This window comes from Narcine bancroftii, chromosome 8, assembly GCF_036971445.1.
Source record: "Narcine bancroftii isolate sNarBan1 chromosome 8, sNarBan1.hap1, whole genome shotgun sequence".
In the NCBI taxonomy this organism is placed as follows: Eukaryota; Metazoa; Chordata; class Chondrichthyes; order Torpediniformes; family Narcinidae; genus Narcine; species Narcine bancroftii.
The window spans coordinates 9,425,470-10,002,185 of record NC_091476.1 but is presented as its reverse complement, the minus strand read 5'-3'; the positions used below and the strand labels follow the sequence as shown (position 1 = coordinate 10,002,185).

Genomic DNA, 576,716 nt, shown 5'->3' with positions numbered 1-576,716 from the left:
TTCACTCCCCCTCAGTTGGTTGTGACTTGCATTGAAACAGAGGTAAAAGAAACAGGGATGCTCCCCCAAATGTGATGTTACAAATTAGAGCTTAGTGAAGTTTTCCCTGGACAATATTTTATTAATTATTTCTTCCATTGACTGAAACATTTACTTTAATGCATTTTCTGAAAGCTCTCATTCTTGTATCAAATATATCGACAGGAAAGTACATATTCTCTGTGAGTTAATGATCTCTGATAAAGTCCGCAGTTGAAAGAAATAAGAGAGCAGAGAATGTTGGAAGTACTCAGCTAGCAGAGTACCCTAGCCAACCAATTCCTGCATTCACTTTGCCAGCATCTGCAGCTTTTGTTTTCCCACCACAAAGTTTACATGTGAGTCATGAAGTCCTTAGAAAGGGCCAACAAGTAATATTTCAGGCAACAATGAGAATAAGACAATGTCGTTCATTTCAGAGCTGTCCAGTGAATCTTCAGATTCAACAAAAGTAATGCTGGGACTGAACATAGAATGTTACAGCACATTACAGGCCCTTCAGCCCACGATGTTATGCTGACCTATATAAACCTACTCTATGCCAATCAACCCCTCTCTCCTTCACAGCTCATAACCTTTCATTTTTCTTAAATCAATGTGTCTATCTAAGAGTGTTTAAAATGTCCCTACTGTCACCTCCACCACTACCCCTGGCAATGCACACTCGGCACTCAAAAAACCTCCTCTCATGATCCCTTAAACTTCCTTCCACTCAACTTAAACAGATATCCTTTGGTATTGGCCACTGGGAAACAGGTGCTGGCTGTTCACCCTATTATGCCTTCATAATCTTGTACATCTCTATTAAGTCATCTTTTATCCTCCATTGCTCCAAATGGAAAAGCCTTTTTCAGAAGACATGTTCTCCAATCCAGGCAGCATCCTGGTAAATTTCTGCACCCTCTCGAAAGCTTCCACATCTTGCTGCAATCATCACAGAGAGTGCAGAAAATGGTGACTGAATAAATGAGTAATTTCTTTATAGATCATACTTTTTTTTAAAAAAAGAAGAAAACACTGTATAACCTTTGCACATATCGAGCTTATTCAAAGAGTTGTCATAGGCTGCCTCTGGAAATCTCCATACAAATTGTAGTAGCCCAAAGGTTCTCAACCTTTTTCTTTCCACTCGCATAACACTTTAAGTATTCCCTCTGCCGTAGGTGCTCTGTGATTAGTAAGGGATTGCTTAAGGTGGTATGTGGGTGGAAAGAAAAAGTTTGAAAACCACCATTTTAATCGTACTTAATTGACTCGTTATGTGCATGGTTTCATAACTGAAGGAAATGGGCCAATGACAATTATTCTCAAGCAAAATATTTCAGTAACAACTGGGTCTCGAACAGTGATTCTCAACCTTCACTTCCTATTCATATATCACCTTAAGCAATCCCTTACTAATTACAGAGCACCGATAGCAGAGGGAATACTTAAAGTGGTATGTGAGTGGAAAGAAAAAGATTGAGAACCACTGTAGTAGCCAAAGGAGCAGTTAGTCCTGCAATGTAATTCTTAATTACATGTCAACCTTAAACTGACATTTGTTGATCATAACCAATAACACATTTACTACATTGCTTCTTTCCTGGTCCCTATTTGATAGTAACCTGATGCTTGTACCCTTGTTTTTAAAATCTCTAACTAAAAGCCCAATTGCCTTCTGTACCTGATTTCAACTTGAAGTGATCTTATATAAAATGATTCTAGTTTCCCCCAAGCACCACACCTGTCTCTCATTATTTTTTTAATTGATAGGAATCACTTCCTATTTTCTGTTCTGCATTACATTTCATCTGCCGAATCCTTGCCCATTCACTTCAACTCTATATCCCGTCGAAGCCCCTGCATCCTCTTCACAGGGTTGCAGCTTTGTATCATGAGGAAAAGCCTGGATACAAGTATTATTGGTGATAAACAATAATGCAAACACCATAATGTGGCTCTCTGCCCCTCCCCCTGCCCCTTTTATTTAGGTGCCTGTCTGCTTTTAGCTCATACCTTGATAAAGGCCTCAGATTATGTATCTTTTATCTTTGCTAGATAAAGAACCCTGTATGACTTGCTGAGTTTCTCCAGCATTTTTGTGTGAAATGTTTTTCCTACTCTTTTTATCTTCAGCATATTTGTTGGTATAACCTCTTATTTCCTTTGTGCTCAAATCTGTATCTCTGTCTTACGGCAATTAATCTTCTCAGACTGACCCAGTCACACAAGCTGCAGATGCAAGATATCCTTGATAGCTTTGTTACTTTGGATGGTGATGATTCCCTGTCATCTCATCCTCCTTAACCATGGGTTCTCATTTGAGTCTTCAACCACAAAATAAATCTATTTCAGAATATATCGATTACCAAGCATTGAGACAAGAGCTCAAACAAGGCATTCAAATTTTCTTCACATGTTAGTTTGGAACTTTCTACATATATCATTATAACCAAAAGACCATCTTAAAGGTATGACATCCTCAGATTGTTCACAACCATTATACCTTACACTCATCAGAAATCAAACAAAAAGAAAATGACAATCAGCAAATATTCTACTAAATAAACCATCAACTAAATCAATAATAACAATCTCATTTCACTTAGTACAATTTATCCACTGGTAAAAGGTATAAATACTAAGCTAGTACTGCTTCTTGCTACGACTGGTATTAGTATTTGCTAAAGTGTTAATAAGGTTTATTTAAAAAAAGAGCAACTGCATTCCTCAAGGTATCATAGCTCCTTGAAAATAACTGCATTTGAATGCATTAATTATTGAGTTAATATCAGAGTTTCACTGCAAATTAGTTTCAAAACATATCTGATATGTAGATAGATAGATATGTAGATAGATAGATATGTAGATAGATAGATATGTAGATAGATAGATAGATATGTAGATAGATAGATAGATATGTAGATAGATAGATAGATATGTAGATAGATAGATAGATATGTAGATAGATAGATAGATATGTAGATAGATAGATAGATATGTAGATAGATAGATAGATATGTAGATAGATAGATAGATATGTAGATAGATAGATAGATATGTAGATAGATAGATAGATATGTAGATAGATAGATAGATATGTAGATAGATAGATAGATATGTAGATAGATAGATAGATATGTAGATAGATAGATAGATATGTAGATAGATAGATAGATATGTAGATAGATAGATAGATAGATATGTAGATAGATAGATAGATAGATATGTAGATAGATAGATAGATAGATATGTAGATAGATAGATAGATAGATATGTAGATATGTAGATAGATAGATAGATATGTAGATAGATAGATAGATATGTAGATAGATAGATAGATATGTAGATAGATAGATAGATAGATAGATATGTAGATAGATAGATAGATAGATATGTAGATAGATAGATAGATATGTAGATAGATAGATAGATAGATATGTAGATAGATAGATAGATAGATATGTAGATAGATAGATAGATAGATATGTAGATAGATAGATAGATATGTAGATAGATAGATAGATATGTAGATAGATAGATAGATATGTAGATAGATAGATAGATAGATATGTAGATAGATAGATAGATAGATATGTAGATAGATAGATAGATAGATATGTAGATAGATAGATAGATAGATATGTAGATAGATAGATAGATAGATATGTAGATAGATAGATAGATAGATATGTAGATAGATAGATAGATAGATATGTAGATAGATAGATAGATAGATATGTAGATAGATAGATAGATAGATATGTAGATAGATAGATAGATAGATATGTAGATAGATATGTAGATAGATAGATATGTAGATAGATATGTAGATAGATAGATATGTAGATAGATATGTAGATAGATAGATATGTAGATAGATATGTAGATAGATAGATATGTAGATAGATAGATATGTAGATAGATAGATATGTAGATAGATAGATATGTAGATAGATAGATATGTAGATAGATAGATAGATAGATATGTAGATAGATAGATAGATAGATATGTAGATAGATAGATAGATAGATATGTAGATAGATAGATAGATAGATATGTAGATAGATAGATAGATAGATATGTAGATAGATAGATATGTAGATAGATAGATAGATATGTAGATAGATAGATAGATAGATAGATAGATATGTAGATATGTAGATAGATAGATAGATAGATATGTAGATATGCCACATTGACCATCGCCAGTGGGCTGATAACGCCTTAAACCGTGCATCTTGGCGCCTCACAGTTTGGCGGGCAGCAACCTCCTTTGAAGAAGACCGCAGAGCCCACCTCACTGACAAAAGGCAAAGGAGGAAAAACCCAACACCCAACCCCAACCAACCAATTTTCCCCTGCAACTGCTGCAACCGTGTCTGCCTGTCCCGCATCGGACTTGTCAGCCACAAACGAGCCTGCAGCTGACGTGGACTTTTTACCCCCTCCATAAATCTTCGTCCGCGAAGCCAAGCCAAAGAAGAAGATATGTATATATATATATATATATATATATATATATATATATATAGATATGTGTATATATAGATATGTGTATATATAGATATAGATCTATAGATATGTGTATATAGATATATTATCTACAGTTTGAAAAACAGAAGGCACTTCGATAAATATATTCTTTTTTGGTTTGCTTGGTTTCTTCCAAGGCTGTGCATTAATTTTTGATCTCATTGTCCATGGTTAAGGATGAACTTTACCTGCTTGCTGTTCAACTAAAAATAAACTTTTGCAGCTGATTTTCCAGCTTCATGTCTGACAAACGGAGGAAGAAAGAAGATTATCTGATATTTCAAACTTGAATCAAAAAGTGATTTTGTGACATAGTATATAGATATGTTGAGGAACCAACATGGTTATCTAACTGCACGAAAACCAACAAGGTCGGGTCAGATACAGCAATGAGCTCTCTGAACCCTTCTCCATTAACAATGGTGTGAAGCAAGGCTGCGTTCTCGCACCAACCCTCTTTTCAATCTTCTTCAGCATGATGCTGAAACAAGTCATGAAAGACCTCAACAATGAAGATGCTGTTTACATCCGGTACTGCACGGATGGCAGTCTCTTCAATCTGAGGCGCCTGCAAGTTCACACCAAGACACAAGAGCAACTTGTCCGTGAACTACTCTTTGCAGACGATGCCGCTTTAGTTGCCCATTCCAGAGCCAGCTCTTCAGCGCTTGACATCCTGTTTTGCGGAAACTGCCAAAATGTTTGGCCTGGAAGTCAGCCTGAAGAAAATTGAGGACCTCCATCAGCCAGCTCTCCACCATGACTACCAGCCCCCCCACATCTCCATCGGGCACACAAAACTCAAAACAGTCAACCAGTTTACCTATCTCGGCTGCATCATTTCATCGGATGCAAGGATCGACAACGAGATAGACAACAGACAAGCCAAGGCAAATAGCGCCTTTGGAAGACTACACAAAAGAGTCTGGAAAAACAACCAACTGAAAAACCTCACAAAGATTAGCGTATACAGAGCCGTTGTCATACCCACACTCCTGTTTGGCTCCGAATCATGGGTCCTCTACCGGCATCACCTACGGCTCCTAGAACGCTTCCACCAGCGTTGTCTCCGCTCCATCCTCAACATTCATTGGAGTGACTTCATCTCCAACATCGAAGTACTCGAGATGGCAGAGGCTGACAGCATCGAATCCATGCTGCTGAAGATCCAACTGCGCTGGGTAGGTCACGTCTCCAGAATGGAGGACCATCGCCTTCCCAAGATCGTGTTATATGGTGAGCTCTCCACTGGCCACCAAGACAGAGGTGCACCAAAGAAGAGATACAAGGACTGCCTAAAGAAATCTCTTGGTGCCTGCCACATTGACCACCGCCAGTGGGCTGATATCGCCTCAAACCGTGCATCTTGGAGCCTCACAGTTCGGCGGGCGGCAACCTCCTTTGAAGAAGACCGCAGAGCCCACCTCACTGACAAAAGACAAAGGAGGAAAAACCCAACACCCAACCCCAACCGACCAATTTTCCCTTGCAACTGCTGCAACCATGTCTGCCTGTCCCGCATCGGACTTGTCAGCCACAAACGAGCCTGCAGCTGACGTGGACATTACCCCTCCATAAATCTTCGTCCGCGAAGCCAAGCCAAAGCAAGCAATATAGATATGTTTTTGGGAGATAAATTGGAAAAGGTTTGTTAGAGTAGGTTACATACAAACACTTTAAAACAGATCTTATTTAAAATACTGGAGCTCTGCCACATGGTAGACATATCGGGGCCTCAGAGCTTTGCTTAAGAGACTCACTAATGGATTGTTGTTTACAAAAGGCAATAGACGAAAGAGCTTGTTGAAGCCACATATTGTCTGGAGGAGAGCTTGGTGTCGTAAGAGGGTCATGTAGTTTACAAGCAGAGAGAGTAAAACAGGCTTTCTCAGAGAGATCACTTGTACAGTGTTACAGTCAGCAGAAGTAGCTGGGACTGGAACAAGACAAGCTGGCAAGTTTGTGGAAGTCAGTCTGGGCAAAGCCCTTGTGATTCATGCAAGAGGAGAGGACTGGCTGTCTAATGTTTCACTTGGAATAAGAGAAACAGAAAGGAACTTTGTGGCTACCTGAAAGAAAGAGGTTATCATCTGGAGAACCCTGAAGGGGCAAGTTTCATTAGCAAGACACTGGAGTGGCTGATTAAAATGGATCAGTTTGTCTCCAGGAACAATAAATCTCTCTGAAAACTCTCAAGAACCATTTACCTTTCAAGCACCAAAGCCTGGTGAACTTCATAAATGTTAAATTCTGTGCACAGTATAAGATCTGATCTTTTGTCCCAATTCTCTCTTATTCCCAGAACACAATTTCTGTTTAGTTTAAAAACGTATCTCTCAACTGCTCAGCAGGTCTCTGACAAAGGGAATTCAACCATTAAAAGGAAGAAATTTCTCTTCATCTAAGACTTAATGCCCCTTCCCTCCTCTTTATCCTGAGAGTGTGATTCTACATTCTCCCATCAGAGAAAACACCCCCATAACATTTACCCTGTTATGGTGTGGATTGTGGAGGGGTCATATGGCCTCTCCATCTGGAACCTGATGGGAGAGTGGATTGTGGAGGGTCATATGGCCTCTCTCTCTGGAACCTGGTGGGATTGTGGGTGGTAATGGGTCACATAACCTCTCATCTGGAACCTAGTCAGAGGTTGCATCATCTGCCAAAGAAGGTTGTATTCCATTTGCTCAATGGCACACACCTGATTATTGGCCCCTTTAATCTCCTTGTGCAGTAGCTCTTGCTCTCTGCTGTTTGGTCCTGAGATGAACCCTGCTCCATTCCTGGCTGTGAACTATGGACAACGCTGGAGGAGTTGTTGGAAAGGTGTGCATTGCACAGGGATCGAGACTGTTAGATAGCAATGAAGCTGTGACCACGTTAAACAAGGAATAGCGGGTAGAGTATTGTAATCCTTGCTTGATATGTCTGTACACAGTTACTAGTATCAGTAGTGTTAAGTCTGATGTGACTTAACTTATACTGTTTTCTGTGTTTGAGAGTATGAGTGTGTGTTATCCTTGATGCAATCCCCCTTACATATATTTTAATAAAGATCCTTTCTATGTTCAATCTGTGTCCAGACTTGTTCTTTGAACCCACTGAAACATTCCCTTCCCACCCACCATACAGAATCTTCTATGCTTCTATAATGACACTGCTCACTCTTTTAATTTCCAGAGAGCAGGCAGAATCAACTCAATCTTTCCTCACACGTCATTGCTTTCTTCTCAAGAATAAACCACCAACCTTCTTTGCACTAATTCCAAACAAGTCTAACTAACTCTCAAGTTTTCACATAGATGGGAGGGCTTCCATGGTTAATGGAAAAATACACAGTGTAAAGGAAAATGAAAAACAAAATAAAATGAAATAATAAATGATATAGGACGTACTTTATTTTTATTGCTTATGAAATACAATTTGGGGAAATTTCTCGTGAAATTGTTTCAACAGTTAACCAATACAATAATTGAATGTGCCCTAGCCTGAAGAGTGTCAACTTACCACAGGGTACCAACTGGGATGTGTTGTCCCACCATAAGCTCCAGCCAGAAAAGGTTTTGCTTCATCCATTCATGAGATTGGTGGCCCACCACAGGTCTCCAATGGATAAACAGGTTGACAAGCAAATTGGAGTTGGACACAGAGCCCATGGAATGGATCAAATCAGCAAGTTTGGACGTACGTCCTTAAATATGGACGTGAAGCAAAGCTTGTAGAGTTGTCGAAAGACTTCCCTCATTTAATATTTCATCTCTCTTGCAATGAAGGCTGAAATTCCATTTGCTTTCATAATCACAAAGCAGCTGAAAGTCAACATTTTACCCTTCTTGTATAAGAGCAAATTCACAAATTCATCAGGCTCAAACCATTCAAATATTTTTGCACGTTCTATCAGAATGGATACTGTCATATTTCCAGACCCTCTGCTCGTCCTGTATTTTTCTGTTTGCTCATTCACAAAACCAGTTTAGACCCCACTGTATATATTTTGTGTTGTCACAACTTGTACCATATCTACATTTGTAATATTAGAAAACTTACGTATGATACACTCAGCACCTTCAACAAAGTAAATGAAATAAATAGTGACCAGCCAAGGCCTTCTAACTGATCATTCCAGCACCAGATTAGTTAGTTATGTTTGAAATAGAAGCAGAAGGCCATTCAATCTCTCCAGCATGCTCTGACATTCTAACATCATGACTCATCTTTTATTTTGATGTTACTTTTCAGCATTAACCCTACAAATATTGTTTTTCTCCATATTCTAAACTGTGTTTAAAAAAAAACCCCATAATTTAAAAGGTCATTTCTATCAGAGGCGTTCACTGTGCTGCAGAATTTACTGGTTGAGATGAATGAACTAATCAAATACAGTGAAACCCCTGATCTATGGGGATTGGTGTATGCCGGATAAGTGCATTTTCTGGTTGCTTGAGGTTGTGTATTGCACAATTGGCAAATTTTAAACCTGTATTTTTTACCTATTTATTTTTCATGATTTTTTTGCTGGTTTCTTGAATTCTGGATAACAGGGGTTTCACTGTAGTTTAATATAGTAGTCACTGAATTTTAAGACAGTAAAGGATGAAAAGGAGGAACTGTCTACACCAGCCATTGAGATTTACTAAACAATACACGCATGCACATGTGTGTATATTTCTTCTATGTGTATATTATTTGTTTAAATGTGGGTCATGTCTGGTTGTCTGCTTGCATGTTTTGAATTGAGGACCGGAGAACACTGTCGTTAGCTTGTAATTGCGCAATCTGATGATAATAAACTTGAACTTGGGTAATTAGAAGTTTTTATATCTTGTAACAGATTCACTTTCAGCTGCGTTAATGAAACTGCACCTCAATGACAGGAAAACAAATAATAATGTTATTTTTTCACTGGTTCTTGAAAATCATGCAATTTTCTGATTAAGAGGATGTTTTAATCACACTTCAACCTTCTTCACTTCTGAAAACAAGTGCAATTTCAAGCACAAACCTGATGCTAAAACATGTATCTGACATTAAGGAATAAACAGCACTAGCACAGAGAGAATTCACAGGCCTTAGTTTTTGAAAGCCATCTTGACAGATTAAAGGAGACACTAGACAGTGTGAGTCAGAAGTGTGTGGTCTAAGGACAATAGTGAGCTGGAAACCTTCCCCCACCACACGCCAAATGATTCAGCACACTGTCTTTTTCTTGGCTGGCCGTGGTGGCTGCTCTTGCCTGAAACCAGGTTCACAGGCATAGAGATTGATGGCAGAGTTCTCCCTGATGAATTACTTTGTACTTTGCTTTATCTTCAAATACTGGCAGGATGTCAGTAAAGTGGAATAATTATACTGATGCAAGATCGTGGACACACAACTTTTCCTCACTTGTGAGGAAGGTACAACAGAGTCTGCACTTCCTGAAGACTAAAGCAGGCAAGGCTACTGGCTACCATTATGTCAATCTTCTATAGGAGCTCTATCGAGGCTGCCCTGACCAGTGACATCATGGTTGTGGTACGGTTGCTGCAGAGAAATGGATTGGAGGTCAATCCACAGGACCATAAGAGTGGCAGAGTGGATCAAGGGAGTCTCCCTCCCCCATCAATGTAATCCACTGGGATTGACGTCTGAAGAGGGCACACAAAATCTTTGAGGACCCCTTCCACCCTGTACACAGCACGTTTCAGCTACTCTCATCAGGAAAGAGCTTCTTCCCATGGACAGTGAGAATGCTGAACGACCAAACCATCCAAGACTCTCATGTTCACGAAACTAAATTTATTTATTTATATACATGAATACTTGATTGCATACGCATTGTTATCTGCATGTGTGTTATGTCTGGTTGTGTGTCTGCATATTTTGCACCAAGGACTGAAGAACGTTGTTTCGTTGGGTTGTACTTGTGCAGTCAGATGATAATAAACTTGACTTAATAACAACAATACAACCTATTTCCATGATGGTGTTATTTTTAACAATCAACATTATCTTACATTTATATAGAAAATTACTCCCAGCTGTTGAACTGAAACATAAACAGAGAAAAATGGACACTGAGCCAAATGGGGCATTTGAGTTGACCATCTTAGAACCATAGATCCAAAGAACACTACAGCATAGAAAACAAGCCATTCTGCCCTTCTAGTCTGTTCTAAAACATTATTCCTCTAGTCCCATTGATCCTTCAGACCCCTCCCATCCATGTATCTACTCAAATTATTCTTAAAACTTAAGAATGAGCCAGCACTTACCACATCAGATGGCAGCTCGTTCCACTATCCCACCACTCTGACTGAAGAAGATCCCCCCTAAACCTTTTCCCTTTACCCTAAAACCATGTCCTCCTGTATTTATCTCTCCTAGTCTAAGTGGAAAGAGCCGACTTGCATTTACTCTGTGTATACCCCTCATAATTTTGTAAACCTCCATCAAATCTCCCATCATTCTTCTACGTTCCAAGGAAGTCCTAACGTTTTTAATCTTTCCCTGTAACTCAAGTACTTTCCTTTTCAATTTGTTTATTGAGTTATATCGGACATATATGCAAGAGGAGAGTTACATTACATTCATGTATTTACAAGTGTGTATGAGAAAGAGCATATTACTATTTAACAAATATATTAACCATAAATTTATTCTACTCTTGTAAAACCAAAAGAAAATAAAGAGATAAAAAATTTAATTTTTATTGCAAAATCCCCTCTAACTAATCTAAAAAAATAAAGAAATAATATAAAAAGGGACTGGGACATCCCTGAAAGTAAAGTAGGAAAACAAAGGGTTTCCTGGTTAAAACCAAATTTACTATAAGGAACTAGGGGAGAATCCAGTTTAAAATTATGATTCTTAAACTATATGGAAATATTGAATAAGCGGTCACTAAACCTCTTTAAATTTAAAAAAAAATATCAAATGTCTGACTCCTAATTTTCTCCAGCTTAAACATGACAGCAAAGAGCCATTGAAGTAAAGTTGGTGGGTTCGGATCCTTCCATTTAAGTAATATGGCTTTTGTAGCAATTATTCACTGTATGGAGGCAGGCAAATGTCCAGTCTCTGCTGGTATGATTCCAAAAATAGCTGTTAATAGATTTGGTTGTAATTCTAATCCAAGAACTTTTGTTAGGGTTTCAAAGACACCTTTCCAGAAATGATCTAGCTGTGAACATGACCAGAACATACGAGTTAAAGTGGCTATCTCAAATTTGCACCTATCACATGTAGGGTTTACACAGGGAAAAATACAGGCCAACTTATCTTTATAGTTGACATATGTGCTCAATGTACCACCTTGAACTGAATCAAGGAATGATGGGCACAAATTGATAAAGTATTTACTAGTCGCAAAATATGATCCCATTGATTGACCGGAAGTAATTCTTGGAATTCCAATTCCCAAACACCTTTAACTCAACTCCTGAAAACCTGGAAACATCCTAGTAAATCAACTCTGCATTCTTTCAATCTTACTGATATTCTTCCTGTAGTTAGGTGACCAGAACTGCGCACAGTACTCCAAATTTGGCCTCACCGATGTCTTATACAACCTCACCATAACACACCAACTCCTATACTCAGTACTTTAATTTATGAAGGCCAAAATGCCAAAAGCTTTCTTTACAACCTTGACTATCTGTGATGCGACTTTCAGGGAATTATGTATCTGTATTCCCAGATGCCTTTGTTCCTCTGCACTCCTCAGTGTCCTACCATTTACCGTGTATGTCCTACCTTGGTTCGTCCTTCCAAAATACAACACATCTCGCTTGTCTGCATTAAATTCCATCTGCCATTCAGTGGCCCATTTTTCCAGGTGGTCCAGATCTCTCTGCAAGCTTTGAAAGCCTTCCTTGCTGTCCACAACGCCCCCAATCTTAGTGTCATCAGCAAACTTGCTGATCCAATTTCCCATATTATCATCCAGATCATTGATATAGACAACAAGCAACAATGGTCCCAAAACTGATCCCTGAGGCACACCTCTAATTACAGGTCTCCAGTCTGAGAAGCAATTATCCACTACCACTCTCTGTCTTCTCCCAGTTAGTTGATTTTGAATCCAGTTTACAACCTGTCCATAGATACCTAGTGTCTGAACCTTCCAAACTAACTTCCAATGTGGGACCTTGTCAAAGGCCTTACTAAAGTCCATGTAGCCTTTCTTTCATCTACCTTCTTGGTAATTTCCTCAAAAAACTTTAAAATCTGTTAAACACCACCTATTACACGTAAAGCCATGCTGACTTTTCTTAATCAGCCCTTGGCTCTCCACATACTTGTATATTTGATCTCTCAGAACACCCTCCAATAATTTACCCACTACTGACATCAGGCTCTCCAGCCTGGTTTACTTTTTGAGCCTTTTTTAAACCACGAAACAACATGAGCTACTCTCCAATCCTTCGGCACCTCGCCTGTGGCTAAGGATGTTTTAAATATATCTGCCAGGGCCCCTGCAATTTCTACACTAGTCTGCCTCAAGGTCCAAGGGAATCTCATCTCAGGCCTGTGGGATTTATCTACCTTTATTCACTACGGTAGCAAGCACCTACTCCTCTTTAATCTCTATATGTTCCATGCCACTACTGCTAGTTTCCCTTCCTTCCTTATACATCATGCCAGTTTCCTGAGTAAATACTGATGCAAAAAAAAAGTTCAAGATCGTCCCCATCTCGTGAGGCTCCACACATAGTTGACCACTCTGATCTTCTAGGGGACCAATTTTGACTCTTGCTATCCTTTTACTCTTAATATCATTGTCGAAACCCTTCAGATTTACCTTCACATTATCTGCCAAAGCAACCTATGTCTTCTTTTTGCCTTCCTGATTTCCTTCTTAAGTATTTTCTTACATTTTCTATACTCTTCTAGTGCCTCATTTGCTCCTTATTGCCTATATCTGCTATACATCTCTCTTCTTCTTAACCAGATCACCAATATCCCTTGAAAACCAAGGTTCTCTATGCCTGTTAACTTGCCTTCAATCCTGACAGGAACATGTAAACTCTGCGCTCTCCAAATCTCGCCTTTGAGGGCCTTCCAGTTACCGAATACATCCTTGCCAGAAAACAACTTATCTCAATCCATTCTTCCTAGATCCTTTCTCATTTCCACAAAATTGGCCTTTCTCCAACTTAGAATCTCAACTCGGGGACCAGATCTATCCTTATCCATAATTAACTTGAAAAAACTAATTACATTAGTGTTACTGGACCCAGAAAATTTCTCCTACACATACTTCTGTCATCTAACCTGTCTGGTTCCCTAATAGGAATCAAGTATTGCATCCTCTCTCATTGGTACCTTTATATATTAATTTAAATAACTTTCCTGAACACATTTGACAAACTCCAAGCCATCCAGGTCTTTTACAGTATGGGAGTCCCAATCAATATGTGGAAAGTTAAAATCTCCTACTACCACAACTTTCTGTTTCTTACATTGGTCTGTTCTCTCTCTCTCTCTCTCTCTCTACAGATTTGCTTCTCCAATTCTCTGACTATTGGGCTGACACACCTTTCCGTTCCTCAGATCCACCCATATGGCCTCTGTAGACAAGTCCTCTGGGCTGTCTTGTCTAAGCACAGCTGTGATATTTTCCCTGACTAGCAATGCCACTCCTCCCCCTTTCATTCCTCCCCCCCCCCCCCCACCATATCACATCTGAAACATCGGAAATCTGGCGCATTGAGCTGCCAGTCCTGCTCTTCCTGCAACCAAGTCTCACTATTAGCAATAATGTCGTAATCCCATGTGCCAATCCACTCTTTAAGCTTGTCTGCCTTTCCAACAATACTCTTTGCATTGAAATAGATGCACCTGAGAACACTTCCACCACGTACAACCTGTTGACTTCTAACGGTGCCTGCAATTTTAACATCATCCTTTCCCTCCTCCACTCCTCTATCAGTTCTGGAACAGTGGTTCCCTTCCCCCTGCAAATCTAGTTTAAACCCACTGGAGTGGCAATGGCAAACCTGTCTGCAAGAATATTTGTCCCCCTCCATTTCAGATGCAAGCCATCCCATCGAAACAAGTCCCACCTTCCCTGGAAGACAGCCCAATGGATCTTAATGTAATAAGATCCAGATATGCTTCAGATCATACAATAGGTATTCCACACAAGGACAGTCTTCGTGTTGCATTTGGACCTGAATTATATATATTTTTTAATTAAAAAATAATTATATATATATTTGAGAAATCAAAAGAGATTCAAGTGATAACATTTGCCAGATACAAAAGTGGTATCATAAACACTGGGGCATTATTTCAGTACTGAGCTAGATTTTGTGATCAAGTTCTTGAGTTTTGTTTGTGAAGATAGAGTACTAGAGTGCAGAAACAGGCTCTCATCTACTGACTCCATGACTGCATTAAACAACATCCTCTATCCTCTCACCTCTACATCCCTCTCCAGTGTCATTCCCTCTAGTCTTGATCAGAAGTCCAGGCCCGAAACGTTGACTGACCATTTCTACCCTTGGATGCTTTCTGACCTGCTGAGGTCCTCTACAAATCCTATGTCTGCAACCGACCGAAAGAATGTGGTTTCACAGGAAATAGTTAGTGCTCTGAGCAACCTTTAACCGTGATGATATAACTCTGATCCTTTATCATTTTAATATTTATGATTCTTTGGCTTGGCTTCGCGGACGAAGATTTATGGAGGGGGTAAAAAGTCCACGTCAGCTGCAGGCTCGTTTGTGGCTGACCAGTCCGATGCGGGACAGGCAGACACGATTGCAGCGGTTGCAAGGGAAAATTGGTTGGTTGGGGTTGGGTGTTGGGTTTTTCCTCCTTTGCCTTTTGTCAGTGAGGTGGGTTCTGCGGTCTTCTTCAAAGGATATTTATGATTATTCATAAGCTAAATGAACATAAATGAAGATATATTTATTTATTTTATTACTTTTTTAATGCACCAAATATATAAAGATTGCATTTAATAATTTTAAAACACTTTTGAAATGGGATCCAAATACCGTCTGGAACAGTTGCTCTGTTACAATGGAGAGCATTATTGCTAAATTACAATTACATCCATTAATAGTTATTCAACAACACCAGGTGGTACCTTAGTGCCATAAATGGAATTGAAAACTGCCCTTTGAGGCACAGTAAAGCAGAGGAATCCTGATTATTTTATGGAGAGTGTACATTACTATATTAACCATTGACTTGCGTATCCTATTCACATTTATCAGGAACTTTATTATTCAAAAGGACAGTGAAGGAAGAGCTCAGTGCAATGCCATAAATTATTCTGATTTGACTTCCTCTCACTGTCCATTGTAATTCCAGTGAGTCAGAGTGACATTGCATTTATCATTGGTCCACAATACTATTAAAAGTTATTTTTCTTGTATAACTCTCTTGACAGCCATTAACCTTCATTGGCAATACAGGCACATTCAAAGAAGTTTACAGGATTGATTCAGAGAATGCTGGATATCATGTCTTATGGACTGGAAGGATGGATGAATTACACTTTATCAGTTTATGTGGCATATGTAACGCTGAGCATTACTGGCCCACATTAACACAGAAATGTTAATGAGGGACCTTTGTTTTTCCATAATAGCCACATCAGTGAGGCAGTGTTCAAATTGAGGATAATATGATTTAGAAACTCATAGCAAGGAAAATAGGTCAAACCCATGCCAACCAGTGCGTGCGCCCCCCCCCCCCCCACTCCTATTGACCTCACCTTTCAGCACTTGGCTCCTAACCTTCTGTGCCTAGGCAATTGAAGAGCTTAAATGCTGTCAGTGTTTCTGCTTCTCCCACTCTCTCTGCAAATCCATTCACCTCTCTTCGGGTGAAAATGCTCTCTCCTCAATTTGCAGGTCAGCCATAATCAGATTGGATGGTAGAGCAGGCTGAAAGGTCTACTCCTGCCTTTATTTCTGCATTTGTTTTTTGTGGCAAGGAGGTACAAGGTGACTGGAGACTACATTCTGCTACACGATTATTAACATACAATTGTAACTGGAAATGCGTGTAGACATCTGTCTGCAAAACTCATTTGCAAAGGTGGCTTCAGTCACTCTCTCCTGCTAGTTCATTTCTTAATTTTGAAGGGGATGTATATCAGAGAGCAGTCAAAGGAGGAATTGGAAACAAGACAAAATATTTTTTTTCCTCAGGGATTGAAGGCCATGATTTTATTTCTTCCTATATTTAGCTGGAGACAAATTTGCTCATCAACTACTGGCAGGCAGTCTGTCATGTTAGAGATAGTGGAGAAACCATGTAGAAGAGAAACAAAAGAGGGCCATTGATAGATCACTTGGGGAGGAGAAGCCATGGCAGAATAAAAATGGAGCCAAGTTCATTCAAACTTATTGTCATATGCTACAGTGAGAAAGCATGTTTAGCAAGCAATCCAGCTAGTCAACCCACACGTAATATACCAGTAAACACAAAACAGAGCGCAGTGAGACATAGAGAAGAAAATCACAGAATTCTGTAGACAATGGTTGAACTAAAAGCACAAATTGCTGGAGAAGCTCAGAAGGTCAAACAGTGTCCTTTATGTAGCAAAGTCAAAGATACATTACTGACATTTCGGGCTTGAGCCCTTCATCAAAGTACGAGAAAATGCTTGCAGGCATAAAGGACACTGACCTTCTGAGCTTCTCCAGCATTTTGTGTTTTTACTGAGACAGAGAGAGATTAGTTGGAACAGAGTAAAACCAACCAATATTTCCAAAAAAATATAGCAAAAATCTATCTGGCAGAATATTAATGTTGGAGAGGAAAGCATGCTGGGAACCAACAACTCAAATCTTTTGACTCTGTGGGAGGCATTGAGGTCTATTAAACGTGGTGAACTATGTAAATAGCCACAGACCATTATTTAGCTTTTGATCCTTGGAGAGCTTTGAAACAAACAGACCCTACACACTTCGGAGTTGCAAAACAGCGACAAAATTTATTGGTAAATGAAACCTGGGTACTTAGAGAATCAACCCCCAGCTTTACTCATCTGTTCATATTCTACCTCTAAATCTTACTCAAATAAGGAGTCTTCTTGGTAGTGAATAAACATATCAAGAAATGCCAATGGGTCATTGAAAATTCAATAAACTTACAATGTCCAAATGTAGAATGAACGAATGAAACAGCAGATAACCTTGGCAACTCAGCTCTTATACCCAATCCACAAAAGTACTGGAGGCAGGCACCTTTGATTTAAACTTATGATGTGTCAGATTTTTACTGTGTGATTGTCTGATTCAGCAGTAGGATGGAACTTGAAGCATTTCTAAAGTACCTGTTGTGATTTTTGCAGTTAGCTATGCCTTATATTTTACTGAAATACGTACTTCCATTCTCCTCATCTGCCTAAAGTACATCTTATTCCCATATGAGAAGGATGGTAGTAGTAGGCTACCTGTCCCTTTGTCTCTGTCTGTATTACTCCTGATTTAGTTGTTGGTAGTTTGAGAAGGCCACAAAAGGAGCATTATTTTGACTTCTCTTTCACCAAATGATAAACTGTCTAGCTTAACTGTCAGGCAGGACCTCATTAAAGTAAAACCAATTACTTATCTTTTGACTTTCACTCCTCTATATGATTCTGACCCACCAATCTCAATCCATGAGAACGGGGTCTCTAATTCCCATGGTGCCAAGTTTCAAGCATCCAAATCAGTTGTTAAACTGACTAGATTCTCCACCACCCTAGCCCAAATTAGGCCTTTGTCTTCCTGCCTCTTTCTCTATCCCTATCCCCTGGATCTGGCCCGAGTAATGAACAGTCTTTTTCTTTATGTGTTTCACAGCACATGAAAAAGAATAATACTTGTCCAACAAAGCTTGAGACTCTTCTCCCCAGGAACCAGGGAAGCTTTAAGAACCAAACACTCATCAGAACCTTTCACCCCATTCATAGTGTGACAACATTTAGTCAATACCACTTTAAAGACTTTACTCTGTGATCCGTAGCTCTCCGTATGTTTGTACTGGTGAAAGAGATTACACTCTCAAAGGGACCACATTATGAAGTTAAAACTGGGATATGAGGGTTTTCAAAGAAGGAAAACACCTCGTGTGGTCAAGACATTTAGATAGGAACGTGAACTGACCAGCTCAAGGGGATATGGGCCAAATGCAGACAAATGGGATTAGCTGAGGTAGACAACTTTGATGTGCTGGCCTGAAGGACAAATCAAAAACTATATTTATGGAAATATAATAGTTCTTTTTTTAAAATTTAGTGATATAACATGGCCCATGAGACCGCACTGGCCAGAAAGAATCAAAACCAGAATTTATTGTCACAATATTCATTGTTATACAGGAGCATCACAGTACAAATCTGCTATAAATTACATTTCAAAAATAAATAAATGGTTCATTGTGGCGGTACGCTATTAGGCAGGCTTGTCACGCACACGGCGGGGCAGCCAGCCAAAATGCTTCCGTCGGGGGTTTCCTCCCGACCTCGGCACCGAGCTCAGAAGCCCACGCTTGGCGACCCACATGACGCCCGGTGACGCCGGGGCCCGCCAATGCGGTTCTCAGCCAGGTAGCCTAAAATAAATCAGTTTTGCTCACTGAACTCAACCCGCCTGGTTGTGCGGGTTGTGCAGTTAGCAGTGTAGCCACCGATGCAGGTTCAAGAAAATAGCAGAAAGTAAGGCAGTGTCTGGGGTTCGTTGGCCATTCGGAAATCTGATGGCAGAGGGGGAAAAGCTGTACTTGAGTTCTCTGTGCTCATCTTCAGTCTCCAGAACCTTTTTCCTGATGGTAGCAGTGTGAAGAGGACATGACCTGGCTGGTGGGGGCCCTTGAGGATAGAGGTTGCTTTCTTAAGATACCACCTCTTGTAGACGTCCTTGATGGAATAAAGACTGGTGCTCATGATGTCACTGGTCAAGGAAACAACTCTGTGGTGTTTTTTCCTGTCCTGTGCATTGGCATCTCCATACCAGATAGTGATACAACCAGAAAGAATGCTCTCCACAGTACAACTGTAGACATTTTCCAGTCTTTGGTGACAAACCAAATCTCCTCTAAATATAGCCACTGGAGAGCTTTCTTTGTGATTGTGTCAACGTGGAGGTCCCAGGACAGATCCCCAGAAATGTTGACACCCAGGAATTTCTTGACCCTCTCCACTGCTGACGCTCATTGAGGACTGGTTCATGTTCTCCTTATTTCCTCTTTAGCCTGCTAATCCATGTGTCTTTGGGACATCTGGAAAAGACCCATGTGGTCATTGGGGAGAATGAACAAATCCCTCCATGGATACTGGTAGATTCAAACCCAGGTCGTTTGTGCTAACGACTACATTAACCATGTGCCACTAACTGAGCCAGCTTCAAGTAGACGGCTTTTAGAATGATATCTCATTATATGGCAGTGTGTTAGCTGCATGCAATGGCCATCCAAAGCATAAAGGATTCGCGGACAGGCTGTTTCTGTTCCTTAGAACTGGAGGGAAGTGAGTCATCCTCCATAATGAGGAATTCCAGGTGATTATTCTTTCGATCATTCCTCTTTTGAGTATTAAACCAAGTGCTGTTGTTTGAAACACAAATTTGAATGGAGGGCGAGGTTTCCACCTTTCTTACTAACCTTCGAGACTGGTGAAAGACAGCCAGGAGGACATCATCAGAAATTGGATCCATAGCAAGGAGTTTTGCCGCTGTATCCAACTGAAGAAGAGACCTGATTTTATTCTGGCTGATCATTCCGGCTTTTACTGTAGTATTCTCCTCACTTTCCAGAAATGCTTAAGATGAATGGATACCCAGTACCCCTTGCTGTCATAAGCAGGTTGTGTGTACCACTGTGTTTCCATAGAAACATGCAATTACATTGACACTGCATGTAGATGTCATGACGCCACACTGTTTGCTAATGTCTTCCTCCCTGCCTGCCAGTAAGAAAAACAAATACAACAGTAGTTTTAAATGTAATGAATGAGGCATAAAACTGGAGGCTCTTGGACAGAGTTTGGGTATAAATTGAACTTACTTCCAGAACAGTTTGCTGGTGAATATTTGAATCAATTGAGAGCCAGCAGGCCCAACTACTCCCACTGGTTATGTGGTCAATGCCACAAAAAGACATTGCAAAATAATGGCTTCCTTGTATCTTCATGTCATGAAGTAATTTTATTTTCCCAGCATCTGTTTTAACACAGGGCAAAGATCTTGAATCATTAGTGAAACGGTTTCTAAGTTGATAACTATTGTGTCTGTCTGGTCATTATCAAAGAGATCGTAAAGAAATCATGGAGGTCATTATAATTGTATCCAGACATCTGTCTCCATTGTTGCAACAACCCTTATTTAACATGGTTAATTTGAAAAATAAATGATGGATAACCAAGTGTAACAGGCAATGTGTCCACAATTTCATGTACTCTTCATACTTTATCACAAAATACTTCAAAAGTAATAGGTCGTAGATAATTGGAGACGTAGAAGTTTGTTATGTCTTTCTTTGAGTAAGCGGTACTTGCAAATACAGGTCACTCATACCTCACTTTTACCAGGAATATTTTGTCATTCATTTCTATCTATAATCCACACAGGAAGTGATTCTTTTCACACGTTGGAAGATTTTTGTGTTCCTCACAGTGTTGCAGAAAATTTTCATTTCTCTACAGTCAGAAAAAAAATCCAATTTTCTTTCATGGTGTGAAATTACTTGCTACAAAATTATCTCATTCTCCAACATTCTGACTGAATTGTATGCAATATAAATGTTAATTTTGAAGATTATATTATGTATGAATGCAATGAATGAAATATAAGGACAATGGTCTGAAAATAATCTGTAGATTTTTGCATATTTGGTTCCTCATTTGAGGTATTTTAATTAGGAATTGCTGGCTTAATGCCAAACTGTGCACGGTTTGGCAACAGGCGACGTTTCGACATATTTACGATGGTGATAAACATTCACTGAGAAAACATTCTGATCGTCACTCACGAGAGGCATTAAAACATTAAGTAACAGGTACAGTACAGTTTGAGTGAAACACAAAAGTCTACAGATGCTGTGATTGTTGTAAAAACACACCAAAATGCTGGAGGATCTCGGCCTTGTCAATGTTCATAAAAAGCAAAGATACGTGGCTGACATTTCGGTCCAGAGCCCTGCTTCAAGCAGAATGATGCAGAAGCAGGAAATCTCAGAATTCAGACGATGCCAGCTGGGGGAGGAATCCAGACCATCAAAAGGTTTGATATAAGGGGAGAGGTAAGAATTGATCATGTCTGCGTGAAAGAAGATGAAAAAGGGGGTAGACAGAGCTGGGGGAAGGCAACAGGGAAGAAGTCGAGGGGAGGGTGGTAAACGAAAGCCAGAGAGGTCGATATTAATGTCATCTTGTTGCAGGGTGGCCAGTCGGAAGATGAGGTGTTGTTCCGCCAATTTATGGGTGGTCTTAGTCTGGCAATGCATGGGACCATGGATAGACATGTCAGCAAGAGAATGGGATGGCCACTGGGAGATCCACACTATTGTGGTGGACACAGCTGATCTGCTCAGCAAAGCAATCTCCCAGTCTGCATCCAGTCTCTCTGATGTAGAGGAAACCACAAAGGGAGCACCGGATGAAGCAGATAACTCCTGCAGATTCACAAGTGAAATGTTGCTTCACTTGGAATGATTGTTTGGGGCCCCAAATGGTGCTGAGGGAGGAAGTGTTGGTGCAAGTGGAGCATCTCCTGCAGTCATAGAGGTACGTACCAAGGGGACGATTGGTGGAGAGCGAGGAGTGGACAAGGGAGTGATGGAGGGCGTAGTCCCAGCAGAAAGCAGAGAGGGGAGGCAAGAGGAATATATGTCTAGTGGTGGGATCACGTAGTAGGTGGCAGAAATAGTGGAGGAGGACATGCTGGATGCAGAGGCTGGTGGTGTGGTAGGAGAAGACAAGAGAAATCCTACTACCCCTCAACCAACAGACTCCTCAACAACAAATTCAATCAGAGACTCATTTAAGGACTTCATTGATTATATTTTTTCTCTCTGTGATGCACAGTTTGTTTACATGTGAATATTGAGTATAGCTTTTTTGCATCACCAGTAAGTGGTCATTCTGCCTGGCCACAGGAAAAAGAAACTCAGGGTTGTCATGTATGTTCTCTGGCAATAAATCTGAAATCTAAATTCTGGATATGTTGGGGTTGGATTTTTCCCTAAACTTACTGATATTAATAGCAATCATTTTGAGTACAGCTGTGCATTTGTCCGCTTTCACAGCCATTGAGTTCAGAGTAACTTCATCCGCCTGTTCCCTCATTGAGGACTTGGTTGGATTGTATAGCTTTATCATGAAATCCTGCTTAGTGAAGGCACTATTTATCACCTTCTCAACTTAAGTTGCTGCTTTCAGAGGATTATCCATCTGACTCCTTCGTCTGCCTCTTCTACAACGGTCTTCAGGGCCCTGCCATTTACTGAGCAAGTCCGGCCCCTAGTTTGATGTTACTTCCCAGCAGCTTAAAATTCACTTCACTAACGTTTAAAGTTTTATACCAAAGTCTCGGATGAATTTAATGACTGAATGCCTGGATTTGCATAGGAATGAATTTGATTTTTCTATTAATTATAATAATTTATTATCACTCAGGGTACAGCCATAATTTAGTTTCTATTGTTATTTAGCAGAGTAAGGCATGAACAGATCAATAAAATTATACAAATTAATAAACATAAATTGGATTGGTACTAAAAATATAGTATATTGTTTAATGTCAAATATTCTTTTTAAAAAAGTTTTTTGTGTTTAAAGTTTTAACTGTGGAACAGAATTCTTCACATTAAGGGAACTGATTCTATCCCTTGAGTTCTTCCTTGGCAAAGCAAGCATAAGATCTGGTGCTCTAGTTGCCACTCAAGTTCCAAAGATGTTAATTGGTCGCATGGGTGAGTGAATTGGACAGCGTCGGCTCCTAGGTTGAAATGGCCTGTTACTATGTTGTATCTCTGAACTATTACATTCAATTCTGGTCACAGCACAATGGAAAGGGGCCAAAGGGCAGCTGCAGTGAAGAAGGGGACTGGTAATCAAATGGGTTAGATTGAAGATGAAACTGTTCTCCTAAGAGAACGCTTCTCTTAAGAGAAACGTCAAGAAGAAGGGCAATGGGGGAAGGTCAAGAACTCGTGACACAGATTTAAAGAGAGCAACAAAGGAATCAGGGGCTGGTATGAACACTAACACCACCTCCTGCAGTGAGGCTATGAAGTCTAGATGTGAAAAAGCAGTAGAAACAGCATTACTTATTGAGTTTGAAAGGGATTTGAATGGACATCCAAGTGAGAAAAATTGGCAGGGTTACAGCAACAGAACTGAGGGAATTGGACTGATCAAATTGCTCTTGAACAGAGCCATGTCAGATTGATGGGTCAAAAGGCCCTCTGCATTTACAGTCGATTCTGATTCTGAATCTTGTGTTGACCTCGTAGTGCAACAAGTACACAATTGTATTAGTCATCACTTTGCCTGCCTTTTGTTTTCAGCAATTTTCTTCTACCTTTAATAGTTTTTGTTCTTCCCCTTCCTTATGGTTAGTTTTGATATTGGAGCTTGCATGATACGCATTCCTCTAAAGGTCATGAATTCTGTGGATAATTTTTGATGAGAAAGACTTCACAAGGACATGTCCATGAAGCTTTGTGCATGTATCTCTGTGCACGGACCCTCTCATGCACATGCATAGATTACTGTGGAGCTGACTTGGTTACTTCTGCGTCACAAGACAGGCTGCCACAGAGTTGTTCCATCTGCTGCACAACGAGTGGTCCTGACAGGATGTGGAGAAGATGTTTTTGCTTGAGGGAGAATATAAAGCTAGGGTTCATTGTTTAAAAGTAAATGATTTAAATACTGTTGTTCTATTAGACAGTCGTTAGACTTTAGAACCTTCTCTTCCAGAAGAGGTAGAAACTGAATGTTTTTAGGGCAATGAGTAGCAAATTCTTGACATACGAGGGGTTATTTTAATATTCATTTTAAGATCAGCAATCCTTGAGAAAGTGATGGGAAGTTGCTTTGTTGAGCTGCCACAATCAGTGCTCTCGACTTGGGAGATCCAGAATTTAGATCCATGAAGGACTGAATTTCAATTCAGAATGGTGGATGACCTGGATGGGATCCTGCAAGTGTCGACGTTCCTATCCGTCCGCTGCCTTTGTTTTTCTTGGCAACAGAGGGCATGGGTTTGTGAGGTGATGTGGGAATAGCTTGGGCAAGAAACAATACCGATTTTTGTAATGGGGGAATGGAACAGGAAGAGAAAAAAATGGGTCAAAGGTTTCAGGGAGTCAAGAGAACAGAGTTGAATCAGACGTGGTCTATTAAACGAGTCTTATTAAACTCAGAATCAGAATTTATTGTCATAATTATGTCATGAAATGTATAATTTTGCAGCCACATTACAGGTGCAAATATTGCTATAAATTACATTTTTTTAAAAATAAAAGTGTAAAAAGAAGAGAAAGTGAGGTAGTGTCTGTGGTTCATAGTCCATTCAGAAATCTGATGGCAGAGAAGAAGAATCTGATTTGTACCATTGGGTGTTCATCTTCAGGCTCCAGTGGTGCAGTCTGGAAGAACCAATAAATTTTTGGGTTTCTCACATCACCAGTAAACAATGGCTGGATCTGGGAGAATTTTTTTTTCTGGAGAATGGAAGTCCTCTATGGCATAAAGATTTCATGCCCCAAAATCTTTTCAGGAAGTATTTACCATATGAGGGAATATGCATCGAATAAATGGGCAATTATGCTTCCAAAATTATATTTCATTGTCTTTGAGGGAATTGAATCTCAGAAGATTTGAGCAGCCACAATGATGTTTGTGAATTAGTACAAATTACCAACCATGACTTCATTTGGTTTATACTCTGTTATCAACATATGACCAAAGAATACAATTGGTATTCCTTTTTGCAGGAAGCATCTCTACAGGATAGTCTCCATTATATATTCAAGGTCCACCTGTTAATATAGGCAACCTATATTGTTGTCATCTCATTGGTACACTTTCTATTAGCTAATGAGACAGTGTTGTTAATGACAACTCAGGACATAGAAAAGTACAGCACAGGCCCTTTGACCCACATGCCTGCAGCAAACATGACACCCAGGTTAAATGAGAACTCTCATTATTGCCAAATTCCTGAGTGAAGTTTGTTCAACTTCAACACAGTTCATTCCATCTGATCCAAATAATATTCTGGGAAATCATTATCTCTTTGTGGTCACCACAGAGGGAGAACATGGGGGAAGAGACGGAATGGGGAAAATGGAGAGAAGAGAAAATGTGGTTGAAAGAATGGTTGAGTGGAGAGGAAGGATATCAGGATAATGGAAGCATTCTACTCATTCTGTCAGCTATTTTCATACCAATATAGTGCCAACATACTTTGACTTTGAAGTGTTGGGTAATGCACTCATCACTTCACACCCAGAAATGGAGCAGCTGGATCGGTCCTTCTGTCATTATTCGACCCTGTGCACCACTGGACCAATCCTTAGCAATCAATGGGGCCACAGACTGCAGAACACAGTGCTCAGATACTATGGTCTGCAAAAGGCCAGTGTTTATAAATCAGTGAGAGGAAATCACTGCAAACAAGAATAATGTCTGAAGAGGGATCCTTTCATTTCTTAATTCGATCCAGACTTTGAGTTGAGACTCACAGCACTAAGTGGAGACTTTTTATTCTGTGGCTATTGGTAAAGCAGAATAATGTGATGCATTCAAAACCTGATGGAGAGATGATAGCTATTCTAGGATAGCTCAGGTCAGGAAGATTTTTAAAAGAATTTTTCAGATATGGCTGTTAGAGGGCAAATCGCATTTATTGCCCACTTGCTCATGAGAAGGGGCTGGTGAGCCATCTCCTGGAATGCCTCATAAAAGAAGGTCCACAGTACTGCTAGATAACAACTTCCAGAATTTAGACTCAGTGATGAAGGAATGATATATTTTCAACTCTGAAGGATTATACGAGTTGGAAGGGTGAGCCACCTGAAGCTCTTGTTCATCTTGGTGGTAGAGATTCCAGGTTTGCAGGAGGAGTTAAGTTGAATGATTGCAGTACATTTCATAAAGTGGTACACCCTGTGCATTCAGGGTGGAGCAATGAATGGCAGGGAACATCAAGTTTAATTTCCTGAGTACTTAACATCTAGGATCAGCGAGGAGAGATGGTATTGCTGTGGTCCTGAAAATTACAATGAAGATAATCAAATGTTGAGTGAAGAGTTGGAAGATGAGCCTAGGAATTAAATAGGAACTATGAATGAAGCAAACACTTGTTTTAAATTGGTTGGATCTGCTGCAAGTATAAACTGATAGCGGATGTCCTTGCATTTGTTTACCATTCATATTCATAGGCAATTTATTTTCTCCTAAATATCTTGTCTGGCCCAGCTGTATTTTGAACAACTGCAGCAAAATTCTCAGCTGCTTTTTCTCTAATGATGTCAGACCTGAACTCAGTTCAGATTCTGTGGGATAAATGTTAAATAGGTGACAGGAAATCTGCAGGCTGTCTTTATCAACCCCACAAGCACTGTTCCCTTTAAGTTGTGTGCGCGGGAATGCGCACAAACTGTCTGTGAGCGCATGTGCAAAGGACATCAATGAGCACATGGCTGTGCACGCACACACTATCTGCCTTGTGAGCATGTGTGCATACACAGACAGAACGTTTGTGCACATGTGCGCACGGCTTAGAGGGAACACTGCAGTTTTGCTTCCAATAACTTTAATTGAAATAATGCAATAAAATAGATAGTAAATAGGCTGTGCCGCCCTAACTGCCTGTTTTACACAATCACATAAAGCTTAAAAACTCCTGTGAGGTTTGTTCATAGTGCCAGATTTATTTGGAAAAAATAGCTTTCCAAATTCAATTACTATTTTCTTGAAGCTTTTTGATTTAAAAAGACCAAATAAGATTAGATTGTTATGGAGTTGTTTACATTGGTCTTCACAATATTGTGAGCTGAAGGGCTTCTACATTGCTGTAATGTCCTACCCTACCCACTGAAGGCAAGTGTGCCAAATGCTTTCTTCACCATCTTGTCCACCTGAGTTACCACTTCATTGGAACTATGCACCTGTACCCTAAGGTCTCTCGGTCCTTCAGATGAAGCTGAAACATCTTAATAATCGTGAGGTTAACCCAATCAATTTTTGCTTCTCCCACCTTTATCTTACAGTTCTCGCAGATTTTATCCTAATGTTCTTTATTTCTCTCTGCTCACCTATCTTCATTCATCTCTTTACTATTAACATTTCTCAAAATTCAGTAAAACCCCTGGTATCCAGCACCCATGGGGTTTAGAAAATGCCAAATAAGTGAATATGCCGGATGGCGGAGCAGCCTGCAGCAGCCTCTCGGACTGGATGCTACAGGACCTCCACAAGTCAACGCCATGCACAATCTCTGAGCAGACGAGGAGGGAGGTTCAAACACAGGGAGTCAGGTGTTGAAATATGGGAATCACCGAGCAAGAGCAGATCTCCGAGAAGAGGCTGCAAAGTTGTGCAGTCTCGATGGCTGAGGGGATCGAGGCCTCTGTCAGGGTGATCTGGCCTTCAGTCTTCAGTGCCAGCATTGTCTGCTACTGGTGGTTCAGGAGACGGCGTGGCATGGCATAGTCAGAAGAGGTGTTTCATGCGCCCATTTCGGGGGTCCTGAGGATGCATCATTTAGGATTGCGAAACCTCGTGGTGGACAGTGCCGAGGCTTTGGGCTTGAGAGACTGTGAACTATTAGGTGGTTTCCCTTTTAAGGTGACCAACATTTAACAGTTTGAGTCCAGGAGTTGCTGGTAAACCTGGCCTAAGATGGTGGCACATCAGTAGCCTCTCTGGACCAGGCGAATGGTTTCTTCATTTGAGCTACTGTACATTTTTAACATCTAAAGTCTAAGGACTTGCAACCTGTCTTTACTGTACCCATTGCCTGGCCAATGTATTGTAGCACTTTATAAATAAATTTTAAATAGTTCCATGTAATTCCATTTTTAGTAGAAGAGAAATTGTTTATTTATGCCTAGTTTTATTATCCTGTGGGGATACAGTGATGGCTAAGGCCCAAGATGGCAGTGTGGCAGTCACTCGCAGTGGCCTCTTCAGTCCTGGTGCTTCTGTTTTTACACTGTTTGTAATTTTGTGTTGCTTTTATGTAGCACCGTGGTCTTGGAGAACGTTGTCTCATTTTTTACTGTGGCACTGCTTTGCAGGATGGTTTTAAAGCAATGAAAGACTACTTGACTTACTTGAGACTGCATGCTAGGGGGTGCAAATATTAAACTTTCATATTTTTTAACATGTTACTTTACATGATTTTTTTGCCGCTTGCTCGAGGCTTCTGGTTGCCTGAATTCCAGATAATGGGGATTTTACTGTATTATCTACAACTAACAAACCTCAGCATTTTCTCTCAGCCAGCACCTTTGTCTCTTCAGTCATTCAGTTTCTCTTGCACACTATCTATCACAGACATTCCTGTCATTCTTCTCTCATTTCTGAAATTTAAAGTATGTTTAATTATGAGGTTTTCTCAGTTCTGGTGAATGATCATTGATCTGAAATCTTGACTCTGCTTTCCAGTTCCATCGATGTTGCTTGACAATCTGAATATTTCCAGCATTTTCTGTTTAGGGTTAGGGTTTGTTTAATTATGAGGTTTTCTCAGTTCTGGTGAATGATCATTGATCTGAAATCTTGACTCTGCTTTCCAGTTCCATCGATGTTGCTTGACAATCTGAATATTTCCAGCATTTTCTGTTTTTGTTTCAGAAGCGACACTTCATTTGCTTTTCTAAGCTATTAGTTCTAAACATGACAATTTCATACAATAGAGTGGGTCAGAATTCTATGTATCTGCTAAACTCAGAGTGAAACGGTTAAGATCTAACAGTAGATCTAAACAAGCAATATTTGATTAATCAGTCCCACAATACATCTGGTACAGATAGGTGATCTTGTGGACCCAATGGTAGGGTGATACACTAAGTGTTGAATCATGCAATTTCTGCTAATGAACTGTTGTTATATCCTTTATGCTATGAGTAATGAAATGGAATTCAGCAGTTATAAACAACGTCAAGTCGCAGATATTGTATATAATCTTTGGTTTCTGCAGGCTTCTGTAACCTGATAATTTTGGGTTTTTTTTAAAAACTCATGTCTGATGGACTCAGAGGCTATGGAGCAGTGGTTCTCAACCTTTATCTTTTCCCTCACATACCACTAAGTAATCCCTACACCGTCGGTGCTCTGTGATTAGCAAGGGATTGCTTATGTGAGTGGAAAGGGAAGGTTGAGAATCACTGCTCTAGACCCAATTGCTACTGAAATATTTTGCTTGAGAAAAATTGTCACTGGCCCATTTCCTTTGGAGTTAGAAAACCATGCACAGAACAAGTCAATTAGGTATGATTAAAACAGGCATTTTCAAACTTTTTCTTTCCACCCACATCCCACCTTAAACAATCCCCTACTAATCACAGAGTACCGATGGCATCAGGAATACTTAAAGTGGGATGTGAGTGGAAAGAAAAAGGTTGAGAACCACTGCTTTAGAGAACAGGTAAGTGGGAAACTAGTGCCAGAAGAAAAGGGGCTCAGAGCCCAAAGAAGATGAAAAAAATATGGACAAATGTGGGAATGGAATCAGATTTAAAGATGTCAACGTAATGTGTGAAAGTAATATCTAAAGCCGATACAAATAATGAGGTAATGGCAAAAGCAGTGGGAATATAAGAGGGCGAGAATGAGTGAAGGAATGTTATTAAAAAGGGCCTTTGGAAACTCTATTCTCTATTAATAATAATATATCGGTAGGTTATTAAGATTGGCATATTAGATTTAATAGCTAACTAGAGCCTCAAATTCTGACATTTTAGTACAAGATAGCACTGATCTTAACATTTTTTAGGAATCTTTACCAATGTTCAAAGTCAAATATATTGCCCGAAACATCAGTTTCCCTCTGCTACATAAAGGACACTGTTTGACCTGTTGAGCTTCTCCAACATTTTGTATTTTTACTAAAATCAAACCTATTGTCAGAGCATATACATGACATCACATACAACCCCTAGATTATTTTTCCCTTCAGGCAAGACAGAATTTCTAATGACCAGGACTGTAAACTGTTCTCATAAGAAGAACTGTATACAAAAGAATGGTAAAAGAACTGATTGTGCAACTACATCAAATAAATATTCAGCAATAAATAAATACTTGATGATTGCTGCCGCTCTCTCACAGCAGCGTTCCCTGTAGATGTTGTTGTGGAGAGGATAGTTTTGACTGTAATTTACTGGGCTGCGTCCACTACCTTTTGTAGAGCTTTCCACTCAGAGGTATTGGTGACCCTATACCAGGCAGTGATGCAGCCAGTCAGCATACTTTCTAAAATGCAACTGTAGAAATTTGCAAAGGTTTTTAATGGCATACTAAACCTTTGCAGGCAGCTGAGGACATAAAAGTGCTGTCGTGCTTTCTTCACGATGACATGAGGCTTTGATAGCTCAGTGGTTAGAGCTCTTAAGATAGACAAAGTTAAAGAATTTCACATATGTTACATTCTAAATGTAGTATTACGTGACACTAATGGAACCTTGACCTTTTACCTTAAATTTAGTATGATGGGTCCAGGAAAGGTATACCACATAATTCCTCCTAGGAATTTAAATTTGCTCATCTTCTCTAACTCTTTTTCCCAATGATTACTGGACTGTACACCTCTGGTTTTCCTTTCCTAAAGTCTGCAATCAGCTCCTTGGTCTTGGTGACATTAAGTGCAAAGTTGTTGTTAGTACTGTACATCATTCCCCCAGTTTTCCATCTTCCTCCTGTATGCTGACACATCACCCCAAGGGATCATCAGTAAATTTGTATATGGTGTTTGTAGGCATAGAGCAAGTATAGCAGGGGCTAAGTACATAAACCTGCAATGCTCAGGTGCTGATGGAGATTGTGGAGATGTTCTTGCTAATTCGCCCATCAGGGTTTGGAGGTGAGGAAATCCAGGATCAATTGCAGTGGGGTATTGAGGCCCAGGACTTGGAAGTTGAGGGGATGATGGTGTCAAATACCGAACTGTAGTCGATAAATGCCTGATGTAGGCCTCTTTACTGTCAAGGTGTTTCAGGGTTTTGTGTAGAGCCACTGAAATGGCATCGGTTGCTGCAATGGGCAAATTGAAATGGATCCATATTGCCCCTCAGACAGAAGCTGATATGCTTCAACATCAGCATCTCATAACACTTCATTACTGTGGATGTGAGTGCCACTGGTCATTTAGGCAGACTATTACACACTTCTTGGGCACTGGTACATGACAAACTGAAGTTTCCTGTAGAACCATAGAGCATTACATCACAGAAACAGGCCCTTTCGGCCCTTCTAGTCTGTGCCAAACCATTATTCTGCCTAGTCCCACTGACTTGCACCCAGTCCCATTCATGGACCTGTCCAAATTTTGTTAAATGTTAAAATTGTCCCCGAATTCACCACTTCAGCTGGCAGCTCGTTCTATACCCCTGCCGCTCTCTGTGTGAAGAAGTTCCCCTTTCACCCTTAACCCATGTCCTCTGGTTTGTATCTCACCTACCCTCAGTGGGAAAAAGCCTGTCTACATTTACTCTGTCTGTCCCCCTCGTGATTTTAAATACCTCTATCAAATCTCCCCTCATTCTTCTATGCTCCAGGGAATAAAGTCCTAGCCTGTCTATCCTTTCCCCGTAACCCGGTCGGTCACCAGAATCTCATAATACGGATTTAAACAGCACATCACAAAAAAACCCCATCACTGGTGATTCTACATTAAAGTAGTGTCTTGTCCAAAATTATTGAAAGTTATTAGAAAGTAAATAGCTAGTCTGGGAAGTTGCTGTTCCACTGTGGTCTCAACGTGTAGCCATGACCATCTGACAATATCTTGAAACAACAGAACAATATATAATCATGGTAAGAAGCACCGACTTCAGATCAGTCTTCACCTAATTTCGGACAATTTTGAGCAATTGACCTTAGTTTCTGTCAAAATATAATTTAAAGCTTGTTATCTTTTCTGACAACAGCAGAATAGGATACTTGTAACATCCATTGGATTCAACGTACACGAGTCATAATGATAAATTTTGTCATGCACTGTGAGAATTAAAGGAGGAACTCCAAGTCCCATTCATTGGAGTAACATTTGAATAACCCTGTTTCAAAACCAGTGGCTGGTTTTATTATTTTCAAACTAGCCCACTCTAGGAAATAAAAGCAGAGATTTTAATTGTGCTCAATATCTGGGGAGGGAAACAGGCCAACCTTTCAAATCAATGACCTCTCATCAGGACTATAATGACTCTGTAGCGGCGACTACTCTGCTCCTGTAATAACACACGCAACCAGACGGGTTGAGCTCAGTGAGCAGACTAGTTTATGGCAGGCTGCTGGGCTGCACTTATACTCCCAGCCCGGACCTGGCTGAGAACCGCGCTGGAGGATGCTGATGTCATCTGGGCATCACGTGGTCCCCAAGCGCGGGTTTCTGAGCCCCGAGCTGGAAGGAAGGGAAACCCCTGACGGCGCCGTTTTGGCCGGCTGCCCCGCCGTGTGGCTTACAAGTGGGGCCGGTTCACCCGCCTTGTGATGAGCCCCCACTGTTTCTGGACATTGGCACAACACTGACACAACAGTGAATTACAAGAGCAACTATCTGAATACAGCCACTCTCCAACCTTTTACATGAAATGCATATTTTTCTTTGCTAGTGTGGTGGTAAGCAGAATTAAGATTTTGCCTCAGGAAGACAATCTAGTCATATTTCAGCTAAAATTTGGCCTCTTGACATTGACGTAGTGTAGTTAATTAGATCATGAAAATCTATATAAACGACTCTTGGAGAATTATTTTAGGCTGTGGAATTGCAGATCTCCCTTTTAATTAGTTCTATATAATAAATGCTGTATGTTTGGATTAGCCTTCGATTGGTTTGTTTGAATACTAATGGCTTGAATCCTTGAGGGGCCCATTCCACGGAAAAACTGTTAAAAGAGAATCATCAATACTGAACATAGCAATCAAGGAAGCATTGTCCTGAATATAATCAGGAACAAACTGCTCCAAACATGTGGTAGCCAGGGGTCATTTATAGTGTAGTGACAATTGTTATGAATTTCCATGGCTTCATGTTTTTCTTTCAAGCACTATGGCAAAAGACAAAGGAGGAAAAACCCAACCCCAACCAACCAATTTTCCCCTGCAACCGTGTCTGCCTGTCCCGCATCGGACTTGTCAGCCACAATCGAGCCTGCAGCTTACGTGGACATTTACCCCCTCCATAAATCTTCGTCAGCGAAGCCAAGCCAAAGAGAAAGATGAAATAATAAATTGTCTCCTATTCAACAGTAGAAATCAGCTGACACTGTGAGGGTAGAGGACAGTGAAAGAGATATGTGGGGGGGGGGGGGGTAATTATTGCAGAGTGAAAGAAGAGGGGGGATTTTGAGAATTCTAGGGATAGAAGGAAAGGTTCATGGCTGTGGGAAGTTGATGGGGAGAGAAAGACTGTTGTAGTCAAGGATACGATATGGATAACCTGAGGATATTGGGTTTAGTGGGTGAAATATTCACTCTGAAAAACCCTTGGAAAGCATTTGAAGAAGTCACCAAGCAGAACATAAAAATATCAGATTGTGGTTCAGGCAAGGTTAGGTCCCCTTTAATGGTCTTCACATCTCCAATTTAATTTTGCTAAAGGAATTATCGAAACGGATGTTCCTGATATTCAGCCTACTGTACATGTCCAGTGGGTTCTGTATGTATGTTTCCCACTTACTTCAAGGACTTGGGACAAAATTGTGGGGGTTCACTCCCAGTACAAACCCAAAATTTTAAACCATACACAAAAATGCAATATAATGGAACCTCTCAGCCATGTGCCATTTCTGAAGATTAGAGTCATGGAATCAAAGAATTTTAAACCTGGAAACATACTCTTTGGCCCAACTTGTTCATGCCAGCCAAGTTGTCTGCTTGAACTAGTCCCATTTGCTTGCATTTAGCTCACATTCCTCTATAGGGCTATTGCAGCGCCAGCGACCCGGGTACAAATATGGCGCTGTCTATAAGGAGTTTGTACGATCTCCACCTGGCTGTATGGATTTTAGCCAGCTGCTGTAGTTCCCTCCCACCCTTCAAAAAAATGGGGATTGTAGGTTAATTATTGTAATTTGGGTGCGTGGGCTCCTGGGCCAGAAGGGCCTGTTACTATGCTGTATGTCTAAAAAATCTTTTGACATTTCCTATATGTTTAGGTGTTTAAAGCTCTTCAGCGCTTGACGTCCTGCTTTGCGGAAACTGCCAAAATGTTTGGCCTGGAAGTCAGCCTGAAGAAAACTGAGGTCCTCCATCAGCCAGCTCCCCACCATGACTACCAGCCCCCCCACATCTCCATCGGGCACACAAAACTCAAAACGGTCAACCAGTTTACCTATCTCGGCTGCACCATTTCATCAGATGCAAGGATCGACAATGAGATAGACAACAGACTCGCCAAGGCAAATAGCGCCTTTGGAAGACTACACAAAAGAGTCTGGAAAAACAACCAACTGAAAAACCTCACAAAGATAAGCGTATACAGAGCCGTTGTCATACCCACACTCCTGTTCGGCTCCGAATCATGGGTCCTCTACCGGCATCACCTACGGCTCCTAGAACGCTTCCACCAGCGTTGTCTCCGCTCCATCCTCAACATCCATTGGAGCGCTCACACCCCTAACGTCAAGGTACTCGAGATGGCAGAGGTCGACAGCATCGAGTCCACGCTGCTGAAGATCCAGCTGCGCTGGATGGGTCACGTCTCCAGAATGGAGGACCATCGCCTTCCCAAGATCGTATTATATGGCGAGCTCTCCACTGGCCACCGTGACAGAGGTGCACCAAAGAAAAGGTACAAGGACTGCCTAAAGAAATCTCTTGGTGCCTGCCACATTGACCACCGCCAGTGGGCTGATAACGCCTCAAACCGTGCATCTTGGCGCCTCACAGTTTGGCGGGCAGCAGCCTCCTTTGAAGAAGACCGCAGAGCCCACCTCACTGACAAAAGGCAAAGGAGGAAAAACCCAACACCCAACCCCAACCAACCAATTTTCCCTTGCAACCGCTGCAATCGTGTCTGCCTGTCCCGCATCGGACTGGTCAGCCACAAACGAGCCTGCAGCTGACGTGGACTTTTTACCCCCTCCATAAATCTTCGTCCGCGAAGCCAAGCCAAAGAAAAGAAAAGGTGTTTAAATGTCTTTAAAATATTGTGGTGACCCCACTTCTACCAGCTCCTTCGGCAAATAGATCAACATATACACCACCTTCTGTGTGAAACCATCCAGTCATTTAAAAAAGAATTTCGCTCTCACCTTGACTCTCTGCCCTCCACTTTTAGACTCCACCACCCCAATACCCTTCATGCTATTATGTACCTCAACAAGGTCATCCCCTACCATCCTACATTCCAGGAAGAAAAGTCCCAACCTATCCAGCCTCTCCTTACAATTTTAGCTCTCCTGACCAGAAAACAAATCCTCGTGAATCTTTTCCACAGTCTTTCCAGCTTAATGGCATCATTCTTGTAGCTGGATAACCAGAAATGCTCCAAGTGGGATCTCACCAATGTCTTGTACATTTCTTGTATGACATCCCAACTTTTGTACTTAATGCCCTGACTGTTGAAGGCAAGTGTGCCAAATGCCTTCTTTGGCCCCATCTACCAGTGTTGCTACTTTCAAGGAACTGTCTATATCCCTAGATTTATCTGCTCCACAATGCTCTCCAGGATCCTAACATTTAACTCCTGCCATGGTTTAACTTTCCAAAATTCAATACTTCACACTTCATTGGGTTTAAATTTTTTTAAATGTTGGACATACAGTACGGTAACAGGCCCTTTTGGACTATGAGTCCATGCTACCCAATTAACCCACAACCCCTTAAGTTTTGAATGGTGAGAGGAAATCAGAGCAGCCAGAGGAACCCCACTTAGATCAAACTCCTTACAGAGTTTGCTGGATTTGAACCCAGGTCATTAGCGCTGTAACAGTGTTTTGCTAACTGCTACACTAACTGCACCACCCATCGAATTCCATTTTAGACAACATTTTTCATTGTTTACCATCCCAACAATGTGGGTGTCATTCAGAAACCTACTGATATCCTTTAATCACTAAGTCATTATGAGAATAGACCCAGCATCAATCCCCGCAGGACACAACTGGCCACAGACTGCCAATCTGAATTGAACCCTCCACTAGAAATCTCACACTGTTACCTTCAAGTCAACATGCCACCTTTCCCTGAGTCTCATGCAATCTGGCCTTCCGGACAAGCCTGCCCTGAGGGAGAGACCTTGTCTAAGCCCTGCTGAAGTCTATGTAGTCAATGTCCACCACCCTGCATTCACCAATCCTCTTTATCATCTCTTCAAAAAAAACCCAGTCAAATGTAAAGAAACAACATTAAGGTGGGGTCTTTTCCTTAGCTGTAATTCATTTGGCTTTAACATGTTTTCTCTGGTTCCGATTTTATGTGAAGCCTGAAAATTGTTGTGTGATAATTATGCAGGAAGTAATGAGCTGAAACCCTCTTTAAAAACAAAATTGCTAATGCACTGGAGGCAACATTAATGCTATCAATTACTGATATAAAATTTGGGGCATTACGTGCTTTCTGAGTATTGTTTGATATAAAAGCTATTTTTACAATTCCTTTTCCATTTCTGCTATAAGAAATGCAAAGGTTTGAAGATTATACCATGAACAAGCCATTGAGAGATGGTAGTATGATTTTGGATCATTCAGCAATTTTCTTTTGTTTCTCTATCTATCTTCGAGCAAATATTTGCTAAATGTTTTGCCAGTGTACTAAAACATTTGAATACATCAGGTTTTCTAATACTCAACTCAATCTCCTTTCGCATTTATATCTTACAGTCTGTCATTAACAGACATGACAATTAAAAAAAATGTTAATTGGCCTTTACTTTACAAACTCACTCAGTTAGCTCAAGGATTGCAGGATTAGAAAAGAAAAATAATCTGTGGCAGCTGTTACTCTGAGACTGTATTTGATTTAAGTTCTGCAGACTGTATTTTACCATTTTAAAAACTGTATTGTTGAAAATTATTGCTCACATTGGCAACTTGAAGTGAGAAAAATTCTAGGCCTCATTCAATATGATGAACAAATTTAAAAAATGCTCTATTTTTAAACAATTTTTCAAATGCAAACTATTGTAAATGCTGTAAACTCAAAATCAAAACAGAACTTACCAAAATAATTATCAGATCTGGCAGCAAAAATGGAAAGAGAAACACTTTCCATGTTGCAAGTCAGACCCAAGGCAAGTTAAAAAATGTTATGTTTCTTCTAACTTTTTCCCCCGTTTTATTGAAAGAAATTAATTCTGAATAGTTGGAACTCGTTAAACAACAAAATATTGTTCAAAGCACAATATTTGAAACTGAAATTTTAACAGCATGCAACGTAATATGCTGCAATAAAATGTTATGATTCAATTAATATCATGTATTTGCAGATCCTTCTACTAACAAAATCTTACATTTAACTAATTTTCAATTTTGTACAAGATTGTAGTTCTAGATGATTAAAAAAAAGTGCAATTTAAGAAGAGGTCATCAGTAGATGTGACAAGTTTGGAGCTTACTTGTTATTTCCTAGTTCCTGAGTCCAAATTCAATTTTTTTTCTCTCTCTATTGGTCTGCTCACCACATATCAACAGCTTATCAGAAAGCACTGAATAACAGAAAGATCACATCATCAGCCACAATGAAGTTGGAATGGACCAGATTTAAATATGACAATTGAGTGTTTTGTTTGAACACTGGCCATGAATATTTGTATTACCTTTGTGTCAGAAGATTGGAAGTTTATCTCACACAGGAGAAAGAAGTACAAAAATCCAGGCCACTGGTCCATTTCTGTATAAAATGTTGTCTTTCAGATGAGATGTTAAACTAGAACTACATCTTTGCTCCCTCCACTGGACAGAAGAAATCCCATGACACCATTCAGATTATGAAAAGAGAGTTACCATTGGTATCCTGTTCAACATTTCTTTTTTTGAATATTTTATATAAATTTTATATGCCAAACATAGAATCAACAAAAACAGTAAAAATTGAATACAAAAATAATAATATTTGATACATGATGACTATAATCTCCATCTCCCCACCCTCCCAGAAATAGTGAATAAAGAAAATAAAAAAGGAAATGCAGAGATGAAGAGAAAAGTATAGAAAGGTAAGAAAGTGCAGAAAAAAAAACCAGTGAGTTGTAAATTTCCTTCCCATTGCTGCATGTTCTGTATGGGATTCCAATCAATAATACCATCTCCACAGACTTCTGAGTTAAAGTGAACTACTCCCACCCTGTATCACATGTTCCCTAGATCACTTGATCTCTATTGCCCATTCAGCTTTCTGCTGATCTGAGCTTTTCAAATCCAACTGCCTGAGTCAACTGACTCCAATTGCCAAGTGCAGCCTTTAGATAAAATCCCTGTTGAAGTCTGCTACAAAAGAAATAGGGTTTGTCATGAGTTCATCATCTACCCCACAATTACACATTTTCAAAATTTACTTAGATCTCAAGGGGGCATTAGTGTGGGTCTCGTAGGTGAGATGGGTCATAATTAAAGATTTGCACCCGTATTTTGCAAATATGGTTACATATTTGTAAGAACATGCCACACTTATTTCTTAGTTTATAGGTAATTTTCTCAAGGGGAACACAACTATCCATTTCTGCATTCCAACGGGCTATACCTAGATGTGTATCAGACTTCTAAGTAACTGCTCTACATTTTCTGGCCACTGCCAATGCAATCTTAACAAATATTGTTTGATGTTGGGATGGCATCAATATTCCCCAATAATTCTGAGTTCTGTGGAAAATGGATTCCTGAAATTTGTTCTAAAGTGTCCCCAAATCTATCCAAAAGGGTCTTAGCTTGGAACATGCCCAAGTTGAAGTAGAAGTTTCTATCTCCTCACCACACCTAAAGCATTGATCTGAAATGTCTGATTTTACTTTATTTAATTTTTGTGGTGTGAGACATAGCTGGTGCAAAAAATTATATTGCACCAATCTGTATCTTACATTTATTGTATTTGTCATACAGTCCTGGCATAAATTGGACCTGCTTTGATCACCAATACTTATATTTAAGTCTGAATCCCATTTTATTGTATTTGAATCAGTCTCTACATCTCCACTGTGCTTTGGTAGAATCATTTGTTGAGCCCAATTTATCCCTTAAATATGCTCTTAACTGAAAATAGCTGAATATTGTATTATTAGCAATATCAAACTTCTTTTTTTAATTGTTCAACTGACACAAGTATCCCCTGCTCAATAAATCTGATCCCTTTTTGGGACCAGATATCTAAAATCTTATTGACCATTATTCTGATTCAGGAGTGTTTTTGGAGATATTCCTCCCCCCTCCTTAATACCCATTTGATAATTTATTTTACCCCAAATATTGATTAAATATTTTAGCAAGTGAGCTTTTTTCTCACCAGATATTAATCTTGAATCCCATTTATATATAAAATCTTCTGTTATCTTCTCTCCTACTTAGTATAGCTCTATTTTTACCCATGAAGACTCATCTCCTCCCTCAAATAGGGAAGTAAGGAATCTAGTTTGGGTTGCCCAATAATAATTTTTAAAATTTGGGAGCGGTAAACCTCCAAATTCATATTTCCATGGAGACCCTGGCCATCTTACCCTATATAGACATTTTCTGACATGTTTATTTAGTTCCTGAAAAAACCTCTAAGGCACTGATGTAGGTAATGTCCGAAAGAAATATTGTACTCTTGGAAATATATTCATTTCTTATTTATTTTATCCCATTCGGCAGCCATTTAAATTGAGTAGTTCTTTGACATTGACTATAATGCCCACTTTTCACTTCTATCCCAATTTATTTTATAACCCAAAATATTTCCAAAATCTTCCAGTTTTGAGTACAATTTCTGTAATAAAGTTACTGGTTCTGCCAAGTATATCAACACATCATCTGCTAATAAATTAATCTTGTATACCTCCTGATTAACCCTGAATCCCTTAATGTCTGGATCTTGTTGGCTAACAGTTCTATAGCCAGTACAAAGAGAGAAAGAGATAATGGACATCCTTGTCTGCTAGATTTAGATAGGGGAAATGCTGAAGACATTTGTCCATTAGTTACAACTTTGGCTTTATATTCATGATATAATGCTCTAATCCAATTTATAAAAGTTTGCCCTAATCCAAATCCTTCCAACACTTTAAATAAAAAGTCCCATTCCAATCTATCAAATGTCTTTTCTGCATCTAGGGCCACAGCTAGGGCTCAAGCCACCTCTCTTTTGGGCCAATCTTCTTACATTATCTGCAGTATCTCTTTTGACAAAGCATATTTATTAATTTCAGTACATTTTTTGCCAGTCTATTTGCCAAAGCTTTGGCAACAATTTGATAATCTGAGTTCAGTGGGTCTCTATCTTTTTTAGGAATCACTGTAATTATTGCCATTGAAAATGATTCTGGCAGAGTATGAGTCTCAACCGCTTGATCCAATATCTCCATTAAAAGAGACATCAAAAGATCTTTAAATTCTTTATAGTGCTCAGGGGGGAAAACCCATCCTCCCCCAGAGACTTATTAATCTGCAATGACCTCAATGCTTCCCTATCTGGGTAAAGGGGAGATTGAGTCCCTCCTGCTCTTCCAAATTTAAATTTGGAAGCTCCATTGGTGAAAGAAACTCTTCAATTTTATTAATATCTCCTTGAGATTCTGATTGAAATAATTTGGAATAAAATTGTTTAAAAGCCTCATTAATTTTTTTGGCAGTTTGTAGGATATTCTATTGGTATCTATTTTGACCACATTGATTGTTCTTGAAACCAGTTCTGCTTCCAACTGCCAAGAGAGGACCTTATGAGCTCTTTCCCCTAACTCATAGTACTTTTGATTAATTTTTAATATTGCTTTCTCTGTCCTATACATTTGTAATGTATTATACATAAGTGTTTTATTAATAAGTAATCTGCATTTTTCTTCAGAACCCCTTTGCTGAAGCTCCTTTTCAAAATGGAGTATCTCTTTTTCTAATTCTTTCACCTCCCTTGTATATTCTTTCTTAATCCTTGAAGTATAACCGTCTGTTGTTTATCCAGAATTGAGATTGTTAATACCAGAGGTAAATGATCTGATAAAAGTCTTGCTTTGTATTCTACTTCCATGATCCTACCCTGCAATTAAGTTGATGCCAAAAACAAATCTAACCTCGAGTATGAGTTATGTCTATTAAAATAGAAAGAAAAATCCCTTTCCCTTGGATGAAATCTTCTCCATGCATCCATTAAATTCAATTCTCTCATTAATACCATTGCAGCTTTCACCATCTTTGTCCTAGAAACTAGCCTTGATGTATTGAGAACTGGATCCAGACAAAAATTGAAATCCCATCATTAATAGAATTCTCATCATCAGTGTTTGGAGCATACAAGTTAATCAGTGTCCAGGATTCTGAGTATATATGAGAGTGTACCATTACAAACCTACCTTTAGAATGTGTAACTACATCCTGCATTTTAACTGGAAGACTTTTCTGTATCAATATTGCTACTCCTTTGCTTTTGAATTAGAAGAGGAAGCTATGACCTGACTGACCCAATCTCTTTTTAACTTTTGATATCTTTTTCAATTAAGTGTGTTTTTTGGAAAAAGGTCAGGTGAGCCCCCATTCTTTTAATATGTGTCATTATCCTCTCTTTCTTTTCACCAGGCTGTTTAAACCATTAACATTAAAACATAAATTTCACTGCATTACTCATTCCCTCAGAGGTTTATCAAGTTAAATCTTTCATCCCATCCCTTCCACTCATCCCACACCTCCCATAGATCGATCAATTCTTATTCTGCAGGCAGAGCGCACATTCTCCAACAATTCAGATGGAAAAAAGAAATAAGAAATGAAATAGGAGTAAAGTACTTGACTCCAGCATCTGACGACTTTCTTGTTTAACCCTGTCTAACCCTGAGACATTTTATCTCACTCTCTTGTGGGGATTTGCTCACACTTTGACTGTCTAACCATTTTCCACATGTCAACCTTGATGGGCGTCAGTAAACTGTTGGAACCAAGAGTGAGCTGAGATTTGCACAAAGTCCACTTTGCCAAAGGAGTCACCAGGGATCTAATTAGAGAATATTGATCTGGTCTCTCTATGCTCCACTATTTTGTGGTATTAACGGTAGACTATGAATGATGCCAGCAAAAGTCAGATTAACACACACTAAAACGAGCAGGAAACTTTTCTCCCAATCAATTACATGTGGCTCAGCATCACACCATGAGTGGTGTTGACATATTTTACAGATGGAGGGTTTCATCTGAAAGATAATTTACTATTTACATTTTTTTAATAAATAGCACAACAAGGAAACCTTCCACACCCCATAAAAAAAGTATTCAAGAGTACCTAAATATTTAGTTAGAAAACAGAAAATTAGAATTTCAGCCCAATAATATAATAAAAAGCAACATGGTACATTTCAAAGGAGCCTGCAAGCATCTTTCCACCTGACAAAAGGAAAATAATTACTTACACTAGATGAGTGATTTCAACTAATTCTTTCTTTTGCCAAGTGGAGATGCAGGAACATAAAAGCAGGAGCCGATCACATCCCCCTGAAACTGACTCTTCCATTCAAGATTATGTGTGAACTGCAATAGCTCCTTTTACCCTTTTTGTGAGTCTTTTATTTTCTTACCATCCAAAATATCTATCAGTGTCAGTACCAAGTAGGGGGGAGGGAGAGGGGGGGGTGGGGGGGGGGGGGGAAAGGCCACCACTTTTGAAAAATGTAATTCCCCCTGCACTCCACCTAGCTACGCCACTGACCTCAGAGCATTCACAGCTGTGGGGTAGTAAACTTCATAATTTTCCTGTAGTCTCAGTCTTAGATGACCACTTGATACCTTGAGGAAGAGCTCAGGCCTGAACCGTAGGTAATACATCTTGGCCTCCATAACTTGAGGAAGGGCTCAGGCTCGAAACATTGTTAATACATCTTTACTCCCTATGGACACTGCAACACCTGCTGAGTTCCTCCAGCATTGCTGTGTCTTTTCTCAGGTGACTATTGACTTACTCTGGGATTATGACTCAACGTTCTAGATGCTCCATAACTTCTCGACAGGATAATTTTTTATGCTTCTGGAGCCCGTACAATTTATGTTCATTCGATTTAATTTCTCCTTGCAGAACAGCCTTCTCCTCTTAAGAAATAACCTTGAGAATCACCAAATTTCTTTTAAAAACAAGTCTATCCTTCCTTAAGTGAGGAGACCAAACCACACACTGTCAGGCATGGTTTTAGTGAAACAACATTAGATTGAAACATTCCAATGATTTTTGAATGAATCCTGATTTTTAAAAAATAATTAATTGTTTAAGAAGTGATGTGGGATGAAGGATGAAACTGCATTAACTGCATATCCCCAATTGACCTGAGAAGCTGGTAGTAAAATGCATCCTTGAATTGAATTATTATAATTTAAAATGAATTTGCTAATTTTTGCAATCTCATTTTAAATCATAATTGTTTCATGCTTAAGGGTGGATGAATTGCAGCACAGACCATGACATGGACGCCACTGATGCACTCAACATGGAAATTGCACGACAGATTCATCAAATTGTTGGTGCCTGGCAGGAGCACGGTCCAGAGAGTCTTCATGTTGCTCATTTACTTCTGAAATTACCCTAGAACAATTTGTTTTGATTCTGCATTCTATTCAACTTATTGAATATTTTAAAGGAAAGTTCTGCACAGAGCACAGGTTTGCCTCGAGGTTCCTGTTTCCCAAAGCTTTTAATGAAATGAAACTAATCTTTACATTCATTATTTATTTCTGATCTGTTACATTGCATTGGGAACACAGTCTTCACTGCCTATGTTGTTTCAACAGTTACAGTACGTAGCACTCACATGGAAGCCAAATGACCCAATAATAAACGTTTTTAAATGTATCCATTAACTCTTTACATCCCCTCCTTGACTTTTAACCGAGACACATTATTTCATTCCCTTTGCAAGCAAGTGTCGATCAGGTGTTGAGCTCTTTATTATGCTCTTGGCTTAGTGGGAGTATTTTAGCCTTGCAAGCAAAAGGGTTAGGATTAGGACCCTTTCTTAACCTCATCCAGACTTGGCTATACTGGCAGAGTTGCTGTGATGTGTATGAGAAATGAACTCAAAGCACCCAAGGGAGTAAACAATCTCATGGTATTGTGTTAAGATTAGTTTTTACACTGAAAAGCTGCGTTATTGCCATATAAATGACCCGTCACTGGAAGCAGGTTTGCTTGTTCACACAAAACAGAAGAAAAGCTAGGTCCTTTCACACAGCAAGCCGGCTTCCCAAAGCAAAAGAGGCGGGATGTATAGTCCAGCCCTGCTTCACCTCTGACAGACATAAGCTGGGCAAGTTCAGGACCCCCCCCCCCCCCCCCACCCAATCCACCTTCCATACGTTCACACAGGTAGGCGAAGCATTCGAAAGGCGGATAATACCTGGCTTCAATCTGCAGTGTAAAGGAGTTCAAGCAATGTTCTGACCAGCTGTTATTCAAGAATTAACACATGAAAATGTTATTTTATTGCTACCTGTGGAGCAAGTTCGGTTCCAGATTTTACACATTGACTAGAAGTTGATAGCAGTTTATTACCTGTGGGGTGTTTTTGAATGTATTGACATTTCTGAGAGTGCAAAGAAAACCCCACCCCTTTGGAACATACCATAGAGTCATATTCCCTGCCAATCACGTTGGTCTCATTTGTCTGCATTCGGTTCATATCTTTGTGTCTGGGAGGGATTCCTACCCTGAAGAAGGCAAGAGTCCCTTCTGTCTTTTGAGGGTGGGGGGGGGTGTGGGGGGGTGTAAGGGTGGTGTGTGTGGGGGGGGGTGTAGGGGGGGGGGTGTGTGTGGGGGGGGGGGTGTAGGGGGGGGGGTGTGGGGGGGGGGTGGTCCATCCAACCCTGAGGTCTGTGCCTTGCGCCATGCTCATTGAGAATGAGCCTGCAGCACGTGCGAGTGTTGTTGCCTGGAGCGCCCTGCGCTGTAAGGGACACCCACATTTCTATCCACCCAAGCGGCCTGAGCACTGTAACCCGCCGCACGGCCACCTCCCCCCACCCTCTCCAGAGCACTCGCGACGGGGGCAAGGATCGACCAGAGAGGAAGGGAGATTGGGAAGGCAAACAAGCAGCCACCGGGGGGGTGGGGGGGAAACAAATCCCTCGAGCCTCACCTGTCAACGCTCCCGTGTGTTCAGCCTGGGCTTCTCCTGCCCGCGCAAGGTGTTGGTTCGGTGCACCGGCTCCCCATTGACGAGTCTCGGGCTCCCCATTGACGAGTCTCGGGCTCCCCATTGACGAGTCTCGGGCTCCCCATTGACGAGTCTCGGGCTCCCCATTGACGAGTCTCGGGCGGCCCCTCCCGCCTCTGGACTTGTGGCCAATCTTTCTCCGGCGGAGCTTCGTTCGCGCCTCAATCCGGCTGGGAGGGGAAGAGGGAGGGGGAGAGGGGGGAGGAGCTCGCTTGGCGGGGCCAGGTTCCTGAGGAGCAGCTGAGAGGCAAGAAGGGCGACCCTTTTCCGGCCGGATGAGCTTGTCCCACCGCCCTTTTATTCCACACAGGTGGGTGGGTTTTAGTGACGAGCCCCGACGCTGGAAAAGTTCACTGAAAACGCTCATCTCTCAGATGCGGTCCCGGCCCCGTCGTTTCCAGACCGTGTGAGCGCGTCGCGGACTCTTGCAGGATGGAAACCTCAGTGCAGTCGCTGCGCTTGGAATCAAAAGAAAACGACACACCGTGGATGTGTCGGGGGGAGATGAGGAGGAGGAGGAGGAACTCGGCATACAGGTACGTGCAAAGATTTCATCTCGCCGCCCCTGGCATGTTCCTCTGCAGAACCTTGGAGCCTGATTTGATGGGATTGCGGCGCCGAGCAATCGCGGGGCGTTTTCCATGTTTTACTCTGGACCCCCATGATCTGGCTGTAAAATCTCATGTGGGTGACACCATGAGCCCCAGTGCCAGACGGGACCTGTTGTACTGAGGGGCAGAGATGCTTGGCCATGGTGGTGGGGATGGGGGATGGGGGGGGGGGGTCTTCCCCCACGCAGTGGCCAACAACTCTTTGACAGCTGGGTTCACGGCCCACTGAATATTTCCGCGGGTTAGTCGAGGGAGGGGGGGGCACGACCCCCCCCCCCCCCAACCCGGTGCTCCTCGTGGAGAGAATATTGCACTCTGTAGTGGGCGGTGCTCGGGGTGGAAGCGGCAGCCTGAATGAGTCGTGTGGCTGTCCGACGACCGAGGGGGTCTTCTGTGCCTGTGGAAGAATCCCCCCCCCCCCTATCATTACACAAAAAAACTACTTGGTGAAATGATTCCTTGTGTTTGATGGTCAGTGCTGGATACAGTGGAATCCCCCCCACCCCCCGAGGAACGTCAATTGTACCATCCAGTGATGTATTTACTTTTTAATGGGAGTAGCTGGGTCCAACAACCGGAATCGGGCCGTCTTTGTGAGCGCGGCGAACCCCGATCGAAAGGGCAGGGCGCCGCTTCTCGTCAACTTCGCGGGGGGGGGGGGGGGGCGCCAAGGGCTGCGGGGGGGAAGCCGGCTTGCTGTGTGAAAGGACTCACTGACCCAGCTTCTGTTTTGTGTGAACAAGCAAACCTGCTTCCAGTGACGGGTCATTTATATGGCAATAACGCAGCTTTTCAGTGTAAAAACTAATCTTAACACACGCCGCTTCACCTTTGGCGGAACACGCAAAGGGCTATTATTGTAACTGTTTACTCCCGGGCAATTACTCAAGCCCAGGGCTCGCTGACATGGAATGGGAACACTGGGCTTGCATTAGTTACCTGATCAAGATGTCATTTAAAAAAATAACCCGGGTAAGCCAATCAACATTCCTGACAATGAGGGGAAGTTTTTCTGTGCGATTGAAAGGTTTAAGCGAGAGCGCACGCCACGGGATGGATGATGAACGGTCCTTCAAGGGGGTTCAAAAGACCGAGGAGGTGGTGGTCTGTGAAACACCGCCGGCCTCGGTGAGTGGACCGCTCATTACTGGATCGATCCCAGAGAAACGCAGAAGACCTGCCGGGACCTTCAGCCGAGGAACAATTGCTGAAAGGTCAGACAGCATTCCTGGGTAGAAATGGTCAGGACTGCAGGGAAGGGGTGATATTAGGTTATATATAAAGGAGGACATTACCTGGGGTAGGGGCCAGAAAGGTGGAGAGGCAGGTTGAATGGGAAGGGGAGTCAGGGGGGTCGAGATATTAAGTTTTGGAGTAGGTAAAGAGGGGATGGAAACAATGGGAGCAAATGGACATAGGAGTGACCTCAAATGAGAAAAATAAATGTTGCTGCCATTAGGTTCAGGAGGAATATGGCGTTGTCCTTCAGGTTTATGTTTAGACTCACTCTGACAGTGGATGAGGCCAAGAACAGACATTTCCCTGGAGGAATGCTTAGGGAAATTAAAACGGTTGGCTTCGGGAAGCTCAAATTTGGCCCCACAAACAGTGTAGGTGTTCGGTGAAGCAGTCGCCCAGTCTGCATTTGGTCTGACCAATTGTGAGGAGGCTACACTGAACACAGTAGCTTACGTTGGTTGATGTTCTTGTCAAGGGCAAAATTTGTCCCTACGTCTCCTCCCTTACCTCATCAGTGGCCACAAATAGAACCTTCCAGATGAGGCATAGATTCGCATGCACGTCATCTAACCTAATCTACTGCATTCAGTGCTTTGGATGTGGCCTCCTCGACATGAGTGAGACCAAGTACAGATTGTGTGACCATTTCGCCAAGCACCTGTGGCTCTAAACTTGAGCCTCCTGTGGCCAACCATTCCTACAATGACATATTCTTGGGCTCATCAGAGTGAGGCCAAACGTCAACATAAGGAATAATGCATCATATTCCCCTGGACAGACTTAAACTCAATGGCATGAACATTCTTCTTTGGCTTGGCTTCGCGGACGAAGATTTATGGAGGGGGTAAAAGTCCACGTCAGCTGCAGGCTCGTTTGTGGCTGACAAGTCCGATGCGGGACAGGCAGACACGGTTGCAGCGGCTGCAGGGGAAAATTGGTGGGTTGGGGTTGGGTGTTGGGTTTTTCCTCCTTTGCCTTTTGTCAGTGAGGTGGGCATGAACATTACATTTTCAGTAACCCTCCACCACTCCTATCTGGTTCCACTGTTTTCATATTTTTTTTTTAACCCCCTCCCCACCACACACACACCTTCCTATTGGCCTCTCCGCCTCTCACACCTTCTGTCCTATCACCATTGGGCCTCTCCCCAAGCTGCATTTCCCCTTTGAGGCTCCGATAGCTCAGTGGAGCACTGGTTTTGTAAACCAGGGGTCATGAATTTGTTCCTCTCTGGAGCCTCATTTCTGTGAGGGGCACTGGACCAAAATGCCTAACCCTCTCTGTCTTCCTTATAGTAGACAAAGTTTAAAAACTTTCATGTCTGTTACATTCTAAATGTAGTATTACATGAACCTTTACATTTTTATATACATAATATTACCTCATTCCCTGTCGCCTTGATAAAGGTTGACTGATCATTTCTATTCATGACTGTTGTCTGACCTGCTGAGTTCCTCCAGCAATTCTTAAAGACAGTTCGCATTAAATGGTTTCCAAATTCCGCAGAATCACACTGAGCAGCATCAGTAATTATTCAAACAAACTAGCCATAATGGAAATAGGCTGCATGGTAAAGGATACTTCCCAAGGACAAACTTTAGAGGAAACAGATCTTATTAAATCAACTTAATATGTGAAAATCTAATGGGGGAAATCCATCAATCAAATTAGGGGATGAACTTCACTAATAGGGAAGGGCCATAGGAATCCCCCAAGCTTCTTCCCACGATGCCCGTATCAAACATATGAGAGAAAAATCCCAAAGAGAGTCACCCAGAAATTTTGAAAATTGTCTGTTGGTTTGTAAAAGAAGCCCTCCCTCATTCATTGCTCATCAAGCTCAATGGTTGTACTTTAGAAATTGTATAAATGGATTCAAGGAACAAAGCAATCATGTGGTGCTGGAATCTAATGTTGAAAGTAAAAGAGAATTTCCCATATCTTTGTTGGACCTTCAAGCCTCCCATGCAGACACATCACTGAAATCATGATTTTAATGCAGGTTAACTGATAGGCTTGGAGCAGGAAGGCAACAAATAACTATTAGCAAAGTTTGGCTTAATGGGATTCGTGTTTTATCTGATCAAGTGCAGTATAATATGAAGAACTGGTGCTATTTATTGTCAGCAAGAATGGAAAAAGTATGTGCATTGAAAAGGTAGGGTAAAACTTATGAGACTTGGGGGAGTTGGTCTACCACACACTATAGCTGAACAGTAAATTATGTCAGTAAACACTTTAGCTGTGTTATGCTGCCAAATTCATTTAATTTTAAATTTCCAAAAGTCTAAAAAGACCACATTGATGGTATGGAAATCTCCTTCACTCATAGGACCCAGAGACAATGAAGAGGTGAACATGTTCTGATCACAAATGCTAAGGAAAATTTAGAGATGAATGGTGTAATTTTCCAGCTTCAGACATTCATTTCAGAGATTTTACATAATATAAATATTATAACATAGGTATACTTTAGAAAGGAAAAGATAATGGAGAAACATTGTTTTCGGATAGAATAGGACTGAAAAACAAGAGGATTTACATTCTAGCACTGGTGAGGAAAACTTCAGGCCCAAATCAAGGCTCTACTGAAATCAGCGATTAATTTCCAGGGAAGATTTGTTGACTTCTGGCCACTGAATTCATTGAAGTAACTGGTGGTAGTGATGGAAAAGTTGGCAAGGTTGTGTCTGAAAGAACAAAATGAAAACAGCCAAGCGAATACATCTTGCGAAGTTAATAAACTGCCAGTTGAGAAGAAAAGGAATTTTCAGTGTGAAAAGGTTTTTCCTACTGTTTGATTCTGACTTGCAGAACCACTTTAAAAAAGATACAAAGTATCAAGCCTCAAAAGAGTGAGAGAGCATGAGATAATTTCATCCTTATCCACTCTGATATTACTTAAGTAATTCCACTGGGAATTGCTCACAGCTTTTTCACTAGAGGTATTGATAATTTGGATGCCATCAAAACTAAGCACAAACTAAGAGATGACAAAACAAGGGTAGTTCCTTCCTGAGCTGGAATCTTTCCCAATATGTTGGACGAGGTTTTTAAATTATTCCTGGAATTCTTAGGTACCAACAAGAGGAATTGGTGCAAACGATTGACTGACAATTGGGAGAGGAAGGAATAACAGTTCCTACATCAATGAATGACATGCATTAGTCTTTCAGCTCATATAATTTGTTTGAGTAAACCATGTTCATAATAAAAGCAATATACGATAGAAAATGGTGAAGGTCAGTAACTCTTCAATGAAATGCAAGAGGGAAATTAAAACCATAACAAAAAAAGAAACAGAGCTTCACCCTAGCTAATAAAGCATGGACACCTTGTAATGGAAACGCAGTACAGAACTAACAATTACTCTTTTATTGGAGCTTCATACTGTTTACCCTTAAAATAATTCAATACAAAGGGAGGAAATAGTAACCCATTGGCTTGCATTGTACTTTAACTGCAAGGATGGTCTGATTTATTCACAAGGAATCTGTGGGTGCTTTCTATTGGAGTTGGCGTTTGGCACAAAAACAGGAGAGTAAATGTTTCAGATCAGAGACGAAGGGTCCCCATTTGTATGCCTACTCTGTTTCAGGCTGCTGTTCCAGACACCAGGTAATTTTCTCAAAGGTGGAAGACCTTTGCTATTTTCTTCAAGTAGTTCAAATTTGGATGAGACGAGATTGCCACAATTAAGCCTTATTGCACAATCAACAATCCAGAACTTCATTACTGATGTAAATTTTGGGTGTGACGTTGATATCCTGTGACATGAATACCATGCTAAACTTAATGCACAAATCAAAGAATTTGTTCAACTTGATGTCTTGATCATCAGCTGACCAGATTCATTATTGCGAGCATCATCTATGAAAAGAATAGAGTCAAAGATCCCAAAGCAAGTGATTCCTAAGACACAGCTTAGCCAAGATCAACAGTGAACTCTGATAAATGTTTTATTCTGATGCTTGGTTGCTGTTCTTTCACTGGAGTCTATGATGAGAGGCACCACTTTTTTTGCAAAATGCTAGTTTTAAACAGGATTTTGGAGATGCCATCCTGGTAACAAAGTCAAAAGCCTTTTGTAAATCACTTGGAAGTTTTTCATAATTTATATTTTTGTAATGACCAAGGATATGCGAGGTTGCAAAACATTCAGATTTAATTCCACACAGACTCCTGCCATGAAGACAGCAATTTTCTGTCAGTCTCTTTCAAGTATTTGTTTGACCACATTTTTTTTTGGATTATAAGTTACATTTTTAAAAATTTTCTAACAATCTAAGAAGTTTGCAGCCATCAGCAGTTCCAATGCAATCTCTGGGCCAATTGGAAATTCTGGAATCACTGTCGAACTGTTGGTGTAGCGGACCTTGTAGGTGAAAAACATGCATACTTTTGATGGCACGTAGGATGGAATCTCACGAAAATTTACTTCATTTGTTTTATTTTCAGCAAACTGTCCAGGGCCACTCAGCATAGCTTTAATTGTGCCAGAGGTCAATGCATGTTCTCTTTTCGCAATAAATTCATGACCATCAGATGAGATCAGCTTTACATACATAGCATCTGGGCCTTCACAGCCTCTGTAAGTCCTCTCTTCGCCATCCATTTTCCTTAGAGATGAGCTCCCAATTTTTTTTTTCAATTAAAAGCCTTCTTTTAGGGTCCGAGACACTGACAAGACGCACGGACCTCTCATCCTCAGGATGCGGCCTCTTTTCCTTTGTACTTGTCACAGTTATCCTTGGCCAGACACTGGAATACAGCTGTCTTCTCAACAGCCGAAGATAAGTGTTTGATTGCTACATCTCTTTTTCCTCTAACCTTTTGTTTAGCTTTGATTTTTATTAGTTCTACTGTACTCATGGATAACACAACTATTCCATGTGTGCATCCAGCATGGACTCATTAATCAGAACACTTCACCAATAAAGGAAATATTTCTCAACTTTTGCCTGTGTATACACCAGGATGCAATGTCAATTCAGATCCTCAGTTTTACCTTTCTGGCTTCAAACCTTTTTGCATATTTGCAATTTCCATAAGATATATTCGAAGAGGACAAAAGCATTTCAGGCACATAAATTTGAATATTTATATTGGGGGGAAAAAATGATGGTTTCGAAATGGTAGAATCGGCTTTACTGGCTTAAAGATGAGAGCAATGCTTCAACATACACTTTTCCACTTGGGGTTAAAGCCAGATTGATTACCCTTGCATTTTTGTGAAAGTGTTTTTGTATAATATTCCAATAAAGTAGTAATAGATGTGAATCTGAGAAATGGAATTTTCTGTCATTTCTCTGCTGAGCCCATAAAACGCCCGGACGACGTGCCTTTACACAGAAAGTGTAGGATAGTAAAACACGAAAATCTGAAGACACCGTGGTTGAGATAAAAAAACACACACAATGCTGGAGAAGCTCAGCAGGTCAAGGAACCTAACATTGCGTCTATAAAAGGGCAACTCACTTGAAGGGAGCACGTTATTTAATAAATATTTTTCCTTCCACCCTCTTCCTGAATCTAAGTATTTTGATGTCATTTTAAATGATAATTCCTCTGCTTCAATCTTTTGTTCTGTTTTCTTTTCACTTTGGGAAACCAATCACATGATGACTGATGTACCAACCATCTGATATGTAGGTAGGTAGTACTTTGGTTGAGTTATGTCTGTGTAATCAACAAAAATCCAACAATAATTAAAATATTTATAAACGTTGATTAGACCAAGCAACTATGGTGCAAGAAAAGTGGTCATGAAACCTGTCCTTTCCTCTTCAGCATAAGCCACACCAACTGACCAAAAATTATATTCATGATTCATTTCCTATTGGAATCCAAAGGTAGTATTTCATGATGAAAATTTTACAATATGAAATGAAACAAATAACAAGATTAATTAGCAGAATAATTTGGACTGCTGAAGTCAATGTTTAACCTTGCACAGCAACCAAGTGCTTCCACAAGACTCAGGAACAACAAGGCTCTTCCTACAATCAGTTATCCATAACTTAACAGTAGATCTTTCAGAAACAGAAGAGGGTATCAGAATTTATGAGCAGACTTCAGATTTCAGAATTATTGTCAGAGTACATGCATGACATCACATACAACCCTGAGATTCTTTTTCCTGTGGGCAAGGCAGAATTATCACTTATTGGCAGTAGGGAAAAAAAAGTGACTCAACATACACATGTAAACAAATAAATAAATGTCAACAAACTGACTGCAATACAGAGAGAGAAAAATAAATAAATAAAGTGCAAACGTTAGAGTTCTTAAATAAGTTTGTTATTGAGGAGCCTGATGACAGAGGGGTAGCAGCTGTTCCTGAACCTGGTGGTGCAAGTCTGTGGCACCCCTTTTCTGATGGTGGCAGCAAGAACAGAGCATGTGGTGGGTGGTATGGATCCTAACGGCATTGTTCCCTTTAGATGTTCTTGATGGTGGGGAGAGTTTTACCTATTATGTCTTGGAATATGTCCACTATGTTTTTTCAGGGCATTATGCTCAGGGGTATTGGTGTCCCCATACTAGACCATAAGACCATAAAATATAAGGAGCAGATAGGCTATTCAGCCCATCAAGTCTGCACCACCATTCAATCACGAGCTGATCCATTTGCCAACTCAGCCCTACAGCCCGGCCTTCTCCCCATAGCTTTTGATGCCCTGGCTAATCAAGAACCTATTAATCTCTGTTTTAAATACACCCAATGACCTGGCCTCCACAGCCACCTATGTCAACAAATTCACTGGCTGAAGAAATTCCTATCAATCCTAAAGGGTGTTCACTTAGACTCTCCCACCGTGGGATCTTCTTCTTTGGCTTGGCTTCGCGGACGAGGATTTATGGAGGGGGTAAAAAGTCCACGTCAGCTGCAGGCTCGTTTGTGGCTGACCAGTCCGATGCGGGACAGGCAGACACGATTGCAGCGGTTGCAAGGGAAAATTGGTTGGTTGGGGTTGGGTGTTGGGTTTTTCCTCCTTTGCCTTTTGTCAGTGAGGTGGGCTCTGCGGTCTTCTTCAAAGGAGGTTGCTGCCCGCCAAACTGTGAGGCGCCAAGATGCACGGTTTGAGGCGTTATCAGCCCACTGGCGGTGGTCAATGTGGCAGGCACCAAGAGATTTCTTTAGGCAGTCCTTGTACCTTTTCTTTGGTGCACCTCTGTCACGGTGGCCAGTGGAGAGCTCGCCATATAACACGATCTTGGGAAGGCGATGGTCCTCCATTCTGGAGACGTGACCCATCCAGCGCAGCTGGATCTTCAGCAGCGTGGACTCGATGCTGTCGACCTCTGCCATCTCGAGTACTTCGACGTTAGGGGTGTAAGCGCTCCAATGGATGTTGAGGATGGAGCGGAGACAACGCTGGTGGAAGCGTTCTAGGAGCCGTAGGTGGTGCCGGTAGAGGACCCATGATTCGGAGCCGAACAGTGGGATACAACTTTTCAAATCTACATGCCTTTCAACATTTGAAATGTTTTTATGAGATTCCACCTCATTCTCCAAAATTCTAATGAGTACAGGCCAAGGACTTGTCAAACACTCCTCATATGATAACCCTTTCATTCCCAGAATCATTTCCTTCCATGTTAAGAAATAGATCAGCTGCAAACTCAACCAAACTGCATATAGATAAGATTCTGGTCATTATAAATATCTTCATGTCCTTTCTCATTGAATAACGATTTCACTCCAAAGTATTTCATAGGTAGCAGGTTCCTTGTCTTCCTCTGCCACTGTTCCTTGTTGCCCTTCTTGCATCATGTGACTGAGCCATTGCTACATCAGTTAAGTAAAAATGTAAATTACACACACCTTATCAGGTAACAGCATTCAATGGATGTGTGTATCTGAGAATGTAGGGTGCAAAGCAGTGTTGAAAGCTTGGATGTCAGTGGGATAAACTGCAAATAAACCAAAATATAGGAAGGGATAGTGTTTCGTGACAATGTAGCGTGTGGTTGTCCTTAAATGACTTTCAGTGAGTGCATGGATGAAAAAGAATAGAAGAAGCTATGTTAATCTAAATCTGCTGATAACACCAGAAAATACCGGGAACACTCATCAGATCAGGCAGCATCTGTGGAAAGAGAAGCAGAGTTGATACTCCAGGTCTCAGACCATTTGACAGAACCCATGGTGTGGCTATTGAATTGTGGCAAAGGGTCTTTGACTTAATGTATTTGCGCTGTTTCTCTTGACATAGAATACTGGTTGACCTGCTGTGTTTCCAGAATTTTCCATTTGTATTTGAGAAAATTGGCATTAGTTTTTAGAACAGAGGAAGTCTAGAAAATGTTATTGATTTTTGTTCTCTTAATTATGAGGAATTATCAGGGTTCAGTATTGGGACCGTTGCTGTTTGTCATCTATATCAATGATCTGGAGGATGGGGTGGTAAATTAGATTAGTAAATATGCAGATGATACTAAAATAGGGGGAATTGTGGATGATGAAGAGGGTTTTCAAAGATTGCAGAGGGTTTTAAACTGCTTAGAGGAGTGGCAGAAAGATGGCAGATGGAGTTTAATGCTGATAAGTGTGAGGTGCTTCATTCTGGAAAGAATAATCAAAGCAAGACATATGTGGTCAATGGGAGGGCATTGAAGAATGCAGTGGAGCAGAAAGATCTAGGAATAATGGTGCATTGGTCCCCAAAGGTAGGAGTGCATGTGGATAGGGTGGTGAAGAAGGCCTTTAGTATGCTTGCCTATATAAATCAGTGCCGAGAATATAGGAGTTGGGAAGTAATGATGAAACTGTACAAGGCATTGGTGAGGCCAAATTTAGAGTACTGTGTGCAGTTCTGGTCACCGATTTATAGGAAGGATAACAAGATAGAGAGAGTGCAGAGAAGATTTACAAAAATGTTGCCTGGGTTTCAGCATCTGGAATACAAGGAGAGATTGAGCAAATTAGGTCTTTATTCCTTGGAAGGTAGAAGGCTGAGAGGGGATTTGATAGAGGTGTTTAAGATAATGAGAGGGATAGATAGAGCTGATGTGGAAAGGCTTTTCCCAATGAGAGTAGGAGAGATGGATACAAGAGGTCATGGGTTGAGAGTTGACGGGCAAAGGTTTAGGAGTAACATGAGGGGGAACTTCTTTACTCAGAGAGTGGTTACTGTGTGGAATGGGCTTCCGGGAAAGGTGGTGGAGGCAGGGTCAATTTTGTCATTTAAGAAAGAGTTGGATAAGTATATGGATGGGAGGGGGATGGAGGGATATGGGCAGAGTGCTGGTAAGTGGGATTAGAGGAGGGTACTTGGATCAGTGTGGACTAGAAGGGCCAAATTGGCCTGTTTTCGTGCTGTAATTGTTATATGGTTATATATAAGGGCATTTCCTGTTTATTCCTGACAGCTTTCAATAGGGGCGGTATCGAGATGTTGGAAATGTCACCAGCAGAGACAGTGAATGCATCCATTCTTAATATGTGAATCTGAACTGTATCAAACAGGTAGACTTCATTGGAAGAATTTGTTGAATAAATTTATTGATCTTTGAAATGATTAATATGTTTAGAATACAAGGGTTAAACAGCCACCCCATGTCCAGAATTTTAAAAATCAAAAATAGACTTTACTCACAATAAATTATTTACAAAAGGAAAACCATTTAAGGTCTCTTCCCACCCTTCCTTTCGTATCCATACACTGTACATTAATTTTGATGAATTTCATTGCCACCATTATGGCACCCTGTTGTTAATCCCCACCCTCTGTTTTTTGAGGAACTTCTCTGTCTCAGCCTCTCAAGGCCCAGTAACTGATGGACTCAAGACTGTGGTCCTTTCTCACAGCACCCTTGCGTTGGCTGCATTATGAGAGGTAAATATCAGGGCATGGCAATATGAAAGCCATCAGCTTCTGACCTGCCTTCATTATTCAACACAATCACAGGCTTCACCTCCACTTTCCTCCCTGTTTCCTTACACCTTTATTCTTATATTCTGAAATTTGCCTGTTTCAGCTTGAATATACTTAAGAAATCAACATTAATAGCCAATTCCAAAAATGAATTCTTCTCAAGAAGGAAATTCTTGATTTTCTTCTTTCTCTTGATGCCACGAGCCCTTGGTAAATGAAACTAAGCACTGACATATATTTTTCAATGGATAGAAATGAAAAGTATGCAAATCAATCTCAACTTCTGTTGAACCACATCAGATGACACTTGGACTCCTGCTTCTTAGCAGACTCCAATATTATCAAAAGGAGATAGTCATGGAAAGAGCAAAGAGAGGATTTATAAGGATGAGACAAGAAATGGAAGGATATGTAAATCAGGAAAGAATGACAGGACAGGATCTCTTTTCTGTTGAGAAAAGACTTCAAGGTGACCAAACAGAAGCACTTATTTGATGAAAGCATTTGATAGAGCAGAAAATGAGAGAACCACTTGAAAGGAAGAAAATAAATAGAGGTCATTAAAAAAAAAGACGATCAGCAGGAAATCTATGGGGATTTCAGAAGAAACTTGCAAGCGTAGTGAAGATGCAGAACTCACTCCCTCAGTAAGTCGATTAAATGAACATTATAGATGCATTTAGAAGGAGGCTGGCCAAGCACAAGAAGGGAAAGGAAATAGGGTCTTCCACTGATGGATTTGGATGAGGAAAGACAGAGAGATAAACATTGGTATCAACATTTTAGGCCACAGAGCCGTAGTCTGAATGTAATCCTTGCAATCCAGGTTTCCCCTTTACATTCCACTGAAAGGCTAGAAATTGGAACTAGGTGTGAGCATAGTTCAGCTTAATGGCCTGCTTCTGTTCCTTTATCTTGTGACCCTCCTCTTGTCAATCCTCATTCAACGTACATGCCTCTCTTTCCTTCTCCTTCATAAGGCACAAGGACTCTTGAATAGCCTACTTCTGCTCCTGTATCTTATGGTCTCATGCTGGTCAAACTTCTTTCTAAATGCATCTAGAAGGAAAATACGATTTACACGACACTGATTTGTCACTATCAAGTACAAATAGTTTATCCATATGTGCAAGTTTCTTCTGTTGATGCAAATCTATTAAGAAAATGTGAAGCACATGGATCCTTTTCATTGCATTACGCACAAGGGGCTACAGACTGCAGTTTTCCTTTCCACTTTTCTGTAGATGCAATAGAATTACTGTTACATCCTAACACCTGTCAGGCTTTGCCTTACCAGTGCTTGGGTATAATGCTGCAAATAAATAGCTCACTTGAAGAATAACCTTGCATTTCAAATGTCAGATATGGCTGATTAAAGTTGATGCAGAAATCTATGATATTCCCCCCCACCCCCCACACAAAACTCTAAACTCCCAGTAGCAGGTGAATTACACAGAGCTCCTGCTGATACCTTTTAATTAAGGTTGAGCCTGTGAAATTAATTAGGATCAAATATTAGGCACACATCTCCTTCCCTGGGGCACCACAAACCAGAGACCCAAATCTTACCTATCTTTTACACTAAAGGAGTCAATTCAGAGATCTCGGAATAATTTTTTAAAATTTGAGTAATGTTTGAAAATAACATGACAAAGCTTAAACAAATGACTGCGTTTTAGAATAGTCAAGAATAAGAAATGCATACTTTTAATCAAAGCCAAGCTTTCCAAGACTCAACAAACATTTTTTCTGTGGTAACAAAACTAAGAGAAACAATTAATGTTAACACAGTATTAATTGCTTTGTAAATTGAATTAAAAAGAATGAGAGTCCAATTTCATATCAATCCCAGGTAGTCCAAGAAAACAGTCTTCTGATTACCTTCTACCTTCCTCCTTCAGCTAAAGACTCAGGACACCTGAGTTCCGTAACAAGGCTATATTGACTTTGAATGCCCATTACTGAGAGTTAGACAACCTCAAGAAGATTAGTTGTACTGAGGAGAATAACGCAAGGAATAAACCCTCTCCAATCTACCTCTTGAAAATGCATTAATTTATGGCTGCATTGTTCTGGTTGACCACAGTTCTTTTGTGGAAACAAAGTCTCATTTTTCACAATCAGATCAACCTTCATCATGTTCCATGGCAGGTATGAACCACTGCTGAAAGGGATTAATTTAGAATGGGGCTAACATTTCAAACCCAGGCACCTAATGATGGAACTATCACTCTATCAAGAGCCCCCTGCCTGCCTACATCATAGTGTGGTACGGTTGCTGCAGAGAAGTGGATTGGAGTTTAATCCATGGGTCCATAAGAGTGGCAGAAAGGATCACTGGAGTCTCCCTTCCTTCCCCTCTCCATTGATGTAATGTACTGGGATCGTTGTCTGAAAAGGCTGCACAAAATCATTGAGGACCCCTTCCGCCCTTCACACAGCATCTTTCAGCTGCTCCTGTTGGGGAAAAGATACAGGAGGATCAAAGCCAGCACTACCAGGCTGAGGAACTGCTTCTTCCCACAGGTAGTGAGAATGCTGAACGACCAAAGGAACTGCTCACACTAACTATCCGAGACTCTCATTTGATTTTTGGAAATCAATATTTCCAAAAATCAATATCTATTGATTTATTTGTAAAGATGAAATACTTGTCCTGCACATGTATCTGTTTATGCAAGGACCAGAGAATGCTGTTTCGTCGGGTTATACTTGTACAATCAGATAACAATAAACTTGACTTGACTGATGCAGTTGGCCTTGGGGACCAATGGAATTTCATTCCCACAAAATCCATATCCTCATGGGATGTCATATCCATCACTCCAACTTTATCATTCATTCAGGAGACTAACCTTTGTTCATTGATGAGTAAAAAAATCATGATTTGAGCCGTACCAGATCCAGAGTTCACATTTATTGTGAGAATACAGACATGAAATATTATACAGCACTGAGATTCTTTTTCCTGCAGGTGAGATAGAATTACTGCTTAGTGATAGTACAAAAAGCTGTACTCAAGAAGAAATCTATATATGTAAACAAATAAAGAAATGTAAACAAACTGACTGTGCAATACAGAGAGAAAAAAATCAATAAAGTGAAAAGGTAAGATCCTTAAACGAGTCTCTGATTGAGTTTGTTGTTGAGAAGTCTGATAGTGGAGGGGTCGCAGCTATTCCTGAACCTGGTGGGGCGAGTCTTGTGGCACCTCTACCTCTTTCCTGATGTTAGCAGTGTGATGGGTGGTGTGGATTCTCGTTGATTGCTGTTCCTCTCCAACGGCAGCATTCCCTTTAGATGTTCTTGATGGTGAGGAGGGTTTCACTTATAATGTCCTGGGCTGTGTCTATTAACTTTTATAGGGCTTTCTGATCAGGGGTAATATTGTCCCCATACCAGACTATGATGCAACTGGTTAGCACACTTTCCAATACATAGCTTACAAATTTGCCTGGGTTTCCGATGTCATACTAAGTTTCCACAAACTCCTGAGGAAGTGGAGTTGCTGATGTGCTTTCTTCACAATGCCATTGATGTGTGGGTCCAGCGGAGATCCTCCAAGATAGTGATTCCCAAGAATTTACATTTGCTCACCCACTCCACCTCTGATTCCCCCAAAGATCATACAACCTCTGGTTTTCCCAGCCTGGTCAATAATCAGCTCCTTGGTTTTGGTGAGGGTTGGAGTGTGAGGTTGTTGTTGGTGCACCATTCGGCCAAGTTTTCAATCTCCCTCCTGTATGCTGACTCATTGTACCCATTCAGAAAGTTATGAGGCATGGGATCCATGGAACTTTGACTGTGTGGATAAAAAAATTGGCTTTCAGGTAGAAAGCAGAGAGTAGTAGTGCAAGGGAAGTATTCTACCTGGTGGTCAGTGCAGGGGCCACTAGGATCTGTACTGGGATCCCTGTACTTTGTGATTTTTATAAATGACATGAATAAAGAGGCAGAAGGATGGGTCAGTAAGTTTTATCTGAATGCCTGCAGTATTAGAAATAAGGTTGGTGAACTTGAGGCGCAAATTGGTACCCATGCCTATGATTTGGTCGCCATCACGGAAACATGGCTACAAGGTGACCCTAAATGGGAATTAAACTTTCAAGGGTATCAGGTGGTGCAAAGAGATAGACAGGATGGAAAGGGAGGTGGAGTTGCACTCTTAATCAAAGATGAGCTCCAGGCAGTAATGAGGAATGATATAAGATTTAAAGAGCATAATGTTGAGTCCATTTGGGTAGAAATAAAGAATAACAAAGGGAAAAAATTATTAGTGGGTGTTATCTATAGCCCACCAAATAACAATAGTCTAGTGGCATAGGAAATAAATAGGGAGATAAGTGAGGCATGTAATAATGATACGGCAGTCGTCATGGGGGACTTCAACTTCCACATAGATTGGGAAAATCAAGTTGGTCGTGGGAGTCTGGAAGAGGACTTCATAGAATGCATCTGCGATAGCTTTCTTGAGCAGCATGTTAAGGAACCCACAAGAGAAAATGCTCTCCTGGATCTCGTGTTGTGCAATGAGATAGGTAGAGTAAATGATGTAATAGTCAGAGACCATCTGGGAAATAGCGATCACAGTATGATTGAATTTCTCATTCAGATGGAAGGGGAAATCGTTAGATCTTAAACTAATATATTATGCTTAAAAAGGGGTGAGGAATTGGGCGGAGTGGACTGGGAGCACAGGCTAATTAATGAAACAGTTGAGGAACAGTGGAAGATTTTCAAAGAAATATTTTGTAATGCTCAACAAAAATATATTCCGGTCAGGAAAAAGGGCAGCAAGGGAGGGAAAAATCAACCGTGGTTAACAGGAAATAAAGAAGAGTTTAAAATTGAAGGCGCAGGTGTACAAAGCTGCAAAGAGCAGTGGGAAACTGGAAGATTGGGATAACTTTAAGAGACAACAAGGGGTTACAAAGCGGGTAATAAGAAATGGGAAAAAGGATTATGAAAGTAAATTGGCACAAAGTATAAAAACAGAAAGCAAAAATTTTATAAATATATAAAACGGAAGAGGGTGGCCAGAGTTAACATAGGACCCTTGGAGGATGAGAAAGGAAAACTGGTAGCAAAAAATGAGGAAATGGCCAAGACATTGAACAAATATTTTGTGTCAGTCTTCACGGTGGAAGACACATTCAAGTGCGGAGTTAAGGATGCGAATGTTGGGGAGGGCCTTGATAAAATAGTTGTTACAAAGGAAGTAGTGATGGAGAAACTAATGGGACTAAAGCCAGACATATCACCTGGTCCTGATGATATGCATCCAAGGGTTCTGAAGGAAATGGCAGAAGTTATAGTTGATGCATTGGTGGTCATAGACCAAAATTCCTTGGATTCTGGGCAGGTCCCGGCAGACTGGAAGACAGCAAATGTCACGGCACTTTTTAAGAAGGGATGTAGGCAGAAGACTGGAAATTATCGGCCAATTAGCTTGACGTCTGTAATTGGAAAAATGCTTGAAGCCGTCATTAAAGATGAAATAGTGAAACTTTTGGAACGTAAGGGTTCAATCAGGCAGACGCAGCATGGTTTTAGAAAGGGAAGATCTTGTTTGACAAACTTGTTAGGATTCTTTGAGGATATAATGGGTGCGGTGGATAGAGGGGAACAGGTTAATGTTGTCTATTTGGATTTCCAGAAAGCGTTTGATAAGGTGCCGCACAAGAGCCTTCTCAGTAAGTTACAGGAAAGTGGAGTCCGGGGAAGTCTATTGGCCTGGATTGAAAATTGGTTGTCTGACAGGAGGCAGAGAGTCGGGGTAAATGGGAGTTTTTCAGGTTGGCAGAGAGTGGTAAGTGGAGTGTCGCAGGGGTCAGTGTTAGGCCCACAACTGTTCATCATTTACATTGATGACTTGGAGGAGGGGACAAAATGTGGTGTAGCCAAGTTTGCGGATGACACCAAATTGAGTGGAAGAGCAAATTGTAATGAGGATGTAGAGAGTCTGCAGAGGGATAGAGTTAAGCTGGATGAGTGGGCAAAGGTCTGGCAGATGGAGTACAATGTTAGTCAGTGTGAGGTTATCCACTTTGGCAAGAAAAATAAAAGAGCTGAATATTATTTAAAGGGTGAATAACTACAGCATGCTGTTGTGCCGAGGGACTTGGGAGTGCTGGTGCATGAATCGCAAAAAGTTAGGTTGCAGGTGCAGCAGGTTATTAAGAAGGCAAATGGAATGTTGGCCTTCATCGCTAGAGGAATTGAATTCAGGAGTAGGGAGGTAATGTTGCAATTGTATAAGGTACTGGTGAGACCACACCTGGAGTACTGTGTCCAGTTCTGGTCTCCATATTTGAGGAAGGATATACTGCCTTTGGAGACGGTCCAGAGGAGGTCTACTAGGTTGATCCCTGGGATGAAGGGGTTGACTTATGATGAAAGATTAAATCGTCTAGGATTGTATTCGCTCGAGTTCAGAAGAATGAGAGGAGATCTTATAGAAACATATAGGATTATGAAGGGTATGGATAAGAGAGATGTAGGAAGGTTTTTTTGAGCTGGCCGGGGAAACTAAAATGAGAGGACACAGTCTCAAGATTTGGGGGAGTAGATTTAGGACAGAAATTAGGAAAAATAGTTTTTCCCAGAGAGTAGTGAATGTTTGGAATTCTCTAACCAGGGAAGTGGTTGAGGCTGCTTCATTAAACATATTTAAATTCGGTTAGATAAATTTTTACATGATAGAGGAATTAGGGGATATGGGGAGAAGGCAGGTAGGTGGAGTTAGGCCATAAATTAGATCAGCCATGATCGTATTGAATGGCGGAGCAGGCTCGATAGGCCATTTGTGGCCTACTCCTGTTCCTACTTCCTATGTTTCTATGCTCCTATGATATGAAGGTTGGAGGAGTTGTGGATGGAGCTGAACCTCATTGAAGGTTACAAGAGGATATAGAGAGGATACAAAGTTTGGAGGAGAAGTGACAGATGGAGTTCAATCGGATGAGTGTGAGATGATGCATTTTGGAAGGACAAATGGGAAGGTTGAGTACTGGGTTAATGGTCAGTTACTTGTATGGATGAACAGAGGGACTTTGGGGTCCATTTTGTTACATCCCTCAAGATCACCACACAGGTTGATAGGATTGTTAAGAAGGCCTATGGGACACTGGGCTTCATTAATAGGGGTATCGAGTTTAAGAGCAGAGAGGTCATGTTGCAACTTCAAATCTCTGGTGAGGCCACACTTAGAGTATTGTGTTCAGTTCTGGTCACCTCATTATAGGAAGGATGTGGAAGCAATAGAGGGTGCAGAGGAGATTTACCAGGATGTTGCTTGGATTTGAAAATGAGTCTTATGAGGCAAGGCTAACAGAGCTGGGACTTCTTTTCTTTGAGAACAGAAGGATGAGAGGTGACTTAAAAAAGGTCTACAAGATTTTAAGGGGCATAGATAGGGTGGACAAGCCAGTGCCTGTTTCCCTGGGCAGGAATAGCAAACAGCAGAGGGCATATGTACAAAGTGAAGGGAGGGAAGTGTAGGGGAGACATTATGGGTAAGTTTCTTTCTTTCTTTCTTTCTATTTATTTACCTATTTATCTATCTATCTAATTATTTATCTATCTATTTATTTATTTAATAAACGCAGAGTTGTGAGTACCTGAAATGCCAATTCAAGTTCATGTAATATCAGCAAAAAGCTGAGTTCACTGAATGCTGCAAAGTGGGTACAGTTCTGACAACATCAGTCAGTGCTGTAGCACTAAAGAATTGTGCACCTGGAATAGATGTGACTCTAGTTAGATTGTTTCACCACCCACAACATGAGCATGTAGCTGAGAAATTGATATTGCCCAGGTAATTCCTGTTCACATTATGCAGGAGAAATCCAATCTAATAACTCAACTTTTAATCAATGGCAAAATGATAGAAGTAATTTTCGACATCACCATCAAACAACAATTACTTACTCTTAATCCCCTTGTTCAGGCTCTGTTTGGTTCTAGCAGGGCCAAGGGCTACTGTTCTCTTTGCAGAATGGGACAAACAAGCTGAATTCCAGAGCAGAGGCTCGATTAAACATTTTCTCCAATTAAAAATAACAATGCTTAATCAAGCACTAAATTAAGGAACTGACAAAATTGAAGTCAGTGAGCATTTTCTTCCTTGGAGGGAGTTAGGCCTAACACCAAGGAAGATGCTTGTGGTTATTAAAGGCCAATCTTCTTTGTCCCATAACATGAATTGGTTCATCAGTGATCTTCCTTCATCAGTAGGACTGAAGGGAATATTTGTTGATTGCCCCATCATGTTCACATTCCTCAGATGAAGGATCCATCCAGGGATCAAGACCTGATTAATATTCAGATGAGGGTTGATGTGCAGCAGTAACATTCAGAGACAAGAAACAAGTGCCAGCCGATTGAATCCCCATCAGTGATCAGAAGCTCAGCTGAGCGCTGGATAGAAGAGCAGATCAGATGATGAAAGATATTCAGCACCACCCTTGAGTATCCAAACCTTTCCCACAACCTTGAAGGCATGGCAGACAGAATACCTGCCGTTCGCCCCATCAAAACGCAAGATACTTGGCAAATGCAAGACGAAGAAGTCCATTTGATTGCCATCCAGTCCATTATCATAAACATTCACTCCCTTCCCAGCTGCAATCCCTGGCCACAAAGTTTACCAAACACAAAATGTGCTGCAGGATTCCTCAAGAGCATCTCCCAAACTTGTGGCTTCTACCGCAATTCAAAAAACATTGGCGCTGCTGTAATGGCAGAGCTGCCACTGGTGCAGACCCGCAGAGAGCAGAGTCACAGTACCCACACTCCCATCCAAACCCATGGGGTCCTACTGCCCAGTCCAAATGCTGATGGCTCTGTACACCCTTTAAACAGTCTGTCAAAGGAGGTGAGCGTGGTGTCTGGGCCCAAGATGGCAGTGCCTGTGTTCGGCAGTGGCCATGAGAGGTTGCAGACTCCATAGGAATAGCGGACTGCTTCAGGGCACCAGGAACCGGAAGAACACCCCCGATGAGAAGGAGACCCTAAGGATGGTGACCATGGTTGAGAACCAGCAAGGGGCTTTTCAACTGAAGGACACCCACAAGCCTTTGATGACTTGTGGAGAAACCCACACAGGCTGGGGGCTGCTGGCGACTGGAGGTCAAAGGACTCACTCCAGGCTGCATGCTACTGGAGACTGGTGCATGAGAACCAGGTGTCAGAACGGGGATTTGAGAGGATGCTAAGGGCAAGAAGGGCACCTGAAGGGCCCTGGTTGATGAAGGCTTATGCGTGATGGCCGGAGGTTTGGATCTTGGTTTCGATTGATGATAGTCTGAACTGAATTGGAGTCTTGTGCAGCTGCAGAGACTGCAGAAGCTCTCAGGGCGAATCTACAGACACCCGGTAAATCTTGGTGGGGGGTGGGGGGGACTCCCTTTTGCTTCTCTTTCTCTGACTGTAAGGGGCGCCAGGCAAATTTATGTCTCACAGAATTCTAAACTTGATTATGACATTTTATTGCCTCCTCTTTTCATCCAGGCTGATTATAGTTTATATCATCTCAATTAAGTCTCTCCTCACTTATGCCTTGTCTAATTAGGAATGCATGATGTTAGTAATTGTAACCCAAGTGGTACATCAAAGACCAGAGAGGAGGTGGAGAACCCTGACAAAGTAAAACTGTGCTTGCCGAGACTAACAATCTCAGGGAAGGCTCTCTCCGAGCAGCTGAGTAGAGGCAGAATCAAGGATGGACCCTTGGAGAACTTTTGTTACAACGGTATAAGAGCAGAAAATGATGCTATTGGACAATCATTTGCTTTCTAATTTTCTAATTGTAATAAATATGCTTCATTTACAACCCATCCCTTGGAAAATCACATATAAGAAAAGAATGAGAATTTTTGTTATTGTCGTCGTAAACAGTGCCAAGAAAATGACTGGTATGAGCCGATGAGACTCAAAAGGTATGGGCAGTCATCACCTTTCATGACCTCGGGCATCGTAAACGCGGCCTTTAAGTTAGGACCTTCTAATCTAAAATGTAGTTAACGTTATAGTGCAGGAAAAGCACTTTAACACCGAGCTAAGCTACATGCCAAGGTAATCTGTTGTAGTGACAAAGTTTGCATTACATTTTTTTCCTCGACAACAGCTAACAATTCTATTAAACTCCTCAGATTGAAGTCAAATGTGTTTATGGAGCAGAGACCAGTGGAAAATATGGAAAGGTGAAAAGGGAAAAGCTTGCAATGGACCAAATGCTCATTGAAAGAGGGGTAGGCTAGGAATGTGTCAACGGTGGCGAGCAACGAATAACCATGCATTAGACTCATGATATTCAATTAAAATTGATGGGAAGTATTTCTGATACAAGCCGGCTGAGAAAAAGAGCCACAAGGGAGGGATTCAGAGATGGAATTTGAAAATGCAGCTTTTAAGTAAATATCAAGAATACCAGGTATATGCGGGGGAAGTTATAGGTTTCACCCTATTTTTCTGTTTATTTTCTTCTTATTCCCTTCATAATTCCCTGGCCATAATGACAGAACTGTAGCTTATTTACCTCAACAAACAGAACAAGCACTCCTCCAAAGCAAATCAGCAAATACAGCTCTTCTAATAAAAGATGTTTTCCAGTGTGCAAAGAGCCACTTTTGAATCAATTCTGATCTAAACTAAGTTAAGCTTCCAGAATTTTCTCTCTCTCTCTCTCTCTTTCTCTCGTTTTAAAACAGGATCCATGTGGCACAATGAACAATGGCCCAGCTGTACTACAAAAAAGCCAACTATTCTCCATACATAGACCGGATTCCATTGCAGATAGTGCGTGCAGAGAATGAGTTATCGCTTGAGGAAAAGGCCTACCTGAATGCAGTGGAAAAGGGCGATTATGCCAGTGTGAAGCAAGCTCTGGAAGAAGCTGAAATTTACTTTAATATCAATATCAATTGCACAGATCCTCTGGGACGCAGCGCACTGCTCATCGCCATTGAGAATGAAAATTTAGAGATCATGGAGCTGCTCCTGAGTTTCAGTGTGTATGTGGGGGACGCTTTGCTTTATGCAATACGGAAGGAGGTTGTTGGAGCTGTCGAGCTTCTGCTGCATTACAGGAAGCCAAGTGGAGAAAAGCAGGTAATTGATTCACTTAATATTGGTGTCAGTACGTTTGAATGTTTGATCCCTGCTGAACGTCACTGATAGGTTTCAGATTGAACATCAGGGTCTTTACTTGTGACTGAGCTACAATTCATTCTCACAATGGGAGGATATTCCATTGTGTCTCTTGCCAATCATTTTGTCTCTTGTGGAACAGAGTAACTGGGGAGCACATGCCTTAAATAAATAAAGAAGAGACAAGTGAGTGAAGTAAAGTTGAACCTTCCATGAGGTGTACAGTGGGGGTCAAAGGGGTGCAGCGTCCCCATTTGGAAATTTTCTGAAAATTTACACACAAAATTACCAGTTTCATTGCATTTCAAAGTAAAAATGGACATTACAAAACGGACTATAAATAATGTATAGTAATAACAATTTTATTTTTATTGACTTTAAAAATGTTTATCCTCACAGTAATTTGTCAATTTATTCTTTTCCTTCTCCATGCCTTTTTGTTACCTTCATGGTGTGTTTGCTGCTTTATTCCACATTTTTCTTGACTTTTAAACAAATGCTGGCTAATGCCAATTGCAGACACCTCCCCACTGAGGCCCTGATCCTGCCAGGAGCCTGAGATTCCCACTCCTGCCCGGGAGCCCGAGGTCCGCTGCTGCTCCGGCCGGGAGCCCGAGGTTCATTGGTGCCCACCAGGACCCTGAGGTCCGCTGGTGCCGCCAGGAGCCCGAGGTCTGCTGCACTTCTGCTCAAAGGTAGCAGTGAGAAGATTGATGGGACCCAATCTGATCTCCTGAAGATGGAAATCATTCAAAAACATGGAAAATTCACGTGCCCAAAAGACAGAAAATTCTAAAAAATAAATCAGCAGGTCAGGCAGCATCTGGGAACAATCCTTCGCCAGAACTAGGAAGAGGAAAGATGCGCTAGATTTAAATAGGAGAGAAGGTGGAACAGGATGATTAAAACAAAGAATGTCAGCTATGGGACAAGTTGAAGCGGCTCAATGGAATTGTCACCAGAACATTTGGCCTCTTGGTCTGCGCATTTTGTTTCCAAATATGCAAATTAGGTGTGGTGGAGTCCAACTTAACTATCAAAGAATCCTAAAATTGTACAGTAGGACATTGAGCATTGGACCCAGAACAATAATTATGAACCGAAACTGATTAATAAGTAAGCTAAATGTGCAACAGAAACTAAAACCTTTTCTACTCGATCTCTGGGAAAAGATCTCACTAGCGCTATTACGAATTAATCGACAACTCCCCACCCCCTCACCCACCATTAGTACTAACATAGGAACAGCAATGGAAGATTTTCCAGACAGTGGTAAATTCAAAATAATAGTTTTTAATTAAACTATTAACCACATAACAATTCTCACTTCACTCTGAACTTAGTTAAATCCACTATGCACGAATGTGATTGTATAAATGTATGTGTGTATTAAAGACCAAACTATTTCAGTTTAAGTTTAGTTAGTTTTAAGGCTCAGTATTTTAAAGCCATATTGAACATGAAGGTCTATTAAATTGTAGATCAGAAGTGACTACAAAACATCAAGCTCTTCTAAATTTTTGCTTGAAGCAAAGTTTGGTCCGTAGACTGTTCAGACTCACAAATCTTGTAGAGCTATTTTTTCCAGGAGGAAACTTCTTAAACTCTCACAATGGTGATCTTCAACTCCCTCTTAGCTTCTTAAGAGTTCTGGTGTTTCTTTCACCAATGAGGCGGCACCCTTTTATTTCTTAAAGGAGCTGTTAGGTAAAATTCGAAAGGGAGACCACGTCTTATTTTGGTCGCCCTCTTTTGTTAGGAGTCACATAACAGCACCTATTCTGGTTACTGTAATTCAACCCTTGGCTTCACAAGGGTATAAAACCGGCGTTCCAGCTACTGCGATATAGTACAGACCAATATCTCCTTCTCTTTCTAGGGATTACTGTTTTACTCCTGTGTCTGCCACAGGGTCTTGACTCCTCAACTCCTGCCGTCTTCTGATTCAAAAATGTCTGAATTTGACAATATATTTCTCCAAATTATGTAACATTTACATAATCAGAGGTCAGTTCCAATTATTTGAAATCATGTGACCATTTACTGGAATCTTTACTTGCTGCTAGCAACAGTTTATTGGAAATCATGTGATCTTCATACCTCTGGCTTGTAGACGTCATGACTGAAAAATGACATCACTTCCGAATGTATTGTATGGGGGTATGTGTAACCTGTTCCAAACCCACTACGTTACTTCAGACATATTCATAAGAAATATAGCTTAACCTTAACTTAGTGTTAATATTAACACAGATCCATTATCAAGCAAACACAGAATTTTTAACCTTTAACTACCTTCTCATTTTAATGGTACCTGGGGATGGCCAGGCAGAAGAAGGGTCCAAAGAGCACCTGCAAAAATTAATCAGAGCCAAAAATAGTCCTTTGAGAATGCAATGGTATGAGGCTGGAAAGTGTAGAGACAAAAACATGTGCAGGGAAAAACAGACTTGAAATAAAAAGAGTTATAGGTGTTAGATACATTGAAAGAGCTTAATGTAAGAGAATGCTTCTTTGCAAAAATGATCCTGTGGGGGTGGGTGGGGGGTGGTGGTTATAGAGGATTCTTGTGTCAAGGCAAATACACCTCATTACGAGCAGGATCACTTAACATACAAGCTGCCAAAGGCTGAAACCAGAAGAAATAAATGATTGTGAGTCATTATTAATTAAAACATTTCTGCATTCTGCTCTGCAAGACAAAAAAAAAATGTTGGACTGTAACATTCATGGATGATTGGCTTCCCAGAAAACATTAAAACAGGATATATTATTGAGTGTGAAGTAATAATATTAAAACTCAAGGAAACCAAGACATACGTTTGAAATTTTTCTAATGGTCTGGCCTTATTTCTAAAATACCAAATTGGAAGAGAGAAGTTGATGAGGTTCTATGTTGTGGCATTTTCATTCAATGAGCCAAGAAGATGTTGATATAAGAATTTAACTTATTAGATGGCAATGGGCCATATGATTCCCAGTTAACACAGCACATAGAAGTTTGTCAACACATAATCCTATGGTTCTAGATATTTGGTGTGATCAACAAAATCATCTTTACCTAAGCTTATGGAGAAGCCTGCTGGTCTTTACATGATCCCTTGATGCTGCGATTCTCGGAGAGAAACTTGCCCTTAGAGGTTCAAATGGCACAAGGGAGGCACAGTAAGATTAAGGAACAGAATTGGCATGAGAACTCCAAAGCAGAACTGATACACAGAAATCACAGCTTCTTGATTTGTTTTACAACATGTATGGCATCTGTTCAGAGAACCAACAGAGTTTGCATTCTAAATGCTCAGATTTGCAAAGAAAATGCAAATTTCCTGCATAATTCCCCCTTCTGGGCATAAGACCAAGTTATGGAGTTAACTTTAATTTTTGGAATCAAGATGTCCAGAAGAGAATTGTCTCTAGCTAAAAGAGATAAATATTGGTAACGATTAATTAATGAATTTCAGTTCAGAAATAAAGTATTCGGCTGGCTAAAAGGATTAGGAAAGAAGCGGATGTTCCTATCCAGAGAAAGGTTGTAAGAAATCATTAGCTAACAACCTCTGATTTTTTTCTTACATTAATTCAAAATTCAAGGTCAGTGGACATATGAATCAGCATTGATATTTGCCAAATATTTTATAGTATTTTTCCAGTCCTTACTGACAGAATCTCACTGACAGAAAATTGATCTTTTTCCACCCCTGTTACAAATATTGATGGAAGCTGTTCACAGTATTAGCAAAATTCAGAGCTTTGGCTTCATCTTCATAATACCAGCAACATGTCGATCCCTGTTAAACATTGAGAGGCAGATTGCAGTTGGATTTATACCTCTCTGAACCGCTGCCAGTGGCTCTCAGGTTGGTCTCAGGCAGAGGGGGAGGAGAACAGTAATGGCAGCAAAAGCACAGTTAGATTCAAAGATAGTTAATAAAGAGATAGTAGGCCCCTTTTAAACAAACACAGGTTACTCAAATGGTAGTATGAGTAGCTGCCAGAAAAAAAAATATATATAGAGGCAGGAACATTGCTGCAAAATGACATTAAATCCTTCAAGTGAAAATGAACATATAAACATATCAACAAATCGATCAGAGGAACCTGCAGAACCAAAGAAAAATACATTGCATAGGCCAAAAATAATTCTTTGATCTTGCAATTGCATGAGGAATGAGTAGAATCGAAAACATGAAGAAATAACTTTTCTCTTGTTAAAAACAAATGAGGTGGATGTACCAGAGGAATTTAAAGCAAAAGAATGCTTTCCTGTAACATCTGTAATGAGGAGTTGAGTACCAGGGCAGATGCGAGCAGAATAACGTACATTCAAGCTGCCAAAGTTTGCAACAAGAAAGAGAAGACTTTAAATCTCTTCAATTTGCAGCTGTCATCTCGATCATAAAAATAATGTGAGAATGACAGGAGATGGGTGTCAGTGGAAACATAATATGCCATTGAGTGAGAAGTAGGATTTTAAAAACTCAAGGAAGTGGAAGACCACATGTGAGATTTTTCTGGATGTCTGCCCTTTTAAATTGTCAATAGAGGAAGTAATTTACATTTGATTCTGTGAACACTGAAGTCTTGAACACTTGCCCACCTTTTTAAAAAATAATCTGGTAAATAGCTATAGGATTTTTTTTTTGGATTAATAATCCTGATAAGATCTCACAGGATGGACACTAGTTTTGTCAATATAAAATCCTTCAGTAAGGTCAGCTCTGATTGAGTTTGCACGCTCAACCCCTTCATCTTCAGAATAATGTTGGCTGGATACTACTTCAACTTAACAAAGGCAGTGAGGTGATTTAATGAGATTGCTCAAGAATTCAAATGCCATGAGTCAGATTTCAAGGAAGGAATAGAATGAATCTCATGGTTTACTGTTATGCCAAAATAGTAAGGTTGGAGTTTTCTGCCCCTGTCATTTAAGACACGTTTTCTGATGAATAAACAAATTTTGCATTTTAAAGGCTTGGATTTGCAAAGAAAGTGCACGTTTCATGTCTGTCGGATTGTTCAAAATTGAGTCTTTGGTCTGAACTCTATGATACCAGCAAGCTGTTCAGTTTTCCGCTATCCTACGCCAATCTGAACAACTCATAACAGTCCCTGGAACCCAGGCAGAAGCAGTGGGGAACTATTGTGGTAATAAATGCATAGCTACAGTAGATTTACAGAAGGGTTTTAAACAATATTGGTTAACAACTATGTGATCCAATGGCTCTTTAAGAGCTATCAAGGACATTGGGAACATTGCCCAAGGCAGGATTACATTAAACCCTTGGAATCCAGAACATGCTGCAATTTGCAGTGAAACCATCACTGTTCTTTTAAAAGTAATCTTAGATCTGCTTCTCAAAAAAGTTTCAGAAGAAAGAACCAACAAAGGATATTCACTTGCTTGATTACATTTTCATTTATTTGCAGATTATTCATGTCATTGATCAAAGTCACTTTGTTTTATTTTCCTTGATTGCCATGAGGAGGTGTTAGTGGGCTGTCTTCATGAACTAGTGTCATTCTGTATCATGGCTTGATGCAATTGAATATTCTTTTACTGGCATTTTTGAAGACAGTTAAAATTCAATTATGTTGGAGTCAAATATATGTTTCTTGTACTTTGATGTCTTCTGTAATAATTGTTTTTAACCAGTTAATCTTTTCAATTTTTTAAATTGAATTCAAATTCTCAGACTGTATCAGTGAGATCCACACATCTGGACCTCAAATCGAGTAACTTGAATGAAAAGAAAATCAAAAGTAAAGGCATAACACACAATTACCAGTGAGAGTCCCATATTACTTTATTCATTATAATCTGAGCTATTACATGTGAATAAGGATTACAAGTCATTCTGTGGAGCAACATCATCCAATGCATCTCTGTTAGTTATTTACAATAAGACCTGACAGAATGTGTTTATAATTTTCCTGTAAAAAGGGAGGAACACTTTGTAAACATATATTTGGACGCAACAACTAGTCAGATTTCTACTGCTCTAAATTAGTGTAAGGAATTTAAATCTTCATCCACTAATTTCATTCCAATTATTTTTGGTTTCCTTCTAAACCCATGTGAGTTCTTTCACGGTGCAAATTTTTATCATATATCTATCCCTAATTCAAGTTTTTTTGTGAATCACCTGAACTCCTTGACCGCCAATAAGTTGTCTTCTGCAAAATGAATCATTTCAAGGCTATGATCCTATCTTGTTTGACTTAATGTCATCAAGAACTCTTCCCAAGCTACAACATTGACATGAGCTATTCATTTTGTTTCTATAATGTCCGACCTCCTAAGGTTAGGGAGTTCCACATCTATAATAAATTACAAAATTCTCAATTATTCCAAGGAAAAATGGCTCTAGCAGATTTTGAGTAAACAGAGGGGAGCCGTTTATTGACCTGCATATTCCAGACTTCATTACTCAACAAATCATCTTCAATATGTTTGCAAAGCAGTGAGCAGGACTACAGCAATGGCAACAAATGATGCATCACTAATGAGCAATACAAAGAATGTATTAAAGCTTTGCAGTTGATAACTACTCACAGTATTGAAGACCAAGTGTTGATGCAACATATTTTCTCATGACAGACGGCAGTACAATTCACAGTTCCCATTCTGAGGAGAAGGATCAATGAAATGAGCCTAATCTTCATGCAAATGTTCTACTCTTATTAATTAGCTATTAATTAACTTCTAGATAATGTTGATTAAGAAGGTGACAATAAATAATTCAATTTAGTTCTATTCAAACCTTTTGATTTACCAAATAAAGAGTTGTTAGCATAAATAATACAAATTAACATCAAACAAATTGTGCTCAGTAAGTACATGAACTAATTAAGCATAAGAAATTATGGAGAAAAGGACTTCTGGGTTATAGTCTTCATTCTTTCCACAGATGAAGCACAATCACATCTGTTAGAAACCTCCATCAAAAGATCTGTGTGCACTTACGAAACATCACAATTTTTCTCACCACAACTGTGAATACTGATTCATCTATCCTTTTGTGTTCTTTTCTCTTTTTCTGTTTTGAAATACCCTGACAATTTAATTTGTCAGGGTGTATCTGTGTGGCTGCAACAAGTAAGAATTTTGATGGATCTGTCCATTTTTGACAATGAGTTTATTGTTATACACATTGTCCAATGTACATAGGCCTGAAATCCTTACTTGCTGCAGCCAAACAAGTGCCTATAAAAACAAACCATAATAGTGAACATTGAATGAAATTAGAAGAGACAATCAATATGTAAGATAGATAACAAATATTCACAGTAATCCTCGTGCAAAATAGTGACTTGCTGTAATGCAGGCAGTCCATGATGAGTGCACCAAAACGAGGTTCAAGAATCTGATAATTATTGGAAAGAAATTGTTTGATCCTCGAGGGGCTGGTTTTTAGGCCTGAAGGTAGCAGAGAAGTGGTTGTGACCAGGAAGATGGGAGTCTTTCTTGAGGCAGCTCCTCATATAGATGTCTGCAATGGATCAGAGCCTGTGATTGACCTGGCTATATTTGTTACTTTCTTATGTACATGACAATGAATAATCAATTTATTAACTATCTGCTGAAAAATTCTATAACATTTACTCTATTCCCCGAGATAAAGACTATTTAGAAAACACCTTGGTACCCAATATTGGTCAGTTGATTTACACTAACAACATTTCCATTGTTCTGACCACACAGGTACCATGGTCCTTCAAACATTTAATAATCCAAGTTTGTACATAAACTCTCTTTGCAACCAGGCATTAATTTAACCCAGTTCTGCACATTCATCTCGAGTTTGCTAAATTCTATCCATAAGTTTGGTTATCCAAAATTCTGCTGTTCATTTCATAACTCACACCAAATTCTGTTCATTCATTAGACCTGCTGATCTAGATCACAGTTTTCAAATCTTCTGTTTTCAAGACCCTCTATGATTTTGTCTGACCATACAAATCTTTGAAGTATCTCCACTCCACTTATTTTGACTTTTCAGATATAACCAGCTGTACCTCTACATGCATTTCTCCAATTTCCTCTTTAAAATTTTTCTAAGCAATAACCTATTTGATTAACAACATGTTCATCTCCTGTAATATCTCCAAATGTAGTTTGCTGTGAAATATTGTGATTTTAGTACTTTAAAAGAGGGCATAGTAGAAGTTGTAGTTGAAGGAGTTAATTGGTACATCAGTTTGTCACGGACAAATCAAAATGCCACATTAAACCTATGGGGAAAATTCAGATTGTCCAAAATAGAAATACTCATGGTCTTGCTGAGGCTTATTCAAATAAACATAAAAACATAAAAAATATGAGCAGGAGTCGGCCATCTGACTGTCAAGCCTGCTCCGCCATTCAATAAGATCATGGCTGATCTGACGCTAGGCTCATCTCTACCCACCTGCCTTTTCCCCATATCCCTTGATTCCCTTACGACGTAGAAATCTATTCAACCTTGTCTTAAATATACTTACTGAGGTCACCTCCAGTGCTTCAATAGGCAGCAAATTCCATAGATTCACCACCCTCTCATTTCCATCCTAAATTTATTACCCTGAATTTTGAGGCTATGTTCCCTAGTTCTACCAATAGAAACAATTTACCTACTTCAATCTTATCTATGTCTTTTGTAACTTTATATGTTTCTATAAGGTCCCCTCTCATTTTTCTAAATTTAAGCAAGTACAGTCTCAGATGACTCAACTTCTCCTCATAAGTCAACCCCTCATCCCTGAAATCAACCTGGTGAACCTCCTCTGCACTGTCTCCAAACCTAGAACATCCTCAAGTAAAGAGACCAGAACTGCAAGCAGTACTCCAGATGGGGTCTCACCAGTACAGTTGCAACATAACCTCCCTGCTCTTAAATTTGATCCCTCTAACAATGAAGGTCAACATTCCATTTGCCTTCTTGATAGCCTGCTGTACCTGCAAACCAACCTTTTGCAATTCATGCACAAGCATTCCCAAGTCCTTCAGCATGGCAGCATGCTACATTTGCTTGCCATTTAAATAATTTTCTGATCCTTCATTCTTCCTTCCAAAGTGGGTAACCTCACATTTTCCAACATTGTACTCCATCTGCCACACTCTTGGCCACTCACTTAACCTATCTATATCTCTCTACGGACTCTCCGTATCCTCTGTACAATTTGCTTTTCAACTCAATTTAGTGTCACCACCAAACTTGGATACACAACATTCTGTCCCCTTTTCCCAGATCATTTACGTACACTGTGAACAATTGCTGGCCCAGCACCGACCCCTGCAGCATCCAACTCACCACCAATTGCCAGGCAGAAAAAGATCCCTGTGCTCCAACTCTCTGCTTTCTAATGGTTAACCAATTCATTATCCATGCTAATACATCACCTCCAATTCCATACATCCTTATCTTCTGTACAAAGTCTTTTGTGTGGCACCTTATTGAATGCCTTCTGAAAATCCAGGTAAAATATATCCGTCTACTCCCCTCTATCTACCGCACTCATTATATCCTCAAACTTCTCCAGTAAATTTGTCAAACAGGATCCGCCTTTGCTGAATCCATGCTGCATCTGCTTGATGGATCCATTGCCTCCCTAGTTCTTCTTTAATGATAGCTTCAAGCATTTTCCCAACTTTTTTCTTTTTTTGGCTTGGCTTCGCGGACGAAGATTTATGGAGGGGGTAAATGTCCACGTCAGCTGCAGGCTCGTTTGTGGCTGACAAGTCCGATGCGGGACAGGCAGACACGGTTGCAGGGGAAAATTGGTTGGTTGGGGTTGGGTGTTGGGTTTTTCCTCCTTTGTCTTTTGTCAGTGAGGTGGGCTCTGTGGTCTTCTTCAAAGGAGGTTGCTGCCCGCCGAACTGTGAGGCGCCAAGATGCACGGTTTGAGGCGATATCAGCCCTCTGGCGGTGGTCAATGTGGCAGGCACCAAGAGATTTCTTTAGGCAGTCCTTGTACCTCTTCTTTGGTGCACCTCTATCACGGTGGCCAGTGGAGAGCTCGCCATATAACACGATCTTGGGAAGGCAATGGTTCTCCATTCTGGAGACGTGACCCACCCAGCACAGCTGGATCTTCAGCAGCGTGGACTCGATGCTGTCGGCCTCTGCCATCTCGAGTACTTCGATGTTAGGGATGAAGGCGCTCCAATGAATGTTGAGGATGGAGCGGAGACAACGCTGGTGGAAGCATTCTAGGAGCCGTAGGTGATGCCGGTAGAGAACCCATGATTCGGAGCCGAACAGGAGTGTGGGTATGACAACGGCTCTGTATACGCTTATCTTTGTGAGGTTTTTCAGTTGGTTGTTTTTCCAGACTCTTCTGTGTAGTCTTACAAAGGCGCTATTTGCCTTGGCGAGTCTGTTGTTAAAATAACTGGCCTATAGTTCTCTGCCTTTTGTCTACATTTTTTTTCAATAGTGCCATGATATTTGGTGTCTTCCAATCCACCAGGACCTGCCCAGAGTCCAGAGAATTTTGGTAAATTATCACCAAAGCCTTGTCTATAACTTCTGCTACTTCTTTCAGAACCCTGGGATGCATTCCATCAAGGCTGGGAAATTATCTATTTTCTGATCATCAAGTTTTCTAAGTATGACCTCTTTAGTGATAGCAATTACATCCAGGTCCTCACCTTCCATCACATCCATAACATGCTCGACATGCCCTCCATCGTGAATACTGACACAAAATAGTCATTCAAAGCCTCGGCTATTTCTTCATTATCCAATATCAATTTTCCATTCTCATCTTCCAAGGGACTAATCTTCACTTTGTTTACCCTTTTGCACTTTATATAAATATAAAAACTTTTACTAACTGTTTTTATATTCTGTGCTAATATTTTTCTCCTAGTCTACTTTTACTTGCTTTTACTTCGTGGTCCTTTGTTGCTTCTTAAAGGTTCCCAATCTTCTTCTTTCCCACTGCTCTTGTCAACTTTGAACACACAAGCTTTTAGTTTGATGCTTTCCTCGATCTATTTAGTTATCCAAGGCTGGCTTCTCCCACCCTTGCTTTTAAATGGAATATACTTTTGTTGAGCACCATGAACAATCTCTGAAACTCCTCCACCGTTCCTTAAACATCCCTTCATATAGCCTGCATTCCCAGTCTACCCTAGCCAACTCCTTCCTCATCCCCTTGTAGTTTCCATCAATTAATAGTGAATTCTAACATCCCTTCATATAGCCTGCATTCCCAGTCTACCCTAGCCAACTCCTTCCTCATCCCCTTGTAGTTTCCATCAATTAATAATGAATTATAACATCCCTTCATATAGCCTGCATTCCCAGTCTACCCTAGCCAACTCCTTCCTCATCCCCTTGTAGTTTCCATCAATTAATAGTGAATTCTAACATCCCTTCATATAGCCTGCATTCCCAGTCTACCCTAGCCAACTCCTTCCTCATCCCCTTGTAGTTTCCATCAATTAATAATGAATTATAACATCCCTTCATATAGCCTGCATTCCCAGTCTACCCTAGCCAACTCCTTCCTCATCCCCTTGTAGTTTCCATCAACATAAAACTTTCAAGCATCCAGCTGGGTTAAACTTCTAGTTCACAGATGCAAAATGATCATCTGATAACCTTACCTTGTTGCCTTTTTTTTATGGTTTGTTAACAACAGGGAACAAATTGTAGCTACTTCATTTTTTTCCACTGAAAAAATTGATTTGGTTGTATCTCCCTAAACATATGCAAAGGGTGGCTTAGCCTGGCCATGAAGAGAATTAATTAGGAATATGACATATGGACGTTGCAACCTGCTGCTCAAATTTTCAAAATTAATTTTGAAAATGCAAGTATCTTCCCATTGTATCTTCCCATGCTAGCAAAAATGAAAACATTACAAATCTCGGGAATCGCTCTGGTGATAACTATTGCCAGCATTTCCACTTTCTCGTTGATTTATCTAGACTGCTTCCTTCATGCTCTTCTGTGAGCTTATCATCAATTTTTCCAATGATAGTATCTATCAAGACTTGGCAGGAGTTGATCTTTATCAGTAGGTGTCAAGAAAAGTTGATATGTCCCTCATACTCACAGATCAATGAAAAATATTTCCATCGTCAATAATGCAAATTGATAAGTATATCTATTATCAAATAAATCCTTTAAAGTTATCCATCCATCTGAGAAAGCCATGTTTGTATTTCTCATTTCATAATGTAACCACTCAATGAATATGATGACTTAAAGCAATTCAGATTTTTATTTGGATTTATGCATTTTCAATGTTTATATTTTGAGAGTTATATAAAATATTTAATGGTGTAAATGCTGCCATTATTCTGTTCAAATCTGAAAACTCAAATTTATAAAAATCAAAATAAATGCCTAAAAATAAACATTGATTCCATTATCTGAAATTTTTCAAAAGCATAACATTCTGCCAAGTATGACTTGTCATGTGAACTTTCTCATCAGAGATTCACAATTCAAGGACCCTGGTGGATGATTGCTCATGCTTTGTTACACAAGGACTGTAACAAACTACGATTGTATGCAGTCTTTTGGGTTTCATCACGTGATCTTCTGCTTTACACTTCCCCACACGCAGGCCACTGGATCTGTACATCAAGAAAATGATCTTCCCTCACTGGTTTGGAAGGAAAAGACTGTTAATTTATTGCGTCAACAACGACTGCTATAGGAAAAATACTTTGCCTCAGTATTTTTTACCCTATTAATATCCAATTTCATTTCATGCTCCTATTCTTAATTTTACTGCTTAACCTCTGGATAATCCTGGATGGATGTTAGGCTGTTAGGGAATGCTTTGAACTATTAAACTACTTTCTAGTGCCATGTTCGACCAGTACTCGACATGGCAGGATTTGAGCTCACAACACACTTACTCATTTCTGAGCATGTATTGTTACGAACCGCACATAACAAGCAGCAATAGGCAATGAACAGACAGTGTTTAATTTTAAAACACAAATTTTATTTCTAACTCTTAAACTATAGTCATAACTTTTCAAAAATCCTTAATACTAAATTCATCCCCAGCTATGTGCGTGTGTGTGTGTGCGTGTGTGTGTGTGTGTGTGAGATATACCCAAACCATTACAGAAAGTTACTTAAAAGTTCAGTTTTTCAAATTCAGTGTTGAAGAATAAACCTTTGAAGTTTGATACCCAGAGTTAATGTTGAACTGATGGGAAGACTGGAGTTGTGGCTGCTACAGGCTCACACATTCTCTTTGTGTTGCCTTTGAAGAAATGTCCATCCACATGAGCTGTGGTCATAACACTCCTGGTCCTTCTGTAAGCAAGACTTGAACTGGGCAGCCCCTGTGAAACTTCCAAGACCCTGGCACCGGTTCCTCCTAGCAATTTCAGTGCTAGTCACACTTAAAATGAAGCAGTCTCTCCAAGTGACCTTCACTGTTAGTCACATTCAAAGTGAAGCACTTTGCTTCCCAAAAGACCCTCCTTGCACAGGCCAATCCACCGAAAAGGTCATTCACAGAGCCTGCTTTGCTCTGAATTCCACCAAAATGGCTGGCCACAAGAGATGCTTCAAAAAGCTGTTTTCTCTGCAGCAGTTAAAATCACAGTGTCTTTGCAAATGCATGAAATTCTGGAACAGACTGTGTCAAGCCTTCCCTTAGTTTTCCAGTGTATTATCACTGGGCTGTGACTTGTGTTGTGCTTATGTTAAATGTTACCTGTGACCATTCAGTCCCTCCTGTCTACAGTGATAATCCCATTTTACTAAAACGGGAGCTCGTAATAGCATACCAACTCAGGAAGTCAGCTTCTCATATCACGAATAGTAGAAGCAGTTCATCACCTCCCAAGCTACTGCACCATTCATCCCTTCCAAGCATCTCTTGCCCACAGTGGAAGAGTTTGCAGACATCTCAGAACCCATAGAAGTAGAACAGAAGCACATCCTTCTCGATCCTGAGGGAGCTCATAAGTAAATTCTCTTCACCCATGTGATTGCTTCAAGCCTCCAGCTCTCCCTTAAGTTGCATCATGTGGCTGAGTTCCCAAATTGTCAGCTCTCTTTGCAGTTGTTTTGTTTATGACTTGCTTTTGTTGTGGACAGAAGGAGCTATGTACATTTAACACTTTCCTGAATAATTAAAAGAAAATACGATTGTATCTCCTCTGTGACGTTCTGTTTGAGAAATCTTCACTACTCAGTTATCTTTGGCTTGGCTTCGCGGACGAAGATTTATGGAGGGGGTAAAAAGTCCACGTCAGCTGCAGGCTCGTTTGTGGCTGACAAATCCGATGCGGGACAGGCAGACACGATTGCAGCGGTTGCAGGGGAAAATTGGTTGGTTGGGGTTGGGTGTTGGGTTTTTCCTCCTTTGCCTTTTGTCAGTGAGGTTATAACAAGTTGCAAGTTGCAAACCTCCTGCATATTCTCCAACACTTTTTTTTCCCCACAGAATGGCATCTAAACTTCACACTGTACTCCAAGCTTCTTTTTATTTTTCATTTTCTTTTGGAATATATCCACAAATGCCATTGAATGAGTGATAGTCTGCCACATTTTTAAAGCACTGCTGCTTAATCTGGTTTTTTTTAATTGACCTTCCTACTTTTTTATCCATTCCTCTGAAAAAGAACAATTTTTTTTTGTTAGGCAAACAAAGAGGAACAGGAGTCAGTCAGCAACCAGTCAGCGTTTTGGATTGGGACCCTTTCTCGAGAGGATGTACATTTTTAAGCAATCTTTGGAGCCATAATCAACTGTGTTTCAACATTTAGTAATTGATATATTTGGATTGCAGACTGAAAGAACACGGTTACTGCATCTATTGCACTGTTCCTGTTCATTTCCATTTTTATATTTAATAAGTTTGGTTAGAGACCATCTTTCTTTTCAGAAGCTAGATTGCCTTTCTTCAGATCTTCAGTGATCTATATTTGAAGCAATTGGCCTGTTTTTGTACTCCACCACCAATTTTTACTAATTTACATTAATTAAAACACGGTTGTCAGGCAAGGTAAAGAAAACAAGAAATTGTAAATTATAGAACCCAATTAAATAAAATAAAACTAAAAGATTTATTTTCAAGTTTATCAGAAAAGCACACAGGATAAAAGAATTAGATGCTATCTTGCCTCCAACCAATGAACAAGATAAATCCATTTGTGAACATATGAAACATTAAGATTATTTGGTGTTATTTAGTATCTGTCCTGATTGTGAAAGTCTTGCATTTAATGCACAAGCCATCAGGACATTTGTTCTTGCAACAAATTTTTCTTCTGAAATCTAACAGGACAGAATTACTGGATCAAAGCCAATGCTAAAAATTAGAACTTGAGATGGATGCATTCAGGAGAAAGTTTGTGCGACTTACAACCCAAAACACTGACTCTATGGACGCTGCCTGAGTTCCTCCAGTCTCTCATTGAAGACTCAAGCCCTTGCATTTCTCCATGTGTGGGGTAATCTTGTGAACTTTGGTTCCGGCAAAATCCTTTGGAAATAGAAAATAAAACCTAAAAGTAAAATGCATCATCCTTTTAGCAAATGGAAGTGAGAACAAAGTTTTAACCCCACCTAGATGAATGTAATGTTGTCAATGGGAGACATGTTTTAACTATTTTTAATCAGACTATTTTAATCAATTTTAAGTTTCGTTTTCTTCTACTGTCCCACCCGTATCCACCTATTGCCTCTCATCTGTTAGCCCGTGCCTCTTCCTCCCTCCTCTCCTCCTTCCCCCTCCACCCATCTTTTTATTCAGGTATATACCTGTTTTTCCAGATTACTGACTAAGGCTCAAAATGTCAATTGCCTTTTATTTCCACTGGATGGTGCGAGGCCTGCATCATTCAATTAGTATCGTGAGCCTTATGAGCCTTAGAAGCAATGTCTTCTAGATCCCCAGCTATAATCCTAGCCACTGTGGTCCTGGAACATCTATTTCCTAAATCACCAGGACCATTTCTCAACTAGCATTACAGATGGACCTGCATGCTCTGTGAACAACTGTCTGAAAACTCCAAATCAATTTCTCCCTGGTTGTCGCATTTCAAGTTGGGTGGGTTTTGCTTTAATATTTTAAGATAATTTCTGATTAATATACTTTTTTGTTCTTGGCAGGTTCCTCCTTTACTGATGGATGCTCAGTTCTCAGAATTCACTCCAGATATCACACCTATAATGCTTGCTGCACACACCAATAATTATGAAATAATAAAACTGTTGGTGCATGGGGGAGTCTCCATTCCTCGGCCCCACCAAGTGAGGTGCAACTGCGTAGAGTGCGTCTCCAGCTCAGAAGTTGACAGTCTCCGTCACTCAAGATCGCGGCTGAATATCTATCGTGCTCTTGCCAGTCCTTCATTGATAGCCTTGTCAAGCGAAGATCCAATCCTCACAGCCTTTCAGTTGGGTTGGGAGCTGAAGGAACTCAGCAAAGTTGAGAATGAGTTCAAAGCTGAATACGAAGAGTTGTCACAGCAGTGCAAGCTCTTTGCCAAGGACCTACTGGATCAGGCTCGAAGTTCCAGAGAGCTGGAGATTATCTTGAATCACAGAGATGACCAGAGTGATGAACTAGACCCACAGAAATCCCATGATCTAGCCAAGCTCAAGGTGGCTATCAAGTACCATCAGAAAGAGGTAGGAGTCAGACATGAAATGTCTCATTTCAAGTAAATCCCTGCTACCTAATCGTGCAAGAGGGCAAAACATACCCTATGGGCTCAGCATGTGTGTGACTGTGTATATGATTCAGTGACTGCAACTGTGGGAAGAACTTGAGTAGCACTTGTGGTCAAAGTAATGGATGATGTTTTGGAGTCAAAATCTTGCATCAAGGCTAAGTGTACAGGGAAGATAGGCAATATATAGAAGATGTAGAAGTGAGAGGAAGGGGATGAGACAGAAGCTGGTGATCCAAGGGTGGAATTAGATAGGGTTGTGAAACTTTGTATGATGAATGTCTGTCTTGGGTAAACTTATACCTCTCATTTTGTTCATTTTAGATTGGTCACAGTGTTTTAGCTACCGAAAGAAAATAGACACACACACCGAGAGCAGTTCAGTTTATACAAATGTTTATTACTAATTCAAAAGCTGATTTCACACTACAATATGCAAGCCCTTCCCAACTATACTTATCAACGCTTGGACTGGTCCCAACTGCCGAAGCGAGGCAACAACTGCACACTTGTAGTAGGTTGTCAGGGCGCTGGTAGCAGCTTCTCCACCTCCCCCGACCGGGACGTTGCTCGGACTCTGGCTGTTCTTCCTTCTTGACAAGGGGTGTTCCCACCCCTCAGAGAGTCTAAACTTCAGCAGCAGGACCACAGACTTTTATACCCCAAAAACAATTAATCATGCACCCACTCCCTCTAACATTTGTCAGTCAAAATCAAAGCTGAGCATACTATTCTACAATTTAGAAGATTAATTATTATGGAGCAGGATGCTATGATATCCTGGTTTATCTCGTAGATACAAGGACTCATTAAAACTTCTTGAGCAAGACAGGTTGTGACCAATACGTCAATTTCAGAGTGTCGTATTTGACAACTGCTTTCCCTGGGCCTCACGGTGGAATTCCATTTCAAAGTGTATCTTCAGATAAGTCCCCATGGCTGAGTTTAATTACATCTGCTAGTTCTGAAAGTAAGGTGACCTGTGTGTGGACCCAGTGTCGTCAGTTCCACATAAGCAAAAAGCATCTGAGTACATGGTTTTAATCCTCCATTACATTCCACCCCTTGGTCACAATCTGTCATTTGCGAGGCCTAACCAGTATTTGAGTACAGAGGGAGCGAAAAAAGAGAAATCAAAACAACAATTACAAAGATAAGCAATGACGCGAGCAACCAACGGAGGATAGTGTGGCCCACTCCCCCAAATGTAGCAGTTAGCCATGAGAAAGGATTCCAACCAAGGCTCAAATTATCCTTGTTGGCCACAATACCCAGATACTGGAGCTCACGAACAGATTTTGAAACATGCTGAACAATAACATATTTATATAAGCTGCACTTGAGGCTGGTGACCGAGGACTTCCTTGGTGTAATGCATCGGACCGTGTTTCCCACGGGGAACTCCCTTGGAACGTCCTCGACATTACAAATCCAATTGCTGGCATCAAAGCAGCTGTTAAGCCAGATCACCAGGAGTGTAAAATGGAGAACCTGGAACAAAGAAGCCTGACACATGTCACTCACGATACCATAAGCGTTCAGTGTTTAAACAGACTAAATCATCCTGTCCCTCAATAGCTACCCACCGAGTGTTACCCTGGGCAGGTGTCACTATTTCCCCTTTTACAGGAGGGCCACTACCTGGTGGTGCCACCCATACCTTTTGTCCAACATTCTCTAGTTCGGGGATGGGGGGCAATGACTGTTATTCCTCTGGAATAGGCTGTAATTCAGGAGCGTGAAGAAGTCGGTGGAAAGGTGTACCTCCTTTTAAAGGGCGATGATTCAAATTGTCGACTGCCTGCTGCAGCACATGGCACCATCCCTTCTGGGTCCCCAGTGATGTTAACAAATGAATTTGTTCCTTCAGTAAGCCGTTCATTTGTTCAACTAACCCGGCAGCCTGCGGGTAATAAGGAATATGGTGGACCCATAAAATACCGTTGTCATTTGTCCAATCACAGATTGCTTTCCCGGAGAAGTGCGAGCCATGTTAGTCGCCATATTGGTATGGGCATCAACGTGGTAAACGGTTATCTCACGATGGTGGGAAGCATCCCACAACAGCTGCCACAACTCTTTGCCCCATACTGGGCGGTCATGTATCATCCAGTTGTTCTTTTGCAAATCAGGCATCCATACCACAAGTCCATTAGCCAAAGCCCAGGAATCAGTAAACAGGCGAAGAGGGTGATCATGGGGATCTAGTGGTAAAGTGACTGCCTTCAACTCAGCATACTGACTGGAGCCACCATCCCCCTCCTCCGATAACTGAGTTCCTGACCTAGGATGGTAAGCCACCTGTTCGTGTATGCGGCCCACCCCTTCAGGCCCTCTGGTCGCACGACTCTGAATATACCACTTCCATTTAACAATAGAAGACTGCTGAGCCCGCCGGATCTTTAGATTAGCATCATTAGCCAGGACCCAATTCATTATAGGAAGTGCAGGTCGCAATTGAACATCTGCATCGCCTGTCATTCTTTCAGTCTCTAGCAGGGCCCAGTAACAGGCTAGTAACTGTTGTTCAAAAACAGAATAACGAGTGGCAGCCTCAGGCATGGTACGTGACCAGAATCCTAGTGGGACTCGGCGACCCTCTTGTTTCTGCCAGAGGCTCCAGGAGGCCACATCATCAATATAATGGTGAATTGAGAGGGAAGGCGATACTGGAAGGTGGGTGAAGGTATACTGGCGCCCCTTCCAGGTAAAGGCGAACTGATCCTGTGAGTCCTCAGCTATAAGAATACTGAAGAAGGCCTTAGCGAGATCAATGACAGCATACCATGTTCCTGAGTTCCCAGTAGCAATGTTTTCAATAAGAGTGACAATGTCCGGAACTGCTGAAGCAAGTGGTGGGGCATGTTTGTTCAAAAAACGATAATCAACTGTCATTCTCCAGGAGCCGTCCGGCTTCTGGACCGGCCAAACAGGGCTATTAAAGGGCGACGTTGCGGGCCTCACTACCCCTTCTTCTTGCAGAGCATCGATGGTGGCAGTAATCTCTTCCTGCCCCCCAGGGAGATGATATTGTGGAATGCACACTGGTTTCATGGGGGCTGGCACCATCACAGGATCCCACTTAGCCTGACCCACTACTAGTTTTTTTGTAATAGTTCGAATTCCAAATTCAAATCCCCCTTGGCTAGTATTAAGGGCCATACCGGCCAACATATTAATACCCAGGATACACTCGTCAGTAGCAGCCACCAGGGCATGTAACCAGACAGGGGAAGGGCTATCACCCACCATGGCACAGACTTTTATTTCCTTTGCCAGGGTGACCGCTCCTCCCAACCCCTCTATTCGAAAGGCCGGTCCAGTCCAGAGGTCTGGATTACCAGGAATCACCGAGTGCTCTGCACCGGTGTCGACCAAAGCCAAGTATTGGCGATCATTACCCCCACCCCAGTGGATTGTTAACGGTATGTAGGGCCGCGGATCCCCGTGTGTGCGCCGTGTCTCGATGGAGTAGACACGGGAATCCTGCCCACACCTTCAGGCTTCAGAAGGGTTCGGGGGCTTCCAGGACCACATGCTATTGTTATCTTTAAGAGCCTGTTTAACCCATTGTTTTACCACATCATGAGTAACTGGAGCAGGAGAAGCCAGCTCGATAGAAGCAGCAGTGGGAGCAGAAAGCACAGCTGGGCCAGGAGGACTCAGCAGCTGGGGATGATGTTCCCCTGCTTTTTGCCTAAATCGATCTCCAATGGCAGCCAGCTCTTTTACAGAGAAATCACGGATCATTGACTCCTTCCGACCCCTGTTCCCACTTTGGCTCACAGGGTCCTCCACCCAGTCTAGGGGAGGAGGTGGAGGCCATCCAACAGAGGGAGTAGGCCATAGAGCATAAGCAGGGGTTTGGGTATTTTCCCCTGGGTCCACATGGGAAACCGGGGTATCTATCCCTTCCATCTCTACCCTTACATCATCCCCCCTTCTGTCTGTTTGGGAAATCTGCTGCCTTATAGGGCGGGCATGAACAGCAGATGGAGAGGGTAGTATGTTAGACACATGCTGAGGAGTATCTGCATTATTACCATTGTCATTCCAGATATTCCCATCCCAATCCTCAATTACATCAGGATCGTCACCATTCCTTATCATGGCATGAATACGATATGGATCGGGTTCTACTCCATGCCTTTCCTTATCTGCACAGAGCTGCTGCCGGAGTTTAATATTACGGCAAATCATTTGGACATGCTTATCTTCCCATTCTTTGGCTCTGTCCTGACTGGTACGAACAATCTCGCTCATCATGGAACAGCATTGTCGCAGGACTTCTAGCTCCTCCTCTAATTGCTTTCTTTTGCACTGAGATTCTACTTCTCTTTGAATTAATTCTGCTTCACGCTGAACGGAGTGGCGTAATGCTGTGGCCAGCAACCAAAAACCATTCGTCAGCATTCCCTTTTTATCAGGAAATTTACTTTCTCGAAGGAGAGTGGCAACCCGCTCTCCCAGAGGTGCACTTGATGAGTCTAACTTCTCATCCCAACTAATGGGTGGTCCCAACAAAGACAGGGTATTGGCCAACATGCCAAACCCATCGTCTTTGGAAGTCCATCCAGGAATCAAGAACTGCTCAGGGCTCACCTCTTTCTTTCGGCGAAACATCTTGAGACCAACCCTGCTCGCAGCGCCAATTGTCTTGGGTAAACTTATACCTCTCATTTTGTTCATTTTAGATTGGTCACAGTGTTTTAGCTACCGAAAGAAAATAGACACACACACCGAGAGCAGTTCAGTTTATACAAATGTTTATTACTAATTCAAAAGCTGATTTCACACTACAATATGCAAGCCCTTCCCAACTATACTTATCAACGCTTGGACTGGTCCCAACTGCCGAAGCGAGGCAACAACTGCACACTTGTAGTAGGTTGTCAGGGCGCTGGTAGCAGCTTCTCCACCTCCCCCGACCGGGACGTTGCTCGGACTCTGGCTGTTCTTCCTTCTTGACAAGGGGTGTTCCCACCCCTCAGAGAGTCTAAACTTCAGCAGCAGGACCACAGACTTTTATACCCCAAAAACAATTAATCATGCACCCACTCCCTCTAACATTTGTCAGTCAAAATCAAAGCTGAGCATACTATTCTACAATTTAGAAGATTAATTATTATGGAGCAGGATGCTATGATATCCTGGTTTATCTCGTAGATACAAGGACTCATTAAAACTTCTTGAGCAAGACAGGTTGTGACCAATACGTCAATTTCAGAGTGTCGTATTTGACAACTGCTTTCCCTGGGCCTCACGGTGGAATTCCATTTCAAAGTGTATCTTCAGATAAGTCCCCATGGCTGAGTTTAATTACATCTGCTAGTTCTGAAAGTAAGGTGACCTGTGTGTGGACCCAGTGTCGTCAGTTCCACATAAGCAAAAAGCATCTGAGTACATGGTTTTAATCCTCCATTACAATGTCAGGTGAAATATTCATGTAGGAACCAGGCTAAATAATAATAAACCAAGAGAAGTGAAATGGAAAAACGAGCAAAGAGTGAGCATGAGAAGAGATTTGTAGCTAAAATAGAATCCAAAAGCCTTCAGCCAATGTGCACGAGGAATACCGACATGCGATAAAGGCAGTGGATAGTGGAAGGTGGTGTCACACAGTCACAGAGCGTGAAAACAGGCTCTTGGACCCACTGAATTTGCACCAACCATCAAGGATCCATTTACACGAAGCTCATTTCTTTTATTTTCTCCACATTTCCATCAATACTACCACCCACCCCCACCAAACTTAGGATCCATCAAAACACTAAGGGCAATTAATCTACCAACATGCACCTCATTGAAATGTGGGAAGAATCCAAAGCACCACAATCATAGTGTAATGGAGTATGGAAACAGGCCCTTAAGTCCAACTTGTCTATCTGAACCACCTCATCTCCTTAAGCTGGTCCTGGTTGCCTGTGCTTAATCTAAACCTCGAAACCTTTTCTATCCATGAGTCTGTCTAAACGTCTTTTAAATGTTGCAATTGTACCCGTCTCTATTACTTGCTCTGTCAGCTCACTCCTGCCCTCTGTGTGGAAAAAGCTATCCCTAAGATCCCTCTTAACTCTTCCCCCTTTTACCTTAAATTTATGACTTTAGCTCTGAACTCCTCTACAGAGGGCAGTGCGACACTTTTACAGTGCCAGGGATCTGGGTTCGAATCCAGCACTGTCTGTAAGGAGTTTGTATGCTCTCCCCATGACCTATGTGGGTTTCCTCCTACCCTCCAAACCACACATTTGGGTATCATTGGGCAGCACAGGTTTAAATGGCCTGAATTGGTTTCTACCAGGGTATAAATGAAATTTTAAAAATAGTCTGAATAGTCACCTTATCTCTGGCCCTCTTGATTTTATATACCTCGATAACATCACCCCTCAGTCTCCTATGTCCCAAGATCAAAACTCCCAGCCTATCCAGTCTTTCCTTAAAACCCAAGTCCACCATATGAATCTCAGTCACAGGGAGAAAGTACAAACCCCCCTCAGAAACTGCCATTCAGACTCGAGCCCAAGATGCTGGAACTGAGGCAGTTTATCACTCTGCCATCGTCACATTGGAGTACTGAACAAATACTTGCTTTTATCAATAAAGAGAATACTGCCAAAATCTGATAGACGGAAATGTTTTGGAATATTGGATCGGATGAATATTGATGAGAAGATACGAAAAAGATGAAAGTAAAAACAAATCACCAACTGAAGGTAGGATTGCATTCAAGAGGAGATCTAGTTTTCAGAAGAGCTTACATGAATTTTTCAATTCCCTCTAGATGCAGGAGAGGTGCCAGAAGGGTGGAAATGGCAAAGATAAAAGAGGCAATGAAGACTTGCCAAAGAGCTAGCAACCAGTCAGGTTAATCTTGGCTGAGGGGAAAAAAAATAATCACTGAAAGAAACTGAGTTGTTAAGAAGAGCCTGCAATTAAAGTAAGCATGAATGGGCCTGTAACCAAATAAGTAATCTTGGTGATATATCCACTCTTTAGGGAATTTAAGCAACACTCATCCCACAATTGACAATAGATAATAGGAGCTGGAGTAGGCCCGTCGAGCCAGCACCGCCATTTTACAGATCATGGCTGATCACTACCATCAGTACCCCTTTCCAGCCTTATCCCCATAACCCTTAACTCCTTTGATTGTTAAAGGTAAATCTTGTTTGATTAACCTAAGTTAATGAGATGAAGCGAGATTGGTGGAGGGAGTGCAGTTAATGAGATTTTTCAGAACATATTTGAAGCAATTCCAGTCGAAAGATATGTTGGCAAGATTGAGGTGTGTGAAATTAAAGAGCAAATTGTAGCATGGGCACGAAATTGGTTCAAGACAGAAAACGGAGTAGTGTTAAATGCTAGTTGTCATTATGGGAAGAGGTATAAAGTTGTGTTCCCCAGGGACCAGAGATGGGGCCATTGCTTTCTTATACCTATTAATCACTCAGAACTGAACATGCAGGGTAAAGTTTCCAAATATGCAGGTGACTTTAAGCTTGTATCTGTGTGAAGTATGAAGTAATAGACTAAAAGGCCATGATCAGATGACACTTAATACAGAGAAGCGTGCAGTGATTGTTTTGGCAGAAAGGATCAGGGCGGAGAGTGCAGACTTAAAGGCTGTGTTGGGACTCAAGGACCTGGATATTCTTGTCTATTATGTTGAGAATGGCAGGGTATGATGAGAGACAGAGAGTAAAAGAAATAGGATGCTAACCATCGAAAATAAAGGAATAGTCTTCAAATGCAGAGAATTTGTGTTAGAACTATATTTGAAAAGAAATGGTTGAGACGCAAGTAGAGTGCGACATCAAATTATTTTCAAAAACCCATGATGATCTTGTAGAGCAGTCAGAAAAGACTTGCCAGCATTTTTACGGAGAGGATGAGCTTCACCTGTCAGGTTAAGGCAAGGCTTGTTCTCCATCAGGCCAAAAACATGCATTTGGATGACAAAACCAGCACCTGAAGCTATAAAATCTCTCTGCCTGTTTAAAAGGATGGAATTCTCTATACTTTATTAGCAGAGCACATCCAAATGAATTCAGCCTTGAATTAGGAACACATATAATGCAACTCCAAGTCTCCCAGGAGTCGGCATTAATTATTGCATTCAACTATTCAGGATGTGTTCCTCTGTAATATCAATCTTAATAGCACAACATTTGGATCAGTTATTGGAACTGGGTATAGTTTGTTGGAGGAAAATATTCTAAAGGAATAATATTGAAGCTCATTGGAAAAGCAAACTGCAGTGTGCTGCAACCTTGTAAGTAATGACCAGCCAGTGGCTAAATTACTTAGCTATGCTGCATGAGGAACCAATGTGCATTAGGTACAATCACTCTTGTTTAGCCTTTGAGTCCAAATGCTCCAGATCAGCCATTCTCAATCTTTTGGCTATGGCCCCCTTAAGACACTGCTCAAATTTGTGAAGCAGTCAGGACTAGTTGGTTTCTTCCGTACTTCTCTCCTCTTTGGCTTGGCTTCGCAGACGAAGATTTATGGAGGGGTAAATGTCCACGTCAGCTGCAGGCTCGTTTGTGGCTGACAAGTCCGATGCGGGACAGGCAGACACGGTTGCAGGGGAAAATTGGTGGGTTGGGGTTGGGTGTTGGGTTTTTCCTCCTTTGTCTTTTGTCAGTGAGGTGGGCTCTGCGGTCTTCTTCCAAGGAGGTTGCTGCCCGCCGAACTGTGAGGCGTCAAGATGCACGGTTTGAGGCGATATCAGCCCACTGGCGGTGGTCAATGTGACAGGCACCAAGAGACTACATAAAAACATAACAAATATTTTATGATTTCACTCCATGGCGCCCCTGAAGTGTGCTGTGGCCCCATTGAGAATGGCTGCTCTAGAATACAAGAGAAGAAAAAGAGAAACCTACTTTGAACTCTGGGACCTTTCACCCTCAGTGGTGTTAATTAAATAGACTCTCATCATTTTTATTTTATTCACAGTTTGTAGCTCAGCCAAACTGCCAGCAGCTCCTGGCTACATTATGGTATGATGGGTTCCCTGGATGGCGCCGTCGACACTGGACAGTGAAGCTCCTCACTTGCATTACCATTGGGCTTCTGTTTCCGATACTATCCGTGATCTACCTGGTGGCACCAAAGAGCAGGCTGGGACTGTTCATTAAGAACCCTTTCATCAAGTTTATTTGTCACACTGGATCCTATCTGACATTCCTTTTCCTGCTTCTGCTGGCATCGCAGCACATTGTCAAGACGGACCTGCACATGCAAGGGCCTCCGCCAACTATTGTGGAGTGGATGATATTACCATGGGTTTTAGGTAAATCACTCTTACTTCCTCATTTAACATCTAGTTATTTTATACCACAGAACGAGATGCCTGGAAATTGAATTGCACCTTATTGTAGTGAACGCAAATCAGGTGAACAGAAATGCTCTGATTTAGTGTGTAAATGTTATAGGATAGTGACACCCAGAAGCAAATGTTAAACGAGCTGGTGTCTGGGTGCAGCACAGTTTCCATCTCTCTACTGTGCAGCAATTAGGGGAGAGTATTAGCCTTTAAAGCCACATCCCTAATGATAGCCAGCCAGTGCCAACATATGTCATGATTGACACAGAAGAGTCAGGGAGAAGGAGGAGGCTTCTGCAGTCACTCAAAGAGACATGAAAACATGGTCAATGAGACTGATTGAAAGATGGAGAGGGCTGTGGACCAGGAAGTCCATCAGACCCCATATAAAGAAGAGCCTGGTAGGAAGTGTCTAAGGTTTTCTCCTAGCCCTATTCAATGAATGAGTGAAAGAAAAGTAATTCCTCCACACATCTCAGGGTGATTTGGTTACATCTGCATGAGGAGGTCCTCACAGGAAAATATCTGATGCAGGGGTCTGAGCTCCTTGAGTAAGGTGGAATGCAGAGAAGTTGCAGCAAGATATTCATTTCTTTGCAGGATATAAATAGATGTACATGCTTTGGGAAAGCATGATATGAAGGGAAATCAGGCAGCTGACTCCATTCAATCAGAATCAGAATTTATTGTCATGAACAAGTCATAAAATTTAATGTTTCATTTTAAGCACCATTGGTTTGGTGCTCATAATGCTTTGGAGTGTGGAGAGGTCACTTGGCTTGCATGGGAATGATGTGTTTGCAGACTCCTTTTGGGAAGGATCGCTTCTAGACTGTCCATGCTGTGACACTTACCTCCTCAAGTCATTTGGGAGATAAGGGGGCAAATACTGAGCAGGGACCTGTCCCAGTAACCCTTCTGCTCCTACTGCTCAACACATTACTAAAATATACATGTTAAAGTCCAGTGTGAAAGCCTGAAAGGATTAAAAAAAAAGACTCTTCAAAACTACTGCATCAAAGTGGGACAATCGGAATTTTTTTTTCGTTAATTGCAACCCTTAATGCATTATTTCTCTGAATTAGGAGTGCTTAAGGAATAAATGTCTAACTTACGATGTATGCACTAGTATAATCAGTAATATACCAATGATACTGTCGGCAAAGGTGCCAAGGTAGTTAGGGAGTGGGGGTCTGGGTGTGTATCTGAGGGTGTAAGTGAATATCTTTGAGTATGTGTTGGTTTTTCTGTACAAAAAAGGGGAGGGGCACAATGTACATCTGTACAAAGTGAACAAGTTGTTTTGGATGCTCAGTACATGAAAAAAAAAGACTGCGTCGCAGAATAGTGTAGAGAAAGAAAAGCGGGAAGTATTTTTCAGTAAATACCAACCTTTCCACCACATTCACTGAATAAAAAAAACTAGCCCAGACAATAGACAATAGGAGCTGGAGTAGGCCCTTCGGCACATCGAGCAAGAACCACCATTTTACAGATCATGGCTGATCACTACCATCAGTACCCCTTTCCAGCCTTATCCCCATAACCCTTAACTCTTTTGCAAGATGGAATGAAGAATGTAAGAAACACAGAGAAATAAAACAAATATTACATTTTCCAGGTTTTATATGGGCTGAAATCAAGGAAATGTGGTATGGTGGTTTTTACGAATATGTGCACGACTGGTGGAACCTGATGGACTTTGCTATGAACTCCTTGTATTTGGCCACCATCTCACTGAAGATTGTTGCCCACGTTAAGGTTAGTTGTCAGCATATGTTTCAACCCAGAGATTCCAGTAAACTATAATGACAGTAGTAGGTATACATCTAGTCCTGGTGCAATGGAATCTAGTTAAGAATTCAATGTATCATCTCGAAAGTATTTAAGCAGCATTTGAACATTTTGGTTTAACTGCTAGTACTCTGAGCCAAAGTGGCAAAGTATACCATGTACATTCTCCTTCATTGAACATCTGTTAGAGGGGAAATGATTGTCCCTGTTTACAGCAGAAGTTTTGTCTAAAACTGGGTTGAGTTGTTTGGTTTCAGATGCTGTAACCGTAAGCAATTTGTAAAACAGGTTGAATTGTATTTTAACTCGGAAACAATACCTATTGCCACTCACGTTTTTCAGGAAACTGAAATAACTGGGGAAAATTCTGTTATGGTGCAGATTATATCAGATCAATTTGATGGAGAGAAATTCAGGTTAGAAAGGGGTTTTGCTTATTCACATATTGTTGGGCATTTAAATATAGCGGGTATTGTATTTAGTAACATCCCCCTTTTATGTCACTTCAGCTATGTCTGAATAAGGAAGCACAGATTAGAGGTGGAATTGGGGAAGACAGGGAATTTGTGTATACAGTAGTTATGTCAAGTAGATTTTCAAGTCATATTGCTCCTTTACCACTTTTATTGTCTTTCTTTCTACCCTTATAAGACCATTCCTTGCTAGACACTGAGCCTGGATAGAGATAGCAGATTTCTCTGTATCTTGAGCTATATGTTAAGAGGACCAGGTGGTCACCTACAAATGTTATTTTTCTCACTAATAGGTATGAACATTCCATATCATTTTTGCCAATTTGACATATTATTCAAATTTATTTTATTTTGGAGCTTTGCAACATCTTCAATGGAACATTCTTTGCATATTTTAATTCTATTTTTCCTTCTTATTCATTCTCCCATCTCTGAGTTGCTGTGGGAATTGCACCGTTTAAGATTTCTTAAGCTCTGTTATTGTTTGGGAGAATGTGCCTCCAGCTTTCAACTTGCTTCAACTAATATTAGTGTCAGGAAATTGCAAGAATCAAAGGTGGAAAAAAAAACACCAGATCCCCAATATGATACTCGATATTAAATCTAGATATTCATTTGAAAGCCTGGATAGTTACCCGGGGCTAACTAGAGCAGGCATTGTTCCGGTAGACTTTCGTTATTTTTGTGAAGGAGTAATGCAGGGGTTTGCTAAGATAGTCTTTTTTTTTTGGCCATGTTTATTTGGATTGGTCAAAAATTCAACATGAGATTAGGTGTCAAGAATCTGAGGTTTGCTGGTTTTGGAAGCATCAATAGCTTCAGGGGTAGAGTTTGGAACACATTGTTTAAAGCATGGCATTGATAAAAGTTTAGTTGTTATTTCAAGTGATTTATCAGCTCTCAAATGGCCTAATGATTTGTAGAAACATTGCTGATGTTGGGTGATATATTAATATTTATTTATAAATGCAATTTAGTAAGTGGTGAGTGTAGATTTAGATTGGTACATAGAACAATACAGCACAGTACAGGTTTTTTGGTCCTCAATGTTGTCCCAACCCATATAATCCCTTCCTAAACAAAATGTATCAGACAATTCTATCCTCTTAGTTGGGGACAAGAATTGGAGTATTGGTGAGATCAGGTTGAACACAAATACACAACACAAAATGGTGTCATGTTCCATGGGTGGAATTCTGATAAATAAATAGATAAATAAATAAATAAATAGATATAGATAGATAGATAGATGTACAGTTTCCATATGCATTATTAGTGAGGGAAACTACAGTCTATAAACATGGTGTAAGGCTTCCCAGCAACAACCCAAACTTTGCTACATCACCCCAATTGCCAAGTAAAAAATCTGTAAATTAACCAAACAAGTGATTACAATACAGTAAAAAAAAACTTTGCTTCTGGGTGGGAAGATGCCACATGGAGCTGGTCCCAAGTCTTCAGCATCGGCCATGGGCACTCCATTCTCAACATTGGGTGTGTTGCCGTCTGCAATGGAGAAGTTGCCTTGGGCTTCCAGGTAGGAGCAGGGACCTCAGGATCTCGGCAGGAGCGTGGACCTCGGGCTCCCAGGCAGGAGCGGGGACATCGGGCTCCTAACAGGAGCAGACACCTTGGGCTGTAAAATTCTTTCAACCCCAAAGCTTCAATCAACCCCCCAGTGTTTATCAGTCCCCTGGCATTGGATAGTCCCATTGACCCCCAGGGGTCGATATTGACCATTTTGGAGACCCCTAGTCTCCGCTCCATCCTCAACATCCATTGGAGCGCTCACACCCCTAACGTCGAGGTACTCGAGATGGCAGAGGTCGACAGCATCGAGTCCACGCTGCTGAAGATCCAGCTGCGCTGGATGGGTCACGTCTCCAGAATGGAGGACCATCGCCTTCCCAAGATCGTATTATATGGCGAGCTCTCCACTGGCCACCGTGACAGAGGTGCACCAAAGAAAAGGTACAAGGACTGCCTAAAGAAATCTCTTGGTGCCTGCCACATTGACCACCGCCAGTGGGCTGATAACGCCTCAAACCGTGCATCTTGGCGCCTCACAGTTTGGCGGGCAGCAGCCTCCTTTGAAGAAGACCGCAGAGCCCACCTCACTGACAAAAGGCAAAGGAGGAAAAACCCAACACCCAACCCCAACCCACCAATTTTCCCTTGCAACCGCTGCAATCGTGTCTGCCTGTCCCGCATCGGACTGGTCAGCCACAAACGAGCCTGCAGCTGACGTGGACTTTTTACCCCCTCCATAAATCTTCGTCCGCGAAGCCAAGCCAAAGAAAGAAAGAAAGTTTAGTTGATACGTGATATACAACTTAATTTCCTTTGTGAATAATGGTTAATAATTAACTTAAGTAGAATGGAAAGTGTTCAGGAAGGAATTCATCACTGGACACTTGTACTAAATATGTTAACAACTACCAGTGTAGCCAAAGTCCCCACATTCAGTTCTGCTGAAGTAAATAGAATTAAAAGATGAATTTCTCATCTACTCTCAGGTGGTGAGGTGGAGGAAAATTTGTGAACGGCTGCACTTCAGCCAGAGCTCCGAGGATTAGAATCAGCACCAACCTATTGCTTATTACATTACAATTTAGCCAGTTAATTAGATTTTCCAGATCTAACTTGTTGATTTGTTTTCAAGTACAATGGTTCACGCCCTCGAGAAGAGTGGGAGATGTGGCACCCAACACTAATTGCAGAAGCACTCTTTGCAATAGCGAATATCTTCAGCTCCCTTCGTTTAATCTCACTTTTCACCGCAAACTCTCACCTGGGACCACTGCAGATTTCGCTGGGTCGCATGCTCCTTGACATTCTAAAGTTCCTCTTCATTTACTGCCTGGTGCTGCTTGCTTTTGCAAATGGACTAAACCAGCTGTACTTTTACTACGAGACCAGTGCTTCAGAAGAACCTAATAATTGCAAGGGAATACGGTGTGAGAAGCAAAACAATGCATTTTCAACGTAAGTCCATTTATTAAATATTTATAGCCAGTAAAATGGCTTTAAGTGAATGTTACCAGTTTAAAGTTTACAAATTAGTGAAAGTTTCTACTGTATTTTTCTACTGCTCTTTTGAATATTTTGTTTGCTTGGTGTTAATTTTTTTTACAGCATTGGTCAGGGATAATTCTGGCCTTAAGTTTGTTTATCATGTCTGCAATAGTTTTACTCAACTTCAAATATAATAATGTTTTCCTTATTTCTGTACATTAACAAAATAACAGAAGCAATTTATTGCTAGATTGAGTTAAACTGTAAAGTCATCAGATGGTGTGATTGGAGTGCAATACACAAAAATGCTGGACAAAGCTAGATTGATACCTGGGTAAATAAAATTTACTATGCCATTGACATCAGAAGATATTACTATATTTGTAATATCGTTCACTGACCAGTTTCCCAAACTTGCCTGCATTATATTAAAATTGATCTTTCCTTCACTGATATTAAGTCTGAATGGATTGGCATTTGGCTCACGAGGTGCTGCTTCTCACACTCCCTTCAAATTGATAAGATTTAAAGCAAACTTCAGTACGTCATGCAGCATCCATGGAGGAAAGTGGACAGCAGATGTTTCAGGTGTTGGGGATTTAATAGGAATAATAAACATTTGTCCAGAAAATCCACCGGTCGGTCACTAAAGACCCAGGTGTACTAGATGAAGAGGGGAGAGATGGAGAGAAAGTATCCCAGACCTTCCCTTTAGTCCTGATATTGTTGAAACAATATAAAATGCATGCTTTTTTTCCCTCGTTATTTTCCACAGTGGATTTGCATCCAGGATTTTTTCTCTCACTGTGGACAAGATTTTATCTGGTGGTTAAACAAACAAAGAATTGGAACCAGTGAGCAACATGATTCCTTGAGATGCTCTGACACCCTTCAAATTCATGACTACATCCACTCTCTTGCCCTTGTAATCTTTGAGTTCTATGTGCCTATATCCATCTCAGGCTTAAATTATCCATCTTTTTGAAACTATTCAGCTTTTCCATGCTTCTTATCAAAGCTAGTGATTTCACACTCTTTGCTACCTCTCCGCTCAGCCACTTAACCCATTCATATCCCATTGTACCCTTTTATCATCCATTCAAAGCTTACTTTCTTGTCTTTCTATAGATCATAACTTTCTTGTCTTTCTATAGATCATAACAAAGTGCACCTGTTATAATTGTGTCTTAGATCCACGTAATTTAAATTACTTTCTTGTCTTTCTATAGATCATAACAAAGTGCACCTGCTATAATTGTGTCTTAGATCCACGTAATTTAAATTACTTTCTTGTCTTTCTATAGATCATAACAAAGTGCACCTGCTATAATTGTGTCTTAGATCCACGTAATTTAAATTACTTTCTTGTCTTTCTATAGATCATAACAAAGTGCACCTGTTATAATTGTGTCTTAGATCCACGTAATTTAAATTAGCTGGGGCCCAAACGTTGATTATTGCAGCATAATGTGTCTCCTAAAACAAAGATGGAGGTACTGTCACAGCTAGTTCTATTTAATCTGACTCGTGTCTACATTCACCAATATTTATTTGTTAAAGATGCCACAGTCTTTGTACATTTCTTGCTGATTTGTAAACTATTCCAATCCTGAGGCAAATCACAATTTGAGCAACATTTTAAATATATTCTTTAATCCTATATTATCTGCAGTTGGCCTTATATTCTTACTTTGCTGGATGAAATTTTCCATTTATTGTCAATTATTAATTAATTTCTAATATGCTCCTCATTGCTTGTCTATCGTCAAAACTTTTATTGCAAGTCCCATTCTACTGTAACCAGCCTGATTTTCAAATTCTAGCAGCTCTTCAGGCTAGAACTTTGGGTCTTTACCCGTCATTGTAAAATCCATCTAGCGTTATGTATGATGACATTAACTCACTGCCAGAGAATCCTTTCCAACATTCTGCATCGATTTGTTTGTACTTTATTTTCATGCTCTCAGCTAAAGCCTGTAAATATCGAAACTTATAAATATTATACGTCTTATTAAAATATTAGATTGTCATCTGCAAAAAATTCATTTGCAGAGATGTTCCCATTACTTGCATCAGACAGAAAGTATATGCTTTCTGCACAGGCCAGATCCCACCAGTCCAGCTTGGTTTCCCACTGTTTATATTTTGATAGTCATTTTTATTATCGAGCTAACTAGAGCAAAACTTGAACGAAACACCAAAATGATCTGCAGCCACTGTAAATGGCTGCATTCTTTCTTCCATTTATCCATTACCACTATTAAGGCTTCGTTTAAGGGCTGTAAACAGATCCACTGTCCCACTCTGGCGAGGTCCCAGAACAAGATTAATAAGATGTAAATACTTCTCCTAAATTAGCTGGGTTCTTGCACAGTAACGTTCGGCCAGACCCAAATCAGGTAATGGCTGTCTAACGCCACATCAGAGGCTACACTGAAAGATCTAGATCTTTACCACAGTCTGAAACATTAATACCATATTTTAGATTCCAAATTATTGTGAGGGCATAAATTGATTTCACAAATCTGACTTTCTTCTTTTTATGGAGACTGTGTCTCTCCAAAAATAATGTTGTTATGAGGTACATTTTGTCAGTTCCCATCCATCAATATGGAAAGATAAAAACTCCAGGTTAATTTCAGCAAAACATTTGTGATCTGAAGTGAATGAACCAGATGAGTAACTAATCCTGTTTTGTCAGTGTGTAACTAGAAAGGTAAGATTTACTTTTTCTGATATTGGATATATAGAAAGCTGAAAGAAATGTTATAATGATCCATCAACCCATGGCCAGATTTCACGGAGAGTACAGTATGCCCTGGTGTGTAATATAGTTTATGTTGTGTCTGTCAGGTTATTGTGTAATTACGTATTGGACACAGATTTGCAGCATTTTGTTGGAATTCACAGCTTTGGTTTTGATAAAGCAGCTGCCTGTGTAATGGGATTCAGTCATGCTGATTTTTGTGGTGCATTGCAATTGTTTCATTCTCTTAACTGTATTGTGCAGTGTTTAATAATTTATAGCCAAACCCAGCAAAGCTAAGTTGGTTGAATCAGAGCTGATGAATGAGATGCAAAATCAGGCAACTTTTCAAAATGTTCCTGCAGGATAATGATCTTGGGAGCACATTTCAGATTGTTTCACCTCGCTCCCAGATTGGATTTATCTCAACTGTCTAGAAAACAGGAAAATCTCAATGCTTTTCATATGACACACATTTAATTAGGTTTTGATGCTTTTAGTAGAGATTTCTCAGTGAGATTATTCCGTGAAAGATGGTCCACTCTTTTAATAATAAAATGGATGCTGGCTCAAAGCATCAAAACTGTACAAAATTCTATGTAAGCTTCCAACTGTTGACCTTGAGGCCATTGCCTCTGACAAAGATGCAATACCAACATGGTCAGCTAATACTTCTCTTCCAAGATGTTACTCTTCCTACTTTGCGGATGTTTTTGCCCTTTGAATCATCACTGCACAGCCGTTGTTGATCTTGTGTAATATCCATGGAGGACAATGCCGTAATCGAGAGTGAGAAAGATGATTGTCTCCTTCCCTATTGGAACCCCATGATACCTTGGCACCAATATTAACACCCATTGACATTTCTGTTGAAAATGTGTAATTTTCTTCAAGAAAGTTTCTCTCATGGCTCAGCTATTCAGCGAGTCACCGGGTGAGGTTCCTGACATTGAATTATCATGAAAATTAGCTTTATTATGTGGTAACTGTTATTCCTGTGGAACTTGTAATACCCCTTTATTTTTGCATATATAACCCACAGCACAACCCCTTGAATCTTTCCAGTTGGAGAGTTAATGGCCTGTAAGGTAAAAGAGCCACAATTCGCCACTGAAGTGATCGCATTAAATTGACTGAATTGCAACAAACAAGCAAAAAAGCTCAGAGAAAATAGGCATTTCCTCATCAAACTTTAACCTGCTGGTAGCAATAACCAAGATCATAAATATGTTACATGTTTTTCCTGTAATTGTGAGAGAAATATTCTAAATAGAATTGATGTGAACTATAATAATGACATGTACTACAAATATTGCATCATTTTAATTTATTTCCAAAAGAGAAGAAAAAAGCAGAAGTGAGTTTTTAAATTCTCCAAGCAAAAACAATCAGCTGTTCCCAATTTACTGGTTGCTCAGCTGGTTGTTTTTTCATGCATGACCTGATGAACTGTGGGAAGTAAATAAGGGTTGTTTGATTCATTTAGAAAAGGAGATTGTTATCCGTTTTCCCAAAGTCTGCATTGGAATTCATGAACGAGTCAAGGAATTTATTTCACTGTTTTAATTTAATGAGATCATGGCTGATCTGATAGTGGCTTATCTCCATCTACCTGCCTTTTCCCCATCTTCCTTAATTCCCCTACTATGTAAAAATCTACCTAACATTTGTATTGAATATATTCGCTGAGGTATGTCCGACGGATCAGAAACTCTCTTCAGGAGGCAGGTGTGGACGTGTCAATGACTAGTGTCCACAGAAGACTTCATGAACAGAAATACAGAGGCTATACTGCAAGATGCCAACCATGGCCAAGGTGTTATGCTTTGGATCTTGGGCCTCCACATTTTGCACTTGCCATCATTCTGATACAGGTTAATCTTGGTCTCAACTTTTCACAAAACGTTTTTCCAGAATTCTGCAGGCTCTTTAAAATTCTTCTTGGCAAACCTTAATCTGGCCATCCTGTTTCTGTGGCTAAGTAGTGTTTGCATCTAGCAGTGTAGCTTCTGTATTTCTTATCATGAACAGTAGTCATTGACTGAGCTCATCAGGATGCTCTTTCTTCGTAATTATGTTCCAAACTGTTGATTTTGGTCATCCTAAAGTTTTGGTGATGTATCTTCCCATTTCATTCTTGTTCTTCAGCTTCATAATAGCTTCTTTGACCAAACTCTGATCCTCATGTTGAAAAATGGCAACTACAGACTCCAAAGGTGATCAAAAGCTTAGAAGCGAGCCTAGCTCTCTTATACCTGTACCAATGAAGCAATTAAACATACCTGAATACTCACAATCTCCTGTGAAGCCAAACATATGGTGTCCTGAAATTTCTATATGGTCAGACTAAAATATATAGAAATAACCTTGAATAAAACCCAGAATGTGCACTTTAATTAGATTTGTATCATTTGATTACAAATGTAAAACTGCAGAGCACAGCAGTAAATAAAGGAAAAAAATGTCTTTGTCCCAAACATTACGTAGCCCAGACTTGGAGCATCCTTTAACCAACAATGCAACAATTGATACTGTCAAAGTTAAGACGATTTCTCAGATAATTTACAACCTGAGAGCCATAACATCAATACATCGATAATTTTAAATACACATTTAGTTTGGCTTTACTTTAAGTGTTTGTGCTTTGAAATTGTGGTTTTAAAAATAATATACTATTTATTTGCAGTGGATGATTTTGCCTTATTCTCAAAGGTGAACAATGATGTTCCTGTGATTAGATACACTATTTTTGTACCAAGAGTCAATATCAAGCACAGATCAGATACAAAATAAATTCTTACAACATAACCAAACACATATCTTAAATTTACACATTTCTGCAGGGTAAATAAAAAGTAAATGGTTTTGTGAACTCCATTGTTAGTTTGGATATGCAACAGTGAATTTCAAACCCAAGTCTTTCCAAACTATCTGTTAGATTTCTTACCTGCGATTGTCTGCTCCTGCTGCCATATGTCTGAATTCTGTTTTAATTGATGAATATTAAATATCTGTCCCTTTTGCAGATTGTTTGAGACGCTGCAGTCCCTCTTTTGGTCAGTGTTTGGGCTGTTGAGTTTATATGTCACCAATGTAAAAGCTCGACATGAGTTCACAGAGTTTGTGGGAGCCACCATGTTTGGAACCTACAATATCATCTCCTTGGTTGTCTTACTCAATATGCTAATTGCCATGATGAATAATTCTTACCAGCTTATTGCAGTAAGTTCATTCCAATACTTCTTTATATACATTAAATAGATTGGATATATAGTTGAATGGTAGCAGAAACAAGAGAAACAAATATTTTATAACACTTTTTGCATCCTTACCAACAATAAATTAATTTGTACCATTGAGGATTACCTGTCAATTTTTGTATCCTACAACATCAAAGAGGTTCATGAGCATTTGATCTGTTTGTGTGGTTTTGGTTAGAGATAAATACTAGTTTGGAGATTTTTTTGTGTTTTCTATGAGTAAGGGCTTGGTGTTTTTTGTGATTTCACAGTTTGCTGAGATGTTTGAAGGAAATATTTACAGTGGAGGCCATATCTGAAAATGATGAAAAAAATCACAGGATTCATCATGAAACTCACTGCAGAACAAAGTTCGATGTATATTAAAGGGCTGAACAAACATTTTTCTTGAGATGGGATGGAAAGTGTAAACCACAACTGATCTCTGAATTTTGTTGAATCGATTGACCTCAGCCATATATTTGTGTTGGGTTTGGTGGGTTCCTCTAGTAACAACTCGGGAAAATTAACCAGAGATCCCCCTCCCTTTGGTAACCCTGGACAGGATGTGTGGGTGTAGTTTCACTATGATTTCCTGGATAATCTGCTGACACTCTCAAGGTCCATAACTTTGTGAGATAGGGGAGGGGCCCAGTATCTGTGGAACTGTTCACAACTGAGAGAATCACAAACTTCAGGTGAATACGGGAGATTTTTAAATATTGTTTAAAGGATAGGACGAAAGGTCCCATAAATGGGACTATGTGGAACAATCTGTCAGGCAAGATGACAAGTTAAATTCTACTCCTGGATTCAAGTTCCACCTATAAAATGCTATAAACACTAAAATAGAAGAAAATACAAGGAAGTACAATGAAGTGAAACCAATATGATAAGTCCCAGTTTAACATCTTTAGTATCATGGTTGGAATCTTATATTGCACAGATAAATTGTTGGTACCTGAAAGTACTATAATCTCATTTCACGCATTTAAAATATAATTCACACTTGCTTTCTTCTAAAGAAAATTACCCTGTTCATATTTTACAATGGAATCCATTTATAATGTGTGACAAATTGCATACAACCACAGTAACTTTGAAACCTGCTGAGACTAACTGCATGCCTGCTGCTTTTTCATATTTACAATGGAATTCATCTAATCAGTGACGAGATAGAAACAGGGCTCTTGTGGGCACTCGAAAAAACATGGTAAGTATCCAGTGGGCATTTTTTTTTCAGAGCTTCAGCTTCGATTCAGCTCTTGCAGAGTTGTAGAGCGCACAACTTTTCCAGATTCCCAGTAATAATTTAAAGGAAAATGGGAAATTGGGCTTTTGGGCAAAGAGTGTGGTATCTTGCGTGTAAGAGTCACTAAAATTCCTTTTGGCAGTTGACAGTTTAGTGCTCTGTAGCTCTCACAATCTCGTTACACTGATGTTTAAATAAAGAATACCCTGGTCACTAAAATAATGGCCTTGGCATCTTAATTTTCTGCCAATCTAGAAATGTTGTTGTATATTAGAATGCAAAGTCCATAATCTGCATACTGAAGTATAATTCTGAGATACAAAATTTGAGAGAGAATATATATAATGTTGAACAACGCAATTCAGTTACCCAGAATCATTCATACTAGAGAGACTGGTATTTCTGGGAAATATCACACCGACAACACTCCTGGGAAGCGGATAAACTTACCGGGCATGCTGGACTTTCCTACCCACACCATGATTTACCTGGTTAATTGGCAACCAGAATTTTAAGGGGGATCCTGCCTCCAGCAGTGACAATGCAAAGGCAGGTTGTGTTTTCTCACCGCTAGAAGGCGATTAGTGAGTTAACTCAGCTAGGCTCTGACATCTGCCCCGGTTGAACTTAACTCGCCTTGCCAGGCTGGGATGTTTTACACCGCACAATTACGGGGGTACAAACTCGGTAAATTACCCGGTTCAATCGGCAATGTGAAAGGGGAGAGACAATAGAATGAACTGAAGCACAACAGAGAATCACAGGGGGATTATAATTACAAGGAATCACAAAGGAACATCTGTCACAGGAGTTCATAGATTGAGGGACAACAACCCGAGGGAATGTCAGATTAAGGACAACTTGTCATATGTAACACAGGCAAACAAGAGCCACAGGGAATTACAAACAGTTGGGACCACACTCACAAGAATCACAGACTATGGAGGCAGTCACACTGAATCAGAGCCTAATTCAATAGTTACCAGGATTCACAAATACTAACAGAGGGATGATCACCATGAATTACAGACAAAACTACTATGGTCACCACATGGCAGTGGAAAAAATGAGCTGCAATTACAAATGATGATTAGATGTGTTCTTCACAATCTGTTTCTTTGATCCATTTCCAGGACCATGCTGACATTGAATGGAAATTTGCCAGGACAAAGCTTTGGATGAGTTACTTCGATGAAGGTGCAACTCTTCCACCGCCTTTCAACATCGTTCCCAGCCCAAAATCTATTTGGTACCTCTGTAAATGGCTGAATAATCAGATGTGTTTAAGCAGAAATTCAAAGAATGAGCGAAAGCATGAGGATCTCAAAGAATTTACAGTACGAGTTTGCATCTTTTTTTCAAAATTTCTTGCTGAAATCTTATAATTCTTGCATTCTTTTTCAGACAGTGGAGGGTGCAGAAATATCCAGATACCCAGCAGCAGTCTGAGAACCATTACAATGGAAAACCTTACACGGAAGGTTTTCCCACCCAAGACTTTAAGAAAAATATCTCATGATTGTTGACTGGCTCAATTGCACTGCTGTTTTGATTGTAAAGAAAGTAGTTCCAAGTTCAATACCATCCATGTTGAGTCAACTAACCTCAGCCAGGATGGTGACGATGGATAACAGTTGGCCCCTGAGCGAGTCAATGAGACAATCTTACCACAGAAACTGTCCTGCTGTTTCCCAGCTCACGACAACTTACTTCAATGTCCATTTGTGTGGATATCAAGCAAGGATAAACTTCAGTTTTAATATGATTCCACCCCCACACTTTGACAGCTGATGTTGGCTCAGATAGCAAAACAAATATCAAAACAATCCACCAGCACATGATAGCCACATTGAGCAGACCTTCTTCATTCTGTCATATCTGGCCAGAGGTTGAGGTAGAATAGGTTTTACTCATACTAATTTTTTTTGCAGCCATAAACACATTGAACACAACAGAGTTCTAAATAGTGTGAAATTAAGTGTGTTTTTTAAAAATGTACATTTTTGAACCATTGATCTTATTGAACCATAACATATCTTAAACACCATCATTTTGTTTGTCAATTATCGTAGTAAATTCTGCTGAAATTATGTGGGTTTGGTGAGATTAAGAACAAAAAATAATTCCGATTGATTGGAAGTGTAGCTAATAAAGTTTTAGAAACAAATAAACTAAATATGACCAAAGGTTTATCCTTGTTTGTCTGATCAATGGTAATTTTATGCCTTTTCACCACAAGAGATAAAAACACTTGAAATAGGAGCAGGAGTTGACCATCTGTCTGTCGAGCCTTCATCAAGTTATTGTCCCATTCCATTCCTGGCAAACTTCACCCCATTACCTTCCACTGGGTAAGTTGGCGTTTCCCTTAAGCTATTTTTTAAAAATTAATTTACCGATGTGGGCATCCTTGACAAAGTTACTGTTCCTGCTCATCCCCATTTTCCATTGGAAAGGTGGCAATGAGCCACCTTCTGGAACCACTGGTGAAGGGTCTCTCAGAGTACTGTTTAATAATGAGTTCTTGGGCTTAGATCCAGCAATGATGAGGCCAGAAACCTTCATTAACCTATGAAAAAGTGTTCTTTAACTGATTTAGGATACTAATACAATTTAATTGTTCCATTAATATAATTAGCTTAACCTTGGGTTCTGGGAATTTGGCTGGAAAATACCTCTTTGCTGCATAGAAGGCAGGTTGAACATTATATTCCCAATCCACATCTTTGTGGAGTACATGCTCATAGCCAACTGCAGGTAGTAAGTAAAAGGAGCTATAAAAGAAAACAATAGAGGAGTTGCCCTTTCTCTGGAGAACGAGTCTATCTTGGGGCATTTCAAGTATAAGATAATAACAAGAATTTTATTATCATTACTGGAGCTTGTAAAATCCTATTAAATGCAGCTCTTAGAAAATATCAGTTGTACTGCAAATAACGCAAGTTGACATTCCCAGTTATTTTTTTTCTGTTGAATAACATACTGAAATTTATTTTCTTCTTTCAGGAACGTCATGCAGATGACTTGATCCAAAACCAACACTACCAGGTTTGCTGACCAGTCAGTATTACAGAGAAATCACATAACAATCAACTCACATAATTGCAATCCTCACTAAAAACTAAAATGTGTTGACAAAGTCATTCAATTCACAGTCTTCAGATTTAACCACTCCCCTCTGATCCTTCTCTCTGTTGGCCTTTATTCTGCTTGAGTTCTGTGCCAGACATCATTACAGTCAATGTATCTTCACTCTTTCCCTCCTTGCTTTTCCTACATGCTACCTGCTCACATTGTCAGAGTATTCTTAAGGCTCAGGACATCAACCCCTCGTATCACTCACTGAGCAATGTCAAACACCATATTCAGAAATTCAGTGATTACATTGGTTTCAGCTAAAATGTTATATTCTGCTTATGTGGAGTCCAGAATGAATTTCCATACTGTAATGAATGCATCTATATTGTTTTTCTTGATGAAGCTAATACATTCTTCCTAAGTTAGAAAAATATGATACTGCTATTATTATTGATTTGGTGCCTTTGAAATGATTGGCAGTGAGGCTTAATCTTTAAATATCATGTTATTTGAATAAAACATCTACCTGATTATCAGAAGGCCAATGTGTACCTGCAGTGTTTTTCAGCTTCTGTGAACTCTGGGATATTTATCGTAAATGATTATTATGAAAATAATAAAGGGCGCATTTTAGGTTGCAACTGCCAAAGCTTCCCTTATCCATTTAGAGAATGCATTCTTTCCATTTGTTCATTATTAATTTTAAATTTTGTAAAGATTCAACTACTACTTAAAATATTCTGAAACTTTGAATCCACTGGCTTAGCTATGTGGGTTAATGTGGCAATTTATAACCACCAGAATTTAGAATATATGCTAAGGACTGAAAAAGTGCTAGACTGTTTCACTAGATTATTACAAATTATTTCCAATGTATGTACAAAACTGAGGCTGTACTCTTTAGAGATGCAGCGGTTAACTTGAGATGTGATAGTGGAGTTTCATTTATGAATGAACATAGAACAGTACAGGCCTTAAACCCATGATGTTGTGCTTACCAATGTGAATCTACTCCACAACAATGTAATATTTCCCTCCTATTATAAGAATGGTTGGGATAAATGCAGAGGATTACCTCCATCAGCTGAAATGTTGGCAACTGGTTAATTTAAGCCAAAGAGCTGGAAGCAACAAGAGAGAAAAAGTTTTGTCTATTACTCCTAGTGGCTGTTTTAAACTTCTGTAGCTTTATAGAATTTGGAATAATACAAAAACTGGAAGAGGCTTTAGGCTATTCCAATGTTCAGTTGAATCCTTGATGGTCTGGACCCACCATGTCTCCATATTTCTGGCACTTCCATTATAAACACACTTGCAAGGTTTTCAATTAATGCAGCCTCAAATACCATCAAGGGAAAAGATATTAGATTTCCAGCAACTTGAAATGAAAAATTATATTGATACCTTTCTTTAATGGTCTACCACCAGATGGATTCTCTATTAATTTGCAGGCAGCTGCACGATATCTCCTGTTACTGGGTATTGATTTTTTTCAATTATCTTTATTTAAAGGGATGATACAATCAACTCCCAACTTTTCACATGGCAAGGAAATGGAAAAATGTTTAAACAAATAGTCATTTTTTTGAATGTTTGATATTAACTGGTGAATCCATTCTGCATCCTCTCCATGCCCAAAATATTTTTCTTAAAGTTTACTGCAAACGTTATTCTTTAACCTTCAGCTTTCAGGTCAAGAGTCAGTCTTGAAAAATGGCATGAGGACCTCTTCCCATTCTGGCTTGAAGGATCCTAAGTGAAATAAACACAGGCCATTAAGTATTCTCAGAAATGGATCCCACCCTAAAAACTTGTACAAACTGGTGCACAAAATTATCAAGCTTGTTCAGAAAAGCCACCAAGTTGGTTAAAGGTAGAAGTGTAATTGACACACTGGTGTAGGATGGGTTATTTCTTTTTGAAAAATGCAGAGAGATAATTGCATTGATTTTGAATGATGAAGTATTTACCCAAAAATCTTTTATTTTGAACTAGGCAATTAAGGCCTGGATAAGTGTCCTCCAAAGCATTTAAAAGCAAATCTAGTTTTATTGAGAAGCAGACTAAGTAGTAAAATGTAAAATTTATAAAAATATCATAGCTATGCCTAGGATTAGATGGGAATAGCCAGCAGGGTATTGTAGCCAGCAACCTCAGTCATTATAGTTAGAAGTTGGTGTCTCTGGATGGAGGTCACTGAGATATGGAACAGTATTTTGATATTTGGGCATATACTATATAGCTAAAGAAAGATATAGGACCCACAATGCAGATGGTCAACAACTAGTCAGCTAGTTTAACAGGTCTATGCTCCATTCATCTCCATACACTCTCTTACATCTCACCCACCTACATGCCCCCTTCTCTTTCTTTATCCTTGTGGTTTCCCCACAACATTACAATTGCTCGAGCAGTCCCCATTCTAGCCCACAATCTAGGTAAATAAATGTCTTAATTTCATGTTGGACATGTTAGTGAGTATTGTTTTGGGCTTCAAGCATTGTTTCCCTATTCTAATTAAGGCTATCAGGTCTCCCATCATGTTTCTTTTTCACTCTGCAATATTTACTCATATATCCAGTCTGGTACAATTTCACCACATCTTCTTTTCACCTATTTTTATCCACATAACTTCTCAGGATATTGGTCCCAAAATTATTAAGTGCCACCTTACCACATTCATTTAAAACAGTGGTTCTCAATCTTTTTCTTTCCACTCACATCTCACTTAAGTATTCCTAATGCCATTGGGGTTCTGTGATTAGTAAGGGATTGCTCAAGGTGGGATGTGGGTGGAAAGAAAAAGTTTGAAAACTACAGTTTTAATCATCCCTAATTGACTCGTTATGTGCACAGTTTCCTAACTCCAAAGGAAATGGGCCAATGACAATTTTTCTCAAGCAAAATATTTCAGTAACAATTGGGTCTAGAGCAGTGATTCTCAACCTTCCCTTCCCACTCACAAACCACCTTAAGCAATCCCTTACTAATCACAGAGCACCGATGGCATAGGGATTACTTAAAGTGGTATGTGAGTGGAAAAAGGTTGAGAACCACTGGTCTAAAAAGACTCCAATGAGTCCCACTGTTCTATTTAATTGTTTCTTAAATGAATTCATTTTTTTTGATTAAGAGTTGATCAGTAAATTGCCTCCACCTGATATGAATTTGAATGTATCCCTTCTTGTTCACTCTTAGAATAATATAGAGCAGTATTTTGGATTAACGCTTTCCTTATCACTTACGAGAACACCTCATTAGTGTTTCTTTCCCAGAGCGAAAATCCCAAATTTCTTCATTTTTTTCTCATAAAACATTGAAGCCCTCACACAAGATATCGTCTTCTAGCTTTGTACTGTCTCCCAACAATTGCATATTCACCCCGTTGCTCCAGCCTGAATTGCATGTTTGATCAACAGCATTGAACAGATTTACTCAAGTTATACTTTAATTTATAGAGATGTAGCCAATTTTAATGCAGTATGGACAATAGGGCCACTATCTACCCCTTGATATTCTTATTTTGTTTAATATGCAGACCATTTTTGTTAAACACACTGACACATTTGACATATGAAGCATGCTAAAACATTGATGATGTTTTCACCAAAATTTACCTTAAACATATTTTCTTTTTTGTTACTGAGGTCATTTGGCTAGAAGTGTATCCTTGGTTCATAACATTACACGTACATTGTGCTCTACTTTGAAATTCCATTCTATTGATTTCAAAACAAAAAAAATCTATATTTCAATATATTGAAAATGTCTCCATATATTTAAGCAAAAAGTAACACATTATATTAAACATAGAGAAAAGTAATGGGGATCATCTTTTTATACAAACCAAAAGCACAATGCAATTATTTTAATCCCAGTGAAGCAGTTACAAGTGATAAAAAATTGTTCATTTTATTAAGCTGCATTAAATATGAGATCAATAGTCTGCATAGAATTTCAGGTTCGTTTTGTGTTCCATTTAGCGCAGAATTTAGTTTTGGGTAATCGTGGTAACAATGGCAATGAATGGCTTGAGGCCAAACTGAAATAATTTATGAAAAAAAAACATTGTTCTTTTTCTTCTCACAGGAAGTTATCAAAAACTTAGTGAAAAGGTACATTGCAGCTATGATCAGAAGTGCAAAAACTGATGAAGGACTTACAGAGGAGAATTTTAAGGTGCCATAAACTTGCTTCATGGGTCTCGCGTTCTGGTATTAATATATGCTTCAAAATCAGAAAAAGCTGGAATTACTGAGGATAATCAGCATCGGTGAAGAGCGTGAATTGAAGCACGTTAATCCATTGATTTGCAAAACCTTGCCATAGAAACATTTTTATTAGCTTTGAACTCAATTGACATGTAATATATCCCTGTATATGGTGCAATAGATGCAAAATCCATTATGACCCCAATAAATTTTAGTTACATTTTCTTATGACTAAAAGAATCCAAAATATTACATGAAGCCATTTGGTTCATATAAAAGTTGATCTTTTCTCCTGTAACTTGAATCATTTATTTCTGTGCCAAAACCCCTGATCAACAAAACATGGCTCAAACAAAGCTGTTTGCAGACCCATGAAATGCTTTATTTCCATTTAGAATTGTCCACTCGTCATGTTTCCTAATAAATCCTCTGGAAGTGTGGCTATCAGCCCAAAAGCTGAACCTCAGTACCTCTTGGAAGATAGGGCCACTGCATTTCCTATTGCCATTTTCTACATGCTGCTTGTTTTTAGAGTTATTCCAGCTGTCAGATGGCCAGTTAGCAGAAATATTGACATACTTGCTCCGTAATTCCATCTGCAATGTAAGCGGGCAGATTCTGTGGTATTAAGGGGCCAGGATTTTATAGTACCCTTCTAGCTTGAAGCAGCAGTGATACAGATTTTGCGGTTCCAATAATATGGGTAAACGTCATCACTTGCCATTATTGTTGAGTAGCACTTCCAATAATTAATCCTAATAATTGATGTAGCTATTTGACTTATATTGAGTAAACATATCAAAGGAATTCAAGTCAATCTCTGATCAACCTCTACCTCTCTATTGTTCATTACAAAATGTTTCATAGTTTATTAATGCAGCCTAAGTGATCAGTTCATATGGTATTAAGGGAAATTTGTATTCTCTTGATATGTCTGTATCAAATACTGGAAAACATCCTTGTATAGACCCTTATAAACCTTTCATGCTCTTTTCAGTATGATTTGATTATTAACTCTTTAAAAACCTTCCTACCACGCTGCATTGAGAAACTGTGTCGTTTTGCAAAGTACTGATATTCAATAGTTTCTGCTTCAGCAAAGGTAAAGAAAGGAGAAATAACATCCCCTCTACAGTATCAAACTCTTGGGGAAAAATGTTGGCAGGGATAACTTCCTTGTTCTCAGATCTTCTCCAGGAAGCTTATTTCCCCAACCTGTAACTAACATTTAAGATGAACTGTGATTAATCACTCCCCCTTCATGTTTATTACACATTGTTCATCCAGTCCTGTATTTGATTATGCAGGGCATTATTTTTATTAAATAGTCATTTTGGGTGGAGCTTTAATGTCAGTTGGAACTCTGCAAAAGTGCCAAGAGAAGATCATGGTCCTCTTGATTGTGTGCCAGCAACTGTTATGAAAGTTATGAGTGAATAATAAAATTGAACAAGTCATTGAGTAGAATGGAATGGAAGAATTCATCTGCTCTCATTAATAGGTTTATGCTCCCCTCTAATGTACAGAGAGCTTTTTGTTCCATTACCTGTTCCATCCAAAATCCCTAAGGCACATGGAATGCTGTCAACAAAAGGAGAAATATAATGTCATATAAACAAACACTGTGGGGGGGGGGAGGGAATATTAGCCAAAAAACATGGCTATAAAACATGGAAGAGAATGTGAGGAATTGGCTAGAACGTCCATACTGACGCAATCTTGGGGTTTGACTGTTAGAGAAATTTACTTTGCACCAATAAGTTTAGAAACTTTTTACAACCATCAGTACCTGTTGCCTTCTGAATTACTACTTAAGCTAATAACATGATGCAGCGGAATATTTTCTTTTCACTAACATTCCATGGCAATCCAGCTAAAATCAAATCTTATTTCTTTCTGTCCTAAGTGGTGGGATTTGGTTGGGGTTGGGGGTAGTGGTGAGTCTGTCGTTTGGAGGACAACAGCTGTCTCAAATACGTTGCAAGATGAGATAGTTTAACTCTGAATTTAACTTGTCCAATGCAGATGAAATAATGTATTTTTTATTATCATTTCAGGAATTGAAACAAGACATCTCCAGTTTTCGCTATGAGGTTCTTGATCTGCTGGGAAATAGAAAATCATCTCGAAGAACATATTCAACCAGCAGTGATGGGATGCAAATTGGAGACTTGGACGAAGATAGTACAGAAGAAAAGATAAATAAAATAGTGTCATTCAATTTAGCAGGAGAAAGTAATGACAAGAAAAAGCTGAAAATGAACTCCTTCAGTGTCTCAGCTCTAATAAAATCAGTTTCTGGAATTGACCTTGAGGAGAATTCAAAAAATAATAGATTGAGCAAACAATCTTCATCAATTCAAAATGGCAATCGATTCCAGAGGTACCCAAACTCCAAGAAGGATTCTTTTAAAAGGCTTGGTCTCCTGTTCAGCAAGATGAATGGTCAACTTTCAGAGTCAACTCCAGAACCAGTCTCCAGCATTTCTGATGGACTGCTTCAAGCACACAATATATGGCAGGACTTCAAGTATTCCCATATTGCCAGCCCTAACAATAAAGCAAAGAGTGAGAGTAGTCTTAATGCTGTTGGTCTGAATGAAGTCAATAGAAGAAACAGAATCGATAGCGATTGTTCAACTAATGATAAGGACGCATTTCATTGTTCTTCCAATATCAGTGCCTCCAACAACAAACTCATTCACTCATCAACTGATGTCTATGACTCTTGGGGGGAAGCTTGCGACTTGCTCATGACCCGATGGAACAGCCAACAAGAAAATTATGTCACAACTCAGTTATAATGTACAAGACAACATCTAGATAGTACTTTAACACAAGTGGATTTTGCCTACATCTGTGAGAAATTATTTTTAAAACAATCATAGATCTGGAAGACAAAGTTGCAAAGGGTGTTTTCTGAAGAGGAACCTTGGTTTCTGTAGATTACCAGAAAATCGTGCGAATAATATTAAGCTTCACACCAATCACTCTTATTTATGCACAAATGCCACAGCAATTTTAAGCCCATATGGACACTGAAAAAAAATATTTTGAAGATGGGTTTTTCTCTGGTTAGCTTTGAAAAATAGCATCTCAGCTCAGAATTCCGATTCAAATATATCGAGTGGCATGAGGCTCCTGTACTTGAACAATGGGTACCAAGTAAACTTGCCACAGAAAGTTGTAATTTTAAGGCTTAATCCACTTTTTAATGATGTGTGAATTACAGCCAGTAAACCTCTTATATCAAAAGTTAATCATCACAATCTGGTGTTTGATTTCTTCAGGTTTAAAAAGTTGCTGGAGATAGAAAAATTAATTGTGCACTTGTTTGGGGCATTATATGAGAGAAAGATATCACTCTTTCCCTTCCTTCTTCTCTATCTGTGCCAAATTTAACACTGATTTATCTTGTTCTAATCTCCACAGCCTTTTCGTTCTTTCTCGCTAAACAAAATTTCTTCCTCCCTATTCACCTGATTTGCTCATCATTGCATGCTCTGTTCATTGAGATTCCTTAAGTCCACATTCAGCAATTTACAGCGCAAAATATTATCACCATTAAATAGCCAAGAGCAAATTAAATTGATGGTGGGTGTTATTTGTTGTTTTGGTACAGCAGCCTTTCCCTCAATTATAATGGGATCCTTACATTTTCACCAGCAGAAAGAATCGGTCAGGTCAGATTTTCCTGAACCTGTCAACCTTTTTACCCCCACTCACGTGCCACTTTAAGTAATCCTTTACTAATTACAGAGCACCTATGGCATAGGGATTACTTAAGGTGGTATGTGAATGAAAAGAAAAGGTTTGAAAACCATTGGTGTAAGGGCAGCTCAGTTAGCGTTGCAGCTCACGCAACACTGTTACAGCACCAGCGACCAGGACCGGGGTTCAAATCCCACGCTGTCTGTAAGGAGTTTGCATGTTCTCCCCATGTCTGGATGGGTTTCCTTTGGGTGCTCTGTTTCCCTCCTACCATTCAAAACATACTGGAGTTATAGGTTAACTGGGTGTAATTAGCAGCACGGGCACATTGGCCGTGTATGTCTAAATTAAAAATTTAAAAATCACAAAAAGTACTTGGTTAATGGAAAATTCAGATTCGTTAGCCACAATCTTTCAATTCTTAATAAAAACAGAACCTACTGGAACTATCCACAGATGCTGTTTGTCCTTTTTAACAAGAAACATTAGAGTATTTCCATTTTTTTAAATTTTAAGATACTGCATAATAACAGGCCCTACCAGTCCACGAGCCTATGATAACAGGCCCTACCAGTCCACGAGCCTATGATAACAGGCCCTACCAGTCCACGAGCCTATGATAACAGGCCCTACCAGTCCACGAGCCTATGATAACAGGCCCTACCAGTCCACGAGCCTATGATAACAGGCCCTACCAGTCCACGAGCCTATGATAACAGGCCCTACCAGTCCACGAGCCTATGATAACAGGCCCTACCAGTCCACGAGCCAATGCTGCCCAAGACACTAATTAACATACAAACTGAGTAAGTTTTTTTTTGGCGGATGGTGGAAAACCAGGGCACTTGGAGGAAACCCACATAGACATGGGGAAGACATGCATAATTCTTACAGACAGCACCAGATTTGAACCAGTCTCTGGCACTTTAATAGTGTTGTGCTAATCATGTCATTATAGCGGCCCACTAACTGGGACATGACCCAGTACACAAATGGCTGACGAATGAGGCAACCTTGCAGACTCTGCGGGTGCCAATGACCTTCGTCCCAGGTGAACACCCGCACGTGGCAGGAGCACCACTCAATCAGAGATTGGCACTGCCGTGACATCATTCCTGTCATCAGCAGTCGGGAGAAAAGCAGAGGTGCCAGTGCAATAAATCAGTCTTAGATGTAGACTCCTTGTGTTTGCGTCTTCTATCCACACTTCGTGGTAGTGCGCACGCTATGCCGTGATCTTTTATTGAGTATGATCTTCCAATACTTCATAGAAGATTGTAAAAGTTGCACTCTTACTGGAAAAAGGCCAAAAAAAGTTGTACTCGGTACTTACGGATGAATCAGTTTTATGTCAATAGTGGGGAAATTTGAAAAAAATCTGGACTAAATTTGTAGCCACATTGGTGCACAAAGCAGGATTGGAGAATTGCGCAGATTTGTTAACTTTGTTAACTTAGAATCATGTTTGACAAACTTGATTTTTTTTGATGATGCACCAGACAAATGAGTGACTTGTTGCAGTTAATGAGCTTCCTAAAGATGCTGGATAGTGTACCATATTCCATTTATATACCACTTTAAGTAATCCTGATGCCATCAGTGCTCTGTGATTAGTAAGGGATTGCTGAAGGTGGTATGTGGATGAAAAGAAAAGTTCGAAAACCACTGTTTTAATCATACCTAATTGACTCATTATGTGCACAGTTTCTTAACTCAAAAGGAAATGGGCCAATGACAATTTTTCTCAAGCAAAATATTTCAGTTATAATTGGATTCTAGAGCAGTGAGATTTAATGGTGGAGATTTAATGCAATGTTATTGAAGCAGCTTGCATTCATTAGCTATATTAAAGAACATATTACTTCCTTTGTACAGATAAATACTAATTCAGTACAGAGTAATTTTGTCTTATGGGATGCTTTGAAAGCATATTTATGAGGTCAAATTATTAGTTATTCAGCAAGCGTTAAGAAACAATTTTTGGTGGAGAGTTTGAATTTGGAGAAGGATATAGCATTTTTGAAAAAGATTTTCAAAAGAATACTAATGAAGGTTAAAAAAAATCAGCTTTGACTAAATTGAAACTTAATTATAATACACTACAAATGTATCAATATGAACGATTCTTTTCTTCTTTGGCTTGGCTTCGCGGACGAAGATTTATGGAGGGGGTAAAAAGTCCACGTCAGCTGCAGGCTCGTTTGTGGCTGACAAGTCCGATGCGGGACAGGCAGACACGATTGCAGCGGTTGCAGGGGAAAATTGGTTGGTTGGGGTTGGGTGTTGGGTTTTTCCTCCTTTGCCTTTTGTCAGTGAGGTGGGCTCTGTGGTCTTCTTCAAAGGAGGTTGCTGCCCGCCAAACTGTGAGGCGCCAAGATGCACGGTTTGAGGCGTTATCAGCCCACTGGCGGTGGTCAATGTGGCAGGCACCAAGAGATTTCTTTAGGCAGTCCTTGTACCTTTTCTTTGGTGCACCTCTGTCACGGTGGCCAGTGGAGAGCTCGGCATATAACACGATCTTGGGAAGGCGATGGTCCTCCATTCTGGAGACGTGACCCATCCAGCGCAGCTGGATCTTCAGCAGCGTGGACTCGATGCTGTCGACCTCTGCCATCTCGAGTACTTCGACGTTAGGGATGTAAGCGCTCCAATGGATGTTGAGGATGGAGCGGAGACAACGCTGGTGGAAGCATTCTAGGAGCCGTAGGTGGTGCCGGTAGAGGACCCATGATTCGGAGCCGAACAGGAGTGTGGGTATGACAACGGCTCTGTATACGCTTATCTTTGTGAGGTTTTTCAGTTGGTTGTTTTTCCAGACTCTTTTGTGTAGTCTTCCAAAGGCGCTATTTGCCTTGGTGAGTCTGTTGTCTATCTCATTGTCGATCCTTGCATCTGATGAAATGGTGCAGCCGAGATAGGTAAACTGGTTGACCGTTTTGAGTTTTGTGTGCCCGATGGAGATGTGGGGGGGCTGGTAATCATGGTGGGGAGCTGGCTGATGGAGGACCTCAGTTTTCTTCAGGCTGACTTCCAGGCCAAACATTTTGGCAGTTTCCGCAAAGCAGGACGTCAAGCGCTGAAGAGCTGGCTCTGAATGGGCAACTAAAGCGGCATCGTCTGCAAAGAGTAGTTCACGGACAAGTTTCTCTTGTGTCTTGGTGTGAGCTTGCAGGCGCCTCAGATTGAAGAGACTGCCATCCGTGCGGTACCGGATGTAAACAGCATCTTCATTGTTGGGGTCTTTCATGGCTTGGTTCAGCATCATGCTGAAGAAGATTGAAAAGAGGGTTGGTGCGAGAACACAGCCTTGCTTCACGCCATTGTTAATGGAGAAGGGTTCAGAGAGCTCTTTGCTGTATCTGACCCGACCTTGTTGGTTTTCGTGCAGTTGGATAATCATGTTGAGGAACTTTGGGGGACATCCGATGCGCTCTAGTATTTGCCAAAGCCCTTTCCTGCTCACGGTGTCGAAGGCTTTGGTGAGGTCAACAAAGGTGATGTAGAGTCCTTTGTTTTGTTCTCTGCACTTTTCTTGGAGCTGTCTGAGGGCAAAGACCATGTCAGTAGTTCCTCTGTTTGCGCGAAAGCCGCACTGTGATTCTGGGAGAATATTCTCGGCGACACTAGGTATTATTCTATTTAGTAGAATCCTAGCGAAGATTTTGCCTGCAATGGAGAGCAACGTGATTCCCCTGTAGTTTGAGCAGTCTGATTTCTCGCCTTTGTTTTTGTACAGGGTGATGATGGTGGCATCACGAAGATCCTGAGGCAGTTTACCTTGGTCCCAACAAAGCTTGAAAAAATGTATCAATATGAACGATTAATACAGAGATCTAAACAACATTATTATGAATTAGGGGACAGAGCCCATAAGGTGTTGGCTTTGCAGTTGAAGGCTGAACAGGCAGCAAGGACTATTAATGTTGATAAAAAGAATTCAACGGTTACTTATAAACCCCAGGAAATTAATGATCAGTTTTGTTTATTTGATCAAAAGTTATATACTTCTGAAGGGGTTCAAGAAAATGGTTCTAATGGCAATTTTTCTCAAGCAAAATATTTCAGTAACAATTGAGTCCAGAGCAGTGACTCTCAACCTTCCCTTCCCACTCACATACCACCTTAAGCAATCCCTTACTAATCACAGAGCACCAATGGCATAGGGATTGCTTAAAGTGGTACGTGAGTGGAAAGAAAAAGGTTGAAACCAATGTTGTAGAGGTCTGGTAACAGCAAATTTATAGGCAGATTTCCTTGGCATCACTTTCAACTCCAAGTCAAAGACCATGGCAAAATCTCTTTTTATACACGATTGAGCAAATTTCGGTCTCATGATAAGCTCTTCCTGTCACATGGCAAATCACAATGTAAAAAAAGTTTTAATTCAGCTGTTTAACACATTAACCACTGCCACAGTAGAGGTTTATAAACTTTGTTGCACAAACAAGATGTTGGTAGAATGTATAAACTGATCACTGGTCTGAACTGATTACAAAGTTCTTGCTGTATTCTGCGTCAGAGAGTTAAATTCAATGAATTAAATACAATATGGAATCTTATAAAAGCTAGTCTCAGTAATTATTTTCATGAAACCACTGAATATTTGTAAACATCTATCAGGTTCGCTAAAATCCTTCAGAGCATGAACCTTCTGGTTTGTATGTGGCTCCAGTCCCACCTGCAATGGTTGACTTTTATTGCCTCTTCAGTTCAGGAGAAATTGAGGAGGAATAACATTCAAACAAATGCCAGATAAAAATCAATGCTATAAATTGTGTAAGGTATTACATTTTGACAGGAAGTAACTTATGGGGTGATAGGAATGGAGAGACATGGTGATAGGGATGGAGTGAGATGGTTATGAAGATATTAGTTGATAAGTCATGCTAATCATCCAAATTTGTCTTCAGGTAAAGGATTGTATCCAATCCTGGGAAGGAAACAGAAGGAATTTACAAATATGGTTCCAAGAATAAAAAGAATATTTTTTTTGGATAAAAATGGAAACGAGCAGAGCAAAGAAACACAGAATAAAGAAAATTAAGAGGAAACTTGACATCATATATCAGTAATGTATGCCTTCATTGAGCTTCGACACAAATGTATGCTGTTAATCAACAAAAGATGAGTATTTAACCGCAAAGTAGGTAAACAGGTGCATATGTTTAACATAGTTGGCCCTAACCCTGGGCTGTCAACTGCTTAGAATTTGGCATTTTTTTTGGTTAAATACAGATTCAATGATTGTCATTAAGTGAATCAAGGTGATTATTTTTTCAGTAATTTGGGAAAAGCTTTGGGGTGTGTGACTCAATGGATTTCTCTTTGTGCATCCGAGAGAAAGTATGGCCTACCGTGTGTGCGCTGGGTCTTACAATGAGTGCACAAGTGCAGCAACAAAGGCAATTATGGGAAGGTGAAGGGAGAAATGCTGCTTTGACAGACTGGCTGTAGAGAAGCAGAAGCATGCCAACGTGTGCTAATCTGTCACATTTCATCAGAAATTGTCTGATTTATACATTACCAACTGCATCTGTCATTTTGAAGCTGTTATTTAAAAAAAAATCAAAATATAAACCAACACGTTTAATGCTTCAGAGTGACTGATCAAAGAAAGTTATGGTGTAATCATGAACGGTTACCTCAGTTCTCATTGTACTTTGTGCTCCTGGGATGGTTCGATTGGAGATGGTGGGTGGTGGCAGCACATTTCCAGTAATGTTGTTATAGCAGCAGGAGTTCTGCACAGAGGATTATTTGTTGGAAAAATTGTGGTTGAGATGAAATAATAATGAAAGAGATTATTTGAGCCAAATGTTTTATATTACCTGTGTTGTGCCTAATATTAGGGGACTTTGGCTACTAGCACTAAGTACCTCTGCACATTTACATTCACATTGTCAAGCTCCAAATTATCCAGGGGAATTGGCATCTGAGGCATCAGTGAACCCATAGGAGTAAAGAAAACAAGAGCTGAAGCACTGACACACGTAAGGTTACATCAAAGTGGTGTCATGATGCAGGAAGCAAATTAAATATTCTCTATTTCCACAACAATGCCACTAGTGCACCTAATGACAGCCATTGAGAATCCCAACCATAGGTAAACAGACATGCAAAGACATTTCAGCCCTGGATTTTCTGACAGGAGGCAGAGAGTCGGGATAAATGGGAGTTTTTCAGGTTGGCAGAGAGTGGTAAGTGGGGTGCCACAGGGGTCAGTGTTAAGCCCACAACTGTTCATCATTTACATTGATGACTTGGAAGAGGCAACAAAATGCAGTGTAGCCAAGTTTGTGGATTGAGTGGAAGAGCAAATTGTAATGAGGATGTGGAGAGTCTGCAGAGGGATAGAGTTAAGCTGGATGAGTGGGCAAAGGTCTGGCAGATGGAGTACAATGTTAGTCAGTGTGAGGTTATCCACTTTGGCAAGAAAAATAAGAGCTGAATATTATTTAAAGGTGAAAAACTACAGCATGCTGTTGTGCAGAGGGACTTGGGAGCGCTTGTGCATGAATCGCAAAAAGTTAGGTTGCAGGTGCAGCAGGTTATTAAGAAGGCAAATGGAATGTTGGCCTTCACCGCTAGAGGAATTGAATTCAGGAGTAGGGAGGTCATGTTGCAACTGTATAAGGTACTGGTGAGACCACACCTGGAGTACTGTGTCCAGTTCTGGTCTCCATATTTGAGGAAGGATATACTGGCTTTGGAGACGGTCCAGAGGAGGTCTACTAGGTTGATCCCTGGGATGAAGGGGTTGACTTATGATGAAAGATTAAATCGTCTAAGATTGTATTCGCTCGAGTTCAGAAGAATGAGAGGAGATCTTATAGAAACATATAGGATTATGAAGGGTATGGACAGGATAGATGTAGGAAGGTTTTTTGAACTGGCCGGGGAAACTAAAACCAGAGGACACAGTCTCAAGATTCAGGGGAGTAGATTTAGGACAGAGATGAGGAAAAATAGTTTTTCCAAGAGAGTAGTGAATGTTTGAAATTCTCCAACCAGGGAAGTGGTTGAGGCTGCTTCATTAAACATATTTAAAATTCGGTTAGATAAATTTTTACATGATAGAGGAATTAGGGGATATGGGGAGAAGGCAGGTAGGTGGAGTTAGGTCATAAATTAGATCAGCCATGATCTTATTGAATGGTGGAGCAGGCTCGATAGGCCATTTTTGGCCTACTCTTGTTCCTACTTCCTATGGTTATTTCTCGGCTCTTGCTAATACCCAAGAGATTCTCAATATTCACAGCCCAACAACTATACTTGCCAAGGATTATTTAATTCTCAATTATAACTTACTGCCATGGTTTCACCAAATGTAACATTGTTTTAGAAGCCTCCCCCTGTTATTTATTTAATTGTCCATCACCATTCATGATCATATATACTGGGTTGAGATTTGTTGGTTGTGAGATAATTTAGCTGCCTATTGCACGTACTTTAGGGGTTTAACATGGATGCTGCTGGATTTGGTTAGTTGCACATTATTTTTATATGCTTGATGCTGCTTTTACCATACCCTCTGCACTCCTCCTTGAACTTGCGTGGATAGTAATGGTGTAATGTAATGCAATGAGAGCATCTTTCCATCTCATCAATATTGAATGTCTAGCAATAAGGGAGGCAAAAGAGACCTCAGCGGATTGAGACAGTTAAATTGAAATCAGTGGTCGCAGTTGATCCAAGGGAATTATAGGATTAGGCACCAAATTTACTTTGAGAACAAAAGACATCTTCCCAAAAATGGAAAGGGAGGAATCAGACCAAAATATGTAACAAAGTCTCTTCTTCGTCTTACACCTGTCACATTTCAAGGAAATGTTACAGTAAAATCTAGCCAATTGAACTTTAGAAAGGTAACCTCAATGTAACCTCAACCTTAAATTGTAAAAATGAATGTTGGGCACACAAAGATGAATTTATCAATTTTAAGATAGAATCTCATGTAGTATCCAAAAATGAAAGTTGAAGATCTTGCTTCCATAATAATAATAAAACATAGGTTTTTTTTGATTTGGTTTAAAATTCTAGATCATCCTTATAATAGGTCTCAACTTGAGTTAAAAAAGAAACTCCTAATTTGTACTAAAATAGGTCATGTTTGGAAAAGATTGTATTCTTGGGAATATTCATCTTGATACAATTGACCCTCCCACTAAAGTTCCTCAATCTTTTTAAGTAATGGTAAATAATTCAATTCATACAAATTTTTCAAATTATTATCTAAAAAATGTTTGGGTAGTTTAAGAGATCATTATTCCAACAAGGTTAATTATCAATAAATAAGTCTTGAAAAGATTGGATACCCAACTTAAGCTATTTATGAATCTTGTACATTAATTTAGAGAATCAACTGATCAAATAATGATGTATTACTTTTATGAGCAATTTCTGATACGTATTCAAATTTTTACATGGTGTACACAAAATAATTCTGACAGTTTGCATTTTGACTGGTATAGACAGTGAGCAATTTGGTCCATGTGACGTTATTCTGGGGTGCAGATAGGTTACTAATGTGGATAAATCCCAATGTTTTCCTAAAGGTTCAATAGAAATGAAATTCAAATTAAAACAGAAAAATCAAAAATAGTCCTTGAGTAATATAGACATGCATAAAAAAATTGTTAAAATTGCACTTACGAAAGAATTGACGAATTATAGAGGGAAAGTATTTTTGTATCTCCATAACAATGAGAAAACTTTTTCATTTACTTTAATGGAAAATTATTCAACAATTCCAATATTAGTTTTCATATCAAAAACCTGATTACCAAGTGCCTCTCCCCTCCAACTTTCCTTTCTTCTTTTGAACCATCTAAGTCATATCACTGTAGTTGACATCACCATGCAGTCATGTGTCATCTGAAGCTTTTCCTTAAATTATTTCATCTTTGTTATGCACCCACACATCTTCAGAAAATGGTAGATGACTATTTATACGATGAAATGTTCAGTGTTATTTGATTAAGAGAACCAGACTGCCTGAGATGACTCATTTCTGGGAAATATGAGGCCCAGGGAGCAAAATGGCTAAACTGCACCAAAGAAAATTGAGTGGAGATAATTCAGTAACAATCCTGACTTTGGTTGCATATGGGGAAATCAAACACATCAAAAACCCCTGATCGAACCAGCACAATAGGTTTTCATGAACAATATTGATGAGCAAACTTGGACAACATTCATGGAAGGAAATCCATAGCTGATGTTTTGGGCCAAAATCCTGCTTTAGGGCAGAGGAAAGAAAAAGCAGCCAGTATTAACAGGGGCAGGTTCAGAAGGAGATAGGTAGTCACAGAGGGAGGTATGTTGGGCAGATGGATCAGAGTCAGGAGAGGACATGGCTTGAACTGCTGAATCCTCCAGCAATTTGTTTTTTTTTGCTGTTGATTCCAGCATCTAGTCTTTCACTGAAAGTGAAAGCTCAGTAGGTGGGGATGGTGGATAGATACTTTACCTGGAGATGTTTTACCCAGTATTTTTTTTCTTTTACAAACTCAATCCTAATGATATTTGAGTTTTAATGCAAGTGGATCTGATCTTTGTCATAAAAGTCCAAGTAGAAGTGTAATCACCCAACTTCTGATGTTAGGAGTTTGAGCAATTGGGTGTGACAGGATCCATATCATTAGTCCAATTTATGACAGTACTTAAGTCTTCAAGGAGAAATGTGCAAAGTGGCTTGTGTGGAATAGAACTGAGAGCACAATTGCAGTGTAGCAGGCAGTCTGCCCAAGATACATCCACAGCTCTCACAAACCTGCTGCCACTAGGATTAAGTACTAGCAAAATAAGCTCAGAGTACAATAAAACTGTCATCAGATCTCCTAGCCTGGTTATGGGAATGAATAGCAGAAGTTAAAAGACAAGTGCTCCTGCCCTCCACACGATGTCATTATCTGGACCTCATTCTTGCCCTTTGGTACCACCTCCCGAACAATCTTTGCCATATTTGGTGCAATTAGCCAATTCTTAAAATTAAAAAGAAACTGGGGAAAAATGGTGCCAGAGTGTAATGACATCTTGAGAGCCTGCTCCCAGAAGATCCTCCTTCACATTCTATAACTCTGCACTCTTATCCTCCACTCTCAACAACTTCAAGATCACAAACTCCATTCTCTTGAATTTTCTTTTAGGTCCGCCTTTGCTCAGTACTAACTGAGCTTCATTCTTCACACCTGCCCTGTTTTGCTTGCTGTACTATGTACAGGATGTGAACATCCAGCTAGACAAAACATTTTTAATCAATGCACCTTGGTACACAAGACCATAAACCTGAACTGCAGGTATTAGAATTCCAAAAACAAAGCTCCTCATCAGGTTAGGCATCCTTGTTAATTCTCGTACACATGACCTTCTCACCTTAAATACCACTCTGAAGACTGCCCTTTAGGAAGTCTCATTTCCCACTGGTCAGTGCATTTTCCAAGTTTACTGCACAATTCAGGATGAAAAATCATAGGACAATTTCCACACTGATTTTCAGCCAATACTTTTGCAATTTATTCAACTGGCCACCAGTGCTACATAATGACTTAGTTCAGCTAACAAAATCCTCCAGTTTCTAGGCATATCTTTTCCACTCACTTCTGGAAATCAGCAATTAAAATTGGAAATGCTCAGGAAATCACCCATTCTCCCTTTACAAAGGGTGTTGGTGACAAACTGCAACAATACTATAGCCCTTTGGTCTAATTGACTAGGTGCGGAAGCCTTTGCTGTAGAATATGGTTGAACTACATTTGGCCACCTATTTTTATGTATTTCAATGTTGTTTGTGGCAAGCTCTAATCTCACTGAAGCAGATTTGGGCTCTCTACAGCAGGAATGAAGGTTATGGCAAGCTGCAAAGATTGCACTGAAGTGGAATGCAATTATGTACTGCTGATGGCCCAGAAGTACCTCATGGTTGCCCAGTTTTGAACTGCGAGTTTTTCATACTCTCTCCAATTTGGCACTGTAGATGTGCTGCACAATGGAACAGACTTCAATGTGAAAATGGAACTCTCTCCATAAAGTTCAGTGAACATTCTCATGTCACGGTAAGGTGCATTTTCAACAACTAGATCAAGAACAAATAAAGGCTCCTTTGCGTTGAAGCTCTAGTTGTAGCAGCCCACACTCACAACCAATGAGACAAAAGAAAAATTAGCAAGTGTTTGGGGTACATCAATGTAGTAATTGACCTACTCAATTCTCAGCAAGAATTCTTGACCATTCAGCCACAGCCAAAAGTCAAATCTCATGCTAGGTGAAGAATGTGGGGTCCAACAATTAAATGAAACAGTAACTCGATTTCAATAATTGTAGTCATCAGATTGTGTAAAAGTAACACTGGTCATTAATGCCATTCAGGAAATGAAATCTGCCATCTTAGCTGATCAAAAAAACATAACATAACAATTACAGCACGGAAACAGGTCATTAGGCCCTTCTAGTCCGCACCGAACCAAACATCCCTTTCTAGTTCAGATCTTTTGCAACTCCAGACACATCAATACCATGAACTTAACTATATGTCAAGTAGTCAAATAAAATCTGTTCAGTGCCAAGAGGATTTTCATCAGTGAAGGAAAAACAACTGGGTTCATTATCAATGCTTAAATAGCTTTAATTACAAAGTAGCATCAAGTTTGAACAAGATGTTTACATTCAACCAGAGCATTACAGTATATCTAGATTACAACATCCTGTGATTGAAAGTGCAGTATGCCAAATAGGGATTTATTCTTCCATTGTAAATATGTATCAATTTTGACAGACTAAACTTTATTCTGATCAATTACTAGCACTTACAAAAGGATTTTCTGTACTATTTTCCTTCTCTAGTCAAATAAACAGATATTGACTTGTTCCTGAAGAAGCCAATGCTCCCCTCTGATAGACACTGCTTTACATTGTGAAGGGTTTAGAAAGGTTTCTAACCATAAAATGATTGAAAAACCAAAGGCTCCCTCATTGGTTGAAGGGCCAGAGGTGCAACAAGAGAGGAAAAAAGCAGAGTGGTTCAGATATGGAATGTATTGTCTGATTAGAGACGTAGAACATCAGCAGGTTTTAAAAAGGGAATTAGATTGAAAGACATGGGGTGGGTGGAGGGGGGGGGGGGGTAGAGGAGAGATTCAAAGAGAATCAATGACCTAATCAGCATGCTTCAGTTTTATACCCCTTTATGATTCCACAATAACCAAAGCTTCAAGTGATTTCCATCCCACAGCCCTATTTTGGTTTGTTTTGATTTAAACCTCTGGTCAACAAATTTTTACTAAGGTACATGCAAGACTAGCATATAGACACAGTGCAGTGCTTGGGTTTTATTACCTCAACACCAGTTCCTTTACAATTATATTCCAGAAACAGCAGGCTGACATCAACAATCTAAACAAAATCAGTTCCAAACTTTACATGGGCCCAACAAAGAAAAATCAACATGGTAAAGATGAACTAGACACCCAATTTAAAAATTCTTTCAGAAACTGAAGACAATGAAAACTTCAAACAGGAGGTAGATGAGATACAGACTAATTTAAACAGGAATATCTAATGAAAATTAAACTGTCAAGTAGGATCAATAATTTCTTTAAACAGTAATATGTTGTGCAAGAGTTCAACAGAATTCAGAATCAGCTTTCTTGTTCAAAAGGCAAATTGTACTTCTCTGACAGTGTATGGTGTAGTGACAAAACCACGTGAACAATTCTTCCATAAATAGCACCAGTGGGGAAACTCCGTTTTACATCTACTTACTAGCTACACATGCATATTTTTGGTCTCCAAGTCTAATTGGGAAATTAGAAAGAATTGAGGTGAAAAAAATCCCATTTCAGAATAGACCATTGATGCAAACATTTCTGACTGATTCAGACGATAGATTTTATCCCAAATGGAAGTGGAAAAAACTTCAGATGAGACAATCAAGGAATTGGAAACATGGAAGGGGGAAAAGAAGTCAACAAGGTACTCTTAGTTGGGTCTGTTGAATCCCAAGCCACTTTCTATACTTAGTGAGATACATAATGTGCTGGCTGATTGGTAGGTGCAACATAATTTAGTGGAATTGGAGGCCCTGGGCACGTTGTGCTCTGCAGCCTTGAACTGGGACAAATCTGTTTTGCTGGATACCAAGGACCAACACAGTGAAGTGCATTTGTCACAGGGACACAGGGATCATAAGTAGATATTTGCGGTGGAATATATTGATCTGTTAGCACTGGATAATACACTGTTGAATGAGGTGTTGGTTGAGACTCTCCAGTTGAATAACCTGCAAAGTAAAAGCAGCCTATTAATACAAAAACAGCTACACATTTCCGACATATATTAACATAGAAGCTTACAAGCAACCAGCCAATCTTAACATACCCGGTACTCAACTGGAAAATGAGAACTTAAACCCATCATGGGACAAGTATCTAATCAAGACTCAAATTTTTAAGAACCTTTTAAATTCATTTATTTCATTGAAAATTTCAGGAAGATTAAACTATAACCAGACAAAACCACAAAACTTTTGGAATACTTTGAACATTGATTCAGTTCCTGATCAAACATTAGTCATGTTTCATAAAATTATAATAGACACCAGGGCAAAACATTCAGCACTTTTTAAAACATCAGAATGGTTTGCATTCATTTTCATAACATGGGAAGATTTAATCACCAGTGGGCGACTTGCTAGACTCAGTGGTTCCCAATCTTTTTCTTCCAACTTGCACACACTTTAAGTATTATGTCATTGGTGCTCTGTGATTAGTAAGGGATTCCTTAAGGTGGTATGTGAGTGGGAAGGGAAGATTGAGAACCACGGCTCTAGACCCAATTGTTACCAAAATATTTTGCTTGAGAAAAATTGTCATGGCCCATTTCCTTTGGAGTTATGAAACCATGCACATAACGAGTCAATTAAGCACAATTTAAACAGTGGTTTTCAAATTTCTTTCTTTCCACCCACATCCCACCTTAAGCAATCCCTTACTAACCACAAGCACCTATGGCATAGGGAATACTTAAAGTGGGATGAGAGTTGGAAGAAAAAGGTTGGGAACCACTGTGCTAGAGGATTAATAAAACAGATTTGTAGACACCAAAATGATTCCTGTTAATGAATTATACTTAACTCTTCAAAATTCCTACAGATAACTTGTATTCTGCAGAATTTTCAAATCCAATCTGAAAATGTTCAGTTGAAAACCATAAATAAGTCACTTAACTAAAAGTTTGAAAATAATTTCACAAATTTAAAGCCTCTGGCATAATTCTGATACAATTGATTTTGAGACTTGACGAAATTACAGACTACTCTTGAAAGAAACCCAATCCTCTTTAGCCCCATGAACTTGTGCAATTGAGGAGTTCCAGAATATTGCAAATGAAAATTATTGCTTGCATCTTTAATCCTCTGGGAAAAGCAAACATTCAAAATGGAGTTTGTTCCTTTTGTGATTATATAAGCGATTGCTGAGAACAAAACTATTTTGTAAGTAGCTGGCATTTAGGTGATGAATGTTTGCTCAAGTTTTCCAAGATAAATGGATATTAGAAAGCACAATGCCCTGAATGCTACCATTTTAGAGGTTTTGAAGACAACCTGGAAAACGCACAACACCTCATCTCAATCCTTGAGATCAACCACTCCAACATGGTGTGAGTTGGTATGCATTGAGAAGACCAGAAAAGTGAAGTTCAAATAATTAATAGAATGAACACAAAAATTAAGATTTAGGCTGTTATGAAATGCTTGGGAGGAAATTGCTAGGGCTGTAATGAACATTTTTAGCATGTTTGTTAGCCATGAGTTAAGGATCAGATGGCAGTTGGATAGCAAATATTGTTCTTCTATTCGAGAGGGAAGCAAGAATAAGCCAGATAACTACAGGCCAGCAAGACTTGGATCAATAGGAGGGAAATCATTGCAGAAAATTCTTAGGTCGAGAATTTATCTTCCTTTGGAAAGGCCGAGATTAACGAGGATAGTCAGCAAGGCCTTGTGGCAAAATCTCAAATTTGGGTTACATTCTTTTAATATATAGGGTGACTGAGCAATTTAATGAGGGAAGTGCGGCAAGATGCTGTCCATGTGGACTTCGAGGCCTCTGACAAGGTCCCACACAGCAAGCCGATTTAAATTAGTGAAGCCTCACCCTGTCTGTACCAAACTCATTCCTGACAAAATCATCCTGCAATCAAGCTTGGAACAATTTCCCTACTTAACACTGAAATTTCAGAAAAATCCACTGAAAACAAAACTTGCCATTGGACATAGATTCTGATGAATTTGGATGGTCATCATTTCTTCCATCAGTGTACACCTGTGGCACAGTTGGCTGCTCAACAAAGTGGGCAGCTGTGGGAAATACTGGATAAATATCCACAGGCTGATGTGGTGGCACATAGACCATTGACTGACAATAGTTTTGGTGGTAACACTAGAAATAAAAGGAATCAGTGATCAGAAATACAGAATCTATAATCTTAGCTGCATTAATTGCATCAGCGAGTCCATGAAAAGAACTTTAAATAAATCCAAAATGAAAAGCAGTTCCATTATTTATGAGTTAAACAGGAGAGCACACAGATGCTGGAGTAAGACAGCAGGTCACAGTATCCATAGGAAGCCAAAGGGAGCAAAAGTTTCAGGCCCAAGACCTTGATCAAGATGTAGGAAAAAAATCCAATAGGTTAGTCAGGCAAGATCTTCCCTTCACGAAACCATGCTGGTTTTGGACCTATCATGCCATGCACCTAGAGATGTTCATAACCTCATCCTTGAGGATTAACTCCAATAACTTTCTAACTACTGACATCAAGCAAATAGGCCTCTAATATTTTTTTCTGCCTCCCTCTTTTCTTAAAGAGCGGAAATACCTTTGACTTTCCAATCCTCCGGAGCCGTGCCAGAGTCTACCAATTTCTGGAAAAATCAATTCCAATGCCTTCACAATCTCCAAAGCCACCTCCTTCAGGACCCGTGGGTGCACTTCATCTGGTTTGGGAGACTTCTCTACCTTCAGTCCATTCAGTGTACTAAGCACTCTCTCCCTAGTAATCCTAACTATTTAATTCTATTGCCCGAGACCTCCATTAGATATATTGTTATGATCTTTCTCTGATAGGCAAAGCAATGAATTCTGACACATGTAAAACCACAGCAGTGTTCCTTTAATTGAAACTCACCTGCAAGCCAAGGTTGAAGTAATACTGAACCACTTTTCTATCTATAAAGAAAGACAAATATTACTATACAACTTAATAATTTTGTGTCGCAAGTTCATCAACTGGGTCTCACCTCTAGGAAGATCATTGCCATTGGGGTCACAGGAGTATGGCGGTGTGGAAGAACTCATGGTTTCACCCACTTCATTAACAGGAAGGAGAGGTCCTAAATGAAACAATATAGGGAATTGTGTCCACTGAAAGTAGAGTGCATCACATTCTTACAAGTAGAAGCATTAGATTTTAAAAATCAGTTAGCAGTGGTTGAATGATATTCATTGGGCCAACAAAAAGCTACCTCTTAAATGCACCTTTGAAAGATCAACAACCTGAACAAAGGAGTAATACAACTTATACACACTTGAAAAGACAGGTGTGGAAAGAATAATCTACATTAAAAGTATAGAAGTATTGAAGATACTTTCCTGTGTCACTACAGCGAGTGTAGTGGGGATTTAAAAAAGTTAGAAAGACTCAGATAACTCAGCATCTGTGGAGTGTCAAAAACATACAAAGGGGTTCTGTCCCTGAAATGTTAACTTTCTTTCCACAGGCCTGCAGGGTTTGTGTTTCGGAATTTAAAAAAAAATAACAGCAAAGATCGTTGACCCAGAGTCAAATTATTTCAGGCAACTTTCCTTGTACAATTCCAACATTTATCAATTTAAGAAGCTTTGGACAAACAGCTTGAACTTGAAAATACTGAAATGTGTAATACAAGGTTGGTGACTAGGGAAGTGGTGACATTTCTCCTGGACTAAGGCCCCCACCTACTGGTGTTTTAAGGTAGTGCAAGAGCCATTGAATGGCCGGCTTTTCAAAATCCCAAAGCCATTGTTAGGATTACAATTTAAGAAACTGCTTCAAATGAATTCCTTTAAATATAAATTTACAACTTTGGCGTAACTCAAAAAATCTTGCACACGAGTAGCACTGTATCAATTAATAATTTATTAATTTTTGTAATAATCATACAGAAATTGGCTGCACACATGCACCAACTCCCATGTACAAGGGAAAGGAGGACAGATGTAGCTTTCAAAGCAGACTGATACACTGACTTCTTGGTTTGCAGTACAAGGCACGGTGTGGGGGGGGGGGGGCGGGCGAAAAAAAGCAAGTTGATGAGTTGTGGAGTAATTTTCTCCCAAATTGCAGAACTATTGGAAGGATACAAATGGCCTACTTTTTTTTTAAATATCCATCCTAACATTCTGCTCAAATACATTTTTATTTTGAATCCATACTTGCAGTTTGTATTACAGCAGTTATACTTGTGCAAAAAATCAATTTGATCATTTTATCCAGCTTGTGAAGTCTATTCAGGCTTGTTAATAGCCCCAAAACATACGATCACGGACCAAACTTTTTTAAAAAAAATCAAATTGCTGCAACAAGCGAGATTTCTGGATTTCTACAATTTAGAGTAGAAATTAACAACTTTGGAGATTGAATCAGTCAAGTGGGTGTAGAATGTATGGAATCAGTCACAGAACCTGCAAACTCTTAAAACAAAAGGGAGCAAGATAGATTTAAATGCTGGAATTTGAAGCAAAAAAAAGCTGCTGGAGGGAGGGAGGGAGCCCTGCTGCAAAGTCACAACTCAAAACTATCACCGCTTTCCCTTCACGCATGTCTGACTTAGTTCCTCAAGCATCTGTTTTAAATACTTAAAAGCCCTTCAGGGAACTCTTACTTATTGGATAGGATTATAGTTTTACTGAGGCAAGTTAAAGACTGGAGGAAGTGTAAATAGCAATGAATATTCAATGTACACTTCTCCAAATCGGATCTGCCGTCTTAATTTCATTAATTCCTTTCCCTACCAAACAAAAAACTTGGACCATCAGATGATTCTATCCTTATTCTAATTGCAAACACTTCCATCCAAACAAATGGAATTTCACTCTTATGAACCGTATGATTGCTGGATTTTGTCTAGTATTGTGCAAGTGTATAATTGGCATATACTCGGAAACAAAATGATAGCAAGTAAAATCAAAAATCAGAATAAACCACCTTGTTTATGTTCCATACCTGGCCTTCCAATGGGAGGAGAAGGCATAACAGGTGACATAACTGTCTGGTATGGTACAGTATAAGTCACTGTAGTTTGGCTTGTGTCTGCCGAATTTGAGAAACCTCCTGAGACTGCACTCACACAAGTGGTTGATATCACTGTTGAATTTCCCATCTCCTGGAAATAACAAGTTTGCACCATAGATACATTAAAAAATTTAATATTCTTAGTTTCTTAAATACAAAGATTAAGGCTAAAAGTTCTGATGGCAATTTATAGGAGAATCCCAGTACAATAATCATAATTTTAGTTAAATCCAAGAGGAAATACCTCATGAGAAACATCAAAACATTTTTTAAAAAGCAGAACATAATGCCTACTGGTTTAATACATGCAAACAGGCGGCATGTTTGGTGTAGAGGTTAGTGCAACACCTTTACAGAGCCAGGAATCGGGACCAGGGTTTGAATACCGCACTGTCGGTAATGAGTTTGTACATTTTATTCGTGTGCGTGTGGGTTTTCCCTGGGACTCCGGTTCCCCCCCACCGTTCGAAATGTACCGGGGGTGTGTTAATTGGGCAGCACAGACTCATAGGCTGAAATGGCCTGTTACTGTGCTGTATGTAAATTAAAAACCACAATATAGAACTCGCATACAAACCTATTTTTCCCCTCTAAAAACTGGAACAAGTAGTTCTATATTATTTTGGCTGTCCACCATTCCACAATCTTGTTATAGAATTGCATACCTGCTGTGAATAGCTGAAAGGTGTGCCAACTTGACCCTCCTGAGCAGAATCTGCAGCTGTGCAGCCCTCCTGAATAGACTACAAGACAAATCATTATGGACCTAGAATAAAAATCTTAAGCAAAAGGTTCCAGTGCACAGAAAAAAAATTACAATATGCCTCCTCATAGGTCTGCATCCTCTAGCAACAAACCAATACTCTAATTTACAACCATTATCATTACTTTTAATTATTGTATTTCTGCATTCTTCGATCCTTTCACTTCCCAATGCTCTAAAGTGTACCTCAAATTATTTAAACAAATTCATTTGACAATTATGTATCCATTTTCCGAGTGTAATGGGGTCCCAAAATGGTGAATAATTCTTAATGATTCTTCCTGAAGCCTCCCTATTGAATAGATTTTTATTGGTCTGTCCAAACAGTAACATTGCTTTAATGGCAATACCCTCAAAACAATTCAGCTGAAAGTACAAGCAGCAATATTTTTAATTTCCATGATTAGTGGGACAAGTTAATTGGTTGAAGAATTAGATGAATCGTGAAAATAACCATCAACAAGTGGAAGGGGTCTGGAACTCACTGACTGAAGAGTCAATCGTGAAAAGAGAAATTCAATCAAGTTTTTCAAAATACCTAGAAAGCACTTAAGCTCTGATCTGAAGGGCAAAGGACCAAGAGCTTGGAAGTGGGATTCACCGAATGTCTATTTCTGGTGAGCATGGACACTAATTGATTCCAATGTCAAAATATACAATTCTAGTTTTACACACACATCCATCATTATGAAAGTTATACAAAAGTTTTAAAGGTTTAGTGCTGAATTGGAACAAAGCTGGTTACTTGGTTTATTAGTCGAGGCCTAATTTTTTGGCTGCACATTCAGATATATAGAACAGATAATTAAATGTACAATTAAATGAAATTCACTTACTAAATGAGCTGTCGATTCTGCAGCATTATATATTGTTGGATCAGAGTACACAGAATCTGTAAAATAAAAATGCACATTTCTGGAAGCTAAAGGCACAAAATCAATTACTTCCATATAGTCACTGACATTTGATTGAAATACTGGATAGCAAATTAAAAATTACAGGACATTTGGATCCAAGTTATTGCCCAAGAAAATGCCATTCACATAAAAAACCCCAAATGTTTCAGTTTATACAAATCCAACGTGGAATGCAAAATCCTCTATGGCCAAAGACATTTTAATAACTATTCTTTCAAAAAGGGGAACTGATGACCAAGATTTGTTCTCCTTCCCCTTCCTAAATTTAGGATAAATCATGTTGAAAGATAAAAGGGTACATTCAGTGACAAAAAATGAAATGACAATTAGTTTTTCCAACAGTTGACTCAAAAATCAGAATTACCATATTCTCCAATCTTGCGGTAGGACTATAACATTGAAGACAATTTCTAGCATTTTAAAATGACTTAATTCAGTGCAGAGTAGGCCAAACAAAGAGTTTTAGGATCTAAAATGACTTCAAAATTTCCCCAAATTACAATTAAAACAGAAAATTTAGTTTTTTTTTAAATCTTCTTTAGCTTTAAATAGGCTCAATGACAGAGCAACAACAGCCATTGAGATACAGAATTTATAATCCACTGAGAATGGGAGACTTTAGCAAAACTATTGTCAAGTTATTGTGCTAGTATCTGAACACCTGTACTACTGATTTGGGTTAATACCAATCATCGCACCTTGAGAATTTAAATACAAGTGATTAAAACTTGTCAAGTTTTGCAGGTTTATTTCAGGTGATGCTCATAAATTACATGCACCTCCTTGTGCAAAGGTGTCTGTAGTGGGTGGGGGAGGAGGGGGCAGAAAATCAGATTCAAAACAGCACAGAACAAACCGGTGAGATTTGGAATTTGGGAGAAAAAAGTTGGGACATTATACAGATCCTTCATAACACTGCAGTTGTGCCAGAGAATTGCATCTATATTTCACTGAGAATTTCTATTTATTTATTTATTTTTAAAGCTTGATTCCAGGGATTTCAGTTACAAGATTGGATGAACAAAGCTTCAAGTCAGTGTAGACCTGGTGGGCCAAAAAAAATCCTGTTCCTATGCTATGCTTTATGTTCATCTCAATCAGCAAGGAGAATAGCTTTTTGTCAGTATCTAGCAACATTTTATGGTAATTATAGGAACACAGAAGGCAGAAAACATCTAGGAATGCGCAATGAGTGTCAAACCATTTTCTCCACATTTGGGAGAGAAAGAAACATTCCGTCGAACTTTATATTTTTCTTGTGTAACCAAATGTTAATTGAGAACTATAAAAATTGGAACATTTAATTGTAGGTTCCCAAATGCTTTCAATTTGCTATACCAACCTGATGCTCCATAATAAAAGTCTTCATGATATTCCCCTGAGAACAGAATATAGAGTTGGTTAAAAATATCCTGGAGAAGGAAATTTACACTTCAATAAATATCTATCATCAAATAATCTGCTGAATGTTTATTCACAACCAACTTTTTACTGTTAGAATTTGGTACAGACATCGGCAGTAATAAAGAGGAATTCTATTTACAAATAAATTCAAAGTTATACAATTACTGTTCCATTAAAATTAAATAAGAATTTGCTAACCAAATTCATAACCACAAACTTGATTTATCTATTGCTTTATGCTTACTGTAATCCTAAAACAAGGGGAACCACAAGTAGGGGCATACAAGATTGGTGAATGCAAAATTCAAGTGATTTAGGGTTTATGTACACGAGATGTGAAAGCATCACTTCAAGATGACTACAGAAAAGATCATTTTAGTTTAAAGCCATGATCCAAGAGTTAAAATTTGTCCTGTGGACTTCATGCTGTAGAATTCAGGTTCAGTCAATGGTGGGGAAGATAATCTCCAGGGATGTATTGGATACAATATTTCTTTGGCTTGGCTTCGCGGACGAAGATTTATGGAGGGGGTAAAAGTCCACGTCAGCTGCAGGCTCGTTTGTGGCTGACAAGTCTGATGCGGGACAGGCAGACACGGTTGCAGGGGAAAATTGGTGGGTTGGGGTTGGGTGTTGGGTTTTTCCTCCTTTGCCTTTTGTCAGTGAGGTATCTCTGCAGAGATACAATATTTAAAGCCATGAAAAAGATAGAATAGTTGTAAGCAGAACTAACAAAATTAAATTCCAATAACACATTGAAGCAGAAAGCTTGGATAACATTTGCAAATTTTATTACAGACAAAATACTTTGTATTGCAAAGGCTGTGGAATGCACAAATATAACTGGTGTTGAAGCAATTTTAAGAATAGGCTGAACAGGTGCACAAAAGGGAAATAGAGTGGCATATGGTATGAAGTCAACTGCTGAGGAGGATAAATTCTGGGCAGGCTGATTGGGAAAATGACCCTTTTCTGTTTCAATTATCTTTAGATTTTATAATTTAGCCAATTCCTAGAATCACCTTAGTACCATAAGAAGGATGTCTAGAAATATACCAGTCAAAAACTAAGGCTGGATTTCGATTAAATTTCAGATTGATTGTCAGAGTACAAACATGATATCACCTACAACTCAAAGATTCTTTTGCCTGCGGGCAAGGCAGAATTACCACTTATTTGTAGTGCAAAACAAACACCAAACATAAAAAGGTTTAAAAAATGTAAACAAACTGATTGCAATAGAGAAAAAAGTATGTAAAAGTTAGAGCCCTAAAAAGGCAACTAAGTGCTAGAGAAGCCAACTCGTTTTGAGTGCCTAGTTTCCAAATCAAGTCTCATCTATTTTTCATAACCCACCAACCTTCAGTGTATGAAACATACATCAAGAAAACAATCTTGTCACGTTTGCATGTTGAAAATTCCATTAAAACAAATCTCTATTTATCCACTAATTTTCACAATAACAACATAAACCAGACGAAGGAACTTGCATGCATTTGATAAATCAGGATTGTTGGAAACTTTTTATACATTCTAACTTACCCCCATCACTGGGTTCATCTGCATCTTCAGAGGAAGAATGGATCTGCTTGCTGGCAATCACTGGGCTTTCTCCAGTCACCCAGTACCCAGCTGGAGAGGCAGCAGAGTGGCTCTAAATAGAGAAAAGTATTAATTATGCAATTCTATTTTTGTGGATTTTAACTTTGACTTTTCAGAATTTGCCATGAACAGGTCATAAGATTTGTTGTTTTGTGACAGCAACAAAGTACAAACATTTTTCTTGCACTATTTTTGTTTAAAAGTCAAGGCAAGGCAGCATCTGTAGTTCATTGTTCATTCAGGACTCTGATGGCAGAGGGAAAGAAGCTGACCTTGTACTGCTGTGTGCTCATCTTCAGGCTTCAAGAGTTATGGAACTTTTAAGTTTGCCTGCAGTAAATCCACCTTTCATCATATTACAAAAATTATCTCTGCATAATGAACTGTTCTGGTGCAGTTCATTGTTGAAGGGAACATAGATTTGTTCCTTTCACCACGAGCACATGATAGATAAGAGTAGAACATCTGCAAAATGCTCGAGTTTCAATGACTATGCTAATAGCACCTTCCAAACCCACAAGCTCCATCACCAACAAGGGCAGTTAGTGCATGGACACCATTTGCAAGTTTCCATACAACTTGCATGCAGTCTGTCGTCCTTCACCGCCAAGTCCAAATCCTGGAATTTGTGGGAATGCTTTTTACCAGCAGGTATTCAGCAGTCCGGTGGCTTTCTACCACTTTCTCCAAACCCCATAGGGGTTGGTTTTGGCAATGACACTAATCCCAGATAATGGCATTTTGACATATGCAATAAGAGTTTTACTCAACTTAAATAGGGGTTTTTCACCAATCTTAAAAGTTTTTGTCAGGGTCAGGATTATGCCACTATTCACTCACATGCACAGAAGAAAAAGGCGGCTCATTTCCTTCCTCGACCTCATAGAAAGCAACTGTTTCTTCACTTGTTCTCGGCTCCTCATTCTCAGGTATGTAGCCAAACTGGCAATCTTTGTTGACATACTGAAGGGGTCTACGACTTCTGCTGCAAGAACTTGTTGAAAATGGTAAAATAAATTTACAAAAGCAGTTAAAGTAGGTAATTCAGCCCTCAGAACAAGACCTCTGACTAAACTCCAATATCCCAGAATTGGTTTACATCCCTCATCCCAAGAGATTTCAAAGATCTTGAATATATACATTGAATGACCTTCCAGGAAAGATGTCCTTTTCCATCACCATATCATTCTAATATTGTCATCCTTTGATGCCCCCCTCCCCCCCCCCCCCCCCCATTCTTCAAGCTCATTCTTAGGCAACATTTTAACTAGATTCCCTTGTTGTCCACCATTTTACAAAATATAACTAGGATAAACCACAATGAGCTAGACCATTTGGCACAGAGTCCACAAGGTAAACGTGCCTCACATCTTTAGATTAAACCCATCCAGGTCAGTGATATTAATTCAACTGTTTTTGTTACAATTGCTTTGTACAGATAATGCCTTTAGCTTTCTTTCATCTTCTTCCTTGATATTTCCATTTGCTCTTCTGAAAACTATAATCACTCAAATTTCTATTTCTTCCTGACTATTTTACTCAATAGTGAAAGATAACAAGTAGAACCACACCAAATTAAGATGGTCCCAAATATGCAAGACCAGCACCCCACCCTCCCCTTTACCATTCTCCCTTGCCCTTAACCTTCCATGTCGTTCTATAGACCAATGGTGTGCAATCAGTTTTTACTTTTACCAAAACTGGCATGAAACTAATTAGAAGCACCAAAACATTTTCTCAGATTTTGCATCAAGGATTCTGTACAATAACCCGTATCTACACAAAAAAACCTACAGGAAAAAGTCATCACTAGCTGAAATCACAAGCTGTGGTTAGATAATTGCCTTTGGCTCACTGTTGCTGGGTTTACCCAATTCCCTCCTGAAGACTAGAATAGAGTAACCCTGGCAACAATGAATTCCAGCTTCCAACCATGAAAAGATCTCACATTCCTCAATTTTTTCCTCCTTCATTTTATACTCATGACCTTTAGACCTTGATCCTCCAAAGGCAACAACCTGCCACTATATGGATCCTTCATTTTATTCATCTATCAGGTTTGTCCTCAGCAATCCCCCAAAACACTCCACCTCCTTTATCTTTAGGATCTCATTCCAGCAAGTTGATCACTGGTCTGTGCATCCATGGCTAGAACAGTTTTGTACTATCCAGCTTTAGAAATTTTGGTTAGCATCCAAATTCTAAGTCAAAGCAATCTTAATGCTGATCTTGAGGGAGCACCACATTATACCTCCCTTCAGTCCATAAAACCCAATCACCAGCACCATCTTGTCCACTACTCTGCCAACTTCACATCCTTGCTACTGTTAGGTAAAAACATCATGAGCTGGGAATGTAGAAGGAGTCACCCAGTGCTGGGCCGTAACAAGATGCAGTTGTGACCTTGTACTCTCAAGATAAGAGTGGGGATGACAAATTGATGTGCAGGAAACTAGCAGAGAAGGATAGCAACAGTTTATTCATTGGACAATGTCATGGTATGATAATTTACTAAGTACGTATCCTAAGGTATATAAAAAAACACCACTTGCTGATAACGGCAGAATGCACCTTCTCCAACTAACACTGTTAGTTGCAAGTGTTACAATCCGGCAATAAAGAACAAAGAACCTTGATTTCAACTCAGTCTGGTGTTTGACTCACTCATTCATGAACAAAGCAGACCTAACACTACCAACAACCATTTAATGTCATTCGCTAATAAGCATTACAAAATGCCATGTTAACCATATTAATAGCATATACCTCCAACTCCAACCATGACCTCAAATTGGTTAAATATAATTTGCTCTCATTTGTGGATCAATCTATTTCGCTCCAAACAACCATTAGCTGTCTCAGATTAATACATTTTCCCATCAGAGGTTAAGCAGAGTTGGCTGGTGTTCGTGCCCTACCACACTTTTTGTAAAGGACATAAATTAGTTCAAATGACCCAAGTATGTACTAATTGTTCTTTAGCCATGCTTCATGACATCTGTATTGTACATAGGAAAATGCTAAAACAAAAAAGTGCATTGGCAAGCTAGGATCTGAAGTTCACAAAACCTAACATTTATATTCGAAGCAGCTTAAAAAAAACATTACCGTGATCTATAGGTGAAATTATCATAATGTTGATAACATCTCTTTCCCTGGCCAGAAATGCTGTAGATATAATCAGGATCAAAGCCATGTTGAGTCATGTATCGATTAGCCTGATTCCTGGGGAAGATAGATCAGATTTAACTACATTTCTTTCCAACCCATGAGTATTTTCTCAAATTACCCAAGACTGGAATTACTTGGTTTTCAATAAACAAGCTTATCACAGAAATACAGTCACTCTCTCTTCCCCAAATGTAATTGCAATTAAAAAAAACATGGTATTTGGAAGAGTCTGATTTGAAAGATGAAGTTATTCTAAGGAAGAACCAATTACTTAATGTAACAAACTGTAATGGAGCTGGAATATTGCCTGAGAATATTAAAAAATTCTTAATGGTTATTAATCCAGAGATGATGCATTACAGTAAAACCCCTGGTATCTGGTACCTTTTTAAGGGGGGGGGAAAGAAAATAAAAAATTGGTAGATGCCAGATAAGTGAATATTCTGGTTGCTTGAGATTGGGTCTTGTGTGATTGGCAAACTAATGGTGAGACACACCAATTTTAAACTTATATATTTTTTACCCATTTATTTTCTGCGATATTTTTGTGGATTGCTTGAATTCAGGATACAGGGTTTTTTTTTTAAACTGTATCCAAACACAGTAGTTAACACATCACAACTGATGCAAAAAAAAAAATACTAGGTCAGTTTTACAGGCTCAATTGATATTTTCTTTAAAAATTTAAACATTCCAATGAAAAGTGCTCATTATTTACCAACCTGGATACAGCATAGTGGTTTCTTCCATTTCTTATATGTGGTGGAGGGACACGATACTGATCATAAGGAGAAAAGTTTCCATTTTGATGTGAAGGAAGGGGCACAGATCCTCTGGGAGAAAGGTTATGTTGCATTCGAGGTGGAAGCAGAGATTGGCCTCTGCCATATGCAAGTGCCATAAAAACCTGTTTCCCACGCATCTTCTTTATAAAGCGTCTGCGAGATTTTGGATCAAGATCTGGAATGAAAGGTTCGAGCCAAGAGTGAAAAAAAAAAAAATCACATTTTTACCATGAAGAGTTCACCTCAAAATTAACCTGGTACAATTCCCAAAAATAACTGGATGTATTTAATTGGATAAGAAGTTACACCCACTTGACAGAATAGGAATGCAAAAACATTTGAATTCAGGAAGACATACCAATGTGTATCAGATATTCAATGCAAAAAGAATCAGACTGTTGTGTATCAATTGGGGAATTGAAATTAGCAGCATCACAGAGAAAGCCCTTGTTTGGGCCTAAAAATCAAACATTCAGGAACCCTTTAAGTTTATTGGCACAGCTCACCCTTCAAGGCACTCAACTCATTACTAACCCAACTCTGAAACATAGCCACTGGGTATTTTCTGATAGTTTCCACCTTTTCTGTTTGAAACAATATTCCAGGCAGGAACTGGTAATACTTGAGTCACAGGCTTCAGATTTGTCAAAGGAATGGTGTGCCTGGGAATAATAAAATTACTTTAAAATTTTTTATACAAATTTTACATTAAAATTTTTTTTAATAACATCAAGATGCAATTGTCTAATAAGCTCTGCATGTGCTTTTCTTAAATGTTGAGCCATTTGAATTACATTATGGTATTTCTGAACTATCCTGCATCATTTCATTACTTCAAAAGCTTTATATTTTAAAAATATTTACATTGTCTAGACAACTATTCCCCATACACCTTTAATTATATTTTGGTTTTACATATTTTTTCCCACATTGTCATCAATACTAGGTTTGTTTGCTTTCCACAAGCTGTCAAGAACCAAGTTGGTACTGTGGGAGGACAAAGCGAGGATAATTGTAGGCTTGAAATCTGGTTGTATTTTATCATTCTTTCACTACCAAAAGCAGAAACCGGTTTCCATATGCATCAATCACTGCCTTGTCCAAAGACCCGATTTAAAAATCATGGGAAACATACTCTAGTTCAGTTTATTCTTTTATCCACCACCCCCCCCTCCCGGCTTTAAATTAAAACATCCAAAAAAGTTTTTTGAAACATGATATCCAATCAAAGAATGAATAACTGGCTATTCAAAAATAATCCCAAAAGTTACAAAGTTAATATCATCCAATTTATTTAATGCAATTTAATTTATGAAAATTGCAGTTGCAGCTATTTTTCATTTGACAACAGGAATGCAGAGCAATGACAACCACCATTTCACGGCAATGTACTCAAGATGTTGTGCAAAAGCAGTGACAAGCTTGGAGATCGTTTGGGAGCGAGATTCAAACTAAATGGTTTTTCAACTCAGTCAGAGAGACGACTGATTTTAATCTTTAAGACTGAGGTACAATTCATGGGAATACAGGAACTTATTCAGTGAGCTTCTGAAATTTTGAGCAATTTCTCTCATTAGCGTAAATAATGCATCCACTGAGAAAAGAACATCAAGAACTCAAACTCTACTGAATTTTATTGCAAATTTAGAGATTATCCACATTTTGCATAATCTATTTTGAAAAGTTATTGTCTCACATTCTGTCATATTGTTCATACATCTTGGCTTTAAACAGTCTCCTGACTAAACAAGCTAGCTTAATTCCTCTTCCCTTCAACACTTCACCCTGTTCTAGTTTGTTAATCTCCCCCAGTGTATAAATGCTAGATTTAAACTAATTTAATGACTAATCTGATCGATCCATTTTTAGTACAGAAAAAAGGTTAACTATGAATTCATTCTAATATTTTATATTTAATGCTCCAAGCATCACAAGATAGTGTTCACTAATCAACTGTTGAGCCTTTAAACATCTTTGTATTTCACCTTCTCCACGAAGAGCAGCCAGAATCTTCAACTCCAGTAAAAATTCTAAAACTTGGTGACTGCAACTGCCTCAATGTTTTATCTGCACTCCATATGCAATTGGTTTTGTAAAGAATAATGGTATGTAAAACTAACTTTTCAGCTAGTTCTTCTATGAAGACAGTCACCGAGTTGCCATCCTGTCCTGCTTCTTGTATATGAGCATTGTAGTACTTCCCTCCTTGTTCAAGTTTCACCTGTTGAGAAATTTTTGAATGAGTAGGTCCCAATTATAAACTTATAAATCATCAATTCAGTTTCATTAATTTTAGAATTAGTTTAAAAAAATGAGTGGATGTAGCTATTACTGAACTTTTAATTGGAATTAAAAGTGGAAACAGAATAAAATGAACCCATATTTTAAAAAAATACAAGCTTATTTAAGACAATAAAAATAAAATTGAGGTCTTAACTCAAATTTTGAAGTTTGATGATTATCACCATTCTCTGTTGATCTTTGAGAACAATTGAAGATCACACTATTCATTTAGATCACAAAGTTAAGTATTTTTCCTAGCTTCAGTGTACGCCCACTTTCAATCAAGGAAGTGGTGACCAGGGCAGTCGAACATCTTCCACCACAATTTGGGTTTTAAAATTCCTGAACTTCACAAAGTGTTCAAAACAGTCAACTCAGTAAATTTTCTACAATCTATCAACTTCAACCACATGAAAATAGTTGCTTTGTTTGGCTGCCAATAGTTCAAAGCACATTCATGTAGACTATTTTAAGAATGATGGAAGACATGGAGCTGTACAAATACTACTTTCATTTACAGCCATTTTTAAAACATTGACTGTAATTGTTCTTTGTGGCCTGGTAATCAGTCACCAAACTAATTGGCATGAATATAGCCTCCTCTGCTTTCACCCTCACCCAATCCCCCAAAACAGGCTTTATTTAGAAAGTAAAATTTTCATTGAATTAAAATGCATCAAATTAATGGAACTAAAGAGACTTTCCTTACTGCAACCCACCTGACATTTATCCCCCAAGCAGTACTGCCTTCCAGATACCACCATGTACTCCACTTTCTGCTGCTCTGTAATAATAAAATTTTTTTTAAAAAAAACCCACTTAGCATGAGATCTTATTTGTCATTAATAAATTAATTGACATGGCAGTTATAAGCTGCTGCTATTTGTTAAACAATGTATGTAGTAAAGTTTCAGGTCATAAGAATGAAGATAAATGGAAAACATCAACAAATAGCAGTTGAAAAGAATGACTCGAGCAGCAAATTTACCACCACAAATTCCAATCATTACCAATAGATTTCTGGTCCAACTTTATTACTGATTTGTGTACATCCTTATTTGGTCATAAAGTCTCTGTACAAAACCCATGTTACAAATAGGAAGCGAAATATTGAATCCTGCAGACACTGTCGTAAAAAATACAAAAATGCTGGAGGAATGCAGAGGGTCACGCAGAGTCTATAGGAGGCAATGATATACAAAGCCAACGTTTTGGGCCTGTACCCTTCTTCAACCTTGATGGGCACAGGCCCAAAACAGAAATTTACAGTGCAGTCAGCCCCTTCCCCCAGTGCTGTCCCAGCTTAACAACCTATTCTGCCTCGAATATCCCAACTGTATAATCCTCAATTTTTCTCAGTTCAATATACCCATCTCTTCAAAGATCCTATCGTACCTGCCTCCACCACCACTCCCAACAGCATATTCCATGCACCACCACTCTGTGTGAAGAGCCCATCTTTTCATTTCCCTCCCCAAACCCTGTACTTCCTCCCAAGCACCTTTATGCACTCTCATGTTAATCATTTCACCCCCCTGGGAAATAAACCTCTGGCCATCCACGAGATCAATGCCCCTCATTGTCTCTAAAATCTCTGAGGTCACCCACCCCTCATCGTTCCAAGAAGACCAAGTTCAGGTATTCACTCTCAATCTTATTTTAGTCAAATATCACCATTAACCTTGGGCTAGAAAGGATGAGTCTTGAATCCTAGAACAAAGGTGCACATCTTAAAATACCATTTCTATAAGCAGATCTGCAAAGGCCAGAGGTTTTATTCAGGATTGACTACCTGCAAGTGCAGTACAGGAGATGTCCATCACAGTACAGCTGTTTGGCCAGTTCCACCTGGTGATTATTCATCAACTTTCCATTAACAACAACTATGAGGGGCTTTCTGGCTTCAAGAATTTCAAGACAACTTCTGGCACCAGCATATGTTGCATAAGGAAGAATGTTGGCCCTTGAAGGGCTCAGACCCCAAAACGTTGGTTTTGTGCATTTTTACCTCCTATGGAGGCTGCGTAACCTGTTGCGTTCCTCCAGCGTTTGCGTTTTTATTGCAAATAGGAAGTGTTGGTTTAAATATCAAATGTGTTTTTTCCTGCCTGTCTGGCCATTTCCAGCATTATTCAAAATTAAGTCAACTAAAGTATTTACTTCTCTGCAAACTTAAATTAGTCATCCTACGAATCTATTCTGAACTTCGCCTTCAAAATGCTGTGCTGAATTACTTTGAAACCTTTAAATTCATCCTCTCCGAAAGTTGAAAAAGTGATCACCATCATTTGTACCTTTTCTGCTGTCAAGCCAAACATCAAATTCCACATTGCGATAAATTTCAGAATCTAGTGCCTTTAACACCTTAAAGGGAAATGGCATCTTTGATGGCCCATCCACAGTCTGAAACACAAAATTGACTGAAAAGTAGAAATTATGAAAATCTTAGACGATCACAATAGTTCATTTTCAATAGTGTGTGGTTACACTAACTTAAAACAAACTGGACGAGGCTGAAATTTCAGCATGGTAAAATGATTTATTTTAAACTAGAGCACTGGTGGCCTGACAGTACAAGACACCTTGTTCCTTTCCAAGAAACATTAAAAATATTTAAACCGGAGAACAAAAAAAGGTGTTAGGATAAACAAATGGAGGCAAACTAGTCAAACCAAGTGTTCCATTTTTGCATTGTACATATTTAAAATCACAAACATGTTTGCTCTGTTACAATTCAAATACATTGACTTCTGTTCCATTTTTAACTAAGGTTATCACTAAATCACCAAAAGGAATCCCTTACTCAATAGCAGGAACAACTTCAAGGGCAAAAAAGAATGACATGCCATCATGATGAAACATTAAAAGCCAACATTATCAACTTGTTCCTTTTACGGTCTCCAATGCCACTTTGAAACAATGGGAAAAGAAGGGAATAAAAAATTTATCTGATTGTTTTTCTGAGGGTTGTTTTTGTTCCTTTGACGAATTACAAATGAAATATGGTATTAGTGCAAATTCTATATTTGTATATTATCAATTAAGATCTTTTGTAAAACAGTTATGTGGTTGACATGATTTTATTGCCTGAATCTAGTTTTGAAGAATATGTACTTTCAATACCAAAAAAGGGATATATATCTGATTTGTATTGTATTTTACAAGAAATTGATAGTAAAAAAGACTGGGATAAAGATAAGTTGAAATGGGAAAAAGATTTAGGACATAAAATAGCTGAAGAAGCTTGGATGGAAATTTGTCAGAATAGTATTCGGAAATTAATTAATGCTAGACTAGCGATGATTAATTATAATTTTATTCATCAGCTGAAAACTGAGGTCCTCCATCAGCCAGCTCCCCACCATGATTACCAGCCCCCCCACATCTCCATCGGGCACACAAAACTCAAAACGGTCAACCAGTTTACCTATCTCGGCTGCACCATTTCATCAGATGCAAGGATCGACAATGAGATAGACAACAGACTCGCCAAGGCAAATAGCGCCTTTGGAAGACTACACAAAAGAGTCTGGAAAAACAACCAACTGAAAAACCTCACAAAGATAAGCGTATACAGAGCCGTTGTCATACCCACACTCCTGTTCGGCTCCGAATCATGGGTCCTCTACCGGCACCACCTACGGCTCCTAGAACGCTTCCACCAGCGTTGTCTCTGCTCCATCCTCAACATCCATTGGAGTGCTTACATCCCTAACGTCGAAGTACTCGAGATGGCAGAGGTCGACAGCATCGAGTCCACGCTGCTGAAGATCCAGCTGCGCTGGATGGGTCACGTCTCCAGAATGGAGGACCATCGCCTTCCCAAGATCGTGTTATATGGTGAGCTCTCCACTGGCCACCGTGACAGAGGTGCACCAAAGAAAAGGTACAAGGACTGCCTAAAGAAATCTCTTGGTGCCTGCCACATTGACCACCGCCAGTGGGCTGAAAACGCCTCAAACCGTGCATCTTGGCGCCTCACAGTTTGGCGGGCAGAAACCTCCTTTGAAGAAGACCGCAGAGCCCACCTCACTGACAAAAGGCAAAGGAGGAAAAACCCAACACCCAACCCCAACCAACCAATTTTCCCCTGCAACCGCTGCAATCGTGTCTGCCTGTCCCGCATCGGACTTGTCAGCCACAAACGAGCCTGCAGCTGACGTGGACTTTTTACCCCCTCCATAAATCTTCGTCCGCGAAGCCAAACCAAAGATATTTAACACCGGAGAAATTAAAAAAAATTTGGTTTTAGTAAGTTGGATTCTTGTTTTCGATGCGATCAGACGGCCAATACTTTTTTGCATACTGTTTGGCTTTGTGATCGATTGCAACAGTTTTGGAAAGGTATTCAATCTGTTTTTAACAGTTTATATAATATCCATCTTGTATTAGATCCCGATATATTTTTATTAGGGAACATGCAATCATTAATCGATTTAGGTTTAGAGGATTATCATATTCTATTTATTTATTTATTTATTTAGCTTTAATTGTGGCTAAGAAATGTATAGCACTTACTTGGAAAGATAGAAATATACTAACTTTAGATAAGTGGTATTTGGAAATGAAATTTTGTTTGACTATGAAAAGGATATCTTTTTCAATTCAGGATAAGATGTCTTTTTATAAGTTAAAGTGGACTCCGTTTGCTAATTATATGCATTTAAGTTTGATTTAAATATATGTTTAAGTGTGATATTTTAAAATTGACAATTTTTTTGTTGTTAGAATTTTTTTTAGGTTAAGTTTTATCTCTTTTTTTGTAAGTGGGTATTTTTTTTCATATATAATATTGTCAATTTTATTAACTCTTCACTCTATTTTGGGGGGAGGGTTGGACTCATTTTAAGTTAGACTATTAATATTGTGTTACAATTAACGGGGGGTATTTTGTGTAGTTTTCTGATGTAATATTGTAATCATACCTTTTTAAATTTTTTTTCTATTTTTCTTTAAATGTAATTCTTTATTGTATTCATGTTATAAAAATTTTAAATAAAGTCTTTAAAAAAAAAAGCCAACATTAAAAGAGCTGGCTCCGAGCCATGCCCAAATTACCCCATGAAGCATTTGGGATGCCTTTTAGGATATGGTTAGATCAATAAGCAAGATAAGAGAGGGTAATGAAGGAGCTGGCTTCCTGGTCGTGTCAGAGGTCTGATTTGGAGCTCAGGTCGCTGATGGTTTGGGCTGAAGGCTGTGTGGCTGCAAGAGTGCTGGAGGCCAATCTGTGGACACTGTCTCGGTTGGGGGATGCAGGGGGGGGGGGGGGGGGGGAAAGAAGAGGTGGGGGAGAGGAGTCCCTTTTGCTTCTGTATCTATTACTAAGGGACATCGGGCAATTTCTGCTGATAGCCAATTTTTATCTGCCTTATGGTAGACTAAAGGAAATTTCATGTCAGATCATATCTTTCATTTTATTATAGGATAATCAAATATTTTTGAATCTTTTGAAAGGTACCATAATAGCAGATTATGAAATTGGATTTTTAAATTTTTTTAAATATAAAGTGTAGCTCCTGCATATTATGCAGCAAGACAAACTATTTCAGACAATGCTAAAAACCAGCACAGAAGATCAATTTATAAAAACAGCTTCACAGTAATTATTGTTTGGAGAAAGTGTACAGAGCAGTTTTTAAAATCTCAACTCAAGAGCCCAATGAAAATGGAAGGTAAAGATACCAATGATAAAACATCTATGTAAAAGCTGCAGAATATTTTATAAATGGCCCTGTAACCCAATACTGAAGGTTGGAAAAAAAATTCACAATACAAAGCATCTCAAAATCAAAGTTATATTGACTGTTGATTTCATAAGCAGGGGGCACTCCCTCTTGAGGATTCAGGGTCTACCTCTCGTGATTCACCATGATTTTTGTAAAGAAATGAGAAAATGCCAAGTTTTGTTATCTGAAATCAGTTTCTTGCAACATTTCATACATGCCTATCTAGTTATGCATGCAACTATAACTATCTGAAACAAGGCTTAGCATTTTTCAAAAAGTGAAGTGGGTCTAAAAAGCTTACAGTAAAGATCATCCTGCATAACAGATTATACCCTATACATTACATGTGAACTGTATTTCTAATCAATTGTCAAGCATTATGAACTAACAGTTAAAACTTTATATCTTTGAATTTTGATTCTTTTAAAGCTTTAAAGTTCTATTCGTGGCAAATTTCACTGAAGCATTGATACCTTTGCTTCTTCTGTTACAGGCTTTACTGTTTTCTCTTCTGCTGAGCTCACTACATCATTATTTTCTTTGTCAATTTTCCTGAACAAAATATTAAAAAAAATCATTTGTGAGATCAATATTCAAAATAAAAGCCACCCTGGAAGGTCAAGAAATCAAAAATATCTGAAGTGATTCAATTTTATAGTCCTCAAAGTAATGCAGTAGTCCCATGTATAATATTCTCACCAAATATTCCCACTACTGTTCCAAATATCAAAATGATATTAATTTCAGAACAAAATTATGAAATGAATCAGATTTGACAAGGCAAACATTTTAATTCTTAAGAGTTTTCCATGTTTTAAAAAAAGCTTTAAAGTGACTGAAATGAGCAAATTGGTCAGGTTAGCTCCAGTCACAGCACTACCTTCTGTAACACAAATACACCATGTCCTCACAATGTACTTGCTACATTACACTATATTAGGGGTCAATTATCTGGACAAAGATTAGCTATGCAATCTAGCATTTCAGTTGGGATTTTTGGGAATTATCAAAGTGAAGAATAATCAGGGATTCATTGGATAGTTAATTGAGGACCAGAAGAGAGAATTGACAAAATGGCCTGTTTTCATGTTGCTTTACTGACTTTAGTAGCATTTTCTCATGTCAAGGATCAGGTACTGTGCTTTATTCTTAGAAATCCAATCAAAAACCTTCCAACATAAAAGTAATTACCGATTATCGAGAAATACCATGTCTTTAATATCTTAAAGACCCAGCTTCACATTCTGCACTTCCCAGTAACAGAAATGCTGCTCACCTCACTCACTCATTTCCCATACAAAATGCATTTCACCATTATCTCTTTCCAATTATTATTGGCTCAATGAACAAAAAAAAACTCAGCATTATTTTTTAAGAACACACAACATGAGTTGTGTAGGCTATTCAGCCCACCAAATCTGCCCTGCCATTTAATAAAGCTGATCCATTTTCCCCCACTCAGCCCCACTACCCGGCCTTCTCCCCACTACTTTTGATGCCCTGGCGAATCAAGAAACTATCAATCAGTCTTAAATACACCAAATGACCTGGCCTCCACAACTGCATGTGGCAACAAATTCCATAGATGTACCACCCTTTGCCTGAAGAAATTCCTATGCATTTCTATTCTAAGTGTACACCCTTCAATCCTGAAGTTGTGTCCTCTTGTCCTAGATTCTCCCACCATGGGAAACAATCTTTTTACAGTTACAACATCCTTGCCTTTCAACATTCAAAATGTTTCAATGAGATCCACCCTCATTCTCCCAAATTCCAATACAAGCCAAACACTCCTCACATGATAACTAATTCTTTGAACCCTCTCCAACTTCAGCTCATGTTTTCCTAAATTAGGAGCCCAAAACTGTTCACAATACACCAAGTGAGTTTCACCAGTGCCTTTTAAAGGTTTAACATCACATCCCTGCTCTTGTATTCTATTCCTCTCAAAATGAAGGCCAGCATTGCATTTGCCTTCTTCACCACTGTCTCAACATGCAAGTCTACCTTTAGGCTACCCTGCATGAGGACTCCCAAGTCCCTTTTCTCCCCATTTTAAAAATCTGCCTGTTAATTTTTTTCTTCTAAAGTGCATGACCTTAGACTTTCCAACACATTTCCCATTCTCCTAATCTGTCCAAGTTCTTCTGCAGCCTCTGTTTCCTCTACGCTACCTGTTCCTCCATCTACCTTCATCATCTGCAAACTTGGCCAAAGCCATTAATTCCATAATCCAAATCATTAATATACAAAGAAAGCAGCTCTACCTTTGTGGAACACTACCAGCAACCAATCAGAATACGATCCTGGTATTCCAACTCTGCTACCAGCAACCAATCAGAATACGATCCTGGTATTCCAACTCTGCTACCAGCAACCAATCAGAATATGATCCTGGTATTCCAACTCTGCTTCCTGCCAATTAGCCAATGCTCTACCTAATATCTTTCCTGTTATACCACAAGGATCTCTCTTGTTAAGTAGCCTCATCTGCAGCATCTTGTCCAATTCCTTCTGAAAATTCAAAAACAACATTCACTTCATCTCCCTTATCTATCCAGCTTGTCACTTACTCAGAAGTCCAATAAATTTGCCAAGCAAGATTTTCCTTTAAGGAAAACTTTGGCTTATCCTGTCATATGCCGCCAAGTACTCTATAACCTCATTCTTTACAACCAACTCCAATATCTTCTCAACCACTGCTGTCATGCTAACCAGCCTATTTCCTTTCTGCTGTCTCTCTCCCTTCTGAGTAATGGGAGGACATTTGAGATTTTCCAGTCCTTTCTGACCATGCCAGAACCTAATGATTCTTGAAAGATCATTACCAGTGCCTTCACAATCTCTACCACTCCCTCTTTCAGGAACTAAGGGCACAATCCATCTGGTCAGTCTTATCCACTGACTATTCAGCTTTTAGCATGGTCTAACTTGAAATGGCAACAACGACTAATGCAAAATACTTATTTAGTTCCTCTGCTCCCATTATTTATTTCCTTATGGTCCTATATCTACTCTTACCTCTTATTCTTTAAAGACTTGAAAAAGCTTTTTTAATCCTCTGATATTATTTCCTACTTCTTTCCTACTTCATCTTTTCCCTCCTTATGAGTTTAAGTTACCTTCTGCAAGTTTGTTAAAAACCTTCCCAATCCTCCATCTTCCCACTAATTCTTTGCTTCCTTCTATGCCCTCTTACTTTCACATTGGCTTTGACTTCCCTTGTCAGCCATTTGAATATTTCTTTTTTGGTGCATTTTCATCTTGCACCTTCCCCATTTCTTGCAGAAACTACTTCCAATGCTGTTCCGCTGACTTCCCTTCTAGAGCCCCTTTCAATCTACTTTGGCCAGTGCCTCACTCATGCCACTAATTTACTCCAATGAAACACCAACACATCTGACTCTCAAACTGAAATCATATTGTGATCACTGTCCCCTAATGGTTCCTTTATTTCAAGCTCTCTTATCACCTCAGGTGCATTAAACAACCAATCCAGTTCAGCCGATCCCCTCGTGTGCTCATCAACAAACTGCTCCAAAAAAAAGAAAAACCATCTCTTAGGCTTTCTGCAAAATCTTTTCTGAGATCCAGTCCCTTCCTGGTTTTCCAAATCTAATTGTACGTTAAAGTCCCCCATGACTACCATAACATTGTCCTTCTAACACACCTTTTCTAGCTGCTGTTGCAATTTGTCATCACATTGAGGCTACTGTTTGGAGGCCTGTATGCAAATTTAAATTTTAAATTTAGACATACAGCACAGTAGCAAAGTTATAGGCCATTTCAGTCCATGAGTCTGTGCTGTCAACTTTACCCAATTACCTACACTCCCTGTACATTTCAAATGATGGGAGAAAACCAGAGGCTCCAGGAAAAACCCAGACATAGGGAGAATGTACAAACTCCTTACAGACAGCATGGGATTTGAACCATGGTCCTGATCCCAGGCGCTGTAGAGGCATTGGATTAACCACTAGTCTAACCATGCTGCCCAGTGTCTTTTTACCCTTCCCATTTCTTACTCAACCCACAATGCTTCTGATCTTGTGTCACCTCTTTCTAATGACTTAATGCAATTCCTTACCAACAGAGACCTGCCACCCCTCTGTTTACCTGCCTATCCTTTCAATACACTGTATCCTTGGATAGTCAACTCCTAATGACACCCATCATTTAGCCATAACTCATTGATGGCCATTACATCATACCCATGTGTAGTTGTTCTACAAGGTCATCCAATTTCTTATGCTGTGCACATTTAATTACAAAACATTTCATCCTTTATTCATTGCATTAGAATGTCCCTGTTGCTTTGCATCCCATTGGTTGCAATTTTGCCCTACCTGTGTCATTCCACAGAAACCCTAATGGCTGTCCCTACTTGCACACCAACCAGCTTTTGCTCTTCAATTTGGTTCCCCACCCCCCCTCCCACCTCAAATCTACTTTAAACCAAACCCCCTCCAGCATTAGCAAAACTTTTTTGCCAGAATATTGTTCCCATCAATTTCAGCTGCAACCTGCCCCACTTTTACGTCACTCCTTCCCCAGAAAAGGTTCCAATGATCCAAGCACTTGAAACCCTGCCCCATTTCCTCAGCCACACATTTGTCTGACCTTCCTGTTTCGACCTTCCCTAGATTGAGGCATGAGAATAATCCAGAAATTACTATCTCAGAGGTCCTGCTCTTCAGCCTCTTTTTTAACTGTCTAAACTTTTTTTTTTTTTGCAGGACCTCTACCCCACTCCAGCCTATGTCAATGTAAAAATATAATACCACTACCTCCAAATGCTCACCATCCCCTTAATATTTTGCACTCATTCAGAGACATCCTGGACTTGAGCACCAGGAGACAACACTGTCCTGGAGTCCCTTTAGCAGCCACAAAATCTTCTGTTTCCCCATCAAGTCCCCCTATGACTATTCCTCTACCTGATTTGACCTGCCCCTTCTGAATCTCAGAGCCAAGCACTGTGCTATTGGTCTGGCTGCTGACTCCAGGCCCAGATAGGACATCCCCCTCTGCCAGTATCATCACCACCTTTTAATTCCTATGGATGCCACTTGACCTGTTGAGTTTCTCCAGCATGTATTGCACAAGACTCCAAAGCTAGCAGATTTGGTTTTTAACCTCCCTTTGGCTGCTTAAATTCTGCACACTATTTGGCTCCGTTCTAACTCTTATCAGGCTCCAAATAAAATGTTAATATACTTTGCCCATCAGGTCACTAATGTCTAAGGTATCTAGAGGCCCATCTGTAGCCTGGTTATTTTTAGATCTGCCATCCAACATTTATCTGCTGCAAATTCAATTTGGCAGATACTACTCCTCTACCATCAGAATCCTCAATGACAGTCAGACTCATTTAAGGATTCTTACTTGTGCACTTTGGTTTTTTGTTCTCTCTGTATTATGGTCAGTTTGTTTTCATTCATTATCTGTTTAGTTGTTTTGTTTACATGTTTTACATGGTGTGGTTTATTTTTTTTGCACTACCTATTAAGGGTAAAAGGAATCTCAGGGTTGTATGTGAGGACACGCATGTACTGACAATAAATCTCAGTATTTCCATGCACAAAAGATAAGCAGTTTTGAAATTTATTTAAAATGAATAAGCTTTGGATGTTTCAGATTTCACCTTGGTAAAGTGAACAGCAAATCCAGCCACAAACTCCTCCCTCTCAAATTCAACCCCCCCCCTGGACCCAACATTACATACCACACAGCAAACAACAAGAACCTGGAGGGACTCAGTAAGTCTGGCAGCATTCAGATAAATATCATCATTCAGCATTTTGGGTCAGTGCCATCAATCTCAATAAAGAGTCAAGACCCAAAATGGTAACCATCTACATCTATCCACCGACGCCACCTGACTGAGTGCCTCCAGCTTCTAAACATTTGCTCAAATCTCCAGAATCTGCAGTTCTTGTGCATTTCACATACCGGACAACCTTTTCAGAAAGATGCTCAGCATCATCATTTCCTTGAGACATACTTCCCCTCCTGTTTTTCTTGCCGTGAGTACGGAACAATTCCACTGCTGCTCGAAGCTCCTCTTCATCCACTCCAAAGACATCTCTGTACAGCATTTCATATACAACCGCTAGAATAAAATGCATCCATTATTGATTTGTTCTTTCGCAAAAACAGCCCAGAGACATCTTCTGCCAATACCAAGGGTTAAAACAGAATTTATTCCATTTGATTTCTGCTTCCAGTTTCTTCAAAATCATTTTAAGTTTAAAGATTGCATCATAGCTTTAATAAAGGCTAAAATTATAGTTTTATATCAATATGATGTACTATAATGTACAACATTCATCCAGTGAAGACCTCCATTACACTTTGAAAAGCAATACACATCTGAAAATTACTTTTAGTTACACTGAAGCTAGAAAATGCTTCTAAAATTAAAATCAAATTTTGGTATTGTTCCAGCAGTATTTCAAAAATGAAACTGTCCCATCCCTCGATAATGAAAACATTCCCAATGATGGTTTACTTTAATGAAGATATTGTAGCGTATTCAAAAACCTTCAGAACTGTCACTGCATTGTATAAATTTGCAGATAAAGAACACTTTCTAGTTTAGAAAGACAATGGGGTTTTTTTGAGAGAGAAAAAGAAATGAAAATTGAACAGACAGCATCACTTGTCCATTTAAATACTGTTGCTGAGTATGTCCACTGATTTATGTAATATTACTTGCCAATTATTTAGTGGTCCATGATCAGTTTTGCATCCTTGTCAAAAAGCATCCTGCCACTCGGAACAGACTGCACAATAATTTTATACGACTGACTTGACTAATATCAGTGTTAAGAAACCATATAACTGCCACCAGAATTGCACAAGAAACTTTTGCATTAATGTCTCACTTCTGGTCAAAAATATTCCAAATTAAAATAATTTTAAAAATAAACAAAACTGGACAATCAAGCATAGGAATTTTGTAATGCTTCTAACAGGAGAAGTTTACCTTGACATGCAGCTGTAAGGCCGTGAAACTGCTTTGTGAAGACGCTATCATAATGACCATTGTTGGAACAGCAAAGCAAGATCTATTTTTTTTTAAAAAAAGGATTATTTCACATTGAAAGATATTCAATCGAAAGATTAATCTGCTAACCAAACTTCAATATCTTATTTTAATTAAAAAAAATCTTTTGCTCGCCTTCAATCCCAGATAGCCTCCCAAATCCTTTCCTTCCACCCCAAAAAAAGTCAAAAATACTTGCAATTTCTTCACAACCTCAGCCATCTCAGCGTCTTACTGCCAATATTTCTTGATGGGAAAAAATGCAGCAGCCAATTTGTGAATGGCACACAGACAATGAAACAGGAAACTGTACTGTCAGGACTTGGGTGTTGAATCAACAGTTTTTCCAGGCATTAGGATACCACCCCTATTAACAGCTCAACTCGCCTTTACTCCTCCTTGGTTTAAAAAATGTCATATGGGTAGAATAATCAACAAAGCAATTAAGTTTAACAACTGAAAGAAACAGGGTGACCCAGATGCTAACCCGAATTTATGAACAATTGGATGATCAGATAGTTTTACTGCGAAAAGAGATCAACAGTGGAATGCCTACAGATTACACAGCTCTTTGCCCTCTGGGACTATATTTTGTTTCCACAAGTCCTCTTCACTATCTAGTCACTAGATTACTTTGCTTATATTAGTTTATTCCACTCTTATCAACATATTATCAGAGCAAGAATTTAAAGTCTTGAACTACATTGTACAAGGCAGTTTTTGTACCTTTTCCCATTTTTCGTGCTGCATTTATAGGCACCTTCTCCAAGCTTCACTTGTGGTTCTGCTGCTTTGAATCCTCTTCCTATTACTTTTGGTGTCTGCCTCTAGGCTGGCCTAGTCATTTCCTAAAATACACTTTTGCTACCACAATACATAGTTCCCAATGCATTTCATCCTCCAGTCCCAAGATCACAGAACTCATTCAACTGCAAGGACTTAAACAGGAAAGTCTGCAGACATTGGAATTGTCTGCTCATTTAAAGTAAAACTAGGGGACTTTCAGAAATTCAGCAGGTTATTCAATTACATTTTTTAAAAGCATTAATTTGTTCAAAGAACAAGTTTTAATCTCCATGTTTTAGTTTGTGGTTTTTTCGCCCTGGATTCTTTACTGTGTTTGACAGCCCACACAAAACAACTGATCTACTATTTCAGAAAATCTACAATGCTTCTCCATTCTAATAAATGTACATTCTTAAAAAAACCTAAAGTAATTCAAGACCTAACTATTAATAAACCCATCTTTGGATGGAGACAAGTGAGAATGATTTGAAGTGTCTGTTAAGCACCTTGAGACACCATTAAGTAATGACAGCCCATCTGAATTTGTCTTGAACATGACTTTCAAACACTTACAAAGGAATTCAAAAGTTATATCCTTGCCAGTACTGTATAATAGCATCAGTTGCTGTTAGAAAGGCAAGGCTTTCTACTTTTGAGTTATGTTCGACAAATTAAGGAAAACTTCACAAAATTTTAAGAGACCAGCGTGAGAGAAACATTTATTGTTATCTGATGCGAGGCCATTGCAATTTATAATACCACATTTGATTAAGTAAATTGGAGCACCCAGGACCTTTTCTCTGACTGAAGTTGAGGGGATCTTGCAAATGGGCAAACTGGTGATGGCAAATTATATAATGCAGGATGGTACATTGCCACTGCTTGATCAGGATTTTGCTAACTATATTTAGATAGATAATGGCCAAGAAAAAAATCCTACGGTCAATGTACAAATATATTTATCAATGCATTGCCCTGCACAGAATCGCTGAGGTACACAAGTTCATTGACAGTTTATAGGTCAACTCCAAATTCAAATTGTTGTATTAAATCTTATATAAGTGTTAATGGACAGATAAAAATGATTAAATTGTATTTATAGCAGAGTTGAAGCAGATTCTGGTCATTTAAACACATACCACCCGAAGATTCCATCTGAAAGAGCATTCAGCTTAATCCATTTCAGCATTTCCCACATTTGCAGTAATTTACCAGATAGTGTTTTATTTTCCCAACATTTAAACAAATTAATTTTGCAGTTTAACCAATTAGATAGGACTTGTTGCAAACTGAAGAAAAAGTCCCCTAGTTTTACTTTAAATGAGCAGACAAAAGTGTAAATGGCTTTTAATAACTACTCCATAGCACAGTAACACATTAGAGAATTAAAAATAAGATACGAGAAAAGAATTTGGAGGCCACTTTCAAACTATGGCTGCACAAACATGCAAAATATGCAAGTACCATTGAAAGAAAAAAGGTCTTCTGCTTCTTTTTGTGTTGGGAGCTTGGGGGTGGGGAAGAAAGAAAGGTACTGAATCTCAAGTATGCTGGTACTGAATTCTCCAAGTTGTCCATTTAATATAGGTTAGGGAAAATTTTAGAATGGCTCTGCATACCAGCAAGCATTAATACACAAAACTCCCCATATAGACAACTGCATTCAAAGTACAATACAAACTTCAGGAGGAGTAAAGTTAGACTGAAAATAGGGTCTGAAAAAGTTCAGTTTGTTTTGATCAAATTTTAAGAACTGTAAAAAAAACCAACTTCCATCAAACTATTCAGTTTCCTAGTTTACTCAAAATAAAGCAGAAAACCATTCTTTTCTAAAATTATTAAACATAAGATGATTTTATTACTAAAATCTGCCAAAGATATTACTTCAGCAAGTTTGAAACTGAATAGCGAGCCAGTGAGAAACCAGAACAAAGCTTGATCTGGGCAAGCAAATTAACAAGTAGGGTTTTTTTTAAACAAATGGGTTAATTACCTTTGTTAATTTATATTAATTTGATCACAAATTCAATTTCTATAAACCAAAATAACTCCATTGATTAGGACAACTGCAATGTGACTGTGGACGAGTGTCCTTTCATAATTTCTGACAGGCATTTATCCAAACATTCTCCTTTCCAACTGGTATTTTTTCTTTGCTTCATAAATTTTCCATCAGCTTCCTGGTTTAATGGCTGTCAGTTACCTTGATCAGTTTTTATAATCTAAGAGAAATAGGGGTTTCCTTGCCTTCTTCTCAAATCCATTACTTGTGCCTTGTGTGGGAGATTTTCCAGGATGCCGGTAAATGAGAAAATCACAACTTGATTTTGGGGAGGGGGGGGGGAAGAAAAGAAAAAAGTACGTTCATGAGGAATTCACCAAGAAACACAACATCTCGCATTTTGTTGCCACCATCTAGTCCAATGCTTTTGTTAAAATTGCGAAACTACCCCCGAAATGCTCTCCCCTTAATTAGTGAAACTTATACTGCCATTCATTGTCTCAAGGTCAAAGAATACCGCCAGAAGAATTTTTGACCATGTTGCATTATGAAAATCTCAAACTGATCCAGAAGTAACCAGTTATTGAATAAATGGCATAGAACAATTTAAAAAGGGAGATACACAGGAAATTTTTAAACACACAGCATTAACTGGAAATGGCATATACAGCATTAAATACTGACCAGTTGGCAAATTACCATCTTCTGTCTTGGAAAATGACATTAAACTGTTCAACTGTAACTTTAGCAAAATATCAAGAAAAATACTCCAATATCCAGTGCAACATGGCAAAAAAACCCACCAAGGCTACTTAATGATCAGCATCTTCTGACTATACAGAGAGCAATAAAATTTAGCCAGAAGGTTCCATCCTTCAGCATCCTGCATTTGTTCAAATCTGTGAGCATCAGTTTTTCCCCCCAATTTATACTAGACTTACTTGTACATCAGCGAGAGAGCATTCATCTCCAAAACACCTGCCCATTCCTGCAAAACAAAGCATAAAATTTGAATACAAGCTAAAAACAGCATAATGTCCAGTACGGATATTATTGCAATCACTTAACTGCTTGAAATTCAACATGTTTGAAGTTCATTTTGTGTAATTGTATGACAGGACAAAACTATATTTTTATGAACCCTGCAAAATTCAGTCTTGACTATTATCGTATTCTCACTGAGCAAGACATTTCAGAAGAAATGGTACAAACCTTGTGCACAACAGAATTGCTAAGATGACCTCCCATTGCCTACTGGGGCAATAATGTGGAGTGGATCGTAAAAGGCAGAATGGAACACAAGGAACAATTGGCTGGAATTGGACCCCCAAGGACACAAGTGGAAGTAGCATGGTTAGGAGGAACTAATGAACAAAAACATTCTCATCATTCTTTATCCTTATGCCACCTTCAAGAATGAAAACCTTAAACCTCCTGGTTCTGGGTCCTTTAGTTAAATGGATTTAATCTTTCAGTTAAGAGCAGATTCAGCATACATAAAAAATTGAGAATGTCAAAGAAGCATTGTACATCATTTGAAACCATAGCACTGACTCTGCAGTCCCCACAAGTCTCTAATAACTTGACCTGCAAATTTCACTCTACCCTGAAATTATCCTACATTCATAAATGTTTAAGCACCCTAACATCAGCAGTTCATTATAATTGGGTAAACATTTAGGACCGAGATGAGGAGGAATTTCTATACCTAGAGGTTGGTGAATCTGTGGAATTCATTGCCACAGAGGGCAGTAGAGGCAGGTTCATTAAATCTATTTAAGAGGGAATTAGATCTATTTCTTCAGTATAAGGGTATTAAAGGTTACGGAGAGAAGGCGGGGACGGGGTACTGAACTTTAAGAACAGCCATGATCTCATTGAATGACGGAGCAGGCTCGAAGGATCGAATGACCTACTCCTGCTCCTATCTTCTATGTTTCTATTACAGTTGGAATTCAACGTCCATGTGCCAAAAAGCATCATTGTGTTGCATCACCTCAAATCAAAAAGAATGAGAGCGTTCTTAGCCCACAGTAGTGAAACTAGAATTCACTGCCCTAGAAAGCTGTAGAGGCTCCTTTGTTAAGTATATTTAAGACCATTTGATTGTTGCATTGTAGGGGAATTTAAGGGTCATGGGAAATGGGCAGGCAAGTGGTGATGGGTCTACATCCAGATCAACCATGATCTTATTGAATGGCAGAGAAGGGTCAATGGGCTGGATCTCCAGGGCAACCAGGCAAGTACGCAGTGGGGAAATATCACAACAATCAAATTTAAATAAGATGAACAAAATTGCTGCTTGATCATTTCTATGGGATTAGTGTGATGTAGCAATTGCAATGTGAGAAAGAGAAAATGCTGGAAAATGGAAGTGAGTTTGTAATTTCCAAGTAAATGCCACGTTCAGATATTGCATGCAAGAATAAAAGTAGAAAAATATTAAATATAGAAATCAGTTCAGAAAATTGTACTTTTTTTAATAAACAAACAGGAATTGAAAAGCAAAATTGATCTAAAATAACAAAATATTGGAATATTCAACATGCCAGCCACCATCCAGAGTTCGACAGGCTCCTGGTCTCAACAAAAAAACACCCTCTGGCTCATTTGGGTTTTAATTTTATATCCAAGTACTGTATCCATCAAATGCTCAATTTCACCATTACAATTAGAGTGGAATTGTTCACCTACCACTCTCTCTCTATATATATTTTATATAGACAGAGAGAGAGAGAACGAACACATCAGGATTTATGGCTTCAAACAAGGCACATACCAAAAAATACAAGTCACAGGGCAAACAATATCAAGGCCAGCAGTTTTCAGCCAGTTACACTGCAAGAAAAAATGGGTGCCACCAAAAATTATTTTTACGATTTAAATTTTATTGAGTTCTTTAATAAAAAGTTTTCCCAAACCCTTGAATCAATCTTAAAGTTGTAATCATAAGTCACAAAACAAACCTATCCATGAAATAGAAACAAACATGGCAGCAAAAATATCAATATAACCATGTGTCTATTTAGATCTCCAATAACAGAAAAAAATGCCGTTCATTAATATGCTTCACCACAACATCCACCACCATTTTTCTCCCTCCCACCCCTCAGGAAACACATTTGGCCCATTTTTGTGTATAGATGTCCAATTTATCAAAGTGTTTGTAAGACATGCGTTCAAATGCTGCCTCTTTGGCCATTTCTGAGGTCCACTCCTCAGTATGGTCTCTCTCTTCCCCCCCCACCCCCAAATTCTTCCAACCTCCAAGTATAATTTGTCTTCCTATCATTATACTTGTCCGAATCCAGTTTTGAGAGCATTTACCCCCAAATGTCTCCCCCAAGATAAAGAATCTGGGGGGGGGGAAGGAGAAAGAACTTTGAATACCTGAAACTTCAACATACTTGTGCATCATAATCTAAAATTCTTGAATTCTGGGACAAGACCAAACCACGAACTAAATCCTCTATCCACCTCACAGTACCAGCATTCAGGGGAAAATTAATTTTCTATCAAAATAACTATATGACACTACTGAACAGTTTTAACTGTTGACATTATAGTAGTTTATTGATGTGCTCACATATTACAGTAGGCACTTCTGTATCTGCTGCTCTTAAATTTAATTTAAATGAATACAATAAAACTAGTTATTCAACATGGCAGCAGCACCTAGTGCCGAAACTAAGTGCAATTTATTGTTAGAGAGATCATGTTCTAACAGGCCACTTTAAAATTGGCACAGGTTGCAGTTGGCCCGGGGGTGTAGTTTGTCCACCCCAAGTCTACAGCATAGATGTCTAAAGGCAAAGCTCAACACCCTCTAGTTCAAATGGGCTGCTTGATTCCATTTCCAGAATATAGAGCAAGAACAGCAAGATCCCCACTTGGAGATGCACTACTTAATAGTTTTAATTTTATCCAGCCTGAAAACAAAATCCTCAAGAGCTTTAGAGATGTAATCAAACCAAATTGCTTTTGAATACAAGATTTGGAGGTGACCAAATGTTTGCCCTGGAGGGCAGTTAAAGTATCTTTAAAAAGAGGGGTTTGGAGGAACCACATTGATATTAAATCTGTTTAGGTTGTACACAATGATAGGGAGGGAGGAAACAATGCAAAATCATACACAAGAGGAACAAATGGGAGTAATAGAGGTGGAAAGAGGAATCAAGTCATGGAGAAAGCATGAAGTTACAAAATATGTGAACGCTAAGGTGGCAAAAGACTTGTATGAAGTGTTTATAGCAGATAGTTATAGAAAGTAGTAGTTTTAGAAGACTAGCCCAGCAGAGATGAAATTGTAACAGGTTTGTTTGACTAGGAATGTTTTAGGGACTCAACTCAAAAAGATGCAAATCATCTCTTCCCTCCCCCCAAACACATGCTGCCTGATACAGTTAAGTCTTCTGGTTCACATTTTGCTTCACACATTCCAGCATCTGCAGTCAAATTCCACGCTCCACTGAGAGTAGATCCTAGGTCCTGAGGTGCTTTTTGATGCAAGGCTGCACTCACAGCCTCTGGTGTATACATTTGAAAGGCTTCACAATACCAACCTGGAAGCAATACTTCCACAAAGACTGATTCAGTTTTGGGACAGGACCCTTTCGAGGAGGATGGGAAATACCAAGCACAAAAGGGGAGGGGGAAATGGATGGACCAAGAAAATAGAGGTAGAGAAACAGATTTGGGGGGGGTGGGGAAAGAAAATATCAATGGGGATGGACATCGATAGTCAATTTTTCACCCTAGATGCTGTCCAACCTAGAGTCTTTCCTGCATTTTTTCCTGTATTAATGCATGTGTCAGCTCTCACTCATCACAATGCAAGAGGGCAATTTTTTTGCTCTTCAAATAACACTGGACAACTGGAAAATTTTTCTTCCTGATCACATGAATTTTGGGCTGCTGATCACAAAAAAATTAACATTTTCCTATCATGTACTTTTTTTGTGATTTCAGTCACATTTTAAATCTACTTCAAGCATTCAAAACTACGAGGTACGTGTCTGTAAATTTTCAGGAAGCAAACCTTTTTAAAAAATTGTGGTGCAGTGTAATATATGGAATAAGCAATCATGTCTACAATAGCACAACTTTTCATTCAAAAAAGAGCTTTGGTTCATGCAACAATTGCACAGACTTTGGGAACAGGATTTAACTCTTGGCAGTGAGGTGGGGGGGGCGGGGGTTTCTTGTATCAATTGAGCCACAGCTGAAAATCATTCCAACACTGAGTGGACTATTAAATTCGTAATACTCCAAAACTATATAGTCACCAAATTTTCTAGTCACTGAAGTGCAACAGCTTTGCTAGAAATGCAATTACAATGAAATTAAGGTTTTATCTCCAGTCAATAGCAAATTGAGATTTCAATACAACTTATAGCTAATTGGCCCACATCAGGGCTTTTACATTTGGTTCAGAATAAATTACTGGCAAGAAATTCCAAACTAGAGACAAGGGAAGTTTTGCTCCACAGCTGACTTGCAAGTGCATGGTGGCGGCATATCTGTTACCAGTATAGCTATTTCAACAAAACAAGTGCATGTGCAAAATTTCTACAAGTCTTGCTACTGTGACTTCATATTTAACAATCTGCAGCCAATATGGGGCTGCAATTTTCCCAACAGGAAAATAAATCATATGGAACACAACCATTAAAGCTGGTAGCTACAAAGCCAGAAGTACCTTTAACATGGTGGCACATTCATAGGATTTGGTCTTAATTTGATCTTTAATGTCCATCCCATTTGCCCTCAAAATTAAAGGAGGCGTCTTCTTAAATTGGTATTCTCTGTATGATGAATACATTTTCAAAGCCATTAAGTAATTTGAGCCAAAGGAACAAGATACATCACCAAATGTTGACTAGTTGCTCTCAGCATGAGTTTTGGAAATGGGTCATATTGCAGGAGTGAATGAAATAGCCAGAAAGGCAGAAGCTGCTTCGAGATGAGAAGGTTATGTTTCTCAAGCTCCACTTATCTCACAAATCTGATTTTTGCCTTGTTGATGGTGGAAAGACTTTGTGCTTTACTGCGATGATTGACGGCTCAATCTCCAACCTGTTCTCGTGCATAATGTACTCCAAATGTAGTAGCTTGGTCCATAAGGCGATGCTTTACTATTTCATATGTATGCAGTGGTAGGAAGTTTTAATTGCTCAAGGATTCTAATACTCTTTCAGCACAATTCTAACATATAATGAGGACAAGATCTGGACAAGAGATTGCAGATGGTGGTGAAATTCAGCTAATATCTTAAATCAATAGTATCCTACAATACATGCAAAGCACACTGGAGAAGAGCTTCAATGTAAAGAATGATTTCCATTGTCTAGGATTCTTCATACCCATTCAACTAAATGATGGATTTATCTGCAACAAATAAACTCAGGACAAGCTGATTTTGTCCTCACCACTTACTGAAAGCTCTGTCTGGCACCTACAGCCTTGATTCCACCAGTTGATCAGTTAGGTGGTCCCTAGCCTAAAGTATTTTGCAGTTAGTAGAAAGCTTCTTTGTAATGTATGAAGGACTTGGATGTGGGAACATGATCAAATCAGAGGATGGAAAAAAGCAGCAATTTTGGTGTTGGTAAAATGGGCCGCAAAATAGCAGCTAGAGTTTAATCCAGAGAAAATGTGATGCATTTTGGGTGCATTAACAAAGTTAGGAAATAGTAGGATCATGGTGTACCGAGGAACAAAGACATCTGGAGTACAAATCCATCAATATTGAAAGCTGGCAATGCAGATTATGAAGCATAGATGATTCTGACTTTCAGCGATTATGCTCCAACTTTATAAAACCTGTCAGACTTCAGATGAGTACTGCATACAGTTCTCGGAACCAAGGAAGGTGATAGAATGGAGAGGGTACACAAGAGATTCACCCAAGATGGACCAATTCAATTATGAGGAGAGCCAGGAGAAGCTACATCCATTTTCCCTGGAGTGGAGTTTAAGGGAGATATTGAGGTATATAAAATCCAGGGTTACAGATGGAGTAGATTACAGGAAACGTTCTCCTTATCAGAGGATGATAAAATTAAGTTTAGGTCAGAGGAAAGATTTATCGGGGTGACGGGGATTTTCTTCACCCCCAAGTGCCTGTTATGTTCTGCCTGAGAGAGAAACTAGAGCTGGGTTGGCAGATTTAAGTGACTAGATGAACACTGATTGTTTAGGCATAGAGCGCTCTGGAACAAGTGCTAGGTTTAACATTGTAGGGTGCTCAGAGGTTTTATTTGAAAAAGTTGGGCCAAATAGTTTCCAATTCTATGATTCTACAATCAATATATTACAAAGAATGGCTTTAGTAATTATCACCATTTAACTGCCATATTAGGTACAGGTGAGAACAGTAACAAAATCATCTTCACTGCCTCATTCTCACCAGTTGATCCAATCTATTCATGCATTTTACATGAATTGGTGCTACCTTAGGTAGTAACCATTGTGCAGAACCAATTAAGTTTTTAAAAAAATACAAATTCTCTACCATATTTGAGGTGCTACCTTAATGTAACAGAATAGATTTATAAATTTAGTCCAAAATCAGGCTATTACTGGCTCCCACAATTGACCCCACAATTTTATCATATGGCAGCAAATTAGCTCTAGTTCAAATTTCAACTAGGAATAACAGAATATGCTAGGATCAGTATTAGATATATTAGCACAGTCTTCAGACTTGAAGTTACAAATGAATAGTGCTAATTATAACTTGACAATTAATGGATTAGACAAAAATCTCTTGCACCCCTCCACAGTGTTCAATTGAGGCACAAAAATCTTAAGTGGTGGGGTGGGGAAGAGAAAGAATCCATAAGAATAGAAAAGATAGCACATCTCGTTGAAGATTTATGGGGAAAACTTGATAACTACACACTCAATTTCTTCCTATTTCAGTCTACTTCCCAATTTACTTGGAACATACATAGAATTCTAAAGAACAAAGAGTAACTGTCCTCAACATCAAGGCATTGGAAGAGTGGCACTGAGGTAACAGTTGAAGTACATACCTTGGGATCAGCCAAACGTTCCAAGTGCTTGTCAAAGGAACCTTCAATAAACTGAGAAAAGAAAGAAATTCTGCCATATTGGGAAAGTTAATTTCACAAACTATCAATTATCTGGGCACAAATATTTAGAGGTGACAAAACAACTTCCTGTAAACAACTTTAAAGCCAAATCATTGCTTATTATTTTGCTGTTGGGAAGTTGGGCTGAACTATAGCATTTTAATGATTTTGGCTAACCATTTTAGCAGCCCATAATTGTAAACGTACACAAATACATTTATATTTCAAACACTGGGCAGTTACAGAAACAAAAAAGTGATCCAGAAGGGTGAAAAATAGCCAACAGGCCAAACTTCAATCCCTAAATTTTCAGCCAAGACAACCAACACGCCAAAGGCATCATGAAGAAAGCCTCTACTTCCTCAGGAGTTTGCGGAGGAGCTAGTGGAGTTGTTCAAGTGAACCGGTACGGACTTGAAGGGCCAACATGGCCTGTTTCCATGCTGTAAACGGTTATATGGTTAAAAGCCCAAAGGATTTGCTGCCTGGTCCAACTGATAGGATGCAAATGCTTCTCTGCAAACCATTTCCCACAGCTGTCCACTGAAGTAGATTGATCAGCTGTGAAACTGGTCAATGCTTTTCAAAGCTTCCAATAGTAACTTCTGTCATATTACCTAAATGCCCCCTTGGGACTAACATAGGCTCAGGAACATTTAAAAACAAAAATTATTTGCTCAGAGTAGATATTTATAGATACAGGACTCAATTTGCTTACCCATCTGGAGACTGACGAGCATTTTCTCTGGTGTCTACAAAGAATATATCTAGCTAATACTTACTGTCTCAAATTTGCAGTGGTTCACCCTCATGTAGGTAACGCAGGTTTTTCTAATCTCCAAGTGATGTATCTGTGTCAGAAACAGCTACAAAACAAATGGAAATTCCCTCAATTTATTAATGAAAACACAGTTTATCTGGCACGCCACAAAACAAATAAATATTTTAAAACAACTATTGAGAGGATAATGACAAGTCAAAGGACATGTCCAAAAGCAGAAATGTGGAAACATCAGCGCGTTGTTTTCTGTTACGACTCTCCCTGAAGTTAAACCGAGGCAGAAGTTTTGGCTGCAGTTACCTGCTCGGAGACCGCCCTGAAGAGGCAGGAGCCATCCTTAGCGGTGAGCTTGCGGTAGAGTCCCTGGCTGCCCAGATACTCGTCCATTGTCACTTCACTCAGACACTTCTGGCCAAAATATTTCCTAACCCCCTTCTGCATTTCTCCGCCCCGCCATAAGACAAGACGAGTTTCCTTAAAAAGTTGTTTTAAAAAACTATGTTCAACTTGATCAAAGTTTCAGCCTTTAAGGAACACTGAGGGGGGGGGTAATTTTTGTTTCCCTCCCCAGCACTCTTTACATGCCACGCTGTCCCAAATCGGCCGGAGTGACGCCAGGTGAATCACATCCTCCTGATTAGGACTGCCCCCCACCCCCCTGATTAGGACTGCCCCCCTCCCACTGGGATCTCTTCCCTGATTGACCACCACGGCTGCAGAAACCTGGGCACCACACTCCGCTGACGGGCTGCTGGCTGCACTTTCCCTTTCTTTTCAGGTGGTTTCTTTTTAATGCTCCTATCAAATAGATTTTAATGATAAGTGACAGGAATGTTAATCTGGTAGTTCAGCAGTAAGTGAGTTAATTTGGGGGGGGAACCCCCCCCCCATCAGCGTTGAATGAGGAATATGATGGAAAAATACCTGTAGACTTTTCAGGCCAAATGCACCATTTTTCCTCCAAATGAAGATAATATCTTTGAAGTAAAAAATCTCAAAAATTTTTAAAAGATCATGTTCTGGTGCTAGTGATGCTATTAAGTTTATCTGGAATGTTTTCAAAATATGTACACACTCTTTAATTAAAGAGCACCATTTGCTTTTGATGGGGTATAGAAAGGGCAAACCAATCAAAATAAAACTTCCCTTTGGACATACCCTAAAGGCATTGTCTAATGTTGCAGGATTCATTACATTTTGATAAAGAGTGCCCAGTTTCAATTTCTAACTAATCTAATTGCAGGCAAGATGCTTTGATTAAACGTAGTCTTTTCCAAAGTCGATAGAATCAGTAATTGTTGCTGCAAACATGTGGATGTTGATGCAATTGAGCTTATCATTGCTGTTAACAATTAAATAACAAGTTATCATTCCTTATGCTGGAATAAATTGCTGATTGGGAAAAGCTTTGATGCCAGCAGGTAATCCAACAAAATTCTGGGGTGGGGTGGGGGAAAATAAGAAAAAAAAACATGATATAAATTGAATTGGAGGACAATTTATCCAGGAAAAGTTAGTTGATGACATCATTCCAACAGGTTCATTTGTGTATAAACTGCTGGTTTTTCTCCATCCTCATGAAATCTCAGTAGTGAAATTCTTATTTAAATTTAGCTTTTATTTTCATAAATGAAATTCTATTGTAAAGTACATCGTATTAGTGTTTTAATTTAGTGAAATATTGAGTCAAAATGTATATTTATCTCTGCAATGATGTGTATTTCAAGTTTAAAAATGCAAGGTAAATCTACACAAATCTCTTCAAATTCCCAAATGAATTGAGAAAATCACTGACTTTGTTGTTGCGGAAAATAAGAAATACTATTTTTACTACAAATATAAGTGATGGAACTGAGATCTTCAAATTTTATGTTTGTAAAAAAATGAGACTGCCTACAGAGAGTTTTAGGGGTAATAATTGAACTCCACATATTTCAACTCGCCCTCCGGTACAGTTCAATTAGACTTTAAAGAAATGTCTTCATTTTTTTTTTACCTCCTAGCAATTGATTAATGAGCAACAATTCTTATTGGTTGAGGAACAGGTCCATGGTCAAAAGTGCAAAAAAAAGTGCTTTAATAAACTCAGCAATAACAGAAAAAAATTGAAAAGGAAAATATGTGTGCTGATGTTACTAAAATTTCACATTACTGCATGCAAAACATGAAAGTCTGCAGACACCATGGTTGAAATAAAAACACAATGCTGGAGAAACTAGCTGGTCAAACGGTGTCCTTTATAACCACAATGAAGGGCTCAAGCCTGAAACATTGGTTAAGTATCTTTATCCTTGCTACATGAAGGTCACTGTTTGACCAGCTGAGTTTATTCAGCATTGTGTTTTGACATATTACTGTATGCTTTATAAAATCAGACACAGGCCACAAAGTGGTTAATTTAGTGAAAATGGATTGATTCTTGTGAGATATTGCTGTCTGTTGCAAGCCATATTTGAAAGGAATTAGCTTTTTTTCTCCTTTTGTTTTCATTTGATAAATATCTGATGCAATGAAAAACTTTTCAAATTAACTAACAGCCCTAAAAAAAATGCTAGTTTTTAAAAAAAAAATCATGAGAATTGCCAGACAAACTTTCCAAATACATATATATAAAAACTTGGCATCTCTTATTATCTAGGTCATTCCTATCAACACCATTAATTAAAAGTTTATTAAAAGTTTTATAATGAAACATTCATTTATTAAAGCTTCAAGATTCTATCAAGAGCATGAATATCAGATTTGATTCTTTGAATTAGACTTAATTATATCAATTATTTCCTATCAAAACCATAACAAGTTAAATTAAGGTCAAACATAAAATTACAAGATTTAATTGGATATGATTGCAGTGTCATTATTTTAAAGGAGAAAAAAAAGGGAAATAACTGCAGAAACAGATGTGAGTGGTGAAAACTTATTTTTTTTTTCTGGAATGTGCATTGAGCGTTAGAAATGATGGGCTGTTTGAGTTTGCAATTGTTTTGGAAGCATTAGTGTGAACAAGCTAAATCAATTGTTTACAATCTTAAATACAGAACTTATTTTACTAGGTAGTCTTTCAAAATTATAAAATAAATATACAAGAGGTATTAATGTTTTCCTACATTTGACTTAATCTCTTGTTTTTGATAATGATCAGAGAACTTAATTTAGACAAACAGCTTGGCAACAGGCCATTTTGGCCTACAAGTCTGTGGATTTGGCCTACAAGTCTGTGGATTTGGCCTACAAGTCTGTGGATTTGGCCTACAAGTCTGTGGATTTGGCCTACAAGTCTGTGGATTTGGCCTACAAGTCTGTGGATTTGGCCTACAAGTCTGTGGATTTGGCCTACAAGTCTGTGGATTTGGCCTACAAGTCTGTGGATTTGGCCTACAAGTCTGTGGATTTGGCCTACAAGTCTGTGGATTTGGCCTACAAGTCTGTGGATTTGGCCTACAAGTCTGTGGATTTGGCCTACAAGTCTGTGGATTTGGCCTACAAGTCTGTGGATTTGGCCTACAAGTCTGTGGATTTGGCCTACAAGTCTGTGGATTTGGCCTACAAGTCTGTGGATTTGGCCTACAAGTCTGTGGATTTGGCCTACAAGTCTGTGGATTTGGCCTACAAGTCTGTGGATTTGGCCTACAAGTCTGTGGATTTGGCCTACAAGTCTGTGGATTTGGCCTACAAGTCTGTGGATTTGGCCTACAAGTCTGTGGATTTGGCCTACAAGTCTGTGGATTTGGCCTACAAGTCTGTGGATTTGGCCTACAAGTCTGTGGATTTGGCCTACAAGTCTGTGGATTTGGCCTACAAGTCTGTGGATTTGGCCTACAAGTCTGTGGATTTGGCCTACAAGTCTGTGGATTTGGCCTACAAGTCTGTGGATTTGGCCTACAAGTCTGTGGATTTGGCCTACAAGTCTGTGGATTTGGCCTACAAGTCTGTGGATTTGGCCTACAAGTCTGTGGATTTGGCCTACAAGTCTGTGGATTTGGCCTACAAGTCTGTGGATTTGGCCTACAAGTCTGTGGATTTGGCCTACAAGTCTGTGGATTTGGCCTACAAGTCTGTGGATTTGGCCTACAAGTCTGTGGATTTGGCCTACAAGTCTGTGGATTTGGCCTACAAGTCTGTGGATTTGGCCTACAAGTCTGTGGATTTGGCCTACAAGTCTGTGGATTTGGCCTACAAGTCTGTGGATTTGGCCTACAAGTCTGTGGATTTGGCCTACAAGTCTGTGGATTTGGCCTACAAGTCTGTGGATTTGGCCTACAAGTCTGTGGATTTGGCCTACAAGTCTGTGGATTTGGCCTACAAGTCTGTGGATTTGGCCTACAAGTCTGTGGATTTGGCCTACAAGTCTGTGGATTTGGCCTACAAGTCTGTGGATTTGGCCTACAAGTCTGTGGATTTGGCCTACAAGTCTGTGGATTTGGCCTACAAGTCTGTGGATTTGGCCTACAAGTCTGTGGATTTGGCCTACAAGTCTGTGGATTTGGCCTACAAGTCTGTGGATTTGGCCTACAAGTCTGTGGATTTGGCCTACAAGTCTGTGGATTTGGCCTACAAGTCTGTGGATTTGGCCTACAAGTCTGTGGATTTGGCCTACAAGTCTGTGGATTTGGCCTACAAGTCTGTGGATTTGGCCTACAAGTCTGTGGATTTGGCCTACAAGTCTGTGGATTTGGCCTACAAGTCTGTGGATTTGGCCTACAAGTCTGTGGATTTGGCCTACAAGTCTGTGGATTTGGCCTACAAGTCTGTGGATTTGGCCTACACCCTTGGTACATTTTGAATGGTGGGAGGACACTTGAGTACACAGAGAAACCTGGGGATTCGAACCCTGGACTGGTCCTGATCGGGGTGCTGTAAAGACATTGTGCTAACTGCTACGTCAACTGTGCTGCCCGATTTTAATGTTGATATCACTAACAAAATTTGCATTTATATTTCACTTTTTAAATACATTAATAGTTTTAAAAATGATTCACTGCCAACAAACACAATTTGACACCAAGTCACTAGGAAACATTAATACAGTTGACAATATGTTTGGTTTTTGAGTCCACTTTACATTGTAACAAAAGCATTTTGAATTTGTACTGTGGTTACAAGCTTGGGTTAATTTTGTAATCAGTTGAAGTTGTGCACAACTCACTTAATTTGGGTCTATTTTTAATTAACTTGTTCAAATGATATAGGCAACTGACCATTTCTAATTGTACATATATAGCTTGTTAGGCTATTTCAGAGGTCAGTTAATGTAATAGCCAAGGTCAGTGTGATTTTTTTTTAACAATTCAATAACTTCATGGTCAACATGAATACCAGCTGTATATCATGAATTTACTCAATCAGATTAAAGCATGTGTGATTGAATCAGTCACCTTAGCTTCTGAATAATATTCTAGTATGTTGACCACTACACATCTGAGACCACGTATGTAACTGTAAAAATATCTGAACATTTTTATTATCTGTTCAACTGTAACCAGTAATAATGAGTGGTTTCAGAAGTGGAAAAAAATTGAAAATCCATTTAGTCTGTCAACTTTTAAATTGAAACCAAACTTTTACATTAGCAAAACTGCTTGCATAATTTTTAGTTTAAAAATTATTGAAATAAATATGAAATAAAAGAATGAAACACAAGTAGGAAAAAATAGGAAATATGAGAAAACCCTTTTATTGTCCAGACCAACTACAGATCAATAGTTCATAATTTCTACTTAATAGCAAAGTCTATCTGCGATTCAGTTCATAATTACATTATAATCCCTTGGTTAAAATCATATTTTAATAAAATGGATCAAATTTTCCAGTTTGTTACCACATTAAGGTTGGAACTTCGGAGATGCATAAGAGAGTCCACTGATCTTTCAAAACTCTTTAGATCATTGGAATCCAAAAACTTTATCCATAAATGCTGCAAATTTTTCTGGGTGCCCTGAAGGAAATGGTTTCAGGGATGTAAAGTTCAATTCCTGTAATGTTTTACAAAGAGTGCTGGAAAATAAGTAAAAACAAGGTTAATCATATGTCAAAAAATCTGAAGTAACAATTTCTACTTCCTAAAATGTCCTTGCAATGAACTGGGCCAAGACATCTCGGCACCTTTTAGCAGAGCTTAAGTAATGATTTGTTTACAAAGTAACATTTCTAGAGAACACATTTTCAAAATGAATAAACTAAATTTACTTTAAAGGCAAATACACATTGACATAATACATTCATAAAATAGTTAAAATTTGCTTGTAAATGTCCTTTAAAATGAACAAGATTTGCTAGGCATACATCACTATAATTTATTTCCGTTATTAATTTTCTCTGCTAAATAACCTCTCAGAAAGGTCAAAGTACTACAGTGACAAGGACAAGCACACCACCAGGGTCAGGAACAGCTGCTATCCCTCTACCATCAGACTCCTCAACAACAAACTTAATCAGGGACTCATTTAAGGACTCTTGTGTATTTCATTGATTTTCTTTGCTCTCCCTGTATTGCACAGTCAGTTTGTATGCAGTCATTATCTGTTTACAGTTTTTTGATTGTTTTCATGTTCATGCTCTGTGCAGTTACATTTTGCACTACCAATTAGTGGTAATTCTGCTGCGCCCACAGGAAAAAACAGGATCTCAGAGTTGTGTGTGTTGTCTTGTACGTACTCTGACAATAAATCTGATGAATTGACACATCAGAAGAAAAATGTGAGGGGATCTACCTTACGATAGACAAATGTTAAAAGAACTTCATGTATATTACATTCTAAATGTAGTATTACATGACAATAATTGAACCTTTACCTTAATATAATACTAGTAGTTGAAGGAACATGGTAGGTTATAGTAGGTTTCCCAGCCCTTGGGAAAAAGCCATTGGCTGTCCACACAATTAATGCCTCTCATTATCTCGAACACCTCTATGTGATTGCCCTCCTCATCCTTCGTCGTTCCAAGGAGAAAAGACCAAGTTCGTTTAACCTTTTCAGGTATTCACTCTCAAACTTATTTTAGTCAAATATCACCATTAACCTTGGGCTAGAAAGGATGAGTCTTGAATCCCAGAACAAAGGTGCACATCATAAAAGTATCGCATTTAACTGTGTACCAAAAATAGTAAAACTAGATCAAACTGGATTTATTAAGAAAAGACGAAGAATGGACAATATCTGTAAATTCATTAACTTAATCCATGCAGTACAAGGAAACAAGACACCAACAGTGGCGGTTGCCTTAGATGCAGAGAAAGCCTTTGACAGAGTAGAATGGAATTATTTATTCAAAGTACTACAGAGGTTCAACCTACCAGAGAAAAATATTAATTGGATTAAAGTATTATATAAATGGATATATATCAAACCAATTTAAATTAAGCAGGTCAACTAGATAGTGATGTCCACTATCTCCCTCACTGTTCATGTTACGTATAGAACCACTGGCGGAACTGATAAGAACAGAAAATAAAATAAGAGGGATTAAAATAAAAGAGAAGGAATATAAAATCAGTCTATTTGCAGATGACGTCATAGTATACTTAACAGAACCAGAAATATCAATAAAAGAATTACATTAAAAATTGAAGGAATATGGAGAAGTATCGGGGTACAAGATCAACGCAAACAAAAGTGAAGCGATGCCAATGAATAATGCGGATTTGACAAAATTTAAGAAAGAATCAGTATTTAAATGGCAAACACAAGCAATCCGATACCTAGGTATTCAACTAGATAATAATCTAGGCCATCTATAAAAATTAAATTATCAGCCATTAATGAAGAAATTACAAGACAACTTAGAACATTGGAAAGATTTACCACTAACACTGATAGGAAGGGTAAATTGCATTAAAATGAATATCTTCCCAAGGATACAATACCTATTCCAATCGTTACCAATTCACCTAACAGAAAAATTCTTCAAGGAGCTAAAGAAAATAATAAGGAAATTCTTATGGAAAAGGGAGAAACCGAGGATAGCGCTAGATAAGTTAACAGAATGGTACAAACAAGGGGGCTTACAACTACCAAACTTTAAGAATTATTATAGAGCAGCACAATTAAGATACCTATCAGATTTTTATCAAACAAGTGAAAGACCAGATTAGAGATAGTTAAAATAGGGGAGAAGGTACCTGAAAGTGGGATGAAAAGCTGGTGCAACATAGGAATTCACCAGTACTGCACCACCTGCTCAACATTTGGAAGAAGATTCACGTAGAAAGTAATAAAACAAATTATCAACTACCAAAATTAATATTGACGCAAAATCAATTAATCCCTTTCACAATAGATAACCTTTCCTTTAGAGAATGGGAGAGAAAAGGGATCAAAAGAATAGAAAATTGTTTTTCGGGAAATAAATTATTATCTTTTGAACAAATGAAGTGAAAATATGGTATAACTCACGGTACAATGTTTGCATAACTCCAACTGAAAACCTACTTGAAGGATAAATTGGGAAGCAGGCTGAGGTTACCAGAAGGAAGCAATTTTGAATATGTGATTACAGACACAATGATAATTAAAAGATTTATAACAAACATGGACAACAAACTACAAGAGAAAGAGAATGAGGAAACAAGCTGTAAACCCAAACAAAAATGGGAACAAAATCTAAACATAAAGATAAAGAATGAAACATGGTAAAAGCTATGCTCTGGAACTATGAAAAATACAATAAACATGAGGTTATGCATGATACAATATAATTGGTTACAAAGGCTATACACCACACCCCAAAAGTTAAATAAATGGGACCCATCAGTATCAGACAGATGTTTTCACTGTAAGAAGGAAACGGGAACAACAGTATAAGCAATTTGGGCATGTAAGAAAGTGGAAAAGTTTTGGGAAGATCTAGATCAGGTATTAAATAAAATCACAAAAACCAACATACCAAAAAATCCAGAGATCTTTCTTCTAAGTAATATAAGAAGTAAAGAATTAGGCCTCAAACTGGATGAAATGCAAAAAAGATTTATTATGATAGCCTTAGCAGTAGCAAAAAAATGTATTATGTCAACCTGGAAATCAGTAGATAGCCTGAGAATACAGCAATGATACATAGAAATGAATAAATGTATTCCATTGGAAAAAATAACATAATTTAAGAAATAACATCACAGTATTCGAACAAATTTGGGAACCGTACATGGAACACAACAGAGAAGTCCTACCGCGGACCTCCACCACCTAAAATGACAGAAGGAGAAGAAGATGAAATGAACTGACCCAGTATGTAAAAGTAGATGACACAAATTTCATTGTGTGATGACATTGTTTAATGGGTTTAATGCATCATATATGTTGAACGTTGAGTGGGTGGGGAGGGGGGGTTGAAGGAGGGAGGGAAGGGAGGGGGAAAAGGGGAGAAAATGACACTGTATATTCAAGAGGGAAATGTTTGTGTGTATTTTGGTCATTATGGTTCATAGTGCGAAAAATAAAAAAAAAGAAAAGTATCACATTTCTATAAGCAGATCTGCAAAGGTCAGAGGTTCTATTCAGGATCGACTACCTGCAAGTGCAGTACAGGAGATGTCCATCACAGTGCAGCTGTTTGGCCAGTTCCAACTGGTGATTATTCATCAATTTTTCATTAACGACAACTATGAGGGGCTTTCTTGCTTCAAGAATTTCAAGACAACTTCCGGCACCTGCATATGTTGCATAGGGAAAAATTATGACAATAAAAATAAGACCAAAAGAATCTGAAGAAATCTATTTCACAATCTCTTTTATTTTGAGGGCAGTAATGGAATATCTGCTGAAAGTACAATATTAAAACTTGCTGTATTGTCACCAATTTAGAGATTGGGATTTTTAAAGACGACTTTGCTTTACTTCACACACAGTCAGAATTTATTGCCATGAACGTGTCACAAAATTGACTGACCTCACTGCACCCTACAATAGTGCTTTCCGAGGGTCATTCAACTCTTTACAAGTTGATCTAAAATAATAGGTCTTTTCTTATCTAAAGATGTAAAAGAACAGGAGAAATAGCATGTATATGGATTAGCGCAGTCATAAAAGTGCTGGAGAAACTCAGCAGGTCATGTAGCATCCATGAAAAGCAAAAGGCAGTTGACATTGTGGGCCTGTGTCCTTCTTCAAGTTTGCCAAAAATCATCCAGATGCTTGGATAAGGTGGGAAAAGTTTGAGGGCTTATTGCAAAACTTGGAGCCCTTATTTGGATTATATGGGTTTAAAATTTTGAATTCTCCGGCCACATTGTGGTGGTGTTACTCTTATCCATGGTAATTAATTAATTATGTTATTAAGGTTTATATCTCCTTTTTCTTCCTTGGGGATTAGGCTAGTTGGGTATGGGGGAGGGATAGGGCAGGTGGGAAGGGTCATATGGGAGGAGGGTGGGTTGTAGGGGGGGAGTAGTTTGTTTTTTATATATATATATACATACCATTTTTCTTTGATTATATGTATTAATTGATTTTTTAATGTATGTATCATTGTTTATAATGAAATAAATAAAATATTCAAAAAAAAAAAGGAAAAGTTTGGGGAGAGGAGGGGAAAGGGGAGAAGCACAGGCTTGCAGGTGTTAAAGGGAAGAGAAAGGAGCTGAGAGGTGATGAGGGGAAGGGGAAGAGGACTGAGAAAGATGGCTCTCTCATAGAAGAAGTAAGAGAAGGGGCTGGAGGGTGGGGAGGGGGGGGGGCTAGAGGAAGGGAGGCAGAGGGAAGACAGAAAGCAAGAGACCAGGGGAGAGGGGTGAATGGAAATTGGGAAAGTGGATATTAATGCTGTCTGGTTGGAGCCTGCAGTTGTCAAAGTTGGAACATCACAATCGCTTCACAACAGACTCCGTATCACTGGCTCTCCACTCAGCTCTGGATCACCTAGAAAACAGCAACTCATACATGCAGCTGCTCTTCATCGACTACAGCTCAGTCTTCAACACCATTATTCCCTCAGTGCTGGTCAACAAGCTCCAAATTCTGGGCCTCTGCAACCGGATCCTTGACTTCCTAACCGGAAGACCACAGTCAGTAGGAATTGGAAACAACATCTCCTCTTCAATGACTATCAACACAGGCACACCTCAAGGATGAATACTTAGTCCACTGTTCTACTCACTCTACATCATGATTGTGTGGCCAAGCACAATTCCAATGCTATCTACAAATTTGCTGATGACACGACGGTTGTTGACAGAATCACAATTGGCAATAAGGAAGTGTACAGATAAATCAGTTCATTGAGTAATTCACACTAACAACCTTGCACTCAATGTTAGCAAAACCAAATGCTTTGGAGTGAGAGGGTCAAGAACTTCAAATTCCTGAGTGTCAACATTTCCGAGGATCTATCCAGGAGCCTCCATGTCGATGCAATCACAAGGAAGGTTCACCAGCAGCTAGACTTTGTGAGGTGTTTGAAGAGATTTGGTCTGTCACCGAAGACTCTCGTAAACTTGTACAGAGCATGCTGGCTGGTTGCATCACTGTCTGGTATGGAGGTGCTAAATCTCAGGACAAGAATAAACTCCAGAGTGTTGTTAACTTGGCCTGTAACATCACCGGCACCAGACTTCACTCCATTGAGGACATCTACAAAAGGTGATGTCTTAAGAAAAAAGCCTCTATCCTCAAGGACCCCCATCACCCAGGCCATGCCTTCTTCACTCTGCTACTATTGGGGAAAAAAGTACAAGAGTTTGAAGTCAAGCTTGTTCCTCGCTGCCATCAGATTCTTGAATGATCGATGAACCAAAGACACTGCCCTATTTTAAATTTTCGCGCATTACTTTTACTTACTTTTGTAAGAAGGTTTATATAAATGTTTGCACTGTGACATCGTTGAAAAATAATGCATTTCGTGACTTGTTCAGGACAATAAATTCTGATTCAATGTCAAAGGCCACTCTTCTCAGAGAACACCTCACGGGCAACATGTCAACTCACAGCCAGTAGAAGCTACAGCGTGTCTGCAACTTCTGAGCTGCTCTGAACTCCATCATGACTGGGAACCTGAAGAGACTTTTGGTTTTTTACCAGGAAGTGAACAACCAGGATATCAAAGAGCAAAGTAACAGCAAATGTAAGGCTTTTCTGGATTCAAAACTCTTCTCAAGGAAAAAATGAATATCCCTACTAGCACAGGAAGGCAGAAATCCAGCAGACAATTGACTGAAATAACAACTCGCAGATCTCCATGATATGCACAATTTCTTCAGCATTTCTTTATTGCTACATTCAGCTGAACACAAAAGCACACCCCCCACCCACCCTCTCCCCCCCCCCGAGAATGTAGGGAAACCATCCAACATGAAGATTGTCAAAACCTGTTGGAACAATTTGAAGACTTCCTCAACTCTGTTGAGCACCTTTGACTCCATGTTACAGTCGTCCATTAGGTCCAGTCTCACCACTACTCCTGATCAACATGAAGTCAAAAGGAAACATCTCAATCGAGGAATAACAAGGCTTTGTGAGTACAGGTACACAATCCTTTATCCGGACATCTAAAATCCAGAGAGCTCCAAAATCCAGCAAGTGGGGAGAGAGAAAGCAGCGCAAGTTGGGCGGGTGGAGGGGGGGGGTGACCGGCAGCACGAGTTAGTTGGGTGAGGGGGGGGGGGGAGAGAGACGGCAGCGAGACTGGAAGGGGGTGGGAGTGGATACGGCAGCACAATTCGGGTGGTCTTAAATTTGGCTTTCCAAAATCTGGAAAAATCTGAAATTTGGAACACACTGTCCCCCAAGGGTTCTGGATAAAGGGTTGTGTACCTGTAGTTGGTATCCTTGAAGTTCTACAAGTTGATGATAAAGATCTTCAGTCACCTTTCAGGTGAGGCAGATATACCAGCGGAAATGAATGACCATTATCAAGAAATTAGACAAATCCAACTGTGTCAAATGCAAGTCCCAGATTACATGTTGGTTGTCTTCATTCTGATACCTGCAGGTAATCCACGCAACCCAGTCAGTTTCAAAGCAATAATTTCACGTTATGATCTCCATTTGTCTCACTTACATAATTTTGTGGTGTAGGAGGAGGATTAATTTCCTTCCCCACTCACCTTGTATCGACAACAGAATCAGAACTTCAATAATCTGTCAGGAGTTGGGTGCAAATCTGTGATTAGTTTTAATTGCAAATACAAATGAACTACAGTTTGAGAAGAAAGCACGGATCCAATTTCTGCTTGTTGTTGATGATTAGCAGTAGATGGAACCTTGAATTGGAATGGATCAATTCCTCAGTTGATTGATCTTTGGAAGATCACAAAAGTCATGGATGTGAAGGTAAGAAAAATGCACGTTTCACAAACATTTCTACGACTGATTCCACCTGCATTGAATTCGCCCATCATTATTGAATGAAGATCTACCGGGACCAAGGCCTGAAGAGGGCTCACAAAATCAGTGAACCGGTGCGGACTTGAAAGGCCAACATGGCCTGTTTCCGCTTCATAAATGGTTCTATGGTTATATTAGCTATGATAACATAGAATTGCTTAACAGATTCTGATGCCCTACTCCTATCCCTTTGTTCTTATTACAGGATATACAATTCAAAATATAAATATTTAAATTTCGATGCTATTGTTCTTATGTAATTACCAAAAGAGTAAGTAGAAGTAAGAAAGAAATATCTTGATATTTTTAATCAATAGTTAGTGACAATTAAATTGCAATGGGTAACACTAAATATAAATAAGGGAAGTCTTGACTTTGCTCCCACAGTTCAAAATACTGCACAGACTTCAGTGTTAGTTATAGAAAGAACATTTTGCCAAGATTCCTTTGACAATCTCACTGAAAGTGCTTGTTGTACATGTTAGGTGAGGACAAGTGTGAACAAAGAAGACATAAACTGTTAAAGTGCAGTAACACTTACCAGCATGACTAATAGCAAGTGTAGCATTCCTAACATCATCTGCTATGGTGTCCTTGAACCTATATGCTTCAAGGGAAAAGTTTGTTCCAACTAAAGGCTTTGGTTCAACAGATCCACGGCCAATCTGAAGAATAAGCTTCCTGTATCCCAGTTCTTGAAGTGTCTAAGGATAAACAAGAAATGATAAAGGAAGGCTCTTAACAAATCTGAACAGGGTAGGAATTAGCAATTAACAAAAGTCAAAATTATAGAAGAGTGTCAGGTCAATACAGTAGAGAATACGTGGAAACTTAAGGAAAATAAATCCCACTGTTTGGAAAAAGGAGTAAAATGTTGGTGTCCAATATCCAGTGAATTCTGGAGAATTTGTGCTGAGAGTTGCAGCATTTTTTTTCCGTCAGTTCACTGAGGATTGTTGAATGATTCTTATCCAGCTCTTACAGCAACAGAGGAGCTTGAAATGGATGTGGTATACTTTAATTTTAGCAAGATTTTAAATAATCATGGAAATAGTGTTATAGAAAATGAAGAACATAGGAATAAGTGGAAATATTTTTACAGACATGAAATAGTTGATTGGTCCATAGATCACTGTATACAGCTCATTATCAATGGCCTGGCTGAGTATTAATGATAGATTCCTATCAGGGCCAGTTTTTCATTCACTAGTGGATGTGCTGTCTCATCAAGAATATAGATTGTGGACCAAGGTGCTCTTGTGACGAAAATGTACTAACATCCATTGCTGCTGTTTTTCCACACACAAGCTTTAAATTAGCTTGGAAAAACCAATTAACTAATAAATCGCAAAAACTCCAATAGTTTAAGATCCCAAAACCCCAATTTTCAATCCGAAAGGACGAGACCCCAAATGTTATGAGCCCAGAGGACCCCAAAACCCAGCAGCAATAGAAATTCACCAAATGGTTACTTAAACAAAAGTTGCTTTTAATTATCTTTAAACATGAAAACAGAATCAGACTTTAACTTATCATTATTGACTTAACTAATCTAACTTAACCCCCTTCTAATTCTAAACGCACGTGTATGTAATGTGTGTGTAAGTTCGGAAAAGTTCTTTGATTCACAGTTCAATCTCACTCCTCCAAGTTCACTGGTTGCAGGCAATTCTTATACTGTGCACAGAATTTAATATTTGAATTTCACCAAGTCCCTGCTGCTGAACTGTAGAACTGAATTCTCTCTCTCTCACTCAGAGAAAACCACGTGACCCTCTTAGAACAGCCAACTGCACTCAGGCAGACTGTGGCTCCGGACTTCATCTTCTGAGTTTGTTCATCTGTTGCTTTCCAAAACAATAATCCATTACTCCACAGCTTGTCCAATTAACACCTACTTGTGAAGTCCTTACAGGCATTCTTCAAAGTTTTTGAAGAGGCAACCGGAGCCTGGACTGTCTGGCTTGAGCAGAGCTCTGAGCATTTTAAATGAGATTTGTTTTGAAGTGTTTGTATGTGACCTGCACTAAAAAACCTGCCACAATTTATCTCCTTTAAAACAATATAAAATATATCACACTCTAAGAATGCTGCAACATTCATTGATAAATAATCAATGGAAGCAGTAAATGAGAGGTTCCCCCATTGTCAATGACCCCATTTCTGACTGTGAGGCACATTTACATGCTTGTCCAAGCTTTTGCAGTCCCTGGAAGTTTCCTCTCAAACTATGTTTCCTCTCTTTAATCAGTTTCTTGCATTGTTTTTGCTGAACTGTATGAACAGACATGCAAGTTGAACCAGAACATCTGCATGATGCTGGTGTTAAGTGAAACACACAATGTACTGGAGAAACTCAGCAGGTAACTTCTTGGACTCCTATTTGACTTCCTTTATAAGCCATGCTTAGATTTTGTTTTGTGTATGTGTGTGTGCTTTTGCTCCAGAAAGATCTTTCTCAGTTCCTTTAAATATCTGGCCTTTTAATGATACTCTTCCATCTGTCATTGCCAACCATTTCCTCGTTGTAGGTTGATCCCGCCCTCCCCTGGTCCTGATTGGTTTACTTATCAGACTCGGCGATCCAATCAGGAAACGCCATTCTACTGCATCAACTCCTGATTGGACAAGCAATTGTCAATCCGTTTCGTTCGTGCCCATGCAGGCCCACGGTCCAGTCTTGCCCGGCTGCCCCGCCTTTCCTTTTCATCCGTCGCAGTTTGGGTTCCATGCGCGGAGGCTGCTCACCCGTATGGCCTTGTCGGAGGAAATTTCCTCGACGAGGTCGTCGAAGCTTGTCGTTCCAACCGTCACGAACACGGTCTTCATTTCTCAGCCGTGAGGCTCACCCGCGGATGGCCGACCGACAGACTGCCGAGACCGAAACCGAACGAGGGTGCCGGGTGGCCGAGCAGCAGCGTGCGCTCTGCTGGGAGTTTGACAGGTAGCTGCAGAGTACCTCCCATCACAAGCATTGCGGCACCACCTTCCCAGGGCGATTAGCAACAAATATTAAATCATTTTGCTTATTTCCAATTAAAAGTCAATAATGCACATGTTACACAAAAGACTATTAAATCTTTTTATGTTTAGAACTCATCCACCCCAACAACATACAAGGTTTATGTCAGGATCAGAGTTTATTCTGGTGAACTAGTCAGTGTTTTGTAGCAACATCAAAGTGCAAACATTTATATTAGAACCATCTTACAACATTACTATATCTAAAATAGCAATGCATGCAAAGTAAGGCAGTAAACATTTATATTAGAACCATCTTACAACATTACTATATCTAAAATCTCTCTTCTTTGGCTTGGCTTCGCGGACGAAGATTTATGGAGGGGGTAAAAAGTCCACGTCAGCTGCAGGCTCGTTTGTGGCTGACCAGTCCGATGCGGGACAGGCAGACACGATTGCAGCGGTTGCAAGGGAAAATTGGTGGGTTGGGGTTGGGTGTTGGGTTTTTCCTCCTTTGCCTTTTGTCAGTGAGGTGGGCTCTGCGGTCTTCTTCAAAGGAGGTTGCTGCCCGCCAAACTGTGAGGCGCCAAGATGCACGGTTTGAGGCGTTTTCAGCCCACTGGCGGTGGTCAATGTGGCAGGCACCAAGAGATTTCTTTAGGCAGTCCTTGTACCTTTTCTTTGGTGCACCTCTGTCATGGTGGCCAGTGGAGAGCTCGCCATATAACACGATCTTGGGAAGGCGATGGTCCTCCATTCTGGAGACGTGACCCACCCAGCGCAGCTGGATCTTCAGCAGCGTGGACTCGATGCTGTCGGCCTCTGCCATCTCGAGTACTTCGACGTTAGGGATGAAAGCACTCCAATGGATGTTGAGGATGGAGCGGAGACAACGCTGGTGGAAGCGTTCTAGGAGCCGTAGGTGGTGCCGGTAGAGGACCCATGATTCGGAGCCGAACAGGAGTGTGGGTATGACAACGGCTCTGTATACGCTTATCTTTGTGAGGTTTTTCAGTTGGTTGTTTTTCCAGACTCTTTTGTGTAGTCTTCCAAAGGCGCTATTTGCCTTGGCGAGTCTGTTGTCTATCTCATTGTCGATCCTTGCATCTGATGAAATGGTGCAGCCGAGATAGGTAAACTGGTTGACCGTTTTGAGTTTTGTGTGCCCGATGGAGATGTGGGGGGGCTGGTAGTCATGGTGGGGAGCTGGCTGATGGAGGACCTCAGTTTTCTTCAGGCTGACTTCCAGGCCAAACATTTTGGCAGTTTCCGCAAAGCAGGACGTCAAGCGCTGAAGAGCTGGCTCTGAATGGGCAACTAAAGCGGCATCATCTGCAAAGAGTAGTTCACGGACAAGTTTCTCTTGTGTCTTGGTGTGAGCTTGCAGGCGCCTCAGATTGAAGAGACTGCCATCCATGCGGTACCGGATGTAAACATCTAAAATAGCAGTGCATGAAAAGTAAGGCAGTAAACATTTATATTAGAATACTCTTACAACATTACTATTTATAAAATAGTGCATGAAAAGTAAGGCAGTGTCTTTGGTTCATTGATTATTCAGGAATCTGATGACAACAGGGAAGAAGCTGTCCTTGTGCCATTGAGTGCCCGCCTTTAGGCTCCTGTACCTTTTTCCCCGATGGAACAGAGTGAAGAGGGTTTGGTCTGGGTGGTGGGTGTCTTTGAGAATAGAGGCTGCTTTCTTAAATCAAACCGTGCATCTTGGTGCCTCACAGTTTGGCGGGCAGCAACCTCCTATGAAGAAGACCGCAGAGCCCACCTCACTGACAAAAGGCAAAGGAGGAAAAACCCAACACCCAACCCCAACCCACCAATTTTCCCTGCAACCGCTGCAACCGTGTCTGCCTGTCCCGCATCGGACTTGTCAGCCACAAACGAGCCTGCAGCTGATGTGGACATTTACCCCCTCCATAAATCTTCGTCTGCGAAGCCAAGCCAAAGAAAAAGAAGAAGACCTCATGTAGATGTCCTCGATGGAGTGAAGTCTGATGCCTGTGATGTCTGGAGTTTTTCTTGTCGTGAGAGTTGGCGATGCCATACCAGGCAGTGATGCAACCAGCCTGAATAATTTCCACGGTACACCTGTAGAAGAGAGTTTTCGGTGATATACACCTCACACCTCACAAAGTATAGCTGCTGGCGAGCCTTCTTTGTTATTTCATTAATGTAGAGATTCCAGGACAGATTCTTGGAGATGTTGACACGCAGGAATTTGAAGTTCTTGACCCTCTCCACCACTGAGCCCTCGATGAAGTCTGGGTTGTTTCCCCCTCCCCCCCCCGATTTCCTTCTTAAGTACACAATCATCTTGGTTTTGCTAATGTTGAGTGCAAGTTTGTTGCTGTTACACCATTCAACGGTCTAATCATGCATATGTGGACAAGATGCAGGGTCTTGTATTCCCTTTGTTAGGTTTTTTGTTGAATATATGCTATCATGAATACTCAGCAGATCAGACAGTATACATTCAAGATCCAATTTATTGTATAAAAAGTGTCATATTATATGAAATTGCCTTTTGCTTGCTGTAAGGCAGACAGATTCACCGTCGCCGGAAATTGTCTGAAGTGCCTCTTAAAGTCCGAGAAAGTGGAGCATAAGAGAGTGTCCCCCCCCCCCCCCGAATGTCCGTGGATTCACCTCCAGCACTCACGTAGCCTCTGCAGCCACACAGAGTCCTGAGCTCCAGATCGAAAAATCTGATACGATTAGGAACCCTCGGTACCCTCTCAAGAATAGAGGCTGCTTTCTTAATAGATCAACTATTGCATTTGTCCTCAATGGAGTAGAAAATTAACAACTCTGGAGTTTTATCCTGTCCTGTGCATGGGTGCCTCCATACCAGACAGAATGTTCTCCACGGTACACCTGTAGAAATTTTTAGAGTGGAGACATACCAAATCTCCTCAAACTCCTCCCAAAGTATATCCACTGGTGAGCATTCTTCATGATTGCATTGACATGAAGGCCACAGGACCGATCTTCAAAGGTGTTGACACCCAGGAATTTGAAGTTCTTGACCCTCTCCATCGAATGAGGACAGGATCGTGATCTCCTGAAGTCCACAATCAGCTCCTTGGTTTTGCCAACATTGAGTGCAAGGTTGTTGGTGTGACACCACTCAACTAGCAATCTGTCTCCCTCCAGGATGCTTCCTCATTGCCGATGGTAAATTTGTAGATGGAATTTGAATTGTGTCCAGCCACACAGTCATGGGTGTAGAGTGAATGGAGCAGTTGTCTATGTCAATGACATAAAGAATCACATTCTCTTTAATTTCACACTTGATTACTTCCTTGTTGCCTGCTCAGTAGCAATATCCCAACATGTTCAGAAATCCTAATGGTTTGACATCTGTATTTTGTTTTACATGCTTCCTTTAAACTAACAAGGCCCTCTGTCCCATACTCCCTTTGAACACAGTAGAGCTATATTTAACTTATTCTCTTTAAACACAATGGAGTTCTGTTTCTCATGCACCTTTATACACACAAAGCCCTGTTGTTTATGCTCCCATAAAACTCTCCAAAGGGCCCTACTTCCCACATGAACTTGGTGGAGAAACTGGGCGCAGACTTGGAAATCGCTTTGTTGAGTACCCCCTAGTAGCGTTGATCTCCCAGTAGCCACCCATTTCAATTCTCTAACCCATTCCATGGCTGACATGACTATCCATGGTTTCATTCAGTACCAGACTAAGACCACCCACAAACTGGAGGAACAACACCTCATCTTCCGTCTTGGCACCCTTCAACCAGATGGCATTACATTGACTTCTCTGGTTTCCGTTAAACAAACCCCCCCCCCCTTCCCCTTGTTACCTTCCCCCAGCTCTCTTTCTCTCTCTCTCTCTCTCTCTCTCTCTCTCTCTCTCTCTCTCTCTCTCTCTCTCTCTCTCTCTCTCTCTCTCTCTCTCTTCCCTTATCCCTCTGTTTCTTTTCACAGAGCCAAAACGAATTCTCACCTTTCCTCATCCTCTCCAACCAACACCATTTGTTGGTCTGGACTCCTCCACCAGCCAGTCTTCAGCCTCTTTCTTCTTGCGCCTTCCTGTTCTTTGCTTATTTCTTGAAGAAGGACTTGGGCCCAAAATGTCAGTAATGTATCTATCTCCTATGGACACTGCGAGACCGGCTGAGTTCTTCCTACTGTGTTTTTATTAAACTCATTGGGGTTCTGTTTCCTGCAATCCTTGAAATTCACTGGAACGTGTATTACACCACTGTGTAACATCTCAACATAAATGAGTTAATAGTGTGTTGGGGTACTAATAGGAACAATATCACAATAAACTTCGATATATTACTGTACTAATCACTGCTGTTGAGTGCTGCTTGCCACAAGAGGATGTTTGGATAGAAGTTCTATCTTTGTTACTTGGAAGGCTATATGCCTTGCAAGTCATTGTAGATTTCTGGGATGAAGAAAAGGACATGAGTGACTATTTACAGCCTTTGTGGGTGGTGGGGGGGGGGGGGGGGGAGGGGAGATATATAATTTAATAAATAATATTTTGCTTTTTAGTTATTTTTCATCTCTATTTGAGAAACTATTTACAGTAGAATATTTTGTTGAAAATACAGCCATAAATGATTGTTTTTAGCTCAGAAAATTAATTAAAAAGATACCAAATATGACAGTTGATCATCAGACAACATATGGCACTGATTCCAAGGATCTTGCAGGGCTAGCAGTCTTGAGTTAGAGGGAAAGGTTGAATACATTTGATTCTGAGAAGCATTGGATAATGAGGAGAGATTTGACAGAGATGGACAAAATTATGCGGTGTATTGATAGGGTAAATGCAAACAGGCTTTTTCCACTGAAGTTGAGTGAGACAAGAAGTAGAGGACATGGGTCAAAGGTGAAATGTTGAAAGGGAACATTTTTTTTTACATGTGGGGGGAGGGATTCGGTAAGAGGATGGCATGAGGTGCCAGCAGAGGTGGAGAGGTGGTGGGTGCAGGTTTGATTTCGACTGTAGGGCTGTTTCTGTGCTGTAGTATTCTATGGTTTTAATGGATTTATGAATTTTGCAGAAAAACAATCTGAACTTAAAAATACATATTCATCAACAGTAGATTAAATCATGTATTTCTCACTAGGATATGGGAATACTATACTGAAAGGCAGTTCTAATAGTTGGCTCTCTTGATATTTAGCATCAATTCTAGTTTTAAACACTATACATATGTATTTTTGGAACACACACCATATAATTAGAACTAATTTTCATTGAGATTTTGTCACCAAATGACACAGCTAAAGAAAAACTGGCTTGAAATCTTGCTGTGCTTGACCTTATTGAAGAGGTTAGAAGCAGGGGTGGCCAACATTTTAATTTTTAATTCCGACATGAGCACAGTTAGAGGCCATTTCGGCCCACGGATAAGTACCAGAGGCGTAGGTTAATTGGGGGACACGGACTCGTGGGTTGAAATGGCCTGCTACCGTTGCAACATGTCTAAATTAAAATTTAAAAATGAAAAGGTTGGCCACGCCTGGGTTGGTGTTCATGCTTAGTAACATTTCTGGAGAAACTAAAAATCCTTCAAAGAAGAAGCAATAAGATTTTTTTTTAAAACATCAGCTGTTCACGTTTTCTGCCTTATGAAAAAGAATCCCTACAGGTTAGAATAATTCCATTTATTCTCATGTACAGAAAATACATGAAAATCTTTCCTTTCTTTGCCCTGCAAAGGCAAAGAGCTGCCAAGTAATTGGTAATGACTGAGCTAATGTCATGCAGCTATCTCAGCCGCAGAGATTAATATTGAATCATCAGGTACTAAAAAAGATGTGAAGAATTAGATTGTACATCTTAAGATTTTAGAACCTGAAGCCATTGGCTCCAAATGATGTCCTCTGGGCAATTTTATCTCAGATCATCTGCCAAGTGCATTATATTACGCAGTGGATTTCTGGTCTATTTGCAGAATTGTGCTATTAAAAAGACAAAGTTCCCATGAAGTTAAATGCCAGTGAAAAGCACCAAAAAAGTAGTAATTCTACTCTAGTATTTAACCATATAACCATTTACGGAGCGGAAACAGGCCATGTTGGCCTTTCGAGTCCGCACCGGTTCACTGATTTTGTGCGCCCTCTTCAGGCATTAGTCCCAGTAGATCTTCATTCAATAATGATGGGCGAAATTTGTATCAAATCAACTTGCAGTCATCGTAATAATCTAAAATACTTTGTTTTTAGCATTTTGTTTCCAAAGGTTTCCAGTGTTTATAGATCCAGTATTACAATAGATGAAAAGAGAAATATAGGATGAATGAAAGGGGACTCAGAAACATTGGGTAGGACAGTTAGCGCAAATCTATTACAGCGTCAGCAACCTGGATTTGAATCCGCACTGCCTCTAAGGAGTTTGCACGTTCTCCCCGTGTGTGTGTGTTTCCTCCGGGAACTCAGGTTTCCTCTCTCCTTTCAAAAATGGGGTATTTGAGTGGCATAGGCTTGTGGGTGGGAAGGGCTTGTAACCATGCTGTATGTCTAAATTAAAAATTTTACCATTGTGGTTCCAGTATGCTGTTATAAATTCTAAAGTTGGGTTGTTGATGATGAACAGAGACCTTCTTCACACGCAGGTCTCTGTTTTGGCCCTGGCGACTTACAGGATCGAGCCTCCCACATGAATTTTCACCTTGAACTCGACAATTGACAGAACTGAGCTTTAGATGTGGGTTTCCACCTTGGCCCTTGCGACCTACAGGATCGAGCCTCCGTTGTGAACTCCCACCCTGGCTCCAGCAATGCATGGGCCTCTCTACCCTCTGACATTCCCAACCCGCCCTGTCCTCCCTTGGACCCTTCCTACCCTCCACCTCCTGATCCACCCCATTCTGCTCCCCTCCCCGACACCCTCCTCCCCATTGAACTCCTCCTAACCCCTGCCTGGTCTTCATCATCCCCTCAGACCTTCCCCTTTCGCTGACTGAATGGTCTATCCTCCGTAGAGGCCTTACCTTCATCCCCATTCACCCCCACCTTAACAAATTCCATGCACACCATGATGTTGAATTCTTCTTCCATCGACCCTCTCTCCGTGCCTACTTTCACAACCAAGATTCTCCACCCCCACTACAGATCTTTTCTCCCACTTTTAAACATTCTCCTCCTCCTGGACACTTCATTCCAGTCTGCTACCTGGTGTGGACCTTTTTATTTCCAACTGCTGCCATATCATCAACCATCCTGACTTCACTACTCCCCTTATTCATTCCAATCTCACCCCCTCAGAATGTCTGCTCTCCCCTGTCTGGCGCACTGACCTCTATCTGGCCGAAGCTAGACAACAACTCTCAGACACCTCTTCATACTTACCCCTCCAACAGGGCCCCACCAAAACTCATCAAACCACTGTATCACACACCATCTTGGAACTCATCACTTCCTGTCACCTCCCTGGCACATCTTCTAACCTTGTTGTTTCCCAATCCCATTCTGCCTGTAGATCCCCAAACTTAATTGTCCCAGCAGATCTATTATGTTTGTCTGCTCCAGCCCCACCAAATTGGTCTCTGCTTTCCTTGACTCGGTTTTGTCCCCCCACCCCCTGGCCCAGTTCCTCCCCACCTCCATCTGGGACACCTCACATGCCCTCCATTATTTCAACAACTTCCAGTTCCCTGAACTTGATTGCCTCATATTTACCATGAATATCCAATTCCTACACACCTCCATACCGAAGGCCTCAAAGCCCTTCATTTCTTTCTGGACAATAAAACCAACCAATTCCCCCACTACTCCCTCCTCTGCTGGCAGAACCTGTCCTCACCCTTAATAATTTTTCCTTTGACTCATCGCACTTACCTACATGAGCTATGCCTGCCATTTTGTTGGCTAGGTGGAGCAATCCATGCTACAAGCCTAAACCCATAAGCACCCTCAACTCTTACTCCACTACATCGATGACTACTTTTCTGCTGCCTCATGTACCCACGATGAGCTTGTTGACTTCATCCACTTGGCTGCCAACTTCAACCCCGGCCTCATATTCACTTGGTCCATCTCTAGCAACACTCACCCTTTCCTTGATCTCTCTGTCTCCATCTCGGGAGACAAACTCTAAACAGACATCTTCTATGAACCCACCAACTCCCACAGCTACCTCAACTACACCTCTTCCTACTCTGTCCCCTGTTGTTGGTCTGGATTTCTCCCCCATTTTTTGAATTCTGAGACTTTATAATATCCTGCCTTTTCCTTATAGAAGGGCTCAGGCTCGAAATGTTGACAATATATCTTTGTCTCCAATGGAAACTGAATAGGCCAGCATTTCGGTGTTTTTACTACAATCACAATGTCTGCAGCCTATTGTATGATGTTGTCTTCTGTTATTGGTACAAAAGGAGCACATTGCATTTTTCATTTATTTTTGGAATTAAAGGTGAGAGGTAAATTAATAAACTGATGTGGCATTGAACACTATTTAACTTCATTCAGGACCATATATTTGCAATGAATTGACCATAAATGATAATTCTGCTTCTCTTCAATAATGAGTAAAATTACTCTTCCAAATTAAGATGATTAAATATGTCAAGAACTTGTGTTGTCCTAGAAATTATGTGTTTAACTGCTGGCTGGCCTGATGATTCATTCTGCAAATGAAAAAAAAATCGATACATGCAATCTTGCATTCAAAACAGTCAAAAGTAACCAAAACTCATTGCTATTGGCTTGTCTGTTTTCGTACCTGATGATTCAATATTAATCTCTGATGGCTGGGATAGCTGCATTACATTAGCTCAGTCATGCCAATCACTTGCTCAGAGGAATTGAATCCATCTGTGATTTTGGTAATAATTTAAAGTGATGCCAGTTTGGTTTTGTTTGCAGTTTTGCTAAGAAGCTTTAATTCTCCACTCCCAGTCTTGATGCATGTCAAATTGGCTGGTCAACATTGTCATGTGCCACAGTCTCCTACTTGTCAGGCAAAGCCCAAGCCAGTTGCACAGTAAAGGTCTCTCAAAATCACAAAATGGTAAAAGCAAACACCATTCAATTCATTCATTCCATGCTGGCTTTAAGTAATCATCCATCTGGTCTCACTCTCAGAGTGCTGCAACGTCTTTCTTTTCAAATCTATATCCCACTCTCCTTTGAATGCAACAATTAACTCTCTTAGCATTTCAGATCCTAACCACCCATTGGGTAATATTCTTGTCATTTTTGGGTCTTTTGAGACTTGCCCTTACTTTGCACAGCTTAGATTTTAACCCTTTTACCCATGGGAAGTTCTCTATATAATCTGAATTTGCTCTTCATTATTTTCAGTATCTACATAAGAACTAAACCTCTTTTGTTCCAAGGCGAACAACTCCATCACATCACAGACAAGCAAAAAAAAACCTCATTTTAAAACCTGTCCCCAAACTCTCAACAATAGCTCTGAAAGGTTCTGCACTCAGACCCATACAATTAGACGAATGTATTGTTTGAACCAAGGAACTGTGTATAAAATCTTGCCACCACATAAAACTTGTTAATTTTACTCCCATTTACCTGGCTGATTCAAAGTATGGCTTAGACAGATGCCATAGTTCTAAATGAAGGTTTGCTTTTAAAGATGTGGATGAATGAAGTTGGTGGTTGCTAGTGAGGCACAGAAACGTAAGAGTGCAACATTATATAGACCGTGTCTATTCTTACCCATTCACCCTTTAAAGGAAACTTATTTTCCTCCATTGATATAATCTGTACCTACGCCCTCCCTCCCCCCATATACTGAATACTGTCTCAGGAAAGGAGGAAAGGTGTCAACACATTAAAGGATCCATCCCATCCTGGCTACACTCCCTTCTCTCCACCCACCCTTCTATCAGGCTGAAGATACAAGAGGTTGAAAGCACAAGTCTCTGGAATCGAGGACAGTTTCATTTTCTGCTGGTATCAGATGCTTAAACAGATCCTCAATAGTAAAAGATGATGCCCTTGCCATTTTAACTGTACTCTTCTCTATATTCTGCCCTTTATTGTTTGTAATATTATGTCCTGCGTTCTTTGACGTAGTGTAATACTGCACCTTGCAGTTATGTTTTAGTGTTGCAATACCTGCTTTATTTTACTTTGACTCACCTGGACAGAATGTGAAACTAAGTTCACTGTATCTTGGTGCACATAACAAAAACCATTCAATAACATAACATAACAATTCAACCGTTTCCAGTCCCTAGCCACTAATGTCACTTGGTAGCAACTTTCTCTCCACAAGTTTCGTACACTAGATTGTTAATGATTATTTACGTCCTTAATTTAGTTATTTTCTCCTTTGTGGCCTTCTCCCAAAATTAAGTTTTGTAAGATAATAAACAGTATTGGAAATCAGGCAGTAAGATGTTCCCTTTTGATTCATTCCTGATTACTTTCTTCCATTCCAGGCTTTTCTCCAAACCAAATTTTGTATTTGAATGTTCTGGGCAGAACTGCACAACTCAGACTGAATATCACAGTTTGATATTTGAACAAGGAACTGAAGTTCCCAACAGTTTGATTCCATGAATACTGACCATCTTTATGGAGCAAGCCTATTTGCTGAATGAATCCCAAGAGAATAAATTTGAGAGTGAAACCCAGTGTTTTTGAAACATAAATATGTGTAATGTGCATATTTTAAGTTCCATTTGCACAGAAAATATTTATAGTTTTAATAATCTATTAGTATTACTCTTTGGGTAAAGAAAAAAAACAAGCAGTTGGATAAAAAGATTTGAATTTGAATTAATTTACATAATAATTTATAAATTATGCCAAACATTCTTTAATTAAGCACATAACTCAATGAAGTCCCAGTTTAATATTTTGCACGTCTATTAAAATTGTAGTGAAAAATGCATCCAAAAGCAGAGTTGCATACATACGTTGCCTACATAAATGTCAGCTAATTATTTTCATATTGAAATTCTTCACTTAGAAGTCATGCCCCCTCACCTAATGAGTATTCAAGCCTTCTGTGGAATTCATTACTATTAACAAAGCAACTGTAAAGAGCAAGCTGTATTCACTGTTGATGAGTTCCTGCAATATCCTCTAGTTACACAGGACTGGCTGGGATTTTGTGGTACCTCAATCATAACAATTAAATTACTTAGGAAACACCGTTATACTTTTAATAAATAAAGCAAAACTATTGAACAGGTATCATCTGAGTTGAGTGAATTAATGTTTCAAGTCAAATTACATTTCCTTGGAAGTGTTGATTATTGATTTTTTTTCTCTCCACAAGTTTCGTACACTAGATTGTTAATTATTATTTACGTCCTTAATTGAGTTATTTTCTCCTTTGTGGCCTTCTCCCTAATGAACCTGTGAAAAGGAGGGATATCTTTTATTTTCATAGAATTTCCCCATGATTCTGGCTTGTACCATTAGAAAGCCTAAAATTAGAGCAAGACCAGGATTGTATGGGCAGTGGTGAAATTGAAAGCACCTTCAGGAGTTTGCACGTGTTGTTTGCCTGCTTCTCTATAATGAAGAGAAAATCAGAAATTCGATGATGTCAGGTACTTATACACTGACCTGACTCCAAAAATAACCTGAAAATTCCGTGAGATTTTAATGAGTTAGTAACTATTTGGAAAGTAATCCTGCTGTTTAGCAAACCAAGATGTGTTTCACCCGAGGTGGTCCATTTGACCCATATATGTAGAACATTATTTTCTTAGATTTTTTTAAATTATGAATTTTGAAAGAATTAGTTTTCCCCAAAATATTAATATACAAGCTTCTTCAAAAACTGTATGTTTTATGTTCCAGTCTTTATTTTGCACCCTTTAATTTTCTGAAAATGGTGCTTTTTTCCTTCCTGATGTGCTATCTGTGAGAGTTCTTTCATGTAATTGACAGCCTAGCTTGATGATGTCATGATTTGTTGACACTAGATAGCAACTAAGGGGTGGAAAGAGGATGACCCTGCAACAAAGAAAGGAAATCTTTGTTGCAGGGGTTACTTTCTTTGTGAACCATTGGTTCCCTGATAACCATCAATTCTAGGCTAACATTCCTAGGATTTAAATCATCCACATTTTAGTTTGAAATGAACATTAACAGTAAAATAAAGAAAAAAAAGATCTTTTTTTCAAAATCTTGTTAGCATATGAAAACTGATTGATTCTTTCTGATCAGCCTCTGTGAAATATAGGATTGCAGAGTGCCAGAAAACAGTTACTGATGACTTCCTGCTGAGGAAATCTGTTATGTTTGAAGCACTTTTTAGAGATGCAACAGCTGCAAAAATAATTGAATCCACTCAGCTCTTTGTGCCCAAGACCACTATGTCTAACTGGGGCTCTAAACTTGGCAAGACAGTAGTCTGACTGACTATTAATTGAATTGTTAATTCTATTCCCTTTATGTATTTTTTAACCTTTTTTGTAAAATTTGGACATTCAGCACGGTAGCAGGCCCTTTCGGTCCACAAGCCCGTGCCACCCAAATACATCCAATTAGCCTACAACCACCAAACATGTTGAAGGGCGGGAGGAAACTAGAGCACCCGGAGGAAATCTACATAGACAAACTCCTTACAGACAGCGCCAGATTCAAACTCCAGTCCTGATACAGCATTGCGCTAACCGATAAGTTAACCATGCCACCCATGAGGAGGACAAAATCTGCAGCATGCCATTACCAAAGGCAGAACAATATCAGAGAAGTGGGTTGATAGAATGAGGATTTTTGTATTAATTATCATCAATTAATTATTTGCTGACTTGTTTCTGCTTATAGTTACTGAAACTGTATTTTCAGAATAGAATATTGATTTCACCAACCATGAGTGTTTAGTAAATCTCAGTTGAGATAAACATATCCGAGGCTACTTTAATCTGCGCAAGGTAAGATATTCTGAGAATTCCATATGTACCTGCGTGGCATCAGTCACAATGTAATGCTTGTCAATGGTTGATTGGCTTGGATGGAAAATAATGTATAAGATTGTCTTGAATTTGTAATAGAGACAGAATTATATTTGGAATCACCATATTTAGCTTGATTACAGCCTGAGCTAAATTTATCCTAGTTGAATAAAAAGGGACCAGTGAATAAGGTATAGTTCAATTATATTGACAAAAGAGATTACAACATATCACAACCTTTCTGAAATATGTGTCTCTATTTAAAGGATATTTACACATGAAAATAATCAGAAGTCATGTGCTTGACCAGCAACGGATGCAAAAGAGTGAATTAAGTTGGAACTCCTGACAGTTTTAATTTGCAAAATTCACCAGTATGAATTTATAGTCTGTCCAGATTGACAGCAGAATGGAGAGCGCTGTCGTGCCGAGCACCTCAGGGCTGTGTGCTCGGCCCGTTATTGTTCATGCTACTGACCCACGACTGAATTGCCAGACCCAGCTACAACAGAGTCATCCAGTTTGCAGATGACACAATCTCATTAGCAGTAATGATGAGTCGCACCACTATATGGTGCAAGAATAACAACCTGCGTCTCAATGTAGACAAGAGAAAGGAGATGATCGTGGGCTTTAGAAGGACCAGGGATGACCACTGTCCACTACACATTCATAGCTTGGTAGCGGAGAGAGTTCCTCAGAGTCCACTTAGTAAGTGACCTATCCTGGACAAGACAAAGGAGGTCTTCCACCCCATCGGCATGATCTACCAGGATCATCGTTTAAAGAGGGCACACAAAAAAGTTGAGAACTCCAATCATCCCGCACACTGAGTTTTTCAGCGACTCCCACTGGGAAAAAGATACAGGAGTATCAAAGCAGGCACTACCTGTATGAGGAACAGCTTCTTCCCTGAGTGAACTACTCATACAAATCCTCAGAGACTATTTATGAATCAGAATTTATTGTCGTGAACAAGTCATGAAGTTCAGTGTTTTGCGGCAGCGTCATAGTGCAAACATTCATATAATAACCATGTTACAACATGACTAAAAAAAAAGTAGTGCATGAAAAATAAGGCAGTCTTTGGTTCATTGATCATTCAGAAATCTGATGGCAGCGGGGAAGAAGCTGTCCCTGTGCCGTTGAGTGTTGTCTTTAGGCTTCTGTACCTTTTTCCCGATGGTAACAAAGTGAAGTGGGCATGGTCTGGGTGGTGGGGTCTTTGAGGATAGAGGATGCTTTTTTTTACAACACCACCACTTGTGCTGAGAGTTGTCGCTTCCGTACCGTGATGCAACCAGCTAGAATTCTCATCTACGTGGATGGATCTTCTTTACAGGGCCTGTAGGTCAGCTGCTGGTAATTGCTGCGGTGTTTAAATGGTCCATGCGATGTCCCTTTAAATCTCCCGCAATGTTTAAAGGGACTGACCGTCTGCTGTTCGTGACACCCGCGACATTTAAACGGCCCGATCACTGACTGTTTAAAACTCCCACAGTGTGGAACTTGCCTGATCGCCAGCTGTTTAAAGGTTCCACAGTCCAAGGGAGACCGCCGTTTCTTCCAATTCCGAGTCTGCCAGCGATCTTAGGATGTCCTTATATACAGGTAAGTTTGATTTTATGGTTCTGGTTCTGGGGTTGAATTTTAATAGTTCTGAATGGGAATATTTGATCACTCCCATCAGAGCTGCATGGAAAGATTCAACATCGTAAGGCATCATCTTAAATCAATATTTATTTATTTTTATATATCAATGTATGAACAGCATATGTATCACTTGTACGTGTGTTACGTCTGGATGTGTTTTTGCATGTTTTTTGCATCGAGGACCAGAGAACACTCTTTCGTTGGGTTGTACTTGTATAATCAGCTGATAATTGGGTGGCACAGTTGACATAGTGGTTAGCGCAATGCCTTTATAGTGCCAGTGATCAGGACCAGGGTTCAAATCGCTGCTGTCTTTAAGGAGTTTGTATGTTCTTCTCGTGCCTATGTGGGTTTCCTCCTCCCAGTGTTCGAAATGTACCGGGGATGTAGGTTAATTTGGTAGCACGGATTCATGGGCCAAAATAGCCTGTTATTATGCTGTATGTCTAAATTTAAATTAAAAATGTAATAAACGATAATTTGATGGACACTGAAAACAGGTTGCTTATCCAACTGGTACTTGATCTTTGATGTCTCTCTCTCTCTCTCTCTCTCTCTGAACAAAAGGTCTTGGAATGATCGATGACGAGAGGGAAATTAGCTATGTAGGCAATACTAAGTGAGGCTGGCATAAGAATGACTGTACTTAGTCTGTTTTATTGATTAGGTTGTATAACTAAATGGCCAATCCGATAACAGTAAAACATGGCTGTGTGGACAGTGTAGCGGTTAGCACGATGGTATTACAGCATCAGCCACCCAGCTTGAAATCCAACGCTGTCTGTAAAGAGTTTGAATGTTCACTCCTTGATCTGCGTGGGTTTTCTTCATGTGCTCTGGTTTCCTCCCACCCTCCAAGATACACAGGGAGGTCAATAACCAGTGGATGGAAATAAATTTCAGGCAATCTTTGGAATGATTAGTGGGGAGTTAAGGAAATATTTGTTCATCTAAAGAATGCAAACCCCGATATTTATAAAGTACCTGGAAGACTATTTGATTTGTCATAAACCTCAAGGCAGGTTATAACTAGGATCAGAATGAACAGTATTTGATGACCAAAAAGGAGCTTCCTGTTTTATACACGATCTATGATCCTATATCAGGAACCTTTCATCTTGTATTGTTGACATGTTTTGCTTGGAGAACTTGCTATAACATTCTAATGCTACTGCAATGTTTTAACGTGCAATATCCAGAGATTCAGCTCGACCCTTGCCCCAAAACCTCGAATGGGACAAGGATCATTAAAAATTGCACTAATAATTTTCAACAGAATAAAATGAACTGAGTCTTCTCCAAAGAATCAGTCTTCTGGCAAGTTTTCATTTTACCATTTTTAAGCCCAAACCACTATAGAGTTCCCTGATGAGGACAGATGTATACTCTATTCATGTTAAATCCAGAGTTTACTGGCATTCGATGCTTCTTTGTCATACGGTACTTTCAGAGGATCAGGGACTTGAGAAATGGTATCAGATGATGCCTTAATAGTGAGTGAAATATAAATTGGAAAGTGCTACTTAATTGGCTACAGATTATATGTTCAGGAGTCATAAACCAGTTTGTTGTACTCTGGAAGTCTATGCAATGTCTATTTATCACTCTCTTGTGTGAAATGGACAAATATATAAAATAATGAGACATCAGTGTACCATTAACATGCAGGATCCATTCATGCTCTCTGTATTAATTGACAGTTTCTTTGCAAAAAAAGTGGTAGTAGTTAAATACATAATTATTTAAAATATTTATTTGTGAAGGGTGGTGAGTGAAGAGTGGAGGTTTCTACGATCTATATCAGGGGTGGCCAATCCGATTTGCAAGCCACATGTGGCTCTTTGACATGTAATGTGCAGCTCACGGAAATATGTTGGCTGGAGGAGATACCAGTGCTCCTGAAGTGGCCTCGGAACATTGAAATCCTGCAGCCAGACCTGGGGATACTGGGATGATCACAGCCTGGCTGTATGACAAGGAGAGGAAAAAGAGAGTGGTCACTGGAGGAACGGCTCTGCCAAGGAGTGGAGCAGTCAGGGCACGCTGGAGTCAGGTTTTCGTCACTCTGATGGGGTATGGCCCATCAGAGTGTCTGTTCAGGCACTCTGCCTGGGTGGGGGGGGGGGGAGAAACCAAGATGATGGAGATGGGGAGGAGAGGCTGGAGAGGTCCCTAATGAGGACCTCATCCAGGCACCGCCAGGACAGAGCTGGAGCTGGCAGCAGCAGTGAAGGTCCTGGCAGTGGCCTCAGACAAGTCCTGGCCCTATCAGATGGAGAGTTAGCAACAAGCAGCACAAAGGCTAGACCACTCCATACTTCAGCCTCTGCTTCCCTCATCCTGCCGGCAATTGGGAAGTGGGAAGTGGAGGGTGGGATGGGAAGAAGCAGAGCTGTCTGTGGACTCCCTGGCCTCACCTACCACAGCAGGCAACTTTGCATCAAGTCACTTCCTGTAATGTACGCTCAGCTGTAATGGCGCAGGAATTTGCAGAGACCAGCGGTAGCAGCATTCCCCCCAAAAAATACATCAGAAACAGGAGCAGGAGTCATCCATCCAGCCTGTCGAGTCTGTTACCACATTCAGTGAGATCACAGCTGTATCTTAAATATATTTAATGAGGCATTTCTACTGTTTTCTTGAGCAGAGGCTTCTACAGAAAAACAGTCAGGATTTTGGAATGTATATGTGTACTTTTTCATTTTTGAAACTAATTAAACTTAGCAGTTTAAAAACTACACATATGAATAAATATTATGTACACGTATTTCTTAATATTTACAGTTTTTGTAACAAAATCTGCATTTAAGAATAAAAACGTGTATGTAATATTTTTTTCATGTTTTGCAGCTCTCAAACCTCTGAAGTTTATCATATGTTACTCAAGTTTGGGCACCCTTGATCTATATATTATCCAAAATACTTCCAACAAAACAATTCTCAAACTCACCTAAGGCAATTTAAAGGGGATATTCAACAAATGGAATAAATCCAGGGATCATTAGAAGTGTCCTGTAACTTGATGAAGAACATAGAATAAATCCTAGATCAACAAATGTAAATGGAACGAAAGAAGAAAATCTGCAGACACTGTAAATACACAAAAGTGTTGGAGAAACTCAGTAGGTCGCACAGCGTCCATAGGAGGCAAAGATATACAACCAAAGTTTTGGGCCTGAGCCCTTCGTCAAGGTATGAACAAAAAAGACTTGACTAAAAAGGTAGGAGGAGGAGGAGCATAGGGTAACAGGCAAGAGGACATGGATAGGGGCAGGAGAGAAAAGCTGAGAATTGATCAGGGGAGTGGGGGCGCCTCTCTGAATGCAGACAGAGGAGACAGGGAGAGGTTCTCAGCTTTTGTCTCGGGCCCTCCTATCCATTCTCACCTATAGCCTTTTGGCTGTTTGCCTATGCGTAAATCTTTTCTGCATCCTCTCCAAAGCATCTCCACCCTTCTTATAATGAGGTGACCAGAACTAAATGCAATTCTCTTTAATTGTGGTCTAACCAGTGTTGCTTCGAGCTGCAACAGTACCTCACAGCTCTTAAACAATCTTTTGATTAATGAAGGCCTTCTTAACCACCCTTTCAATGGTTTATTACTTGAGAGTGTGAATAGACCTTAGGGTCCAAATCCGTACATCTCTTGAGGTTGCCGCAGAGGTTGATATAGCTAACAAGGCCTATGGGATGTTGGGCTTCATTAAAAAGGGATTGAATTCAAGAGATCCCGTTGAAACTCTAAAAATCTCTGGCGAGGTATTGTGTTCAGTTCTGCTCACCTCATTATAGGAAGGATATGGAAGCTATGGAGAGGATGTAGAGGAGATTTACCAGGATGTTGCCTGGATTTGAAAACCAGTTATCAGAGCTAGGACTTTTCTCTTTGGAGTGAAGGATGAGAGGAGACTTATTAGAGGTCTACAAGATTCTGAGAGGCATAGATAGGGTGGACAGCTGACACCCTTTTCCCGGGACAAGAATAGCAAACACCAGAGGATGTATGTAAAAGTGAAGGGAGGAATGTTTAGGGGAGACATCAGGGGTAGGTTTTTTTTTACAGAGACTTGTGGGTGCCTGGAATGCATTGCCAGGGCTGGTAGTGGATGCAGAAACATTAGGGTAATTTAAGAGATTAAGACAGGCACATGGATGGAAGAAAAATAGAGGGTTATGGGCCAAGGAGGGTTTAGTACTTTTTTAAGGAATACATGGGTCAGCACAACATCAAGAGCTGAAGGGCCTGGACTGTGCTGCCGTATTCTATGCTCTATATTCTATAACTTGAATGGCAATCTTGTGGGATCTATGAACCTGAACCTCAAAATCTCTCCGTTCCTCCACACTTAAGAATCCTGCCTTTCAAGTTCAACCTTCCAAAATACATCACTTCACACTATCTGGGTTGAACTCCTGCCACTTTTTCTCTCAACTCCACATCTTGTGTGTATATGTGTACATATGGAGCACTCTAGAAATGTCAAAGGAGGTTCAGTAGGGATAATATTTGATGCTGAATACCATGACCACATTGAATTTAACCTTTAAGGTCATATGAAGTTCAAAACTTTTTTAAAAAATTGAACTTTCACCAGGGACTCCTCGATTAGTTATAGTGCTGTATATTTATTACAGAATTACTGTGAAATCTTTGGGTATTTTGGTGTGTGTGTGTGTGTCCTCTTATAAGAAGAGGAGGTGACTCTCTCCCCCCACTAATGGGACAAAGTCATGCAACCCCAACTGCAAAAATGACAATAAATTGCTGTAAATGGATTTAACAAATTTTCTTTCTGCAGTTCTTGTAAATGCAGCCAGACTTTTAGATAACTGTTTTATTTTTGTCAAATTTCACACCAATTTTGCAAGATGATTGAAATCAATAAGATAAAGATAGTGATTAACTGAAGTTATGTCAAAATCAATAAATATTCATTTCGTATGAATGAGGCATTAACTGAACTGTCATATGACTGAAAACTCTCACTTGTCTCTGTAGAGCTCGTCGAAAGAATCAAAGACTTGTTGATCCAAGCCAAGGCTTTTATTAGCAAAAGACAGGAGCTCTTCATAGGTAGCCGACCAGTCCGGAATGATCCGACCTGGCTAGAGACACAACCCTTTAAGGTCCAGACAGTAGGTGTGGCTTAGCTCTCAGCCAATCGCTGTAAGCACAGTCTAGATACAGTAACTATATACACTATGTACATTGGTGGTAGATCTGTCCTATCACAGTCTCCAAAACAAAATGCAAATCACAAGCCTCAACACTAATCCTGCATGACTTCTGGGCAAGATGGCAAGGGAAATATCATTTCTACTGACATCTCTCTTTTTAGTTTTATGGATGTTTTATGGATGTGCCCTGCTGACCTTCTGTCTTTGCAATATGAGAGCTACACAGTCTTCCTTCTATCTGTATTCTCACCGCACAGACATAATGATTCATCACTAACTCTTTCCCTCCTGATACCACAAATCCTTTACCTCTTTCACTTCTCAGTATCTCCCACAATCTGTAAGCTTTAAAAACTCAAGCTATTCCTGAATTAACCATTACTCTTATTAACTGTTCCATTTGCAATAGGATCATGACCTTTAATTATGATAATGACTTACGGTAAATGTTCCAGGTTCATTCTTAGCCTTTTGGAAAATTAGCTATTCTCAACTGTCATCAGTTTTATAATGGAGGAATATGTAATCCAAGGTTTTTAGGTTTTCACCAGGTATTTTTGTCTGCTTCGTAAACAGGAGCCATTGCTTTTAAGCGACATTCCATTCTCTATGTGAATGTTCAAACCTACGCAGCAATATAGGCCAAGAATCAAACAGAAACCTCTCTTGTGCTTTTAAACTCAGCAAACAGGATTTGCTGATGACATGGCCATCAGTAGCACAGCGTTTAAAACCAGACGTGATCACCAGACCAGAACTGGAGGTGTGAACGCAACAAAGCACACAAGAAAATAGGAGCAAGTGCAGGCCCTCCGGCCCTTCAACCCTGCTTCACTGTCAAGTGTTATCATAGCTGATCTATGCTGGGCTCAGCTGCCCTTCTGTGCATTTCTCATCTATTCCTCAATCTTTCGAACATGTATTAACCTCCGGATTAACCTGGGAGGTAGTTAATCCACCACTGCTTTTATTCTTCTGCTAATGGATCGTAAAGACTTTCCACTTTTCCGATCTACACTAGCACTTGTCAATTAGTGTACACTGCTTTTCAATTTAATGTCTTCCTTCATCTCCCTTGTTAACCATAGAAAGTATCTATGTCTCATACAATCTCATACAACTCATAAACAGTAGTCCCAACGTAGTTTTGGTGTAGCCCATCTCAACAGAACAACCCTTTCCTTCCTCCCTAAAGGTGCCAGTGATTGATGAATCAGATATCAAACTGTGTGCCATGCATTTACCTTTCTAATCTCCTGCTTACTCTTTGCCAATTTACACATGGTTTAAATTATAATCTTGAAGTTATTGCCCGTGTGCTTCTGCTTTTCAATTTTGCCCGAAGCTCTTCAATCCTCCAACAGGCCCCCCTTCCTTGTTCAAGCTTTATTATTCCTGACTACATGGATCTTCTCTCTCCCATTCCAGGTTCTTTTCCAGTTCAGGAGAGATGTTTTTAACTCTCACACCAGATGGGCAATGCAGCGTAGAACAGCACCTATTCCCCTATGACTACTACATTTTTTAAAATTCCCCAACTTGAATACCTCCTTATACCATGGTGCTATGAATGGTTGTCAGATCCTCCCTGGAGTTCCCACCCTTGCCTATGAAGGAAGCAGGAACATTGAACCTGTTGGACAAGGGTAAGGGCTGAGGCTCCTCTGAGACAATCCTCTTGATCTCTCTCCCTGCATCTTCTGCAGTAACACTCTGCATCACTTTAGAGATAGTTATCTTAAGGGATGTGACTGGCTCTTGGAGTACTTACTAAAATCTAGACACGTAAAAAAGGGTGGAGGTTTACTCATTCGTGATGTCCACCTCTCCAAAATCTGCCAGAAATGCTGAACAATGCCAAGGAATTTCAATGCACAATTGTGGAATTTAAAGTGTAACCTTTCTCGGCAACAAAGTACAATATAATGTTTTAAATGCTAATGTCCACATCTATTGAAATATAACCTGTTTGAAAGTTAGCTGGCGACTCCATTCTTGGTACATTAATGTGATATTAGCAACACCACAGTGGTAATTTCTCCTTTATTCATCGTGAAAGAATTAAAGGCAGCACAAAGCCTCCTTATTGAGAATTGGCTCACATTTCTCTCTGCCTAATCTATGAATTTGTCAGTTCTGTGAAGTCTGGACCACTTAGAATTTTTTTCTTATAACCTCCTCTTGACATCTATTCTTCCTTGAAATTCCAGCACAGCCTTTTCCTGAGCATTAGTATCAAATGTTCCAGAGATTATTCTCTCTTTCAGGCGGATGAACTTATTAATACTGTGCAAAGAGCAAAACCTTCTGATCACATGAATTCCTTTTTAAAACATCTTCCCCTCCCCCAGCCATGGTAATTTTCTTTCATCCTTTCCCAAACATATGGAATCACATAGGGTTTTGCTTCACATGGGTTAGGCCAATATGCAAATATTTTGTGGGTGGATTCCCCACTATTCAACTTTCAGCCTGAACTTATGCAACAAAATCAGCTTGCACCCCTCCTGTCCACAAAGGTCCTTTCTGTGCTGTGCTATTGTTGATCTAGTAAAGCGATTCTTGGCCACAGCTTGGGATGCAGAGGGAGAAATGAGGGCCAATGGTGGGGATAGGTGTTTAATTGTCAGGGAGGGCGGGATAGGTCAGACCAAGCAACAGCTTGAGCTGAGTTGGTCCCAAAGATCAGGAATCATGATCAGCCCATGATGGGGGACATCAGTGTTCCTAATTGTTAAATTCAAAATTTGATTTATGGGATAGTAGAAGCTGATTCCAGCCATTTAAACCCGTGCCGCTCAATTACGCCCAAATTAACCCACCAGTCTGTACATTTTGGATGGTGGGAGGAAACCAGAGCACCCGAAGGAGACCCACACAGACACAGGGAGAATGCACAATCTCCTTTCAAACAGAGTGGGATCTGAACTATTTGGAGTGGATTAGGGTGATTAGGCCATGGCCCTTTGAGGATGGATCTGAAGGAATCCTCTCAGGAGTAAGGATGGTGTTAGCAAAGGGAAAGGATGGCAAATCCAAGAAGAATTAAAATTTAGAAGGAGACACACCTGTAAGGGACTCCAGGTGTTGAACTGAATGGCAAAAGGCCAGTAAATGAGCACTCTTGATTATCTCATAAAAGATGTTGCATAAGTTTTGCTTCAGTTTGACTGATCAATGGTATTTGAGATTCACATGTGCATAAAGGAATTTTAAGCAAGTGACATCAAAACATGCAGAAAATGTCATTTGATACTCAACTACATCTGGGTTCTCCATTCATAAGCTGACCCGAAATATAGAGCATCCCGAAGCAATCTGGCATCCTCTGAATCTGCTAAAAGTACCTAATTGTAATTAGTGATGGTGTTTTGATTAAATTCCTTTTTCAATGCAGATAAATGTTGTGCTTTGCCAAATATGTCCTCGACCCATGTAATTCAATTGGCATTTATTGATAATGAGTGTTGGTGGGCTATTTGACTGTGGGAAGCATCACATTTGAGTATGGTTATGTTCTTAATGTCCATAAACCTTTCCAGCTATGGAATCAATAGAAAACTAAAAATAAAAGCTTTGGCTGATTCTTTACAAAATATATCTAAATCTAAAGGGGCAGCACGGTTATAGCAGATAGCGCAATACTTTTACAGCGCCAGTGATCGGGACCGAGGATCGAATCCTATGCTGTTTGTAAGGAGTTTGTACGTTCTCCCCTTGTCTGCGTGCGTTTTTCCCCAGGGGCTCCAGTTTCCTCTCACTGTTCAAAACATAATTTAATTTAAAAATTCTAGTAAATAAATTTCATTGCTCTTCAAAATTATACAAAAAGAATAAATTATTATCTCTTTTTGCTACACTATTAATAAATGTTCTCAGCTTCTATCCTAACAACAGATCTATACTAACAACTTTACATGTAACATAACATGAGGGGAGTGGCTAAGGGTGTCCTCGTGGCACCTTTGACTTGAAGAAGACTAGTTGCAAACCTAGTGTGGGAGGGGGGGGGGGGAAAGAAACTTGGTATAAACAGTTTTCAAAATATCTGCTAGGTGATGCCATTTGTGTATTAACATTACAGTTTGCTTTTAAAGAAAATATTTTCATTTCTAAAAGGTACAAATGAGATGAATATTGGTCAGTGATTTGGATTGGTCAATGGTTAGACAAAGTAAATTTACAGTGAATTATTTGCAATTGAATGTTTTTCATTGATGGTTTTAAAATCTTTAAATTTTTAGAGATAATTGCATATGAAAACATTGACAGATATAGTTGTTCTGGTAGGATGTGTCCCCTTCCATTATTAGATCATTCTCTGGTGTGGACCAGCCTTTTTGTTCATTCTGTAACTTTATATCATTAATGAAACATTTTGAAGAGATTTTTCAAAGACACCCATAAAAACCAAAAAATTTTTACATACCTCTAAAACTAAATAAAGTCCCACGCAGTTTATGTCCAAGCTTGTTTCATATTCTGTTGAGTCTTTATTTTTAATCTCAGGTTTCTGTTAAATTCTGATGAAGTTGGCTTAAAGAAATGTTGAATAGAATCAAAATGTATAATTTTTCATTTTCTTTTTAAATTTAGAAAATTTTGTGAAAGAATAATTTCATAAATGTACATCATCAAAACAGACATTAATATATTAATGCTCTGTTAATACAGTCACTGTTGAATATGCAGACTTGGTAATGTTATAGATTGAAGTTGATATTTGTGGCATTTCATCATTTCATTTGCTTAGCTGCTATCCATCTGTAATTGACAGTAATGATCAAACTTACATCAGAATGCTGAATGGCAGTACATTTTCAGAATTTGATCCTAAAAGAGCCCTCCATTCATTTTTTTGAAAGATGCACAGCAAAATTGTCATCTGAGCCAAAGTCTAAAAATCAATGACTTGCATGCTCGTGAAAACATCTGCCTTGCCGACACTATCCACCGGTGAAGAGACAGGAACGATGACATGCTTTAATCTATACAGAACAATGATCGTTATGACAAGTAAAAGCACCAGCAGACTGAAGAATATCGCCACATAGGTGTAAATATTTGACGGATTATCCATTGAGTCCTCCACAACTGTAGCTACAGTTGGCAGGTGGAACATACCAGTGGTGAAATTCCCAGGTTGTCTGAAGTAAAACTCAGTCATTGTTGAAGTTCAAGGAAATTAAATGAACTACAGGTTTTTACATGCTGAAGCAACCCGGAGACCTTGCTTCCTTGTGGTAAAGCTGAGGCTCTCCTGAGTATGAAGCTCTGCAGAAAGTCAATCACATTTTGTCCAAGTTTCTGTTAATTCCTTGTTGAAGCTTGAAATATATTGTCACAGTACGTAAAGGATAGGTAGCTTCACAATGCTGGAACAACACACCCTTACACTGAGCAGATAAACGCAGAATTGAAAATGCAAGAGAGCAACCGAGTATGATAGGACAACATTTCACGTTAGCCTCATTTATTTAAACAAATGCTTTCCACTGTTGATAATTACATTACCTATTTGACAGCCAGTTTACAATGCCTCTGGCAGATTTTATCAGGCAAATCACCAGTCCCATCTCTGAAGCCGACAAATTGTCTCATAGGCTAAAACCCTTTGAACTCATTTTTCATGTCACAGCTCCTTGCAAATAACAGCCTCTCTCTCTCTCTCTCTCTCTCTCTCTCTGTAGCCCTTTAGCAGTAAGAGAGCTTGTCAGTGAGTTAAATATTGTCTGCCTCATCAGCAGTGTCAGAATTTAAGATGAAAATAATGTCATATTCAAATAAAGAGATTAAGTTGTCTTTCACTTGATATCTTCACAGCCTGGATTGGAATCATTTTTATTTGTCATTATTTTTAAAAGAGTGTGAAGTGTCCACAGGATGGTTGTTAAAATTCCATGTACAGATCTCTATACAGAAAATTGATTGTAGTTTTTCAATTACCTTTATTTTTGAAGATTGTACCAGAGTTAAGAGATGGAAGAAGATAAAACAAAACAATACTCCTTCAATTATGGGCAGAGAAAATAAACTGCTGATTAATCAGTGCATTTTAATCTGGCTGTTAATTTCGATGACAATGCAGTACTCTGCATAAAGCAGGTTTTGCTTTCATCTTTCTTATGTAGTTTTATGTGTTCCTCACCTGAAAGAAGTGATGAGTCATTAAGATGCAGCTCTTGTGGCTAATTAATCCTCCTAAGTGAGTACATTTTGGCATAAAGCATTGCTAATGGCTGGTGGAAACTTCATAACCAAGAGGAGCATCTCAAACCAACCTGATTCTATCCTTGAAATCACACTCCCTACAAACTAATTTAGTTTTTGGTCTCAGTAAAAAAAATTCCATTCTCAACCTGTGAATAAATATTAAGTTGTAAAACACACACCTGCTATGTTATTTTCAGTTAACTTGTAATCCTCAGAAATAAAACAACTTCATCTCCATATGAATTGGATGGCCCCTTACTTTACATGATGTACCTTAGGTCTAAGTCAGTGGTTCTTAACCTTTTTCTCTCTGCTCACATACCACTTTAAGTAATCCCTATGCCATAGGTGCTCTGTGATTAGTAAAGGATTGCTTAAGGTGGGATGTGAGTGGAAAGAAAAAGTTTGAAAACCCCTGTTTTAATCGTCCCTAATTGACTCATTATGTCCACGGCTTCATAACTCCAAAGGAAATGGGCCAATGACAATTTTTCTCAAGCAAAATATTTCAGTAGCAATTGGGTCCAGAGCAGTGATTCTCAGCCTTCCCTTCCCATTACATCCCACCTTAAGCAATCCGTTACTAATCACAGAGCACCGATGGCATAGGGATTACTTAAAATGGTATGTGAGTGGAAAGAAAAAGGTTGAGAACCACTGGTCCTTTCACATCCTCTCCATACCTACCCTTTAAAGATCCCTCGAGAATCCAAAATGCTTCGATCATATCACCTCGCGCCCTCCTAAACTCCAGTGAAGACGAGCCAAGCCTCTTCATCCTTTCCTCATTACCCTTTCCAGGTATTAATTTAGTTTACCTTCTCTGAACTCCTTCCAATGGACTAACATTGTTAAAGAGAAGAATACTGTATGCAGTACTCCAGATTAGGTCTTAATAATGTTCTATAAAATCAGAAACGTAACATCCCTAATTTTGTACTCAGTTTCCCACCCCCCAAACGATCATGTGCTGTTTGGCTTGCTAATTCCATTCAATACCTGCAACCCATTATTCTCTATGTATACTAGAATGATATTAGGAATCTTGTTGTGCAAGTGTTTCAGTCTCAGATTGTTACCCAATCTGATTTAAGGAAAGTATTCTCCTGTCCAAGATCAAACAGCTGGATATAAATGTAAGGCTTATCTTGAATAACACTGTTATTTCTATTTGTTCATATAAATGGTTCTATCAGTGCAGCATTTACTGCCTGTCACAATTGCCTATCCCCTCCCTGAACAGAATGTTTTGCTGAACCATTTTCGGGGTTAGTTAAGGGTTAACCGCATTGAAAGGCTGAGAGTCACATGCAGCTCATTTCTGGCAGATTAGTGTAATGAACTATGCAGATTTTAATGACATTCCAGTGGACACCGTTGCTGATCTAAGCCATTCTTTTCCTATTTTATTTCATTATTTAAATTAAACTCCCCAGTTGCTGTGGTGGGAATCAGACTATTTTTTTTCAATCAGTGATTCGTGCCTTGGGATACTAAACCTATTAGTTAAACATTCTGCATTTGTAGTCTTAAACCAATTTTTACAGTTTACTACTTATATAAATTACTCTAATATGATAATGTCCCAGAATACTTCAGAAGACTAGTATCATACTAAAATCCCAGTGGTACTTGGATCCATGACCAAAGGTTTAGTAAATGAGATAGGCTCCATAAAATAATTATGGATAAAGCTCAACTCCGTTCATCCACGCAGAGGAACATGAGGATGCCCACTATGGTTTGTGAAGGAGTGTTTGTCGCAACGATTACATTGTCAATGAAACAGTATTTCCTCATATCAGCTTTGCTGTCCTTGTTTGTGTATACACCAATCTCTCTGTTCAGGTTTTTGAAAGCAAACGCCTAGCTTCCCTTTGCTAATTCATACACCACTTACATACTTCTGCTGTAGACTTTTCAGATCATTACTAGCAGCCCAATCGTTTTAAACCTGTGCCTACCTTTGGTGATCTAAAGGACTGGTACTAAGATCATCAGTCCCTTGCAAAATATAGTGTGAGATTAATGCAAATGGTAAAGCAAGTTCAGCAGATTCTCAATGGACTCTCACCCAGTTTAGCACTGCTCTCCATGCATAGTGTTCAGAGAAAGGCATATTCTCCATCGTGGCTATATAACAGCAACACATTATGGTTGCCAAAGAGGGGGTCCGAGTGGTTGGAGAAGCAATGGAAACAACTGCACTTCCTCAGGTATACATGCAAGACCTGATTGATGAGGTTCATTCCAGGAAGAAGAATTTGTGTGCAAGGGACAGGGGTATTGGCGGGCCATGAGACCTGCCAGGTTCACCATAAGGGGTTGACAGGAGATGTCTAGTGCCCGCAAGGATTGAGAGTTCCTGCACGATGTAGCGTTAGAGAGGGAAATTTCACATTCACACAAAACATGCTGGAAATATTCACACACCAGAAGTCTCAACAGGAGAGTGTATTTTATCCAAGGACCTGAGTTGTTTAACTGAGGTACATCAGGAACTATAAAGATGTTGTAGTGTATGATCTAGCACTTGGAGCAGGAATCCATTCATGTGTTATGTTCAGTTCAGGTGGATCAGCACAGCAGAATGTGAGGGATTTCAGGGCTCCCTGCCTGGTTACTGATGCACAATGTCGATGCTATGAGTTGGATAATGGTGGCAATCCCTTAGGTTTTCATATGGACTTTGCTTATACTGGCTCCTCAGGGAAGTGACTCTGTATCACAAAATCTAGTGCTGAAAAATGCTTCCCCACACTCATGAGTAATGAGGCAGTAGATGCTGAGTAGGGCATTACCCTGCTACTTGCCTTCTCTCTCCTGCTCCTTCTGCCTCTGGCTGTATTTTGACATATTGTGGTCACAAACCAATATTTTGACCATGTTGTGCCAATGCAGCATTTTGACGCAACTGAGAGTTTGATAGGTTTTCTCCCTTTGCTCAGACATTGAATTCTAAATCCGTTGAATATTCATCAATTCCATTAGCCCTTTGTAGCTTAACTCTTAATCCAGACTCTGAGATAATGAGTTTTGCTGAGCCAATTCTAAGTCTATGGTTATCAAGTTTCCATTCCAGTGGATAGAACTTACTGTAACATGGATTGTGAGGTCATTTATATTATTCGTCTTAGTACCTTGGCTGAAAGCAGCTCACTTAACACAGGCTTGTACTGGGCTTAGCCTTCTTCATCGGGTATGTTGTTGAGTGTCAAATTAGATGGTGCATTCACACACCAAACATGTTGGAAAATTTTGAATCCCATTTCCTGTACACATGTTTCCACTGTTGCTTCACCTGTGGCTAGTGGCCAATAAAAAAAACTCATCTCGTATTGAGGTGACCATATTCACTGTCAAAATGTCGTACAAATATATTTGAGATGAGAGGAAATTTGCACAAGGGGCTAAAAAAATGCAACAATAAAATATCCATAAATTATTACATTTATTTCTTCAAAAAAAGTCAGATGTTCTTTAATTCTCTTTCCATTTTTGTTTGAATTGGTTTTTTTTTTACAAATGCTCGGAAAGCATACTCATCAATTGTCTATATGATATAAAAAAAACTACTATATATTCTTATCCAGAAATGTTCATGTTCTTCATTTATTATTCAATTTGCTATTAAGATATTGTTATTTAAATGCTGATTGGGTGGATGTGAAGATAAATTGTCAGCCTGTAGAGAGTGGAAGAACGACGCACACTCGATGTGACTGTAGTCAAGACTGCTTTATTGCTTTCCCTGCTCTTGCTTATATAGTCCCAGTTTCCCACCGCTAGGCCCGGTTTTCCCGCTGTTACCAATGGAAGTGATGTCAATGGCATTCCAGCTGCTGATCGGTCGGCATTCTCGCCGAGCGGGCTTTGTGAGATTGCTTTGTTCATCAGGTTCCCTCCTGGGCAGCTAGCCGACACGCTCCCCCCCCTCCCCCACCCCTCCAGAACTGGTGATCTGGGTGCTGTCCTTTGATTTTGGCAGCCTTCCCTTGCTGATACAGGGGTGGTATTGTGACTGGTTGGCTAGTGTCTATATGTGTTGGTTTCCTCCTCACTGCCAATGTCCAGTACGCATGTGGATCCATTGTGTCTGGTCACTCAGTAGGGCCCCTCATACAGTCGCTGCAGAGATGTGCAGTGTGCTCCCTGTCGCACAAAGATGCATTTGTATGTCTTGAGATCTTTGGGGATGAATGTTTTGGGTTGGCCGTGTGGTGAAGGCTGTGTCAGGGCTAGAGTATCTAGTTGCTCCCTTAATCTTTCCAACATTGCCGCTGGTAGTTCTTCTGTGTCCTTGGCAGTGGCCAAAAACTCCCAAGGGATGACTAAGGGCGCACTGTATACCATTTTCACCACTGAGGCATTGAAGTCCTCTATTGGTGCTGAGCAGATCCCCAGAAGGACCCACGGTAGCTCATCTGTCCAATGTGGTCCCTTGAGCCAAGCCATCAGAGTGTCTGTGGAACCTCTCCAATAACCGGTTGGCCTGGAGGTGATATGCAGCGGAGTTGGGTTCCCAGAGAGTTAGCCAGTGCTGGCTAGAGCCACAAGGTGAATTGCACACCTTATCTGAAGTCATGTGCTCTGGAACTCTGAACCTTGCCACCCAGGTGTTGATCAAGGCTCTGGCGCAGGCCTCGGTTGTTTTTGCTAGTGGGACTGCTTCTGGCCAGCTCGTCAAAAGGTATCCTAGCCCCCCCCCCCCCCCGGAAGACCGGCAGCAGTCCTACAATGTCTACGTGGATGTGACTGAAGGCTCGAAGGTTTAGGGGGTTGCCTTGATGTGCGTCATGGATGTACCTTGGATGCCTGGCAGAGTATGCAGGTCTTGGCCCATTGACTGACCTGGTTTTGGAGGCCATGCCAGACAGACCTGCTGGCTACCATCTTGATGGTGGTCCTGATGCCGGTACGTGCACTGCGTCGAAAACCAGGCTGCCGGTACGATGGGGTGGGGTTTGCAGGAGAGTCTGGATACCTGGGTCAATGGTGATGTCCTCTTGCCTGAGCCCTGAAACTGCCATCCTGTACGTGGGACTCTCAGGGTCTGTTTGCTCTGCCTTGACCAGGGCCACATCATTATCTCCTGGGACTGGGTAGGAATGGATTGGTTTGCCAGCCAGGACAGTGCGTCGGCCACCACGTTGGCCTTCCTGATGATATGGTGAGCTCAAACACGTAGGACAGATGCCTCTGCTGTCTGGCTGACCATGGGTCCGACACTTTATTGAAAGCGAAGGCTAATGGCTTGTGGGGTGTGAAAACCTTAAATTGCCTCCTCTCCTGAAGTGTCGGACCGCAAAGTACATGGCCAAGAGTTCATGGTCAAAGGCGCTGTATTTAAGTTCAGGTGGCTGGAGGTATCTGCTAAAGAACGCCAGTGGTTGCGGCTGCTACTACCCCTCGATCAACTGTTTGAGTATACCCCGACCGCTGTGTTGGAGGCGTCTACTGTGAGGATGGTCAGGGCATCTGTCCTGGGGTGTATCAGAAGTGTAGCGTTGGCCAGTGCATCTTTTGTCTTCTGGAACGCCTTCGATGCTTCCCTGTCCCAGGTGACATTTTTTTTCTTCCCTGCCATTAGTGCATGATGCGGGCTGCTGCCGGTCTGAAGCGGTAGTAAAAATTGATCATACCAGCAAATTCCTGGAGGCCCTTCACTATGTAGGGTTTGGTGAAGCACCTAACGGCCTCTACCTTTTCGGGGAGGAATGTCGCCCTGTGTTGATTCTGTTGCCCAGGTAGTCTATTGTTTCTAGCCCTAACTGACATTTAGCTGGATTGATTGTTAGCCTAAGTTGCTCAGGTGGGTGCACAATTGTCTTAGATGGTCTGCGTGTTCCTTGCAATTGCAGCTGGCTATCAGGATGTCATCCAAGTAAATGAACACAAACCTGAGATCCCAGCCCACGGCGTCTATCAGTCTCTGGAAGGTCTAGCCTGCATTTTTGAGCCTGATAAACATTCTTAGGAACTCAAACAGCCCAAAGAGGTGATGATACAGGTTTTAGGGATGTCACTGAGGTGGACTGGGATCTTATGGTAGCTCCGGATGAGATCAACCTTCGAGAATATCTGCGCCCCCTGCAGGACCCCAGAGAAACCCTGCATATGTGGCACAAGATACCTGTCTGATGTGGTGGCTTCATTGAGGCGGGACTAGTCTCCACATGGCCTCCACCCTCCTGCTGCCTTTGGTACCATCTGCATGGGGGAGGCCCAGGGGCTGTTGGAATTACAAACGATCCCCAGCTCCTCCATCTTTTTAAACTCCTCTTTCACGAGGTTGAGTTTCTCGGAAGGGAGGCGGCATGCCCTGGTATGGAGCGGGGGGTCCTCTCTTAAGATGTGGTGCCATACCCCGTGCTTAGGTAAACTGTGGTGTTATGATGGAAGGGAACTCTGCCAGGATGGGTGTGAATTTGTTATTAGACACCATGACAGAGTCGAGGTGGGGGGTTGTTAACTTAGATTCACCCAGGGAGAAAGTCTGGAAAGTCCTGGCATGCCTCAAATGCCACCCTTTGAAGTCCACTAGCAGACAGTGGGCCCGGAGGAGGTCTGCATCCAAGTGCAGTTGTGTTACTGCCGCCGGTGTGAAGGTCCATGTGAAGCAGCTGTTGCCAAAGCAGAGTGGGATGGTGCAGGTGCCGAAGGTCCTTATATTGCTACTGTTTGCTGCCCTTGGGGCCAGACCCAGCTTTCCATTCCAGGTGTCGTATGTTGATATCGGCACCCGCACCAACCAGGAAACGGTGTCCTGAGAAAGAGTTCCAGACATGGAGGAGGCTGTCTCGTTGGCCAGCCACCATAGCTATTAGCGATGGTTGGTCATGATGTTTCCCTGAAATACACAGAGGGGGTGGCGTTGGTGGGCCTTCATTCCCCATCGTTGATTTAGAAACAGTACTGGTCAATGGGGGAGTCCACTTGCCTTTTTGTTGGTTGTTGCGGCTTTGGTGTTCGCTGTATGCGTGGCCTGGCGACCTATTCCACCACGGACCTACCGTCCCTTTTTGCTCCAGAGCACATCTGCCCAGACGATGAATCTCGTGGAATTGCTGAAGTCTTCGTTGGCGAGCAGCAGTCTGATATCTTCTGGCAGCTGTTCCAGAAAAACCTGCTCGAAAAGCAGGTAAGGCTGTGCCCCTCGGCCAAAGCCAGCATGTCACTCATGAGGACAGATGGGGCCCCATCCCCCAGGCTGTCCATTTATAACAGTTGGGTGGTGCACTCGCACTGTGAGAGCCCGAAAGTGCAGGTTAAAAGCTCTTTGAGGGCATCATATTTGCCTTGTTCTGGAGGCTGCCGCAGGAAATCAACGACCCCTGCTGTTGTGTCCTGGTCGAGCAAGCTTCCCATGTAGTAGTACTTTTAGCCATTGGCAGAGATCTGTCAGAGCTGGAATTGGGCTTCGGCCTGCTCGAACCACACCAGTGGCTGTGATGTCCAGAACATTGGCAGCTTCAATGAAACTGCGCGGAGCGATGACTGATCGGTCGACCGGGTCCAAATGCAACTTTTGTGCCCAACTCTGAATCCTGTCTATATCCTGTTGGAACCTATGACAACCTTCTCTATTTTCCACACCACCTCCAACATTCGTGTCATCTGAAAACTTACTGACCCATCCTCCACTTCTTCAACCAGGTCTTTGATAAAAATCACAAAGAGCAGGGTCGCAGAACAGATCACTACAGAACTCCACTCATCACTGACACCCAAGCAGAATAGTTTCTATTCACTACCACTTTCTGCTTTCTTCAGGCAAGCCGTTTCTGAACCCACACAGCCAAGATTCCATGGTCCCCGTGCCTCATGACTGCAGGTTCTTTTTGGCATTGCTCCTGCAAGACTATGTACAACAACTTGAATCTTGCAGTAATATAATTTGACCTGGAGATTGATGGGAATAAAGCCAAGAATGGAAATGCTGACACATTGAGTGAGCATTGGTAATGTAGGTAGCAGTAAGGGGACAAGTGGAGTCTGGGATCTTGAAGCCCAAGAAATGGATTCTCAAAAGCCAAAGACAAATAGACAAAGATTAAATAATAAGTTATAAGAAAATATGTGTATCTCTAAGATTAGTTGAACGGAGAATAGATTGGTGAATAGGTCAGGCCGGGTGTCTGCAATGATCAGAGAACATTCTATATCATTTTATAACCAGGCAAAGAAGATTAGATTGATTGTATTGGGCTACTTCCTTAAGCACTCTGGGATGCAGACCATCCGGCCCTGGGGATTTATCCTCCTTTAATCCCTTCAATTTACCTAACACAATCTCTCCACTTGCATTTATTTCCTTCAGTCCTTCCCTCACATTTGATCCTCAGTCACCTACCATTTCCTGAAGATTACTTATGTTTTCCTTAGTGAAGACAGAACTACAGTAATTATTGAATTGGTTTGCCATGCCCTTGTTCCCCATGATCAATTCACCTGCTTCTGACTGTAATGGACCCAAATTTACACAACGTCTGTAGACTTACGTGTTTCACAACGTAAGATTGAATTGGTCAGCCATCAAAAGAACAATTGTGCCATTGTAATTAAAGTACAGTAGGCGAGGCAGCAGCTGTGGACTGCGAAAAAGACGAAATATTATGACATTTGTTTATTACTGATTTGTAGCAATCTGCAGCATTTTACTTTTGAATCTTTTTGGTAGGTTGGCTTTCTGGGAGAATGAGTCAGATTGAACCATTTATTACAGCAGAAATTCTCTGGAAATATGATTGATTTGTAAATGCTTTCAGATTTTAAAAAGGGAATTTTAAAACAGGAGAAAAAGCAAATAAACTGAATAATTAAAAAAATAAGCCTACCTTATCTTATTAATAAGATTTACCTTAAAGGAGGTAGATGGTTGACTAACTCGATTGTTTAGTGTTGCAATGAAGAGATTGCTTTATGTTCACAGACACTTAGAAGATTTGTAAGCAATCTCGTTCCATTCCAAGCTTCTGAGCAGGATTGACAGGCTGGATTCTGCATGTTTCTCTCTGCTGAGGTGCCTGAAACTGACAGTCATTGTCTCTGCTTACTGTCAGGATTTTTAGAATAATTGAGAAAAATATTGTTGGAAATTTGAAACAAAAACATGAATTGTTGAAACACTGTAAATGCTGGAAATATTTGTCAGGTCAGGCACCAGCTGTGGTGGGAGAATCACAGGAAAATATTACATTACTAATCATGGTCATTGAACTGATACATTAAGTTAATCATGTGCACCACAAATGCTCTCTGACCTGCTGAGTATTTCTAACCGTTTCTAATTTTGCTTTAGATTTCCACCATCTGAAATATGATTTTATTCAACGCCGGTGTTTGCTCTTCTCTCTGCTACTACTGGGTGATTCTGCTGAATGCTTCCAACATTTTCCACGTTGTTGTTTTCTAAACCTTGCCGTATTGCTTCTTTCCAGTCACTGAGATCTATTTCATGACATGGCTTGCATGTTAACAACAGCTGTGACAATGAGCAATATGGTGATGGAGCAGGATTGGTTTCTTGTTTAATTTACTGGAAGCTGTGCTCTGAGAAATTGCATGGTGAGATGTAAATTATCTTTACTGATCCCGTACTTGGGGGAGGGGAGATAACAACCGTTACACAAAATGGCAAACCTATCATTTAATCATCATTTTTAAAGCATTACGCATCCAGACTGCGTGAGACGGTTAATAATAAAGAGCAAGTGTTACAGGGAGGAGTAGTTGCACAATTGGATCAGTGCAGCTAAAGGAACTCAGCAGGTTTTGCAGCATCCATAGAAAGGCGTATGGTTGCTGTATGACCTGCTGAGTTCTTCCAGCATTTTTTATATTGTTCCAGTCCTCCAACATCTGCAGACCTCTTATTAAACCCCTCATCAGTGTAGTTGCTTTTTTCCCCATTGCTGGAATAAAGTTTATAAATAATAATAATATTTGAATACTAATTGTTATTTAGTCAGGATAATGTGAACTATTTTGTTACACCCTTGTAACTGTAGTGCACCACTGTGGGGCATATGTATATGAATATGAGTGCGTGTGAATAGTCTCCTGAGATGGTGGAAGGCATCAGAAGTCTCTTCTGTCATTTGAATCTTGCATCTCTAAGTTATTTAAGAAGCCTTCCAAGTAACTCCAGAGATGTAACACTAACACTCTGTTTATAGCTAAATCTCAATGAATTATGAGATCTGAAAAAGTGCAGTGCAGACCAAATCCAACATACCAACCTGTCCAATGCTGATTGGTGGTTCCTCTCCTAAGGACAGAGGAAAAATAAATTAAAAGGCTTTAATTTATATAACTCCATCCCTTTCCCATTTCCCCATGCTTTCTCCACAACTAACTTTCCTATAGCAGCTCTTGAGACAAGTTAATGCCCTTTATCTGTGTGAAATTCATACAGTCGTGGAGTTGCACAGCATTGAAACAAGTCCTTTGGCCCACCTCATCTAGCTGGTCATCATGGCAATTTATATTAATCTCAATTTCCAGCTTTAATTCCATGCCCCTCGATGCCTTGCTCAGTCAAGTACCTATCCAGATGGTTCTTAAATATAATTAAGGTTTCTGCCTTTAGCACCACCCCTGGCAGCTTGTCCCAGATAGCAAATACTCTTTAAAAATTTGCTCGACAGATTCCCTTTAAAACTCCTCTCGCTCGCCTTAAACCGTACTCTCTAGTTTTAATCATCCTTACCCTGGGAAACAGACACTGGCTATCTGCTCTATCTCTGCCTTTTATAACATTATATGTCTCTACCCTGTCACTGCTCAGCTTTCTTCGCTGCAGACTGGCTGGCGGCATACCAGGTATCAGAACCATGATGCGAAAGGGTGCTGAAGGTTTCCTGATGTGTTGGAGGTTTGGATCCGGAGCTTGAGTTGCAATGGTTTGGACTGGACTCTGTGTGGCAGAGTTGGAGGAGAATTCACGGACACTCAGTGTCTCTGAGGGGGGACTCACTTTTGCTTCCCTTTCTCTGTTAGTAAGAGGGGCTTCAGGCAATTTCTGCCGTTGGCGAATCTGTCTGCCTTACAGCAGATGAAGGCAAATTCCATGTAATATTGCACAGACTTTATTACACAACAAAAAGAATCTTGAAGTGCAGCACAAATATTTTGAACTGTAACATTTTTGTTCTGTTGCATTTCACCATTTTCCCCACTTGCTGGTCTATAATTTCCTGTTTGTTGTTCCTCCTCCCATTTAGAAAATGAGATTCCATTTGCCACCCTCAAAGTTGAAAGAATTCCCATGGGCGGTGAATTATTTTGGAATTGGAACACATGGCTCTCCCATTTCTGGGTCACCCTTCACTTCTCTGGATAGGAGTATCAGGCCCTGTGGATCTCCTACTTCTCTCAACGTTCTCCTCTCTACCAGGGTTCTGTAAGAGTCTCTTTTACTGCTCCCCATCTGCACTTCCTGTTGCTCTCAAAGTCTGGATTCCTCTCCTTCCAATTTTTCCTACTTTCTTTCCCCAGCCTTTAATTCAGATGCATTTCTGTGTTTTGATTGCAATCACAACATCTGTAGACTTTTGTGTTTCACTGTGGATCTGTTATGTTTCTTTACTCATACTGGTTTCCTTCTGTTCCACCCTCTCTTTAGATCAGGGGTGTCAAACTCAAATTCACGGAGGGCCAAAATTAAAAACTTGGACTAAGTCGAGGGCCGAACTAAATATATATTGAAATTTTCAACAACATCTGCATGTTTTCTCTTCTTTCAACATATGTAATGTTAAACTTTAGGATGTAACTTTAGGAGGAAAATGTTACAGGTCAGGAGTAGGTAGCTCAAGTTCACCCTTTGCTTGACTTGAGGGAAACATATTTGGTCCCTGTGGAGATGTAGTCAGCATTCACAGGCTGTGTCCATTTTGGCCTGCATCAGGACTCAGCATTTCCTGCTCACTCCTCAGGCTCTAGGCCTCTATTCACCCTCGACCCACTATCCTCTACCTGACCAGTCCTTTACCCAACCTCTACTCACCCCTCACTCCACTCGCTCTGCCTCTACCCACCCCATCCTATACACGCCCCTCTACTGCCTCTCCTCTCAACCTGTTCTTCCCTCTACCCGTCTCTCACCCTCTAATCACCCCTCCCCTACTTGCCCTGCCCCTCCCCTTTTACCTCTTCCCTATCCACCCCTCCTTCCACTCATCCCTCCCTCTAACTGCCCCTCGCACCACCATAACTTCCCCTGCCCATTACTCCTCACCTACACCCTCTGCCCACCCCTGCTTACCCACCCACTCAAGCCCAGCGCACTGCCGATCAGCCTTTGCGGACAGCCACCATCTCTCTCTTCACGTGCAGGGCCGAACCAGCCGTCCCTGGGGTCCGCGCGGGTGCAAGCGCTGAAGGCCGTGGTGACCGGGAGAAGTGCGCTCGCGCTGTGGAAGGGCCGTCCGGTGCCAGTCGCGTGGGGCTTGCGCTGCCCTGGGGCCGTGCGCAGCCTGCCATGCCTGTCGCGCCGACAGGAAATCACAGGTGCTCGCCAATCCGCCGCACCGCTCGACAGGTGGGAGAAGTGACTGGTTGTGCGGGGAGCCTTCCAACCGGCTTGCTGGCTGATGACATCGACAGACTTCTCGTGTTACAATTTCTCGTGTTACAATGGGGAAGGATGTGCAATGAAGGGGGAGGATGGTGGGGGTGACATTACCAAAAAACAGCATCGGCTCTCGCTGCAGGGCGGGCCACCTCTAATACATTTCTGGGCCAGAGTTTGACATGTGCGCTTTAGATCCTTGCTTCCCCTCGTGTGAAAGAATGTAGAAATCTGAACCTTTCAATAAGAAAAAAAAGTCTTACTCTTGTAAGACTTATATAAATTAATGACTTTCACATTCCTTTGAGGATACCCTAAAGTGTATTTTTTTTCAAAACTAAACTTTATTCATGATAAATGATTTGCAAAAAAGAAAACTGTTTGAAGTCTTTTCACATCTTCATTTCATATCCATACATGGTTACATTCATTCCCTTTTTAGTACCACTGCCACTATTGAAGTCTAATGGCCATTGAAATATTGTTGGATTGTAAATTTAAATTTACTGCATGGTAACAGGCCCTTCTGGCCCATGAGCCCCTACCGCTCAATTACACCCAATTCACCGACAACTCCTGATATTTATGGAAGGTGGGAGGAAACTAGAACACTTGGAGGAATCCCATGTAGACTCGGGGGGAATGTATAAACTCCTCAATGACAGTGCGGGTAATAATATATAATATTAAAGCTATGTAGCTGGTTCGCATAGAGGAAGCTCCATAACCTATTATAGTAATGGGTGAGGGACAAGGTTAGACCGGGGATAGTTACCTTGATCTCTTCAGAAATAGTGTCAATGGGACTTTTTTTTTACAACTACTCAAGAAGTTAGATGAGTCTTTGCTTTAAGATCTCAATCAAAATACAACATTGCAGCACTCCGTCAGCACTGATACCCTAGATTCTTGTTCACAAGTCTGTGGACTTGGACAAACCATGCTTTCTGACAAGAGGGCTAACTGAATCTCTTGAACGTACAACATTATTTACCTCAGCTAATGTTGTTACCAAATAACTCAGAAGAAGTGGTTTCAACTTCCAAGCAGGAAGAAGACTCCATTAAGGCACAAAAGACCTCAATGGCTGGTTTAAAGGTTAGTGGAAGTGGAACAAATGAATGTACATTGAAAAGCCCCACTGGTGCTGTACCAAGCAAAATGCTGAAGATAGAGACTCAACCAGTGGTAGCTGAATGTTCAGATATGAATCCTGATGATAGTATTTCCAGGGTTATGAGTGTAGGAAGATCTTCAAAGACATCTCGAGCAAGTACAGCTTTGCATGCTTCAGGAATATTGGCTGTACATGCTAAGGCTTAAGCAGACCTGGCTACTATCTGTGCATAACGTGAGTTGTTTGTCAAGATATGAAAGCTGAAATGAAAAATCAGCAACATTTATATCATTGTTTTTATTTTCTATCTTATAATATTAACCAATAATTAAGTATTCTCAACTATGTTAGAAAAGCTTGATTAAGCAGCCCATCATGTCCTTGAATACAACTCCATTTATTAGCATGACAAATGATTTACCATCGGCTGGATCTTTTCAAACCTAGTTCATCAGTTAAGAAATTTTTCCTAAGTGCAGAACTGACAGAAAATTGATCTGTTACTTCAATTGAAAATGAAGCCTTATGCATATAATGTGCTCTAACATTTAGGATAACTGCATTTGCCTATTGACAGAGAAACCATTCAAAATCCTGTCTTTCCAATAACACTGCAGAGTGTAATCTCTTTCCCATGTGTCTTCTATGATTATATTTGCATTTATTGAGCATATCCAATTCATTAAAACCATCATCTACTCTGGAAACAGCTTCTAAACTGCGGCATACCCAGATGGAAAGCATGTGTCTCAGCTGGTGTTGAATTTTCCATGCTCTGGAATATTGCAACACCTTTTTAATGTTCCTATGCTAATCCTTTCTCCTCACCCAAAGCTACTGACTACCCTTTTCTGCAGTTCTGGAGAGATCTTTGACTGGTTGTTGTTGTGTCTTTCCTCGCACTCCCAACTCCTGGAGTAGGAGAGGTATTGAGTTTTTTCTTTTTGTTTTGTCTCTCCTTTTTTTTTATTTTTTATCTTTTCTCTTTTTTATTTCCTTTTTTTCCATTATTAGTTCCTTTAAAAATCATATTTGGACTCTGAATTATGGATATGTTTTAAAATTTACATTTGCTTTTGATATACTGATTGTTTTATTATGTGTAACTATCCATATCATTTTATTGATTAGTATTATAAGCTCTTTATTAAAATTAATAAAAATATTTTTTATTAAAAAAGACAATTAATCTTGGGTCATATCTGCATTTGTTCCAACTCAGTCTTTCCTTTTGATTGTTTGCCCTGCGAGCTGAAATTATTAATTTAACCTCATTTCTATAAAATTGCTCCAGTTCACTCCATATTTATAAAATCTTTCAACAAATAGCACCATAGTGGCTGTGGTGAAACCACCATTGTACATGTTGGTTATATGTAAATTACATGACCTTCCCTGGTTGACCCTGCTCTCACTGGCTGGCTTGTGACTCCTTCCCCATAAAGTCTGTCATGCCACAAGCCTGCCCCCAGTTCGAGTCTGGGTCAGTGTGAGCGAACAACACAGGGATGCTGTCCATCTCTTGATTACTTCAGTCTTTGTGCAATTGATGGGCATCAGTGGCACAACTTGTAGAGCAGCTGCCTTACAGCTCCAGAGACCCAGGACTCCAGCACAGGATGGGACATTGGTTACTATGAGCTGTTTCTCAATAGAGTAGATGTGCACTAGAACCTGGGAGGAATTGATAATAACATGGGGGGGAGGGGTAAAATGGGTTATTGTGTAAAATTGGGAAGATGATGGCCAGTGAAAACTTGGTGGACTGAAGCATCTGCTTTTGGCTGCGTATCCCTACAGATTGTAACTCTGTATGTTGCTTTAGTGAATCATGCAATGTTTTAAGTTGAATTATTTGAAATAATTTTTACATCTTTGATCTGCAGGATCAAAGAAACTGCTATAAAGCTTTATCAGTCATTTTCAATGATGCAGGAGGCTTTAAATCGTGCTGGGAAATGCTGAGTCCATTTTCTCTTCAGCATTAATCAATTAATAGAACCCTCCACTCTAAGCTGTGCACATGCATTCATTAAATGACCTGCATTTATAATGAGTAATGCCATTAGTCCTGAATTTTATCACTCTAGATTTTACAGTATTATGATGCTTTTTTTAAAAAAAGGAAGCTTATATTTAGTACAGGTTAGCATCTTTGTTAGATTCCTCAGTCTTTCTTGGGAAACTATTTACATGGGTGAACAATTTACCCTATTTAATATCTATATATATTCTATAACATTGCACTCAATGTTATAGAATATAACATTGAAAACCCGGACAGTTATAGAATATAACATTGAAAACCCGGACAGTTATAGAATATAACATTGAAAACCCGGACAGTTATAGAATATAACATTGAAAACCCGGACAGTTATAGAATATAACATTGAAAACCCGGACAGTTATAGAATATAACATTGAAAACCCGGACAGTTATAGAATATAACATTGAAAACCTGGACAGTTATAGAATATAACATTGAAAACCCGGACAGTTATAGAATATAACATTGAAAACCCGGACAGTTATAGAATATAACATTGAAAACCCGGACAGTTATAGAATATAACATTGAAAACCCGGACAGTTATAGAATATAACATTGAAAACCCGGACAGTTATAGAATATAACATTGAAAACCCGGACAGTTATAGAATATAACATTGAAAACCCGGACAGTTATAGAATATAACATTGAAAACCCGGACAGTTATAGAATATAACATTGAAAACCCGGACAGTTATAGAATATAACATTGAAAACCCGGACAGTTATAGAATATAACATTGAAAACCCGGACAGTTATAGAATATAACATTGAAAACCCGGACAGTTATAGAATATAACATTGAAAACCCGGACAGTTATAGAATATAACATTGAAAACCCGGACAGTTATAGAATATAACATTGAAAACCCGGACAGTTGCTTCATTGTGTGGTGGAACACGTTACTGTGGACATGTCCTCACTGGGCTGAGCTGGCTGGCCTGCCTTCTGTACCTGTAGCCTGTCCCCATAATGTCCCCTAATAAAGTTTGAGAGCCCTAGTCTCCTCCCTCATACCTGCCTTGGACGTGAGCCAGCAGCATGTAGAGGCATGTCTGGGTCTTCTGATTAATAAAGCCTTTGACTCTTGCTTCGTGTCTGTGAGTGGTCATTGATCGCCCCACACATTGGTCATCCAGCCCAACACGAAATGAAGGGTTTGGGAAGTTTGAAGGTTTCCAAAGTGTTGTGCATCTCCAGCTCCACAGGTAATTTTTCAATTCATTTGGTTTATCTCCAGTGGTCTTTCCGTGCCTCCTTGAGAGGAAGATGGTCACTTGCTGTGAGTTCTGTGGCAGACACCATCTTGTGAATTTGAGCTCCCATTGAGACAATGGGAACTTGTATCTTCTCACAGATGAAAATTGGATGTTATACTCTGAGTCACCATCTGTCTGATCTTGCAGCGTTATAAGAGAAGAAGACCGCAGAGCCCACCTCACTGACAAAAGACAAAGGAGGAAAAACCCAACACCCAACCCCAACCCACCAATTTTCCCTTGCAACCGCTGAAACCGTGCCTGCCTGTCCCGTGTCGGACTTGTCAGCCACCAACGAGCCTGCAGCAGACGTGGACATACCCCTCCATAAATCTTCGTCCGCGAAGCCAAGCCAAAGAAAAAAGAAAGAAGATAAGAGTAACCCTTCACTTTGAGGAGAATACAAGGAAGGGCGATAATATCTTGTGTAATGCATCTGAAATGCACAAAAATGCTGCCGCAAAACAACGAATTTCATGACACAAAAGTTCTAATTCAGAATGAAAATTAACTTGTGTTTGATTGATACTCAAGTAATGTGAAGCAGCTGTAACAAATGTAAAAATATGCCTAAAAATAGTACATGCCCGAGTGAAAATGTGAATGAAATTTTCCAAAACATAAATGTACCCAAATTAAAACCAGAAGAATTAGCCAGGAAAATATCTTATGTGAATGCTAAGCACAATTTGTGCAGTTCAAACGGTGTCATTAAACCAATGTTTTAAATTCTACAAACACCACACAAAGTGGTAGTCTCTGTGGTCAATAAAATCAGATCCTGCATTGCCAAAGCTTTCTGCCATGAGAAGATTAGTCAGTAACCTTATGGGTTTCTGAGCCAGTAAAAGTTAAAAAAAAATTACAGTAATTTGAACAGCTTGAGGGTTGAAATATCATTAATCAATTAGTCACATGTAAAATGCTCAATGTCTTTTAAAATGGCGGCAAAGTCTGAACTTCATTGCACTCAGCATCTTTAACTGGCCTCACCCTAGTTGACACTTCTTGCTCTCTGAAACACAATTCAGGAAAATGTTGGAATATTTTTCTTCACAAACTTTTCAGTTTGGAGGCTGCAGCTAAAACTGAGCCAAGTGCAGAAGAGGAAAAGAGTTGAAAATTGTTGCCATATCGTTAAGAGTACCAGAAAACCCCGTCCAATTTAAGGCTGATTCAATCTTCAGAGATTATTTGTCATTTTTGTTTTGGAATGAGGAGAAGGAAAGTGAGTGAAATGAATCTGTCACATCGAGAGGCTGGACAAAATGCACCTTCAGCCATTGATACATTTCAATCCATCATGTCAGGAGTGTCTATGACACATCTGTTATGAGAACATCCAGAACCATAGAAACAACTAACCAGCTGTCTAGATGACGCGAACCCAGGAAATCTCAACAACACGGAGGCTTAGCTTAATATTTCAAGATTTTTGTGAATACCATGCGTGTGTCTGAGAGCTTGCTGCCATTTTTGTAGACAGCAATCGCATTGCAGCCACCGTACTCGCAACAGTGCACTGCGCACGTGCGAGCACCACAAGGGCGCGTTAGTTGAATTGAGAACCAGCAGGGAGCAGATGCCATGCTGTGGACGCTCTCTCTCCCTACCCTGTTTATCATGTTTGGTTGTTTTCAGTAAAGTCTTTGGTTCAATTCACCTGCTGACTTGACTCATTATTAAGCGCGCAATAACAAACGTAGTGCCAGAAATGAGATTAAGAGCACCACAAGTCTAGAAGTCTTCCAATCACAAATCGGTCGCAGTAACTAACCACAACCACGTTTTGCACGGTCGCCATAATGGCGAACTGATTCAGGCAGCCCGATCCACTTGTGTTTGATGAAAACTGGCGTATCTTTGAACAGGAATACGACATATTCGTTGTGGCAGCACGTTGTGACAAGGCTGCCCGTACCAGGGCGTTCATTCTGTTAAATTTGGCGGGCATGGAGGTCGTTTGTGTACACAGGAAAAGTGCATGACAGGAACCTCGTTACTAGCCTGGCTGAGTCGAGAGTGGGCCCCAAATGTTTAAAGCATAAATTCAAAGAAATGTGCAACCCTTAGTTGAATGTTACAATGGAAAGGCACAAGTTCAATACAAGAGACTAAAAGCCTGGTGAGTTGATACACTCATATGTCAGCAATTTAAAAATCAGGGCGAAAAGCTACAATTTTGACATGCTTTGTGATGAACTAATGGTCATGTGGCTAACGGCTACATGATGACTTTGTCATCTAATGGCTACTAATGGCTTTGTGATGACAGAATGGTCTGGGCATTCACGATAATAATATGCAGAAGGTGTTCCTGCGAGACAGCGAACTGACACTGGCAAAGGCCATCGAAACTACCGAGATAAACAGTAAAAGGCTAGCCTCTCCACAACAGCAGGCCACAAGCATCAATGCGATACAGGCAGGAATTGTGAGCAGACATTGGTTGGAGGTTAGAAGAAAGAGCCAGGCCACCCCATACCCAGGACAGGATGCGACAATTGCGGAGGAGACCATATACTGAGAATGGAGATGTGCCCAGTGTTCGGCCAGCAGTGCAGGAACTGAGTCAAATAGAACCTCTTCAGCAGGTGCTGCAGGTCCACCGAATGGACCAGACCCAGGAGGACCATCAACCATTTGATACCGGAGCAGAGAGGGAGCGACCCCAATGGTAAGTACTACATCAACAGGCTCACCACGAAGATGGAAGGCAACAAGCAGAAACCTGGATCAGAGGTTACAATGAGGGCTTCATGTCCATGGAAGTCAATGGCAAGATGGCCAAGATGAAAGTCGACACTGGGGCCAAATGCAATGTCATGTCACTGGGGACATTCAATCAGTTGAGAAAGACAGAGCAAGTCAAACCATGAAGCAAGGCTATGAACCTGGTGACTTATGGAGGCAGCAGAATCCAGACCAGCGGCATGGCGCGGCTGTGTTGTTTCATACAAGGACAGCTCCATGTGCTAACCTTCTTCGTGGTCCGCGAGGACGTCATGGCTCTGCTAGGCCTCAATTTGTTCATGGACATGAGGCTTGTCTCATTCAGCACAGAGGTCCATCAGATAAGCCCATCTGAAGACGATTTCTCACAGAAGATCTTTTCTGAATGCGGTGAGCTTTTCAAAGATGAGCTGGGGAAGCTGTCGGTGACGTATTCCATGCAGCTTGACCCGGAGGTAAGACCCGTAGTCTGGCCGGCGCACCGCATTCCAGTAGCAATGAAGGATAAAGTCAAGGCCGAGCTGGATAGAATGCAGGACTTGGGCATCATCATTCCAGTCTCGGAACCAACTGAATGGGTGTCCTCCATGGTGGTCACCAAGAGAAAAGACAGACCGGAAATCCAAATTTGTATAAATCCACAAGATTTCAATGCAGCTCTAAAAAGATCACATCACCCCATAAAGGAGGTTGCCGCATAGATGGCTGGTGCAATGGTATTTTCAGTCCTGGATTCAAAGAACTCATTCTGGAAGTTCTCGCTTGACTACCGTTCATCACTACTGACCACATCCAGCACCACATTTGTTCGGTACAGGTTCCTGAGGGTGCCATTTGGCATCAATTTGGCCAGCGAGGTATTCCAAAGGTCTATGGAACAAATTTTCTCTGGGTACCCCTATGCCATCATAGTCGACGACATACTAGTAGGTGGCAGGACACTAGAAGATCACAATGCCAACCTAAAGAAGATTCTCGACCAGGAGCAGAAGGTAAACCTGCGGCTTACCCCCGCAAATGCAGATTCCATCTAAATCAAGTCAACTGCATGGGACACGTGCTCACCAGCACAGGCTTGCAGGAGGACCCATCCAAAATGAGGGCCATCAGCGAAATGCTGGTGCCAGCAGATATGGCTGCCCTGCAGTGGTTCCTGGGCATGGTGAACTAATTGGACAAGTTCATCCCCAAATCCAGTGAACTGTGATCCCACACAGACAGTTGACCCATAGAGACATCGAATGGACCTGGCATGAGCAACAACAAAATGCCTTTGATGTCCTAAAGAAACACTGGTCTTTTCCTCCAATCCTCTCCTACAAAGACCGGTGATGCTGGCCTATGATGCCTCATAGTACGGCTTAGGGGCAGCATGCCTGCAGGATGGAAGACCAGATCACTTATAGACACATAAACGATGTATAGTCAGATTGAAAAAGAGCTACTGGTGGTTGTTTTCTCCTGCTCGAAATTAAATGATTTGTCTATGACAGGCTGGTCAGCATAGAAACCGACCATTTACCTTTGGTGACCATAATAAACAGTGCCAGCAAGACTGCAACGTATGATGCTCAAGCTCCGGAAATACCACATATGCGGCAAGGAAATGTGTTTAACCAATGCCTTGTCATGGGCTCTCTCCCCGTACCCTGTTTATCATGTTTGGTTGTGTTCAGTAAAGCCTTTTATTTGGTTTACCTCACCCGCCAACTTGATTTGTTATTAAGCATGCAATAATGAACAATTTTCAATTAAAAAAGGTATTTTTTTCTTGAAGTCTAGGAATTAGCACTTATGATCAGCCTCAATGCATTGAAGTTAAAGATATCACGAGTTAAATTTGGAACAAGGTCTCTATGGAACGGCAACAAAAGGGATCACCCCATCTTTTCACAAAATTTATTGTACAGAACAGATGGATGTTTATGCTACACAATAGTGCTCAGCAGATCCTTCTACTCAATTCCCCTTCAGGTACTTACCTAACCTAAATCCTTCAGACCCAGCAGTCCACGGATTCTTAGGGGTCCACTGTGTTTGGGACACATGCCAGATTCCCTCCCATTTTCTAAGACTTCACACTACCTCATGCTACCATTTGGTGCCTTGAATTCTTTGTCCCTCTTCACCCCTCTTTCTGATTCAGGTAAAGGCAGCAATGTGAACCATCTCTTACCTGCCCTACCAATTTTTAAAAAAAGCAAGTTTAGATTTGCTAGCAATATAAAGGGTCTTTGAAAATATAACAGTGGGCAGAGATTTGAAGAGAGAGTGTGTATATGTGTGAAAGAGAGAGAAGGGGGTGATAGAAGCCTTGAATATGGAAGGTTGAAAACAATTGCCGTCTGCTACCCAATCACCCCATGTGGGATCATGATGCTTCTTTTAACCATATTATATGAATAATTTGAAACTCTTTGAAAGATATTGTCTTTCTTAAAGCAATTTGCTATAAACTGAAGCTGAGGTAACAGAGCTTTTGCAGTCATGTCCCAATTGGTCTCAACTCTGAAAGAAGATCAGCAATAGAGGAAAACATCTGTGGGAAACTAGAGAGGGAAACTAATCTTGAACTGATGAGCAGATTAAAAATGGCACATGCTTGATCTCTCTTTTATTTTTTGTGTTTTTCTTGATTGAATAAAACTGAAGAAAATTCATTTTATATTGAAATAACCCTTAAACATTTTTACACAAAAGGGCCTAGAGCAACTTGGAAGTTCCAGAATCTCCATGCAGACTTGTATAAAATATAATTTGGAAAGAAAATCATTTCTGCAACATGTAACTGAGGAAAGGGAAAGGCTCGTCCCTGATGAAATATCATCAATCTGTGGAAGCTGCCGTATTATTACTTCCAGCATTCTCTTCGTTTTATTTCAGATTTCCTCTTGTATTTTGCTTTGGTAAAATCATCCCCTTTTCTCATTTTTGTCATTGGGTATATGATTTTTAAAAATATTAATATTTTGACTGCTTTTGCTTGTAAAATTCTTTTGGACTACAGGAGGAGAGAATTGCAGGAACATGACTTGGGCTTGTTCAAAGTTGATTCAAATCATAACTCCACAATTTTAATATGAACTGACATCCAGTTGAAACACGAATGAAAAGCTTGTGTTTAAAATCAAACGTACAATTCAACATCCAGAGCTTATAACCATCATGGCTGAAATTAATTTTTAGAAAATAGTCTCAATGGTAATTTCAGTAGTTGCATGTGTAATCTTTAATTACAATTAAATCCTCACCATTATTATTTACTTCAGAAGTAATTCAATCAGTACCATATATAGATATTTAAATTAGCAGAGCTGACAAACAGATTCACATTTTCATATTACCATGAAATAGAAAAATTGATCCCCATGAAGTTGTGAAATTGTTGTCTAATTTTATGTGGTACAGTAATTCAAAATCATAATTGAAATTAATATTCTCAGTTTAAATCAGTGGAGAAAAAAAATCATGATTCTAACATCGAAACATAAAAGATAGGAGCAGGAGTAGGTCATTCGGCCCTTCGAGCCTGCTCCACCATTCAACGAGATCATGGCTGATCTTAAAGTTCAGTAACCCGTCCCCGCCTTCTCTCCGTAATCCCTAATTCCCTTATAGTGAAGAAATATATCTAATTCCCTCTTAAATATATTCAATGAACCTGCCTCTACTGCTCTCTGTGGCAATGAATTCCACAGATTCACCACCCTCTGGGTAAAGAAATTCCTCCTCATCTCAGTTCTAAATAGTTTGCCTTTTATCCTCGAACCATGGCCCCGAGTTCTGGACTCCCCCACCAATGGAAACATCCCTTCCGCATCCAGTCTGTCCAGTCCTGCCAGAACCTTGTATGAAAGTGAATTAGTGCCACTGTTCCACGGAATTCCACTGTCACCCCATCACAAGTGAGTAATACACCAAGAAATAAATTCTGAATGATTAATTGTTATTTGATCCTTCAGTATTTCTTAAACAATTTCCAGAATGGCAAATAAAGAACGGAAAAAACAAAAGACAAAGGAGAATTGTTAGATTTTATACCATATTAACAGGAGGGAGTCGTGTTATGGGGAACATATATGGATAGCTAAAGATGCAGAATACTAATGTATTCCAGCACAGCAGTACACCAGAAATGACAATTTTATGTTAAATGGCAGGTAGCTTAATTGAAACATTTAACGTACAAGTATGGGTAGATTACAGTTAAATACCTTTCAATAAATGTAGCGAGTTAGATTTAAATGAGGTGATTTTGTAACTAAGCTTTGTTGGTTGTGTAGCATTTAGCTTTGAACATCTTCTAGCTCCTCATTTTGTTTAGGTGGAGTACATCAGGTCCATAAAATGTTATAATGGTCTAGTGTCTACTGTTTTATTGGTTAAAAGCTAAATACAATAATTAATAAGCAATTATAACCAATGTATAGATTATTTGCACTACCATGCTCTTCATGTTAGAATTATACATTTAAAAGAAGTCCCATAAGGACTGCTGAGTGGCTGCCATGCTTCAGGACATATCTTGTGCTTGCTCAACGGAATGTGGCACAATGGAGCTAGCAACAATTTTTGAATTCCTTAAATCTTTCTTGTTTGATTAGATCTCCAAGATGCTGGTCCAAATGATCTTATTGCATATTTGTCCAATGCATGAAAGTTCACATGGAGTGGTCTTATTGCTGGTAAAAGTGCCTATTCCTTCTTTTAAACTTGATAAATGAGTTGCTTTGAGTCAAAAATAGCCTGGTGGATCTCTTGAAACTCAGTATAACTAAAAGAACTGCTGGAGGAACTCAGCAGGACTTGCAGTTTCCATAGTAGGTAGAAATATGTTACCGATGTTTCAGCCTGATCCCTTTCTCTAGGTACTTCAGGCACGAAACATCATTTAAATATCTATCTCCTATGGACACTGCAAGATCTGCTGAGTTCCTCCAGCATTTCTGTGTTTTTATTACAATCGCAGCATCTTTGGACTCTTGTGCTTTATTCCATGACTAAGATAAAGTAGAGCTCTCACAAAGAAATGGTTATCTATCAAATGCCACTGCCAAGGGACTTTAGGGGACAAATCCCCTACCTCATGCTAAGGTTTAAGGTGTCATCACTTCATTATTGATCTTAATTCTGAAATATACATACTGCTTCAGCTATAACTGTAACCTTAAAGCAGTGCAAGGACCACATTGCCTGTTTCCCTGCTGAATGATCGTCATTGTAATTTTAGGCATTTGGCTCATTCCAGGCTGAGTTGAAGATATACATTATTATACATAACAGTGTACTTTGTGCTGTTGCATTGGGAGAGGTCACCAAGTTCATCTCTAAACAGGCATAAATCTTATTTCTACTTGCTAGAGACAGAAAGGCAGAAGAATTGAAGACGTCCTCATGATGTCCAGTGTATTGACCGAGCATTGTCTTGGATGCATCTCTGCACACAGCCATTTTCATGAAACAGAAGTCAGCGTACTGCCGACAAGGTAACACAGGATGTGATTCATATGTGGGCACCAGTCATCTATCCACTAAGGCAGCCAAATGGTTAGACACTCAATCATGTGACATTGTGTCTTGCATCGCTACTCAATCAATCTTATCTCAAATGACATAAGATTACACCGTTTTTACCACTCTGGGAATTTAATTTAATTGTTCACTTTTTGATGTGTGTTGTGACTGTGTATCTGACTTGATTTCCAAATTATTCACACATTAAGTGAACTTATTGAATGAAATGTAAAACGTCTTTCAGTTCAGTCCAATTGTTAGCATTTCCAAATTGTCTTATCTGCTAAATCACTGGCTGAGTGTGGATGTGTCTTTTCCTTCATTTACATTCTCTTCTGATAAATATAGCCATCTAGATTTACAGCAAACATGTTATTACTGACTATTAGTTATTGTTTGAGTAATTATGGTTTTAGATATCTTTTTGCTCCTTTTAACAATCTGTTGAGGTTGAATACATCTGTCCCATAATGTCTTCTATGTCATTTACTTCACAACTAAATTTAAAAAAATCCTCTTTTCCAACCCTCAATTTCCTAGTCAGCTCTGCTCTACCTCACAGTTCACCGTGAAATTTGTTGGCTCAGACCTCTTGATCATCCTGATCACATCGAATGCCCATAGAACTGAAAGCCTGAGAGTCTAAGTTATATCCTCCTGTTTCTGTGTTCCACATTGCATAGTCTGGGCTCAAAGAAAACAAGATTGATTCCACAGTAGTGGCATTCTAAATGTTTTCTTGCATGTTCGTGTGAGACTACTGTTGATGGAACTCCTCCCTGTATGAAAACCATCACGAAGGCATCCACAGCAAATAGAGTTTAAAAAAAAAATGATTATACAAACCAACAGAAAAAGAAAAGATATAAAGCTGAGCATAAAAATAAGATTAAATGATTTTTGGTATTGTTGATGCAGATTGCTTTGCAAGTGTGTAGACTCACAGATACTGAGGCAGTGGAATGGCAAAGACAGAGAACATTTGCTTTAAATGCCTATTCCCCAATAACACTATCAAAGTCTGGCGTCAGGCAGATACTTTCTTCTGATTAGGTGCAGCATATCTCAAATTATTAGGTTTGGAAGGTTATGGTATCAATATTAAGGTTCCATCATTTTATGACTGTATTTTAATCAAATTTATGGAGAAATGTGTTCATTTTGTGACTGGCTCATTTCCCAAAAGCAGCCCTGTCTGAATATAGGCTTAACAGAGGAAAAATACCCCACAGTCGATTTGTACAAAGAGTTTTTGCGATAGACATTGCAATAATGGAATAATTTCTTAAATTTCTCTTTAACTCAATCTTGGTTTAATTTTCTGTAGATTGGAGACTATTTAAAGTTATTTAGAAACGTATCTACTCACTTCTGGGAAGATCTATGGGTTGATCTAGGCGACCACAGGCTGCTGTGGTGACTAGGCATAAAAGCCTCAGGATTGCAGAGGAGATTAAAGCGGTGCAGGCCAGGCAGAATTTTAGGATCCCTGATGCTTGTGTTGCTCTTCAACAGCAGTGTTCCATGTAGAGTTTGTTCTGTAATGTACTTGGTTGTGTCCACTACCTGTTTTCAATAGAGTTTGTAAAATGAGAGATCTCGTTTAAACATATAAAATTCTGTCAAAATTTGACAGACTGGATGCAAGGAGGATGGTTCCTCTAGCCAGGATATCTAGAACTGTTACTTTGTCTTAAGATTCAGGTGAGATACTATGGATTGAGGTGGGGTAGTGAGATTTGTTCACTCCAGCAAGTGATGAACCCATGGAATTTTCTACCACAGAAGGCTATGAAGGCCATATCTCTGAACATATTTAAAAATGAGATAGATAGATTTCTAGGCTTGAAAAGTATCAAGAGACATGGGGAGAGTGTGAAAACATGGTATTGAGATAGAAGGTCAGCCATGATCATTACGAATGGCAGAACACACTCAAAAAGGCAAAATGGTGTCCACTTGCTCCTTTTTTTCCTGTGTTTCAGTGGACTGAAACTGCTTCAATCAATAAAAATCTTACATTTCTGAAGGGAACATTGTTAAATGAAATGATCATTTTTCATAATTAAATAGGCAACCCAAGAGAAATGAATTTGAAGTGTAATGGAAGAATATTGATCTTTGATTGTGCATTTTACAGGAAAGATTATGATGGGACACTCTATTAAATGTAGGACTGCTCCTTCCAAACATCATCCCATCCAATCAGAGGAAAGACAATCCTCAGCGACTCAATCTAAAATGGCTATTTTAAATTCATCCTTGTCATCTTTAACAAACCAAAATAATTTCCATTCATGAGGTATCTTTGATGTCGAAAAATATCCCAAGGCACCTCAGAGAAATATCCAAACTGACGACCCTATTTACATAAACTTCACTTGTTAAGCAGGAACAAAAGGACAATAAAATTGTTGAGATTGTTGCAAGAAGAGACTTTTGTCTCATTAATCTCAGTAGAATTTCATCCAGTCTGTGATGCAAAATGTTTTAACTCATCAGTCTCCATACAGAGGTGATTAATGTACATTTTTGTTTTGGTGAATTTGGGAGCTAACCTTTTATACAAAGACTCTTCCATCAATTGGCTCTACCACTCTGCCCATTGTGTGCTACTGGACAATATGTGTAATTATAGACAGCCATAGACCAGAGAAGGCAGAATGTAGGAACTTGCCTCTCTCAAATCATAGACATCCCTCTGTAGAAAGGCTGGAAGGACTGGCCTCCTTGAATCTTGCAAGGATAGACCTTTCTTTTGATTTGAATTTCTCTGTTAAAGGACAATCCACACAGGATAACAGACCTAGTTACCTGAAGGATGGATCGTATAACATTGAAATGAACGCCACAATAACTGGAGACGACTGCAATATTCTCCTTAATGCATTGATAATTCTGTTGCAAAAAGAAAGAGCTTATTTGTCACTGAAGCGAAGCCTGAATCAGCTGAAGCATACTTTCTTAATCTGATGATGAAGTTTGATTCATAATGTCAACAATTCATTTCTTTCCCTCTTTGGTGGTGCTTGATCTGCTGAGTTCCTCCAAGAGTTTGTATATTTTACATGTTGAATTGGAACTCTTTAACCACAAGGGATGCTCAGTCACTCTATATTAAAATTTGTCATCTGTACTAAACCACGGGAGATATGGGTAAGGATCTGACATGAAAATGGATAACACAACATATTGTTCATGTTATTGAGTGCCAGAGTAGTATGGTTGCTAAGTTAGGGTATTTCATTTTTTAATATTCTGCAGGTGATGGAAACTCTTGTCATCTGATGTACCCATGAGACAAGCACATATCTTTGACATAATTGTTTTCAAAATATCATCGAATTCAGCACTCCAGCACCAGGGCATAGTGGGTCATGTGCAATAAAGTAGAGGGGGCTTTGGCTTAGAAACAAAGAAACCCACCTGGCAGAAAGCAAGTCCGTCTGAACATCGGCAGCTGGTGATGGAGGAAGTGTGTGACAAGAAGAAGCAACCAGGTTTGCCAAAACCATATCTCAACCAAAACAAGTGCAATGGACAAGATGCGAGGGTACCGAAAGAAGGAGACGCACCTGGAAGGACCTGAGGAATAAAGAGTCAAATAGAACAATCTTCATCGTCAGAACCATATATGATGTCCTGCTCTCTCCCACAAACCTCAATCTGTAGTTGGGAGAGGACCCAGCATGCCCCTTCTGCACAGTTCCTGCTACCCTCAAGTACATTTTGGTTGGGTCCATTGTCAGTCTCACCCAAGGCCGATATACCTGGCGACACAATCAAGTGCTAAGATGTCTAGCAGTCTAACTTGAAGGAAAAAAGACCTTTGAATGCCCTGCCGTCAAACACGCAGAACCCACACACCCTCCCATGCCTAATACATTTCATTCGGGAGGGAATAAGTCACAGGACCCACTGTGAGACATAGGCCAATTGAACACAGCCAGAGAATGGTAATTGCTTGTGGACCTCGGCCAGTGACTCATCTCTCCACCAGAAATTGCTTGTGGACCTCGGCCAGTGACTCATCTCTCCACCAGAAATTCCCAGCACCAACCTGAGACCAGATCTGATACTCTGGTCCAGCTCTCAGCAGATTGTCTTCATTATTAAGCTGACAATTCCTTGGGACGGTACAATTGATGAGGCACAAGAACGAAAGGCACGACGTTATACTAACCTTGCCGCAAAAACAGAAGAGCGAGGCTGGAAAGTGAATTTGAAGTAGGTTGTAGAGAATTTGTTGCCAAATCCATGAGCAAGCTTCTGAGGGAAGTAGGAATCATAGGGCAGATCCTCAGAAAGGCAATTAAATCCCTCTCCAACTCAGCTGAAATTAGCAGTTACTGCCTCTGGCTAAAAAGGAGGGATCCTATCTGGGCTCCAAATGACTTCTAAGAGAAATGGATATGGGACACATATCCAGGTCTGATCAGCCTGTGGTGGACTTGCCTTCGCAGAGGGTGGCCAAAACACCCAATGATACTAGGGAATACAACTGAAGATGTGTCCAATACCAGTGGTCATCCTCCGTTATTGGAATTGAGGCAAACGAGTACTAACTCGATGAGAGAGGATCAATCTAACCCAGTGGTTCTCAACCTTTTCCTTTTCCCTTACACACCACTTTAAGTAATCCCTATGCCACCGATGCTCTGTGATTAGTAAGGGATTGCTTAAGATGGTAATATGAATGGGAAGGGAAGGTTGAGAATCACTGCTCTAACCAATACTGAAACATGAGGGATTGTAACACCTAGTCCTATATTTTAACCTATAGGTAATATGCCTTCATGAATTGAGTGTTTTTATCCAACCACATGCAGAAGCAATGGTGACATGAAAAAGATTTTATTTTTCCTAACCGAGGAATTGTCCTGAGAGCATAATGTCTAGATTCCGTCGCACAATGTTAAAACATTACCAAGTTACAACAGCAGTAATAATTCACTAGCATCCAGGCAAAGCAAGCTATCATACTTTCAATGAAAATGAGCATGGCAACTTTCAGTTTGAAGGGAGGGAGAACTTGCTCAACGTATGATCCATTACACTAGACAACAATTTTTTTTCAAAAAGTTTGCTTTCTGAAAAAAAAATTAGGGTTTATGATGGATGACTTCAGGCTGAACAAAAAGATAATTTCAGATTTGTGGCATCATGTAGGAAGTTTGAGAAACATGAAATTACTTTTTATTGAATTTCGCTGTCCAGTGTTATGTATCATTTTCATAGGTAACATGAGAATTTTACATTTTCCTTTCTGTAAGAAAAAAAATCAGGAAGTCAAAAGAATCAAGAACCAGCTGGGACTTCATACATTTTCACAGAAGTGTGCTTGTTTCTGTCCCGGAAACCAAAATCATCCTTCACATAAAGGGAGCGGGATTCTGAGTTTTAAGTGTCGCAGCTCATGAATGAAGTCCTGGCATTGACACAATCTATAATTCTTTCTGTCTCAGTAGAGCTGCTAAAATATTAAAGGACTCAACCCTCCCCAGTCATACTCTCCTCCTTCCATCAGGCAAAAGATACATATGCTTGAGAACACAAACTTCCAGATTCAAGGACAGTATCTTTCCTAGTGTAGTCAGACTCCATGGATATCACACTGTCAAAAGATGCCCTTGTGCTGTCTTTTATAACCATACTTTTCACTGTTTTTATAATTTCCTCTTTACTCTGCATTATTTGACTGCTGTAACATTGCTCCCTGCATTGTCTTTTTTATTTGTCCTTTATTTATTATTGCTCGACCTGCTGTATGAGTTAAATTGCCTGGATTGCTGTTTTTTTATTGTATGTCAGTACATATAACAATAAAATTAATATTTCCAATTTTTAAAATTTGGTTATGGGATGTACATGTAGCTAATTAACCCAGAAATTATCAGTCCCTGAACTAAGAGGGTGTGATTACATGTATCAGACAGGTAAGAATTTTTTTTTTCCTCTGGTAGGTAGGTGAACCAGATGGGTTTTTAGAGCAACTTGACAGTTCCCTGGCCACTATAATTTACACCAGCATCTAATTCCAGACTTACTTCACTCTTTAAATTTAATTTCCCTGACTGTTGTTTAGGACTTGAATTCATATTTGCAGATCCATAGTCCAATAATTAAATCATTCCTGTTCTTCAAACCAGTGGTTTGTATAATTGGGGTGTGTATGCCTTTCAATAACATCCAGGCTCAGAGTAATTTCCCATTAACCTTCATCTGAATATGGCAGAAAATATATATGTATTACAGGTTAATTCCAATGTTAGAATATGATTTACATCAGCCATGTTGTGCCTATAGCAGTGGGAGATAAATGTGCTGGTGGGGAAGGACAGGGTCTACAGAGATGTGATTGCTTACAATCAGCTCAGCTTATTATAACATGGGAATTGCACAGAAAAGAAATGCTTTTAGATTTGTAACCATCCTGCTTGAGTTTAATTAAGAAATTAACTACTTTAATATTTACAATAAAAATGTTTTTTTTTCACATTATATGTCACTGGTACAATAGTGTCACCAACAGGTAGGTTGTGTCACTACAGATTAATTGCAACTGGAATAAGAACAATACTGATGGTATTGAGAGCACACTGAGACCCTATGGTTCGGACTGCCTCATAAACCTTTCCTGTCAGCCACCGGATGAAACAGTGTTCTTTGGTCCACGGTGCAAAACATGCAAACACACAACCAAATATAACACATATTCAGAAAAACAAAACATATGCAGGACGTGTATTCATATATAGAAATAAATAAATAAGTATAGTTCCATAAATATGAGAGTCTCGGTTGGTTAGTTCTTTTGGTCGCTCAGCGTTCTCACTACCTGTGGAAAGCAGCTGATCCTCAGCCTGGTGGTGCTGGCTCTGATACTCCTGAATCTCTTTCCCGAAAGGAGCAGCTGAAAGAAGCTGTGTGCTGGGTGGAAGGGGTCCTCAATTATTTTGCGTACTGTCTTCAACAATCCCAGTAGATCACGTCAGTGGTGGGGGGGCGAGGAGGGGGGGATACTCCAATGATCCTCTCTGCCACAATTACGATCCTGTGGATTGACCGCCGATCAATTTCTCTGCAGCAATTTTACCGTACTGTGATGCAGCGAGCCAGGATGCTTTCAGTAGAGCTCCTATTGAAGGTTGGCATAATGATAGCTGGTAGCCTTGCCCGCTTCAGACTTCTCAGGAAGTGCAGTTGCCATTGCACCTTCCTGAGAAGTGAGGAGATGCTGAGTGTCCACAATAGGTTACTAGTTAAATGAACTCCAAGGAACTTGGTGCTCTCCACTGCAGAGTTATTGACGTGTAGTGGAGGGTGGTTGTTCCTAGTCCTCCTGAAGTCCACGATCATCTCCTTTGTCTTGTCCATGTTGAAACTCAGGTTATTGCTATCTCACCATATCACGAGATTTTCCAACTCTTCTCTGTTGCTGATGTTGTTTCATTTGTAAATTTGATGACTGTTGGAGCTGAATCTGGTGATGTTAGTAGCGGGCTAAGCACACTGCTCTGAGGTACTCCAGTGCTCACCGTGATGCTGCTCAACATTCTGCTACCGACCCAGAAAGACTGTGATCTCTCCGGAATCCAGTTAAAGAGAGGGTTGTTGAGTCCCAGCGAGGACAACTTCTCCACCAGCATCTGGGGACTGATCATATTAAAGGCCAAGCTGGTTGATGAACAGCAGGCTGGTGTAAGAAATATCATTCTCTAAGTGGGTTAGGATGGAGTGAAGGGACAAGGCTGTAGCATCGTTTATGGAATGTTTTCTTCTATAACTGAATTGAAATGGATCCAGCATCTCTGGGAGGTGTGCTTTGAAGGAATCCATCACCAGACGCTTGAAGCATTTTATAAATGGTGGAGGTCAGTGCCACGGGGTGGTAGTCATTGAGGGCAGTTATTGTCACCCTCTTGGGTTCTGGGATGATGGTGACTGTCTTGAAGGCTGCTGGAATGATGGGCTGAGGCAGTGAGGTGTTGAAGAGAAGACCTCCGTCAATTGGTTTGCACAGTCCTTCAGTGCCCAACCAGGTATGTTGTCTGGTCCCACCACCTTGTGTGGGTTCACCTTGGATAGGATTCTCTTCACCTCGTCTGTGGTTCTGTGGGGGACATGGAGATTTTTTTGGCATCATTTTATTCTTCTCATCAAACCGTGCATAGAATGTGTTCAGTCTATATTGAAGGGAGGCATCATTGTCTTTAACTCCTAAGATTGACTTGTGATCCATTATATTCTTGACTCCTTGCCACGTGCACCTCATGTCACGCTGCTGTCTGTGGGTACCCACATTTTGCCTTCCAGATTGCATGGGAGAGTTCAGCTACAGCTGATTTTAATGCATCCTGTCCTATGTCCTGATCAAAGCTTAACAAGCTCTGAGAAATGCTGGGATTAGCCCTGGTTGTGAAGCATTTGATCTCAGTGACATCCTCAATACACTTGCTGATGTAGGCAGTGTTGTATATGGAGGAAACGTGACCTCCCTGCCTGTCTGGAATGTGTGTATTGTGGGTAGTTATGTGTCCTCCCTATCTGAAATTTATTGACATCACTCGTCAATCAAGGTTGGACTCTGTCCACCCATCAGTGCACACCTTGCCATTGGCTAATTTATATCACCTTGGGTCAAATTAGAACTGTATATAACACAAACTCACAGCACATTGTTCCTCTCTACCTCATGGTCCAAGCCCCGGACATTGCTCCATGCCAGGTCACTACTGGGGACATCACTGGAAGTGTTGTGGGTAAAGTGTGCACTACACTGAAGCTGAGCCGTTAGTTCTGTGATTGATCGGTACTCGCAGGAAGCCACAACCCCATTGGTCAGGAAACCGAATGTGTCTGTAAGACTCCCTGTTTTTAGTATGTGAGCAAGTTGAGTATAGGTTTACAGTTGTCGGAGTCCAATGTCTCTATCATTGCTTAAGTGAAACAGTGATCGAACGCTGTTTCAAGTTTCCCCCGTTTGTTTTCCTTGCATTAATAAAAGTTATGTGAGATTGTAACAATTGTGTCCAAACTCATCTCTGTGAACCCACCGAACCTGATACTCTTCTTAACACAACAGCTAGTCACATGATTAGCTACCACAGAACCCAGCAAACCAGAGTGGAAGAAAGTCATCCTCAATCTTAGGAGACATCTCGACAAAAAGATAATCAGCAAAGAAGGACAATCATTCAGCTTAGCAAAACTTAACCATCAGAAAGAAACATTTTCGGTCCAACTGAACACAAATCCCATTTGGGTTGCCTACGTTGCTGGAATCTTGCATGCAAAACAAATTAATCACAGAAATGAGAGAAATCTACATCGCAGGAGGCTACTTAACATATCTCCAAAAAAAGGCTCTTAGGTACTCCCACTTCCTCGCTCCTGGCCCATGACCCTCTGGATTCTGCCTCTTCATTGAAATTCATGACCTCCACAACATTTTTAGGCAGTTAATTCCAGATCTCCATCACATGTTAAATGGATTTTTTTTCCTCACTTCCTCTCTAATTCTACCAATAAACAAATCCATGCTTCCAAGTTAATGGCAGGTCTATTGAAGGAAGTAGGTCTTCCAAAATTACATACTTCATTCAAACCTCCCACAGTTCCATAGAAAATAATCTAGGTCTAGACTCTAGACCACACATGTCAAACTCTGGCCCAATCTAATTTGGCCCGCAAGATCATTTCAAAAATGTATTAGAGGTGGCCCGCCCTGCAGCGAGAGCCGATGCTGTTTTTTGGTAATGTCACCCCCACCATCCTCCCCCTTCATTGCAAATCCTTCCCCATTGTAACACGAGAAATTGTAACACGAGAAGTCTGTCAATGTCATCAGCCGGCAGGCCAGTTGGAAGGCACCCCGCACAACCAGTCACTTCTCCCACCTGTCGAGCGGTGCGGCGGATTGGGGAGCGCCTGTGATTTCCTGTTGGCGCGACGGGCATGGCAGGCTGCGTACGGCCCACGGGCAGCGCGAGCCCTGCGCGACTGGCACCGGATGGCCCTTCCACAGCGCGAGCGCACTTCTCCCGGTCGCCACGGCCTTCAGTGCTTGCACCCGCGCGGACCCCAGGGACGGCTGGTTCGGCCCTGCACGTGAAGAGAGAGATGGTGGCTGTCCGCAAAGGCTGATCGGCAGCGCGCTGGGACTGAGTGGGTGGGTAAGCAGGGGTGGGCAGAGGGTGTAGGTGAGGAGTAATGGGCAGGGGAAGTTATGGTGGTGCGAGGGGCAGTTAGAGGGAGGGATGAGTAGAAGGAGGGGTGGATAGGGAAGAGGTAAAAGGGGAGGGGCAGGGCGAGTAGGGGAGGGGTGATTAGAGGGTGAGAGACGGGTAGAGGGAAGAACAGGTTGAGGGGAGAGGCAGTAGAGGGGCGTGTATAGGATGGGGTGGGTAGAGGCAGAGCGAGTGGAGTGAGGGGTGAGTAGAGGTTGGGTAAAGGACTGGTCAGGTAGAGGGATGGTGGGTCGAGGGTGAATAGAGGCCTAGAGCCTGAGGAGTGAGCAGAAAATGCTGAGTCCTGATGCAGGCCAAAATGGACACAGCCTGTGAATGCTGACTACATCTCCACAGGGACCAAATAGGTTTCCCTCAGGTCAAGCAAAGGGTGAACTTGAGCTACCTACTCCTGACCTGTAACGTTATCCTCCTAAAGTTATATCCTAAAGTTTAACATTACATATGTTGAAAGAAGAGAAAACATGCAGATGTTGTTGAAAATTTTCAATAAATATTTAGTTCGGCCCTCAACTTAGTCCAAGTTTTTAATTTTTGCCCTTCGTGAATTTGAGTTTGACACCCCTGCTCTAGACAGTCTCGATTATTTCTGCTTCTCCAGCTTTGACAATATTCAATAGCTTATCTACATCCAAGTACTATCAGGCCCTTCTTGTAGTGTGAGAACTAAAAGTCTTCAACAATCTGGCTGCAGTCTAACTAATGTGTATACAGTACCTTGACTTTAAAAACAGGCACCCCATTCTTCTCAGACTTACCAATTTACAGACATTCACTCCAAGATCCCTCTATCTTCTACCCCTCTTGGGGCTCAGCCTTGTCTTTTCTTCCCAAATGCACCACCTAGAACCATAGAACACTATGGTTTGTCCTTCCAAAATGCAACGCCTCACACTTGTCTGCATTAAATTTCATCTGCCATTTTTCATCCCATTTTTCCAGCTGGTCCAGATCTCTCTGCAAGCTTTGAAAACCTTCGTTATCCACAATGCCTCCAATCTTAGTGTCATCTGAAAATTTGGCCTCACTTCACTGAAGTCTGAATTTTGGTAATTTTCCATCTAACTAGTCTTCGTATCTTCCTGTAGCAAAGAATTTCCCTCCAGTTTTGGTATCATCACCATACTTCTTCATTGTGGCTTCATATTTGAGTTCAAACTACTTATCTACTCAACAAAAAGTAAAAGGGACCAGGCCCCATCTAATGCCATACAGATTCCAGTCACTAAAATACCTGCTGGAGCTACTCAGTTCATTGAGCAGCAGCCCTTTATCAAGACTGGGGATGAGGAGAAGAGAAGCTAGTGTAAAGAGGACAGGGTGGGTTGGGTAAGTCAGAGGCCTGTAACAGTTAGCGCGATGCTATTACAGTGCCAGTTACCTAGGTTTAAATTGAATGCTGCCTGTAGGAGTTTGTACGCTCTCCCCATATCTGCATGAGTTTTCCTATAGGCATTCTGATTTCCTCCCAACCTTCAGATACACAGGGTTGTAGGTTAATTGGGTCTGATTGGGCAGCATGAGTTTAAGTGCCCGGAATCAGTTTCCACCCTGCTGTAAATAACATTAAAAAAAATTAAACCAGAGAGGGTTGAAGCCTGATGGAGAGAGGCAGTAGACTTGCAGAGAGGAGACAAAGGGATTGAGTTGAATTTTGTTGACCAATTTTTAGGATTAGATTTAGGGGGTCGACTATTACGTGCATACTACTTTTGACCGTGGTAAGTTCAAGGTGTCAGGAGCTTGGAAGGGTGGGCGGTCAGCCTGGACCAGGTGGTAAGTCCCCATTCGGGTATCAGAAGCTCAGATGGGCAGGAGGGTGGCCGGGACCGGGTGGCAAGTCCACATTCAGGCCATTGGGAACTCGGATGGGTGGGTAGCCAGGGCGTCGGGAGCTCTGATGGCTGGGTGGCCAGGGCCTAGGCAACAGACGATGGTGGGGCGTCAGGATTCGCAGACAGCTGGGGGAAAAAATAGGGTATCAACTTTTTTCTGCGATATATGGGGGGAAAAAAACAAATTTCAGGGCCAAAAATAGGGGTTTACCTATACATGGTATCAAGTATTACACATGTATATATGGTACTCATGAAGTGGTACATTTCACCTCAGTTGTGTCTCAACATGGGAACTAGGGACTAATGAATTGATCAAATCTTGGGTCATTGAGTGATATGAGGATTAGATGGAAATAAGTTCAGAAAGGATATCAATCAAGAATTTACCAAAAGGTGAAGTGTGCTCAAACAGGCACAGGGCCTGCACCTGATCCTACTTCTTCTGTTCTGGCCAATAGCAGCACAATAGGAAGTTGAACCATTAGCCAGGAGTTTTATAAATTATAATGAGCTGCTAAGTAAATCAACAACCAGAGGACTCCCAAGCCTGTCCCCATTAATAACACGAATTGTACTCTTCTGACACATTTTTCCATCACAGAAAGCATGATTCAAACTGAATGGAAGGGTTGTTTAAGAATAAGGCTCAACCCGAATTATTTACATATCTGCTGGGTCAGTGCAGTGTAACCTCTAGTCCCCTGACTTCAGCACTTGACCTGCAGTAACCCTTCGTGTCCTGGCTTTACTCTCTGATCTTCAATAACCAGCTGTTCCCTGGATTTAGTAAATATGCCTCTTGATTGATTGGAAAGACTACATTGATTGAAGACTTTGACTGAAGACATCAGGCCTTCTGCATCCATGCATTTGAATGAATTGACTGCATATCCCTCTGTGCCTTTTTTTTTAATACCATCATATATTGTAGTTCAGCTGACAGAAGGTGACCCCATGTAGTGAGATCAGATGGATTGTCACTTAATATTCGAGGACCGTCCACTGCAGTCAGCTGCCTACCCATGACTTATTAAAGCATGCCTAATAACCAATGGAAAATCACAATACTGACGGACTGAAGTGGACCAGCTGCTGTTGGGAATCACCCACATTAAATCAAACACGAAGCAAACATCTTAGTTATCATTTCACTGAATTATTGCTTGCAATGTCTCATTATTAAAGTGCAATAAATAGCCTCACTAAAGTTATGAATAAAAACTTTCATTCTTGGACTACATATGATTTAAAGTAGTTGGAAACATCACTAAAAGGCAAAATATTATTATTATAAATGACGTTATTCTTCCTGGCTGTGCCATAATTTCTCTTCCTCCTGAGTTGAAGACAACTTTTTGGATTAAATGTGAATGTATATGTTGAAATCTACGTAAAAGTTACATTTTGTAGGATCACAGTCATTTATAGGAAGAGCCTACATCAATGTGAGATTGAATAGACTATTTCTTCAAGAGATGTGTGCATGTCTGAATAAATCACTTCTGTGATACTGGAAGCCCTGTGGGACTTCACTGAAATGATCTTTTCCTGATTTGAGTTTGAGTATAGCAGCAGGCGATTTAACTGCATTAGAAGCCACAGCTGAGGCGTCTTTTACCCTCTGCAACATGATACAGGTCATGGATGTTTCGTGTAGAATAGTCACCAATAAAAATATTAACTTTCCTCTTTGTGTAATTTTAATTCTTTCAGTTTTATATTTGCGGTTAGTAAAAATATATCTCAATCATTTTTTTCTTCTCAATCCTACAGAATGTGTTAACTCTAATTGGAAATTCGTATTCACTTTCTCTTTTTGTCATCTTTATGACTTTAAATGACCATCTGTGGCCAACTTGTTGCTATCCATATGTCCACATAAGAACAGAATGAAGAAGCCTAAGGTAGTGTCAAACACATTTCACGTATGTCCATTATAACTCCATTGCTTCCTAGCAACATCCACCAACATTGGGCACAATGCTGGAGACACTCAGCAGGCCAAACAGCGTACTTTACTTAGCAAAGATAAAGATACATATCCAACGTTTTGGCCTTGAGCCTTTCATCAAGGTATGAGCAAAATATAGGCAGATACCTGAATAAAATGGTGGGCGGAGGGGGGGGGGGACCATAGGCCCCACAACGGAGGGAGGACACAACAGAAAATAGGTGGAAGGGGGAATAACTTCCCCAGATTGAATGATTGTTGATACTGCATCTAGAAATAGCTACTCATTATAGAGGGCATTGTTGCCAAGGTACAGAATACAGAGCGGTGCCTTTCAAAGAAGAAGCCTGTGGTGCTCAGTCTTGCAGCTCTGGAGTGAAAGATCTGTGGTGTTAATGGTGCTGAACCCAACTGTTCCTGGCAAGGGTAACATTGTTAGGTCAGGGCAGGGGGAACAGTAGCAGTGGGTAGTTGATGGTGCTTATGGGTCCTTGCTGGGCTTCCCTTTGGCAAGTAGGTGATGGACTAAAAATAGTTCTGGACGCTAACAATTGTGGAGGTTGTCTCATCACCAGGAAATGGTGGTGGTGAAGAGACAGAGCAGGGCAGGAAGGAGACCAAGGTGGGAAGAGGAAGGATGGAGGTACACAGGAGCTGGAGGGATCTGAGGTGGGGTGAGAATGAAAGCAGGGGCATTGGAGGGCAGCATTATGAGGAGGTGAGATAAAAATAGTCTGTGGGTAAAAGCATGAATGTCCTGTGTCCATTCCTGTATGTAATTCCACAGTAGATGTGCATGTTTTTGTAGAATTTGTATGAATGATCAAGGCCAACATTTGTTTGTACTAAGTCTAGTCAGTAAAGCCCAACAGTAGTGTTTTTCCTCCTTATCATGGTACCAAGATCTAACTGCCACCCCACATTAAAGTGGATCATATACAGGGATCTTCCACTCCTCCTCCACATCACTGGAGTTTAAACAAGGGTCTTCGAAATAAGGAGAATCATTACTCACAGCAGATCTTGGTTCTGACATACTCTGGGTTTGGATTTTAATCAAAACCATTGATCTATAAGAAAAAGGAAGATTTTAAGCGGATGATTTATATCCAATCTAAATGCGAGAAACACCCCCCTCCCCCCCAGTGGGCCACGTCATATTTAAGGGAGCGGAGGGCGTGGACTGAAGTCTTTAATTTGGGATCCTAAGCTGTTTAGGGGATGAGAGAGAAGTATGGAAGAAACCAACTAAACTTTATTGCTTCACAGGGAAGGGGCCCCATAAGCTTGAGCAGAGTCCCAAGGAGCCATAACCAAAAAAAAAGGTTGAGGATGGCTGATGTATAGGATTGGCAGGGAGAGGAGGTGGAGGGGGGGTGGGCAATGATTGAGGTGGGGCGAGGTCAGATATTGAAGTTATGCATTGTTGTCAGTCAGTTGCCTCCGATTGTTGTTGGTGGAGTGAAAGAGGAGGCTGAGGGAGGTTAATAACGAGGCAGTCTCGCATGCTGGCTGTGATGCCATTAAAAATTCTGCGGCACAGTTGGCTTAGCGGTTAGTGCAACATCTTTACAGTGCCTGCGATCAAGACTGGACTGGGGTTCAAATCCTGCACTCTCTGGAAGGAGAGTGTCTGTGTGGATTTTCCCTGGGGGTTCCGGTTTCCTCCCACCATTCAAAAACGTACCGAGGGTGTTGGTTAATGGGGTGTAAATTGGGTGCGACGGACTTGTGGGCCAAAATGGCCTGAAACCATGCAATGTATGTCTAAAATTAAAATTAAACATCAGCAGGTTAAGTAGTATCAGTGGAGAGAGAAACATAGCTAATTTCTCAGGCCCTTGGCCTTTAATCAGGACTTATTACTTTTATTTGGTTATTTGGCGTCTGCAGGAATGTATTTTTGTCAACACAAGGTCTATTGTTTGATGCCTACTTGCTTATTAAAAGTACATTCGGTGTTTTGGAATGTAATTGATCCATATCGATCCTGATACTGTGCACCCATGTAAAATACACAGCTGCACTCATTTAGCAGGAGCTAACCCCTACTTTACAATGTTTGTGACCCTGTTTCTAACTTAACTCTACTGCCAGAAGTGGTAGAAGTCTGTTAGGGTGGAGTGGCACACAGTGCAGCCTATGAAAGCTGTCGTCTGTGAGACAGTCTCCATTGTGATGGATGTGGGATTGGTGGAGATTTCTGGGATGTGGAAGTTCCGATTCATTAACTTTTTATTGCCTTGCCAATTTTATAGTAAAATTGCAATCTTCAAAACATGAATTCTCATCAAAGGTGAACAACAGGATTTGTCGGCTGGTTTGATGGATCAAATGTTGAGTCTCAGCAGAGCCTGGTCAAGTTATAAAATATGCAAGCAGAAAATCCCCGCTGGTCCAGAATCCCTCTGAGAGATTACAATGGTACAGTGCTTAAATTATTGGACCAGGAATCCTGCGACCCAGATTGGTTTAAACCCAGCTGGTACTTTTATATTCAGTTAATTACATAAATTACAAGATTAAAACCCCAGGATCTGTCATGGTGGCCATGAAACCAGGTAGAACCCAACCAATTCACGGAGAGAAGGAAATTTACTGCCTCTGCTGTTTTGGCCTGTAGCTTTAAACTGTCCTTAAACCACTCAGTTGAAGGCAAATCAAGAATGCAAACCCTCCCAATGACCCCCTTATCCAGTGAAAGGATGCATTTTAAATGTTTTATTGTGGGGTGGAGGTTAGGAAAAAAAAATCAATGGTGCAGTTTGTCAATGAGATTTTATTTGCATTGAATTTAGCATTCATGTTGTAATATAATATTTTACAGTGGGAGCGTTGGAACTGCCTTATCAGCTGCACCTCTGATTTGGTAGCATTCCCATGATTTTTTTCTCTCTCTTTCATAGAAAATATGACAAATGTTTGACCTAAATGTTTGCCATGTGTAATATATGAATGAATGAAAAGATGACAAAGCACGATCCCACGGATGGAGTAGTGAGATAATATTGATAAGTGGCCACAGTGGGGCAGAACTGTTTCACATTTAAAAAAACCCAGCAGCCTGCTTTCCACATCCCTGACTTAGCTCCATACTTCTTGATTCACTAGCAACAAATTAGAATGTCTGATTCGGGTTTTTTTTGTTGCAAACTAATAGGTAGAAACGTAATATCGACTCGTTTATATATCAAACATAAAACAGTGCAGGATAAATGATAAACAGTTTTTTCCACAATAAAACTGCACGATCCCGACACTACATCAAAGGAAGCATTTCTGTGATGTGAATATTAAGGAACTCTGCGAATGGATCAGTCACGAGCCCCCTTAAAAATAATCGACTCGAATTCCTGGTTGGAGCTGATCCGAATGTATGGTTTCAGCAAAGCCTGTGGGCAGAGGTAAGCCACTCACTCTGCTTCATGCCCCCTTTCAACGTTGACAAACCGATGACCTCATCCTTCAAGTCACCGGGATGTCTCGCTTTAAATGGCGCATTGGTGGCCACTGGTGTGGCAAGAGTGCGCTGACGTCACCTGCCAAGGTGTCCACTCAGCCCCGGGTGTAAGTGATGTCTCCCGCAAGTCTGCGCTGGTTGGAGAGGGAGGCCATTCAGTGGTTTTCAAACTGCCCCCCCCAAACTCACATTCCTCCTGAAGTATTACCGATGTCATCGGGGCTCTGTAATTAGTAAGGGATTGCTTAAGGTGGTGTGTCAGTGGAAAGCAAAAGCTTTGAAAACCACTGTTTTTATCATACTGTTCCTAATTGACTTGTTATGTGCACGGTTTTCTAACTCCAAAGGAAATGGGCCAATGACAATTTTTCTCAAGCAAAATATTTCAGTAACAATTGGGTCTAGAGCAGTGATTCTTAACTTTCCCTTTCCATTCACTCAAGCAATCCTTTACCAATCACAGAGCACTTATGACAGAGGAATTATTTAAAGTGGTATGTGAGTTTAGGGGACAGTTGAAATTAAACCCTCTGAAACTCTGCAGCCTTTCGAAGAATTAACACCATACAGTCCTTTACCATTGATGGGGGATAAGGGGAATGACAAGGTGTCTCTGAACATTTACTGTTCTCGCATCCCTCACGAGGCCACAATCATTTGTGCAACTGCCCATTGGAGGAAAACGAACAGGACTGCTTAATCACCACGTTGGATCAAACAATTCAACCCCAGAGAATCACGGCTGCAGGCCTGAGGTGAGGAACCGTTCACTTTGCCAAGGAGAATGACCTTTTGCAGACGGATGACTAAGTCCACGACTCATAGTGAATAATTATGATGTGCTTATACTCTTTTGTCTTTTACTGTCTCAAAACAAGTTAGAGTTTCCACCAAAGTGATCCCATCTGAAAAAATATCTCAAAATGACCCACTGGATACAAATAAAATTCCCTTGCGGTTTCTTCAAGCGGTACTCCAAACATTGCAAGCTTTCAAGATATTTGCATACTATTGGCTTCGTCCCAAAATAAGAAAACCATAAATTATTGAAAGATCATAAAACTATTTACAGAACATAGTTGTGCAATACAAAAAAGTGCTGGAGAAACTCAGCAGGTCCGAATGTATGGTTTCAGTGAAGCCCCACTAGCCAGGGGCTGCACTCACTCTGTTTCCCTTGGAAGTAAGGGTTCATCAACTTTTCAGACTTTTGTTAATGTATTCAAAGATTTATATTTAACTTTTTTTTTTGCAAGGTAAAGCATACTATATTGCAATGGATGTGAAATATGCCAAGCTGGGCTTTGCCTTTTTCTGAAGTAAATCCATTGGATGTAAACATCAAAAAAAAGATTTAAATGTGAAGGAGGGGTCTTTGAGATGCAGAAATAGTTTGCCTGACCACAATTTTATAATTAAGTCAGCAGATGGCAACAGACTTAGCTGAAACTGAAAATGAACAATGGAGAAGCCCACTAACTTTAGTTTCTGTTCTACAAACTCCTTTACAAAAAAGAGTGGGATAATGCAGTGGAATTCAGCTGCAAGAGGAAATTGAGTTAAACAAAATCTGTAGAGGAGTGGAAATATTTTAATATTCCACCAAGCTAATTTTGTAAAACAGCACAATAAACCAGGAAGTACAAACTACTCCTTTTGCAGCTTTGTGGGTAATCTGAATCCTTAAAAATGATATCACTGTGGTGAGATGTAATTACACCATTAGATCACCAGGGGCCATCACGGTGACCTTGTCTATAAAGCAGTCCAGAGCCGCAGTCTAGCCTTCCAGGTTCGTCTTGCAGAGAGAGACAAGACCTCTTAGTGTACATATTAATTTATTAAAGTTGTCTTATACTCGCACTGCTGGTGTGGTTATTGTCAGTACAATCACCATTAGTTTATCTCATGAGAGAAAATTTTGTGAAAGTTCTTATCAGTAAACTCTCATAATTCAAATCAAGAGTTGCATCCCTGGCTAGCTCCTTTTGACATTCTAAAATCCCAGGCTGATCAAAAATATATGAGATCCAAGGGAGAATAGCATACTAGATCCAAGAATGGCTCAGTGGGCAGGATACAGAAGGCAATTAAGTAATGATTTTGTGATTGGAAGGCTGTTACCAGAGCGGTTCCAAAGGCTCTGTACTCAGATTTTTTGCTTTTGCTATGTATTTCAGTGATTTTTGTGTTCAAGGTGTTAGACAGTGGTTCTCAACCTTTTTCTTTCCACTCACATACCACTTTAAGTAATCCCTATGCATAAGTGTTCTGTTATTTAAAAGGATTGCTTAAGGTAGTATGTGAGTGGAAGGGAAGGTTGAGAATCACTGCTCTAGACCCAATTGTTACTGAAATATTTTTGCTTGAGAAAAATTGTCATTGGCCCATTTCCTTTGGAGTTAGGAAACCGAGTCAATTAGGTACGATTAAAACAGTGGTTTTCAAACTTTTTCTTTCCACCCACATACCACCTTAAGCAATCCCTGAGAAATCAACCCTAACCTATATATTGCCTTTCATATTTTTATGTACTTCACCCTTCATCCTCCAATAATCCAGAGAATACGATCCAAATTTGTCCATATTCTCCTTATTGCTAATGTTCTATCTAGGCAACATCCTGGTAAACCTGCTCTGCACCCTTTCCAAACTGTCCACATCTTTCCTGAGATGCAGTGGCCAGAGCTGCTCACAATATTCTAAATGTGGCCTAACCAAAGCTTTATATAGCTGAAACATGATGAGTTCTCAGCTTGGCACCACAACAGCATCGTTCTATAGATTTGCTGAATAAAAGGGTTGATGAGTCAGCATACAGGATGGGGGATTGAACACTTGGCTAAATGGGGTACCAACAACGACCTCTTACACTATGTCTCCAAAACCAAGGAGCTGATTGTAAATTCTAAGAAGGGAAAATGAGAGGTGAATGATACAGTGATCATTGGGGGATCAGAGTTGGAGAGTGGAAGTAAATTTAAATTCTTGGGAGTCACTATCTTGGAGGACCTTTCCTGATGTAGATTTTTTTTAAAATTTAGACATACACGCCATTTCAGCCCACGAGTCCATGCCGCCCAATTTACCACCTAATAATCTACACCCACATTTCCAATGGTGGGAGAAAATCCACACAGATACGGGGAGAATGTACAAACTCCTTACAGACAGATCGGGATTCAAACCCTAGTCCTGATCGCTGGCCCTATAAAGGTGTTGCACCTACTGCTATGCCAACTGTGCTGCCCCAAAGAATCCCGACTACTCCCAAAACCCAGGATTGAACCAGGGACCTTTAGATCTTCAGTCTAACACTCTTCCAACTGAGCTATTTCAGATACTAATGTCATTGTGAAGAAAGCACGTCAGCGCCTCAATTTCCTCAGGAGTTTGCAGTTCGGTATGACATTGGAAACCTTGCCAAACTTCTACAGATGAGTGGTGGAAAGTGTACTGACTGGCTGCACCGCAGCCTGGGGATGGTTGGGGTGGGGGTTGGCACCAATACCTCTGAGTGGAAAGCCCTGGAAAAGATAGTGAACTCAGCCCACTACATCACAGGCAAAGCTCTCCCCATCTTTGAGAAAACCTACATGGAACGCTGCCATTGGAGAGCAGCAGCAATCATCAAGGATTCACACCACGCAGGATATGCTCTCTTCTCACTGGTGCCATCAGGAAAGAAGTAATAGTGTTACAAGACTTGAACCACCAGGTTCAGGAAAAGTGGCTACCCCTCTGCCTTCAGACTCCTAAACAACAGATGCAATCAGAGACTCATATATGGATGCTTACTTTCCATATTATTTATTACTGATTGTTTTCACTATTTGCACAGTCAGATTATTTATATTTCTCTCTTTGTTTACATTTCTCTCTTTTATATACATCTTTTTCTTGAGTACAATGTACACTTACCGATAAGCAGAGATTCTGTCTGGCCTGCTGTATGTATGTATGTATTTTGGCAATAAATTTAAACTTTGAACTTTGAAGGCAAGCATGTCATCTGCCTTTTTAACTTGCAGAGAGCTATGGACTTCCATCCCAGGATCACTCTTTGCATCATTGTACCTTAGAGTCCAGCAATTTACTTTTGATTTTCCTCTTTCTTTTGACCTCCAAAAATGCATTGCCTTATACTTGCCGGGATTAAACTCCCTTGACCGTTCCTCCACTCAAATTTCCATCTAGTGTATACCTTGTGGTATTGTTTGACGACCATCCTGACTCTCTGCATTCCTTCACCAATTTTCGTGTCATTTGCAAACTTACTGAACAGACCGTCACATTTTTTTTAGAGATATGGTATGGGAACAGGGCCCTTCTGCCCCATGAGCCTGTCACCAATGAACTTACAAATCCTGGACATTTTTGAAGGGTGAGAGGAAACTGGACCTCCCGGAGGAAATCCATGCAGGTCATGGGGAGACCGTACAAACTCCTTACAGACAGTACCGGATTCGAACCTGGGTCGCTGGCGCTGTAATGGTATTGCGCTAACAGTCCTGTGTCCTTTAACACTTTCACCCAAATCATTTATACTGACACAGTAACGTTACTGTTACTGCCTTCAAGGAAGGAAATTCTGATGACTTGCCTATCTCTGTCTATTTGCTTGTACTGCAGGATCAGAGAAATGTTTCCTTAGATCAGCCAAGCAGCAGCCAAACAATACCAGCTGTTGCTGCTTCGTTGCCTGCTGATTTACAGTTTATCATCCTGATAAGTTTCAATGTAAATGTGTTCATAAAATCACAGGAAATTTACCACACCGAAGGACCCCAATTCAGCCCATTGTACTGGAACCATTTGAGAAAACAGCTACCCAATGTAAATTTACCATCCAGCCCACAGGTCATGGCTCTTCAAATGAATATCTGGCTACTTTATAGGTCCTTCTATCTCTATATAGGCAGTGAATTCCAGATTCCTGCAACCATTTGGGTGAAAAACCTTTCATCTCCTTCCCTATACTTAAGTTACTTAAACCATTAACTCCAAACTTATGACCCCATTGCTGAAGGAAATAGGATTCTTTGACTTTATCCATACCCTTCACGTAACTAAAGTAGGTTGTCCTCTTTATCCTTTGTCCCATAGAAACAATCACAGTTTGTTCAGTTTTTCCACAAACTAAAAATCCTCCAATTTTCGAGGATTTTGGGCAGCAGTTAGTGCACAACAACACGATTACAGCGCCAGCGGCCCAGGTTCGAATCTGGTGCTGACTATAAGGAGTTTATACGTTCTCCCTGTCTTTGTGTGGGGTTCCTCAGGGTGTTCTGGTTTTCTCCCAATCTTGAAAATGTACCCACATTTCCATGTTAATTGGGTGTATTTGGATGGCTTGAGCCCATGGGTTAAAAGGGACTGTTATCACGCTGTATGTCTAAATTAGATTACAAATTTTGCTAATATTCTCTTAAATTTCCTCTGCACCATCTCTTTTGTAATCTTTCTTGCATTGAGATAACCCGAATCATAGGAAGAGTTCAAGTTATTGTCTCATTGATATTATATACAATTCTAGCATGACCTCCTTGCTTTTATGCCTTGCCTAAAAATGTCTCTTTTTACCACTTATTGCTCTGCTCTGTTACCATTTGTTCACCCTCTTCACGTGCGTGACTACACACGTTTCTGGATTCTGTTTGCTCAACTGACCCGTCCATCAAATTCCTCCTGTGGTCTAAGGTTTTCCTCCTCACCATTAACCACATGACCTACTTTTGCATTATCTGTAACCTTTATCTTTCAAGCCAAAATCATTATTCTGTATGACAAACAGAAGTGGTGCGAGTACTGATCCCTATGGAACTTGAATGGAAAAATCCTTCAGTCACAGAAAATATTTGCATCCTAGCACTGAGACAACTTTGAATTCTGGATTCCACTTTTCCCTGGATTATAATATGGTTCCAGTTCAGTTGTACAAAATGTCACTGAGGCTGCACTTGGACTATTTTGTTCTGTTCTGGTCACCACATTATCACTCAGACTGAGAGGGGGCAGAAATGTTTCCCAAGGATGTTGCTAGATTAGAGGGCTCGAGAGATTGGATAAGATAGGTCTGTTTTCCCAGGAGCGAAGACAACTGAGAGGTGACATGTGAAAGGCATAGATAGTCTGTTTCCCAGGGTAGGGGTGTCCAAAACTAGAGATCAGAGGTTAAAGGTGGGAAGGAGGATTTTTAAAGATCTGTGGGGTAAATTTTTGACACAAAGAATAGTTGGTATCTTGAATGAGCTACCAGAGGAGGTAGTGGAGGTAAGAAAAGTTAACAAAATTTAAGAAGCATCTGAGATGTACATATGTGAGCAAGCCACAAAGGGATCTAATGCAGGCAGGTGGGATTAGCATAGATAGGTATAGATGCTGTAGGCCATAGGGCTTGTTACTATCTGTACACTTCTGACTTGATGAATCTGCATCTAAACAATCTTGATTTATAAAGTCAGTGTTGCACTTTCCCAAACAGTGAAGAAAGATTTATCACCAATGTACAAATGTCTATTTTGTACGATTCATTATATACCCAGTCCATCTCATCGATTAATGTGATGTTCTCTGTAAGTATTCTGTTCTAGGAAATTGACCATTTCCTATGATTAGAAACCTTCATTTGACATGGATACATCTAGAACTCATCAGAACATGTATTCAGGAGGTTAGAACCAGCAGCTTTGTATTATGTACAATGGAGCCTTTTCATTATCTTGGTTAATTTACGAACAACCTGTCACTTGATATAAAATGAATGAGATGCTTCATCAGAAACGGCTGTTTTTGTTGTAAGTAGGGTGTTTTTTTTTTAATATGTCCAAGAACGGAAAAAAGCAGAACATGAAAAAAATTCATTTAAACAATCAATTTCACTAAGTGCAACCTACCTAATTATTTTGTTATATGGAATATCATTTAACATATGAATATCTGTTGTCATGCCAGGTTTTACAGAAGGCGGGAGTACCATTTATTTCTACATTTCTAACAAAGTTTATGAAAACAATCTCTATCATTATTTGATTTCATAAACATCCCACTTATCCATTTTTCTTTCTTGCAAAATCCTCACCTTAGATTGCGTTCAATTTTTTGCTTACAACAATTTGCATTTATAGAAAATATTCCTAGTTAGAGCAACAATGTTCATGATCTGAGGGGAAAACATCATTGTATAACCATTTGGTGAAGAGATACCTGATTGTGAAGATAGTACAGAAGGAACTGTGGGTCTGGCAGCATAGCACATGTCTGGAATTGAGGAGTTGTAGAATTTTGGTCATTTGGGGTTCAAATGTGCCTCCATTGCATGTGTGTATGTACCGCAATCTATCGATTTGGAAATTAAGCGAAATGCGAAAAGTCTACAGATGCTGTGTTTGGAGTAAAGACATGAAAATGCTGGAGGAACTCAGCAGGTCATGCAGTTCCATAGGAGGTAAAGATATATATAGTATGTAATCAATGTGTTCAGGCCTGAGCCCATGGTCAACTGGATGTTTTACAGCTCTCAACTGCTTTACCTACATGCAGAACATCTCTTGTACTTCATTTGTTTTTCAAATAGGCTGGCTTTTACCATTCAAATAATATAAGCCTAACACATTGCTAAAAATACAGGATGTCCAATTATTCCTGCTCTCCAACAGTGTTCACTTTTAATATTACTCTTAGGTCTTGACTCTGTGAAAGGTGAAGAGGAACTGATTAATATTTATTCATCAATTCATAATTGACAATATTCACACATGAAACAAAAAAGGCATCATCCCTCGTGAATTAAGGACATCCCAAAACAGAAAGGGCCTGTTTTCATACTGTATCTCCAAATTAATTTAAATCAAATTACATCCCACAAAGTGCTTCTGAATTTTAACACTGTTGTCCTTTAGGAAAGCTAGCAGTGAGATAGTTATATGGTTGTAAGAATGGATTAAACAATAAATATCAGTTAACAGTGGTTCTCAACCTTCTTCTTTCCACTCACATCCCACTTTAAGTATTCCCTATGCCATCGGTGCTCTATGATTAGTAAGGGATTGCTTAAGGTGATATGTGGGTGGAAAGAAAAAGTTTGTAAAGCACTGTTTTAATCATCCCTCATTAACGCGTTATGTGCCCGGTTTCCTAACTCCAAAGGAAATGGGCTAATGACAATTTTTCTCAAGCAAAATATTTCAGTAACGATTGGGTCTAGAGCAGTGGTTCTCAATCTTCCCTCCCCACTGATGGCATAGGGATTACTTAAAGTGGTATGTGAGTGGAAAGAAAAAGGTTGAGAACCACTGAGTTAGAGTGTGGGAAGAACTCATATGGGCCTTCTCTGAAAGAGTGAATGCTAATTTTTACATGCATTTGGGAGAATGCATATGACCTTGGTTTAATAACTCATCAAAAAATGGTCTTAGCCTACGATGCACGACAAGTTAGCCAAGATTTAGGGTCTAAATGTCTGAAATTTTGTGCTTCACAGGTTTCAGTGTCAGGTTTGCTAACTTCTGCTTCTCACTCCATCTATTTCCTTAGTTGCTGAAACCTCAATTATAGCTAGAAATGACCTTAAAACCACTTTTGGCAGAATTGTCACCATCTATTCTCTCTTAAAGTTATCCTAAACTTTGTTGTATCTTAACTCATATCAAGGTCATATCTTACAATCTTTCAGTGCCCAAGAAGAGTGTGGTAACCTGCCTAAGTAACTACCAACCAGTGGTACTCACATCAACAGAGATGAAGTGTTTTGAAAGGCTGGTATTGAAGCATTATCAGCTCTTGCCTGAGCAGTGACTGGGATCCATTCCAATTTGCCCATTGTAGCCACCGCTTTATGTCGGATGCCACCTCACTGCTCTACACAAGGGCCTGGAACACCTGGACAGCAAATTTGCGTACATCAGGATGGTCCTTATCGACTACAGATTGGCATTTAGCACCCTTGGTTTTGGTGAAATTGAGTGCAAGGTTGTTGTTGATGCACCATTCAGCCAAGTTTTCATTTTCCATCCTGTACGCTGACTCATTTCCCCTTTTTTATACGGTGGGATCATTTGTAGATGGTGTTATTGTCGTACCAAGCCACACAGTCATAGGTGTAAAGTGAGTAGAGCAGGGGGCTAAGTACGCAGCCCTGTGGTGCTCTGGTACTGATGGAGATTGTGGAGAAAATGTTCTTACCAGTCCTCACCGATTATGGTCTGGGAGTGACGAAATCCAGGATCCCATTACACAGTGGGGTGTTGAGCCCCACATCTTCGAAGTTTGCTAATCAATTTTGAGGGGATGATGGTGCCCAGGAAGGGAAAACCAGAGGTGTATGAACCAATGATCATTGGGGGATCAGAGGTGGAGAGGATGAGCTAATTTAAGTTCTTGGGAGTCACAACTTCCTCAGGAGTTTGTGTAAGTTTGGTAAGACATCAGTAACCCTGGCAAATTTCTGCATAAAGCCCTGCAAAAGGTAGGAGACACAGCCCATCACAGGCAAAACTCTCCCCACAATCGAGAAGATCTACAGGGAACGCTGCCATCGGAGACCATCAGCAATCATTAAAGATCTGCATCACCCACCACACGCTCTGCTACCATCAGGAGTGAGGTATAGGTGACACAAGACTTACACCAACAGGTTTAGGAAAAGCATCTACCCCTCCACCATTAGACTCCTTGACATCAAACTCAGTCTGGAACTCATTTAAGGACTCTTTATTTTTTCTCTCTCTCTGTATTGCACAGTTAGTTTGTTTACATTTCTTTCATTGCTTACATGTGCACATTGAGTACATGCCTTTTTTCGCATGACTAATAGGTGGTAATTCTGCCTCACCTGCAGGAGAAAGAATCTCAGGATTTTATGTGATGTTATGTATGTACTCTGAAAATAAACCTGAAATCTAAATTATTAGGCAAAATGTTTAAATTCTGACCACATTTTTATCTGAACAATGAATGAGCCCTTGCTTTGAGCATGCTTATATTATCTTGAGAGAGAGAGAAAAAAAAAACTTGTGATGTTTCAGGTAAATGCCTGAGGCATTTAATGTGAATACCCCACATTCACATTTAAATATTTTGAACGCTTCATTGTGGAGCAGAGAAACAACACCCCAATAACCACAAAGATTATGTTAATGACTGAACAAGATGACCCATCTTTTGGCACCTCTCATTTCTTGGCTCCTCCTCATATATTCTGTTTTGCAGAGATGATGAAATTTATTAACCTTGCGACATTTACCTAAAATCAGTATCCACTCTTCTTTTGTAAAGATCGGTTGGGTCAATGACCAAAAGGTGGGATCCCTTGCTCTTGGATATAATTCTATGACTTGGAACCTTACCTACGTAATTAAGAAAAATTGCCTCAGAGAAAATTATACCTTTCTTGATCCAAGTCATGACATGGATATAAATATTATATGAAGAGCAAACACCAGAAAATAGACATAATGATATCAGAGGTTGGAGGAAATTATTAAACATCATAGACAGAGACTTGTTTTTGGAAAGCTAATAAACATGTCAGAAAAAGTACTGTAAAAGATAGGTTAAGGTTGGTCCATCTATCTTATTGTCAGGAAAATAAAGAAAATGGCATTCATAGAGTCATTATTCAATAACAGAATTTTGTTGAATAACTACTGATCGATGTGTGAATAAAAAGCCTTGTTTGTTGAAACTATGAAAGAAAAATCTCCACTACCTTTGCAGTAGTCAGAGATTTCTTTGCAAGATATTGAACTGGGAGGAAAGATCCCCTTCCCTTCAACCAATCAGACAAAGGATATTTTTATATATATTTGATATTATAGATTTGTTTAAAATTAGAGACTAAAATCTGACACAAGGTGGGAAATGATTTAGATTGTGGCAACATCTGTATTACAATTAGTGCTTAGTCCTAAAGATTGCAGAGTGCTGAAGGTTTGGTCCATTTCTGTGGACTACAGGACTCCTCCAGGGTCCCAAAGCCCATTGCATCTCCATGGAAGTTACTGTATTCTGCAAGGTATCTTGGGGTCATCATTTCAACTGCAGTTGGTGGGCAATGAATCATTATAAGGCAGGCCCAATTATTTTTCTTTTGTCCTTATTTATTTTTAACAAGAACTTGACATTAAGGGAAATATTTAATGTCCAAAAAAGCTGATGGGCTGAGTCTGAAAATGAAGAATATTACGATCTCCTCATGAAATTAAGCAGCCTTAAAATAAAAACTGTCTGGACCTAAACCACAGCGTCATTCCACCCCCATCCAAAGCATCCACTGATGGAGGAAGCAGAGGGGAGGTCACAGAAAAGATAATTGGCCTTCCTTACTGGATAGATGTCTTTAATTATGATGAAAAGTCTTCTCTTGTGGGACATCAAGGGACCAGTAGTTATTTCCAGAAATATGATTGACCACTGCATAGGTTTCAGGTCACGCTCCTGTAACGTGTCATAATTGCAACATTATAAAGGAGAATTATCGAGGTGATTGGGTGCAGATCCTTTTTCAAGATAAGGAGACCCTCTACCCGATAGTGTCCAGTGGGCGGCACGGTCATCTTCGTGGTGAGTACAATGCCGTTTCAGCACCAGCGATCCGGCTAGAATCCGGCGCTGTCAGTGAGGAATTTCCACGGACTCCCGTGTCTGCATGGGTTTCCTCCGGGTGCTCTGGTTTCCTCCCACCATTCAAAAACAAACCTGGGGATGCAGGTCAATTAGGTGGGCCAAAAGGGCCTTTTACCCGGCTGTATGTCTAAACTTAAAATTTAAAAAAATGTCACTTTAAAAAAAAAATCACAGGGCCTATTTTCCCAAAATAACAAGAATAATTCAATCAAATAAATTTCTAAACCTTCCACAGAATTACATTCAATTAATTAAACTCTAATTATTCTGAAGGCTGAGTTTACCAGTTGCATCCCGTTAGGTTTAGTTTGTTCATAATATGATAGGCAAAATATCAAAAGGAAAAATACTCTGGAGAATGAAATAAAATAGGCAGGAGGCTCGGCCACGGAAACAGGCGGATCTGAAATGCTCCCAGTTTCCCTTTCCACAGCTATTTAACCTGGATTTTCACTTCGTTTGTGGACGTGATACTGCTATTCTGTGGACATATCTGAAAGCTTGACATGTTCCTTCGCTCCTATGCAGGGCAATCTCCTGGGATGAACTGGGTTGTTTCAGACGAAGACAAACCTTCCTCGCACTAGGACCCAGGGAATCATACACTTGCACCGTGGAGGGTCTGGCCAGCCCGAGCGCAGACAACAAAAGCAGACTTGGATTGTCTCTCTCTGCCTCCACACCCGACCGTACACAGTTTGGTGAGTTGCCTCTTTCCTTCAATAAAACGACAGCGAGAGAACCCCGTCATCTTTCTCCGTCTGGACACCCTGGGGTTGTAACAGGTTTTTTGTTTAAAGAATCGAGCTCTGCAGTGAGACACTGACGCGATGGGAACAGTGAAAATGAGGGTCTCCACAACTGGTGGATGGAGACGGTAAGATCTGTCAGTCTCTCCTGCAAGGCGTGCTCATTCCCCGGGATGAACGCACGGATACATTTCCCACGATGAACGATCGTGTGCTACAATGGGAGAATGCAAGAAGACCCCGTCCTCCAGTGAAAGTAACATTGTTTTCCCTCGTTTGATCCTTTGTTACCAATCACTGCTCCCGGGGCTTTTTAATGGTTCCTTTGTGAACAAGTGTTGGGTAGGAGCTCTCCGTGCGGTGGGCACATTTTCCTTTTCGTGGCACAGCATTTTATTTGTCCCCCGTTATACCATCGACACTGTTCATTGCGAGACGAAGCCCCTCCCCAGAGCTTGTTACCTTAAGACATGGGGTCAGAATTGCCGTTTGTGCTGGAGATTTCTGCTGACGAGGGGGAGTGAAGGATGTGGGGGTCTGTTTTCTGCAACCCCCCCTCGTTTTACTGTGAGGTCCGTGGGGAAGGTCAGTTGCAGTTGTCATGTTCAAGTCTTCTTTTTGTCACGAAGGGATGATGTCATATGGAGACCATTTGTCCCTCCCCAATGCAGCCTCGTCCACTTGGGGCGGCACAGGTCTCGGCATTGTCTCCCCGGAGCAGTCGGGTGACACCGGCGCATCTCCCGACGGAGCAGGAGACACGGTCGGGTTGTAGCGGTCGCTTGGAACGAGGTGGATGCTCTCGAAATTGGTTCACGTTCCACTTGGCTGTCAGCTTTTGCCAATCGATCATGAAGCCTTGCCTCACAATGCCATGTAGTCGAAAGCAAGGCTGGCTTTGGGTCTAAAGTCGTTTCTTCCTTTGTGTCACAATTTGAGAGATGTAACAGCTTTCTAAATTGTTCATTGTGGTGTCGAGAAATAATGATAATGGTTTAATTATGTGGATAATTATTAAAACCGCATTTTCAGTCATTAAACCTCCTCTGTCCAAAAATACTATTATCAACATTCTTATTTCCAGCATTTGCACCTGTTTTTTTTTTACAGAAATGTCCATCACAGTCAGAATTAATCTCGGTATTTCCAATCTAGAGAACAAGTCTGCCACTTAAAGTTCCAACTTTGCCCATGAGAGTGTGTTTGTTGAATGGAAGATCTTGGTTGTCTTCCATTTCATTCATTTGTCTTTCCCTTCACCATGAACACATTGGAGAATAGCGACTTGAGAGTTGTGAAAAGGAGGTTCAGTTCCAATGATATCCAATGAGCAGTTGGTGCCCTTGGCACAAAGAAAAGAAAGCAAGGGTCCTCCATCCTGATCACGAGTCCCAACGATGTTAAGTAAATTTTAGACTGGTAAGTCTTTGACAAAAGGAGCATTGCGGCTTTTGGCTGGAGAATGTGTTAGGAGTGGGCGAAGGTGATTTTCATCATATTGCATGAAAGCCATAAAGTTCTCGGTGCTTGCACTATCGATCATATTATTATGTTGGATCTTGAATGGGCCAATTTTAGAAATGATCATTGTATTTTATGTTTTACTTGTATGCAGGTATTACATTCACGGTAGATACATAGTGCTGGTTAAGCCCATTACCTGGGTTGTAAAGACAGTTTAATTGCTTTGTAAAATGGGGTTAACTGGGCAATTGACTAGGTTGAAGACTTGGGTGCAAGGCTATTTGGAAGGGCTGAACCGGACAAACAGCTCCCAGTAAAACTTACCTCCCCTGCCTATTTGAAAGGGGAAATGGCTCACCCGATGAGTCTGGAACTTTAAACAGACCGGGATCCCTTGTGGTAGCGTGACGTGTCATTCACCACGCCATCGCAGGGGCAGGATCCCCTTTAAATCGCCAGGTTGGCGATTTTAACAGGTGGGTTCAGCTACTATTTGAAAGGTGCAGGAGGCACACATGACCCAGTAACTTCACCTGGGTCCCAGGAGGGCTTCCCGGGTGTTGAAATTTGAAAGTGCCTAGTAATGACAATGAGTATATCGACCATCAGGATACACCTATGTTATGTCTTGAGATTTTTTTAGATATCTGTTTGCTTCTTTTGTAGTACACCCAGACATAAAAGTTTATGACTTTAGGATTTGGGCAGAAAATATCAAGCTGATACTTGAATCCAGTATTGAGGAAGTGTTGCACACGTGGTGAGATGTTAAATTAACTATTCTTGTATTGAATTGGGGTTAGTGGGGAGTATAATTTTCTGAGCAGTCATGACCAAAAGTAGATGAACTGGCCATAACTATCAAAATGGTAGTTACAATGATGATGTAATTTCAAAAGTACGAGCTTCCTTGTCTAGATCATGTTTGTTGTCACAGAGGAATTATTGTAGTTTTCATTTTCATGAAGTGGCTTATAAGTAAGTGTAATTTTGTATCAAGATGAATGAAGGTCCTTTCGGGAAAGTGCCAGTTAGAGTTAACTCAGAGTTGAAATTTTCATAGATATTTGCATTCAAAGACATCTCTGAATGCTTTGTGTTTAATTATGTATTAATGTTGATAAATCAGAGATGTAATGGAATTATATTAACATTTTAAGTTGGCTAGCGTTTGTTGGAATGTGACTGGTCTCCTGTGATCTGCTTATAGATTAATTATGGGTTGCTTCAATTCCTTGGAGTTGGAAAATTGAGTCTGTGCACTTAAAGATTTACTTCCATCAATCATTCAATTCTTCGCTTTCAGCAAAAAGACCTGGAAGGGAACTTTCCCATTGATCCCAACATTGGCCATTAACTGAGTTAATTAAGTTTCTTTTTATGATGATGTTTGACTGGGTATAAGAAAACATTTAATTTAAATTTATAAAATTAAAAGAAAATCAATTATGGGAGCGAGTTGATGATTGACCCGAAGAGAAGTCTGGTACTGATTCTTTTTCCTGAATTTTGTTTTTGTCCGTTTACTATGGCAGAATGGAATAGTTCACAGTTCAGAAATCGAATGTATGTTCGATTCAGTGCAGGTAAAGCTCCCTCTGCTGTATTCCAGCAAAATAGTTCAGTACCAATCCATTGTTCCTGTGTAATCTTACCATTTCTAATTCCAACCTGTTGTGGTCTTTGAGTGTTTATCAGGCTTGTGCATTTTAACATAGTCTTACAAAGGATAAAATAGTTGGATACTAAGGGTCAATAAAATAGAGGCCAATAATCCCTTCCCAATTTTAACAAATGTTCCCATGGATGGAAAATAGCCTCTTAAATTGGTGTTATGAAGGTGTACAGAAGGATTGTTCCACAGAGCATCTGGAGGCCAAAAGCCAGGTTTTTTCAAGATTTTGCAAAGTCATGCCGTGGTTCATTTTGAAGCTTGTGTCTGTTACAGGTCTGTCTGTTCTTCCACTCTGACAAATTAACCGAAGCATGTTCCAAGATAAAGAGCTGGATTTCGGCCATTTTGACGAAAGGGATAAGACGCGTTACTCAAAAGGTTCAAGGATGAATGGTTTACCTAGCCCAACACACAGTGCTCACTGCAGTTTCTATCGCACCCGAACCTTGCAAGCCCTTACCACTGAGAAGAAAGCTAAGAAGGTTCGTTTCTATCGTAATGGGGACCGCTACTTCAAGGGCATCGTGTATGCAATATCTGCTGACCGCTTCCGCTCCTTCGATGCTCTGCTAGCAGACCTGACCCGAACCTTGTCTGATAATGTGAACCTGCCTCAGGGAGTTCGCATCATCTTTACCATTGATGGACTCGGGAAGATCACCAGCCTTGATGAACTTGAGGAAGGTTAGTAGGTGGTGGCTATAATTTATGACCAGGTCTTTCTCCTTGCATCCTTCAGATTTGTTCTCTTTTAATGCATTCAATGGAGAGTTACTCTATAACTAAGCATGTGCTTACATATTAACATTCTACATCAGCTAACAATGTCAACTTATGAATTAATTCATTGAGATTCAGTCTTTTTATTCTGATTTGGTTGTAGTGTTCCTAATTCAGTCTTTTTATTCTGATTTGGTTGTAGTGTTCCTAATTTAAATAAATATATTTAATGAAACAGGAAAAGCCTTCAATTTAAAAGGGAAAGATCTAATAGCATAGTTAACAAATAAACAAAAACTATAGAGCACCTTTACCATCCAATATTTGGACTGGTCTTGTCACTGCAAGAGTTAGGAATGACTCCTCACCTGCTTTAGTTCTGCTGACAATCCTTCCTTTTTTGTGCAGTTAAATTACAAATGAGAAACACAAAGACTCTCTATATGCTGGAATCTTAAGCAAACAATGAGCTACAAATGATTCCATCTACTTTAGTAAAAATTTCACCAGGTAATGGGGATAAATAATCAGGTTAAGTTGTGTAATGATTGATTGATTCCCTTCAATGATGTTGGACCGAGGAAAGGTTTTTTTAATCTTGCTTTCTCCCCCAATATTGTGGAGGTGGAATTGAACATTCCGTTTATAAAAAAAAAAGTGTGTGGTAGAATTTCTATAAAATTGTTGACATTTTTGGAAAGTATTAAAATGGTAACTATTGGAATTGACCCTTCAGCCAGTGTTTCAGCTTTATTTGTAATTTCCATCATTGTGGAGTTGATCAGCATAATGAGATTGGCCTTTTTGGATGATGTCTGACTGATGCATGGGAATAGTATCTTGTCAACGGGGGAGTGTCACCAGCATCACATCATTTTCCTTTAGGGTGACTAAACTGCCATTGTACAGCCAGGAGCAGCTGTGATATAATTCCCTTCGACATGCGGCTGTGCCTAATACATTCCTCACTCTAAGGACCGAGTTAGCAGAAATATTAATAGCCTTTCTTTATGAAACTAGTTAGTTAATACTCAGGAATTTTATCGTTGTACAGCAATCATGTTCCCTCGTATAACAATTTGTGATAAATGAAGCTTGCTGTGCATTTGCATCATCGATGTGTGTTTTTATAGAGACTAAAAGCTGGAAACCAACAGTATCTCAAAAAAGGTCATTAGGGTCAGCCTAGGGTGTATAGAATCTCTTTGAATTTGCACTTGCCATCAGAGCAAGAATGGCTCTCCTTCTGCCTCATTTCACTTGGAACTCCTGACTTAATATCTTGATGCAACAATATGTTGCTTGTTTAACTGGGTGCATTCATGACTGTGGAGTGAGGAGAAATGGGTTGATTATTGGCAGTACAAGAAGCAAACACCAATATAGAATGACTGATCACACACATCCGTACCTCAGTATTTGTTATAATGAATAGTCACAAAGTATGCTAATAATTGATAACCTCTTATAATAAAATTATCATACTAATAAGACCATTTTGATGTTAATTTTGACTTTGCATAATTTTTGATAATTGAAGTTCACAAAAAAGTAACATGGCTATCAAAATTCAGTCTGTGTAGACAGCGAATCCCAGCATGATCATGCCTTAATGTCAGAAATCTTATTATATTTGGCTTGCTATGTAGGGGGTGCTGGCCAGAAGCCCAAATACCAATTCATTGCCAAGTCTTTTTTTTTTGATGTGCCCTGGACACTTGTGTGCACTAGTTTCTCACAGATAAGAAACCCAAGTATAAACAGGATGTACGTTTTACTCCAGCACAGTGTAACCTGGTCTGTGTTAGAAGCTCAGTTTTCATCATTCCTAAATTAGTAGGTTAGTATCTATAGTGAATACCTGCCAGGTATTAATGAGCACTCAAGTCTAGAAAATGTAATGTATTGGCATAGATTGTCTATATTACTGTGATAATGATATGTTTTGTTTTTAGACTAACAAACTTCAGTGGCACCTGAGGCTTGAATTACCCTGGCTGTTGGCACCAGACCTGGCCAGAGGATCATGGTTTAAGGATTTAAAGTGTACTCATTCCAATTACAGGGCCTTAAAACTCCTGCATTCTTATTTTTTGTCAATGCCTCGCTGAGTCAAAAGTGGGAATTTTTTTTCCAAGGAAGGATGTAGGAGACATTTTTTTTTTTCAAACACCCTTTATGGAACTGAACTCAAAATCCCGATTACATGCGGGTAGGCACAGATAACACCATTGAATGTAGATGAGTCAGGCACTCAAATGTATCCGATACCTTGGTTGGGTCCAGGAGTTGGGAATAGGAGAGAGGTTTAAAGGTCAGAGATGTGACTGGAGGCAGGGTTGTGAGTTGTTTTGGGTCAATGATTGGGCAAACGGCCAGTTGAGATAGGTGTTGTAGCATCAAGTCATGAGATAAAAGGCCTAGGGAAATTGGATGGGTGGATTACACCAAGTTGTCAATATTGTGAGGTAAAGGTTCCGTTACTGCTACATAATACTACATTTAGAATGTAACATACATTAAATTCTTTAACTTTTGTCTACCGTAAGGCAGATATAGGGTCACCACTTTGTCCAGTGCCCTTCACAGCTGTGAATTGGAGGTCAGGCATTATGGATTGGGGAGGGAAGGTAACTCAAAAGGGTGGCAGTTTGACACTATGTGATGAAAACAGTATTGTCCTGTGAAAACAGCATTGTCCTGGAGTGTCTGACTGTGCTGTATGTTGATTGGTTTTCCTGGCATGGAAATTGTATCATTTGATGCATGTCTAATGCTAAAATTGTGTCAGAATTGCTAGCAAGGGTCAAGCTGAGAAATCCCTGTATGTCTAGAGCTATGTGAAATGAATCAGGAATGATGTAGGGTGGCCATTCAAAAGGAGGACATGGTCATAGGCTAGTAACCATTCCTCCTTTGGAATGGCCGTCTAGGTTGATGCCATATTTCACTTCTTAAAAGTTTTATTTTGAATCGTGACTAACATAAAAGTGATTTAATTTCTTGGCCAATATTCACTTTTAACATCGGAGCACTGGTTATGAACTCTGTCACAATGTAAAGGGTAGAATATTGTGAATAAGCAGGCATGGCCAAATTCTGACTTCAAGAAAAGAAATTATGGAAAATTGGTGAACCTCTTCTATCTGTTTCTATTTATCCAATTCAAAGCAAAGCGGAGAACAGAACATGGGTCGAGATGATAGCTTTGTGAGCATTCATTTAATGCCATCTGTGTAAAGCTATCAGGACTACACTGTTTGGCATTCATTTGATATTTGCTTATTTAGCTGACAGCAATTCACCTTGTTTAGTTACCTCATTATTAATTTATTTCCTTTGGAGACGAGATTAATTTTATAGGCTTTATTGAACATTTAATACTGGAAGCTGTAAGTGCCTGGACTCTATACCTAAATGACTGTCTTTTCATTATGGAACTACCCTTGCTGGCAAGGCCTTTTTATTTTGTTTTCCTTTTGCTGAATGAGATTGATGTTTATTAACAGTTCACATGGGCATTAGAATGATTTGCAGTCCGGCATCTGTTAAGATGAGGAAACACAGTGCTTGAGAGGGTATATTTAAAGCAGCTTTGTTTATTTTCATATCCAGTTTTCAGTGGATAAATGTTTAAGGCAAATAGCATGGCTTTCTCAGGTTTGATCCCTCCACTTTGAATTAGCTAGGCTCAGCTTCGATGGTAGCAGGGGTCCATTATAGTGTGGTGGTACACCGCCGGCCTACTGCAGGGGGCAACCTCTGTACCTGCAGGAGTGCACTGCCAGCCTACTGCAGGGGGCATCCTCTGTACCTGCAGGAGAGTAAGGGGACAGGACAACACCTGGCTGGTTGTCAATCAGTCAGCCTGAATGGATCAAGCCCCACCCGGTCGGGTGTCAATCACCCTCCGGGATATAAGCCTGCACCGGCCTCCTGAAGTCTCACTCAGAGTTACTGCAGCTACAGCCAGCCTGGCTCTGTGGAAGTCTTTGTGGATTAAAGTCTTTACCTTGTGTGTGTTTGATTCTGGCTAACAGCGCACCACATATAGTTGTTCACACTGCTGGTGGCCTGGGAAGACAAATCGATCAGGGAGGGTTCTGATTTCTTCAGCTCCACTATTGATTTCTTGAATGTGCTCTTGTACAAATAGGGTTGGGTTTATCTGTGATTTCCCGGATTAAGCAAGATTCCTCCACACCTCTTTAATGAAGTAGTGGACATGTCCATTGCCAGTGTACTATTGGCAATCTCTGTTGATCAGAATAGTCCCCCATTCAGTCAGGTATTCTGCATCAGCTGATCTGAGCAGGGGTGATGGCAAGGATCCTTAAATTGGCTTTGATCCAGTCAGGGAAGGTGTGAGGAAAAAGTTGGGATTCCTGCTGACTGTTAATTATTGGAGTTTGCATTGGTATGGGTCTGGATGAGAACACAATTGGACCTCTGATACATTCTAAGGTCTAATAGAAACCAAATAACCCCTATACTGTATAGGCTTAGACATGAGAAATGATCTTAGCTGAGAAATTAGTTGGCTAGCTCCTGAATGTAAATAGAATACAGTAAACCCCCCAGTCTCTGGCACCTATGGGGATTGGTAGATGTCAGATAAGTGTATTTTCCAGTTGCTTGAGACTTACTCTTACAATACCTAACTGCATTAAGAATAAATAGCTTAAAAGACAAAAATAATATATTGTATTAACACTGGACAAACTTCACTTTCAAGAACATATAAACCTTAAAGCATTTTACTTTACTTTCAGTCACATTCTTTGAAAACATTTAACTGTCGCTGCATCTTTAGGTTCCTCCCCCCCACTCCAGGGAGCCGCCCGAAAGATGGAAAATAACATCATAGATAATTAACGTCCCTCACCCAAAGTCTACAGATAAAGCCTCTGACTGGGGCTATGCTTACTAAGCGGAGATATGGAAATGCTTTAAGAGAGTTACCCTAATGGCAAGTGGCATCAAACAGCTCTTCGTACTGGTCGACACCATTGCTGTTTCATGCGACTTTGTTCATAGCAGCTGTTTGAATAAAGCACAACCAAGACACTCCACTGGTTGAATATTTGCTCCAATCTTCAACAAAGGTTTACATGTTACTTCAGAGAAAATTTAACTTTTAAAATTTTAATTGCGTATTTCACCTATTATTTTATTTGTATTTATTTTAACTTTATTTCCTTTTTATTTCGCTGGTTGCTTGAGGTTGCCGCTTGCTTGAATTCTGGATACCAGGGGTTTTACTGTAGAGGGAGAAACCTAAACTGTAGCTCAAGGGCCAATGGAGTAACTTTGTACTATTTTGCCTGACTGGTTCTCTGCTGCGCCCTAGAATACATTCTCTCTTTATATATTCATCACCTTTCTCAATAGCCATTCAAGGTTGATTGAGCTTTGTTAACTTCGTACTAAGGGATGTTCTCCCAGAATCACAGTGTGGCTTTCGCGCAAACAGAGGAACTACTGACATGGTCTTTGCCCTCAGACAGCTCCAAGAAAAGTGCAGAGAACAAAACAAAGGACTCTACATCACCTTTGTTGACCTCACCAAAGCCTTCGACACCGTGAGCAGGAAAGGGCTTTGGCAAATATAGAGCGCCTCGGATGCCCCCCAAAGTTCCTCAACATGGTTAACCAACTGCACGAAAACCAACAAGGTCGGGTAAGATACAGCAATAAGCTCTCTGAACCCTTCTCCATTAACAATGGCGTGAAGCAAGGCTGCATTCTCGCACCAACCCTCTTTTCAATCTTCTTCAGCATGATGCTGAACCAAGCCATGAAAGGCCTCAAGAATGAAGACGCTGTCTACATCTGGTACTGCACGGATTGCAGTCTCAGGCGCCTGCAAGCTCACACCAAGACACAAGAGCATCTTGTCCGTGAACTACTCTTTGCAGACGATGCCGCTTTAGTTGCCCATTCAGAGCCAGCTCTTCAGCGCTTGACGTCCTGTTTTGCGGAAACTGCCAAAATGTTTGGTCTGGAAGTCAGCCTGAAGAAGACTGAGGTCCTCCATCAGCCAGCTCCCCACCATGACTACCAGCCCCCCCCCACATCTCCATCGGGCATACAAAACTCAAAACAGTCAACCAGTTTACCTATCTCGGCTGCACCATTTCATCGGATGCAAGGATCGACAACGAGATAGTCAACAGACTCGCCAAGGCAAATAGCGCCTTTGGAAGACTGCACAAAAGAGTCTGGAAAAACAACCAACTGAAAAACCTCACAAAGATTAGCGTATACAGAGCCGTTGTCATACCCACACTCCTGTTCGGCTCCAAATCATGGGTCCTCTACCGGCATCACCTACAGCTCCTAGAACGCTTCCACCAGCGTTGTCTCCGCTCCATCCTCAACATTAATTGGAGCGACTTCATCCCTAACATCGAAGTACTTGAGATGGCAGAGGCCGACAGCATCGAATCCACGCTGTTGAAGATCCAACTGTGCTGGGTAGGTCACGTCTCCAGAATGGAGGAACATTGCCTTCCCAGGATCATGTTATATGGCGAGATCTCCACTGGCCATCGTGTCAGAGGTGCACCAAAGAAGAGGTACAAGGACTGCCTAAAGAAATCTCTTGGTGCCTGCCACATTGACCACCGCCAGTGGGCTGATATCGCCTCAAACCTTGCATCTTGGCGCCACACAGTTCGGCGGGCAGCAACCTCCTTTGAAGAAGACCGCAGAGCCCACCTCACTGACTAAAGGCAAAGGAGGAAAAACCCAACACCCAACCCCAACCTACCAATTTTCCCCTGCAACCGCTGCAACCGTGTCTGCCTGTCCCGCATCGGACTTGTCAGCCACAAACGAGCCTGCAGGTGACATGGACATTTACCCCTCCATAAATCTTCGTCCGCGAAGCCAAGCCAAAGAAGAAAAGAGAACTAAGGGATGTAACTAATGGAGTGATCTTTTAATTGTTGGTTACAAAAATAAAATTAATCAGGACAACAAAGTATTTCATATTGCTAATAATTTGTTTGATAATTATAGAATAGCAGACATGCATGTATTAACTTAATCAGATTTTTATTTTGTAATTTGGGAATGTAATATCATTATTCTGCTGTTTCCATTCCCAAAAGGCAATGTTAGCCTTTTATCAATTGTTATTAATTGAATGAAGATAGACACAAATCAGTTTTCAGTTCAGCTAAGAATGGAATTACATTAGACTTTTTATTTAAAATCTCAACTGGGATCAAAAGCAAAAGAAGAATCAGAGCAATAAAGGCACATTGAGGCCATTCATAAAATAGATTTTTTAAAAATCTGTGCTATTCTAAAATAAATGTTGGCCTACACTGTGCTACATAGGTCCTACGTACAAGTTGCTTTTTAAATTGTGTGAAGGGCCTCTCACATTACAAGGAACCCAGCAAATGTTCCAAGACAGTGACATTTGACAAACTGGCATGAAGTGGCACATATTCCGACTGATGGGGTCCTGATTAAATACATACCGAATTAAATAAAAATACCTTTGACTAGTTGCAGATCTCTAACTCAAGGGATGTTAAACTTTTTTTTAAAAACTTTTGAGCAGCCCGTTGGGTTGATTTTGATTTTGTGATTTGATCGTGGAAAGTTTAATACAAATGCATTTCCTTTTCTTTTACAATTTGTAAATAACTCTACAATTACTGGTTTCTCACATGGATTACTAATTTGAAGCATTTCTGATTAGAGGCCTGCTCTCCTCCACTGCTGCCAATAATCATTGATAAATTGTGTCTTGAATCTGTGTTTACCCTCGAAAGAAGGTTCTGTTTTCTCCACTCGCCACAAAAATATTTGTATCACTGATATTTAAGGCAATTGTGAATTGCCACTTTTTGACCTTTTAGAATTCATTTAATTCATTCAGTTGCAGTTGTCATTTATACGCAGACATATAATTGTTTGGCCTTAATTGACACCCAAAATAATCATATCAGGGATCTAAACATCAGTACAAAAAAAAACAATGTTTCTGTATTTATTTCAGTATTAAATTTGCCCTGCATTTTCTTTATTTTCTCTTCAGGGGAGAGCTATGTCTGCTCATCACATGACATCTTTAAAAAGGTGGATTACACAAAGAATGTGAATCCCAACTGGTCTGTGAATGTCAAAGCCTCTGGTACCCAGAAAGTACCACAGTCCCTGGCCAGTGCCAAGCACATGACGGAGGTCAAAGAAACCAAGGACTTTGTCCGTCCTAAGCTTGTGACTGTTATACGGAGCGGAGTCAAGCCGCGTAAAGCTGTGAGAGTATTGCTCAACAAGAAAACAGCACACTCCTTTGAGCAAGTCCTTACTGACATCACTGAGGCCATTAAGCTGGAGACTGGAGTAGTAAAGAAGCTCTACACTTTGGATGGCAAACAGGTGAGTCTTGTTTTTCCATCAGCTGCAGGGTGAGCTGTTAAATGTGTGCATGCTGTCCTGTACAACAGGATAAGTTTGTCAACTGAAACCTGTGTTTTATTTAAATGAATGGTGGTCTCAATTTTTCACTGTATATAATCTTAACATTCTATAAAACAATTTCATGTTTTTGAAAAATGTGCAACACTGGCCATCAGTCAGAATATTATTAAAACTGATGCCTTTTACTAGAAATCGCCAACTAGATGTTGGCCGGCATGGTTGGCGTAGCGCCTTTTCTGCACCAGCGATCAGGCCTGGGGTTTGAATCCTGCACTGTCTGAAAGGACCTTGGACTTTCTCCCCATGTCTGCGTGGGTTTTCCCCAGGGGCTCCGGTTTCCCCCCACCCTTCGAAACCTACCAGGGGTGTAGGTTAATTAGGTGGCACAGATTCGTGGGACAAAATGGCTTGTTACTGTGCTGTATGTCTTAAATTAAAACATTTAGATATACACCTTCAAAATCCTATTAGCGTTATATAATATTGTGCTAGGTTCATAAAATGAGTAGGGCTTCATCTATATGAAATGTATAATGATCATTAGCGCACCAGTTTATGGTATCAGAAGAATTTTAAACAGTCCATGAAATAGCTCTTAACTTTTTAAAAGTTGCAAAGAGGAGCAGATGGTAAAAATGTGCAGCTGGTTGAGATGAGATCTTGTGTAATGAGCGGCCATGTGTAAAGAAAGTTCAGTAAATTCATACAATATCTAGTATTTAAGAGTTTGTTGAGGATGGCCTACAGAAACGATCAGGTACATCAACAAAGAAATTGACACAAATTGAGGAGATTATAATCACAGGTGAGAACTATCTCTGTAGACTTTTTAAAATATTGCTATATATTCATGGATTTGCTTTTAAATTTTGATACATTTCATTCAGAATGGATATGTCCTTTCATTTCTGAAACTTCATACTGGTGTTATCCATAAAAACATATATGGCATACATTTTTCAGTCACAGACATGTGAGAAAGTGGGGGTGGGATGAATGATGAAGTCTTCTCTGATACACTATTGCTTGTACTCTTTTTGCAAATCTCTCAGCGGTTGTTCGCATATATTCAGAGATAAAATTTGGAGCAGAACAAACTGCATATGTCTATTTAAGACATTAACATCATATAGAAATTGCTAACTGACATTATTAAGATGTATGACACATTGCCACATCTCCCAATATAGAATGCTAATACAGCTTTGACCTTGTGTGTATATTCAGATGTGGGGGAGAACTGACAGCACTTGAGACAGTTTCAATATAAAACTTGCAAAAATAAACATGAGCTTTACAATGGAGTAGATTTTATTTTCAATGATGACCAATGTCCCTCCAAAGCAGATGAACATCTCTATATTACATACTAATTTTGTTTAATTAGTTTGAAGGTAAGCATTTTCCATGTTTTTCTTACTGGTCTATGTCCTAATAATAGCTATAGGCCTGTTTTCTAGTCTTTACTGGAACTGTTCTGACCTTGATTCAGTATAAAGATTTGGCCCCAGATTGAGCCTACAGTATTTTTACTTTTGTGAAGTAGACTTTTCTTATGACTGTAATGGGAGCTCAGCAACAGTGGAATCGGTTTCATCTATCCTTATGTGGTGCATTGTACATTTGTCATCTAACCTTAAAACTAGCTCAATAGTCTCACTGGTGATGCTGTTACCTGGAACAACATGATTGTGATGACCATGAGTATCAAGGAAACTGAAAACTTCAAAAGGAAGCAGGTATGTCACTTTCTTTTCATGTTTCAATGACATCTCTTCAATTAATAGGCAAACTTGCACCACAACATTAATGTTGCCAATTCCTCAAAAGCAGACATTTAGTTAATAAGTGGAGTCTATCATTGAGATTGGAAAATTAATATGATAACATTTCTGGATTCTCAGCAACAATAATCATGGGTTTCTGTGCATTGTTGGGTTCCATGTGTTTGGGTAGTCTGATATTTATTTAAATGTTTCAAATAGAATATGTTTGCATATATAGTACAGCATTGCTTTAAGATTGCATTTTAAAAGACACACTGCTAAAGAATAACAGATGGTTGTTTTTAAAATAAAGTATATCAAATAAATTGAATACTGATCAACACCTAAAGATGTGGACTGGTGATCTGCTGCATCTCTAATTTAACATTGACACCATTTATTTTTGTTGCAGATTTGTATGCATGTAAAAGTCTTCATTCGCATAGAGTGGTGGGGGAAGGGATCTCTTAACATTTCCAGGATTTTTTCCACTTTGCATTACAACCAGGCTGTTTGATCACTTGTGTTCACCAATTACCCCAAGTATCCTTAAGTAATTGGACTTGTAGAAGTTGCACGAGTTCACTTGGGATTTCTGCCTGAGTCACAGAGTTCACATGCCTTCTCATTCTGTTAGCCATTCACACCCTGCCTTGTTAGTTCCCACACTTTGTTCACATGCTTAGAGAACATTAAAAAAATTAAAATGCAAGTTGTGCCCAACTACAATGCAAAGTCATTAAAATGAGTTTATGACTAGGGTTGATGATAATTGGAAATCTACTAAATTTCTAGAATGTTTCAAATGGTAGGTGTGTAATCAAAGTTCATATTTATTGGTGGAGTATATGCTGTACTTGTGACATCACATTCAACCCCAATATTACCTTTTCTGCAGGCCCAATTCCACTTATTGGTAACTGTACACAGTACTCGAGGAAATACGTGTACAAAGAGTGAAATATAAACAGACTGACTATGCAAAGATAGACTCATTTATTGTTAAATATTTTTTCTATGGCTAAGTCAACTGTTGAGCAGTCTGATGGTGGAAGGGTCGCAACTGTTCCTGAACCTTGTGGTCGAGTCTTTCCTGATGGCAGCAGCGAGAACGGAATGTGTGCTGGGAGGTGTGGATCCTTGATGATTGTTGCTGCTCTTCGACAGCAGTGTTCTGTGGAAGGACAGCAGAGGGTTTTCAGAGGTTTTTCACACTGCTCTACAGGCTATATGGTCTGCTCTTATTTATGTTCTTAGCTTGTATAGATTTTTCAGTGATGAGGTGGAGCAAATCCTGTTTCTGTAGTGTCCTCTTTCATGTTATTGGGGAGCAGAGGAATATATAATTGTATTTAGTGTGTGGAATGTGGCGATGAACTGAAATCCTTCTTTTAATCTAGTATCTCACTATGTCGAGCAAGGATAAAGATAATCTTGGAGCCATTTTCATCTCTAATACACAAGAGATGTGTATTCAGTGGAATATTTAAAGTTGGAGACATTTCTCCTTTCTATTACTGTTGGGTTTGTGACAATGAGAGAGATTTAGCTGAGAGTTTATTGTGATTTCTGCTACAGATGAACACTTGATTTCTCTTGATGGAAAGTGTAGCTTTTAATTTCTGTTAAAGGACTTGGATTTCTGTTCAAAAAAAGCCAATTGAATACTGAGATGGACATTGATGCATCCAAGGTGAGTGAGGATGTGTGGAGGGACTGCTGTTAGATTTGGAGGACCTCTTTCAAAAATACATACACACAGAGAGCCACTTTTTAAACAAAAAGTGTTGAAAGTTTTACTGTTGATAACTGTCTGGGTGAAAAGATTGAGATTTGAAAGTCTCCCAGGACTTGGACACCTCAAAGCAGTTCTACGAGAGTTGACAACTTTGTCTTTTTTAAGATGTGAAAGTGAGCTGAGATGTTATCTGTCCATTTAGTTGAACACTGCTAGTCTAATAAGACTGGCGAGGGTGGGGAAAAAAGAGAATTCCTTTAGTATTTTGGCTGACAATTATTTCTCAATCAATCCCATCCTAAAACAATATACCGTTAGGTTGAAAGGTAAGGTCAAAACTTTGAGAGAGCCATGGTTCTCAAGGGATATTGGAAACTTGGTTCGAAAAAAGAGGGAGTACTACAATAAATATAAGAAACAGGGGAAAAAAGGAGATGTTTGGGTACTAAAATTGAATGTAAAAAGAATCTTAAGAAATTAGAAAAGCTAAAATAAGGTATGAGGTGGCTTTAGCAAGCAGGGTGAAAATAAATCCAAAGGGTTTCTACAAATATGTAAATAGCAAAAGGAAAGTGAGAGATAAAATTGGTGCAATAGAGAATCAGAAAGGACAAATGTGTGTGGAGCCAAAAGAGATGGGGGAGGTCTTGAACAATTTCTTTTCCTCAGTATTTACTGAGGAGAAGGATATTGAACTGTGCAGAGTAAAGGAAGAAAAGTGGGTATATATGCAGACTATAGTGAAAGAGGTAGTACTGGATCTTTTGAAACATATAAAGGTAGATAAGTCTCCAGGCCCTGACAGGATTTTCCCCAGGACCTTGAGAAAAGTTAGTGAGCAAATAGCGGAGGCTCTGGCAGTGATTTTTCAAATGTCATTAGAGATGGGTATAGAGCTGGAGGATTGGCATGTTGTGCATGTGGTTCCTTTGTTTAGAAAGGGTTTGAGGAGCAAGCCTAGCAATTATTGACCTGTAAGTTTGACGTCTGTGGTAGGTAAATTGATGGAAAGTGTTCTTAGAGATAATATATATAAGTATATGGAGGGACAGGTCTGATCAGGGACACTCAACACAGATTTGTGTGTGGAAGGTCGTGTTTGAACAATCTTGTTGAATTTTTTGAAGAGGTGACTAGGAATGTTGATGAGAGTAGAGCAGTAGATGTTGTCTATATGGACTTCAGTAAGGCCTTCAATAAGGTTCATCATGGGAGGTTAGTTAGGAAGGCTAAGTCCTTGGGTATTAATTTGGAGATAGTCAAATGGATTCAACAGTGGCTGGAAGGAAGGTGTCAGAGAGTAGTAGTAGATAATTGTTTGTCAGGATGGAGGCCGGTGACAAGCGGTGTCCCTCAAGGTTCGGTATTGGGACCGTTGCTGTTTGTCATATATATTAGTGATCTGAAGGATGGGGAGGTTAATTGGATTAGTAAATATGCAGATGATACTAAACTAGGGGGAATTGTGGATGATGAAGAGGGTTTTCAAAGATTGCAGAGGGATTTAAACTGCTTAGAGGAGCGGGCAGAAAGATGGCAGATGGAGTTTAATGCTTATAAGTGTGAGGTGCTTCATTTTGGAAAGAATAATCAAAGCAAGACATATGTGGTAAATGGGAGGGCACTGAAGAATGCAGTGGAGCAGAAAGATCTAGAAATAATGATGCATTGTTCCCTGAAGGTAGGAGTGCATATGGATAGGGTGCTGAAGAAGGCCTTTAGTATGCAGTGCATAGAATATAGGAGTTGGGAAGTAATGATGAAACTGTACAAGGCATTGGTGAGGCCAAATTTAGAGTACTGTGTGCAGTTCTGGTCACCGATTTATAGGAAGGATAACAAGATAGAGAGAGTGCAGAGAAGATTTACAAAAATGTTGCCTGGGTTTCAGCATCTGGAATACAAGGAGAGATTGAGCAAATTAGGTCTTTATTCCTTGGAAGGTAGAAGGCTGAGAGGGGATTTGATAGAGGTGTTTAAGATAATGAGAGGGATAGATAGAGCTGATGTGGAAAGGCTTTTCCCATTGAGAGTAGGAGAGATGGATACAAGAGTTCATGGGTTGAGAGTTGATGGACAAAGGTTTAGGAGTAAACCTAAGGGGGAACTTCTTTACTCAGAGAGTGGTTATTGTGTGGAATGGGCTTCTGGGAAAGGTGGTGGAGGCAGAGTCAATTTTGTCATTTAAGAAAGAGTTGGATAAGTATATGGATGGGAGGGGGATGGAGGGATATGGGCAGGGTGCTGATAGGTGGGATTAGAGGAGGGTACTTGGATCAGTGCGGACTAGAAGAGCCAAATTGGCCTGTTTCCGTGCTGTAATTGTTATATAATAAGTGAAATTATGTCTTTGGGTTAAAAGCCGAACATTTTTCATCAACATCGACACTAATGTTTTGTAATTGGCTGCTGTGCCTTATGAAGAGATGTTTGGCACATCTTCAGGGTGAAAGAATAGCAGTAGTGATTTGTAGTGCATTGAATGACTCAAACCAAGGTTTTATTAACAAAAGACCGGAGCATAGTACATCAAGTTTGACCAGACCAGACTGACCTGGGTCTGTGAGGAGCAGCCCTTTATGACCTGCCAGTAGGCGTGGCTATGGCTCTCAGCCAATCACCACCACTATATGTAAATATATATACATTGGTGATAGTATCCTGTACTATCACATGTTTTAATTAACAAATTGTCACCTAGTCACAGTAATGGGGAGATGTCGTAAGTCCAGACTATAATCAATGATTCTTTGCACAAAAGGGTTAGGTTGAATTACCATGATTTGTGAAGCAACTTGATGTCTCTGTTCACTTTACCACTCTGCTATCGATGATACTTCCAACTTTGCCTATCAGGTATGAAAAATGGCAAATCATACTTTTAAAGTGATATGGGATGTGTATAGTTTTTAATCTTTTATAACAGAAAAAATTGAACATTGCTATGGATAATCAAGCTGATCGATCCCCCAGTGATGTTTTACACTCCAATTTTCTAATGTTTCTGCAATCCTCCTTCCTTAATTTCTTTTAAATAGTCCTTATTGATACTGAAATTTATGATTGGTTGGTGATTAATAGGAGAAAGATTCAAGACTGTGCTTTTGTTGCAACATTGCACTAAGGCTGTTATAAATGAGCTGGTCCACCTCAGCAATAAATAAACAGAATAAAATTATTTCCTTTCAGTTTGTCATTTCTGAAGACATAGAAGTGATTGTAATAATTGCCCATGCTAGCAGTTTTTAAAAAAAAAAATCTTGAGAATGAAAATATAAAATAAGGGTAAATATCGACAGCAATGAACTTGGTCAATGACTATAAATTCCATTTGTGGAATGAAATGCATTTTGCATGTCTTCAAGTATCCCCTCTGCAACTGGATCCTTGACTTTCTCATCGGAAGACCACAGTCAATATGAACTGGAAACAACTTCTCCTCCTCACTGATGATCAACACAGGAGCATACAAAGGATGTGTGCTTCTCCTGCTGCTCTACTCATTATACACCCCCAAATGTATGTCCAGGCACAATTCCAATCTACAAGTTCGCTGATGACACCACAGTTGACAGAATTACAAAAGGCAATGAGGAAGCGTAAAGGATGGAGATGGATCAGCTCGTTGAATGGTGTAACAACAACAACAACCTTGCACTTAATGTCAGCAAAACTAAGATGATAGCAGACTTCAGGAGGAAGTCAGGGAAACAGGACCCAGTCCTCATCAAGGGCTCAGTAACGGAGAGGGTCAAGAACTTCAAATTCCTGGGTGTCAGCATCTCCCTGGATCTGTGCTGGAGCCGCCATGTTAATGCAATCACAAAGAAGGCTCACCAGAGGCTATACTATGAGGTGTCTGAGGAAATTCTGTATGTCACCGAAGACTCTCATAAACCTCTACAGGTGTACCATGGAGAGCATTCTGGCTGGTTGCATCACTGCCTGGTATGGAGGTGCCAACTCTCAGGACAAGAATAAACTCCAGAAGGTTGTTAACTCAGTCTGCGACATCACAGGCACCAGACTTCACTCCATCGAGGACATCTACATGAGGCGGTGTCTTAAAGAAGCTTCTATCCTCTTCACTCTCCTATCATCAGGATGAAGGTACAAGACCCTAAAGACGAGCACCCAAGGGCACAAGGACAGCTTCTCCCCGCTGCCATAAGATGCCTGAATAATCAATGAACCAAACACACTGCCTTACTTTTCATTGCACTAGTATTTTTTTTAATAGTAATGTTATGAGATGAATGTTTGCTCTATTTTGCTGCCACAAAACGTTGAATTTCATGACCATAGATTCTGATTCTTCTGCCAACTAGAATCACTATGAAAACATTCATTAAAGTCATATTGGAAGGGAACATGCCTTCAAATAAATTATAGGGATATAATAGATTCACCTTTGACCACAATCACTTCAGCAGCCAGATTGTTCCAGGTCATAGTGATTCAGGAGAGCTAGCACATTGAAGCTACCACGAAGCATCACATTTTGGCATGGGAACTGCTCTGCCCAAAATCACAAGTAAATGCAGCTCAGTCCAGATTCAAGGGCAACTTCTTTCCTGTTGTTATCAGATTATTGAACAGTCTTCTCATTGCACCTGTTTAACTGTATTTTATCTTCAACACTATACCCTGCACTTTAGTCTTATTGTAACACTAACCCCTGCCCATTGGTTTTTGTTCTGTTGTATTATGTGTAGGTTGATTTGCCTGGATAGCAGGCACCAACTGTTTATTGTTACATGTCTCAGTGCTTGTGACAGTAAAACAATTCAGTCCTTTGAAAGACTGGAATGGGGAAGAAATGGAGCCAAGTGTAGTTAACCTGGGTAAGCGAATCTAGAAAGATGATGAATGTTTAAAGCCAGCTTTGACATTGCCCATTCTTCATGCCGGAGTTTACTGACAGAAGAGAATCCTGGTTGAAGCCTCAGTCCATGCCCTCCTTTTCACTCCCTTCAGCAGACTTGATGAGATAATGCCACTTACAAGGGCTTATTTTATCCACCCTTGCTTTTGATGACAACTATAAGCAGATCTATTGGCCTCTGTGATTGAGGTAGCCAATTGGCTACTGTTGTTGCTTCCGATGACCATCCGACCTTCTAACACCAAATCATACCTTTTCTCCTAGCCTCCAGGCTAAAGTCACCTGAGATCGTGTGATAAAGTCACCTCATCGCAATTGTTTTTGAATTTGTCTTTTGCCCTTCCCAACCAGACCCTACTCCACTTCCTTCAACCATGTTCCCAATCAAAAATTTATCAGAGTTTTTTGCCAACTAGTACTTATAATCAATAATAATAGATAATACATGCAAAATACAATGTAATACATATTTTATCCCATAATTCCTCCATCCCCATCCCTCCCACCCCACCGCCTACTAATCTACCCCCCCCCCCCCCCCCAATAAAAGAAGAAAGCTGGAGGAGAATAATTAAAACAATACATTTAAATGTGTCGTGGTTGGGGACTACTCTCCCCATGTATGGTAAAATATTTTAAAAGTTAGTACGCATCCAATCCATGTACGGGCTCCAAACTTTAACAAAAAAAGGATAATTATTTTGTAAATTATATGTTATCTTCTCTAAAGGAATACACAATCTCATCTCCGTATGCCATCATTGGATATTCAATTGAATATCATGCTTCGAGGTAACTGCTAAAGCCAACGTCAGAAAAGCAATTTGAGATGTATCTAATTTCACTTCTAAACACAATCATTCCATATCACCCAGTAAAAATATCATAGGTTCTAATATAATTTTAAATTTAAACATACCTTCCAAAAATTCTTTAATTTTATTCCAAAATAGTTTAACTGTCTCACATAACCAAACCAAATATAAGAAGGTTCCTACTTCTTTATGGCATCTAAAACACAAATCTGAAGTTATATATTTAAACTTCTTTAATTTTTCAGGAGTCAAATATGACTGATGAATAAAATTATAATGAACTAATCTATATTGCACATTCACAATCTTAGTCATACTGTCTTCACATATCAACATCCAGACTTCCAAGGGGATAATTATCCCTCTAGTGTACTTTCCATGGTATAATCTGTAGAAGTTCTGCATTGACAACATGCCAAATTTTCTTTAGACTTCTGGGAAAAAAGTAGAGGCGGTGGGGTGCCTGCTTCGTGGTAGCTTCAATGTGCTAGCTCTCCTGAATCACTATGACCTGGAGCAATCTGGCTGCTGAAGTGATTGTGGTCAGTCGAATACTGACCACTGCTTGATATGAAGAAAATCCTTGGTGTCATAATTCACCTTCTGATGATGATGCACCTACTTTCTGATTTTTTTTTTTCTGAAATATTTCTTGGTGCATATTTTTTTTTTAAAAAAGATGCTTTTATAAATCTACATTGCACATTGGATTAATGGACTATTTTAAGTAGAATTTAGGCTTGCAGAAATCCATGAACAGAAAAATTATTGCTTAATGAATGAAAACAACCAAGAGTGTTGATAAGCTGTAATTAATTTGCTTGCAGAGAAGATTTCTTGTCAGTTTTGTGACATTTAGAGGAAAAGGGATAATTAAAACTCTAGGGAAGTTTTTAAATGCCATAACATTCTATTCAACAGATTGTGTGTGATGTTGGGAAATATTCTTGCACTTTATTTTAAGCAAATGCTTTTTATTTGTTCACAACTAGAGATGGGCAATCTTCTGACAGTGAAAGATTTCCAAAGTTGCAGTTTTATTGCATTGCCCAATAGTTACTAAAAGCTATAAAGGGAGCAATCTGTCCAATTACAGATGTCTCTGTTGCCACATTTAATATTTTGAACTACTGAAAGGAGAATTCCGAGAAGATAAACCGTCTTTCCCCTTGATGTGGGTAGCTTATACATTGTCATTTTATCGCAGTAGCCAATTTTATGTATTGGACTTTAATGGGGGAAGGAAGGAATCAGGGTTTGTACACACAGTGCTTGCTCCCAGCTTGTGTGTAAACCATTAAAGAGGGGTGATTGAGAATCAGAACCCAAATTTTTTTGCCATGAAATTCGTTGTTTTGCTGCACCATTCACAGTGCAAACATTCATATCAACCACCTGACAAAAAATAAATCAACATAGTGCACGTAAAGTCAGAGTGAGGCTGTGTCTTTGGTTCATTGATCATTCAGGAGTCTGATGGCAATGGGGAAGAAGCTGTCCTTGTGCTGCTGAGTGCTTGTCCTGAGGCTCCTGTACCTTTTTACTGATGGTAGCAAAGTGAAGAGGACGTAGCCTAGGTGGTCCGGGTCCTCGAGGATAGAATCACTAGGAAGGGTACAATTTTGAGTTTATGCAAGACCATATACTTCTGCTTTGGAATTTCAGATTGATTCTGTTGTTTAGTCTTTACCATACAGTTTCACTCACTGGACCTTCAATATTTAAATTATCTTAAATTCAAGAATATAATTTGTCAAAATGAAAACAATCTGCCTGAGGACTTGGTAGATTGAGCAGCATCGGTGGGAGAAAAACAATGGTTAACATTTTAGATTGGGCTCTTTAAAACTGAAGATGCAGAAGCGAGGTAGCCAGTATAATGGAGACTGGGTGACAGGGCTTAGATGGAAGCTAATGGGGGGGGGGGGGAGGGGGAATTGGTTAACCAGGGACTGGCGATGAAGGGCAACAGATCAGTGGGGAGGTAGAAGCAGTAGATTAATAGATGCCAAACAAAGGGAGAGAGAAGCAGGGGAAGGAAAGGGGTCAGGTGGAAGAAGATGAGTCATGCAGGGTGAAGTTTTCTCCCCAATGCACTCTGTCTTGATGAATGATTCTGTCATAAAGCGTCAATCATTCTTTGCCAACTGATAGTAGATAATTGGAGACCTACCTCTCTTGTACATACCCCAGTGAATCTTAACTATTTCCTGAGACAATTTTCTATTATTCTACAGTACTACAATATGATCCATGAATGTTCTTGATCCTCCAAAATATTCCGTATGGAATTTAAACTGGAGGTGAGGGAGGGTGTGTTCACCCCAGTATTCCAAAAAGTACCTTGGATGTTATGAAACCCATGGCATATCAGAAAGACTAATGAAATGTAATCCTTGTGGTAAACCATGTTGCATATAATTGTCGGGTCAGGCATACCTATTAGCCAATTGTACCTGTGGCCCCTCCCCACAGGCTCCTGTATAAAGCTGGCTGTTCCACAGCCCCTCCTCAGTGCAGGACAGTCCAACAGCGTGAAGGTGCTGTTGTTAAATGAATAAAAGCCTATTGGTTTTTCGGCAACAGTCTTTCAAGTAATTGATGGTGCATCAGTCTTGGTTGTAAGAGAGGGGGTGTAGTAGACAATTTTCACATTGCTGGATGCTACGTCAAGCAATGTAATATAAAGCAGTTCATGTGTTATATTAGTGATGGATGAGAGATGAATGTTGGCGAGAAGTCTGGAGGTGACTCTCTTGCTCTTCAAAATAGTGAAATATTTTGTGTTCACCTGATTAGGCAGACAAGAACAGTTTCTGTGGGTCTTTGAGGACCAATATTGGAAGGGTAGCACAGCTAGTGGAGTCACTGTCTCGCAACCTCAGTGACACTGACTTCCAGTACCATCTGTGTGGAGTTTGTGCATTCTCCCTGAGATTGGGTGATTGCTCCAGCATGTAGATAAGTATTAGGATCCGGGGGAATTGATGAGAATGTGAAGGAATATAAATGGGATTAAGGTAGGATTAATGCAAATATGTGGTTGATGATGGGCAAGGACTCTACGGGTTGAAGAGCCTCCTTCCATTGTTGCATCTCTCTGATATAACGAATGCTGCCAAAAGTGAGAACATTTGGAGGAACGGGTGCTTCAGCCATTACAGACCTGCCACTGAATACTCTGGTGAAGTTTTCCTGTTATTGACACACTTGGGCACAGTTGCAAGGGGATTGAATTATTCGCTGATGAAGGTGAGTCGGGGAATCAGGGCATAGAGAGGGCGCATGTAATCTCTGGCAAAAGCTGATCCTGAGATCAGTTAAGATGGTGATCTCTCAATACAGGTAATAAACTCTTGAGTATTAAACAGTAATCTTATAAATGTTCTTAGTGTATACTGCTGTGCTTAAAGTATTCAGTTTAGTTGCTGGCTGCTTTGACAATTAAAGAATCAGATGCTAATTTATACACTGATCTGAAGCCCAAAGTTACTTCCTATAAATGCTGTGTTACATAGGAACATAGGAAGTAGGAACAGGAGTAGGCCAAAAATGGCCCATCGAGCCTGCTCCCCCATTCAATACGATCATGGCTGATCTAATTTATGCCCTAACTCCACCTACCTGCCTTCTCCCCATATCCGATAATTCTGTTGAGTTTCTCCAGCATAATTTTTGTGTATTGTTCTAAGATCTGATTGTTGAGATGAATGCATTGCTAGATTTAAATTAAGTGTTTCCTTTGAAAGGAATTTGAATTTTTAAATGCTGCACCCTTGACATTTCCACAGAGACCTTGCCTTTAATGTGATTTATTTTGAAGTCCTATTTTTGAATCGAGACCGAGCCAGACACGATCTTGTCCTTCAAAGCAGTGATGTGGAGGGTGGTAGGCTGTTGAGAATGAATGTTCTCTGGGTGTAGATAGGCCACCAATAAAGAATGTCAGAGAAGCAAAAACTTGTCAAGAAGAACTCCAATACTGGTGTCAGTGAACCAAGCTATAGACTAGCATGGCTGCAGAACAGGCTTTTCAGATATAAAAAAAAAGGTGAAAAAGGATTCTTTCTTCTAAGGAGGTGAGAGGAACCTCATTAAAGAATCCCATTCCTACCCAGGGATGCTGCCTGACCCATTGTGTTCCTCAAGCAGTTGATGGTTTGATCCTTCTATGTTCCAGTTCCCTCTAACCCTCAAATACTCACCCATTTTCCAGGTGAGTTGCCACCCATAGGCAAATTGTTAAATATAACAATTTCAGATAACCATTTTTTTAATGCTTGCGATTGTTGCTTACCTTTCAACTCCTCATTTTATTTCTTTCCTGAACAACTTGGGTCTGCTTTGTCTTGTAGATGGTTTGCTCTCTCCCCCCTCTCTACAATTTAATACTTTTCCTCTCCTTTTTCCAATTTGGACGATGGATCATTGGTTCCACTTTCTTTTTACAGATTGCTGCCTTTCATATAGGCACCTTCAGCTCCATATCCTTCTAAAAACCTTCCTATCCATGTATCTGACCAAATGTCTTTTGAACATTGTAATTGAACCTGTTTCTGTAGCTTCCTCTGACAGCTTATTCCAGATATGGACTACCCTCTAAGTGGAAAAAGTGCCACTCAGGTGCCTGTTAAATGTCTGCCCTCTCACCTTAAACCTCTGACTTCTAGTACTAGAATTGTCTAGTCTGGGGGAAAAAGACTGAACATTCACTTTATCAAGGTCACTCATGATTTTTATATGAGCTTACCCCTCAGCCTCCTGTGCTCCATTGTATATAGGCCAATTCTATTCAACCTCTCCTGACAGCTCAAACCTTCCAGTCCTGGCGTCAATCTAATCCTGGAATCTCTTCTGCATTCTTGCAAAAATTATTGGTATTTTTCTTGTTGCTGGGTGATCAGAACTGCATAAAGTACTTCCAAATGTGACCTCACCCTTGTCTTGTACAGTTGCAGAGTAAGGTCCCAACTTTTGTAGCCTGTCCCTGCTCAATGAAGGAAAGCTTGGCAAACACCTTCACCACCCTGTCAACTTGATTCACCACTTTAAGGGAACATCCTGCGTACTTCAAGTTTTCTCTGCTTTAATTTCAGAATTTTCCATTTTTTTTGGATTGATGTTTATTTAGTGGATCAGTAGCACTTAAACTGATCTTGTCTCATTTGCAATTCTTGTTTATTGAAGATGAGTTGTGACCTTTCCTGCACGTGCTCAAAATAATGATCGAGTTTCACTCACAAGGAAATCAGACACTTCCTTTCCCAATGTTTGTGGCATTTGTTTAAAAGCTTTGGTAACATCAAAAGAATAATGTTGATGAGGATTGGTTGACATTGTCTACATGAACTTTAGCAAGGCCTTTTTTGACAAGGTTCCATATGGTAGGCTTATCCGGAAGGTTAGATCAGATGGGGTCCAGGGTGAGACTGCCAATTGGATACAAAATTGGCATGACAGTCAGAGGGTAGTCAGGAGAACGGTGATAAGTGGTGTATTGCAGGGATTGGTTCTGGGTCCACATTTTTTTTAAACTTTATTTAAGATTTTATAACATGAATAAAATAGAAAGTTACAGTAAAAAGATTAAACATAAGATAATAAAAATTACAATACTACATCGGCAGACTAAATAAACTAAACCCCCCCCCCCAAATTAGTACACATCATTAATGTTAGTCTAACCCCCCCAAAATAAAGAGTGAAAGAGTGAAGAGTTAATAAAATGAACAATAATTATATTAAAAAACAACCCCTTACACAAAAAAAGATAAAACATAACAAATAAAAATACTAACATCAAAAAAATTAAAAAAAAATTATCAATACTAAAATATCAAACTTAAAAACATATTTAAATCAAACTTAAATGCATATATTTAGCAAACAGAGTCCACTTCAACCTATAAAAAGACATCCTGTCCTGAATTGAAAAAGATATCCTTTCCATAGTCAAACAGAACTTTATCTCCAAATACCACCTATCTAAAGTTAATATATTTCTATCTTTCCAAGTAAGAGCTATACATTTCTTGGCCACAGCTAAAGCTAAATAGATAAAAGAAATCTGATAATCTTGTAGGCCCAAATCAATTAATGATTGCATATTCCCTAATAAAAATATACCAGGATCTAATACAAGACAAATATTATATAAACTATTAAATATAAATTGAATACCCTTCCAAAACTGTTGCAATCGATCACAAAACCAAACAGTATGCAAAAAAGTATTAGCCGTCTGGTCACAACGAAAACAGCAATCTGACTTACTAAGACCAAACTTTTTTAGTTTCTCCGGTGTTAAATATAACTGATGTATAAAATTGTAATTTATCATTGCTAATCTAGCATTAACCAATTTCCTAATACTATTCTGACAAATTTCCATCCAGGCTTCTTCAGCTATTATAAAACCTAAATCTTTTTCCCATTTCAACTTATCCTTATCCCAATCTTTTTTACTATCAATTTCTTGTAAAATACAATATAAATCAGATATATATCCCTTTTGTGGTATTGAAAGTACATATTCCTCAAAATTAGAATCAGGCAATAAAATCATATGTCGACCACATATCTGTTTTACAAAAGATCTTAATTGATAATACACAAATACAGAGTTTCCACTAATACCGAATTTCCTTTGTAATTCATCAAAAGAACAAAAACATCCCTCAGAAAAACAATCGGATAAATTTTTTATTCCCTTCCTTTCCCACTGTTTCAAAGTAATATTGGAGACTGTAAAAGGAACAAGTTGATTGTTATATAATGGCAATCGTCCAGACCAGTTATTTTTGAGCCCCAATTTATTAAGTTTACTTGTCCATAAATTTAATAAATGCTTCAATATTGGGACATCATAAGTTCATAATAAATTTTTATTCCATCAAAACAAAAACTCATGAGAAAATTTTTCTGAAATAACCGCCATTTCTATCTTTGCCCAACTGGGCGGATCATCCATATTCATTAATGCACTAAGAAATTTAAATTGAGCTGCTTCATAATAATGTTGAAAATTCGGTAATCTTAAACCTCCAAATTGAAAATCCCACATCAGCTTTCTCATCGCTACCCTCGGAAATTTTCCCTTCCATAAAAAGTCTCTAATTGCTTTATGTAGATCGTTAAAAAAACTTTTATTTAAAAAAATAAGGAATTCATTGAAACAAATATTGTATTCAGGGAAAAATATTTATTTTTATAGTATTAATCCTCCCTAATAGACCCAAAGGCAAATCCTTCCACCTAATCAAATCTAATTTAATCCTTTTTATTAAAGGAAGATAATTAATTGAATATAAATCTTGAAATTCCGTATTAACATTAATTCCTAAATATTTAATTTGTGTGGTCCACTTCAAATTTGTAATACTTTTATACATTGAATAATCATTTTTACAAATTGTTAAAATTTCACTTTTGGTCCAATTTATTTTATAACCAGATAATTGACCATAAATTTCTAAACATTCTTGAATTGCTGGTAAAGAAATACCCGGATCCACCAAATATAATAAAACATCATCAGCAAATAGATTAATCTTATATTCCTCATTCAAAACTCTCATGCCTTTAACATTTTCATTTTGACGTATTAATTGTGCCAAAGGCTCAATAACTATAGCAAATAAAGCAGGTGACAATGGGCATCCTTGTCTAGTAGACCTTTTTAAATTAAAAGATTCTGAAATCTGCCCATTGTCAGCAATTCTGGCCTTCGGACTATTTTGTAAAGCCTTTATCAATCCAATAAATGAAGAACCAAAACAAAATTTCTCAAGTACTTTAAACAAAAACTTCCATTCCACTCTATCAAAAGCCTTTTCTGCATCCAGCGAAACCACTATTGGATAATTCATCGGAGATTTAGATTTATTTATCAAAGTTATTAAACGCAAAATATTATCTGACGCATATCTATTTTTTATAAATCCTGTTTGATCACTATGTATTATTTTAGGCAAATATTGAGCTAATCGATTAGCCATTGCTTTTGCTACAATTTTATAATCTACATTTAACAGCGATATTGGTCTATAAGAAGAAACCTGTGAAGGATCTTTATCTTTTTTTGGTATAACTGTAATTATTGCATTGGAACAAGACTCGGGTAATCAAAAAGTGTCATAAATTTGTTGTAAAACATCCTTATAAATAGGAAATGTATCAGCATAAAAAGTTTTATAAAATTCTATAGAAAACCCAGGTGCCTTTCCATTTGGCATATCTCTTATTGCCGTTTCTATTTCCTTTTCTATAAAGGATTTATCTAACTCCTGTCTATCTTCTTGATTCAATTGTGGCAATTTAATATTTTTCAAAAAAAAATCTATAGCATCTTCAGTTACATCTTTACATTCCGAAGTATATAATTTTTTATAAAAATTACAAAATTCCTCATTAATTTCCTTTTGACTAAAAGTAATACCCGATTTCTTTCTAATTACTGGTATAATTCTAGATAATTGTTCCTTTTTTAACTGCCATGACAGAACGTTATGAGCTTTCTCACCCCATTCATAAAATTTATGTTTAGTTCGGTTCATTAAACATTCAAACCGATAAGTTTGTAATTCATTATATTTAAATTTTAAATTAGTTTACTGATTCTTTTGCGTTTCAGTAGCATTTTTTTGAAATTCTTTTTCAGTAACAGTTATCTTTTTTCTCTAAATCTTCAATCTCTTTAATTCTCTCTTTCTTTACTTTAGAAGCATAACTAATAATTTGACCTCGTAAAAAAGCTTTCATTGCATCCCATAAAGCAAAATGACTAGAAACAGAATTACTATTATTACTAATAAAAACCTCAATTTGATGTTTTAAATAACTAATAAATTCCGGTTTTTGCAGTAACATTGTGTTGAATCTCCATCTTGGAGCTCTCTGAACATCCTGTGAGCTCTGATATTCTAATAATAATAATGAATGGTCCGAAACCAGTCTTGCCTTATAATCCACAGATGTAACCCTATCCTGCAAATGTGTTGAAATTAAAAAATTATGTTGTGACGAATAAAAAGAAAAATCTTTCTCTGTAGGATTAAATCTTCGCCAAATATGAACTAAATTCAAATCTGACATCATATTAGTTACTTGAACTGCCATCTTCGATTTCTTAATTACTCTTGGATACTTGTCCAATAAAGGCTCCAATACCACATTCAAATTTCCCCCAATCATCACATTAAAATTTGATTGTCCAAGTAATAAAGACATATCGACAACAAAAGCTGTATCCTCAACATTCGGAGCATACACATCAAGCAAAATCCAAGCTTCATTAAAAATTGTACAGTTCAATTTTAATAATCTTCCACCATTTTTCTCTTCATTTTGTAACTGAAATGGTAAATTCTTGTGCACCAAAATTGCCACTCCTTTTGCTTTTGAATTAAATGAAGAATAAAAAACTTGTCCAACCCATTCACATTTGAGTTTCAAATGTTCCTTATCTGTCAAATGAGTTTCCTGTAAAAAAGTCACATCAACTTTTAATTTTTTTAAGTAAGCAAGTACTTTCTTACGCTTAATGGGATTATTTAAACCCTGGACATTAAAAGAAGCAAACTTCAATTTAGACATTCCTTACAACAACTCAACACAAGAAAAAAAAGAAAAGAAAGAAAAAAAGAAAAGACCCCCCCCCAAAAAAAAAAACCCCTTCCTCTTATTCCCTCTTAAAACTACAATCAAAAACAAATTAAAAAAAAGAAAAAAAAATTATTAAAAAAAAAGTAATTAAAAAAAACTTCACTCCTTACTGGGTCCACAATTGTTTGCCATTTATATTAGTGATTTGGAAGAGCATGCAGGTGGCATGACTAGTAAATTGGTGGATGACACTAAAATTAATGGTGTAGTGGGTATAGAAGGTTATCTAAGATTACAATCGAATCTTGATCAACTAAGGCAGTGGGGTTGAGAAATGGGCTTTAATTCAGAGAAGTGTGGGGGTTGCCTTTTGTTAAGTTAAACCAAGGCTGGACTTACCCAGTGAATGGTACTGCCCTGGCGCATGTTGTAGAACAGAGTGTAGGGGTAGAGGTACATACCTCATTGGAAGAGGTGAGACAAGTTAAGGATGGTGATGAAACAGCCACTCAACCAACTTGTCTTAATTGATCAGGGCATTGAGTATGGAAGTTGGGACATCATGTTACATCTTTATGGTCAGGCATATTTCAAATGCCATGTGGATTTCTGGTGTCGTTGCTATTTAAAAAAAAATCATTAAAATCGAAGGGTCCAAAATAAGATTAATAATTATATTTTTGGGATTAGAGGTATTTAATTACAGGGAGAGGCTAAATAGGCTAGGACTATTTTCCTTGAAGGAAGCTGAGGCATGACTTTATGTACAAAATTATGAAGGGCAAGGTAAATAATCAATCTTTTCTCCATGGTAGGAGTGTATTTTTTTTAAAAATACTAGAGGGCATAGGTTTCAAGTGAGGGAAGGAGGGAAGATTTAAAGGGAACTGAGGGCAATGTTTTAACACAGAGGGTAGAGGATATATAGAATGAACTATCACAGAAAGTGGTAGAGGTTGGTATATTTACCACATTGAAAAGAAATTTGGACAGGAATGTGGAAGGGCAAGAGTTGAATAGAAACATAGAAACATAGAAGATAGGAGCAGGAGTAGGTCATTTGACCCTTCGAGCCTGCTCCGCCATTCAACGAGATCATGGCTGATCTTAAAGTTCAGTACCCCATCCCCGCCTTCTCTCTGTAACCTTTAATATCCTTATACTGAAGAAATATATCTAATTCCCTCTTAAATATATTTAATGAACCTGCCTCCACTGCCCTCTGTGGCAATGAATTCCACAGATTCACCACCCTCTGGGTCAAGAAATTCCTCCTCATCTCGGTCCTAAATGGTTTGCCTATTATTCTCAAACCATGGCCCCGGGTTCTGGATTTTCCCATCATTGGAAACATCCCATCTGCATCCACTCTGTCCAGTCCTGCCAGAATTTTATAGGTCTCTATGAGATCCCCTCTCAATCTTCTAAACTCCAGGGAGTACAATCCCAATTTGTGCAATCTTTCCTCCTAAGTCATTCCTGCCATTCCAGGTATCAGCCTGGTGAATCGCCTCTGCACTCCCTCCACTGCAAGAACATCCTTCCTTAGATAAGGTGACCAAAACTGCACACAATACTCCAGGTGGGGTCTCACCAAGGCCCTGTACAGCTGCAGTAAGGTATCCTTGTTCCTAGACTCAAACCCTCTTGATATGAAGGCCAACATACCATTTGCCTTTTTAACCGCCTGCTGTACCTGCATGCTCCCCTTCAGAGACTGATGTACAAGTACCCCTAGGTCTCTCTGCACTTCCCCATCTCTTAATCTATTGCCATTCAAATAGTAATCTGCCCTCCGGTTTGTATTACCAAAGTGGATAACCTCACATTTATCCACATTGTAGTGCATTTGCCATGTATCTGCCCAGTCCCTCAATTTATCCAAATTACACTGGAGCTTCCTGACCCCCTCTTCCGTGCACACAACCCCTCCTAGCTTAGTGTCATCTGCAAATTTGGAGATATTACATCTAATCCCCTCATCCAGATCATTAATGTAAATTGTGAACAGCTGGGGTCCCAGTACAGATCCCTGTGGCACCCCACTGGTCATCGCCTGCCACTCAGAAAACGAGCCATTTATCCCAACTCTCTGTCTTCTACCTGCCATCCAGTTCTCAATCCACATCAATACTTTGCCCCCAATTCCACGAGCCTTGATTTTGGAAGCCAGTCATTTATGTGGGACCTTATTGAAGGCCTTTTGGAAGTCCAGGTACACCACATCCACTGGCTCTCCCCCATCTATTTTACCTGTCACCATCTCAAAGAATTCCAATAGATTTGTCAAGCACAATTTACCTTTTGTAAATCCATGTTGACTCCGTCCGATCCCTTCTCTGCTAGTCATATGCTCCGCTATTACATCCTTAATAATGGATTCCATCATTTTGCCCACTACTGATGTAAGGCTCACAGGCCGATAATTCCCCGCTTTTTCTCTACCCCCCTTTTTAAATAGTGGGGTAACATTAGCTACCCTCCAATCCATGGGTACTGATCCTGAGTCTATCGAGTTCTGGAAAATAATTCTTAAAGCAACTGCTATCTGAATGGCCACTTCCTTGAGTACCCTAGGATGTAGATTATCAGGCCTTTGGGATTTATCTGCCTTCAATCCCATCAATTTCCCCAAGACCATGTCCTTAGAGATACTGATTTCTTTCAGTTCCTCCCTTGCATTAGTCTCTATGTTTCCCAACATCCTTGGGAGGTTATTTGTATCCTCTCTTGTAAAAATAGAACTAAAGTAAGAATTTAATTGGTCTGCCATTTCCTTATTCCTCATTATATATTCCCCTGATTCCGACTGCAAAGGACCTACTCTGGATTTCACCAATCTTTTCCTCTTGACATATTTATAAAAGCTTTTGCAGTCGGTTTTTATATTTGCCGCAAGCTTACTTTCGTAATTTATTTTTGCTCTCTTGATTAATTCCTTTGTCCTCCTTTGCTGCATCTTGAACTGCTCCCAGTCTTCGGTTGCGGTACTTTTTTTGGCCAATTGATATGCTCTCTCTTTGGACCCAATGCTGTCTCTAATTTCCCTTGTTATCCACGGTTGAGTCACCTTTTTTGGTTTATTTTTATGCCAAACTGGTATAAATGATTTTTGCAAATTCTCCATTAGATCTGTGAATGCTTTCCATTGTCTATCCGCAGTCAACTCCCCCATAAACACCACCCAATCAATCTTACTCAACTCCCGTCTCATACCATCATAATTCCCTTTATTTAAATTCAGGACCTTAGTCTCGGTTTTAATTTCATCACTCTCCATGTCGAGTGAGAATTCGATCATATTATGATCGCTCCTACCCAAAGGGCCTCGCACAACAAGATTGCTGATTAGCCCCTTATCATTGCATAATACCCAATCTAAAATGGCCTGCTCCCGAGTTGGTTCCTCAACATATTGGTCTAGATAACAGTCCCGTAAACATTCAAGGAATTCCTCCTCCTCTGTATTTTTACCAATTTGACTAGTCGAATCTATATGCAAATTAAAGTCTCCCATGATGACAGCTGTTCCCTTATTGCACGCTTTTCTAATTTCTCTTTTAATGCCTTTCCTCACCTCTACACTACTATTTGGAGGCCTATATACCACCCCCACTAACGTTTTCTGCCCCTTGCTATTCCTCAGTTCTACCCATATAGATTCCGCATCTTCTGAGTTAATATCCTTCCTGTCAGTCGTGTCGGTCCCTTCTCTCACCATCAATACTACCCCACCCCCTTTTCTTTCTTGCCGATCCCTCCTAAATATCGTATACCCCGGGATGTTAAGTTCCCAGGTTTGCCCACCCTGCAGCCATGTTTCTGTAATCCCAATCAAATCATATTTGTTTATCTCAATTTCCACAGCTAATTCATCTACCTTGTTCCGAATGCTTCTTGCATTAAGATATAAAGCAAATGGGACTATCTTAGATAGACAACTGGGTTAGCAAGGATGAGATGGGCTGAAGGGCTCAGTTTTCCATGCTGGTTAAATGTTAAGTGTATCCAGAATAAGCCACCTTGTGAGAGTAAACTGTGGAAAGATGTTCAAAGATATTCTTCCAAAGAGAATATTCCTCATCAGAGTCACATCTGAGCAGCAGCTGGTTGATTTGGATAGCTACAAAGCAGTTAGCTCCTAAAGACAAAAAGGGGACCTGGATAGAGTGGGAGTTGCCCTGTGGCAGGTTTTAGATTGGTTAGTGGGAGGCGAGGGGGCAGAAATGAGATGTAAAATTTAAATATCTGACACTTGCATCCATATTCTGAAGCTCCGATGTGTTCATACCATAATAATTATTTATTCCAGTCAGTTACATGACCACTTTCCTCGGCTCCAATCCTTTATAGTTATTCTTCTCTGTCCTGACCTAGGTCTTTGCTTATGCAGTCCACTGTATTGTAATTGTCGTCACTGTATGTCATCCATAGCTACCTGATTAAAGAAGAGTTTTGCAATTTGCCAGTTAAAAGTAGTATGAGCCAGAAGGAAAAGCATGATTAAAACAAAGCGCTTCATGTAATCCTGAAGGTTTTTTTACCAGCCTTGGCTTCAAGAGGGTGTAATTTTGAGCCTAGCTGTCTGCTCACAAGAGGAATGTTTTCGTGTACTGCCGGATGGAAGCAGAGGAGGCAGTTGCCCCTCCCTATCTCCTGTCTGGCTCACTGTTGAAATCACCCCCCCCCCTGAAATCTACACTACCAGCTTGTGCACTGATTTTTTAAAAAAAATGGAGTGTATCTTGCTTGTTGGAAGAGCTTGTTGCTAGGAGACAGCATCTGCAGAACAAAGCCCTCAAACTGGGGAAGGTCAGGTGTGTGTGTGTGTGTGTGTGTGTGTGTGTGTGTGTGGGGCATCTATTATAGAACCAAGCACAGTGCAGACCTGTGTCAATGCCCCACACACACACACATAATTAAGTATATTTTTAATTAAAAGTTGGGAAGATTCACTTTGCTGCTTGGCAACAGCTGGGAATAATTATATGAAGTGAAAGTATTTTTTTCAATACCCAGTCTTTGGCTGCCCACCTGTGTTCCCTGAACAAGCCTATTGGTGAAGAATGTGGTAGCGTTATTTTAAGGCTGAAATGTCAAGTAATTGAATCCAATTATATGATTGAAATAATGAAAATTCTTTATTCTGACTGAAATATCTGATGATTCATTCAAATTCTACCAATTTGAATTCAAGGGGGAAATGAGCTAAGTTTCACATATGCATTTTGTTTCATTATGCTTAGGCAGATTCTTTTGACAGTTGAATTAGAGATGTTTACAGAGCAAATAAAGGTAATTTGGCCCATATGCTGGTACTGTCAGAGAAACTCCAATCAAAACCGGTTGCCCCGTTCACTTGAGCATCCCATTGATCTAAGTTTCCTACATTATCACCAATGTCTGGATAAGAAATATCAGCCTAGAAATGTAGTTACCTAATGCTAATACTTTGCAAAAGTATTTTGGACAGTGAAATCATGATTATTTCCAAGTTAGACAAATATAATTATATTACACAAGTCCATTAAGTCCACATTGATCATCAAATATCCATTTGCACTAATCCTGCACAATTTTTTTAAAAGGAAGGAATATATGGGTCACCACATCATTGAGGGCTGAAGGGCCTGTACTGTGCTGTACTATTCTAATTCTCCCCATATTTCCATGAACTCCCTCCAGATTCTGCCACTCACCTATACAACAATGGCAATTTATATTGACCAATTGCCTTGTCTTGGGATGCAGAAGAACAGTGAGAATGTGCACACCTCATGTCGGCAGCATTTGAGATCAAGTCTCTACCTGGGTTTCTGGAGTTGAGGCTGGCAGGCAGCTACTCTGGAAAAATTGTGCTGCCTTTCCACACCCCTCACCCCCCCCCCCCCCCCCCACACCAGTTCATTTTGTACAACTCCAGAAAAACTTAAGTTGTACTTGGACATCTGATGTGATTTCACAGCAGGTGCACATCAAGTGATGTCATTCCTGTGAAAAAGGCAATTTTGTCCTGGGATTGACCATTCTCATCCATACAAAGGACAATTGCATTTTCATGGTTAAAAACAGGATTTGGTGAAAGCACTCAGTAGGTCAAACTGTGGTTTAGAGGTTTTCTTCATGTTGTGCTGGTTGGGTCACCATGGGATAAACCCCATAACTTACCCATTATTCCCCCACTACCGGAGATTTGGAATGAATTTTTGGGCAACTATTAAGTGACCAATTAAGGCGCAATTCTTAATGGCTTTAAACGAGAGAAATTGAAATGAAATGCAAACTTTTCTTCATTCCCCCAGCATTTTCTGGATTTATTTCTCCTTTGTAAGAAAGGCATTTTTTAATGTAATTTCAAGTGTGGAGCAGCCATTTGTCATGAGAGTCCTTTCCATCAGTTACAATACTTACCTATTGTTTATTTTGTATAAATATTTAAAATTCAAATGGTGCAAAGCCAAAAATTGCACTTCCTAATCTTGTAACCTTCCATAAAATGGTCCCCAAGGAGGTTGTGGATTTGCTTGCTTTGCTTGCCCCTGTGGCTTTGAATAAAGAGGAGAGGGTGTCTCCAGTTACATTTAGTGAAAACAAAATTGATTACTCTGTCACGAAATGCATTTCTGCAGCATTTAATAATATCTAGAAATAAGTTTGCCCACTTTTATTTCAATGCAGAAATGATTTTAAAGAAACAAATGTATTTTTCAAGTCAGCCATTGCTGTTCAAAGAAATTCTTAAGATAGCTTCAGACTGTGTTAGTTTGAAATGATCTTGATATTAATAATAAAAGCAATAAATTCATAAAATTGGGGGAGATGACTCATTCACTATGATCATGTTTGATCTACCCAGGCCTCATCTGTTCCCAATAACCCTCTGTTCCTTTCAAAAAATAAATTATCTGCTCCCTCTCCTGAATAATGTAGTTTCCTTAACCTTCTTGGGTAAAGAATTCCAGAAGTTAATTGAAGTTTGCATGAAGAAGTTCTAATGCTCCACAATTTTAAATGACTGCCCTCTCATAATATCTTGATCCATCTGAGATTTTTTGTGCTGAATCAGCATTTACCCCCTCAGGATCTTGTAGGTTTAAATTGTCGAGCTGTCATTCAAAACTGCATGGAATATTGAGGTACTTTTTAATTTGGCGTCTAGTGATAGGACCACCCTCTCATCTGGTGATAGGACAACTCTCTCATCCCAGGAATGAGCTTAATTCTGACATACAAAGGCCTATCAGCAAGAAAAGAAGAAAGATGAGCCTTGTGGGTATGATCTTGTTCTGAGGATATGCAGTCTACATTGCCTCAATGCCATAAAAGTTGTCTGAATACTTCAATATCTGAAGTATTGCCTGATTTTCTTAGTGCATTTCCAACATTTTAAGGATTTTTGACTTTACAGAGACTAGTTGTTTGTCAGTTTCATAAATTAATGTGCTAAGTGTTAAGCACTAAAAGCTGGAGAGGGGCATTGGCCTTTGCTGTATGACTCCGCCAAGATCAGCAATTACATTTTTACCTTTGTGGAAAATGACTAATTGTTTGAATTCGGTGTAGAATGTTTGGTTGCTTTATCTGTTTGGGATTCTGTGACCTTATCGATGCACTGAAGAGAATACTTGCCCAATTTAAGTAAATCTAGATAATAACTTGAAATGAAACCCATGATAAGAAAGGAACAGGAGGAGGCCACTGGCTGAAATGGCCTCCTTCCGTGTCATAATTAGACCTGGAAGGAGGCCATTTCAGCCAGTGGTGGTCTCCTGCTCTTTTTAATGGGTCAGTGTTGCAGGAATAGTGGCTCCCAATCTTGGATCTATTCCAGTTTTAGTTTCAGATCGTTCCAGTTGAATGTATTTGTATTAAGGATGCTTGTTTGGTACTGACCTCTGTTGCCAACAGTTGATTTAATACTATTGGAAAACATTCAAAAGAGGGCTTAACTTTGGCATTGCATGCTGGAACTTTAGAGAGCAGGACATAATGCTGTAGGATGCAAGTTGGCACACAGAATTGTGCTGGGTCTTTTCTCTCTTCCATGTCAGTTTGCAGAAGCACTGAATGGAGCTCAGATGCTCTAACAAGAAGGGGAAGAAGACGAAGTCAGAAGAAATTAGCAAGGGCTGCTCTTGAACAGCTCTTGGAAAGCAGCTGGCGAGTGCCTCAGATGAGTTTGGCATTCCACATTTTCACTGTGAATGGCAAGGAAGGCATTATACAGAGGAACTATGACACACAAAAAAAACTGCTCAAAGATACATAATGCTGCCTTTATGTGGCTTTATTGTGATTTTTCATGGAAATTATTCTTCACTTCCTTACTGAGCCAAATAATATTGGTTGTTGGATAGAGTCTTAATAGCAGTAAGTGGTGGGCATTGCTCTCCAGGAGGAAATTGATTTGATAATCTTCAATTTTCTGCCTTGGAGCAAGGTTATGTATAATCAATGTTTTATATTGGCAGGATGAGATGGAGAGTGTGCACTGTTGAGGTTTGTGGCATTAGTGGGCAGCTGTGCATCAGAAATACATACATTATTGGTTGCTTTGAATCTGATTTAAATAAGGTGGCATTGACTGAAGTTGGTGCCACTTTATCAATCCATCTAAAATGGAGCATTAATGTTCAGTAAAATCCCCGTTATCAAACAACCGGCAGCCTCTAAAATTGGCGCCCCCAACAGTTTTCCAATTGAGCAACCTGAAAATTCACTTATCTGGCATCTTCCAATCCCCATAGGTGTTGGATACTGAGAATTTTACTGTACATTGTCCCTGGCACAAACTGAAGGCAGACAACCTCTACCATTGCCACTGGTGGAGGATGTTGGGTGAAGGGGTGATGTATGGAATCTGGACTGTGGCTTATATCAGTTCCTTTATTGGTAGCTGAGAGACAGAGGGTGAAGCATTCCCTAAGAAAATAGGAGGTAAACCACCCCTGTGGTTAGACAGATGTAAATCAAAATAAAATTCTAAGATGATCTCTAATTGTGGTAATATTTAGAATTATACTAGCTATGAGCTATTGAAAGTTCTAGTATGTCAGTTTCTTTTCCTTCAGACATTTACCTAAAGTCCTTAATTGATCACATTCCTCTGCCTTTTTATATAATTCACTGGAGTTTGAATATTAAGTTTTAAAGTATTACTGTATTATATAGTGCCAATATTAAGTAAGTGGTAACTGGTTCCAGAGATTAATTTCACAGACTTTCATTCTATCCTGAGCCCAAGAATTTAGGCTGTCAACATTCTCAAGTGGGTTTACTGCTGGTGACCAGAAAAAAATCTCCCCCACTATTTCTCATCCTGATTCATTCTTTAGTCCTTTAGTTTGAATGCTGATGAATATTAGATGAGGAAGATATCAAAGGTTGATAGTTGAATACCTTGGAGATGTCAGCCAGATAAAACAACTAAAATCCCTCAGAAAATGGGAATCCAGGCTAGGAAGTGATTTCAAGGCTGAAATCTACCCATGCCTTAAGTTAATCAACAACTTGAGCTTTGTTCTATGGTTTCTGTTGTCACCTTGATCCCAATATTTTAAAAAAATTGCTGCTTTCTAATTATTTTCAAGTGTCCATTGTTCTCAATTAAATTGGGTAAACCAATCCTAAGGCTTTCAAAATCTGACCAAATACAAATTACTTGTTCCCATTAAGGATTTCAGCGTGAGGTGGTGACCATCTTTCACCTTTCCTGGATGCTGTTTGACTTTGTTGTGTTCTTCCATTATTTTTGTGTGTTTCTCCAGTTGGTCACCATCTGCAGTCTCTCTCATTAACCTTATGAGTTGATTGTCCACCTTATTGGCTTTGTAAATATCAGCATTCCTGAGCATTTTTTTTCCTACTTACTTTAGAATTTCTCATTAACACAATTATATTGGGGTGTGATTTATATATACATATACATGCCTACAACCATTATAATAGTGATTAAGACTATCTCTCTAAATAGGCTAATCTCAGTCTATTATCTGCCTGAATTCTCCAAATGCCTGTGACAAAGTCCCTTCAAATTTGTGTGGTTTAAGTCATGAACTGATTAAAATAATGTGCAAGTGATTTGTGCATGCATGAACAGACAATGCACATTTCAATTATTTCCATTAAATTGAGTTGTCATCAGAAAGTCCATTATCATTAATATATCTTAAAGGAGAGATAAATGGCCAGAATTAAAATGTACCTGAACAAAGGACTCTACCTACTGCAATTTGCCTATTAACCCAATCATTCCACATCAGTGGAATATCACGGGCTCTCCACTCAACTCTGGATCACCTAAAAACAGCAACTTGTACATCTGGCTGCTCTTCGACTACAGCTCAGTCTTCAACACACCATTATTCCTTTAGTGCTGGTCAACAAGTTCCAAACCCTGAGCCTCTACACCACCACCCCCTACTCTGACATTTTTCTCGCAATATTTTGTAAGGTGGTTTATATGTTTGCAAAACGATGAATTTCATGACATGTTCATTACAATAAATTCTGATTCTAGAAAAGTAAAAGATTGAGCATTGTTAAAGTTCTCCCTTAAAATATCTGTTACGAAAATACTGTAAGTATTGGTGATTCAAACACTTCTGCTTCGATTAATTAGTTCATTGACTTTACATTGGAAATGTAAAATATAGAATAAGAATAGAATTAAACAATCCTTACATTATTAACAATCAGAAATTTGTTTTGATTCATTTTCTGTTCTCAGTATAAAACCATATTGGATTCATTTATGTTTGTGAGGATTTCAGTCTCTTCACCCACAATTCCACAGTCTTGCATTCACATCTTGCATTGAAATGCCTGGTATGAGGGCTGTAACTCTCAGATTAGTAGAGGATTTTCTCCCCTGCCTTGTGACAGCAACTGCCCTTTTCTTTTAAATGCAAGACCCCACGCAGACTTTTTTTTTAAAAAAAAGGATTTTGGTGGTTCTACGAACTTAATGTCACAATGAAGTTGGTCAATAGATCTTATTCTTAAGCAGCTTTTTTATTTATGATTGATCAGTTAGTGAAGTGATTTAGCACAATGCTATTACAGCGCCAGCGATGCAGGTTTGAATCTGAAATTCGTGGATTTCCTCTGGGTCCTCTGATTTCCTCCCAGCCTTAAAAAAATGTATGGGTGTTATAGGTTCATTTGGGGTATTTGGGCTTGTGGGCCGGAAGGGCCAGTTACTGTGCTATACATTTAATTTAAAAAAATATATGTGGTCTGTACAGGAATTGACACGAGGACTATGAACCCTTTAACTGATTACTCTAGGATTAGGAAGCCTAGTTTAAGAATAAAGGGGTAAGATTCCAATCGATGTTTTCATGCATATCTTCAACAGTTCACCGTGTTCAAGAAGAATGTGGTAACCAGCCTAAATGACAACTGACCAGAAGCACTGACATCTTTTGAGATAGTGCTTTGAGAGGCTGGTGTTGAAGCATATCAGCTCCTGTCTGAGCGGCGATAAGGATCCATTCCAGTTTGCCTACCACAGCAACAGTTCTATGGCAGATGCTGTCTCACTGGCTCTCTACAAAATTCTGGAGCATCTGGGCAGCAATGATGCATACGTCAGGATTTTCTTTATTGACTAGAGTTCAACATTCAACACCATCCCCTAAAAACTGATCAGCCAACTTCAAGAACTGGGCCTGAATATTCCACTGGATTTTTTCATCTCTACACCCAATCATTGTGAACTGGTAATAATATCTGCTCCACAATCTCCATTTGCACTGGAGTTGGGTACTTAGCTCCCTGCTCTTCTCGCTTTACACCTATGAGTGCGTGGCTCGGTACAACAACACCATTTACAAATTTTCTCACAATACCACAGTAGGCTGTATAGATTTAAAAAAAAGTGACTAGTCTGCATACAGAAGGGAGATTGAAACACCTTGCTAAATGGTATATGAACAACAACCTCACACTCCATTACACCAAAACCTAAGAGCTAATTGTAGCCTTTAAGAAGGGAAAACCAAAGGTGTGTGATCCAGTAATCATTGGAGAATCTGAAGTGGAGAAGGTGAGCACATTTTAATTCCTGGGAATGACCATCTTGGAGAACCTTTCCTGGACCCAGCATACAAATGTCATCGTGAAGAAAGCATGTCAGTGCCTCTACTTCCTCAAGTTTGTGGAGGTTTGGCAAGTTTGGTATGGGGGCATCAGTACCTCTGAGTGGAAACCCCTGCAAAATGTAGTGGACACAGCCCAGGGCACCACATGCAAAACTTTCCCACCATCGAGAACACCATCGAAGAGCAGCACTAATCATCAAGGATCCACACCACTCAAGAAATGCTCTGTTCTGGCTGTTGCCATCAGGAAAGAGGTAAAGGTGCTAAAGGACACATACCACCAGGTTCAGGAACAGTTGCAACCCCTCCACCATCAGACTCCTCAATAACAAACTCAATCAGGCTCATTTAAGGTGTCTTACTTTGCACATTATTTATTACTGCATATTTATATTTTTTGTATTTGCACACAATTTGTATACATCTTTCTTTTGAATACATATCTTTTTTTTTGAATAAAATTTACACCAACCATTTGCAACTTATTTTTCACTATGGCCCTCTAAGGACTTTGCTCAAAGTTTACGCACCCCTTCCCTGAGAAGCAGTAAAGTTTAGTGGTTTATTCTGTTCTTCTCTCCTACCAACTACCTAAAAAAGCAAAAATTATTTGTGTTATGCAAGTTGAAAAGAAAGCCTGGCTTTTACTCTGTGTGTAAAAACTGTGGCTTGTGGTTCCAGAACAAATAAGAAATCATTCTTATTTAATATGTAGGAAAGAAGAAAACATCAACACCCATATTACAAAAAAATATTTCTTGGAGCCCAATGGTTTGTACACAATGAGTCATTAGGGAACTTTAACCATAAACCCAGAGGTGAAAACTTAATTTTAAAAAGAAATTATTATAAAATGAAAATTTTGGTGAGATTCTTGCGATTGGTATTCCTGTGCAAGATTTTTGATGTCAGGCTTCAAATTGGATAGTGATTAGTGGAAGATCATGTTTTGATGTGATTAAAGTAATAACCTCTTGATGCAATATAGAGTCTGTTCCTGGATTTTGTCAAGGAAACTATCTTGTTGAATCCACATTCAACTTGGTATGTTGAGGGAAAGGCAATGAAAAATGTTTCTGCCATTTCCCATAGTTTTGGAAGACTATTTGGCAGATCATTCTTAACTCAAAAATCTTTTTTAAATTGATTGAGTTTGCAGCTTGCAATTGATCTTCAGAGTGACATAATCAGCCTCAACATCAGTGGGCTGTTCCTCGAATGGATCTAATATCCAATAAGGCCTATTGAGGTTTAACAGGTCATTAAATCTTCCCTGCAGATCCGTGTGTATTTGCTTTGGACATTTCACAGAAACAGTTATGTGATTGTCCTTCAGTGTCTCTGCATTTGTGTTCAGATTTGGAAATGGTAAAAACTCCCAATGTTTGGTATTGCTCCAATAGACCGTGCTTTATAATGGCTTCCTTATGATCGATGAAGTTATTGTGGGGATCATGTAAGGTCTTAATCAACAAATTGAGTTTGTTGCCTTTGCATCAATGGATTTTTCTCTATCCTTGTTATGAGAAAGAAAGGAAACATTTGTGTCCCAGAGTGCAACAAAGACAATTTCCTTTGGACACCCACTTCACCTCAGTATACAGGAGCAGCATCTGGAAATGTGCTTTATACAGCTGAAGGAATGTTCTTGAAGGGGATGTGATCTTATAAAGTTTAGTCTTTATGTCAATTGAAAGAGAAACATTTAAACACCCTCTTATGTTTTTAGCCACTAAGTGCTCCCTATGAATGACTCATTGAACAGTAAAGACTGAAGGTAAAACATTTTTCAGGCATCTGATAAACCTTCTGTATCATCCAACCATTGGAAATGGCACCATCAGTTGCACAGGCAACTATGTTCTCAAAAGGAATACTGTTCTCATTTATGTAATTCTTAACTTCTGAGAAAATAAATCAGTCCCTTCATATCTGTTTTAATCCTGGCTCTTCTATTAACTCGTTTCCATTCCAGAATCTGGAGAGCGTCGTTGTCTTGAAGAGTGGATGTGTCTAATTGTAAGGGGAATTGTATTGAAACGACTAATTGCTTTTTAACATCTCTTGCCATCTCATCAATTCTTGCAGAAATTAGAAGAATTACTCAAAGGAATTGCCTGAAGTTTTTTGGCATTTAAGTTCATAATGTCAGATATTATTATGGACACTAAAGGCAAAATAAGTGACTCAGCAATGTTATGAGCTTTTCCACTTTTGGCAATCATTTTACTTGTGTGATGCAAGAAGGCACTGTTCTAATTTCTGAGACGTTTCAGTAATCATCTGTTTGAGCAATGGCTTTCTCTCAAAATTATCTCGAAGGGTTTTGAAGTAATCTGAGGGTTTATTTTTCTTCTCTTTCTGTACGGTCTCTAAATGTTGTTTCAGCTTGCTTCACCTCGTGCTTTCATTTGAAAATGTATTCGAATAAATCGAACATACGGGCAGAGAAAAATTTTATGGAGATGTAATGAAACCATGCAATAAGTATTCCACCGAAATCTGCCGACACTTCTTTTTCTGAGGAACTCGTGGGTAAAATTATTTCTGAAAGTTTTCTTTAAAAAAAATTAACTTTTACAAAACGAAAGCACTTCCGACAAGGGTTATCTCAAATGTTGGCTTAAATTTTATGGAAAATAATGAACAATACATACCTTCTCGAGAAAAAGGTAGAAGAAGGAGACCAACATTAGCCACTCGTCCCAAAAACTCTAAGCAAAATGAGGGCACTTCCGAGTGTGAGAAATATGGAGCAAAACTTTTCTGCCTGCATGCTTATTTTCTGGCATTGAAAGCAATAGAACAATAGAGGAAATGTACGTGGAAGACAATACATAGCCAAAGTTGGTTCCATGGCAGTTAAATACAATCATGTTGAAGCAAGGAATGCTTTGGAAAAAAATTGTTAACTTTCCGTATTTATCTAACTGCCTCCTTCTGTGAAAAGATCTCGTGTTGCTTGGAAATTATACAGCAAAGCCTACCTGCAAAGTTCTTTCCTTTTTTCCCCCCCCTTCACAAAATGTTTAATGCATTCAGTTTCCATGCCCCCTATACACCTTAGGTCCACTCTTATTCAGAATTTCAGTCCATGGTCTTTTTCTCCCACTGTCAAATTTGCCTGGACTATTCTAGGCACCTGTCTTCATTTTCTGGATGCCTCTGTCTCCATCTCAGGAGACAAATTATCCACCAACGTTTATCACAAACTCATTGACTCCCACAGCTATCTGTACAATGCCTCTTCCTATCCTGTTTCTTGTAAAAGTACTAGTCCTTTCTCCAAGTCCTCCCTCCTCTGTTCCCTTAATGGGATCTTCCACTCCGGGACATCCATAATGGCCTCTTGCTTCAAGAAATGTGGCTCCTGCCCCCTGTTATCATTGATGAACCCCTTAAATGCACCGCCTCTTATTCCAATCCCCCACACCCCCCCCCCCCAGGATAGATTTGCCTTGGTACTCACTTTTCACTTTTCGTCCTTCCAGCCTCTGCATCTAGTACATCATTTTTCAATACTTCCACCAATGACAGTGTGACCTCACCACCACCCATGGCTTCCATTTCTCACCCCATTCTAATTTTTTTGTGGAGTCTTCTCTGTCCATGACTTGCTGATTCACTCTTCCCACCCTGCCTAGCCATCCTCCCCTTCAGGAACTTTCTGATTCAACTACAGTTGATGCAATACCTGTAATGACCACTAGCCCCTCACCTCCACCCAGGACCTTAAATGAACTTTCCAGATGAGGCAAATTTTCATCTGCACTTCATCAAAATAGCCAGCTGTTATTCAGTCCTTTACATCAGTGGCACCAATCACAGATTGGGTGACTGCTTTGCCAAGCACCTGCTCTCTGTCCCCAGGTGCTGACTAGAATTCCCCGTTGCCAGCCATTTATATTCTCAAGTTTATCCATTGCCGGAGTGGGGCTTAACTGAAACTTGAAGAACCACATACTGTATATTTCAGTGTACAAGTCAAGTTGTGAAACCCAAAAAAATCTCTCAAAAAATGGGGGTCGACTTGTACACCGGATATACTTTTGCGACTTTAAATTCAGCTCAAAATCCAATCCGCACTGATCTAGCATACAAGTCGATCCTTGAAAAACAAAAAAAATCACTACTGCGACAGATTTTCATTGAGATTTTTATTGAAAAGAACAACACAATTAGCACCCTTCAAAATCACTCTCTCTTATCAACGGCTGAAGCAAAGGTGGTGGCAAGTACAACCATTCTCTCACTGTTTAAATAGTCATCATACGAGTTCTAGTCTATCTGATGAGGTGATTTCAGCTTCATTGTTAGTGTCTCACAATAAATCCTCTTCCACGCCATCAAATGCACAAGAGATACTGCACTTTTTAAACAATGTTATCACAATTTCTACTTTCATTTTGTCACATGTGCATCGCGTTGAATGATTCAAAGACTTGCTGATTCAAACCAAGGTTTTTATTAGCAAAAGACTGGAGCGTAGTACATCGAGGTCGACCAGTCCAGACTGACCTGGGTCTGGTTAGGAGCATCCCTTTATGACCTGTCAGTAGGCGTGGCTTCGGCTCTCAGCCAATCACTACAACTTATCAGAAAAGATATACAAATATATACATTGGTGATATTATCCTGTACTATCACAACATGCTTTTTGCACAAAGTCACACAACACATGAAACGATGCCTTTTGTAAACTACTTTTTGCACTCAACATCTATGTTTTCCATTCATTGCACACATGGTCTTTGAATGGCTTGTTCAAGCTTACATCAAGAGGTTGCAATATAGACGTCAAACCACCCAGGATAACTGCCATGTAAGTATTATTTAGTGCTAATCTACTTTTAGTTTTCTCAGTTAAGTGGCTATGAAACATATCCCAGACCAGCAAACTCCGTTCTTCATGTAAACCTTATGTTCCACACATTGTTTATCTATAGTTTTACACCATTTTCATCCATCCATTCTTTTTCATGAAAATGTACAAAAATACCTGCAGGGAATTTCATTTTCAGTTTAATTTTGCATTTGAAGATTACCATGGGTCATATAGGGCATGGCCGAAGGGTCAAAGTTAACACCATGGTAAACCTGATCCGTTCATGGCCTGTACTGGTTTGCACAGTTTTAACACTTTTCCATTCCACTGTTCTATTGCCTATCATCAAAATTCATGGGGGTTTCATCCACGTTTCTGATATTTGCCAATGCAAACTAATGTTTCTGCCAGTTACATATAATTAAACTGGTGAAAACTTACAACTTTATGTTCAAGATCAATTTTCTATGCAATTTTTGTTTTTGGCGTAATACCAGATTTTTTTCTATTCATGAAATGATTGCACTAGCCGACCGCAGCCTCAGAATCTTTACTGAGGTCTAGATGTGACTTGACCCACTTCAGTGCAAATGTTTTTATTTTATTTCGGGTGACTATGTAGCAATCTTCCCTCTGTTCATGTACCCATTCTGCGACGTGATTTTCTAACTCTGGTCAATGAATGATTTCTTTTCTCAATGAACATTGCCTTTTTAGTATTTTTCTTAAAGTCACTTCTTTCTTCCTCTGATCTCTTACTAACTTCTCATCTACATCAAATTTTCTTGGCCTTTTCTATCACTTTCAACTTTAAACTCACTTCTTATTTTTTTCGTGTGCTGCATTGTGTCCATGATAGCAATCAACTCCAGCCAATGCTCAGCAGATTAATTTGCATGATATTGGGTGGTTGACTTGTATGCCAGTCAACGGGCCAACTCAGGCATCCAGAAAATGGGGGTTGACTTTTTGCTGGATATACTATAAACCCTTATAATGAGGCTGAAAAATGGGGGTCGACTTGTGTGCCAAAATTATCATATTCTGCCTGGGTAACCTAAAACTTAATGGCATAAATATTGAATTTTCCAATGTCAGATAACCCCTTCCCCTGTTCCAGTTCCAGTTCCATCTGGTCTTTGACTACTTCCTGATTCGCGATTCCTTCAAAGTCCCCCATCCCCAGTGATCTCTTTCCCTACCTCTTTCTCCATCTCTTCTCCTGGCATCCTATACATATTGGCCCCTCCCAATCCCTCTTTCCTTCTTATCCTAGGCTTGAAAAAGAGTTCCAACCCGAAACGTTGACTCTCCAGTTTTCTGCCCAACGTGATGAATCCCTCTAACTTTCAATGTTTGCTTAAGATTCCAGCACTCACGGTTCTCTTTTATTTTCCAGTGTGGAAGTAGATGTGAGGGGTCTGGAGGGCTATGGTTTGGGAGCAGGTAATTGGGACTAGGCAGAATAATAGTTCAGCACAGACTAGATGGATCAAAGGTCCTTTTTGTGTTCTGTAGTGTACCATAGTTCAATGGGAAAGAACATAAAGATTATTAAAAATCTGGACTGGGTCAGTTGAAAAGTTCAAGACATTCAAACGTTCAAGATTGGATAATAGTGTCCTTAAAGATGGAATAATAGCAAGATACAGAACAGCCTGATTTAATTAGACAGGGGTTGAGTGGTTGATTCCATTTCTTTGAAAGCAAATAAAATGTGACTGATGAAAAATTAAATTATCGATTGATTTCGTGCAATGCTGAATGAACCTCTTCCCTTATCTTTAATGCTCCGAGAAAATGTTTGAAGAATAGATAAATTGTGCTTGAGGTAAAATTTTTAGTTTCATTACACCAGAAGTCTGGCACTGAGCAGGGCCTTCACACTCAAATTGCCTTGAGGGACTGTGTCTAAGTCATTTCTCTTCAGCTTGGCTGGGCAGCCATAAACCCCCCCCCCCCCCCCCCCCCGGGAAGGTTGTAAAAAGAGTAATTGTGGATGTTTGCAACATTGCCAGCACAATACAATGTACTGCCCTGTTCATGAGAAAATATAATGTTTTTTACCAGTTTAAAATTATTCTGTTCATTTCAAAGGAAATCCAGTGTTTGATTTTTTTTAAAGCCATACTTATCAAAGAGCTTTTTTTCCCTCACTATTTTTACCCGCCTCCAATTCAGAACTTGGTGAATAAGTTGTGCTTCTTGTCTTGTACACTGCAGTATTGTGACGACTTGCTGACATGCTGCCTAAAGCCAAGAATCAACTCACTGTAATTAAGGGCATACTTGACTGGAAGGCAGCAATTAAGCAGTGTGGGGCAATGCAGACAGAATATGAATCGTCGCCTTTTGTAGAGCTTCAGCAACAAAAAAGGAATAATTGATCCTTAACAAGCTCACTAGGTGATGTTTGTGGAAGGCGAGACATCAAGCCAGTTAAATTCAATGCGACTACAGTAAATTGGCACGAGGACTGTGTGAATCTCGGGTATGGACTATCTAGTAATCAGCAAATTTCTCACCCAGTTGTAACCGTTTCTGGACTGGTTTGATTTTGGGATTTGATCATCAGGATTTGGGTATTTCATGAAACAGAGTCATGGACTATCAATAAGTCCACTCCCTTCACCCCTCCCCTCCCAGATCCACACCATCCACACTATCTGCTTTTTTAAAAAAAATATATTTTTCACACTGTGAATCATGTCAACCAAAATATGTACAAACATTTCTCATTAAATTTACTCAGTGACCTTTTCTCTCTTTTTTCCCCCTTTACCTCTCTCCCCTCTACCCACCCCCCCCCAAACCCATTGGTATTCAACATATACAATACAATAAAACCATAAAACAATATCTTCACACGAATGAAAATAAACAAGAAAAATGCGTCGTCTATTTATTACACACTGAATCTAGTCATTTTGTCTTCTTATCATTTTCATTTTAGGGGGATGGAGGTCCTAAGCATGTTCTCTCTGATATGTTCCATGTACGGTTCCCAAATTTGTTCAAATATTGTGATTTTATTTTTTAAATTATATGTTATTTTTTCCAATGGAATACATTTATTCATTTCCATGCACCATTGCTGTATACTCATGCTCTCTTCCATTTTCCAAGTTGACAATATACATTTTTTGCTACTGCTAAGGCTATCATAATGAATTTTTTTTGTGCTTTATCCAATTTGAGGCCTAATTCTTTACTTCTTGTGGTTATTTAAAATAAAAATCTCTGTTTTTTTTGGGATGCTATTTTTTGTAATTTTATTTAGTATCTGATTTAGTTCTTCCCAAAATGTATTCACCTTCGCACATGACCAAGTTGCATGTAATGTTGTTCCCATTTCCTTCCCACAGTGAAAACATCGATCTGATAATGTTGAGTCCCATTTTTAAAATTTTTGAGGCGTGATATATATCCTGTGTAACCAATTATGCTGTATCATGTGTAACCTTGTGTTTATTATATTCTTCATAGTTCCAGAACATAACTTTTCCCATGCTTCATTTTTTATCTTTATGTTTAGATCTTTTTCCCACTTCAGCTTAGGTTTATAGTTTATTTCATCATTCTCCTTATCTTGCAGCTTGATGTACATGTTCATTATAAATCTTTTAATTATCATTGTGTCTGTAATCACATATTCAAAGCTGCTTCCTTCTAGTCATCTCAGTCTGTTTCCCAATTTATCCTTTAAATAAGCTTTCAATTGATGATATGCAAATACTGTACCATGAGTTATTCCATATTTGTTATTTAACTGTTCAAATGTTAATAAATTATTTCCCAAAAAACAATTTTTTATTCTTTTGATTCCTTTTCTCTCCCATTCTCGAAAGGAATGGTTATCTATTGTAAAAGGAATTAGTGGATTTTGTGTCAATAATAATTTTGGTATTTGGTAATTCGTTTTTTTTCTTTCTAAGTGGATCTTCTTCCATGTATTAAGTAAATGATGCAATACTGGTGAGTTTTTATATTGCACCAGTTTTTCATCCCACTTATAAAGTATATGTTCCGGTACCTTCTCGCCTATTTTATCTAGTTCTATCTTAGTCCAGTCTGGTTTTTCCCTTGTCTGGTAAAAATCTGATAAATACCTTAATTGGGTGGCTCTATAATAATTTCTAAAATTTGGTAACTGCAATCCACCTTGATTATACCTCTCTGTTAATTTATCTAACGCTACCCTTGGTTTCTTCCCTTTCCACAAGAATTTCCTTATTGTTCTTTTTAGTCCATTAAAAAAAAAATTCTGTTAAGGGAATTGGTGACGTTTGAAATAAGTATTGTATCCTTGGGAACACGGTCATTTTAATGCAGTTTACCCTCCCTATCAACATTAATGGCAGTTCTTTCCAATGTTTTAAGCCTTCCTGCAATTTCTTTATTAGTGGCTGATAATTTAGTTTGTACAAGTGGCTTAAATTATTATATAACCTGATCCCTAGGTATCGGATTGCTTGTGTTTGCCATTTAAATGGTGATTCTTTTTTTAAAATTCTGTATAATCTGCATTACTCATTGGCATCACTTCACTTTTATTTGCGTTGATCTTGTACCCCGATGTTTCTCCATATTCCTTCAATTTCTTATGTAATTCTTTAATTGATATCTCTGGTTCTGTTAAGTATACTATAATGTCATCTGTAAATAAGCTAATTTTATACTCCTTCTTTATTTTTATCCCTTTTATTTTATTTTCTATTCTTTTCAGTTCTGCCAAAGGTTCTATTGCTAAGGTAAACAATGAGAGGGATAGTGGACATCCCTGTCTAGTTGACCTACTTAATTTAAAATGATTCAATGCATATCCATTTACTGCTACTTTTGCCAATGGTCCATTATACAATAGTTTAATCCAATTTGTATATTTTTCTGGTAGACTGAATTTCTGTAATACTTTAAATAAGTAGTTCCACTCTACTCTGTCAAAAGGTTCTGCGTCTAAAGCAACACCCACTGTTGGTTTCTTATTTCCTTGAACTGCATGAATTAGATTAATAAATTTACAGACATTGTCTGCTGTTCGTCATCTTGTTTTACTATTTTTGGTACACAATCGGCCAATCTGTTTGATAATAATTTCGCTATTATCTTATAATCTGATTTAAGTAGAGATATTGGTCTATATGATTCTGGTGTTAATGGATCCTTCCCCATCTTTGGTATTACTATAATTATTGCTGTCTTACATGAATCTGGCAAGTTTTGTGTTTATTCTACCCGGTTCATTACTTCCAGGAGAGGAGGAATTAATAACTCTTTAAATGTTTTATGAAATTCTATTGGAAATCCATCTTCTCCTGGTGTTTTATTGTTCGGCAGCTTTTTTAATATATCCTGTACTTCCTCTATTTCAAATGGTTTGGTTTTGTTCCTCTTCTTGCAATTTCAGCAGTTCAATTTTAGCTACAAATTCCTCTATTTTGTCATCTTTTCCCTCATTCTCAGTTTGGTATAACTGTTCATAAAATTCCTTAAAATTTTCATTACTCTCTGTTGGGTTATATGTAATTTGTTTGTCTTTTTCCTTGATGCCAATACAGTTCTTTTAGCTTGTTCTGTTTTAAGTTGCCAGGCTAATATTTTATGTTTTTTTTTCTCCCAGTTCGTAATATTTTTGCTTTGTTTTCATTATGTTCTTCTTTACCTTGTACGTTGGTAATGTTTCGTATTTTATATTTTTGTCCGCCAATTCTCTCCTTTTTGTTATATCATCCCTTTTTACTAATTCCTTTTCTGTACTTACTACCTACCTTTTCAACTGCTCCTTTCCCGATTGTAATCCTTTTTCATCTTAGTCACATAACTTACTATCTGCCCTCTAATGAAGGCTTTCATTGTGTCCCATAATATAAATTTATCTTTCACTGATCCTGTGTGTATTTCAAAATATGTTTTAATTTGGTGTTCAATAAACTCCCTAAATTCCTGCCTTTTAAGTAGCATGGACTTTAACCTCCATCTATATGTTCTTAGTGGAATGTCCTCCAGTTCTATTGCTAATAACAGGGGTGAATGATCTGATAGTAGTCTAGCTTTATACTCAGTTTTCCTAACTCTCCCTTGAATATGGGCTGACAACAAAATCATATCAATCCTTGAGTAAGTTTTGTGCCTACTCGAATAATATGAATATTCCTTCTCTCTTGGGTGTTGCCTCCTCCATATATCCATAAGTTTCATTTCCTGCATTGATATAACCATAAATTTGTCTACATTATTCTTATTACTTGTGTTTTGTCCAGTTTTATCCAACATTGGGTCCAAATTAAGGTTAAAATCTCCTCCTATCAATATATTTCCTTATGTGTCTGCAATCTTTAAAAAAATATCCTGCATAAACTTTTGATCCTCCTCGTTAGGTGCATATATATTGAGCAAATTCTAAAATTCTGAGTATATCTGAGATTTTATCATTACATACTTCCCTGCTGAATCTAATATTTTCTCCTCTATTTTAATTGGTACATTTTTGTTAAATAGTATTGCTACACCTCTAGCTTTTGAATTATAAGATGCTGCCGTTATGTGTCCTACCCAGTCTCTCTTTAATTTGTTATGTTCCGCTTCAGTTAGATGCGTTTCCTGCACAAATGCTATATCTATTTTTTCCTCCTTCAATAAATTTAATAGCCTCTTCCTATTAATTTGGTTATGTATTCCATTAATGTTCAACATGGCCATCTTATATCTTGCTTATATTTCTTTTCCACCTCTTCCCCACCATTTTCCCCATTTTCATCTCTTAGTTTTTTCTTATTAAACTTAATGTATGACAACACATTTAAAACATAAAGTATCCTTGCGGTTTCCACACCCACTACTACCTTAACCCCAAATGTTCCCTCTCTCTCTGAGTTGCCCCTTATCCCTTGCCGGGCAACCACAACTCCCCTTTTCATTTATATTGCGATCTTGCTCGCAGCGTTGACTGATTTTGCAGTGACAGTTCTTTCCTTTCCCCCCAGCCCTCCCCAGAAAATACTTTTTTTAAAAACACATATAACAAAGCTCTCTCTCTTTTTTTCCACCCTTACTTCCTTCCTTCCCTTCTGTTTTCCCTCTTTAGTTCTTTACATATACATTGTTTTTATATCTTTATATATACTTTATCGCCGTTCTTCATTCTTATCACACCTCTTCATCTCTTCTTCTGTCCTTCAAACGTTCTGCGAATTCTAGCACTTCCTCTGGATCTGTTTTGCTCCCCAGTATAAATATTTTAAGCACAGCTGGATGTTTTAACACGAATTTGTAACCTTTTTTCCATAAAACCGTTTTCGCTGTATTAAACTCCTTCCTTTTCTTGAAGAGTTCAAAACTTATGTCTGGGTAAAATAATATTTTTTGACCCTAGTATTCCAATGGTTTATTGTCTTCTCTAACTTTATTCCTTGCCCATTCCAGTATGTTTTCTCTTGTCATATATCTCGAAAATTTTACTAAGATGGATCTTGGTTTTTGATGTGCCTGTGGTTTCGGAGCTAGTGCTCTGTGAGCTCTTTCTATTTCCATTTCTTCCTGCATTTCTGTCGTTCCTAGGACCTTTGGGATCCATCCTTTTATAAATTCATGTCTGTGCTTTCTTCACCCTCCTTCAGGCCCACTATTTTTATGTTGTTTCGCCTACTATAATTTTCCAACATATCAATTTTCTGAGATAACAACTCTTGCATCTCTTTAATTTTTTTGTCACTTTCTTCCAATTTTTCTCTTAAGTCATTTACTTCCATTTCTACAGCTGTTTCCCGCTCTTCCACATTCTCTACTCTTTTCACTATTTCTGTCATTACCAGTTCTAACCTTCGCATTTTATCTTCTGTTCTTTTCATTTTCCTTTTAATTGCATTAAATTCTAATGAGAACCTTTCTTTTCATGACCTCATTTGTTCTTTTTAAAAAAAAACTTTATCTATATTCTGTCCATCAGCTTTACCTTCTATTTCTCTTTGTCCATCAGTTTTACCTTCTATTTCTCTGTGAAGATCTTGGTCTTTTTCTTCCTCTTCTTCTGTGTCTGTACCTGTGTTCGTGTCATCTTCTTCTCTGTGTCTGTGTCTCTTCTGTTTTTCCTGTGGATCTGCTCGCATCTCTTTGTCAGGCCTCTTCTTGCTGGGCCTCTTGTTGCTGGTCCTCCCCTCTTGGGCTACTCCTCTGTTGTGCTTCCTGCTGTGGATCTTCTTGCCAGTTGTCTCTCCGTCTCTCTCCCACGACGCTCCCTTCTCTGCTGCCTTTCTCGTCTTCCTGCTGAGCGCCCTGGTGTCGGGCATCCCTCAGCTGTTCGCGCTGCGGCTGCCCGCTCCTCTGCCGGGCCCCCTCCCACCGGTGTCCTCTTATTCTCTTTTTTCTGTTTGTTGCGCACTTTTGTTTGGCTCAGAGAGCCATTTTTGAAGTCCATTGGCAGGTGAGTCGCGACTCCGCAGGGCAGGCACTGACCTCGGGGGTTGGGCGCTCTTCGCCACCACAGCATCCTGTTCATTCGTGCAGGTAAAGTCTTTTTCTTTCTTATTTGGTGATTTTTCTACTTATTTTATTCCAGTTGTTTTTATTTTCTCCTTCTTAGATGCCATCCTCCTTCTCTTCTCTGTAACTTTATCTTCTATTTCTTATATTTTATTTTTGTTGTGCTTTGTCTTTTTCCAATTTTTTTCCTGTTTTCCTGGAGAGGGCTGGTTTTCCCGACCGGCCAGTACTCCATCTTGTGACTCCTCCACATTACCTGCTTGAAGAAGTACAGAAGTATCATAAATACTGAGACTGCCATGATTTGTCGACCCTAACACCATGCAGTGTGGGGGTGCATAAGGTAAGATTTGGAAGCATCCCCCTTTCCAGAATTTAATTACATGCAATATTCACATCATCTTTTCCCTCTCCACTCCTCTATCTGCTCTGGCATTCTGGTTCCCATCCCCCAGCAAATCTAGTTGAAATCCCCGAAGCACCACTAGCAAACCTTCCTGAAAAGATATTAATCCCCCCTTTAGTTCAGATGCAAATCATCCCATCGGAATAGGTCCCACCTTCCCAATGATCTAGAAACCCAAAGTCCTCCCTCCTGCACCATGTCTACATTATCCTCCTATTTCTAACCTCACTGGCATTGGCACAGGTACCAATCCTGAGATCACAACCATGGAGGACCTGTCCTTCAACCTATCACCTAACTGCTTGAACTTTCCTTGCAGGACCTCCTCACCCTTCCCACTCATGACATTGATCCCTACGTGGATCACGACATATGGCTGCTCATCGTCCCACCTGAGAATGCCATGATCTCAATCTGATTTAATTCGGACCCTGGCACCAGGGAGGCACCATGCCATCTGTGATTCTCAGTTTCTTCCACAGAACATTTTATTTGTCCCCTAACTATGGAATCCCCTATCACTACAGCTCGCCTCTTCTCTTCTTTTTGAATCCAGGGTCAGAGACCTGACCACCCTGGCTTGTCCCTGGTAGGTAGTTTTTCTCTCCCCCCCCCCCCACTCCCACCCCCAAAACAGTATCCAAAATGGTATACTTGTTATTGAGGGGAACAGTCAAAGGGGTGCCCTGTACTGCCTGCCTGTTCCCTTTCCCTCTCTTGCGTCCAAGGTGTGATATCATCCCTATCCTGCTTATCACCCTCTCAGCCTCCCAAATGATCTGGAATTCATCCAACTCTAAATCCTTAACTCAGTGTGTCAGGAGCTGCAGCTGGATGCATTTCTCACAGGTAGGTGACATTGTCAGGGATACTGCTGGCTTCCCTGATGACCCACATTCCCTTGCCCTGTCTATGTCTAGAGGAAAAGCATGATATCTAAAACCTGCCCTTACCTGTGCCTACCTGCTGAATTCTTTTTGCTCTTCGAATAGGGTGGCTCTTACTTACTTTAACTCCTGCTCCATCTCAGGCTCTATTCGCCAAAGCCCCTTGAGCCAAAGCCTTTCCATTTTGACTCTGTCTGCTCCTTCAATGACCCTTCCTCTGCACAGTTCCTCACTTTTATAGTGATGCTTGAGTCACCTGACCTCAATTACCCAACCAGCTACTATCTGCGGAGGCTCTCTTTGGCTGATGTTCCCATTGGGCAGCACGGTTGGTGAAACGGTTTGCCAGCGATCGGACCAGGGTTAAAATCCCGTGCTGTCTATAAGGAGTTTGCATGGGTTTTCCCCAGGGGCTCTAGTTTCCTCCCACCATTCAAAATGTACCGGTGTAGGTTAATGGGGTATAAATTTCATGGCACAGACTTGTGGGCTGAAATGGCCTGTTACCATGCTGTATGTCTATCATTTAAACATTTTTTAAAAATTAAATTTAAATAAATAAAGTTAAATGATTTTTAAAATTAAAATTGGCTTGTTATTTTGTCCTCAGCGAAAGAGGTCACTGGTTTGGGAACTGCTTTTAGGATACCCTTGAGAGTAACAATGATTCGTAATGGAGATGGTACACCCTGCCGTGTTGTGTGCTATTGGTGGAGGGAATGAAATTCAGATGATTAATAGACGGCCAATCAAGCAAGCTGCTATATCCATGGAAGTCTTCTGTTATGAATTGTTGGAGCTGTGAATATTCAGGCAAGTGTGGTGTATTGTTTTATGTTACTGACAAGGTGGAAAAGCTATGGAATATCAGAAGCCAAGTCATTTGCCACAGGAAACCGAGTCTCTGGGATGCTTTTGTAGCCAAGTGTCTTGTCCATGTGAATATCTGATAGGTAGTGTCACCCTGGATGATAATTGTAGGAGACTGAGCAATTAAATGTCAAGAATTGATTTATTTTGCTGGAAATGCAAGTTATTAATGATGAAAATTGAACAAAATAATAATATTGCTTGTCATCCAATGCATCTCAAGATGGAAATAAATTAAAATAAAATAATCTTGAACCTCTTCTCTGGTCGAGAATGCTAAATGTATTACATGCCATTAGTGGTGTGTTACCTTCTGCCTTCAAAATCTAATTTGGACCCAGATAGCAGAATATTTAACGCTACTAACTGGGGATGGAATTATAGACAAATTATTTTCATTTAATGGAAACATATGGTTGCTTGATACAAAATTCCATGCATCCCATTGAAGAATAAATGATTTATTCTAAAACCAGCCAAGAACTATATCAAGTCGTCGCATTTATGTGTTGCTCATACCATAAACGTTTCAGTGTTCAGTGAAAATAAGATAGCGTTTCTCCGGACGGTGGAGTTGGTTATTTACATGGCTAAATTTCAATGGAAACATTTTATAAATAACACCACTTATTGAATCTCATGTTACATATGCTAGCCCTGTGTCCCCAGAGTTCAGAAGCCTCATGGCTTGGAGAAAAAAGCTGTCTCATAATCTGGTTGTGAGAGTACAAATGCTTTGGTACATCTTCCCAAATGACAGGAAGGAGAACAGATTGCTGGAGGGGTGTGTGGAATCCATCACGACGCTTATGACTTACCACAAACAACGACCATTATAAATGTCCATTGTGAAAAGGAGAGAGACTCCAATAATCCCCCCAGCAGTCTTTACTATCCGCCACAGGGACTTGCGTTCTGGGATGGTGCAGTTCCAGAGACAAGGCAGTGAAGCAGTTCCATAGGATGCTCTCAATGTATCCCCTGTAGAATGTAGTGAGGGTGGATGCTGAGCTCTCCACAATCTCTGCAGGAAGTAGAGGCATTGTTGGGCCTTCTTGGCAATGGATCTGGTGTTGGTGCTGAGATCCTCCGCCAGGTGGACAGCAAGGAATTTGCTGCTCCTGACTACCTCAACGGTGGAGCCGTCGATGGTCAGCGGAGAGTGGTCCCCCCTGGGCTCTTCTGAAATCGACCACCATCTCCTTTGTTTTGTTGGCGTTCAGGTTTAGGTTGTTTTTTCTTCACCATTCCATCAGTGATTGTACCTCCTTTCTGTAAGATGGCTTATCATTCTTGCTTAGGAGCTCTACCATGGTCGTGTTGTCAGCAAACGATGATATGATTAGAACTGTGTCTCATTGCACAGTCATGGGTCAGCATGGTAAATTGTAATGGGCTGAACAACCAGCCCTGGGGGGCCCCCGTGCTCAGTGTGATAGTGTTGGACATGCTGTTTCTGATCTGGACTGACTGAGGTCTTCCAGTCAGGAAGTTGAGGATCCAGTTACAGAGAAAGGTGTTTAGGCCCAACAGGTTCAGCTTCCTAATCAGGTGCTGCAGTATTATTGTGTTGAATGCTGAGCTGAAGTCTATGAACAGCATTTGAACATGCAAGTCTTTATTTTCAAGGTGAGTGAGGGTTAGGTTGAGCGTGGTGGCAATGGTGTCGTCTCTAGATCATTTGGGACACTACACAAACTGCAGGGGGTCCAGTGAGGAGGGCAGCTGAGCCTTGACATGCTCCATGACTAGCTTCTCGAAGCACTTCATGATGGTGGACGTGAGTGGGACAGGACAGAAGTCATTGAGACAGCACACTGAGGGTTTCTTCAGAGCAAGGATGATGGTGGCCACCTTGAAGCATGTTGGTATGATAGCACTGCTCAGGGAGATGTTGAAGATGTCCGTGAGGATGTCAGCTAGTCTGCACATCCTTTGAGCTCCCTGCCAGTGATGTTATCTGGTCCCGCAGCCTTACGAGGGTTGGCCTTGAGCAGTAACCTTCTTGCTTCATCCTTATCTCCTGTTTTTAGAATTCTGTATGATTTTTATTTTCAGAAAACTTTCAAATAACTAGAAAACAACACAGTAGGTAAAATTAATGTCAACCATCCTTGTCAGGATTTTGATGCTTGGATCAATTCAGTACAATCTGTGGTATTTTCAAGGCCAATTAATTAGAAATATTTTGATGCAAAAGATGAATGGAATGCAATAGTAAAACATTGTTGCTAATATATTCAGATAGCCTGTGATTCTCGGAAATATGGAAAAGTAATCTAGAAGGTGAAGTTGAACAGGTTTGAAAAGCATGGACTGCCAAGGTGGATTGATGTTCTGTTCTTTTTAGCTTTCCAGTTTAAGGAAAACACTGGTGACATTTGTTTCCGTAATTAATTTGCATTGCTGTTATAATTTGTACCTTAATAGAAGAGCCGAACAACTCTTCAAAATATTTGTTCCCGTAAGGCATAATTCTTTTAACCTTTATCCTACAGTTGAGAGCTCATTTTTCAAACGTCTTAACTTATTTACTTAAACCTTAACTGTGCCCTCATCATGTTAAACCATTTGTTGGCATTTTCTTGAGTTTAAGTAATATTTTTCATTGGGTATTCCTTCATGAGTCTTTTTTTATGTAATCTAGAAATATCCTTGGACTTCCTGAAATTGCATCCCTTTAGGAAACTTTAACTGAAGAGAAGACCCCAATATTAACCATATTTAATATGTGAGAGGTGTTGTGATGTAATCCACATTCCTGAATTGACTGAAATGAGTTCTCATTACCAGATGCTTTCAATGCATGATAAACAGTTCCACATCTCTATCGTAGTTTGCCAACTGAGATCTTTGCAAATTATGAACATGTTTTCTGTTGCCTGCATATTATGGTGTATTTGTCCCAATTAAAATCTATCTGCCAGTTTTCAGTTAATATACCCAATGGTTTCTGTCTGAAAGCTGGTCAAGCTTCGAACTTCTTCATGCAAGAAAGGATGTCCAACACTGGACCCAAAATGTTCTCCTACACATACATGTCACCTGACCTGTCTGGCTCCCTAATAGGGGATCAAGGATTGCATCCTCTCTTGTTGGTATCACTATATATTGATTTAGAAAGCTTTCCTGAACACATTTCAGAAACTCCAAGTCATCCAGCCCTTTTACAGTATGGGAGTCCCAGTCAATATTGGAAATTTAAGATCTCCTACTATCACAAATTTATGCTTCCTACATCATCCTCAACAGGAAAGACAGCATCTGTTTAAAGAGAGCCAAATCAATAGATCACTAATCCCTTCTGATAAACTATTGGGACCTCTGCAAACTTACGTTTTAATAGTAAAAATCTGTGAATGATTTCTGCTTATTATCCTCCATATGTTTATGGACAACACTTGAGCAGCTATCAGCATTGCTTAAATATGACTCAGGATTAAGAACCCTTTCCATAAAAACTCTCTCTTTGACCCACTGGCATCATGAAGGAGGTATAGGATCATCAAAATCAGAACTGCCAGGCTGACATGTTGCTTCTTCCCATAGGCTGTGAAATTGATGAACAGTATCCTGTAACCATGTACATTATCCCAAAATACGTAGATTTATTGAAAAATATCTAGGTATATATGTGTGATTATTATGTGCTGTGTATGGTCTGGAGAAATGCTGTTTCAGGTGACTGTATATGTACAGTCAGATTACAATAAACCTGAATGAACTAAATATTTTCTTATATGAAGTCTGCTTTAGCTGTCACCCTTTTGATTATTGTCCTAAACTGGCTCCTAATTCTGGCAATGTCTCCATTTTGAAAGTCTCATTAATGTTTTCATATTACTTCAGGACCATATACTTTCCTTTCACTCTCGCTAGCATTCTACCCACAAGTCATACGTACATATATACACCACGGTAACCGGCCCTTCTGACCCATGAGCCCGTGCCACCCAATTCACCTACTACCCCTGTGCATTTTGAAGGGTGGGAGGAAACCAGAGCAAATCCAAGCAGGCATGGGGAGAACCTACACATTCCTTAAAGTCACGCGATGTAGGTGAGAGGCAATAAACATTGTGAAGGACTCCACACACTCCTTGTGTAAACTGTTTGGTTGGAGGGTAACTTAGCACTCAGGTCCTTGCATCCAGATTGGGCAACAGTTATTTTTTTCCCCAAGCCATCAGAATCCTAAATTCCCAGAGCTTACGTGGATTGTGTACTGTGCTGTATGTCTAAATCAAAAATTAAAAGGTTGGCCACCCCTGGTATAGACTATCCCTTATGCTCAGTCATAGACATTGAATTCCTTTCAATTAAATAGAACCATGTGTGGGGAGGTGTTGTAACTAGCAACTGATATACTTGACCAAAGAGATTTTCCTGCAGCTCTAATAAAGAGCATACACCAACATATAATTGACATGCTTCTGCATCTTCTGTTTGTTTTGTCTATGCCATTGATTGAGAAGGAACCATGATGCAACAGAGGCATTGATAAATCATTTCTTCGGTAAAAATCTGAAACAGGGTTAGTCATAGCCCACACAAAAAAGTCATGTTATGGTGAAAAAGAGGAAACAATTTGCTAAGAAACTGAAAGTAAGGGTCACATGCACAAAAAAGTGATGTCCATAATGGTCGAAAAAATAGATGGGTTAAAGTTTTTTCAGATTATGCTGAACTCCCGGTGCATTTTAAAGCTATGGTTAAGTTTCCCTTTTAAACCGATTGTCAGGTTTGTGCATTTTCTTTTTGCAGATGGTTATTAAATACTCAATTTTGATATTTAGGTTTTTATCATTCATTTTCATTTTTCCCCACTTCCAGCTTATTAGTTCAGTGTTTTACTTCATTCAACATTATTTAACTGTGTCCTAACAATGATCAAGTTTTTAAAAAAAACAAGGAAGGCAGTGCTGTCCACAGTATCTTGTGTTTCTGTCCATTATTTGACCATGGGATAGTGAGCCAAGGTTGTTCTTTCCTTTATTATCTAATTCTTCAGCTCAGGGGCACCATTTCATTTTTTTTTTTTTTTTTTTTTAATTTTTTATTTTTTACACCATAAATCACAATAGCCATGATATACACTTTTTCTTTTCCACACATTTACAGTGACTTTTTCTCCCTCCCCCCTCCCTCCTCCCAAGCCACCCCCCCACCCCCCCCTCTCATCCATTTTAGGTATACAATCTAGGTTGCATTAATTCAGTTAGATTTGATGTGCGAAACAGCTTCTCCCAGTCTATTTAAATCCCTCTGTAAGGAGCTGTTTGTGGTGCTGAAAATACGAGTTACTGCTCTATTTTTTCCCCAGTAGTTATGCCACTAAAGATAGAATTGATTTCACAGACAAACTATTACAAGTTACCCTCTGACTATATCAGTAAACAGCAGGTAAGGTGATCTTGGCCAACTTCTTCACCTTCTGACACAATGTTCCCTGCCATCTGGTCTCTCTAAAAGATGTGATCAAACTCATTTACTTTCACCTTAATAGAACTTTTTCAAGGCTGTTGTTTTCAGAGACCCCAAGATTGCATTAATGGTCAGTAGAATCAACGTTTTCGATGTCTTTAGTGCTCACCTATTTGAAAGGCCACGGTATAGCGGAACACAGCGGAGGGGGGTATGTGTGGTGGAAATTCACCTTTATTCATGTGTTGTGCAGAATGTATTGCATGAAAAACGAGGGTCTGTTGACCTCAATTTATCCAAACCGTGGGTGTATGGATACAATGCGCATAATATGCATTGTACCCTACCCGCATCGTGGCACTTAGCACGGAGGATAAATATTTACCCCAGACTTTGAGGTGGGTTTTGAAGTGAATCTGGAGAACGAAGAGAGACTAAATATTTTGGGTCTGTGTTCCTTGGTGTTCAGAAGAATGTGGAGTAACTATTTTTTAAAAACACTTAAAAGCAAAGTATTAGGATTTTTTTTACAATAGGAGTGCCTCAAACAGGGAGATGTAAGCAGCCAGTCAATTAAAACTGAGGTATGTGGTGAATTTCTGGAGTTCTCTGCTGGAAGCTGGTTCATTAAAATGGAGGTGAATAAATATTTCAAGTTTCCTTTATTGTCATATAATAGTACAAAACATTTAATATTACACAAAATTGCTTTCTGCCTGCTGTAAGGCAGACAAAGAGTCACCATTAGTATGGCCCGGCACCCCTTACTGTAAGAGAGAATGAGAATCAAGAGAGTCCCTTCAGAGACACTGAGAGTGCTCAGATTGAGGAATAAAGAGATATTGGGTATCTGTCAAAATGAGTTTTAATCATCTAATTCCATACCTCCTCTTGGCGATATGTCAAGGAGAAACATCCAATAGGAAGAAAAAGATAGATCATATTAGAAGATTTAAGCTTCCAGAATTCTAAATACTTAGAAATTCATTGTGTCGGAGGCGTTTAATAAACTGGAAAAAAAAAGCATTTGGTGCATTCAGTAAATTCTGAAAGCAAAATACAACCTACTGCCTGTCCAAAGTATCACCAATGTCATCAAGCATTGGGTGCTGCCAATCAGGGAGAAATTTCTAGGCAAGGTGACTTTAAATTTCACTTTTTAAAAATAATTCAGCATTGGTCACTCATCAGTTTACAGTCTCCGACATTGGTTTTCCTTCTTTCGGATATCAAGTTTATGCCTCCCCTTGCTGGGTGTTATGGTGGCTAAATTTGACCATGAAGCTTCAAAGTCAAATGTTGAAACTCCACAATAGCCATTTGAGGATCAGCATCGTAACATGTGTTGAGGAGTTTTCCCATTTGAATAGCTTCATTGCATAACTGTGTGACTTCCTAATATAATGATTTATACTCCATTATCTTTCTTTGGTCACAGGACTTTGTTTGAGCATGTGGCCTGATGGAACCCAATTAAATGTGGTATTAAGAAAAATATGCAGTTTAATGTTAAAACGTGCCCTTTCTTATTACGTTGGATGCCCCCCCCCCCCCCCCCCACATCTCCATCAGGCACACAAAACTCAAAACGGTCATCCAGTTTACCTATCTCGGCTGCACCATTTCATCGGATGCAAGGATCGACAACGAGATAGACAACAGACTCGCCAAAGCAAATAGCGCCTTTGGAAGACTACACAAAAGAGTCTGGAAAAACAACCAACTGAAAAACCTCACAAAGATTAGCATATACAGAGCCGTTGTCATACCCACACTCCTATTCGGCTCCAAATCATGGGTCCTCTACCGGCATCACCTACGGCTCCTAGAACGCTTCCACCAGCGTTGTCTCCGCTCCATCCTCAACATTCATTGGAGCGACTTCATCCCTAACATCGAAGTACTCGAGATGGCAGAGGCCGACAGCATCGAATCCACGCTGCTGAAGATCCAACTGCGCTGGGTAGGTCACGTCTCCAGAATGGAGGACCATCGCCTTCCCAAGATCGTGTTATATGGCGAGCTCTCCACTGGCCACCATGACAGAGGTGCACCAAAGAAGAGGTACAAGGACTGCCTAAAGATATCTCTTGGTACCTGCCACATTGACCACCGCCAGTGGGCTGATATCGCCTCAAACCGTGCATCTTGGCGCCTCACAGTTCAGCGGGCAGCAACCTCCTTTGAAGAAGACTGGAGAGCCCACCTCACTGACAAAAGACAAAGGAGGAAAAACCCAACACCCAACCCACCAATTTTCCGCTGCAACCGTGTCTACCTGTCCCGCATCGGACTTGTCAGCCACAAACGAGCCTGCAGCTGACGTGGACATTACCCCTCCATAAATCTTCGTCCGCGAAGCCAAGCCAAAGAAAGAAGAAGAAAGGATGTTTACATGTCTCCTGTTTAGCCATTGCCAAATATACTTAATGCATCAGCGATTGATGTAGTCTGACAGTTAGACTCAGCAGCTACTCACAGTTGACACCTGTCAGATCTGGTACATGGATTGTTCTCAGAACCCACTGGTATTGGCAGGAAGTTGGTGGTTGGGGGCAATGTGCAGATTTGGAATTTGTGACCTCAAGTTCAAGAGATTTGTAAAACACTGAAAAGTAATAGTCCATGTCGATTTAGGGACATGTCATTGTTGAGAGGTGCTGGATAATTACTGCATGGTAAAGGAGAAAACTGGAGACTGGCTAAAGTTTGCTCATGCAGATGGTTGTTAAATTTAGCATATTTTTGGTAATACTACTTGTTTTTCTGGGAGATATTAATTCAGTATGCTTTCAGTTGTTTCATAATCAGAAGGAAGAAAATTCAGTGGAATCTTAATGTATCAGTTGAGCTCATGATTAAGACTACTCCACTGGACTAGTTGAAGAGCCTGCAATTTTTAAATTCAAGGACATTATTCTGTGGCACATTTAGTGGCACTGGATCACTTCCTGGTAACTCCAGCGCTAGTGTTTGGAGCAAATATCCAATCTCAAGAACTATTGATTGCTTTGAAGGCTACTGACCTCACAAAATGTTTACATATTTTGAACAAAGAATGAGACTGAGCTTTATTTGTGGCAAAATTGCTGAGCCAGGATATACATGCTGACTGCAAGCCTAACCAAGAAAAAAAATGGTGTCTGTCAAAGATGAGGCAGTAATAAGATGATTCCTAATGACCCATACTGAACAGACATTATAGCTTGCAAGGCTGTGCTAATATTCATCAAAATCCCTTTGTAATCCACACTGACTTTAAAATAGCAAATAGCAGAGCACAGGAAAAATAAATAACAGAATTGGATTCACCTGTTAGGTTCCCTTCCTTAGCAAGACTAAACGCAGCTTTTATATCGGAATGGTTTTGTATTACACGTCTTGGAGCTTTGAGCTGCCAAAGGTCTGGCTAAAAAACATTCGTAACCCTGAGGGAGCAATTGGACTGAAGCAATCTGCAGGATCGAAATGCTCCATGGCTGCCATTGTAGGATGTGTTTTGCATGTAAATGCATGTTGCATTTTTTCACTGTCATGAACAAAAGATCAATTTCACTGAGCATTAACTGTTAGTGTATTTAGTTGAGAGGGTGTATTAAAAATTGCAATACTCACAAGGGTTTCAAGTTTAATTAGGGCTTGAACTGGAAACAGTCACTCATTCTAGGCACACCAGGTTCTGACCAGGAATGGGAGATTCTGCAGGATTAAGTTAGGTGGGGATTTTCCATACGGTTTTGCACCTTTATTCGATGTTATTGAATCTCATTGCTAATTGCTAAATTCATTGCTAAATGAAGGAGCCCCTGGTCTCGTAAAGGAGTGCTAGTTATTATTTAGGTGGTGAAGGAGCCTTCTGATCTCTTTTACCGCACAATCAAATTTTCATATCATGTTTGAGACTTAATGATGAGGGAGATCATTTAATAAACAAAAAATACAGCTGTTCCATACTGGGTGGCACAGGATGAGGAAATTCTTTCCTCCAAGTCTCTGCTCTAGTGAATTAACTTTGAAAGAGATCACCATTGTTCATAATCATTTTCTAGGATTTAAGATCTTAATAGATTGCCAAGGCAAAGTGTTGTTAAACTTTTAATTGAAACACATATGTGATGGTACAAATTTGACAAAGGCAGCAGGAATAATTCCTGTCCATCTGAGAGACTAGAAGAGGCCTTGCTTTAACCTCTTGTCAAAAGTGAGCTCTCCTGAAGGTGCAGGATTCCCTCTGCATTATGCTGGAGTATCAGACCAGGATTCAGTGCTCCTATCACTGGAATAGATTTATGAGGAAGTTTGTGATATGTGGGAACAGACAGAGGTGCCAAAATATACAAGGTACACAATCCTCCAGATTCCACTTTCATGGCATTCCTTTGTATGGTTCCAGATATTATGGGCCAGTGTTGTGAAAGCTGAAATTTGCTACAAGTGATAATAAAATGGACAATCCCCTTCTTTCAAATTCAAAGAGCAGTAGCGTAGAGGGTAGTTCAATGCTGTTACAGTGACAGGGACCAGGGTACGAATCCTATGCTGTCTGTCAGGAGTTTGTACGCTCTCCCCGTGTCTGCATGGAGTTTCCTCTGGGTGCTCAGATTTCCTCCCACTGTTCAAAACGTACTAGAGGTTACAGGTCAATTGGGTGTAATTAGGCGGCATGGGCTGAAAGGGCCTGTTACCGTGCTGAGTAAAAATAATTGAACTGCTAAAATCCAGGATTTATGATAAAAAGGATATTTGTCGTGTGATTCAATTTCTCTCCGTGCTCCGTGGCAATCTATTTCCCTTGCAACTATATTTATGTGCGATAGGCTCAAGATTGATGTTAATGAAGTTAGGTAGGTTGGATGGATGGGAACAAATGGGGGACTCACAATTTTGTGTGAAACTAGAGTGGTGAGGCTGGTGTTGGATCCTGAAAGAAACTGCTCTGATGACACTGAGCAGTATTGAAACAAAGATGCTAATAAAATCATCCAGCCAGTGGATCTGTACTCAGATTCTTCACTTGGAGGAAATGTCTGAAGACATAAGCCTCCTTGTGTGTCTTGGGAGTATTATTCTGCTCATAACAGCATGGCTGGAACATGATGGTTCGATAACTGCGGGGAAATTGGAAGTGTCCAGCCAAGGGAAAACAACTTGTAATCTGACAAAAGATTCTTACAGAAGAAACTGTGCGCTATTTATCCTTGGAATTCGTTTGGGTTAAGTCCGCGATGAATGAAGAATATAACAAGATTTATAATCCAGGCTGCCTATTTCTGGAAATAGCGACGTGATTATCCGCGGCCTGTAAGAGATGACTATAAAGATCATTTTAGTTTTCATTTTGGGTTTGCAAATCCATCCACTGCTTTTCTTAACAAACTATTTCTGCTCTTTTCCTTCTTTGGTCCATTGAACCTGTTCATAAATCAGCCTGTGTAGATATTAGTTTTATATCCAGGAATACTCTATGATAGGAGGCATGTTACTCAACCATGGCTGATAAACTGTTCAGCTGTATTAGCAAAATTATTACTGCGTCTAGAGTCATGGAGCACGGAAACAGACCTTTGACCCATTTTATCAGTTCCAACCATCTGGTTCCTATCTACATTAATTCCATTTTCCAGCTCTCAGCATTCAGGAACTCGTCTTAAATACCATACTTGGTAAATCCTATGAGATTACCTGTATTCACCACTCCCTCAGGCAGTGTGTTCCAGGTTTCAACCTCCCTTTGGCTTAGAAAAAGTCTTCCACGAGTCCCATTTAAATCTCTCAGCCCTTTAGTTACAGACTCTTCTGCCAACGGGAAAGGTGTCTCATAGTCTGCCTTATCTGTGTCACATAATATTGTATTGCTGAGTCTGGTTCTCCCCTTCTCCCAGCCTTCTCTATTCCAAAGAAAACGAACATAGCCTATCCTGTCTTTCTTAATAGCTGAGATACTCCATCCTATGCAATATCCTAATGATTCCCATCTGCTCCCCCTGGGGTATTTACATTCATTATGTACATCCTAACCTTTATTAGTCCTTCCAGCAATGCATCAACTCCTATTTTTCAAGATTGAACTGTGCCTGTAACTTTGCTTTCCATTTTCACACCTGCAGACTACCTGCTGCACCATCAGTACTGTAATCAATCTTCATGTCATCAGCGAATTTACTGATTTGTAACTTTTTGTATTGACACCCAGGTGTGAATATATATTATACAAATATGTACACATTTTATACATGTAACAAACAGCAAGGATCCCTATGGTATACCACTGATCATTACCTTCTGTCTCCTATCGCCAAGCCAATTACAACAACATGCTTTCCATCTGTTAGATTTCCCAGCCTGTAATTGTGTAGCTTATCTTTGCTGTCTTCTTTGAATGAAATATTGCATTCATTCTCCTCTAGTTGCCAGGCACCTTTTCTGTAGCCGGAGAAATTTGAAAGTTTCTCTCAGACGTTCCTTACCTCCCGATCAACTTTTCTTTAGACGCACAGTATGGTGACAGGCCTTTTTGGCCCATGAGCTCATGCTGCCCATTTAACCTACAACACCTGGTCCGTTTTGGAGAGAGGGAGGAAACTGGAGCCCCCAAGGCAGCACTGGATTCGAACTCCGGTCCCGATCGCTGGCGCTGTAACAGTTTTGCGCTAACCGCTGTACTAACTATGCCGGGGCCTCTCATCGGTCCCTGTGGCTTCATCCATTTTTTTTATCTCTGCTGATATCTAATATTTTATCTTTTTCAACTCTTGTTCTAGATTCCTCTGTCCCCTTCCTAAATTCTACATTCTCCTACTTGATTTAAAATGTAGGTGTGAAATATTAATTTAAGTCTTTAACGCTATCCTCCAACTTCACACACAGTTTGCATTTTGGTCCCAAATATGTTCTTCCCCTCCCGTGATTACTTTCCTGCCCTTGGAATATGTATTTTGAAAACTATGACATTTTCCTGTAATTTTGCGCCAACTCTTTGCTTTACAAATTTCTTTGTTAGTAACTTTCTACCCTTTCTTTACTCCTGTTTTTAGTTTCTTCACCCCATATTTAATTTTCTTTATCCATACCTTGATATTCCTGAACATTCAGTGTTTATTGGTCTTGCTGGCCTTAAATTATGTAATTAATGGAGAACAATGGCATTGAGTTCTCTCTGGTCACATAGATTTGCCTGAAATATTTTCTCCCACCTCACTCTTGCAACACTTCACTTGTACATCCTGAAGACTTATTTACCTCTGGTGCACCCTTTGTGACATTCTCTGCATCGGAGAGGCTAGTCGCAGTCGGGGAGATCGCTTCGCTCTGCACCTCCACTCTGTTCGCAACCACAGCAACTTCCCAGTAGCTGACCATTTCAATTCTAGGCCACACTCCCACACTCACATGTCTATCCATGGCCTTGTGTACTATCCCACCCTGACCACCCGCAGATTGGAGGAACAACACCTTATCTTCCGTCATGCCAGATGGCATTAATGTTGACTTTACTGCCTTCCACTAAACTGCCTGCCTTTTCTTTCCCCTCCCCCTTTTCCTGTCTTTCCAGTTCCTCCACCCACCCAGTCATCCCCCTCCCCCTCATTGCTGCTGTCCTCTCCCTCCATCATATCCTGCCCCCCTCCCCAACTCCAGAGGTAAAAAAATGGATGCGTACTGGCATTTTCTCATACTTTGATGAAGGGCTCAAGCCTGTAATGTCGGTGATGTATCTTTACCTTTGCTACATGAAGGACTCTGTTTAACCTGCTGAGTTTCTTCAGTATTGTGTGTTTTTAACTTGCTACATACTGATATCAGTGTTCTCCCAATTCTAAACCTTACTTTACAATCTATCATTCTCAGCCTCCATTAGAACCATGGAATTTTCAATGTGATGGTTATTATCTCTGAAATCTCCTCCCTCCGCTTTCATTCCCAATGATTAGATCGAGAATCACCCCCTTCTAAGGTAGAATAGTTTAGTAGTCTGGCTGAATCTGTGTTAAGATGAATAGGTAAAATAGTCTACAGACTTGTCTTATTCAGAGATTTGATTTGAAGGGTTAACTGACGTACTGTAACACCTATTTAAGCACATTTATACATTAGTACGATCCCCAAGGCATCATTCATCCTACTCTGCTGCTTTTAGCACTTTGCCATTTTTTATAACCATGCACACTTGACAACATTTCTCTCGATAGGCATTATGGGTGGCATGGTTAGTGCAACACTGTCGCCAGCGATCGGGACTGGGGTTCAAATCCTGTGTTGTCTGTAAGGCGTTTGTACACTCTCCCCTTTTCGGCGTGGATTTTCCCTGGGGGCTCCTGTTTCCTCCCACCCTTCAAAACGTACCCGGGGTTGTAGGTCAGTTGGGTGTAATTGGGCGGTGTGGTCTGTTACTGTGCACTATGTCTAAATTTTAAAAAATTAAATTCCAAATGCTCGAAATATAAAATATCAAGAGTAAGTCAGCAGGTTGCACAGCATCTGTGAAGGGATAAACAAAGTTAGCAATTGATGTTAATCATCTTTCTTCAGAAAACCAATGATGTTAAGGCCATTCACCTAAAACATGAACTCACTTTCGTCTATGTATCCTTCAGATTTGTTGGTATCGTTTCACTCCAACCCATTTTCTGGGGGACTTCTAAATTATTGTGTGAGAGGAAATACTAAATTTATTTCAGTTGACGAAGTATTCGTTGATCAAATAAACAGTGGCAGTTGTGATCATGAATCAGTTGCGGTCCAATGTGGTAACAGCAAGAGATTTTGCATCTATTCTTCCTACTCTCTTCTGTAGTAATCATGTATGTGTTGCTACTTAGGCCATCTATAAGTGTATAATAAAGGGAAAAAAATCTCCAGATTGAATAATGGCAAGTTGTATTTTTTAAAAAAACTAAGGAAGAATGTAAAGGATATAAAATCAACATGAATTATACAATATTTAAACTACTATTCACCAAATTTGGAAAACCTGATACACTCTCAAAAGAATAAGATGCAAGCAAAAAAAAAACTTAATTATTCGGCCATAACTAAACTCAGGAATTTTCGTTGCATTTGAAGATTCATTCTATAATCCAATTTGGCGTTCTTGACACGGGGAAATAAATAATTACAGTGAAAATATTTTGGATCCTGAATTAGACATGACTTAAACTGAATGTCTACCTAATGCTCCATTGGTTGAACCATAAAAGGAAATTATTTGAAATGCCAAATAGAGTAATTTTTGGTAGAGCTTTTATTGAAACATGATCTGTTTTCTTGAGTGCAGGTTTTGGAAATGGAGTGCATGGCAGTTTTTGCTGCAATGGGTAATGCTCTCTCTTTAGTGTGGCTGCCTTCCTGTTTTGTGACTGTAATTTACAAAATCAACACTATTCTTATTGATTTTTGCAGGAAATTTAAAGTTAAAACTCTATGACATTTTGTGTTAATATCATATCTAAATTGCAGCGTTGCATGAGCTTCAACTGTTTGCAGTAAAAGTGTACCTGTATTGTCTTGGATTCAGTAGCATAGCTAGGGGGAGGGGAGGTGGGGGTGAAGAGGAAACGACTGCCCCCCCCCCCCACCCGAGCACATTCCTCAAAAGTGGCCCCTTCTTTGAACTGTGTGAGCAGTCTCCTGCGATGTGCTGGAGGCGGCTTGGCATCTGGGGAGGAATAGCTCCAAAGGTATTCTTTGTATACTGAAAAACCTGCATTGTTGCCGTATACCTGACCCATCTCTGGAAGCTGGCTCACTCATTCGCACACACAGAACAGAGGAAATACCGGGTCAGTGAGTCCTTTTACACAGCAAGTCGGCTTCCTGGAGCTAAAGAGATGGGGCGTGACACTCATTTCCTCTTTGGACTAGCACCGCTGCTCGCCCTTTTGCACTTACCCACTTCGCCTCTGATACTACCTCACTTGGCGAATAAAAGACAGGTCTGAAATGACTCCCCAGTCTTCCTTCGTCACGTTTATACAGGTTGGCGAGCCCGCGAGACATATTAAAGGTGGATTATACCTGGCTTGATCAGTGTAAAAAGGATACTTTCTTTTTGGCTTTCAAAATTATGATAGTTAATGATAAAAGGTGTATGTGTGATTAAAAAATAATGTCGGACTAGTGGACTGAATACCAAATTATAGTTAGGCTCCCCACGAATTTTGTGTTTACAAGTCAAAGCACCTTGACATCTGTAGCCGAGCCAATGCCCTTTCCTTGCTCTCCTACCGAAGGGTGCAATCATCATTCCGTCAACTTTTGGTTTTATCCTAGATTTTTTTTTCTGATAAGGAATGCCATGGAGAAAAACACTAAGAAGAAGAAACTATCTGGGTGGGTCAGAAAGAAAGTGAAAGAAGTGGCAAATCGAGAAAAAGAATCATCACAATTCTCAGATTGGATGGCTACTCTTCATTCGAAAAGCAAACAACATCCGCTGAGCCAGAGGTGAAACCCTCTGAAGACTTGTTACTTACCTACCTTCAGCCCAGGGCCAGGAGATAGAGACAGTGCTCAGGCTCGTGTGGCTGTACCTGAGGTGAAACCCTCTAAAGACTTGCTAGAACCTACCTGGTGTCAGCACCCTGGCCTGCTGCGGCTGCACAACTTCAGCAGACCATCATCCAGAGGATGAAGATGACACAGTAAGACCATGTGCAATCATTAACACACATATAGAATACCCAACAGATCCAGCCCTATTTTGTGAAACATCTGTAACATCTTTTCTAGAATGTGCTCTTCTTGTCAGCCAGGTCTTAAAGATCATTTTGAGAGTTTTCCAAAAGATGAGCTGGGCGTCACTTCAGTGCAACTTGGCACAAGAAACAAGTTAAAAGTGGTTGTGAAGTGGACAGGCACTGGCTGGTTTACCCACCAAGAGCAAACACTCTGCTTTGTTTTGCTTGTTGGCTTTTTTCAAATTGGTCAGATGGTTGGAGTGATCCAAAAACTGGTTGCAAAATTTTTGTTCAAGGTACACACAAAAACATGAAAAAATTGAAAGTCACCAAAAAGCAGAGAAAACTCTTTTCCCGACTAAATTTGATTTGTTCAATGACAGAACTGACTTTGCTGGCCTCGTAACAGCAGAAAGGAAAGAGGGAGAGAAAAATAGGATATTTCTAACCCATGTTATAGATGCGGTTCTCTATTTGGGAAAACAGGGATTGTCATTCTGTGATTGTGGATATCGAGGTTTATGTTCCCCAAGTACAAATGAAGGCAATTGTTTGGAACTTATTAATGTGTTTTCCAAAAATGATACATTACTAGAACAACATTTATTACTGAGTGATCGAAATGCAACGTATCTCAGCCCTGACATACAGAATGATCTGATACAACCCTAATCAGCCCAGGTTCTATCAAAGATAATAGCTGAAATCAGTGACTAAATACTTTGCAATAATTGTTGACACCACTATTGATATCGGCAGAACTGATCAATTTTCTTCATCCTTGCAATATGTAACAGTAAATCGAGATACAGTGGAATGATTTGTACAATTCAGCGAATTACCTGGACCAAGGGCTGAAGATTTTTTTCAACATTCTTCTTCCAGCAATCAAAAATTTAGAGCTGACAATAACCATGTGTTATGGTCAGTCTTACTATGTCAGGTGAAATATCTGGTCCCCAAACAAAGATAAAGGAAGTTGCTCCAAATGCACTCTTAAGCAGTGCTGTGCACAGAATTTAAATGTGGTTATAATTAATGCAGTAAGCAACAATATTCTAACCAAGTTGGGTTTTTTTTTAACTTTAAAGAAGTGTCCATACCTTTTTTATGCCATTTTACCTCGTCTTTCAGTATTAAAAGAATAACCATGCAATCATATCAAATCTTTTGCATTGACTCTAAAGAAACTTTGTGATACTAGGAGGGCAAGTCAGCAGTAGAGGAGGCCTTGCAGAATTTATCAGTACTAGTAGTTGCTCTGCAAAGAAATCTGGATGTTGAGATAAAAAACTGTACTCCTAAACAGCTCGCTGAGGCAAAGGGTAAACTGGAAACACCCAGTACGTACAAATTCTTAGTTGTTCTGATATTCTGGAGAAAAGTGCTGGACAAGGCTTTCCATTTATCCATATCCTTAGAGAAAAGTAATCAAGATCTGGTAACCGCTTCACATTTGATTCAGCTTTGTGAAAAAGATATTTAAAAAATGCAAAATGAGTATGAATCTCAATTCAAACAGATTGAGAATGAAGCCAACGAGTTGGCTGGAAGACGTGATATTAATTTGGAATACAAGCAGTACAGAGAATATAAAAGAAAAAGATTCCATGAAGAAATTGCAGAGGATGCCCAAAATAAATTTCTAGTTGAATCCAACTTAGTGTCCTGAGATTCTGTTATAAATAGCACAAGTGAAAAATTTGATCATTTTAAAAATGTGGCTTCCAAAATTAGTGGTTTCATTTTGACAACATAGATAATGTGAACAAATTAGAATTTTGAGCAGGCACGTACTCGGATGTCATCGCAGACAAACTGAAACTGTTCAATAATTTCTTTCATTCAAAGACAGGTACAAAGGGATAATGAGCAATAGCGGTAAGGGAAATTCAAATGTCCAGAAATTGACCATCAACAGTGTACTGAAATCAAAATCACCCATGAAGTGTGTTCCATTGATCCTAACCTGTCCCCATTGGACCTCACCAATTTTTCTGATCTTACCAATAACTAGTGCAGTTGTGGAATGATCCTTTAGCTGCCTCAGAGTCCCACCTTTGTTCTACAATGAGTGTCTGGGTCAGCGTTGGTCTCCATGGAAAGACAGTTGGTTACTGAGGATGGTTCTAATAAAGTAATAGATAACTTCGATGAAAGAGACTGTTGTAGCTTCACACAATTTTCATATTGCTTTGTTTTTTCATTTTAGGTTTAAAATAATTAAATAACACATGTTTTAATGACATTGTGATTTTTTTAAAAATACAAGTAACAATTACGAACTTCCATTAAAACTCTATCTTCCTTAAGTTCCATGTGTTTTGATGTTAAATATCAAATAAAAATCTATAATGAACTTAAAATAATTTGGTATGCATCTGGGCACACATTAATTTCCTTTGTGTGCTGGTTGCAAAACGTGTGCGCACCCGCACAGTCACGGTCGTGGCACCTTTTTTGAAAAATGTGCTCTCACTCCCTCTAATGTCAAAACCTGGCTCCACCCCTGCTTGGCTTAGTGCTATTCTAACCTCTTCATGCTCAGCAGAGCACCTGTCACTTTTATACTCTTTCCTCCAGTTAAATGTTGGTAAGATCAAAACAGAACCTGCACCAATATTCTTTGTAATCATTAGTTACAAAATTGCCCTCAGTGGTCTCTGAATCAAGCAGACTGTTCTCAGCAAGAATGCCCTATATCAGAGGTGTCAAACTCAAATTCACGGAGGGCCAAAATTAAAAACTTGGACTAAGTCGAGGGCCGAACTAAATATTTATTGAAAATTTTCAACCACATCTGCATGTTTTCTCTTCTTTCAACATATGTAATGTTAAACTTTAGGATATAACTTTAGGAGGCTAATGTTACAGGTCAGGAGTAGGTAGCTCAAGTTCACCCTTTGCTTGACCTGAGGGAAACCTATTTGGTCCCTGTGGAGATGTAGTCAGCATTCACAGGCTGTGTCCATTTTGGCCTGCATCAGGACTCAGCATTTCCTGCTCACTCCTCAGTCTCTAGGCCTCTATTCACCCTCGACCCACCATTCCTCTACCTGACCAGTCCTTTACCCAACCTCTACTCACCCCTCACTCCACTCGCTCTGCCTCTACCCACCCCATCCTATACACGCCCCTCTACTGCCTCTCCCCTCAACCTGTTCTTCCCTCTACCTGTCTCTCACCCTCTAATCACCCCTCCCCTACTCACCCTGCCCCTCCCCTTTTACCTCTTCCCTATCCACCCCTCCTTCTACTCATCTCTCCCTCTAACTGCCCCTCGCACCACCATAACTTCCCCTGCCCATTACTCCTCACCTACACCCTCTGCCCACCCCTGCTTACCCACCCACTCAAGCCCAGCGCGCTGCCGATCAGCCTTTGCGGACAGCCACCATCTCTCTCTTCACGTGCAGGGCCGAACCAGCCGTCCCTGGGGTCCGCGTGGGTGCAAGCGCTGAAGGCCGTGGCGACCGGGAGAAGTGCACTCGCGCTGTGGAAGGGCCGTCCGGTGCCAGTCGCGCGGGGCTCGCGCTGCCCGGGGGCCGTGTGCAGCCTGCCATGTCCGTCGCGCCGACAGGAAATCACAGGCGCTCGCCCATCCGCCACACCGCTCGACAGGTGGGAGAAGTGACTGGTTGTGCGGGGAGCCTTCCAACCGTCTTGCCGGCTGATGACATCGACAGACTTCTCGTGTTACAATTTCTCGTGTTACAATGGGGAAGGATGTGCAATGAAGGGGGAGGATGGTGGGGGTGACATTACCAAAAAACAGCATCGGCTCTCGCTGCAGGGCGGGGCACCTCTAATACATTTTTGAAATGATCTTGCGGGCCAAATGCAGAGTTTGACATGTGTGCCCTATATAGTCCCAACAGAACTTTTAATTCTATACTGTTCATCTTGGGGTCTGCCTTCCACTAGCTTTGCTATTTTCCCTTTATAATTTCACTACCTATGTCCATTTCCACTAATAATTCTCTGGTATGCATAGTAATGTTTCTCTTACCATTGAAAACGATTATGAAAAAAGTTCTCCTCTGCTGCATGTATTGAAGCTGGAATATAGGATGGCAGCTGTCACATTCTGCTTCTAAAATGTGACGAGATTGACTCTTAATAGGGCAGACTTTCAGAAACCACTTTGATATCAACCTGAGTGTATAGTTGAAGTGACCAAGAATGAAAGTTTTTTTTTGATTTTGGCTCCATTTTATCTAAAATTGTCGAGCATAAAAGTATAAAGTTTTAATGAAATCAATGCAGGTCAAAAATAAATGCTTGATGAAGCAAGTGGCCAGTTTTAGTTGGGGGACTTTCAGATTGTGATCACAAAGTCTTCTGCGAGTCTGATCAACTCTTTTGTCTGTTTGACTAACTGTGCTAACTTGGATGATTGTGGCTGCCAGCTGGTTAATGTGCTTCTTACTGGTCCAAACATCTCTGTCCCTTTTTCTAAGAATGTACATTCATCAGAAAAGTGTTGTTGACAATGTTCTCGACCCCGATCCAACCCAGCTTGGGTTTCCCCATGAGGGCTTAACCCAACCTCATCTCAGCTTTGACCTAAACATGGACCAAAGAGAGAAATGTCGAAGATGGGGGTAACAGTTACTGCCCTTGACACTTGGGCAGCGTTACATTGAAGCACCCTGATGAAGTCCATGGGCAACCAAGGAGGGAACCCTCCATTGGTGCAAGTTGTGCTTGCCTCATCATGAGTGGATGATAATGGAGTATTGCCACGGAGTTATGTACAGTATGTACTGAGTATGGCAGTAACTCAATGCAAGAGTAATCACCCCTTTTTTAATTCTCACTGAAATTTGGAAGGTGTGGGCAGTCTGCCAGAGCTCTGAATAAGTAGGACACTGTAAAGAACTATTACTATGGACAACTAAAATTTTGCTTCCTGAATACTTTTAGGTTTTTTTTTTGGATTTGGGCTGCTATTCACGAAAATCACTTTAAAAAGTTCCTATTACATACCGTCTCTTCGCTATAACTCATTTTTGTGATTTCCTGTCATATTTTAAGTCGACCAGTATATTGCCCACAAAGCAAGCTGTTTTGGTCAGTCCAAGTAGGCCCGGATACCCACTCAATTCAGGTGCTATGCAAATGTTGTCTTAGGCCTGGGCACGCTTAGTCAGGATAGGTGAAGACAGGCTATAAAAACAGCTCACATATACTGGTATTACATTGATATGGATTGAACACAAGTTCAAGCAGACAAAAGCATGAAGGGCAACAGGTCATTAAAAATTCATTTTCTGCATTCACACTTGAACTGTTGATTTTGCTGCAGTCAGTGACGAACATGGTGAAAAGTTTCATCAGGACATTGCGACCATGGAAAAACATATCAGGGCAACTGGAATCCATCACTGCTGTCCATCACTATTGTTGGACACTGACATGAGAGGCATCAGAGGCTGAATTCGAATGAAAATCACCAGCAAAACATTTTTAGCTCAGTTGAACTAATGGAATGTGTTAGTATCATTTGGCCTGGAAGTCAGCCTGAAGAAAACTGAGGTCCTCCATCAGCCAGCTCCCCACCATGACTACCAGCCCCCCCCACATCTCCATCGGGCACACAAAACTCAAAACGGTCAACCAGTTTACCTATCTCAGCTGCACCATTTCATCAGATGCAAGGATCGACAACAAGATAGACAACAGACTCGCCAAGGCAAATAGCGCCTTTGGAAGACTACACAAAAGAGTCTGGAAAAACAACCAACTGAAAAACCTCACAAAGATAAGCGTATACAGAGCCGTTGTCATACCCACACTCCTGTTCGGCTCCAAATCATGGGTCCTCTACCGGCATCACCTACGGCTCCTAGAACGCTTCCACCAGCGTTGTCTACGCTCCATCCTCAACATTCATTGGAGCGCTTTCATCCCTAACGTCGAAGTACTCGAGATGGCAGAGGTCGACAGCATCGAGTCCACGCTGCTGAAGATCCAGCTGCGCTGGGTGGGTCACGTCTCCAGAATGGAGGACCATCGCCTTCCCAAGATCGTGTTATATGGCGAGCTCTCTACTGGCCACCATGACAGAGGTGCACCAAAGAAAAGGTACAAGGACTGCCTAAAGAAATCTCTTGGTGCCTGCCACATTGACCACCGCCAGTGGGCTGATATCGCCTCAAACCGTGCATCTTGGCGCCTCACAGTTTGGTGGGCAGCAACCTCCTTTGAAGAAGACCGCAGAGCCCACCTCACTGACAAAAAGCAAAGGAGGAAAAACCCAACACCTAACCCTAACCCACCAATTTTCCACTGCAACCGCTGCAACCGTGTCTGCCTGTCCCGCATCGGACTTGTCAGCCACAAACGAGCCTGCAGCTGACGTGGACATTTACCCCTTCCATAAATCTTCATCCGCGAAGCCAAGCCAAAGAAGTATCATTATGTGATCAAACGTGCTAAATTCAATCAAAGTTGATTTAATGTTTCTCCAAATTCCTATGTGATACAGCAAATCTGAAATGATCTTTTGTGTTCAGGTTGAAGTTGTCCATAATAATTCCCAATTTGTGACATAGAGGTGCGAAATTGGTCATAAGGACAGGAGTAGAATCAGCTCGACGTGCAGTCAGTAGAGGTGCAGTGAATGACCGTGCTGCTGGATTAAAGATGAGGGAAAAATTTGTGCAGTATTTATGAATCATTAAATCATTAAAAGGGGCCAGATGGATAATTGGGGGAAAAAAAGCCTTGGTGTTGCAGATAGTTATGGGGAAAATGACAAAATATTTAATGAATGAGGAGACTTAATCAACTTTAAACTGTGAAATAAATCCTCTTACTTTTGCAGTTCTTGCAATGCAAATCAGGGTGTACAATATTGGCACAGAACATGAGAACGCCCTCCCCGACACAAAGAAAGATAGCAGGGATTTTTTAAAAACAATTTCTCAGATTACCTTTCAGTACCAGAAAAACTTTTTTTTTCTCAGTTGGAAACAGCAAAACGAATCGACCAGGGTCATTTCTAAGGTGATGGCAGTACACTTTCAATAGTGTTGCTAGATAGGAAGAATTGTAACCGTAATGCAGTACATACAACGTGTTCATGTGTCCAAGGGATTGACTTGGAAATTGGCTGATGTGATTTTCACTCCAGAGCAAATTATAATCAGGTTTAATGTAACTGAAGTCAGGATTGGACAAAATGCATACTGTGATCTGTACAACTATAGATTATCTCTAATATTATTATAGACAAATCAGCTGTTAATGACCATTTGTTTCAGTTTTAGCTCTAAAAATATTTCGCTTGGAGTTTTTGCTTTGCTATTGTCAAGCAAAAGGGCAAATTAATTTATTAGAAATAAATTATTAATATTTTCCTAACAAATGAGCCAACCTTGAAGGAGAGGCTATCACGATTTGAGCAAAACAGCGCAGATTGATGAATGTTGCTGTTTACTGGAGGGGGGAAAAACAATGCGTGTACCATTCGATTTGAATGATATTCAGTCTCAGTTTATTATTTCTTATTGAATCTGATCAGAGAACTGAGGCTGAGGTGCAAAATTGAATGATCTGATTTAAGCTTTTCAATAATTCAAGATGTTTAGCTATGTGAACACGCACAAGATTTTCAGATGATCTGTGAGAAAACCAGTGTATTATATTCCTTCTGGAGTTTGCTTTTTTTTAAAAAAAAAGTCTCATCACAGAATTAGTCTGTGAAAGGTGACACTTGTGAATTAGTGTTTCTGCACCTTTTTGGCAAAGTGCACACAGATTTAACAATGACTTTCATTGGTTGCCTGGGCAACTGCATTTGATCATGGTACCAGCTAGGCATTTTATTATGTTCTATCTCCATATGGAAGTGTTGCATGCTACACATCATTGAAAAATACATAGCATGGAGTGGAAATCCCATTTGTTATATAAAAAAAAAATTAAGTGAGAAAATCCTGGCAAGCACTTTTTCTTCTATGTGCAGTGGTCCTGCTTAACTGCAAAACATGTGTTCTGTGAATGGTTTACACTCCATCCCCGAATGTCTATCAACCAAAATAGTTGTATAATTTCAAATTGCACAAATGATTTGTTTATATGTCCTCTACAATTATCCATCCTACTCAGTCCCAGACCCAGCTCCAACAAAGTCATCCATTCAGATGACACAACAGCCGTTGGCCTCATTTTAGTGCCTTTCGAATCTTTTCAGTCAATGATTTCTTTAAGTGTCCCAGGGATCCAAATCCCAGCATAAACAGATGCAAGATTTAAAGAATAATTTTATGTTCAAGTTTGTGTATCATCCGATTGCACAAGTACAACACGACGAAACAGGGTTCTCTGGTCCTTGGTGCAAAATAGGCAGGCACACGACCAGACATAACACAAATGCAGACAAACAATGCACATGCAGGTCAAATAGACATATGTAAAAATAAATAAATATTGCTGAATAAATAGTAGAATCTCAGATGGTCATTCTTACTTCCCGTGGGAAGAAGTTGTTTCTTAGCCTGGTGGTACTGGCTCTGATGTGTGCTGGGTGGTAGGGCTCCTCAATGATTTTTCACACTGTCTCCAAGTGGATCCCGTTGACGGAAGAGGGAGCATGAACCCAGTGATCCTCTCTGCTACTCTGATAGTCCTGTGGCTTTACATCTGATCTGTTTCTCTGCAGCAATGTTGCTACACTGTGAATCAGCCAGCCAGGACACTTTTGATAGAGCTCCTGTGGAAGGTTGACACAGTGGTAGCTTTGCCCACTTCAGTCTTCTCAGGAAGTGCAGTCACTGTTGTGCCTTCCTAATAAGCAAAGAGATGTAGTGTGTCCGCAATAGGTCACTACTTATTAAATGGATCCAAGGAAACTTGGTGATTTCTATTCTCTCCATTCCAGAGTTATTAATGTGTAGTGGGGGGGGGGGGGCATCATCCTGGTCCTCCTGAAGTCCATAATCATCTTCTTGAGCTTGTCCATGTTAAGACTCAGGTTGTTATTCTCGCAAAATAACACAAGATTTTCTACCTCTTCTCTGTAGTGTGCCTCATTATTTCCTGACGAGGCCATCTGCTGTTGGAACTTGTTCTGGCATTGCAGTCGTGGGTCAGTAGTGTGAACAGGCTTGAGGTTCACCAGTACTCAGTGTGACAGTACTTGATGTTCCGCTGCTGACCCAGACAGACTATGGTTTTTCTGTTAGAAAGTCCAGAATCCAGTAATAGAGAGGGGTTTTGGGTCCCAGCAAATAACTTCTCCACCAGCCTCTGGGGGATGATTGCATTAAATGCCGAGTTGAAGTCACTACTCAAGAGCCTCGTGTATGAGGTATTGTTCTCCAGGTGGGTGAGGACAGAGTGAAAGGACAAGGCTATAGCATCATCTGTGGAACGGTTTCTTCTCTAGGGAAATAGAAATGGCTCCAGTGTTTCTGGAGATGCGCTTTGATGCGTTCTATCACCAGGCACTAGAAGCATTTCATAATGGTGGAGGTCAGGACCACGTGGCAGTAGTCAGTGAGGCCTGTTACCGTTGTCCTCTTTGGAACCTGGATGATGATCACTGTCTTGATATCCGCGGGGACGATGGATTACTGTGGTGAGGTGTCGAAGGTGTCTGTGAAGACCTCCATCAGTTGGTCTGTGCAGTCCTTCAATACCCGACCAGGTATGTTGCTTGGTTCTGCTGCCTTGTGTGGGTTCACTTGGATAGGATTCTCCTCACCTCAGCTGCGGCTCTGCAGAGGACCCATAATTGAGCTAAAATCTTTTGTTTTTGAATATTTTTGATCAGTTTTATTATGAACTTACACTTTTTGTGTCATCTCATCAAGTCATTTTTCCATTTGCCAGTGAACATCATTTTCATTTCATTGTTTTTCTTTCTATTTTGCATTCATTTTATCAATATAGAATTTAAATATCATTTCTTAACCCATCTGTGTCATTGATCTAATTTTTTTATTTCTAACCCAGTCATTAACTTAGCTGCATTTTATTTTATTAATTAACAAGTTCCTATCAACTCAAAGGGAATTTTGAATGGAGCTCTGTCTTTTCATATTAATTTCTGTTCCTAATGCTGATCTGCTCTCTCTAGAGCAGCCATTCTCAACCTTTTTTTTTAGCCATGGACTTTGCTCAAAGTTTATGAGCCCCCTTCTGTATGAAGCAGCCAAGGTTTGGCTTCTTGCATGCTTCTCTCCAACTGACTACTAAAAATTACTTGTGTTATATGAGGTTAAAAGAAAACAAGGCTTTTATTTAAATGTGCTGTGGTCCCCAGGAGGTGGGGGGGGGGGGTGGTGGTGGTGATGGTCAGGCCCCCACTGAGAATAGCTGCTCTAGACCAGTTAACAGATTTTCTCTCAAGTTCATGAACCTTAATTGAAGTATTGGTAGCTTTGCATAAAACCGGCCAAAAGGCATATGCATGTTGGGGTTGGTGATTTATTTTCTTTATAATAAAGGTTAGCTGTTCTTTAGCATGTAATGAAATAATGATCATTAGTCAGTCAATTAAATTTATCCGAGTGCAAATGGGCTTCTATAAAGCCAAAGGGTGTCAGAAGAAAGATGAAGAAAACTGCCAAATTAAGAAAAATGTTCAATATAGCATGTTCTCAGAATGTTGGCATGTAACATTTTTGGGGAATGAGGGTTGGCCTTGAGCATTGGGGGCATGGAAGTGAAATTACTTCCAGATTTGTGGACCAGATTCAAGTTTTGGCTGTTCTTGTTGCTATAACTAGATGGTTACATAATGGGTTTGACCATTTTTATGGCATCAAATAAACCCTGCCTCTTCCACCGCTGCTAACGCATTTAAAATGGTTCCAATATTGCTAACAGTCATGGCAGCTTTTTGATTGAAAGCCCAGCACTCCAGGCCAGCAGAGTGCTGGTGTGCAAATAAGCAGAGCCTGCTGGATAATGCAGGGTCAGCACATCTTCATAATTTTGTGGCATTCCAGGAAAGATTTGCAGGTGTGCAAGGAGTGCCAGAATGTTAATTATGAATGTCACAGGACAGCCGAGGGCTACTGGTCGCTTCATCTGCAAACACGTTATCAGGTCCTCTGTATATTCATTTGGCACCCCCTGTTGAAGTAACATTGTCTTGTATCATTGCCAAACCTACAAATTTATCCATGTAATATTAACCTCTTCATAGCAATTAATGTTGGACCCCAGGGATTTCGACTTGGACAGTTCTCTGCTTATATGATGAACTTGGAACTAGATGCAGTCAGAATAGTATTTATAATTTCTATAGTTCATTGCTCTTTGGTAAATAATACCACATTATGGCATTGGGGATGTGTAAACATTATTATTTCTTTGCAGGATTAATACCATGATATTTCTTTAGCCCATTTCCTCCCTGGTTGCATTGCTGTCAGTGGAATTGACTGTCAGGGATGTGCTGAATGTGAAGCCATTTGATTACTGAAGATTTTGTGCTCCTGACCAGGATATTTTCCAGCCCTCCCAGAGTCTGCACTGTCCTCCCTCAGCAGTTAAACAGCTGTGGTAAACAAGTACTCGTATCATTTTTCATAAAGTGGATGTGTGTTTGTTTACAAATTACATTTCAAGCACAAAAAAATGTTATATTTATCAGGATAAGTGTCCTGATTAGTTGTAGAAAACTCTGCATTAAATTTTGCATGTGTTTCTGCCTCCTTGTCTGGGATCTACAATGAACAATTCCTGGCGACTTGCTTTTGTCCATGCAAGTCATTCATTTTTAGTTTGATGACACTTATCCTGGGAGGTGTGATAAGTTGATCTCTCATCACAGATTCAAACGTGGTGGGTTTATAATATTTCAACGGTTATAGATCTGCTCTTAATTTGACGTTCTGCGAGGTTGCGGCTATTATTCCAGATTTTTGGATCTCAGTTATGAAAGAGCTCTGATCTTGGAGTTGCCCGATCACTTTTGAATCATTTTTGCTGGTCATGAAGTGCAGGGCAATAAAATGGAAGTTTTAAGAAATGTGGGGGTTTGGACAGTGTACAAAAATCCTTCAAATTTTTTTATGGATCCTTCCAAAATTCTGTGGTTCTGTTGCAGTCATTGGGAACAGAAGCAGTCGGCTGATCTGAAAAAAGCCCCCTCCTGAGTCGACATTTTGCTGAAAATGAAGAACAAACCGCTTGATTAATTCAAACCAGGATTGACTTGACTGACTGATTTGTCAGCAGAATTTGGCCATAGCTATCTGTCCCAGCGCTTAATGTTGAGCCCTGCTAAAGACTACTGACAAAGGCATGCGATCTTTGTGGCCTTGATGCAGCTGTTGGTGTGGAAATGATGCTGTACATGCAAGTGTTAGGGGTGGGGGCAGGGGGCCTTCTGAAACACATTGTTCGGTGAAAAACTGGATCCTTAGCAGCTGCTTCATTTAGACCTCCAAGTGCATTCATTTCCGACTAATATTGTGAATGTGGAGGCTGCATCAAAACAGACAGACACTCTCTCAATGAAATTCTACTTACTAGCTGTAAATTCAGCACCCTACAGTTCTCAATCAAAGCATTATCTATGGTCTGAAATTCCCCCCATTCCCTGTGCATTATGGATAAAGGGATCACCACTTGAACACATGCAGCCGATTGCAAATAATTGATTTCAGGAATGTGAAAATCATCAATATTCAATCTTTGTCTATCCATGAATGTTTAAACTCCGAGAACTGTGATAGCCATTTTTTTCCTGAACAATAAGCACGCTCTCAGCTTTTCAGGTGAAGCACACTGGAACATGAACTTCAAAATGTTTTCCTCTGGGAAGACGTATTTAATTATAAAATTCAGATCACGTACTCGCTGCAGATCTTTTAAGTAAAAGATTGATGCAGTTTGCTGCAATCAATAATTTTCATTTGCCAGGAACAAAATTGAATTGTTGCTGATGGGGATTTTTGGGAACTGATGCTAAATAATATCATTGAAATAGAATAATACACAAAATCTTGTTCAGAATCAGAATCTCCTTTCACACTGAAACTTTTACCCAGTAATTAGCTGCCAATCTACCAGTTAACATGCCAGTGTGAACACTCGGGAACAGGCCTTCAGGTGTTAAATTGTCCCAGGGATGATCCGCCTAGGGAGGTAGTATCATCGCCGATTTGTATTGAATCGGCGTACTGGTTCACCAAGGGAACAGGATGGGGTATGCAAGGTGTCACTGCGGGAGGATAAATGCTCCTTTGCTCTGCGATACCGGGTGGTGAATATGAAAGGGCACAGAAAACCAGTTAACGTTGAGCCAGTGTGAACAGCTCTACCGGTATTTTAAAACAGTTCATTGAACCACCAATTTAATGATTCGCCAGCGTGAAAGGGGCTAGTTTTATTGTCATGAAAGTATGTCAATAAATTTGTTGTTTTGTGTCAGCTGTATTGTACATTACAGGTGCAAAAATTCCTATAAATTACATTTCTGTAAAGACACTACATGATCCTTTATCTGGACATCTAAAATCCGGAAAGCTCCAAAATCCGGTAAGTGGGGAGAAAGGCAGCTGGGCGGCTGGCGCTTGAGGGAGGGGTCCAGGCCGCCGGCGCTTGGGGGAGGCGGACGGGTAGCCGAGTGACCGGTGATTGGGGGAGATGGCCAGGCGATTGGAAGGGGTTGGGGGTGGATATGGCAGCACAATTCGGGTGGGCTTTCCGAAATCCAGAAAAATCCAAAATTCGGAACACACTGTCCCCCAGGGGTTCCGGCTAAAGGATCGTGTACCTGTATTTAAATTAAATAAATTAGTGCAAAAGAAGAGGGGAAAAAAAGTGAGGTAGTGTCTGCAGTTCATTGTCCATTCTGAAATAAGATGGCGGAGGGGAAGAAGCTGTTTTTATAACTTGGGTGTTCATCTTCAGATTCCTGTACCTCCTTCTCTGATGGTGCAGTGAGAAGAGGACATGGCCTGGGTGGTCAGGGTCCTTGATGGAGGCTGCTTTCTTGAAACAACGTCTCTTACGGATGTAATTAATGGAGTGAAAACTAATGCTCATGATGGTACAGGCCAATTTCGCAACCCTCTGTACCCTTTTCATGTTTTGTGGATTGGCACCTCCATACCAGGCCGTGATGCAATCAGTAAGAATGCTCTCCACGATTCACCTGTAGAGATTTGCAAGATACCATATCTCCTTGAGCTCCTAAAAAAATATAGCTGCTAGGGAGCACTCTTCATGATTGCATTGACATGCTGGCCCTAGGAATTTGAAGTTCTTGCCCTCTCCACTGCTGGCCCCTCGATGAGGAATTTTGGATGACTGTTTTTTTTTAACCCATTTCTTTGCTTTGTTTTATTCTTTCTGGTTTAATGAGCTCTTAGCTAAGCCTCTTCCAAGTGATGTCTTCACATGTAATTTCTTTGCAAGATTAGTGATTCATATCCAGTTATGTAGTTTCTATATATGTGTTCTATGTGTGTGTGAGCAGCTCCTTTGGTTGTTCAGCATTCAAAAGCTATTACCAATTGTTATGAGTGAGAAAACTGGTTTGATGGGTCACAAAAGCAAGGACTCTGAACGCATTCTTGCAGAAATGATTTTATTTACAAAAGACAAGCGCGGGAAAATGGTAACAGGAATAACACAGTTTATAGTGAGCATGGGGAAGAGGTAGCAGGAACAAAACACATACGTGCACAATTGATAGATAAGTGTGAGAAAGTCACAACAGGGATAAAATACACACACTTGTGTAACGTAAGGAAAAGAAATACCCACCCCTTGGCTCAGTGCAGTCATGGCTCTATGCTGTTTGGGACACTAATTAAACACTCCCAACCCTATAACAGTGCTCATCGTACCAATGGTTTCTCCAGTGCCATTCCATGATACTCAGCTTGGAGTGAAGCAAGGTTGTCCCTCGAAAATGACAAAAAAGGCGAGCCGAGCACACGTGGTGCCCTTTACAGTGCTGGAAGGTCCAGCCCAGGTCATTTACAGGGTTAATATTGTCTTGGTGCCAGCAAGGTTAAGTCAATTACATCAGTCAATGGCCCAAGGCCAAGTCAGGAGGGCTGGAGGATCTAGCCTAGGTAATTTACAGGGACCCAATGGCTTGGTGCCAGCAAGGTTAAGTCAATTACAAAGGCCAATGGCCCAAGACTAAGTACAAAGGAATTTAAATTAGCCAAAGACAAGGTGTACACTAATGGGTGGGGCAGAGCCAAACCTTGCTTGATTGATAGGTGGTGTGTCTTCCAGCCAGGTAGTGGGCAATGCTGTCATGTGACAGTCTTGACCCTTCTCAATGCACCATTGTTTGTTGGAACTCTCAATGTCAAGTATGCTAATTTGTGTTTGAGAGAGGGTTATCATTTTATCACAAAGCTGTGAGATGTTTGTGATGAAGCTTTGACCAATTTTCAATTTTTTCAATCCATTGGCAGTATCAGTACCAGGATGCACTGGGTGGGCATCGAGTAAAAGCCTTTATTTTAATGAGGCTGGAAATCAGTTGGGGATCATGCCACCAATCACTTGATAAATTATGGGTTTTACTATTCCCACAATCAGTATCATAAAGCTTTTCTTATGTGTACTGTCAGCTACTAATGAAAGCAACTTTGAGATATACTTGTTCTGATTGCAGTCCTGTCTGTGTGCATGATGTTACACCACTGAGTGTTACTGGAGGAGACCTCGAGGATCCACCCCCCCCCCTCCCCACACCCCTGCTGCATTGGGTTGGCATCTCCTTTCCCACACCTCTATCTCTGCTATGTGGGACTTTCTGGTTTGATGATGCCTGCAATGTATTTCAAGTAGCATACTTATACCAAGAAAGCAGAACAATTTCAGTCTGGCTTTGATACTAAACAGGAAACAGTATTGTTCTAGATGAGTCATTTAATTTTCCAAAAAGATATGGTAATAATTTTAGTTTCAACTGCAGACATTGATTTCATTTTAATTTTCATTGGATGAATATATCAGCCTGTGTGCTGCATTACAATATCACTGGCTTTAATCAGTTTGTCATTTTGTTCCACAGAATAAATTAATCTTTAAAATATGAAAAAAATTTTAGACTGTGAGGGAAGAAGTTTGATTTTTTTTTAAACCCTCTTTTGTCGTAAGGTAATATGATTTTGTCAAACATGTTGGCTCCCTCTTATTCATATCTTTTTGTGAATTCGGTTTGTATAATCGATTGTCACTCTCTAATGAATAGTGATTTAATAAAGAGAGATGGGAATGACGCAAGTTAGCCAAAACATAATTCTATTATTTTTCACAAAACCTATTTTTACCTATTATAGTCGTATTTTCCAGGGAGTACACGTAAAAATAGATTCCATTTTGTGTGTGAAATTCCTTCATACTTCCAAAAAATGTTTAATATTTACTACCTCACGCAAATTCAAAAGATTTGGGCAGAAAATTAACTTTGGTTAATTGTGCTGAGTGAGTAATGGATTGGTTTATGCTGTCTCCAAGTAGAACAATTTGAAGGCTTGTGGCTTAGCGCCTGGTCAACAGCCTATCCCTCAGTGTCAATAAGATTAAGGAACGGGTCATAGACTCCAGGAGAGGGGTGAAGCCCATTTCCCTTTTTGGCATCAATGAGGCTGAGGTGGAGATTGTAGAGAGCATGTCCTAATATCTCTAAAATACTGGAAATGATTGCTATTTTATACTATAATCAAAGGAAATTTATATGAAAATTGTTGTTGAGTCAACTACCTCTCATCTCGTATTCAATTTGGGTAGTTTACAACACTATATGAACACTTACCAATTTCAAGTAATCCATGTCCCCGGTGTTCTCTTCCCACACACAGCAGTTGCACTCATCTGTGCCCACCCCCCGGTTTTCTTCCGCCTTTGTTTCTCATGCCTTCATCATGCAGGACAGGGATCTGCCCATTATCCCTTCCCCATCTGATTCTATCTATTATCCTCCTGGTTCTAACTTCCTTCACCCCCCCCCCTCCCCTCACCGCCAAATGTTATTTAGTACTAGAAATCTCTTCTCTTCCCCTGCAGGTCTGATGCAGAATCTTGATCTAAAATGTCCACCTCGACCTTTTTGCCAACAAATGCTGTTTGACCTGCTGAGTTTATCTAATATTCTGTTTTTTGCATTGATGCAGTTCCTTTCTTTCAAAACTCTCCTTTTGGATTTTTCCTATTGCAAATCCAGCTAGCTATAAATCACATGAAAAAAACTCCTGAATAGGGTTTAATATTAAAGAAGGGATTATTGTTCCTAAACTTGTCTTAAACATGACAGTCTGGTTGTTCTTACTGCCTTGCTTTTCTACACTGAAGCAATTTATGAATCCCAGGATCCTATTTATTTTACAAACTGCTCTCTCAAGATGTTCTGCTGCATTCAAACACTGATGCAACAAATCCAGATCCATTGAACTTCTGCTCTCACTCCTTAGCCCTGTAAATTTCCCCTTAGATGAAAATATGTTCAGTTCTCATTGGAAAATGTTGAACCAGATTACAATTCTTTTAGGCAGTTCCTTCCTGACCAAAATGACATGGAATAAGAAAAAGAATTTCTCTTAAATGTCCTTTTTGTCAATTATCTATATCCAGCAAGTAAACCGGAAAACACATCAAACTTTCTCGTGATGGTGCTGCTCTGGGAACAGGTCACACATTTGCATTTTCGACAGTGAACTGTTGTGCTGGGCATCATTCTGTTAAATATCAACATTATCCAAACCTTGAGATCTTTTCTGAATTGTAGTGGTCAAAACAGCAGAGCTACAGTTTAAGTTTAACCAGTGAAGGTTTACCATAACTTACTTTCAACTTATCAATTATAAATTAGTGTCTGCTTCATTGAAAGGCTCATCAACTTGTTCTGCTACCTTCAACAATTTGTGAATGTGCTCCCCCATGTCTTTGTACTAAAATCATTTGAGTTGTCTCAATTTTTCCTGACCGAAGAACACAAATGGCATGTGTTAATGTAATGCTTTTCTCACTTCCCCCCTCCCCCCCCCCACCCACAAGGCATTGTACAGACAATAGAGTATTTTTAAAAGTCATTACTCTTGCAGCATGGAAATTGTAACAACTCTTCTGTGCACAGCCATCGCTCACACCAAACATTTAGACCTAGGTACAGCATGGTAACAAGCCCTTGCCACCCAATTACCTACGACCCCCATATGTGGGAGGAAACCGGAGCACCCAGAGGAAACCCACGTAGACATGGGGAGAATAAGCAAACTCCTTACAGACAGCGCTGGATTCAAACATGGGTCTGCAATACTGTTGCGCTAACCAGTATGTTAACTGCGCTGCCCCTTGTACATGGAAATAATGATCAGTAAATGAGGAATAAATATTGGTTAGGTCATCGGGTATCAGTCGAGTGCTCTTCTTCCAAATAGAGCTCGGCAAAAAAAAAGTTTCTCAATGTCCACTTGAAGGAACAAGGACAGTCCTGAATGACCTTCCCATTTTAAAAAAAAAGTGGCACCTCTGAATCAGTAACAGTTCCTTTGCACTCTTCTTCTGGAATGTTAACTTGGGGTTTTATGGTTAAACATCTACATTGGGACTGGAACTTCAGTCACTATTGACACAAAATGCATTACTTTTGTCTTTGATATAAAATTACAACTGCCATGAATCCATAATTTTTCCAATCTGCTTTCTTGAACATCATCCCGACTGCTGAAGGGTAATTTTATTCCAAAATCAGAAACTGCCACGTTAAATTAAACTGAGGGTGTCCGTGGATAACACTTCAAGAAATAATTTCACTGAAGGTCAATTGCATTTCACAGTTCAGAAATTAACAGGGATGGATGTGGCGCTCTGTTGTCTGTGGAATCTGTGTGTGTGTACAAACATTTGCATGTTCAAATTTGTCTGATGGAATTTACAATTCCAAAATAATATAATTAAATAGAGGCTAATGAGGAGGTGTAATTCATGACTGCATTTGCAAGGCTTGATAATTTTATTTTTAAAAATGCATTTGTTTGATCTGGTAAGACATCATTTATTGGCCATCGCTAATTTCCCTTGAAGAGAGGCCTCATGAGGCAATCAGAGGGCATTTAAGAGTCAATCGAATTATTCAGTGTGGAGTCATGTCGAGTGGATTGGATAAAGATTGCAGACTTCTTTCCCTGAAGGATATCACTGAACCAGACAGGTTTTTACAGCAACCTGGTAGCTTGTACCGTTACCAATAATTCTTTAGCATTTAAATTCTAGATTGTTAACTTAAATTTTAAATTCCAGAGCTGATACTGTGGGACTTGAACTTGATTTCTGAGACCACTGGATTAATAATCTAATAACTTAACCAATGTAAACATTTAAATAGACATAGAACACCACAACACAGTACAGGCCCTTCAGCCCTCAATGTTGTGCTGACCCATGTTCTAAACCCACTCTACCCCAACCCTCTATTTTTCTTTCATCCATGTGCTTGTCTAAGAGTCTCTTAAATTCCTCTAATGTTTCAGCCTCCACCACCCACAATTCTCTTTGTAAAGAAAAAAAAACTTACCCTTGATGTCTCCCCTAAACATCCCTCCCTTCACTTTGTATACATCCTCTAGTGTTTGCTATTCCTGGGAAACAGGCAATGGCTGTCCACTCTATCTATGCCTCTCATAATCTTGTAGACCTCTATCAAGTCTCCTCTCATCCTTCTACACTTCAAAGAGAAAAGTCCCAGCTCTACTAACCTTGCCTCATAAGACTTGTTTTCCATAAGATCCTGGTAAATCTCCTCTGCACCCTCTCCATAGCTTTCACATCCTTCCTATAATGAGGTGACCAGAACTGAACACAAAACTCCAAGAGTAGCTTTACCAAAGATTTGTAAAGTTGCAACATGATCTCTCTAGTCCTGAACTTAATTCCCCCTATTAATAAAGCCCAGCATCCCAGAGGCTGCCTTAACTATCCTATCAACCTGTGCAGCGACCTTGAGGGATGTATGGATTTGAACTCAATGTCAAACATAAATTAAAATGTTTTCACAGTCATCATTTCTTCCATTTAAAATGACAGCGGCCATTATTTGCTCTTCTGGATGACTTAAAAGCTTTAAGGTTAAATATATATGTGTGTATATATACATATCCCTGTGTGCATGTGTAAATAATTGAAGCAAATTCATTCTGGCCAGGAAATGTTAATCAAGATTACGACCAGATTTTTGATATCCTTGGCTACTCCAGTGCTCCCTGAATCCCACTGGTAAATGCTCTTGCTTTGAACCAATAGTAAGATGCAGTAAACCTCAATTCAAAGTTTCTACATTTAAATTTTTAAATTTAGACTTAGATCATGATAACAGGCTCTTCTGGCTCACGAGCCCGTGCTGCTCAAATATCCCAATTAACCTACATCCCCCATACATTTTATAGGGTGGGAGGAAACCGAAGCACCCGGAGGAAACCCACGCAGACACGGGGAGAAAGTATAAGGTCCTTACAGACAGCGCTGGATTTGAACCCACGTTGCTGTTGGAGACCGTGCCATTCATTATTTCAGAAAATATTTTGTTTCAGAATCTAAAGAGTTTATTATCGGCATTATCATTCAACAAACAACATAATGAGCGTTTGAATAAATATACTGACCAATGTAAATCTGAGCTATCATGACCTGAAAGTTCTCTGGTTGGAGTCTTGTCACTGATTTTTGATGGGGCATCAGTCATGGGTCCGCACTCAGAGGAGGACCTTCTCAGGATGATGGGTCCACATCTCCTGTCAAGATACTTGAGTAGACAAAAAATTTCTCACAAGCTCTAAGCCTCTATTCCCAGGATGACACTTTATACTCGGACTTCTGAAATGTCAATAATAAACATGGATCTCTCCTTGCTTTCATTGATAGAGCCTGCACATCCTCCATTTCTCCATAATTCTGCCCTTACCTCAGGTAGGTCAAATCCCTCTTGTCCTTGCTTTCAACGCTACCCAGCCTTCACATCTGTCACATTATCCTCTGGCACATCCTCCAACTTCTCTGCCCATATCTGCTTTATGTGAGGATGCTCTCTCCAAGAGTCCCTCACCCAACTCTTCCCTCCCCACACAACCGTTCACCCCTTTGGGTACTTCCCGCTGTAACTGCAGAAAGTTTCCTTCCTCATTGGGGCACAAACAGTATTGGTAGGTGAGGCAGAGCTTGACATGCACATCGTCGAACCTAATACATTGCATTCTGTGGTCTTCGTGTGCTCCCCTCTACATCGGTGAGCCTAAACACATATTGGGTAACCCTCACACTCTGTAGATCTAACCTTGAGCTTCTTGTAGCTAAACATTTAAACTCCTCCAACTATTCCTCCTTGTGATTCCTTCTTCCTGTTTGTCCTTGGCCTTGTTCATTGGCTCCTTTTCCATTTTATATGTGTAATTTCACTGATTCTATGTTGGTCTTGATAAAGTGTTCAGACCCAAAATCTTGACTGGCCATCTCTACCCATGGTTGCTGTCAGATCTGAAATTTCCCAGCAGTTCATCATCTATACAAAAAGTAATGTTTTTGCTGAAGTGCCAAAGTATTTTGATAACTATACTTTGCTTACATGGCAAAACTACAAACTTGCATTGTAGATTGTGTTTTGAAAGCTTGAATTCATTAATCCAAACATAGGAGTTGCCAGTTTTTCAGTCTGGCTTGCAACAGCACAAGAGATCCTGTTTCATTTCAAATGCACACACAAAAAGTACAAAATAATAATGAGATCATTAGGTGCTACAAGTTGACTGAGGGCTTGCATGTCTGTCTTGAGCCTCTGAGGACTTTGAGTAGGAGTGTGGCTGTTTAGGAGCTTTCCTTTGGAGTGGGAACCCTTGGAATGTTAAAATATTTCACAGCTGGGATTGACATGAGCTCGGAGATGAAGGGCAAGAATTTGTACTGTCTGTGTGTGGTTTGTCTTGTATGCAATTAAAAGGTGTTTGTAACTTGATTTGTTCTATATTCTATAATGGAAGAGAGAAACAGGACAGTAGGATGCTAATTTGTGATAGTTTTCAATAGCCCCTTTTAAACTGCGGCACCTGGGCAGCCCTCCTGGGACCTGGGTGTGATTACTGGGGTAAAGGCGCTGGAAGCACCTTTTAACTTGCAGGAGGATGTACTCATTAAATTGCCCACCCGGTGACTTAAGGGGGAATCTCACCCCTGCAATGGCACGACATGCACTCACCGGAAGTACTGCAGGATGTTCAGATGCTGGCTGCCCAGTGGCGCACGCACGCAAGCGTTGATGTCACCGGAATAAGCGGGTCGGCCATTTTCCTGTTCAAATCGCCTGTGGACGCGACCTAGGTAAGTTTAACTGGGTTCCCTGACTACCTCTGAGGTAGGTCAGGGACCCGGTTGGATTCTGATGGGGTTGACCTGGTCGGACCTTTTCTAACTGCCACATAACTGGGGCGCTAAATTGCCTGGTTAACCCCATTTTACATGGCAGTTTGAAAGGACCTAATGATTAGTCAGGATTGGATTGAACAACATATTGCCAATTGTTAATTGTAGCAGTCCTATCACAATTAAATGCAGAAATTTTAAAAAAAATCTTGCAGAGGCTGGAAATTTAAAATGAAATCAGAAAGGTTCGAATACTTGGCAAGTCAGGCTTCATCTGTGGGAAAAGACACAGCTGACATTTCAGGCTGATGACCCTTCATTAGAATTGAGATGGAGACAAATGAAGCTTGTTAAGCTGCAGTGAAAAAAACATGAAAGTCGGCAGGTGCCATGATTGTAGTAAAAACACAAAAATGTTGGAGGAAGGATCAGGCCCTTGGTTATATATCTTTACCTTCTGTGGACGCTGCGAGACCTGCTGAGTTCCTCCGGGGTTTTTGTGCTTTTGTCAAGCTGCAGGAGTGTTCCCAAAATTTTTACTCGCATTGCTTGATTTTAAAAATAAGATTGTATTTTACCTTTAGTTTATCTGTACCTGCCCAGCTGTTGTCTAACAATAATTCCAGATTGGCCCTATTTTGACAAAAGAAACATATTTTGCTGCCCTAAATTACCTGAATTACAAATTTATGAATTTGATTCAGAATAACCTTTGATGGTGATTTGTCTGAACAGGACACAAGTTGAACAAAACCAAATCCAAATTCAATAATGCCTGTGGCTGTTCAAGTGGGCTCCTGCATTCCCCATCTCCTCAATCTATGGCTCAGCAATTCTGCATGCTCCCCTATTTTATTACACTGGAATGGGAGTATTTCCATTGAGATGCTTATTACAGTTTCATTGTTCTTCCAAATATCCATGGATAGTGATGCAAGATATCTCGTACAATGTAAATAGCCACACTTTATGAAGTAAATCACGAAAATCTGTAGACATCGTGGTTGAAATAAAAACACAAAATGCTAGAGAAATGTTATTGTGGTGAAACCTCTATTGTATATATTTGCCATATGTAAATGTCATGACCTTTCCTGGTTGACCCTGCTCTCAGTCGCCGGCTCGGTCTCCTTCCACTTCCCCATAAAGGCTGTCATGCCACAACCCTTCCCCCAGTTCGAGTCCGGGACGGTGTGAGCAACCAACACAGGAATGCTGTCCATCTCTTGCGAATAAAAGCCTTCGGTCTCGGCAACTTCAGTCTTTGTGTAATTGATCGTGCATCAGTTTTGAAGTACTGTGCAGCATTTAGTTAAGATACTTTTTCTTGTTCTAAAGAAAATAACAAAGAAACCAGGAAAAGTCACTTTTATTGAGGATTGTAACTTTGAGCTGTGAATATCTGTCAATGTATGAACGTAAATCCATGAAACTCCTTTTAATTGTCATTTTGCCATGAGAAACTGGCAACTGGCTGGAGATGTGTATGCAACAAGGTTTTAGCATAAATCAATTACTTGCAAGTTTCCATGGGAGACAAAATGATGCAAAACCAACCTCATGCCATATTTGTGATGAAGTAAAAGCACAGAAATGCTGGAAAGAAGTCGGCAGGCCTCACAGCGTCAATCTCCAGGAAATCCACTGAATTCAAAATGGCAGAATTTATGGAAGGAATAAAGTAGCGTGACTGCATTTTTCAAGCCACTTGGTTTAAGTAAATTTAATAGCATTGATAAACTGCCATCTAATACATGAAAAAATGAAATGGGCTGAGTTTGGGTTACTTCTGAGGGAGAATGAGAACGATGCTGGCAAACTGTGTGGGGTGTCTATGTGGTAGAGAGAAAGAAAGAGGTAGGGGGATAGGAATGAAGAATGAGAATGATTGGGTTAGAAAAAAAATGATGAATTCACAATTTTCTACCTGACAAGCCGTCTACCCCTTGCATGCGGTGTACAATTTGTACATAGGAAACACTCAGTCCCAGTTTTCATCCACTGTTTCCTCCTACTTGGCTAAATTCATTCATTCACCTCTCCAGAGTGACAAAAATCCTTTGATAAGGGACCCTTGAAAGAGTTAAATGTCTGCATTTAACCTTCACGTACGACTAGCTTAGCTGCTGCTTTTGCTGCTTGAGGCAGAAAAGCCAGCAGGCAAGTGCATCTGCCCCTCCAGGACCTGGAATTTCATGAGTCAGTGCTATTAGAGATGGGGCAAATTAAATTATTCATTCAACATAATCTGTCTGTGACCTGCTTTCAAGTGACTGCAGAGAATTGACAGGCTTAATGCTCTCTCTAAAGAGAGATGTTGAAGATTTAACAATCAGGAAAAATTGCATTTACTACTCGTGCCGCATCCAAACTCAAGACAATTTTAAATATTTGGAGTACTCTTGACACATTACCATTGTTGTGTGGATAAACACCTCAGGCAACATGTAAAAAGCAAGCCACAAAAGGCAAACAAATAATAAAATGCTGTTACTCTTTTTTAAAAAAGTTCCTCTGAAATTGTGATTTCTGTTTTCAAAAACGAGAATGATCATAAATTGGCTGAGCCAGTTGTTGTAATGGGTTACAAAAGGCTCCAGCTATTCACCTGACAGTTGAGATTTGTGATATTTAGTTTCTCTGCTGGGTACTGCTGAATTGTTGAGTTGGCTGCTGGGGAAAGATTTTAGAATTGTCATTTTGCTTGTCTGGAACTTCCACTGTGATTAGCAGCTCAGCAGGAATCTTGTGATCTTAAAATATATATATATATGTAAACATAACTATTTTGCACAGTTTCCAGTGATTATTGCATCTGGTATGACCTCATTTTATTTGTTGATAAAGGCTCTAATTTGAGTTTGCCTGAACATTTGTCAGTGACTACAAGCCCTGCTCATCTGTGTTTGTTCCAGGAATGAAATGGACAGTTCCTTCATTGCTTCTTAAAACTTGGTCAATGAACATCAGTAGCAGGATAGCATTGTGCAGTGATGGGGGGATGAACTCTTTTTCAAGAGCTTTAGGTGTTGTGAACAAACCAGAGTTTAGGATAAGCCTGCTTCTCATGCCTGGATTCTTCGCGATTACCCATTTAAATTCAACCCCTCCATTTGGTGTTTTATCACATAATCACATCCAATACCAATTCCTTGGCACTACACTAAGAATATTTCCCAAGATTGACACCATTTCAAGCTTTATTGTCATGTATTGACGTATGTGGTAAACCAATGTTATATATAATTGTTGGGTCAGGCACACCTTTTGGCTAATTGTACCTGTGGCCTCTCCCCACAGGCTCCTGTATAAAGGTGACTGTTCCACAGCCTCCAGCAGTTCAGTGCGGGACAACCGAACAGTAGGGATGTACTTGTGTTCTTAAGTGAATAAAAGCCCATCGGTTTCTCTACAATAGTTTTTCGAGTAATTGATGATGCATCAATTTCATTCACTTAAAAGTTTTTTTTGACAATGGAGCGGATTCTGAAGCCAGGAAAGCTGGAAATCGACCCTCAATCTACTGAGGCATCTACCAACTTTGTGCTCTCGCTGGACTGATTGGAAGCATTTCTGCAGGCCTCCTATACCATTGGGTGGTCGGAGACCGACAAACTACAAGTGCTGCACTCCCGGGTTGGCACCCATGATCAGGGATGCCACAAATTACCAGAAGGCCATGGACATTCTCAAAGGACAGTACCTGCGTAAAATCAATGTTATCTACACCAGACACCTAGTGACTCGAAAACAATGACCTGGTGAGTCAAACGCCAAATATCTTGGGACCTGCCGAGTACTTGGCAGGGCCCAGTTAATGCAAGGCCGTGTTCACCGTGGAGTACACAGAGGACCTGATTTGGGATGCCTACGTCACGAGGATCAGGTCAAACTACGTTCAACAGAGACTCCTGGAGCAAAGGAAGTTCAGTCTGCAGAGAACAGTTGAGCTGGCAGGTACGCTGGAGGCCTAATTGTCTGACGACACAGCTGCATCGTGATTACCTCAGGTGTTGCCATCTTGGGATGCACTGCCACCCCATCGTTCTGCTAATGACTTGACCACAGCAGCAGTGCTCTGCAACCACCTCAGAGGTGGTGGCCTACACAGCCGCAGTGCTAAGGGAGCATCCAAAGTGCTACTTCTGTGGCCTGGGCAAGCATCAGAGGAAACGCTGCCCAGTGTTGTTCCAGCTGTGGGAAGAAGGGCCACTAGGCCAAAGTGTGCAAGTCCAAACCCCTTCCAAGCAGCGTCGTGTGCAAATTGTGGGGGCCGCTGTCTCAGACACCGTCATAATCTAGAACCAGAAGCACCATGTGCGATCCGTGGGGGCTGCCATCTTGGATGCCATCTTCAGGACCCAGCAGTGCTGCGTGGAGGCAGCCATCTTGGGGATCCAGAAGTGCCATGTGCAGGGCATGGGGGCCGCCATTTTGGGCACCACCACCACTCACAACAGCGATGTGCAGTGAAGCAACATTGGCCTCCGTCGCCTCAACTAGGACAACCCTTGCCAGGTCGATGATGGATATTCAGGTAAACAGCCACATGACGAGTTGTTTATTCGATAGTGGAAGCAGGGAGAGGTTCATTCACCCGGACGCAGTGCGGCGCTTTTCTCTCACAGTATTTATTGCCAGTGAACCAGAAGGTCTCATTGGCATCCAGGTCACACACAGCAGATGTCCAGGATCTCTGCATAGTGACTCTAATGGGGCATGGTACTGAATATAAAGACTTTAGATTGAATGAAATATCACAGCTCTGCACTGCTGTACTGTTGGGACTGGATTTTCAGTGTCACCTTAAAAGCGTGATGATGAAGTTCGATGGGCCCCATCCACCCCTCTCTGTATGTAATTGACAGTTTTTGAACCACACACGACCTGTGGGCTCTCCACTCTCAAAATTGTGCCTTCCCCCAATGCTATTCACCAACCTCACTCCTGACTGTGAACCCATCATCACCAAAAGTAGGCGGGACAGTGCCGGGAACAGGGCCCTCCACTCCATCAGGTCCCTGCTATGTACAACCACAAAAGCCACACCGCATGAACGTATCTTTTCCTTTCCTAGGAAAACTACGGCTGGGACCACAATACCGGCATGGCTGATGTCCTCTGGGCCCAGAAGCACGTGAGGAGCCATAGGTCCTGCAGGATTGTGGACCTGGAATGTGGGGTTGGGTAGGGAAGTTCTTTCCTTATAGTGTTGATATTTTCAATGATTCTGCAAAGAGGAGTTTGTAGTGAAAGAACCTCGACAAGGGACTTCAAATGCAGAAGAGGTAAAAAAAAATAACCATGAAGGTTGGCCAAAGGGTATGGCTAATGTTGAGGAATTGCTTAAAGATGGAATAAGAAAGTGGAACAGAGAGAAAGACAACATGAAATGAGGGTAGGGGGCCAGGATATCAGGAGGAGGCACGACTTTGCATTTAGCCAGGTGGAAGGGATGAGTAGTATCTGTGTGAAAAGGTAGGTTTGGAAAAAAGAGCGAGTCTGTGCCTGGGTGGAGATTGGATTTGAGCAAGAATTGAATGAGGCTCTGGTCATTGGAAAATGTGTGTCAATTTATTACAATATTACTTGTAAAGAAAATGTGTACATTTTTGGACTGTTGGTTTCTCTTGAAGTTGTGAGGCAGACTGTTTCTGGCTGGGAATTTGGCTGTATAGTACAGGACACTCCAATGTCCTTTTCTCAAAGCCAGTGGTTCTCAACCTTTTTCTTTCCACTCTCATACCACTTTAAGCAGTCCCTATGCCCTAATTGCTCTGTGATTAGTAAAGGATTGCTTAAGGTGGTATGTGACTGGGAAGGGAAGGTTGAGAATCACTGCTGTAGACCCAATTATTACTGAAATATTTTGTTTGAGAAGAATTGTCATTGGCCCATTTCCTTTGGAGTTTGGAAACCATGCACATAACGAGTCAATTAGGTACGATTAAAACAGTGGGTTTCAAACTTTTTCTTTCCACCCACAAACCACTTTAAGCAATCCCTTACTAATCACAGAGTACCTATGGCATTGGGAATACTTAAAGTGGTATGTGAGTGGAAAGAAAAAGGTTGAGAACCACTGATTGGCATTGTCCGCCTCTTCTGAAACCTTGTTATCCCCACAATTAAGAATGTTATTTCTATTTGTTTCCAATGATTGCTTTGCAAATTAATTGTTGCCATTTCATTATAAATATATAATTTCTTGAAAATATCCTTTTATTCTTTTATTCCACCTCTCTAATGGAGTGCATTGGCATGTGACTATTTTCATCATTTGAATGCAATGTAAGGGAGAATTTGTCTGTGGCCTATTTTGTAGTTTCCTATAACAGTGTAAAAGTGGGAGTATAAACAGGTTAAAAATATCTCATCAAATTTGGGTGGAAATGTTTGACATTTTCAATCAAATTTAATTGAAACTGACATTTGAAAGGAGAAAACAAATTGTACGGAATACATTGCTATTTTTAGCGATTTTCATCTTCTGCAAAGAATTCCAATTCTACAGTGCGCTCCAGAGTGGAGCAGCACAGAAACAGGGCAATTAGCCTTCCACTTCTATGCCGCACAAATACCTCTCTCCATTAATCCTTTTGTCTTGGATCTTGCCGATTGGCAACCTGTTTTACGTTTAGAAAGGACAACTCAATAATGTTCCAAGGACATGTGGCCTTTGGTAGGTGTAGTGTGATCAATGACCATTCGCAGACACAAAGCAAGTAGTCAAAGGCTTTATTAATCAGAAGACCCAGACTGCTGGCTCATGTCCAAGGCAGATATGAGGGAGGAGACTAGGGCTCTCAGCCTTTATTAGGGGATCTTATGGGGAGGGGCTACAGGTACAGAAGGCGAGCCAGCCTGCTCAGCCCAGTGAGGACATGCTCGGACATTCCCACAGTACCATGTTCCACCACAGTAGGCTAATTGTTCCTTCTCTGAAGGAGGGTGATAGTATTGGATTGGTTGAGGGGATCGAGTGACGTGATGGTAATTTGGGGAGAATCGAATGGGATTAATGGTTTTCATGGGTCAATAGGCCTGTTTCTATTCTGTTCAGCTCTATGACTCTAATGAGCATCATTCTGACTCCTGCTGATTGTCAGTTTATCTTTTTTGCTTTATCGTTGGGAAACAGGCAATTTCAAATGTTAGGTTTTTTTTGTTTAAAATACTAATTATTCAAATTAACAGTGATTGAAAATGTTTTTACTTTGTACAAGTTCTTGCTGCATATCTGTCCATTAACCTATTACATAAAAATCCCAGCTGGCAGCATTTCCAGTTGTGTGTTTATCCTTGTAGTCCAAATGAAAGTAGGTAATATTGAAATTCAGTTAAGATGCGCATGAAATGGAAAATAGACACACCTAATTTTACACTGAGGCTTGTAGGTTGCAACAACGTCATAAAAATTCTAATTGTGTGGAATATTGAAATATCAATTTTAATTTCAGCTTCAGAAATGAGGTTTGTAGATCATGTGGCAGTTTTGGGAGGATTGCAGTTTTTTTAAACCCTATCTCTTCAATGTCATTGGGCAACAGTTTTTAAATTATTTAAGAACAATTTTAAATGTTTTATTTATTGAGAAGTTTTGGAAAAGATAGGACTAGTTTTAGAAATGGGACAGTTTTGTGTGAATGAAGACATATTATGAAGGTGAAACTGATCCCAGTTGCCAATCACTGAGTTTTATTACTATTAACGTCAGTGAATAAAATGAAGTTGGTAACACTCTAGTATCCATTTTATATAATAGCAAAATGCTGATTAAAATTAATGTTAGAGATGGAAAGCATTTTATCCTGGACCTGTTAAATGCTGGTGGCAGATTTCCCATTTACTTGGATGATTATCACCGATTTCACTATTTACCAGCATGGAAATATGCTACCTTGGACTCGGGCACCGATGCTCAATAAATGCTACTCAGAAACTGTCCATATTTTCTGGTTACCTTCTTGTCTCAATCTTCATCAGGAGTCCAGTAATCACCTTCCTGTGAGAGGTTGTGACAGTCCTAGCTCAAGTATTTTCCTTTTCATTTTTATTCCCCTCCTGTGGTCATGTTCATTTGGAAAATAGATCTAAAGGGTCAAATCTGGAACTTTTTGGACGTAATCATTTAAATGTGGGGAGAGTGTCTCTGATGGGATATTCTCATTTCCTGCGCCTTATTGAGAAAATGGCTTACAAAATAACATCTTTAAAATCAATACATTATCAATTCTCAAGAATGCTATGTATAATAAAATGAAGTGCTTTGATTTAAAAGAGGAGACATTTTACATCAGCAGGCATTAATCATCAGATGGAATTCTTGGTGTAAGCCTATGGACAAATTAAAAGCCAAAGTGATTGAGAGAGAATTGATTGGTGAAGATGGCCTACTCTCAGCTGCAGAATGAAACTGAGCAAATGATTTTCTGCTGTCATGACCCATATTTATTATCCACATTGGTTAAGCCATCAATTGTATTAGTATCTTAGACCTTTTCTGTCCTTCCATTAACAACTGAGGAAAAGATGGATAAATGCAAACAGGCATTATCACTGGTTCAGTAATTAGTATTTTAATTTTTTTTTACTGGCAGTTGATTTTTCACTTGCAGTCAGTCTTAGTTTGAATGAGGGAATTCATTTCTAAGTCAGCTGTACTATTTAATTGCCTCTGTGACAAGGATTACTTGGAAATATAGTGGAAGTCTCCTATAATAGCTGTGGGGAAATAATTTCTTTTGACCATCTACTGGGGAATGTCATGAGATGCAGATCTCTATTCCAAATGTGAAGATTGTCTCTTGATGGAAAGGCTTATGAAGGATGGGCAACACACCCTTCTCCACTGTAGCACCAGTTCTGCTGTAAAGCTGAATAACCCCCATATTTTTTTTTTTCGTGACAGCCATTTTAGGGCAAGTTGTGACACTGTTACACTCCTGCTGGTTCCAGACAGCTAATTCCCTGCAATATAGCAACCATTTTCTATCGGTTCACTTTGAAATGCCGAGCAAATGTTTCAATAATTCTTGCCTACTTTGCTGGTACCCAGTTTGGATAATCTCCACTTCATGCAAGTGGAGTGGCAGCAGTAGACTGAGGGAGCATGGTGTGGGCTTGTTTCCATCTCCACTTGGAATCAAGCCCTGAATGTGGCACGGCCAATGATGTCGTGGCAGCATGAATTGCAAATATTACTTCTCCAAATGCAAGAAAACAGTTATGTTGGACTTTCCAATTATTTAATCCAACATGTATCTGTTATGGTGCAATAACCCACACAATGTTTTTAAGAAATGCCTTTTTAATCAAATCCTCTTATTTGAAAAAAAATGCTTCTGATCAATCCAATTTGTTCTTGAACAACTACTCTGAACCTGCAAGGGTGCTGTGTGCTGGACCACACCAGAAAGCAGCAGAACTTGAGGCAGCAGGCCTGATTCAGGATATTTGTTGGAAAGATAGATCGGACCTGGAGTACCACTCAGAGCCTTCCACTGAGTCTGTCCGGGAGACTATGCCGAATGTGTTATGGGACAGTGGAGCGAGAGGAATAGTTTGGGCAGTGGGATCTGAAGCAAGCAAGAAGAGCATGGATGGACTAGACCGGAACCAGAACAGACTGAACAGAACAGACATAGATAACAATGCTGGTCTTATTTACATTGTATGGAAAACCTAAACCTCTTCCTCTGAACTCTCTGTAGTCACTGCTTTCATTAGCAGGACAAGGGGGAGTGGGGGGGAGGGTTAGCATACTTAAAGAAAAATACCGTTTCATTGACCTGGGAGGGCCAGAGTGTGGAAAGAACCCTGTTTGAGTTTCAGCGTGGGGATGCCACTGAAAAAGAGTAGTAATAAAAGCCAAACAGCTGCTCACATCCATATTGGTATCTGTGCATTTTCTAAATTACAGCTTCCCATTTTGTTGTTGGCTACAATTATTTCCCAGTTGCTGGAGAAGATCCATGCCATCAGGATAAAACCTACAACCTTTCTTGTAAAGCCTGGCACTTTCCAAGTGAAACGTATGGCTTCTTCTTTCTGCCAAAATCCAAATTGCATTTGGAGCTCTGCAACCTTTGTGCCAGCAGAGCTTACGGAATCTTCTTAGCCGGAAATGCAGCCTCATTCTGTGTGGTGATCTGAACTTTGAATTACCTTTATGTATTACGAGCAGGATACACAGCATTGTCCGTGAAATAAAACACTCAGTTGTTGACTACGTGGTCTGAATGTACGTTGATGCAAAGCACTGTGTATCTAATCAAGGTGTCCCTGGTGCAAGTTCAAATTTTTTTGAACTTTTGAACTTCATATGATCTTAAAGATTATTTCAATGTGGTCATGACGTTCAGCATCAAATGTTACCACAATTATAGTAAACAATGATGCAAGTGTTGTGAACTAACAACCCTTTTAATTTTATTAGGCACTAAAGGAACTTTGTTAGTACTAACAAAGGAACAACAATGAAAAATTTACCAGACAATGGTAGATTCAAAATAATAGTTTTTATTAAACCATTAATAACCTAACATTTCTTACTTATCTCTAAACGTAACTCTAAATTTAACCACACTATGTGCAAATGTAAATGTGTGTGTAATAAAGTCCCACTCTGAAAAGTCCATTTTTAAAACTTTAGCATGATTTTAATCTTGCTTGAAGGTTTTAAATTTTCAGTTCAGAAATAATTACAAAGAACTTTTAAACATCGTATCTTCAGGCCTCTTTAAACTTTAAATTTCTTTTGAATATCTCTTCTTGAGAGATATTCTTTAGGCAGAAGGGACTATCTTCTGAGCTGCAATTTTATCTCCTATGAAAGGAGAATACAAGTTGTGTCTTCCCAGGATCAAATCTTTTTTTTGAATTAAGACTTTGGAATCTTTTTTCCAAATAAAACTACCCTCTTTACCTTAAAGAGACAGTAAGAAGTAAGCTTCTCTTTTGAAATCTACTTATTATCTGACCCCACCCCCTTTTACTAGGAATAACACATAGCAGCACCTATTCTGGTTACTGTAATTCAACCCTGTCTTCCACAAGGTTCCAACTCCTGTGTATGTCACAGGGTCTTGACTTGTGTAAACTGATCCAAAAATGTCTGAATTTGATAATATATTTCTCCAATTCATGTGACATTATACCATCAATGAGGTCAGTCCCATTTCTTGGAAAACACATGATCACATATTGGAATCCTTAACAGTTTTATTTTCATTTCTGCAAAACTCCTTGACTTTTCCAAAACCACTTCTGTTCCATTATCTCTGTCTTCCGAGATGCTGCGACTCTGAGAATGAACTCTTTTTGAGTACAATGCTTCTCAGTAAATGAACTGTGACCTGTGTGTATGTAACTCTGTAACCAATCCACAACTAAGCTAAGATCTATTTATAAGAAATATAGCTTAACATTAACCAAAATATTAATATTAAAACAGATCCATTACACAAGTCAGTGCCAGTGTTCTGTTTCCTACTGCCTGCTCCTTGCATGTCTGGAAGCATCAACAGTGAGGGGCGAGACTGATGTTCCTCTGCTATCTCTTCCTTTCTCCTTTGTCTAACTCTACGGGCTTGTGAAGAGATTCTGCCAGTGGTGCTTCACTTTATTGAGCTGGGTTTGGCCACTTGTTTTTATTCTGAATGTAAATTCATGCACAGTACTATAATTAATTGAGGCATCCCTGGTGCAAGTTCAAGTTTTAAAAAAAACTTTTGAATTATGACCTTAAAGGTTAAATTCAACATGGTCATGACATTTTCCCTTCTGAACTTCCTTGGACATTTCTAGAGTGGACAATATTGATTTGCACGGAGAACAGACAAACCAACAGACAGACATGCACAAATATATATTGGATGAAATAGAGATTAAATGGTTTCGAATAAAAATACTTTTCTACAGTACATAGACAACTAGTACAGCAAAATATTATGGAACCTTTCAGTGTAATGAATTGGAAATTGAAGTCGTGTAAGAACTCTAAACCTTCATATATCCATTTTTCAAAAGTTTACCACTACTTTTTAAATGCATTGAAATTACTAACATAGAAATAATTGAAAATACTAAGTAGGTCGATCAACATCTGAGAAAAGAGAAGCAGAAATAACATTTTGGATCAGAGGCTTTTCATCAAAATTGATGGACTGATGTTTTTATTCCAAAATTACATAATCAGCAGCTTTTTTGAGTTTCGTGACCCTGATGTAACAAACAGTAGAGCTGAAAATGTTTACTGAACTAATGTAAAAAAAAGTTTGTGGTAGTGCCTTTCTTTGCTGACCATTCCAGATGCCTGGTGAACCACTGAAAGGGAAAGCAATTCCATGCTATCATTGAACCTCATGATGGCTGTTCTCCCAATTCTTCAAATGAGGATCAACTCAGCAGATCTCGCAGCATCCACTCGAGGTAAAGATTTATAACCAAGGATTCAGGCCTGAGCCTTGAAGAAGGCTTCAGACCCAAAATGTTGGTTATATATCTTTACCTCCTATGGACGCTGTGAGACCTGCTGAGTTCCTCCAGCATTTCTGGGTTTTTAATCTCAAATGATGATTCCCATTGAATAATTCTTTGAGGGTGTACAGCCAAGTAGCTCCAGGTGACAAAAGTGTTGCTTGAAAATAGCATGTTCCTTATGACAGAGTTACACTGTTGTACGTATAGCCTGTACGTATAACTGAACTCCTAAACGTTGCCAAAAGGGCTTGCAGCATTCTGCCTGCCTTATTGAGTGCTTGTTCCCTAAAGAATGACTGTTGAATTTGTTAAAATGTGTGGATTGAGATGCTGCTGTTGGCCTCAGTATTTGTGAGTTTCAGATGAAATGGGGAACAATGCTTCTGATAACTATCACTGGAATTTCCTCACCAAACTGATAACATTTTTCCAAGATCTCATCACAACTAAAAGGTCTGCGTGAGGGAGGGGTGGAGGGAGTAGTTTGAAGGGATTGAATGGGGTAAGAAAGAAAAACATAATTTGTTTTTAATAAGAGTAGATTTGACTATAAAATGTGTTAGGCAGGTGTTCCACAGGACAGGTGTTCAATCTGGGGAATCCTTCTACTGAACCTGCAACAGGTAAATCTGGTGAAATCAATGGAAAGACACAGCTGTTTGAAGACTTTTTAAATCCCAGGTGGTTTAAATGTATTTACTTTTAGTACATGTGAGTATATTTTTTATATATTGGCATTTTTAATACTTTCCGGGCTTTTTTTGAAGGGAGGATGGCAATGAAATTCAGACCACAGCATATAAGTGACTACTTGTGACGCGAGATTGGCAGCTTACACCTTATTGGCTGTCGAAGCCGTTCTCTGCGAGCAGCTGGCCATTTGTACTGGTGGTCCTGTGCTGCTCTGCACTGGGCAGCACAAAGCTAAACTTTCAAGGAAAGACTGCAACCCAGGTCTGCTCTGGAAGAATCAAGAGTAAACATGGTCAGTGAATGATCTGTCTGGTGGAGATGGATTTAATACAAAGATTTATAAATGCCTGGAAGTACAGCAGAACTATCTCAGGAATAAATGACCAACAACAGCAGATGGTGTTTGGCCATTTCTAGAATTCAGGGGAGGGAGTGAGAAAGGGAGGAAAAGAGAGCAGGAAGGGGGAGGGAGAGAGAAGGAGGGTAAGATGCAGGGAGCGAGAGAGGGGAAAAGACAATAGGAAATAAATGTATGGTGATTACAATAAATTATACAGAACGATTTGTGTACTGGTATCGCCACAAGTTCAGACTAAATACCTGAGGTGCGGTACTTGCGTAGGCTGGACGTGGGTTGACATCACCCATTACGTCGTATTAATTAGCCCATTCTTGTGGACTGTCTGCAGTTCAGTTTACAGTTTAGACTGCAGGCAGCCCACAATAATGCCAAGGGGTGCCACAGGTAAAATTTTGGAACAGGAACGAATCACTCATTTCCGTTCCGATATTTTTACACAGACTGCGTTCTGGGGATTTGGGAATAATTTCCCGGAATGCAGCGACTGTATTGAAACTAGAATGCAGGAGATCAACTGGTCAGGAAAATCCCCTTCCTATTTTCAGGCTCAACGTGGATGTAGAATAATGAATGGAGTTTGATACAGAAATAAAGTGTTTCTGAACGGCGTTGACTTTTTGATGGAATTGGAGACTTTAACAGCGTAATTCCTATTACATCTCATGATGTATACAAATTAAACCAATAAAAGAGAATGATGGCTGATCAGAAATGATTATGAAGATTGAAGGGTTGGAAAATGTTCTTAATTCTGTATTGATAAGTAAAATTTTCTTTTCTGAGGTAGAATTTGCAAACTAAAACCATGTCCTAGTTTCAAGCAGTTTAGTTTGACATTGGAAATGGAATGTATATTTCTATATTTTAAAAAATTCCTTGCATTCTTCAATTTATCTGTGTGGCAGGAATTATGGTTTTTACTGTGAAGGAAGAGCTATATAGTTTATGCTTACTGTCATGCTTTTGCTGCTCTGTTCCCCAACCACATTTCAAAATTTAGATATCAAATTATTGGCAAATAGCCTTGTAACATCTGCTTTTCATCATTGTCAGAACTTTGTTTAATCCAGTGAACAAAACTGAGCTGGAATGAACAGGATTGAACTAGATTTGCAGAATATTGATTAACTATTGTGCAGACGTCATGTCCAAGATATCTGTTGTGCCTGACTAAGCAGAATTGCTCATTTCCACAACCAAATTCATATTTTCTTAGAGATTCTTTGAACAGAAGCTTTAGAATCATATCCACACAGTGCAAAACTCATAGTAACAGACATTGCTTTTCTTATTGTGGAACACCCACAAATCAATATCTGCGGTTGATCACAGAAAAGAGCTTTAAAATAAATATTTCTAATTGCATCCCCTCAAAACCTTCAGTAGAAAGTTGGAACTCTGTAGGAAAGATCTGATGAAAGAAAAAGGTATTCAATCCATTAAGTGACATTTCTGATGAGGTAGATGAGAACAAAACTTTTATAATTTTACTGCAAATATCAAACATCTAGATGCAGCGGCAGCTACACTGCTCCTGCAATAACACAAACACCCAGAAGGGTTGAGCTCAGTGAGCAGACTAGTTTATTGCAGGCTGCTGGGCTGCACTTATACTCCCAGCCTGGACCTGGCTAAGAACCGTGCTGGAGGGCGCTGACATCACCCGGGAGTCACATGGTCCCCCAGCGTTGGTTTTGGAACCCCATGCTGGAAGGAAGGGAAACCCCTGATGGTGCCATTTTGGCCGGCTGCCCCACAGTGTGGCTTACATGCGGGGCTGGTTCAAACCGGCGCCAATGTCCTTTTTTTCCGGGCGGCCTCGCTTCTTGAGCTAGGTAACGACCACAGTCTTGGTGGGATCAAGGTGCGCTGGCTTCGGACTGTCCATGGTAAACAGCTCTCACCTGCCGCCCATGTCCAGCACGAATGTTGAGCCGGAATGCTGTACAGCCCTGTACGGCCTCTCGTACGGTCGCTGCAGAGGTGCCGCGGTCGGGCCCCGCCGAACGAAAATGTACTCCGCGGAAAGCATTTTGCCGGGAACGTGAGACAGGCGGGTGCCATGCCTGGGCGGCGGTGGAGATTCGAAGGAGTCCAAGCATGCCCTGAGGTGAGGGAATAGTTTGTGCGGCGACCACTGGGGATTGTGAGGTGTATTGACGAACTCACCAGGTAGTGCCAGCGGCACACCATAGACCAGCTCAGCTGATGACGCCTGCAAATCTTCCTTGGGAGTGGAATGGATGCCCAGGAGCACCCAAGGCAGTTCGTCCATCCAGTCGGGACCGGTGATGCGGGCCATGAGCGCTGACTTAAGGTGGCAATGCAGATGTTTGACCAGTCCATTGGCCTGCGGGTGGTAGTCTGTGGTGCGGTGTAGCTGGATCCCCAACTTGTTGGCGAGTTGTGCCCAGAGCGCAGATGTTAACTGGGTGCCCCAATCGCTGGTGAGGTGAGGTGGGGCGCCAAACCGGGTGACTCAACCATGCAACAGTGCTGAGGAGCAGGAGGTGGTGGAGGAGTCTGGCATCGGGATCGCCTCAGGCCAGCGAATGGTGCGGTCCACCACTGTAAACAGGTAACGGTTGCCCTGGGAAACAGGTAAGGGCCCGACGATGTCCATGTGAATGTGGCTGAACCGTTCCTGGATGTGCTCGAACACTTGTATGGGCGCCCTGATGTGCCTGTGCACCTTGGACGTCTGGCAATGGGTACATGTTCTGGCCCAGCCCACAATCTGCTTCTGCAGCCCATGCCATATGAACCATTCTGCCACCATCCGGACCGTGGACCTGATGGTCGGGAGTGAAAGGTTGTGGATGTGTCGGATGGGGTAATGGTCAGGAATGGTTGCCTCGTTGAGCCGTCGATAGTCTCCGCAGGGACACCAGCCACCATAGGCTTGTCAGGCAGGAGCTGGTGTGCCTTGGCGTGAACCGGCGGGCCCTGGGTGGGGATGTGGTGGAACACCCTGTGGCGTGGCAAGGCAGCGGAGAACTGTGGTTTGAGGAGTGTCAGGAACTCGTCCAGGATCCGCTGGAACCTGTCTCTGGGCATCCTGATCATGACCATCTGCTGTTGCTCCGAGTGGGAGGCGTCGAGGCGAATGGCCTGGAAGGTACAGGTGTCCACCAGGCGCCTACCTCAAATGTCTGCCAGAAGGAGGAAGTCTGCACCTAGGATGGCAGTCGGGAGGGACGAGACGGTGAACCTCCACGCGAAATTCCGTTGGCCGATCTGGAAGTGGATGCCTTGTCTCCATACGTCTGGATTGCTGTTGCGTTGGCCCGCATGGAGGGGAGGTCCACGAGGTCGGTTCCTGGATTCAATGGCCGTGGCTGGGATGATGCTGATATGGGCTCCGGTGTCAATGAGGAACCGCCGGCCACTGACTGAGTCCCACAGGTAGAGAAGGTTGTGTCCTTGGCCAGCCGCTGCAGCCAATAACAGCGGCCAGCCTGGTCATTTCCCTGTTACGAGCAGGGCTGATGACACTTCCAAGCCTTGGCTCCCCAGCACTGGTGATAGAAGCAGAGGCCTGAAGCGAATGCTGTGGCCTTGGTTATGCTCTTGGGGGCCCTTGCTCTACCGCAGTGCTAGGGGCGGGCTTGGCATGGTCATGCCCGTGCCTCGTGACCTGCTGGACCACTGAGCTTTCCTAGAATTGTGCGAGCCATAGCTCTTGGGCCTTCTGGGTGACCTTCCTCGGGTCAGTGAAGCTCTCCTGGACCAGCAGTGGCCGGATATCCCCGAGCATATGTTCGAGGAAGATGCGCTCGAAGAGTGGGCAGTTGGTGTACTCACCCATGAGTGTGAGCATCTCGTCCATCAGTTCCATCGGGGACCTGTTCCCCAGGGCGTCGAGGTGCAGCATCAGAGCGACACATTGGTGTCTGGATAGTCCGAGGGAACCGGTAAGCACTCGCTTTATGGTCTCGTACTTGTCCTAGGCGGGTGGGTGCTGAACAAGGTGCAGCACGCGTCTGGCGGTGGCCTGGTGGGCAACGACCACGTGGTAGAATTTGGTTTTGTCGAACGAAATCTGGCGGAGGTGAAACTGGGCCTCCGTGTGGCCAAACTAGGTCTCCAGCTCTTGAACCCAGATCAGGCAGTTTCATGGCTATAGCGCTGATCCCAGGCTCGCTCATGATGGGTTCAAAGACGTTTGAACCAGTCGGGGTCACCAATTGTAGCGGCGGCTACACTACTCCTGCAATAACACACACAACCAGACAGGTTGAGCTCAGTGAGCAAACTAGTTTATTGCAGGCTACTGGGCTGCACTTGTACTCCCAGCCTGGACCTGGCTGAGAATTGCACTGGAGAGCACCGATGTCACTCGGGCATCACGTGGTCCCCCAGCACGGGTTTTTGAGCCCCGTGCTGGAAGGTAGGGAAACACCCCCGACGGCGCCATTTTGGCCGGCTGCCCCGCCTTGTGGCTTACAAGCAGGGCCGGTTCGCCTGCCTTGTGGTGAGCTGCCACATAGAAGTATTATTGCTCCATAATTTAAAGAGGTCAAAATCTGCGTGGTCTAATACTCTTCCCCTCTGAAGTAAGAATTTTGTTTGAATTTCAGTCGCATGATGTAATCATTTTTCTTTGAAGCAGCTTTCAAAGTTGGCAGAAGGAGCTGTTACATGGGTGTGAAACACATGATGCCCTGAAGCCATGTAATGTGCTACATAAATGCAAGCTGTTCCTTTTCCTTAAAGGAGTGTAATCAGAAAAATACACTGAAGTTTTTTTATTTTCCTGACAGTTTACTTTTAAAGCAGGGCCTGATGATTAAACTCTTAGTTTGATCAAGATGTTCGAAAAAGAATTACAGCTTAATCAGAAAGCAGAGGTAAAAAAAAATTGGTGGAAATGCTCAGCTGCATCTGTGGGAGAGAAACAGAGTTGACCGTTCAGGTCAAAGACCTTTGGTCAGGACAGGAAAGGAGGCAAAAGGAGTTTGAGAGCCAGGATGCCTCAGAGAGGATAAAACCAGAGTGACTATGGGAATAAAATTTGGATCAAGATTACCTGGTTAATGGATGAATGGGAATGATTGGAAAGTGAGGCCATCAACAAAATAACACAGCCAAAAATATGTGGTAGATGGAAGATGCAGACTAGGAAGATTGTCCTTCCGGTCAGGCTGGGCTTGTCCTACTCTGACCCAAAAGAAAAAAAAACAAGCTAAGATTAAAGGGAACGTGAGAGGGAACTTCTTCACAACGAGAGTGGTGGATGTGTGGAACGAGCTGCCATCTGAATTGCTAAATGCAGGCTCAATTTTGACAGTTACGTGAATGGGAGGGATCTGCAGGTCAGTGGGACTAGGCAGATTAATAAAAATAAGAAGGGCCAAGTGGCCAGTTTCTGTGCTGTAGTGTTCTAAGTTAATATCACAAATGGGCGACTGACATAGACAGTGGACATAGACATGTGCCACTATACAATTATTGCATCACAGTTTGATATTGATTGAAAGGAATGGATTTTTAAAATTTATTCCTTTTTCAAAACACTGCCAGCCAAGCTAATTTTTATTCCTCTTCCCTAATTGATTTTAAACTTTGAACTCTTGCTAGGCTGTTCCGTTGGAGATTTAAGAGTCAGAGAGGAGTGATCCTAGGATCTGAACTGGACCAGATCTGCTCAGAAGGCAATTTCCTTGAAGAGAATGAATGATTAATTTTATAATGATATTGTCACCAATAATAATAAACTGGGGCAACCCTCGTGATATGAGGATGGGTTCCTAAAAAGCAAGTCCTTTTTTCTCTCTCTCTGCAGTACAAATCCACATAATCTCCACACGCATCAAGAGAAATGCGAGTTAAAGAAAACATTTTGTCTTCATTTGTTTACCCTTTTTTAACAATCTCCTTGTGAACAAATTTTATTTTGATTTGTGAATTCTATTTAAGGTTCATTCCTGGAACCCCTAACATAAGGATCACCTTTATTATTTTTAAAAATCATATACATTTATTTAAATTCCCCAGCTGAGGTGATAGGAATTTGAACTCCCATGTTCAGAAACTTAAGATGCAAGTCCAGTAAATTATGGTCATGAGGCTGTCCGCAGGTCACAAACTGGTTTTGATTGTAGACATCCATAAATTAATTTTGTCTGTCAGTTTGAAAATTTTTTAAAAATCAGTTGATATGGTAAAAAACCTCTATAATATTGGAATAAATGGTATCAAAAGCACATACAATTTATAATCAAGGACAATTATTATAAGTAGTGACAAATAGATGTACACCAGACATTTGAGTTTAATACTATTATGGAAGTTTGATCACACATAGGAGTCTCCATAAGTCAGGTGTTTGTAGTCCAGGTTCAGTCTACGTTCTTCCGAATGAAGCACATTGTCGCAAATGTGTCGCTACATCTTGGAAAGATGAAGCGGAGTTAAATGTAGTTCAATGGCATCATGAATTGGAGTTGTGTATCCATATGGAGAAAATAACATATAATTTAAATAATAATTGTTTTTTTTTGTTAAGATGTTAAAATTCTCAAAGATACACTACACTTAAAATCACCAATGCCTGAAGAGGGCGCACAAAATCAGTGACCCGGTGCAGACTCGAAAGGCCAACATGGCCTGTTTCCGCTCCGTAAATGGTTATATGGTTATATGTGGACACCTTATATGAATTTAGTAATATTGTAAATTACTGAATGTTTCTGTTTATTTTCAATGCTTCCCTTTAGGCATCTGTTGTGGGAGGGGGAAGGGGATGGGTTTGTTTTTATTGTTTTATTATTAGACTACTTATTCTGTAAAAGTCTATTTATTTTTATTGAAAAAATACTAAATAAAGTTTAAAAAAAATGAAGCACATTATTACAATTTGCAAATTGGGCATAAGAAAATATATCAGTACTTTTTTTAGGTGGAAGTTCCACATGTGGAGAACCAGACCAGAAACATCACACCCCTATTGACTTTAGCATCGCTGATGTTTTTCTTCATCTGATATCACAGTACTCATCCCCACCTTACTGACTGAAGTTGAAGAAATAGCGTACATCAACCAAACAGTTTTTTTTTTAAGTTCTGGTAGGACTTTTCATTGCTCCATGATTGCAGGGTCTCACCGTGCTTATTGGTGAATTTTTAAAATTATTCACAATAGAGATTTGCTGCAATTCTGCCTTAACTACGAGTCCACATGATGTTGGGCCATTCGTGACACTGAATTGGTTCTAGGATGTCAATCATGGATAGAGTGGGGAGTAGAGTGGGTGTGACCACATGCACAAGTAACACGTGTTCCCCCCCCCCTCCACCCCGTACTCTTGAATCTGCATGGCAACCTTTGATATTGCTTTACAGTAGTTGAGTGAGAGAGAACACTTTAAAGCTCTAAAAACCTCCCCATGCTTTCCAGGTTCTGAGGCACAGAGATGTGAGCTCTGAAAGCAGCTGCCATCAGGAAATGAGCAGATCCCTTTCTAAAATTGGAATCGGCATAAAAATTGCACAAACAAATTTCTGAAGTAAAATGTTTCCATTATGCAATTTTTCTGTAGGGGGCCCTCCTATTAGGCACTGGTGCCAAATAAAATCCCCATAAAATACATCAAATAAGAGTGAAATTCATTTTGTCTTTTGAAGACACACATCAAGTCTTTTTTAAAAAAAAATCTGAAAAGATTATTCCAAAAACTACTGGTAGTGAATTTGATAGATACATTGCTTTTGCATTTAATTATTCATTGAATAAACTAATATAATTGCAGCCCAGACTGAAATATCCATTCATGTGCTGAATAATTTTTATTCTCCTTGAAGGTCAGTTTGCTAATTGCTACCTCAATAGATTTAGAATTGGCAAACAGCACTTTGTAATGGGACATCTATTAATGGTTATTTAGCTAGTCCCTGATTGTTTTTGACAGCAGAAGCCAGTGAAAATGATCCCAAGGACAGTCGTTTTAATTGTCTCCATAATCCATTGAGATTTACAACAAGATGGTAACGTGATAGATTTGAAGTGCACTTGGCCAGGACTGACAGCAAATGAATGAAAGCAGTTACAGAGTCCGAGGGTCAAACAGCACCGAAACAGGCCCCTTGCCCCATCATCCATTGCTGACCAAGTGGTCTATCAGAGGGAGACCCATTTGCCTGCATGTGGCCCATCTCCTTTTATTCTCAGAAGTACTTTGCCAGGCTTTGATCTGAAATGTTAAATTGGTTTTCTTTTCCAGAGCTGATACCTGAACTGCTGCACGCTTCCAGCAGTTTTTTCCTCGATTTCAGCTGATCAGCATCGGCAGCTTATTATAATCTTTGACTATTTCTAATATACATGAATAAAAGTAATGTCTTATTTGGTGATCAATGTTTTGATTTTAATTTAAACTAAAAAGCTGGGCTATATGAAAAATTAGCAAGCCTCAAAGTGTATAGAGGTAATCTTGTATTTAACGGCACATTGAACAAAAAGTTGAAAATTCTTCTTGAAGCATGGGTGATTTAGTTGACAGTCATTTTTCTTGGAGAACAGAATATTGTGAACTTCACCCAACCCAAATCATGAATAAGGCTAATATTTCATAGTGACGACACCAAATTTAATCCATTCTCTGCTGAAGTCTTTTGCATTATCCTTTTTTCCTATACAAATGTGCACCCTACTATGGGATGTTGTACTGAAGGAATGAGGTATTAAACAGCAGATAGTCAATGCAGGTGGAGAGAAAAGATCTGGAGATCCATATTGGTGGAGCAGCAGAATGGTCTTGCAGCCAACAAACAACACTCCACCAGAATCTTCATTAAATCAGAATATCCTGTCATCTTCATTGCATTTGTATTTGTTAGGATGTGTAACTCCTGCTGGTTCTGCTTTTTAAAAAAAAAGACAAAACACTGTTGAAAGTCCTGTGAACAACACTGAAACATTCCTTAAAATATTTTGTGTTTGGACACAGTGTCTCTATCGAACCCTTATTGTTCTCATGTAATTCCGTGGAATACTGCGTGCACTTCTGGTCTCCTGCTTGAAAAAGATGTACAAGTTTTGGAGGCAGTGGAGAAGAGGTTCACCAAATTAATTCCAACAATGAGCGAACTGGGCTACGAGAAGAGATGGATTTGCCTGGCTGAGATTCGGAAGATTGAGACAGGATCTTATAGACACATATGAAAGAATAGATTAAGTAGAGGCGGAAAAGCTATTTCCAATTTTAGGGGAGGATCATTAGAACAAGAGGGCATAGCCTCGAGATTTGGGGGAGTAGAGTTAGGATGGTAATGAGAGGAACTGCTTTACCCAGAAAGTAGTGACTCTGTAGAATTCTCTGCCCTAAGAAGCAGTGGAGGTTATCTCATTTAAGGTTCAAACGTTCTGTTTATTGTATCATAATAATATATTAAATATTTAGTATACAGTACATAATATCCTTCAACTTTTGTCTGCTGTAAGGCAAACAAAGAGTTGACATGAGCATTGCCTGGTGCCCCTAACAATAGGAGAAAGAGAAGCAAAAGAGAGTCCCTTCAGAGACACTAAGTGTTTGTGGATTCACCTCCAGCACTCCTGCAACCCCTGCAGCTGCACAGACTCCAGTTCAAACCATTGGAACCTGAGCTCCAGATCCAAACCTCCTATATGATCAGGAAGCCTTCAGTGCATGAAACCCTTTGGGAACCCTTCTTGCTCTCAGCGCCCTCTTGATATCCGGTTCTGTCACCTGGTTCCCATGAGCCAGTCTCCAGCAGCCCGCAGTGTGTCTGAGGCCTTCCACTGCAAGTTGCCAACCGCCTGCAGCCTGTGTGGCTCCTTCAGCCACTGCACCCCTCACTGGTCCGCTGCCATGGTCACCATCCTATAGAGTTTTCTCCTATGCTGCGGATGGGGGGGGTGGGTGGTGTTCTCCCTGATTCTGGTTCACTGCACTGATCTGCTACACCCCTGGAGTCTGCACCCTTTTGGCCCAGCACAGCCTCCACCATCTTGGGCACAAAAAAAACATCACTGGCTCCTTTAACAGGCTTTTTAAAGCCTGTACAGAGCCGTTGGTGTTAAAAACCAGGCAGTAGGACCCTGCAGAGCAGCACTATCTTCACTCATTGTTCTCCCAGGTCTGCACCAACCACAGTGCTGACACTGCAGCAGCTCTGGCAGTGCCACCATTTTAAAGAAGTTGGTTAAATCACATTTAGATCACATTTTTGCTTAGTAGGGTTATGGGGGTGTCATAGTACAGATTCTATCACCAATATGTATATGTATAGATTGTAGTGTAGGATGACTGTGATTGGTTGAGAGCGTAGCTACACCTACTGCCAGGTCTTAAAGGGTTGCTCCTAGCCAGACCAGGTCATTCTGGACTGGTCGACCTACATGTGATACGCTCCAGTCTTCTAGTTAATAAAAGCCTTGGTTTGGATCAACAAGCCTTTGATTCTTTCGACGCACTCTACAATTTTATTAACTAGAAAGTTTTAAAGGGATGGAGCATATGCTATGGCTGGAATGCCTCAACATCGACCCACAGTCAGTTACAGCCTCGAATGACTTTAAGCATTGGGTGAGGTGCTTCGAAACATACTTACAACTCTCTGAACCTGCCATGATAGAGGACAGCCATCGACTACTAATACTGATGACCATGGTGTCCCCGAGAATCTACCAGAGCATCCAGGACGCGACCACTTACGCCGCAGCCATGAAGGTGCTGAAAGGGCTCCACGAGCGACCGGTGAACAGGGTCTACGCTCGGTACAAACTAGCGACAAGGAGGCAACAGCCCAATGAGTCCTGTAGAGCTTATTCAAGCACTAAGGACAATGGGCAGGGACTGTGCCTGCACAGACAGAACTGCTGCGGAGACCACAGACGATCTCATTCGGGATGCCTACATGGCCGGGGTCTGATCGAATGAGGTGAGGCAGTGCCTGCTAGAGCACAGGGGAGAAAACCTAGAGGACATGATCCAGATCGCAGAGACAATGGAGGATGTGGTCTTAAGTATGGACGTGTACTCTCACGGCTGGACCCCACACTCTGATGTAAGTAGGATGTCCTCCCTCAATCCTACTATCACCCGGCACACCGACGGCCTGTCAGCTGCCACTACGCTGCCCGATGCGACCCCAAAGTGTTGTTTCTGTGGGAGGGACAAGCACAGCAGGTCCCAGTGCCCAGTGAGAGAAGCCAGGTGCCAGAAGTGCCTTAAAAAAAGGCCACTTTGCTGTAGTCTGTTGCTCCAAAATGGCCACCGTCAAACACAGTGCCTCGTGTGAAGCCCAACCGCCACCCTCCCATTCAAACATTTTTTTCTTCAGAGCTCTCGACCAATGAGAGTGAGGACTCCACTGAGTGGCAGCGCCTGACGTCACGGGGCAGATGCCGAGCGCGGAAGGTACAACCCACCCATGCCGCAATGACATTGGCCTGCTTCACCCTTCCTCATGAAGCAATGTCTGACCAGCCCCCAGCCTGACTTCAACGGCCGCTGCTGCTGCCGACCAGGGACCCGCCACCGCTGAGCCCGCTGCCGCCATCACCGCTGAGCCCTCCACCGCAATCACCACTGCTGCCAACCAAGGACACACCACCACCACCGAGGCAGCCAATCAGGTACCCGCTGTGGCGACCGATGCTACCGACCCGGTACCCACCGCCGCTACTGACGCTGCCGACCAGGGACATGCCACCACGACCGACGCTACCGACCCAGTACCCACCGCCGCGACCACCCAACTGACCGTCCCACCGCCGACAGCAAACAGCGACCCCCAGCACTTACTGTTGGCTGGCCAACACCCCCAGCAGGCTGCAGGCAGCAGCACTAACTCCTCAACGCTGACTGCTCCGGCCCGGCTGTTTCTGTGACATCACCATGCACACGTTACATGACATCATCACGTAGGACTCCACTGTTCCCATTACAAGTCACTGCACCAGTAACCCTAGACCAGGACTGCCCCCATCCCCCTCACAAAAGCAATGGAACTGATTAAAGTGCATGGACACCATACCAATTGCTTATTTGACTCGGGGTCAACTGACAGTTTTATCTGCCCAGACCTGGCCCACCGTTGCGGACTGACTATCCTCCCCACTGCCAAGAGGATATCATTGGCAAACAGATTGCACTCAACCGGGGTAAAGGGGTATTGTGTGGTGACCCTGAAAGTCCAGGGCTTCACGTTCGCAGACTTCAAATTATTTATCCTTCCCCAACTGTGCGCCCCTGTATTGCTGGGACTGGATTTTCAGTGCCATTTCCGAACCGTTTCCTTGCACTTTGGGGGGCCTCACACTCCACTTTCTGTCTGTGACCATTCCACCCCAGAAGCCTCCTGCCAGCGGCAACCTGAGCCACCTGCACCCGCACCCTGGGGCCTCACCTGTATCCTCTCCACCCTTCGAGTTGCTCCGCCAGCGCTCTTCGCAAACCTCACCCCTGGCTGGAAGCCTGTGGCCACCAAAAGCCGGCAGTATAGTTATGAAGACAGGAAATTCATCACAAGCAAGGTGTGCAGACTGCTGGACGAGGGCATTATTGAACCTAGCTTGTGTCCCTGGAAGGCCCAGGTGGTGGTTGTTAAAAACGGGGAGAAGCCACGGATGATAGTTGACTACAGGCAGGCAATCAACCACTTCATGCTTCTGGATGTGTACCCCCTCCCACTGATCACGGATGTGGTGAATCAGAACGCCCAATACCGCGTGTTCTCCACCATTGACACGTTCAGTCAATCACCAGACCTTTCATGGCCTTCGAAGTGAATGGGCGGCTGTATCAATTCCTCAGAGTACCCTTTGGGGTCACGAATGGAGTCGCAGTCTTCCAGTGGGAAATGGACCAGATGATGGACCAGAACGTAGCTAACAGCTACTTTCCCGTATCTGGACAATGTCACCATCTGCGGCCGTGATACAGAGGATCATGATGCCAACCTCGAGAAATTTTTTCACACTGCAATTCGGCTGAACTTGACCTACAATTTTGATAAGTGTGTCTTCCGGACCATTTGGCTCGGAATTCTAGGTTGCTTGGTGGAGAACAGGGTGGTAATGCCAAACCCTGACCGCATGCGTCCCCTCGTGGACTTGCCCCCCACACCTCGAATGCACTTAGGTGCTGCCTGGGCTTCTTTTCCTACTATGCCCAATGGGTTCCACACTATGCCGACAAGGCATGCCCACTCATCAAGACCACCTCCTTCCCCTGGTTCCTCCTCAACCAAAGCCAGAGCAGTCTTCGACCGCATCAAATCGGACATCACCACTGCAACGCTGCACGCCATCGATGAGTCCATCCCATTCCAAATCGAGAGCGATGCGTCCGACTTTGCACTGGCAGTCACTTTGAACCAGGCCGGTAGCCTTCTTCTCCAGAACCCTCCGGGGTCCTGAGAGCCGACACTCCTCTTTCAAGAAGGAGGCCCAGGCCATAGTCGAAGCAGTACGTCATTGGAGATACTACCTTACTGGGAGGCGCTTTACACTGCTGACCGACCAACCCGCGGTCTCCTTCATGTTTAGCAATACCCAGCGAGGTAAGATTAAGAACGACAAAATCGCCAGGTAGAGAATCAAACTCTCCACCTTTAATTATGACATACTGTATCAGCCTGGTAAACTCATCGACCCGCCAGATGCGCTCTCCAGGGGGACTTGCACCAACATACAATTGGACAGGCTGCAGAGACTCCACAAGGAGCTCTGTCATCCAGGGGTCACTAGGTTTGCGCACTTTGTCAAAGCTCGCAACCTGCCCTACACGGTCGAGGAGATTTGCTCCATGACCCGCGCCTGCCCAATGTGCGCTGAGTGCAAGCCCCACTTCTTCCATCCGGAGAACACCCACGTCATCAAAGCCACCCGCCCCTTTGAGCGTCTCAGCGTGGACTTCAAGGGGCCCCTACCATCGACCAACCCTAATACCTACATCCTTATGGCCATCAACGGGTACTCCCGCTCCCTGTTCACTGTGCCCTGCTCGGACATGACAGCCTCCTCAGTCATAGAGGCCCTGTACAGCATCTTCGCCATCTTCGGGTACCCCAGTTACATCCAGTGACGGGGGGGTTCTTGTTTATGAACGCAGAGCTGCGGCAGAACCTTCTGGAGCGTAGTATTGGTTCAAGCAGAACCACCAGCTATAACCTACGCGAAAGAGAGAATGCCACTGTCTGGAAAGCAGTTACGCTTGCCCTCCGGTCCAAAGGTCTCCCCTCCTCTCGCTGGCAGGACGTGCTCACTAGTGCCCTACACTCTATCCGCTCCCTCCTGTGCACCGCGACCAATGCCACTCCCCATGAAAGGATGTTCTCTTTCCCGAGGAAATCCAAATCAGGAACAACCATACCAACGTGGCTCACAGTACCTGGGCCGGTCCTCCTGCGACGCCACGTCTGGTACTCAAAGAACGACCCCTTGGTTGACCGAGTGATTCTGCTCCATGCGAACCCGCATTATGCCTACATTGAGTACCCGGACGGGCAGGAGGACACAGTTTCGGTAAGGGACCTAGCCCAAGCCAGATCAGGCCCAGCAGTGCTTCCAACCCAACCTCCCCAAAATCCTTCTCCTCCAGGTCACGTGCTTGAACAGAGGGACCAGCACCACCTCACCAGCTCAGGCCAGACAGTCGACAACACCATTGAGGAATTGAGCGAAGCAGTGGCCGCACCTGACGAGCCTGCTGGCGACATGACTCCAGCGGCCCCAATCCCGGCACCACTGCGGTCACGCCAGATGGTCAGGCCCCCTGACCGGTACAGCCCCTAACCTCCACCGGGCCCTTTTTTTCTTTTTTTTCAGCCCTCCATCCACCCCGGCGTCAGTTCTCAAAGAAGGGGTGAATGTGATAGTACAGATTCTATCACCATAGTGTATATATATAGATTGTAGTGTAGGATTATTGTGATTGGCTGATAGCATAGCCACGCCTACTGATAAGTCTTAAAGGGTTGCTCCTAGCCAGACCAGGTCATTCTGGACTGGTCGACTTACATGTGATACACTCCAGTCTTCTAATTAATAAAAGCCTTGGTTTGGATCAACAAGCCTTTGATTCTTTCGATGTGCTCTACAGGGGGAAAAGCAGGTAGGTGGAGCTGAGTTCACAGCCGGATCAGCCTCGATCTTATTGAATGCCGAAGCAGGCACAACAGGGCAGGTGACCTCCTCCTGCTCCTATTTCTAATGTTCATGTTCTGCATTGTTGAGTGCAAATTACAGGTATTTATTTTCAAATTAATCTTTAAATATCATCATGGATGAGAGAGCATTGATTGTTAATACATTGGAAAGACTACCTGCAATTTGACAATACACAAAATTGCAAATTGTGTTCAGAAAAGTAGGTTCTGTTCTTTTCAACGTCATAACTGATTTACATTAGTGTTTTGTAAAACAATTGGATGGCTGGATCATTCCCCAGTGGCACAGATTTGAAAGGTGTCTTTTCTTGATCATACACACTGAACAATTGCTGAAACCACCATAAGATGGATGCACTGCAATTACCTGGACAGTGTACTGGGATACACAGAATTACAAGCAGAACCATATTATTTGGACCTGGCTTGATTGTAAGCTAGTTCCCTGTGATTTTTTGCATCAGAGTTTGTAACAGATTTTGGTGGAGTCTATTTGACCAGCACCATAACCCAAAATACAGGGCCTAAGCATTGAACAGCAGTTTTTCAGATGCAGCAGTGGGAAGTTTGTGGAACATTCACCGCATATTACTGACTTGGTCTATGTGACTGGTAATGGTTAGTCCAATGCTGTTAGAGTGCCAGCAAACCTAGGTTCGAATCCAGCGCTGTCAGTAAGGACCTTGTACGTTCTCCCCGAGTCTGCGTGGGTTTCCTCTGGGTTCTCCGGTTTCCTGCTTCTCTTTAAAACATTCTGGGGTTGTAGGTTAATTAGGGCTCTGGCACATGGGCTGAAACGACCAGTTACCATGCTGTATGTCAAATTTAAATTTAAAATAGGACTACTTTAAGTAGTACTGAATGAGACCTAATTGCAGTGAAAACCTGTTTTTGTCTGAATTATCTGCAGGTCATGCATATGTAATCCAAAATCCCAAAAATGACATTCAGGTTTTTAACTATGTGTCATTGGTCTCCCTTATGCTTTCACTAAGATTGGCTTTCTAACCTATGACTGATTTGCAGTTGGAAATTAATTGTATTGCTTGCGCAGCTCAGAGTGTTATTTTTACCTTGCTTAACCATTCTATTTCTGCCTTTGTCTACAGGCTTATTAGCATCTTTATCCACAAGCACTCCACTACCTGCTCTGGGGCACCGCCTTGTGTGGTGTCATTTATCTGCAGCACACACCCACACCCCCCCATTTCTACAATAATGGCTTGTTCCTTTGTGTTTCCAATTGCACATTCTGAGGTTTTTGTAGGGAATGAAGTCACCAGTTCATGCCCTCGAAGTTATATCATTTGTTGGATAATTCAAAATGCAAATTAAATCCCTGTTAAAGGTTTTCACTGATCTAGTGCTGTATTGCATAATTTAATTGCATTAATTTGGCTCCATCTTCGTGCTAGAGTAATCTTATTTGCATAAATTTAATGTCAATGTTTGCTTAGGGTATTTTGTCATGGACAATTTTAATTTATATATGTTGAAGATCTTTGAAGCTTTTTTGCAGTGTGTATTGTAAAACCCATAGTTCATTCTTGTTTTGTCTTGAATATAATTTTTTTATATTCTTTCAGTATTAGTCAATGAAATAATGGTGTCCAATCAGGAAATTAGTTTTATGTTTGTATTTGGTACCAGAATACAAGCTGCATATTGTTGAAAAATAATTATCCAAACTCTTGCATCCAATCTTGATAAGAACAGAAAGAGACAGGAGCAGAAGCTAGAAAGACACGATGGGGCAGGCAGCATCCATGGAAAGAAATGAACCATCAGCGTTTCAAGTTGGGACTCTTTCTTGAGACTAAAATGAGATAGCAACATAAAAAAGGAGTAAGCCAATTGCTCCACCATTCAATGTGATCTGCCATTGGCCTTGTCTCCTTTACTGTGCTATTTCCCTGATGTTCCAAAAAAATCTTTAAATATCTGTTTTGATCCCGCTTCCGCGATTGTCTGATGTACAGAATTCCAGAGATTCACTAGCCATTGCAAAACAATGTTCCCATGCACCTCAGTCTTAAGTGATTGCCCCTAAATTTGAAAAAAATGTCCTCTTAAGCGAGGTGGGGGGAGAGTGAATTGTTTAATCAACTCGCACCTTAATCAGAGCTCCTGAAGATCCCCCTTGCACCATTCTGTTCCAAATTAGGAAGGAGCAGAAGGGCACAGGCACAGTCAGGAATTCTGGAGAAGATTTTTGGGATTCAGAAGAGAAGGGCTCAGAGATCAGGATTTGAGGAGGTTTGGGAGTAGAGAAGCCACTGTGGAAGGGCTTATGATTGGGAATCAGAGTTGGAAGGTAATGGATGATTTTTGGCCAGTTTGTGACATAATGCAGACATCAGAGATTGGGGTGGGGGTGAGATTGGTGATCTCCAAAGGGAGTGAAAAGCTGTGACCAGCAGAGGGAAAGATGTAGGCTTTCCTTGGGTGTCTGAACTATGCATTATTTTCCATTGAATGGAATGAGGGCAGTAAAATTCCTGTTATCTGGAATTCCAGCAACCAGGAAGCACATTGCAGAGAATAAATGGGTAAAAGATACAAAAGTTTAAAATTGGTGTTCCCTATCAGTTAGCTCGCCAAACCACACAAAACACAATCTCAAGCAACCGGAAAATTCACTTATTTGCCTTCTACCAATCCCCGTGGATGCCAGATACCGAGGGTTTTACTGAACATTGAAATATTTGATTGACAGCTAACTGGAAGCAGATTGAATTCAGATTATATTCCATTTACTACCCAATCAAAGACCACAATACTCATTTGCCACCTAGAGCTTTCCGAAACTCTGCTACATATTCAAGCACAGGAGAAAGTCAAGTCTTTGTCTGTAATGGAGATGAGAGAATGAATAGAGATTTGGTCTGCAGCTTTCTTTAAGCATGTTCATTTAAGGGATGATTCAGTTTTGAGCACATTGAATAAGTTTGATGGAAGGACTGAGCTTAAAGGGATGAACAATATTTCCTCTCCTTGCTCTTCTGTGATAATGCACTAAAAGACTGCTGTTTGCTTTTTTGCAGGTGTCATGTCTGCAGGACTTTTTTGGTGATGATGATGTGTTCATTGCTTGTGGCCCAGAGAAGTTTCGATATGCCCAGGATGACTTTTCACTGGATGAAAATGGTAAGTGATGTAAAGATTAAGAACGTGAGCCATTTACAAACCAATACCAATCCTCTGGTCCCAAAAACTTGTGCCTGGAATTAACCCCCACCTAATAAATAAAGTGAAATGTTTCTCAGATTAAAAGCCTCAAGAAATATATTGGACTGTATTTCTGTGTTCTATGAAAGAGTTTGTCTTTTAACAGACGTGCAGTCTGGATGTAAGACAGACAGACAGACACACACACACACACACACACACACACACACCATCCACATACACCACACACACACCATCCACATACACCACACACACACACACACATCCACACCACCCACACACACACACACCCCACACACACACACATCCCCACCACCCACACATACACCCCCCCCACACACGCACACACACACACACCATCCACATACACCACACACACACATCCACACCACCCACATACACCACACACACACACCCCACACACACACATCCCCACCACCCACACACACACCCCCACACACACACACACCACACACACGCACATCCACACCACTCACATACACCACACACACACACACACACACACACACACACAGACACACACACCCCACACACACACACATCCCGACCACCCACACACACCCCCCCCACACACACACACATCCCCACCACCCACACACATCCCCACCACCCACACACATCCCCACCACCCACACACACACCCCCGCACACACCCCCCCACACACACACATCCCCACCACCCTCACACACACACACCCACACACACACGCACACACACACGCACACACACAAACGCACACACTCACACACACATGCACACACACGCACACACACACATGCACACACACGCACACACACACACACACACACATACACACACACACACACACACACACACACACACACACAAAGAGCTTACATGAGAAGCATCATTCTCAACCATGCCATTATTGGGAAGAGAATAAATATTTTCTATCTGTGAAAAACATTTTAATTTGTCAGACACCTCATTTACTTTAGAAGATGATTATGAATTACACATGTCCCAAGATATTTTCCCCCACTGCCTCCAAAAAAAATCTTTTTCATGAAAACAAAAAACTGCAGTTGCTGGAAATCTGAAATAAAATGGAAATTGCTAGAAATGCTCAGTGGTTCAGGCAGCACTTGGAGAGAAACAGAGTTAATATTTTCAGTTGATGTCGTTTTGTCAGAACTAAGAAAGCATAAGTTTAAGAGATTTTTTTTGTCAATGCACAGATGTAACTGAAATTCTCTTGCTGCAACCACACCATAGATCATAGAATAGTTACTGAAATAGCACAGATAGAAAAAGAGGTAATAAATATAAAATGATTGATAAATAAATATTCACAGTTCCAGTTAGTTTTTTTTTTAAAAAAAGAAATGTTTCAATAGAGCTGACATATCTTTTGGTGAGGATTAGAGTAATACAGAGAAATTCAAGAGCCTGAGAGTTGTTCAATTAAAAACTGTTCTGGTGCCTGACTTCAGACATCTATACCTTCTGCCTGAAGGTAGCAGCGGGAAGAGGTTGTGGCCAGGGTGATGGGGGTCCTTTATGATGTTGGCTGTGTATCAAAGTTAGAAATCAAACATGTTCTGTTACAGAGAGGGAAAACAAAGGGGTTGCTCAGTAATAGGTGTTGAGCAAGAGAGACTGAAAGAAACAAATGTGCTGAGAATAAAAGAGAAATAATATGCTGAAATAGAAGTATAGTTGATGGAATCTGAAATAAAAGAGAATGCTGGAAGTACTCTGCATTTATGGAGAGTGGAAAAAAAAACCTTAACATTATATTGATGAACTTTCACCAGATATAGTCAGTTCTGATACTACAGGGAAGGCTATACCTGAAGTTATTGAATGCAATATTGATTACTGGGACAGAAACATGCCTATTGAGGAGATGCGGTTGTTTCTTGAGCTTACACTGAGTGTCCAGAGGGAGCCAAGTTGAGAGAAGTTGGGGAGGAATTGGGATGGAGAATTAAAGTGACAGGTATCTGGATACTCTGGACCATCCTTGCTAGACTAATGAGGTATTCTGTAAAACAGAGATGAAACTCGTGTTTGAGTTCTCTAATGTTGATCAAGCTATATTGTGACAGAACATAGATATACTTGTGAGAGATAAAATAGGGCAGGGTTTTTAATGTAGGTAACATACAAACCTTTTAAATCCGATCTTATTTAAAATACTGCTCATGCTAGACATGTTGGGGCCATCAGTCTTTGCAGAAGGTTTGGAGAATGCCCAAGAGACTTCACTAATAGATTGTTGTTTACAAAAAGGCAACAGATGAAAGAACTTGTCGGAGCCACATTCTGTCTGGAGTGGAACTTGCAGTTTTAGGAGGGTAATGTGGCCCAGGCACTGCTTGCAAAACCACAAGAATGTGGCTTTGACAAGTTCTTTCATCTGTTGCCTTTTTGTAAATGACAATCCATTAGTGAAGTCTCTTGGGCATTCTCCAAACCTTCTGCAAAGACTGTTGGCCCCGAGATGTCTAACATGAGCAGAGCTCCAGTATTTTAAATAAGATCTGTTTTGAAGTGTTTGTATGTGACCTACACTAAAAACCCTGCCGAAATTTATCTCCCAAAAATGTATCTATATTCTGTCACAATATCATGAATTTTAAATGTAGTTGGAAGGAGGAGAAGTGGATTGCTGTATTGCCTGGAAACAGTATTTGGACCCTTGGATGGTTGCAAGGAAAGAGATAAAGTTCCTGTTCTTTTATGGGAAGGTGCTTTGGGAAGGGAATCTGGTGTGCGTAGAGGGAGAAGTCTGAGAGGTGTGGAGGACAAATGTCCCTTGGCAATGCAGAGAAGGGAGGGGAAAGGAAGGTGTGTCTAGTGTGGCAGAAGCAACTAAGATGATCTGTTGAATATGAAAGTTGATGGAGAGGAAGGCAAGGACTAGGGGAACTCTAACCTTCCCAAGAGAGAGCATCAAAAAAAGAGGTGCAGCCAATGGAAGAGTCATAGTCAGGAGCTGTGTCCTCTCATGTGGAGGGGAAAGGGGAGCAAGAAGGAAAGCGTCGCAGAAGCTCTGATGTGTAAGTGTTTTGTATTGCAGTTTGTATATTTTTCTCTCTTTTGTCCTCCATCTCCTGATTATATCTCCCAACTGTTGTGATAAATCTTCAACACACACCTAATGCTGGCACATTAATCATTTATGCCATTCAGTTTCTCAAGGCCTCTACCCTTTGACTGATATCTTCGCCCATCCCCCCCCTCCCCCCCCCCACACCACCGACCCTTTCGCTACAGTTTTAATCATGTTTAATTCTGATGCAAGGTTATGAACTTGAAAAGTTAAGTCAATTTCTCTTTCCACAGACACTGCCTGGCCTGATGAGTATTTCCAACATTTTCTGCTTTTTATTTCTCTTTTTAGAGCATTTTGTATCTGGTCAGTTATGTAAACCTATCTCTTTATCCCTCCTTTCAATGAAAATTCATCAAGTAACTAGGATAAGCTGGTCAGAAGCTTAAATATTCATGCTGTCATAATTTCTGATGGGAGTTTGATGCTTCCACTGATACCAGCATAGAGTTCTTCCTTCATGCTTTAAACTGTCTCAGGTCCTTGTTTGCTTTTTTTGGTCAACTTTTCATCATTAAATTAATAAGTCTAACATGCCTAAAGCCTGAAAAATGGATGCCTGCCTTAACACTGAGTCTTTCAGCTTCATGTCTACATCCCAACGAGTAAGTATAATTTCAGAAATGATCAATAATTTCCATAGTTTAATATCAAATTTTGATTGAAATTTTGAGCATGGTGAGTTGATTCTGTCATCTCTCCACTTCTTCCTTTGATTTGCTTCTTTTGATGAGAATGAGAACTTATAACTCTTTCCTTTTACTATAATTTTATTCTTTCATCAGGGTTTCTTATCATTTGATATTTTGTATCCTAAGCAGGATTTACTCATGCCTCATTTCTTTCATGTGCCCTATGAAAGATCTCACCTGAGATATTAACATAGATGTTCTTTTCAGGAATGGAAAGCTTCCAAGGTATGTAGTTTACAGTCTTCAAAAGTTGTTCATAGTTTGCCAAATGGTCAAGGTAGACATCATCTGGTATTCTACGAAGCTGGTCCTAATTTGATGGCTAGAGTTAGGGCCAGGGGGCTCAACATCTATAGTTTTTAGCACTACTTAAATTAAGGCCACAATTCAATTAAGCTCAAGCCTGAAAGCTTGCACTAAACACCCAAAGGATACTGAAACCAAACACAGGTTGGAGAAGTGGACATGTTATATTTCTTCACAAGTATCAACACCTTCTTCTCTCGTCAATGGGGGAAGATGTTAACTGAAGTCATTTTCAAGGATTTCCTGTGAAAATGCCAAGTTTATTTAGATCTTGCTTCAGTGCAAGGCTGTCTTGGGTGCATTAGCATCTATGCCAGTGGTTCTCAACCTTTTCCATTCCACTCACATACCACTTCAAGTAATCCCTATGCCATTGGTGCTCTGTGATTAGTAAGGGATTGCTTAAGGTGGGATGTGAGTGGGAAGGGAAGGTTGAGAATCACTGCTCTAGACCCAATTGTTACTGAAATATTTTGCTTGAGAAAAATTGTCATTAGTCCATTTCCTTTGGAGTTATGAAACCGTGCACATATCGAGTCAATGAGGTACAATTAAAACAGTAGTTTTCAAACTTTTTCTTTCCACTCACATCCCACCTTAAGCAATCCCTTACTAATCACAGAGCACCGATAGCATAGAGAATACTTCAAATTGTATGTGAGTGGAAAGAAAAAGGTTGAGAACCACTGATCTACACCAACACAAACAAAAATGTTATACATCAGGGGAAATGTGTTCAAGGCTGGGGGGGGTTGTGTAGAGTTTAAAGAACATGTATGTACAGGGCAAGTTTCTCCACACAGAGAATGAGGGCTGCCAGTAGTAATGGCGGAAACAGATATATTTAAGTGGCTCCTAATAAAGACCTGTATATGCAGGGAATAGAGGGATACATATCATCAACAAACAGCAAGGTTTTATGACATTGGGCAGGTGTGCTAAATGTCCTGTTCCTGTGTTGTACCGTTCTATTTCTATTCAACAATGATACTGTGTTAGTAAGGCTTCATTTAAAGTCCCACTTTTTTTCTCTCAGAATCTCAGTGTCAATTATTGAAAACCAGCTGAGCTTTTACATTTACTGTTGTGTTAAAGCCCACATTATCAAAAGTACTGAGGCAAACCACCCACACTTAGACCCCTTCTGGCATTTAACATCCATAAATTGTGCTACTGATGGCAACTTGCATGCAATGATATAGGAGGAAGTCCCACTGATGGCAAGTGGGCATTTACCTTGTGACTGGTCAACTGGCTTCGAGATGAGCATCAACATGGTCCAGAATTCTTTGTCAATGCAGTGAAGCGAGGTGAACCTGAAGATCTATCTTTTTTTTTTTTTTTTTCACACTACGAACCATACTGACCAAAATACACACAAACATTTCCCTCTTGAATATACACAGTGTCCTTTCTCCCCCTCCCTTCCCTCCCTCCTTCACCCCCCTCCCTACCCACTCAACACATATGATACATTAAACCCATTAAACAATGTCATCACACAATGAAAATAAACAAGAAATTTGTGTCATCTACTTTTACGTACTGGGTCAGTTCATTTCGTCTTCTTCTCCTTCTGTCATTTTAGGGGTTGGAGGTCCGCGGTAGGACTTCTCTGTTGTGTTCCATGTACGGTTCCCAAAGTTGTTCGAATACTGTGATGTTATTTCTTAAATTATATGTTATTTTTTCCAATGGAATACATTTATTCATTTCTATGTACCATTGCTGTATTCTCAGGCTATAGCACTCGATAAATTAACAGAATGGTACAAACAAGGGGGCTTACAGCTACCAAGCTTTAAGAATTATTAAAGAGCAGCACACTTAAGATACCTATCAGATTTTTATCCAACAAGGGAAAAACCAGATTGGACCAGATTAGAGCTAGATAAAATAGGGGAGAAGGTACCTGAACATATACTATATAAGTGGGATGAAAAGCTGGTGCAACATAGGAATTCACCAGTACTGCACCATCTGCTCAACATTTGGAAGAAGATTCACATAGAAAGGAATAAAACAAATTATCAACTACTAAAATTAATATTGACGCAAAATCAACTAATCCCTTTCATAATAGATAACCTTTCCTTTAGACAATGGGAGAGAAAAGGGATCAAAAGAAAAGAAATTTGTTTTTCGGGAAATAAATTATTATCTTTTGAACAAATGAAGTACAAATATGGTATAACTCACAGTACAATGTTTGCATACCACCAACTGAAAACCTACTTGAAGGACAAATTGGGAAGCAGGCTGAGGTTACCAGAAGGAAGATCTATCTTGACCTCTCACTTTGTTCCTGAACTTAATATGGTAAGCTACCGATTTGATTTGTCGGCCCATTGCAGGCTGAAAGCCCCTTTCACATTTTATCTTAAATTTAATTTATAATAAAGTTTTAATTAATTTGTATATTTTAAACAAACTTTAATATTTAAAGTTTATTATGTTTTCATTTTTTCTAAGTGCCTCTGATCACGAGAGTCACTGAGAGACAAAGATCTTTAACAGCACAAGCTATGAGAAGGTCATCAACAAGGTCCCTGGGCAAGGACCCACTTGCTGCTGCTTGAGACCATGTCCACAGTTGTATTCTTCTGGACTTCATGGAACATCTAAGACAGCAATAGCAAGAGGATCCTAAGAGCCATGGAAGTGCTACAGATTAGTACAGCTGTGGGAATAATGGAGATCAGGTCGATTGTTTGAACCAAGTCAGTTCAATCATGATCTGGCTCATTTCTTGCTTTGCAGTACTATTTTCACCATTTAAGAGGAAAGATAGATAGGTAATCTACAGGTAAAGAAGTCAAAGTCCCTCAGAAGACTAGCCTGAAGTCTTCCTACCTGTTCAATGTTCCCTCCACCCCATGTTCCTGTGTGCTCCAGAAAATTTTGTTGTTAGAATACCTTTTGTCCATTGTCATCCTATCTTTTGGTTATTTAATGGTTATTATCTCCATTTCTCAAGAGCACGTGGCTCCCTGAAATCCTCCCCTTTCTGTTTCCATTGTGCACACAAGCAGGGCTCCATGATTAAGGAAGAGGACAACAGAGACCAGATCCAGAACAAGTGAGCTCTTCGTCCAGCTCCTGCAACTCACAGCAGCTCAATTAACAATTTCGTGAGCATGAGTGTGGAAACTCAGTGGATAATTCCCTCACTTTTACATAAAAATGCTGGAGTAACTCAGCAAGTCATGCAGCATTCGTTATGCTTTGTTCATGACGCATAAAGAACACTTGCTGAGTTTCTCCAGCATTTTTGTGTGAGCTACAATCACAGTGTCTGCAGATTTTTTTTTCTTTAACTCCTTCACTTTGATGAGCATTTTTAACTTTTCAATTGCCTGTTAATCCCTTTTGAGCTTGACTGAAATAAATGTGATCAGTAAAGTATTCCATTGTGTTCTCTGAACACCATGGTGTCAAAATAGCCAACAGCACAAATCCTGGTGCGTTACTTCCATGTCTGATGCAGAGTGTTTTTAAGCTTCTGACATGATTATTCTAATCACCTGAAGATTTTCATATGAAAAGCTATTAGATTTTGTTATATCACATCTTCAGGCGAACATTTCATGAATTTCCTCCTCTGTTTAAATGATTGCTGTCACATGTCATGTTTCTGATGAACCTTTGATTAATTTCTCACTACTGAGCAATGTGAATTATGAGTAAAGTAGGATTTAAGATGCAATTTGGAAACAGTCTGTTTTCCTCCATTATTTCGCAAGTAGATGTAGTTTGACATTGTGTTAATTTACAACTTTGTTTAACAGTATCACTAAAAAATGTTCATAATCTTGGTTTATTCAAACATTTAGCTTTAAAATGGAGCATATTTATTATTTCAGAATTATATCATTATTAATGAATCTAAATCAATGGAAATGTTCTTTATGACTAAGCAGCAATGAGGCAATGGCTTTTCCCAAAATATAGCAGTGCCCTATAGACAATCATTTAGCAATGTTTGAAAATCTGTTTGCAACTTTGAGTGTACAAATTTGTGGGTAAATAAAATCTTCTATTATTCACCCTTCACGCCACTAGAGTGGTACGGTTGGTGTAGCGGTTAGCGCAATGCCTTTACAGCGCCAGCGATCGGGACCAGGGTTCGAATCCTGCGCTGTCTGTTAGGAGTTTGTACGTTCTCCCTGTATCTGCATGGATTTTCCCCAGGGGCTCCAGTTTCCTCCCACCATTCGAAATGTACTGGGGGTGTAGGTTAATTGGGTGTAAATTTGGCAGCATGGACTCATGGGCTGAAATGGCCTGTTCCCGTGCTATATGTATAAATTTAATTACATTTACTGAGTTCATATGCTTAAGTAGATTGAATTATTGCAGCGGATTTTCTTGCTAGAAATACAAAAAGTCAATACTGAGTCTGGTGCCAAATATTGTGGAATGCTTGTCCAATACATTCATTTCATCATTTAATAATGATAGAATATAGCTTGACATTACAACAGAAAGCACGAGCCTATTTTGACAGCATTTATCCACAATCCTCGGGGAGGGATAATGATCATCGTCCTCTGTGATGTTGATTTACACTCACACAGTGCACAATGTTCAGGGCATTAGGATGTAGATCAATTGAGTAAGAAATTATTTCATTTGTTTAATTCATTTGGCACTGTTCTTTAGACAACGTATGGCCTGAGCCAGGCATGTTTCCAGTGACCTGTTCTGAATTGTTTTGAGTAGTAGAGCACCTTTAGTTGACGGGCCAGCATTCCAAGATTGGATTTAGTTTACAAATCCCTCTTGCACCCAGTTTGGATTAAGTACATGACCATAAATATTAATTTTTCTGCCGCACATGCACAATGAATGATTACTTGGGGGAAGCAATGTACAGACTCAGCACTTGGCCAAAATAGTCTTGTTAACTTAGAACATCAATGTGCACAAAAGGAAATGAGGATGAATGAAACAGAGAGACTGATGACCAACGTGTTGCAAATTAAAGGCTGCTATGTATTAAATGCCCATTTCTCAACCTGCCAGCACCTGAATGTTTATCTGTGTAATTTTGCTTTTTGATTTTAATGATAAAAATTAAACTATTTAGAAAATCACCTTAGCTATTTCTACATCAGAAATAAATGCAGGGGATTTTAAGTCAATTTTAATTTACTGATCTGCTCGAGAGCACTTAATATTTCAATCTCGGGATAAAATACAGAATTTCAACCTTCTGAGTGATCAGATATCAAGGTGTGCCTCTTTTAAAATGTGTTAATAGTTACTCAAAGTACATTGCTGTCTAATAATAAAATATGGCTCAGGACATATGCATGCAGAGTTCTGTAGAATGAGTCTCAATTACTTTTGGAACCACATTTTTGGAAACTGAAGGTTGCAGAAACTTGCTTTATAGGGTATGATACCATTTGATAAACTGATTTCCTTGACTATAAATGTACCATTAAGTTTCAAGGAATGTTAAGCCCTAGTAAAACTGTTTATACAGAAAATTGGTTGTGCAGAGGTCCTAAGCATGAACTGGAATATAGATGACTGAATGTTTTTTTTTTCCAGAATGGTAAATATTTGAGGTAAAATTATACTTTGTGCATGGGGTGCTAAACAATTGAAACTGAGATTAATGGAATGTAGTTGAGATAGAAATGTCCCTGGGAGAAAATAATAAAACTAACCAGAGGAAATGGCTCAGAAGTTTTTCAGGTGTTTTGATCTGTTAACTCTCTGATTAAAACTTTTGTACTCTTCAAGAGGTGCACAGAAGTCGGACGCTGGGAGGTTTTGATGTTGGTAAGTAAAGGATTCACTGGTGACAGATTTTTAGCAGCAGAAATGTTTACAATATTGGGGCATGGACATGAAGAACAGTTGAAAACAAGAGAAAGATAATTCAAATAAAGTTGACTGGAGAATCATTAGCTAAATTGATTTAGCCAACAACAACCTGTGGAGTTTTGAACCTCCTGAAATTAGATTATAGTGAATATTTTCAAAGAAAGAGGTAATTTGAGAGGTCTGCTTTTCTTTTTCTCTTGACATTCAGTTATTGCCCGGTCTCGTCTATTAATTGTTGCCATATCTCTTCAAGATCCAAGTAGCTCTTTATTTTGCAGCGTTTTAAAAATTTGATTACCTGTATTTCTTTTATCAGTGGTTCTACACACTGCCCTATCTGTCAATGTTGCTGGAACTTTTGGTGTAAATTTGAATTTGGTCACTCTTGACTTTTTTTTCCTTGTCTTTTTGTTCATTTCCATGTCTTTTCTACTTAAGTTTTTAAAATTGGAAATGTAACGCTTCATTTTCACTTCTGGTCCTGTCAGTTAGTTCGCAGGTCAAAACTTGACTCTTGCCTCTTGGATTAGGAAACTTGCTCCGTAAGAGTATGCCCAGATTCTTATTTCTTGACTTACCTTGTGGCCTCAGAATGAATAAACCTGTGCATTACTGGAATGTTTGAAGAAGCAGGCATGACAGAATAATTTATTACTTGAAGAGTTGAAAGATGTGTTATCAAATATTTAGTAAAGCAGAAAAAAAATCTGGTAAACATTAGCCAGGATTACAAATTGCACGTTACTGTGTATTATCAATTTTCTGCAATTTTTACATGAGAGTTGAGCAGTCAAAGCTGATTTGATCACCATCATGTCTTAGAATGTACCTCTGGGGTCTGGAAAATGCCATCAATTTGAAAGGGACACTTGGACTCCGTATATTTCATGGCAACTTTATAAATGCTTTTTAAAAAAAATTAGATTCCAACTTTAATGCAGATTAATTACATCAAGCTCAGGCATAACCTTTCAAACAGGTGGTCTTGATGAAGCCCAAATGATCACCATTCTTTATCTCACTCTGACGCTCTTTGACCTGCTAAATTCCTCGAGCAGATTGTGTTTAACTTTAGATTCCAGCATCTGCAGTCTCCTGTGTGTCTCCCAAACAGATTGTCTAAGCTTTATGCACCAGCGACCAAATACTTCAAAATGCTGCTTTCTGATGATTTGCCAGTAATATTCCACCGATTACAAAATCAAGTTCATGTCAAGGTCAGACAATTTTATTTCAGTCCAGCAGTCATTTAATTCCCCGGCTGGTTCTGCTCCTTTATACAAATGCATTTTGTAAGAGCCATGGAGGCATGAAGCAGCCACACTTCACAACAAACTCTGATTGTAGAATATATTCTGGTGTGATATATATTGTTTCTGGCTGCTTCTTTAACAGAAAAATCACATGAAATAATGTGTCACTTAGTGAAGTGTCCATTTTACTGCTTTGAAAAATGCCATCATAGAGTTTCTGGTTTAATCTAATGAGAAGCAGATGAACCAACCTTTCCTCATTTGCAATGTGTTTTGGATTGTGGGAATTTAACAGGTAAGGCATTATCACAGTTAACATTTAAAGGGGAAACAATAATAATTTAGCCGAGCAAATCTCAGTAAATGATCTCACTTTCTTTAGTTTTTTTTGATTACCTATCCATTTGCTCTTTTATTTATTGTTGGGAGTGCCAGTGTTAGTTCACTATCCCCTATTGATTTTGAGAAGATGGTGATAATCTGTCTTCTTGAACCTCTGAAGATACTTCGACAGTTACTGGTTGGGAGGAAATTGAAGGGATTAGAGTCATAGGGAAATAAGTCATCAACCACCTATTTATTCTAAGCCCCATGTTTATGCTTCCTACATTTTTATCAACTCCTTGCAAGATTCTGTGTCTCAGCTCCCAGACCGTGGCCAATTAATCTACTAACATGGTGTGGGAGGAAACCAGGGCTTTCAGAGAAAATCGGACTCTCAGAGGAAGTAAATGCAACCTCCACACAGATAGGAGCTGAGGTCAGCAGAGAACCCAAGTCTGGTGCTGTTAAGCAGCAGCTCTGATAATAATTACCACTCCAGCTTTAGACCCAGAAACAATAAAATAATCCTGAGTGAAGGTGCTTGGAGATAAACTGCAGTTAAATTTAAATGTCGACACTCAGCACAGTAACACGCCCTTCTGGCCCACGAGCCCATGCTGCCCATTAACACCCAATTAACCTACCACCCCTGTGCATTTTGAAGGATGGTAGGAAACTGGAGGACCCCATGCAGACCCAGGAAGAATGTACAAACTCCTTACAGACAGCACCAGGTCGCTGGTGCCTCAACAGCTTTGTGCTAACTGTGCTGCCCTTGAATACCAGTTGCTGGTCATCCTATGTGCCTGCTTCCCTTATCCTTGTTAGAGGTTACAGGTTTGAAAAGTGCTGGCAGAGTAGTAGCCTAGGCAAGGAACTCTAGTGTATTTTGTGAAGGCATTGTCCTCTCGTGGACTGTCACTACATGTGGCTGCTTAGCATTTTACCCAAATATTTATTATTTATATTTGCATCAAGATATTTTGTCCCTTTCCTTCAGGAAAAAGGAATCATCAGTGAAAGACAGACTTCCCTGCATTTTATTCTGCTCTTGGTAACATGGAGCTGTTTCCTATTGTATCAGAGAAATCTCCCTCCAAAATTATGTGAATAGAGGCAATGTGAAGGGGAATCTTAAAGAAGACATTTGACAAGGACATGTACATAAAGACACAAGCAAGGAAATAGAAGTCAGGTTGCAAGAATGCAGGCAGGTCATCTGGCATAGTTTTAAGTTACTGTAGGAGAAGGTAACGTCCTGGACTATCAATCTAGTGACAGTGGTTCCTATCCCAATATAGTTGTGAAGGGATTTACAGTTAGGTAGTTAAAATATTAAAAGAAAATCCAATCTTGATAATAGTGAGGTGACCATGAAACCATTGAATTGTTGTAAAGAAAGCCCTCAGTGATGAAAATCTGGTGTACCTACCCAGCCTGGCCCAAATGGATCTAAAACCTTACTGCAATGTATTGACTCTTAATTGTCTCCACTCCAGGGACAATTAAGGATGGACGTTGTTAATGATGTCTGCATCTTGGGAATGAATAAAAGAAAATCACTTAAGAAGGATAAATGATTCACTTGGTAATGTGTACTGGCCCAAATACTTCACCAAGCTCATTCTACTTGCTGCACTAGGGGGTGAATCATGAAAGTCTGTAGACACTGTGAACTCAGCAGGACTCACAACGTCCAAAGGAGGTATAACTGACATTTCAGGCCTTAGCTCTTCTTGAATCGTTAGTTATGCATCTTTACCTCCTATGGATGCTGTGAGACCTGCTGAGTTTCTACAGCATTCCAGTGATAGAATAAAGCCGGAATTAATTTATAATAAGAGAGATGCTTCCAGTTATGGAGAGACCAACACTAAAAGTTGTTCATGTAGGGTAGTCACTGAAATTCTTAGAAACGCATTTACAGAATCAGGGTGTTGAGTCTAAGCTGTTCTAGCTGTTGAGTCTAAGTAAAGAAAATAGGGATTAATGCCTAGCCTGATAGAATTAGGTGAAGAGGGTGAGAAAAGTAGAACAGAAATGGTAGCATAAACCAACTGGGCTGCATAGACTGCTCTTTCACAGTGTCATGCTGTTAGGAAGTCCTCAAAAGGGTTTTGTTTATGCTTGCCCAAGGCAAGATGAGAAAAGTGTGCAGGGCTGTATAATGACATTATGGGTTGGCACCTCACAGAATCTACCAAAACATAAATGTAAAAGAGACAGTCATTGTTCACTTTAAATGATGAGAACCAAAGCTTAATATCAAAAAGATTAATTGTACGGGTAATCATTTAGTCTCAGAATGTGAAAGTTTCTTATCAGGATATTATATGGCTCATAGTTTATGGTAACACATTTAAAAATCCAACCAAAATAGTTGTATCTACTATTTTCTGGCATAAATACTTTTAGTTTCGCAACGAAGCAGTAGATTTTATCTGATAATTGTTAGCTATTAAGTAATAAAGAACCACACAATTAGATTGAAAATCCTAATTTCAGAACTTTCCCCGAGTTTGGACTTCTGCATAACAAAACTATTTAAGCCGCTAAACCTTTCGTCTAATTAGTGAAGTCAGAATAAATCCTTCATAAGAATGACCACAATTGCTTACTGAACTGCAGATCGTGGAGCATATGGCAATAGCAAGATGTAGACTTGCAGGAATATTCTCTGCTCCCATTTTTGTGTTCTTGGCCCGGGCTGGCCTACAAGTTCAGCATGTTTTTCTAGCATACAAAAAAATATATAATTTAGTAAATATCCATTTGAAAATTGTCCCATTGATCAAGCCTCTTCATTGATACCCTTTTCGAGAGCCAGAGGAAGGTCTATTTACAGTGGATGGCTTTCATTGTTGGTATATTGCAAGAATGCCCAGCTCCTGTTAAGTGAGGCAGGAAGTCGGATGGATATGGTCATTTGTAATGCTGCAGTACATTTTTCATTATTTGTGTCCATTTATTGTTACCTGTTACTCTTTTCTATTTTAAACCAGAATGCCGCGTGGTGAAGACAAATCCTGGAGGTAAACCAGTTAATCCCACACAAAGGTCTACAGGCAAGAGCTCTGGAGCTTCACGTCGTAGTAAGTCTCCTGCTGACTCTGGTAAGTGGAACCTGCTGGTATTTCAAAAGCCACAATATGCAAAAAGAAAACTGCAAACTGACACTAGTTATTTATAAAATGAAGGGTATAATTATTCAAATACAATTCAAGAAAATATAGTATTTGTAAATCTTAATGTTAATTGAAAAGTTCATGTTAAAGTAACTTGTGAAGTTAAAGTCACTAGGCAATCATTGTAGAGGGGCCCTCAATATATGAGTGGAAACCAAGCTTCACTCTGAAATGTTTTACATACAAGTTTTGTGGAGAGTTGACGCATCTCAGATGGAGCTAAGTTCCTCTACTTTGTAATGTCCCTCAACAATAGGTTATTTAAGGTTATTAAATAATTTTATGCTTGAACGCTTTTATGACTAGAAACACACGCCAGGACAATTTAAAACAAAATACTTGGCTAAAATAACTACGTGAGGGCCCCTTGTCATATTGGCTGGAATCTGGATAAAATCAAGGTGTTGGCAAAATCTACTTCAATTATATCAATTTTCAACATGGTTTCAACTCTTCTACACAACTGGTAGACTTGCCTGGCTTGTGTACATGAAATTCTTGTACAAAAATATTTAAGAGAAAGACTTGAGAGTCTCTGTGTCTGGAAATTCCAATACATTCTTGAAGGAGCACCAGAATGGTATAGAGACAATGTGTCAAAAGCCCAAGTGCAGCATTCACCCATTTCATGAGGCCAGGTTGGGAGGTGGCTATTGGAGCTCGCCATTGGAGAGGGTTGGGCAAGTTGGAGCTAGAACAATCTGCTTTTCAAGCCTTTTGGAACCTGTCTCCTTGAACGGGGGTCATGGGTGTGGGATGGGGAATTGTTTTAGGAGATTTAGAGGGTTAGATGGGAGATCAGAAACAGCAGAAGATCTAGGAGAGTCATGGTATCAGATTGATATTGCTCAAATCTTAGAATCATAAGGCAGCTTGGCCAAGGGGAGTGTAAATATCTTACTTTTCATGCTTCTCAATACACTGCCGAAATGGTTCCCAGTTTCACCTGAGATAGGATGCCCAGAATGATGTGAATCATGCTTCCCCACTGAGTTCCTAAAGAATAGGGGATTTGCATTGGTGTCATGGGATTCAGGACACAAGGGGCTAGGTGAATTTTTTGAGTCATTTAAAATGACCCAGAATTGGTCACAATTTACTCCAGGGGAAAAAAAAATCACTTCCCTTGTGCGGTGGAAATTGGTGTTGCATATTTGAATTAAAGGAGCCTTTCTTGACCTCAGGGTGTAGCACTTATTCAGCCAATGAAATCCTTCCTGATGTACAGTTACTGTTGCAACATGAAAAATCATAGACTATATGAAGACAGTAGAAACTATGAATTGTACATATAATCCAAGGTTGTGGTCAGGTGGATGATGATGTGTGGATTTATTTTAACATCCAAGTTAATTATACAGACAGTATTTGCATCTAATAGTGTTATGCTCCCTCAGTGCTGAAGTCTCAGTCTTGACAATGTACTTAAGTCTCCGAAAATAAGAATGGCCCACTTGGCTAAAGACCTATAGTGAGACAGGGTTGATGGATTCCAATAAATGTTACTGTCAATCCCAATGATGAAGATCCATTTCTAACAGGTGGAATACACCGTCATTGAGTCTTGTGATGCACATTTTCTTTCTATCTCCCACAAATGCATTCATTAAACCATTGGGTACCAAAGAAAATTCATACAAAGTTCAAAATATTGGTTCAGTCTCTTGGCTTATTTTCATTCCTTTTATCATCCTTTTTGACTGAACATCATGGTTAAGAAATAGCAAAATACTATATCTAAAGCAAGCCTCTCCCTTTGTGAATGTCTTTTTCAATAACCATTTAATCTTTAGGTCCATACTTCTTAACCCAATTGGTCCAGTTAAAATTCCGGTGGTACATTTGTCTTAGTGGTTAACACAATGCCAGTGCCAGTGACCCGGGTTTGAATTCAGCTCTGTCTGTAAGGAGTTTGTACATTCTCCCTGTGTCTGCATGGTTTCTTCTAGGCACTCCAGTTTCCTCCCACCCTTAAAAACGTACGGGGGTTGAGCTATTTGGGTAGCAAGGGCTCTTGGGCTGGAAGGTCCTGTTACAGTGCTGTATGTCTAAATAAAAAAGAGAATTTACAGGTAAAATGCCCCATGGTGCCTCATAACATGCCAAGTAAATCTTTGGTCACTGATGGTCATTCAAGAGTTAACCATGCACCTTCCTGAAGGTTGCGACCTACAGCTCCTTGTTTGCACAATATTCCTGCTCTTCATTTGAAATCGCTTTTCCCAGGCATCTATTCTTCCACAATTTACGTCAATCATTTCTCTCCACGGATGCTGCCTGACCCATGGAGTCCCTCCATCTCTCCTTTGCACAGCATCATCCCAATCCAAGTTGGTCAAATGGATTTCCCCCTTCACTGGATTGTAGAGTTTGGAGTTCATCTTATTCTGAAGACTTTTAAAGAAACTGGTTACAGGCTGCTCTGTAAAGCGTACATTATTAACTGTAAACATTAACAAATCAAACGGATGGTGACTGCTGCACCCCAATTGACCAAGACGCAAGCAAACTAACCAACAGTACAATTATAATGGAGCTACATTCATAATCCGTGATTTTCGACCCAAGGGTAGTGGAGTTAACGGAGTCAAACTACAAACATTTTTCAATCTTCTTGGATGAATTTCATTAAATACTGGTAAATTTTGTCCAAGTTTCCTTGATTATAAATGCACAGCTCGGTCAATAGAAATGTATAATTAAGGATTGATGATTGAATGGAACTCGCATGTGTGTAGCTTCCACTGTATTGCATTTCCTCTCTCTCTCTTTGGCTTGGCTTCGCGGACGAAGATTTATGGAGGGGTAATGTCCATGTCAGCTGCAGGCTGATGCGGGACAGGCAGACACGGTTGCAGCGGTTGCAAGGGAAAATTGGTGGGTTGGGGTTGGGTATTCGGTTTTTCCTCCTTTGTCTTTTGTCAGTGAGGTGGGCTCTGCGGTCTTCTTCAAAGGAGGTTGCTGCCCGCCGAACTGTGAGGCGCCAAGATGCACAGTTGGAGGCGAGATCAGCCCACTGGTAGTGGTCAATGTGGCAGGCACCAAGAGCTTTCTTTAGGCAGTCCTTGTACCTCTTCTTTGGTGCACCTCTGTCACGGTGGCCAGTGGAGAGCTCGCCATAGAACACGATCTTGGGAAGGCATTTCCTAATTAGTTGGTATTTGATCCTTTGCAGCAACGTGACTGCTGGCCCGAGAAAAAACACTCTGCAACGACTGTTAAATTAAATCGCAAGCTTTGCAGAGGAAGCCTGGTGGCAGCTAGAGGAGATGTCCTAGCTCTAACCATTTTGTAATTGGACTTGACCTCAGAAGCCAGTGATTCTGATTTGGTGAATGGCAGATGCTGAATTATAATTTTGTGCTTTGACACTGACAGATTCAGAGACAAAGAAATTGCCTTCTGCATGAACCAGCAGCAATTTCAGAGCTGATAAGAGGTTGTCAGTCTCCTCCCTGAAGCAGAAGCTGTTCCCAGGAGCCATTAGCAAAGGAAATGTTCAATGCCAGCAGATGTTCTTCAGTTGTGCCAGTTACAATTTTCGAGCTTGCTGCAGCTTCTTGCTGTAAAGTGGGGCCCACTACTGGCTTTTAATTACAGTTTCTCTCGAAAAAAATAATTAAAATTCAATTGCAAATTGCTTATTTTGTTTCAATGCTATACAATTTAATTTTTTCCCTTACAAATGAAACACAATACAACCATTTGCAGGTTATCTCACGTCACCCAGGAAATTCCCTGTCGTGAAACATTCTGGCGACATCAAATTGACAGTTGTGAATATAATGATGTAATTCCCAGGGAATAATTTGTAAGGCTTCATTTATTTCAGGGGGAGGGGGAAGAATGTGTGGAGTTGTACTGAATCACCACTCCTTGGCTTTATTGTGAATTTTCTGATCCTCTCACCCAGCAATCCTCCATTGGAGAACCTGCGCACTGTCCTTATATCCTGAACCCCATTCTTGATTAAAACTACACCCCAACATAAGCACCCCCTTGGCAACTTCTTAGCTTCTGGCCCTCTTTACCTGTTAAAGTGGACCTAAGATTACTTGATAAATAAACAGGAATACAGCTGCAAACCTTTCTAAATTCACTTTGTAAAGCATGAGAACTCAGTTACAGCTTGAAGCACTGCCACAAGTGACCAGTCTCACCCCAAGAGAGTATTACAAGTTACATATTTATACAGACAAACTTCCAGTTTTCCAGAACTTTCAAACAATATTTCACCACTTAAGTCCGGGTTTCTTAGTACTCTTTTAGGATTCATTCACCAGGATTGTGTCCCTGATCCAATGGTTACTGTCTTTGCCAGATAAGGAGATCATAATCAGCCCTAGCCTTGTTGATGTGTAAACAAGAAAATGGAATGTGGTTAGTCTCCCTTTCTCCTGGTCATCATTTTAAAACTCACATTCTCACCCTCATCTGGTCTTAGATCATGTAGTCCTCACATTTTCTCATGATGTAGAAGAAAAAGGTTATTCATCCTGTTGAGTTGGTAGAAACTCTTAGAGCAATCCCATTCCTGCACTCCTTTCCCTGCAACCCGCACTCCCTCTTGTACCCTAAATCCAGATGCTTTGTGATATCAACAGTGAACTCAGCCCACCATATCCCCCTTTTAGCCTGCACAATTGAATGCACTCAGTTTTCTCGTTCGGAATGTATTTGCAAATTACCTTTTGTTTAATCAATAGCAGGCTTGTTGCCAGGCCTGTTGTCTACAAGCTCAGCTAGCTGCTGCTTCAAAATCCAAAAATGATCAAATTAGTACATCAGTACATTGCACTCCTGCCTTAAAAAAGAAAATGATAGGATTTTAAAAATTTGCACAAAATCAAGATAGTTCCTTAGTTGCTTGTATATTATGGACATACAGATCCTGCAGACTCTTGCCCAGGCAGAGGAAATTCTCTGATATTTTCACCTCACTTTTTATTTCAGATTCCAAAATTATTGTAGAATTACTTTACTGTTAACATGCCTGCAGAGTACTTTACAGGTTAAATTACAATATAGTGTCCATGTTGATATAATTCATGGTTGCATTTTTAATCCATAGCCCATTTGGAAAGAAAGTTCAAATTACCATTCAATCTGAGTCATAAATCTCCTGTAAGTAATTTCCCATCTTATACGAGTACCATTTGTGAAACCTCCAGAAGTTAAGCCATTTAATGCAGCTGTTCAGTATTGGTAAGATCTAAAGCATCCAGAAAAAACAATTATATGCTGGTTTTATAGTGATCAATATATTTTTAAAATTTAGACTAACACCTAATTAGACTGAGATTCATTGACTTAAATCATGAAATAGTTTTGAGATGAAAGATGAATGAACAAGTCTAACTAAAGTGTCCAATGTCTACAATTTCTCAGCCAACAAGAACATATAAAGAACATTATTTTTAAAAAATGGTTGCGCTGCCACTTGTGCAGACCCAGGAGAGTGGGGATCGAAGACACAGCGCTGCTCTGCAGGGTCCTACTGCCCGATTGTGATGTCAACGACTTAGTGGCCTGTAAAAGGAGCCTACTGTTTTTTTAAAATCTTGCAAGGTCTCTCCAAGGTGGCAGTGCCTGTGTTGGTCAGCATACCATGGGTGGGGGGGGTGGGGGGGGGTTTGCAGACTCCAGGGGAAAGGCAGATCGGTACAGTGCACCAGAAATGGGGAGAACAGCCTCTGTTGGTAAGGAGAAGCATGGGAGACAACCCTATAGGGAAGGTGACCATGGCAGCAGACCAGCGAGGGGCTCAGTGGCTGAAGGACCAACATAGGCTGTTGGCTACTGGTTCATGGGAACCAGGTATCAGAACTGAGATTCGAGAGGGTACTGATGGCAGTAAGGGCTCCTAAAGGGCCTCAGGCACTGAAGGCTTCCTGATCTGATAGAGGTTTAGATCTGCCAGGCAATGCTCATGTCCACTTTTTGTTTGCCTTACGGCAGACATATGTTGAAGAGTATCATGTATATTATATTTTTATGCATTGTTACACGACAATAAAGGGAACCTTGTTATAACAGCCAAAATTAACTGAAGGTCATTCCTCCCACAGACAATGCCCATAATAGTGGGCAGATGTGTTAGATTCAGCCTGCTTCTCGTAGTGGTCTGCCCATCCTCTGGAAACAGTGCTTTGACCAAGCTGTGTCTGGAAGGTGGAGCAGGTCCTTACTATGATCAAGTCTCACATGTCAGAATCTGAGGGCACATCTCTGGAGCACTTTGATGACTGACAGATCTCGGCTTCTAAAATTTTTGGAACTGCCCTGATTATCAGAAATATGTATAGACTCTTCAAATTGTTTATTTCTTTAATATATTAATCTAAGAAAAAAATCATGAAAATAATCAATTTTACTTTAACACTGTAAATGTCTGTAAATGAGGGCCAGAGTGCAAGTTACAAGGACATGAATCACAGATGTCTGAGGTGGAATTGCCAGCTAATCATAGCTCAATTCAGGCCACTTTATTATGGTCCCTTCAATTATGATGTGTGCAGATTTTCATGTTTTACTTCTGTCTACTGCAAAACTCAATGAAACCTCTTCAAGGGATGCCTACCCTGAAGAAGTTCTCCTTTGCTCTCTGAATGCTCAATCCCAAAATGTTGGTTTTATGTATCTTCATCTCTGTTAATGAACACCATTCTGGGAGTTGAGCATAGCACTGTAATAGAAACTCGGACAAAATGGCGAAAACCATTTGCTTGGGGGTCCCTATTTGCCAATAGATATGGAATATTTCCACAGCAGTCTGGGGCAGATTAATACTGGCCTCCAGCAATGTGTGTTTTCTTCCCAATTCCCCTCTTTTGAATCCCCTGCGGAGGGCTGAATGTTGGCCTTCAAACCTGGATTGTGAGGTGGTTTTCTCCTTATTTTAGGTGTGTGAACTCGCTACGTGCTGTGCTATGCATGCCAATCCTCGTGCTGTTACTAATTTAAAATCCACTTCCAATCATACATAAACTCCATACACTGAATGTAATTCCATCCCCAGCATTGTTCTTCTTTCCAGAGTACAATTACCTTTTGATAGTTTGGCTGAGTAAAAGATGGTTTTCATTAAATGGTACTTAATTATACTCTGCTATATTTTTATAATAGACATTATAAATGCAACTTGTTGGTGTTTCATACAAAATGTCCTGCTGTTAATATTGTACAGTGGAGGAAATGAAGAATTTCAGAACTTGATTAGTTTGCAGAAATGCTGCTGTATTTCTCAAATGTCTGGTTGCTTTGATTTCCTCCCCTTTTGAAAATGATTGTTCATGCTGCGTTGTGCTTTCAGTAGCATTCCAAACTCTGCTTCCCTTGCTCAGTCTCCATGTGTTATCCTAGACTTGCCTGAAATGTGGAAGTCATCTCACCCAGTGCTGAACTGTTCTCATTAAAAGTTAATATTAATATTAACAGATTAGGATGTAAATCACTGCAGCCAGAAAGTGAGTTACGTGCAACAATATAGTGATAAGATTCTGACAATGTCAATCTCATAAGTTAAAGTCCCAAGTTCGTGCTGCAAGAATTTATGTATTTATGGACAGATTTTATGTTTATTTGTAGATGTAAGGCAATACTTGTAATTGACTTTCTTGTAATGTTTCATACTTACACTATGTTGAATTTTGAGTCAATTTATGGGTTTCCAACTCACTGGCTCCTTTTATCATATACAGTAATGTGTTGAGAAAATGAGTATTATTTTCCGGCCTATTATCAGCAAGCATTGTACTTAAACATCCTGTTCTTTTGTGGAAAACACAAGGTCGAGGACAGAGCATTAGTTTGGAAATAATTAAATTATAATTAAAATGCTGCACGGCCTCAGCGACCTGGGTTCAGTCCTGACCTTCCAGTGATGGGTTTTTGTTTTTTTTCCTTGTAGTCATGTGGGATTCCACACAGGTCTTCTCACATCTGCTTGGCAGACTTCTTGACTATTGTATGTGGAAGGAGAAGTGGGAGTGGATGAAGAGGGGGTGGGGGAGGCAATGGGGATGTGGGAGAGGGTCGGTTACATGGAAAAGAAAGGGAAAAGGACCGCTGGGAACGTTCTGAGGGAGAGGATGGGGAAACATTTTTCTTCTATATCATAAGATACGGTGCCTTCCATAATGTTTGTGTCAAAGACATTTTTTTCTTTTATTTGCCCCTGTGCTCCACAGTTTTAAATTTGTAATGAAACAATTCACGTGTTTAAAGTGGACATTCCAGACTTTATTCAAGATTATTTGTATATATTGATTTGACCATGTAAAAATTACAGCACTTTTTGCACATAGACCGCCATTTTAGGGCACCATAATGTTTGGGACATTTGGGTTCACAGGTGTTTGTGAGTAGGATTAATTGCTTCATTGGTGCAGGTGTAAGAGAGCTAGGCTTGCTTCTCAACTTTTGATCATCTTTGGAGTCTGTAGTTGCCATATTTCAACATGAGTCCAGAGATGTACCAATGAAAGTCAAAGAAACCATTTAGAGGCTAAAAAACAAGAATAAAACAGTAAGAGATATTCAAACCTTAGGATATCCAAAATTGACTGTGTAGAACATCATTAAGAAGAAAGTGTATACTGGTGTGGTCAGTAATTGCAAAGGGATTGATAAGCCATATATGATCTCCACGGCTGATGACAGAAGAATTCTCATCAGAATGAAGAAAACACTAAAACAAACAGAAAAACCCTTCAGGAGGCAGGCATGGATGTGTCGATGACTACTGTCTACAGAAGACCATGAACAAAAATACAGAGGCTATACTGCAAGATGCACAGAAACAGGATGGCCAGATTACAGTTTGCCAAGAACACAAGAATATAAGAAATAGGAGCCATCCTATCATTGATCATTGACTCAACTCCACCAACCAGCCTTTTCCCCATATCCTTTAATTCCTTTTTTTTTTAATGTAAAAATCTATCTAACTGAACCATAAATATGTTTAATGAAGTAGCCTCAACCACTTCCCTGGGTAGAGAATTCCACAGATTCACTACTCTCTGGGGAAAAAAAAATTCCTCATCTCCGTTTTAAATCTGCTCCCTTGAATCTTGAGGCTGTGTCCCCTAGTTCTGGTCTCACCTACCAGTGAAAACAATTTTCCTGCCTCTATCTTAACTATCCCTTTCAAAAAATGTTATGTTTCTTGAAGATCTCTTCTCATTCTTCTGAATTTGAATGAATATAATGCCAGACGATTTAGTCTCTCCTCGTAGGTCAACTCCTTCATCTCCCAGATCAACTTGGTGAACCTCCTCTAGGCTGCCTCCAAGGCCAGTATATCCTTCCTCAAGTATGACTGCCTCACCAGAACCTTGTATTGTGGCAGCATGACCTCCCTGCTCTTAAATTCAATTTCTCTAGTGATGAAGGCCAACATTCCATTTGCCTTCTTAATAACCTGTTGTACCTGCAACCCAACTTTTTGTGATTCATGCACAAACCCTCCCAAGTCCTTCTGCACTACAGCATTCTGCAGTTTTTCACTATTTAAATAATCTACTCTTCTATTTTTCCTACCAAATGGTGAGGATGACCTCACATTGTATTCCATCTGCCAGACCTTTGGTCACTCACCTAACTTAACCATATCCTTCTGCAGCCTCTCCACATCCTCTGTACAATTTGCTTTTCCACTCAATTTAGTATCATCCCAAACTTTGCTACACTGCATGATGTCTCCTCTTCCAAATCATCAATGTGTTCGGTGAACATCTGCGGGCCCAGCACTAACCCCTGCGACACCCCACTTACCACTGTCTACAAATCAGAAAAACACCCATTTATCCTGACTCCTTATCTTCTATCAGTTATCGAATCCTCAATCCATGCCAAATATTTCTACCCCCCACCCCCAACCCCATTGATCTGTATCTTATTGATAAGTCTCTTGTGCGGCACCTTATCAAACACCTTCAGGAAATCCAAATATACAACATCAACCTGTTCCCCTCTATCTACCTCACCCATTATATCCTCAATGAACTCCAGCAAGTTTGACAACAAAACCTCCCTTTTCTGAATCTATTCTACATCTGCCTGATGGAACCCCCTTCATTCTAAATGTCTCGCTATTTCATCCTTAATGACCACTTCATCCATTTTCCTGACTACAGACGATAAGCTAACTCGCCGATAATTGCCCATCTTCTCCCTACATCCTTTTTTAAAAAGTGGCGTGACATTTTGCTGTCTTCCAATCTGCCGGGACCTGCCCAGAATCCAGAGAATTTTGTGAAATGACTACCAACATATCGACTATAACTCCCACCATTTCCTTCAATACCCTGTGGTTCATCCGATCAGGACCAGGGGATTTGTCCACCTTCAGTCCCAATAGTTTGCTCATCACAAAGAGCCTGTATAATTCTGAAAAAAGCTCTTGTGGGCAGATGAGACCAAGATTAACCTGTATCAGAGCAATGTGTGGAGGTGTTAAGGAGCTACCCAAGATCCAAAGCATATCATCATCTGTGAAACATGGTTGTGGGGGTGTTATGGTACACTTATCTTCATTGATGATGTAACTGTGGATGGCAGAAGCAAAATGAATTCTGAGGTATATATAGATATCTTCTCTGCTCAAGTTCAAGCAAATGACTCTAAATTAATTGAAAGACAGTGATCCCAAACATACTGATAAACCAACAAAGGAGATTTTCAAAGCTACAAGCTGGAAAATTCCTGAATGTCCATGTCAGTCACCATCTAAATCCAAATGAGCCTGCCTTCCAAAGGCTAAAGAGAAAACATAAGAGGACGACCCACTGAATCAAGCAAGAGCAGAAGGTGGCTGCAGTGGAGACCTGGCAGAGCATCACCAGAGAAGATACTCTACACCTGGTGATGTTTAAATCACAGACCTCAAGCAGTCATTGAAGACAAGGGCTATGCAACAAAGTACTAAACATGACTTCGTTAATACAGTATATATATACCATTGCTATGTCCCAAATATTGTGGTGCCCTGAAATGAGGGGACTATATCTAAATATTTACTTTTTTTTTAAATTTAAAAATGTTTCAATTTTAAAAAAGTTTAGACATATAGCACAGTAACATGCCATTTTGGCCCATGAGTCCATAACTCCCAGTTTTTTACACCCAATTAACCTACACCTCCAGTACATTTTGAATGGTGGGAGGAAACCGGAGCCCCTGGGGAAAACCATGCAGTCATGGGGAAAATGTGCAAACTTTTTACAGACAGCGCGGATTTGAACCCCGGTCCCGATCACTGGCGCTGTAAAGGTGTTGCACTAACCGCTATGCCAGGTGTTGTAATTTCTACATGGTCAAACCAAAATGTAATAAAAACAGTTCCACCATACAGAGCATCCTGCTGTACGGCAGCACAGTATGGTTCTCCCATTGCACTGAAGAAGAGCGGCAAAGACTTCAACGGGTGGTGAGGGCAGCAGAAAAGATCATTGAATGTCCCCTACCGAAGGATCTCAACACCTCTCGTTGCCTCAGTAGAGCACAACCAATAATAAAGGATCCCACCCACCCTACCCTGCATCTGTTTGACCTACTACCCTCTGGCAGACGCTACAGGTCAATCAAGACAAGAACAAACAGACTCAGAAACAGCTTTTTCCCTGTGTAGTGGCTGTCACTACACTGAACACACATATCCACAAATTCCCCTCTCTGTCCTCCACATCTATTATACATACAGCCGACACCCCCCCCCCCCCCCCCCTCCATTCACATAAAGGACATATACGGCACTGTAAATTAAATTTTTTATTTAACTTCTGTGGTGCTGCCTGTGGTTGCGTCGCTGCATTGGTAACCTTGTACTACTGTCATAAATCTCGTTGTATAACTTGTACAATGACAATAAAAAGCTATTTGATTTGATTTGATTTTAATTTGATAATCACATGTGAATTGTTTGATTGCAAATTTAAAACTGTGGAGCACCGGGGTAAATAAAGGGTGGACAAAATGTCCTTATCCCAAAAATTATGGAGGGCCCTGTTTGTGAGAGAAAGGAAAAAAAACTACATACACTGGAAATTTGAAATAAAAACCATGCAGGAAACACTCAGCAGGTTAGGCAGTGTCTGTGGAGAGAAAAATAGAGTTACCATTTCATATCAATGTCCTCTTTCTCACAAATTCCATCTGGTAAGTACTTATTTCCTTGAAACACTCAACAGAGAGCATCTGTCTGGGAAGATATCAATGACATTGGCTTAATTGCCGAGGGAAATGATAAAGTCATTTTGGCCCATTTCAGTATATTAAAAGCATTTTACAGATCACATTATCAGCGCTCTTCTCGATATTTCTTGTATGTATTTTCAGCTAATGGAACCTCCAGCAGCCAGCTCTCTACCCCCAGGTCAAACAAGTCTCCAGTCTCCACACCCATTTCTACACCAACCAGCCCAGGATGCCTTCGCAAGCACAAGGTAAGTTATTCATATTTCCTCACCGCCTCCTCTGTGAGCCGTCAGAAGGATGCTGCTTCAACATGAAACATCTTTCTATTTAAGTCTTGAAATATGTAGACATTTTGGAAAAATGACATTTGGCATTTTTAACACGTATTTAATGAGGTATTTAACTCCCAGTGACCACTTAATAATATTTTTCTCTCGTCCCAATAAACATAAATCTATTCAGTTACTCCAACATCAGAAGACAGAATGGTATACAGCAAAGAACCATGTCACTGATGTCTTTGATGAAAGCAACATGATTAAACAAATCTACGAATACTTATCACAAATCATTTTGTGTTCATTAAAAACTGGGACTATTGGCAAAAAAAAAACTTGGAGGCCAGAATTATTCACTGAAATCATTCACCCACAATGTGACATCTGTCGTAGGTTTGGAACAATCTTGGCAGAGCATATATCTAAACTGGAAAATGATTTATTGATTTGTTGACCTCAAATGCCCAGAATTTTAAACCTCTGCCAATGGACCCTAACATTTCTGCTTTATATTAACATTCCTTGTAACAAGAATGAAACTAAGGCAAAGAGTGGGAATAAAGGGGGGCATTTCTGGCTGGTATTCCTCAGGGGTCGATGTTGGGTCTACTACCTTACACCTGCATGAAAATAATTTAGATGATAGAGGCAGAGGGGTGGGTAGTGTTGAGGAAGTAGGGAGACTTTAGAGGGACTTGGATAAGTTATGAGAATGGGAAAAAGATACAGCATAGGAATGTGTATGGTCATTCACTATAATAGAAGAAGAAGACCATATGGGGAGAGAATCCAGAAAGCAGAGATCCAGTGGGACATAGGAATCCTAGTGCAGGATTTCTTGAAGTTTAAATTACTGGATGAGTCAGTAGCAAGGAAGACAAATCCAATGTTGGCGTCCCTTTTAAGAATATAAAGGCAACGATGTAATTATGAAGCTTTACAAGTCATTGGTCATACTACATTTGGAAGATTGTGGTGAGTTTTGAGCCCTATATCTAAAAAAGGCTGTGCTGGCATCAGAGAGGGTCAGCACATGATGAGTGTTTGATGGTTCTGGGTTTATACTCTCTGGAGTTGAGAAGGATGAGTAGAGATCTTATCAAAACCTTCCCATTATTAGAAGGGCCAGATAGAGTGGACTGTGAGAAGTTGTTTGCGGCAATGGGAGAGTCTGGAATAAAATAGATGAGGTTTCTTCAGTCAGAGAGAATCTATGGAATGTGTTGCCAAAGACAGCTGTGGTGGCCAAGTCATGGGGTATGTTTAAAGCAGAGCTTGATAGGTTCTTGATTAGTAAGGGCGTCAAGTGTTATGAGGAGAAGGCAGGAGAATGTGCCTGAAAGGAAGAATACATCAGCCGTAATTTGAATGGCAGCAGACTCGATGGGCTGAATGGCCCGATTCTACTTCTAAATCTTAAGATCTTGTGGGTTAATGGACATCAACCTCAGGTGTGAGGTGATACATTTTGGAAGGACAAACCAGAAGGCTGAGTGCAGGGTTAATGGTTGGTTACTTAAGAGTGTGGATGAACAGAGGGAGCTTGAGGTTCAAATCCATACATCCCTCAAGGTTGCCGCACAGGTTGATAGCATAGTTAAAAAGGCCTGTGGGAGGCTAAGGTTCATTGATAGTGGGATTGAGTTCAGGAGTAGAGAGGTCATGTTGTAACTCTACAAATCTCTGGTAAGACCACACTTGGTGTATTCAGTTCTAGTCACCTCATTATAGGAAGGATGTGGAAGCTATGGAGAGGGTGCAGAGGAGATTTACCAGGATGTTGCCAGGACTGGAAAGCCAGTCTTATGAGGGAAGGTTAGTAAAACTGGGACTTTTCTCTTTGGAGTGTAGAAGGATGAGAGAAGACTTGATAGAGGCCTACAAGCTTATGAGAGGCATAGATAGGATGGACAGCCAGCACCTGTTTTCCAGGGCAGGAACAGCAAACACCAGAGGAGATGAGTACAAAGTGAAGGGAGGGAGGTTTAGGGTAGACATCAGAGGTAAATGTTTTATGCAGAGAGTTGTGGGTGCCTGGAACGCCTTGCCAGAGATTGTGGTGGAGGCTGAAATATTAGGGGCATTTAAGAGACTCTTAGACAGGCAGATGGACAGAGGAAGAGAGGAGGGTTATGGGATAGGGAGGGTTTAGTACTGTTTTTTATGGAATATATGGGTTGGCACAACATCAAGGGCCAAAGGGACTGTAATTTTCTATATGTTCTGTATAAGATCTCATAGTATGAGAGTTGGCCATTCTGCATATAGTATTGTCTTAGCAATCGAACAATATATTGGATGTTACATTGTATAGTTCTTTCAAAATAACAAGCACACATGGAATTATGTTATAATGATCTATTAATTTCGAAAATGTTACAACAACCTTTCTCTCTCTTGCTTTTTAAATTTTAAGCATAATTTAAAATCAAGCTAATATAAAGCTGACTTTGAGATTGTAAAATTTTAAAGGTGCTGACTTCATGCAGGTAGAAATGGAGATAATCACCAAGTGGTGCTCTGGAAGAATTACTGAACCAGTGCCTGCAAAAATGTTGGATTCACTTCAATAGAAATGCAGCCAATATTTCAAGAGATCATATGCTTACATCCTCCCACATTATGAGAATAAGAAACACTTTGTGGAAAACTGATGGTGACACTACTCTTTTAAGGGTGAAATATGCAGATTTTGAAATATTCGAGCCCTGGAACCATGAAATCGATGGCCAAAAATAATGAATAACTGAACAGATTTTAAAAAACCAAGAAAGCAATACACGCACGCACGGGCACACACACAATTTTTAACTAAAATGAAATTAATGTTGAAGACATTTCGAGCAACTTTGAAGGATTAAATTGACTTGAGCTATTTCCAAATTATCAAAGGGCAAGATGATTTATCTGTAGTTAACGTTTTCCCTATTTACATTGGAAAAAGAACGAAAATGTCACCAAGCTGCGCTCTCAGGTTTTCTGTTATCTTTCTTCGAGTAAGAAATTCTTTTTTTGAAGAATACTTGGTCGAGTGGCGATTGATTTGTGCTGAATTTGCAGCTGAAGTAATTGTTACAGGAGTAAGGCAAGACCTAATTAGGGGAGAGTCCAATGGTAGCTGAGCGAGTGAGTGAGCTGATAGCATTTTTTTAATGGCCTCTCTGGACCCTTGTACACATAAAGGAGATGAATGTGGAGTGGTGTACCTTCTACAAAACATATGTTTCTCAATAGGTGGCATATTTATTGAGAACTGTTAAATATTTCTTCAAATGTTTGCCATTGTTAGCTCATCAATAAACTTTTTAATCTAGGTTCTCTGTCCACTCAAGCTATTTCAGCCCTCAGAGCTGCTTATGTGACTAGTTTCCAACTTGTTTTGCTACCAGGATCCATAAATATTAGATTTGTGATTGGAGCAGTAATGGGGAAATATTCTTTTTGTTGAGGCCACTCTTGCTCCTCCTGAAAATCATTCCAAAGGACGGCCCAGTTAGCCCAGCGGTTAGCACATGGCTGTTGCCTGCCAGTGAGTCGGCTTCGAATCTGGCGCAAGGACTTTGTATGTTCTCCTTGTGCCAGAATGGGTTTCCTCCGGGTGCTTCAGTTTCCTCTCACTTTTCAGAAAGAACAGGGGTTGTAGGTTAGTTGGGAGCATGGATTCTTGGGCAGGAATGACCTATTCCCATACTGTATGCCTAAATTTAAAATTTTTAAATTTAAATTTAAACAAAATTAAATCTAGTTACCACGGTCCTTTCCCACCAGCAGCATCAGGTTTCAGGACTTAATAAGTATAAATCCTCCTCAATACATTTCAAAAGGCAATCCATTGCTTTTGAAAGGAGTGTTGGAACATTGTGGAGAATCTGGGATGGAGCAAGCTTCTTGCTCTATGCCATTGAATTTCCCAAACCATTTCCCAAGACAAAGGTGTCCTATCAATTCTACATGTGTGAGGCCCAGAAGTCTATTTCAAGCAATGATGCCAATGGCATCAAGCATTGGAAGACTAATACCAATTTGCTGTCCACAAACTTCACAAGCATCACTGAAAGTGGAACTATTCCAAAACTGTCTTTTATTTAAATCATTTTAAAGTCCATTTTCCTCTCTCATCTTCTCCAGGACCTGTATCTGCCACTTTCCCTGGATGATTCGGATTCGCTGGGTGACTCGATGTAAGCCACCAACGTGAGCAACTGAGCAAGCAATCAAAGCCTGGAGTTCGCCATCTGAAATAGTGAGACTTGGAAAAAGGAAAACTGCCTAGTGCAGAACTAATGTTCATGGTGTTCACAAAATGCAAAGTGACACTAATATATAAAAAAAAACAAAAAAAAAAGCCAAAAAGTTGCCCTTTTTTTTAAAATCGTTTTGCCCATCACATGAGAAACCTTGTATCGTGGAATATCACTGCCTTTTTCTAAACATCAGATATAAAGCACTGTGAGAATATTTCATAACACAAGCAGGTCTCTTGTACATCACATATTCTGTGAAACCTGTGGTCCTTGATTTTTAATTTCATTGAGCTGCATGGTTTTCCATTCCTCTTTGATAATAATGTGCTCTTGTTATATGGTCATTTAAAAATCTGTTTTAGTTACTGAAAACCTCTGCCAGTTTTTTCTTTATACAAGAAAATACTCTGCTGAGCAGAAATGTTATAACATCCAATTTGTTTAAAAAAAGAAAGAGGTGAAAAAAACCCCAAAAATCATTAAGACTCATCAGTTTAGAGTAACACATTGATCGAAAAACGCAAATTAATAAAAACAGCATATCCATTTTCTAAAATTAAATTTAATCACATTTATTTAATACTTTTTTAGTAACAAAATAATTCTGATTCTTGCTTTATATGACATTTTGAATGGATAGAACTATTTAGGATTAGACAGCAACTCTACAATTTACTAATAAGAACATAGCGTTTTTAATTTGTGAATGTGCTCCCTGTGCAATTATTAAAACAATTTTATGACTAAACTTACTGAATAGCATTAATAGAATACGTACTTGTAAAATTCGATGGTGAAGGTTTTTCTTTGAAAACAGATTTGATAGGGGAAAAGGGAATGTAGACTTGCTACCGGATTAAAATGGAATAAATTTTCCATGTTTAGGACTAACCTTTCTTGATTTAGAAGGGACATTTACTGCTTTGCATTATTTGGTGTGACCTTTAGCTTGCAGGTTGATATTGCTTGATGTGGAGTTCAAATTTCAGGGCATTGTGAAGCTTCTTACATTCCACAAGCAATCTTTGAAAGATTCATGGTCAGCTTTTCTCTGTATTTTCTATACCTGCGGAATGTCCAAGAAAGTGGACTCTGTAATACCCTCTGTGCTGCAGTGCCATCCCGTTTTCATATTGCAAATTGACTAAGCAGTCCTGTGAGCTTCGTTTCTTTGAATATTGTGCCAAGCAACTTTATTTTCAGAGTACAAGCTCCTGTCAATCTTCAGCCATGAAAAGTATTGCTTGAAGATGATTCATTAGTAGAATCCTTCAGGGTAGAAATTCCTCCTGAGTGGTAAATTCTGCTTCTGAAATTGAATCTGAGGAGTGGTTTAGTACAGTGGACAAATTTCAACACCCTGATGTATTGCAGTTGGGGCATTCCTTCCTGATTACCATGATTGACATCCCTGGTTTTTTTTAAAAAGTCATGGTGCAAAACTTTATTGCAAAAATATTTTCAAAGCATCCATTGTTTAATGGCCCTGTAAATTGGAAGAAGGAAGGAGTATTGTATTAGGCAAAATGTTTGCCTGGAGGAACAATCGCAGAATCTGATCGTAATCTTTGCTTCCTTTTGTCAGATTGTGCCCATAATCTAATTTCCACTTATCCTATATCCAGTTCTAATTCAACTTAAGACCAGTGCCAGGGAACTGGTTTTTAATCTGAATCTGTCTGTAAGGAGTTTATACATTTTCCCCATGAGTTTCCTCCGGGTGCTCTGGATTCCTCCCAAGTTCCAAAGAGGTACCTGTACAGGGTTAGTAGGTGAATTGGTCACATAGGTGTTTTTGGACCAGAAGGGCTTGCTACTGTGCTGTATCTCTAAATTAAAATTAAATTGCAATTGCTGTACAGGGCTGTTAGGCTTGGAGAACAATCTACAAAGTAGAGTAGATGCCCATGGACCAGATCGTTCCTCAGACTTCCAGGGCGATATGCTAATTCTGGACATTGCTGGACATGCCACATGTTGTAGAGTGCTTGTTGATGCCACTTGCAAAAAGTTTGATTGTATATTTGAGGCCTTGGAGAACATTTAGACAGCATGGTTGGCGTAGCAGTTAGAATCCCATGCTGTCTGTAAGGAGTTTGTATGTTCTCCTTGTGTTTTCCCCAGAGGCTCTAGTTTCCTCCCACTGTTTGAAATGTACTGGGATAGGTTAATTGGATGTAATTGGGTGGCACGGGCTCATGGGCCGAAATGGCCTGTTACCGTGTTGTCTAAATTTAAATTTAAAAATTTAAATGTTAATTGTTAAAAAAAAATTGAAGCAACCAGAGGATTGAGGCCTATCTCAGCTTTGTAATAGGTTTCACCATATCTGAGCCACTACTAAAGTCTGAGGGAATCAATTTAACCACAGTAACTATGCCAACTCCCTCTCCTCATCCCCTCTTTGCCAAATCCCTCAGAAACCCTAAAATGCTCCCCTTCTAAAAATCATCTGCCTAATTTTCTTTGCGCCTTTCATGGCCAGCATGGTTAGCGTGGCAGTTAGTGCAACACTGTTACAGCACCAGCGACTGGGGTTCCAATCTGGCTTTGTCTGTAAGGAGTTTATACATTCTCCCTGTGTCTAAGTTGGTTTTCTTCTGGGTGCTCCAGTTTCCTCCCACTATTCGAAATGTACTGGGAATGTAGGTCAATTGGGTGGCATAGGCTTGTGGGTTGAAAGGACCTGTTACCGAGCTGTATGTCTAAATTTTAAAAGAAAGTAAATCTTCCTGGACCATCTCTATTATCTACCACACCTTGCATCTGCAGCTCTCCCATACCCACCACCAATCCACCTTCCATTCATCATCAATAAGATCCCAGTTATCTGCCAGATGCCCAATCCTGATCAGCTCCCACTATCTTCTCTCCAACACCCGCATCTCGGTGATCCCCTGATTCCAATTCCATCTCGCTACCTGCTTATTCTCGCACGTGCCACACAATCCTCTCTCCAGCTGCCTTCCCATGCAATCCACACTGCTTTGAGATCTCAGAGAAAATATCCACACTTACCTATTTTTATGCAGGGCCAGGCTCATCTACAATGCCTGAAGGGTTCATTCAATAAAGGTTAACAAATACTTATTTTGCCGAATTTTGCTGGCCATTGCCCGTTATTCTGAATGATTCCATCAGAGCATCTTCCCTTTCCGGTTTCCATGCTCCTTAATTTCAGCCATTTGAGCAAATTCCCAGTTTAAGATGATGTGTTCTCAACAGTCCTCAAACTATCCTCTTCCCTCCATCGAGCTCCATCAATTCTGAAGAAGGCAGAAGTTAATATAATTCCATTGATCTTGCAGGAAGAAAACATGCTGATAGGGAATGGTTGGGAATAAAATCTGGACCCAGGGAGTGAGGAACTTGGATCAAAAGCAATGCAGCACATTAACATGATCAGATTAATTCAGGTTCATGCAAGCTAAGTGTCGCCCTATTAACAGGAAATGCAGTGGAAGATTACAAGTTGAAGCAGTGTGCATTATTCTAATAATGTTTCTCATGCCCAGGCAATCTGTACAGTATAAGCGATAAGGAGGTAGAAGGTACAAGTATTGTCCTTGGTAGGAGAATAGAGATGGCCCATTTGTGGTTGCTCAAGGTCACAATAATCAGAGAAAAGGATCTGTCCTTTAATTCAATAAACTCCACTTGAGTGCTTACTTTAAATTGAATATTAGCTTGTGCTTTTGAACAAAATGAGACTTTTATTCCGGATTTGCCCTGCATACAGTGCATGGTGAGATAAGTGAGCGTGTGAAAGCCCAGGCCCAAGCTGTAATTCAATGGTCTCCACTCCCAAGAGGGTTTGCTGAGAGGTCACAGATGAGTAACCTGCTTTGCCGACCTCGTCACCTGTTCAAGGTCCAACCAGAAGAAGGGAGCTCGCGGTGGACACGATCAGTTGCCGCGGTGCCTCTTGGCCAGAGAGTGACACATTGCTGTGAGGTTGAGTTCTGTGCCATCAGGGAAAACACTTAATGAGCTGAAGCTCTGCTCTTCAGGACGTGGAATGACCTCGTGAGCTGGTCCCTGTTCCTGGAGGCAAGTTCACTGTTTAGTTTATATGAACAGAACCGAGTGCACCGCTGGTAGGTAGTAAGAATTCAGGTTGATAGTAATACTGATGAGCAGTATTTATGTTACAAAGAACCATCACCTACAGCTGTGAGTGTATTACAGTGTATTACAGCTGTGAGTGTATTACAGTGGGATCTTCTTATTTTTCATTGAATATTTTCACCAAAGTGGCAGTTGATTTGTGTGCATTCTTTTCAACTAGACAAAAGGCTCGCAGAGACAAAAGCTGCCCTCTGATTTGCATATCTGGTAAAAGACCAACTAAAATAAAAACTGGCACTAACGCTCCAAATGTCACAAATGGAGACCAAATGACAAAAGATGGAAAGAAACAATTATAATAGACTGAAGCATTGCCGGCTGCATTCTGCATTCGTTTTTCTTTTATCCGTGCGCACCATGGACAGGGCAACTTGGGCTGTTCGCATTGCTATGGAAACAGATGAACTGTTTCTGTCGCCGTGCAACAAGAGATGTGCGGGAATAAGTGGCACCGTCCCCATGTTTGGCTGCTGTCGTGCGAGGCAGTTGGCATGAAGCTAAAGAAGCAGGAAGGTGAAGCAAAGTTAATTCTGGGTGCAGGTCATCAGCGGAAGGCTGGGCCACAATGTGGAACAAATTGGCAAGCTGGAGATTGGTTAGAATGTTGACATTCAGCATGCATTCAATCAGCATTGAACTAGGTTAATATGGATTCTCCGATTACAGTTGCAGAATTTTGACATCCAGAGAAATGTATTGCTGAACAACTCCACTGTCCTCCCTGATTATTAGACTAGACAGTAAATGCTGATTCTATTTATATCCTCTCCAAATGAACTAAAATATAATATTGTGATCTGCACAATGACAGCCCTAGAGATTGGGTTTAAATGCTAACCAAGTCTATGTGGTGAAAAGCTTCTTTTTGTGCTTTGCTTTTTACTGTTCTCTATCTGAAATGATTTTGAAGCTTCCACTCCAATTTCTGTTCCCAAAAGCATAGCCCAATTTGATGGAAGTTGTTCGAAATGTTTGGATTTAATCAGTGCACTGAAAGGCTAACTGTTGAGCCAACGTCACATTCATGAAGTTTAGAAACTTTCCTCTGAGATTGGCAGTAATACAGATCGTTAAGGCAATTGGCATTGAGATTCTTTGCCTCTCAATGTGTTGGACTGGAGGCGAGAAATGGAAATGATTCCTTGCGCCAACCTCTCGTTAAATCCGCATGATCATCAACAATGTATAAAATTTATTTTCTTTTATTTCAAATGCTGTGTTTGGGATCCCACAGTTGCTGAATTTGTTTCTCCCCTTTGCTGCCCTTAATCATCTTCCTGTATTTACAGTCTTCCAGATGAATCGGCTACAAATCTCTCTCATAGACAACACCAAAGCAATGTGCTGTCTGGACAGTCGGGGTCTCCACTCGATCATAGACACCTCCCCTCCATAATGGCCTTTCTCTGCAATTTAATACAGGCTTGTCCTCTCATTTGGTCCAGATCTGATGAAGGGTCTTATCCTAAACATTAACAACGTGTTTCTCTCCGCAGATGTCACCTGACCTGAGTAACTTAGCATTTTGTTTTAATGTATTACATTGACGATAAAGTGTACACAAAATAGCCCCTTCCCGCATTGTTTGAGGCGCGTTTCATGAAAAGATGTATAATATTCTTATACATGATTGGATTCCATGGTGACTTCCATTTATTCCTTGAAATTTCCATGATCACACTCAATAACAGTGAAAAATCTCACCACTTTGACTCTGAATATTGTAAAATGTCAATAGAAGTGCAACCCAAATTTGAAAATCTCCTGGGGGATAAAATAGTTTTTATGGGCTTTGAATATTTTTGAGATTGTTAAGGAATCACGTAGATTTCTGATCTTAACCCCACCTTTTAATAAAGCTGGAAATCCAAAACAAAATTGAAGAGACCATTTGATAAATACTTTCCAGATAAGAAGGCAGGATTCAGACTCCTCCTCCCCCCACCCCCCACCCCACCCCCATGCTCCTTTAAGAGAATATCTTACTCACCTACATTTCAATACAATTCTGGTTTCTCCTGTAAACTGGAATCCTAAATTCACATTTAAAAATATTGTGTGAAACACAAAAGTCTGCAGATGCTGTGATTGCAGTAAAAACGCAAAAATGCCGGAGGAACTCAGCAGGTCTCGCAGCATCCATAGGAGGTAAAGATCTGTAACCAAGGTTTCGGGCCTGAGCCCTTCTTCAAGGTATAAATAAAAAGCAGACAGGGGCCTGAATAAAAGGGTGGGGGAGGCGGTGAAGGGAAGAAAGGGCAGGGGGAGGAGAACAAGTAAAATGTGACAGTTGGACATGGATAGGACAGGAGGGGGAATTGATCGGGGGAGGGGGACAGCTCTGTGAATGCAGAGTTGGAGGAATGAGGAAATTGTGCTCTGAACAGAAACCTTCTGGCACTCAACAAATATATTGTGATGCCAAAAATGGTTCATCCTTTTAAATTAGTCAGCAAATGGATGGAGTGACTTAAAAAAAACCTGATGATAAACAATTCAAGAACGTCAGCTCAATTTTCAACAGCAATGTTTTCTGAATCCTTTGAAGAGCATTCAGCGTAATGGTTCTCCAAGAACTCCTCATCATTACTCCCTAATGCAATCCACTTCCTAGAATTATTCACAAGTACCTGGCTTTTTCTGGAATAATTCCACTGAGGGTAGGTGGCTTTTAAGAATTACCTATGTTATTCCTATTCCACTGTTAATTTTGCTCGTTGCTGGTCTATTAATGTTGGGATGGAGTCAGCCATCAGAGAGCAAAGGTACACAGCATGCCAATACATGTCTCTGTAGATCCAGTGTCAGATTATTAACCTTAACATCAGTGCAGTCTGTAGAAATAATATCATGGCTCAAATGCACCAAAATTTGGTTTAAAAAAAAAGCCTGCCATCAAGTTGAATATGTAATGGAACTAAGGAAAAGGTGTTCCTTTATAAAATATTAATTTCTGAATAGTTTGCTTGCTTGTTATTTTAACTAAATCAGTGCTATCATCATGCTTGAAACTTGCATGTTTTCTGCTTTTCTGTGGTGAAAAGTCAGTTTGCTCCTTTTTGCTGCCTTTTTTGTGAAATTCTGAATGTACATAAAATGTTTATTATTATTGACTTTTTAAACGTAGTGAATAGGTGTAGTTGGAACTGTAATGTAGTTTTACAGAAGTGCATCCTGGTAGAGTTTTAACAATAGAAGTGATTGCTTGTTAAGTGAGATGTAGAGGATCTACTCCCATCCAACCTTGAGGTTGCTATGCAGTGATTTCAGTTTCTCTATTGTGGCCTGTTTGACCTCCGACATGAATTTAATTCTACCCTACCTCTAACGGTAGATTGTAAAAAGTTGATTGTGTTCACAGCTGCGGGAGAATTTGCCTTTTCCTAGGGCAGTAATTTGAATGTGTGGATATAGCATGGAAAATTCCACCAATCCCAGATTGCTGTTCAATTGTAAAACAAAGGCAGTTCATTATTTAGTAGCATGAGAAATGAGGTTTTTTTATTTGGAAACATGAGGTCAAATCATTCCATCTCTCTGAGACTGCTACAAAAGAGAAACTATCAGTTTGTTTTGTGACTTATTTTCTAACACTTGTAGTTTGGAGTTGTATTCATTTAAATGTACATTTGCAAGAGGTGTGTAATTTAAAAAAAATACATTTGATGGAAATCTTACTGATGTGTTTGTGTTTTATTCCATCTATAATGCAATAGGACTGAAGTACAATATCTGGACTGTATGCTATCATAGACTCAACCACATTTTAACTTGCTGTAGGCAAACTGCGGAGCAGCCTGTGACCAGTCCTGCAGAGATGAATGAGAAGGGTAGAAAGTTAGTCTTTCTGAGATGCATTAACTAACCTTCCCCTGGGTGCATCTTTTAACTGCCACTGCAATGTTCCTGCCCTTCTGATAGGTGGGGGGGGGGGGGGGGGAATGTTCTTTCCCTTGCTGATAGGTTAAGTTCAGAAAATCATCAGTTGGGAGCTTGTTCTCACAAAACCATATCCCACTACATGGTGAAGAAGCTCAGGTGGGCAAGGATGAAATTACAAATCAAATTGCGTTTCAATCACATGAACATAAAATGGCACCATCATCATGTAAATCATGGACCCTGGAGACATCATATTGTGGCAATGAGAAGCACATTGATACATTAACATGAATTCTCTGAGGCATTTGCAGTAACTGTACAAAGGGCTGCCGGAGACTCAGGGGAAAACGTGGTAGTTGGTGATGAGTCTTTACGACAACCAACCAATGAAAGTTGTGCTCTTTCAGGCACCTATAAACACAAAGATCTCTGCTGGCCTGCAGGCACTAAATAACACCAATCTGATCTGCTGCTTGGCCTCAGGTTGCAGGGCTTGCTTCTGGTTTGGCAGCGAATGAAGCGTGCAGCTTACATATTTTTGTACCAATTTATGTGGTTAATTAAAACGAGCGTGGCTCACGTTGGTGATAACAACTGGATGAATGATGCCTCAAACTGACACGAGTGGAAAAGTGAATTGTTCCTGTACACTCCCTTTCCTTTTCCAGAGGGCTAGACTAACAGACATCAAACACATACAATTTCAAAGCAATGTTGTACAGGGGCTTATTCCTTTATCCGTAATTCCATGGATGTTATGTGCACACCAAACATGGCCTGATATGACCCACACTCAACTCATGCTTGAAAATCCCATGTCGGTCTGCGTCATTAATTAGTGAAGCACAAGGGAATGCTTACTTTATAAGTGCCACCTGGAAAAGCAGAGTCCAGTGTCGCTGCAACTGCCCCCGATGTTCACCACCATTGTAACTGCCCCTGAACTGCAGCACCCTGAGTCTTTGCGCAAGTCTGTACCTCCACCGTTTTAATTCTAAAATCCAAAATAATCCGAAAATCGAAAAGTGTCCGGTCCCAAGGATTTTGGATAAAAGATTAGGCACCTGTAAAGTACTATTCCTGTAAGTCTCCCTTGTCTTCCCTCATTGTTAGGAGTAAAACACAAAAATCTGTAGACACTGTGAATGAAGTAAAAACATAATGCTGGAGAAACTCAGCAGGTCAAACAGTGTCCTTTATACAGCAAAGATAAAGGTACTTAACCTAGATCAAAGATAAAGCTCTCTCCTTGTAAAGAGCAGGTGAAGTTGAAAACCACTGCAGCGAATCAATTTCGCAGTTACTGAGAATATTTTAAGAATCAAGGGAAAAGAATGGAGCAAAAGAAATTAGATTTTTGATTGTTTAAAAAGTGATTAGATGATGTACAATGGTAAGATTTTGACGCAGATGTTAAAAACAGAACATGAATTTTTGCGGAGAATTTCCAGGCTATGTAACATGAAGAAGACCATTGTTTTATTTACCAGACATGAATACAAGCATCTTTCATCTTTGTGCGTGTAGCCATAGCCTTCCACAGATATTCATCTAGTAATTTAGCAGAAAATACAGGTATCCGTACCTCAGTAAAGAAGAGAAAGAGCAACCCCATCAGGTGTGATGTTTCTGATCAATCAAGCATGGTATATAACAGAATCTATTTTCTAAACATACAGCAGATGAACTGGGAAAGGATGGGAGGTAATATCTGATATGTTGATGTGAATGGAAGATAGTAGATTCCATCTTGAATTCTTCGACTTGGAATGGCATTCAACCCAGTACAACAGAAATGTGGACATACGTAAGACAACCAGGAAAGTTTCCTGCAGATGTCTTGAGGTGTTAGATCTATGACACATGACAAGTCTACAGCCCAAATATACAGTATATAAACTTCCTCAACTATGCACCACGTACTCTTTGTAAACCTTGCATCAACCTCTAGAATAACCAGTATTGCTTACTGATTGCAACATTAAGCAAAATAGCTTTACCACAGCAATTCATTTGGTAGAAGGAAAAATTGAAGAAGCATAGGAAACCCATGATTGTTTGGAAATCTTTTTGGGAATGACAGACCTTTGCTTTGATGAGAAAATACATTTCCGCTTTGGGCAAAATTATATCTCCACAAAGAATTGGGAGATAGTAAATGTAACTGCCAAAATTTGTAAGTAGCCAACTTAAAGGAAAACACTGTTATCTTGATTATATATTTACCAGGAGAAAGTCAATAAAACCAGGATTGAAAGGTCTCCCATATTAAGCAATATGGGCTGTACTAATCCAGTGGAAATGGGAGGGCATCAAACCAGAGCACAGCAAAGATAATGGTGGTTGTTGGGATCAGGAGTTTAACTTCACAGGGGATTCACACTGAACTGATGAGGCTTTGCATGAAGGGGCATGCCCTTTTGGGCTGTTTCAGGGCTGGCTGAACAGTCTGAAAACATTCAATTAAAGTGAATAGTATACTTTCCAATGAAACAGTAATGCATTGCTACACAGGAAGCCTATTTTTAATAGTGCACTCTAATATTGCAAGATATTTGCAATTTTGAAGACTAATATTGTCTGAACTGATAGACCAGATGTCTGAGCATAAGTCTACATTTCTCAGATACCTTCCTTTGTAAAGGTCAATTTGCAAATTTAAGTTGGACAGGAGCTGTATTAAATTGCCTGCTGAAGTTCTACTTCACCTCAGTCAGAACCCTTCATTGTCAGAAAAGTACATACTATATTGTGGATGCTTGGACACTTTCGAATTTTGGTTTTCCCATTGTTGGTGATCAAGGAGCATGTGATTTAATGGATGGGATCAAACCCACCAGAGCAGATGGGAAACAAGCCAAAACTGTCCAACAGTTTCCTACAAGATTAAAACCATGAACTTGCTGTTTGGTTTACCTGATACAGTTGAACTGAACTGGATATAAATACAAAATGACACCATTTGTGCATTGGATCATTGTAAATATTACAGAAATTTTCCTCATTTGTGTATATACATTACATTGTTGGAACTTTATAAAGCTGAGCATTAAATAGATTGATTGAAATTGTGAGGTTGTCACAGATACTCTACCTCTCCACTCAATTCTATTTGGCACTTCCTTTTCCAGTACTGCTACAAACTGTTTAAATCCCTTCATGCCCTTTCCACTTTCATCCCTGTAAGTCTTGACACTCCTCCAGATTGCCTGCATTGAACGGCAGCCCAATCAATTATCTACATCCTGTGGACTGGGATTCCTTCCCTTCCATCTCTATGTCCCTTTCCCTTTTTAGAACAAGGTTATTTGGTGTTTGACTGAACCTTTGCTTCACAATTTAATCGGCTCTGACGGTGACAGAGCCAGTGATCAAGATAACTTTTCCATCAACTTTATCTGAGTGAGTAAAAAATGCTGTATGAATATTTGGGCTTCATTTAAAAAATTTGAAGTTGAAGCGTTAAGATTACACTAGACAACGAAGATTCTGCTTCCCGAACACTTCTGGGTATATTTTATAGATCTTGGGCTACTGATCACAAAAACCACCTTAAAAATTTCCTATCATGTACTTTTTTTTTGATATTTTTTGGTGATTTTTTTTAAGTTTATTACCCACAAAGCAAGCTGTTTTGCTCAGTCTGGACATGCACTCAGTGCAGGTGCTATGCTAATATCTTCGTAGGCCTGGCACGCTTGGAGGGCATTTAAATATGTTGCTGAGACTTTTCTTGGCAACTGCAGAGCCCCAAACTACATCTGGCTGATTGACAATGTGCTTCGAGCATACAAAACTTTGAAGTGCAGCATGTCATTGAAAATTCATTTTCTCGATTCGCTGATCTTAGTGCAGGCAATGACAGAGATAGTGAAAGGTTTCACCATGACATTGCGACCATGGAAAAGCTGGAATCCATCAAAGCTGGCCGACTATTGTTGGACACTGACGCAAGAGACATCAGATGGTGAGTACAAAAAAAAATCAGTGGCGAGATGGTTTTAGGTCAGTCGAACTGTCACCATCATTGGGTGATTCAACATGCTAAATTAAATAAAAGTTAATGTTTCTCCACCTTCATACGAGGTACAGCAAATTTGAAGTTTTCAGCTTGAAATTGTCTATCATAATCCCCAATTTTATTTAGGAAGCAAACCTCTTGAAATAATTGTTGTTCTCTCGTTGTGGATCACTGAAAACCGCACAGCAACAAGGCAGCAGCTCAGAGTACTAAAGAATTTTGGGGTAAAAAAATACATTAAATATTCCCAAATAACATAGGAGAACTATATTTTCAAGCCATTGATTTAATATAGTTTTATTTATTTCTAGGAAGTAGCAATTTGCAGTCTGGACCGAAATGGATATAGTTTCTCAGCATTATGTCTCCTTCCCCGAGGAAGCAGTGAAGAATACAATGGGCAACAAATGCTTCTGCTTTAAGTCCGTAAAAGGGTAGATACTTAACCCTCAGGCACACCAGGTTCCATTCACTGCATGTTCAAGGTTCAGTTTTTCATGAGGCCTCTTCACGATAGCGGCCCTTTACAAAAGAGTGCGATTAGCGTTCAGAGCAAGCTGGAATGAACCTCTTAGAGGATATGACTGACTCCCCACCTCAGGCTGATTAATGACCTAAGCACCAAGACATAGTGAAAGTGACTTCACAGGTTAAATATAGCGGCGACAGTTTATACCACTTAATGACACCCATCAGCAGTAAATCCGAATTAAAAAATAAGTCCTTGAACTCTTCCCCCTATGGATTTAGAATTGAATTAATTATTCACAATCTTCTTGCCTCAGTAGCACAAGTTAGCAACAAATTGATCCTGTGTATGTGTGCACAGTGTCACTGAACAAGTATGTTGGCGTGCACATTTTTGTTTGAAGGAAACCACTCATTTACGAGCTCCCAGACTGAGACCACCCGCAAATTAGAGGAACCGCAGCCCATAATCTGTGCCCCCTCCAACCAGATGAAATTCACTGACTTCTCTGGTTCCTGTTAGCCCTCCGCATCTTTCCCTATGTCTCCTTTCTTTGAGCTCTGTCTCTCTCTCTTCCCCTTTCCCTCTGTCTTCATTCCTCCAGTTCTGCATTCACAGAGCCACCCGCTCCCCTGATCAATTCTCACCATTCCTCTCCTGTCCTCTGATCCATATCAGTTTATTGCCTTTTGTCTGTTGGTCTGGGCTTTCCTCCCTGCCTTCTCCCCACCCTTCTTATTCAGGCCCCTGCCTGCTTTGCTCCTACCTTTGAAGAAGGGCTCAAGACCGAAATGTTGGTTGCATATCTTTACCTCCTATGGACGGTGTGAGACCTGCTGGGTTCCTCCAGCATTTCTGTGTTTTTACGATGTTTATGCAGTCATTCTGTTTTGTGTATCATATAAATGGGAAAAACTCTTATCAGTCAGCATTCTGTTAGTGGCAGTGCTGACACAATGTCAAGAGGTTACAGTTGTGGTGCTGTTATTAGTGAGCCACAAAACCTCGCAGATGCCACTTTCAGGTGCCAGAGATATTCTGAGTCTGTCCCATTTAGCACAAAGGGAATTATAATGGAGGATTTTTTTCAGTGATGATCATTTCCGCACGGTGGTCATTCACACTGGCATGAAGAGGCAGACCTGCAGCAGGTAAATTGGGGAGGATGAGGATCAAGTGAAACATTAAAAGTCTGTAGACACTGTGATTGTAGACAAAATACAGAAATGCTAGAGGAACTCAGCTGAGCATGCAGCGTGCCCACCTTGCAACTAGTTTAACTGTTTTATCCTTCAAGAGCTGGGCAATTATACCACTCAGCTGTTGGAGTTTAAAGTCTCCTGCCCAGAGTTCTATGTCCTAGTTGTGCTTGTGTCCAGCTGGAGGAGAACAATAAGTAATTTTGCTGCCTCTGTTTGGCTTATTGCCATGCGAGCACATGAGGTCTGGCCTGTACAAAGGCTACCCCTTTCAGTTATATATCATTCCCCCACCCTTCTGGTGGGTCGGTGCTCTTGATGGGACTGGACACAACATTGTCAAGGATTGTGATGGAGTTGACTGGTATGTAATCTGCGAAGTTTGACTTTGTGAGAAGGTCCTTGTATTTACTTTTGGATTATGCTGTAGGGCATGTGAACAGTCTAGCTAGCCCACTGTAACTGACTGATGATAGATAAACCCCAAGTGCAGGGATAGTTGGCCTGAGAGAGGACACTGATGTAAGCTCACTTGACCTTGGAAGATTTATTCCTTCTGAGGTCCATGATGCTTCCGAAAAACAAAATTCTCTCTATCAGGCTCAATCCTCACTGGGCAAGGGAAAAGAGCCAAATAATCCGTGGCCACTGAAAACCTCTTCTCACAGGAAAAGATAGTAATTTATGTTGAAAGAATAACACCATTGCAAACCCTTGTTAAAATATTCAACTTCAAGTTCAAGCTGATTGTCACCCAATTGTGCAAGAACAACCCAACGAAACAGTGTTCTCCAGACCTCGGTGCAAAACATTCAGGTACCCAACCAGACGTAACACACATACAGACAAACAATACATATTATCCATATCTCTATGTATGTACAAATTTTTAAAAAATTGTTTATTAAATATGAGAGTCTCGGAGGGTCAGTGCGAGCAGTTCCTTTGTTCGTTCACCGTTCTCACTGCCCGTGGGAAGAAGTTCTTCCTCAGCCTGGTGGTGCTGGCTCTGATCCTCCTGGATCTCTTCCCCGACGGGAGTAGCTGGAAGATGGTGTGTGGGGGTGGTTGGGCCATCAGCAGTTTTGTGCGGCCTCTTCAGAGAACGATCCCAGTGAGATCATTGATGGTGGGGTGGGGGGGAGATCCCAGTGATCCTCTCATGGCCTTGTGGATAGATCTCTGATCATGTTCTCTACTGCACCCTTACCACATTCTGATGATGCAGCTGGCCAGGACACTCGCAACAGAGCTCCTGTAGAAGGTTGGCATGATGGTTTTAATTCCAATTTTTTTAAATTTAGGTAAGACATACAGCATGGTAACAGGCCCTTTCGCCCCGCCTGTGCCACCCAATTACACCCTATTGACCTACATCCCTGACACGTTTATTTGAATGGTGGGAGGAAACTGGAGCACCCAGGGGAAACCCATGCAGTCACGGGGAGAACATACAAACTCCTTTCAGACAGCGTGGGATTCGAACCCTAATCCCGGTCACTGGTGCTGTAACAGCATCGCGCTAACTGCTACGCTAACTGTGCCCGCCCAATGGGGGCCAGTAGCCTTGCCTGCTTAATATGTCTGGTGTGAAGTGTTTTAAATTTTGTGTCTCAAACTGTGTTGGCCTTTCTCTAATTGTGCATTCAGACAATGAATTGTCATTTGCTTGAACAAAGGTGATATTTACACTGTACGCGAAAGGTTACAAAATAAAAACATTGTCCAGGAAACAAGTTAACAGGCCGCCTGTTCAAACTGAGGAATATTAACCAATTTCCTTTGACAGGCCTAAGCGATACACATGTGTGTTCCCAAGGGGAGACATTTATTTTCATATTCCAGTGTTAATCATGCCATAAAGCCATATGGAATTTCTTTGCAAGAGATGGATGGTCATTGTTTTCTCTTCTCAATTTATCCCCTAGTCCTTCTCTGCTACTATTTCTCAATGACACCCAAGTAGCTGCCCTTATCTTTTGTGATTCCCTGCATATTTCTTCCAGAAAATAGGATTTAAATATGATTTTCTTGGTACTTAAAAAATGTGTGTAAATTTTCAGTGTGAGAATTATTATTTTCTTGCCACCTCTCCCACAACAATAAACTTAATTTGAGCACTTATTGAATTAAATGTGACCAAGAGGAAAGCATCTGAATGTTTTCATGTTTCCATACAATTCAAAAGAAAGCCATTCGTCCCATCAAGTCTATGTTACTCTGCAGATCATTTCCATCTCTCCATTTATTTGCCCATATCTTATTCTTCCACACACGCCCATCAAGCTAATCCCAAGGATGCCATTGAACCTAACAGCACTTCTTTCAGATGTGGGAGGAAACTGGTTGACCCGGGGAAAACCCATATGGTCACAGGGAGAACGTGCATACTCCACGCAGGCAGCGCCCAAAGCAGGGATGGCACCAGAACAAGTCTTAACAGGGGACATTAGGGTAACCATGGGCGGTACAATCTGACACTCAAAAATTCACTCAGCGGGGGGGGGGGGTTGGTAATGGTGCCTCCCTGCTCACCAAGCACCTCCTCTGTGTGGCAGCAACGTCCTGCATTTCTCTGACGAAGCAGAGAAATGCTCTGCTTATATTGCGTGGGTAGGGAACTAGACACGAGTGACACTTGGCACACACAATACCTCATTTGGGTGAGTAATGGCTGCGAGTGGGTGTGGTGGGGTCAAAATACCTCATTTTGGGGGGCAATGCCCACAAATGTCTCCCCTTGGTGCTGAACCTGGCCCAAGGTCAGAATCAAACTTGTGTTTCTCCAGTGGTAAAGCAGCAGAAGAATTCCCTACTGTCCCATTGTGCTGCGTGTTAATGGTGATGACTGCAGCTGACAAGGAAGCTTAAAAATTGAGCAATACTTGTAACATGCTTCTTCCAGAAATGGGTTCCTCTTGCTCCAACCCAGACTTCTGCTCCTCCTGCCTCCCTCATCACCACACCAGGCCACATGCTCTGCTGGTACCAGGCCATCACAGGCTGACATCATTGGGAATGCAAAGTTTATGGTCAACCTGTTGTATATATACAAATATATCATTTCCTCATGCCAAGCATGTGGATCCCCAAAAGTAAGAAATATAAACCTCTCAATCAAGCAACTTCCATAAATCATTTCACCTTTGAAGCAGCTGTTCATGTAATTATAATCCTTGAACCTATCGTTTATTGATGCCCAGATTCACCCCGCACAGCCTGCATTTAAAATAATTGCTTCCATAAGGTTTTATGATTATGTTGTCAATTATGGAACTAGCATAGCAAACTAGCTGCACTGACCAAGTCATTTTATACATACAACTTGAACTGAGAATAAAGGAGCAGATATTTATCTGCTATTACTCTTGTTTAACAAGGATTTATAGCAGTAGCAATACTTTGTGTCCTGCTTCTGAAATATGATTCTATTGACTTCAGGAGAAGAAACTTAGAAGAAGTGGATTCAATGCACAAATACTCATATAGATGCATTTATAGAGTCCCAGCCAATATTTATTAGTCAATCAATGTTGCCCGAAATATGGGTTACTCTTTACGTCCTATAGATGCTGTCTGACCTGCTGAGTTTCTCCAGCACAATTGTGTATTATACTCAAATAATAAAGATTTTTACACAGAATTGCCGCAATATTGGGACCTGGCATTAAGCCAACTGGTCATTTACACAGAGCCAAACAAAGCTGTCAGTGTGTCACTTTACCCAGCAAGCCACATTCCAGGAACGTGTAATGGAACAGCGTTGGCGTCTAGCGTCACGTATATTATATACCATATTTGATGGTATGTCAGACCCACTTTTTTTCCCAAAAAATTGGTTGGTGGCGGGCTGTCAGTTCCCGCACTGGTCATTGTTGTGTTGAGAAAGTGTCAGGTTCAAGAGAGACAAGTCTGAGCACAAGGGTTTGCTATCAAATGTTACTTTTATTAACACACAACAATTAATAGAGAGCATGCGAAAATCATAGCAGGAATAAAACACATACCCACACAATTTATAAAAGAGCATGGGAAAATCAGCACACACACACGCACACACAAGTTTTAAAGAGCGTGGGAAAATCTGCTATAAGTATTAATCTAGTGGTTTTCAAACTTTTTCTTTCCACTCACATACAATCTCAATTAATCCCTTGCTAATTACTGCTATCTGGGAGCTGGTGAAAAATAAAGAAAGATAACAGTGGAGGTTTCAGACTGTTCAAACTGAGAACAAACACAGCACAAGGTGACTAGAGACACCTGGGGACAGCTGAGAGAGGGGCAGTGGGATCAGTGTGGGGGATGGTCTTTTATCACAATGCCACTCCCTAACACTAATCTCCTCTCCCTTAATATCTGGTCTGTCAGTGACTGTCTTAAATACGTTCAGTAACTGAGCCTTCACACCCTCCTTCTGTAGAGTTTCAGATTTAGTACCCTTTGACACATAATTTTTACCTTATTTATGAATGATCAAACCCTATTTTGAAAGACCAACAGTCAGCCCTCAGCTGTCCTGTCAAAACCATGAATTATGAACTAAATCTTTCTCATTCTTCGCCCAGCAACTCATCAGAGCATTGCCCATTTAATGTAATCGGTGAGTCTGGTCGAGGATGCATCACTATTTCACCACCAGCTCATTTCATCTCCAGCTCCAGCCATTTCATCTACAGCTTATTTCAGACTTCTGCATTTATGGGAGAATGTATAGACATGCAAGATGGGCTAAACCCCAAGTGCCTGCCAGTCAGGCAGCCACTTGCTGACAGCCAGATCGACTCTGCCTTTTACCTCTGCTGTATGATTGCAGCTCAGTCTGGCAGACCTAGTGCCAAATCAGTGATGTACTGTGAATGATGCCTTGCCCAGTTGGTGCTGGACCCAGTCACACTTTGTGATTGCCCTCAACCCTCTCCATGAGTGGCCCACAGCAACAGAGAGCCGGCAGCGAGCTGCCTGGAGAGAACAGGACAGCGATATTATTACTAAAAAAGATTTTTCTTGTTGTCCTCCTTGCACGTTTTTTCCAAGTTTTAAATACTTACCCTTAAATACACAAAAAAATATTTACAGGACATAAACACATCCATTCCTATCATGGCGCTGATCGCCCCTTTTACACAAACACCATTCTGTTACTGAGCCTGCTGCTGGGAAATAGCCGAGACTGCAATGACCCCACCATTCCATCTCGGTGCTTTTTAGACAGAAGGTTTAAAAAAAGCAAATATCTAGGAATGAAGCAGCTGGGTAAAAGTCTCTAATGAAACAATCTACATTTTCATTTATCTGAGTCCTTGTTATAGGGCTTGGATTTCAACCATCTGGCTTAAATGTCTACATTGTTATAAACCCTTCGTTTCAGAATCACATCCTTGCCTAGGGAGTATTCTGGGAAGTTCTGAGGACGTGAAAGCCCTAAACACTCACAAGTAATTTTTCTTACTCCACCAGATTCCTCTTATTAATCTATTTTATAATCACCTCATAATGGTGAAACTTCCCATCTTAGAATCATAAATTGGTGGACATTTGTATGCTTTATATGTGGATTCACATGTAATTTAATTAAAAACCACACACAAAGATTAATAATTACAATGAAAGCATTTGAGAAAATAACAAAGTAAACAGAAAAGTTTGTGACCATCATATTGTGGTTCTCTACCTTTTTCTTTCCACTCACATACCACTAAGTAATCCCTATGCCATCAGTGCTCTGTGATTAGTAAGGGATTGCTTAAGGTGGGATGTGAGTGGGAAGGAAAAGTTGAAAACCACTGTTTTAATCGTACCTAATTGACTCGTTATGTGCACGGTTTCCTAACTCCAAAGGAAATGGGCCAATGACAATGTTTATCAAGCAAAATATTTCAGTAACAATTAGGTCTAGAGCAGTGATTCTCAACCTTCCCTTCCCACTCACATCCCACCTTAAGCAATCCCTTACTAATCACAGAGCACTGATGGCATCGGGATTACTTAAAGTGGGATGTGAGTGGAAAGAAAAAGGTTGAGAACCACTGACTTTCAGAAGGCTGTTCGAATCTTTTCTGTTTAATTAGCTACCACATTTTCTCATAGAGCAGGTGTTGCATTTCAACTCGCAATTATCTTCTTCCTGACATCCGGAGGATATGAAAAGGTTGTTTATAAATATAAAATCTATCTGCCTCACAAGTAAGTAAACATTTTAAAATAACAAGTGCAGTATTGGGCTTCTGAGGTTTAAAGCAGCCTTTGCTAGATTGGGGAGCATATAAAGAATAGGAAAGAACCCTAAGGATTCTTGGACTTAGATCTTGAAATGTACAAAGTCATTGAGCCACAAGGAGGTTTTACATGAAACAGGCCTTCAGTACACCAAACCTTCACTGACTATTTTGGATAAGGTGAATAGCCCTGCAAGAGGTGACAATTGGCATTTTTACACAGAAACAGGTGGATTATTCTGAAAAAAATTAGCATACTTACCTCCGATGTGCTCCAATGTGGTCGTTTACACAGGGGCACTTTTACACAGCCTTTCTATGTTGTGGAGTTTGTCGGAGGGGAACATGGGTGGATCCTCCGACAAATGTGGGTAGACGTCGTCGCGGATGTGAAATGTACGTCCGATGCACATCGTCACCATGTGGACATTGTAAGTGACGTCAGAATCCTGCGACCAAAAGATCCTCGGGAAAGAAGAGGAAATACCTCCCGATTTTAAGACCGTTGTGAAGGTGGAAGCTATTCTGATTAGTTTTATGCGAACGAGTCATAATGTCCTGCATCTCCTGCATGGCTTCGTGGTGCAGAGACGTGGGTATGCAGCAGATTTAAAGTCCCATGTTGCTGTCGCGAGCTGAACGCGTCATCGGCATCACCTGGAACGTCATATCTATTAGGCCCATTTCTTACGGTCAATTTACACTGCAGCTGGTCCGTAAAAATGTGTAGGGGGTACTAGTGGAAAAATTATGGGATGGAATTCACTAAAATGTTCTGCTTTTCAGCGGGAAAAATAGTAATTGCAATAGACGTTAAAACTCCTGGTATCTGGCATCTATGGGGATTGGTAGATAACAGTTAAGTGAATTTTCAGTGGCTTGCAATTGCTTGTTGCCTGATCGGCAAACTGACAGCAAGGCGAGGCGTGCCAATTTTAAACTTCCATATTTTTATCTATTTATTTTCACAATTTTTTTGTTGCCGGTTGCTTGAGGCTACTAGTTGCTTGAATTCCGGATAACAGGGGTTTTACTCTAAATTAATTTTTCTTTTTCCTAGTCTTACAATATGATTTAAATGTGATAGCTGTGAAAGTGTTTCTATTTGCATGTGTCACAGCAGATGATAAATGAAAACGCTGGGAAGTGACAAATGGCAGGTTTTTCTTCAGCTGCGTTGAACTGAAACAGTCACCCATCTTTCCTCACTACAGATTTACCAGCAGATGCTATGCATTCCTCACAGTCTCTGTTTTTAAGATGAATTTTCTATCCCCACAGTTTGAATCTTTCAGGAGAATTATTCTCCATTTATTGTTGACATTCTTACGCACAGTAGGATGTTAATTATAAATCTTGTCTAACCAAGGATGCTAAATGATTCGGCTGTGATGTGGAAGATGAACATTTGTCCTTCTTCAATTCAGCTGCAGATTATTCATTAGGGACTGCACTCTACACGGCCTTCTTGTATTTATAAATGCAAATCATTATAAATCTTTTCTTTGACAAGAGGATGTTTTCCTTTCCTTTGGATTCAGCTGGTCACCATCAGGACATGATGAACAGCGACCTATTCCCTTTCCTCTCTCTTTGTTCTACATCACACCCCTAAGGCAGGAGAATGATTGTGGCCCTGGCTGGTTTGAGGAGAAGAAGGGACCATTAAGGGTGGGAGGAGTAATTCAATTATGTCTGATATGGAACATATTTAACATCAAAAATATATTACTTATACAATATTTTGATTTTTTTTTTAAATGATGTTTGATCTTTTACACCCTGCACCTACCTCTCATGAAACCTTTATGTTGTTCATCAACACAAGGTCAACACTGACTGTTATAATTAACCTCAAATTTCATGCAGTTACTCCTGAAAGAAGAATTTTAATCTCCATCTGCAGTAAATTAGTTGATTTCAGGTATAACAGTAAGACATGGCAAGTGACAAAATCACCAGCGGAAAAAAAAATCAAGGCTTTCTAATGATCTTTCCCTGGTGAAGGGCCCAGGACCTTTACTTCCTATGGAGGCTGCATGAGCTGCTGAGTTTCTCCAGCGCACTGGCGTATTACCCCTGACCCCACAGCATCTGCAGACTTCCTTGTTTAAATTCTAATCTTCTGAATTATCCGTCCTCGCTTGTGAAATATGAGTATGGGTGTTAGTTGATGACATAATTCGGTTCCACTGTGATACCTCATGGTCCATAGATAGATGGAAAGTCCTCACCATTGCACCACCTTGGGAGCTATGAGTTTAGTTTAGAGATGGCCATCTAGCTGAGCCACCACCATCAAGCACACAATCATCCCACATTCCAAAGACAAATGGGTTAGTTGGATAATTGATCACACGTATATTTGGGCATGACGGGCTCATGGGCTGGAAGGGCCTGTTTCTGTGCTGAATGTGTTTCCACATGGTGGCAATGCATTTCCTTGGAGTACACTTCAATCAGAATTAACTGTTAAATCATATGAGGAGAAAGGCAAAATGCCAGCTCACAGAGGTTTCATGAGCACTTGAAGCAAGTGGAGATGCAGAAAGGTTTAGGGTGGGAAGAACTCCAGAGCATCAGGCCTGGGCAACTGAAGGTATGGGCAGCAAGGGGAGATGGTGGAGATTATAGAAATAAGGAGAAGATAAGGTATGGAGGAATGTGAGAACAAAGATGATATGCTGTAATCCAATGTAAGTAGCAAGCAAAGGGGTGATGGTGAAGGTGGAGCGAGTCCGAGTCAGGGACAGTTTCTTCTGCAGAGTCTGACATTCAGACTGATATTGTCAGAGATCAACCACATCCAGTGAAATCTCTGGAGCAGCAACTTAGAAACTGGTAATAAGAAGAGAAGTGTAGGAAGTATGAATAAAGAGTGACAGTTTAATAACATGGAACAGTTACAGAACATGGAATGGGTATCTCATCAAGATAGGGTGTGTTGTAATGTTAAAAATGAAATTGGAAATGGTCACAATGCCGATGTTGACGGAACAGCTACATGACTGATTCAGGGAGTTGCCAGTAATTTGCCACAGGATCTCCACACATTTCTGAATGTAAATCTGTGTGATGCAGCCAGGTATTATCTTTTCATTACTGGTGCTCAATGTGCGTTGATCTTTTATATTCAGCATGTGTGAAATCATGATACATTGCAACAACAATTTTGTTAATGGGACTGGTGATCTGCTCAGGTAGAAATGTAACACTGGACCAGCCTGACCACGACCAAACTGAACAATGACTTTGAAGAATTCTTTATCCCCAACATATGGTTCAGTCCTGCTGGATTTAACCCCTGCCCAAGGATTAGTTTTAGACCTGCCTTGCAGCTCCAATGATCGCACTTCCCATGAACTGTGGTTGGATCGGCACAAGACAGGTGAGAACAGGAAATAGCAGGGTGTTTGTTAGATTTTCCAGCATCCATTATAGACTCTGTGCTGGTCTTTTAAAAAAAATAATTACCTAAATCTTTGTTTTCTTTCCTATGGCAGGTTGAAGACCTCTTCTATATTTAGTTTTGTCCATTAGGAATCACAGGATTAAAGTTAGTCCATGGCTCTGAAACCCAATAGTCTCACCCATAGCGCCCTTGACTGGTATTTCAACCCTGGTTAAATCGCAGTGCTAAGTGAAACACGAAATCTGCAGATGCTGTGATTGTAGAAAAAACACAAAGATGCTGGAGGACTCAGCAGGTGCCACAGCGTCCATAGGAGGTAAAGATATATAACCGACATTTGCACCTAAATCCATTTTCAACATTAGTCACGGTTCTCCTCCCTTTAATTATTGCATTTGCCTAGAATCCTTTATGACTTCAGGTTATCCAAAACACTCCAGTAACGTTCCTTTGAAACCAATTTGCACAAAAGCACTTTCTCAAATAGACAAGTAATGATATTAAAGAACTGTAAGTGGACACTTTTCTATTGGTAGCGTGATCTGGTTATTTAAACTTTATCTTCTGAACACATAAGTCTGGAGAAGTAAACGCATCAGATTTCTTTGTTGCTGTTGAGAAGAAATGGCACGATGGTGCAACTCATAGAACCATGGTCTCACAGCTCCAGGTTTGACCCTGACCCCAGCACCACCCCCCCCCCCCCCCCCCCACTGGTCTCCTTGTGGAGTTTGCACTTTTATCCAGTGACTGTGTGGCTTTTCACGGAGTGTTCTGGTTTCCATCCCACATCTGAGGGTCCAGAGGTTGTTTGGTCACTGAATATTGTCCCTCATGTGTAGATGAGAGTTAGGATTTAGGGGAAGGGTTGATATGAAGGATGAGCCACAGAATCCCCATGGTTTGAGGTAGGTCCTTGCTGGTCTCTGCAGACTTGGTGGCTGAAAGTCCTGTTTCTGGCTGTAGATCTCCATGATTTTAAATAAATTAATGTCATTGTCAAAAATCTGAAATGGTTAATGGAACGGAGATCCAGTGTTTTATAAAATCAAGATTAGAAAGGAAACCAAAGCCTTCACTTCAATGGCCAGGAATTAATTTTTTACTTCTGTATTTTTTTCTTGGTCATAGGGAACAAAGAAGTGGGAAGTTATCCTGAAAGAGTGGAGCATTCCTGCCATCTAGTGGGCTCTCGAGCTATTTGGAGGCATAGATTTTTAAATTTAAAGCAGTGGTCTGCCACCTTTTCCTTTCCACTCACATCCCTCTTTAAGTAATCCCTATGCCATAAGTGCTCTGTGATTAGTAAGGGATTGCTTAAGGTGGTTTGTGAGTGGGAAGGGAAGGTTGAGAATCACTGCTCCAATTGTTACTGAAAAATTTTGCTTGAGAAAAATGGTCATTGGCCCATTTCCTTTGGAGTTCGGAAACTGTGCACATAACGAGTCAATGAGGTATGATTAAAACACTGGGTTTCAAACCTTCTTCACATGTACATACCACCTTAAGCAATCCCTTACTGATCACAGAGCACCTATGGCATAGATGGGATGTGAGTGGCAAGGAAAAGGTTGAGAACCACTGATATAAAGTTTTTAATTTCAACATACAGCATGGTAACAAGCTCTTTCAGCCCATGAGCCCGTGCTGCCAAATTACGCCAAATTAAGCTACAGTATGTTTTTGAAGGGTGGGAGGAAATCCACGCAGACATGGGGAGAACGTACAAGCTCCTTACAGACAGCACGGGATTCGAACCCCGATCGCTGGTGCTGTAACTGTGTGGCACTAAATGTGTGGCCCCACGTTTTTGTTGAGATTGTTGAGCCCTCCTCAACATTTTGACGGAATAGGCAGAGTTTCTGCAACATCTCCATCAAAATTTGCATGGGTGTGTAGCAACTACTTTGAAGAACTGACTAGCATTTTTTTTTGTTATATTATTAAAATAGAATTTTCCTGAAACAAGAATTTTGATAAATTCTGGAGCAGAAAGCTATTGTCCCATGCACTATGTGAAGTTAAATAAAACTATTAAGTTGCTGTGAAATTTTGAACTTTAGTGCAACTTGTTTTGACACTGGCTTTCAAAATTGGAATTAGTGGTTTAAAATAATGAAACTAATAAAACCTTAATTCTAACAAAATAAATGACCCCATCTAATAGCATTCTACAGGACTATGAGAGACAGAGATAGGGTGGACAACTTTCTTTTCCTGGGGCGAGAGTAGCAAACACCAAGGGAGATCGATACAAGATGACCGAAGACGAGTTTAGGGGAGATATCAGGAGTAAGTTTTTTTAACACAGAGAGTTGTGGGTGCCTGGAATGCATTGCCAAGGGTGGTGGTGGTGCAGACTGGTACAATGGGGACATTTAAAATACTCTTAGACGGGCACATGGATGCAAGAAAAAATATGTGGTAGCGAAGGTTCTGTTGGTTGATTAAGTTTAAATAGGTCGGCACAACATCATGGGCCAAAGGGCTTGTACTGTGCTGTAGTATTCTATGTCTATCTGCATCAGCTTGATAGCAGGGTTGTGAGCTCTGCCGGACAGGTGGACCCTTGGTTTAATCTTCACAATTAATTTACGATATATATTCACAGAAGGTTGATGACATTGGGGAAGCCAAGTTCTGTTCTAATTGCCCTTGAACTGAAAGGTCATATCAGAGAGTAATTAAGAGTCAATGTGTGTGTGTCTTGTAGTTCATGGAACCATTGTGCTTTTTAGGGAGGAGGGAACAGTTCATTGGTACCAGTATTGGCTGTAGTGATAGTCTAAGAGATCTCAATGCTGGCTCCAAAATGATAGCCACAGTTATAGGGGGCACATGAAGATAGCTGACGTTGGGTAGGGGATAGAAGAGAAAGCTCTCTCTGTTTTTAATCCAAGGAAAGCGACTGACTTTGGAAAATATCTGGCATTGTTTTTTGATGGATTAGCCTCCCAACACCTGACCCTTGATTCAATTTAAGAATAAATCCTGCCAGCAGCCTATGGTATTCGTTTGAAAGGATTATTATGATCGTAACTAACCTTAAACAGGGCAACCACATGAAGAATTACGATTTGAGTAAGGTACCAGTTGATTCCAGACACCCGTGGAACCATATCTCTGCCTAATAAAACCCTGCTTGATTGACTGGCCATTTGTAATTATTAAAACCTCTGGATTTTTTGATGTTTCCTGGAAATTTAGATCTATGCAAATCTCTCTTTTGAGATGGGATTTTGATTTTTTTTTAAAGTGACTAATGGTGAAACAGAAAATGTCATTTTGGAACATTTTAAATGCTAAATATGAATCCATGCAGTTCCCTAAACAAGAGGCTATTTTGTAATCTCGAGATATTGGAGTTTTATTTCGGCGCGGCTCTCCATCCATGGCAACCTTTGCCTTCAGACCTGCCGAGGCTGTCTTACTGTATTAAATCTGTTAAGGCCTCGCTTTTTTAATTACTATGATGTTTCCATGGTAAATAGAGCACTAATTATCTTCCAAGTCTTTCTTTATTGTTGATTTGACAATCTAACTTTAATTTTGCTCGACTCCAAGTCCAAGGTTTCTGTTAAGCACTGGTATATTCAAAAAGGCTTGATGGTCGGTGTCTTGGTAACAGAACAAAATGTTAGCATGCCCTCCTGACACTGATTATCCACTCAGTGACAAGGTCTGATGGATCCATCACTCCTGGTCAGTATAGTGGCTGCTTCATGCGACCGTTGATTGGTGGAACAGTTCAGGTTGTGCCTTTTGTTTTTCTCTTTTTTGTGGAGATCAGGTGCTCGTCTCACTAAATGTTTGAACAAACCTGCTGACTCCGCACAGACAATTTCAACACGAATTAAAGTTTTAAAATTAAAGGGGCTTCAGATGGACATAGAACTCACAGAATTGATGAAACCTGTGGCAGGATTTCTTCCTTGACAAGAATTCAATTTGTTCCTTCTCTTTTGCTTACCTTAAAGATGTACAGGGGTCGGGTGTAATTGAGCAGCCTCGGCTCATGGGTCAGAAGGGCCTGTTATCGTGCGTATGTCTACATTTAAAAAAAAATAATGTGTTGATTTTAAACAGCTACTTCATTTTCTTTGATCAAAATTTGCTGAACATTATTACATTGTGGTCAATAATTTCACAATATAACTGCTGTTTGTAAGTTTTTTTTCCCTTTTAACCCGTATGTCATTACGTTTTCTACTCTGTTGTTGCCAGTTCAGTGATGAATTAAATCACAGTTACTTGGCATTGTAACTATTTGTAGCTTTGAAGGGGAATCGTTGGTGATTATGTGGACCTGAGCTGAAGAATGAGCCATGAAATGATTTAATAATGGAACAGGAATTAAAGGGATTATATCTGCACATGTTTCACTTTCAATTGTTCTTGAGACCACAATGGTAATAACCAGAGAAGGAAATTTCAAAACACAAAGAAGAGATTTGAACCTAGAAATCAAAAATATTTTCTGTAAAATGACAGCAGTGCACGAATGAAATGCATCCACAGCAATTAGAAGGCAGCCAACACTTCAGGCCTGAGGCCTTCTTCAGGAGTGCTGAAAATCAGGCCAACGGCTGAATAAAGAGGTGGGTGGGGAAAGGGGAAAGGGGAGATGAAGTGGGAGGAACACCAGCTAACAGGTTCTTAAATGGCATCTCTTTTATATATAACCATATAACCACTTACAGCACAGAACAGCCAGTTCGGCCCTACTAGTCCATGCCTTAGCAAATCCCCACCCTCCTAGTCCCACTGACCAGCACCTGGTCCATACCCCTCCAGTCGTCTCCTATCCATGTAACGATCCAGTCTTTCCTTAAATGTAACCAATGATCCTGCCTCGACCACGTCTGCCGGAAGCTCATCCCACATCCCCACCACCCTCTGCATAAAGAAATTTCCCCTCATGTTCCCCTTATAATTTTCCCCCTTCAATCTTAAACCATGTCCTCTAGTTTGAATCTCCCCCTTTCTTAATTGAAAAAGCCTATCCACATTGACTCTGTCTGTCCCTTTTAAAATCTTAAACACCTCTATCAAGTCCCCTCTCAATCTTCTACGCTCCAGAGAAAAAAGCCCCAGTCTGCACAACCTTTCCCTGGAACTCAGACCCTGAAATCCTGTCAACATTCTCGTGAACCTTCTCTGCACTCTCTCTATTTTGTTTATATCTTTCCTATAATTTGGTGACCAAAACTGTACACAGTACTCCAAATTTGGCCTCACCAATGCCTTGTACAATTTCATCATAACCTCCCTATTCTTGAATTCAAAACTCCGATTTATGAAGGCCAACATTCCAAATGCCTTCTTCACCACACCATCTACCTGAGTATCAGCCTTGTCTTGAAGGAGGAGAATGAAGGCATGGACAGAATTAAACTTCTTTGAGAATTAAACACTACTCAACAAACTTGATTCATGTGGTTTGAGGTAAAGATGAACTGTGCCAATTCCTCTTAAGATCACATAAAGGATTAAGGCCAAGGATAGGGTGGTACATTTAGTGTAGCGGTTTGGTGTAGCAGTTTAATATAATGGTTTAATGTAGCAGTTTAGTGTAGCGGTTTAATGTAGCAGTTTCGTGTAGCGGTTGGCGTAACAGTAGGCCCTTTTACATAGAGTTTGAAAGCCGGATTTTCTCTGCCTTTGAGCTCAATGTAAAAAAAAATTGAGGGTGGATTGGTTGGGGGGGGGGGGTGGTTGGGGAGGGCCCAAACTCACTGTCTTCTATCCGCCAAGAAGAGTTCTGCCAGCAGTGGAGTGTAGCACTCTGCGACCAATCTAAAATGGTACACCCATCTCACTGGGTCGAACCAGGAAGGGCTGACGACGTCTTTGGCCCGTGACGTAAGTGCGGGAAATTCAAATTCATTCTGAGTGTGCAGCGGTGACACTTCCGGGTGCACATGTTTTACATCACAGTTGACGGTGACGCTGATGTGATCAATGTCCCACCTCCTTTGCTTCAGGAAGCTGGCTTGTTGCGTGAAATATCTCACGAAGGCAGCTTTTTTGTGCTCAGTGTGAACACGCAAGCTGGCTTCCCAAGACGGGTAATGTCTACGGAGATACTGTGGGTGTGCTGTCTAAAAAGGCCTAGTTAGTGCTGATGACCCCAGTTCGAATCCAGCACTGTCTGTAAGAAGTTTGTACGTTCTCCTTGTGTCTGTGTAGGTTTCCTCTAGGTGCTCCAGATTCCTCCCACTGTTCAAAACGTACAAGGGCTGTAGGTTAATTGGGTGGCTGAAGTGCCAGTTGATGAAGTAGACAAAGATGATATGGTCAAACAATAATCATGGCTTTTATTATCAGAAACTCATGGTACAATAATGAAAGACGATAGATGCATATACAGTTATATCCAAGGGGAGTGTCCTTAACAGTAGAGATAATGCACAGCCAATGTTAGTACAGCAAGGCTCGCCAGAGGGGAGACAGGCAGCTTGGCAGACATTCACCACAGTCTCCCCCCAGCAGTAGAAGGGTTAAAATCAAAAGGACACCTGCTAGGAAAGACTGAAGCAAGCGATACATGGATACCATGTTTGGCATTGAGATACTCTAACAGCCAAAATACACCAGTATCTAGCAAGCAGACCAAATATAATGAGATGTTTTATGAATATGTCAGCCTATCAGCACAAATTCTGGTGCTTCGTCTCAAAACAGGTGGCACCTTTGCAACCTTGGGAACTGGTACAGGTCCTGGGTCTATAGTGTGAGAAGGACTGGCTTCTGGACCCGCTCCAGAATCGCCAGCGTGAGGCAGTGGAACCTCAGCATGGCCATCTGAAAGCTTACTAGGGGGTCACAGGCTGGGGGGGGGGGGGTGAGTGCAAACTCTCAGACTCCCTCTGAGTAGGGATGCAAGGAAGGGGTGAACCAGGTGAGGACAGATCTCTTAGGGGTGCGGTGTCAGTACTCCCGTCTGGGAATTTAACATGAGCATAGTTGGGGTTAGTATGCAGTAGCTGAACTGGTTGGACTAGGGGGTCTGTTTTACGCGCCCGAGCGTGGCTCTTCAGCAGCACGGTTCCAGGCTCAGATAAACAGGCTGGCCAGTCCGTCACAGTTTCTGATTTCATAGGAAAGGCAAACATACATTCGTGAGGTGTTTGATTTGTTGCAGAACATAATAAAGACCGAATAGAATGTAATGCCATAGGCAGCACCTCTTGCCACTGGGTAACAGGGTGACCATGTGTTTTTAAAGCAAGATTAACAGTCTTCTAGACTGTAGCATTGGCTCTTTCAACCTGCCCATTGCCCTGTGGGTTGTAGCTTGTGGTACGGCTGGTGGCAATCCCCGTTCATAGCAGGGCTTGCCATAGTTCAGCACTCATGAATGCTGAGCCTCTATTCGTATGAATGTAATTGGGAAAACCAAAAATGCTGAAAATTCTGTCAAGTGACTTAATGACAGACGCTGATGTCTGAGACGTCAGGGCAGGGTATCGCAAAGGAAAACCTGGAATATTCATCAATTACAGTAAGGAAATATACATTTTTGTTGTTGGAAGATAACAGCCCTTTAAAATCTAATCTAATCCTCTCAAAAGGCCGGGTTGCCTTGATGAGAGTGGCCTCTGGAGCTCTGAAGTATTGCGGTTTGCATTTTACACAAACAGGACAGCTTTTAGTCAGTTTCCTGACTTCTTCCAGAGAGTTTGGAAGGATGTTAGCCCTTATGTAGTGGAAGAATCACATGACTCCTGGGTGGCACAGTCTGCTATGGATCTCTTTTAGCCCCTCCAGCTGAGCACCAGCAGCAGATCGTGACAATGCGTCAGAGGGATTATTTAACCTGCCCAGTCTGTACTGGATCTCATAATTTTAAGTTGAGAGTTCTATTCACCAGCGTGCCATCTTATCATTCTTGATTTTACTTTGGTGTTTAGTACTGAACATGTAGGCTACAGATATCTGATCAGTGACAAGAGTAAATTTTCTGCCAGCTAGAAAGTGTCTCCAGAAGCGAACAGCTTCAATAATAGCCTGGGCTTATTTTTCAATGGCAGGATGTTTAAGTTCAGGTCCGCGTAACGTGCAGGAGAAAAATGCCACAGGTCTGCCCTTTTGATCAAGGGTTCCTGCCAAGGCAAGATCTGAGGCATCAGTTTCCACTTGGAATGGGACATTCTCGTCAATGGACGAGAGTGCAGCTTTGGTAATATCAGCTTTAATTCTCTCGAAAGCCTTCAAGGCCATTGGAGAGAGAGGAAAAGATTTAGTGTCAAACAGAGGGCGTGCCTTCGTGGCGTAGTCCCGAGCGCATTTGCAGTAGTAGGAAAAGAATCCCATACACCTTTTAAGGGCTTTTGCTGAGTTTGGGGGTGGTAACTTCTTAAGGGGGGCCATTCTTTCCGGGTCGGGGTGGATTTGGCCCTTGCAGACAATGTAGCCCAGAATGGGTAGCTCTGTCGCGTTGAACACACATTTGCCTTCGTTAAATGTAAGGCTGAGTTCTTTAGCTGTTGCTAAAAATTTCTTTAAATTGTTGTCGTGCTCAGCCTGCGTTTTCCCACATATAGTGACATTATCCAGATAGGGAAACGTACCCTGTAACTCATACGACCTAACAATCTTATCCATTTCCCTCTGAAACACTGGCACACCATTATGACTCCAAAAGGTATCCTTTTAAACTGGTATAACCCCCCATCAGCCTCAAAGGCTCTTAGTGGCAATTGGCCGACACTCAGGGGATAAATCACTGAAAAGGCAGACATTCCCCAAAGTGGCACAGGCTCAAGTTAACATGATGAATGTATAAATGTAATTTATTTAGTGGATAAAGATGTGCCAATGTTTTCCTCAGTTAACAAATATCACCGTGGCACATCTCAATACAGCGAGGTCAATAGTTGAACATAAAGCATTTTCTCAAGGAGAAGATCAATCCTTTGCACTTCTCAGTATCATGGCAATGAAATACAGACTGACCCACATTAACTGAATAATTTGGGTATGAATCTCAATTTATTTTACTGTGATTTGATTTGACTTCCAAACAAATCACTGAGCTTAACTGACTCCACACCCTGCAGTTCACATGGAAGCCACTAGATGGTGCTTCATGTCTTTCCATTCTGACTTCTAAATTAAGTTCAGCTGTTTGATCAATAATCAGATAATTAATTGGGAATAAAATTTGAGGCAATAGGCTTGGGGACTTAGCAGGTTAGAAGGTAATGTTAACCAGATTCAATACAAGCACTCATTTACTGGAAGTGTCCCTAATGTTAATTACTCAATAACTAATCGCACCTGGATGTTTATGGGGTTGATGAATCCCCTTTGTATGAAATCTGGATCCTGCACCATTAACATCCATCTGAACATGTTACAAGATAGACTGAGTTACACTTTTGAGAGAGGCAGTTTCAGATCCAAGCATTAAACTGCCTGAAGCAAATGGAGAAGGAAGGATTAACCATGAATCCACGTTAATATGGTGAGGCAGGGACAGTGTACCCTTTCGATATCTTTCACTATTTTTAATTCTTTCAGTTCAAAGGCAGAGGCCGGGCCCCAGGATTATTTCCACCGAAAGACTCAACATTGGAAGGTCGCTGATACAATTGCAGAAGTCCTCTGCTTGATCTTACTTCATAAAAATAGGATTGAAGATTCCTTTCTTTGTCATTTAATACAATAGGTGTAATATTACACGAAATTTGCTTTAGTCTGTGGTAAGCACGGAGAGATTCACCATCTGCGGAAATTGCTGGCTGCCTCTGACATGGTCTATAATTATCATATATTTTGAATGAGCTTCTATGAGGGGGGGCTTTTTTTTGTATGTAAATCTGCCTACCTGAAAATGGTATTTAAAAACTATTCTGGTTTGTAGCAAAACAGTGACTGGTTTGCTTTTCTGAGATGAGAAACATATTTATTTGGTATTCCACTGGATTCGGTTATTTGTTCAATTAATTATTAATTATTAATGGTCTGGTGTTTTCTTTACCAATAAATATGGATGTCAAAGTATGCTCACTAAAACTGTTCAAAAGCCAATGTTAATTTGGGAAGGACTGAGACTTTTTGAGAAAATGTCAGAATCAGAATTTATTGTTAAGAGCAAGTCATGAAATTCATTGTTTTGTGGCAGCGACACAGGGAAAATATTTATATAAACCACATTACAAAAATAAATAAAAATAGTGCATGAAAAGTCAAAGTCAGGCAGTGTCTTTGGTTCATTATTATTCAGGAATCTGATGGCAGCGGGGAAGAAACTGGCCTTGTGCTGCCAAATGCTCGTTTTTAGGCTCCTGTGCCCTTTTCCTGATAGTAGCAGAGTGAAGAGGGTGGTGGGGGTCCTTGAGGATAGAGTCTGCTTCCTTAAGACTGGGTATCTGCTGAGTTATTGAATGTGCAAAATTTAACTGGCACAACTAATGGAGCCACAGCGCCAGAGACCTGGGCTCAATCCTGAGTTCGGGTGTTGCCTGTTAGTGGAGTTTGCACATTCCCCCGTGACCATGTGAGATTTCCCTCGGGGGCTCCAGCTTCCTCCCACACTCTGAAGATGTGAGGGTTGTGAGGCTAATTAGCCATTGTTTGTAGGTGAGTGGTTGAACTGGGGGGGGGGGGGAAGAGTGTAGCAAGGATGAACTGGGAGCAATGTCACATCGCTGCAGGTTCAGTGGGCTGAAAGGCCATTTTCTGTGTTGTTTATCTCTATGACTCTGTGTACTAGTTCAGAGACCCAAGTGATGAAATCAGGGACAGATGTGCTGTGTGCAACTGCAACAATTTCATTCATTAAACAGTACTCGGGAAAATTAAGGCAGAAACATTGCAGAGCAATGTTCATGTTTGATTAACATTATTTCCCTACACGACAGAGCATCTTGCAAAATAGGGCACCATTTTCTCAGTTTGATTAAAAAAAAAAATATATTGCATCCTTGTCTGAATTGCCCAATGATGCAGGCATCTCCTGGAAAGATTATGTTGTAAAAATGAAACATCGGCTAAAAGGTAAATATTCCCAAGTGGCTAAGATGATTCCATAACAGTGAAATAAACTTTCAGCTTGGTTCCTCCAAGTAATAGATTAAAGCTCACAAGCTCCAACAATAATCCTTTTTTTTCCAAAGATAAAACCTTTAACAAGCTGAGAATCGAGAATCAACAGATTAGTACAATCATCAGGAGTTGCTCTTTAATGTTTAATGACCTTCCACTGGGGTGGGGTGTAGTCATGAGGTGGGTTCATCAAGTCGGGGCTCGCAAGCCTGCTCCTAGGCCTGCCTAAGGTGGGTGACCACAGCTCATAGTTGGCCGTGATCCAGTGAGACGTTGGTCTTGGCCGCACCTCTTGCATGTGAGGCTAAGCCTCTCGGGAGGTCGAAGGAGAAGGATGGAGTGTGCTTCCTCATCATCTGGTCAATAACCTTCTCATCAAAGTTGATGTAGTTCATCTTTTGTACTCCTGAGATGGGCACTCTAGTTAAGTTTTTTTCAATTTTCCCTGCCTCTGGAACATTTTTGAAACAATGGCCATTGACTAGTCATCAGAAACTTTAGAGAAAGGCTAATGCTCGGGTTATAGGCTATAAAACTTGAATTTCCATGCACCCTATCAGCTGAATGTTGTTGATTTATTTCCTACAAATGGAGTTAATACAGATGATGGCTACTAGTCAGTGTGGCCATGGTAGTCAGTCAAGTTGTTTGTTTCTATCTGAATGACGCTCCATGTTCATGAAAACATTGATGGACCAAGATGGGCTCTGAATCAATCTTGGAGCTGAGATGGTTGATATCTGTGCACTGTGAAAAAGTAACCTTGGCTCTTCTTGCATTATATAAAGGGGAGGTTTCCATGCTTAACTTCTTTCTGTTCATCTCTGCCAAGCACTATTCAAGTGAAAATGTTAGTGAAGGGCAAGTTTCATGTGTGAAGAGATTAAAAAGGAACATGACCAGTACAGCCAAGGAAAGATCAGTCCTTACCTGATGGCAATCTCAACAAAAATCATTCTAAAGAGATTAGAAACAAAAATATACTTTAATATTTTTTTCCTCAACATCAACCTATTAAAGTTGAGGTCTACTCCATCCCAGCTAAGGTCAGCATGAATTAGGCATGAAGTTAATCCACCACCAGTTCTATTTTCCCTCCATGTCCCATTTCTTTTTCTTGACCACCCTTGCTACAGTGCCCCATCGCCCCTCCTCCTCCTCCTGGTGCTATGGACCTACTGCATACATCAACCAGATTCCCTCCTCCCATCTTGTTCCATCTGCCCTTCACTTCACCTTTAAAGGTTCCCATAGTCACCTTCCTTGTTTCTCATATTTGAGCACTGGTGACCTTTGAGTTCTCACTCACCATCCTTCTCACTGTCGCCACCTTCACCCTTCCCCCCCCCCCCGTCTTCATCTGCCATTTTGCCTTCTTTGTCCACACATCATCTGTCACTCAGCTCCATCCCTCCCTTCCCCCACCAGGTTCCATCTTTCCATCTGTGGTGGTAGACCACCGGCCTACTGCAGGGGGCAACCTCTGTACCTGCAGGAGTGTAAGGGGACAGGCTGCCAATCAGTCAGCCTGAATGGATCAAGCCCCACTTGGTTGGGTGTCAATCACCCTCCGGGATCTAAGTCTGCACAGGCCTCCAGAGCCCTCACACTGAGTTGCTGCAGCCACAGCCATCCTGGCACTGTGGAGGTCTTTGTGGATTAAATCCTGTTGTTCAGTCTTTACCTTGTGGGTGTCTGATTCTGTCAAACAGCACACCACACCATCGTCCTTCACCCGTCAGTCCACCAATCACCTGCCTCTTCCCCCCTCTTTCTACTGGGTATCTTTTCTCTCCGTCCTCAGTCCTGATGCAGGGTCCAAAACTTTGAGAAGTCCTTCCCCACCCAAAGGTGCTGCTCCAGTTCCTCCAGCAGTTTGTCTTCACTCCAGATCCCCAGCATCTGTAGCCTCTTTCACCTCCATTGAACCTGAGTTTCTTCTCTACAGTTCAATACATTGTTGGATGTTGCGTTTGTTCATTTATCTTTTCATTATCTCTTGACACGGATTCCAAATAATTTAATTATGGTGGAAATTATTCCAATTTTTGCAAATTCACTTTTGAAACATTGCAGTGAGGCTTCACGCTCACCCTGACTAATTTACATTTAGTAGGACACATGTTTACTGCATCACAGCTGAATTTGCACACGGCAAATCCATTGTCATATCAGTCACACTATTTATTTTGCAATGGAGAGCAATTAGTTCAGTGCATCAAGCCCACCAGTTCATATGGAATTCAATTAAATTACGATACGTCTCCAATCTAAACCTAACCTGCTCAGTATAAGGCAATTTAAGCAGACAATATCTCGAACTTTGTCAATGAATAAGTGTTCAGTCAGGGGACTTCTATCTATTTATCTCACATGTGATCACTGTTTTGCTTGCACTCCAGTGACAAAATTAAACCTGATTGGTTGTGACTAATAGAGCATGAGAAAGATTTGACCTGTGTTCTGTGTAAATAAATGCAATTTAAGTTCTGTAAGGTAATAAATCCCTTCACTTAAGTTCACAGTCTTTTCATGCAATCCTGGGAAAATAATAAATCTTTGCGTCATCCATAAATCCCAATGAATCCGAGGGTTGGAGTTAAAAACTTGCCGGGGGCAAGGAAGACTAAATGGGATTTATAATTTTTTTGGCGGATTGATTTTGAATTACAACTCACGTAATTCAATGAAATTTTAATGCAGGAAGTTGCTGATAGGATTTCACAATATCATTTTCAATTATAGGAGAACGCATATGGAATATCTGGAAGGACAATAGCCACTGATAGAATGGAAAAATGACAAGTCTGCAGTAAATAAAGTGATTGGTTCACCTATTGAACATGAAGTAGAGTATAATTTTCAGGTAGTTTTAAATATGATATTTTTATGAAGTAATGCAATTCCCTACCCATTATTTATGTGATAGAGTACTTCTTTCATATTATGTGCATGCTATAATTAATATGTAACAACTGTCAATCACAGGAAAATGGGATCAGCTTGGTTGGCAGGACTACAATTTAAATAATTAACTTGCATGCCCACCAAATGAATCCGTATCACTTGTAGAGAGATTTCCTGTTTAAAACTTTGGAAAACTGTTCTGGTATTCAGGCACAAAATCATAATTTGTATTTTATTATTGTAACTGTATTTGTGCTATTTCACTCCACATTTAACATTGAAATTGCCCTAATTTGGGGTAATTTATCTTTTAAGGCATGAAAATTGCCTTATGTTCTTTAATGGTCCTGCTTAAACAATAGTAGAAAGGCTTTGGTTTTTAAAGCATTTGCGGCATTAAATATATTTGTGGCGTGATACACAGGATATGAAAGCGGAGAAGTATTTCTCAGTGGCAGGTGGGAAGAAGCAGCCTAATGATTTACCAATACATCCATTTGCTATTTTCTCTACAATACAATCATTATTGACACTTCTGAAGCTACTCAGTGGACATAAAATCACTGTCCTCAAAGTGATGTACAAAATGATATATTAACAGAAGTTCTGTTTTTAGAATAATTTGTTGCATTGATTGCTGCCACTGGTAGAAGTCTGATCCTCATTATATGTTTGTTTAATTGTCACATGCACCAAGATACAGTGATAGAGGTTGTTCTGTGAGCAGACCAGTTGATCATTTCATTTAGAGTACCAATATGACACAGTATACAAGTGCAGAGTTAAAGAAAGAGATCATTTGAGACTGAAGAAAGGCAGCATAATTCTACTATTTTGTGGTCCATTTAGTTTATTAACGGAGAGGAGGAAACTGTCCCTGATTCTGGTGGTGCGCGATCGCACACTTGTAAATCTTCTTCCTGACGGAAGGTGGGGTGGAATGAGTCTTGTACTATGTTGGCTGCTTTTCCAAGGCAGCAGGAATTCTAAGAATCTAAGAAGGTTGGGTGGGGGGGGGGGGGGGGGGGGCATGTGTGATAGTCTGAGCCATGTTCACAACCTTTAACAATTTCTTGGGTGAAGCAGTTTCCGTACCATTCAGTGATGCACCCTGATGCTTTTAATGGTGTACGTGTAAATTTTGTTAAGTGACACGTCAAATTTCTTCAGCAAGTAAGTCAACTCAAGTTTATAATCATCTGATTGTACAAGTACAACTTGACGAAACAGTGTTCCCCGCTCCTCGGTGCAAAACATGCAAACACATAACCAGATACAACACACATACAGACAAGCAAAACATATGCAGGACAACTTTTCATATATACAAATAAATTGTTTTGTCAAAATAAGAGAGTCTAAGATGGTTAGTTTGAATAGTTCCTTTGGTTGTTCAGCATTCTCACTGTCTGTGGGAAGAAGCTGTTTCTCAACCTGGTGGTACCGGCTCTGATGCTCCTGTATCTCTTTTCCAATGGGGACAACTGAAAGATGCTGTGTGCAGGGCGGAAAGTTTCCTTAATGATTCTACAGACAATGATGTAGAGGTGTTGGTGCACTTTCTTGGAAATTGTATCGATGTGGGTGTACCAGGACAAGTCACTGGATATGTTTACCCCAGGAACTTAAGACTGCCTACTATCACCACCTTAGCACTGTTGACATGGACCGGGAGTGAGCTCTGCCCTTCTCCTGAATTCTATTACCAGCTCCTCAGTTTTGTTGACTTTGAGAGAGGTTGTTGTCCTGTGTCTCCATTTTATTCTTGGCTTCATTGTTGCTGAAATCCTGCTTACAAAGTCTGGAACTGTAATGTGAGCATTGTATGTGAATGGTTAAAAAAATGTTTAATTCAATGGAAGTAAAATAATTACTAATTTGCTGGTGTGAACGTTGCTGTGGATGAAGCTGCCTTCTTTTTTAAAGGATATTATCAACAGGACCTTCTTTAGCATATTTCTCAGGCTGTGCACATTTTCATTCTCCTCCAGAGCTACAAGGGGTTAACCTTCAGGATTTCATGATTGAAATTCCACGGTAGGAAAGTGAAATGATTTCACTGAAGTAAATGAGGTCTTTCAGCAAAAACTCTTCCTTTCTCGTTCAAATTCATGCTGATTTTTATTTTCATTATGAATTAAAAATAATGCTTCAAAGCAGTGGCATGTGACTGCAATAGGAAATACTTGATTATTAATGATATTGGGAAAATATTGAGAACAAGAAGGGAAATTAAACGTGCTGTATTTCCAAGAATACATATATTTCATTTATGTATGAAATGTGAGATTCCACCAAACAATGCTATCCTACGGGGGAATCACTGATGACTTTGAGAACTCCCTATTTGCATTTAAGAGTTGGTAGAGTCTGGAAACATGCAGGTTAAATTGCTAGGAACTTGACAGGACAGATGGAGAGTTTGTTATGAACCAGCTGACCGCTCAGTTTTAAAAAGGCAGCCTTATAGGTAAGTTCAGTTATTTGTTCTTTGTAAAAACCTCTTCATTGAAATGATTTCCATAACAATATGGATAAATGGTGGCAGGAATGCCAAACATGGAACTCAAGAACTGGGGTGCGGGAGATATTTATGCATGTCACAAACTTTGGCAAGGGTCACTGGTGATGAATTTAAGCATGCATTGTTGCTATTTTAGGTTTCGATTGTGGAGAATGTTTCCATCAATAAAGCTTTACAAAGATCAGCAGTATTCTGCTTTAAAAGCAGAATGCCTTCAAAACCAACAACTGTTTGAGGACCCTTACTTTCCAGCTATGAATGAGTCGCTCTTCTACACCAAGTCCCCTCCAGGACTAATAGAGTGGAAACGGCCAAAGGTAATAACATGTTTGCTGTTTTAATGTCTGATTGAATGCAAAGTGTGATCATAAGTGAATGTGAAATGGTTTCATTCATGGCATTTGTTCTGTATGGAAAATAATGATCTTTTGTACTAGTTATATGAATGAAAAGAAACTCATGCTGGTCGTCATAACAACACATCAGAGATTCCTTGCACGAAAGCATCTAAGGATAATTGGATTTAAATACTGCTTTTTCAGGAATCAAGTAGAAGTACAACTTGGGCCACACAAATAAATTCCTGACATAAGCACATTGTCCCTGAGTTTTAATTTCTGACTGATCTATGACGAGTTCAGTAAAGCCCAGTCACTGGTAAATCTGGTTGCCTTATTTCAGTAAGCCCTTTGATCTGCTACCTTAGCAGCATTCTCAGTTTATTTGGTGCCCTGATTCATATGTGTTGTTAAGCATGAATTGTATAAACAAGTGTGTAACTGTCAGGAGTGTTGAACACTCAGGAGTGAAATGACACTGACTTTACTGATACATTTTAAGTATTTTCTAATAGATTTTTAAAGATGCAAATATGAACATTCCATCAGATTTGCTTATCCTTTGATTTTAAGCATTCTGCTTCAAGGAAATGTATGATGTGTTTTTAATCTTACAATGCATGGATGTGGTTTTTATCTTACAATACATGGATGTGTTTTTAATCTTACAACACGTGTATGTGTTTTTAATCTTACAACACATCCTTTTTTAATCTTACAATATATGGGTGTTTTTAATCTTACAACACGTGTGTGTGTTTTTAATCTTACAACACGTGTGTGTGTTTTTAATCTTACAACACGTGTGTGTGTTTTTAATCTTACAACACGTGTGTGTGTTTTTAATCTTACAACACGTGTGTGTGTTTTTAATCTTACAACACGTGTGTGTGTTTTTAATCTTACAACACGTGTGTGTGTTTTTAATCTTACAACACATGTGTGTGTTTTTAATCTTACAACACGTGTGTGTGTTTTTAATCTTACAACACGTGTGTGTGTTTTTAATCTTACAACACGTGTGTGTGTTTTTAATCTTACAACACGTGTGTGTGTTTTTAATCTTACAACACGTGTGTGTGTTTTTAATCTTACAACACGTGTGTGTGTTTTTAATCTTACAACACGTGTGTGTGTTTTTAATCTTACAACACGTGTGTGTGTTTTTAATCTTACAACACGTGTGTGTGTTTTTAATCTTACAACACGTGTGTGTGTTTTTAATCTTACAACACGTGTGTGTGTTTTTAATCTTACAACACGTGTGTGTGTTTTTAATCTTACAACACGTGTGTGTGTTTTTAATCTTACAACACGTGTGTGTGTTTTTAATCTTACAACACGTGTGTGTGTTTTTAAGCTTACAACACGTGTGTGTGTTTTTAAGCTTACAACACGTGTGTGTGTTTTTAAGCTTACAACACGTGTGTGTGTTTTTAAGCTTACAACACGTGTGTGTGTTTTTAAGCTTACAACACGTGTGTGTGTTTTTAAGCTTACAACACGTGTGTGTGTTTTTAAGCTTACAACACGTGTGTGTGTTTTTAAGCTTACAACACGTGTGTGTGTTTTTAAGCTTACAACACGTGTGTGTGTTTTTAAGCTTACAACACGTGTGTGTGTTTTTAAGCTTACAACACGTGTGTGTGTTTTTAAGCTTACAACACGTGTGTGTGTTTTTAAGCTTACAACACGTGTGTGTGTTTTTAAGCTTACAACACGTGTGTGTGTTTTTAAGCTTACAACACGTGTGTGTGTTTTTAAGCTTACAACACGTGTGTGTGTTTTTAAGCTTACAACACGTGTGTGTGTTTTTAAGCTTACAACACGTGTGTGTGTTTTTAAGCTTACAACACGTGTGTGTGTTTTTAAGCTTACAACACGTGTGTGTGTTTTTAAGCTTACAACACGTGTGTGTGTTTTTAAGCTTACAACACGTGTATGGGTCCTCATATGTGGCTCTGTCTCTGAAAACGAACCTCTGCTCTCTCTTTTTGGCAAAGGGACTCGGAGCTGAACAATAGGAAGGACCTAGTGATAAGGATGGTGGGGGAAGGAGAGAATTCTGATGGCGATGGTATTCCTATAGTTCTGCTCCTTTGTCCCCCTTCACGTGCTTGAGGGGAAAAAGCAGCTTCCTCTTTTCAGTGATCAAAGAAATGTGCATTTGCGGTGGTGTCTGGGGTTGCTCATCAAGGATGTTACCTTGTTCTGGATGGTAACAGGTTACTTGGTCGATCTACTCTTATTTAAATTTCAAATACAGATTGTCCCATCATGCTCCTAGCATGCCTTGTGGATGATGGAAAAACTTTGGAGAGATGAGCCACTTACTATGAGGTATTTTACCTCTGATCTGCTCTTACCCAGACCATCCAATATGTTTCCAGTCAAGATGCCTGAGCTGAAATGTATAGCTTTCTGTGTACATGTATGGTAAATCCCCAGTTTCCAGCACCTATGGGGATTGGTAGATGCCAGACAAGTGAATTTGTCGGTTGCTTGAGATTGTGTATTGCATGTATTGGCATGCCAATTTTAAACCTGTTTGTTTTCCACTAATATTTTTGCCAGTTGCTTGAGGCTGTCGCTGTTGATTACTTGTATTCTGGATAACAAGAATTTCACTGTATATGTGTACTGACCTCATTACAGTAGTACAGGTTGATCAGAATTTGTAAATTATTTGTTCTGTTATAAATGGCATGATAATGTTCTATTTAAATTCTGAGCTATGCAAGATTTACTTTGAAACTCTCCAAAGTGAGGCTTTGGATGGAGTTTTGGTCAGTCATTTTAAAATGAAATTTGGAGATACCAGCACATAAACAGGCCCTTCTGCCTTTATGAGCCAGTGCTGCCCAATTACACCTGACTAACCCTGGAATGTGGAAGGAAACCCATCGGAAAATCTATCATCTCGTTACAGACATTGTTGGATTCAGACCTGGGTCACTGGTGCTGTAATTACTACTTTATCAGTGCCAGGAAGATTTTATGGAAGATGTGACGGTCTTGGAGATTGCTGGAAAGAATAATTAAAATGGTCCCAATGGAATAGGAATTTCATTTTCAAAGTCAGTTTGGATTCCCCTTTGCAACAGTGATGGCTGAGAGTAAACATGAAAATCTGTAGACAAGCTTACAATTGACTCCAAAGTAGAATCCACTGTGAGCAGTTGAGGACAGGTGTTGGTCTGTTTAGAGAGATCATTGGTACCTGATTACCCAAAGTAGTTAAACTCTATGAGGGTTGCTAATTGATGCCCCTAACTGGCACTTTAACTCAGTGATGTCCATTAATCATCATGTAATTAATTGATTGGTTATTTGAGAGTGAGTTCTTATTTTTAATCCTTTCACAAAAGTGGGTGTCACTGGCTGGATTTAAATAAGAATCTCTGCAGATGCTGGGGTTTGTACAAAAGTGTTGGAGAAACTCAGCCAGTCATGAGCCATCTATAGACAGTAAAAGGCAGTCAACGTTTCAGTCCTGAGCCCTTGGAAAAACAGGTAAGTGCCAATCAAAAATATGGGGGAGGATGGGAGTTGGGGAAAGAAGCACAGGCTAACAGGTAGAGTTAAAACTCAAAGCTGGAGAAACTCAGTAGGTCAAACAGTGCACATTACAGAGCAAAGGCAAAGATACCAACATTTCAGGCTTGAGCCCTTTATCAAGGTATGTAGGCAAGTGTCTAAGCAAAGAGGGCGGGAGGGCAGAGGTTTGGGTAAGGGAGGGAGAATAGGGAGTGGGCTAGCACAAACTGGAGGCCAATGTTTGAAAAGTGTCTATTTAAAGGAGAAGAACTGAGAGCATGGATCTTGGAATTCCATCATGGAATTACGATGTTTACAGAGATTTGGCTGCAGAAGGACATGATTGACTCATCCAGGTTCTGGCATTTGGATGTTTTAATAGGTCAGAGAGTGAGGGGCAGGGGGAATAGTAGCATTACTGGTCAGAGATAGTATCATGGCTGGAGAAAGGGAGGATGATGTAGAGGGAATGTCTACTGGGTCAGTGCGAAAGTCAGAAATAGGATGGGAGCAATCGTTGAACTAGCAGTAGTCAATAGGCTGCCAGATACCCCTCGAGACACCAATTAACAGATAAGTAGGCAGATTTTGGAAAGGTGCAGAAATTGCAGAGGTTTTGTCATTGGAGACTTTAACTTCCCTAAAATTGACTGGCACCTCCTGACTCCAAGAGGGATAGATAGGGTAGAATTTGTCAGATGCATCCACAAAGGATTCCTGATACAGTTTGTGTAACAGTGTACTAGAGGAGAGGTCTTACTGGATCAAGTACTGGCTAATGAACCTGGTCAGATGGCAGATGTGGGAGAGCTTGAAGGGGCATGAGAAAGCCTTGGCAAGTAGGATTAAGGAGAACCCCAAGACATTCTATGCGTGTATGAAGAATAGAAGGATGAGAGAATGACAGTGGGGCAGTTTATGGATAAACATATGCCTGGAGGTGGAGTAGGTTGGAGTGGTCCTAAATGAATTCTTTGTTTCAGTGTTCACCAAGAAAAGGACCTTGATCTGGGTGAGGTCAGAATAGAACAGGCTTGTGTGCTGGATGATGTGGAGATTAAGGAGGTGTTGGATATTAAAAACATTGATAATCTCTGTGGCCAAGTGCGATATGCCCCAGGTTGCTGTGGGAAAGGAGAGAAGTGATAGCTGGTAGCTATGATCTTTATGTCCTCCTTGTCCACATGGGAGGTTCCAGAGGATTGGAGAATGGCAAATGTAGTCCCCTTGTTTAAAAATGGTATTGGCGGAGCGAGGAGCGGTGGTAGGCGGAGCGAGGAGCGGTGGTAGGCGGAGCGAGGAGCGGTGGTAGGCGGAGCGAGGAGCGGTGGTAGGCGGAGCGAGGAGCGGTGGTAGGCGGAGCGAGGAGCGGTGGTAGGCGGAGCGAGGAGCGGTGGTAGGCGGAGCGAGGAGCGGTGGTAGGCGGAGCGAGGAGCGGTGGTAGGCGGAGCGAGGAGCGGTGGTAGGCGGAGCGAGGAGCGGTGGTAGGCGGAGCGAGGAGCGGTGGTAGGCGGAGCGAGGAGCGGTGGTAGGCGGAGCGAGGAGCGGTGGTAGGCGGAGCGAGGAGCGGTGGTAGGCGGAGCGAGGAGCGGTGGTAGGCGGAGCGAGGAGCGGTGGTAGGCGGAGCGAGGAGCGGTGGTAGGCGGAGCGAGGAGCGGTGGTAGGCGGAGCGAGGAGCGGTGGTAGGCGGAGCGAGGAGCGGTGGTAGGCGGAGCGAGGAGCGGTGGTAGGCGGAGCGAGGAGCGGTGGTAGGCGGAGCGAGGAGCGGTGGTAGGCGGAGCGAGGAGCGGTGGTAGGCGGAGCGAGGAGCGGTGGTAGGCGGAGCGAGGAGCGGTGGTAGGCGGAGCGAGGAGCGGTGGTAGGCGGAGCGAGGAGCGGTGGTAGGCGGAGCGAGGAGCGGTGGTAGGCGGAGCGAGGAGCGGTGGTAGGCGGAGCGAGGAGCGGTGGTAGGCGGAGCGAGGAGCGGTGGTAGGCGGAGCGAGGAGCGGTGGTAGGCGGAGCGAGGAGCGGTGGTAGGCGGAGCGAGGAGCGGTGGTAGGCGGAGCGAGGAGCGGTGGTAGGCGGAGCGAGGAGCGGTGGTAGGCGGAGCGAGGAGCGGTGGTAGGCGGAGCGAGGAGCGGTGGTAGGCGGAGCGAGGAGCGGTGGTAGGCGGAGCGAGGAGCGGTGGTAGGCGGAGCGAGGAGCGGTGGTAGGCGGAGCGAGGAGCGGTGGTAGGCGGAGCGAGGAGCGGTGGTAGGCGGAGCGAGGAGCGGTGGTAGGCGGAGCGAGGAGCGGTGGTAGGCGGAGCGAGGAGCGGTGGTAGGCGGAGCGAGGAGCGGTGGTAGGCGGAGCGAGGAGCGGTGGTAGGCGGAGCGAGGAGCGGTGGTAGGCGGAGCGAGGAGCGGTGGTAGGCGGAGCGAGGAGCGGTGGTAGGCGGAGCGAGGAGCGGTGGTAGGCGGAGCGAGGAGCGGTGGTAGGCGGAGCGAGGAGCGGTGGTAGGCGGAGCGAGGAGCGGTGGTAGGCGGAGCGAGGAGCGGTGGTAGGCGGAGCGAGGAGCGGTGGTAGGCGGAGCGAGGAGCGGTGGTAGGCGGAGCGAGGAGCGGTGGTAGGCGGAGCGAGGAGCGGTGGTAGGCGGAGCGAGGAGCGGTGGTAGGCGGAGCGAGGAGCGGTGGTAGGCGGAGCGAGGAGCGGTGGTAGGCGGAGCGAGGAGCGGTGGTAGGCGGAGCGAGGAGCGGTGGTAGGCGGAGCGAGGAGCGGTGGTAGGCGGAGCGAGGAGCGGTGGTAGGCGGAGCGAGGAGCGGTGGTAGGCGGAGCGAGGAGCGGTGGTAGGCGGAGCGAGGAGCGGTGGTAGGCGGAGCGAGGAGCGGTGGTAGGCGGAGCGAGGAGCGGTGGTAGGCGGAGCGAGGAGCGGTGGTAGGCGGAGCGAGGAGCGGTGGTAGGCGGAGCGAGGAGCGGTGGTAGGCGGAGCGAGGAGCGGTGGTAGGCGGAGCGAGGAGCGGTGGTAGGCGGAGCGAGGAGCGGTGGTAGGCGGAGCGAGGAGCGGTGGTAGGCGGAGCGAGGAGCGGTGGTAGGCGGAGCGAGGAGCGGTGGTAGGCGGCAGGTTACCTTCTCTGAAAGATGTCAGTGAACCACATGGGTTCACATAAGAATCCAATGTGTTTATGGACACTTATCACTATCTTCTTGACATTATAAATTATCAGGTCTATGGATGCCATAGCATAGCTGTAACAAAACAAAGAAACATGGATCTGGGAGGTAGGACCTTGTCATTAGTTCCAGGACTGGGGCCAACTCTCTTTCATGCCCTTCTTTCCATCTCAAGGCCTGATGATTGGCTGGATCTGATGATAATCATGTTTTCCAGAAATCATCAAAAATCTTAAGGATAATTAACTTGATCATTCTCAAACTCCAACCTGGAATTTCAATTTGTGCATGTAGTTGTGTGGTGAAATGGTCACCATGAGCAATTGGTTGATTTATCCCAAGACCAAGTGCATCACCCTGGATCAGAGGCTGTTGATGGACAGCTCACTTCTTAACTCTTTACAATGGCACAAACCCATGTGATGGAACATTTTTCCACGTGGGTGGCTACCGTTATAGAACGTTAGTCTTATCCACAAATTAACTGGTTGACCTGCACCTTGTCTACCTGCGTAAATATCACTGGCTGTTGATCATGCCATTACTTGGTAATATTTTTCAGAACTATTGGACAATATTTCTATCATAAAGAAGCACAGGGAGAACAGGGATTTGGGCCGTACAGTTAGCGAGGCAGTTAGTGCAACATTATTACAGCACCAGCGACCAAGGTTCAAATCCAGTGCCGTCTGTAAGGAGTTTGTACATTCTCCACAAGTCTGTGTGGGTTTCCTCCGGGTGCTCCAATTTCCTCCCATCCTTCAAGACGTACTGGGATTGTCGTTTAATTGGGGGTATTTGGGTGGCATAGGTTCATGAACTGAAAGGGACTGTTGACATGCTGTATGTCTAAATTTAAACATTTGAAAATTAAAAACTTATTTTAAAATTATTTTCTTGTGTGTTCACCACTCATGGGCAAAATAGAAAGGCAAAGGCAGTGTTCCCACGGACCTACCACTATCCTACTAGGGCGCATTTTAAGTCACTGAGCCAAAATGATGGAATTCTCCACTCAATAGCCTTGAGAGCACATGGACAACAGGGATTTGAGGAGGCACCACTCCCCCCCTCCCCCCATTCCCTGCCCTCCTCTCTCCAAATCCAGATTTTCCCAGGACTTTCTCCTGATCCCTAACTCTTGAAGTTCTGGAAACAGTTCTGTTCTTGGATATTACTATACAGAACGTGTTGCTGTACAAAAGCACTTGATCTTTCGAACTTGATTTTAAAAAGTCAGAAAATTATCAAGATCATTGCATTTTAAAATTAATATAAACATCTTCATTTACATAAATCAGCAAGGATGCAGCTGGATTTAATTGTTGTGAGGTTATGAATGCCAAGAGATGGTCTCCAGGGGTCAACAAAAGCCCTGTAAGACCTGGGAATCTATGCTGGACTGCCAAGAAGTGATATGCAGATGTTACACTTTCTTGTTGTCTGACCACTGAGAATTTCTAGAAGTTTTAAAAATATTTATTTTGTTTTGCAAAACCAACTTGTTCAAGCCATGATTCTGTGAAGGAATTGTGACCTTCCGTTGAACTAACAATGTAAATCCGAAACAGCAGGAAAAGGCTGTATCTTTTTTTTCCAGACAATATTCTTGGAAGTTGGATTGCATTGTGCCATCCTTTGTGACTTCTGTGATTTTTCTGTGAAAATATAGAATCTCAATGCATTGCTGCCATCCAGTGCAAAGGTGTCCAATGGTACAGACTCAAAACTGGACACCACTTGTGTGTGTGAGAATGATTTTTTTGTCTACTTGTACAGACTTCCATAGGTCGAAGAAGTCGTAGAAAAGTTGTGAAGCAGGAGGCCATTTGCCCATTCCATCTGTTCCATTAGAAAAAGCCAACCCGTCTTCCAGTAAATCCATCCCATCCATTTTGTCAGTCTCCCAGACGCTTGTTCATGCGCATGGAGTGTCTGTAAGTCAGGCATTGGTAACCTGGGGAAGTTCTGTGTACAACAGAAATTTGTCTAATTGGCAGACAGTGATATGAGGATTTCTCACTAGTAGGTGCTATTTAACTAAAATATTAGCTATGTAATTTAGATGCATATTCTGGAGTTTTGGGGCAATGGTTGTTCACACACCCAACTCCCAAAAAGTACTTGTACTTCAATTCATCTATTTGAATAACATATTGGGAAATGATATCCAAAAGAACCTCTTTGTGTCAAGTTGAAAAATGAAGAAGTAAATGCAACTTTGGAGCTCTGAGATCCAGTCTGCAAACACCCTGATTTAAAAAGTTGGTTCTAATCAGCAAGAAGAATTTTTAGAACAAGCCTTTTCTATATTGCTGATTGATCAGAATGATAAATATTCATCTGCCTTTCAGTTGGTCCTGACGAAGTGAAGTTCTGTGGAATTGCTTTGGGGAAGAGATTGCTATGCTAGAGAAAATTCAAAAGCCACATGTACTTTTAATTGGGGAATAGGGTTCTGGTTGCAGAGAGAAATGCGTGGGCTGTTATTTTAACCTTTTGATCTGCTGGTTGCTTAATATAATCCTTCATTTTCTACCTCTATTTTCCACGATTGCGTAAGAATCAAAGTATAGGGACCACACATTTCCCATACTTTTCCTATTCGTACGTGGCCAATGGATTCTTGCCCAAGATATATTAGTAGCAGCAGCGTATCCACTTGATGAATGCAAAATAAAATCAGTGATCTAAATTGAATTAACTGGTTAAGCCTGAAATTATTTACTCCCCCAACTCTCTTTATAAAAAAAAAAATAAATAAAAAATTTTTTTGTTGTTTTCCAAACCGTAATTGTACTTCTGAATTTGGATCTGGCCTTCAGATGAAATGTTGAACAAAACAACACATCCTACTGTTTATTAAACATCCTATCATTTTATTTAATGAGTAGAGTTTACAGGCTTAAAAGATAATCTTGCCTAGGAATTGGATTGCGCCTATCTTTGGTGCATTTGTTATATTTCATGTTTGTGACAAATCTGGTCCCCCTCAAAGGCAAGTGCACCACAGGATGGTTTACATCCGAGGAGAACCACTAACGTAACCATGGCAGTTCCTAATGGAACGTTGGCCACTTTAATAATCCTGCTGTCACTTCACTTGAGGCGATCAGAGAAAGGCACCAGTCCCTAAAGGCAAATGCAAGTTGGTTAGCAGTACAGTATTACACACCATGGTAGCCATGGAGGAGAGAGAAGTAAAGGCACAATGCTGGAGAAACTCAGCAAATCAAACCGCGTACTTTAAACAACAAAGAAACCTAACCAACGTTTCAGGCTTGAGCCCTTCAAAAGGTGTGAGCAAAATGTAGGCAGGTGCCTGAACAAAATAGTTGGGGGAGGAGCGCAATCCCACAGGCAGGAGGTAATAAATGGTTCAGGGAGGGACAGCACAGCAGCAGACAAGGGGACAGGTGAAGGCTGTTTGATTGGATAAAGAGCAGGAGGAAAGACAGAGGAATGGGGAGTAGGCTCGCAGAAACTGGGTATGCACTCTCTCCCCTATTCACCTATTACCTGTGGGACTCTGACCATGCCCTCCCCCACCATTTTGATCAGACACCTGCCGACATTTTTCCATACCTTGATGAAGGGCTCAAGCCCGAGTCATTGGTTATGTATCTTTATTTTTGCTCTATAAAGTTCACTGTTTGACCTGCTGAGTTTCGCCAGCCTTGAGTTTTTGCTTCAGTCACGGTGTCTGCAGACTTTTGCATTTTACTCAGGGAGAAAAGAGAAGCTGTGGGGAGAGGGTTCTCAGATTTTCTGTAAATGAATGAAATTCAGGCCAAATAAGTCCTTGTGTTTGGCAAGACAAAGTAGAAGATCCATCAGGTACAGCCTGGAAGAAGATGGCTCACATGTGACTGGGGGAAAAAAAATGAGAATCCCTGAACATATTAACAGACCTGTGCCACATTCTGATGGGCAAGCTTGAAAACATGAATCTCCAGATTCAAGGACAGTTCCTTTCCCATTGTTTTCAGACTGTTACATGGACCTCTCAATGGTGAAAGATGATGCCCTTGCATTGGTTTACAAGTGCTTTGCTTTTCCTCACTGTACCACTTTCTGTTTATTGCACCCACCTTCTATCCTCGAGTAGATGTTGACTTGTCTAAATAACATGCAAAACATTTTTCACTCTGACAACAAACAATTCCATCCTACAAGGGAGCAGAGTTGCTTGAAATTTAATGATCTAATCACTCTTTAAAAATGCTGTTCCTTCACAATCTTAATTTCTTTCCTATTATGGGATTCTTTATGCCTGCTTGTTCAGGTCTTGCAATAGTTTTAATAACAACAAACAACAATGGGGAGGAATTCCTTCAAGAGGCTGAAGAACATGACATGGTCATGTTGCAAGAAGAAAGCTCTGCCTTTTCTCTAGGAGTCCTCACTTACTCACTCACATCTATGTCTATGTGGCTCAGTACGACAATAAGGCCATCAATAAGGTCATACAAAGTTGCCGACTATACCATAGTAGTGACTTGTACTAAGGAAGGTGATGTGTCAGCATTCACGATGGAGATTGAAAACTTGGCTTAATGATGCACCAACACAACCTTCACTCAGTGTTACCAGAACAAAGGAGCTGATTGCTGACTTCAGGAAGGGAAAGCCAGAGGTATACAATCCAGTGATCAGTGAGGGAATCGGAGGTGGAGAGGATGAGCAAATTTCTTGGGAGTCACTATCTCGGAGGATCTTTCCTGGACCTGACACACAAATGGCATCGTGAAGAAAGCACATCAGTGCTTCTACTTCCTCAGGAGTTTGCGAAGGTTTGGTATGCCACCAGAAACCCTGGCACATTTCTACAGATGTGTGGTGGAAAGTTTGCTGACCAGCTCCATTCTGGTCTGGTATAGGAACGCCAATACCCCTGAGCGTAAAGCCCTCCCAGAAGTAGTGGACACAGCCCTGGACATCACAGGCAAAACCCTCCCCACTTTCGAGAACATCTAGAGGGAACATTGCCATTGGAGAGCAGTAAGAAACATCAGGGATCCACACCACCCAGTTCACCCTGTGTTCTTGCTGCAGCCATCAAGAAATGGATAAAGGCACCACAAGACTCACACCACCAGATTCAAGAACAACAGCTACCCCTCCACTATCAGACTCCTCAACAACAAACTCAATCAGGGACTCATTTAAGGACTTTCTTGTGAACTGTACTGAATTTTAAAAAAAAAATTCCCTTTATATTACAGTTTGTTTACATTCATTATCTGTTTATAGTTCTTTATTTGTTTATATGTATACATGTGCAGGTTTTTGTACTACCAGTAAGTGGTAATTCTGCCTCACCTGCAGGATAAAGAATCTCAGGGTTGTATGTGATATCATGTATGTACTCTGACAACAAATCTGAATCACTTGAGGGTTAAAAGTAGTAGAAATATGGAGGAAAGCATTGGTCAACATTGATACCTTCTGCAAGATCATGTGACTGAGGATCACACCCAATTGTGAATAGAATGAAACATGATTCTCTGCCATTGACACATCCCCAGTGTGTACCTTGAAATGTACTATGGCTCAAATTGATCCACTTTCAGAAATACATGAGAGATTTCTCATTGCTGATTGAGTGTGGACTCCATTTGCCCCTCTATCTATCTCCTTAACCATTATATGCATCGAGTCCACGCTGCTGAAGATCCAGCTGCGCTGGGTGGGTCACGTCTCCAGAATGGAGGACCATCGCCTTCCCAAGATCGTGTTATATGGCGAGCTCTCCACTGGCCACCGTGACAGAGGTGCACCAAAGAAGAGGTACAAGGACTGCCTAAAGAAATCTCTTGGTGCCTGCCCCATTGCCCACCGCCAGTGGGCTGATCTCGCCTCCAACCGTGCATCTTGGCGCCTCACAGTTCGGCGGGCAGCAACCTCCTTTGAAGAAGACCGCAGAGCCCACCTCACTGACAAAAGACAAAGGAGGAAAAACCCAACACCCAACCCCAACCAACCAATTTTCCCCTGCAGCCGCTGCAACCGTGTCTGCCTGTCCCGCATCGGGCTTGTCAGCCACAAACGAGCCTGCAGCTGACGTGGACTTTTATCCCCTCCATAAATCTTCGTCCGCGAAGCCAAGCCAAAGAAAGATATGCAAATGTAATGACTAAATTGTGGTGACCATTGCTCTCAGCTGGATTAACTCCAATGATGAACAGCTCCTATCTGTTTGTAACGCCTCCAAATAATGTGTATTTTCCACAGAGACTGAAGTGCTTTTGGTGAGTTATAATTTTTCAGGAACTGAATGTCTAATAGTAGACAATTTACGTAACTGACCAGGGCTTCATTCATTGACATGTAGTAAGCAGTGCAAGTAGATCTGTAAGTCAGGAACTATTCTGCATTATCAGGGCATTCCTGGCTGTTGTTATGTGTCGTGTGGTAGTGATGATCCTGCACTAGATGTATGACTTTGCTGAGTTCAGAAATGCCTTCTCTATAAAGGAATCCTTTCTTGTCAGTGCAGATAATACTTTAAGGAAAAAAAATAACTTGCAGAGGTTTTTCCAGAGTTGTTTTGTTCCTCTCTGGTATTTTTGAGCAGTTGCACTTTCTTTACGCTCCAGATCTCCTTGCTGAACACTGGGCACTCTTCTCTCTGAAACTTTATGCATCAAGTAGTACACTCCTGTGAAGCCCCTAACCCGCTGGCTAAATAATGTAGGGCACTGAAGATGGGTGTAAAATCCCTGTAGAGATGAATAGTGATCCCCATTACCATCCTGGCTCTTGTATCATCCACTGGGCAGTATGGTTCGAGGGCAAACTGCTATGGAAGTCATGAAGTAGAACCCAGCCATTGTCATCTGGTGCCTATACCTTTGGGCAATGCTAGTCATTGAAGATGTCTGGTATTGTGGCATGAAAGAGTCATGGGAACTACCAGGAAATATAGCATTAGAAACCCATTTTGTCCATGAAGATATCTAATTATTTATAGAAACTCTTCTGGGGACATTTTCTTCGTGGTAAGCCAGCATTGCTGGCAAATCCCAGTACCCAAGATATAACTTTACACTGAAGATGGAGGACAAAAAGTTATTTTCGTGAGAATAAAATGCCTGATTCCCTCCCTGAATATGTGATGAGCAGCAAAATGCAAATATAATTAAAATCACTTGGTGCTCCAGTAATCAGTAAAGTATGTTATGTCACAGACCAGCAGCAATACAACTTTACAAAGAGACTTATTGTTTTCCTTTTAAAACAATATATTTATTAACAATGACTAATGATAACAACTTTTCTAAACTTAAATTGTTAGGTCTGCTTTGTTCATGAATGAGTGAGTCAGACACCAGACTGAGTCAAAATCAAGGTTCTTTGTTCTTTATTGCCGGATTGTAACACTTGCAACTAACAGTGTTAGTTGGAGAAGGCGCATTCTGCCGTTATCAGCAAATGGTGTTTTTTTTATACCTCAGGATACGTACTTAGTAAATTATCATACCATGACATTGTCCAATGAATAAACTGTTGCTATCCTCTGTTAGTCTGCTGCACATCATTCTTGTTAGTGCAAAGCTTATCTTGAGTGTACAAGGTCACATCTGCATTCTGTTACTCCTTAGTACTGGGTGACTCCTTCTCCGGTCCCATCTCATGATGTTTTTACCTTACACCCACCCCCCCCCCCAACTATGTGCAAATATATTTATATACGAGTGTGTGTGTGGATTAACCAAACAATTACAGCTTGGACACAATTCTGCAAAGTCCGTTTCCAGTTCAGTCTTAGAAATCCTGTGTTGAAACTTGGGGTTTTAAACTGCTGGCCAGAAATAATTGTGAAGGAGGTGGGAGAGACTGAGTGACCAATCCTGGTCGAGTTTCTTCCAGAGAAATGTCCTTTCACATGAATAGTTGTCACAACTCCCCTTCTGCTTGCATAGGCAAAATGAAATGTATGACTTCCATGATGCTTCCAAAACCCAGTCATGGGTCAGTTAAAATGCCATCACTGTGGTTACGACCCAGTGCAGCAATTCTGTCACTTCCTTTACCCAGATATGGGTCAATCAAAGTGACCTTTTCTTTGGTCACAGTGTGGTTCAATAATTCCCCTGACATCAAAAATCATCTGACATGTCCATTTCACACAAAGTCGCTCCACCTCTGTGTTCATTAGATGGTTGGGTCAAATCTGCTTTTCCTTTAAATGTCCCATTCAGGTGTGTCCCTCTCTCTCCCCACCCGTGTTCCTGGATAAACCAACAAAATATTCTTTGTCTTCCTGGCAAGTATCAGCTGTTGAGTATATTCTGTATCAGATGTTGCCACCAGTCTCTCCACAGCTGTGAATGGTTGCAGCTGGTACTAGCCCTTAAAGTGACACTCACTAAATGAAACAGGAGCTTATAAAATGTAATATTGCCTTGGCTCTGTTACAACTGCAACTCTGGCCCACTGGACTTAGTGCAACAGTTAAAAACATTAAACAATATCCGAGTTGAGTAACTAAAATCCCAAAAATGAATTTCTCACTGTAACTCAATGGAGTGACGATAACCATGAACTTGGAACACTTCTGTGCAGAGTGGTCCATGAATGGAAGTGTGCCAGGGTCTTCTGCAAATGCCTTAAAAGGTCTTGCAGACTTAAAAAAAATCTGAGCCTTTGAATATGTTGTTAGAAAGAAAAGGACTGAGTTCAATGTGATGTCTACAAAGACTCTCAATGCATTGGCTCTTGACTGATGGACAGGTCTGTATCTCCAGCTAGAATTAAGTTGACCATCTTGGAATTGCTGGCCATGCCGATTCTAAATCCTCCAATAATGGAAATGTTGCTGGCTGTGTCACCATTGAGACTATGAATGAGTAATTCAGCAGCTAATTGTTTAGAAATGTAGCTCAGTAACAGGCCCTACCAGTCCCTGAGCCCACACTGTCCAAATACACCCATGTGACTTAACATATGGGGGAAAATTTATAACCCTAATTTATACATGCACCGCGGTAACAGGCCCTTTCACCCCACGACCAATTACACCCAAATGACCTACAATCCTAGTACATTTTGAAGGGTTGGAGGAAACCCACAGAGACATGGGGCGAATTTACAAACTCCTTACAGACAGCGCCAGATTTGTGTCCTAATTGCTGGCGCTGTAATAATGTGCTAAGCGCTATGCTAACCATACGATTAGATTTGGCACAACTGATTGAATGAGGCTTTTAAAGCAGTGTACAGTCAGTTCTGAAACTCCACTGTGAGACCTCCAGATAGGAGCAATTCTTAAGTCGACAAGAACCTGGCATTGCTGTGATTGTTGTTCTAAGGTGACGGTTGCGTGTTGGATTGAGATCCAAATTGTGCGGATGTAAAAATTGTGTAATGGTTGACATCGTGCGTCCGTTGCTGGGAAACTGGGTGCACAAACGTACATCACCACTAGAAATGTCCAGTCCAATGCAGCAATTGCTGCAATTTCATCTAAAAATTATTGTTTCCATGATTTACTTAGAGTAAAAGTTAAATTTGGGTTGCTTGGTGCTATTTAAAAAGTAATTTATACTGTGTCAATAAATACAGATTGCCTGCCTACCGGAGGGACATTAATGTTGTAGATTGCATGAATAATAGTTGAGAGATTCATAAACAACCATCACTTCTCTTCAAAACATGTTTGCTGCTAAAGGCATAACTTTGAATTCTAAAACATGAAGCAGCCTTGCCTGGATGCAGCAAGACCAAAACATGTGCCGGTCAATTGAATGTAACATTTTGGATAATGACATTCTTCCACGAGAATGGCCATTACCTCCCACTGATATTAAATAGCATTCCCATCACTAAGCCCTTCACCATAATCATGGACCCGAACCTCAACTGGATACTGAGGTGAAAAGGCTGTGCCACAAGCTGGGTATCAAATTGTGTAGTAAATTGAATCCTGATAGTCCAAAGCCTTGCTGTCTTCCTTCAGCTCCAACACAAAATTATTCTCTCCGTGCCTGGATGAATGAAGCTCCAACAACACCCGGGAAGGTCAACACAATCCAGTATGAAGCAGACCGTGTAATTGGCACCTTATGACAGCCTAAACATCCATCTTCTCAATCACTGGTGCACCATGGCAGCAAGGTGTAACATCGACAAAATCAACTGCTGTCAGTTGCCAAAGATATTTCATAAATGCTTCCTGTATGCGACAACTATCTTTGAGAATACCTAGGGTGCAAAATCAGGGGAACAACCCCTAACATGTACAGGTGTCCCTTGAAATTGCATGTCACCCTGATCTAAAAATGTATAGCTTCATCATTTCTGGGTCAAGATTCTGAAACCCATTTGTACAGCACCTTTATTAGAAGAACTACAGAGGTTAAAGAAGGTGGCTCACCGTCACCACCTCGATCAATGGGCAATAAAGTCCTATCTTGGCACTAATATCCAGGTATTAAAGATTCTTTGGCTTGGCTTCGCGGACGAAGATTTATGGAGGGGGTAAAAAGTCCACGTCAGCTGCAGGCTCGTTTGTGGCTGACCAGTCCGATGCGGGACAGGCAGACACGATTGCAGCGGTTGCAAGGGAAAATTGGTTGGTTGGGGTTGGGTGTTGGGTTTTTCCTCCTTTGCCTTTTGTCAGTGAGGTGGGCTCTGCGGTCTTCTTCAAAGGAGGCTGCTGCCCGCCAAACTGTGAGGCGCCAAGATGCACGGTTTGAGGCGTTATCAGCCCACTGGCGGTGGTCAATGTGGCAGGCACCAAGAGATTTCTTTAGGCAGTCCTTGTACCTTTTCTTTGGTGCACCTCTGTCACGGTGGCCAGTGGAGAGCTCGCCATATAATACGATCTTGGGAAGGCGATGGTCCTCCATTCTGGAGACGTGACCCATCCAGCGCAGCTGGATCTTCAGCAGCGTGGACTCGATGCTGTCGACCTCTGCCATCTCGAGTACCTCGACGTTAGGGGTGTGAGCGCTCCAATGGATGTTGAGGATGGAGCGGAGACAACGCTGGTGGAAGCGTTCTAGGAGCCGTAGGTGGTGCCGGTAGAGGACCCATGATTCGGAGCCGAACAGGAGTGTGGGTATGACAACGGCTCTGTATACGCTTATCTTTGTGAGGTTTTTCAGTTGGTTGTTTTTCCAGACTCTTTTGTGTAGTCTTCCAAAGGCGCTATTTGCCTTGGCGAGTCTGTTGTCTATCTCATTGTCGATCCTTGCATCTGATGAAATGGTGCAGCCGAGATAGGTAAACTGGTTGACCGTTTTGAGTTTTGTGTGCCCGATGGAGATGTGGGGGGGCTGGTAGTCATGGTGGGGAGCTGGCTGATGGAGGACCTCAGTTTTCTTCAGGCTGACTTCCAGGCCAAACATTTTGGCAGTTTCCGCAAAGCAGGACGTCAAGCGCTGAAGAGCTGGCTCTGAATGGGCAACTAAAGCGGCATCATCTGCAAAGAGTAGTTCACGGACAAGTTTCTCTTGTGTCTTGGTGTGAGCTTGCAGGCGCCTCAGATTGAAGAGACTGCCATCCGTGCGGTACCGGATGTAAACAGCGTCTTCATTGTTGGGGTCTTTCATGGCTTGGTTCAGCATCATGCTGAAGAAGATTGAAAAGAGGGTTGGTGCGAGAACACAGCCTTGCTTCACGCCATTACGTGATACAATTATTTCTTAATAATGTACAGTGTTGAGTTAACAGTTCTGTGGCATTTCTAGGCCAGTAAAATTAAATTTGCCATGTTTGGATTAGGAAATGAAAAAAAACAGCTGAAGTTCTTGCCACTCAAGTGTAAACACACATTAACGTGGATTGGATGCGCCAGACCCCTTGCATCGTAACATCCTCCTAACAATCACCACTTGCTTTCAAGCCAAACAAGTAGCTATTTTGAATTGCTTGAGAATTAACATTACCTGTTGACCCCTGAGCAAGTGAAAAGTTGTGTAGTGGTCATGTATCTCTTTAGCATAATAAAGCAGTGAGGAGAAGTAAAAATAAACGGCATCAAGAAAAGTGACCCAGCTAATTTGAGGAGTTTAATTTGTGGCATAGTTCACGATTAGAGACGTAAATAAATGGCTTTCTTAAAAAGTACTTTCCTAATTAATCCCAGTCAGAGAAGAGTGAGGATCGTAACTGTTGCTTTTAACCATTTGGTGACCTGTGTAGGACACTGAATCTCTGGGCTTTGCACATGACGTGCAGAGACCTTACTATGGTGCCCTGTTGAAACACAGTCTCCACACTGAGATGGAAACCAGTAGCATAACAGATCTGAAAACAGCTTCAAATTGGTTCAAACATGAAGGAAAAAGGGATTACTGCTGCGCAAACTGGGGAAAAAAGCAGTTGATAGTAGAGCAGATGACTGACCTATGAATATCGGTCAACTTCAGACAATGTGTGTTTTTCATTACTCAGTCTGAAAAGATCAGATTTTTTGCCTTGGCAAGAAATTTTAGTTCTGAATAAAAGGTTATTGACCTTTTTCAAGGGAGGTCTAATAGACCTGGGGCAGAACAGAAGGTCAGGGGTTTGAGGAAGATTTTAGAATAACTCCATTCCTTACTATTTGGAAGGAACTTTGCTCACTTGAAAAATCTTTAAGGTTTCATTAATTGCAAAAAAAAAGCACATTTGGGGGTAACTTTGCACAAGGGACCCAGACCAATTTTAGATGTGTTCAGGTGCAGAGAGGCATTTTGGTGCCCACTACATATGTAAGAATTGGGAGCAGATTGGGGAAATTTTGCAGACCTAATCTGTTCTGCATACAATAAGTATTTAATCAAATGGTACGTGATTCATAATTCAAAGCACGTGTCCAATTAAGCACAGAATGCAGGTTTGGCTCAAAGTCCGTATGAGGGATCAGAATTCTCTAATGGAGCTGAACCTTTTAACAAGGCTTTAAAGATTCTTGGGCTCTTGGTGTTCCCTTGAATGACAAGTGGGTGACTGGATGCCTACATTGCATCTCTGGGTATGCAGAGTAGGGAATGTGATGCTGAGGCTCGGTGGAAAGCCAAACGAGCACTTGGCTCGCAGAAGGTTAACTTTGGGGAAATTTCTGGGTGGATGAAGTCACTTTCCTAAGTAACTGTTTCTCAAAGTTGGCAATTAAGTTTATGCCCTATGCAATAACATTTCATAGCCTTCTGTTTCTACAAATGTGCTGTCAAGGCAGTTATTAAATTGATGGGTGCTGCATTAGGTTTAGTTGCAACAGTCATGTATGCATGTGGAAGAATTCCTTCTGGACCCTAATGATTAATGGGGAATCTCTTACTTCACACTCCCACTTGCCAATCTTTTGAGGAACAGTATTATATGTCGATGACTGTGTGGTTTATCCTTACTCCACATCCTGATTGATGCTGGGTGTGGATTGTGCTTTTGGCTAATTTAAATGTGTTTTGGGAGTTGAATTTTATTTAAACCAAGTAATTTGTTGTTCGACAGTTGAAAGTTAGAGATTGCAATTAATGGTCAGGGTTCTTGGTTAATCTTGGAAATTGTTGATAGAATTTGAAAAATCTCTTTCAAAATCTCTCTAAATATGGACATTTCCAAAACCTATGAATCAAAGAGGCTCTGTTTGGTTTTCTCGTAACTCAGATGAACCTTTATTGGCATCTCTTAGCTTTTACTACATTGGTAGCCGGACGAGGTATTTAATTGAAACGGAAAGGAGATTCGTCCCCTACTCCTACGCCGTGACTATATGATGTATTGTCCTATTTAAGTTTGGAGAGAATCAGAAATAATATTAAAGATAGAAAGTTTCAATTTATGAAGTTATGGGGCCCATTCTTAGAATTTTTTTTGTAATTTGAAGAGTCAATAAGTATTTTATGTTCTGGTAATTCTTTGTCTATTCTCTGGGGGTTGCCAGTGATTCTACATCATTATTGATTTCTTCAAAAAGGTAACCTCGATTAGAGGGAGGGGATTAGATTAGTTTAGTCTTTTAGTTTTTTTTCTTGTTTAAATTTTTTCTGGTTTTAATATATGGTCTGACGTGGTTGCATATATTATCTTTATTACTAAGCTGTTAATATTAGTTATGCATAGTTTATTTTGACCATTATTGATTTTCTTTCCCTTTAGTATGTATACAATTGATTCATTATGTAACTGACGTTATTAATGCTTTTTATGTTAAACAATAGAAATATATTTTAAAAAGTTAGAGATTCCTTGTGAAATTTTTATGCAGTGTCAAAATGTGTCTTGTAATATTTCAGTGCTGTGCTATGGGAAGTTTTATTTTGGTGAAAGATCTTTCCTTAATTTGTTACTTTTATCCATCCTCTCTTTGTGCCTCCTTTGCATTCCCTCCCCCACTATCCATTTTCTCCCACCTTAACAAATCCCACTACTTCCATCTGAACTAAATCTCAGAGCCATATGTATGGAATGAAGACAGATTTAGTCAGACCAACTGTGGGGTGGATGTTTCCCCTGGCTGGGGGGTCTAGAAGATGAGTCGCAGTCTCAAAGGATGGGGGAAGTGTGAGTAGGGCTGAGATTAGGAAAAGTTTCTTCACCCAAAGGATGGAGGACCTGTGAAAGTTTCCACCATGCAGGATGGTGAAAGCAAATTAATGAATATATTTATCAAGGGGATCGATTTCTTGACATTAAAAGGCATTAATTGATATGGTGAGTGAGTGGGATAATCGTTCTAATAGAGGATCAAATTGAGTGATAGACTAGACCTGGGCTGAATAGAATTAAAGATGGATGCAGAATGCTGTAGTTAGTCCCATTCATGTGGTGCTGAGTAGTTTTAAAGATTATCAATGGAAAAGTGAACCAATCTTGTTGGAATAGTGACCACAGTTGATCACACCAAGGATGTGTAACACAATGCCAAACCAAGACCCCACTAAATACATTTCATGTCTCATTAATAGTTATCTCAAGCTGTGCACTGTAAACATGCTGAGAAAATATGCTGCTGTATTAGAGTAAATGCAAAAGACTAATAACAAAGGGATGGATTCAATCCTATTCTTGGGAGGGTGGCTTGGGGTTTCTTATCTACAAATTTAAGAACAAACCTGTCTCAATCTAGCATGGGGATGCTGGAGATTTGAAGAACACCAAATAATATCCAAGAATCAGTTTGGATCCCAGCATGTGGGCAAATGGGGGGAGGTGAACAAATGATCAGGTGATACATTGGGTGTTTTGGAGCTTGAGATGTGGACCCAGGTACTTAGCTGCAATTTCACAATACTTCATAAAGCAAGAAAGAGTTTTGAGCAGTTACTTTCCAAATTGAACTTGGAACACTTGTCAATTGCAGTTTAGAAAAACACGTGTAGCTAAAAGATTGTTAGCTAGAAATTCATCAAGGGTCAGTAGTAATAAACAGTGAAGTGAATGAAACAGAATTTTGGAAGCAGACTACCTCTACTATGCAATGCACATGGAGTTTGAATTTCCAGGCAAACAGGATTGACTGAATACTTTGGATACTGTTTTTGGAAGGGGCAAGGATATGCGAGAAAAATGTTTGTAGCAGATATTATAGTTCTTTATGGCAAATAGGTAATTTTCCTGTACCCACTTCTTGAAGCAGGTCTCCAGAAATCTGTCCCTGAATATTTCAGTTATTTGGGGATTGTATAATTCCTTTCCAGAAACTTGGTCCTGCTGCTGCGAGGTCCTAACTGCCAGCTTCGTAAGTCACAGCTGCATCAGATATCAGATCTAGTTGCTTGTTAAGATCCAGGTGGAAAGTCTAATCCGACCAGCTGTTCGCCTCCCCTTTGCTCTGTTGGAAAACTATAATCTGCTTCAGTAACACAAGTACTGCAGATAGAAACTCTCCCAAGTAACCCAAGGTTTTTAACCTTTACACTAGATTAGAAATACACTAAAGAATTGCTGTCAGGATGAACACCTTTGTCTATGTTAATGATTGATGTATCAATGCAATACCTAAATTTTTATATGTTCCAATCCTTGTTCCTAAAACTTATTTTGACCCATTAAATTCGACTATTTCTTCTTGTACATGGTAGGGCAAACAGCTTTGGATAAACAAATTTACCTTAAAAGAAATAACAGGTATAGGGGCTTGTCTCTCCCAAACTTTAGATATTGTAATTGGGCAGTTAATATACAAAATGTATTACATTTTGATACTTTAGATGATCATCCTGCTTGGATGGAAATGGAATTCAACTTCAAAAAAAGTTAGTTTTAGGCTCTTCTTTCTCATTTTTTAAATTAACAGATAATCTGATTATGACACATAGATTTAGGATATGGACACAATTTAGATGATTTTTTGGACCTTAATATTTCCATATTAACAATCATCGTTTTCAGCCTTCTATATTGGATGCAGGTTTTAGAGAATGGGTTGGACTGGGTATTAAAGAGTCTTGGGGATTTATATACCCGAGGCAACTTTGCATCATTTGAACAGCTAACAGTTCAATTTAATCTTCCTAATAAGCATTTTTTTTTTAAGATACTTGCAAATTAGAACTTTGCCCAATCTAAACCTTCTAATTTTCTGAGTTCCCAAAACCAATGTTCTGGATTTACTTTGTGATATAAAATTTCATCAAGGCAGCTTGATAGCTATTTATGAAAATCTGATGGATCTAAAAATCGTTTTAGGAAATGCAACTAGGAGGCAATGGGAGAGAGTTGAATATCTATTTCAGGTGAAGATTAGGATACTACTCTTGATTAACCCTTTTGTGCACAACATTGTCTATTGCAATTCAAAGTCGTATATAGAATACATTGGTCTAAGGTGAAATGACCTCATTTTTATTCTGACATGGATCCAATATGTGGCAGATGTAGAATTCTTGAGGCTTCACTGGTTCATGTTTTAGGAGTGCCCAAAACTGGGGATGATTTTTTTTCCCCCCAGACAGTTTCAGGGATTCTTAGGGTCAAGCTGGTATCCTTGCCCCTGTATTCCTTTGTTTGGTTATTCTCAACAGGAAAATATTTCCTTGAACTGAACTCAGAGAGGAGTTGTAGCTTTTACTTCATCGATAACCAGACGAGCAATTTTTGATTAAATGGTCTACCACCGACAACAATGCATTGGATACAAGATATCATGTTTGAGCTTGGAGAAACTATGATGGATGAATTTGTTGATTGCTCTAATAATTTGATTACATTGGCTTGGGTGCTGTTCGCTCAATGTGCAGAGGCTGAAACTCGATTCCTGGCTTATTTTCCCTTTTCTATTTGCTATTGATTGTGTTTAAGGGGGAGGGGGGGCATCTAGTTCCCTTTTTCTTTCTTTCACTCATTCTTGTTTTGCTTTCTTTTTCTTAATACATAGAAGAGATATAGGTATCTTATCAGAATACTATTCTAATCATAGAATATAAACCGAAGCTCCTCTTATTAGTTTTTTATTATTAATATGATCAATATATATTACACTGTATAATTAGTTTATGATTCATATTCTGTAGGTTAATGCATTAAGATTGACTATTTTCTGTTATATGACATATATGACATAACATTCTTTCAAATTAATAAAAGTATATTAAAAAGAAATGCATAACTGATTTATTTTTCTCTTCTGTATGAAAATGGTATCATTTCTATCTGCATGTGGATGCAAACGTTATATTGTCAAGTCATATGGACCAAAGAGCACAGAAACAAGATTCCCCACTACACTTCCCTTATATTTTTCTTCATTCCCAACATTTCTTCCCAGATTCTTACTAATTTTTGAACGTTTTCTCTCGCTCTTCACGTGCGATTATGCTCAGCCCTTGTGAGACTGCTCTCATAAATGAAATGAGATTTCTATGTGCTTCCTGTAAACTTGCGATCGTGTACAGCAGTGGTGTTCTGAGAAGATAGCTGGCCCCAGTAAATGCAAAAATCACACAGTAACTCACAGAACAAAATCTATTTGAGTAGGCTATTGTGGGCTTTGAAGCTTGCTCCCTATTTAGTGATTGTGAGGGCTTCTATTTTGTATTCCTATTGTCTGACCTGCTTTGAAATGTGGTCAGAGCAGGAAATCAGTAGAATCTCCTCTACATCTGTTGCTAATGTTTTGGTACTACTAAGGAATGTAGCCTGGGCTCCAGGCTCCTGTAGAAGTAGCTGCAAAGATTATGAACGTATGAGGCCCAAGGCTTTAATCTTATTGAATGGCGGAATAGGGCCAAATGGCTGAATTAATTAGAGGCTCAACTAGATTTGCGTTGCACTTCTATTATCTACTTAAGTCTGCCTCTTGAGACTGAGTGCCAACCTAGCAATGAAAGGTGAGTACTGATGGTCTTGGTCTGATCAGGGTCTAGCAATTGGTTAGGGAGGTAAAGGCAATGAAAGGGGGTCAGAGGAAATTATGGTGGAGATCAGGGATTGGGGGATTGATTGTGGGCAGTATAGGTTTGGTACTATTAAATGTTGGATCAGACTCTTTTATCATAATTTATTTGTCACTGGGAATGATCAAAGCAAAGATTATTGCATCCTTTAAGAGCACAGATAGTTTTTAATATCTTTTGGTCTTTGTAGAAAGTTCCCTTTTCTAACTTCCCTTGAGAACCATGAAATGTACTTAGTGGGGTTTTAGTTTGCATTGTACTACACGTTCCAGGAGAGATCAACCATGGTCACGACTCCAACTCTAATTTTCTTTCACTTTCAATATGAGCACTGCAGAAGGAGTGACATGTTTCATACGTGCCTGGAATGGAAAGGGTGTCGGATGCACAAGTGGAACTTGTGCCAGGGAACAGCCAAGTGAATTTTTGAGTGATAGAAGAGGGATTGGAGCTGGTTATTATCAGACGTTGCTTCCTAATGAGTACATTTTCAGCCATGTAGCACTTAAATAAACAGCACTCCATTTTGTACCCCTTTGAACCAAAAGTGAACTGCATTGCGCAGTCTTACAAAATATTAGAGCACGATGGATTATAATGCGCAATTCAAGAGTGTTGCATTTGCACACGCTACGTTCCTGGACAAGTGAGTAACTTAGAAAACAAATTGTCACAAGCAAGAATTAATGCTTGCCTTAGTCAGGAAAATCATTAGTCAAATTTCCCTTTCATGGGTAACTCTATATTTAATGACCCGCTAAAATTCTCAAATGTTAACTGCATCTTCAAAGCCAACAATTCAATTAGCAAGGAAGGATACACAGAGGAGACAACCGTTTCATAATTTACGCTGAGAAAGGATTTTAGGCTGATGTGTATAAACTGCTTCGTGAATTAGTGTTGCCTGTGCATGGCACAGGCCACATTCTTGGGCGGACTGCAAGCAATTATGGTAACAACGTAGTCATTTAAGGAATTAGCTGCATGAACACATTGTCCTTGAATCCATGTAAACTGATTGTTTTGTGGTTTGTAAACTGCAAAAGGATCTGTTCAGTCACAACATACTGACATGATAATATGATGTGAATAAATAATTCACTGTCCCACTTAGTGTTCTAGTTACTATTCTGCATCACTCTAAAATGTTCTCGATAAACACTGGTTCAGACAGAAAGATTGGTGGGGGGGGGGGGGGGGATTGTGATTCTGCCTGTGTAGTCCATGACCCAATGTCTTGAAGACTTGAAATTGGAAAATTCAAGTAATCCAGTTCCACTGCTTCCACCTGATCCTGCACTCGCTTTTCTCTCAAACCATCCCTCCTTGTCCTGCATGCGTATTGTTTGTCTGTATGTGTGTTATGTCTGGTTGTATCTGAGTATTTTGCACCAAGGACTGAAAAACAGTGTTTCAACGGGTTGTACTTGTGCAATCAGATTTGTACTTGTATCTTTCTGATGGGATCATTCCCTACTTGTCTCCTCTCCATCATTTGTCCCGTAGCTTATTAACTCTTTGTCCTTTCCCATTCCTCCCCTGAGGTAAAACTGGCCAATTCAACTGGATTTAATGTCTACAGTTTTAGATAAAAGCTTCTCCTGCTATGAGGCTTCCTCCAAAATCCAAAAGAGCATCATTTTGTTTGGACCCACTGTTAATATCAAAATAGTTCTGTTGTCTCCCAAGTTTGGTTACAGCTGTTCTTCTCCCAATGCTTGATATTATTGACCTCCCATGTAGAACTTGGTAAATACAACTTGATGCCCCTCCAGTGTATTTAACACCAGGACAAATGACAACCAGACATCCTTGGAATTCTGGCAGCTTTTCCCTGTATTTGGTGGTTCAGAAATATATTGGCGGAGAAAAATCTTCAGTTGTTTTAAGTTAACTCCTTCCTGAGGAAGGCTTAATCATTCCCTATTCTGGCATACTTCAGGCTTCAAATCTGTCCATTTAGGGAATTGCAGTTATGATCCATTGCATTGTGCCTTGGAAATAGAGCAATACTTTTGTCCCATTACCAAATACTTGCTCAACAACCACTTCAGTAATTCCATGGATTTCACCAGGAATTGACAAAATGGCATTAACCTTGCCAATTAAACTACAACAGTAAACATTTTATCTGAAAATGCTTTCTGTGGCCACTAACTGAAGGCCAACTAATTCTGGAAGATCTCTGAAAGATTGCAAATACAATGTCATGACTGACAAAATTGTCAACACAAAATTAAAATATGGAGTTGTAGAAATGTTTAAAAGAAATTGACTCCCTGGAACACCATCCCCAAAGCTATTTAGGAGAACACAAAATGGAGTGCTGCTTATTTAAGTGCTACATGGCTGAAAATGTACTCATCAGAAAGCAACATATGATAATAACCAGCTCCAACACTAGTTCTAATGGGATAGTAAGAAAATACAGGAATAGATGCTGGAATCGAAGCAAAACACAATTTGCTGGGGGTACTCTTGTTGAGAATCATCATTGTAGAAAAGGAATGGTCAACAATTCTCGCCTTATTTAATTTGGACATACAGCATGGTAACAGGCCCTTCAGAGCCTGTGCTGCCAAATACCCAAAATAACCACCTGGAGGGTGAGAGGAAAAGGAGCACCTGGAGGAAACCCATGCGGACATGGGAAAAATGTACAAACAATGACAATTATTCTCAAGCAAAATATTTCAGTAACAATTGGGTCTAGAGCAGTGATTCTCAACCTTCCCTTCCCACTCACATAGTTCTCAGATCGGAACTGAGTCAGGAAGGTTCAGTTGCTTAATGTTCAAGGTGAGTGTGCTAACAATAACCACACCAGCAGTGCGAGTATAAGACTGCTTTAATAAACTAATATGTGCACTGAGGTCTTGTCTCCTCTGCAAGACGAACCCGGAAGGCTAGACTAGCTCTGGACTGCTTGATATACAAGGTCACTGGGATGACCCCTGGTGACCTAGTGGTGTAATTACATATCACCACAGTGAGGTCATAAACAGGATTCGACATTGGGTTTATGGGAGAAGCCAGAGAGTGGTAAAGAATGATTGCCTCACTGACTGGAAACCTTTGGCCAGTGATGTGCCTCAGGGATCAGTGCTGGTCCATTGTTGTTTGTCATCTCTATTTAGATGATAATGAGGTAAATTGGATCAGCAAGTTTGCAGACAACAGAAAGATTTGGAGTGTAGAGCACAGTGAGGAAGGCTTTCAAAGCTTGCAATGCGATTTGGACCAGCTAGGAAATTGAGCTCCTAAATGACAGATGGAGGTTAATGGATTTTGGAAGAATAAACCGAGGTAGGATAAACACAGTAAATAGTAGGGCACTGAGGAGTGTGGCAGAACAGAGGAGTCTGGGAATGTATGTACATAATTCCCTGATAGTGCATCACAGGTAAATAGGATTGTAAAGAGAGAGTGGATTTGGGTAAAGTTGTACAAGACACTGATGAGACCAAATTTGGAGTTTTGGTTATCAGGCTGAAGTAGTGAATGCAGACTCAGATGTTAACAATTAAATAAAATTTAGACGGGTACATGGAAGGATATGGACTGGGTGGACATCAGTGGACAAGGCAGAATAATAATTTGGCACAGATGAGAAGGGCTAGAGGGGCTGCCTTCTGTGCTGTAATGTTCTATGATTCTCGCATTGTTTACAAGAAGTCGATAAGAAATTTTCAATGCAATATTGAGATTCTCATCCTTTGCATTGTGGAATAACAATAAATCTCCCTTGTGCAAATTGTATATCTGCAAGTGTGATGTGATGACAGAGCTCAGCTATTACAACTTGCCTGAGTGATGATTCTACTCTTTGAAACACCACTTAAAGGGCTTTTTGTCCAGAGAAGCCTGGATGTTTTTTTTGTCCTTGCGCTAAAATAAAAGGAAGATTTTTTTTTAATGAAAATCAAATGAGACATTACTTACGTACAAGAAAATGTATGGTTGGCCTTGAATCACATGATCTCATTAACAAATTTTCAACAAATCTATATTAATTCATTTGTTCACAGTTGATGGATATTTCTGGACAACCCTCAATGATCTTGGGAAGCTGGTGGTGAATGTCTACCCACTGTGCTATAGTGTAGCGAATTGAACAATTCTGACCTAGTGGCCTTGAAGAAAAAGCAATTAATTATGTTTCCAAGCCCTGGGGGAGAGATGATAGCTGTGGTTTTCCAGTGCCCCTGCTCCCCTCTGCATGTTCTCTGGTTGTTTGAGGGCCTGTGGGGTGAAAGCAGAAGAACTGAATGTAGTGGATACATAAAGCCAGGTATGCTGCTTTTTCCACAGCAGTGCAGATCTGCTCGAGCGTAGCTCTAGTTTTACACGACCTGGCCAATGACAAATATTTCTTGTGGCCATGTTACTTTATTAATAGCTATCAGATACCACCTTACAAATATTATGATATAAAATAAACCAGAAAATGCTCAACAGGTCAGGCAGCATCGATGGAAGGAGAAACAGAGTTAATATTTCTGATCAGGGATCATTATAATAAATTCAGTATCAAGCCCGAATTTTGTATCATTTAGCTCAAGAATAATTTGGTTGCATGGTTGTAATTGGGAAGCATGGGCTCATGAGCTGGTAGTGCGTGTTTTCATGCTGTATCTCCAAATTAAATCACTAAATATGTGTAATCAGTTGGTAAACTGAGTCTACAAGTTCTGATGACCCTGTAAGCATTAATTTGGATCAAAGGGAGAGAAAAAGAGCAATCACTCTATTTACAAAATTTTCTGGAGTCGCTCTTGTTTGCATTGGAGTAATCCGCAGAAATGAAATGCCTAGACATTTAGTCAGCATGAAATATTTTGTTGCTGTCCACAGACTTGACCCAGACGTCACGGAGGGCTTGGCTCCCAATCACACTGTTTTCTGGAGTGTTACTGATGTCATAAAACTTGGTTATGAAGAGCAGTTCTAGTACTAAGCAGTCTAAGTGCAATCTTCTAGCCCAACCTGCCAATATCTGAATAGTTGTGCCCAATGTCCCAAGCTGAGGTGTGAGGGATCAATTGCCCCTTGACATCAAGCCAGGAATTCCCAAGCTCTAAATGCCCACACCCTTTGATTGCAAAGTTCAGAAAAATCTTCTAATTTCAACTGAATCTAAAAGATGATGAAGCAGCAAATCCAATTATTTCTCCTTCCTCCTTTGTGAACTTTTACTCTAAATTTAACTATGGCCATTCACAAATTACTTTATTATGGAATCAGATTAGAAACAAGGGACAGAAACTGATAAAGCTACATCGAATACACCTACATCCAGCACTGTGTCTATAGCACGCAGCAATGAGCCCATCTTAATCCTCATTTCTGAGGCTTCCTGGTTACCTTCAATGCACTTCTGACTCTGACCTTTCCTTATGGTGCCCAGCGCAAGTATCTTCTGCCTAAGCAGTTTAAAGGCTGCAGGATTAGATATCAGATTCTTCAATTTAACATAACCCTCTGTTTATATTAGAAATGCTCATTTCTACCTTTCATCATTTGTCTTTTTCTTTTTGTGTAGTCTGGGCATGTCTTTCATTTGTATTACACAAAGACCCACACATTTTCTCTTAAACCTAGTTCTGATTGAGGGTCACGCCATGAAACAATAACTATTTCTCTTTCCACAGATGTTGCCTGGCCTGTAAAGTGTTTCCACAATTTTCTGCTTTTATTTTAGGCTCCCAGTGTCTACAATTTTTTTTTTCTTATTTTCATGTACTTTTTCGAAACACAATGTTATCCTTGCCGGCTGTGGCAGAGATAAAATCCCTCAGCATGGAATTATCTGAATCAGGAGGAGATGCAATTGGATTGAAAGTCCATTATTGTCAAATAAAAAAAAAATAACTAATTTTCATAATTTTCAGGACTGTCCTCAGCTTGATGCAAGCTGTCCCGCTGGTTTTAAAAGACATCAACTGCAAAAGCAGTTACTTTTATTTGTCCCCTTCCAGACAAACAGACTCGCTGCCAAGGAGACAGACAGGGCAAGGGCAAGAAATATGGCTATTTTCAAGTTGGAATTATAGCCACTCTATTTCTGTCTCCATCTGGCTCTGCTTAAGTGTCAATGCTTTCAATCTGTCACGAACAATTTTTCCATTTAAAAATAAAATCTTTATATAAAAAAATATATATATATATATATATATATATATATATATATATTTCCTTGTCATTCTACCTAGACACTTGTTACACTAAATATGGAATCAAGTGATTTCATTTCATTTGGGTAGAGAAGAAAATACAATTAAAATATTTTATCTCTTTTTTTAATAGTTTTTTTAAAACGACACTTTTTTCATTTTTAAATGTACAGCACATTAACGGGCCCTTCTGACCTACGACCCCATGCCACCCAAACAACCCCTGTACATTTTGGAAACCAGAGCAGCTGGAGGTAACCCACGCCGAGACGGGGAGAGAGTACCAACTCCTTGCAGAATGCATCTGATTGGAACCCGGGTCGCTGGCGTTGTAAGAGCGTTGCACTGACAGTGTCTCCACTATTGTTTCTTTATTTTCTGAGGTACTAACATTTCTGAGATTTCTCCCTTTTTATCCATAAAGCAAGGAGCTGCCACCCGTGCTTTCCCAGAGGCATCGCTGAAGCCACTTTTCTGCAATTTGTGTCAGGCTGTTCTGGAGACAAGTCTCATTTGTTCTTCTTCTCTTTACCTGCAGCCAAGCAGCTGGCATTTGGCTTCTCTGAAGGAGCATTTGGCATTTCAGTGTCATTCTAATGCTCTAGTTCAACTAAGCATCGAATAGGTACTAGTTGCATATTCACAAATTCATTCGCTACTTGTATTTTGCGCACTGTTTCACTGCAGCTCTGTTAAACTGATCTTTCTGCCTGTTTGTATGTTTTCTGTAATCTGTTGTCATTGCTCGTATTGGCTCTGTTTACAGATCTCTGATGGACTGAATGCAAATCCTTGCTTTGTTACCATATCTTTTCTTTTTTTTTCTTTGGCATGGCTTCGCGGACGAAGATTTATGGAGGGGGTAAATATCCACGTCAGCTGCAGGCTCGTTTGTGGCTGACAAGTCCGATGCGGGACAGGCATATTAAATACAAATTTGATGATATAAAACACAAACTTTTCATTTCATGTATGGAAATTATGTGGTTGAAAGACTTAATGAGTTGATTTTTTTTTTAAATTACTACATTTTTTCACTTCACACTTTATTTTGCGTTTAATGTAATTTTTTTAAACCAAAAAGAAACTTCAAGTATAATCTTTGTAGAGAAAGTAATTGCTTAATACCAACAGAATGGAAATAATATTTTTTTATTTCCTGCAGGATTTAGAATTGCTTTAATAACACTGGGATGAAATGGCTGTCCCCCATGATCAAGAAAACTTCTCTACCTTTAATTGATTACTGTGCAAATATTTAAATAATTGTAGTGAATTATTCCATACTGAGCTATTAAAGATGTTGTCAAGTTGATGTATACGCGGGGAAGTCGACATGCAGGCCGTGGAATCTAGTGCAAGACTGACACCTGTAGGCTTACATGAAGAGCTTGTATACTTCACTGCTTCAGTCACATGGGTAGGAAGTGACATCATCAGTGATGTCATCAGCTCAGATTAAAAACCTGTGTTGGATGCAGGTCAAATTACTATGTTTTCCACAGCCTATCTGCCATTTTGGGAGCCAGTTTGCTTGCTGGTAAGTGGGTCACCACATGGTCATCATTTTGTTTAGTCCTGTTGTGAACCTCTACCATGGTTAAACAACATAGTTTTGATATGCCCATTATTTCAGCCCTTTTCGATGCAATCTTTAATCTTGCAAATGATGGAACGATGGTCTTGTAAACGACCAGTATTTCTCCAGTTAGTTGAGGTTCCCTTGGCCTCTTCTTGTCTAGCAACAAGATTTTATTTTTAAGTGCATCTGAGAAATGGCTAACGTAACAGAGGAACTTGAATCACGTGGGGATGAAACCATGTGCCACTAGTGCTGTGGGTGGGGTGCACATAAATCATTTGGGGGGAAGGGGAATGTCCCTGAATCCTTCCCCCCTCCCCAGCCCACCTTTGGCGCCAGCTATGTGTACCTGGTTATAAGCCTTGGTCAGACTGGCGTTGGCTCAGGGAGGGACTGTTTTACTTCTGACCCGGAAAATCATGGGCTTCAGCTAAACTTGAACAGGTAAATCTCAACTAGCACTTCACTTTAATATTAATGGGGTCCAAGGTAATGCTTTTCAAATGAGAGATTAAACTGAAGCCCTGTCTGCTTTCCCAAGTTATCATTGAAGATCCAATGTACTTTTCAAATCCACCAAAGGACTCCTCTCCTAGAAACAGTTCAAGAAAAGTTTAAAAAAAATAATGCAGATCCCAGGAATCTCAAATGGAGCAAGAGAAGTGTTCTGCAAAGAAGGAAATGGATGACATGGCTGATGACCTTGCAGCAGAAATGGAGAAGGTACAGAGAAGGCGGGGGGGGGGGGGGTGATGGGGATGCAGTGTAGATCAAGGAAGACTGAATGAAGCAAATAGCGATGGCAGTGCAGATTTTTTCCCTCTCCCGTCCTTGTTTCTCGCTTTCTCCCATTTGCATCTCCTCCAGCCCGACCACCTTTCACTATCCTCACTCAGCCTGTAATTGATGATGTGCCCTGTATTTTATGCACCTTTAAATTTCCAATTCTATTTACTTCTGCATTCCAAGCGATCTTGTGCTTACTAAGAATAACATTTAATTTAGCAGATAAATAAAGAATAGCTGTCATTCACCTACTGGAGGAAATACTTTGTTATTCCCCCAGTGCATTGGTTAGAATTTTGTTGAACTGACAGGGCATTAAGGATTGACCTTGTGAGCAGCAGTAAGTCAATATTTCAGTCCCTGTTTTGCAATTGGTTGACTGATCTCATCAGTACTACAACTGGGAGATCTTGTTTTTGTGTTTGCGACACAGCAAAGGTGAAACCAGGCAAGTTTCTGCTCCTCTATGATTGTCTGTCCTGCCAGCAATGATTGGCTAAGTTTTAATGCTGAAAACTCTGAGACCTCGATGGATTTCTAATGTCCATGGAATGATCTCCAGCAGAAAAGAATGATTGAAAATGGAGGAAAATGCTTCCTCTGTCTTGGTCACGTTAACTTTGGTCAAATAAAAGTCCAAAACATAATTTATTCAACTGCTGTACCAGAACAAATAACTGGATTCTGACTACTATACTACTTACATTTCACTTTCCATAAAACTAATTATCAAAAATTATAATATAAAGAAATGTTTGTGAGTGATTCAAATCTTAATTAAAGAACTTTGCCATGTGGTAAACTTGTGGAAATAAAGATAATTGTTGATTAGACTGGAGTTAAATTATAATGTCCTTTTTTTGCCTTGCCTCAGGATGGATATTTAGAACACAAGTGTGATGCAGGAAATTAAGTCATTGTCCAACATCAGAAGATTGAGGGTCATTAAATTGGAGTTCTTTTAAGAGAAGCAGAGTTGTTCAAAATATTAAAAGGTTTTGATGCACTAAATGAATTGGTTATGGGCCCGTGACTGAGAAATCAGAAGAGAAATACTAAAGAACTTCACGCAAGGGATGAGCGATAAAGTTTGCATAAGGATTCTTTATTTTTGCCAATTTATAAGGTTTTATGGCACACTGACAACTGGAAGCAGTTCCTCCTGTTCCTGCCCTCCTTTAGCTGTTCAGATTTTAGATTTATTGTCAGTACATACATGACATCGCATACAACCCTGAGATTCCTTTTTCCTGTGGCAGAATTACCACTAATTGGTAGTGCAAAAAATAAACTGTACACAGCATCAACATGTAAATGAAAGAACTGCAAACAGATAACGAATGTAAAACAAACTGCAATACAGAGAGAACAAAAGATAATCAATAAAATGCACAAGCCCTTAAATGAGTCTAGGATTGAGTTTGTCATTGAGGGGTCTGATGGTAGAAGGGTAGCAGTTGTTCCTGAATCTGGTGGTGCGAGTCCTAGACCTCTTTCCTAATGGCAAAAGTGAGAACAGAGTGTGTGCTGGTTGGTGATGATTGCTGCTGCCCTCTGACGATGTACTTGATAGTGGGGAGGGTTTTGTCTGTGATGTCCTGAGCTATCTCCATGACCTTTTGGAGGGCTTTACACTCAGGGATATTGGTGTCCCCATGCCAGTCTGCGATGCAGTCGTTTGACACACTTTCCACCACACATCTGTAGAAATTTGCCAGGGTTTCTGATATCATTACCAAACCTCCACAAACTCCTGAATAAGGAGAGACACTTGCAAGCTTTCTTTACGACGACATTGGTGTGTTGGATCCAGGAAAGATCCTCCGAGATGGTGACTCCCAAGAACTTAAATTTGTTCACCCTCTCCACTTCTGATTTTCCCCCCCATGATCACTGGATTGTATACCTCTGGCTTTCCTTCCCTGAATCAACAAGCAGCTCCTTAATTTTGGTGACTGAGTGCAAGGTTGTTGTTGGTGCACCATTCAGCCAAGTTTTCAGTCTCCATTCTGATTGTTGACTCATCCCCTTCCTTTATACAACCCACTACTGTAGGGTCGTCAGCAAATGTGGAGATGGTGGTTTTGTTGTTGTACCGAGCCACATGTGTAAAGTGAGTAGAGCAGGGAGCTCTTAAGAACACTGATTCATATCTCAATGCTTGATGTTTTTGACCTGATGCTTGGGTTCCAAATCCTCGTCATGATTAGCAATAGTGGCCATGTTCTGTAATTTATGCCAAGTTCACTCCCTTCCTTTTCCCTATGCTTTGGATCCATATTCTACCCCTGACATGGCATACATTTTTACATGTTCTTTACATTTACATTTTAAAAATATTGGATAATTCAAAGGGAGCATCCCCTCCTGTTCTAGTTTGCTTATAGGCACTGGTCCTGAACCACAGGTCAATCCACGTTTGTTTCCTGCACCATGTAGATTTTATGGGCACCAAGTCCAAAACTTGGCTTCATTTTTGTCTGGCAGATGAATGGTCTTGCTTCCAGCATCAGATTAATCTTCAACTGCCTGGGCTGAAGTATATGTGTACATGAGTATGTGTTAGCGTGTTTTTGTCCTGGTTTTAACATCCCTGCAGTCAACGGTCACTAGCTAGGTTGAAAAGGGACAACTTGGCAAGATATGAAAGGCTGCCAGCAGCAGGCAGAACAGTCTATCTGCGAAGAGGCAATCTTCAGAAGAAAATCCTGGGGAGGAATATTTGTTACTTGCTTCTCTATGATATTTGTACTGCACGAGTACTTCTTGGAGTACAACCTGCATGCAGTATTTTGGAACAATATGATCAATTGATAAATGGATCCAATCACTGTAGCCTTTGGAGAGGTGCTGATTAATCCAAGCAGATATTCAGCATTCTAAAAAAATGGTATTTATTCTGAATTCTCTATTGTTTTTAAAGCCAAATGCTTTAATCAATCATTACATCCTAAGAGTGATTGAAACTAACAACTATTTATTCAGAAAGATGTATGACAACTGGACAGGAAATTGAAGCTCTTTCCATGCTTCCTGACTTGCTGTGTGGTGTACTCCCAGTCTAGTGTTCACGCTGCCAAGGCTGGCCAGACTGACCAAGTCAAGATAATCCAAGCGTCAAGTAAATCAAGCTGTTTAAATATGGCAATAATAAGGCATGTTTAAAACGCAGTTATAGATGTTGGCTAAAAACTAAGAGGCCCCACCTAAGAACACAGCTAATTTTGATTATTACCTCAAACTTCATTTCACAATCCTGAAGTCCTGGATCAAAACACTTTGCCTCATTTAGATTTCCCTTAATATATTTCCTTTTAATCCAACCATTTGCAATCTTTAAATTCTGTGGCTGGTGTCCATGATGTTATTATCTTCCAGCAGCGTTGCATTAAATTTAGCTGGATGCACTGATATATGTAAAGAAAGTCGGGGGAACGGGGAAGTGCGTGAAGCAAGAGGATTCCCAGCAAGAAGCTGGCAAGGAACCTGGAACCAGTGGTTTGCCAAACCATGAGTGCCAGCCCAAATTCCAGTCAAAGGCCATGCAGGGAAATGCACAAAACCAAATAGACAACACATTTTCCTGATTTCCAAAAGTTCTATCACTTTAACTGGTAGAAAAGGAAGTATTGGAGAATATCTTTAATATTAAACAGCAACTTGTAAAGGGAGCACCCTAGTCTTGTGAATTTTACAAGAGCATTATCACAGTTTCATGCTAATCCATGCTAACAAATTGTGACCATTTATTTCTGGAGATTATTAAGAAACTGGAATAGAAGAGGGCAGATAGAGCTGCAGACTGGATGAAATTGTACAGATAAGGAAGACAAAGGGATCTAAAAACAAGGATAGGATTTCTTAAATGAAGACATTAACCTTAATGTTTAAATGAAACCTTAACCTTGCATTTCTCCTTTCATATAATCCTAAAACTTTACTTCAACACTAGAATTCCCTTTCTAAATGTCTCTATACCTCTTTCCTCGTTCATAAAAGATGATCCTTCAGAAATGACTTCTTTATGCATTTTTCACTTGTGCAACTCTGCCTAACTTCGGCTCAATGTCAACATTGTTTGATAACCGTAAAGTATCTTGAGGTACTTTAAAAGCCAAGGGTGCTGCACGAACAACTCCTCTTCATATGTGACTGATCAATGAGCAACTTGAACTGTTATTGATGCAATTGTGTGTCTTTTGAGTTGAGCTGCAAATCACAAGCAGACACATGTTAAAATAAAAGTTTTTCATAAGATTGTGAAATATTGTATCTTTAAATGAAGCAGTGAAGTAGATTTCATAATCTATCAGATTTATTGTGAGAGTACATGCGCAACATGGCATACAACCCTGAGATTCTTTTTTTCTGCAGGCGGGGCAAAATTTCCATTTATTGGTAGTGCAAAAAAACTACACAATGCACACATGTAAACAAATAAATGTAAATAAACTGGCTGCAACACAGAGAGGGGGAAAAATCAATAAAGGGCAAAAATAAGAGTCATGTTTGAAGGAGATGCGCCACCACCACTTTCGAGTGAAGAGAAACAAAACATTTTGCAGTCAATAAAAGCCATGAGCAGTGATTGGTTCATTTCTCTTGGAGCTGATGTGGTGAGGATTCTATTTAATGTACCCTGAGATTCAGGGAGCGCTCTGCATGCTTATCTTTTTAAAAATAAATAAATAGATGCAGTTTAAATTTTTTTAAATGCCACTCAAACATGCCCATGAATTCACTAAAAAAAATGGTGGATTCTCCATATTGAAAATTTAAAATTGATCACGATTAAAAGTCTAGAGTGGTTTGTGTAGAGAAAAAGGGGAAAATGCTGGAAATATGAACAGAAAAGGTCAGGCAGCATCATTGGGGTCACAAACAGTAAATGTTTTAAGGACCTTTGTCAGACTTGAGTGCAAAAGTGCGTGTTTAAGTTGCATCAAGGAGGATGGCTGAAGGAATGCCTGTGACTGGGATGCAGTCCCAATGCCAAGGTAACTGTTGCCATACAAACTGGGAGTTGGAGACATGGTGTCAGTGAAAGAGGTTATTATTCTTCATCTTTTCTTGCTGCTGCTTCATGGCCAAAATTAGAGTAAATGGGCTGCTCAAAATAAATTAATTTGATCAAGTACAACAGAGAAAATAATTATAAAAGAATTGTATCATTTGAAGTGTCCCAATGGAAACATGACCCAGGTCATTTCCTCCACTACTGCTGGGTTTGGCAGACAAGGCCTGAAATGAATCCCATCTGTCACTGTAATAACCTAAGCTTGTGTTTGCAAAGCAGATCATAATAAATATCACGGATGGTTCAAAAGTACATGCATCTGTCACATATCAATGTCCCTTTAGGCCAACCTGACTCATGGCCCATCTTTTTTCTGATCATGGACAGCACGGTCAGCGAGACATTGAATACCACGCTGTTACAGCACCCGTGCCCTAGGTTTGAATGTGGCGCTGTCTGTAAGGAGTATGCATGTTATCCCTGCCCTCCATAAATCTTCGTCCGCGAAGCCAAGCCAAAGAAAAAAAAAAAATGTGGGTTTCCTCCGGGAGCTGCAGTTTCCTCCCACCCTTCAAATCATACAGGGATTGTGGGTTAATTGGGCGACACGGACTCGTGAGCTGGAAGGGCCTGTCAACGTGCTGTATGTCTAAATGAAAAATTAAAATACATCAACCTTGCTTACATTCTGCAGTTTATGGATATTTCAGAACATTAGAAGTTGAAGCAAGAGTAGGATGTGCTACTTCCAGACACCCTTCTGCCATTTAATAAGATCATGGTCTTTGCTTTTCGATACCCCTTTTATTTCTTGTCCATAAAACTACTGATTTTTAAAGAGTTCAAAACTCTCTGTCCTGATTATGCTCATGATTCTCTCTGATCCATAATTCTCCGACTGGCAAACCTTAAGAGTAGAAGTTCTACCTTGTCTGTCTTGAATGGGGAACTCATTTCAAATTGCTGGGTGTCATCATCTGTTCTGTTCAACACAAGGAGCCTCCAGGTTGATGCAATCACAAACAGGGCTATACTTTGTGAGGTGTCTGAGGAGATTCAGTATGTCACTGAAGACTCTAGTAAACTTCGACAGGAGTACCATGGAGAGCATTCTGGCTGGTTGCATCACTGCCTGGTATGGAGGTGCCAACTCTCAGGACAAGAATGAAATCCAGAGGGTTGTTAACTCAGCCAGGGACGTCACAGGCACCAGACTTCACTTCATTGAGGACATCTTCATGAGGCGGTGTCTTAAAAAAGTAGCCTCTATCCTCAAAGACCCCACCCAGGCCATGCCCTCTTCACTCTGCTACCATCAGGGAAAAGGTACAGGAGCTGAAAGATGAGCTCTCAGTGGCACAAGGACAGCTTCTGCCCCACTGCCATCAGATTCCTGTATAATCAATGAACCAAAGGCACTGCTTTATTTTTCATGTACTCATTTTTTTTTATTTGTCATGTTGTAAGATGATGATAATATGTATATTTGCACTATTGATGCTGGCACAAAACACCGAATTTAATGACAATAAATTCTGATTATCCTGTACTGTGCTTTTTCGATCTCAGTACACAACCAATGGATATTATTTTCACGCAACATAACCCACCAACCTCTTTCAAAATTTTGTTTTTATCCCAATGAGATTCTTTTATTCCACTGAGCTCCAGACAATATAGACTCAATGTTTTCTTACTCAACATACCTTTTTCTTTGGACAACCAACATATTTTTCAATATTTTCCTTTCCTCAAACCAAAGCAATGCATAGAAAAACACAAAGCTATGGAAAGCAGTGGTCACTTCTCTAACTACTCTGGGCATGTGGGCATATGGTTTGTATTTTTGCAACAACATTTGCTGCTTTCCCATTTTGAAAAAGTAAGGATGATTAATTTTTTTTTGCATTATTTTCAAATTTGACATTCAAGGGCTTTCTGAGTTGCTTTGATCTTCTCAGAGGAACTGGTGTTGTCCAGCTGAAACCATACACAAATGGAAACATTTTACATTTGTGTATTAAGTTAAACACCCATGAATCAGTGGGTTCTGGTGCAACATATTATTAAAATGTACCCTCTGAGGCCACTGGCTCATTGAAGGCTTTCACGTTCAGATATTCTTGGTGACACGTGAGAAGCTCTTGCTCCTGATGGCCTGGCTTCAGACACCTGACCTTGGACAACTGAAGTTACTAGTGATCCTTGTACGTGAGCATGCTTACCCCTTGTCCGCACCAGGACAAAGGAAAGGAAATTGAACTTGCAATTAGGTGACCTCTCTGGGATCTTGTGTATAATGTGCTTCAGTATAACACATCTGCCACTAGCTGTATCAGCTTCAAGACAATCTTCCGTTTTCTTAATCCCCATTATGCTCCAAATCCTCAAAAATTGATTATTCATAGAGAAAGGAAGAAGTTTGTTTTGATGTAAAGGCATTTTTTGAGAAATCAAAACTTTTTCACCTATTTCATAATCTATTTTACTCCATAATTCAATCAAATGTTTCAAAACAGGTACATCTCCACTTCCTATTAACAATTTTGAATTACATTTATAAATAAAATTCTGCATACTATTTTCTCCTATTTTACTCAATTCTATTTTAACCCAGGCTGGAGATTTATGTACATCAAACATCATATTAATAAATTTCAATTGAGCTGTCTTAAAATAATTCTTAAAATGGGGACGTTGCAAACCTCCTAATTCAAACTTCAAAGTCAATTTTTCCAAACGCACTCTAGCCATCTTTCATTTCCGTAAAGACTTCCTAATTTTCGAATGCAAATCCTTAATATTTTTTGTGGGGGATGGGGGTTCCAACAAGGAATTGATTGAAAAAAGATATTGAACCCTTGGAAAAATATTCATCTTTATGCAATGCACTCAATCTACTAGGGTCATAGGCAAATTATTCCACCTATTCAAATCTTTAATTTTATTAAACAAAGGTAAATAATTCAATTTATATAAATTATTATCAACTTTAATCCCCAAATGTTTAATTCTAATCTCTGGCCACTTAAATCAAGCAAATTTTCTATGTTGAGTATGATCACCCTTAACCAAGAACGTAATTTCACTTTTGTCCCAATTAATCTTACAACCCAATATTTCACCATATTCTTCCAATCTTCTATATAATTGACACAAAGGATTTATGGGTCTGTCATATAAACCAAAACATCAGCAACAAATAAATTAATCTTGTCTTCCTCTTGACTATCCTTTATACCCTTAATCTTAGAATCTTATTAACTCTGCTAAAGGTTCTATTGCTAAAAACAAACAAAGCTGGTGATAAAGGACATCTTGTCTACTTAATCTAGACAATGGAAAAGCAGAAGAAATTTGTCCATTAGTTACAACTTTTGTAGAGGGATTTTTATTTAAAGTTTTAACCCAATTAATAAATGTAGAATGGAACTAAATTTTTATAATACCTTAAATAAACAACTGAGGAATTATTAAATGGGAAAAATAGCTCAGTGGATTCATAAAGGGCTTTCAGATGCGCATTCCCCACCTCTTCAATTCTGTTATGTTTTGATAATATGAAGTCGGAGTGCATCAAAACATGTGACACTAGAAGAGGGACAAAAGAAATTTTGATAGGAAATATGTATAGGACGACAAACTATTGGATCAAGGGCAGAATTAATGTTCTGCTTAAAAAGGAGTGGCTACAATTTTACCCTTGACAAGTTTGTTATTTAGCTAGCTGAGCCTTGGGCCAATCAATTTTGGCATTTGATGAGGGATTTGTGAAAGGTAATTCATGCAACAGTTTATCTGCTTTAAGTTACACCAAAGTAAATGTTATAGCTTTGCATAAAATTTCTAAAAGCATTATTATTAATATTAGTTCCTTTATACCACAGCATAGCTGTGCATTAACAAGGTAACCTGCAAGCAAAAGATTGAGTGCAATCGTGTCCATTTATTGGGTGCCATTGGGCCTCTTAAACTGGAACGGACATCTGTTTCATGCAGACATACCTCCAAGGGATTGGGACATAATTCTGTTTTGATGTGAATTTAGTCTCTTTAGAAATGCATTGTCAAATCTTAATTTATCTTGCATCCCTGAACATTATGAAGGATTTCTACCACTCTTTACAGAAATGAGGATTGTTTGCAGCTGCATTGTATCTTCTGGTTGATGCTACAATTCAACAGGTTTTTATTGCTTTTTCATACATTCTTGAAATTTCACTGGTCTAATGGGAATGGGTTATGCAAAAATACTTTCCAAGTGACTTAAAGGATTGTGCATAAATCAATTACTTCCAGACATGGGTGGCCTAATTGGGCTTCCTCTTGACATTGAATATGGCTGGAAGGATAAACAGAGGCCACCCAGACAAGCTATTGTAGAAAGGAGGGAAGGGATATCACTGTGTGCCACTGACACCTTTGCTATCGTTTCCCCCAAGGACAAAGTTTTCTGCACACATTTATAGATTGTATCTTTATGTCCAGTCCTCTAAATATGAATATATATCTAGCTTTTCAAAGTTATTATTTTCTCTCTCAACATATTGTAGTAATTGGCGTATCTTGCTGCTCCAGCAAGAATTTTGGTCCATCTGTAAATTGTATTTGTATGTATATCAATGAATTCTCATTTCATCTCAACTTATCCCAGTGGTTTAGATCCTGCGACACTGCCTCTTCATTGTTCTCTTCATTAGGTTCTATGCCTGGAGAAATTAGATGTATGATCCTTTACCTTGAGTTCAATAGTTCCCTTGTGTTTCTTCCGTCTTGGTAAGATGCATCCAAATTTTTCTCCCTTCCATTACCTCTGACCACTTTCTGTCCTGTGCCACCTGCTCCTAGAATAAGGCAGAAACTGGTCAGCAGTCTTTTTGGATGATCCGCCTGAATGACTACTCAATCGGAAACTTGTAGGAGGGCTGAATGCAGGAGGGCGATACAAAGAATATGAATTGTGGGCACGTGTTCTCATTAATAATGGAGTTGGGAGACAAGACTGTAACGAATTGAGGATTAATTAAGCCAGGCTCAAATCCGAAATGTTGACTGCCTTTTACTTTCTTTGGATGCTGCCTGATCTGTTGATTCTCTTGCACTTGGATGGACTGCTCTGGACCTTTTTTTGTGTTTACTCACATGCCATTTCTAGACCATGTCATTTAAGACCATAATCATTTATCTTGCATTTTATCCAGATAGTTTACGCTCCCCTGTGTAGAGGAACATTGTTCTTTAATCCTTTTCCATCGAGAAATCAGTCTGACATCTGAGAGATGATGAGCCTGCTGTCTGCATTCTCCTAAGGCCAGCCCTCGCTGATTATTGCACAGCACAGTTATCACCATAATTTCAGCGTCACAATGAACCTCAGTCTGTAGGGTGGGTTTGAGTGGTGCAAGAGCCTCCGATTTTTAGGGGGTCTACTCATGTCTGCAGTCAGTGAACAGTGTAGACAACTGGCTGCATCCAGCATTCGTAGCAATCACTGAGCTGGAAACTAAAAATTCTGTACTACAGTCAATTGTGTGGTTAATCACAGATTGTAAGCCCATCCACATTATTGAGGGATATCAAATTTAAACTCCTGTGTTCTGCTTCTCTAATTTATAATTGAATAAAATAATAGCATCTTATTATTTCATCATTTGAGAAAATTCTATGTTTCACAAGTCTGTGGGTACCAGGGATGCAAAATTTTAGTTCATTTACCATTTCAATTAAGTAATTACCACTCTGCTCAATGATTTGTTTGCTATCCTACGTTACAATCGTGTTTGCTGTGCCTTAAGATGCAATTGTATTAATGTTTGGTATTAATTAGAGTTGCACCATAATTTCTCTTTATACCATCTCTGTTTCTGAATTTGGGACAATAATTTTGTCCGAACCTTGATCAGTCCCATAGCTGTTAGCTCTATTAGCTCTGGGTGTGTGAGATTCAAAGCCACAGAAGTGGAGGCTAGTCCTGGACAATCCTCTTTCTAAAGCACCCTGCAGTAGGCAATGTCGTGCAAATCGAAAGAATCAGAGGCTTGTTGATCCAAACCAAGGCTTTTATTAACTAGAAGATTGAAGCGTTATCACATGTAGGCCGACCAGTCCAGGATGATCTGGGTCTGGCTAGGAGCAACCCTTTAAGACCTGCCAGTAGGCGTGGCTATGCTCTCAGCCAATCACAACCATCCTATACTGCAATCTATACATATACACATTGGTGATAGAATCCGTACTATCACAGGCAAACCTATGAGTCTTAATTCTGTCCACATGAAAGGAGAAGATTGGCCTTTTAGTGGGGCCTCTGGTTGGTAGCAAAATGACCCTGAACCAAGGCTGACTAGGCATTTCCCAAGCCCAGTCATCTTCCTTATCACCCTTTTCATCAACTGGATCTTCTACAAGTGTTGTGCTGAGATCTTCAGTACTTTATAATGCTTGCTGTCACATATGAAATAAGGAAAAAAAATGAGGCAGTTCAATACATCATGAAAGTAATGAGACATCTTTAATTTAATCTTGTGTTGCTTCAGCTGCAACTTTGGGTCACAGTATTGCTCTTGGCAGTAACGAGAGTTTGGCTGAAGCTTCGTATATATGACACAGCTAGAGTGCTGAAGGAAAGGTGTGCTGACATTAGGAAAGGGGAAAAAAAAGAGGCTTTATCTTTGCTTTTCTGAAGTATGTTTACTGCAATATCGCTTAATATATTCCTCAGGTTATATCATGTGGTTTGTGAATGTTCAGGATGAAACTGAATTATGCTAAGAATGTAATGGAATTGAAAGTGTGACTCAAAATTAAGCAGCTAAAGTACTAATCAAGCAAGACTGATAGATAAGTTTTCATTGATTCCAGGAAAACTTGATTACTATCTCATTCAAGGTTATAATTTAGTATTACAATTCAAGAAAAAATTATTTTAAAGTTTTTAAGCATATGTTGACCATTTTAAACCAATTCTTCTGTTGACATCCTCGATTTAGTTAAGTATGTTGCAAGTTGAATTGAATACAATAGCAAGAGATATCACTTGTTGTTTTACATTTTTTTTTAAAATTTGTTGGGTTGTAGCCATAATTTTGCAAGTTGCTGAATTCCAGCGAAGCAAGTCTTTTGGGTTGATGTTAATTTTTCAGGTTGCAGGTCAGTCAGCCAATGCATTCAGACACTGTAAAGGGTGGAGTCACTTACAAACTTGACTTTCATTTCAATGGAATTGACAACTGCCCTGCACCCCATCCTAAAGGCACTGTGTTTTATCTATACCTGATTCAGTGGGCACTGGCTTGAAGTACATTGCCACTTTCCAACTAATCCTGTCCTAAAATCACAATTGGAATCTTACCTTGGCATCGAGATTACTTAAGTGGTGATAGTAGGGGTTTTTCCTGCTGGTCGTAGGAGCTTTTTGAAGTTGCTCCAATTTGCCTTAGTGTTTCCAACCTTTTTAAATCCTTATTCATAACTTTACACTGCTGAATTTAATTGGATTAAAAGAAGAGGACCCTCCTGCATCTTTGGAGTCTATCATGGGTTTGCTTTAACAACATAGAAAAGAATCCTCTAGTGAATTACAACAATTCAGAATTGAATTTAAGCAGGTGGATGCAAAACTGGATTCTTTTTAAAAAAAATCTTAGAAGAACAAGATAATCATATTAAAAATAATGAAGAACTCATGAAAGCTTTGGATGGAAGAATGAATAATATGCAAAAGCTCTGTAAAAACTTATCAAAGACTAATGAGAAATTAACCCAGAAGATTATTAATTTAGTAAACAGAAGCCAAAGAAATAATTTAAGAATTCTGGGCTTGGAAGGTGGCCAGCCTACTAAATTTTTTGCAAGCTTTCTGGCTGAATTGTTTGGATCTGCAGTAATTCCTTTTTAAAATATTTTTATTGATTTTAATAAAAAAACCTTTATACATAATTTCCAATTGATTAAATAAACTCATAGTGTATAACATAGTGTATAACTCATATGTATAACATATATAAATTGTAATACAAAATATAAACCATAATTATCAGGCAACATCAAAACCTTGGATGTTAAAATAACTTTTTACATCAATTGAATATTCCTGTATTATCTGCTGATAACCAAAAGAAGTTGAATCAACCTATTTCATATGAAGAATTTGCTAATTTACATTCTGGGAAGTCACCAGGTCCTGATGGATTTCCTGGAGAATTTTATAAGGCTTTTCCCTCAGTACTTACTCCTCACCTAAGTTCTGCATTTTCTGATTCTTTTAAATTGGGAAAATAGCGACAGTCTTTTTACGAGGCTTCCACCTCACTAATTCTTAAAAAGAATAAAAATCCAGTCGACTGTTCCTCATACAGGCCAATTTCTATACTCATTGTTTACTCTAAAATTCTATCCAAAATTTTAGCTTGTAGACTTGAAAATATTTTGCCATTATATCTGATGATAAGACTGGACTTATTAAAAATCACTATTCGATTTCAATATACACCATTTATTAAATATTATACTCTCCTTCAAAGGAGGTTTCAGAATGTGTTATATCTCAAGCTGTGGAGAAGGCTTTTGATAGAGTAGAATGGAATTATTTATTTAAGACTTTAGAAAAATTTAATTTTGGGGCCGACTTTATTCCTTGGATTAATTTACTTTTTTTCTACCTGTGCTCTTACCTTTAAGACCATTTCTTTTTGACCTAGCTTTAGAACCCTTAGCTATCACTTTTCAAGAATCTAATATTACTGGTATTTTAAGGAAGGGCAGAGCCCACAAAGTTTCACTTTATGCTGATGATATATCGTTATTTATCTCTAATCTTGGGACTTCATTGCCTTCTATGGTTTCTTTAATATCTAATTTAAGTCAATTTTCAGGTTATATGTTAAATCTACATAAGAGTGAAGTTTTTCCTTTGAATAATCTTTGCACCGATAAATATTATCCTTCCCTTTAAAATTGTAAGAAATCAATTTACCTATTTGGGTGTAACAAGCATTTTTGGTAGTGGGTTTAGATCTTTTTTATAATAAGATATGACTCTCAATTAAACAAATTATATTACAATGTGGAGTACCTTCGATGAACTGGTATGATCTAATGTACTACTTTTTAACTTTTAATATGTATTCTTATATACCCTGTACTTTTCAATGTGGAACTTCAATTTCACTAATAAATATTGAAAAAGAAAAAAATAGTGATAGTGATTTCAGAGTCCATTTGAGGATTTTTGTTTAAATTTGTTTCTTGCAACTTCGAAATGACCTCGTTTTAAGCAATTAGCACTCGGGCTTACCGTATGGTACAGTGACATCCTGGAGACATACTTAAACAAGAAGTTTAAAAGAGCTTGCCAGTCCAGATGACCCTAAAACCCAGCAGCAATAGATATGCACCATGACAAAGGGATACTTAAACAAAAGTTGCTTTTAATTTTTTTTGAACGTGAAAATAGAATCAAACTTTAACTTATCTCTGTTGACTCACTTAACCTACTTAACCCCCTTCTAATTCTAAGCGCATGTGTGCGTAATGTGTGTATAGATTTAGCAAAGTTCTTTGGTTCACAGTCCAATCTCACTGGTTGCAGGCAATGCTTGTACTGTGCACAGAAGTTAACATTAATAAAGTTCACCAGGCTTTGGTGTTTAACAGGTAAATGGAATGGTTACCACTCAGAAGGGTTCCTGTTGGTTTTCAGAGAGAGAGTCTTTCTTGTTCCAGGACATCCACAACTGATTTTTTATTAATCAGCCACTTCTGTGTCTTGCTGGCGAAACTTGCTCCCTTCAGGGTTCTCCAGATGATAACTTCTTTCTTTCAGGTCACCACAGAGTTCCTTTCTGTATCTCCTATTCCAAGGGAAAGACTGGATAGCCAGTCCTCTCCTTTGACCAGGCCGCCGTCTTCCAAACCTTGCCAGCTTGTCCCTCTGGAACCGATGTCTGTATCTCTCTCTCTCTCTCTCTCTCTCTCTCTCATTCCCTCCAACTCTGAGAGCAAAGCCTATTTTTTCCTCCTCTCTGCCTGCAAAGATCACATGACCTTCCAGACAGAGCTGCTACTTCATGTTGTTACATTTGTTCCCTCTTGCAAAATAATACTCCATGTCTGAAGTCTCTGAGCACACTGCAAAAGCTCCTAGTAAAATTTTATGTTTCAAAGTGTTTGTATGTGACCTGCTCGAACAAACCTTTCCCAATTTATCTCCAAAACACCTCTATATACTCTGTCACATATTATTTATCTTATTTTCTGTATTTAGAATATAATATAACCTTAATGGCCCTTGAGAAAATGAGGTGAAGCACAAAAGTCTGCAGATGCTGCAATTGTAAAATTGCTGGAGGAACTCAACAGATCTCGCAGTACCTGTGGGAGGAATTTATACTTTGAAGAAGGGTTCAAGCTGAAACTTCCTTACCTCTTATGGATGTGAGTCCTCCTGAGTTCCTCCAGCCTTTTCATGTTTTTACTTGAGAGAATGATGGTGACTTCCCTGAATCGCTGAGGTCCTTCTGATGAAGGAAATTTGAGCGGTGTTGGGTAGGAAATTCTAGGATTCATTCCAAGCAAACAGAAAGGTCTGGTGATACAATTCCATCAACACGATGTGTGACATAGAGGGTACTTCCAGGTGGTGGTGTCCTCATGTACTTGCTGCTCTTGTCTTTCTTGTTGCTGTCAATTGAGGGTTGTGCAGTGTTGTTAGAATAGCCTGGGTGAGTATCTACAGTGCATTTCTAGATGGTACTCGCTGGAGTCACTTTGTGTCGAACATGGAAGGTATGAATAGTTCTGAATGGAGAGCTTGTCATGTAGGCTGTTTTGCTCTGGATAGTGTTGTGCCATTTGAGGGTTGTTGGGACCACACTCATCCAGGAGAGTAGTTGATCATGGTCCTCATTTGAGCCTTGCAGCTGGTGTGAAGAGTTGGGGAATCAGAATATGAGTTATTTGTGACAGGATTCCCAGCCTCTTTGCCACAAAATGTTAGTGTTCAGTTTAATTTCTGGCCAATGTGGCCTCACAGGATATAGTGGTTAAATTCTGTTGCATTTTGAACTAGGCTACCAAAGAAATGTGTTCATTTGAAATTGGCAATGTGACAGGACCCATCAGTTAGTAGACTAGTGATTGTCATTTTTTGGTTTTAAGATTTTCAGATTCTCCATGTTTTGTTTCACTGCGAACTATCCTTTGGTACCATTACCCTGATTTGAAATGGCCAAAATTGGCCTTCAGTTATGTGCCAATTAGTGCTTTATTTTTCTTGGGAACACTAAGATATACACTGCATGAAATAAAAAAAAAACATAGACTGTTAGCAATTATAGTTTAATATACCAAATAAACCCTACTATAACAAATATATTTTTTGGCAGAAAAATAATAAGTAGGCTATGATTCCTAAGAATGACTAAAATGATGTTCATGTGATATCCATTTTAATGATTGTGGAAAATCGAATTCAAATAATTTTAAATAGGACTACCATCTTGTGGCATCTTATTATGGTAGTATTGGTCAAAAACCATGTTGGGATTCACTGTGTACATTTTAGAATATTTAATTCCTGACAGTTGTGCATTGCAAACTTCTATGAAGAATTATATTTCAATTCACTTTGCAGGGAGCTCCTTATTACAGGTGGAGTGAAAAGGACAAAGGGACAAATTAGAAGGTGGAAATTAGTGAAGGGTGAGGAAACTGAGTACATAGCATGCTGGTAGTGGTAGTAAAACACAATGTGACAGAGTACAGACATGGACAACTCCATCAGGGCTAGTGTATTAGTGACAGGAGACATTAACCTGTGACTAAAATAGGCTTCCACCAGCCAAGTTAGGATTGATTTGAATGAAGAATGAATAGACCATCTGCATTGTTTCATCTGGCATGTCTAGTTTAAGAAAAGCCTAGAGAATGTTTATTTAGTGGGGTCAGGGGTCATCCCTTGGAAATTCCATACTGTCAGTCTGGAGAACTGCTAGATTTTATTACCGATGGTGCAGAAAGAAGGAAGCACAAATCCAATAATTAATAGGTCCTGTCACTTTCCTGCCTTCAGAATAAATGCACATCTTTTGCAGAACTGACCAAGATGATTTCTCCACCCAAGATTCAAATCCCCACAATTTGTCAAGCCAGCCTCCACTAAACATTCAGTGGATTGGATATTCTCACAGTGTGGCATTTGTGATTGAAATGCATTTGTGATGTCTAGACGTGACTTAGTTTAAATTCAGTGACAATGCCAATTGCAATGCCTGTTTGGCTGAAGAACTTTTGACATATAGGGAAGCCTTTGCATTGTGAAGACTGGAGCTCAAGATCTAAAAGCCATTATTATTGTTCATAATTACTCATGGATGTCTAAACTTGGATCATCCTGGTGTGAGGTGGAGGTGTAGAGGGATTAGATTCTTGTGGTGAAGATGAGCCAGTTGTGAGCAGGAATATGGAAACAGTCAAAGAAGGAGAGGGCATCAGAGAAGGTGGGTGGGTGGGAGAGGATATGATTTGTGGGTCAAGCCTAGTTCCACCAGCACACACTTGTTTGTGGATCTTTAACATCAAATATTAGTATAATTTGACTATATTTTACACTTTGTGACTGGATGTGGCTAGGATTTGCAGTATTAGTGCTGTCATATGCAATGTTAGGGACCAGGTGTTTAATTTAAGTGCTCTGTTGGTGCAAAAGCCTCATAAATGAAGCACTGAACTTTTCATATCAGGAGATGAATTAGTCCAAAGATGAGATTTAATTATTTGGCTGCCATGATTAGATAATATTTTTGGCTTAATTATCAGATTATGATTGAGCTTGACTTTGCAAAGCCAAGAGGGTTGTTATCAATGACCCACTGTATATTGCAGCAGATAAGGATGACACTTTAAGCACCCAAAAAAGTCATCCTTTGGCCAGATACGAAAACAGTGACCTTAAAATTCTACTCAAAAAGTTTTTTCTGTTAAATCCAGATTTATTTTTATTAGGAAAAATTGTAAGTACAACTCCTAAATTGAAATGATCAATTCATCAATTGAAATTTGTTAAATTAGCATTAGCAGTTGTGAGATAATGTATTGCAATTACTTGGAAATCGGATATATCTTTAACTTTGCCAAGGTGGCGTGCTGAAATTCAAGGTTGTATTCCTTTGAAAAAAAATACTTACAATTTAAGGAATAAATATTCTGTGTTCTTACAAATTTGGGGATTAAATTTGTGGTGATATCCTTTTCATCCTTCTAGCCCTGTGGAATTCTCCTGATGAATTGTATGGCACAACATCTCTCTCTGCAATCCAAATATTCTTTTTTGCTTTCTCTTTTTTCTTACTTTTAATAACTATAAAAATGTTTTACCTTTTTCAATTTGTTAGTTTTTTAATTTATTTTTTGGAGGGAGGTTGGGAGGGGTTTTGGGGTGGGCTGAAAACCATCATGTATGTAATCTATTTGTTCTTTTTTGATATCCAATTATAATAATAATTGTAGTTACTGCATGTATGGAGTATAAAATAAAATATTTTTAAAATACCACTTGATTGGTTCAAGACCCCACCCTAAAACAAAGTTTAAGCTACCGGTGTATTTTTTTTAAAAAAAGCTGCTGAAGTGTACACAATTTTTATTTTGCACTAAAATCCATTACCAATATGGTGTTAAACTAATGTAAAATGTAAAAAAAAAACACATGACACACATTTAAATCCCTGAAAATCCCTAGCTTCATTGTCTGAGGCAAAGAACTCAGCAAGCACGTCGGGAGTCTCACTGTTTACACGTTATCCAGTTTACACCCAGTCTGAATCTGCTTCGTCGTCAGTGTCCCACAATAAATTATCCTCCATGCCATTCACCTCACTAGAGATGCTACATTTTTTGAAAGATTTTATTAGTCTCTACTTTCACTTTATTCCATGCTTTGATCACACAGCACATCAAGTGATGTATCAGGCAGAGCCCCGCCTTTTGTAAAGGATTCCTTGACCACTTCAATGACTTTTAACTGAAAACTGGCTTCATACTTTGTGATAGTACAGGACACTATCACCAATGTATATTGGTATATATGTATATTTACATATAGTAGTAGCGATTGGATGAGAGCCTTAGCCATGCCCACCGGCAGGTCATAAAGGGCTGCTCCTCACAGACCCAGGTCAGTCTGGATTGGTCGACCTCGATGTACTATGCTCCAGTCTTATGCTAATAAAAGCCTTGGTTTGATCAACAAGTCTTTGAGTCATTCGACACGCTACATACTTTATTTGTTTTGCTCGTGGCTCCATGATTTAAAAAATATTTTGAAATTGGTTAAGACAGAAGCTAGCAACAGACTGAACCGTGAATCACTTTGTGACGGTGCTTCACCCACCTACCGGCCACGTCCACCAGCTCAGTCAATACACATTTGGGGGTGGTCTTCTAACACTGATATGAGCTTAAACTGTGAAATTCAGACCGAAATTGGGGGTTTCGTCTTATCTGAAGGTTGCCTTATCCACCAAAATACACAGATGTGAAATAAATTGATAACATTAATTTTAAATGAACATTCTTATTGTTTTAATATTGTATTTGTGTATTTATAAAGTTCATGAGAATCAAAATTAAACTATGCCCTGACAAGTATGTTCTGGGTCTAGGAAGCTAATTTTTAATTCTGGAGCAGTCATTTAGTTGTAGGGGTTTAAATGACATTTATTAGAGAGATCAGAGGGTAGAGAAACAATGAATTTGAGTGGCAAGTAGCTCGCAGGAAACATCAGGCCAATGTCATTTGGGTCTTAAACCTCTCACAGTCAGTAAGAAATAATTTTACTCCTAAGTTTACAGCCGCGTTTAGACTGTTAGATCTGCATCTCCATTAGAGAAGAAGGATCATCTCTGTGGGATCATGAACACAGGCCCTCTGATACAGTAATGAGCTTGTTCAGTGCAAAGTATCCTATCTGCAGATACATCTTCCTGGAATTTATCAGCAACTTGACAAACGAGAATGGTGATTACGGTGTGGCCAACCCGAACCCTGTGGCAACACTTCACGGGGAGAGGTTCTTTTCTCAGGTGGTGAATGGTTCTTTTGCTTTCTCTACAACTGGAGATTTTCCAGACAGAATGCAAGTCCAAAGGTTCCATTTTTCAGAACAATTTCACCATTTACAGGCAGCAGGAGTTTGCCCAGTAATGGAGAGACTGCCACTAAGGCAATGCCTCCAGAAGGCAGCCAACATCCTAAAAGATCCCCAAAACCCTGGTCACAACCTCTTCTCTCTGCAGAAGCTTGAAATGGTTCCCCATGGCTAGAAAGCTCTTGAGATTCTCCTTACTACCTGCATCATAAACTACTCTGGCAACGCAAAAAGACCTGACTATGCTATTAAAAAACAAAACTTTCAAATATTTTTATTTATAGCACATAAAAGCATATTCCAGCCATTTAAACCCATGCTGCCCAACTTCGCACTAACTGCAACTGTGAAGATTTATTATCTATTTTTCATATTTATCATCTCTTTCTGTACAGCAATTTTATGTATGCTATTAGAGGTTTTTATTTTACAAAGTACTTGTTGGCTGCAGCAAGTAAGAATTTTGGTGTAATTTGTACATTATCTATTGGTTGTGCAATTAAAAAAAAACTGTACACATGTAAACAAATAAAGAAATGTAAACATCTAACTGTTTAATACAAAATAAAACAAACAATAAAGTGGAAAAGTAAAAGTTTGATGGTGGAGGGGTAGCAGCTGTTCCTGAACTTGGTGGGGTGAGTCTTGTGGCAGCTAGACCTCTTTCCTGATGGTAGCAGCGAGAACAGAGCGTGTGCTGGATGGTGTGGACCCTTGATGATTGCTGCTGCTCTCCGACGGCAATGTGCCCTGTAGATATTCTCGGTGGTGGGGATGGTGCCTGTGATGTCCTGGGCTGTGTCCACTATGTTTTTTTAGGGCTTTACACTCAGGGATATTGGTGTACCCATACCTGATTGATGCAGCCGGTCAGCACACTTTCCACCACACATCTGTACAAATTTGCCAAGGTTTCCAATGTCCTTCCAAACCTCCGCAAACTCCTAAGGAAGTGGAGGCACCTCACGATGCCATTAGTGTGTTGGGTTGAGAAAAGATCTTCTGAGAGTGACTTCTAAGAACTTAAATTTGCTCACCCTCTCCATCCCCAGTAGTCACTGGATCGCACATATCTGGTTTTCTGAAGTCATCAATGCATCCAATGTAATGGCCTCCACATCTCCAGATTCACCACCCAGTGGGTAAAGAAATTTCTCCACCTCTCTGTTCTAAATGGACATTTTTATACTTTGAGGCTGTTCCCTCTTGTTCCATACCTCAACCCCAACCCTCCCCCCCCCCCCCCCCCCAACCATAGGAAACAACCTCTTCACATCCACTCTATCCCGTCCTTTCAGTATTTGATATTTCTATTGAATGTACTGTAAGGTTTTAACATAATTTCTTTCATTGTTTAAGTTTGCACTTAAGAGCTGGAGTGTGCATTCTGCTCATAAAGTGACATCCAAGCCTAATGTGTTTTTATTTAATGGTCATCTCTGATTCTTCACAGGAGTCCTAGTGTTGAAGTTGGTATGCCTTTCTCAGTTTCACAACAGCAATAAAATGAGGTCCCAATTCCCCAAAGTTAGCCTTTCCTGGCCAGTCTGAAATTAGAATATGTAATTTGGCAAAGCTCAACATACTAAACTTGTTCTGGATATCTTAAAATGTCAGACTTATTCTGGCATGAATGTTGCTGTCCCTTATCAAGTGGCTGATCTGTGTTTTAAAAACTCTGCTCTTTAGATGTAGGAGTAAAATATTGGTACAAATTCTCTTTAATTTGTTGGACAGTTGACAGTATGGCAGAATTTTCCTTCAGTATTTAGGTTTAGCTCAGCAAAATCTGCTTGAATATTAAACTCTGTAGTTTGTACAATCTATTATCAGACACAAGAGCAGAAATAGGCCATTCAACCCATTGAGCCTGCCCCACCATTTAATCATGAGCTGATGTATTTCCTCACTGCCCGGCCTTCTCCACATAACCTTTTGATGCCCTGGCTAATCAAGAACCTTCAATCTCTGCCTCAAATACACCCACAACTGCCTGTGGCAACAAATTCCACAGTTGTACCACCTTTTGGCTAAAGAAATTCCTCCACATCTGTCCTAAGTGAACACCCTTTAATCCTGAAGTTGTTGCCCTCTTGTCCTAAACTCTCCTACCATGGTTTCAAGGCAGCTTCTCTCACAACTTGAGTCACTAAATATTGAACCATTTGTTACTCGACAAGTACATCAAGAATCTGTGTATTTACGGAAGGCTTTATTAATAAATATATATTTGCTGGCATAGTGGTCAGAAGTAATCTTGTAATATGAACACCAAGAAACACCATCTTGTACTTGGACGAGCAGTACTGCTACCTATTGTCTGGAAATTAGATTGAACCTGGAATAGTTGTCTCATTCTGGATGTTTGGGCACAATTGACCTTGGCTGTTCATGCAATTCATACACAGAAATGAGACTTCAATGGCTAACGCTGTCTAACTCAAGTCAGTGCATCTCTTAACACTCGGCTGCAGCACAGCCTTGAAGCATCATCTCCTACAGGCACATTCCCACCAGCAACCATGCTGTAATAACACACATTAGGGTTGCCATGAAGGAATCAGGCTATGTAAGCCCAAAGGGAGGGAAGGAACATGCAAGTCCTGGTCAATGAGCCAGATGGCAGGTGGAGATGGGGTGCTGCATGAGGGCAGTTTTCAGTCAGGTCTCCAAATGTCAGCAGAGTGTCTCTTTAAAAATTACGTATCTCCGAGTTCTACTGAGACTGGTTCACACAGTCATCTTCTGGAGCTTTGAGCTTCTGGGTGGAAATTAACAAGGTCTGGCTGATGAGATCTTTGGTTGTGTGCCTGACTTCTGGAAAAGATCACGTGGCCAATCCCATTCTTGACTAGTGCAAGCTCAGCTGAAAATGATCAACAATGATATCTACTGCAGGTAAAATTAACATTTGTGCCTCAGCTGTGACACAGCTTCTGAAAACTGGGCATTAAATAGTCTGTTTTTAAAAAAATTTAAATTTAGAGATCTAGAATAGCAACACTATGCTTCAAGTAATTTAAGGGGATTAGAAGTGGGTAAGCAGGGGAAACCGGTAAAGATCCTCTGTGATTTTGAGTTCTTTATTATAGCAAATGTTAATACAGCACCTAATAGCCTGAATACACCTGATCTCAGAAGCTAAACAGGCTCAGGACTGGTCAATACTTGGAGAGGAGACTGCCTGGGAACACCAGGTGCTGTAGGTTTCTGTGAGGGGTGCTGGACAAAGTGACGATTCTCTGACAAAAGTTAAAGAATTTCATGTATGTTACATTCTAAATGTACTATTACATGACAAAAATGGAACTTTTACCTTAATTGTACAACTTCATCAAAGCCACTTATCTGCACAGAAAACACGATAAATACAGCAGGACTATGGAACCCTTGGAGCTTTCATTCTGGTGAATAGAATTTGGTTGACGCTTGCATAGCGTGATGGTGGAGAGCAGCCATTATCAACAGGGGTATAGTGACCATTCCAAAGAAGAACATGGTCATAGGTTACCCCACACACACACACACACACACACACACACACACAGATGGAGTGTGCATGTTGTTTTTGCAATACTGTTTAAACGGTATTGCAAAAACAATACATGCAAGCACACTGTGTGTGTGTATATGTTTATATAGTAATCTATGACCATGTTTTATTATTTTGGAATGGCCGCACTACAGCCCACTGGGGACCCCAGTACAATTTAAGTAAAAGATTTAGTTTCTTTTCACATCACGTGACATAACTATTTTAAAAAGTTTTTAAAAAATATAATCATCAGGAGAGAAGTACAGGAGAAACCAAAACTTCACAGGGAAAGGGGCTGATAAACTTTGAGCAGAATCCTGGGAGGGGTGGGGCAGAGCCATAAAAGGTTCAGAATGGCTGTTCTAGAGTACAGATTTTTAAATTTTGCGCAGTTACGTGCCTACTGGTGACATGGATCATTGCTAGGTACTCTTTCTTTTGGTCAAGGATAGCATTGCGGATTTGTTGGATAGAAGTAGTTTTATTATTACTCCTGCTTACTAAGTATTCCCAGCTACAAATGGCTTACCATTGGGCCAACTCACTTCATCTCAATCCATTGCTTGCTTGTTAGCCTTTAAATCAAAGATTCTCAACCTTTTTCTTTCCACTCACATCGCACTTTAAGTAATTCCTATTGCCATCGGTGCTCTGTGATTAGTAAGGGATTGCTTAAGGTGGGATGTGAGTGGGAAGGGAAGATTGAGAATCACTGCTCTAGACCCAATTGTTACTGCAATAATTTGCTTGGGAAAAATTGTCATTGGCCCATTTCCTTTGGAGTTATGAAACCGTGCACATAACGAGTCAATGAGGGACGATTAAAACAGTGGTTTTCAAACTTTTTCTTTCCACCCACTTACCACCTTGAGCAATCCCTTACTAATCACAGAGCACTGATGGCATAGGGAATACTTAAAGTGGGATGTGAGTGGAAAGAAAAAGGTTGAGAACCACTACTCTATATATTTTGGTTCCCTTTAAATACATTCTGCAATTTGGAGCAAAAACTCTTTGAAAGAACGAGTTTCAGATTCTTGCACATTACTGGGTAAAGAGTTTCTTCCGAATTCATTATTTGGATTGATTATATACAATCTAGACCAATTAGTTTATTTATTATGGCCAGGTGACAACAACTACAGTCTTGATTAATGGCCTAAAATTCATTGAACAAATGAATTTCCATCCAGATCGCAAGTTGAATCTTTTGAAAGCACATTTCTGATGGCACTGATGTCTGAGTCTTAACTCCATGACATTTCACAGGCATGTAAGCACTGAGCTACCTTAATCATTATCTTTCTGAAGGCTCAGAGAGACTGGATAACATTTGGGACCATAGCATATCAGCTTCAAAACTCCTGGACTTGAACTTAAACCCCTTCCCCCATCCACCCCCTCCAAATGCAAGACTGTCTAAATGCAAGAACAGTTTAGCTCAGGGAGGTTTCACAGAGCTGACCCAATAGGCCAAAGAGCCTGTTTCTGTTCCTTTTTGTGTTCTTGTGATCTTTAACCAGGCTGGATATGACAATGGCTGGACAGGATGATTGCTTCTCAGACTGGAGGCCTGTGACTAGTGGTGTGCCTCAAGGATTGGTGCTGGGACCATTGTTGTTTGTCATCTATATCAATGGTATGGATGATAATGTGGTAAAGTGGATAAGCAGGTTTGGAGATGACACACAGATTGGAGGCATTGTGGATGGCGAAGAAGGTTTTCAAAGCTTGAAGGGGGATCTGGACCAGCTGGAAAAATGGGCTGAAAAATGGCTGATGCAGACAAGTGTGAGGTGTTGCATTTTGGAAGAACAAACCAAGAAAGGTCATACACAGTAAATGGTAGGGCACTGAGGAATTTGGTAGAACAAAGAGATCTGGGAATACAGATACATAATTCCATGAAAGTGGTGTCACAGGTAGATAGGGTTGTAAAGAGATCTTTTGGCATATTGGCTTTCATAAATCAATATTTTTTGAACATTTTATTTAAATTCCACATTTGTATTAATCCAAATACAGAATTTAGCAATCATATACCACTTTTTACATGTATAATTCCCCCATATCCCTCCCATCAATAATAAACTCAAAAAGAAGGAAAAGAAACAAAAGATGGAAAAGTAAGAACATAGAACACACCTGGTTATTAAAATTTTCATAATTTCATAAACTTGTACCTTGACATTTTAATCCTATATCAATTAATTGACTCCCAGGAGGTGATAAGATTCTCAGAGGTCTAGGGGATAGCTTTTATAAATTAATCCCTAATACTTTCAAGTATGGACACCAAATTTTCAAAAAGGAATCAGTTTCTTAAATTATGTCATCTTCTCAAGAGGAATATAATCTACGAATTTCAGCATGCCATCAATCCATCCCATAAATCAAAGTATTGAGTCCAGGAGCTGGGATGTTATGGAAAAGTTGTACAAGACATTGGGGAGGCCAAATTTGGAGTATTGCAATTTTGGTCACCTTACTACAGGAAAGATATCAATAAGTTTGAAAAGGTGCAGAGAAGATTTACTAGGCCATTGCCTGGACTTCAGGAACTGAGTTACAGGGAAAGGTTAAACAGTTTAGGACTTTATTCTGTCTCTCTGTATAGTTTCTATGACCTCACTGCTTATTTTCCTTACTCTGTGCCAGTTTTCCGAGTATTAAATATCTCTGCTGATCTGTTCAGTTGTTTTTTCACTACCAATAAGCGACAATTCTGCCTCAACCTCCGATAAAAAGAATGTCATGATTGTATGTGATGTCATGTCAATAAATCTGAAATACTGAGGCAAAAAGAAAATTCTGGCTCCATACACAGCTGACCACACCTATCTTCAAGGGGACCAATTTTGTCCCTTGCGATTCTTTTGCTCTTAATATACTTGTTGAAACCCTTAGGATTTTCCTTCACATTGTCTGCCAAAGCAACCTCACATCTTCTTTTCGCTTTCCTGATTTATTTGTTTTCTCTTGCGTATTTTATACTCCTTGAATACCTCATTTGCTCCGTGTTGCCTATACCTGCTGTACATATCCCTCTTCTTCTGAACCAGATCCCCGAAATCACTAAGCCAAGGCTCCATTTGTCTGCTGACTTTGCAGTTTCTTATTTTGAAGTTTGGTTTCCTTCAGCAATGCTAATCTTTAAATCCTAAATATTTTGTCTTCCAAAAAAAAATGTGGATAAATTGGGCCCAGTTATCTCACTTGACTCGCTCAGTAGCTTCATCCCAGTCACAAACATTGTCTAACTGGAGGTGTGAGGAAGCCCTTCAAACATTTTACTCTCTTTTCTTGGACATGAAAGAAAATTATTATCTTTAAGTGATTCACCTCTCACCTTCAGTTCTCTTGTCATTCTACATTTTATCAGGGTGAAAGACCTTTTCAAATAAGTTTCTTATCTTCAGATATGATCATTCTCTTGGTCCTTTTTAAATCCTCCATGTGGAGTCTTTTGTCGGTAAGGTAGCACCTGATCAATCTAATGTTCATTCTTAGAAGTGCTGAGTACTGAAACAATTGAATTTTAGCACCACAATGAAGTTTTAGGCTTTCTGCTTGGCAGAAAGAATAGGCCCTTACAAACTGCCATGTAAAATGGGGATTTGCCCAGTTAACACCCCAGTTACACGGCAGTTAGAAAGGGTCTGACCCGGTCAACCCCGTTGGAATCCTAGGTCGTATCCACAGGCAATTTGAAAACGAAGCTGGTTGACCCGCTTATTCCGGTGATGTCAGCGCATGCATGCGTCACTGGGCAGCCAACATCAGAACATTCGGTGGTACTTCCGGGTAGCATCTTTGCCCCATTAATTGCTCCCGGGACCCATTAATGCATTATTGAGCAAGTCTTGGCCCAGCTGTGGTGTTGGAAATGCTTCTGTATCACTGTTTTAATTTTCTATGCTAACTTAGATCCTATGATTTCAACAAGATATCACGATAATTTTTGAATTATGATGAGTCAAGTAGTGTACAATGAGGTCAGCTTTAGATGACTGATTGCAAATGGGCCCAAAGATGACCTCTGCTTTATTTTTCTACCTCCTGTTCCTTCCAAAGATTGGGACCCCACCCGACAAAGGAGCTAACCTTTCCTGACTGAGGAGGTTAGGCAGGAAATCTGGACTTCCACTGGTTGGAAGTTACCTCATGGCATTGAGTTTATGGGCATATCTCTTTTTAATGCAATTAAGATTTAGTTCCTCCAGAACGTTAGATCTCTCAACTACCCCTCCACCCCCCCCCCCCCCCAATGTGCCATCTGTCCAGGCCTGAGAATGAAAGTTTTTAAATGTTGGCTAGAAGAGAGAAGCCAGCTCCATTCTTTTCTTTCTTGTTATCTGCTAAAGCTGATACAACTTCCTTGTGTCATTTGCTTACTTGCCTTCATCAGGAGGAGGAGAGTGAGAGTGTCAGGATTACCCATGTGGCAGAGGGCCAGAGGAGTTTAACTGGGCGGTGTTTGGGGAGTTGTTGAATGCAATGTGGTGTCTAGCGAATAGTAAAAAAGAAAGTCGACTTCATGATGTACTGAAAGAAACGAGTGAGTGTATTCTTTGTTTGTAAGCTGTAGTAAATCAATGCTGTTACTCTTGTTTGGCAAGGTTGTGAAGGACTATTAATCATTCGGTAAGGGGCATGACCCTGATTAACGGATCCCAAGAAAATTCTCTGAAATATGTACTTGTATGGATCAAATGTTCTTGAAACCTCAGGTTTATATGATTTGAAAGCCATGAGGCAGATGCTCTTGGGGTAAGATTAGCAGCTCATGGCAGTTCTTCTTGCTGTAACAGAGTTCTCATGCTTTGCAAAGTGATTGAAAGGTGTGTTTTTTTTTTGCAGCTGCGTTTGTGTTTGCTTTCAAGCAACCTCAGGTCCTCTTTAACAGGCCTGTATGGAAAATGTACCTGGCTATCTCAGATATAAATATCACATCCTTAGAACCTGATGGCACATATCCACAACTTGTTTGGGGAGGGGGGGAAATAAACTTTAGTCAGCAGCGATGACTTTAAACTGTGTTTGAATATAGTCTTTTTTTGGATCATTTCTCCATGAAGAAATTACCAATCTTTAAGACCATTTATTGTTCTATATTATTGCCAGTGTTTATCATAATTCACACCTTGGATACTTGAAATTGTGCTGACAATTTTCCAGCCTTTAAATTTCAAATGCACCATTAGATTCAGTTTTTGAATTTATACAGCTGAGATAATTGATGACTGCAATGTGAAGGTAATCCATTATGGCAAGACCTGATGGTGCTATTTTGAACAGCCATTTGTGGTTTTGTGTCAAATTTTTATTACAATTATTGAAGGAAAACCAAGGAAAGTGCTAAATTTCACTGAAGCACACCATAGCCACTTTGCTGTGGATTTCAACAAATGTTATTTACTTCAGTTTTGCCCCATTAAAAGAATATTTTATTTGAAAATGTACCAAAGCTAATAAAAGTGTGATAAGGAATAGGAGTTGTTTGAATCGTGCCTTTGAGCATTTCAGTCTTTGAGCTGAGGGATTGATGGTTTTGTTTGCAGGGCACATCAGGACACTGTGTTTGCCAGAGTCCACAGTGGCTGCAGTTAAATGTATTTACAGAAAAGTATGGTTGCAATTAATCATATTTTTAAAAGGAAATGAATTTGCTCAGTTCACCTAATTGTTCTAAAAACAACAATTTTATTTGTTTTCCTTTACCTTTTAAGTCACCAAATTAGATTTTTTTAAATATAAATTCTTGGCTAATCAAGGTCAAGTCTGAGTAATGAGTGCCAACCTGGAACACTGTGTAATTCTTTAATAGAGTCCACATTGCAAGTGCCTTTATACAATTGAATGTGGGCTAGTTTTTATGGAGGCCACAAGGAGAACTTAAAATCCATTCAGAACATCATGCACAGATTTAAGGAGTCTGGCGGAAAAAATATGGAAAACACTGGAAACTTTATCTGGTTATATCAAAAAAGGACATGTGGATAGAGAAATAAAGTTAACTCTTCTTTAGACCCTGAAAATATGGAGAAGAAAAATATGGTTTTAATTTGCAGAGACGTGGGATGAAGTTGGAGTGGTCAAGGTGACCATTTGAATGCAGTTAGAGAGAAAGAAAACAAACAAAGGGAATGTCAAAATGGTAGAACATTGGTTGGGGTGATTTATGGACCCCAAAAATGTAAAACAAACACTCTCAGACAGTGTGGGAGGAATGTTGAGTTGATATTGCACATGGATAAAGCTGTGGACCTGGCCAGTTCTGATGCAATCTATAATGAGTTAAATGACTGGAAGAAATGTAGTCAAACATTAGCCCTTGTGGTAATCCAGTGATCTTAAGCACAACTTTGCAGCTGTAGATCACCTTTGGGATACCAAGGGCCCTTAATGTGAATGCACTACTCTTACTTTTAATGGGTGATCCTAATCAACTTGATGACATCAGGGCTGGAAATCTATCCTTGGAGTTGGGTGGGGGGAGAGAAGATTTCAACAGACTTGGGCTATGTTTTTACCCACTGAGTCAAATTGTCCACTGAAACTCTACCCAGTGCAAGCGATTACCAACACTGGAAAGCTGTTGGTTCTTCAGAAGATCTCAGAAATGTTAGAAGAATTAGGTTTAATGAGCATAATCTATAAATGAAAGGTTTTACAATGTCTTACACCTGCAATCAGGAAAATGTCTTGATATTACAATGCCATTACTGTTGGTAAAAGCCATTTTAAAGGTGAATGCACAATTTGTTCCCAGAATAAAGTAGAATAAAGTTACATGCAGCATATGATTTCATCTCGATTTACTTCTGGCATAGTTCCCATTTGATGTTCAATGTTGACTGGTTATTATTCTCATTCTTCTCTTCAAACAAGGGCAGCACCTTTTCTACCACTAATGATTACAGGTTCATTCAATGACATCCCTTCTACCTCAGTAATGTTTCTATGCTGAGTAAGTGAAACTAGGTTTGTTCCTGTTCCATGATGATGAACCTTGTGGATGTACGGTTGACCAGTAATTAGTCAGGATTGTATTTATTTACTGTGCATGTAGTTACTGAAATAATTACATTGAGTTATGAGCATCTTGTTTTCATTTTTGGACTTTCCAAATGGCCAGCAAATTCATCTTTCTGCTCCTTTTCCCAAAAACATCAGAGGAATGTTACTTCAGTATTGTTTGTACATCTACTCCAAGATTGCATATGTGTATCAATTTATTTCTATAATTTTTAAGAAGCTTTTTCTGGCTGCTTTACTGTCCCTTGATAAATAACTAATTAGTTCAGTGCCCAAGTTTACAAAACGCAAATGAACATTCTAAGCAACTTCTGGCCATTCCAAGCAACTTCTGGCCTGACAATTATTTTAAGTAATATTTACATCTCATTATCTGTGATTAGTACAAAGGGAATAAAGCTGTTCAAAATATTTAATTATTTTCATTATGTAAGAAACCAAATTCAACAGCCACAATGGGTAAACCTTGGAATGAATGAAGTTTCATATGATTCTCATTTGCTATATTAAGCAGTGACATTAAACTGTTTAAAATTGACAAGGTTTATTATCTTGAAGGGATTTTACAAATCAAGTAAATATCCCATAGCGGCGTTTAACATTATTGAAATGCTTTGGAAGTATAGTCATTGTTGCAAGCAAGAAGCAAAGCAAGTAGAAGTGCAATAATGACCAGGAAGATTGAACAAAGAGGAGCTCTCCAAAAAAGGGTCCCAAATTGAGAGATTGACTGACCTTTTCTATCCAGGGGTGCTCATTAGTTCCTCCAGCTTATCTCAGTTTCCTCATGAATCCAGCATCTGCAGTTTTTGCATTTCTTTAATGATTAGATGGATATTATTTTGATCAACAAGTTTTGGACATTAGGATGTCAGAGATAATTGAGATCTTTCATGTACCTTGTGAGAATAAATTAAGCTTCAGTTTAAGACTTCACTTCAAAGAGAACATCTCCAACATCTTGCTTGTACATGGGAGAGTTGGTGTCTGAATTCAGAACCTTCTAATTGGAGCAGTGGACACCAAATAAATTTCTTTCCTTTTTTTTAAATAATTTTTTTATTTTTCACAATGTGAACCATATCAACCAAAATATATACAAATGTTTCTCATTAAATATACACAGTGGCATTTTCTCCCTCCCCCACCCCCCACCCCCCACCACCCTCCCTCCCCCCTTCCCAACCAATTTAAATTGGTTGGGAAAAGCAACCAAGACCAATAAATATTCAACATACACAATACAATAAAACCATAAAACAATGTCTTCACACAATGAAAATTAAACAAGAAAAATGTGTCATCTGCTTTTACACACTGAACCAAATTGTTTTGTCTTCTTTATCATTTTAGGGGGTGGAGGTCCGAGGCAAGCTCTCCCTGTTATGTTCCACGTATGGTTCCCAAATTTGTTCAAATAATGTGACTTTATTTTTAAAATTATGTTATTTTTTTTTCCATTGGAATACATTTATTCATTTCCATGTGCCATTGCTGTATTCTCAGGGTCTCTTCCATTTTCTAAGTTGAGATTATACATTTTTTTGCTACTGCTAAGGCTATCATAATGAATCTTTTTTGCGCTTTATCCAATTTGAGGCCTAATTTATTACTTATTATGTTACTTAAAAGAAAGATCTCTGGATTTTTTGGTATGTTATTTTTTGTGATTTTATTTAATATCTGATTTAGATCTTCCCAAAATGTATTCACTTTTGTACATGCCAAATTGCATTTACTGTTGTTCCCATTTCCTTCTTGCAACGAAAACATCTATCTGATAATGTTGGATCCCATTCTTTTAACTTTTAAGGAATGATATATAACCTGTGTAACCAATTATACTGTATCATGTGTAACCTTGTGTTTATTGTATTCTTCATAGTTCCAGAACATAACTTTTCCCATGCTTCATTTTTTTATCTTTATGTTTAAATCCTTTTCCCACTTTTGTTTAGGTTTATAGCTAATTTCATCATTTTCCTTATTTTGTAGCTTAATGTACATGTTCGTTATAAATCTTTTAATTATCATTGTGTCTGTAATCACATATTCAAAGCTGCTTCCTTCTGGTCATCTCAGTCCGTTTCCCAATTTATCCTTGAAATAAGCTTTCAGTTGATGAATTGCAAACATTGTACCATGAGTTATTCCATATTTGTACTTCAACTTTTCAAATGTTAATAAATTATTTCCCAAAAAACAATTTTCTATTCTTTTGATTCCTTTTCTCTCCAATTCTCTAAAGGAAAGGTTATTTATTGTAAAAGGGATTAGTGGGTTTTGTGTCAATAACAATTTTAGTGTTTGGTAATTCGTTATTTACCTTTCTAAGTGGATCTTCTTTCATATATTAAGTAAATGATGCAATACTGGTGAGCTTTTATATAGCACCAGTTTTTCATCCCATTAATGAAGTATATGTTCCGGTACCTTCTCCCCTATTTTATCTAGTTCTATCTTAGTCCAGTCTGGTTTTCCCCTTGTCAGGTAAAAGTCTGATAAATACCTTAATTGTGCAGCTCTATAATAATTTTTTAAGTTTGGTAACTGCAAACCACCTTGTTTATACCTCTCCGTTAATTTATCTAATGCTACCTCAGTTTACCCCCTTTCTACAAGAATTTCCTTATTATTCTCTTTAGTTCATTAAAGAATTTCTCTGTTAAGAGATGATTGAAATAACTATTGTATCCTTGGGAACACATCATTTTAATGCAATTTACCCTCCCTATCAACGTTAGCGGTAATTCTTTCCAATGTTCTAAGTCTTCCTCCAATTTCTTTATTAGTGGCTGATAATTTAGTTTGTACAAGTGGCTTAAGTTATCATCTAACCTGATACCTAGTGTAAGGTAAAACATCATGAGATGGGAATGTGCAGGGCTGTAACAAGATGTGAATGCATCCTTGTACTTACAAGATAAGAGAGACATTGATGGATTGAGAGGCAGGAAGCTAGCAGGGAAAGGATAGCAACAGTTTTAGTCATTGGACAAGTAATGATATGATGATGTTCTAAGCACATATCCAAGGGTATAAAAAATCACCATTTTGCTGATAACGGCAGAATGCATTCTCCGACTAACATGGTTAGTCGCAAGTGTTACAATCCGGTAATAAAGAACAAAGAACCCTGATTTCGACTCAGCCTGGTGTTTGTCTCACTCATTCATGAACAAAGCAGACCTAACACTAGGTATCGAATTGCTTGTGTTTGCCATTTAAATGGTGATTCGTTTTTAAATTCTGTACAATCCACATTACTCATTGGCATCACTTCACTTTTATTTGCATTGATCTTGTACCCTGCTATTTCTCCATATTCCTTCAATTTCTTATGTAATTCTTTAATTGATATTTCTGGTTCTGTTAAGTATACTATGATGTCATCTGCAAATAAGCTGATTTTATACTCCTCCTTTATTTTTATCCTTTTTATTTTATTTTCTGTTCTCATCAGTTCTGCCAATGGTTCTATTGCTAAGGTGAACAATGAGGAGGATAATGGACATCCCTGTCTAGTTGACCTACTTCATTTAAATTTGCTCGATACATATCCATTTACTGTTACCTTCACCAATGGTCCATTATACAATGCTTTAATCCAATTAATATATTTTTCTGGTAGATTTAACCTCTGTAATACTTTAAATAAGTAATTCCACTCTTCTCTGTCAAAGGCTTTTTCTTCGTCTAGAGCAGGGATGTCAAACTCAAATTCACGGAGGGCCAAAATTAAAAACTTGGACTAAGTCGAGGGCCGAACTAAATATTTATTGAAAATTTTCAACAACATCTGCATGTTTTCATTTCTTTCAACATAAGTAATGTTAAACTTTTTCTTATTAAAATAAATATTTAATAATAGTTTTGGATAAACTCTTTCCAGAAGCATTAACAAATGAGAAATAAAATATTTAATAAATAATATTTCTCTATAGAGGATTTGTCAAATGTTGCTAGTGTGCTGTCGAATAGTAAAATCTGAGGGCTATTGAGAATGTGGGAGAATAACATGATTCCTGAAACAATCAAATGGGTGACTGATTGTGGGCATGAACTCTAGCAGGGTTATTTGCCATGTTCTTTTTCCATTGGTACAGATATCCTTTGATTTACACACTTTTCAAGTTTTATGCCTAATGAGCTTGTATCCAGGTGCAGGACCATTTTTAACCAGGAATATATTTATCACTGTGACATGAAACTATTGGAAGATCGTTTTATCCTGAGATTAAAGTTCATAATACTTACTCAGGCCTGTGTGCGGGAGGGCGGGGTTTGCGGGCGATCAGGGTGGACAACGACAGTGCGGGGGCATTGGCTCTCGCTGCAGGGCAGCATCTCGGCGGATCAGCGGCCCCGTCACCGTGAGTCGCGGATCGGCCTGCGGCAGGGAGGGGGAGTGGGCAACGGTCCTGGCGAGGTCAGGCCTGAGGCCTCCGGTTCTGGGCACTGGGAAGCAGCCTTGGCTTCCCCTGACACCGGCCAGTCCCCAAAACCAGAGTCCACGGTGAGACCCTGCAAAGTAAACAGAGGAGGTGGGGGCGATTAGCGGGCTGACGCCAATGCATTCTGGGATTTGTTGTATTACTGTGCATGCGCTATACTGGTGCGGCGGCCAGCGGGCCACCTCTAATACATTTTTGAAATGATCTTGCGGGCCAAATATAATTATATCGCGGGCCAAGGGCCAGAGTTTGACATGTGTGCCCTATGCCATCGAAACTCTGTAATTAGTAAGGGATTGCTTAAGGTGGGATGTGAGTGGGAAGGAAAGGGTGAGAATCACTGCTCTAGACCCAATTGTTACTGAAATATTTTGCTTGAGAAAAATTGTCATTGGCCCATTTCCTTTAGCGTTCTGAAACCGTGCACATGACGAGTCAATGAGGGATGATTAAAGCAGTGGTCTTCAAACTTTTTCTTCCCACCCACAGACCACCTTAAGCAATCCCTTACTAATCACAGAGCACCAATGGCACAGGGACGCGAGTGGAAAGAAAAAGGTTGAGAACTGTTGTATTGTGGTAACTCCACATCTGATTAGGTTAATTGTTAGGCAAGTGGTCAGAGAAGGACCCCCCCCCCACCCCAAGAAAGACTTAAATCACAGGAACAAAATAAGCTTCTGTCTCACTGCTCCCAATCTTACACACAGTCCTGATGTAGAATATGGGATCGCAGCTCCACGTTCACACGAGTTCAGGTGCTGTCTGTGTGGAGTTTGTACGCTCTCCCCTTGTCTTGGACCAACTGGTCGGTTGCCTGATGAAGGCACCCGAATCCCCCGTTGAAATGCTGGCGTCTGGGGTAGTGGAGGAATTGGCTGAGAAGAGCGCATTGCTCCCACCCCCTCCCATGTTTGGAGAGGGATTAAACTGCGATCTCACGGCGCTGGGCTCGTCTCCAACAAAAGGAGCGTGAGGCAGGGACCGCCGTGCACAGAGCAAGGGGGAAGGCATCGCCAACGAGACGTTTGGTCTGGTGTCGCCGCTGATTGGTACATTTTTGTTCACTAATATGGCTACATCTCTAGCTTTTGAATTATGTGATGCTGCCGCTGCGTGTCCTACCCAGTCTCTCTTTAATTTGTTATGTTCCACTTCAGTTAGATGCATTTCCTGCACAAATGCTATATCTATTTTTTTCTTTTTTCAGTAAATTTAATAGCCTCTTCCTTTTAATTTGGTTATGTATTCCATTAATGTTTACAGTCATATAGTTCAACGTGGCCATCTTGTATCTTGCTAACACCTCTTTTCTGCTTCCTCACCACCACCACCCCCCTTTTTCTCATTTTCATCTCTCAGTTTTCCCTTTTTAAACTCAATATATGACAACACATTTAAAACATAATATTCCAACAATTCCCATACCCAATATTATCTTAATCTCAAATCCACCCCCCCCCCCCTCTGAGTTGCCACTTATCCCTTGCCGGGCAACCACAACTCTCCTTTCCATTTGGATTGCAATCTTGCTCGTTGCAGTGACGGTTATTCTCTCCCCCAACCCCCCCAGAAAACACTTATTTTTTTTACACATATAACAAAGCTCTCCCTTCCTTCCTTCCTTCCCTTCTCTTTTCCCTCTTTAGTTCTTTCTTATACATCATTTTTTCATCTTTATATATATACTTTATCATTCTTCTTCATTCTTATTACATCTCTTCATCTCTCCTTCTATCCTGCAAACGCTCTGTGAATTCTTGTGCTTCCTGTGGATCCGAGAACAGTCTGTTTTGCTCCTCGGGTATAAATATTTTAAGCACGGCTGGATGTCTTTACATGAATTTATAACCTTTTTTCCATAGAATCGATTTTGCTGTATTAAACTCTTTCCTCTTCTTTAAGAGTTCAAAATTTATGTCTGGGTAAAAAAATATTTTTGACCCTTGTTTTATTTTCTTCTCTAACTTTATTTCTTGCACACTCCAGTATATTTTCTCTTGTTGTATATCTTAAAAATTTTACTAAGATAGATCTTGGTTTTTGATGTGTCTGCAGTTTCGGAGCTAGTGTTGTGTGTGCCCTTTCTATTTTCATTTCTTCCTGCATTTCTGTCATTCCCAGGACCTTCAGGATCCATTCTTTTATAAATTCCTTCATGTCTGTGCCTTCTTCACCCTCCTTCAGGCCCACTATTTTTATGTTTTTTCATCTACTATTATCTTTCAACATGTCAATTTTCTGAGATAATAACTCTTGAGTCTCTTTAATTTTTGTCACTTTCTTCCAATTTTCCTCTTAAGTCATTTACCTCCATTTCTACAGCCGTTTCTCATTCTTCCACATTTTCTACTCTTTTCCCTATTTCTGTCATGACCCGTTCTAAACTTTGCATTTTATCTTCTGTTCTTTTCATTTTTCTTTTAATTGCACTAAATTCTAATGACAACCATTCTTTTAATGCTCTCATTTGTTCTTCAAAAAAGGCTTTATCTATATTCTGTCCACCTGTTTTACCTTCTATTTCTCTGTGAAGATCTTGGTGGTCTTCTTCCTCTTCTGTGACTGTACCTGTGTTTGTGTCTTCTTCTTTTCTTCTCTGTATCTGTGTCTCTTCTGATTCTCCTGATGAGTTGCTTGTATCACTTTGTCGGGCCTCCTCTTGCTGGGCCTCCTCTTGCTGGGCCTCCTGTTGTTGATCCTCCCCTCCTGGGCTGCTCATCTGTCGGGCCTCCTGCTGCTGCTCCTCTTGCTGTTCACCCCATTGACTTTCTTCCTTGCCTGGTTCCAAACACCCTCTCCTGCCACCTTCCTCATCTTCCAACGAATAACCGTCACTCCCTGGTGTTGGGCGTCCCTCAGCTGGTTGTGCCGTGGTTGCCCGCTCCTCAGCTGAGCCCCCCCCCCTCCCGTCAGTGTTTCCTTTTACCTTTGATTGCGCAGTTGTGCACTTTTGTTTGGCTCAGAGAGCCATTTTTGCAGTCCACTGGTCGGGGGGTCGTGACTGCGCAGGGCCGGCACCAACCTTGGAGATTTGGTGCTCTTTGCCACCATGGCTCCCTGTTCCTTCGTGCAGGTAAGACCTTCTTCTTTCTTTTCCGGTGACTTTTCTTTTTTCCCTGTTGTTTTTACTTTCTCCTTCTTGGGTGCCATCTTCTTTCTCTTCTCTGCAACTTTATCTTCTATTTCTTATACTTTATATTTGTTAAGCTTTGTATTGACTTTTTTTTCTGGAAAGGACTGATTTTACCCTACTGGCCACTACTCCATCATGTGGCTCCTCATCAATTTCTTTCCTCGTTCAATCTTTCTGGATTCCAACAAATACAGTGATTCTGAGGAATCACAATGCTCACAATCTTCAGGCAATTACCTGGAGATGTGCCACGTTGATCTCCATTTACTGTGGTTGTTCTTTTGACAGCGCTTCCCCACAATGATGGTTACTTAATTAAACTGTGGTGGAATGTGGTTACTGAACCCAATGGAAAATAAAAATGGATGTTTCTACTTTAATTTGTGTGTAATTCTTCTATGCAAGGTGTCAAGCTACAACTTCAAATTCTGAAGTCTGTTTTAACTGCTGGGATTCTTTTCAATATTAACTCTGATTTGTATCTGGCAGAGGATAGAAGTGTGATTTTTAAAAAAAAAAACAATTGCACTACTCCCCAAGTTTTCACTTGGAATCTGGATAAGCTCTTCTTTCATTAGAATTTATTTGCTCTTTGGTTATGTTGTATATCAAGGCAGATCTCTGGTACAAATAACTTTCACACTCTACCCTGACTCTGCAATGAATTTTCCCCTCGTGCAACATGTTAATAACGTGGTTGGCTGTTCTTCCCACAGAATTCTTTCCCACAGTGACACTAGCAATATGCTCGAAGGCAGGATCGGCAACAATTTCGTCCATCTATTCTGGGAACTAATGCAGTGCACCCATGCTAATGTCTCTTAAGGGAGATAAAATATCTTGGCCAATATTCTGAAAAATTCTATCAGCTCAAGGATCCTAATTTAATTTTTTTTTACTGGGCAGCATTAATAGCCAATCACACAAACCAATTGAATAAAGTAAAATCTAGAACTTCAGAATTTAACAAGTGAAATTGCGGTATTGGGTATAATGTGTGTGTAAATAACTTTATCATACAGATTTATCTATGGTTTCTTAGAACACTCATTTAAGGAAGACATAGCAAACAGTTTAAAAAAAAACACAAAGAAAAATGAATCTGAAATATTTTGTGCTTTAATACTTTTTCTTTGGCTTGGCTTCGCGGACGAAGATTTATGGAGGGGGTAAAAGTCCACGTCAGCTGCAGGCTTGTTTGTGGCTGACAAGTCCGATGTGGGACAGGCAGACACGGTTGCAGCGGCTGCAGGGGAACATTGGTTGGTTGGGGTTGGGTGTTGGGTTTTTCCTCCTTTGCCTTTTGTCAGTGAGGTGGGCTCTGCGGTCTTCTTCAAAGGAGGTTGCTGCCCGCCAAACTGTGAGGCGCCAAGATGCACGGTTTGAGGCGATATCAGCCCACTGGCGGTGGTCAATGTGGCAGGCACCAAGAGATTTCTTTAGGCAGTCCTTGTACCTTTTCTTTGGTGCACCTCTGTCACGGTGGCCAGTGGAGAGCTCGCCATATAACACGATCTTGGGAAGGCGATGGTCCTCCATTCTGGAGACGTGACCCATCCAGCGCAGCTGGATCTTCAGCAGCGTGGACTCGATGCTGTCGACCTCTGCCATCTCGAGTACTTCGACGTTAGGGATGAAAGCGCTCCAATGGATGTTGAGGATGGAGCGGAGACAACGCTGGTGGAAGCGTTCTAGGAGCCGTAGGTGATGCCGGTAGAGGACCCATGATTCGGAGCCGAACAGGAGTGTGGGTATGACAACGGCTCTGTATACGCTTATCTTTGTGAGGTTTTTCAGTTGGTTGTTTTTCCAGACTCTTTTGTGTAGTCTTCCAAAGGCGCTATTTGCCTTGGCGAGTCTGTTGTCTATCTCATTGTCGATCCTTGCATCTGATGAAATGGTGCAGCCGAGATAAGTAAACTGGTTGACTTTTTTGAGTTTTGTGTGCCCGATGGAGATGTGGGGGGGCTGGTAGTCATGGTGGGGAGCTGGCTGATGGAGGACCTCAGTTTTCTTCAGGCTGACTTCCAGGCCAAACATTTTGGCAATTTCCGCAAAGCAGGACATCAAGCGCTGAAGAGCTGGCTCTGAATGGGCAACTAAAGCGGCATCGTCTGCAAAGAGTAGTTCACGGACAAGTTTCTCTTGTGTCTTGGTGTGAGCTTGCAGGCGCCTCAGATTGAAGAGACTGCCATCCGTGCGGTACCGGATGTAAACAGCGTCTTCATTGTTGGGGTCTTTCATGGCTTTAATACTAACCTAATTCCATATTGCATCTTATTAAATGAAGTCTAAGGAACTTCTAGTCAGCTACAATATGGTGTGGACACACCTATCTACTCTATCTTTTTCACTTTTTAACTTCCTATTTTTCAACCAAAGTGTTATATATTTTGCAGCTTTCCCTTTTTTTTCTACTCTTGGTTGCCTCAAAATGAGTACATGAAGTGGAAAATCTGGAAAAAAAAAGAAGCAACTGCTGGCCTAACATAGAGGCTATTTCTACCCTGCTGGATTGACAGACTGCTCTCTTCAACACTTCTTTTTGCCTTTTAGAAGTCAAAATCAATTAAATCCGGTCATTATTGGAGAGGCAAGGCCAGAGTTTGCCGTCTCTGGAGCACCCTTCTGAATATTTAAGCCAACGTGTTACTGAATTAGAAGATGTCTGCTCTAGCTTGCATGAAAGTAACTTGAAGTTAATGACTAAAGTTGTTCACCTGGAGAGCCGGAGCAGATGGCAGAACCTGCGTATCTTGGGCTTGGCAGAATCTACTGAAGAAAGGCAACTTGCAAACTTGCAAAATATGTGAGGTTTTCAGGAAGGAGACACTCCCATCCCTGCAGGAGATCGATGGAGCTCACTGCTCTTTAGTACCTAAACTGGTTCTGGGACAGAGATCATACTTGATCATCTTTTGTTTCCATTGTTATCAGATAAAGGACACTGATATGGGAGGTCCAGCAGAGAGGGAAACTGGAATATTGTGGTCAACAGATCTGAGTGGTGAAAGATTATACTCCCAAAGTTATGAATCAGAGAACTGAGTACAGGGAAGTAATGTTGGAATTGTACAACAAGGCTTTAATCCCTCCCTCCTGTATCCTTCTCCATATCACAATCTCCAGCGGACATAAGAAGTGGTTGCGTTCAGTCGTTGAAGCCCCAAATTATGTACACTGTCTCCCTTCTACAACGTAAATATCTGTTTGGTTACTAATGTCAACAGGGATATATATACTTTCAAGACCTTGCTTATTGTTCAAGTAAAAAATGACCTTTTCAACTTCTTGACTATCTGAGGTGACAATGAGATTGGATAGATCTGCAGATGGGATCAAGGACATTTGTATTAAGGGCAAAGTTGAGGTTGATGGTTTCCAATTATGGTATTAAAGTGAATATTAAAATAAATTAGAAGTATTAAAGTGAATTGAAACACAAAATGAAGGCCTGATGCTTGAAAGATTAAGGGTGTACCATGATTATGATACAAATGGGTACGACCTTCGGGAAGCACCAGCAGATGGTTTTGGAATGCAGGTAGTGTTAGATAAGAGGCGTGTGTTTTTGCTGAATGTAGAGTAATGGTAACTCAATGTTCTGAAACTATATTATTCAACCTTGATACAGGGAAATAGGGGAAGAAGGAATAAGGGGTGTTATATTTAGAATAATGATGTAATCTTTTAGTCCAACTTCTTTATTCAAATGTATAAAAGTTGATCCCTTTGTTTGAGAAAGATCCCAGGAGGCTGCTTTCGAGGCTAAAAGCAGGAAGGGTTCTCCCAGGCTAACTTGGTGTCTAATAAGAGTTAACTGAACTAGTTCTGTGTCTAATTGCATCGGGAGCAACGGAAACATGCTACAACACAATTTGTTACTTATTTGACAATAATGAAAAATCTGTATTCTGAACATTGAATATTTGGGTTCATTTTTTGCATTTTTTCATGTTTTCCACAGGATCTATGTGACTTTCCTCGGCTGTTTGTGAATGGAATCAGTTCACATGATCTCCACCAAGGGCATCTGGGGAATTGCTGGTTTGTAGCTGCTTGTTCCTGTTTGGCTCTTCATGACGGTCAATGGCAAAAGGTAGGACTTTATTTAAATGATGATTGAAAGTGCCTTTACTGTACTTAAACGTTCGAAGGATGCATGGCATAGACAGTGAGTCATTAACACCATGCTATTGCAGTGCCAGTGACCCAGATTTGAACCTGTCATTTTCCATAAGGAGTTTCTACATTTCCTCATGTCTATGTGTATTTCCTTCAGGTGCTCTGGTTTCCTCCCACCCTCTAAAAATGTATAGGATTTGGGGTATTTGTGTAGTACAGCTTTGAGGGCAGAAGGATCTGTTATCGTGCTGTGTGTCTAAACTTTAAAATTTTTTTTTTTTTTTTTTTTACAGTGTATTAGTGTAATCTCAATAAGATCAAACACCGTTCCAATTTTGTCCAATTATGCTTCAGCAGAGTGGAATTTTGTTGAGGATAATTTGTCATTAATTTGGTAATTTATACACTGACTTGTTATTTGCCATGAAAAATCAGTTTGATTTTAAATTATTCATTTCTCACATCTGTCAACCGTTTTAATTTTTGCCTACCCAGATTGCTTTATTTTGTTCTTCAATAAATGTGTCACAGCTACAGTGAATATGGCAATACAGTTGGCTTGTGCATTATTAATAAGGCATAATAGATGTAAGGCAGAGAATATGAGACTGTAATTGGAGCAGAAACTGTAGTGGAATTGAGTTCAAATGCTGTTGGATGGAGGAGCAAATAAATTCATGCAGATAGATCACTCATTGTTTAAGCAGATTGAAACATCTGGCCCATCTTTACTCATCTCCTTGGGGCTCAAGTCACTTTCAAACAGGCATCCAGTTCCTAGCAGGATTCATAGGACCTTATGATCCAGAAACAGGAGTTAGTCATTTGGCCACTCAAGCCTGTTCTTTCATTCAGTAACTTCATGCCTGAGCCAAATTTCCTCAAGATGACTAGCAATAGAAGTGGATCATGTAAGAAATTTATGGCCACTCATTTGTCAGTGTAAAAATGGAACATTTCCCAAAATTAACATCAGCTATGGGCACTGTATAGTTTTGTGAGACATTTAGTTATAGAAGATGCTGAACTCCATCTGCCTGAGGAACTCAGTGGGTCAACCAACATCAGTGAGAGAAAAACATCTAACTGAAAAGTCCGCAGTCACTGTGATTGTAGTCCAATACATGAAAAGAACTGGAGAAACTCTGGTCCCGCAGCATCAATAGAAAGCCCTTCATCAAGATATGAGCAAAAAGATGGTAGGTGCCTGAATAAAATTGTAGGGGGTGGAGGGGAGAATAAAGATGAAGGGGCAGGGGGAGGTAAAAAGGCCAACAAGCAAAAGGTCAGAGGTGGGTATGAGTGGGAGGGCAGAAGAGTAAAAAGCTGAGCAATGATCAGGGAGGGGTGAAGAGCTGTAGGAAAGGAGGCAGAGGGATAGGGAAAGAGAAAAATGGGAGAGGGCTAACTGAAACTGGAGCAGTTGATGTTAATGGCATCTGTTTGGAGAGTGCCCATGGAATATTAGATGTACCTCCAATTTGTTGGTTGCCAGAGTTTGGCAGTGCCTGAGGCCATGGACAGACATGCCAGTGTGGGAATGGGGTGTGGAATTCATGTGGTTGCCGCTGGGATAACCCTGTTAATGGAGCAGGAAGAGTGAAGATGCTCAATTAGACTATCTCCCAGTCTGCTCCAGTCTCTCTGATGTAGAGGAGGCCGCAACATGAGTAGATGACCCCTGCAAATTTACACGTGTTGCTTCACTTAGAAGGACTGAATGATGGTGAGAGAGGAGGTGTGGGTGCACATAGAGCATTTCCTGTGGTAATTGGGGTAGGAGAGAAAAAAGACTGGGTGATATTTAATCAAATTATTAGCAAAAGATAAGTTGTTTATGAATGGGAAACCATAACTGACAATCAACACAGATGCACATTAAGGATACTTGCGTAGCCTCGGACTCTGGCTTTACCCTACCCTTAATTTAGTCTGTGTGTCGTCTGAGTCCAGCGTGTTCTTTAGAATGAAGTGATAGGAGAAGGTATTCGGTTCAACAATCAATTTATTACACAGCACAAGAATAAAGCTTAACAGAGCTCTGAGTCAGTCGTTAGTTCATAGGTCTCCTGCACAGTGAGCTATTCCCCAAGACTGACCCCTATTGTCCAGTCTGCTAAGTTTATATAGATCCAAATTACCATACAGAACAAAAGTTGGCTTTCTTTGCTAGATTTCTTACATAAAGTATATCACCAGCAATTTCCTATTCTACAGTTTATCTCAGGTGTAGATCTCTTATCTTAAATCCTCAAGATCAGACCATCCTATTGCTTTGAACAGAAATCAATTCCTACCCCAGATATTTCCAATCATCGTTCTGTTCCTGTCTGGCCAATTTCTTCTGTTCTCCTTAACACCTCCTCATGCCTTAATCTTCTTCCTAGACTGGCTTTCCATTCCCTTTGTTTCTTACAGGATACTCTTTGTTCTGGTCTGACCTGTGTCTCCTGCGCTACTCAACACCTATTTCAGTTTGAGCATTCCTCCTAAATCGTTTCATACATTTCCTCTCCCTTGTATTTTGGGAACAGACAATTCTACCCCTACTGTACTCAGCCAACTTTGCTCCATGCTGTGATTGCCACTTAATTACATTACTCTTTTCCCTTAACCATGAAGTAAATATAAAATTGTTACATAGTCATATATTCCATGATGTTTTAACCCCTAGATTCCAACAGTAGCCCATTACTCTACTCTCTCTACACCCATAACTGAGAATAAGCACAATTCAAAAGCCAGCTACAAATTTCCTGATGACACCACAGTTGTCAGCAAAATCACAGGCAGCAATGAGGAAGTGTACAGAAGTGAAATAGTTTAGTTCGTTGAGTAGTGTCGCAATAACAACCTTGCACTCAACGTTAGCAAAACTAAGGATTTGATTGTGGACTTCAGGAAGGGAAAACCAGGAGAACGCAAGCCAGTCCTCATTGAGAGGCCAGCAGTGGAGAGGTAAAGAACTCCAAATTCGTGGGTATTAACATCTCTGAAGTCAATCCTGGGCTGATCATGTCGATGCCTTCATAAAGAAGGCTCACCAGTGGTTATATTTCATGAGGAGTTTGAGATATCTTATGTCACCAAAGATTCTTGCAAATTTCTACTGGCATACTGTGGGAAGCATTCTGACTGGTTGCATCACTGAATGGTATGGGGGGTTTCTTTCTTCTTTTCTTCTTTGGCTTGGCTTCGCGGATGAAGATTTATGGGGGTACTAAGACAGGAAAAGGCTATGGAGGGTTGTAAACTTATTCAGCACCGTCATGGGCATTACTCTTCACTCTGTTAAGGACATCTTTAAAAGGTGGTGCCTCAAAAAAGCAGCTTCTATCCTTAAGGACCCTCACCACCCAGACCATGCCCTTTTCACACTGTTACCATCAGGAAGGAGGTACAGGAGCCTGAAGATGCACACCCAACATTATTAAAAAAACAGCTTCTTCCCCTCTGCCATCAGATTTCTGAATGGACAAAGAACCTAGAGGCCCGACCTCACCTTTTTTCTCTTTTTTGTCCTTTTTAAATATTGTATTTACAGAACTGTAATTTGTAGCAGTTTTGCACTTGGAATGCTACCACAAAACAACAAAGTTCATGACACATGTTCATAACTATGAAACTGATTCTGAAAATTGGGGGGAAAAAAAATAACAAGATAAAAAAACATTTTAAAAAAAATTATTTTATAGTTCAAAATAGTTGCAATGTTTGTGTTCAACCTGTGGTAAATAATTCCTTCGATGCGATTGCAGGTCATCCCAGACTGGAAGAAACAGGATTGGGACTCAAAAAATCCAAATAATCACGCAGGCATCTTTCACTTCCGGTTTTGGCGTTTTGGCAAGTGGACAGACGTTGTGATTGACGATCGCCTTCCAACAATGCATAACGAACTCCTGTTTTGCCACTCTGACTCCAAGGAAGAATTTTGGAGTGCACTATTGGAGAAGGCATATGCAAAGTAAGTGATCAGAATCCTGTTGATAATGAAATGGGCAGTGACTTGCAGACTACTTGTTCCAAGTATTTCAAGCTATCCAGTTGATCGGGGAACCTAAAATTTACCCAATATCATGAACTATTTAATGGTAATAGCATTGGCCTCACTTTCTGGTTGACTGACTTCCTAAACTTGGGCAATTAGCACGCTGAATACATTTCTTTTTCTTAAAATTTGCAAACAAAATTACTGCAATATTATTAAGGCCTCTTAGTTGACTCCCTCCCACCTCTGGAAGGAGCGTTTGTGCGTTCCAGATTTAGAACTACCAAATGTGAGTAGGGAGTATAAATAAAATCTGCATTACGCAAAAATGCGGAAGAAACTTGACGGATCATGCAACATCGATAAGAAGTAAAAGGTCATTGTTGTTTCGGGTCTGAGCCCTTCCTCGAGAAGAAGTAGGATGAGATTTCATCCCCACTCATGCACTAAGCTCCCCTGTTTAGACTCCCCTCTTGCTTTCGCTTCAGCTTAAAACTAACTTTTCCCAGCTCTGATGAACGATCATAAACCTGAAGCATTTCCCTTTTCCTAGATGCTGCTTGACCTGCTGTGTTTCCTGATTTGATTTTCATCCCTCCAAAACCTTTTTTAAATTCTGACAAGGGGTTATTAACCGTGAAGTGATATGCCTGCTTTTTATTTGCCATGGATATTATCTAATTATTGTATATCTATTGGGTTTTAAATGGAACTGAGCCACCAGAGTCAAATTTAGACAGCTGACCTTTGCATTTTTCAATATTACAAAAGTAGTTTGTGTTATTGCTTACAGACTGGCAGGGTGCTACGAAGCTCTCGATGGAGGTAATGCTGGGGATGCCATTGTGGATTTCACTGGTGCAGTGGCAGAAACCATTGACGTGCACAAGGCCAAATGTGAACAAAACAAAGTCAGCAATGTGAAGCTATTTGAGAAGCTGTTAAAGGTGCACAAACGAGGAGGGATGATCAGCTGTTCCATCCATGTATGTCTACTTTCTGCCTCATTTCCTTGAATAAATTAGGCATTTAATTTCAAAAAGTACGTTAATAGTGTAGGGTGCCACAAAATCAGTTTGAGTGATGTCAAAAAGGCTAAATACTGGCAGAACACGGGGGAAGATGACTTTCTGCTTCTTCAAAATTGTGCAATGGCATCTTTCAAGCCTAGCGGAGGCCTTGTTTCATCATCTCATCTCCTAAACAATGCATCACTTATTCAGAAGTGTGTGGAGAAAGCCTTGATTTGAAGCAGAATTCAAACATGAAACACAGTACTCAGAATAACCATTAAATAGTATTATTTGGCATAACTATGGATTGGTTGTGGACGAGAAATGTGACTTAGAATGTGAGCCATTAGTCATTTGAATTTCATAGCTTCAGTCTTGTATCTACGAAGATCCACCTGTTGCTGATTTCAATGCCATTCAGAAAGTTTGCTGCAGGAAGAGGTGGTGGACACCGATATGATGGCAACATTAAAGAAGCATTTGGATAGGCACATGAACAAGCAGGGGACAGAGAAATATAAACCACCTGGGGCAGATGGGATGTGCTTAAATTAGTATTATGGTTGGCCAGACATGTCATTCTGAATGTGTTGAATATAATGTTGGAATTTTAATGGCTGGCAGCTTACAGTGTTCTCATAGTGGGTAACAAAAAGATGCACAGTACTTTAGTCATAAAATAGCTTGGAAACTTTATTACAGTAGAAGAAACCTAATAAATTAGCGCAGTGCAATGGACCAGAAAATTAATATCTCAAAGCATTCCCTTCAAATGTAAATTAAATGGGGTTTCTTAACTCAATGCACAAACATTAGATTCTAGGATGTTAATATAGACAGATTCCCTTTTACACTAGAAATGGAGACTAAAGTAAATGCATCCAACTGTCTCTCCCGAGGGACATTCGGCATAAAATTCAACCAACTGGAGTTCAGTTTTAGATATTTAGCCTAATCCCAAGATGTGCTGGACTGCTCCCATTTAGGCTGCTGAGAGGGATCTTCAAGTTCATGCTCTGTAGTTGTTGATTCCAGTCATTCCTCTCCAGGGAACTGGCAACACAACAGCTTCTACTGCAGATGAAGGCAGAGAGCAACTCAATGGGAGCTCTTGTTCCACAGGTTCCCAAATTCCCCAGCTTTAACTAGGTACACCAGCAGATAAAGCAAATGAACCGTATCATTTCATAAACTTTAAAAATGAAGAACATAATTATACATTTGGTGCCATTGAAACCCAATTTAATTAGGTTTGTACTGTACTGATGTCACAATTGTGAGGAAGCGATTGGTAAGCGATTGAAATCTGGCTTTTAAGTAAGCCTCAATTTCCCAATTAATTATGATTCAGACAGAGATGACAAACCATATAAAACTCCAACAGCAATGGTGGGGTTTGCAAACTAATTGGTTTATTCTGGCTGACAATTTACATCAGAGAGTTCATGTGAGAGCTTGAAAACAATCTAACAATTTTCCATAAATTTATTGTATTAGCTTTACAATAGTTACAATTTTCTCACGCTGCATTTATGGTTTCATACTAATTAATCACAATCTATTTTGTGGAATTTGATGGTTGTTTATTTATGCCGAACAACCAAGTCCCATCTTCAGCCTCTGGATAGGTTTGCCCCATTTTCTCTCTGGTCAGATCTAAATTAGGATTTTGCTTTTCTGTTGTGGATTTGTTTATCAACTAATAAATTCTTCTGTATTTAGTCTACATTCCAACTTCCAAATGTTTATTGTTTCTTCTAGCAAGCGATGCCTTGTGATATAAACGCATTTCTTCTCGATTGTTGTGCTACATCCTTAAGTGCCTTCAGCAAGAGTCACCTAATTTTCCAAGATGGACTGATTATATTCCTGGTTTTCTTATAATTTTGGAGATTTTCTTCAGTAAATGATCAGAATAGAATAATTAAGGTGCTGTCATTTTGTTAATCAAGTCATAGGAATTTTATTACAGGATCTGGCATCTATAGGGACTGGTAGATGCTGGATAAGTGAATTTTCCAGTTGCTTGAGATTGTGTGTGGTTGAATTAGTGAAATAACCATTAGGGGTGCCAATTTTAAGCTTTCGTATTTTTTACCTATTTATTTTCTGCATTTTTGTTCCAGTTGTTTGAATTCCCAATACAGGAACTTCAATGTAATAGTTTATTAACATTTTCCATAATCTACAGAAAATTAAGACCAATTCAACTTGATGGGGTAAAATAGTTCAAATTTTGCAGCAGATTGGAAGCTGAAATTTGACCAAGGTGCAGGAATCAGACAGAAAACATTGTAATGGAGTAAAGTCCCAAAATTTCAAAGAACTGCAAGGAAAAGAAAATGCTGCAAAAACTGTGTGAAGTTTTTCAGGAAGTCACATGAAGTAAAATGAATGAAGTCCTCTTGTCTATTTGCAGAATAAACCAAACCAGGAACTGGTCGTCAGCAAGTTGCATGGACTGAAGACTGACCATTCGTATTCTGTGACAAACATGCAGAAAGTTCGACTGGGTAACACTGCAGATAAAGTGTTTATGATCAAAATGAGGAACCCATGGGGGAGGGGCGAATGGTTAGGCCCGTGGAGCGATAAGTGAGTAAAAAACATTGGAGTGAATTTAATGGGAAAGCTAAGTTTGGAGAAGTTCCCATACATTGGGCTTTAGTGTTTGAGAAATCATGAAATAATTGTCTTCCATCATCTGTATTTCAGACAAGAAGTGTTGCTCTCTGCTTCCAAAATGCAGCTCACTTTTGTAGTTGAGGTATGGCAGTCTGGTGGTTACTTCACTGGATTAACTCCAATGAGTAATTACTATTCCAAAATGGACAGGGTTGTAGGCTAATTGTGTGTAATTGGGCAGCATGAGTTTAAATGACTGGAGTCAGCTTTGACCATGTTGCAATTTTTAAAAGTTCTGAATGGCCATTAATGGTGACCATGAAACTAAATGACTTGTGGCCTAAACCACGTGTCTTTTGAAGGAAGGAAATCTGCTGACCTTAACTGGCATTTGTGAACTTTAACCTGCCAATGTGGTTAAATTCTTAAGTTGCCTTCTCCATACAGGGAAACAAGAACTAGACAGCAGATACTGGTGGTGATGTCCACACCCTTGAAAGAACAAGAAAAATGTTAGATGATCAAATTGCACATTTATCTTATTTAATCTAAAGCTGAATTTTAACTCAAGCATTATGATTTGAATATTTTTTCTTCTTCACATTAATTAGTCTAAAACAACAATAACACATGTCACAGAAAATTTGCCGACAATGATCAGAGATTAAAAATATATTTTGTGTTGTGGCGGCTCGCCCATGCAACATGTGAACAGGCTCATGGAGTCATGGGCAAGTCTGCGGCAGATCTGACTGTGAGAGCTCCGGATACAGGGCAAGCCCACAGTCTAGTGGCTGATGTCATAAAGGACCTGGGAGTCACAAGCATCATCAGGTTCTGAGAGATTTAAATCTCTCGGATTTAAAGTCATTTTATTCTACTCACTTTAGACTGTGTGGTTCTTTCACTCACTGCTTGCCTAGTGCAACTACAGTGTTACCCTGTTTTTCTTGAAACTTTTAAAAATATTAATGTTGCTTGCAAGATGCATTTGGCATGAGAAAACCACAGGGGATCAAATACTCTTGTACCTCTACTTCCTCAGGAGTTTGCGGAGGAGCTAGTGGAGTTGTTCAAGTGAACTGGTACGGACTTGAAGGGCCAACATGGCCTGTTTCCGTGCTGTAAACGGTTATATGGTTATATTCCTCCCACTCAGGTTTTTCATCAAGATCACTGCCACAATACCAAAAAAAATATTAAAGTACCATATGTTGAGAAATCAGAGCCGGAAAAACACAAAACAATTTTGTAACCTTACTAAAATGAGAATATCAAATATCCAATGAGAATCATGCATTGGTTTAGATGTACCTAATTGCCATTTTTCTCACCTCTCTAGGCAACACAGTTAGCTATTACAGCGCCAGCGACCCAGGTTTGAATCTGGTGCTGTCTGTAATGAGTTTGTACGTTCTCCCTGTGTCTGCGTCAGTTTCCTCCACCCTCCAAAAATGTATGGGATTTCCAGGTTAATTGGGAAGCACAGGCTCATGGGCTTAATGTGGGGTCTCAACCCGAAATGTTAACCATTCCTCTGCCTCCACTGCCTAGATCACTGAGTGCCTCCAGTGCTTAGCTTTTTATATTGACTTATTTATCCACTGTTTCCAGTTCACAGGAATGGAAGAAAGTAAGCAGAAAGGAATGTAAAAGAATTGGTGTTCATGTGAAGAATGATGGTGAATTCTGGTAAGCCAATCAGTTGATTAGATTTTGCATTTAGAAACTTACAAGATGGGTCAGAGATAGAGGGAAAGGCTGCAGGTGTTCTCACATGTTACATTGGAAATCATGTTAAAGGTCGACCTAGGTGGGGACTGAGAGGAACAGAATGGGATAGCACCCTCCTCCACCACTGCTATAGTTGATTCTTCTTTCTCCTGCTCTTCTTGAACACCTATGTAGACAAAGGTGGACCTTAAGCGATAGATTACCACATTTTCTCCTCATGAAGCCAATAAGAAATCATAATTTGAAGGGCCCAAGCCAGAAACATTGGTTATGCATCTTTGTTTGCTACATAAAATACACTGACCTGCTGAATTTCTTCAGCATTGGATTTTTACCTTAGTGCAGTGGTTCTCAACCTTTATCTTTGCACTCACATACTACTTTAAGTAATCCCTATGCCATCAGTGTGCTCTGTGGGATTGCTTAAGGCGGGATGTGAGTGGGAAAGGAAGGTTGAGAATCACTGCTCTTGACCCAATTGTTACTGAAATATTTTACTTGAGAAAAATTGTCATTGCCCATTTCCTTTGGAGTTATGAAACCATGCACATAACGAGTCAATTAGGTGCAATTAAAACAGTAGTTTTCAATTTTTTTTCTTTCCACCCACATACCACCTTAAACAATCCCTTACTAATCACAGAGTACCTATGGCATAGAGAATACTTAAAGTGGTGTGTGAGTGGAAAGAAAAAGGTTAAGAACCAGTGCTTTTGTGCAATAAGCATGTTTATTTAGAACTTCTCGGGGAATGTTTGAAATAATTGCTCATAATGTTCTGACAAACAATGATCTAACATTACTTTATCTACTTAACACCCAATGAAACATTTGGATCATGGTTTAATTTTTTATTCACCATCCATCTAGTCTTCCATGATTTGGCACTCAATATACAACTAATAGCTAAAAGTTTACATTTAGTCTCATTTGTGGATTTAAGTATCATGAAGGCTATCAGATTTCCCTTCAGTGATCCTTTCACAACACAGTTTACCATATTTTTTTTCAAATTTTATTTTATTGGAACATGTAACAAAATTGCATACGGAACCAAAAATTCTATATGTCAAAATCAATACATGGTTTTTTATTATTTTCTCCCCCTATGCCCCCTCCCACACAGAAAAATCTCAAAGAAAGCAAAAGAAAAAGGATAAAGAAGGAAAAGAACAAAGAAAGAAAGAAAAAGAATAGTCTAATTTTAAAAAAAATACTGGATATTACCTTATAGATAAATTATGACATTATTCTGACACCAACTGTCATTATATTTTTAAAATATAAAATATATAGTAAAATAAAACACTACTGTGTAATACATAACCTTAATCAAAATATAGACAACATCTAATAAAGTAAAATAAAATGAGATACATTAAGGTGAGACTGCGGAGTGACAAAGTTCACACAAAATTCTACCAATTGACTTAATGTAATTACTTATAAAGCTATAACACCAATCTTTTGGATATATGGAATCCATATTTTCACAAGGTTATCATATTTTTTCTTTAAATGACATGTAATCTTTTCCAAAGGTATAGAACTTCCCATTTCACCATTCATCCATTTACCATTCTTGATTCTTCATCGTTACAAGGTCAGATTGCTCACTTATCCTAACTTGTACACAAGCGACATAATATTAATCTGAAAATATTCAGTAATACTGATGTCAATTTTTTTACAATGGAAAGTTTCCCACAATACTTCACAAACAACAACGTTAGATACATTGAAAGATCATTGCTTTACTGATTAAAAGCTTAGTTGAGTGGATTTTTTTATGGAAGGAGGAAAGGGTGGCAATGGCTGTCAATTGTTGAATGATTAAAATTGGGGATGTTCAAAAGGCCAGAAAAAGAGGAACAGAAAGATCTTATGGAATTGTAGGACTTGAGAAGAAATTGAAAAGATTAAGAGTTTTAAAATGAATACTTCTAAAATTCTTTTGAGGTCACCCCATACCCTGAGTGATCGTGAGAAGCTTTGGTGCATCAAATAAGAAGTTCGGAATGGTACATTGAAAAGTGTTCCTCAGGCTTCAAACTCTCTTGATTAAATGCCTGAAGTTTTTTGCATTATGGCTCACTATTTCTTATTGGTGAGAATATAGACAAAGAAAAATGTTTCACTCCCTAAAAAAAATTGCAATTTAATAATGATCAAATTTATCCCCAAATTTGGAATCATTGAATTTTCAATGCCTGTATTCCTAACATCAATATTTACTTTCCATTCTGCTGATTTTATATTAATTCAAGTTTTGAAGTACCAGTTTGCAGGAATTTTCAGCTACAAATACTTAATTTACAGTACTCTCTACTCAATTCCCTTCATCTCTAGATGATGGAGTCATAGACAAATGCAGTACAGAAACAGGCCTTTGGCCCAAGGAGTCCACATTGTCCTTCAACCATCCATTTACAATAGACCTAAGTAAATCCTAATTTTTTAACTTTCCCAACATTCTCATCTAACCACTCGAGTGGACACTAGAAGCAATTTACATTGTCTTGTTAACTTGCTAACCCACATGTCTTTGGGGTATGAGAGGATAATGGAGCTGCTGAGAAAACCCATACAGTCACAGTAGAATGTGCAAACTCCCCACGTGCAGCATCGGAGGTCAGGATTGAACCTGGGTCTCTGCAGCTGTGAAGCATTGGCTCAAACAACCGTGTTAGTATTTTCCCCATATCTTGTACTGCGGGGACTTGGCTGATCCTTCAGTAACAAATAATGCCTCTCCTGTTTCTCCACAACCCTGAATCTGTGTGTTTTCTCATAATTCTATAACTTAATTTTTTATAAATTGTATTTATAACATGGTAGAAGCTGATTCTGGACATTTAAACCCATGTCTCTGAATTACACCCAAATTAACCTATAACCATGTATACTTTAGAGGATGGGGGGAAAAGAAACCCATGTAGACATGGGGAGGATATACAAACTCCTTACAGATTTGAACAGGGTTTGCTGATAGTGTAATAGTGTCATGCTAGCTGCTATGCTAAACATACCACCCACTGACAATTCTTTCTCCATAGTTACCAAAAATGACATTGACTATATTAAATGACCGATAAATATCATTATTAAATCTTCTGAGAATACTAGTGGGGGCAATCATTCCCAATACTAAATAATGATAACTGGGTGTGTTTGTTATCATATCAATAAACCTATTATGGTAAATCCCTTTTGGGTTTTATCTAGGATGATGTTCCAAGACTGGTGTGAACTCTTCACCAATGTAATAGCTTGTCGGCTGATAAACACATCCTTTTGGAGTATCCACAAGACCTGGGATGAGGTGATACTCGATGGGGCCTGGAAAATACATGAGGACCCGTTAATAAACCGTGCTGGGGGATGCACAAATTACCTGGAGACATTCCTACAAAACCCCCAGGTGGGAATATTCCATATGCCTTCTTGTGGAAGCATGCAGAATAAAGGGTAGAGGATCCTCAGATAAAAGAAAAACTGAGTACCTCTTGTCTGAGAAACAATAACATTGAACTAGATGACACTGTGTTCAATAGATCTAGAAATTTGTTCATTTGATTATTATTTTCTGTTTCCAGCTCCTTCTCACCACATCCCCCATCACCGAGCCTGCTCCAGCCCCAAAGACCTACTCATTTTCCTTCTGGAGCTCAACACCAAGTCAAGTTTATTATCATCTGAATGCACAAGTACAACTCGGTGAAACAACATTCTATGGTCCTTAGTGCAAAACATGCAGACATTCAACGAGACATAACACACATACAAACAATACACATGCCGGACAAGTATTCATGTATACAAATAAATAAATATTGTTTCATGAATAAGAGTCCTGGATGGTTATGTGAGCAGTTCTTTGGTCAATCACCATTCTCACTGTCCATGGGAAGAAGCTGTTCCTCAGCCTGGATCTGATAGTCCTCTATCTCTTTCCTGACCCCGGTGCAGTATGACAACCCTACCTTTTGCATAAGGCTCATTTAGTGGACAACTACTCCAAAACTGTGAAGTAACTGGACCATGACTAAGAAATTTGTTGGCACGTTGCACAACAATGGATTAACATATCACTACGGCCTGGATTTCTATCCCCTGTAGGGGAGGAAATTAACTTGGGTAATAAAACACATTGAGAGGCTGATGAAGAAAACTGTTTCATTTCCTGAAACTAATAGAAGAAAAATTTTACTGATCTTAAATATTTTCCAATCTTGAGATTATATGGTCACCTTTAATTCAATGGAAGATACAATTGAATGGATGTATCTGCATTCTCCATTTATCGACCCTTTGCATTCTTTAAACACAAGCCTTGGCAACTCTGCACTACATTCCCTGCACCTCTTCATATGTCCTCTTCTCTATACTTATTCTGATAAATGTGCCTTCAGTACCAGTTCCTGCATTCTAACATTTCCTCTCTAAACCCATCCACACTATACACAATGATTACAGCCTCTGATCAAAGGGAAAAATTTGCATTCATAAAGCATGTTTCTGTTTATCATTGAGATTCAGCAATCTTGCTCATTTTCCCCTCGTTTCCCTGCATCTGATTGCCTCGAGCATGGCCATGAATACTCTCTCTAAATCACCCGCTTCTCACTGAGCTTTTCTTTTTTTTCTCTTTGCCTAGTATGTTTTTGACGTGACAAAGGAGGAGGACGAGGTACTTGTTTCACTGCAGCAGAGGGACAAGCGCATTCACAGGGTGGAAGGCAAAGAAATTAACTTGATCATTGGTTTCAACATCTTCCAGGTAAAGCTAATGTTATTTACTTTGGTTGCAGATGATAAGACCTGTCTACAACAAAGAACACTCCCACAATATAAAGCTTTACTTATTCAATATTTTCAGAACCTTTATAAATGTCAGAGGTAAAATTCCATTGGTGAAAACTAGCACCTCGCACAAGTTCAATTCTTCATATGTGAACTAAAAACCCTTTGCCGTATATTGGTTGCCTGAACACGTTAAAACAGAAGTGCCTGCTCTTACCCAAAGATGCCATGTGATTCACTGGATGATCCCTAGAAAGCTACCAGAACCCCCAACTCAAGTTGGTACTTTCCCCTTAGAATAAAGTTGTTTTGTTTTGTGTGTAGACACGACCTTGGTTCACCATTTGAGACTGACTAAAATGCACAGACAAGAAACAGAACCTGACCTGAATGACAGTAACCTACCATTTACCAGTTGAATAATCGAAGGGAAGGAGCCAAGATGACTTAGGAACAGGAAATGAGCCTTTTGACCCAAAGTTGACCATCTCTTATTGAGTGGATCAACCTTTATAGCAAACCAACTGACAATATCCCTTAATCCAAGCACCTCCCCAGAAATAATTTACTCAAACTTATTTGTACATGACCTATTAAGTTTTTTTTTGTGAATTATTTTACAATCTTAGGAAGAGTTGTACCCCGCCAACTCTACCCTCAGAACTTGATTCAAACCTGACTCATTTGAAGATTGGACTATAACCTGAATTTTGTTTCTCTTTCTACAGATGCTTCCTGACCTGAAGTGTTTCCAGCATTTCTATCTTTATCTGTCTGTAAAAGTTGATCTTGATATCCTCCTCTTCAGTGTCTCTGACTTTAGTAGGGCTTGGTGGAAATTTGAAGGAACAGTTTACATTCCTCTCTGCAGAAGTGAACTGAGACTGTACAAGATTAGAAAGCCATCTCAAAGAACTTTAGTGCCAGAAAATAAATTTTAAAAAAGAGCAAAGCACTTGAAACTTCTCTTGATCATAAACCTCATTGCTTTCATTTCAAGGTTGAACTTAACCGGGAGTACAGAATGCACAGTTTGTTTAAGAAAGTATTCACGTCAGCCTACAGAGCGACGCGAAGTATCTTCCTTCGAATGGACCTGAAAAAAGGACGTTACGTCATTATCCCAACCACCTTGGAGCCAAGTTCAGAAGGCGATTTTCTGCTGAGAGTCTATACAGATAAGGCTTCTGGATGCAGGTATTTCCCAGAAATCTGGAGATAAGACAAAGCAAAAGGGCTGAATATTATGAGAACTCTTAGCTCATACAAATTGTGTATTCGTAAAAGTCTTTTGCTACTTTAAATAATTTAGCTAAGCTAGACATCAAGGACACTTAAAATAAATAAAATATGAATTTTCTGTGGAAATCCATGATCAATCAAATAAAGATGGCCTTATTAAAAGTACACGAGAAACCGTTAGGAAGATTTATGAATAATAAAGTGTTTTGGGGAACAGGCAGGTAAGTGGAGTTGGGTCCACAGCCAGATCTGCCACGATCTTATTGAATGGCTGGGCAGCCTCGACAGGCCAGATAGCCAACTCCTGCTTTTATTTCTTATGAAGCATTTTAAATAAACTGCCACTGTACCCTAGACATCATGAAATGCAATGAATTGCTGTGTAGAATCTGCACAGTTAGTCATTACACTTCTGTTGATACTCTGTTGGATGTATTGTCTAATGACATTTCTCTTCATGAATTTGTTCATAGTTTTTGTTGAAAATTGCATTGCTATTTATTTTCAGGTAAATGTTATGGTTTCTCGCAATAGTGATTTTATGTTAAAACATTATTCACCTTAAACTGCTATCCTGAATTTCAATGTTTTGAAAGGGGAGACCATGGATTTCATACATAGGTTTCTAAATTCTAATAATTTTCAGTGTGGGGAAAATACTTTCTAATTTCTCCCTTTATTGTCTAAGAAAAATGATAAATCTATGGTTGCATCTATAACAACTTCTAAGGAACTCTAAGGAGATAAAAAGATTTAATCTCCTTGGGCAATGAGCAGAAACATACTGGTCCAGTCAGACACAAAGCCAGAGTGAGCTTCACCATTTTTCCTTGATCCATATAGCTTCAAGAAGCCTTTGCAAGCATTAGTGAGCACAGCTAAGAGATTTTCACACTAGTTAATCCTCTTTATGAATAAGATAAACCTGTTGCTTATTCCACATTTGTTGCTCCTTGATCTCAAAGGTTCAATATTATATATGCAGCGTGTGCCCAACTGAAGTCAGTGCTGTTCTGCTATTGATTCTTGTGAACTAATTCTCATTCAGATGCCTAAGCTTGCAATAAGAAGTCCTGCACGAAACTCGCTTTCTGTATTTTCCCCCTGGTGAGCTTCTTGCAGCTAAATAGATGCTCAATGGTCCAGAATTAATTCTCATGACTTGAATTGATCACTCCGTCAGGAATTGACTGCTCCCTCAGTTAAAACTGTGCTATTCAGAGAAACAAGGATAATGTGTCTTTTGAGTGCAAATAATTTTCAAATTTATAAGCGTGGAACAATCAGTACAATTCCCATGTGTCCTACCACCTGGCGAATATGCACCGCATAGCCACCAGTTTCTGTTTCCAACGTAATTCCTTAACTTCTCTCAGCCATAGATTATTTTGTGTCTAATTTGATTGGCAACAGTACAAAGAAAAATGATAAAGCCAAAAGAATTCCAAAATTGAACTCCTGTGCATTGAACTAAATCCCCAATGGATTGTGCACATTTTTGGTTTTATTTCTAACACCGGGTTCAGACGTTAGGACTGCTGATTTGGCCATAGGACTTGATTTCAGAGAACAAATATTCAGAATATGTCTGCTGAGACTTCTTGTATAAGTTGCCAAGTTGACTTACTACATGTACATCATATTACTTATGCACTTTTCAGTGTTTTCTCCTCTTGTATGTTCACACCTTACTGAGAGGTGTGTGTGAGATCATTTTAAAAGCAGTGATACAGACATAATGATGCATTTGCTGGCAGATTGAGGTTCGAATCACTGTGGGCTTAACACAAATTTGACCAGGAATGTAACACATTTCTCTAGAGACCCATCCTATCTGCGTGGTGTGACACATTTTCTCAAGTTTTTCTGTTACACATTTTGGGGGAGAAAACAAAATGTACTTGTGCGACAAACCTTCTTTTCAAACTTCATAAATTTCATTTACGAGTGGAGAAAATTATGATTTGTTCCTCGTGTGTAGCTTTCCAGCAGATTAAATTATGCAAACAGGTTTGTGGTTTACATGTAATTGCACGGTTGACATGTTATCGTAACATTTTGATCCTTGGGAAAAGGTTATAAGTTATTGCCCTCATTTTTAAATGAGATCCCGGACTATTGTCCAGGACTTGTGGAGTGAGGATGAACAGCAACAGTTCTTGTGGAATTGGAACATGGGCACATCTCTGGTGCTGCAAGGAATTGACTGGAGCACAATGGCTCCACCAACAGGCAGACAGCAGTACTGCAGCAATTCATATTGCCCATCTGTCACAATTTTTAAAATTGCTGAATGATACTTTAAATGTAAACATACAGCACATTAACAGGCCATTTCAGCCCAATTTACACGCTTTGAACGGTGGGAGGAAACCGGAAGCCCCGGAGAAAACCCATGCAGACGCGGGGAGAATGTACACACTCTTTACAGACAGCACGGGAATCAAACCCCAGTCTGGTCCAGATCGCTGGCGCTGTAAAGGCGTTGCGTTAACTGCTACGCCAAACAGGCTGCAGATTTTTTTTCAGCAAATTTATCATAAAGCTTGAAAATTATATTGAATTAAATAATACAAAGGAAATGTATTCTTGAAATCATCAATTAATTTTTGGAAGCCCATCTTTCTTTCCGTAATCCAGTCAGTCCCAGTCACCCACTTTTAAGCATTTTCCTGTGTTTTTCTCCTTCTAGTGTTTAGTCATTTCTGTTTTGAAGGCTATTAGTGAATTTTACCTAAGTGCCAAAAGTCCGTGTGCGTGTGTGATTGCTTTCTTTTTGGGAATTTTAATTGCAGTTCCGATAATAACACTGGTGTAATCACCTATAACAACCATTCTCAACCTTTGTTTTGGCTAACACCCCCTTAGGACTTTGCTCAAAGTTTATGGGGCCCCTTCTCTGTGAAGCAGTCAAGTTTAGTTGATTTCTTCCATACTTCTCTCCTAATGACTATATAAAGAAAAAAAAATGTAAAGGTCATTTTTTTTACAAGTCGTGGGGCCCATTTATAGCGTATTACCATAATTTAAAGAATTAGGGTGTTTGGATGATCCCAAGGAGAGTTGTCTGGTTTCCGAATGTTGTCTTTCGTTTCCTATGTATGTTAGATATGCAAAGTTTTAACCTTGTTTAGAGGGAGGGGTTCGATTAATAAGGGAGGAGGGTTCCTTTTGTTTTTTTTTTCTTTTACGATATTTTGATGAAGTGGATTTGATTGAGAAGGATACACATAGTTTGTACTTTGTATGATTTGAGAAGTACAAATTATCTGTCTTTTCTTATATTTTTAGCCCATGTCTTGCATTAATATCTGTGTATATTTTTTTAAAATTAAACTCAATGAAAATATTTTAAAAAGAAAAAACAAAAAATATTTTATTTCAGTCCGTGGCCCTCCTTCAATTTACCGTGGCTCCCAGAGGGGTGGGATGGGGGGGTGGTAGAGGCCTGTGGCTCTCAGTTATAAAGTTGAGAATGGTACACTGGGACTACTCGTCTTACAGATTCATTCAAAGTACACCTGTTCCATGGCACTTCCATCAGGAATTGAGCTCTATTATATCTCAACAGCTTAATTTGTGATATCCAACGCTGGTTGAAAATGGTAAACCCCTGCATACATTGTAAATTGAATCACAATTATTCTGACAAGCCTCAGTAGTTTTCACAAGAGCAAATACCTATATTTTTTAACCAATCTTTTTTTCTTGCATATCATTTAGTTTTGTTGGTTTTCAAATTGTTAATTCTTTACCAAGGTTTGTCATTCAATTCAACGATAACTTGCATATGCAACACATTTAAGTCAAGAGTGCACTGAACTTCACAAGTGTGGAGCCGATTTTAAAGTTAATTTAGGGTAGATGACAGAAAACATTGCCAAATATACCCGTTTTTCATGGTGCTGGAGAAGCAACAAAGTCAAAGGCTTGCACGGTGGTGATGATTGGCAGAGGTGAGTCAGGTTGTACCTTGGACCAGATTCTGAGGAAGCAAAGATGGTTCAGGTGAAGTTATTGAGGGATCTATAAATAATAATGAGATTCAAGATCAAGTAAATAATTCACAGGTACATCACAAAAATCTGTAGACATCGTGGTTGAAGTAAAAACATTTTGCCACAACAGGAACCTCCCAGTAGCCAACCATTTCAATTTTGAGTCTCACTCCCATACTCACATTTCTGTCCATGGCCTCATGTACTATCTCACCCTGATCCTTTGCTACATAAAGGACCAGCTGAGTTTCTCCAGCATTTTGTGCTTTTACTAAATCATTTGTGGAAATGCTGTAATTTTATATTGTGGTAAACAAGTGTATGAAGAGGGAAGATGACCCCCACAATTTTTGTTAACACTTCCCCCAATTCTATCCAAAAGGGTCTTAATTTCGTGCATAACAAGGTGGAATGTTCAAAGGTACCACACCTAAAACACCTATCAGAAAACCATGGTTTTTTTTAAAAATGCATCTTTTAATGTGTGAAATATAATTGGTGCAGAAAATTATAATGAATCAGTCTATATCTAGAATTAATTAAGGTGGTCATACTATCTACACATAGATTTGACCAGCATTGTGGCTCAATTCCAATGCCCAAATCCGATTCCCATCTCTCCCTCGATCTGTGTTGTCCAGATTTTGAGCTTTGATCTTGGATCAGAGCATTTATATTAGAGATAAATTTGGTTGCATTCCCCCCTCCCCCCTTTGAATTAGAATGTAATGTCTGAGCGCTTTGGTAGGACTTTTAATGGTCCCCACATTTCCCACAAAAAAAGATCGCAATTGGAGATATCAGAAGAATTTGTTGGGTAAATTATATTTACTTCTACATCCCTCAAAATACCTAAATTGCCTCTGTTAATCACAACAATCTTCAATCCACCTGATACCGTGTTAGTACCACGTAGCCAAGATTCTATTACCCAAAGTCATGGGTATTAAACTAGAGGCATCTTTGAGGATAATCCCACAAATTGTTTCATTTTATCCCAAATAAATTGGGTTATTTGTTTTTAACAATTTAAAATTCTACTTGTAAATAATTTTTTGGCCTTCTCCTCTCCTACCATATGCAAGTCAATTATAGGCCAGGAAAGAATCACCTTGTTTTAAAAAAAAGCAGCAACAAAATGAATTTGTGCAGCTAAATAAATCTGGTAACTTTAACCTTCCCAATTGGCTCTGATGAAGGGTTCTTGTCTGACTTAGAGGCTGGGATGGATTGATGACCTGTTATTTTGCTACACTGAAACAACTTAATTTATTTGACCTCTGAGCTTTTTGTTTATTCATTCTTGAAGGAATTAGCTTATTATTTTATCCTTGGGGCTGTGCTCTAACAGAGTTCCAAAGGCACAAAGTGAGTCATGTGTTAAGAGGTGAGAAGGCACCATGTTGCCCCTGGTTGGTCTCTCTTTTAAAGGTAACCTTTCAAATTGTGCCAGTCACAAATCTTCTTTATTCATTTTGCTGCTTTTCCAATACCTTCACATTTTTAAGCATTGCATGTTAATTTTGCAATACTGGTGATGTGGGTAACCAATTGCTATACAAGATACTCAGACTATTTATTCCATTTCTCCATGTGCTGACATGTCAGGATTCTCTGAATATAACAGGTGGCAGGTTAAAGCAACAGGGATAAGGTAATATTGCTTTTGGGGTACTGAGTACTGCTTTGGGTTCAATTCTCTTTTGCAATCCAATGCACTGGGCCTTGTTTTCAAGTCTTATTTCAGCTTCTAGGATCAGAGCCACGTAAATGCATGCAAATGGGAAACTCTCAACCTCAGGAATAATAGAGTTTTACATGGAGTAGAAAATTAACAGAACTTATCGATCATTTATTGAGCATCGAAACATGACACTGAGGAAGAAACCAATTGATAGCACTGATGTACTGTGACTTGTAAGTAATTGTGTCTGGTAATATGACGCATTTTGTTTTGAATTTAACCCTAGGGAATTGACCCTAGACAAGCCAGAGATTACCTTATGGAACATTATTCTACGTTATCCACGGATTGTCACACAGCTGCACCTTCACAGTGCAAGAGACCTTCCAAAGCAGGATTCCTCTGGAGGTATGCCCAGTACTGAGCCAATATTTTCTTACAACAGAAGAGGCATTCAGCCCAATGAGTCTATGTCAGCTCTTCCATCTGTCACATTCCCTCACTTATTTCTATGTCAGCTATTCCTTCTTGCATGTTCATCAGCTCACTCTGATTCTTCGGCCACTCAGCCAAATCAAGGACCATTTGCAAAAGCCAATTAACCAACCAGCATGACTTATGATGTGTGAGGAAACACAAGTAGAAACAATAAGAGAATTCAAACTCCACTCTGACTGCACTCGATGTCAGGACTGAACTCGGGCCATGCAAACTGTGAGGCAGCAGGTGTAATTACAGCTATTCTTAACTTCTTTTTGGTTATGGTCTCTTTTCCCTGTGAAGCTGTCAAGTTTAGTTGGTTTTGTCTGTAATTCTCCCCTAATGACTACATTAAAAATAAAAATTTCAGTTCATGGTCCTTCTTAAATGTACTGTGGTCCCCATTGAGAATAGCTCTTACAAAATACTGTGCTGCCTATCATTGCAGAAAATTCAGACCTTCGACGCGATTTTGAATATCTCTGGATGATCTTGCCATGTGAGAGTTGCTGGTCTATGATAATCTGACAGTACAAAAGGCCACTTTCAAAATGGTCATGAGGTAGTTACCATATGAAATATATTTTCAATGCATACAGCAGGGTACACCACTTTTAGGTTGGATTAAATAATTTTGAAAATGTACTATCTGTATGTAATGGTCTTGCAGTTGTCCTTTGATACAATGCAAAGACCCCAGTGCCTGAAACAGAAACCATTCCATTGTTTGCATCATTAGTAGGAAGTATTACAAGGATTTTATTTAAATACGGCACGAGATTCAACCATTTCCACTTTGGAGTTTCATAGTGAGATGATGGCAAAGGGCAATATTGGTTACCCTATTAACTTTTATATCGTTGAAGCAAGACTCCAAAGTAGGATTTAAAATTAATTTTAATTAAATGGATCTCCCAGTGGCCACCCATTTCAATTCCCTTCGCCAAAACATCTGTGCATGGTCTCGTGCACTGCCAGACTAAGACTGTCCGCAAATTGGGGGAACAACACTTCATCTTCCATCTGGGCACCATCCAACCAGATGGCATTAACATCAACTTCTCAGAATTACATTAACCCCTTCCCCCACTTCTTCAAGTCAGGATTGAACCCAGGACTTCAACTCCTGTCATTATTCCCATAGTTCTCTCTCTTTGTGTTCCCCCCCCACCCCAAAAGTCTTTCACAGAGCCAAAAATCAAATTTCACCTCTCCTCTTATCATATCCATTTAACACCTTTTGTTGTTCCAGACTCCTCCCCCAGTCGGCATTCAGTCTATTCTTGCACCTTCCGAACAGGAACATTTGCTTGAAGAAGGGCTCCGGCCCGAAATGACAGTAATATATTTTTACGTCATGGACGGTGCAAGACCAGCCTTTCTGTGTTTTTTTTTTATTAATATTAACTAGATCTAGGAGTCCAGTCTAAATATTTTCTCCATGTCATCTTGAGTAGTAAAAAGAAGTTGAGAAGTTCTTCATGAAAAGGATGCAAAACTAAATCAAATTCCTCTTTTGATGTATTTCAGGAGCAGATCCATATGCAGTTATTAAATGTGAATTTAGCAGGATACATACTGCTATTTTTGAAGACACATTGAATCCACAATTTGATTCCAAAGTAATCTTCTACAGGAAGAACCCATCCCTTCCTATAATCATTCAGGTAAGGTGCCTGCCACTGTCAGAAATTAATGTTTAGACTTGTGGTGATCAATTACATCATGAGAAACTGATTTCTAAGATTGTCTGAGTTGACAGACAATGCTAGATCAAAATATTGTATTAAACGTGAAGAAATAACTTGTAGACAATATTATTCAGTTAAACAGCAGGAATAACATTGTGACACCATCAAAGTTTTGCATTAAACATGGGAAAGTATAAGGATAGGGGGGGATGTAGTGCAATATACAAAAGTGCTGGAGAAACATAGAAAATAGGAGTAGGCCATTTGGCCCTTCAAGCCTACACCACCTGTGTGACACAGCAGGTCACACATCATCGACAGGATGTTTTGAACCTTGTTGAATCTGAATCACTGAGATCGATCGCCTCACTTTTCCTGCTCCCTCCTCCCCCAACGCCAGGGCTGATTAAATTAATACACTTATCATGAAATGCAAGAAGGAATTTTTCATCACATAACCTTTGATTTTCAGAGAATCGTGGGAAAATTCAGCAATTTCAGCCGTAACTGTACAGAAAATTTTTTGGACCACTTTAGAACCCATATCAAATAACTATCTATTCATCACCTATTCACTGGAGCAATAACAAACAATATTAGTTATTAGAAGCTGGCTGATGGGCAGCATGCAAATTGTGGGAATAATTGGGCTTTTTTCTGGCTGACTGATGGTGACTTGAGGCTTACCATAGGGGTTGGTGGTGGGTCCACTTCTTTTTGTGCCATAGGGAAATGAGGTAATGGCAGAATTAATGGCTTTGTGGCCAAGTTTGCAGATGATGCAAAGTTAGGTTGAGCGGTAGCAATACTGAGGAAGGAGAGAGTCTGCAGAGGGACTTGGATCGGTTAGAATGGTCCAACAAAAAATGGCAGATGGAATACAGTGAAGGGAAGTGTATGGTCAAGCACTGTGGTTTATGGACTATTTTCCAAAATGGCTGAGAAAGCGGAGGTCGCAAGGGGATTTGGGAATCCTAGTGCTGTATTCCCTAAAAGTCAACTTTCAGATTGAGTCGGGATTGAACCCTGGACTTTGACGTTGCGGGGAAGTGACCAAAAGTTTGGTCAACGTGCACACATCTGAAAGGAAGAAAGAGAGGGAGACATTTTAGGATAATCTCAAACTTTAGAGCTGTGAGGGGTGAAGGGAAAGCTATCAAGAGTGCAGTAATTAAAATCACTGGTGAGTAAATGGCCAGGATTGAAATAACACAAGTGCATCCAGTATTGAAGCTTGGAAAGGATGGAGGGGATTGTAGAGATGAGGAGTGAAAGATAATGGAGGATTTGAAAATGAGAGCGAGTATTTTAAAACACTGGGGTTTTGTGAATATTAAATAGCCAAAAAGAGATACAATTTACTTCTACCACGAAGCAACAAAGCATCTTTTCTTCACAGATTTGGAACAGCAATGCGTTTTGTGATAAACTAATGGGGGAGGTGACCCTTGAAGAATCGCAAGATAAACCCAGCACTCAACAGATCCTACAGCTTTGCAAGAAGGGCAGGCAGAAAGGAGAGATGCCAGGCAGTATCACCGTCACTGTCGGGACCAGCAGCAACTTGGCAGCATTCTGAAAAGCAAAGGCTGCTGAGAATATACCACTGCAGCTGAGCTTCAAGTACATCCCCCTCCCCTCCCAGAACAGACTGGAGATTTAAAGACCAAACTGGTCAGCACTTGTTTCCCTAAGAAAATATGTATTAACAATGAGTATGTTGCAATAGTAGCGCGATTCATTCAGTAACATTTCTATTTTTAACCTATTTCTGATACCCAGCAAGCAACTCAAAATGCTTCAAAATATGACTGATTTAAGCTCTCTTTAAAGATTTTATTTACTAAAACGCTGGCTTCAAGTTCTCTCAGCATTGCGGCCACATTTGCTGCTAATATTCAGTTCTCTGCCCTATCAAGCAATGACAATATTATAGCCAGGTTCATGCTGACATCTCTTTCCGTTCAGCTTCAAGTTCCATTTTGTGGTGGTCTTCTTCTTCATCCTGGAATCTTCTGATTTTGAGCTTGGAGAATTAAAATTTCAGTGATATATTTTGGTTAGTAAATTAAAATAGGTTTCGCTGACCAGGGGAGCTGGAATTGAAATACGTCCTTGACGCAGAGACTGGAAGAGATAACACATTCCATCGCTTGACAGTTCCTCATCTTCACATGCAAGATTCCTCAGAGGTATGGCCAGATATTGACCTATATTTCCTTGTGATGTTGAATGTTCTTAGCCGCTCCTGACAGTGGGCCACCTTGAATCACTGCAAGCCTTCCAGTGAAGGACCTGGTGGGTGGAGGATTTCTGGATCTGGACTTGGCAATGATAAAATAATGGCAGATGGTGGTATTTCCATGGAACTGATGCCTGAGGTGCCAAATAACTAGAGCAAAATTGACCAGCAAAAAGTCTACAGATGCTGAAAACCTGAAAATAAAGATTGCTGGAAATGTTCAGCAGAAGCAACATTAATGTTGCAGTTGATGACTTTGTCAAAACTTGGAGATAAAGCATGTTACAAGAGGAAAAGAAAGTGGGGAGGGGTGAGGTGTTATTGTGTGCTGGTCTGATTGCCATACTCTAGGAAGGGAAGGATGGTACTGGCAGGAAGACAGAGGATGGGTTGAACAAATTCAGTTATGGTGAAAGATCAGATAGGCTGTGCTTTATTTTTTCTCTTGGAGGCCAAGGGGCAACTTGATGCAAGCGTACAAGAGGCATCGATAGACAAAAAACCTTTTCCCCATGGTGAGGGATATTAAAACAACAGGGCATAGGTTGAGTTGAGAAAGGGGGTTCTGAGGGGTGTTTTTTTTTTTTACATAGAGTGATTGGTTAGCTGGCCTGAGCTGCCAGAGAAAGCGGTGGAATCAGGTAAATTAATATGTTGAAGAGGCATTTGAATGGAGTTTAATAGGCACGGCATTGAAGAATAGCATTCTAAAGCAGGCAAATGGGATTAGTGCATATAGGCAAGAGGTCAAACGACCGGTTTGTGTGGTGTATGGTCACGAGAACAAAGAAAATGACAGGATGGACATCAGGTGAGATCGAAGTACATAATGCTGTTGCTATTAGCTGTGAGAGGAAAGATGAAGGCTTGTTAATCAAATAGTTTTTTTTTTTAAGATAGACTTTGCGTAATTTTACCGGACATCTCAGCCTTGGTTGTTCACACACGAATCTCTGTTTCTTTGCCAGAAGTGCGGGAGGCAAAGATGTGGGAGGTGGGAGTTGCAATGCCACTGCAGCAACATCCTATTCATTAGCCCACTGTTCACGACAGGCTGCTGGTGTTCAGGAAAAATGACAAGTCCAGGAGGTAAAATGTCTTGACAGGAAGGGCACCCTCCTTTTTTTACACAGCATGCGTTGCGAGAAAATGGGAATAATTTCCTGGAACGCAGTGTGGGAAAAAAAAACCATAAAAGATCATTTGTCTGGAGGAGCTGTAAGTAGAAAATTATGAATCAAAACAGAGGAGAGAGAAAATTGGACAAAATTGCTAGAATTGTATGATTCAAGGCAGAAGTGCTGAAAATTGCAGGTTTGGAAGCGAGCAATAATTTTGGAGGAAAATCTGACAATCTATAATCATCTCATATATAGTGTAATATCTTTCACCAGTCATTCAATCAGTGTTAACTGTCAAAAATGATTCATACTTGTATCAATTGTTAATGCAATACTGATGTAATAATGTTATTGATTCATCAGGGGGTCACTGGAAAAAGCAGGAGGCTGAGGAATGGTAATTCATAAAAGCGGAGTTGGTTTTTCTGGTTGTACACTTTGAGCCAATTTCAGTGACACAAGGGAGAAGAGGAGGATTTAGCATGGGGAAAAAAATAAAAATGGAAAATGCTGGAAGCACTAAGTAGGTCAGGGTGTATCCTCAGGACAATCAGACGAAACATTTTGGGGCAAAGATATGAGAAAGAGAGAAGAGGGGCACAAGACACTGGAATCAGAAACTTTGACCACTTCTTTGCCTCCATAGATGCTGTTTGAGACAGTTCTTTGGTCTTTTTCTTTCCCAGGGAGAGAAAAAAATTAAGTTTGGAAAGCTGCCAGGAGGGTGGGGAGGAGATGCCTCTGGGTGGGTTACCCCTCAGGATCAGGAGTAAAGAAGCTGGAGCTGGAAGAACTCCAGATCATTTAGTAGGCAGAAGAGATGATAGTCAAGAGCATTAAGGAGATGGTCACACCCAAAAGACAAGATGCAGGTAACTGGGTGACTGTTAGGAGAGGGAACAAGCTGGATTTTCTGTATTTGTCAGTCTCCCCCCCCCCCACAGCAGTGTCTATTGTATTTTCGGCAGACTCTCAATTCCTCCTCAGTATTTGACCCTCCTCTGTTCTGACAGTGTAGGATCTTGGATTTACTTCCTCCAGAACCATGGCCTTTTTGTCCCAAGTGTTGGAATCTGGTCTCACTGTGTCATGTTAGCTTCTTGCTAACTTGTTATAGTTTGCTTTTAGTCTTCATTGCAGATACTTACTTCTGTTCAACATCTCTGTTCTTGTTTGGGCCTGCAGAATAGGGAAGTGTTGTGCGTCGTTTACGTTCGATCAGAAGCTCAGCGGGTGATGTGCCATGTTCAAGTGGCAAAGCTCCATAACTCAATAGAGCGAGATAAGGATCTGAGCCACTGTCTAGTGCTTTCTTGAGCAACTGTTTAACTATATGAACTCATTCTCTGCTTTAATATTTGCAGAAGACTTGAAGTCGCATGCCAAAAATCATACTCTTCTGCAAAGTTCTGAAATTTTCTATAGCTGGAGCATGGTCCATTGTCACTGTCGACAATTTGAAGAATTCCATGGCTTGCAAAGATTGATTTCATATATTTGATCAGACATGCTAGGAAGCAGTGCAATCTTTGGATAGTTCGATAGATGATCAATAACTAGCAAATAATTATTCCATCCATGTGGCACAGGTCAGTCCCAAATTTCTGCCATGGTTCTGCGTGATGTTTCAAACAGGTCTCACAGCTGGAAACCATCCTGTCAATGTCAGTATTTATCCTGGCCAATAAACAGCAGTTCTGGCCCTCCTCTTGCATTTTTCCATTCCAAGATGCCCCTCATGCACCCTTTTCAGCATCTTTTGTCACAGTGATTGAGGAATGATCATTCTGCTGTTTGAGTAGAAGCCCATTGACAACACTCAGCTCAGTTCTGATGTTGTAGTATGTCTAATATTCACCTCTCGGCCATCCTTCATTCAGGTTCTTGATGAACTTATGTAGAACTGTGCCCTTTTCTGTTTCAGCTGCGATCTGCTTCGATTTTATGTCAAATACTGGAAGAGATTCACATCTGTCTCTGTGGAACTCTTATTGTATGCTTCACTCTGCGTTGCTGCCCTGGATAATGCATCAGCTATCACAATAGATTTCCCTGGTATGTACATGCTCTTGACTAAACTTAAGTTTTCACATGCTTTGTCACCCAGCAGTGAAACATGCCCATCAGGGGCTACTGTGAACCCAAGTGGTGCTCTTTATCTTTCACCTTGAGTTTACATGTACCTTTTGTGTGGATGCTCTCTCCATTGTAGGCTTTGAGCTGTATAGGATGCACATAGATGTATGGCTTTATCTTCATTGCCCTGATGTCATGCTCACAGATCAAGTCGATCTTTGCCCATGTCCAGCTTGAAAGGAATATTTGTTCCATTTGTATGTAATGACATCGTCCACTTGTCCTGCTCGACTCTGTTCATGCTTGGCTGTTGGTTTATAATCTTCCTGCACTACCATACTCATGAAGAGTACATCACTGAGGGCAGTTTCTTCTACAGTGTGTACAGTATACACACTTTCACTTTTGTAACTTGGCTTTGCATAGTGATTCTGGCCTTTACTCTTATTACAGACTTTTCCATAGGTGGGTAAATGTTGAATGCCACATCATTTGCACTTGAATGTCCCTATATCCTTTTGTTGTTTTCTATATCTTGATTTTTGTTTTATGTGTGTGGGCACATACACTGTGGCTACATCACCTTTTTTTACTGGCTTTTGGACTCTTCAATTGAGTATGAGGTGATGCATTTTGGAAGGTCAAACTTGAAGGCTGAGTATATGGTTAATGGTAGGATACTTATCTGTGCGGAAGAACCTTGGAGTCCACATCCATAAATTTCTCAAGGTTGGCACACAGGCTGATAGGATAGTTCAGAAGGTCTATAGTATGCTATGCTTCATTGGTTGAGGGATTGAGTTCAGGAATCATGAGGTAATGTTGCAGCTCTAGAAATCTCTGCTGATTTAGAATAGTGTGTCCATTTCTGGTCACCTTATTACAGGAAGGATTTGGGAGATGAGGTTGGAGTTTTCTCTTTGGAGTGAAGAAGGATAGAAGATTATTTAATAGAGGTCTACAAGGTTATGAAAGGCATTGATAAGGTGGGAGTAGCAAACACTAGAGGGGATCTACACAAAGTGAAGGGAGGAATGGTTAGACAATGTCTGGAAATAATTGCTTGGGATGGTGGTGGAGGCTGGAACAGTAGGGGCATTTAAGTGACTCATGGATGAACAAAGGAAAATAGAACATTTTGAAATGGAAAGCTTTTTTTGGTAGGTAGATATTAGATTGCCACAACATTGTGGGCCAGGAGGAAGTCACGTGATGGAGTAGTGACCGGTAGGAAAATACCAGCCCTCTCCAGAAAAGGTAAGATAAAACAAAGCCACTCACACAGAAACCATAACAAATTGAAAGTGAAAGTGTGGAGAAAATGGCAGCAAAGAAAGAAAAACCAAAAACAACGGGAAGAAAAGAAGGAAGGAAGGACATTGGAAGAGGAAGGTGAAGGCCTTACCGGTACGAGGAAGCCCGCCATGGAGAGAGAAGCCCACTCCCTGAGGTCAGTGGAAACCTCGAACTCAGGACTACAAAGATGGCTCACGGAGCCAAACAAAAGTGCGCAACTGTGCATGCGCGAATCCTCGCACATGCACGATGCACAAGACAAAAACAACACCGACGGGAGGGGGGACCAGATGAGGAGTAAATCTCCACAGCTGAAACAGACAAGTATAACGACAGCAAGACTCTCAACAGGAAAACATAGAAAATAACGGGAACAAGAAGGAAGAGAATAAAAATAGGAAATCAAAGAAACAACAGATGACCAACTCAGAGGAAGAAGACCAACACCAAGACACTTTTAATAAAAATAAGAAGAACAAAAATACCCAACAAAATAAAATAAACAACCCAACAAGAAAATTAGAAGAGACAGAGGTAAAAGACACAGATCCTGGAGTGGACTCAGAAGAGGAGGAAGAACACAGAGAAATGGAAGATGAAGGGAAGGGCAAGTACATGGATATATTTTTTTTAAAGAATATATGGAAACAGTAAAAGAATGGCAGATGCAAGAATTCAGTGAAATAAAAAGTACAGAAGAAAAAGTGAATAGATTAGAGATGGTCATGACAGATATAGGAAAAAGAAATGGAGG

The 576,716-nt window shown here is 40.2% G+C and overlaps 5 protein-coding genes, 1 non-coding gene and 1 pseudogene across 11 annotated transcripts; 3 read left to right on the top strand and 4 right to left on the bottom strand.

Annotated features, from left to right (window-relative positions):
• Positions 1 to 52,152: 52,152 nt before the first annotated feature.
• On the bottom strand, positions 52,153 to 52,545 carry LOC138741656 (elongin-C pseudogene; annotated as a pseudogene).
• Positions 52,546 to 68,488: 15,943 nt separating this feature from the next.
• On the top strand, positions 68,489 to 117,894 carry LOC138741654 (short transient receptor potential channel 5-like). Of its 4 annotated transcripts, XM_069895997.1 has the most exons (11): positions 68,489 to 68,866; positions 84,985 to 85,506; positions 94,509 to 94,845; positions 96,500 to 96,639; positions 99,808 to 100,130; positions 105,933 to 106,128; positions 108,531 to 108,734; positions 110,404 to 110,445; positions 114,565 to 114,654; positions 116,744 to 116,870; positions 116,913 to 117,894. In XM_069895997.1, the coding sequence occupies exons 1-11, from the start codon at positions 68,489 to 68,491 to the stop codon at positions 117,488 to 117,490; spliced, it is 2,937 nt and encodes a 978-aa protein (XP_069752098.1). In that variant the 3' UTR covers positions 117,491 to 117,894. The 4 variants fall into 4 exon arrangements, with proteins under 4 accessions (XP_069752098.1, XP_069752096.1, XP_069752097.1 ...); XM_069895995.1 differs by having other exon boundaries at positions 116,744 to 117,894; XM_069895996.1 differs by having other exon boundaries at positions 108,531 to 108,740; positions 116,744 to 117,894.
• A 12,105-nt stretch (positions 117,895 to 129,999) lies between these two features.
• Positions 130,000 to 188,346, bottom strand: alg13 (ALG13 UDP-N-acetylglucosaminyltransferase subunit). The gene is made up of 28 exons (XM_069896164.1): positions 188,156 to 188,346; positions 185,949 to 186,111; positions 181,599 to 181,737; positions 177,979 to 178,088; positions 172,395 to 172,600; positions 172,096 to 172,179; positions 171,254 to 171,304; positions 164,159 to 164,205; positions 163,463 to 163,535; positions 160,370 to 160,451; positions 159,334 to 159,493; positions 153,855 to 153,933; positions 149,947 to 150,055; positions 148,372 to 148,436; positions 147,490 to 147,590; positions 145,904 to 146,031; positions 145,307 to 145,544; positions 144,522 to 144,638; positions 142,254 to 142,407; positions 141,354 to 141,465; positions 139,750 to 139,785; positions 138,327 to 138,382; positions 137,393 to 137,470; positions 136,659 to 136,818; positions 134,695 to 134,787; positions 134,583 to 134,623; positions 133,660 to 133,834; positions 130,000 to 131,673 (listed from the first exon to the last, which is right to left on the bottom strand). The coding sequence occupies exons 1-28, from the start codon at positions 188,234 to 188,236 to the stop codon at positions 131,411 to 131,413; spliced, it is 3,201 nt and encodes a 1,066-aa protein (XP_069752265.1). The 5' UTR covers positions 188,237 to 188,346; the 3' UTR covers positions 130,000 to 131,410.
• Positions 188,048 to 436,213, top strand: LOC138740345 (neuronal migration protein doublecortin-like). Of its 3 annotated transcripts, XM_069892866.1 has the most exons (10): positions 188,048 to 188,351; positions 239,402 to 239,526; positions 269,207 to 269,379; positions 272,840 to 273,250; positions 281,343 to 281,686; positions 398,266 to 398,368; positions 408,264 to 408,302; positions 412,927 to 413,037; positions 425,449 to 425,555; positions 429,714 to 436,213. In XM_069892866.1, exons 4-10 carry the CDS (start codon positions 272,878 to 272,880, stop codon positions 429,768 to 429,770), a joined length of 1,134 nt encoding a protein of 377 aa, XP_069748967.1. In that variant the 5' UTR covers positions 188,048 to 188,351; positions 239,402 to 239,526; positions 269,207 to 269,379; positions 272,840 to 272,877; the 3' UTR covers positions 429,771 to 436,213. The 3 variants fall into 3 exon arrangements, with proteins under 3 accessions (XP_069748967.1, XP_069748968.1, XP_069748969.1); XM_069892867.1 differs by lacking the exon at positions 408,264 to 408,302; XM_069892868.1 differs by lacking the exons at positions 425,449 to 425,555; positions 429,714 to 436,213 and adding an exon at positions 416,488 to 416,711.
• On the bottom strand, positions 212,984 to 213,253 carry LOC138741966 (serine-rich and transmembrane domain-containing 2-like). Its single transcript, XM_069896163.1, has one exon. The coding sequence runs from the start codon at positions 213,251 to 213,253 to the stop codon at positions 212,984 to 212,986; it is 270 nt and encodes an 89-aa protein (XP_069752264.1).
• trnaf-gaa (transfer RNA phenylalanine (anticodon GAA)) lies at positions 260,322 to 260,394 on the bottom strand. Its single transcript has one exon. It is a non-coding gene; the product is annotated as a tRNA-Phe (tRNA).
• A 33,580-nt stretch (positions 436,214 to 469,793) lies between the features above and the next one.
• On the top strand, positions 469,794 to 571,162 carry LOC138740344 (calpain-5-like). The gene is made up of 12 exons (XM_069892865.1): positions 469,794 to 469,958; positions 545,809 to 545,940; positions 549,725 to 549,933; positions 550,751 to 550,958; positions 553,405 to 553,565; positions 555,210 to 555,287; positions 558,555 to 558,750; positions 559,987 to 560,109; positions 561,133 to 561,329; positions 567,343 to 567,464; positions 569,067 to 569,203; positions 570,627 to 571,162. Exons 1-12 carry the CDS (start codon positions 469,794 to 469,796, stop codon positions 570,804 to 570,806), a joined length of 1,908 nt encoding a protein of 635 aa, XP_069748966.1. The 3' UTR covers positions 570,807 to 571,162.
• Positions 571,163 to 576,716: the final 5,554 nt, after the last annotated feature.

Bases quoted from the DNA above. Each gene is read 5' to 3' on its own strand.
- LOC138740345 (XM_069892866.1), top strand. From the start codon at position 272,878: ATGTTCCAAGATAAAGAGCTGGATTTCGGCCATTTTGACGAAAGGGAT. The intron at 398,369-408,263 runs GTAAGTGATGTA...GTACTCTTCAAG, and splicing joins CTTTTCACTGGATGAAAATG to AGGTGCACAGAAGTCGGACG. The intron at 425,556-429,713 runs GTAAGTTATTCA...CATCTTCTCCAG, and splicing joins GATGCCTTCGCAAGCACAAG to GACCTGTATCTGCCACTTTC.
- LOC138741654 (XM_069895996.1), top strand. From the start codon at position 68,489: ATGGCCCAGCTGTACTACAAAAAAGCCAACTATTCTCCATACATAGAC. The intron at 100,131-105,932 runs GTAAGTCCATTT...TCCCTTTTGCAG, and splicing joins CAAAACAATGCATTTTCAAC to ATTGTTTGAGACGCTGCAGT. The intron at 106,129-108,530 runs GTAAGTTCATTC...ATCCATTTCCAG, and splicing joins ATTCTTACCAGCTTATTGCA to GACCATGCTGACATTGAATG.
- LOC138740344 (XM_069892865.1), top strand. From the start codon at position 469,794: ATGTTTCCATCAATAAAGCTTTACAAAGATCAGCAGTATTCTGCTTTA. The intron at 545,941-549,724 runs GTAGGACTTTAT...ATGCGATTGCAG, and splicing joins ATGACGGTCAATGGCAAAAG to GTCATCCCAGACTGGAAGAA. The intron at 555,288-558,554 runs GTAAGCCAATCA...GGTTTTATCTAG, and splicing joins AAGAATGATGGTGAATTCTG to GATGATGTTCCAAGACTGGT.
- LOC138741966 (XM_069896163.1), bottom strand. From the start codon at position 213,253: ATGACTGAGTTTTACTTCAGACAACCTGGGAATTTCACCACTGGTATG.
- alg13 (XM_069896164.1), bottom strand. From the start codon at position 188,236: ATGAAGACCGTGTTCGTGACGGTTGGAACGACAAGCTTCGACGACCTC. The intron at 146,032-147,489 runs GTTAGTTTTACA...TATTATTCCCAG, and splicing joins ATAGAAGAACTAGCTGAAAA to GCACACCATTCCTTTGACAA. The intron at 144,639-145,306 runs GTTGGTAAATAA...TATCTTCCCCAG, and splicing joins AACCACTATGCTGTATCCAG to GAATCAGGCTAATCGATACA.